The sequence below is a fragment of the Rousettus aegyptiacus genome, unplaced genomic scaffold (genome assembly GCF_014176215.1).
Source record: "Rousettus aegyptiacus isolate mRouAeg1 unplaced genomic scaffold, mRouAeg1.p scaffold_m13_p_3, whole genome shotgun sequence".
NCBI classification, from domain to species: Eukaryota; Metazoa; Chordata; class Mammalia; order Chiroptera; family Pteropodidae; genus Rousettus; species Rousettus aegyptiacus.
In genome coordinates this window covers 125,455,030-125,900,609 of record NW_023416306.1, presented here as the reverse complement: position 1 = coordinate 125,900,609, position 445,580 = coordinate 125,455,030, and the positions used below count along the sequence as shown (strand labels likewise).

Here is a 445,580-nt window from a genome sequence, read left to right as displayed (position 1 = left end):
TTCATTTTTGAAATTGTCCTATGGACACATCTGAATGTGTCATAAAGTATCCTCAATTTACTAAGCAAATGTCTTGGAATCCACAAACCCAAGGCCTCCTGAGCCAGCAAGCTTTCTTTCCAGACTGCAGGCCTTGGCTCCCTCTAGTGTCTCTGGCTCAGCCTTTGTTTCAGGCCTGGAATGCCCAGCACTTAAAAACTCTATTTAAGAGATTCAAAGCCCAGTTCAACTGACTTTCTCTGAACTCTCCACGATGACTCTTGACCACGTGTATCTCCTCCCTCTATGACCGCCTTTGTGGTTTTCTGTTGCTTTAACTTTTTTAACTTTTTATTATAATCAGTTTATGAAATAATTGTTTCATGTTATGTCCTCCCCATCTAAAGCACAATTGTGCCTTTGATGTGGGGAAAAACGTAATATCAAGTGTGCATTAAGTGTCTAACACTTACTTTAAATGTGGAAATCAGAACGTTAGAGTCAGAAGGAGAGCTATTATAGCTCCCTTCCACAAAATGGAAATTAGATCCACAGAATTGCTGCTTTTTTCATTCCATAAGTGTCTAATGAAACTTTCAAGTCACTGCACTGGGTGGAGGAGATGGAGACTAACAGATGTGGGCCCAGCTCTCCTGGACCTTTCAGTGAGGCATGAAAAACAGGTGTGAACCAGTCACTAAAGGTGAGAACCCATAAGGAAGGTTGCAGTAACTCTGAAGGGTCTCAGGTAAATGAGATAATGAGTCCCATAGCTGACCCAGTGTGGTTTTATGGAAAAGGTGGTACTTGAACCCAATCTTGAAAGATTTGATATGGAGGTATAGGAAAGTGTAGTTGTGTGAAAGCACATTTTAGAAGGAAATGTGAAGGAGGGTGTTAGAAGCTGAGAGTGGAACACCTTAGGGTCAAGTTACAGCAGACCTTGAATGCCAGCCAGGAAGCTTACGCTCTAACTGGCAAGCAGAAAGCACTATAAAGGAAGAGCTTATAATAATTTCTAGCCTCTTGAACGTATATTGAACTCTTTTGAAAAAAGTGGATTTTCCATCCTTGGAGGTTTAATTGCTGCCTGGGTGTGCTTTTATCCAGCTACCCTCTTAGGATTTATAGAGATTTATAAAGGGGGTTCAGCCGTGGACTAGATAGCCGCTAAGGTTACTTTTGATTGAGATTATGCAATCAAGATTTTGAGCCAGAAATTGACTCTCTATCATAGGTAAAATTGTAGTATTTCTTTTTGTTCTTAGTGGGTATGAAATTGGTACCATCTAAATTAATGACATGAACAGAGTTGTGCTTTAAGAAAAGGAATTTGGTAGCAAACTAGATTAATAAGAAGGGACAGAGTGGGCACAGGGAGACTGTTTAGGACACTTACTCCTTTTTCAAGGGCTAAAGTAGATTAGTGGGAATGGGAATGGCAAGTAGATCGATGTGGATGTAGAATCAAGACGACTGTTGTTGTAATTATTTGTGAGCCCCCTCCTCAAGGGACTGAACAGTCCATGAGAGCAAGAAGTGCATCGTATTTGACTTTCTATCTCTGCCTAACAATGAGTAACACATACGTTGACCGGCTTTATGAGCACTCTAATTCACACTCTTTAGCCTGGCCTTCAGGGGTCTTCATAATCTGACCCTTTCATACTACTCCAGCCCCTTTATCATTCTCTCCTTCATTTGCTATGTTCCTGCTACACCTCGGTTTTGCTGTTCAAAGAATGTAGCCTTTGCCTCGGGTGCTCTCTGCCTCAGTCTTCACGTGGCTTGGTGCTTACCATTCAGACCTTCCTCGTGTTAGTCTTAAGGAAAGTCTTCAATGACCTAGCCCCTCAAAGTTTAAAATGGTCACCAGCCCTCCTTCCACGAGACCTCAGTCTTAACCTTGCTTTATTCTCTTCTTAGCTCTTATTATCTGACGTACTATTTGCATTTATTTCTGTCTACCCTCAGTGGAAGGCAGGGACCTTCTGTTTCAATACTGGATCTCTGGCAGGTGGTAGGTTCTCAACTATCTGTTGAATGAAGTGTTAAATCCGGAGTTGGAATGCAAACCGATAAGTGAAGCAGACTGTACTACCAAGGAGTCATCATGAGGTGGATGAATAATCTCAGCACAAGGCACGATTAATTAAAGACGCCATTAAAGGTATTTTAGGAGCATGTCTGGCTTAGCCACTGGGCAGCCTCTGTCTGCCCTAAACTTTTCTTTATCTCATCATGGTGTCTGAAGCTCTTCCATTAACAATTGAGATTCATGCTACTATGTTAAAAGGTTTTCACCTCTCTTGAATTCTCTGCTGCAATTCAAATACCCTCAACATGTGTCTGTTGGCTAAAAATAGATTTGGGAAGAAGGACCAAGAGCAGAGGGGACTAAGGACAGACGGAAGGCAGATGATTGTCATACTAAATTTTCTTCATGACTTTGCCAGAGCTCTTTGAGGAAATCGATCCTGTAGAAAGCTGGATGGCTTACAGGCCTTAACGAAAAAACTTCCTGTATGGATTCCATGGAGACTAGCAACCTCCTAATTTCTCACTCTCCTATGTACCTCCAATATATTCCCTAATCCCCACTGTAATTTTCTGTGTATGGGAACTTGACGATATGGTAATCTATCTCCAACACTCTTCTCCCCCTGATTGCTTTTCTATCACAGTTAATCAACCAGCCTTACCTATATCCTGAGGAAAGTAGTTCTGTAGCAGCTGATTTTAAAATACCAAAACAGTATTATATTAAATGCTGGTTAAGAACATGGTTTCTCATTATAAGGTAATAGTTATATTTTAATAACGTATTAGAAACAAAGAATTCGATTTCCCTAGTATTCCAGTCTGCTTTCCCTGAGACTCAGAAGAGCGTGTAGAGTGTGCATTAGGGAGTACCCTTGGGATCAACATTTGTAGAGAGGAAGGCGGTACAATGGCGCAGGGGGAAAAGCTGATCTCAGTGGGGTCTCAACAGAGACCTCAGTCCCCCTACCTGGGGAGCTCTTCCAAAGAGCTGGGGTGGCTCTTTAGAGTTGACTCGCCTTGTGGTGAGGCTGGGCTTTCACACTCCTACGTGAATCAGACATTGGATGCAAGCTGATCCTGGGTGAGAGGGTGTTCTGTAGCCAGGGGAATTTCTGGAGAGGGCTGACAGCTGAGGACTGTCTTAGCACTGTCAGCAGCTAGGGAAATAAGTACTTACACCTGAAGACGGACCTGGGCAACACAGCATCCATTATATCTAGTGTTTTCATGTTCATGTTTCTTTTAGGTTGCTAACATGATTCTGGGTATCAGTTGCAAGGCAGTTGGATAAATTATACACTAAGTCTCCACTGAGTTGGCTTTACTACTGAGGAATTTTTTTCTTGTTAATGCTGTGTTTCTGAAATACTTTGACTTTTGACTTTTCTATTGATAATGTGCTATAATCATACTGGTTAAGTGTTGTTTTTTGATGTCCTTGTCATTCTTATTTAACATCTTGTGGAAAAACATTCACAGGATGCACCAGGCTCCTGGAACTGTTTCTTAGGCATCTGCAGTGGCCAGTCTGGTTGATTAGAAAGATAAGATTCCACTCTCATTAACCCTGCAGACCCATTTGAATACAAGTCCCAGAAGTTTTCCTTAAAATAAACAAAATAAATAAATCCCCCAGCCTAGGCAATGTCAGAGGAACTAATTATTCAGACTTCCCATTATAGTTTTGTGTATATAAGGACTGCAGCTCAGGGCCCTTAGTAAGCATAATTGAGAATTAATGTGTTCTGTGGCTCAGAGGTGGGAAATAAAACCGAGATGGCCCGCATGAGGGGGGAAAATGATTCTTATTGTGTAAATCAGTCAGGACTCACAATTGTAGGCTTCATTGCTCAGCCCTTGCCAGTGGACAAAAACAAAAGGAACTTTTTTCTGCTATAGTTTTTCACCCTGGCAAATTTAGTCTCTGAAATAAGACTAAATTACACCTTGTTCATTTTTACAGAAAACATGGACATGAAAGAGCAAGGAAGTTATACTTAGTAAATTCTACATACGTTTGAGCAAGCATTAGCAAATAATAGATTATTAGAGATGGTCTACTTGTCTGGAATTCTAGTTTTGTGGTTGAGACGAGGCGTTGGTACCAGGTGCTTCTTGAGTCCAAATCCTTCTCCTTGTTCTATCTCCAGCATCTGAAGAGGATGAGAGATGTTCATCTGCTCGCTCACAGCTTCAGTTTATTGCTAAGGATGCACTACTCTGTTTCGTTTGGATGGCAATATGGTCCAGTGGCAGGGCATGGGACTCCTAAAGTCTGGCTTCATCACTAGTAGTTGCATTATCTTAGGCATCCAAATTATCTGCTCTGGTTCTTAGTTTCTTCCTCTCTAAGTTAATGATGACCATAATACCTACTCCTAGAGGTGTTAAAATGGTTAAATTTGATATGAAGTGCTGATGGCACATAGTAAAACCAGTAAATATTGGGTCTTATTTGCTTTGAATGAGTTCATAGGTATAAGATAAGGTTAAGAATCATATGGACAATTCCTGGGACAAAGAGGCAGCTAGCCTTCATTGGCCTGATTTTTAAAATACATACAATTAAGTAAATAAAATAGCAATAAAGAATATTTTCTATGCAGAGTTAAAACCAATGAGATAATCTGCTTTTAAACTTAGATGTAACTGTGGGAGCTGGATTAGACAACTTATTGGTAGCAAAGGTACTATAGTAAGTCCTCACTGTAATTGATAGGTTCTGCAACTTTAAATTAAATGATATGTAATGAAACCATTTTACCATAGGCTAATTGATATAAACAAGAGTTAAGTTCCTACAGCATCTCATCAATGTTATAATGAAACAACATTGAATGAAACAACATTATTTGACAACTATTGTATTAAATGTTATGTTAGGAGTGACTGTTGCTGTCGATGGAAGTCCTAGAATTCATTTCTGTCAATCACAAAAGATACAAGTCAGTCAAGGAATTACTTTTCTATACCAAAAAGCCTTCCCTAGCTGAGCAGAACAAGATGGGCACTAGCCAAACTCAACAACCTGCTTTTCTCACAAAATATTAGATGAGTAATAGTTAACTTATTTGTCAAATTCAACAGAATTTAAAATTTGATTTTGTAGCCAACTTAGGTTCTGTTCCACTAAGTTATTAACTGGGCAGGAGGAATGGGTTTCTGTGAAACCTAATACATTTCTAGTACCCTTGCACATTTTAGGTATTTTAATTGGAAACTTTAAACTACTATGTTAGAAACCCTGTTGATTTTAATGCTTTAGAGATGTGTTTTGGACACATCATTGCTTTTTCTGCTCCAAATATGTATTCAATGCCCACTATGAACCAGTTGTATATAACAGGTGGATGTTCTGAGAGGAGCTAAAAGGAAGATTATGAAAAAGGTTAACAGTTATATCTTTTTAAAATCTATCAAATATGTTTCTTTAGAATTGGGACCACATTTCTGTGCTGCTTTAGTAAAACTTCCATTATCTCTGACATGGTATCACACATTGACGTGATACGTTTATTAATTGATACTGAAGATTGTTGTCAGTAGTGAAGACAATGACCTCAAGAGCAATGTGATCACCAGAAGCATAGTTTCCTTTATTTGAAGAAAGTTAGTTACAGATACAAACTCAGCCTGAATAAATTATACAATTTGCGAATTTTCCCCCAGACCTCAAGCTTCTAGGAAGTTTGAGGAGTTTGTTTCATTTTTTAAAAATAAAGTTTAAGTCAAGATGCCATAGAGAGAAGGCATAGATGGAAGTCAGAAAAGGGAAGCTAAAATGAAAATTGCTCCTGAAATTATAACTATGTTTGTATAGGCTTTGATATCCTGACTTACTACAGGTGAGAACAATTTCTAAAATATAAAGGTTTTACTGAAGGCATCAGGGAAGATGAGCATCCAGTAGAAGTTGAAAATAATCAAGTTTTAGTTAGGCATTTTATTTACATTTTATTCTGTTGCTTCTTCCAGCCTACTTCCTATTACTTAAAGGAATCTGTTTTGGTTTTTACTCTAAAGGCTGTGAGAGAAATGTCAGGGCTCCACAACTGACCTCTCCTGAACCAGACCATCTAGCAAGTGGGGTTCATTTGTCTGCATATTTTTAAAAAATGAGTTAAACATAATATGAAATTTACCATCTTAACTTTTTTTAAGTATACAGTTAATTGACATTAGCATATTCACATTTTTGAGCAACCGTCCCCTCCATCTATTTCCAGAGCTCTTTTTGTCTTGCAAAACTGAAAGTCTGTGTGCATTAAACAGTAACCTCCCACTCCCTTCCCTTACCCTAGCCCCTGACAACCACCATTCTACTTTGTCTTTATGAATCTGATAATTCTAGGTATCATACAAGTGGAATTATACAGTATTGATCCTTTTGTGACTGGCTTATTTCACTTAGGATAATATCCTCAAGGTTTATCCATGTTGTAGCATATGTCAGAATCTCCTTTCTGTTTAAGGCTGAATGATATTCCATTTCACATATATACCACATTTTGTTTATCCATTCATCCGTCGATGGCATGGTTGCTTCTACCTTTTGGTTATTGTAACTAATACTGCTACGAACTTCGGTATACAGATCTTTCCAAGACCCTTCTTTCAGTTATTGTGGGTACATGCCCAGACATGGAATTGCTGGATCATATGGTAATTCTATTTTTAATTTCTTAAGAAAGCACCAAACTTTTCCACAGTGGCTGCACCATTTTACATTCCTATCAACAGTGTACAAGGATGCTGATTTCTCCACACCTTTGCCAACAATTGTTTTCTGATTCTGTTTTTTTTTTTTTAATAGTAGTTCTCCTATGAAGTGTGACATCATGTCTCAAGATTTTGAGTTGCATTTCCCTAATGATTTATGATTAGCGATGTTGAGTATCTCCATGTTCTTGTTGGCTATTTGTACCTCTTCAAATTCTTTGCCCATTTTTAAAATTTGTTGTTGTTGTTGAATTGTAAGAGTTCTCTGTATACTCTGGATATATGATTTGCAAATGCTTTCTCCCATTCCATAGGTTGCTTTTTCACTCCATTGATGGTGTTCTTTGACGCTCAGAAGTTTATTTTGATATAGTCCAATTTATCTATTTTGTTCTTTTGTTGCCTGGACTTTCAGTGTTAATAGTTGTAATTTCTAGGTGATAAAAACAGTGTTCTGGTCTTATTCAGTCATCTATATATTATTTCTATAATATATATATACCACCTTTGCAATGATAAAAGCAAAAACAAAATCTACAGCAAACATACTTAGAGGTGAGATGTCAGACATAAGTCAGTGATGCCCCTATTCTATTTATAATTTTATAATTTTATTGTACATTCTAGCCAGTTCAATAAGTGAAGGGAAAATTTTTAATAGTATTAAGTAGAGGAAAGAAAAGAAAAATTGTTTATCAACATAGAAAACTTAAGAGAATCTATGGATAAATGATTAGAATTTCAAAAAATTCAATGAGACTAGTGGATATAAACTAAATATACAGAAATTGTACTTTTATATAACAACAATAAACAAAATTAGTTTTGTAAAAGAGACAGTGCTGGACCTCTGTTTGCCCCTCCAGACTTGCTCTCCACCCTTGTCTACACTGGCAGTGCCTTACTGACTTAGAATGACAGTCCGCCTTGTCCTCTGGCTTCTTGTTAGTTTTGGTCAATTGTGGTACCAGCAGAAGATGGAGGGAGAAAAGAGGATGGGGGTTATATTACCTCACTTTTCTCCCTGTGGGATTGTTCCTTGCTGCCTGTGTGCCTTTACTGAAGGTCACAGTTTCTGTCAAAGGTTTCTCTCCACGTAGCTTTTTGTGTCTGGGTTCTAAAACAGTGCCTCCTCTGCTTGCTCTTAGGTTTAGGAGTAGTGATGGTTCCCCCAAATTACAGGCCCCCAGGTACTGTTTGATCCCTGGCCCTTTCCTTAAACCCTGCCGACATCTTTGTAAATGACCTAAATGGAGGTGCTATTTCCTACTTGTACCTTAAATGATAGAGATATTATTTATGATAATGAAGAATTGAAAGTGATTAAGAATAAACTTAACAAAAAGAGGCATGAAATCTTTATAGAAAAATTACAAAACTTAATGAAATGACATTCAAAAACACATTATAGAAATATACCCTCTACATAGGTAGGAAGACATACTATCATAAAGACATTGGTTTTTCTCCAAATTGACCCATAGATTCAATGGAATTCCAATCGAATTTTCAACAGTTTTTTCTTTTCACGGAAACTGGCAAGGGAAATCTAAATTTATGTAGGAGAATAAAGAGCAAAAAAAAAAAATTTAAAGAACAATAAATCAAGTAAAGCCTTGCTATACTAGGTAGCAAGTATTATTATAGATGTATAGTAATTAAAACTGAAATTGCACATTACATATCAATAGGGAAAGATAGTAGTGTGGACAGTAGTTACTCATATGGACAAAAGAATAATAAAATTGTTCACCTGCCTTACAGAATTCAAAAAAAAACATGTAAACCTCATGTGAAATATAGTTGGATCATGAAAAGCTTTATAGCTCACATTGTTAAAGGATCACTTAAATAAGGCAAAAACAAAAAACAAAAAACCCCCCCACACACATAAGAAATAAAGAAAATAATTGATAAATTTAACTGCATTGGATTTTTAATTTCTGTACATTAAAAGGCATTTTAGAGAAAGAAGAAAAATAAACCATTGCTTGGGGAAAACAAAATAGATGTAATATGGAGTGATCTCATAAACATAATGTGGAATTAAAAGCAGTTTGCAGAAGTATAGCTCAGTTTTACCATTAAAGCATGCAAGATAATGTCACATATTTTTTGGAGGTTTCCTCATGGTATTAAAAGCATAAAGACATGCATGGGAATGATAAACATTACAGGATGGTGTTATCTGTAGGGGAAAGAAATGAGACAGAAAGATGTAAACCAGTGCACAAAAACAGCTTCCACAGTGTTTCTTATGTTGGGTGTGGAGACTGGGTGTCCATGTTATTCTCCATACCTTTCTGTATGTTGCAAATATTACCAGTGCATGTGGACATGACACAAAAGTAAAAACAAGATATCGGAAATCAAAGTTCCATAAATGTGGGATTAATTTTTTAAATCTAAACTACACAGGAACTATTATCATTTCTGCTAATAATTCAATGTTGACCCAAGGTAAAAGCAAGGTAAGGAAATGCAGAAGCCAAAGTAGAATGTAAAAAACATAATGGAATTAGATGAAGTAGGTGTGGGGACAGCTGAAGTCCATGGCCTCAGGTGACTGAGCACTTCAGAAATTGGTGAAGAATATAAAACTACTGTCATTTTATAAAATTCGTAGAGTGCCTGGCTGAGGTTCTGAATCCTGGGGCGGGGGGGGGGGGGCGGGGGACCATAACAATGACTAATTTTTTAAGTGAAAAGAATGGCTTTAGTATTATGTCTGTCAGGTCAAAATCCTTTCCCAGAAAGCTATTGAACCCTTTGCAAAAGCATTAATTTGCAAATCTTAAAAATGACAATGGACTTAAAAACAACATGAGTTGTTGAAGATTAAAATCTGTCAGTTGAATCTAATTTTCTTTTGTGATGGGCCTGTTAAAGGGCAGCGACAGTGTAATTAATTGCTTGAGGCTCAGAAACCCAATTAATCTTTAAGTTGACTTTTATTTCATAGAATGTTAGTGCTAGACGAGGCCTCAAGGATTATCTAGCCCACCCTCTGCATTTTATAGGCAAGGAAACAAATGTCAGGGAGGTTAAACGATGTATTCAAGGTCAAAAATACTGTCTGTCCTTGCCACTGTATCCTGTGAATAGGTTGAGTATTGCTTCCTTAAAGCTTTTATGAGTTTCTTTGCATCTGAGCATGAAATATTGTTTGAACCCAGGTTTTTCCTGTGTTATAGCCTTTCACAGAATACCTGGAAATTCATTTCATGAATGTCTCCTTGCAAGGGTTTCCAAGCCTCATTTTTTAAAATGTGAGTCCTGTTCCATAATGTTTATGCAGCAGAGAGGGAGTGGGAGGGGCACTATTCTAGTCCTCTCACTCAACAGAATTCTGGAAACAGGAGCAGACCTCTTTGGACCTGTGGACAAACAGGTCCCAGAGTTTGACAGTGTGAGTTACACCTAATCCTGGTGGTAACTTGCAGGCCAAGCCATCCCTTAAGGGTTCTTTGTGCCTGATTCCAAGATGCAAGCAGAAAAAAGCTGGCACATGGAGTATTTTTAGATAAGATATCAGGCAATAGTAACAAAGATGAGAAGATGAGAGGAAATGAGATGGTCACTGTAAATATGGGAAGCGTGGTGGCAAGCCATGTGTCAGTCGTGGAGGTGCTCTGCTCACATGTCCTAACTCTAAGGGAACTTGCTGCACAAAACTAGTTGTCAGAGAACCTCCAGTTGCTGCACATTCGGATCATGTGGAGGCCACATTCTCACAAAGCTGCTCCCAGCTAATGCCTAAGCATGATGCGTTTTAGAGCTGTGATCTCTAGTAAGAAGTCTTTGCTTGGCTCGGCACAGACTTTCTCAGTTTAGCTACTTTTCAAAGCTCCTGCTTTCTCTTTTCCTCTCTCCTTTTAAAGGTAACAGAACTGCATCAGTTCTGAAAGCTCTCCCTGCCTACTACCTCCACTTGCCTCTCCCCCGTTATCCTTTATAGGTCTTTTCCCAAAGAAACCTCTTGACTGGCCAATTCTGTCTTTGCATCTGCATCTCAGAAGACCCTAGCTGATGCAAAGTACAGCAATTGCCCCGGTTGATGCTAATGAGGAATAAAAAAAATGACTTGAGAAAGAATTAGTGTTGTACTTTGCTGATGGGAGATTGATAATAATAGTTTCTGTTTGGTGGTTGCAGTTGCCATTATTGTAGTTCCTAATTGTGCTTCTTCATGATGGCCTGGCCTTAGGAAACATGTACTATTGTAGTAAAATTTACTTTCAGTGGAAAAAAAATCTGTTTCATAGATTTTAAGACATAATTTTTTTTGCTCTTTAACTGGGATGAGTCTTAAAATAGATGATGTACCAATTTAATTGGTAGAGTTTTTTCTTCTTTACTGATGAATAATATTGGTGTATCCTACCATTGATAGTATAATAGATTCACTAAAGTACATTAGCTCAATTCAGGTCACCAGGTGCCAGGCACTGTAATAGATTCTGAAGAACCAAGGGGCTGAATTAGCCTTTGTGGGTTATTATTTGGCTATGAGGTATGTCTACTAGAAAAGGAAAAGAAAACCCTAGGGAGTAGAATTAAATGATGGAGAGACTGCTATGGATATAGTAGTCTACAAATAACTAGAGATCTGATGAAGCATTAAAATTCATAGGAAGCAAAAAAATATACTCTTTCATTTCTGGATCTATTCACTCTTTCACTTTTTTTTTCTACTTTTATGATATGTTTCTTTATAGACTATAGTCATCTTATAGTTCTGGTTCTTCTTTCATATTTCTAGCAGTATCTTGTAGAATGAGACATATGACCAAGATTTTCACTGTTGAACCCCATGTTGATATGTGGCCAGAAGGACCAAGTGGAGGACCAAGCAAATTCAGTAAGCTTACCAACTGTCTCCAGGGAGATGGGTGGTATGGAAGGACCTGTCGCCTGAATTCCCCAGAAATATATCTGCTTATTCAAAATTGGATTCCTTGGCAAATGACTGCTTTTAAAATTAGGATTAAAACCTTTGTTTCCTTTCTCTCCAGACACAGCCTTTATGCCTTGATCAGTTTCCATTAGCATGCCCTGTATTTCCAAAATGGGAAAAATCTCTGCCTCCAAAAAAACATGATTGTTTTTTCTTATCTGGACACAAATTAATCAGTACTGTATATACAATTAGTATATTACATTGCATATAAATAAATTGTTACACAATCTATGCTATATTGTTAACATGATAAATTTTATTATAGTCATCCATTATAATATTTTAACAAAATGAAAGTTGGGTTTGCCTAGGAAAGAATATATAGGGATCACTTTTTTATACTATGCCATAATCATTGGAAGGATTGGGTATAGTTTGTAGAAAACTATACCAATACTAAACACATTTCATTCAGCAATTATTTGAAAAAATAATTTTGCATGGAGTGATGCCGTAGGCATTGTGGAGAATACTTCATAAAATGATAAATTTGCTATAATTAAGAAGTTGATAATCTCTCTGAGAGGCAATGTGATCTAATTCAGTTGTTTTGAAACTCTTTTGACTTTGATCCATATTAAGAAACTCATTTTACATCATGATCCAATATATGTATACACATTCTTTATTCCTTATCACTTATTAAAATTTTCACAAAACTATACCCACCTTACTATATTTGATACACTCTAATATTTTCAGGGCTATTTTTACTTAAATACTATTTGCAATTTACAGTTTGAAAGATGCTGAACTCATGAAAAGAGCGTAAGCTGGGGAGATAGACTTGGTACAAAACTATCTCACTACTGGCCTTTTTCATAAACTTGGAAAGTTACTTTTTCTGAATCTTGTTTTCTTCATATGTAAAATGAACTGGGTTGTTCTGATGATTATGACAATTTTTTGTGAAGTGACCGGCATGTAGTAGGTGCTCAGTAAGTGACGAAGTAGCAGGATAATGCTTTCTAATATATTAAAACCAAATATTTGTATTTCCTTATACACAGTTACTATCCATTGCCTCACGGTAGGGTTGTTACAGAATTTCTGGGCTATTCTTGTCTGTTAGCTTTATAAACTGATACAGCCTTTTTTTCTCCCTCTTCTCCCCCACACCCCACTTCTCTTCTGCCAATGGAGTGAGCAGAGCTTGGTCTAGGACACCAGTACTCCTCTGCCTGTCTCCAAATGCACACAGCCAACTTGGGCTCTTTGGTTCTGCCTTCTTCATCTGTGATTCCTCCTGGAGGGTTATCGTGTCTCTCTTTCTCCCTAAGACCTTAGAGTTACTGCTCAGGTACTCAGTGTCCAGTCAGTCTCCTTTCCTCTGAGGCTGCTCAGGCTCCCCACAAATCATTGCCCCTGGCCTGCCCCTTTGGCCTTCCAGAGACATCCACATTTTCTCTAGGTACATAGCTGATGTGCTATCATTACTTAATCATTTTCTTACTCTTACATATTTGGATTGCCATTTAGTTTTTGCTAAATTCTACAGCAAATAGTAATTTAAAATTTTGGTCTCGTTAGTTTTTCATTAGAAAAAAATCATAAATGTACCATAATTGATCAAATTAGGTATTTTTTCTAAAGTTAAAAAACATCTTTCTACAGGTAGTTTGCATATATATTAACATGAATATAAATACTTTTTTAAAATTAATAAGTGCTTTATAATTTAGAAGGGAACTCCTCTACTCTTCACAATGAATTAAATTTAGTCATCTTTGCTTTACCACTAACCAAATTAGTTTCTGTGTCCCACATGACAAATCCCTTAGCAAGGGTTATTTGACATCACAAGTTCCCTACCCTGGTATAAATGATCTATGTACATACACACACGCGTATATATGTATATACATACGTGTATGTATGTGTATGTGTGTATGTATATACACACATATATCTCAATCCTTTTTAATTACTAATTTACCTCACTTTTTATTCAGTTCTGTGCCTATACCTGTTTGTTCTGTCTCCACTCTGTCTTCCTCCTATGCTTAGAATGTGACTTTTAATGTGCGAAAATGGAAATCAAGGTAATTTTTTGGATGAAGGTCATTTTTTTTTTCAATTATGTAGTGTTTTAAATAAGTGTTTTTTTGTTTTTTTTTTTAGTTTTTTTTGTTTTTTTACAAAATTACCTAGATAAAATTTTAATTCATATCCACAATAAATAAACATTCTTTCTATGTAACGTTCCCAACCCTGGAAATACATAGACAACATTTCTGTAGTTGTTTTTCAGTGTTATTTTAAGGAATTGCTGACTTAGTGAATTCTGTTTCCTATAGATTTGGTGAGGGGCAACGGCAATAGTGAAAGTGAAAGCAGGGACAGACGAGACCCACTAACCTAGGTGTCAGTGGGGCTACAAATAAGCCATTTAATTGTTCCCCTTTTCCCCCTAAACGATTATTTAGCACCTCATCACATCATCACACAGCCAATGTGATTCTCAGATTATTGTGGCTAAAATATCCAGAAACAGATCTTATTGTCTTAATGAAACAATCAGATTCAACATATGGAAGGTGGCCTATTCAGAATCAACCAGAAAGTAGTCACTTCCTAACTGCATACAACAGAGAAAAAGTAAGAAAGGAAGTTATATACAATAAAATCATTAAATGCAGATTTGCCACAAGGCAAGATGGTAATGCTTGAACATTATGAAGTGCAAAAACTGCACAAACACATTATATTTTAAACACTTCATCTATTTAGCAAACTATGTACACTCTTCAGCTAAATAAGATGAATTGAGATTCAAGAGACAGCACCGTACTGGCAAATCTCATCCTAAAGGCATCCATTAATATAAATCAACAGTAGCAATTTAGTTTGATCATTTATTTGCAAGAATCATTAAGGTTTATTAGCATAATTATTCCCTGAGGGATTTCATGTCGAGAAAATGAAAAATGGCATTATCAATATTTAAAAGATAAGTGTGTAATGTTCAGAGTACTTAAACAGTCATCTGCAGGTGGTGTCCAGCTGCAGCAAATTAGATTAGATTTGGGCGTTTTTCTGAAGGAAAGAAAAATTGTTTTGTTCTAATTGCTTCATTTTATAAAGCAATCCAATTTTGTAAATAATTTCTACTGTATAGTTAGAACTTGTAAGTGTATACCTATTAACATTTCTTATTTCAGATTAGCAACTCTGATCTGTTCAATCCTGTTATATTTAACTATGGGGAAACATTAATCAGTATAATCCATCATTTATTATTAGGAAAATCTTTTTCCCTCTAGTCCTCTAGACCTTTAGTCTAGACCTGTAGGTGAAAAGCTATCTTCCAAGGGGAAATGAACCAGAAGATTTCTCCTTAATGCTGGGAGGGCATAAATCCTTCCTTAACAATGAAATACCATTGATGATAGTAATAATTCGTCATGATAAGTCATCTTTAAATGTAATAATTTTTTATAATTTTAAAAATATTTCATACAATGAAGTATTATTCAGTGATAAAAATAAATGAACTTTCAAGCTACGAAAAGACATAGAGGACTCTTATTGCTAAGTGAAAGAAGTCAGTCTGAAAAGGCTACATTCTATATGACTCATTATATGACATTCTGGTAAAGAAAAAATGAGTGAGATGGTAGAAAGATTAGTGGTTTCCAGGGGTTTGCAGGGAAGAAGGGAGAGGTGAATAGGTAGACCATAGGAATTTTTGTAGCAGTGAAACTATTCCGCATGATACTGTAATGGTGGATATAGGATATTATGCATTTGTCAAAACCCATAAACCTGTACAAAACAGTTAACCTTAATGTCAGCTATGAACTTTAGTTAATAATGTATCAATATTGGTTCATCAATTGTCACAAAGGTGCAACACTCCTGTATGATGCTAAAGATAGTAGAAACAGTGTGGAAGGTAGAGGGGACACATGGGAACTCTGTGTTCTATTAATTTTTCTATAAACCTAAAATTGGTCTAAAAAGCAGTCTATTAATTAAAAAAATTTTAGGCTATGTTTTCAGGTAAAATCATTTAATTGTTGCAATTAATTACATTTGTCTCTGATTTAGATGAACATTTAGGCCAAAAGTCCTTTGACAAACCACTTATTAAATTACATAAATTATTGTAGAATCTGCAATACCCATGGAAACAAAGAGCTATAACTAAAATTTCATTTAGGGTCAAATGTTCACAGTTAGGAAAGTAAAAAATAATGAAAGAACATACATGTTTGCTAGAATACTTTGCAATGTTGCATCACATTTCACTATTAGAAATGAACAATTCTACTCTATAGCAACTGTTTTACCCTGAACTTGTCCCCATCTCCTACCCTCACTACAGGGAGCCTGACTCTTTGGAGAAGATGATAATGTCAAGGTGTCTGCAGCACTTCCTGCTTTGCTTCAGACCAGGTCGTTTTATCATGAACACCAAGAGGGTGAGCTGTGCCTTCTCTCTGTTTCTCTCAGACAGTATTGCCAATGAGTAGAGCAGTAGATATAATCAACCTGGGTCAATGACCCAAGGACAGAGAGAGGAGTGAAAGGTTTGTAGCTCACAAGAACTCTTTCAAGGCTCAAGAGTTAAGCATTTATTCATGCTCCGTATTCTTTTTCTCATGGTCTCAGTCTTTGCCACATGTATACCTTTCTCACACTCCTTACCAGAATTCCCTTCACCATGAATGTTGCATATTTTAACTTGATCACATATGGCCTTATCATTAATCACTGTTTTCTTCAGTAGTACACATTGTTCTTATTATGATACCATTACCTTATGGTAGGGATTCTTTGCCAGGGGAACCTGGAGTATAGTATGAGTATACTCACTTTTAGAATTTGATCTCTGCTTGGTCAGAATCCTATTGGTTTTTCAGCTCCCTTTACTCTTGTAGTTTAAAATATGCCAACCATTCCACGGTTTGGCCTTTTAAAAATTCTTTTGTCTCTCGTCTTATAATTTCCCTTGACCTACATGATTTCGCCTTTATGATGAAATTCAAAGATTTTCCCTCTTTCTACACAGATTCCCCATCTGAATTATTCTTCCAATCATCTTGATACTCAAATTATTGCATTCTAAATATGTTGCGAATCCTTCAACGTATATTTATTAAGCTTTACTATGTTCAGGGCTCTGTGCTAGCCATATTTTGGTAAATTTAGATAATTAGTAAGGCCTTTAAACTATTGATTACTGGTGTTCTGAAATACTGAATATTTTAAGAAGTGGTATCGGTATATTTAACTGCCTAAATGGATAATCTGTGTTGATGAATAAAATACTTTGTGTATTTGATTAGTGAATTAATATTTAAGTTACAAATATATCCTTATAAAAATGTATTCGTGTTATTTAGAAGTTCATTGTACATGGTAGAACTTACCTTTATCAAGTAACTAAACATTTAATGATCATATTTATAGTCTGTTAATGTTTTAAAGACATTTGTATTTCTTGAGCCATGAACATTTTAGGTAAATAATGTTGACCGAAATCTATTCAACCAAAAAAATTATCATTTGGTTGTTAAGCAATGAAGTGGATCATATTAGGCTGATAAGGGAAATGAAGAAATCTTAATGTACCTAGACTTTAATGAAATCTCTTTGGAGAATTCTCCCCTTAAATTCTTACAGAAAAGATATAGAAATTTGGTAGTATATTATTAAAATTGGTGCATTGGTAACTGGTTGAATGATCATACTCAGAGGATGTTCATCTATTTGCAGAGGGAGAGATATTCTAGTGGTGTATGTCAGGGCTCTGTGTTCACCCACCTTAGTCTACATTTTTATTTGTGAAGTATTTGAAAACATAAAAGGCATGCTTATCCAACTTGTAAATGACATGACTCTGGGATTTGTCAAATTATTAGACAAACATGTTGCATGGATATTTTAGAAAACAAAATCAAGAATCAAATGTTGTGATCAAGACAGAGCACATAGATTAAGGTAAGAAAAGAACTGGCCAATAGCTTCTGGAAGATTTAAAAAAAAAAGAAAAATGTGAGAAAGGAAATCAGAGGTTTTTCACTCTACCTACTAATAATCTTTAAAATAAAACATTGAATTAAAGAGGCGATTAATTCTTTAAGAAGTGTTTTTCTTAATCACTTTCACCCATGAGAGTAAAAAGAGATAGTGGTTGTTATCAGCGAGGAATTGCATTTGGCTAATCCTGGGTGAAAAAAAAGACACAGAGACTTAGAAAAATTGAGTTTCTTTTTCTTTCCTGTAGCATAAAGTCAGAAATTAGGCAGGCCAGGGCTGGTGTGGTAGGTCTTTGGTCATAAAAATCCAAAACTCCCATTTTTCTGCTCTGCCTTCCAGAGTGTGAAAATTAAGGGAGAGACTCACATATACAAAGGCTCTCTGGCAGGAAGGAGTTAAAAGAAGTCCACCGTGCCTATTTTGTGAGGAACAAACTTGAAGAGGTAGACATATAAGCCTTTATAGGCCAGGTTAGGGTTTTGGAACTTTCTTTAAAGGCAATTAGAAAACAGTGAACACTTACCACTAAGGAAAAAAATTCTAATTTATGAGACTCCTCCCCCCATACACCAGAGACCTAGGTGGCCTAACCCTGAGATTGAACCCAATGAAGGTAACTATAGCAACAACAAAGTTTAAACCCAGCTCAACACCCGACTATATTGATTCAACCTCCTACATTGTTATAACAGAAGAATAAGTGTTTATTTCCAGGCATAAATATGATTTATTCTCTTACATTTATTCAAAGAAAAGCAAGAAAAACATTGTAAAATGTATAAAAATGAAGCAATCAACAGAACAAAATGTATATGACCCAGATGCTGAAAGTCTCAGATGGAAAAATTTAGATACTATGATTAACATATTAAAGCCTCTAATGGAAAAGGTAGACAATACATGAAAAGATGGGTAATTGTGGCTGAGAAGATGGAAACTGTAAGAAAGAGTTAAATGAAAATGTTAGATTAAAAATGAAAACAGTAATGAAAATGATGAACGCCTTTGCAGACTCAGCAGAGATTTAACACAGCTAAGGAAAGAGTCAATTTGAAGATAGATCAATAAAAATGACCCAAACAGAAACACAAAGAGGAAAAGATTAGAGAAATAAAAAAGCATGAGAGCTTTGAGGCAATATCAAATAGTCTAACATATGTGGAAACATATGTATTGTAGATTTATATATGTTAAAGGAAAATGATAATAGCACAAAATATGGGGTAAAGGAATTGGAATTGTACTGTTGTAAGGTTTATACAGGACAAATGAGGCAGAATTACAGTATATGAATATTTAAATATACATGTATATTAAGTCTTAGGGCAATCACTAAAAATAATGAGGTGTAAATAATACGCCGATAGTGAAAATAAAACGGAATCACAGTTATTAAAAGACAGAAAAAATGAACAAAGAACAGATGCAACAAATATTTTAAAATTAGCAAAACTAGATTTTAATTCATACTAGTAATATGTAAATGTCATAAGCATACCAATTAAAAGACAGATTGACAGACTGAATAAGAAAGTAGCACTCAACCATATGCTATTTACAGGAAGGCAGTTTTAAACAAAGACACAGGTAGATTCTAAGTAAGCATGGAGAGAAATATACCATGTAAGCACCAGTTTTAAAAAAGCTGGAATGGCAACGTTAATATCAAATACACTTCAGAACAAAGAATGTTACCAGGGATAAAGAAGTCATTTCAAAATGCAAATGTCAAAATGTCATCAGGACATAATAATCTTAAGGGTATATAAACCTAACTGTAGAACTTTAAAACACACAAAGGAAAAAAAGAACTAAAAAGAAAAGAAAATCCACAGTTATACTTGATGACCTCAACGTTCCTCTCAGTAATTAATAAAGCGCAAATAGAAGTATTTATAAAGATATAGAATACCTGAACAGCATTGTCAATCCAATTGACCTTATTGACATATTTATTGAACATCTTACCCAAGAACACCAGAAAACACATAATTTTTCAAGTGCACACAAAACCAGAATAGATCATATTCTGCACAATAAAACAAACCTCAACCAATTTAAAAGATTTGAAGTCATACAGTGTATGTTCTCTGTATTGGAATTAAACTAGAAATCTGTAAAAAAAAAAATGATACCTGGAAAATCTGAAACATTTACAGATTAACAATACACTTCTAAATAAGTCATGGGTCAAAAAAGAAATCTTAGAATATTTGAATCTTATGAGAAAGTACCGCATATCCATCTGTTGGAGACAGCTAAAGCAGGGCTTAGGAGGAAATTTATACATTTATATTTGAAAAGAATGGTCTTAAAGATTTAAGCTTCCACCTTAAAGTATAAAAAGAAGAGCAAATTAAACCTAATGCAAGCAAAGAAGGAACTAATGATGGTAAGAGCAGAAATCGGTGGACTTGGAAATAAAAAAACAATAGAAAAAATTAATAAAAATTTGCTCTTTGAAAATATAAATAACTGATAAAACTGATGAATAACAATCTTTCTTCATAGTTATTTCTGGATAGAGGCTTCCCCTATGTGCCTAACAGTAATATTTCAATAATTTGTTTATTTAACAACTATTTAGCAACAATTACATGCCAGGCACTATATTAAATACTTGAGATACATCGATGTCCAAAACAAAAATTCCTGTTGACAGCCTAGCCAACAGGCTTTAATTAGAGGCTAGTTTGTGAGAAGCTATACATCAACCAAGTCTTTTGAAGAGTTCTTGTGTAAGTTGCTTCACTAATGGGATTAAATGTGCATAAGAGTTGCATCGTGATTTTAAAATGTTTTATATTGTATATATCCTATAGTAAAGTTTAATTTTGTGGTAGCCAGGTTTATAATAAGGCCCCCCCAAAGACAGAAACTATTGATAGTACCCCCCTACCACCACCACCTCCACCACCAAACACATGCAAGTCCTCTTCTAATGTAGGAAAATAATTTGGATTTAAGGTTAGGTCTCTAAGCCCAACAGAGTTATCATTTTGCTATCAGTCTTCTTGCATTTCAGTTTGGGAAATTTCTATTGATGTAGCTTCAAGATTACTGATTCTCTCTTCATGTCCAGTCTACTGATAAGCCTAAAAAGGCATTCTTCATTTCTTAGTGTTTTTGATTCCTAGAATTTCTTTTGGATTTTTAGCATTTCTATCTCTCTGCTTACGTTATTCATCTGTTCTAGCATGCTGTCCACATTTTCCATTAGAACTCTGCACATATTAATCGTAGTTATTTTAAATTTCTGTTTAATAATCACAAAGCTGAGTCCAGTTCCGATGTTTACTTTGCCTTTCAGACTGTTTTTCCTGCCTTTTAGCAACTTGCCTTTAGCTTTGTAGTTTTTTTGTTGTTGAAAGCTGGACCTTAACAGGAACTGAAGTAAATAGGGCTTTAGTGAAGTGTGAGGTTTTTATTATATCACTAGAAGTTGGGCTATGTTTAATGTTTACTATAGCTATAGGTTCCAGAGGCTTTAAATCCCTCTAGTATTTTTGTTTTTGTCTCCTGCCGTCTTTGGATTTCCCTAAGAATTTCTCCTTAGAGTTTTGCAGCGCTCCCAGCTGTCATCAACTGTAGTTACACTGGAGCACCGGTGTGGTGGTAAAGCATGGAAAAGGGAAAGTGTTCTATAACTTAATGATTACCTTTCTATTAGTAGGGCTTAGGTGAGACAGAAAGGCTGGAGGAGTTTATATTCTGAGAACTGACCTCGCCCCATGTGGGATAGGATCTGGTAAAATAATTTCCTCTAGAAAGTAGGGCTCTGTCATGGAGAAGGCTCTGGACATAGTTCACAATGATTATCTTTCTCATCCCACAGGAGATCTTTCTTGGTTCTTCACTGTGAAAACCTGCTTGGGTTTCTGGAGGCGAAGCCCGTGGACATGTGGGGGTCTCCCTAAGACTGTAGCCCTCAGTCGTCTCACTTATGCTAGTACACACTCATTCTCCAGCAACTCATCAACATTACCATTTGAGTGTTACAAGTTCATGGCTTCATTGGCTTCTGCTCCAGGAAAATAGGTCTTGGCTGTGACTCCCTAGTTTCACCTCTCTCTCAAGATTCCAGGGTAGTGGGCTGCATTGTTATCTTGGTTCTATAATTAGTCCAAGAAAAATGATTAATTTTTAGTTTATTTTGCTTTTTCTGGTAGTAAGGATGTAAATGATAACTTCCAAGCTTTTTATATTTTGGGCTGAAACTGGAAGTCTTTTTGTTATTAATCTTTAAGCAGACACATTGCTATACAAGGCGAACTTCAAATTAGGTAACACAAACTAGGTCAGATACTCATTACCTTAATTTTTTTTTTGATGCGATTTTTCTAAAAATGTCATCTCTAAAATCAATATATTTAACTAATTTACCTGGCCTATTCTGTTCCTTAAACTCTTCCAATTAAAATGGACTTTAGTGTCTAACTTGCAGATAAGATAAACCAGACCAACATCTTGCCATCATCATCTGTCTGTTCTCTCATTGGTACCTGGATCATGTGGCCCATACTTTTTATTTGGTAAGTTTACCAACGGCTTCTCTGTGTATGGGGTGGGCGGGGAGTGGAGAGGGAGAGGAGGCTCCTGGAAGCAAGCGCTACCCAGCGTCTCCCAATTACCCAGCAAAAGGGGCAGTGACCGGGCCTCCCACTGCTGAGGACAAAAGCAATCATCAACACAGGTAGAATAGGCAGTGAGGGCACAGGATGTTCTGTGCATGGAAAGTGACCTTAGCCTCTTGTACTAGACAGGAGTTTATGTATTTCTGTGTAAACAGTTTCTACAGGCCTCAGCTTGGCTCCCAACCCCACCAAACAGTATCCATTTGAGGAAAACCTTGAGCTCCCTAATACATTGCCAAGGGATTGCATTAGGACACAAAATTTGAACTTCCCACCAGTCTCCTTTAGACCTATAGAAGTAGCCGCCCTGCCAGCCTCCCAAGAAGCTCACGGTCGATTGGATCTTGCTTGTCCAATGGGAGGCCGCACCTTGGTTGGGGCTCCTCGGCGGCCGTTGCTGGGAAACCGCATAAACACAAAGGCGCTCAGCCAGCCATTTCGTTTGCTGCGGGAGGCGGTAGCTCTGGGAGCCGGAGGGGGAATTTTCTCCACCAAGATGGTGAGCCGGTTGGGGGATCTCAAAACTACTTGTTAATCTGTTGATTGAATTGTAGTTTAGAGCCAGCCTGCTTCTTAAAAAGGATTTGAATGCCTAACCTGAGACTTAGTGGGAAACTTGTATTTGCTTTCAAAGGCCTCAGGTGCAATTACTTAAGGGACGCTCGTGGTGGCTTCCAGCCCTGTTTGCATTTTCCCCATGTCTTTGGTTTGCCCGGTAAATATCTTTTTTCCCATATTTCAGGAAATTTAGGAAATGAGTAAGAGCCGCTGAACAAACAAGTGGAAATAAAAGTCCAGGAGACAGTGAACGAATAAGTAGCAGTGGGTTGTTCTATTAAATCTGTATTAGGAAAATCTGACCAGGCATCTCAGCAGCACTTTATGGCCAAGGCGGGGGTTGCAGGGTGGGATTCCCTGCATAGTAGTAAAGAGCTGGCTCTGTAGAGTTCGACTGCTTGTCTTTGATTCCTGGACTGCTGCTCTTTATCAGCTGAGAAACCTTGGGTAAAGCTGCTTTGACTTTTCATGCCTCATCTGTAGTATGGGGAATAATAGTCCCTACTTCATCAATGTATCAACGTATTTATCTACCACTTATTTATTATCTACCAAAGTCCCTTTTATTTCTGTTACCTATCTTTGTATAATTTGTTACTGGGGCTTTCTTATATCAATATATTTTTAAAAATCAGATTTTGGAACACCAAAACTTGCATACTTTTATTTTGTTATTACTTTTTGCATTATAGGATGCCAAAAAGAGAACTATGAGTATCAGTGAAAAGCATCAGAAATTAGTAGATAAAAACTACAGCACAAAATTGCATGTTAAGGCACTAAAAAAGATAGAGAATCAAATCAGGGACCAAATGGTACAGTATGAAAATGATGACCGAGTTGAGCACAAGAGATTCCTCAGATTATTACAGAATGAACAATTTGAGTTGGATATGGAAGAAGCCATTCAAAAGGTAAGTTTTACTATTCATTTTTACATCATTTTTTTCTTCATCTGCTACTTGGAAATGATGAAATCCAGCTGCTAGTACTGGAATGGAGTAGATAGTAACATCAGGCAAAGGGTGCCTTATTGTAAGTCAGCTCCAGTGTAGTGGTTAAGAGCTGGGTTTTGGGAGCTGGACTATAAGTCTTTGATCCTAGTCCTGCTATGTATTAGCTATGGAACCTGGGGTGGGCAGCTTTTACTGTTTAATGCCTTGTCTGTAAAATGAGAATAATCATAGTACCCACTTCATAGGATTGTTTTAATAATTAATGAATTAATACATGCAAAGTTCTTGGAATAGTGCTTGGAAGAGTAAGCACTCAGGGTTTTTCCCCCGTAAATATGAAATCTATAATTACTACTACGATTTTGTTCCCATAAGTATAATTATGTTGCTTTCCATAAAATTCTAAAAACAAAAATTTAAGAATAACTTAAAAGAAATACTGAGGTTAAACATGTATATTATTAAGTGGTGGAAAATGAACACAACACTTACGTATTAGGTATGAATTTACTCCTATTTTTGATTTTTGAAATACTGCCTTGAAGAATTTAGGGAATTTATACAGCTATAACTCTTACAATATGGAGACAGTTTTTCAGTGGAAATTTCTAACTCCCTTTGAGTTCCAAATTCCAGAAGCTTAGACATGATTTTTTTAACCCTGAGCAAGATCCTAGGGATTAGATTTTTAAAATTCTTTTTATTCTTATTTTTATTTAATTTTAAAGACAATTCAGATAAATCAACTCTGTCCTGCATAGTTCAGTATGCATGTTATAAAATATTTTCTTACATATTAATAACATAATGCCACTGTCTCACCCAATAGAGTTATCAGTAACTTCTAGGTATCATTAAATACCATTCCATAATCAAATTTCTATAGTTGTGCAAAAATCTGCTTTTACATTTGGTTTGTGTTAATCAGGATCCAAACAAGGTTCATATAGTATATTTGGTTGTTATGTCTATTAGGTCTCTCTTCATCTAAAACAGCCCCCTCCTCAGTTTTTTAACATCGTGTTTTTAACTTGTTAAACTAGGCCAGTTGTTGTATAGGACATCCCACATTCTGAATTTACATGTTTATGTCTTCGTTGGTTCCTTTCTCATATTTCCTCTAAATGCAAGTCGACACTAACGACACTAAAGGCATGGTTAGATTTGTGTACAGCTTTTGTGGCAATCACTGACCTTGATGTCATATCACATCAGCAGGCACATGATGCTACTGTTGATCATTGGGTTTAGTGAGACAGCCTGGTTGCGCTGTTGTAAAGATTCCCTTCCAACTTTCATCTGTGGTTTCACCAATGAATATTTTCCTTCATTAGGGGTTATAAAATACTGATTTTCTAATTTTGTTATTTCTTTCACAATTAGCTGAGATTCCTCTAAAGAACTTTCCCTCATCAACCAGGGTTATTTGATACCCTGAAATATACTTCATATTGGAAGGGGAATAAATACATAATTTCCAGACTAAAGAATTGGTGCCCTAGTCACTTCTATTGGTATTTGCTGATATTGTTTTTTAAAATTTTGTTTTCTTTAGTTTTCCACTTTTTCTTTTTAAAAATGTCTTTATGGACTCATGGGTCTTTATATACTTAATTGCATTTATTACTTTTTGATACTCAAATTGTCCCATCTTTTGCCAGTAGATGCTCTTTTATTGCTTCTGTGTCCTTTTGACCAGACTCCCTTAATCTGTGATAGTTTCTTTATTTTTTATCTGAACAAAATATTCTAGGCTAGTGATTGTTAATTTTATATGTCAAGTTGACTAGGTCATGGAGTGGTCATATGTTATTTTGGGTGTTTTTGGATGAGATTAACATTTAAATCTGTAAATCGGGGCGGTTCCATAGACTAATGGTTAGCACGTCTGCTTGACACACAGAAGGACCTGGGTTCGAGCCCCAGTGGAGCCGTAGTCCATACCCCGGGTGTGCCAGGCCCTGGGTGCTCCAGTCTCTGGGTGTGTGCTGTGAGCATGTGGGAGGAGATGCCTCGCCTTCAGAGATTCAGTTCTTGAGGGGAGATGGCAACGTGGTGGGGGAATTAAATAAAATAAATAAATTTGTAAACTGAGTAAAAGCAGATTGCTCTTCCTATGCTGGGTGGGCCTCATTCAATCATTTGAACACCCGGGTAGAACAAAAAGGCTGAGTAAGAGGAAACTCCTTCCTGCTTTCCAACTGGGACTGATAAGCTTTATTTCTTGCCTTCACACTTGAACTGAAACATCAGCTCTTACTGAGTCTCAAGCCTGCCAGCCTTCAGAGAGAAACTACACCATCAGTTTTCTTGGTTCTCAATCCTTCAGACTTAAATTTGAATTAAATCATTCATTCTTCTGGGTCTTCAGCTTTCCGACTCCCCTTGCAGATCTTGGGACTTGCATGCTTACATAATCACTTGAGCCAGTTCCTTATACACTTGGTTCTGTTTCTCTGGAAAACCCTAACTAACGTAAGACTCATCTGGTAAATTTCTTGCTTCACATCCAGAATCTACTGTAGTACCAATGAGCCGTATTATCATTTAGTGGAAATAATATTTTGAGACAATTTGGGTGCTAAATATGCTTATTATTCTTGGGACAAAACTTGAAAATATGCATGTTTTTAACTTTATTTTGAGATAAATTTAGTTTCATAGAAGAGTTGCAAAAATAGTATAGATAATTTCTATATACCCTTAAACTGACTTCCTTATATGTTAACATCTTACATAATTGTAGAACAATTATTGAAATGAAGAAATTAGCCTTGTACAAAACCGTTACTACAGGATTTGTTCAGATTTTAAATACTGATTTATATCACTTTTTCCACTAATGTCTTTTTTTCTGTTCTAGGATCACAAATTGCATTTAGTTGTCATGCCTCCTGAGTGTCCTTCAACTGTAGTCTTCTCCAGTCTATGAGAGTTCCTCCCTTTTCCTGTCTTTCACGATCTTGACAATTTTATAGACTATAGTCCATTTGTTGTATTAGTTTTTTGTTGCTCTGTATCAAGTTATCACAAATTTAGTGGCTTAAAGCAACATCCATTGATTACTTCACAGTTTCTGTAGGTCAGAAATCCAAACATGGTAGCTGGATTTCACAGTATCACAAGGCTGAAATCAAGGTGTTGTCTGAAGTGCGTTCTCATCTGGATCTTGGGATCCTATAGGGGTTGGAAGAATTCATGTTCTTGTAGTTGTAAGACTGAGGCCCTTATTTCCCAGATATTGCTGACATTCCCTGCCACATGACCCTCTTCACAAACTGTCAGTTTGCTTCCCTAAGGTCCACAGAGCAGTGACTTTAGCTACTTCAGGCTCACCTTGTTAGGTCAGGCCCACCTGGAGAGTCTCCCTTCTGGTTAAGGCAAAGTCAACTGATTGGGGTCCTTCATGCCCTTTTCATGCATTGTGTTGGGAATACAAGATGTTGATATGTATTCTTGATTTAAACCATGATCACTTGGTTAAGGTGGTATCTAACAGGATTCTTCCCTGTAAAGTTTTATTCTGCACCGTGTAAATACTAAATATTTTCAAGGAAATACTTTGAGACTGCAGATATCCCGTTTCTATTTAAACTCTTGTCTCCCACTACCTTTAGCAATTATTACTTTTGGGTTATAAAGGTCATTTTTTATTTACCTCATTCCTTTTTCATTTATTACTTGGAATTTTTCTGTAATAAAAAATTGTCCCTTCTCCCCCATATATTTATTCAGTTATTTATACCAGTATGGACAAATACTTATTTTATGCTTTAGGTTATAATCCAGTACTAGTGTTCTTTTGTTGTTCCAGTTGTTCCAATTTTGCCCTTCGGTAATTTTTTCAAGTTGTCTTCTGTACGCCCTTCTGACATGTTCTGCTTTTTCTTCTTTTGCATTTACTTGCTTTTTGGCACCATAACATGTTCCAGGCTCAGCTTATTCTTTCCTTGCCTTGGAATCGATCATTTCTCTAAAGAGACTTGGTTCCTTTTGTTGAAGAATTGTATTTAGAAACCAAGATCTGAATGATAGGTGTGCTTGTTATTACAAGGGTTTTACTGGACTACTCCCTCTAGATGGAAAGAAATAGAAAATAAATGTATGCTAATCAAATCAATGCATACACACATCTATTTAATTTTGTGCCTATCTGCATATATTAATAAAACATACCATGAGTCTACATTGGTAATTCTGACTGCAGTCCAGTACCACAGTAGTCATTTTAGCTTTTCCTCTCTTTGTAACTGGTTTCTTAACAAAAAGAAAGCTGGCTCTTATGTACAACATATTTAGTTATTTTTTCTACTCTAGTAAATATATAAAGTAGTTTCAGAATTGCTAACCTGCACCCCTGTGAACAACACATTTACAATATAGATCTATGCACAATTCTTTTGTCTTTAGCCTGACAATATCTAGGCAGTTTTCCAAAGTTAGGGCCACTCCTGCCTGTCTTCAGCATTGTGGTTATGACTGATTTTTAATCTAGTTCATTTGTCATCATCTGCATGCCATTGTTCCCCCACATCTGGTTTATTTCATTTTTTTTTAAAAAAAATTTATGTTGAAATAATTAGATTCTTGGGAAGTTTTAAAGATAGTACAAAAAGGTCTAGTTTCTTCCAGTAGCTACATCTTACATAACCGTAGTACAGTATCAAACCCTGGAAAATGACGTTGGTCCAGTATGCTTATCCACTTCTGTCATTTTGTCACGTGTAGATTTGTGCAACTACTACCTCATTCAGGATATAGAACTATTCCATCACCACCAAGACCTCATTATAATCACATGTTTTCAGTCCCCACTATGCCTGGCAGTGACTAACTCGTTCACCATCTCTCTTTTTGTCATTTCAAGAATGTTGTATAAATGTAATCATGTTTTTGACTCTGTACCTATGTGAAATCATAGGTACAGAGTAGGCTTTCACTCAGCATAATGCTCTTTAGATTCATCCATGTTGGATGTATCAATAATTCCTTTCTATTATTGGCTAGTAGTGCATGGTGTGGATGTTTTGGTTAACTTTTAAAATTTGAATATTATAAAATTCATTCTTTGTAACAGTTCTGTGTATTTTGACAAATGCATAGATTTCTGTTTCCACCATCACAATGTCATGCAAAAACAATTCCATTACACCAGAAGTCCCCTCATGCAGAAGTTTCCTTCCCTTTTTAGTCAACTGCTCATTCTCCCATCCCTGAAACTACTGATTTTTTGACACAAAAAAGGGTCACCTTTCCCATATAGTATCATATAAATTACCTGGGATATAAAATTTTGAGTTTGACTTTTTAGCAAAACAAATTTAAGATTCCATGTTGTTGGATTAGTCATTCCTTTTAACTGCTGAATAGTGTGGTAATATTCCATTATATGGATATAGCACAGTTTGTTTATCCATTTACAGGTTGAAAGAAATCTGAGTTATTTCCAGTTTTTGGCAATTATAAATAATACTGCTATAAACATTTGGTTACAAATGTTTGAACTTTTGTTGAACAAAAGTTTTCATTTCTCTTGGATAGAAATCTGGGAGTAGGATGGTTGGGTCAAGTGGGAGTCATACATTTCATTTGAGAGTCTGCCTGTTTTCCAAAGTTGCTGCACTGTTTTGCATTTTGGTTGCTTTGTGGCCTCATCAGTACTTACTGTTGCTTTTCACTCATTGAAACTTTTAATGGGAGAATTGTATATTCATATGCAGTCATAAGAAATAATAGAGAGATCCCACGTTTCCTGTACCATATTTCTCCCAGTGGTATATCTTGCAAAGCTGTAGTACAGTATTACAAATAAGATATCAACAGTGATACAATCCACCATTCTTGTTCATATTTGTCCAATTTTGCTTGTGCTCATGTTAGAATATATGTATATGTGTGTGTATTTAGTTCTGTACAGTTTATCACGTGTAGGTTTGTCTGTCTAGCACCACAGTCAAGATACATAAGAGCTCCAAGACCATAAGGATCCCTTTGTCTTTTTATAAGCAAACCTATCTCTTTCTTGTCCGCCTGCACCTCATCTCTAACTCTGGCAACCACTAATATGTTCTCCATTTCTATAATTTTGTCATTTCAAGAATGTTAAATATTCAACTTAATCAAAAGACAAAAAAAATTTTAATGGGCAAACTATTTCAATAGCCATTTCTCCAAAGAAGATATACAAATGAACAAGAAGTGCAAAAAGATGCTCATTATCATTAGTCATTAGGGAGATGAAAATCAAAACCACAGTGAGATACCACTTCAGACTCATGAGGATTGTTGCAATTTTTTTTTTTTTAAAGGAAAATAAGTGTTGACAAAGATACAGAGAACTTGGAACCCTTATCCATTGCTCACAGAAATGTATAAAGGTGTTGGTGGCTATGGAATACAGTTTGGTAGTTCCTCAAAAAGTTAAACATAGTTACTATATTATCCAGTAATTCTGCTCCTACCCATACACCCAAGATAATTGAAAACATAGGTACACACAGAAACTCATACACAAATATTCATAGCATTATTCATGATAGCCCCAAAGTGGAAACAATCCAAATGCTCATCAGGTGCTGAATGGATAAACAAAAGATGTTATAGCTATGCAACGGAATATTATACAGACGTGAAAAGGAATGGGTTACTGATATGTGCTGCGACATGATGAGCCACGAAAACATTATGCTAAATGAAAGAAGCCAAACACAAAAAGGCCACATATTGTATGATTTCATTGAAATGAAATACCTAGGATAGGCAAATCCATAGAGAAAGATTAGTGATTGCCAGAGGCTGGAGGTGGGAGTGGAGGGGACTGGTGGATGATTGCTAACAGGTATGGGGTTCCTTTTGGGGATGATGGATACATTCTGGAACATTAAAAACTTATGGCCACACAAAAACCTGCATATGGATGTTTATAGCAGCTTTATTCATAATTATCCAAACTTTGAAGCAATGAAGATGTCCTTAAGTAAATAATCCAGACAGAATATTATTCAGTGCTAAAATAAGTGAGCTATCAAACCATTAAAAGGCATGGAGGAACCTAAATTGTGTATTATATGGAAGAAACAAATATGAAAAGGCTGTATATTGTATGATTTCAAGTATATGACATTCTGGGAAAGGCAAAACTGTAGAGATTGTAAAATCCGTTGCCAGGAATTTCAGGGAGGAAGAGATAAATAAATGAAGCACAGAGGAATTTGAGGGCAAAGAAACTACTCTATATGATCCTATAATGGTGGATTGATATCGTTATACATTTGTCAAAACCCATATAATATACAGCACCAACAGCGAACTCTAATGTAAACTATGGACTGTGGGTGATAATGACGTGTCAGTGCATGTTTACCGATTGTAACAAATGTACCACTCTGGTGGGAGATAACAGTGAGGGAGACTCTGCATGTGTGTGTGGGGGCAGAAGGTAAATGGAAATCTGTTCTTTCTGCTCAACTTGCTGTGAACCCAAAACTCCAAAAAATAGTTAATTTTTTTAAAAAAATTCTGCAATGTGTTGATGGTTGCACAACATCGTGAGTACAGTAAAAACTAGCTAGAGTCATGAATTGTGAAAGGTGAATTTATGCTTTGTGAATATCTCAATTTTAAAATAAAGAATTTGTCTTGAATATTTAAGTGGGATCAAACAGCATGTAACCTTTTGGGGTTGGTTTTTCTTCGCTCTGCCCAATTCCTAGAGATTCATCTAGGTTGTTGCTTGTATCAATACTTCATTCCTTTTTGTTGCTGAGTAGTATTCCATGGTATGGATGTACCATGGTTTACTTAACCATTTACTTGTTGAAGAATGTCTGGTATTTCCAGCACTGTCTCTTTTAAGTAAGTCTGCTGTAAACATTTGAGGATGGGCTTTTAAATAAACATAAATTTTAGTTTTTCTGGGATAAATGCTTAAGAGAACAATTGTTGAATTGTAATGGTAATTGCATATTAGCTCTATAACAAACTACCAAACTATTTTCGAGAGTGATTGCATCATTTTACATACTCATCCAGCAATGTGTAAGTAATGGAGTTTCTCATCGGCATTTGGTTTTGTCAGTTTTTATTTTAGCCGTTCTAACAGGTATGTGTTGATAGACCATTTGTAGTTTTAACTTCCATTTCCTCGTGGCTAATGACATTGAACATCTGTTCTCTATTCATGTGCTTCTTCTTCCCTAAATATAGAATTTAATTAAGCCTGTAGATCTTTCTACCATTTTACAGGAAATAAAAGAAAGAAACAAGTTAAATCAGTCAATTTCAGAATTAGGAGATGTGTCCTAATTTCTACAATGAATCAATGGCTTGGAAGAAAGAAGTGTGTGTGGAAGGTGACTAGCAGAATGAGAGGCTTAAAAAAATAGTAACTAGGTGCAATATGTGGACCTTGTTTGGATTTTGATTTGAACAAACCTAAAAAATCTTTGAGACAATTAGGGACACCTGAATATGGACAAGGTTTTAGACCTTACTAAAGAATTATTGTTAATCGTTTAGACATAGTAATGGCATGGTTTTTATAGGAAGAAATTCTTATTAGGTAGAGATCAATACTGAATTATGTATTTGGTAATGACATATCTAGGATTTGTTTTAAAATACTCTAGCAAAAAAAAAAAAAGTGGAGTGGAAGAGTAGGGAAAGATTAGCAAAATACTGATAATTGTTGAAGATGAGTGATGTCTACCTGGGGGTGTACTTTAATATTTTTCTTACTATTGGTGGTGGTTGAAATTTTCCATGACACAATATTTGGAAAAGTATTTATTGAAGTCATAGGTTGTATTTTAAAATAAAACATAGTTGTTTCTCTTGAAGGCACTTGTAGTTTCTTGTTATAAAACAAATAAATTCATCTTTATTCAGGCAGAAGAAAACAAAAGATTGAGGGAACTCCAGCGTGAACAAGAAGAAAAATTGGCTACAGAATTGGCAAAACTAAAACATGAAAGTCTAAAGGATGAAAAGATGAGGCAACGATTAAGAGAAAACAGGTATCTGTTTCTGTAAATTTTATTTATTTAGTCATCATCTTTAAACTTTTATGCAATGCTTAGTACCTAAGAGTGAAATTTCTTCATATCATTGCACTTAGTTAATATTTTGCTTAGAAATACTTATTGCTGTACACACACACATTTTAGAAAAGTTGTATTCATGGTAGTAAATTGTTAATATTTAAGGTGAAAAAAAATCAATTCTTCTCTTTCCTCTAAATGTAATTTTTAAAGTGATCCCTTAAGAGAAACCTTAGGTGATACGTCAATTAATTTTATACCCCTATATGAATTTCCTGGAAAGTGGCTGGTCACCTGTGGTCAACACCTCTCGTGACTGTAATAGGAACTTTCTTTTTCATTCAGCCCTATCTTTGAATAACATTTTTCCCCATTGTTTCAAAATAAATTTCCCTGTAACATCCATCCATTTATCTGAGTTCTGCTATGTGATGAAAAATAAACCATCCAAATTTTGTTCTTCTGTAGGACATCCTATTTATGAATCCACTAAATGTTTTGTATGTTAAATATTCCCCATTCTTTTATTTGTTCACCATCCAGGTTCTCTTCTGTAGATCTATTTAGATTGTTGGTGTTCCTTAACAAAGTATTGCCCCTACGATTTCTTTATATCATTGCACTAGGGTACTGTTTAGTACTTCTAAGAGTGGGACTGTTAACCACAGGGTGAGTTACTTTTTAGGAGCACCCATGTCACCTTGTTGATTAAAACTCAAGGCTAACTAAATGCCATCCTATATTTAGTTGAATATATTGGAAATTTACTTTGATAGTTGTTACATTATATTTTAACTGAGCAGGGCTTTGCAGAATATATGACCTATGGATGAGCTTCAGGAGTTTTGAGCCTCATTATATTTATATGTTTGTAAAATATACCCATGTATTTTTCCAGGTCCACAACTTTTATCAATTCTCTAAGATTATTCTTAAGAAGAGATTTAGAATTACTACTAATGTCTTCTTATTATTCTAGTCTCGAACTATCTTTTTGGACCTTAATTCTCCAATCATTGTTAGCTGTCACTCATGTTGTTATACTATCTGAAGATGAAACAAATATTTCCTCATATTTTTGTCAAATTCACTAATAGAAGAATTAAATAGAGGACCTTTCCACTTCTAGCAATTGTAGACCAGATGTTTCAGATATATGCTCCCTCTGAGAGCAGACTGCCTGGAGAAAGTATATAAATAAGATCTGGGAAAGGAATGAAACCAGAATGGTGAGCCTGGCGTTTGCACCTGCATTTCTCCTGCAGGTTTCTACTGATTCCAGAAATATGGCTGAAAGTGAAACAGAATTCGGCCAATAAGCATTTGGTCAGGTGTTTGACATCATTCTACAAGCTGTATGCTTCAGATTTGTGTACTTTAGTATAGGTTTTACTTCAGTGATACAGAATTTAATTAGATTTTATTAGATGAAGAGATGAAGTGTGAGTAGGTTAGTGGAAAACGTCCAGAAGACAGCATGGAGACACAAAAGGATAGAAAAATATAGATGAACTTAAAGAGATATGGGCTATGGTGGAAAGTTCTAACACATATATAACTTTAGTCCTGGTAGTAGACATCAAAGAGGATGATACAGAGTAGTAGCATCTTGACTGGTAGAGATACTGGTCAAGAATTTTCAGAAATGATAAAAGGCAAAGCCACAGGTTAGAAAACAATAAATAATGAAAACTACACCTATGCTCATCGTAGTCAAATGTTCGAAATCTATCAATAGAGAAAATCATAAAAATAACAAAAGTAGCCACACAAAGACTATTAATCTTCGAAGGAGCAACAATAAAAAGTATGGATGAATTCTGAGCAGCAGGAAACCAGAAGACTGGATTTAAAGGGCTGAAAGAAAATAACAGCTCATCTAGAATTCTATACCTTATGAAAATTTCCTTCAAATTTAAGGCAGAAGTCATCCAGTTGAGTACTCTTTCAAATAGAGTATGGCGCCTCTCAGCAGTGTCAAAACTGCTAATAGTTTCTTATTTTGTGCATAAGCCATCGTAAAATTTTGATTGACATGCAGAAATGGACCATTTTTCTGATGAGTGTATTCATCTGCAAAATGGCAAGTCTAAATTCAAGGAAATGTTGGCTGTGGTGCTTTAAATAGAGTTAAGAAGTCATGAGACTTGATTTTGAATGCATGATTTTTTTAATCCAAGAAAATATCAGTTTTTAACTGGAATTGAGAAACTCACTGCCTATTTTTGTAGTATTTTCTGACAATCCTTTGTATTTCTGTGGTGTCGGTTGTCACCTCTCTTTCATTTCTGATTTTATTGGGGCACACTTTTTTTTAAATCTGGTTAAAGGTTTATCAATTTTGTGTATCTTTTCAAAGAATTAGGTCTTGGTTTTATGGATCTCTTATATTGTGTTTTTTATTTAAATTTATTTCTGCTCTGATTTTTTCTTCTACTCACTTTGGGCTTTGTTTATTCTTTTCTGGTTCCTTTAGATACAAGGTTATATTATTTGAGATTTACTTGTTTTTCAAGGTAGGCCTGTGTTGCTGTGAATTTTCCTTTTGGAACTGCTTTCACTGTCCCATAGATTTTGAGTTGTTGTATTTTCATTTTCACTTGTCTCAAGATATCTTTTGATTTCTTTCTTAACCTTGTTGTTAACCAATTCATTGTTCAGGAGCATGTTATTTAGCCTCTATGTTTTTGTATGCTTTTCAGTTTTCTTTGGATTGATTTCTAGTTTCATACCATTGTGATCAGATAAGATTCCTGATATGATTTTAATCTTAAATTTATTGAGAGTCGTTTTGTGGCCTAAAATGTGTTCTGTCCTGGAAAATGGTCCATGTGTACTTGAAAAGAAGGTATATTCTTCTGCTTTTGGGTGAAATGTTCAAGAAAATCAGTTTAAAAAATTAAAAATCTGTTAAGTCTATCTGTTCTAATATGTCTGTCTGGATGATCTATTTTCTTCTTCTTATTATTAATGTCAATGGAGTTAAAATTCCCTACTATGACTGTATTATTGTTAAACTCTCCTTTTATGTTCATCATTATTTGCTTTATATATTTAGGTGCTCCTGTGTTGGGTTTATACATACTTACAAGTGTTATATCCTCTTGTGGATTGATCACTTTAGCATTATGAAATGTCCTTCTTTGTCTTGTGACAGTGTTTGTTTTAGTCTGTTTTGTGTAATGTAAGTATTGCTACCCCAGCTGATTTTTTTTTTTCATTTTCTTTTGCATGAAATACCTTTTCCATCACTTTAATTTCAATCTGTTTGTCTTTTGATCTGAAGTGGGTCTCTTGTAAGCAGCATATGTACGGGTCATTTTTTTTTTTTTTTTATTTAGTCACCATGTCTTTTGATTGGAGCATTTAGTCTATTTACATTTAATTATTGATAGGTATGTAGCTGTTGCCATTTTGTTGTTTTCTGATTGTTTTTGTAGTTTTGTGTTCCTTATTTTTCCCCTCTTGTATTTTGATGATTTTTTATAGTGTTATGTTTGGATTTCTTTCATTTATCTCTTGTATATCTCATAGATTTTTTGTTTGTGGTTACCATATGCTTCATATATTCAAGCTATGTTGATAGCAGCCTACATTAAGTTGATATTCACTTAATTTTGAACACATTCTAAAATCACTATAATTTTTACTCACTCCCTCCACATTTATGTTTTTGTTTTTTACTTCTTTGTGTGTGTGTGTATCCCTTAATTTACTGTTGTGATTACACATGGTCTTCCTAATTCTGCCTTTTAACCTTTGTACTAGCTTTATAGTTAGTTGATTGATCCACTTTTATTTTTTGCCTTTGTCAATGAAGATATTTTCTTATTCATATTTTTTATCTTATTTTATTCTTCTTAAATCTTTTTAATATTTCTTATAATACTGGTTTAGTGGTACTTAACTCTTTTAGCTTTTTCTTGTCTGGGAAACTATCTCTCCTTGGGTAGAAGTAATCTTGGTTGTAGGTCTTTGGTTTTCATCACTTTGAATAATTTGTGGCATTCCCTTCTGGCCTGTAAAGTTTCTGTCGAGAAATCAGCTGGGGAGTTTGTTGGGAGCTCCCTTATATGTCACTAACTGCTTTTTTTCTTGCTACTTCTAGGATTCTCTCTGTGTCTTTAACCTTTGGCAATTTAATTATGATGTGTGAGCTTCTTCGGGTTCATCTTGTTTGGGACTCTCTGTGCTTCTTGGACTTATATGTCTATTTACTTTACCAGGTTAGGAAAGTTTGTATTCATTTCTTTAAGTAGGTGTTCAATCCCTGCTCTCTTTTCTCCTTCTGGGATCCCTATGATGCAAATGTTGGGATGCTTGATATTGTCCCAGAGGTTCATTATATTATTCACTCTTTTTTTTTTAATTCTTTTTTTTCTTTTTGCTGTTCTGATTGGGTGTTTTCCACTACTTTGTCTTCCAGATTGCTAATTTGATGCAGTTTCATCTAAACTACTCTTAAGTCTTCTGTCTCCTTTTTAATATTTTCTTTCTCTTTGTTGAAGTTGTCACTGAATTTATCTATTCTTTCCCTGAGTTCACTAAGCATATTTGTAACCAGTATTTTGAACTCTGCATCTGGTAGATTGCTTGCTTTCATTTTGCTCTTTTTTGGAGTTTTGTCCTGTTTGTTCATTTGAGACATGTTTTTTTGTCTCTTCATTTTGGCTGCCTCCTTGTGTTTGTGTCTGTGTATCAGGTGGATGTGCTATACCTCCTGACCTTGTCAGATAGGCCTTACGTAGTTGGTGTCCCATGGGGCCAATCTGCCTGGTCACCTGAGCCGGGTCCTCCAGGAGTGTCCTTTGTGTGGGTATGTGTTCCCTCTTGTCGTAGTTGAGCCTTGATTGCTGTTGGCATGTCAGTGGGTGAGACTGACCCTCAGGGAGACTGGTCGTGAGGACTGGCTATGACTATAGTGGATTAGCTGTTGTGCAGGGGCTGACCCCACAGAACTAGGGTCACCTTAGTGGGTCTCCCTTCCAGTGTGCCATTTGTGAGCTAGCTGGGTCATGCTCTGGTGTGGTCTGAAGGTGGCCACTGGATTTGTTGGTTCCGGAGACTCTTGGGAGGGACTCCTGTCCAGGTCAAGTTCAGCTGCTGCTTGTGACCGGCCTGGGGCTACCTGGTAGGCACTACAAAGTGATCTGTGGTTGCCCCTTGTGCTGCGCCTTGAGTCACTTGGGAGAGGCTATGCCGTGAACTGAGGCTGGCTGCCATTAGTTCCAGGCTTGGGACCCTTTAGTGGGCACCACAATGTGAACTGAGGGCAGCCACCACTTGTGCTGAGCTTGTGACCATTTAGTTGAAGCTATGTTCCAAGCCAAGACTGGCTGCTGCCTTTTCCAGGCTTGGGGCCACCTGATAGGAGTTATATAAGTTGTTATTGGTCTCTGCTTGTGCTGAGCTTGGGGCTATTTAGCAAGAGCTATGGGCACACTGAGGCCAGATGCTGCTTGTTTGGGGTTTGTGGAGAGATTTTTACAGAAGTCCACAGCATGAGCCAAGACAGGTTGCTTGTGTGGAAAAACCACTGGAAGAGGTTTGGGCCAGGTGTGCGAGTTGGGTGGGACAGGGTCTCAGAGATGGTCAGTGGTGTTAGCCAGGTTATTAAAGGCTCAGATATGGTGGCTGCCAGCCAGGTGGAAGGAGCACTCAACAAAGGAATAATGGCACCTACTAATGTTTCAGTCCCTGGAGAAAGCTGCGCCTGACCCCTGCCCTTCCAGGCCTTACCCTGAAGTTAGTCAATTTAGTTCCTCCCCATATGTCCCTGGAGCTCTTGGAGCTGCTGCCCCTGTACTGGAGCCTAGAGTCAAGTGAGTTTGTGAGCAACTAGTTCATGCACAGGTTTCTCAAGTGGAACACTTCAGTCTCCTGCAGCCCTCTGTCTCACTTGGATGTAATCTCCTCTGGTTTTCATGGCTAGATGTTATGAGAACTGCTCTTCCCAGCACTGGTGTCCCAGGCTGGGGAGGTTAGTATGGGGCTGGGACCCCTCACTCTTCAAGGGGAACCTCTGCAAGCCAAGATATCCCTTCTGATTCTTAATTGCCATACCATTGTTGTGGGACTTACCTCTTCTGTTTCTTCAGTCTCGACATGGCTTCTTTATATCCTTGGTTATAGGAATTCTGTTCAGCTAGCCTTCAGGTGGTTCTCAATTATTACTCTCTAATGTAGCTGTAATTTTGACGTAGTTGTAGGAGGAGGCAGGCACAGCATTTACCTACACTCCCATCTTAACCGGAAGTCTCCTAAGGGTATCTTTAAGACCAAAATTGAAGACTTCTTCTCTAGGATATGAATACCTATTTTAAAGCTCCAGTAATTAAGATAGTGTTGTTTTAGCACGGGATAAACAAATGAATCAAAGGAATAGATTAAAGCAGTTCTTCTCTACAAGAAAATTGAAGCCCTAATGACCTAAGGCATCCATTATATGTAATGAGTTAACTTCCTGTGGATCTGAAATAATACTGGCTATATCACTGTCTTTGAGGAAATTAAAAATACAGTCACTCAATTTCCTTTGAGGCATAATTCTCTTATGGAACCCCAGGTTAGGAAGGATGGGATGGAAAATCCAAAAACAGATCCATGCATGTATTCACACTGCTGGATCAATTATATAGTCATATGGAAGAAAATGAACTTGGTTTTTACCTAGCACCACGCACAAAAATCAATTCCTAAAGAGTTGTAGTCTAAAAATGAACAGTGAAACAAAGCTTTGAGAGACTAATATAAGGAAATATCTTTATGTCTGTGGGGTGGGCACCATTTATCAAAACAACACAAAAGTCATTGACAGTGATGAAAAAGATCAATGAATTAAGAATACTTCTCTTCATCTAAAGAAATCACTATAAGAGTAACCACAGACTGGAAGGAGATACTTACAGTGCATATAACCAACAAGAAATATGTATCCAGAATATATAAAGAACTTTATGCAACAGTAAGTAGACAATCCAGTATAAAAATAGACAAAAAATATTGAACAAGAACTTTACAGAAGATATAAAAATGACTCAGTTCTATTAGTAATAGGGAAACAACTTAAAATTCCAGTGCTGTATTCCACATCTGCAAGAGTGGTTCAAGTTAAAAAGAATGCCTGAACTAAAAAGGCTTTAGTGAAGATGAGTAGCAGTGGGAGCACTTAGGCACTGTTTGCAAATCTGTACAAATTATCGGGAAACTGGTATTATCTATCAAATTTGAATATAGTCTACCCTTTGACTCAAATTTTACTCAGGTGTATATCCAATAGAAATGTGTGCACTTGTGTTTCAAATGAATGTCATTATTAACACATTGGTCGTTTGGAATTTGATGCACATTTTTTGGTAAAGGCAATATTAATAAATTGTGGTTGGGTTTGTACATAGTTTCACAATCATTAATACCCCCCCCCCCCAAAAAAAAGCTTGTATACGTAGCTCAGATTGTTAGTAAAAACATATATAGACTGGGAAACTTAATCCTCATTTATAATCTTTTTATGACAGCAGGCAATCCATTGTCCTACACATTGGCAACTATAGTAGTAAGGGCAGGAAGGGGGCACATCATAACACCAGAATATTTCTCTTCCCTTACCCCTTATGACTCTCTCTCTTTGTAGGTGTGGGGTACTTGAAGTTGAGTTTATAATTAGGTGGGTGCCTCTGTGTTCCTGTAAGAATTAAGAGATATATATATATATATATATATATATATATATATATATATATATATATATATATATATATATATATATCTAGGTGACATCTAAGGATCCTTCCAACTCAAAATTCTCATATTCGATTGTATTCAGAATTATGGCTGGCACATAAAAATGAAAAGTTTTATATAGCATATTGTTTTCACTAAGGTTAGGAAAGTGATAGATTCAGAAGTAATTCAGAGATTATCTGAGGCCAATTCCCAGTTTTTAACAGATAAGTAAACAAGCCCAGAGAAGTGAAACAAGCTTTCCCTGGTCATTCACTCTTCATCATCATCATCAAAAAATAATGACCACTTATAGAGTGTTTACTGTGTAACAGGTACTTTTCTAAGCTGTTTAGACACATTAACTAATTTAATTCCCACAGTTACCCCCTGTTACAAATAGCGAAACTGAGGAACAAAATTTAAATAACCTGCTTAGGTTTAAACCCCCTTTTAGCGTGATAGTATTAGTAGCTGGGCAGAAATTTTAACCAATATTGATAAAGTACCTTCTCTAAGTCAGCTATTGGCAAAAAGATTTTTAGTGATGATTATTGAAAATAAAAGCACTGGGTTGTCTAGAAAATTAATAAGTGTCTCATTTCAAATGCTTTCTGATTTTTCTGTAGATGAAGGAAGAAAAAGACTTTTTTCAAAGTAGTTATATAAATGTTTTATTTATTTAGAAAAAAGTTCTTTTAAATTTCAGATATAGATTATTTTTAAAATAGTAAGAGCACTGTGGTCCTCAAGTTTAAATTTCTGTCTTTTGTTTCTTAAACAGTATTGAGCTCAGAGAATTGGAGAAGAAATTAAAAGCAGCTTACATGAATAAAGAAAGGGCAGCTCAGATTGCCGAAAAGGATGCCATTAAATACGAGCAAATGGTAATCACGTTTCTGCTCATTGTTTTCTGTATTTTTAGCTTCATTTAGGAAACTAAAAATAGACCAATTTTTTGGAAATTGTTACATACTGTAAAGAATTTAGACTGCTATATTTCTCAAATACTTTTATACTTTTCAGATCTTTAGAGAATAGGAAATCATGGATTATATATCATTGAGCCTTGTTTAATAGCAGAGCCTTTCAGAGACAAAGAATTAGGTTGCTGCTAACAATGAATGGTTTTATTCAGTAACTCCTAACATTCTTTATGGTCTCTAACCAATTATTCTTTGACAAACCAATATAGTAAAAGTTGTAAGCATGATCAGTATATTTTAATGTTATTAAATTTTTTATTTTTAAATGTTTTAAAAAATAAACTATAATTTTAGGTAGTAAACTTTTCTGTCTTATAAACAATAGTCTCATCATGTTTCCCTTTATCTGTTCCCTAGACAGATAAAAATATTATATGTAGCAGGTTTTATGATACTCAATTACATTTATTTAAAATATTCTATCATACTGTGCTCACATTTGAAAATGGAAAGATAAATTTTGTTTTGATAATAGAAACATGATGCTGAAATAGCCAAAACCATGATGGAAGAACACGAGAGAGTAATAAAGGAAGAGAATGCTGCAGAGGTCAAACGAAATAAAATAAAAGCACAGTACTACCTTGACTTAGAGAAACAACTTGAAGAACAAGAAAAAAAAAAGCAGGAAGCTTATGAGCAGTTGCTGAAAGAGAAACTCATGATTGATGAAATTGTTAGGAAAATCTATGAAGAAGATCAATTGTAAGTTAATCCAAACTTTTGACATACCTAAAGATTTACATTAGATTGATCACAGGCTTGTTTTGAAGAGGTATGGCACCTGAATAGCATCTAATACACAGTAAGTCCTTAGTATATGTTAAGATCACATAAACTGATAACAACTCTTATTTGTCATTGTTAGTATGTTAATTATGTGGTAATTAATAAATGCTTATTAATGACTAAACCTTTTTCTTAAATATGCCTACATATATTATATGTCAGAGGACTTCTTTTCTGATGAATTTCCGTGGTAGACAGCTGAAGTGTAGGGTCCTGTGAGGCTGATGTAAAAAGGTTGTAGCCTTTTTGAAATGAGATGCATAAAACTTCATTAACAGGTTAGAGAAGAGGCATAGTAGTATTTTACTCAGAGAAAATTCATAACTCATTTAGTGGCACATAGTGGACACTCAGAATGTTGCATGAACAAACTAAATAAGAAAGCCATTTTCCACATTGAAGGAAATGACATTTTTTGATATTTGTTGCATTTTTGAAATTATTTTACTCACTATTACATTTTAGAGAAAGACAGCAAAAGTTAGAAAAAATGAATGTAACTCGAAGCTATATAGAAGAGTTTCAAAAAGAGCAGGCTCTCTGGAGAAAAAAGAAATATGAGGAGATGGAAGAAGAAAACAGAAAAATCTCAGAGTTTGTCAATATGCAGCAACAAAGAGAAAATGATTGGATGGCAAAAGTTCAAGAAAATGGAGAAAAAAGGCTACAGCTTCAGAATATGGTATTAAAATAATCACTTATTTAACATTGGAGAAATTCTGAAATGTTTGTTATGGGATTTGGTTCCTATAAATGTTTGAATGTTTTGTTCTTTTTTAAAAAAATTTAATAGCTGGCTCAGAAATTGGCAGAAATGTTGCAGCAACGTGAAGATTTGGAACAAGTGCGACAAGAATTATATCAGGAAGAACAAGCTGAAATACATAAGAGGAAGCTAAAAGTAAGTTTTGGAAATTGAAACGAAGCAGTAGAAACATACACTTAAACCCAACTATACTGATAAATAAATTATATGTAAATAGTGTAAACGCTACAATTAAAAGAAATTTTCAGGCTGAACAAAAATGCTAGACCCAGGCTGCAATTCACAAATTGCATTAAAAAGCATGATGCAACTATATTGTTAATAAGAAACACAGTTTAAATATGAAGACACGTATCATTTAAAAGCAGAAGGATGGAGAAAGATATACCACACAAACATGAATCAAAATCAAGTTGGAGTGAAAATCAGGATTGTAACAGGGTTAATTTATCTGGAGGATGTACTAGGCCTAAGTGTGATGAACCTAAATCAAGCTTCAAAATATGTGAAGCAAAACTGGCAAAACCAAAAGGAGAAATAGATCCAGAATTATAATTAATGATTTCAGTACCTCTTCTTATTTATGTATAGTTAAGTAGTTAGAAAACCATAGGATATAGTGTTGAACAACAATGTCAATAAATTTGACGTCAAGTCAAGGTTATTTGCTGATTTGCTAATTGGGTTGTTTGTTCATTTATAATAGAATTTTGAGGGTATTTTTTGTGTTATTTTTTGTGTCAGGTGTGTATTTTACAAATATGTTCTAATCTGTTGCTTATCTATTCATCCCCTTAACAGGGTAATTCTCTTAGCAAATGTTTTCAATTTCTATGAAGTCCAATTTATCAATTTTTGTTTTTATGGATTGTACTTTTTGGCATTAATTCTAGGAAGTCTTTGCCTAAACCCTGAAGAATTTCCCCTTTTCCCCTAAGTTTTTGACTTTCACATTTAAGTCTGCGATCCATTTTGAATTAACTTTTTGCATAAGGTGTGTGACTTGGGTGAGCTTTCAGTTTTTCCTTTTGGATGTCCCATTGTTCCATACCATTTGTTGAAAAGATTCTCTTTCCCACACTGAATTACTTTTGCACCTTTGTTAAACACAGTTGAACATATTTGTTGGGTCTGTTCCTGGGATCTCTGTCTGTATGTAGATATGTCTGTCCCTCCATCAATACCACATAGTTTTGATTACTGTAGCTATATAATAAGTCTTTAGAATTCCTTTGCCTTTCCATATAATTTTTAGAATTATCTTGTCTCTATCTACAAATAGTCTTCTGGCATTTTGATAGGAATTACATTAAATCTGAATGTCAGTTTCGGGAGGACTGACATGTTTACTATGTTGAGTTTCCAATCAATGAAGGCAGTATGACTCTCCATTTATTAGATCATCTTTGAGCATTTTCATCAGCGTTCTACAGTTTGGAACATAGAAATCCTGTTTGTTTTGTTACTTTTATATCTAAGTAATATTTTTAGTGATTGTAAATGGAGTTTTAATGTTAACTTCAGTGTGCATTTACTCATTGCTAATGAATTGGCTTTTTTATATTTATCTTGTATCTTATAACCTTGCTGAATTCACTTAGTAGGTCTAGGTGGTTCCCCCCCCCCACGTTGTCAGTTATGTCTTCTGCAAATGAGGACAGTTTTACTTCTTGTTTTTGTATCCACATTTCCTTTTATTCTTTTTGCCTTGCTATTATTGTACTGGCTAAAGCTAGCACTACGTTGAGTATGAGTGACAAGAGTAGACATCAACTATTTTGTTTCTTAGGTGGGCACATGAAAACAATGTGTATCCTGCTGGTCTACAGATGTAGATGAGATCCTGTTGGTTGATGGTGGTGTTAAGTTCTTCTGTATCCTTGCTGATTTTCTGTCTAGTTGTTCTATCAATTGTTGAGAGAGGGTTGTTGAAATTTCTAACCATAATTGTGGATTTGTATATTTCACTATTCACAAAGCAATTTTTTGAGGTAAAATTCATGAATCATAAAATTTACCATTTTGTTTTAAAGTGTACAGTTCAGCAGCATTTAGTACACTCACAATGTTTTGCAACCATCACCTCTGTCTAGTTCCAAAACATTTTCATTATCCCAGAAGGCTACATTGTACCCATTAAGCTATATGGATACACCAATTTTGTTTACACATTCAACAATTGAGGGATGTTTTGTTTATTTCCACATTTTGATTACTGCGAACCTTGCTGCTGTGTACATTTGCGTACAAGTTTTTGTTTGAATATTAAATTCTTTAGGGTTGTACCTAGGAGTGGAATTATTGGGTCGTATGGTAATTCTGTGTTTAACTTTTTGAAGAACTGCCCAACTGTTTTCCACAATGGCTGCACCATTTTTTAGTCCTACTACCAACGTATGAGGGTTCTAGTTAAAAAAGTTAAGAATAAAATGGTGAAGACAGGAGTGTTATCACCAAATAAGTAGAACATAAAGTGAATCACAGATATCGTATATAAAAGGTATAATCAATAATGAACATTTAATCTTCCATGTAATGTTACATTGAAGTATACAACTTTAAAAGCTATTAGAGCTCCAAAGAAAATGTATCAGAATACTACAAGGGGAAAAGGTGTTTAACACCACTAGAGATGAAAAACAAATATTTTAACCTACCAACTGAAAGTCTGCATTCTTTTTATTATTGGTTGAAGAGAAAACTTGCAATTTAGAGGATAAGATTACTACATATCAAAATCTATAAGATTTTGTAAATCTGAGGCAATTATTAAACCAGGAACAAAGGAAAAAATAGTAATGTGAAAATCTAGACAGCACAACTTACTGATTTAAAAATACAGTGATTTCAAAAAATGTGGAAAAACCATACAAAATAATATTAAGGATATTTCCTATATCAAAAGCCCTTTGTGCCCTGCCTCACATTCTCTCAGCTTCACCTCCGATTTCAGTGACAGCTGTGGAGAACAATTGTAAGGGCTTAGACTGACTCGATGCCGACAGCTTCCTAAAGAGTGGAGGTGAGGGTAGGGACAGGGAGTTAACATTTAACAGTGGATAGAAGTTGAAGGATAAATGCTTCTTCCTGTTGGCCTTTGGGAAAGGGTGAGGGAAGGTCCTGAAGGTGCTCCATGCCTTCCTTACAAGGTCCTGGCAATATTAAGCCTCACGTGCTGCCCAGGGTAGTAAGGAGCTCAGTAATGTACCACTGTGTTGACTTTTCTTCCTTCCCTGTTTCACTGTCCCTCGCCGATGTTCTTTGAGATCCCTGATAAAATACCTATATACAAGTCCTTGTTTAAGGCTCTGCTTTCAGAGGCAAACCCAGACTAAGATCTCTATAAGTTTGCAGGCTCAGAGTAGTTGTACAGAAATTTCAAACATTCAGTGGACAGCTATTTCTCAAACTACATAATAGGTTTTAGAACACAGAAAAGGATGGAAAATTATATAACTTTATACTCCTAACCCAGACATATCAAAGAGTACATGCAGATTGGCTCACTTAAACCCCACTTTTTAAAAACATTTTATTATAAAGGCTATAAAGTTGAAACTACATTTTTCTTTTATCTAGAATTCTTCATACAATGTAGGTTATCTTCAGCCCTTTCAAGGTGTGAAGATGTAATTTAGCAAAATGAGACAGTAGCCACACCAGGAAGACCCAGGTTACTGGGGTAGCTTTGGTAGAGTTACCATCATGGAATTTGAGCAGCAGGATGTCGTCTTGGTTCCCTGGACTTCTTGGAGTTCTGTATGCCACCTGATGGCCAGTAGTAAATCCCTTATAGTTTGTAGTCTGTAAGTAAGAACCTGGACTGTATAGCTGTTAAGCCAATATTTTGAATGCCTTGAGGATATGGGACTATATGGAGCTTGTGTGAGAATTAGGCAAGGTTAAAGGACTTAAAATTTACATCATTCCTAATTGACAGATTATAAATAAAGTGTTATTGGCAGAATGCGGGTGTTAAGTATATGAGTAATCACTGTAAAATTTATATTTTTTGGTTATGTTTGAAATTTTTCATGGATGTTGGGAAAATTAAATCTAGGAAAGGACATTAACTTTTCCAAGTAAATTGGAATGTCCATTAAAAACTTAGGATTGTCATTGCTAGATTATTGTTCTGAAAATTATCAATGATTTGAACAATAGCTTCAGGCAAAATTCTAGAATGATTCATAGTTGGTACAAATTTCACAGAACACAGATTTGATAAACTTAGGTGTACAAAAAGTTTTCATATCAGCTCTTTTCAAAGTAGTTATGTGTTAATTCTGAGTACAAAAACAAGATGGTAAATTTACAAATTAAAATTTAAAAACAAGTAAAAGTAACATTTCCTTTAACCAACCAGTTTTAAAAGGATAAGGCAAAGTATTATCTTAAAAGGCTTAATTTTTTAGTTTTAGTTCATAGTGTAACACTAAGCTTACCTAAACTGTCCCACTCTTTATAACTGCTGTAAAAAAAAGTTAACTTCTATATACATTATTGTTTAGGAGGAAGCAGAAGAGAAATTGAGAAAGCAAAAGGAGTTGAAGCAAAATTTTATAGAACAAATGGCCCTGAAGGAACTAGTACTACAGTCTGCAAAAGAGGAAGAGGAGATCTTTAGAAAAGCTATGTTAGCTAAACTTGCTGAGGATGATCGAATAGAATTAATGAATGCTCAGAAACAAAGAATGAAACAACTAGAACACAGGAGGGCTGTGGAAAAACTTATTGAAGAGCGTCGCAACCAGTTCCTTGCAGACAAAGTAAGTGTTTTGTTTTTTGGTCATTAAATGGCAACTGGCTCATGTATTCATCCACTAAACATTTAACTGAGAACCTTTGATGTGCCAGATAATGTTAGATATTTGTTTACTAATCATATAACACATACATTTTTTTTCCCTTTCTGGTTTCCATGACTTTGACAAGGAGTGGTCTGAAGAAATAGTGATCATAGTAAATTAGTTATTCCATAGAAAAGCTTTGCATTAATACTACTTTAACCTAATTCTGAGCTGCAATTCACTATTTCAGTGGTCTTCTTTTAGCATCCTTCCCTATCTAACAGGATTTTTGGGCTACATTTTCATAAGAGATCTTTTAAGCCCTAACACTTTTTAAAACTAGTCTTCTCTTCCATATCATATGGCTCAGAATTTTGGTGTGATTGAGTATTTGGAAGTCTTTCCTGAGAAATAGTGGTTCCCCCTGTATAACTCTTGCTGGTACTCTTGTCCTTCATACAAGCTTTTAAAAATTTGATGTATATGGAAATATCTTTTAGATATCCCTATTATGTTTTACCCACTGTTTTTTTGTCTGACACTGCAAGCTTGCCTTCAACCACAGGATAAGCATTCAATAAATATTTGTTGAATTAATTAGGAAATGACTTCTTTGAACATTTCTTCTTGGGTTAGGAAGAAATTGTCCTGAAAATGTGTACTTGTCTCCCTAAAAATCCCAGTCATAACTACTGTTCTTTGTAACTTTAAAGGAATAGTGACTGTAAAAGGTATGTATATATAATATGTATATACCATCTGGTGTCTTTTGAAGTGTTAATAAATGTTCATTAATCTTATCTAATTCATTGTAAGGGTAAGTTTTGATAACTTCTTAAAAGGTTAATGTATTTTGTGATAATTAGTAAAATTTTACTTAAATTTCCAGCAACATGAACTGGAAGAATGGCAGTTGCAGCAAAGAAGACAAGGATGTATTAATGCAATTATTGAAGAAGAGAGACAGAAACTTCTCAAAGAACATGCTACAAAATTATTAGGCTATCTCCCTAAAGTAAGTGAGATTTAACTCAAAGTGGGTTCCTCATGACCTCTACCAGTGGGGCAAACTATGGTATTAGGGTTACAGAAGGCCTGGGTTTTGCTCACTTCTTGCTGTTATCAGGCAGCAGCAGTGGGATCTTAGCCAGTCACTGAACAGCTTTAAAATGAGTTAGTCTTGGCACATTTCTAGAAGTATAAGCTAGATTTATTGAAATTAAATTTTAGAGATTTTTTTCCTCCCCTTTCAGTATAAGAGGCCTAAAACTAAACTACCCTAAAGCAATTGTGAGACTTTGTTTCTCAAAGGTGATACTGATGACAAGATTTTCCCTGTATATCATTAATACCAACAACAGATGCATGCTTGAACTGAGTCTGTGATAGAGCTGCTCTACAATAGGAGGTTGTGTTATAACTAGGTAACCCATTTTTAAAAGTTCTTCCAGAAGATAGCAAACTTTCATGTACATCTGAAATATTTTGACTATAACTGAGTTTCATAGGCCACATAAACATATGAACTCATGTAAATAGTTTCCATCCTTCAGATACAGAAATCATGCCATTTGATATTAAAGAAGAATCGAGTGCCTATTTTGTATTTAGTCCAGTGCTAAGTAAGGAAGGAAAAAGAAACAGGTAATTATTGCTCACAGGATCTTATAGTTTAATTGTTTAAACAGGATTAATGAATACAAAATGTATTAATAAAAAAAAGCCATATGGAATTGATAAATTCCATGAAATAGACCACACATCTTGGAGAGTCTTGAGGCTTAGATATGTTTTAAGGAAATAACTGTAGAGATGAAGAGTCTAGTAAACCAGATATCCTAAAGTAACTTTTGTCCTTTAGGTTCTGATGAGCCCAAGTGACCAAAATTATTCTTTAGATCCTTTAATTATAAGTACATACTTAAGTTCAGTTGGTTTTTAAAGAGCCTTTTACTGTAAGGGAAAAGAAAAGAGAATTTCAAAGGGCTAGGGCTAGTTTAAATGGCTTAACTCCAAACCTGAATTCTTTCCTGCAAGACTGAATGTTTGGTGATTAGCCATAGAACTGAGGCAAGAGCCACTCCCATGCACGGATCTGGCAAAGCTCAGTCTCATTACCCTGTCCCCTCATATCATATTGTAAGGCTGTTTCCAGATAAGGGTAGGGTATAGTATAAATTCTTTCCCATTCACCCAATCCAAGCAGTAGTACTTATAGTAGTAAAGTAGAAGAGTCCAGATTCTTGTGATGCTTTTGACATTGGAACTGATAAATCAGAAATTAGGTTAGTCTAAGAATATTCAATATATACATCAAGTCATAATTTCAGAAAATGATTTTCATAAATTTTAGAGATAACTACAAATTTCATGTCTATATATAAGCATTAATGATATATTCTGGCATTCAGAGTAACAAAATATTTTTCTTGTAGGGAGTGTTCAAAAAAGAAGATGATATTGATATGCTTGGTGAAGAATTTAGGAAAGCATATCAGAAAAGGAGTGAAATTTGTGAAGAGAAGTGATGACAAGATGTGGTAAAACCTGGGTTCTTTTGCATGTTACCACTAGATGTCAGTGTAACTCTTGTTTTCCAGTTCAGTGTTAGGACTCCATTGTCTATTTGGATTTTCTAAGATACGTCTAATTGTAAACAATAAGAAAACATGCTTTCTGATAATTAAAATCCTGAATACTTTTAACTGCAAAATTGCTTTCAGTCAAAGTCTTTTTGTACTGATAATATGAATATCTGAGTTCTATACCACATTATAGCAATCCATACATATAAACATAGTATACTCTGGCCTAACTTCTCCATACCACTCCTACTGTTCAGAGCTTTTTATGCATCCCCATTTGGGCTACAGTTCTATGTTTAGAATTAATTTTTGTTTAAAGCATCTGTCTGAGCATGTGACAACATGGGGAGCAGACAGCCATCCAAAAGCCAAGGAAGGCCTCAGAAGAAGCCAACGCCATGCCCTCAGCCTCCAGAACTGTAAGGCAATTATTTGTTATGGCAACCCTAGCAAATTAATACAATAGATATAAAAGTACTTTTAAAAATACTTAATGTTTAAAAACACAATGTGAAGATTTCACTTTGTAAGAGAGAAGAAAAGTAATTAAAAACAATTTCAGATAAACTATCATTTATGAACTAGAGCTAAAGCTCCAAAATGTAAAATATTTTCTGTTCAAGTATAGTTGAGAAAGGGCTAGTAGGTCATAAGAAAAAATCAAAAGTTACTTTTATTTTATATTTCCCCTCAACCTAAACAAGGAATTCTTTGGAGTTGTTTTAATTTCATTATCAAATATAGTCATTGCTTAAGAGTAAAAATAATTCAAACTATTACAAGGTAATATGTATATTCATTACATACTGTAGATCGTAGAGACCAAGTAAAGATCATTTAAGGATTTCCCCATTCAAGTGCCTTTAGAAACTCCTCTTCAGTGAAAGACAGCATCGTGGCAGCTTCAATATGCATCTGTTTTTTAAAAAATGTCAATATTGTCTAATTTAGTATTAAGAGTAGACTACAGAAAATTCGTGTGTAGAATGTGCTAGCAAATTGTAAGCTGTTGTAGGACTGTGTATTCTAAATCAAATAAACATATTTGAAATGGTAGTTATATTCAAGGGTCACCTTTCTGTCCAATGGCGGTACTGCGCCAACTGCTATGAGGAACAAAATGCTGCTAGTATCGACCCTTTGCAAAAAGTAGCAGAAAAATGGAATTCCTCTTACTACCAAGTAACTCATGTAGAGGATGGAACAGCAGTGGTTTGGAATCAAGCGGCAAACCCATCCCCTAAGATAACAGCTATTTTTGTATATGGTATTTACCAGTCCCATTTTTCACATTATTAATTTGCTTGGGTGATGTTATATATAAATCTTATGTCATACAGAGATTAAATATATGGTTTAACTTTTTTAGGGTAGACTCACCTTCTGCCTTTTTAAAATATCAATTAATTTTAATTGCTTCTTGAACCCTATCATTAATTCTCCTTTTTGTTTTTCTAGCTTCTTGTTTTCTGATTTTAATGCTTCGATTTTTTTGTGTTCTTCAGTTGCTATATCCTGCAAAAGGAAAAAAAATAACCACATACTCTTGTAGTCTTTTAATGGAAGAATTATAAAAACTATCATCACATCAGTAATAAAACCATTTTTTAACTGAAATATAAAATTTTTGTTAAAGTTCTCTTTGATAACTTTTATGATGCTTAGGTCTCACATTTTGAAAAATGAATTCTCCTGATACTAGCAAACAAATTCTGGACACAATTTTTAAAAACATTTGAAAGCACGGATGAGTAGTTAATAAGCAGAAACTGGAGGCGATACGATCCTTGAAAAAAAATAAAGCATATTGGTTGAGATCCACATTCAGCTGGCTTCTGAGAGCACTTTCCAGTTCATGGGTTCACAAGAAATAGATCTGAAGCAAAAAGCAGCAGTCTTATTGGGCTCAAGAATGAGCCAGCAGAGCTGCTGGGGTGGTAGAAATTTCCAGGTAAGAAAAGAGCCCCTAAAATCTGCAGATACCTAAATACTATGTGCAGAGTGAGATTCCAAGGAACCCAGTAAAGGCAACAGCTGTGGTCTAAAGAGCCGAGGAAAGAATTCTACCACTGCCCAAGATGGAAGACCGAGCTTGTAATCCTGGTAGAAATTATGTGGATGAGCTCCGAAGTAATTTGGACAATGCAGAAAGAGGATGGGTGAACTTTAAGACAGGTTACTAAGTACAGAAAGATCTTATACAGTTAAGTCTTCAACGTCATCAACAGTGTGACTTTAAGTGAAATGATAATATAACGAAACCAATTTCAGCACAGGCTAATTGATAAAAGTTAAGTACTTAAGGCATCTCATTAACATAATGAAACACTATTCAAGGAGCTGCTATACTTAATCTTATGCAAAAGGAAGTACCAGAAGGAAATCTGGATCACATACACACACACAAGTACCAGAAATAGTAATAAACATGGTAAATATATCTTTAATCTCTTTAAAAAATAATTGATGTCAGCAAGACGGCAAAGTAGGGAGATCTGGGTCCTTGTTCCCCAAGGAACACCCATGGGAAATACTGACTATATAGACCAGTGTAGCATTATGAGGACTCTAGAAGCCAATTAAGCAGTAGCAACCAAGCAAAAGCCACATTCAAACTAGGAGATTTCATGGCATTTATGTTCATCCTTTCACCTCCCAGGCATAATGGAAAGAAAAAAGTAGAACTTGATTGTGATGTTCTAACTTGTCTGAGGGCTGCCTAAGGGACTGGTTTCTATCTTGCCTGACTCAAGAGCACTGATGGAATGGTGGCATAATTTGGATAGCAGCTTGGAGGCTGCTGAAAGCAATGTTGGGTCCTGCTGGACATGAGGGCTGCAGAGGTCTACAGAACCACAGCTGCCTAGAGACAGGAGATTATGGGCAGAGGAATAAAACACAACATCTAAGGCTCCGAAAATAAGCAGACCTCTTGGGAAATTAAGAAATTTAAATGAGAGACAAAAAAGCTTTTAAGACAAAAAAATTAACAATGTCAGTAGGAAGTTCTTCTCTATTAGTAATTACTTGAAATGTGGATGGATTAATAAAAACAAGGCCAACTACATTACATGTAGAGAGATCTACAGATTTGGTGCAATTCCTATCAAAATTCCAATGGCGTATTTTACAGAAATCCAATGAGCCATCCTAATATTCATATGAAATCTCAAAGGCCCAAAAATAGCTAAATAATCTTGAAAATGAATAACAAAAGTGGAGGTCTCTTACTTCCTGATATCAAAACAGTGGTACTACCATAAAGACATATAGACCAATGGAATAGAAAGCCCAGAAATAAATCTTCACATATAAAATCAAATGATTTTTGACAAGGGTGCCAGTACCATTCACTAGTAAAGGACAGCCTCTTAAACACTAGGAAGCTGGATATCTCCATGTAAAAGAATGAAGTTGTACCCCCCCATCTAATACCCTATACAACATTTAACTCAAATTTGGTTAAAGATGTAAATGTAAGCCCTAAAACTATGAATTAGAAGTAAACACAGGGAAATGGTTCATGACAATGGATTTAGTTGTGATTTCTTGGTATGATGACAAAGCACAGGCAACAAAAGATAAATTGGACTACATCAAAGGACACAACAATGTGAAAAGGAAACCTACAGAATAGAAAATATTTGCAAAGCATGTATCTGATAAGGAGTTAATATCCAGAATATATACAGAATTCATACAAATCAGCATCAAAAAAAAATTAAAAAATGGGCAAAAGACCTGAATGGACATTTTTCAAAAAAGACAGGCATATGACTAACAAGCAATAATCCTTAGGGAAATGCAAATCAAAGCCACAATGAGACACCACTTAATAAACCTTAGGATGAGTACTATCAAAAAATCAGAAAATAACAAGTGTTGGTGAGGTTTATGAAGAAATAACGTGCACAATTGGCGGGGATATAAAATAGTTCAGCCACTATGGAAAAACAGTATGGTAGTTCTTCAAAAAATTGAAAAAGATTTATCATATGATCCAGCAATCTCATATTTGGGTACATACCCAAAATAACTGAAAGTAGAGTCTCAAAGAGGTATTTGTACACCCAAGTTTATAGCAGTATTATTCACAGTACCTAAAAGGTGGAAGCAAGCCAAGTGTCCATCAACCAATGAATAAAATATAGATATACATATAATGCAATATTATTCAGCCTTAAAGAGGAATTAAATTCTGACACATGCTACAACATGGATCAACATTACAGACATTATGCTAAGTGAAGTAAGCTAGTCACAAAGAGACAAATACTGTATGATTCCACTTATGTGAGATATCTAGAGTAGTCAAAATCATAGAGATGGAAAGTACAATGGTGTTTGCCAGGGGTTGGGGAGAGAAGAATGGGGAATTATTGTTTAATGGACTTAAGAGTTTCAGTTTTTGCAAGATGAAAAAAGAGTGCCGGTGTTTGGTTGCACAGCAGTGTGAATATATGTAATACTACTGAACTGTATACTTAAAAACACGAGGGTAGAGTGACGTCAGAATCATAGCAGAGTGAAAGATATCCCTGGATCTCTCCTCTTGAAATAGTAAGCTGATCATCTAAAGCTCAAATAACACCCAACTTGCTCACAAGCACATATGAGCAAGCGATCTGCGCCTAAGAACTTCCAGAAGTTATAGAAGCATGGGAGTCTTGGGGGTAGATTGAGAGGAACAAAGAAGCTGCCTCTTGCAGCCGGAGGGCAAGGAAAGAAGGTGTGGCTGGTTCCTTGAATGGCCCTGCCTGAGGGATCTGGACAGAAAGCAAAGCGGGAACTAAGTGCAGAGGGGCAACAGCTGGGTCTTAGTAGCCACAGTTGCAAAGTACAAGGCTGAGACATGGAGACTAGCAGCAACCCCCACCCACCAACCCAGAGCACACTTTCCCTCCACCTCATATTCTCCAAGACCAAACACCATGAAGCCCTAGGGGAATCAGAGCAAATGCTACCAAAACTATTGCTAACACTGACAGGCACTGAGACAGAGTAGAGACTGTGATTGAATATTTATGGGATAAAAAGGCATCACTGTCTCAAAGCAGCGATCTAAGAGGCTTGGATGCCACCTACTGGAAATCAAAAGAAAAACACCTTAGCAACAGGCTAAAAAGACACTTCTATATAGTAAATCTTTCTGAGAAAGAAAGAAGGCAGATTTCACTTCCATTAATGCCCAGGTGGAGAAATTGTCCATCGAACACTATGGACAACCAAGGTGACAAGGCAGCTCAGAAAGAAAGAAAAATCTTCAGAGAATAAGCTTAAAGACAGAAATATGCAACTTAAATGACAAAGAATTCAGGATTGTACTTCTACAAAAACTCAATGAGATCTAAAATAACTCAGCTCAACAATTCCCGAAATTGAGAAAAAAATTAGCAGAATGAATTTTTTACCAAGGAGATTGAAACCCTAAAAAAGAACCAAAAATAACTTCTGGAGATGAACACACTGCAATAAAGAATGAAGTAGCAAGCTTAGGAAATAGAGTTGACCAAATAGAGGAAAGAATCAGTGATATTGAAGATAGAAATCTAGAAATAATTAAGAAGAAAGAAGAGACCAAAAAATGAAAAATAATGAAAGAGAAATATAAGAACTAGTTGGCAGCATCAGGAAAAGAAACATGAATAATGGCTATTCCAGAAGGAAAAGAGAAGAAGGGGTCAGAGAGCATATTCAGACAAATAGTTGATGAGAATTTCCCAAATCTAAGGAATGAATTGGAGCTTCGAATCTAAGAACTAAATGAACACCCAAAAAGGCCTATCCAAGACACATATTAAAATGATCATAAACTAATGACAAAGATTTTTTAAGAAAACCAGAGAAAAGACAGTACCTTATAAAGGAAAACTCATTAGATTATTTAGACTTCTCAGCATGAACCTTATAAGAAAAAAAAATGGAACCAAACATTCAAACTATTAAATGAAAAGAATTACCAACCAATAATAATGTATCTGGCAAAGCTCTCCTTTAGATGTGAAGGAGAAATAAAGACCTTTATAGACATACAAAAGTTGGGGGAATTCTCCACTATGAGGCCTGCATTACAGTATATACTGAAAGGGGTCAACCCATCTAAAACAAAATGACAAAAATATACATAACTACGAATAAGGCAACTGGCAGGCAGAGAGAAGCAGAGTAGTGCAACCCTTATGAAGAACAGGGCATTATAAGCTTAATAAGAAGAGAATTGGTATTGCAAGATAGAAATGAACATTCAGCATACACAGGGACAATATGAGACAATAACAAAAAGGGAGGATTCAAAGATCCACATTTGCAAAGGGGAATGGAGATAAGGCACACGCAGAAAAAAATGGACATATATATATATACACACACACACACACACACATATATATATATCCTTTACATATTCGTAATGGTAAACACATGCCAAAGATTCAGAACTGAAGTATGTAACATAAAACAAGAAGGAGCACAGGGAAAACCCACAAAAACAAACCAAATTAAAAAAACATAAACGCAAGGACAAGGAAGCAACAGAAACACCAAGCTACTAGAAAGCAAAAGATAAGATGGCTATAAGAAGACCGATCTCGTATTTCAATAATCACCCTAAGTTTAAATTGACTGAACTCACCAATAAGAAGGCAGAGTTGTAGATTAGATCAAAAAACAAAAGCCAACCATATGTTGCCTCCAAGAGACACATCTCAGTTCCAAAGACATACAGACTCAAAGTGAAAGGGTTGAAAATGACATTTCAAGCAAATGGCATTCAGACAAGAGAGGGTAGCAGTAATAATATCAGACGAAATGGACTTCGAAATAAAAAAGGTAAAGAAAGATGCTGAGGGACACTTCATAATGATAAAAGGAATCATACACCAAGAAGACATAACACTTATTAAAAACTATGCTTCCAATCAGGGAGCCCCGGAATGTACAAAGCAAGTACTAACAGAACTAAAAGGAGTAACAGAACAAAACAGTATCATAGTAGGGGACCTAAATATTCCACTGTTGGATATGTACAGATAGTCCAACAGAAAATCAATAAGGAAATAACATCCTTAAATGACACATTAGATAAACTGGACATAACTGATATTTACAGAAGCTTTCATCTCAAAAAAAAGCTGCTTATACATTCTTTCTCTAATGCACGTGGAATATTCTCAAGGACTGACCACACACTGGGACACAGAGATAACCTCGACAAATATAAGAGAGTTGAAATCACAACAACCATATTCTCTGAGCATAATTCTTTGAATTGGAGGTCAACTGTCAAAAGAAAGTGGGAAGAACCCAAACACATGAAGAGTAAAAAACATGCTACTAAAGAGTAACTGGGTCAGAGAAGAAATAAAGAGATTAAGAGACACATAGAAACAAATGAAAATGATAGTACAACGTATCAAGACTTTTGGGACACAGCAAAAAGCAAAAGTGGTCATAAGAGGAAACTTCATATCATTACAGGCCTACCTCAGAAAATAAGAACAAGCCCAAATAAACAACCTAATACTTCATCTTATAAAGCTAGAAAAAGAACAAATGAATCCTAAAATCAGAAGAAATAATCATAATTAGAGAATTAAATAAAATTGAGAAAAAAATAGAAAAAAATAAATGCAACAAAGAACTGGTTCTTTGAGAAGGTTAATAAAATTGACAACCTCCTGGCTAGACTTACTAAATAAAAAAGAGAAAGGACACAAATAAACAAAAACAGGGATGAAAGAGGAAATTATGACAGACATTGCAGAAATATAAAGGATTATATAAGAATACTATGAAAAAGTATATAACACTAAATTTAATAACCTAGAAGAAATGGACCAGTACAACCTTCCTAGATTGTACTTAGAAAAATACAATCTTACTAGATTGAATCAAGAAGAACTGGAAAATCTAAATAGAACTATCAGCAGTATGGAAATTGAAACAATAATCCAAAACCAAATGGCTTCACCAGTGAATTCTACCAAACATTCAAAAAAGATTTAATACCTATTTTCCTCAAATTCTTCCAAGAAATTGAAGAGGAGGCAATACTTCCTAATTCATTTTATGAGACCAATATTACCCTGATACAAAACTGTTAACGATAACACAAAAAAGAAAACTACAAACCAATATTTCTCATGAACACAGATGCAAAAATCCTAAATAAGATACTAGCGAACTGCATACAACAACAAATTAAAAACATACACCATGATTAAGTGGGCTTCATCCTGGGGCAAAGGGATGATTCAACATATGCAAGTCAATTAATGTGATACACCATATAAACAAAATAATAATCATATGATCATATCGATAGATGCAGAAAAAGCCTTTTGACAAGATACAGCATCTATTTATGATCAAAACACTTATAAAAATAGGTATAGAAGCAAAGTACCTTAACATAATAAAGGCCATATATGACAAACCCTCAGCCAACATTATACTTAATGGTGAAAAACTAACAACCTTTCTTCTAAGATCAGGAACAAGACAAGGCTGTCTACTATCACCACTGTTATTCCATATAACATTGGAGGTCCTAGTTAGTGCAGTCAGCCAAGAGAAAGAAAAGGCATCCAAACAGGAAAGGAAGAATATTGATTCTCTACATAGAAAACCCTAAAGACTCCAAAAGAATACTAGAAACAATAAGGAAATAAAGTCTCTAGATAGAAAAATAATTCCTTTTGCAACTGCAACAAAAAAAATAAAATACCTAGGAATAAACCTAACGAAACATGTGAAGGATCTATATAATGAAAACTATAAGACTCTTTTTAAAAGAAATTGAGAAAAACACAAAGAAATGGAAAGATATTCTGTGTTCATGGATTGAAAGAATCAACAGTTAAAATGACCTTATTACCTAAAGTATTATACAGATTTAATACAATCCCCATCAAAATCCCATTGGCATTTTTTAAAGAAATAGAACAAAAAAATCATCAAATTTCTGTGGAAGCACAAAAGTCCCTGAATCACCAAAGCCATCTTGAGAAAAAAGAACAAAGCTGGAGGCATCACTCTGCCCAACTTCAAATTATACTACAAAGCGACGGTAATTAAAACAACATGGTATTGGCAGAAAAGACACACAGAACAGTGGAACAGAATTGAGAATCCAGAAATAAACCGCCGTTTATATGCACAAATCTTTTGACAAAGGAGCCAAAAACATACAATGGAGAAAGGAAAGCCTCTTCAATAAATGATGCTGGGAAAACTGGAAAGCTACCTGCAAAAGAATGAAACGAGACTGTTGTCTATCACCACATACCAATATTAACTCAAAATGGATTAAGGACCTGAATATAAGATCTGAAACAATGAATTTCATAGAAAAACAAGAACTAATGTCATGGACCTTGGTCTTAAAAGATTTTATGAGTTTGACCTTAAAGGCAAGGGAAGTAAAAGCAAAATTCAATGAATGGGACTACATCAAACTAAAAAGCTTCTGCATGGCAAAAGAAACCACCAACAAGGCAAAGCAGCAGCCATTCGAATGGGAAAATGTGTTTGCAAGCAACACCTCCAAAAAGGGCCTAATATCCAAATACACTAGGAACTCATATTTTGATACTGATCAAAATAAAACCCAAACAATCTCGTAAAAAATGGGCAGAGAACCTAAACAGATACTTCTCCCAAGAAGACATACAAGTGGCCAACAAATACATGAAAAGATGTTCAACTTCACTAGCTATTAGGGGAACGTAAATCAAAACCACAATGAGATACCATCTCACACCTGTTAGAATGGCTGTTAACAACAGGATAAATAATAACAAGTCTTGGAGAGTATGAGGAGAGAAAGGAATGCTCATACACTGCTGGTGGGACTGCAAATTGGTAAAACCACTTAGAAAACTGTATGAAGGTTGGTTTAAAAACTAAGAATTGATCTACCATGTGATCCAGCAATCCCTTTTTTGGGTATTTATCCCAAAGACTTGAAAACATTTAACTGAAAAGATATTTTTACACTGATGTTCATAACAGCATTATTCATGGTGGCCAAGAAATGGAAGCAACTGAAATATCCTACAATAGTTGATTGGATAAAGATGTGGCACATATGTACAATGGAATATTACTTAGCTATTAGAAGAAATGAAACACTGTTATTTGTGACAACATGGATGGATCTTGAGACAATCAAAATAAGCAAAATAAGTCAGACAGAAAAAGTTGAAAACCACATGATATCACTTATATCTGTGATATAAATCTAAAAGCAACAAACAAACATGACAAACAAAGACACATGGACAACAGGTTAGTGGTTACCAGAGGGTGGGGGAAGGGGGAGGTAGTAGAGGTAAAAGGGGTCAAACATGTGGTGACAGAAATCTAACTATGGGCGGTGAACACAAAATGCTATATATGACTTACTACTGAATTGTGCACTTGAAACTTATTGGATTTCGTTAATGTCACTGTAATAAAAGAAAATAAATGTACACACACAAACAAGAGGGTAAATTTTATGTGTAGTATACCACAATTTTTTTTTAATTTGAATAAATTGTTCAAAGCAAAGAAAAACGATGTAGTGTGGAGTTTGTGTATAATTAAAATGTTTGACAACAGCACCAAGAAGCGCAGAAGAGAGTAAGTGGAAGTATACTGCAAAAAGGTTCTTACATTATTCATAAAATGCTATAATACTTGAAGGTACACGAGTTGAAAATATGTATGATAAATACTAAAATGTGCACATAAAAATAAGTGGAGATAATGAGCCAAAAAAGACAATAGAGAATCATTTTTAAAACATTCAAAAGAAGAAGAAAACAAAGGAAAAAGGTGGGAATAAAAAATAAATAGCAAGGTAATAGAATTAAACCTAACATTTTAATAATCGCATTAAATGTAATGGTCTAAATACACAATTAAAAAGTCAGAAACTGTCAGATTGGCTTTTTAAAAAGAAAGAAACAACTATATGCTGCCTACAAGGAGATAACAACAGAGTTTCAAGTAAAAGGATGGAAAAAGATAAGCCAACATTAATTAAAAGAAAGCCAAAGTTGCCTAACAAAATACATATTAGAACAAAGACTTTTGTCAAGAATATAAAGTTATGTCACAATTCAACAACAATCTTAAATGTTAATCTACCTAAAACAGGCTCCAAAATATCTGATGCAAAAATTGACAAGGGGAAACAGATCCACAGTTGTATTCTAAGATTAGCATCCCTCTCTTAATCACTGATAGAACATGTAGACAGGAAATATATAAAGATACAGAAGACATGAACATTATCAAGCATCTTGGAATAATTGATATTTATAGAATACTCCACCCAATAAATGCAGATGATACATTATTTTCAAGGGTATATGGTACATTTACCAATATAAACCATATTCTGGGCCATAAAATAAGTCTCTATAAATTTACAATGATTCAAATAAAACCAAATGCATTATATGTCCACAATGGAATTAAATTAGAAATCATTAAAAAAGGTGTCTGGAAAAAGTTACAAATATTTGTGAAGTAACATGCTTGCAAATAACTCAGGATTTAAAAAAGAAATAAAAAAGAAAATTAGAAAGTATTCTAAATGGAATGAAATATGACAAATCAAAGTCTGTGGGATATAGGTAAAGGAATGCATAGAGGAAACTTTACAATATTAAATACTTATGTTAGGAAACGAAGGTTTCAAATCAGTAGTCTTTGCATCCATTTTAAGAAATGAGGAAAAAAAACAAATTGAACCCAAAATAGAGAGAGAGAAGGAAACAGTAAAGAGCAGAAATCTATAAATAAAAAACAAAAACAGTAGAGGCAAATCAATGACACCAGATTTAGTAAGCCTCTAGTAAGACTGATTAGGAAAAGAAAAGAAGACACAATTATCAATATCAAGTATGAAGGAGGGAAACAACCCATGAGAATGTAAGAGGAACATCACTACGAATTCTACAGTTATGCAAAAGACAATAAAGGAACAATGTAAAAACCTGTATGCGGATAAATTTGACAACATAAAATGGACAGATTCCTTGAAAGACATACCCAAATCACACAGTAAGATACAAACAGCTCTATATAAAATATTTTCATGCCAGTAAAAGAAATTGAATTTGAAATCTAAAATCTTTCCACATGAACTAAGACTTTTTTTGAAAGGGTCAAACAAAAAAATTTTTTTTAAAAAAAACCAGTGAAGAATAACAGGGACCACATGTAGCTTACAAAACCTAGAGCAGTTATTAGCTGGTCCACTGCAGAAAAAGTTTGACTATCCTTGGCCTGTGTAGAAATCTAAAGACTCTAAAATAAGTGACTTTAGCAAAGTTTCAAGATACAAATTCAGTATAAAAAAGTTGTTTCTCAATTCTAGCGACAACTAGAAATTGGAATTTTAAAAATTTATAATAAAAAAATGAATTACTAAGAGATAACATTGAAAAATATATACAAGACCTATATATATACTGAAAACTATAAAAAGGTGATTAGAGAAAATAAAGGCTTAAATAAGCAGATATTCTCTATTCATGATATGAATGACAATATTATAATGTCACTTTTCCCCAGACTGGTCTACAGATTCAATGCAATGCCGATCGAAATTCCAACAGGACTTTTTTTAGAAACTGGCAAGGTGATTCTAAAATGTATATGTAAATACAAAGGACCCAGAATAGTCAAGCAATTATGAAAAGAACAAAATCATACTATGTGATTTTAAGATTTGTATAAAGGTTTAAGAATCAAGATAGTGAATTATTATTAGCATAAAGAGATGTACAGATCAATGGAAAACATAGATTTCAGAAATAGATCCACACATTTCTAGGCAACTGATTTTCAACAAGGTGCCGTGGCAATTCAATGATGAAAGGATAACCTTCTCAACGAATAGTTCTGCACATATGGCAATAAGTAATCCTAACCTTTATATCATACACAGAAACTCAGTTACACATAAAAGCTCAAACTCTATAACATCTATAAGAAAAGATAATTTAAGTTTAGTGATAATTTAAGTTTATCAAAGTATTCTTAAGTAGGAGATGAAAAGCATAAATTCAAGAAAAATAATAAATTGGTCTTTATTAAAATTTATAACTTTGTCAAAAAAACTGTTAAAAATAAAAGGCAAGGGATATTTGCAAAGCATATTATCTAACAAAAGACATGTAGTTATTATATATAAAGAACTTTTAAAATGTTTATAATAAATTGACTCAATTAAAAAAAAATAAACCAAGGAAAGAAAAACTAAGGAAATACAAAAATATGGTTTTAGTTAATAATGTTATTGATTCACTTATTAACCATAACAAATGTACCATACTAATGTATATCTTCATAGCAAAGGAAACCATAGATTATAGAAACAGTATACTAACTTCACAACTTTTATGTAAATCAAACTGTTCTAAAAATTAAAGTTTACTTTAAAAAATTCTAAATGAAATAAAGACTTGTACAGACATTTCACCAAAGATATCATGACTCTAGTGAACAATCAATGGATCAAAGAGGAAATTAAAAAGGAAATAAAGCATCTTCAGGCAAATAAAAATGGAAACACAACGTCCAAAACTTGTGGGATGAAGCAAAAGTTCTGAAAGGGAAGCACATTGCATAAATGCCTATATTAAGATAAAAAATTTCAAATAAAAAACAATCTGTGTTAATGGATGGGAAGAATATTGTTAAAATGTCCATATTATTAAAGTCATCTATAGATTCAATGCAATCCTCATCAAAATTCCAGTGGCTTTTTTTAAAACAGAAGTAGAAAAGCAATCCTAAAATTTATATGGAACTACAAAAGACTCAAAATAGCCAAAGGAATCCTGTGAAAGAATAACAAAGTAGGAGACATAACACTTCCTGATTTCAAGGTACCTAAAAAGCTATATTTATCAAAATAGTATGGTACTGGCATAAAAACAGAAACATAGACCAATGAAACAGAATCAAGAGGCAAGAAATTAACCCATGGCCATATGATCAACTAGTATTTGACAAGAGAGCCAGGAATGTGCAGGAATAACCTTTCCAATAAATGGTGATGGGAAAATTGGATATTCACACGTAAAATAATGAAACGACTCCTATCTTACACCACCAACAAAAATGAACATGAAATGACTAAAGACTTAAATGTAAGACCAGATTATAAATCTCCTAGAAGAAACATAGGAGAAAAGCTGCTTGATATGGGTCTTGGCAATAATATTTTGGAAATGACAGCTAAAGCACAAGGAACAAAATGAAAGATAAACAAGTAGGATTACATCCAACTAAAAAGCTTCTTCACAGCAAAAGAAATAATCAACCAAATGAAAAGGCAACCTATAGAATGGGAAAAAATATCTGCAAACCATCTATCTGCAAGGGTTAATGTTCAAAATGTATAAAGATCTCTTAATAGCAGAAAACCAAATAATCCAATTTAAAAATAGGCGATAGACCAGAACAGACATTTTTCTTAAGAAGATATACACATAGCCAACAGGTAGGTACATGAAAAGGTGCTGAACATCACTGAATATCACTAGGGAAATGCACATCAAAACCACAATAAAATATCACCTCACACCTCTTTGAATGGCTATGATAAAAAAGACAGCATATAACAAATGATGAAGATGTGGGGGAGGGGGGTACCCTTGTGCACTGTTGGTGGGACTGTACATAGCATAACCACAATGGAAAACAGTGTGAAAGCTCCTCAAAAATTAAAACTAGAACTACCATATGATTGATGAGAAACTTTCCAAACCTATGGAAAGAGCTGGACACTCAAATCCAAGAAGCTAACAGAACAATTTCAATGCAAAATGACCTTGTCCAAGGTAACTATATTAAAGCTCTAAAAAGTTAATGACAAAGAATTCTCAAGGCACTTAGGGAAGATAGTAACCTATAAAAGAAACTGCATTAGATTATCACTGGTTTTTCAGTAGAAACTCTTCAAGCTAGGAGTGAATGGAATCAAATATTCAAATATTATAAGAGAAATGACCAACAAAGAATAATATATCTGACGAAGTTATCCTTTAGCTATGATGGGGAAATAAAGCATTTTCCAGACAAACAGAAGCTGAGATTTACCACTCTAAGACCTGCATTACAGTACATGCTGAAAGGACATCTTCTACCTGAAACAAAAAGGCAAAAGGATACAAAACTGTGAGATGACAAAGACAGAAAAGAAGCAGGAAATTGCAATTCTATTTCACCTTTTTAACCAGGGTTAAAGATGGTAAAAGCATTTTTTAAAAAAATAGCTACTTCAATTTGGAAATGAACACACAGCATAAAATGGGATAATTTGTGACAATAAAAAACACAAAAGGGAGGGGGAAAACTGAATTTTGCACAGGTCAACGGAGATTAGATGCAATAAGAAGAAAAGGGGCTATTGTATGTATGGAACTTGTTTTCTGTGTAGACATACTGGTAACCACAAAACAAAAATCTAGACTGGAGACTCATTACATAAAAGAGGAAATGGAGGGAAAAAATTGTAGAATACCACAAAACTAAAACAGCAGACAGAAACACAAGGAAAAAGAAACAATCGAGATATAGAACAACTAGAAAACAAAAAGTGGCTATACGAAGTCCTCAAATATCAACAGAGCTCATAGACCAAGTTCTCATATATCAATAAATCTAAATCCAAATGGACTGAATTAATCAATTAAAAGGCACAGAGTAGCAGGATGGATTTTAAAACTATATGCTGCCTTCAGGAGACTCATCTCAACTACAAAGATAAACACAGAGTCAAAGTAAAGTGGTGGAAGATGATACTATAAGCAATCCAGAGAAAGCAGCTGTAGCTGTATTTATATCAGATAAAATACATTTCGAGATAAAAAAGGTAACGAGAGACATTTTATAATGATAAAGACAATACATCAAGAAGACATAAAACTTATCAATACACGTACACCCAATATATATGAACCAAAATATGTAAAGCAATTACTAACAGAAAAAGAAGACACTGACAAAAACACAGCTACCCCATTGACAGCAATGGATAGATGATCCAAACAGAAAATAAAGAAATATCAGCATTAAATGACATATTAGACCAAATGGACATAATCAATATTTATAGGGCTTTTCATCTCAGAACATCATAATATACATTCTTCTTTAGTGCATATGGAACACTCTCAAGAACAGACTTAATGTTAGAGCACAAAACTAGCCTCCATAAATTTAAGATTGAAATCATACCAACGTATTCTTTGACCACAACAGTTTGACACTCAAAGTCAACTGCAGAAAGAAAGCTGAGAAAAACAGAACTATGTAGAGATTAAACAACAAGCTACTGACCAACTACTAGGTCAAAGAAGAAATACAAGATCAAAAAATACATAGAGACAAATGAGAACAATAATACAACGTATCAAAATTTTGGGGATGCAACAAAAGTGGTACTAAGAGGGAAGTTTATAGAATTACAGACCTACCTCAAGAAACAGGAAAAATCTCAATCTAACATTTTATTTTAAAGAACTAGAAAAAGAACAAATGAAACCCCAAATTGATAGAAAGAAAAAAATTTGGAGTAGAATTAAGCAAAATAGAGAAAAAGACAATAGAAAAAAATAATGCAACTAAGAGCTGGTTTTTTGAACAGACTGACAAACCTCTGGCAAGACCCACTAAGGGAAAAAGAGAAAAGACTCAAAATTAGAAATGATAAAGGAGAAGTTGCAATGTATACCAAAGAAATACAATGGATTATACAAGAATACTATGAAAAGCTATATGCCACCATATTCAATAACCTAGAAGAAATGGATAAATTGTTAGAAATATATAACTTTCCCAGAGTGAATCATGAAGAACTGGAAAATCTAAATAGACTGATTAACAGTAAGGAAATTGAGAGTCATTGAAAACCTTACAAAGAACAAAAGTCCAGGACCAGATGGTTTCACTAGTCAATTCTACCACAAATTGAAAGAATATTTAACACCTATCCTTCTCAAACTTCCAAAAAGCTGAAAACGAGGCAACATCCCCAAATTCATTTTATGAGGCCAACATCACCCTGATACCAAAAACTAGCAAGGACAAAGAAAATTATAGTCAAATATCTCTGATCAATATAGATATACAAATACTAAACAAAATACTAGCAAATTGAATACGGCAATACATTAAAAGGATAACACATCACAATCAGGTGGGGTTCATTCTAGTGATGCAAGGATGGTTCGACATATTGAAATCAATCAATGTGATTCACTACATTAACAAAATAAAGGATAAAAATAATATGATCATATCAATAGATGCAGAAAAAGCATTTGACAAGATATATTCATTAATGATTAAAACAGTCAATAAAATGGTATAAAAGGAGAGTACCTCAACATAATAAAGACCATATACCTCAATATAATAAAGACAAACCCTCAGCTACTATCATACTCAATGGTGAAAAACTGAAAGTTTTCCCTCTAAGATCAGGAACAAGACAAGTAGGCACATTCTCACCACTGCTACTCAAAATAGTAATGGAAGTCCTAGTCAGAGAAATCAAGCAAGAGATAAAAAAAATAAGTCATCCAAATTTAGAATGAACATGTAAAATTGTTTCTTTTTATAGTTGACATGATTCTATATATAGAAAACTCTAAAGATTCTACCAAAAATCTAGAAACAATAAACAGTAAAGTTGCAGGATACAAAATCAATGTACAAAAATCCACTGCATTTCTGTATACCAACAATGAAATATCAGAAAAAGAAATGCAATTTGTGATTGCAACAAATAGGATTAAAATACCCAGGAATAAATTTAACAAAGGAAGTGAAGGACCTATACGCTGAAAACTAAGACTGTTGAAAAGAATGGAAAGATGTTTTGTGTTCATGAATTGGAAGATCAACGTAGTTAAAATGGCCACGTTATCTAAAGCAATGTACAGACAATGCAATCTCCATCAAAATCCCAATAACATTTTTTCAAAGAGATAGGACCAAAAAAAAAAAAAATCATCAAATTTGTATGAAACCACAAAAGATCTAAAAGAACCAAAGCAATCCTAAGAAAAGGCAAACATGTCACACTGTCTGACTTCAAATGATACCACAAAGAAACAATAATCAAAGCATTATGGTACTGGCAGAAAAACACAGAGACCAATGTAACAGAAATGAGAGCCCAGAAATAAACCCACATGTAAATGGGAAACTAATTTTCAATGAGGGAGCTGAAGACATACAATGGAGAAAGGAAAGCCTCTTTAATAAATGGTGGTGGGGAAAATTGGAAAGCCACATGCAAAAGAATGAAACTACACTGCTATTTGACACCATATACAAAAATTAATTCAAAATGGATTAAAGACATAAATATAAGACTTGAAACAATAAAATACATAGAAGATACACAGGTTCTAAATTATGGATCTTGGTCTCAGAGAGGCTTTTGTGAACTTTGCCCCAAAGGCAAGGGAAGTAAAAGCAAAAATGAATGAATGGTACTACATCGAACTAAAAAGCTTCTGCACAGCATAGGAAACCCATCAACAAAAAGGCAACCAACCAAATGGGAGAAGATATTTGTAAACACCAGCTCTGATAAGGGGCTAATATACAAAATATATAAAGAACATACAGAACTCAACGAAATAACAATCCAATTAAAAACAGGCAGGGGACCTGGACACTTTTCCCAAGAAGGCAAACAAATGGTCAACAGACATATGAAAAGATGTTCAAATTCACTAACTATAAGGGAAATACAAATTAAAATCACAATGAAATGCCACCTCACACCTGTAGAATGGCTATTATCAATAAGACAAAAACAACTGCTGGAGAGGATGTGGAAAAAAGAAACCCTCTACTGGTGAGAATGTAAATTGGTACAGCCACTATGAAAAACAGTATAAAAGGTTCTCAAAAAATTAACAATAAAGCTACCATAGAGAGACCCAGGAATCCCTCTTCTGGGTATCTACCAGAACAATCTGCAAAGATTTATTTATAAAGATATATGTACCCCTATGTTCATTGCATTATTATTCACAGTAGCAAAGGCATGAAAACAACCTTAGTGTCCTCTGACAGATGACTGGATAAAGATGTGGTATATACAATGGAATACTGTTCAGCCATAAGAAAGGGTGAAACACTGCCATTTGCAACAACATGGATGGATCTTGAGAGTATCATGCTGAGTGAAACAGGTCAGACAGAAAGGTACAGGAAACATATGGCTTCACTCATATGTGGGATATAAAACAGAAAGCAACAAACAGAACAAACAGACTGAGACACAGACAACAGTGTGGTGATTATCAGAGAAGGGGGTTGGGGGAGGATGAAGGTAAAGGAGGTCAAATACATGCTGAGATTAGATTTTGGGTGGTGAGCACACAGTGCAGTAAACAGATGATGTATTATAGAATTGTGTACTTGATACTTATATAATATTATTAACCAATGTCACCCCCCCAAAAAAATTTAATTTTTAGACAGAAGAATATAAGGAGAATTCAGTGAAAATAGAAAACAGAAAATAGAGAAAACCAAAAGTTGGTTCTCTGAAAAGATTAACTGATAAGGCATTAACAAGATTGATTAAGGGAAAAAACAACTCACAACAGCTAAATCTCAACATTATGCCTAGCGAAAGAAGCCAATCACAAAAGAATACATTCTACGTAATTCAGTTTATATGAAATTCAAGAACAAGAATATCAGAACAGTAGTATCTCTGAGAGGAGGACGTAGTGCTTGGAAAGGACACAAGGTTACTTTTGGGGGGTGGTGAAAATATTCTATATAATTGATTAAAGTGATAGTTACACAGATAGATGTACAAAAGCCCCAACTCATAAAATTATACATGTAAAATATGTGCATTTTATTGTATGGAAAGTAATTCAATAAAAAAAAAATTCACTCAACTCTTTTCTGTCCCTCCAGCTCTACCCTTTAGCTAAGCTTCTTGAAAGAATACATCCACTGTCTTCATTTTCTCACCTGTATTCATTTTTCATCCCCTTGAATTTAGCTTCTTCCCTATCACTCTACCAAAACACATCTGTGTTGTTGAATTGAGCCAATTTTTTCGGTTCTTATAGAATTTGACCACACCTCAGTAGTAGTCAACAATGCTGATGACTTCTTTGGAAATATTGTACTGGAACTTTTCGAAGTTCAGCTTTGGTTTCTTGCCTCTCTCCTCTTACTCTTGTCTTCCTAGTCACTAGTGGCTTCTGCTACTATCTCTGTGCAGGCTCCTCCCCTAAATCTTAATACCCCCCTTTGGATTTCTTGGAGTATCTTCAAACTTAACATGGTTTGAAACAACTCAGTCTTCTTCCTCGAACCTATTCCAGTGTTGCTTATTTTAGTGAATGGCCCCATGTATCTAGTTCTGAAGACTAGAAGTCAAAACATCCCCCCCTCAACTTAAGCTTCCTTTTCTCATGATCCCATATATAGTCCATCACCACATCCTAGTGATATTCGCTCCTAGGTGTATGTTTCAATACTTGTTTTCTCTCCATTTCTACCACTAACAGTTTAGTCCAAGCTACCTCATATCTCACTTACATAGTTACTCTTAACCAGTCTATCTGCATTCATTCTGGCCTCCTTGCAATCAATTCTCTACTCTTCAAACAAAAATACTTTCCAGATGCATATCTGATCATGGCATAGTCTCCCCCAAAGCAGTGGCTTTGCACTGCTTTTTGGATAAAATTGAAAATACTTAACATGACCTGAAGGACCTAGATGGTTTGGACTTTACCTATATTTGAAGTCTCACTTTGTAACACTCCCTTCACATCCATTCCTTTAATTGCCTTCTGTTCTTTCCTGCCATAGAGCTATTTTTTACATACTAGTCCTTGTGTCCACAACCTCTCCCTGGCATGTAACTGTTATTCAAATCTTAGCTTAACATTATATTTTTAAAAAGCATTCATTGACCTGGTTACCTGCTTAAAGCACCATCTATCCCCATCATGGCATTTATTACAGTTGCCCTTTACTTTTGCTTGATGAATTGTCTAAATAACATCCAATTTCTTCACTCATAAGGTGCATGACTACTAGGACTACATTTATTTTTTATTACCTTTATGTCTCCAGCCTCTAATAAAGATCTGGCAGGTGCCTAGCAGGCCTCATAAATATTTCTAAATGAATTCATGAAGAATTAGAAATTATCTGTTCATAAATGAAGTAACATGGACTTATTAATATTTTAAATGAGCTTCAAGCAACCATCTATCAAATGTCCTGTTTTTAAGTAGAATTCCAGTTAAACCATCACATATTTGTCTTTCATCATTTCTTCCTTCAGTGTGTTTCAGAGGCAATTACTGTGTTCCAGACACTGAGGCACAGCAGTGAATGAGACAGTTGGGGTTCTTGCACTCACGCGGCATCTGGTTTAAGTTGAATGACATCATTTCAAAAGTCACTCTAAAACCAGATTACTTGGTTTCCTAACCTCTGCAGAGGGTAAGTTTATTATTATTTTTTAAATAAATCTAACTTTCTGATGACTATAGGCAATCTTAGACCCCAATAACTTACTGTATATCCCAAAAACATCCCCAAAACAAGAAAAGTTAGAAATAAGGCAAGACTTTTTAACTTGTTCATTTAATAACTTCTATTAATAAATCCTTGTCATTATGCCATCAGTGGCTCTTGAATACGAACATAGCCTGATTATACAAACTGTTTCACAAGAATATCTTAAAACTCTGTAGTCACTGTAACATATTTGCCTGTTAAACACGTTGGAGGACTTATCAAGTTCAGTTTTGTTCTATGTCCTATAATGCTACTAATTTAATCCCAAAACATATCGTTTTATGTATGTAATGAAGGTGGCTCCTAATTTCATTATCCAAGCCATTGTTAAATTCTTAAATATTGTTCTAAGGGAGAGATGCCAATGGAGCATTTCAGCTTGACACAGAACCAAAAACTAACAGCCAATATTTATAGAGTGTACAAAGGTTTTCACACACATCAGTATTTAAGCCTTCATTTCTTCAACAGATATTTTAGAAATTGAGTGCTAATTCTATGCCAACCTTTAGCTAAATACTTGGAATACAGTATTTTCATAATAGTAGTTATGAAAATGTTATCTCAGAACCAGTGACATCAGTGTCACCTGAAAACTTGTTAAAACCGCACATTCTCAAGCCTACTGTATCAGAAACTTTGAGGGTAGGGCCCAGCAACCTATGTTTTAACAAGTACACAAGGTGCTTGCTCAAGTTTGAGAACCACTGACCTATAAAATAGCCCCTGGCATTATATATTAGAAAATGGGGTCTCAAAGAAGGATAAAACAGACTTGAGAAACAAGAGACTTTTCCCCATCATTTATCTCCAGAGATTAGAAAAGTATTTGGCATAAAATATGAGCATAGTATTATATGTGTTGGGTGTAAAAAACAAATGAATATTTGTTGTATGAAAAAAATGAATCCTCCAAATAGTTATGCTATCACCCAATCATGGCAACAGTCCAAGCAATTTAATCCTAACTTACTGAAAATGTACATATCGATAATAAATGTATTTTTGGAAAGAGAAATGTTCACCATGACAATGAGAATTATAATGTAAAAATTATTGATTCTTGCCTAACGAGGAAGTTAGCGAAGGTAATCACTAATACGACTATTCAATTTTTCCATACCTTGTTATTTTGCCTTAATTTGCTTAGCTCCAATTTATACTTTTCTGCTTCTTCTAGAGCTCTATTCAAGCGAACTTCTGTAGCATTTTGACTAGTAGAAGCTTGTTTTTGAAGTCGTATTTTATTTTCTAATTCCTGTAAAGTAAAAGAGATATATGGAGCATTTATAAATATATCATAAGCTTCCTCTACTATTTTGCAACATTTAGTTCATTCTCCCCACTATAGAGTAAGCTTCTTGAGGATAAGAACTGTCTTAATTTCCAAATTCCCAGCACTGTAGTGGCATATAAGAGGCACTGGTGACATGTGTATTGAACAGAATTTATTTCATGATACTTAACTCACTCTTCTTTGCATAGCCTACAATGCCTAGTACAGAGCCTTATACAAAGAACATAATAAATATCATGGAACTGAAATGATGCAGTTAAAAATACAGTTCTCTTTTTTCTTCTTTTATACACTTTCTCCTGGCTGTTTCACTGTGTTTTATTTCAAAACTGATCTCTCTGGCTCTGAGTAATTAAGGGGAAAACAAAACAAAACACATGCTGCTCTTTATGTAAGTTTCTAAACAAATCAAACTGTGTATGAATACCATCTGCTATCACCAGCCTTCTTCACAGCTTTGTGGGTGGTAGCTTACACTAAGAGCAAGCCCAATTTATCTCACTGTTCACATGGAAAATGCAGAAATTCTCATTAGCTACAAAGTCCACAATTCTTGGTAACTGTAACCTACTTCATAGAAAAATGAAAACCATCCTTCACCACATGATGTCCCCTACTACTGAATCAATACTGCCTGTCCTCCTTTGTGGGAGAAGTGGAAAAAAAAAAAAAAAAAGGATAATCAGAAGAATAGTATAGCAGGAAATTTTCTTATATAAGTAAATCCACTAAAGACAGGGAAAACTTTTTCAAAAACTTGAAAACATTTCTATTTTCAATCATCCTCAAGTACTTTTTACAAAATGCATACAGGATATCAATATTGTTATGAGTGAACTTCGATCCTGAAAATACTCAATAAAGTAAGTCTATTATTACAAAAAATTTGGCAGTTTTCATATTTCTAGAGAAAAAATTTATGAAAAATCTGAAGCCCTGAATTTTACATTAATTTTAAAAGAAAAAAACTAGATAACATATAAAATCAAATTTTTAACACTCAGCTACTATGAGATCCAAGGAGAAATAATTTGCCTAAAAGGTAGGGACTGACAAGAGAGTTCAAGTTTTTCATTCCAGACCTTCCATTTGAAGGGAATTAGGAATTTGACAGACTAGGATCACTTTTGTAAGAACGTTACAGGTTTTGTAACTGGTTCAAGGTTATTCTATTTGACGGCCTGTGGCCTAGTAGAGAGAGCGGTTAATCCTTAACATTAAAAGCCAGTGTGTCTATTTTCAGAGCAAGACCCACTCCTTTTCTTAGTGTGGTCAGTTTTAAAATTCTTAGGGAGAGAAGCACTTTTGTTGGTGACTAGAGAAGGGAAATCAAGACCTTCTGTCTTGGTGAACACTATAATTTGGGGAAGCAATTGCTGAACCTGGCTCCTCCATGTAAAAGCTTTGGCACTTAGACCTACTGAATACTCACGAAACACCTTCACTTAGGCAGATTACAGCTGAGCCTTTTTCAAGGACCCAGCCTTGAGACAGCAAAGTGTTTTACAGACTGTCTGAATGGAATATGGGACCATTTCTAGTCCATTGCATAAAGACTTTAAAAAATTCTCAGTGACATCAGAAACATGGCAGAGTGAGAGATGCCCCCAGATCTCTCCCTTTGAAACAACAATAGGCTGAACAACTAAACTCAACGAAAAGCACCCAACCTGCACACAAGCACATCTGAGTGAGGGATCTACAAATAAGAGCTACCACAGGTCAAAACCCCGGGAGTCACGTAGTAGATTGGGAGAAACAAAGAAGTGCCTCTCATAGCCAGAGCTCCCTGTAGGAGGAGGGGTAGGAGAGAAGGTGCCTGAGAGAGCTGTGAGCTCGACACAGTGGCAGTGCCCAGGGACCAGGTCAGAAAGCAGGGAAGTGGGGATGGCAGAAAAGCAACGGCTGATTATTAACAGTTGCGGTTGCAAAACATGAAGCCAAGCTGCTGCTCCCGTCCTCCAACTCAGAGGGCACCTCCCCCAATATCCTCCAAAACCAAACACCAGGAGGCCCAGGAGAATCTGAGCAAACACTACCAAAACTGTAGATAACACTGACGGACTGGGGCTGAGGGTAGCAATAGTGATTGAATATTTATAAGAAAAAAATGCATTATTAAGGTTATATATAAAGCAGGGATCCAAGAGGCTTAGATAACACCTACTGGAAACCAAAAGGAAAATACCTTCTTAGCAACAGGCTAAAGAAAGACTTTTATATAATAAATCTTCTTTCTGGGGGGAAAAAAAATCAGAATACGTTTCCATTGATGACCAGGTGGAGAAATAGTCCATTAAGCACTATGAAAAACCAAGATATCCTCCAAAAAAACAAGTTTAAAAACACAGAAACATGTGACTTAAATGACAGAAAATTCAGGATGGTACTTCTGGAAAAACTCAAAGAGAGACAAAATAATTCATATCAACAATTCCAGGAATTGGAAAAAAAAAAAAAAAAAACCTAGATCAGCAGACTGAGTTTTTTAGCAGAGAGACTGAAACCCTAACAAAGAACCAAACAAAACTTCTGGAGATGAAGAACACACTAAAATACATGAAAAATAAAGTAGCAAGCTTAGGAAATAGAGTCGACCAAATGGAGGAAGAATCAGTGATATTGAAGACACAAATCTAGAAATAAATCAGAAGGAAGAAGATAAACCAAAGAATGAAAAATAATGAAAGAGAAATACAAGAACTAGCTGACAACATCAGGAGATGAAACATAAGAATAATGGGTATTATGGAAGGTGAGGACAGGGAGCAGGGACTAGAAAGCATTTTCAGACAAATAGCTGACGAGAATTTCCCACACCTAAGGAATGAGCTGGAGCTTGGAATTCAAGATGTCCACAGAACACCCAATTATCTCAAGCCAAAAAGGCCTTCACCAAGACATAGTGTATTAAAATTATCAAAAATCAACGACAAAGACAGAATTCTCAGGGAAACTAGACAGAAGAAAGCAATAACTTATAAAGGAAAACCCATCAGATTATCGTTAGACTTGGTACAAACCTTACAAGCCAGAAAGGAGTGGAATCACATATTCAAAATATTAAGTGAAAGGAACTACCAGCCTAGAATAATGTATCCAGCTAAGCTCTCCTTTAGATATGAAGGAGAAATAAAGACCTTCCCAGACATACAAAAATCGAGGGAATTCTCTACTATGAGGCCTGTACTACAGGAAATACTGAAATGGGTCACTTAAAACAAAATGACAAAAAAATACATACACGCACACTTATATGTGTATGTGTGTGTGTGTGTGTGTGTGTGTGTATACACACATACATATATATAGCATAAGGTGACTATCAGGCAAATAGAAGCAGAGGAGTGCAACCTTTACTAAAAACAGGGCATTATAAGCTTAAATAATAATAAAAGAATTGCTATAGCAAGATAGTAATGAATGTTCAGGATATATAGGGACAAACTGAGACAACGATGACTGAAAAGGGGAGGATTCAAAGATCTACATTCACAAAAGGGAATGGAGATTTGGAACATGCAGAAGAAAATGGGCGACTGTATATATATAACTATCCTTTACATATTCATCATAACAGTAACCACATGCTAGAGATTCATAACTGAAGTACATAACAAAAAACAAGAAGGAACAGAGGGAAAAACCACAAAAACAAACGAAATTTAAAAAATGGGAACACAAGGACAAGGAAGCAATGAAAACATTGAGCTACCAGAAAGCAAAAGATAAAATGGCTATAAAAAGACCTCATATTTCAATAATTATCCTAAATGTAAAAGGACTGAACTCAACAATAAAAAGGCACAGAGTCGCAGAATAAATCAAAAAACAAAACCGAACCATATGCTGCCTCAAGGAGGCACATCTCAGCTCCAAAGACAAATATAGACCCAAAGAGAAAGGATGGAAAATGATATTTTAAGCAAAAAGGCATTCAGATAAAAGTGGTAGTAGTGGTACTAATATCAGATGAAATAGACTTCAAAATAAAAAAGGTAAAGAAAGATACTGAGGGACACTTCATAATGATAGAATCATACACCAAGAAGACATAACACTTATTAAAACCTATGCTCCCAATCAGGGAGCCCCGAAATATGTAAAGCAAGTACTAACAAAACTAAAGGGAGACACAGACCAAAACACTATCGTAGCAGAGGACCTAATACTGATACCCCACTGACAGATACGGACAGATTATCCAAATAGAAATCAATAAGGAAATAATGTCCTTAAATGACACATTATACCAACTGGGCATATCAACCACATACTAGGACACAGAGATAGCCTCAACAAATATAAGAAGTTGAAATCATACCGACCATATTCTCTGATCACAATACTTTCAAACTAGAGATCAATTGCAAAAAGAAATCAGGAAGAACTACAAATGCATAGAGATTAAACAACCTGCTACTGAAGAATAACTGGGTCAGAGAAGAAATAAGAAAGGAGATCAAGAGATACACAGAAACGAATGATGATAGTACAACATATCAAAATTTTTGGGACACGGCAAAGCTAGTCATAAGAGGAAAGTTCATATCATTTTACAGGTTTATCTCCCAAAACAAAAATGAGCCCAAATCACCAACCTAACAATTCATCTTTAAAAAAAAAACTAGAAAAGGAAAAACAAATGAAGTCTAAAATCAGTAGAAGGAAAGAAATAATCAAAACTAGAGCAGAAATAAATGAAATTGAAAAAAAATAGAAAAAATAAATGCAACAAAGAGCTGTTTCTTTGAGAAGGTTCATAAAATTGACAAACCCCTTGCATAGACTCACTAGAGAAAAAAGAAAAAGAACACAAAAAACAAGGATGAAAGAGAGGAAATTATGACTGATATTGCAGAAATACAAAGGATCATACAAGAATACTATGAAAAAGTATCTAACACCAAATTTAATAACCTAGAGGAAATGGACCAGTACTTAGAAAAATACAACCTTCCTAGACTGAATCAAGAAGGTCTAGAAAATTTAAATAGACTGATCAACAGTATGGAAATTGAAACAATTATCAAAAACCTACCAAAAAGTAAAAGTCCAGGACCAGATGGCTTCGCCAGTGAATTCTACTGAACATTCAAAGAAGATTTAATACCTATTCTCCTCAAACTCTTCCAAAAAAATGGAGAGGAAGCTATATTTCCCAACTCATTTTATGAGGCTAATATTACTGATAAAACCTGGTAAGGATAACACAAAAAAAGAAAACTACAGACCAATGTCTCTCATGAATACAGAAGCAAAAATCCTAAATAAGATACTAGTGAACTAAATACAACAACATATAAAAAAGATTACACACCACGATGAAGTGGGTTTCATCCCAGAGGCACAGGGATGGTTTAACACACGCAAATCAATTAATGAGATACATCACATAAACACATTAAAAAATAAGAATCATATGATCATATCAATAGATGCAGAAAAAGCCTTCAACAAGATACAGCATCCATTTATGATCAAAACACTTAACAAAATTGATATAAAAGGAAAGAACCTTAATATAAAATGGGCAGAGGACCTGAACAGACACTTCTCTCTAGAAGACATACAAATGGCCAACAAATATTTGAAAAGATACTCAACATCACTAGCTATTAGGGATGCAAATTAAAACCACAATGAGATACCATTTCACACCTGTTAGAATAGCTATAATCAACAAGACAAGTAATAACAAATGCTGGAGAGAATGCCGAGAAAAAGAAGCCCTCATACACTGCTGGTTGGACTGCAAATTGGTACAGCCACTATGGAAAACGGTATGGAGGTTCCTCAAAAAAACTAAGAATTGACCTACCATATGATCCAGCAATCCCTCTACAGGGTAATTACCCCAAAGACTTGAAAACCTGTATCTGAAAAGATATTTGCACACTGATGTCCATAGCAGCATTATTCACAGTAGCCAGGACATGGAAGCAACCAAAGTGTCCTATAACAGATAACCGGATGAAGAAACTGTGGATATACAATGAAATATGCAAAATTCCATTGAATATACAATGGAATATTGCTCAGCCATAAGAAATGATGAAATACTGCCATTTGTGACAACATGGATGGACCTTGATATAATTATGCTAAGCGAAATAAGCCAGACAGAAAAAGCTGAAAACCACATGATATCACTTATATGTGTGATATAAATCTAAAAGCAACAAACACGAAAAACAGAGACTCATGGACATGGACAACATATTAGTGGTTACCAGAGGGTGGGGGGTGGGGAGAGAGGGAAGGTATATGGGGTAAAAGGGGTCAAATATGTGGTGACAGAAAGAAATCTATCTTTGAGCAGTGACACACAATGCAATATACATATACCTTACTGTTGTTGAATTGTACACCTGAAACTTACTGGATTTCGTTAACCAATGTCACCATAATAAAAAAAAGAGAGTAACGCAAATCACCATAATAATTCAAATGAGGAATAATGCAATGAGAACAAATAAATGATCAGATAAGGTTCTAGAAACAAGAAACAATAAGCAATAAACCTGGAGTCTGATAACCTGCCACCTGTGGTAGACCAAGTTTCCACATCTGAAATTAGGAGTAAGACTATCTACACCTATTAAGACTTTCCTTATTCAACACATTTATCAAGCACTTACGAGGTGCCAGGTACTATTCAACATGATGAGCACATGATAATTAACTAAAATTTCTCCTTTCATAAAGTTTGCCCTGTAGAGGAAGAGAGAGATGAGAAGCACATACATATGTACACACTCATGTAATCTGGTAGGGATAAGGGTTATGAAGAAAAATATGGGTGAGGAGACAGAGAAATGGGGGAAGGGCATAATTATTTAAGATAAAATGGTTAGGGGGAAGGCTTCTAAATGAAGGAATGATTCATGCAAAGATCTGGAGGAAAGAATTAGACTAAAGGAACAATGAAGACAAAGATTCTGAGGCAGAAATCCACTTAGCATATTCATAGGTCACTTAGATGATCCACCTTGGCTTCAGCTGAGTGACACAGGCATAGTGTTAGGTCTTCAGCTGAGTGACACAGGCATAGTGTTAGGTCTTGAGGTAGCAGAAACAGGCAGGAGGAACTTAGGTAGACCTTGTAAACCCTGCCTAGCAGTTTTGATTTTATTCTGAATGTCACAGGAAGCCTCTGGAAGGTTTAAGTAGGGGTGTGTGTGTGTCTGTGGGTCATGATCTAAGTATTTTAAGGATTGCTCCAGCTACTGTAGTACTGCTACTGAGTGTAGGAGGTCATTGGAATAATACAGGTAAAAGACAGTAAATAGCTTGGGCTATGGTTGAAGTAATGTGTTTTTGAGAAGTGGTTAACTCTATGTATTTTGAAGACAAAACTGGCAAAACTTGTTGGATTGAATGTAGGTGTGGGGAAAGAGAAGGATTAGAATGACTCTTGGATTCTGGCATGAAGTTTTCCTGAGAGAGAAAAGAGAAGCAGGTTTACACAGGGCAGGGGAAGCAAGAGCTCCATTTAGGACATATGAATTTTAACATCCCAAGCAGAGATATCGAAGAGGCAGAAAGAAGTAAAAATCTGGAGCTCAAAAAAGAGGTCAGAGGAAGAAATAGAATGTGGGTTTGACAAACAAATGGATGGTATATAAAGCCATGGAAATGAATGAGAGCATCTCAGAATTGGATGTAGACAAGTGAAAGAACCAAGGACTGAGCTTTGGGCACTGCAAATGTAAAAGTAAGAAAAATTAGGAAGAAAATCAAGACTGCAATGCTTCAAAAGCCAAATGAATAGTGTTTCAAGGAGGGATTAATCAACTATGTCAAATATTTTTGAAATGTAAATCACTATGAGGAACGATAACTAACTAGAACTTGCAATGTGAATTACTGGTGACCTTGTTAAGGATAGTTTCAGAGGCAGAGCAGAGATGGAAGCCTAACTGGAGTATTTTCAGGAGAGAATGGCAAAGGAGGAATACAGACATTGAATAGAGACAACTATTTTAAGATGCTTCACTGTAATGGGGAACAATAATATAGGGAAGAAGGAGGTAGATGTGAGGTCTACAGTGGTTTTAAAATATATATACATATGAAATTACATAGCATTTTTGTATGCTGATGTGAATAATCCAATAGATAGAGTAAATCTGATTTTTGCAAGAGAAAGACAGACAAGATAATTATAGAAACAATGTCTTTGAGTAGAAGAGAGGGTGTGGGATCTAGTATAGAGTGATCAGCTTTAGATAGAAGAGGTAGTAATGCATCATAATGAGGGAGAAAGCAGAATATATGGACATTGAGGCAGAAAAATCAATAGATTTAGTGACAGAATGAGGAAGAGTTATCCTTTGATTCTGTTTTCTTAGTAAAATAGGGGGCAAACTCATGAATTGAGAATAGGAAGGTATTGGAAAAATGAGATGAAAAGATTATCTGTAAAAAAAAAAAAACACCTCTGAAAGTGGGAGGGGGAACTGACCTCTCAAAAAGTGGAAGAGGAAAACAGCACTACACTTGGTATTTATAAATGATTTTAAAGTAGGAACAATCTACTTGGCAGTATATTTTTGTCCAGCCATAATCAATCTACTGGTCATGAGGAGGCCTGCAGTAGAGGGTAAGTTAGGAATGACTAGGGTTGAGTTTTACCCACACGCCACATAGGCAGACAAATTAAAAATATAGGCAATGTATAATTGTGTGTCATGGAAACTAAGCTGGGGAAGAAGAGAATAAAGAACACAGGAAGGGGCAGATCTATATAATTAAAATATTATGAGAGTATACAACTATTATATGTACATTTGTATATGAGAGCAACTCATAAACCGTACACTATTAAATAAGGTACCATTGTTATCATGGCTTTCTAGTATAAAACAGACAAAAATGAAAAAAAGCTTTTTTGCAAGATAAAGAAATGACTTCAAGTTGAAAAAATGCTTTTGAGAAGTTTTGCCATGAAAGTAGAAAAGACCAAGGCATCTTTAGGAAATGACAAAGAGCTCAATTTTAGTTGGAGCAAGGTAACGAGAGCAGACTTTTTCTTTAAAAAGGGAGTTACTAATGATGAGTGTTCATGTGATATTATCCATGGTCAGAGAACCTTGTGCAGTGTACCTACTTACTTGAATTTCACCAGAAAAACAAAACAGATATTAAGGCTTCCAGCCATGATGAAATAATAAGGGTCTACCATAAAAAAAAAAAAAAAAAACAGTTAAGCAATTAGAAAAAAATAGTCAAAATACTCAATAACTGTTTGGAGATATGTGAAAACATTAGGATTGCTGATCCCAGAAAGAAGGTAAACAAATGAGGAAGTCCTACAATTACTCCTGGCTGGAGGCAATATCCACACTATGGGTACAGGAAGGAGAAAACGATAAGAGGTCTGGTGAGTTGAAACAGAGATCAGAACTGGAGGAGACTGAGTGAGCTAGCCACAATTTGTATAGAGGATCAAGTAAGCAGAAACTATATTAGGAAAGAACTTAAGGAATCTACATAGGAAATCCTTTGAGTCTGCTGAGGAGTAGGCCACAACTGCATATAGGGAAGCTTAGCACAGCAAAGAACAACCACGGAGTTGTAAATAGAACAATTCCCATAGCTCACACATAGCAGGAAGACATTTCAGCTCTACTTGCCAGAATGAACAGTCTGGAGTGATCAGCTGGGGCACTGGGTGATATCCTATAAGGTCTCTTTAGGGAAAGCTTTAGTGGTACAACTGAACAATTCCTGAGGCTACTCTAGACACACCCTAGCAAAACTTAAAACCAGGTCTTAAAGGGACTAAGCTTGTGACTTTCCATCACGAAGGCAGAGAACGTAATTGTAGTGCTCACCTCCTCTCATCACATCAAAATTACAACTAAATTATAAAACAATTATCACTGAGAATCACCTGAAGATGACCTGAAAACAGCACAACAAAAGAACTAAACTCAAAGTAGTGGCTATACAAACATGTAACTAATGTTTTATTGCATCTTTGACATCGGGTTAGGAAAAAGAGCAAAATAATTACCCTTTCTACTGAAGACAGCTGTTGCTGTAATCCATCACATTTTTTGTTTGCTTCTTCGAAAAGAATTTTATATTTTTCTGTTTGAGACTGTTGCAAATTAATTGTTCGCTGCTGTCTCACACAATCTTCTTCAAAATTTTTTACTTGAGACTTTAAATCCTGGATTTCATCTTCCTATAGTTATGAAATTATAGGTTATATAAAAAACACACAAGATTTGCTATCAAAACAAAGAACTTCATGTGATCTTTGATTTTCACCTTCAAAAACAGAAGTCTGATGTTTTGTATTTAATAGCTTACACTTGTAAGTCAAATAGAGAAAATTCAAATATAGAAAATTCAACATCTCAGAACAGAATAAAGTTTAGTTTTTACATACAACTTTTGAATTCAAAATTTAACTGAATTATATCTCGATGAAACTATTTTAAAAATATAATTGAAACTGCTCTTAAATGTATTTGAATATTAGAGCATATATATTGAAAAGTTTTAAAAACTTACCTTTTTATTGCATTCACATACAACATTATCCAATTCCTCCTGCATAACACGAAGTTTAGCCTTCAGAAATCTGATCTGTGCTTCTGTGGATTTAAATAATTATATTTATTGCCTTTCACTGAATCTAAGATGTCATCAACTATAAGACTATTCTATTATGAGGGAAAAAATGCTCAAGATGGGGAGCCTAACAGGAAATCTCTGTTTGGAAACACTAAAGACCTTAAATATCACTAATGTAAAAGTAAACAAAAAACAAGTCCACCCAACAGAAACAAACTGTTTATATCTCAACAATGGAACCAAGTAAAGAGGAAAACCACCAAAAAACCACTACTGAGAATATGAACCATAAACCAGTATTCACGTTAGTATGAAAACTGAATTTATACTTACCAAAGTGGTCCAAAATACCTCAAACAGAATCTAAAGTGGTCTCAAGTCAGTATCGTCCCTAGGTGATTGGCAGAAATAAATACAAATCCTCTCTAGCAAAACTATTTCAAATCCAGCCATTGTGTTTATAAAATGCCTTTGACTCCAAGATACATCCCAGTTTTACAGAAGTTAAAATGTACTGTATGTGTCTTAGAAGAGAGTCCCCAAACCCCAGGCAGCAGACCGGCACTAGTCTGTGGCCTGTTAGGAACTGGGCCACACAGCAGGAGGAGAGTGGCAAGCGAGAGTAAAGCTTCATTTATCCGTAGTTGCAGCCACTCCCCAGCGCTAACATCACTGCCTCAGCTCCACCTCAGATCAGTGGGCATTAGATTCTCATAAGAACACCTGTCCCTGGTGTCAAAAAGGTTGGGGACAGCTATCTTAGAAATAAAGAAATACACTAACATCTTACTGTTGAAGCTTTCTCCCACAAACCCTCATTAAGATCTACCTTTATTATTTCATTGCTAGCAAAAGTTCTTTATTTAATAACATCAGCTGTAAACCTTTGAGGTTTATAGGCTTTCAAACATAAATAAAATGAAAAATGAACTTAGAACTCCCTAGTAATTCATTCGATAATTTATTCTAAAAATATACATTAAGTCTCTACTATGTTCCAGGTACAGTAGGGATATTACAAGCCCTGGTGGAGTTTACCTTGAGTTAACACTCTGAATCATCTCTGAGGAGTCATTAGAATAAATCTTGCAGAGTACAAAACATCTCCATACACACTTCCAAAACTCGTAATAGGTAGTGTCCCCAGTATTACCATGGAGATAATGAACTTTGGTTCTAACCCACCTCGATTTCTCTAGTCTCGACTCTCCTAGCCTCTCATGTAATGTCAGGTTAGCAGGGGATAGAAGGAAAATGATGAATTCAAAAGTGTGAGGTTTGCAGTAGTTTGTCTCTAGGGGAAAAGAAGGAAGAATGGGAGAGCATGGCTTTTCCCATCTCTTTCTTTCCCCAACTCTATCCTTAGCAGTGTTGTCAAGGAGCTGACTGCTCTCCTCTTTGCAGGGCCACACCATTAACGTCCTTCCCATCCCACTCCAACTTTTAAGTCTTACAAAGGAATTCGTGCTGCTAAACTACTTTTTGATTTCCCCCTTCTCCACCACATGTGACCCTAGGAAATTATCTGGAATAAACAAGAGGAGACACCAAGGCCAAAATTATCAAAAGGGAAGATAGGAAGGCAAAGTGATAGAGAGGTGATTCTGCAATTGTAAAAAGTAGTAATTTACAGTAGTTTGTGCTGATTCCCTGTATCTGGGAGAAGGAACATTGTAACAGGGCCATGAATGACCGTGTACTAAGAAATAGCCAACATCTGACCATTCATGTCTTTGAAGGCATCTTAACAGAGACATAAAGGCAACTTCCTACTTCATTTAACTTCCCCCCTCACAACTAGCCCCAGAAAGCTTTGATAAGTCAGTAAATGTAATAAGTACATAAATAAATTGCTCATTTATGACTAGCATGCAGCACGATAATCATTACACATATAACTCTTATGATTTTCACAGAATCAGAATTTTAAAGATAAACTTTGTTATCATCTAATACAAACTGCTAACGTTTCAAACTAATAAATTGCTATTTCAGAGGGGTTAAGTAGCTTGACTGAACTCATAATTACTTATAGTTCAGCATTAATTATGTTCATATACATGCAATAGTCTCATTTTTTGTTTACAATAGCATAGGTGGTTCCGCTTACATTTAACAATTTTGGAGGCATTACTGGTAACTAAAATAACGTTTTTAGATGATCTAAACTTTGTAATATTTTTCTAATGGTATGAAGAAAATGAGTTTACATGAAAGAAAATTACATTCACTAGAAACTCATTTGATCACTTGACCTGAAAATATATCAACAATTCATTTATCCTTTTTGCATTGTTAATTTATATGCAATAAATAGAATACAGTAATATTAAATTTAAAAATTCAAGAAAACATTTTAATTTTAATGTTTTAATGATTGGCTTTAACTTAGTTGAAAAGTGGTCAATGAAACAATACCACATAGCGTTTTTAAATTTTTTATAATGAAAAATACCAAATATGTCCACAAATAAAGACACTAGTTCAATGAAACTCTGCTTAACCATCATCCATTGTCAACAATTATTGACTCATAACCGATTTTATTTCACCTATAATTCCACTCATTCCTCCCAACACATCCCATTAGATGAATCTGAAACAAATGCAAGGCATCTCAATACATTTTTAAATGCAAAAGAAAAGTTTCCAAATATATTTTTCTTAGTAATTTTGATATGAAAATAAACAAAAGAAAACCTACCTGTTCCAATGTCTTTACTAACACCACAAAAAATATCGTCATCTACATAATCAGGTAAGCCTTCTTCTTCCAGTTGTTCTTCAATTTTGCTAACTGTTTTTGCAAAAGAAAAGTCTGAGAAATCCTCCGGAATGGCAACATCATTAACAGTTTGTACATCAGAGTAGTTCAATTTTACACTAAAAAAGAAAATACAAAAAAGTGTACATTATCATAATGCAATATATATACACCTTACTTCTAAATTGTACACCTGAAACTTACTAAATTTTGTTAACCAATGTTGTAAGAAAAAATAAATTAAGAAAAATTTTTAAATGTACATTATATTTTACAAATATAGAAAGTAGGTATGACTCTTAGATATGACTTTTATTCAAGTAAAAAAAACAGATCAAAATTATTATAAATTTTAAATTTTTGAAATCTATACTTGATACTTTCAAGGACTATTTTAAAGAGACTTAGCAGACTTTCAAACTTGAGGGATTATACAACCACAGAGTTAGAGAAGGCTTTACAAGGCCAGTTCATCTAGATACTGCTTCCAAATAGGTAAACATCAAAACCAAGAGTACTGAACTTGGCCTCCTAGGACCAAACTAGCCTGTGGCTTTTAATTTTATATGCTGCTAGAGAAGAACTGTACAAATTGATAGCACTCTAGCCATAATTCTTCAAACACTGAAAAATAATATCTCTTGAGAAAGAATTACAGAGTGAATAGTTATTAGGTCGAACTCAACAATTTTTCAACCTAAAGAAACATATTCTAATCAGGATCAAAGTTGATCAAAATGTTGATTTTTTTTTTTAATGAAGGGAAGAAATATGAAATAAGTCATTTCTAAAGGGATTGAGGAATGTGCCAGGCCTAACCCATCAAGTTTATGGTCACAACAGCCTTATTTTTTTTTTACTTATTTTAAGTCTAACTTACTTTTAACACATAAACAAAGGCTTCTGAATTCTATTTAGAAAAACAACTGTTCTTTACAAAGTAAAACCTAAAAATAAGATAACCCTTTCCAGTTATGTGAGTATATACTTATGAATGTAGTATATATACTCTTCAATCAATTTCAGATTTTCTCTTCCTATCCTTTACTATTTTTCACTTTTATTGGGGGGGGAGTTACTTAGCCAATTAAAAGGCACAAGAATTAACAAAGATTTTTCCAGAGTTATAATGCAATCATCAGTTTAGGTAAGTAATAAAATACATAAATTTAATAACTTACTGTAAATAAGAGGCTGGTTGGTACAGCCCACTGCAGATGTGACCCTCCCTTTTCTAGAAGGTCTCCAATCCAAAGAGCCTCCTCTTTGGTCCCATTTTATGCTTAAAATACTAAAAACAGTCTCGAATTCTTTCTCATTAAATCAACAGAACATAAATTATAATTGTACTATAGTCTTATTTAGAGCATGCCAAATCATTCTTTATCTCGTTATATACGATAATATATGGTGCCTTGTTAAATGCTCAAAAAGTATGAGAACTAGGCAGAAAAAGACACTTAGGTTCTAATTATAGTTCTAAGAAATTATCTCACTAAAAGTAACATCTTAAAAACTTGAATTGTGATTTTTCTAAACAGTGCAAAATTAACTGCTCTAAGACATTTCTGAGTAGAAAAAGTTTTAAATTATTGAATGTGGATAGATACATATTGTGCAATTTTGTATATTTGGGGTATAAAAAGATTTGGAGAAACAGAACAAGCTTAATAACAATGATGATATTGTCAATTATACATTTTTAAAAACTATACTTTTAAAAACATACTATACCTTGAATTTGTTTTCCTTCCTTTATTTGCAGAGTTTAGTTTGTTTTGAACCTTGTTTACTGGATCAACATTTTTGGTCTTTGGCTACATAAAAAGAATTTAACTATTAATTAGATTCTAACCATTTGCCAAGGAAAGCAATTCTGTAGCACAGACTTACTAGTTTGCTACATAAAAAAATTATTTTCTTTAAATTTATCAAGTTGTGTTTTAAAGCAGGAGTCCGCAACCCCTGGGCTGCAGACCAGTACTAATCCACGTCTTATTAGGAACCAGGGGCCACACAGCAGGTGAGTGGCAGGTGAGCAAGCGAAAAAGCTTCATTTGTTTTTGCAGCTGCTCCCCAGTGCTAGCATCACCACTTCAGCTCCACCTCAGATCATAAGGCATTAGAATCTCATAGGAGCACCAGTCCCTGGTGCCAAAAAGGTTGGAGACTGCTGTTTCAAAGAAACCAGAACTGTATACCTGGAAAAGACCTAGATAGCACTAGGACCAAGAGAGTCAAAGATAAGGAAAATGAATCCCAAAGAGTCAAGGCTATTTAGTCAAGGATGTTAAACTGGACATTCTGACTCACAGAACTTAGTTCTCCTTACTGATTATTCCCCAGACAAGCCTTCATGTATATTGTCACCTCAGCCTAGATTCCCATGGGTAGGGAATTTGTAGATTCCAGAAAGCCCAGCACCTGCAACGGTGATCTCTATACTGTAAATATTTAAATGAATGAACAAAACCTTTTAAATCATATTTTGTATATCAATACTTTTCTTTTCCAGGTCTTCTATCTAGTAAATTTGGGCTTCAGAAAAAAACTAAAAATACTTAGGTTATAGACTCATTTCACTTAGAATTTTTCCCAACGTATCTCCAAATTATTCAGTGAAATTATGAGACAAAGGATTAAATTTTATGAGCAACATTTCATGAAGGCATCTCTTCTGAGCAGTAAGGCTTATATTCTATTTCTAGAGTCTCTGTTTTGTCTAAGAAAAGTCTAAAAAGTAACCTAAATTACATTCATAAGTTTGATTTCATACCTTAGTTTCTGAATGTAGATAAACTGTCCCTTCAGAGGATAAAAGGCTTCTATAGACCAAAAATAAACATTATACATTAATAGATGATACTAAGCTGAGACACAATAAAATTCAACAGCAATTATATTTGAAAGGGAAACTATATATCAAGTAGACTTTGCTATAATTCTAGTTATGCATATGTTAATTTATTTTAAATGAGTGTAACAAAAGTGCTTTGGTTAAATAATTCACCTTTGATAAAATATACTAAAATGCCAACATTTTTTAAGGAAAATGTAGTATAAATCTTAAACGAGAACTCAGAAGGAGTGATTACTGGCTATATACAGGGATTATCTATTTTATAAAATGATTCACCCACAGGGCCTTTTAGTGTGAGCCCACTCGGTGTTATCCTTTGTATAATGCATTTTAATACTTGGTCAGTATCAGTTTTCCCAATTACATTGTGAACTCTATGACAGCAGAAATCATATCTGCAGTGTTCACTGCTCTGTGCCTAGTACTTGGCATAGTATCTGGCATATAAGCTCTTAAATTGGCAAAACATATTTATTAAATGTATAAATAAATACATCTAAAATACAATTGACTTTTATGCACAAAATTTTCAAAATATATTTCTTGTTTAAAACAAAGAGTGTTTATGGGAGTCTACCAACTATGACCGATAGGCTGAATCCACCATATCCATCCATCTACACATTGTCTACAGCTGTCTTCCCACTATAAAAGCAAAGTCGAATAGTTGTGACAAAGACTGTATAGCCCAAATCCAAAAATATTTATTGTCTGACTCTTCATAGGAAAAGTTTGTCTATGCTCGATCAATTTTCTAGATCATCTCCAACACATTTTAAAATTTCTGAAAACTTACATTAGAATCTATTGTTGCTATGAGAAATAAAAAAGAAGGAAACTACATCATATCCCTTGAGAACTCCTAACCATAGTAAAGGACATAAAAATAAAATTACTTTCCATTAGGTGCCACCTACTGAACTACTCGTATATAGGTTTTTTCAATGTTAAACATAAAGATATACTTAGATAGATATTATTAAATACAACCACTTAAAGAACCAGAAATAGCTCTGGGAGAAAAATGAGGTTTTAAGATAAAATTAGAGACTAAAGAATCATTCTCACATATGACATGAAAATGGTTTCACATTTTATACAAATGTTAAGTATCCTGTTTAATCATTCTCATTTTAAATTAATATTGGCTATTTCCTTACATTTTCTGCATCTTCTATCACCCCTCCCTCTGCCACATACACATAAATATCAGCCAAGAGACAATTAACGGTTATGTTTCCATTAGTTTTAGCAGAGTGTTATTACTTTGCTTGTATAGTTCCATAAAAAATGAACAAAAAACACAGTATTCTGATTATTTTTGTTAAACATCTCCATGAAATGTTTGTGTGTAATATGACTGAAATGATTTGTGTAGTAAAACTTGCTTCCAGCAAAGTGAAGGATATGTATGCTATACTTTTAGGAAACTAAATTCTGGTTTCTTTATTATATTGCTTGGCAGAATAACCCTGGATGTTGAAGACCTATTGCACACTGCTTACAATAATTTAAATTATTGTTGTTCCAAGCTGAAATAGATTGTCTCTTAACAGAATTCTCTCTCATCTTCAGCAATTCCAACTAATAGTCACGTGGTAAAAGCCATCTGTTCAAACAGAATCATTAAAAAAACCCCACCTGATCTAGGTAAACAGAGGTGTCATCACCACTTTGCACATAAGGAAATTTTAGTGAAAGAAAATCAACGGATTTATTTTTATGTTTGTGAAATCAGTCTCTCACTTGCTTCAACAGAACCTAGAGATCAGCTGTTGTTACCATTATTTCAATCTTTTTAGTTTACTGAAGAAAAGCTGTGCCTAATCTTATTTGTAATCCAAAGTTTGGAATTTTGATAACTATTAAACATCATTTTTCATAAAATATCAGAACATTACATAAGGCAAGTAGCTCTATGTTATATGTACATATAGACATGTAAATCTCAAATGATATAAAAATGTTTTCTGGAAAATTTTAATTTCAGAAAAAATTAAAAAGCAACACACTAGGCATTAACTCCCTGGGAGCAGCACCCAGTCTGTTTACTCACCATTGTACCACCAGTAGCTAGACCTGGTTATTCCAGCTTTAGTGAGATATAATTTACAAATAGTAAAATACATCCTTTTTAGTTATACAGTTCTATAAATTTAAACAGACTTATTTGGTTATGTAACCAGTAGAACGACAAAGAGAAAATATTTCCATCATCCTAAAAAGTTCCCGTGTGCCCCTTTGTAGCTCATCCCCTCCCATCCCCCAAGCCTCATACAAGCACTTATCTGATTTCTGTCCCTATAGTTTTATGCTTTTCAGTGGCTTAACACAAAGGAGTAGTGGAGAGGGAAAAAGGGCTTTTTTCTTTATGTTCCACATAATCATCCAGAGACCAGGCTGGGAGGTTTCACCAACTCAATTTTCACTAATCACAGCAGAAAGAGTCAGCTGGAGGTTCAAAGACTAACTTGTCTGTTTAGGCTTGGAAAAGAATAATTTGATTTTTGCTCATTGAAAAGACTTGGAATGTTTGGTGATCACCACTGCCTCTGCTATAAGATTTTATAATTTTATTCACATAGATCCTATACTTTTCCTGTTAAATTTAATCCTAAATATTTTTTTGGTTGCTAATTTCGTGACATATCTGAAGTTCACATGAAATTCAAGGAAAAAAAAGATCTAATACCTTTTACTTTCACGAATTTATTTTTACCTAATCTTGATATGCAAATTTAAAAGAAAGGTAGTATAGTATCTGATAATTGGTTTAGAAATCTTATCAACTCTGGTTTGGATCTCAGTAAAATCACGTATTATCCATATGTCATTGGACAAACTGCTTAACTTCTCTAAGCTGTACTTTCTTCATTTTTAAAATGAGGACAATAATATTTTAAAATAACACTGAGAATTAAATGATAATGTAAAGGACTTATATATTGTATCTGACTGGAATAAGCCCCCAATTATTAGTATTTTATATATTACGTTATTCTTTAAATTATAGATTTATAATACATGCCAAAAGATTTTATGTAATAAAAGATCCATATACATTATCAAAAAATATTCTCAATTTCAAAACTATATCAAAACAGCATGGTACTGGCATAAAAACAGACACATAGATCAATGGAACAGAATAGAGCACCCAAAAATAAACCTATGCATATATAGTCAATTGACAACAAAGGAGACAAAAATAAACAATGAGGAATGAACAGTCTCTTCAATAAATGGTGCTGCGAAAACTAAACAGACACATTTAAAGAATGAAACTGGACCATTACATCATACACAAAAATTAACTCAAATGGATTAAAGATTTGAATGTAAGACCTGAAACTATAAAACTCTTAGAAGAAAACATAGGTGGTAAACTCCTTCACATCAGTCTTAGAGATGTTTTTTTGGATTTAACACCAAAAGCAACAAAAGCAAAAATACACATCTAGGACTACTTTAAACTAACAAGCTTTTGCACAGCTAGGGAAACTATCAACAAATGAAAAGGCAACCTACTGAATGGAAGAAAATATTTGCAAATTATATATCTGTTAAAGGATTAATATCCAAAATATATAAAGAACTCATACTATAGCAAAAAAAAAAAAATCTGATTAAAAAAAGGCAGAGGATCTGAATAGACATTATTTTCCCAAAGAAAACATATACATAGCCAATAGGTACATGAAAAGATGCTCAATATCACTAATCATAAGGGAAATGCAAATTAAAATCACAATGAGATAGCATTTCATACCTATTGGTATGGCAATTAACAAAAAGAGATAAATGCTGGTGAGGATGTGGAGAAAAGAGAACCCTTGTGCACTGTTGGTGGGAACATAAAATGGTATAGCCACTTTAGAAAACAATATGGAGATTCCTCACAAAATTGAAACTAGAACTACCATATGATCCAGCAATTTCATTTCTGGGTATTTACCCAAAGAAAACAAAAATGCAAACTCAAAAAGATTTATGCACCCATATTAACTGCACCATTATTTAAAATAACCAAGATACAGAAACAACATGAATGTCTATTGATGGATAAATGGATAAGGATGATGTGGTATACAAATACCATGAGACATTATTCAGCCACAAAGAATAAAATCCATTTGCGACATGGATAGACCTCGAGGCCATTGTGCTAAGTGAATTAAGTCAGACAAAGACAAATATTGTATGATCTCATATGTGGAATCAAAACAAAAGCAAAAACAAAAAATCCAAGCTCATAGATACAGAGAACAGATTGAAAGTTGTCATAGGCTTGGGGATGGAGGGTGGGCAAAATGGATGAAGGGAGTCAAAATGTACAAACTTTGTTACAAAATAAATAAGTAATTGAGAATAATGTACAGTTAATAATACGGTATTGCATATTTGAAAGTTGCTAAGAAAGTAGATCTTAAAAAGTCTTGTCACAAGAAAAAAAATTCTGTAACTATGTATGTTAACAGACATTGAGACTATTGTGGTAACCATTTCCCAATATAGAAAAATATTAAATCATCATGTTATACACCTGAAATATGTTGTATATCAATTATACCTTATTAAAATAAAATCTTAAAACATTTACTAATTTAAGCCACTTACTTTAAACTGTAATCATCTTCCTCTTCGCATGATTTAATTTGTGTTGAAGTAGGCCTAGATCGTACTTCTTGCTGATCTCTCTAGTTAAATGAATAAGGATAAGTCATAGAGGGAAAACAACGCCACAAAACTAAGATTTATTCAAGTGCCTTTCTGATTATTAATCATTTCAGAGTTGGCCACGGTTTCCATGAAATCAAGGCACTGAAATTCTACATGCTATGGTATGAAAATAAGATTTCACTTTTATCCGTTCTGGGTTAAGAAAGTCAATTTTAAGGGATAAACATAAGAGTGTAAATGCCTTTATATGATCTTATCGACTCCTGTTTCCCCACTACATTATAGTCTTCCATCTTGTGTAACATCCAAAGGAAATTGTATTCACAAAAAAATGAAAACATAAATCTGTTTAATGGGTAGAAAAATTTGTTATAAATAATACAAAGCTTCAATGTTAAGGAGATCATGAAAATGCTAAAAAGGAATCACTAAGAGTAAATGCTTTTGGTGAAGATATATCAAGAAATGAAAGTAAGTAAACAAAAATTCAATGTGGCAAAAGTTATATCCATTAGCTTCTGTAGAGATATAAATGCCCTCTCCCTTTTGCCAGCCCTTCCCAGTTTTCTACTCTCTCTATATAAAGTCCTTATTAGAGGGACCTTTGAGCAGAAAGAATAATGAATCCCTCATTCTACTATAACATTGGGTTTCTTTATTCAATCCTGCTCTTCAGACACTAGCAAAAACTAAAAGGTGTAATAGAATATTTTTTTAGTGAAATATTTAATTATAAATGCAACTAACAAATCTACAACTAATCTAAATATATTACCTGAAATATTTTATACATACACACACACACACACACGCTTTTTATTCCTAAATTATCAAATAATGATGGATCTGTATAAGCCATTAAAATAAAATATAACCTATTCTTCCCATCAGCACCAAGGCAGGGTGGGGTGGGGTTTAAAAGAAAGAATTATAATTCAATTTATAGAATAAAGTTTGCAAGCAGCCACTTTATTTCAAGAAATGCAACTATATCTTATCAATTAATAATGAGAATGCTGGTACTTAAGGAGGGATGCTTAAAACAAGAATAACCAATCTGATACCCAGAATGGGGCAAAATATGCTTACATTCTCTAGTGTTAAAATCTCACTACATTCTTCCTGACTATAAATCTGATAATGGTCTAGCCTTAAGAATCAGTTATATCCAACTGCAGAGTTTAAGAAACTAATCATTATCTGATAATTATTATCTTTTATTTAACTTTTGTCCAGAGACCACTTTATTCCTTTCCTCACTGAATTACCACTGTTAATTCTATATAGCTACTCTCAAATATTAATCTTAAAATAGTGGGAATAATTATTAAATATTAATATTCTAATTAGCTGATAAGACATCTAAATGGAAAACAATTTTTCAGTGGCTTTTAGAAAATGTGTGCTTATCAAAAACATATACATATGTATACACATACTTATATATATTCATGTTCAATTCATTGAACTGAAAATTTATGCTTTGGGTACTTTTTTGTCTGTCATAAACCATATTAATAGGTTAAAATAGTAGCACTTACATGGAATTACTAAAAATTGTACATTTACTTACTATTACTTCCTCAGCTTGTCGAACCAGATCAGCTGTTTTTGCCTCCAATTCTGCATTTAAACGTCTAAAAGCAGAAAACAATAATTGCGATATACTAAAGATTCTAACAAATAAAGGTATGAAATTTTAGTAACTACACTTTAGCTAATCAACAAATGCCAAAACAAGCATAATATTTTATTCTAAAATTAACATAACTATTTGAACACTTATTTCCAACTTCCCATGATTACTCCTTTGCGGTAGAAATTCAAACAGTGTAACTGCTGGCCTTTCTCCGGCCTTCACTTCAGGTGAAATGACTTATTTGGGAAGAATAAACTGGTGGGTTCAACACAGTTCTATTTTTTCATCTTGGGATTAACTCCAGCTGGGGACAGGAGTAAGACAGGGCTGGAGAGAGCCCTCCTTTGGTCTAAGTGTTGCCGTGACATTTTTATAACATTTCCTCCTATTTTTTCACCTATAGCATATAGACAATTTTGTAGTATGTTTTCCCATAACAGAGGAATACGTTTATATCTTTATAATCAGTGCCTTCAATGGCTATAAAATATTCTAATGTGTTGAAGTTAACAATGTACTAATCTACTCCTATTGTTAGTTCAAGTCCTTTTTTCACTTTTAAAGGATAACATGATAATAAACATCTTCAAAAGCATATAACTTTTTAATTCTATTCATAGATCAATCACATTTCTAGACCATGTAGAATCTTTTGAAATTATATGAAGGAAATAGGTTGAGTAATTTTAAAAATAAGATATTTTGTTGTTTTTTTAGCTATATGATTCAGAAGTAACAAACCACTTATAACACTCTCAGTGGGGGGAAAAAAAACAGTACTGTGTCCTTTCTTAAAACAGTCAGTGTTTTAAGAAATATTTTTACATCTTAGGATGAGTTAATCAAAAAATATATCTAATAAAAATTTAAAATTCCATTTAAGATACCATTATCTGATTTTTCACATTTTCCTAACAAGAACCATTAGAAACTTCTGGTTAATATAGTAGACAAGATGACTCAGAGGCTATTCTTCTGCTCTAAACCATGGAAATGCTGGATAAAATGTAATGAAGGAAATATTGCTAAGGTCAAACTCAGACAAGGGAAATACCCTGGCACCAAAAATAAAGCAACAACTCAAAGTGAGAGCAGTAAACAGGAACAGAAACCAAAATAGCTCAACAGCTATAAAATGATGCATGTGTGGGAGTCATGAAGAGCTACACCTGTGAAACAAAGAATTCAAAACACTACCCATTACCTTAGGTGAATGGAAATGAAATTAGAGCCATGAGTGGAAAAGACTATCTTGTGAGTAATGAGAGCACACAGGAGTGTGGTCCAAATTCATCTTACCCAGATGGTATAGGGACTCTCTGTCAAACTTTAATATAGAGAGTTGGTCTAGAACTAGTGATAACTCTAATAAGCTAAATGCAAAACCACCCGCAGGGACATTTACTCACCATATAATATATTAAACTCTTTCAAAAATTAAACACTGTTAAAGATTACTTTGTAAAGATAACAAATTGCATAAAGAAACAAGTCAGTAAGAGGGAGAATCAGCAGATGCAACAAAATTTGTCCCGTAAGATCTAGATATAATAAAATAATCTTTAAAAGATTTTTAAATACGCATTGTTTAAAAAAAGACAAAAGAATAGAAACCATAGGCAAGAACCAGACATTACAAAAAACACTGAATATGGAAAAAATACAAATAGAAATTACATTTATAAAGAGAGTCACTGAAATTAAAAAACTCAAACTTAATGAGGAAGTTGAACAATAGAATAAACTGAAGAGGGAGCAAATGAATTAGAAGACAGATGTGAGGAAATCACCTGCAAGGAAAAAAAGAAAAATACAAAAGAGAGGTTAATATCCACTAAAGACATTGTATGACAAAGACAGATTTATATCTATGTAATAGAAGTTGCTGCAAAAAGTTCCAGAGGCGGGAACATCAAGATTTGGATAAAGCTGAGAATTTTCCAAAACTGAAGAAAGATATGGATCTCAAGCAGAATTAAGAAAACAAATCCACACCTGCACACATTGTAGGGAGACAGCAGAACTTCAAACACAAAGAGAATATTCTTTAAACTACCAAAGCAAATATTTAATAAGAACAGACAGTCTGCCAATGTGGTTATCTAAAAAGCTGGTATCGGATGGCTCATCAACATCTCTAGATTCCAGTGGACAATGAAATGGTCTTTAATAAACACTGCGGGAGAAAAAACAGGCATCTAGAATTCTATGTTCAGCTAAACTGTTTTTGGAGAACATGTGCAAAGTAACAAAATTTTCAGAAAAGACTGGAGAATTTAAGACTCAAAATTTCAGGGATCTAGACTTCAGGAATAAAGAAACTGAACCTGGAGAAAAGAATCATGATAAACTTAATGATAAATCTAAATTAGTAACAGACTGTGAAAATAATGGGTAGGGTTATTCAAAACAAAAAAAAAGTAAAGTATTACCTAATATCTAACTTGACAGACAAGGGGAAACCAAGTTAAAGCAGTCTAAGGTCTTTCCAAACCAGTAAAAGAAAAATAAAGACATAACAAAAACTCATTCAATCTAACAGAAGAAAGAAAAGGACCAAAGAAAAGGGATAGTAAATAGAAAACAAAAAATAAGATAGCCAAAACGACTTCAAATAAATAATATAAATACATTTATTAGAAGGCAGAAATTTTCAGACACAATATAAAAGGAATACTCTTAAAGCTAAATGATATAAAACATTTGAAAATAAAGGAATTAAAAAAGATAAGTTTGTAATAATGAAAGGAATAATTCATCTACGGAACTTAAGTAAATCAAATATAGCTCCCAAACAAAAATGGACACAATTATCAAAATTACTTTAAAATTACAGATGATTTTAGCGCATCTCTAACAGAACCAATATAGCTAGAAGAAATAAAATGATGATATACTGATGTTATGGATATCAAAACTAATTAACTTAATCTAATAGACGGTCAATATATTATAAATATCCTTTTTATCAAAGAATATTTACAAAAAGTGAGCATGTACTTGGTCACAACTAAGTTTCAATACATTTCTGAAAATCAATATCATATACATTTTCATATAAAAACAGGTCCTGAACTACAGATAAGCTGTAAATGCAATTTACAGAATTAAATATATTTATTAAAAAATAAAAACAAAAAGGAAAAAATAAATCCACAATTAGAACAGATAGAAATACTAAAGATAAGACTAATGAAACTTTAAAAATATAGGTTAGCAATAAAACCAAAAGCTAATTCTTTGAACCAATAAATATATAAATCTACCAGAAAGACAGATAAGAAAAAGACAAAAATAAATATTGGCAAGTCCCCAAAAGGTGTATATAAGGTTACAGACACAGCCAAAATTTAAAACATAAGAGAATTAGAATAAATTTATGCTAATAAAATTTAAAACATACATTAAATGGGCACTTTTCTAGAAAACTATTGAATACCCAAAACTTATTCTGGAAGCAACAATTATTGAAGAAATTAAACTGATAGGCAAAAAGTACCCCATACCAGACTGTTTCACAATTTTCATCAAGGAGCAGATGATCCCTGATAACATAAAGCTTCCAAGAACAGAATAAAACAAAAAAGGAAAACCATTCGGCTTATTTCATGTGGCAAGGATAACACAGGTTTCAAAATCAGAAAGAAAAAGAATTAGAAAAAAGTATAAGACCAACTTCACTTTTATTCATAGATGCAAAAAAAAAAAAGACAACCTGTGTAAAATAAAGCAATCAAATCCAACAGTCTTTAAAGAAAAACAAGAAATCTGTTTTAGTAGGTCAATATGTTAAAACATTAAACAAGGGGGTAAGAAAAACATTTCATCACTTCAGGAAAAAAAGTTCGATAAAATTAATATTCCTTCAAAACAGGAATTAAGGGAAACAGCTTCCTTAAGCCTGACAAATCTACAGCAAACACAGTGACAAGTTATTTAAAGTGGGCTACTTTGAATCATAATCAAGATAAAGATGCTCGACACCACTTTCTATATCATAAGTTGCATATAACTGTCTTTATCCAAAATCCAAGTAACTCTATGGAATGAATAAAAATTTAGCAGAGCTGACAATCTACATCTATCTATCTATAAGTGTAGGATGAACATACAAAAATCAATAAAGCTCCTACACATCTATCCATTTAGAAACTGCAGTAGAAAACAAGGTCATTCATTATAGCAACAAAAACTATAAAGTACCTTGAAAAGATTATATGTGCAAGACTTTTATGTAGGAATATAATATTTTTAAAGGACATTTAAACTCCCCTATGTAAATGGATGCACCATATTCGTGGAAAGGAAGGTTCAATAGCATAAAGATGTCAGTTCTATACAAATGAACCTATAAATACAATGTAATTAGCATTTACAGACAAGGGGTTGGGCAATTAGGGAGAGGGGCTGAGGCTTGCCCTACTAGTTTTCAAAGCCAATTAAAAAAGATGACACATTACCTTATTTTTTAAGGTCTCTGGTTTTATGATATACATGCATGAAATTTGAAAAATCTATTGACTTCAATGATCGGCATATTCCTTAGTCTATCTTCCCAGATAGTGATTATTTCCTCCAACTGTTTGACAGGAGCTGATTGTAGAAGATTCTGGATTGGGATTCCTGGGAAGTCCTGTGTTCAACTGATTGAAAAGACATTCTAATATGCCTAACACCAAGACAACATGTAGCAAAAAACTTTTATGAACTCATATTCTTGCCTATAAGAATGGTCATAGACAAATACAATATGATTTCTCTTCTATGTGGAATCTGAAAAAAAAAAAACCCAAAAACAAAAACAAACATAGATACCAACAACAGATTGGCCAGTTACCAGAGGGGCAGGGTACTGAGGGGAGGGGGAAGCGAAGACTTACAGTGGTGATAACTATGTAATATATACAAATATTGAATTACAACGTTGTACACCTGAAATACACATAATGCATACCAATTCTACCACCAAAAAAAAAAAAAAAAAAAAAAAAGAATGGACATATTTTACTTTTCTCCAGGGCACAGAAGTGATTAACAAGCTTCAGACAGAGCTTGGGAACTACTCTGTTCAAATGCCTCAGATTTGCACACCAGAGTTCAGGTAACAGAACAAGTAACACCTGGGTGCCTTTACCAGAAAACAATTTTTACTGAAATAGAACAGCTCCTATAGATGTCTGCCTTTAAGCAGGACCATATCTCTAACAACCAGCGCCCTGTTAAGTATAGCCTTAAATAAACAAAATGAATAAACCGAATAAGACAGGTATTTAGTGCTATATGTATGCTAATGAAATAACCATTTTTAGTTGAGCATGGCTGATTCAGAACTGTATGTAGACAACAGATTCGTTGCTTACGTGCACTCTTGAATTGGAATATAATAGACTCATTTCATCAAGTAGAAGATGATTATGTTCCCATATGCTATGGCAAATTGGCATGTTCTTGTTCATCTAGAGTATACTTCAGTTTTAACTTTAAATATGGTTTAATTTTAAGTATAAACTTAAACTCTGCTTAAGCACTTGATGAACTGCTAGAATGTTTTCCAATTTTTAAATTAGTTACTTTAAAAAGAAAGTGTTAAAACATAATCTTTCTGTAAGAGTATATACGATGGTAAGTAAAATACATGGTCTTGGACCTTGTGGAACTCATTGTCCGTTGGAAGAAAAAGACATAAAATTAACAAATGAATTTATTGTAACGTTATGCTATTCGCAAAGAAAAACTAATAAGACAAAAAAAAAAAAGTAACGGGAGCCTATTTAGCATAGTCAAGGCCACTCAAAATTCTCAGGTAGAAGGCAAGCGCACAAGGAAAAAGGGAAAAGCTTGAGGAACTAAAAGGCCAGTTAGGCTGGAGAGTAGTTGGAAAGATGCAACAGGAAACCACTTCAAGTCTGAGACAAGGGAGTCACATGATCTAATTAAAAGATTACTCTTGGCATCTGTGTGAAAACTGGGGGATGAAGAGAGATGGTTTAAGAGTGAAAACACGTGTTGTTAGGATAGTTGTAATTACTCTGAGAGCAGGTAAAGAATGGAAATCCTTCCCCCAAGTCCACCAAATGTGGACAAGAACGGTAATTCCAAATACCCTGAGAAACATGCTTTCAATTTAGAAACAAAGTCTAAAAAAATTTACATACATAAATTCTAGGAACTGAGAATTAAGTGGAATTCCTTACGCCAGAAATCGAACTATTCGTGGCAATTCCCGCTATCCAACCACTTCTAGCAGTATCTGATTGACGAATATGTTTACTTGGGTTAAATTAAATTTTCGCCCACTTTAAACACCTTCTAGGACGCAGACGAGTTCATGTTTAAAGAGAAAAGATGAAGAAGGTAAGCGAACAGGATGATGAAAGAGAATGCTGGCGAGTAATCCCAAAGATCCAATCGGTCAGCAGTAAAAGTACTTCTAAGCAGCCTCACTTAGGTGAAAGAAAGAAGGATAAGGTGAACCGACAAATTTCTTACTTATATTCTTCCTCCTTGGCGAGAAGGTCCCGTCGAGGTGTAGGATGCTGCCGAACGCGCGGCGGGAGCGGAGTCCCTGAAACGGGCCGTCTCTGTAAAGAAATCGAGACTTTCAGATCCGGAGTTAACGAAGTTTGCCATCCTCTGGCCCGCCTGGAACCCACTCCCTACCCAGGAGTCGGGTTGAACTGACCCTGACGCCAAGACCTCGCCCCGCCATCTTTCATGACCGCGACGCCGTTACCAAAGCAACGACGCAACTTCCCGCGAGAGCTAACTCATCCCTAGCAGCCTCTCGCCGAGAGCGCCAACCCCGCTCACTCCCACGTTCATGAGGGGAGAGCTGGGCAAGGCTAGGGTGGTGAGGTGCAGGGGTGAAGGGGTGCAGGGCTGTAGGGGTGCAGGGCTGGACGGCTGGACGGCTGGGGGCAGGGGTCTGGACGTGGGCTCCGCTGGGCCTCTGCCCCTCCGCTTTAAAGGCTTAATTAGGCGTTGCGCTGCCCCAGGACCCCGGGAAGCCAATATAGTGCGTCGACTTAAAAATTCTTAAGTTGGCGTGAAGAATTTTCAACCAACCAAGGTAGGCAGGTCCATTGCCTATACTCAGTAAGAAGCAGGACGGTAAAGCCCCTACACCGTTGTGCTTTTCCAGAGTTGGTGGACAATCGGATCTATACCCGTTTTGTTTAAAATGAACTCTTCAGTCGCCTTCTAAATTCTGATCTCACGTTTATTGATAGCATTGGTAAGCGCTCAGACTCTCAAGTTAGTAGTTTCTGTCCTGGCTGTGCCACTTACTAACTGTATAGTCTTGGGTAGATCACTCTATGGTGACCAGTAAGTAGAATGAGAGTAAGAATAATGCCCAGAGTTACTACTAGGAGTAAATGAATTGTGCTTATCATTGTGCTTGGAACATAGGAAGCAGTCAAAAATTCCAATTTGGGGGGAAATAAACTTGAGAGCTCAGAACAAACCTTTATATTTAGGGTTAAATAATCTTCAGCCAGGATGCCAAAACTGTTCAGTGGGGAAAAGAATAATCTTTCAACAAGTGGTACAGGAGCAAGTGAATGTCCACAAGCAAAGAATGAAGTTGGACCCTTTCTCACATCATGCACAAAAATTAATTCAAAATGGATCAAAGAGTTAAACTTTAGCTAAAACTATAAAGCTCTTCAAAAAAAAAACAGGTATAAATTTTCACCATCTTGAATTAGGTAACGATTTCTTGATATGACACCCAAAACAAACGACAAATGAAAAAGATCGATGGATTGAACATTGACAAAATTAAAAATGTCTTTTTTCAAAGGATACCATAAAGTGAAAAGGCAAAGCACAGAAAGGGAGGAAAATTTGTAAATCTTACATTTGATAAGAGACTTGTATTTTGAATACATAGAGCTATTAAAACTCAAAAATAGAAAGACAAATAAGTAAAAAATGGGCAGGGATCCTGAACAGGCATTTCTCCAAAGAACGTATACAAACAGCTGAAAACAAATGAAAGCTGCTCAATATCATTAGTCTTCAGGGAAATGGAAATCAGAATTACAGTGAAATACCTCTTCACACCCACTAGGGTGACTATAAGGTAATGAAAAAGATGGACAATAACAAGAGTTAAGGAGGCTATGGAGAAATTCAAACCTTCAGAAATTCAAACCTTCAAAAATATAAAATTGTGCGGCTGCTGTGGAAAACAGTCTGGCAGTTCCTCAAAAGTTTACACGTAGTATTACAACATGATCCAGCAACCCACTCTTAGGTATATACCTAAGAAAAATGAAAACGTATACCCCATTAAAAAAGTTATACACAAATGTTTAAAGCAGCATTGTTCAGAATAGCCGAAATGTGACAATAACTCAAATGATCACAAACCGTAATTAGTAAATAAAAAGTATTATATTCATATGATATTCGGCACCAAAAAGAAATGAAGTACTGATACATATTGCAATACAAATAAACCTTAAAAACATGCTTTATGAAAGAAGCAATTCACAAAAAAACATGATCCATTCAAACATGGCCACATAATATATAAAATATCCACGATAGGTAAATCTATAGAGATAGTAGATTAGTGGTTGCCAGCCCTAGCATATGATGGGGAGTTGGCTAAGTGGTCATAAGGTCTTTCTTTTTTCTTTTTTTTGGTAGGGGGATAGTAATGAAAATGTTCTAAAAATAATTGTGATAATTGTTGCACAACTCTGTGAATATACTAAAAGCCAATGAATAGTAAAGTATGTGGGTGAATTATAAATAGGTGTAATACATCAATCAAGCTGTTAAAACATTAAAAATAAATAAATTATTAAAAAAGCCAAGAGATAAAGCACACCATACTAGTGTTAATCAAAAGAAAGCTAGAGAAGCTATATTAATTTCGAACAAAGCTGACTTGAGATCAAAGAAAATTATCAGCAACAAAAAGGAGAATTGCATAATGATAAAGAGGTCAATTTTCCAAGAAGACATAACAATCCTTAATGTGTCTGCATCTAAAATTTGAGTGTCAAAATGAGGCAAAAACTAATGGAACTGCAAAGAGATATAGATAAATCCACTGATATATTTGGAGATTTCAACACCCCTCTTTCAGTAATTGATAGTTCAAGCAGGCAGAAAATTGGTAAGGATATAATTGCCTTGAACAGCACTATCAATCAACTCAATCTAATTGACATTTAGCAAATACTCCACCCAACAAAGGAGAATACACATTTTTCTCCAGGTCACATGGAACGTTTACCAAAACAGAACACATTCTGGGCCATAAAATGCACATTAATAAATTTAAAAGAATAGAAATTATGTTAGTTTTCTCAAGCTGCTGTAATAAAATACCAGAAACTGGGCAGCTTAACAGAAAACGAATGTATTGTCTAACAATTTGGGGGGCTAGAAGTCCAAAATTAAGGTGTTTGCAGGGCCATGCTATGCTCTCTTTGAAACTCGTAGGGAAGACTTCTTCCTTGCCTCTTTTTTTTTTTTTTTTTTTTTTTTGTGGCAGTTGTCACTTCTTGGCATTCTTTGGCTTGTAGCTGCATCATTCCAATCTCTGCCTCTGTAGTAACATAGCATTCTCCCTGTGTGTCTCTGTCTACATGCTTCCTCTTCTCATAAAGACTCCAGTCTATTGGCTTTGGACCCTGTTTCATGTTAGTTTCAGCCTATTAATAGTGATGCTATTGGCTAGGAATGCCTAGGAGTACTGATCTGGGCCCTTACTACTTGTGGTCACCTCCACAAACATCCTATACACACAAAGACATTTCCCCAACCAGAACCAGTGTTGTGGCTGGACTGGATCTTATGGCTCTCATTATGATTGCAAAATATATCTCAGCAACAACCATCAGGGAACTTTGAGAAGACAAAGTTTATTACTCAAAAGCCCCAGAGGATACATGGCAAGCCCAAGGGCCATGCAAAGAGAAAGGGTTGAGGACAGAGAGTGTGCAAACCTAGGGTTCTGCCTTTATCAAGGTTGAGAATGGGGTGCCTATGGTTTCAAAGGTTCACTTTTTATTGGTGAGTTTTAAAACATAAGACTAGGAATTAGGGTGCAGGAAGGGATACATGGGACCAATCAAGTAGTCAGTTAGGTTACCAGTACTTCCTAAAAGGAGAACTTCATGGGAGGGAGAAGACTGGATCCTTATCTAGTTGTTTAGCTAATAACTGTAACATCCAGCTAATAATATGTTTGTTTGGGATAGATGTCTTTGAAATGGATGCCCCAGCTTAATGTTACATATATTACAATTTTAAAAAGCTTATTGCCAGGCACTCATTTTACAGACCCACCCTATTGACCACATCATAACTTGATCACATCTGAAATGCTCTATTTCCAAATAAGGTCATATTCACAGGTTGGGGTGGTGGTGGTTTAGGGATTCAACATATCTTTTGCGGGGAAGCAATTCAACTTATAACAGAAATCATACAAACTATGTTCTCAGGCCACAGTAGAATGAAACTAGAAATCAATAACAGAAAAACAGCTGGATAATCCCCAAATATTTGAAGGTTAAACACACACTTCTAAATAATACATGAGTCAAAGAAGAAGCGTCCAGAGAAATTTGAAAACATTTTGAACTAAATGAAAATACAACTTACAGAGCCTTGTGGGATGCAGTGAAAGCAGTGCTTAGAGTACTTAGCATTAAGTGCATATTTTAGAAAGAAAGAAAAATCTAAAATCAACAATCTAAGGTTCCACCTTAGCCGATGAGATAAAGAAGAGCAATTTAAATTAAACAGAGCATAAGAAGAGAAAACAAAACAAAAAAAATTAGAGCAGCAATCAATGAAATTGAAAACAGGAAAACAATCAAAAAAATCACAGAAACCAAAATCTGTTTTTTTTGAAAAGATAAAAAAATCAATAAACTTCTAGCCATGCTAACCAAGAAAAGAAGAGTGAAGACACAAAATTACTTGTTCTGTGTTCTTTTATGTGATGGTCAGGTACAACCACAATAGAAGACACAGGAAAGGCTTAGGCAGACAAAGTTTATTATATTCAAGGTCCTAGAAACAGGAGGCACAGCATGACATACAGGACTACATGGGAAAACTTTAGGGTGGTCAGGAGACAAAACAGGAAAGAGAGGGGGAAACCTAGGCTAGCCTTTATTGAGGTTTCCATAGGAGAAGCAAGGCAAGGCATGGAAAACAGTTTAGAATTGGCTAGTTTGAATAATTTCAGTAGGCCTTAGGGGATAAGAGCTGTTGCTAGTTGCTTGGTAACCAGCCCTGGGAAATTAAGGCAGAGGAATATTGCCTCTTGGGGTGAACAGGACAGATAGGGAGATATAATTTTGGACTGAGTCGTTTGCATATCAAAAATATACTTCTGGCCAAGCCCTTTGCTATCTCTGAGAATGGCTAGCTCAAGGAGAGACAGGCTATCCCAAACAGAAAGGTTTCTTAAAATGTCAGAACATCATAATATACAGGAAATTTAAAAATATAAACAATACAATACCAGCGTCAACAATAGACTATGGATCATCATTAATTATCCCATGAACATTAAAAAGATAATGAATACTATAAACTCTATATCCACAAATTTGATAATTAGATGAAATAGACCAATTCTACAAAAGATGCAAACTACTAAAACTTACACAAGGAGAAATAAATAATCTGAGTAGTCAAGGACTGACTTAATAACCTTCCAAGAAAGAAAGCATCTGACCCAGATGGCTTTAATGGTGACTTATACCAAATATTTAAGTAAGAAATAACACCAATTCTCCACAATCTCCTCTAGAAAAGAGTAGAGAAAATACTTTCTAACTTATTTTATGAGTCCAGCATTACAAAATACCAAAAGCAGTTAAAAACATTATAAGAGAAACTACCGATATCTCTCACAAACATAGATATAAAAATCCTCAAGAAATATTTGCAAATTGAATCCAACAATGTACAAAAAGAATTATATGACCCAACCAAGTAGGATTTATTCCAGGTATACAAGGATGATTGCACATTCTAAAATTACCACTGTAATTCAGCATATCAAGAAGAAAAAGAAGAAAAATTATATAAATCGATGCAGCAAAAGCTTTTGAGAAAATTCAACAACATTCTCGGCAATCTAGGAATGGGGGGAACATCTTCAACTTGATAAAGAACATCTATAAAAAACCTACAGCTAACATCATCATACTTAATAGTGAGAAACTAGATTCTTTTTCTCTAAGATCGGGAGCATGCAAATACGTACTCTCTCATCATTCTTATTTAATATGTCTAAAGTCTTAGATAATAATAAGAAAATAAATAGTATACAGATTAGGAAGCAAGAAATAAATGTCTTTGTTCAGAAGTAACATGAGTGTCTACGGTGAAAATCCTAAAGAATCAACCAAAAAACCTCTTGGAACATGAATGAACTTTCAAAGCATGCTAAGTGAAACAAGCCAGACATAAAAGGATAAATATTGTATGATTCTATTTATATGAGGTAACTAAAAGAGGCAAATTCAGAAAAATGTGATTACCAGAGAATAAGGAGAGCAAGGACTGAGGAATTAGTTTTTAATGGATAGAGTTTCTGTATGGGATGATGAAAAAGTTCTGAAAATGGATAATGGTGACCATTGCACAGCTGTGTGAATATATCTAATGCCACCAGATCCTACTCTTAAAAACAGTTCAAATGGTAAGTTTTATGTAATGTATATTTTATCACAATAAAAAAAAATCCAAATAGAGGGACATCCTACAAAATACCTAATTAGTACTTCTCTAAACTATCAAGGACATCCAAACCAAGGAAAGTTTGAGAAATTTTTACAACCTAGAGGAGCCTAAGGAGACATGACAACTAAATGTAACGTGTTATCCTGCAAAGAATCCTAGAACAGAAAAAGGCATTAGGTTAAAAAACCAAAGAAATCTTAATAAACTGTGGACTTAAGTTAATAATATTGTATCAATAATGGTTTATTAATTTTAACATATTTACTATATTAATGTAATATGTTACTGATAGGGGAAACTGGGTACAAGGTATATGGGAGCTCTGTACTATATTCTCATTTTTTCTGTAAGGTTAAATCTTTTCTAAAAGATAGAGACTATTTTTAAAAAATAAGCTAAAAGAGACTTTTGCTCCAACAGAATTGTGAGCTCGATCATGGGGTACCCTTATACTGCAGAACAACCAGATTGTTAAAACAACAAACATTTCTGAACTTGAAGGAATTAGGAAAAATTTCTGTGTCCTCCTGACATATCTTCCTCCAGCTTTCTGCCCCCTCAAATGAACAAAACTGATTCTTCAAACGGGCAATTAAGAATAATAGAACTAGCCTGAGAAAATACCCATAAAAGAACTGTGCTCAGAAAACAAGGCTTAGGTCAACAGTAATGTGAAGGAGCTGAACCTGAAATCCTTACTCTTAGCTACTAAATTCACTAAAAAAGGGTAATGTAGCTCCAGATTATTGGAGTGGAGTGCCCAAATCTTTTTCCAAGAAAAAAATATATCTACTTAAGCTCACCAGCTTCCTGGATTAGGATTAAGAAAATGTGAGTTCACCATAAAAAATCACCAAGCATAAAGGAAGCAAGCCACCATGAGTGAGTAATCAGAATAAATAATATTTAGAGCCACCAAGAAAGTCAGATACTAAAATTTATCAGCTGTTAAATATAGAATACCTATCTAGAAACTATCTAAAGAAATAAGGGATAGAATCATAATGATGAGCAAGCAACAGGATTATCAGGAATGACCAAACAGATGTGACAAATAATTAATGAAGCTTTTAGACATTAAATATATAGTTGTTGGAATGGAAACACTCAGTGAATGGATTGAATGACAGGTTTAACACAGATAATTTGTAAAGTATCTAAAAAAGTTATCCAGAATGAACAGAGAATGAAAAAGATGGGAAAATACGAAATAAATATCAAACAATTATAGAAGTTAGACTGAGAAGATCTGACATATAAATAATCAGATTGCAAGAAGGACAGATATTAAGAAATCAGAAACAATATTACAAAAGTTAATTATTTCGAATTTTCCTGAATTTAGAAATGACATGAATGTAAATTCAAGAAGCATAGAATATCACAAGAAAGATAAATTTAAAAAGTCATTCTTAGATCTGTCATAAAATTCAAAACACCAAAGAAAAAGAGATCTTTAAAGCAACCAGAGAGAAAAAAGACAGCCTATAAAGAAACAATTAGACTGAAAGCAAATGTTTTAATAGCAACAATGGAAGCCAGAAAACAGTAAAATGAGTGAAATCCCAGGATAACAAGCTCCATTATAATAATAATTTGGATCATTAATGATTGGCTGCCTTCTGTCTAGCCCCCATTTTCAAATTGAGTATGATAAACTTTTACATTCCTAGCAGATGGGATAGAAGACATGGAGGAAAGGGTAAGGCTGGGTGAGAAAAAGTGAGCACCTTGTATCAGGAAGTGGGATAAGTTTTTTATTGCCAGTATTTTTCCAATCCGATCTTCTTTGATTAGATTGACTAAATGGGCTCCAGCTGCCACTATTCTGGAAGTTCTAGCTAGTGAGATGGGATCCAAAATTGGCACCATTGACATTTATTTTGAAGCAGCCACCAAGTGGTGCTAAATCACAACCAGGATGAGAAAAGATTTTAATTATAGAGTCAGACCACTAGAATTTCTGGCCAATCAGCTGGACAGACTCAAATGACTCGTTTCAATTTTCACAATAAACCTACTTTGCTTTTAACACAATCGAAATTGAAAATTTTCATCTTCACTGATATTACTATAAGGAGATTTTATTATCTTCGAAGTGATCAAAGAAAATAATTTCAGTCTAGAACTATGCACAGACGCACTAATACTGTATTGCAAGAGTGAAGAAGAAATCAAGATATCTTCAGATAAATACAACCTAAGAGATTTACCACCCATATTCTCATATTAAAGGAGCTTCTAAAAGATGTGCTCTCAGAAGAAAGAAAATAATACCAGAGGAATACTTGAAGACAACAGAAGAATACTAAAGCAATAAAATGGTAAACATGTATGTAGGTCTAAAGAAATAATTTCTCCAAAATTACCACTAATAATAATGCCTAATTTGCCTTTTCAAAAAAGGAAGATTAAAACATGGGATTCTCATCAAACGGGGAATAGAAGGGAATTTCTTCAACCTGATAAAGAGTATCTCAAAAATAATAATAATAAATCCAAGATCATACTTAATAATAAAAAAAAAATGCTTTCCCCTAATATGAGGACCAGGACAGGAATTTCCACTCTTAACATGCCTATTCATAACCATATTGAATAACTAAAGTTTCCATTCTGTGCAATAAGGTAATTTAATCCATTTATTTATCTTGGAAAAGAGAAAATAAAATTCTCTATTCACAGAATAGACATGATTGTCTATTTAGAAAATTCCAAAGAATTTAACAAAAAAAAATCCATGGAACTATTTAGTGAGTTTACCAAAGTTTTGAGATACAAGGTAAATATATACAAAAACTAATTGTAGTTCTATATACTAGCAATGAAAAATTTGAAATTAAAATTTAAAATGCAGTCCTATTTACAATAGCACCAAAAGAATATGAAATGCTTAAATATGATCTACCAAATGTGTGCAAAATCTATATGCTGAAAACTGCAAACCACTGCTAAAAGACATCAAAGACCAAGTAAATGAAAAGATAGTCCATGTTCTTGGATTAGGAGACTTAATATTATGAAGTCAATTCTCTCTAATGAATATCCCAGCAGGATTTTTGTAGGAATTAACAAGCTTATTCTAAAATTTATATGGAATGATAAAAGAAACTCGATGAGTGAAAACAATTTTGAGAAAAAACAGCAATGTTGGAGGACCCACAATTCCTGATTTTAAGATTACAGAAATTAAGACAGTGTAGTACTGACAAAAAGTGTAGACACATGGATCAGTGGAATAGATGAGTCCAGAAGTAAACCCAAACATTAAAATAAAGGCGTAAAGGTGCAAAGGCATTCAGTGGAGCCAAAGGATAGGGTTTTCAATAAATATTGCTGGAATAATTATAAATCCAAATGAAAAATAGTTGACTTTGTCCCATATTTCACATCACATAAAAAACAATTTGGCAGTGTCTTATTGATATATGGTTGCCATACAACACAGCAATCTAGATGATTGCCCAAGACAAATTAAAACATATGACAAATACAAAAAATGACATATTATTGTGGAGGAAAGACTGTTCTTTGACTGCTCTCTGTCCTACAGCTGGATCTGGGTCAAAATGGAGGTTGCTTTCTGCAAACTCCGCATAGGGACTCTCTGCTTATAATTGACATTCATTCTGAAATAAATCAGCACCCTTCTCTTGCCTCCTGCTTTGTGCGTGTTCATGGAACAGGTTGTTGTCCTGATCCAGTGAAGCATGTAAAGTAATTTCCTGTACCTGGTAGCATTTACACACTAGAGCCATGACTATTCTATTTCCCCCTTTACCCTATATAGTTTTTTGGCACCTGACAAGTGGTGTGGGGCTCCATGTCATCTTGCAGCACCCAAGACATGCCTCTTATGCAAGTTTCTCTTAATTAACTGACTCAACTGACTACCAGACTGAAGTGGCCAGTCTCTTTATTTGGTCTTTCCCTGCCCTCTACTTATGGAATTAGATTTTTAGTCTTGGGGCTTTTACCTGGGTCTCTGTGTACTAACAACTATATGATTCCATTAATATTAAATTCTAAAAAAAAGCAAACCATAGTGACTGAAAGAAGATCAACGGTTGCCTGGAATTGGAGAGGAAGGAAGATTCTGACTGGAAAGAGCCAAGAGAAACTTTCGGTTGTTAAAAATGTTTTATATCTTGATTGTGGTCATGGACATTTGACTGTATATAAATGCCAAAACTCGCTAACCTATAAACTTAAAGTGGCTGAATTTTATTGTGTATAAATTATTCCTCAATAAAGATGGGAAAAAACAGATTGGTTAAGACATTCCTAAATAATTCCTAATATTCAGTTTGACTTGTTTGAATCACTTTTCAACTGTCATAGATGTCCATACTTCTCCATATAGTATTTCCTTCTGTATCATCAAGTGTTGGTTGTACAGCACTTAGTAAAGGGGCTCTACTGTTTTCTCTATAATTTTCATCCCTGTCTCTGTGCCCATTTTACAAGTTTTGATGTGAATGTTCAATTAGTGATGATCGCATTGCTTCTGGCACTTACGTGACTATGACTATAAGATATTTTCTGACTTCAGATATATTAAAATGTGAAGAATAAAGGACATCTTTGAATTGAAATGTGTTAGAAACAAGTAAGGTTTAAATCCTAGTGAAATGAATCTTTTCTTATTATGTAATAGTCTATCTCCGAAAATACTTTTTGATTGGTCAATTTTATCTGATATAAATATAACTTGACATTCTTTTGATTTATCACTTTCCTAGTCTATCTTTCCCTCATCTCTTTACTTTTAGAGATCAGCCCTACTTTGACAATTCAAGGGCTCTAAAGAACCAAGGTTGGTATTCAACAGAGTCCACAATGCCTGGTGGGAGGGAAGTGAAAACTTCACAGAGTAGCAGCAGTATCTTTAAAGTAAGACTTGTTTGCAAGTACCAGAGAGACACCTCTAGGGACACCAGAAATATCTGAAAGACAGTGCAGAAGTGAATAATGTTCTCTGTCAGCAGATAAGCAAAAGTCAGGAATATCTGAGTATTAATGTACGAATAACTCCTATCTCTGACCCCAAATGAGCAAACTCAGGATACAAATGTGCAAAGTATATACATGTGTTTAAAAGCCAGGAAGGATTCCACTAAAATGTAAGTGTTGGTTAGCACAATGATTTTTTAACATCTGTATGTTCTATTTCACTACAAAGAATATGCACTACTTTTGTAATATTTAGAATACTAAAAATAAAATGAAATGAATATGAGGCTACCCATCTAAAATACAAGGAAAGACTGAGCCATAGTCATACTGAGAAAAGGCCTCTGGATTTGGCAAGAAAAAAGTTCCTGCTGGCCTCAGGAAGGATATTAATAGTAAAGTAGAAGAATTAGAAGCATATTAGAAGGGAATAAATGGAAGAAAATTACTATAAAAGTATGTTTGAGGAATTTGGTGCTGATAAATGGTTGCACATGTCTTTCAAATCAGTCCATATCCAAAAATCTGAGGCTAATACCTGACCAACTGAACTGCCTTGCCTCATGCTGGTTTCTTTTCATATGTCACTTAAAATTTTTACCATGTCATCTCTTTTTGTTAGAATTTTTTCTACTTTTAGTTAGATTTGACTTTAAATAATTCATTTAAAATGACACTTTAATCATGGTCAAAATTTTCTTTTAATAATTATTTGATTCATTTTAAATTAATGTAACCTTAAAAAGAAGCCGTTATTCACAACTCCGAAAGTTGTAGGTTATGATTTTCAAAAGTGCTCTCTTTTAGAGTATTCATATAATTTTATATTTTCCCCAAAAGTTTTCTAGAGATATCAGAAATTGAACAATAATCGTTATTTTAATTTTCTACTTAAAAATGTCCAAAGCCAAACACTTCTTTGTGGTACCCTTAGGAAGTGACTATTCTCTTCAACATGGCTGTCTTGAAGCATAATAGAATCAAAAACAACAGCATATACATTAGTTTAATTAAAACAAGCAAATGCAAACAATACAATAAATCAAATATACATTAAAATGTATTACGTAGTTGTAAGTGGATAAAAAGAAAACAAGGCCAGTCCAGTCAGAGCAATAAGAAAAGGATTATGGAATCAACTTAATTTATCTTTTCTAGATAAGTTTAGTAGAAAAACTTTAAATGTGTTTTTCAGCTTCAGTTATTAAAGAACTTTCAAACGGAGAAAGTTCTCAGTTTCTCTTCAGCTGTAGAAAAAGCTACTGTTATTAAAATATGGGTTATTTCCTTAATATTTTATGATAAATGTAGATGCCTAAGCAAAATCTTTCTATCTATTTATGTGACTTGCTTTAAGGTTATTACAGAAAAAAAAAGAATATTTTTTAAACGTTAAGGAACAGACTAGTTCAGTACTATATACAGTAATAGTCTATAGAAAAGTCAGCTTCCTACAAAAGCCATGCTGAATACATAACATTAATAGTCAAGAAAAAAATTTTTTCCATCTCACTGCTGTCCCTAAACATGTTTATACAATCTATTTTGGGAGGGAGGGCTTATTTCTGGATGTTATTTTTTTCTCAGCAGATTGACAATTGGCAGCAAACAAGACACATTCACACCCCTTATTTTTTGTTATGTATTTTTCAGCAGCTGTTCCCTACCTTAGAACATTGTGTAATTAATGTCAGATCAGGTCAGACAAGAGTATGTTAAATCTGTAGCCTTTCCTGAGCAAAAACAGAGCATTAGCTGCAATTATTCAAGATATTCTCTATGCCAGTGTTTATGGGCATTAATTATTAGATCAGGTTGCAAAGCTGCACCATATTTTAATCTGTCATCCCCCGAATGACGAGGTTCTCCTCAAGTCCTGCCTTGAAAATACCAATTTTCTGGTGTCTTTCAGATAATATTTATCTACCTACTAAATGACTAAAAGAACCGGCTGCAAGTCAAGTCATGGATGGCACATATTTTCTCTCACAGTGCCTCGCTTCAATAAGGAAGTACTCTGTGATAACAATGCATGTGATTACTTCTATTGTAAACAGAACTTGCAAATTCAAAACCAGTTTTCCATAATTCAATTCTACAAATATTTGAATATTTTTATATAAATTTATATAGTTCTATGTAGCAACCACATCTGTTTTGAAATAATGTTCAGAGTAATGAGAATGTATAAAACATAACATTTGTCCTATGGAAACATTGTGAAAACAAAGAAGAATTTAAAGGATATTATAAATTCTGAATCTTTACCAATTAAGTTCATCACTTTGAGTATGACTTAGATATACATTCACATTAATTCAATAATATGGAGCTAGAAACTGGATAGAGACAAGGCTAATGGAGAGGGAAGAGGAGCTAATGAGAATTCAGTTTAATGTGTGCATGAAGCAAATACAATATGGAAAATGTGAATATCAAAGATATCCTTGACATTATTTATAAATAGAACCCCAATCTACTCAAGATAAAGTAGATTTGGGGTTAAAAGCCAGGTTTTATGACACCAACTCCATCACTCTTTTTACTATAAAAATTTTTTAATTAGAGTAGTATTTTTATAATTGGTATAATTATTTTATTTTCTATTATGTATTTCAGAATCAAAATTTAATTCTTAGAAATGCTAAAAGTACATGGTTTAAGAAAAAGTTCTATTCTGCCATTATATGTACAGCCAACTATAAAAAGTATAAAAATAACACACTCTCTACTTTCGAAGTAAAAACTGGGCTAGGCAGAAAAATTTATTATATATAAATTGTATGTTGGGAGTTCATAAAATGTTTAAATTAGTGTTGGAGGAAATGAGACTGAAAAAATGCAAAAGTCATGACAATGATCTGATTGAATTTGCGATTAAGTAACGGCTAAACCATATAATAAATGCTGTAGGAATTCAAGAAGGGAAAACTCCTGAAAGTCTTGAGAAATAAGGAAAAACTTCACAGAGAATGAAGGTTTTGATCCAGGCCTTTAACAACCTGTAACATTTAGCAAGCATTGGAAAACAAAAACTCATGTGGATATAAAGAGAAGAGGACATGACTGGGATATCTGGAACAGAGGATTATGGTGGGGAGCAGTGAGTAAGAAGGTGTGAATGATACTCAGAAGACTGAAGGTTCATGAACTTGGCAGAGGTATTGTAATTAAAAAAAAAAAAATTAACAAAAATTTACCTAACAGGAATGAGTAAAATGAATAAGTAGAGAGAAACTATGTGTAAGGGTCCTAGCTAAGAAACTGTCTTGGTAATCCAGACATTTAAAGTATTTTGAATGAACTAAATTATACTTTGAAAGACTACTGTGCAACTTTGGATAAGTAACTACCCTGAGTTTCAATTTCCCTATTTGTAAAACAAAGAAACCCATATTGTAAGTCATTATAATAACCAATAGATGGTAGTTACAATCATTTTAAAATGCTCTATGATTCATAGTTTTTGCATATTTTGACTAGGCTTCGCTGTAGTTAGGCCCTGACTTTATGAGGCCTCATAATCAGAGTTGTTTCCTCATACAACAGACTGTTTTGTAGGAGAGTGAATGTCGCTAATAAGCATTCAAACAAAAGCTGAGTGAAAATATATACACTATGGATATTGTAGAAAGGGTTCTTGCACTGATCGAGGCATTTGTTATGAGCTGAATGTGTGTGTCCTCCCAAAATTCATATGTCAGAACCCTACTTCCCAGTGTGATGGTATTAGGAGAGGGGGCCTTTGAGGGTAATTAGGATTGCATGAGGTCATGAGAGTAGAGCCCTCATACATGGGATTAGTGCTGTTATAAGAGTCACCAGAGAACTTGCTTCCTCTCTCTGCTCTCCATCATGTGAGGAAACAATTAGAAGTCAGCCATCTGCCACCTAGAAAAAGGCCCTCACAAGAACTCGATCATGCTGGCACTCTGATCTCGGACTTTCAGACTCTAGAACTATGAGAAACAAATGTCTGTTGTTTATGCCACCCAGTATATGGTATTTCTGTTATAGCAGCCTGAATGGACCAAGACAACATTGAATTAGATGATTTCTCCACTATTAATATTCGATTGTTGAAGAGTTTGAAATAATCTTTATAGATGTATTCCTTAGTAGGAACTTTAAATGATCAATAATTCACTGAGCATGTAGCTCATAGAATAGGTGTTATCTAAGCCTTTGTTACTCAAAGTGCAGTCCATAGCCATAGATTAACAGGATCAGTACTTCCTGGAAACTTATGACATACAGAATCTCAGGCCACACCCCAGACCTACTGAATCAGAATCAGAAGTTTAACAAGCTCCCCGAGAGATACGTATGTATGCATGTTAAAATTTGAGAAGCACCACTCTGGGCTTTTTAGAATTGTAAGATACATTCTCATGTTATTTCAATTAATGAGGATCTATTGTGAATATACAAAGGAGAGGTCACTGGAAGAAAAGGAAACCGTCTCAATAACTATACAGCCAGGCCCTGGGGAACTAGGTTATCATAATGGAAACAACATAACTTCAGCAGTCTGCTTACTTCATCATCCCAACAACAGCAGACTTTTATTACTCCCAATCCCAGTACTCAGCCACTCGGTTACTATCTTTATTGCTGCTGCTCCTGCCAATAACAGTGAAATAGCCCTTTCACATCAGGTGTCTCATTCAGTCTCTAAGAAAAGTCTCTGTTAGTATTGGCCAGTTATTGGGCACGAGGGCACCACTCTTAGCCAAGGCTCTCATAATAGCTTCATTCTAAACCTAAGCATGGTATCCTATGCTTAAGGGCTGCTTCCCATCTATTTTTTTAGAAAGGGGCTGTGAGTAGGTCAGGTACCCAAATATTATGCCCTATATCACAAATATCTAAATATTTGTTTGTTAGTTTTATGTAATAATAGGAAAGAACTTACCTTAGGTGGTTTAGATAATGAGCTAAGTTGGAGAGACAATGAAAGAAAAATGATTCAAAGATATTCAGAAATGTATTTTTCAAGCATTCTTATATAGTATGAAATTATGTAACAGAGCTCAATCTTTATTAACTGACTGAATATCTTATTTCAGAGTCTGGGTGAAGTAACTAAAATTTTCTGCATGAAAAGCTTATTTTTTTTTATTTTAAAGCAATATATTTCTGATGTGACGATAAACATATTTCAGTAACCTGATATAAAGCATCATATGATAAGACTACTGAAAACAGAGATAATAAACAAGAATAGAGAGGTGCTGTCAGCCATTGCTTCGTCAAGAGAAAATTATTTAAATAGGTTTATACCTTAAATAAGTATAAACCTGGCAGACACATGGAAAAGCTTGAAATAGAAATGCAGCAATTAACATCTGAGTGTGCCTTTAGCACCTCATCACTCAACGCTTTCCAATACTCTGTCTGGGATTCCCTCACATGTTAACTTCCTGAAAATGAAGTTAATTTCCCAAAGCACTGAAGTTGCTTCTTTTTCCAATTTTGTTCACTTTAGCATAGCTTTAAGATCACTTAAAGAAATAACCTTCAGACCAAGAGCTTCACTAGATACTTACCATGCATCCTCTCCCACTCATCTCGAGTACTAAGGATGACAATAGTGCCTAAAGTGTGTTGTTAACAAAGTTCATACTAGGACTTAGAGAAACCAAACAGGGATTATTTTGTATACCTAAACTTCAGTTGAAAATACTATTATGAATTAGAAAAATTCATAATGCCAAATATACTAGCAGCTCTCTCTTTCACAAATAGGCTATTCTTAACTCAAGCTTTGTGATTATATTTAAAATGATTTCTTGAAACCAGAAATTTTTGAGCTCAATATTTTGACAGCTGCTAAGCCTGATTGCTTAAGACGTTTGCTGAAACCTCTAGCTGGGCTTAACTTTTTGCCTACCTAGAGACCAGTCATTCTGCTCCATTCAAAATGATATTACACAATAATCCAGACATCACCCCTTTGACTGCAGTTCAACTCTTGTGTAGTTTTAGTTCTCTCCATGTGATATACATTTTTGTGTGTTCAAGTGGAACTACACACCCTGACATTTTGGGGGCAAAATCTAGAATCCTTTGCCTACTACAACAGGTATCTTCAAAGCAGGGTGTTCTAACTTTTTTAGAGTTGCTTTTGGGCCGAAATGTTCAAGAGTGATGGTATCCTATCATAACTCCATTATCTCATTTGAGACAAGTTTATTAGACAGGTCTTTCTTTGTCCTTTACTAGAGATAATAAATCGCAACTTGGCATAAATTTCAACTTGGCATAATATGAAATTTATCTTTCTTAGGGTGTACAAAATCTGGGTAAGAGTTACGAATCACAGTTAAACAGCTCAAAAGAGAAGGAAAACACTATTCATTATATTCTAAGTGTCTGGGACTTGGTAGCCTATGAAAGGAAAATTGACCTAGGGTCTCCAGAAACAGTGACCCTCAATGAAGCTCTGGCAATGTAACACTCATCATGTGTCACATTCTTGCTTTGTCTTGACTTCAGCTAGCTATCAGTTAATTGACTATCATCTCCAGGGGACCCCAACCTTCAGGCTGTGAACTGGTACTGGTCTGTGGCCTGTTAGGAACTGGGCCACACCGCAGGATGTGAGTGGCAGGCAAGCGAGTAAAGCTTCATCTGTATTTGCAGCCTAGCATCACCGCCTCAGCTTCGCCTCAGATCATTTGGCATTAGAGTCTCATAGGAACACCGGTCCCTGGTGTCAAAAAGGTTGGGGACTGCTGATAAAAACTGTTATCCCTCCCACAGTTATTTTTACTTTAGTTAGGGACCTTTTAAGGGCCAGTACAAGCTCCAAGCCTACTTAAATGCATTAAAAAATGTAATATTTCTTGGACCAGGGTTGATGTATCCCCTAGAAGAAATAAACCTTAAATGGTGGAAGATCATCTAACTAAAGGTCAGACTCACTGATCCCAAGGCTATTCCAGACTAAGTGAGTAGAATCTGGAATTAGTTGTGAATGAAATGAGAACTCTCAAGGGACCTACAGGCCTACCTTGTGGCTGCTTTCTTCTCTGGCCCCTACCATTATTATCTACTTAATAGGACAGATTCTACCTCCATTCCTAGTTTTAATGGTCATTCCTACTGCTGAGTCTGGAAGTTTTCATAGGACTTACGCCTACTTGACTTTCACCATAACCATCCTACCCCTTTTAGACCAAGAGTTATATTGGACATAGCTCCTTGAACTCTGTAATTTAATTATCTGGATACTACATACTTACCAAAAGGGGAGAATTATAAAAATTATATATGTGTGTGTGTGTGTGTGTCCATGTATATATGTACATATATGTTTATGTATACATATATATGTATTTAGCATTACAGAATGTTCAACAAAATATTTAGCCTATATACTGATCTTATAAACTAAGGTCCCTGAGCTCAAATTCTTATAGTAAAATAAATATATACAATAAGTAAATTTGATACAAGGTCCTATGAAAGCTCAGAGGAGAAACACCTAACCAACCTTTGGGTAGCTAACCATCTTTCAACCTGAAGAAGATGGGATGGGAGAAAAGAGAGGGTTTCTCTGAGAAAATAATGTCTTAACTGATTCGTGACAAATGAACAAATGTTCTTCTGGTAAAAACTGAGGAAAGGAGATCAAATTCAGGAATAACTGAGTTATCAGACCAACCATTTGCAGAAAACAACTATAAATTCTGGATATAATACAAAAAAAAAAGACACCAAAGGGTGACCAAAAGCAGGTAACTTATGGAAGGAAAATTATAGTTGAGTGAAGGGAATGACATGGAATTAATTTCCTGTTTTTATAGCTTTTAACCTGAGGACAAGCTGTAGTTGGTACAAACATAGGATGGCTAAAACTCTGATTAAAACAAACAAACAAACAAACAAACAAACAAACAAACAGGACCCCACAGTCTTCCTGCCCAGAAGAAACAGAGGACAGAGTTGGGGGCAAGTGGAAAAGAGCGCCAGAGAGGGAGAACCCAAAATGCTATGTATGAACTCTACCCGAATCTCTAGCTGACCAATGAATTACACATGCATAGGCAGATTTCAAGCAGATGTGTTATTGGGTGGGGGGGAAATAAATGAATAAACAAATTAAAAAGTGAATGAGGATTGTTTTCCAGTGCCGGTTTTTATAAAGCAAAGTTTCTTACTGCCTTATGTTCTGCTTCCTCAGAAATCCCTATTCTCCTCATTGTCCCATTTCTATTCCTATATTATGCTCAACTCTACTGCATCATATTTCATGAAATCCCTTGAACATTCGTATTCTTTCCAAATAAAAATCTGAGCTAAATGATTGCCAACTTCATTGCAATTATATTCAGTCTCTGGTTTCCAAAGGCCTGAAATACTCAGAATGTACCCATAACAATGATGAATACATCTTTGGATTCTGAAAATCAAACAGCCTCTACAAGTATTAACCACTTTATAGCTTGAGGACCTCATGCAGTTTTGATTACTCAAATTCTGGGGGCTACACACCCTTCTGGAATCACTTTTTCTTCTGAAAGCATCTGTATTTGCTTTAGGTGTCAAGTCTTTTGGTAGCTCTCCAGGCTGCTATTTTTTAGACTTTTTCTAGACCAGGTGTTCTATTGGGATCACAGCTTAGGTGAAGTGAGGACTGGTGGTACCTGATCATTACTATAGGACTTACTTTACTCCAGCTCCGAAACTGTGCCACATTTATTTGAGAATAATAAAACGAAGTTTCTGAGCCAGAAGCAGAGATCTCTAGCACAGAGACCACAAACTGCAGTAGAAAAGTATTCCTTTTCTATAACTGCACCACTGAACTCAATGAATAAAGAAAAGTTTTTTCTTGAAAATCTTTTTTAAAAGAAAGGAGAGATTTTCTCACCTCTGCTAGTTAGAATATTTTCTCTTATACTGTTTGAAGGAGAATATTGGCTAGATAAAGAAGAAAACTGAGGTGAATAGCCGGTCACTGGAAAGGAATACTAAAGGATGGGAAAACAACAAATCTGTCAGTTCCTTAAATAATCAGATGAAACAATTACAGTGAATTGTCTCTGAATTATCTAGCTATGACATACATTCAAATCCTTTATTTCTAATTGTTCTTCCTTTCTTCAATTTTATCTAAGGCATGACTTCTGAATTTCATATCCTCCTTCAACAAGCATCTCTCTTACACCATAGCACCTATGCTATGTTTTATTCTTGATAATGGTAATATGTGTTTTTCTTACCTTTTTTCTTTGTCAGTCTTCCTAGAGGCTTCTTGATTTTATTGATCTTTTCAAAGAATCAGCTTTTTGTTTCATTTATTTCTTTCTGTTTTCAATTTCATTGATTTATGCTCCTATCTTTATTATTTCCTTCCTCTGGTTGCTTTTGTTTTATTTTGCTCTTCCTTTTCCTGTTTCTTGAGGTGAGAGATTAGCTTATTGATTTGAGTTTTCTGTTTTTGTAATGTATGCAATTTAGATGCTATAAATTTTTCTCTCAGCATTGCTTTATTTCCTATGAATTTTGACATGTCATATTTTCATTTTCATCCAGTTTAGTATACACATATTTTTATTTCCCTCAGGACTCCCTCTTTCACCCATGGATTACTTAGAAGTGAATTGTTTAGTTTCCAAGTGTTTGGAAATTTTCCCATTATAGTTCTATTATGTATTTCTAGTTTGATTTTATTGTAATTAGAGGGCACAGTTTGTATGATTTCAGTTCTATTAAAATTTTTGAGGTTCATTTTGTGGACCAAGATATGATCTATCTTGGTGAATGATACATGTACACTTCAAAAGAATGTGTATTCTGCTGTCATTGGATGGAATGTTCAAAAAATGTCGGTTAAATCCTATTTGTTGAGGGTGTTCTTGAATTCTTCCATATCTTTGCTGATTTTGTCTAATCATTCTATTAATCATTGAGAGAGGGGTGCTGAAGTCTCCAACTATAATTATGGGTTTGTCTATTTCCCCTTTCTATCAATTTTTCCTTCGTATTGTAGCTCTGTTGCTTTGTGCATACACATTTGGGATTGCTATGTCTTTTTGGTGGATTGATCTTTTTAACAATATTATCTATATTATTATAGTTGTAGTGAGTTTCTTGTAGACAGCACATAGCTAAATCATGTTTTTAATAAAATCGATTAATATCTTTTAATCTACATATTTAGATCATTTTAGTTTACTCTAAAAACTAATAGATTAGGGATTACCTCTGCCATTTTACTTTTTGTTTTCTATTCGATCTCTTTTTTAAATTTCTCTATTTCCCCTACCTTCCTGTGTGTTACTTGAGCATACTTTTGGAATTTCATTTTGATTTTTCTGTAGTGATTTTGAGTATATCTCCTTAATATTTTTTAGTGGTTGCTCTAGGTATTACATTCCATATATATATTAAATCACACTCTATGAGTATCATCATTTACCAGTTTGAGTAAAGTATAGAAAACTTAGCTATCTTTACATCCTTTCCCCTCACCAGTTTAGCATATAATTGTCTTAATGTTTTCTTTAGATACATTGAGAACCACATCAGTGTTATAATTTTTGCTTCAAGTGTTAAACATAATTAAGAAAATTCATGAAGGAAAGCCTATTGTATTTACCCATAGTTTTGCTTACCATGTTCGTATTTAATTGATTCATAACTGTTTAAAGAATTTCCTTTCAGTTCTGGTAAAGATGGCAGAGTAGAATTTAAAAAAAAAAAAACAAAAAACTTCCTTTAGTCACTCTTTTAGGGTAAGTCTCCTGACAACAAATTCTCTTATGAAATTTTCCTTCACTTGAGAATGTGTTGATTTCCCCTTAATTTTTGAAGAATATTTTTGCTGAAGATAGGATCTTAGTTCATAGTTCTCTTTTATCCATCTTTCAAAGTCTTATGCTTATTTTACATACAATTTTCAGAGTTTAAAGTTGCATGTAGTAGGAGGAATAGAGGAAAATACATCAAGATTTAAGTTGCCTGTAATGGGAGGAATAGGGGAAAGTAAATCTACCACATCTTCCTATGAGTGGAAATCTACATCCCCTCCTTTTTAATAGAAAAATAAAAATACAACATAATGATCAGTGCTAAGAGTTGAGATGCATGGGGGTTGGTCTTTACTACCTCCACATGCATTGCACACATCCTAGAGAAGAATGTGTGGTTGGGTCATAAAGCATTTCCAAAATGAGTTACCAAAAAATATGAGAAATATTGGGACTAAACAAGGAGAGAAATGAGTTGGAGAAATTGAGACTCTGCACTGCAAGTCAGAATAGCAAACAAGAAGTGAGATGGTTTAATTTTAAAGAAAAAAGAGCTTTTAGGGGTTCCTTTCATGGACAGGCTAGGTTCATTTAAAATGTTTTAGAAAGGAATGTATATGAGCCTGGGCTCCAGGAAGCACCATTCGCAATCCTGTGCTGGCCCACCCCTGGCAAAGAGCCAGATGCACATCTTAGCTTAGTTACTGTTCAATTCTAGCAAACTCATACAACCCACGTCCCCCAAAGAATGAAGTCAGATGCCCTGAATCACAGTTGGACTGCACCTACCTGCTCCTTTCTCGCTTTTCCCAGACATATTCTTCCAATCTCAGTTGAAAAGTTGACTCCCATTTGGACACTTTCTTTTGAATTGTGGTCCCTCACTACATTTGTTTTTCTAGAGAAACCTTAAGAATTTATAAGTATCTATTAGATCTCAAGATACAGACAACTTCATGAGAGGGCAAGCAGGCAACGTTTATGTTAGACATCCTTAAGTTTGTATTCGTCACTGCCATGCATCCTGATTCCCACTTATGGTGGGCACTAACTGGCCAGTTGCTTTTCCCAGGTTAACTCTGTGGCCTTTCCACATTATGAATCAGAAGGATGAGGTCCAGCCATAGACATCCAATGATGTCCACAATAACATGCTGTCCAGCAGAATGTCTTTAGAACAGCATTTCTGACTCCAAGTTGTTCCTTCAAAGCTATTACTGATGTATCTACTGTCTTTAGGTCTTATTCCTTCATAATATTTCCATAGTATGGGTCATGTTATCTCAACCTTTGCCTTATCTTGGCAGTTTCTTTGTTCAAGTTTTCCTACTATCCACAACCAGGCAACTCTTACTCTGAAAACCTCCACTGGAGTCATGGAACTTGGCAGACACATATGCTGCCACTTCTCCCTTAATAGGCCAGGAAACACTTTCCCTCTGAATCCAGGATGCAGGCTCAGAATCCTTCTCAACACAGTTTTCCATGTACAAACTACAAGTTGATTGGCATTGCAATTACCACCTTTTTACCCTGCTGTGTGTTCTGGCTATAGCCTTCTGCTCCCAACTATATCATGGAAAACTACCCTATCCATTGATGTCTACGCTTCCAAAATATCTACTATTTTACCACTCACTCCTTCGCCCATGCCCAGTTTGTATTTATTTAGCGAGTATGTCTTACTATGAGAGGAGATCCAAAAAGTTCTAGGAATATCTGTATTTACAAGATTACCACTGATGTGAAAAAAAAAAAGTGAAGAATTCAGGTAGATAGATTAAAAAATAGGTAAGTAACTAAGTAAATCAATAAACAAAAAAGTAAACAAGATGAACATATTTTCTCTAAATCATAAAAGGCTACTATCTACCTTGCTTAATGAGTATATTGAGTTTGAGTAATGAATGTATAATAGCAGGCGTTGTGGATGGATCAAGTTATTATTTTGGACAGGAACAGTTCTTTTAATGATGAAGGGTATAACATTCCTGTTTTGCTTTTTTCAAGTTTCAAATGTATTCTTTACTTTAAAAAGATAAACAAAAGATAAACACAGAAAAAATTGTATTAGGCTTTACAGACACTATATAATAGAAGCAAATATTTAATTGTTGTCTTAGTTCAGGTTGAATAATATTCTACGATATGGATATAACACAATTTGTTTATTCATTCATTGGCTTAGGTATATTTGGGTTGTTTCCACTTTGGGGCTATTATAAATGATGCTGCTATGAACATTCATGTACAAGTTTTTGTGAACATATGTTTTCAACTCTATTGGGTATATACCTATACCAAATGGAATTGTTATGACATAAGGTAACTCCCTCTGTTTAACCATTTAAAGAACTGCCAAACTGTTTTCCAAAGTGGTTGCACCACCTTACATTCCCACCAGCAGTGTACAAGGATTCCAGTTTCTCCATATCACTACTTTTTGTTTATAGCCATCCTAGTATGTGTGAACTGGTATGTCAATGTGGTTTTGGTTTGCATTTCCTTGATGGCTAAAGATGTCGAACATCTTTTTATGTGCTTATTGGTCATGTGTATATTTCATTGGTGAAATATCTATTCAGATCTTTTGCCCATTTTAAAAATTGGGTCACTTATCTCTTTATTATTGAGTGTTAGGTGTTCTTTTTATATTCGAGATATGTGCTTTATCAGATATGACTCACAACAATTTTCTCCCATCCTGTGAGCTGTCTTTTTTTCACTTTCTTTATAGTAAGATGTGTTTCTAAAGTAACTATCCAGTTCATCCAAATTATTATTTATTATATAATAAATTAAAATTTATTGGTATACACTTTTATTATCTTTTCAATTACTATAGGATCTGTAGTGAAGTCCTATCTTTCTGCCTCATACTGGTAATTTTTTCACTCTCCTTTTTTATCTGATTAGTCCTGCTAAGAGTTTATCAATTTTATTAATCTTTTCAAAGAATCAATTTTTAGTGTTCTTGATTTTTCTCTATAGTGTTTGATTTCTGCTTTTAGTTTTATTGTCTCATTCCTTCTGGTTTATTTAGATTTGACTTGCTGTTCTTATTATAGTTTTTGGAAGCTTAGAAAATTGATGTTTAGCTTTTCTTGTTTTCTGATTTATTCACTTAAGGCTATAAAATTTCTCTAGGCACCACACTAGCTGCATCCAATAATTTTGATGAGTCATATATTCAAATATTTTCTAATTTATGTGGCAATTTCTTCTCCGATCCATGAATTATTTAAAATTAGTTTTATAAACATCTTTGTTTTTTTTTCTCTTAATCACAGGACTTTCTTTCCACTGCCCAAAGTCCTTTTTTCTCCTTTCTCTTGCTACGCCGGCATTCTATATTTTCTTGCTCTAGCAGCCTCTTCGAAAGGCAAGTTGGAGCATTATGTGGCATTTCAAGATTAATTTTTACCTTTAGGAAAAGATTAAAATCATTTATTTGAGGGTACTATGTTTAATTTCTCTCCTCTTCTGGCTGATTGTGTTTGGATTTAGGTAACTTGGAGCATTAACCTAGAAGGAATGTATACATCCTATTAACTGTTGGGAAATAACAGCTGAGAGAATCTTTTTCTCTCTCTCTCTCTCTTTTCAGGAGCCACCATTTTGGATGTAGCTACAGGAAGTTTCTTGAATAGTATCCTTTAAAAAGCCACATTTGTCCTTGTAGATCATATTTTAGTCCAGTTTAACTTCTTGCTTACCTTCTTGTTATAGAGGCTTTCTAAAGAGTAATTTGCCACCCGTTTAAGAATTCACTGGGCCAATATTTAGATGTGTTTATTTCTGCCACCCCTGACCACAACACCAACTTTTCTACTGCAAACATAGCTTCTCTTTTCTTTCTTTTAAATTAAATACTAAACACTCTGAACCATAATAGCGTTTATGTCTTTCCTTGACCACAGATGAGTAGATAGAAGGTTGTTGTTGCAAGTAAAACAGATGATCCCAGAGAGGAAAATTATTCTTTATTTTTGATTTTTTTAAACCAGCTATCTTGGGATTTCATTTTCTACAATGAACGAAGGTAGCTGTGTGGCTTATTTGTTTACTGGCTGTGTGACTTTTTAACCTCTTTAAGCCTTAGTTTTCTAATTTGAGAAATTGGGATAACAATACTTCTTAATTCGTTAGGTTACTGTGAAAAGTGAGAACAATAAAATGAAGTGTTAAAAGAGTCCCTATCATACATCAGTTATATTTTTATGGGACCATAGAGAAGTGACCACCAGTACTAGTGCCAAGTGAAGAGGAAGGAGTTATATTTAAGTACTGAGTTAAAAGCTCATGTTTGAACTTTAAAATATCCAGACTCTGAGCTTCATCACAGTAATTAGCATAAAATTGAATCCGTGTCAGTGTAATAGAAAATCTTATTTGCCCAGAAAAAAACATAGTTAATAAGAAAAATCGAGGACAGGCACATATAATAAATTAGGAAGATCAATATGAACTCAAAACTTTTTAAAAAACTGTCTATTTCTGTAATTATAAGTATTTTTGTCTACCACTAACTCTCATGTGCATCTAGAATTGATATTAAAGATCTCCTATTGTAGTCGACATTTTTGTATTTATAATTATCTTTTTGTAAACTTTATATTATTTTTTTCCTATATTCTTATCCACTTATAACCTTTCACAGATTCATCTTTTTAGCAATTCTTTAAATAATAATAATTATTAATGTTGTTATTTTATTACTCAAATATCATAGTTTAATAATGGGATAGTTAAGGAGCTACAAATTTTTGGTTTTAGTACTTTTCTCCAATAGAATTAACCAGAAAATCTTAAAGGAAAGGAAAAATGTCTGAGACCGATTATTAAAAAAGTTATCTAGATGTCTAGTTATTGCTTAAAGTAAAAAAGAAACATGCCAGGTACATGTGGTAGTGGTGAGGGATGCTAATAAATGACTAATACAGGAATGTAAAAGCCTGGTCCCCTTGCCTCAAGCTGAGAAAACTCTCAACGTGATTTATATTTCAGAAGGACCTACCCCCATTGTTCAGGTGAAAGATAGACTTAACCTGAGACCATATCCGGGCACGTTCTTTCCCCTTACCAATGCTGTTTCTTTCTTTCTCTCTTAGGTTTCTCCTGAAGTACACTATAATAAATAACCTGCACCTGAATCCCTGTCTCAAATTCTGCTTCTAGACGATCCCTCCCATGACACACTGGTATTAGGAGTGGGCTAGGAAACAGACTCTACGAATGGTATTCAGGAGTTGGATCTCCTTCTAGCTGCCAATGAGGACCCCATAACTACTAGTAGGTAGAGTGTTGATAGTTCCTGGAATGCCAAAGCAGGAAAATCAATAAGGTTTTCCAGCTATAGCTAACTGGGATGGGATGTGGACAAGGATTCACTGGCTTGTGCAATATTTCTGACATTATAATGATAAGGATTGTGAAATTATATAGCTGTTGCTGAACATGATCAATGCTTTGAAGTGAAAAAATGATAGGCTAAGGATGATCACTCATCAATCCAAAGCAAAGTATAAAAATTAAAGATCCTACTAGGTAGCACTTAAAGAAGTCCTCATTGGTTCAGGACCTAATATTAAGAGTAGCAGAATTTTAGAAAAGATTGCATTCTCAACCCTAGAAAATTTTCTATGCCAAAATTAGGGTCCTGAGATAAAAGAAATAAGACCCTGAGAGTTGGGGCAAGGATTCTGGGCAGATCCAGCTCAGAACTTTGAACCTCCAGTATGTCTATATTCTCTGAAGCTGCAGAAATGCCCCGCCCATCCTTGTTAGAAGACAGGTTCTGCTCTGCTTGAAGAATATGCAGCCATTTCAAATAGCCATGTGGCTTATAAGACAATGCTTGTTCTTCTCAAGATCTGCCACCAACTCCTGTCCTGGCAATCAAACTAATGTCTAGGGTCAAATCTCAGCATAACTGAGGAGTGTAAGGTCTGCTAAGGCAGGAGAGGGACAAGATATGGCAACGAGAACTGGAATCACATGCAAGGAAGTAGATCCCAAGGATGCTGAATCAAGGGGAGAAAATAAAGCAGAAAAGGGACAGTTTGTTGCAATAGATGCACTTTCCCATGACACTGGATTTAACACCCTGGCAAGGAGCTTGACATCCAGTCCTAATAAGTTGTTAGGATGGCTCTTAGGTGCTTGGGAAAAGCAATGGCCTATGTTAAATGAAGAGGAAAATTCAACATTTAATGTATTCCGTGATATGGCCCTGAGGGCATTCCATTCAGCAAAGCAATCAGAAATTCAGTGGTAAGGATGTGCAGTAGCAGCAGCATGCAGATACTTATTATAAGAAGGAACTGACATAAGAAATTCTATAACAGAACTGGGTTCCCTGATAGCAATGGCATGATCCTAGAATAGTAGAAGCCATGTGGCAGCACCTAATTGTCAGAAGCAAGGTGGGTGTAATTATTCTTTGGGGCAACAAGGATAGAATGGCAGCCAGGGAAGCCTGACCCACATTGATCTATGGAGACAGCTAATAGAACATGATGTGTCCAGGACTAAGACAGGGATCCAAAAAGGCTATTGCTTTATACAATCAATCGATGATATATATGAAGATTGAGATCAGCTGCCCCAGTGGAAAGATATAATACCTTGCCTCATTTTCAGACCTGAGGCAGTTTTCAGACTCAAAACTCATCAAATAGAAGAGAGGCCAGGCCCCTTGAGGAAGGATACTGCGATACAAGAGCAAGTGTATCACAGTGATTTCCCTAGTCCTGCTCCAAAAAGGCTTTTCTCAGGTAATTATAAACTGAGGAAAGGGAACACACAGAAGTTTTTGAGAGACGTTGGATAGAAGGTCTGAGTGAACACCGAGTTGAATACCCAATAGTTCACAGTGTTATCATGACACCTCTGTTGGAATAAGGAAGGAGGTTAGGTAATAAATGGAATCTTGGCCCATGTCCATCTCATAGTGAGTCCATTGGTTCCAAAATTTTAAGTAAATATAAATACAAATGGTGATTTTCCTGGTACTTCAGTACAAAATTAGAGTGGACATACTTGGCAACTCTAACATTGATTTTCTGACCCATGAAAGGAGAGCTAAAATAATAGAAAAGACCAAGTGGAAACTTCTAAAATCCCCTCCGCATCCCTCGGAGACTGTAAAATCAAAAACAATACTGCTTTTAGGGGAAATCATAGAGATTAGTACCATCTTCAAAGACTTAAAACATGCAGGCTTAGTGGTATCTATCATATCTCTATGTAAGTGTCTAGTCTGGCCTCTAAAATACAAGGTGGATAATATCACAAACTTAACTAAGTAGTAACCCCAATTGTAGCTACTATGATGGACGTGATATCTTTGTTATAGCCGTTTTCAATATCTAGCAGGTGGGAAGAGCACAAGCAGTTTGCCTTTCCGTGAGATAGACAACAGTACACATTAGTGGTCTTGCCCCAGAAATAAGTCAACTCTTCTATACTTTGTTATAATATAGTAGAAAATATCTGGACCATCTATATATCCTACAGAACATCACGTTGTTCTATGACATTAGTGATATGTTAGTTGGATTTAATAAGTATGAAATGTACAAGTACTCCACACACTTTGGTAAGACACATGTATTCCTGAGCGTAGTATGCAAACTCTATGAAAATTCAGGCCTACCTAGGTCAGTGAAGTTTTTAGGAGTCCAGTGCTCTGGGAGTTGCTGAGACATCTCCTCCAAATTAAATATTGACCTCTCTTCAGGTATGGGTTTAATTTTCCTACCCGAGGTGCCTCAGCCAACTCTGCTATACAAGGGATCACTGTCTCAGATCAAGTGAGCTATTTTACAAATGAGATTTGGTGGTGGGCTCGTGACTATGGGATTCACTGATCCTATTACATACTTCATCACCCCAAACCTGCAGGCCTGATAGAGAGGTGGAATGGACTTTTGAAAGCACAGCATCATATGTAGATAAGCATTTTCCTTCAGGATAGGTTGATACCTCGAATCAGTGACCACTGCATGGTGATATTTTCCAAACTGGGAACCCAAGGCTGTGAGAATAGGAATAACTTTTCTCATCAGCACTCCAAGTACTTTGTGTCACTGCAACTCCATGCTCTGCAGACCTAGAGGTTCTACTTTGCATAGGGATCATGCTTCCAAAAAGGGACAGTAGAAGGAGTCTCAATAAACTTTAAGCTATGATTATCACCTGGTCATTTCACATTCCTTGTGCCAAGAAGTTGGCAGGCCAGGAAGAGAGTTCCCATCCTGGCATGGTAATTAACTTGATCAAGGTAGCACTGCTGTTCCACAATGGTGGAAAGGAAGACTATTTAGTCCTTATCTGATCCATTGGAATGTCTTTTGATAACTCCCCTAACCAATTTGGATGGCAAATGGACACGAGCAGCATCCTGTCTAAACCAGACATGGTAAGTAGTGGCTCAGATTCTTCAAGGAAAGGAATCTGGATAGCCCCATCAGACAAACCACCCAGGGCTACTTGAAAGTTAAGGGGTATAGGATGTGTACATGAGGAGAGGGATGATGAGTATCAGGATCAAATGCAATGTCAGGATTTGGAATTTTTCCCCACTAAACTTCTTGTAAATTTCTCCAGGAAAAAAAGAGTGACTAGAATCCAAGAGAAGCTGTCTTCAGATGAGGTAAAATTATGTTTCTTGGACTACTTCCCGTTAAACCTCCTGCATGCAAATCTCCATTTTAGTCTGCTTCTCAGGAAACCTCACCTAAGACAATATCACATCCAGAACAAGATGAAATCATGGAGATATGATGCATAATTTAGCACTGCTATAAACTAACAAATGGCGAATACTCTGAGGAGAAAGTACTCCAACTACATAACTGCACATGAGAGGCCATGATGGCTCTGAACTGTGATATTGAGCTAAAATCCAAATCAATCTTCGTAAAGAAATTAATCCTAAGTGTGGTAGTGGTGCTAAATGAAAATCATGAAGCTGAATCTCTGTAACCTAAATGGCTGTGTCTTGTGATATTATCACAAGGTATAATATAGTATTTTGATTTTAAACTTATCTGTATTATGTAAGATTTCTAAATAGAAAAGCAAGTAAGAATTATTGGAATTTGAATACAAAGTACTCTTTCTCACACTGTTTATATCTTCTAAATATTATCATAATAAATATATAGTCAAGTGGCAACTGAACCAAGTATAAATTCATTGTTCGGTGAGGTTGAAATAAAACATCTCACTTAACAGCAAAAACCTGGAACCAATCTAAATGTCTAACCAGGATAGTAATTTAATTTTAGTATAGTATATCATCATTAGTCATAAGTAGATTTATATTTATTGGCATAGATGTAATATACGGTATTACTGTGTTAAAGCAGCCTGCAAATTAATATTTGCAGAATGACCTTATTTTATGATAATTTATATTCTAGTAAATCTACTTATTTTAAACATTATGAATGAAAGTACATCAAAATGTTCATCATTAATAATTATAATTATCATTATTTTGCTTATTATCCCAGATGCTGTTAGTGTCCCATGCAGTAATCTAGACAACTTCTAACGGCTTCCTCTGTGCTTGACAGCCTTTTATTCCAGAACTGTGGAAGACAGCTTGCCTGGGAGCAGGCTGAAAATGCTGAGGTAGTAGGTCATTCCTGAGGTGGCATAATTCTGAGGCATTTATTTTGTGTATCCCAGAGTTTCTCCATCAGATTTCTCTCTAGTTGCTGACTTTGATAGCTGACTTAATAACACACCCTTCATTGGCTGGATTCTCTTCTCTTCTCCCCTAAGATATTTAACATTTCCCAATAAGCTCCTTACACTCAAATATTCATCTCACTTGTTTCTGGGCATACTCATTCTAAGATATTTCCAATTTTCGAATATTTCTACTAAACATCAGATTACTTATATAAAAAGTTAATAAAAGTTTAAAAATATTTTGTCAGCTGTTTTACAAATCTGACATTATATAAGAATAAAAGCATAATCAGAAGAAAAGTTAAGAGTTCATTCTGTGTTCTTCTATAATTTTGTTTTAAAGCTGCGATGGAGCATGAAAACTACTTTCCAATATTTAAAGAGCTGATAAGAAAAAGGAAAACTGGATGTATTTATTCATCATGAAACCAAAGAAACCATAGAAAAAGAGGCTAGTGGGTGGAAGTCACAAAGGAAAGTATTTTTATTCAAATAAGAACTGTCCAGCAGTTAAATCTGCCCCAAATTGGAATAAACTGTTTTTGGAAAAAAAAACATTTCGGTCAGTGACATTTCAGAGAGTGTGTGAGCAGAATTTGGATGATCTCTTGACAGGGATAGTGGCCTGAAGGATTTTTAAAATCCCTTTCAGCCTGTAGTCTCTAATTCTTGAGTCTAATTTATCAAACAATGTAGCTATCAGTGAACTGGACACTTGGACTATTGGATTATTTGGGACCATATGTTCATTCCTAGACCTTTAGATGTGCATGAAGGGACCACTGCAGCATCTTGTGCAAATGGCAAGTGCACATTCACAAAACACAGGGGTGGAGATTTGGGACTCTGAATAAATCACTAAGTCTGGGTCGAAAAAAATGTTGACTTAAAAACTGTCATTATTAATCCTGGCCGTAGTCAGACTGTGAAATAAGTCTTATTTTATACAATTTTCCAGCATTTGAAATATCTTGTGGATAAGCCATAGACGATCAAGAAGTAGTCAGTTTAGATAAATAGGAAAATTCATTATGTATCCTTAAAACAAAAGGAAACACACTTCTTCCTTGACCTACATTATGAGAGACAGAATGGGAAGAAGCAGCCAATATGTAACATTGTTAGATCCCGCAATTTTGCTAATGAGTAAATTCCTAGTGCAGTTAGAGAAGATTAGAAAATATGGCATCATAAAAGTAGAAAAATGGGTATGTAGGGAGCAGTAAGTATGGCTAAAAGCAATGAGGATGCTTTGCTAGAATCTTTGGAATCCCAAGTATTCTGTCCTATTAGCCTGATAAGTCATATCAGACTTTCTACATACATCTCATGTGTTTTGGTTTGGAAAACATGGCTTAATGTGTGGCAATGAGATTTCTGGGTTATAAGATCCGCAACCTAGTTAGTTCCTCTTTCACAACTAGTTAGCTTGTGCATTAACCTTGGGAATGTAACAATCTTTCTGAGCCTTAATTTCTCTTTGTGCAATGTGAAGAATCAGACTATATGATTTTAAGTTTCCTTTTGGTATTAACATTTTATACTTCTACAAGGATGGTACTCAAGGCTACATAGGAGAGAATACATACTAATCTACCAAAGAACCAAAGGGTTTCTAAAGTGAACTCTTACCTGATGTATTTCCAAAATGACTAAAGCCATTTTGATCGTTTCTGATTATTAGTTCTATTGGAAGCTTCCAATAGTTAGAAGTCTCTTTACCTTACATCCATCCACATCCACAATGTGGATTTTTATCAAGTTCTATATCAAATATACTTACACATTTTTATTAGTAAGCAGGAATAAAAACAGTCACCCAAACTGCAGCGTAAGCTTGCTAAAGTCCTACCCTTCTGTCCTTTTAAGAGGTGAGTGGAACAATTAATTTGCATGAAAGATTCACCCAAGGCAGATGCAACATGATTGAGCTAATCGTAAAGTTGAAGTCGGACCACAAAACCCTTCTTATCTGGCTGTATCCAGGAATAATTGGAATTCTAAGCATAGGGTACTATTCTAAAGGGAAGAGACCAATGGGTTCTCATTTCTTGTCCATGTTCATGCAACTGTGGAAGGGCCAATACAATTTTCCTAACCTATCCCCATCTTTTTAATACTACTCATATTACCAATGAAAAAAATCTCTCACACACATTGTGCTAACTAACAAGTCCTCTGTGATGGTTAAAGGGATTAGAAATGCCACCTGTGGAATGTAATTTACCTATTTTTTGCATATTCAACTCAATGGTAATTAGCTTGCCTTGGGTGTTGGTTAAAATTACACATATATATTACATTGTCCATAATGAACTATTCTAAAATAAATTATAGTGATATCAAAATATAATGTGAGGGCTTCCAAAAAGACCTGAAGTTGCACCATTCATAATTTATTTTTGTTAGATAGTGCCCTGTGACATTCTCTTCCCACTCTCACTTTCTCCCTATCCTCTCTTTAGTTTTGCTCATCCCATTCTCTATTTACCATTCTTGTTACTGTCTTCTTATCATCCTTCATACCCTCTTCTCTTTACCATGATATTCTTTTGTAATATGATTATGTACTAGATTAAGATATTAACATTTCAATGTGAATTATGGTAATATTATTTGGGCCCATTTGTTCATCCCTCACATACATCTGGCAAAACTTTGACTCTATATTAACTAAACCATCTGCCATCTTCAGTGTACCTGGGTGCACCTGAGCGTCTGAATATTACTAGAGAAAAATCATACAGCTATGTGCTTTGAAACCAGGAAAATTCTTAGTCTCCAACTTTGGATAGGTTTCAAGCTGTCTAGTACATGTACTCCAATGTCTACCTGAGGCCCAAGAGAATAAGAAATGTTAAGATAATATTAAATATATAATTGCAATGATGAGCCAGAGTTGGGGTTCTGATCGTGCAATAGAACAAAGCTTTCCCCCTCATCCACTCCTTTCACACTAAAACCCGTCCATGCTACCACCATTTCTACATGGTTGCAATGGCTTTCTTGCTTCAATACTGATCCCTTGAATGTCTGAACTCCATATAGCAACCAGTGTAGGCTTTTAAAAATGCAAATCAGACCAGATAATTCCCCTGCTTACTCTTGATGGCTTCTTGACATACTTACAATAAAACCACTTCTTAGAAAGGCCTACCATATGATATGGCTGCCCCCACCTCTTGCCTACTCCTCTCTATCCATACCGGCTGATTCTCAAGCCTAAAGTATGTGGCCACCGCTTTTGCACTTGCTGTTCCTTCTGACTAAAATACTCTTCCTTAGAGTTCGACATGATTCACTCCCTCGCTTCATTCAGGACTGTGTTCATAAGTCACTTTCCTCTATCCCCATACCTTCCTCTTTCTTACACCATTAGCTCGAATGATGAGAAATATCAGTGTGTGGGGTTCTACTTACTACCGTATAGGGAATTTTTGATGATGCAGGTTTCATGCTTCTATGTTCTATTCCTACTGTGTCATAGGGCCTACAACATGCCTACACATGGAAAGATATATTTTTATATCATAAGAAAGAAATAAAGCAACAGTTTTGACTGGCAAGAGTGGGGAAGGGAGATTATCTGGTTTTGCCCATTTAGGTCCTGGATTCTTTTATTTTTTTAATTTTTATTTATTTATTAAAAAATTTACACACAGTGAAATTCACTCATTTATGTACACGTCTATGAATTTTGACATATGCCTAGAGTCATGTATCCACCCCCATAGTCAAGATATAAAGCAGTTCTATCACTCTCCAAAATTCTCTTACAGCTCCTTTGTAATCAAACTTTTCTCCCATCCTCCACCAAACCCTAAAATTACTTCTCCGTTCTCTATTCCTATAATTTTTAGGCCCTAGAATTTGACTGTAACCATTATTCAAGGTTAAGCTAGTTCTAATATCTTCAGGAGTTATTCAAAGTGGGACTTGATAAAGTAATTAGTTGAACATGACCGAAAGAATGTTAACTTAAGTATGGATATGTGTAATAAGCTATACATCAGTTTTTGTGGGAGTGTAATATAGGTTCTCAGGGTAAAACCTAAGCTGGGGTAGTTTGAAGAATAATTTCTGTCCTGGTCTGGCTTAACTCAGATTCCATCTCTCCTATTTTATCAAGGCTCTGCTAATTCCCTTCCTAGTATCTGATCCTTCCCCTCATATAGTTATTTTGTATCATCAGTAATGCCCTTAACACCAGACACGGTACTTTTTTCTTTGAATTTACAAATGTCTAAAGTCCCTTTTCTGCATGCAATCTAAGCACAGAATCATGTCACTGAATTGCTGAAGATGTCTCTCTGATGATTTTTGCAAAATGCCAGCTACCTATTCAGTTTTTGCAGCTCCCTGTCCCTTTCCATCTGAATCTGTGCTCTCTGGCTCAGGTAGCAGCTGCTTCTTAACTTGAGTGTTCTGTGCTTTGCCCTCGGCTCTCTGGTTTGCCACATCTGTATTTTGAGTGTGCCCTAGAATTGAAGGGTTTAAGTGCCAATGTTCAATTTCCAGCCTGGTTCTGCAGCACTGGTTTGACCATTTCATACCCACTAATCATTCACACCCACTTGAGTTTCCTAGGAGTAAGAAGTAGGAATAACAAGAAAGCTCACAGGTCAGTTTCTGTGCCCTCTGCACCTGCAGCATCAATACCAGGGGTTGACATATCTGGCAGGCTGTGATTGCAAAGTTGCTTGAAAAACCACTGATGAGTCCCAATCTATTTAGGCTTTGTCTCATGCATATTAGAAGGGCTACACTGGGGTCTGGCTATGAGTTTACCTTGGAGGGCTCATTGTTTCCCAGTTCCAGCCACTCCTTCTCACAAGATCCGTGAGAAGGCGAAGGAAAAGCAAGCGGCACTTTAGTCTTAGACTAGTGGAAACATGGGGTCTGTTTGCCAGGACAATGCTTAATGTCCAGAAACAATTATTGAGAGCACCTTATTTACTCTCAACGTGTACTAATTTTGATTATAAATTACATGGCTATTCTAATTATATACATCACACATATATAACATCTAACTCTCTCTGTCTCCATCTGCAGTAAATATGGAGCCATTAGAAATCAGACATACAAGGAGAGAGATACAGGGTCAAAGAAAGGGATCGAAGTCATTCCTAGTACTGAAAAGAAAAACTGGCGGCCAGAATTTTGTAATACCTTTCGGAGTGGAAATGCCATACCCGTAAAGGCAGTTCTTGGTCTGGAATTTATCTTTTCACTAATACAGAAGCTAATGAGAAATATTAAGGCCTCTGAAACTAGAGGATGACAAGCAGGAGGGAGATGCAGAAAGCCATGCAGATTAGACCAGAACAGAGACTGATCTCTTAGCCAAAACGGCTGAAGGTGGACGTGAAAGATATCAGATGTCATTACATGGCAGAGGTCCTTATCTTGGGCTCCATGCATAGACCATAGGATCTCTGTCACTTCTGTGAATATAAACTAAAACTTCTCATGCATATGAAAATTTCTGAAAGACCTACCCATAACTTTTGTCAGATTCTCAAAAAGTCCAAAAAATTAAGAACCATTGCTTTATGTTTTCAGTTCTGATATTAATATATATATTATAAGGTAGCTAGTTCTTATTCGAGTGTGTGGGATTAGTCATTCTCAACACATCTACCACTAGTTTCACAAAATCTTGAGCTAAATAAGCCTTAACTGGGCTAGGCGGGCCCTACCTACAATAACAATCCCAAAATCCAGAGTAGAAAAGCCAGATAAACAGAATTGTTAACAAAATGCTCTCTTAATACAGCTTATTTGTTTAGGCATATTGCACATTGAGAAGCCCTCAGTAATTCTATACTTCTTAGGATAACATGGAGACAGTTTTGTAAGTAAAATATCATTTCAGATAAAGATGAGAGAGATGTCATGTGTAAGAAAATAGACTAGTTCTGCAATGCTATTTGAGGACATTTTTTTTTCCTTTCAAATTATACTTTAGTTTATTCTTTCCGAGTATTACATTTATGTGCCAGGTGAGCCAGCATGTGAATGGTTTATATGGTTCTTACTTTTAACAAAATACCGAGTTGTAGGCAGCTCTACTTCTGTTACAGTAAACTCTATACTTATTTTTACCAATAAATGTCTAGGCACCCTTGTGAAAATCGTTTAACCCCTTTGGGCCTGAGATTCCTTATCTCCAGACATGAATGAGAGCATTGGATTTCACTAGATGTTACTGAAGGTTCCTTCCAATTTTGTGATTTTATGGCTTTGTTCATTCAGGATAATACCTAAGAAAAAAAGTGAATAAAAGAAAAAACGCTGATTGAACACTTCAGGCAGCTGGGGAGAAGGCCTTTCACAGCAGCTTTCCTTCTCCCAACTGTTCTCCCTCCTCTTGGAAAAGACTGATTGGCCAGATTCCAGGAGTCTGTTTGAACCACTTGCCATAGTGGATGGGTCTATCATGCACTAAAAGTCTCATTCTCTCTCTCTCTCTCTCTCTCTCTCTCTCTCTCTCTCCCCTTCTCTCTCTCTCTCTCTTGCGCGCGCGCGCACACACACACACACGACTGAAGCATGAATTCTCTCTTCTTTCTTGTACCTATTAGGCTTGTCCTAGATGACTCTTTTGTATTATCTTTCCCACCATCCAGAAACAAATAAAAAACTAAGCCAAGTTCCACTTCTCAGTGGAAGGAATCCTGAATTTCTTGTCTTCTATGCTCTTCCTGGCACTGAAGTTCCTGCAGGTCTCCCATCCTTCTGGCCTCTTTCTGAAACATGAGAAGGTCCTGATATTCAGAGGTAGGACATATGCCTCTATCAAGAGTACCAGAACATGGCATGTGACAAGGGGAGGGGAATGTGGAGTTGGAGGCCCAAGTAGGGTTACTATATACTCTCTGGCTACCCTATCCTAGTTATGTACAACATATTATATATAAACATTTCCCTGAGACAAAAGAATCTCTTCCTAGTTACAACTGGAATTGAAAATGGGTTCCCCTACTGAACAAAATTATGAGGCATTTATATCATCCTCAGCTCTAGCCCAGCAATAGCCATTTATAAGCATTATTATTTAATCACATCATGATCTTTTTTCATTTCGGTAGTCATGATTGCCCTGAAGAATGATTATCCCCTATACTTCAAGGCTCTGATATCATCTTAGGTAATGTCACTAGAAGTTCAAAGTCCAATGTATTTCACTCTGGAAATATAAAATCTCTTGTATTTCACACATGCCCACAACATACATATCCATATAAAATTACTGTTGTTTCTTCATATCTGTAACCTTTATTTTCATGAAGGCAAATAGTATAGAAGTCAAATTCTCTCTACTGACAGGCTGGACTGCAGCAGTCTTCTGTTATTATGCAGTACAGTGATTATTTAGATACTTGAATATGTGTGAATTCTTATTGCTAAGAACTTAGAGCTTCGTATCTCTCTTCTCTTGCTTCTATAAAAACTCTTAGAGGCCAACACCAACTAAGGCACAGACTTCGTTAAACCTGATACAGCCTTATGCATGCTGACTTAGGAATCTCTCCATCTATCCTCAAATCTTTGCCCAACATCAGCTTCCTTTAGGCTCCACCTCATACAGTTTAGGGCTTGCTGGCTTTTGTTATCTGGCTCTATTTAGACATGTGACCAGTTTTTAGCCATTTACCCTACTTCTTTTAGAACCTCAATTTAGGTAAAAGCCAAAAGGGCAAGGAAGCCCACTGATGCAGTCCATATAGGTCAAAATTCTGAGGGAAAAACAAAACAAAACAAAACAGGATAGAAGAGGGTGGAGAGGAAGAACAAATGGAAGAAATCCAACACAATAGCAAGCTGAATGTCGGACATTTTGGTCTTCCCTGAGTTTTTCCTTCACTCTGACCTTGAAGCATTGTTCTTTCACCAAGCAAACAGATCCTCAGCAACCTCATTCTATGGGCCCTCCAGCCACATTCAGACAGCTTGAGGTACTAAGGTGAACACAGCTGAGGATGGGACCAAGATGGGGCCTCATCTCACAAAACAGTGGTACCCAAGGTATCTTTCTCTGAGCATGAGAATTCTTAGCTCTCATTGTAAATGAATTCTCTCTTCCTTTCACTCTTTCACTGTGAAGAAAATAAACAGTATATATCCAAATGCAAACAAACTGCCACGGTAATTCCCAGACTTCAGTCTTACATGTTTTTCGGAATGGCACATATTTTCAATGTGATCCTTTCTTTAGTTTATTCAAGAACTATGTATAAGCCATTGTGTTAAGTATTAGGGGTTGTTATGGAATAAATGTTTGTGTACTCCCAGAATATTTTGAAGTTATACTCCTCGGTGTAACTGCATTTGGAGATAGGGCCTATTAAGAGGTAATTGAAGGTAAGTGAAGTCAAAAGGTTGGGGCTCATATCTCATAGGATTAGTATGCTTATCATAAGAGGCACCAGAGAGTTCACATCTCTGTATGAGGACATAGTGAAAGGTAGCCATCTGCAGGCCAGAAAGAAAGCTCTCATCAGAAACTGAAGCAGTAAGAACCTTGATATTGGACCCTCACGTTCATTGCAGTATTATTTACAATAGCAGAGGCATGGAAACGACGTGTCACACAATATTATTCAGCCATATACGAGAAAGAAGTCATGCCATTTGTATATATATACACAATGGAATATTATTCACACATACACGCAGAAACTATGAAAAAAATAGCAGAGTACACATTCTTCTCAAGTGCACATGGAAGATTCTCAAGGAAAGATCTATGTTAGGTCATAAAACAAGTCTCAATAAATTTAAAAGGATTGGAATCATACAAAGTATGTTTGCCAACAACACTGGAATAAAATTAGAAACCAATAATAGAAGGAAACTTGGAAAATTCTCAGATATGTGTAAATTGAAAAGTATACCCCAAAATAATTAAACGACCAAATAATATCAAAAGGGAAATTAGAAAATACTCTGAGATGAATGAAAATAACAACTAAAACTTATGAAACACAACTAAATATATGCTTACAGGGAAATTTATAACTGTAAGTAACTGTATAAAAAGAAAAGAAAGATCTCAAATTAACAGTCTAAACTTTTGCCTTAATAAACTAGAAAAGAAGAGTAAACAAAATCCAAAGCAAGAAGAAAACAATAATTTTCACTAGAGTGGAAATAAATAAAATGGAAAATAGAAAAATAATAGAGAAAATCAACAAAACTAGAAGTTATCTTTTTGAAAAGATCAACAAAATTGACAACCCTTTAGCAAGGCTGATAAAGAAAAAGAGAGAAGACTTAAATTACTGATATTAGGAATAAAGAATGGATATCTACTATCTTACCAAAATTAAAAAAAAACAACTGTAAGGGAATAATTGTTTATCAACAAATCTGATAGCCTAGATGAAATGACCATATTCCCAGAAAGACAAACTACCAAACTAACTCAAGAATACAAAATCTGAATAAAGCCATAATATGTAAAATACTGAAGTATAAATTTTTAAAAAGCTCAGGACCAGATACCTCACCAATGAATTCTATTCAACTTTAAAAGAAGAATTAATATTAATCCTTTTCAAACTTTTCCATAAAAAATAATAGAGAAGGGAACATTTCCCAACTCATTCTATGAGAACAGTATTAACTTATCAAAATCAAAGATACCATATGAGAAGAAAATTACAGACTAATATTTGTTATGAATATAGATGTTAAAATCCTTAACAAAATACTAGCAAACTAAATTCGGTAATGTAATAAAAGGATTATTAACCATTACCAAGTGGGATTTAACCTAGGACTGCAAAGTCAGATTTACATTTGAAAATTAATTAATGTAATATCGATAATGTGAAAGAAAAACAGCAAAATGGAGTTGCTATTGCCAAAAGAGCAATCTAAAATGGAGGCCTCCAGGAAGCTGAACTAATATACCTCTCCATATGAAACTGAACTTTTGCACTGGGCTAAACCAGAATGGCTAAATCCTGGTACAGTTCCTGGAACTGGTTCTGAATCACTAAACTCTCTATTAAAAAATGATTTTTTTACCTAGCAGTAGGCATAAGCAATTACGTATAGCATAGTGCAAGTCGGCTTGTCAGTACCAATCACAGCTCTTTCAAGCAACCTGTGTAACTCCTTTGGAAGACACTTTTCTGTCTTTATTAATTCTGTCCCTTTCTTTTCTCATCAGAACACAGGTGGGGATTTCTACCCATATCTGTGTTTCCAAATGCAATTCCTAAATGAACACCCCTAAATGAAGCTTTTGTTTGCCTTGTAGTTCTTGGTCAAGATTGATTGACAATAAAATAAAAAATAAAAACCACATTGTTTCAATAGACATAGAACAAAATTTAACAAATTTCAATACCTTTTCTTAATAAAAGCATTTAATGAAATAGGGACAGAAGGGAATTTCTTCAACCTGATTAAGGTCAACCATTAAAAACCTGCAGTTAACATCATACTTATGGTGAAAAACTGAATGTTTTCCTTCTAACATCAGAAACCAGAATATAATGTCTGCTTTGGCCACTTTACTTCAACATTACACTGGAGGTTTAGCCAGGGCAAGTAGTCAAGAAAAATAAATTAAAGGCATCTGGACTGGAAAAGAAGGCACCACCTCTATTTTCAGATGATATGACCTTTTACATAGAGAATCCTAAGGAATCCACACAATATACTATTAGCACTAAGAAAAGAAGTCAGCAAAGTTGCAGATCGCAAGATCAATATAAAAAAAAATCAATTATATTTCTATACACTAGCAATGAACATGCTGAAATTGAAATTAAGAAAATAATTCCATTTATAATAGAATAATAAAGAATAAAATATTTAGAATAAATTTAACAAAAGAGCAAGACTTGTTACAATGGGAACTACAAAATATTATTAAATTAAAGAAGACCTAAATAAATGGATAGACATCTCACATTTATGGATCAGAAGACAACACTAAGATGGCAATTTCTGAATTTCAAAACTTACTACAAAGCTACGCTAATTAAGACAATGTAGTAGTAGCAAAGGATAGACATATAGATCCATGGTATATATAATTAAGAGTCCAGGGAAAAAAAATCTATTTATGGTCAATTGATTTTTGACAAGGATGCAATATAATTCAATGAGAAAGGATAATTATTTTAATGAATGGTACCGGGACCACTGGACATCCATGTGCAAAAAATAAAGTTGGATGTCTCCCTTATATTATATCCAAAAATTAATTCAAAAGGGATCATCCACCTAAATGTGAGAGCTAAAACTATTAGAAGAAAGCATTGAGATAAATCTTCATGACCTTGGGTTAGGCAATGGTTTCTTGGATATCATACCCAAAGCACAAACAAAAGAAAAAGAAAAATTGGATAGCATCAAAATGAAAACTTTTTGTTTCAAAGGACACCATTGAGAAAGTGAAAAGACAATGCATGGAATGGGAGAAACTATTTGCAAATCATAAATATGATAAAGACCTAATGTCCAGAATATATAAAGAACTCTTACAACTCAACAATAGTAAGACGAATCACTGAATTCAAGAATGGACAAAAGATCTGTATGGATATTTCTCCAAAGAAGACAAATGATCAATAACCACATGGAAAGATGTTCAACATTGTTAGTTTTTAGTAAATGCAAATCAACATCACAATAAGATACTATTTCACACCCAACAGGATGGCTATACTTTAAAATATAAATAACAAGTATTGGCAAGGAAATGAAGAAATTGGAACCTTCATACACTGATGGTAAAATGTAAAATGGTGACGCCACTTTGGAAAAGTTTGGCAGTTTCTCAGAAATTAGTTACCATATGATATAATATTTTTATTCCTAGATATACACTGAAGAGAACTGAAACATGCCCACAGAAAAATTTGTACACAAATGTTCACAGTAGCATTATTCATAGTATAATTCATAGTATAAAGAGTAGAAATGACACAATTGCCCATCAATAAATAATCAATAAATAAAATATGATACACTCCTACAATGGAATATTGCTAGGTTATAAAAATAAATGAAGTACTGATACACACTACAACATGGTTGAACATTGGAAATATTAGGCTAAGTTAAACAAGCCAGACACAAAATACTATATATAATTCCATTTATATAAAATGTTCAGAATAGCTAAATCTATATAGATAGAAAGTAGATAAGTGCTTCCAGGGGCTGAGGGAAGGTAGAATGGGGAATATATGTTAATTAGTAAAGGTTTCTTTTTGGGGTGATGAAAATGTTCTAAAACTAGATAATGGTGATGATTGTACAACTCCACAAATACAGTAAAAATCACTAAATTGTGTACTTTGGAAGGGTGAATTTTATGGATGTGCTTTCTATCTCAATAGAGCTGTTATTTTAAAATTTTCTGGCATACAGTAGGCATTTAATAAACATTGGTTGGTTTCATTCCCATCAGCCTAAATTCAAATAACAGAGCTGAGGCTATTTCCTGCCCAGGGTTTAACAACTTTGATCCCCTTCAGTCCTGGCAGCAGTTAGGTGGGACTGCCTGAGGGTTGCCAGTGGGGGAAATTGGAAACAGCTGTCCAGATTGTTGGGCTGGGGAGAGGAGCTGTGGTAAACAATGGGGAATTCAAAATTGGGAAACAGATGCAGATTCTTCACCAGAAGCCATTCCAGACAATAAACGTTGGAGGAGGGTGGAGAATAAAAGAGATCAAGGCTTATGATCTGGAGGCACCTTAATTCAATTAACAGCTTCTACCTACCTGAGTTTCATTTGGCTGCCAGCTTGATTTCTTATAGAGCTAGGATAGGTATCCGACTGATTATATCATGGCTGACCTAGTCTTTTTCCTGCCAGCGATTTATAATTTTCCTGTTTTATTGAGATATAGTTGACATATAACACTATATTAGTTTTAGGTGTATAACATAATGATTTTATGTATGTATATATTATGAAATGATTACCACAATGCTTCATTCAATAATATCTATCCCTCGCATAGTTACAATTTTTGTGATGAGAATTTTTAAGATCTACTGTCTGAACAACTTTCAAATACACAATATAGTGTTGCTAACTACAGTCACATTGCATCCCCCAAAGTAATTTATTTAATATTTTAGATAAATAATTATATTACTAAGTATGGCAATAAAGAACAGATGAGAATTGAACTTCTAAAATATTGGGCCCTATACCTTGGATCCGAGTGAAAAAAAGACTATTAAAAATTATTGAACTGTATTAGCAACAGGGTAACCAGACATAACTGAACTGCGTAAGTTTTCATTTGATGCAATTTTTAATGCAGATAAAGAACACTATGCATATACTTATTTAATCAATAACATTAAACAAATTCCTGTGGGAATAGAACTAAAACATATTAAGAATTGAGTGATTACTGGGTACTCTTATTAAGTACTGTCACAAACATGATCCAAAAGATCAAGCCCTAAGAGAGAGCCTTTGAATCTTATATTGGACAACAGTGGCCTTTGAAAAGCAGTTTCATTAGAGAGGTGAATCACAGTTGGGAGGATTAAAGAGTGAGTGGATAGTGAAAACGTGAAAGTTGTATGTGTTGGCTCCTTTTTCGAGTTCAGCAGTAGAGGGAAGGTTAGATGAGATAGCTTAAAAAAGAGGCAAGGTGAAAAAATTTAGTAATTATTTTTATGATGATGTAATGTGTGCCCAATTTAGATAGTTTGGAAGAACAAAAAAGTATAACATAAAAATGATTTATGATCTGTAAATAAAAATAAACTACAAATCCACATTTTCTACATAAATCCATATCAAGGAAACTTGGATACTAACTTATTTAAAAGCTAGTATGCAATTTAGATTTCTAACTAATTAAAGTATATTTCCATTAGGTTAAAGAAAGAAAGGAAAGTCAAAAGTGACTTTTAAGGTAAACTTTAATTTGAAAGAAAAGTATAGAGGTGACTGAAGCCACTTGGAGATTAGTTTCCTTATTGATAACGTGAAACTTCTATTGACAGAAGTAGACTTAGAAACTAAGAATAAAAACAGGATGGCACTCCTGGGGATATAAAGCACAGTACAGTGACTATAAATGATAATACCGTATTATCTGTTCGAAAGTTGCTAAGAGAATAGATCTGAAAAGTTCCCATCACAAGAAAAAAAATTGTAACTGTGTGGTGATAGATGTTAACTAGACTTACTGTGATTATCATTTTGTAATATATATGTATATGGAATCATTCTGTCGTACGCCTGAAACTAATTCTATAACATTATGTCGATTATATCTTAATGAAGAATAATAAATTAAACGTTTAGGAGAAAACCAAAAAAAATTCAATTTTCATGTAAGAATTGAAATTATAAACTTTGTTTATGTTTTGGGCTTGTTTTCCACACATCTGCATCAGATTTGCTGCACCCAGAAAAGCCTGCATTCAGAGAAGCCAGCAGCCTGGAAAAGAAGTATGATTTACTTCTTCTCGTCCATTTCACTGCTTCTCCCCCAGTTTTATAACTCTCTTTGAAACCTATATAGTCATATTAACCACTGTCACTCTAATAAATTAATAAAGTAAATAGAAAGATAACTCTCTAAGGCCAGAGTGCATAGAGGAGAGAAAAGCATGGCAGGAAAACTCTTAACCAATGCTGATGCTGGCTGCTATTGACTTGTTTGGACTTGCCAGACGTTTACATCTGGTTCTTTCTCTCCTAGAGGATGTTTGAGTTATTTTGTAAACCCTACCACCACCATCACCACTGCTGGGTATCTCAAATCTATCTCTATTCCATCTAGTCATTTGTGATTTCTTTTCATCCATACCCTGAGGTATCTGGCGGTCTACTTTTGGTCTCCTTCTACTTAGTTCTTCTTGGGCAGGAACTAAGACAACCCGGGGCTGACTTTCCCCTACTTATCTACCCAGATCTGATCCTTGGGAAACCTCACAACTCTTTTGCTGTGATAGACTCTAAAAGGCCAGCTACTTCCCAAACTACAGTCATTGGCCACTTCCTCTAAGCTATCATCCTTTAGAATTTTCAGGTGTAATTCTAACACCAGTCTTCTGTGTTCCCCAAATTGTAGGCAACACAGATTAAGATCTTTAAGTGGTTTCCCTCAGTTCCTCTCTTTTGCCTTAAGGTAAAAGGGATGTACACATGACTTCATGCTCTTCCCACCATGTATGGTATAATCATACTTATAAAATTATATAAAATTATATGTACATATATTAAAATTTTAACTACGAATAAATAAGACAAAGCATTTAAAGATCCAAGCACAGTGTCAGGAAGATAGCAAGTACTAAATGGATGTTAGCTATTATTGCTAAATATTAGTTATCTATATGATTAAGAACTAGAAAGAAAAGAGTCATCTTTGAAAAACCTAGCTAGCTATATGCCAGTCAATCAATTCCCTTTATTAAAATGGTTAGAATGTTAACAACTATCAGATGTGCCTTATATTTTTACAACATGATGGTATGACATAGTTAAATGAGATCAGTACATCTGCAGAAGTAAAAAATATTTTACCAAAATATGAATCACCATGAGAGAAAAACTAAACATACGTGGCACAGCACTTTTAAAATGGTTAGCAAAAAAAGAAAAATACCAGAAGGACACAGTCAATAGAGCAATTTTGGTGCCACCTAAAAACTTTTGTAAATGAGGTGGAGTACAAATAAAAGAAATTGCAATAGCCATAATTGTTCCCTACAGATCTCACAGTCATCAAGGAAGGGCAATTTGGTGGAGCACTAAAATGGCTGAAATGATCAGATTACTGTGTTGTTTTGGGGGGCATCCAGACCCAACCAGAGATATTAATGCATTCAGATACATGACTTTTATTCATTCAAAAACCGAGTACCTACTATGTGAAAGGTTTTTTCTTAGAGTCTGTGATGGATATAAACAACTATAGCACAATATTTGCATGTATAGTCTAGTTGCAGAAGATAAACAAAGCATGCTGTCTTTCAATTTAAAAATTTTGTGGAAAAGTAAGTCAATTATGTAGAGTGTTAGGTACTTATCACTAGGAGAAACATTTGTTGTTACTATTAAATTCTACATTGGTTCAAGTTCAGGATGTCTATTTTCAAATTTGTTGCTGTCGGGTAGTAGATAAAAGATGCAGATGGTACAAAATGATTCGAATGTTACCAAAGAGTATTTGTTTTTACATATCATGCATATAGCATTTCCTATATACTAGGACATAAGAAATGCCCTAATTTTCAAAAACACTAGTTTTTACTTCATTAGCTGATTATTTCCTTTCCTTCTCCAATTTACTTCTCTCTCCATAGCATGCAATATACAGAACTTGGTAGGTATATTCTAAGCCAGTGTAATGCTTGGGCAGATGTCATTTCCTGTTCTTTTTACAGAATTTCTGCAATGTTTTCTCAAAAATTTTTTTTCTATAATATAAGCTATCTTCCTTTTTTGTTTGTTTCCTCCATTTCTTTCTTTTTAAAAAGCCTAATCATATAACCCAATAGGGATCTAAAAATCCTTATTTCAGCAGCTTCTAATTTGCTACTGATTTCTTCCCAGACCCACGATTTAACATCTGTGTTCACTATTCTAATCTACCAAAGACGAATGGAACTCAGCTTACTTCTTTCAAACTGAGAGAGCAACTAAAAGAAAGAAGAAAAAAAAAAGTAGAATAATTGCACTTATCAGCTTCCTGATCTTAGGTCTTTAATATAGTTTCATTATTTTGACGTGAATTCCCTAGACATCAGACTCACCCATATTCAAATGTAAGGACAAAAGCATCCCAAAGACAAATATTAGTTACTTGTGGATTATTCAACCTCTACTTCTCATGATACAGACAACCGAGATGACAGTATAGTTTATGCGGTGAAAAGCTGCGTAACAGCTTTTTATATAACTTTCAGATATTGTAGCCCAAAGAGATAGAATACAGACTTGTTAATAATTCTTTTTTATGTGATATTTAAAATAACTTTAAAATTGGGTCATAATGAGTGATTCTTGAAAAATCCCCAGCTAATTTTAATGCCCCAGCTTTAAATAATGCTAAAACATAATGGCTTTATCTTGAAAATTTGACAACCAAATTGATACTAATTGAAGCAACGTGTGCAATCTTCCTAGGGCTCTAAAATAAAATGGAATTTGAAACTCAGTAACAAGCTAGTATGACTGTCACAAAATTAGATAATTAAAAATTTTAAAAGAAGTACATAGGTACACAGAAGAGAGAAGGTAGCTCTACAAGGTATTAAATGGAACATACTTTATGTGAATTTTTTAAAAGATGTAATACCAGAATTCATTTAGCAGTGATGATGCTTGACCCTGAGATATACTGGGGCCTGAATCCAAGAAGGGGCAGGAAGAGGAACTGATCCAATTGCTAGTGCTCGAATGGCAAATTCACCACTGATTCAGACTGGTATTGAAACTTGGTCCATTCCAGTGGGCAAGGGTATAGAAACTAGAAAATAATAAAGTCACAGTGGTTTTGGATTTCAGAAGCAGAAGTTTAACAAAGCTTTGGTTTTATGGAGCACAGGATTCAGCCCCTCTAGAGCAGGTAGGCTCCGGTTCCATTCACGTGCACTTGATTCAGAACTCCTGTTCCAAAGCAAGAGGTTGAATTCTAAACAGCTAACTGAGAGAGAAATCCATTCAAATGGCCTGGGATAACAGAGGGATGAGCAGAGACTGAGGCTTTGGAGCGTACGAGAAGCTAAGGCTCTCCCCAGGCACACACGATCCAGGCTTAAAGCAATAACTAATCCAACACTCCAACAGCTCTGGTTTGAGTCTGATAAAATATTGCCTCATAGGTACAAAGATAAAAGCAATGCTGCAAGATGGTCAGGACTCTGATGAGGCTGAATGTCAGTGCCTTCAAAAGAGCGGCAGACACTGATAAGAGTCCAGTCCTCAAGAAGTTATTCACGATATAGAAAGAATTTAGAATCCAAATAGAAACGGTTTGTACTTGGATAAATTCAAAAGATGGTGCTGCTTAACTGGTACATTCAGTTAGGAAACCAAATTGGTACCTCCTTAAGAATACTTGGTTAAAAAAAAAAAAAAAGAATACTAAGTGAGGTGATTTTTTTAAACCTAAATGTTATGAGAGGTAATAGTAACTACTACATTTATCTATAATGCTCTCAACAACCTACAGGATAGTTAGACTTACCACTATTTTATAGATAGAGAAAGTAAGCTTCAGAGAGATACAGTAAATAGTCGCCAGACACTCAGCTACCAAGGTGCTGAACTTGGTCTGCTTTCGGTAAAGCAGCTAAGAAGAAATAGATTTATATTGTAGAATAAAATATATAGTTTATTACAAGTTAATTTAAGCAAAAAATTATTTACACATATAGTTAAGCTTAATTTAATAGATGTATATATAGCAAAATGAAAATAAAATATAGGCTCCATTACTGTGACATTCTAATGCTCACTGGTCCTTTCTCATTCAGATATTAGTGAAACCTTTGATAATATCTACTCTTCTCAATCTCTGCCTTGTTTTTTTAGTGTCCAGTTTTTTGCTCCCCCAACTGGTCTATACATACATTACCCCAGTTCCTACACTAATTTCAAGTAAAACAAAAATTGTGTTTAAATTCTGTTGGTATTCTAACTCCAACCTACATTTCCTCCATGCCTTTGAATCACACCCAAACATTCCCATGGAGCCTCCTCCCAGCCACAATCCAGCACCTGACATCACCTAATACTTGATGACAGGAAAAGCTAAGGAATAAGGTAATATTAGCTAGAATAATAAAAATTTAGAAAAATTTACCACAGCCTTCCTAAAATAATAAAGAAGATGTTATGGATGCCATACTACATCTATTCACACACAAAAAAATTTCATTATAAAGAAAAATTTATAATTAAAATCTATTGTTAATTAGAAACTCAATTTCCAGAGATAAAAATAGTTTAGGAGTTGTAACATATAAATATGTGCATCAGATAAAGAAAGCTGCAATACTAAGATATTACTGATTTCCAAGTAAACTAGTATCAGATGTGTCAATACACAAAAAGCATACATTGGGTATCTGTAGAGAGCAGGAAGGTCAAAGTTAGGTATGAGAGGGGAATGACTCTCTTTGATGCAGGACAAGGAAAAAAACAAAAGAAGCAGCATCAGCAATAATCTGAATAAAGAAGCAGACTTTTGTCAGGGCAGGGCAGGGCAGATTCCAGGTCCTTGAAAATGCTGGTGAAAATTGAACATCTTTTTGTCAGTCTATCCCACCAGCTCTCCTCCCTCTTAACTGCAATCTAATGTACTGGAAGGCTGCCCTCTCTCACCTAGCCCTAGTGATGGTTCCAGAGGTAGAGATGAGATCCAAGTCAGGCATGAAAATTCAGCCAATTGTACGATTAGAAGAAGCAGTGTCCACCTAAGACTGTCCTCCCTTATGATGCCAACTATAAATTTAGGGTGCTGCCAAAACCACCCTCAGTTTTAATAATTTGCTAGAATAATTCAGATTGCACAGAAAGCTGCTATATTCAACTGTAGGCTATAAAAGGGATTGCAATTAGCCAGGGAAAGAGATGCATAGGGCAGAATCTAGGAGGATCCACTGGCTACATGGCTGATCTTTAATCTCCAGCCTCTCTTGGAGGTTGGGATGATATCTCCAACCCCTTATGGAGACAAAATTGACTCAATATGGGCCAAGGTCTCCAGGCAAACAAAGATACTCCTATCAGGCAGGCCATTCCACAGGCCTAGAGATCACCTCTTGGTAGTTGAAGACAAAAGCTGGACCTCTCTCTAGGTAAGATTAATTCTTTCCTATATATTGAGCCAATCAAAATTCTTCCCCAGGAATTTTCTTTCTGGAGATAGAGAAGGGACTGTTTTAACTGAGATCTCTAGGAGGAGAGCTTGAGACAGGATTCTTGTGTAAGTAGTTTACTGAAGGACTGTTCACAGGAGAGAGCTATCAAGATGTTAGGGAAGCTTGATAGTACTTGTATTTAAAAAGAAATGGAGCTGAAGTTCAGCCATAGCCAGATCCTACAGAAAACTTGTAAGCATGACTGATTGCACCTCTGAATTGACTCACCTTGAAAGGGCCTTTATACTGCCATAACAGTCAGCCATTGGCTGTGAGCCACCACTGGATGGGAAGTATGGGAAGGAAGAGTCTATTTCCCAGGCATTTCTGGATGAGGCAGCAACTAGTGACCCAAGGCAATTCTCCAGAGTTGACTGTACCTGTGAGCCAATATCAGCCACATTGGCAGCAGCTCAAAGATAGATGCACTGACCTGGAAAAGGGTGTGTGGGTGGACCACCAATAGCGTTTACAGTCATGCATTGCCTAATGACAGGACACATTCTGAGAAATGCTACATTAGGCAATTTCGTCATTCTGCAAACATCATAGAATACAGTTACACAAACCTAAATAACATAGCCTACAACACACATAGGTTATATGGTATAACCCAGGGGTCCCCAACCTCAGTCTGTGGCTTATTAAGAACCGGGTCCCACAGGAGAAGGTGAGTGGCAGGCAAGCAAGAGACGCTTCGTCTGTATTTGCAGCCGTGTCCCAGCACTAATAACACCACCTCGGCTCCGCCTCAGATCATCAGGCATTAGATTCTCATAGGAGCACCAGTCTCTGGTGGCAGAAAGGTTGAGGACCACTGGTATAGCCTATTGCTTCTAGGCTACGAGCCTGTACAACATGAATACAGTAGGCAAGTGTAATACAATGGTAAGCATTTGTGTATCTAATCATATCTAAATATAGAAAAGATATAGTAAAAACATAGTATAAGATTTAAAAAGGTACATTTGTACAAGGGCACTTAACATAAACGAAGCTTACAGGACTGGAAGTTGCTCTGGGTGAGTCAGTGAGTGAGTGGAGAGTGAATATGAAGGCCTAGGACATTACTGTACACTACTGAAGACTACTGTACTCCCGAACGACACTAAATCTATTTTAAATATTTTCTTTCTTCAATACACTGCTTTTATATGACTGGCAGTGCAGTAGGTTTTTTTATACCGGCATCACCACGAATAAGTGAGTAACACATTGCACTACAACTTTATGACACCTATGATGTCACTAGGTTATAGGAATTTTTCAGCTCTATTAAAATTTTATGGATCACCATTATATATGGGTCCACCATAGACCAAATGTCATTATGCAGGGCATGACAGAATTATACTCTACACTTTGCACTGTTCAGACTGGCTTGCCTGTCACAGTGAGTTTATTCCACACAATCACAACTTCTCTAGGATTCAGGATGCTCACAATTTCTGAGGCAAGTTACAAAAGAGAATTAATGGGACAAACTCCTTCAGATCCATGTTGCTACATCTGATCATATGACCAGGTACTCATCATCTCCCTCCTCTACCACTCATTCTAGATTCCCCTCCCTGTTGTCAACCATATCTACTGATCTGGGATTGCCAGAGTAACTCAAACCCTCATTGTGAATAGGATTGAGGCTGTTATCAGGCCATGGTTGCTATTTTTGCGTATTTACAGTTAAAATCAAGTAGAGGAATACTAAGAGATGCCAAAGTGGATCACCTGAATACCAAACCCATTTCTCCTTGCTCCTTTATATATCAACAGTTCTACCTCTTCATAATGATGGTCAACTACCTCTGTCAGTGTGGTGATTATTTTCTTTGTCTACCAGCTGCTACAGAGGGACAAAAGGTTCAACTTGAACAGGAAGCAGATTTAAGTTTAGAGGTACTCTATTTTCCTTGGTGAAAGGACCCCAGCCTCCTGGGAATATAGCCCTTTTAATTCACAGATCCTAAAGCTTCAAAGACAAGAAGACAAATTTGCCACTCCATCATTGGGAATGATGCTGAGAGACAAAACTACTATTCCTACCCTTAGTTCATAAACCTATCTATTCTAACTACTGAAGACATAGCACCATAAAAAATCATCATTTTAAGATGTATACGAAAAGGGTCAAATATGTGGTGACAGAAATAAATCTAACTATTTAACTATGGGCAGTGAACACACAATGCAATATATATATATATATATATATATAAATCATCTCTAAGCTAGCACCTCCGTGGAAGCTTCAAGAAGCCTTTCCAGAGGATTCTGGTCAAAATGGCATAGAAGGCAGATACTATGCTTACCTCCTGTCATGACCATATCAAAATTACAATGAAACTACAGAACAATCATAATTGGGAGTCACCTGAGGTCTGGCTGGACGGAAGTCCTACAACTGGGGACATGATAAGAGGCCACCTTGAGACTGGTAAGAGGAGAGGAGATGTGAAATGGGCCAGGCCCACAACTACATGTGGTGGTTGAGAGTTGGTAAGGATATCTTGGCTACAGAAGTCTCCCAGAAAAGCAAGTCTTCCGGTTCCACACTGGGCTCCCCAGCCCAGGGTTCTAGCGCCAGGAAGAGAAGTTCCACAACCTCTGGCTGTAAAAACCAGCGGAGATGGTGGCTGAGTGAGACAGAAGGCTGTGTGAGTCACAGACATTCCTCTTAAAGGGCCCATGCACAGACTTACCTAGTAACAGATTCACTTACTTTAAGCTCCAGTGCTGGAGCAGTTGCTCGAGTAGCACCAGGGTCATAGAGGGAGACACTAAGTTGTCTGGCTTCAGAGTGAGGACTGGAGGAACAGCTTTCTTCCAGACAAAAGTACTGGCAGAACCCATTGTTCCTTTGTTGAGCCCTCCCTGCTCCCAGTGTACAGACATAGGCAGCCACCACATCTGAGTCTCCGTCAACCTAGCTAACACTAGTCACCCTGCTTAGGTTATTCCCTGAGACCCTGCCCCTCTCAATTTGTGGGCCCACGTAACCTGCCTCCAGTGTTTCCTCCCTCCACCCCATACAAATGGCCTGTCTTGGCTCATGCTATGGACTTTTCTAAAATCTCTCAAAGATTCACAAAACCCAAAGAAGGAACATTTGGGTCGGTGTGCCCCATACCTCTTGCTGAGGAGCCCCAAGCTCAGCACTAGTAACAGCTGACCTCGGTTCCTGGCTTGAGTTCTCGAGGCACCTCTAAGCCCAGCATGGGTGGCAGCTATCTATGGATTGCTTTATGGTTCATGCCAGATGGCCCCAGGCAGTGCACAGGCTGAAGCTGAACTAGGCCTGCAGCTGGGCCCCTCCCGGCAGGCCGCTGGGCAAGCACACCCAGTAGCCTGCTTTAACAGGAGCTGGAGCACCACCCAGGGCTGCATCTGAGGAGGATATATCCAAAGAGCAAACTGGGCAGACACCAGAACCCTGGTAAAGTGAATCCTGCTCCATACGGTCCACTCCTCACCAGCCAATCCTCACAAACAATTAGCCTGAGGGTCAATCCTTCCCATCAATGTGCAAACAGCAGCCTAGGTTCAACTATACAAGCAACGGGAAAAAAGGATCCTAAAGAATGAGGCTAGTTTAAGGGGCCTCTGGGACAACATCAAGAGTAACAATATTCACATCATAGGGATACCAGATGGAGAAGAGAGAGAGCAAGAAATTGAAAACCTATTTGAAGAAATAATGTTGAAAAACTACCAAACATTGTGAAGGAAATAGACATTCAAGTCCAGGAAGGACAGAAAGTCCCAAACAAGATGAATCCAAAGAGGCCCACACTAAGGCACATTGTACTTAAAATGCCAAAAGTTAAAGACAAAGAGATAATCTTAAAAGCAACAAGAGAAATGCAATCTGTTACCTATAAGTGAACACTCATATAACTGTCAGCTGATTTTTTAACAGAGACTTTGCAGGCCAGAATAGATTGGCACAAAATATTCAAAGTGATGAAAAGCAAAGACCTACAACCAAGATGACTCCATCCAGCAAAGCTATCTTTTAGAATCAAAGGACAGATAAAGAGCTTCCCAGGCAAGAAAAAGCTAAAAGAGTTCTTCACTAATAAGCCAGTATTACAGGAAATGTTTGAGGGACTTCTTTAAGAAAAAGAAAAAAAAGTGTATCAAAAATGTGAATAATAAAATGGCAATAACTACATATCAACAATTACTTCAAATGAAAAAGAATTAAATGTTTCAATAAAAAGACAGGGCGGCTGAATGGATAAAAAGACAAGACCTTTGTCTTGTCTTCTTATGCTGCCTACAAGAGACTCACTTCAGACCAAAAGACACACAGGCTGAAAATAAAGAGATGGAAAAAGATATTTCATAAAAATGGAAACAAAAAAAATCTAGCATAACAATACTTATACCAGACAAAATAGACCTTAAAACAAAGGCTATAACAAGAGACAAAGAAGGACCCAGTATTCTTACTTCTGGCTCTTTACCCAAAGAAAACCAAACACTACTTTGAAAGGACATGTGCAACCATATTTTCATTGCAGCATTATTTACGATAGCAAAGATATGGAGGCAACCTGGGTGTCCATCAATGGATGAATGAATAAAGAAGAGCTGGTACATATATACAATGGAATATTACTCGGTCATAAAAATAAACAAACAAATAAATAAAAGAAAGAAATCTTGCCATCTGCAACAATGTAGATGGACCTAAGAAGGTATTGTGCTGAGTAAAGTAAGTCAGACAGAGAAAGACAAATGCCATATGATTTCACTTACTTGTGGAATCTAAGGAACAAAATAAGCAAAACAAAAACAAACTCATAGAGAGAACAAACTGATGGTTGCCAGATGTAGGGAGTTTGGGGAGGGGGGCGGGTAGGTGAACAAAAGGAAGGGATTGAGAAGTACAAATTGGTAGTTACAAAATAGTCATGGTGATGTAAAGTATAGCATAAGGAATATAGTCAATAATATTGTATTAACTATGTATGGTGTCAGATGAGTACTAGATTAATCAGGGTAATCACTTTATGAGTTATATAAATGTCTAATCACTATGTTGTACACCTGAAACTAATATAACATAATGCACCAACTATAATTGAAAAATAAAACATACTTTTTAAAAATGAAGACTTTCCACTGTATTATCAGGTTGACAGCTCTGGGTTGTGCTATATGTGGCAAGACCAGTGCATTCCATATTCCTATGCAATTGCCTTATCTCCTTTGCCAAAAGGTGTGTCCTTTGTTCTAAAGGGATATTATGTGGACTTTGATGTCAGTAAACACTGTAAGCCTTCAATGAGTAGTTAGATTAGGCTCTGTGAACAAGAAAGACGCACCCATACCTATAACAATCATAATCAGAATGAATCTTTGCTCTTTCAAAGATAAATATTATTCCATGTAACTAACTTGCTGCCAAATGATTTCAAGAAAACCAAATGGTCTCCTCAAAGAAGTTTAAATGCTCCTCATAACTATCGCAAGCAAAAACAAGCTTCATTGGCCCTTCAGCTCCATACCACACTCCATGGTCATGACAAAGGCCAACAGTATTCCTCTTACCCTACCCAGATTTGTAACATCTCTGATCCAGAAGATCTTTCACATGTGTATTTAGAAAAGTGCTCAATCCACATTATAAGCTGTAAAAATAAAGAATTCTAAATTTATCTAAAGCATCTAGGTGTATGAAGACCACTTCTTTACTTATTAGAGGCTTCTAGTCTTTTTCCACTTTAAGCTAGTTCTACCCTTGAATTTCGTTTGCTACAGAAAATGAAAGAAAAATAGGAGCTGCAGAGTCCTGTCTTCTCTAGCAAATACCGTTTAAACTGCATAAAACAACTAAAGTGTACATTTTCTATTTGTTTAACCCAATAATCAAAATATCTTAAAATAATGTAGGAGAGGAGGCATTTTTCTTAACTTTAGCATTTCTTATCCATTGGAATTCAAGCTTTCCAGTCTTAAATATTCATGCCAAATGTTGCCATTTGTGTGATGGCATTACTCAGAACTATTAGAAGAAGAACTAATGATAGTAAGAGAATTTTTGAAGTACTTCAAGCATGAGAGAATAACGCCTCGTACTGAATGCAGTAAAAGTGGTTAGATAAAAAACCCATTTCAAAACTTAGGGTTTGTTCGACTCTTCTTAAAATAGTTAAACATAGAATTACCATAAGACCCAGTAATTCCACGCCTAGGTATATACTCAAAAGAACTGAAAACGGGTATTCAAACAAAATTGTGTACACATATGTTCATAGTGGCATTATTCATAATAACAACCAAAAGCGGAACCAACTCAAATGTTCAAACAACAAATGGATAAACAAAATGTGGTATAGTTATATGATGGAATATTACTTGGCAAATAAAAAGAATAAAGTACTGATACATGCTACAACATGGAGGAACCTTGAGACATTATGTTAAGTAAAATAAGCCATACTAAAAAAAGACCAATATTGTATGATTCCATATATTTGAAATATCCAGGATAGGCAAATTCATAGGAACACAAAGCAAATTAGTGGTCTCCAAGGACTGCGGATGATGGCGAGCAACTATTTAATGGGTACGGGGTTTCTTTTCAGGATGATGAAAATGTTCTCGAACTGGAGAGTGATAATGGCTGCACATCACTGTGTGTGTACTTAATGCCACTGAACTGTGACTTTTAAAATGGTCAAAATGATATATTTTATGTTATGTGTATTTTACCACCACCCCCCTGCCACACACACACACACACACACACACACACACACACACACACACCCCCCTCCAAAAAAAACCCACGGGGCTTGCCAACTTATTGAAAATGTTAGAGAGACTGAGAAAGTCGTAATATTGTCATTTAAAATTGGTTGGTTGGGATATTGATGGCACCATTACTTGACAGAAGGAAAATGTAATTAGGGATATTTGGGTGGAAACTATGTGGCAGTCTCCTTCCTCAATAGAACAAAGGGAGGTCATAGGGATCAACATTAGGTTTTCTTTGGCTGGCTTGTTTAACTGGGTGTTTAATCCTTTATAGTACACAGTTTAAAGCTGATGCCTGTTGATAATCATGAAGGAGAAGGCTTGCACATAAATGCTCTACCTACTGCCTCACTCACTGTGAAGAATGCACAGATCCCCCTTTGTGGAAGGGATTTTCGCTCCAGCTGATAAAAGTGCTGTCAGAGGGCAGGCTTTGGCTGTCAGCACTTATGGGGTCTGCCTCAGGTATAGATAGAGCCTCACCTAAGGTCGTTCCCTTTCCAGGGCAGCCTACAGCCAGTGACTCACTAACAGGAGGTACAAAGGCTTTGCCATTTGGGCCCAACACAGGGAAACTATGGAGGGCTATTTAGCTCTAGAGCTCCTCCGCGAGGTCTGTCAAGGCTGCATTTGGGTCTGCATCAAACAAAATGGGTTTGTTATACTGTCAAGATCCTGTTTGAGAAAGAATTGGATTTGAACACTTAGAGTGGGAACGTTTGGGTTGAAATCCTTGAGATTCATAAATTCTCAGATTTCCCTGAAAGCTGTGAGCCTGAAAAGTTGCGCAACCCAACTTGTTCAGAGCTACCACTTTCCTCTTGCCTTAAGAATATGCAGATTTCTCTCCCCTGCAAGATGTGTCCCTTTCAGAATTCGTTGAGGTAGGTAGTTTGGGCTTCCTATCTTTGGGAACATGCTGGGCCTAATAAAGACAGAAAGGAGACACAGGACCCAGCCAGCATGTGATGGAAAGAGCTTGGGAAGTATGCCTGGAGTGCCTGATCAAAGGGATTAGAACAAAAGATTGAGGAAAAGTTATTTATGAAATCCTGAAATACAGGATTTAACACTTACAGCAAGGATCCCAAGAGAGAGTTTAAATTCACTAATTGGATATCACCTAGAAGCGTGGCAAAAAATGATGGACCAGAATAAGAGAGCTCAAAATGCCAGAATTACTGTGGCAGATAGAAAAAGGGATTGAATGGCACAACAGAATGAGCCTGCTGTAGTTGATATACTGTATCGGATCAAAAAAAAAATCCCTCTAAATGATTATGTTCAATGAGAAAATTTAAGGGATATACACTTTAGCAAGGCAATACAGGATCTGCTGGTGAAAGAAAAAGAAGCATCACTAAAAAATTCAGTATTGATACTCTTTTATATATCAGGGCTGATGATACCAGAGACTATTACAGTACCAAGCTTACTCACAGCAATGGTGTTAAGACCCCCAAAAAGATAAAGACCAAGTGGTAGCACTTAATTAGCAGAATCCAGGTAGATGCAATTGCTGTGATGAGTGGTGAGTTCAGACTGGCAACCAAGGGGGTGCTGATCCACAGAGGGCTGTGGAGACAGCAGAATGCAGGATTCCTAGGAGCAAAACAGAGGGACAAAACCAAAGGCACTACTCAACCTGCATCATCAGTAGAAATCAAGAATGACTAATTAGGACATTGAGGGCAGTTGTCCCAATAAACCTTAATGATCTTTTGCTCAGTTTTCAGAATTGAGCCTTTTCCCTTGGAACCGGAGGGTGCCAACTTCCTAGAGAAACTGTACAACAGCAGAGGAAATGGGCGTGGTAAAATCTTTCCCCAATGGGACCTATGGCTATTTACACAGCTTCATGCATACTGGGAAAAGGAGACTATCTGGGACTGTTGGATGTCGTTTTAAGATGAATGCAGGAGCTTCCTGAAAAATAGCAGAGGTGCCAGCTGAGGGCAAGAGGCACCTAGACTGAGACAAGATACAATTATGGGGCTGTAGTTCATTTCACTAACATTCCTCTTGTAAGTTTCCCCCAGTAGTGAAGGTCCACCAAAATCCTAGAGGGACCTTCTCTCTGAACAAATTTTAAGAATAATGTTTGAACAATGCAGAGAGCATACAGCGATGGACCCAAATTTATGATGCCTAGGCCCCCCATTTAAAGAACTTCCACTCAGTCACTATTTTTTTTTTTTTTTTTTGGACTGGCTCTCAGCTTCTTCTGGGATTGCCTCAGCTGCAGAGAGGTCCCTTACCCAACGTCACACCTCCTTCTCAATGGCAGATATCCAAGATCTAATTAACATTAAGAGGTGAGGGACATTAAAAGGACTCATCATTTCCATCCAAAATAAGAGAACTCTGACAAGCCATTTTAGCTCCAGAGCTTTTCCTGGCATTGGCAAAAGCTGTCATCAGGCCTGACTTTGCTCTCTGCGCCAACCTAGCTTCTTTTCTTTCCCCTACAGCTATTAATCTCAGGAGTATTCTGTAATAAACATCTTGCACTCTAAATTCTAACTTGTAGTTTGTTTCCTGGAAAACCCACTCTGTAGGATATGCCTTCCCCAAATCAAAATAATATAGATATTTTACTGAGACGGGTGGAGTGACTGGCAATAGTAGAAAATGAGGCATTGGGTCCTGGTTTTCACAATTCGTCCTCTTTTTCATAAGAGGCTTCACTCTCTAGACCTTCAGACAGTAGTTAGAAACTCTCCTTCACTCTCTCATTTTGAAAATTTCCCTATTTTTAACCTACTCTATTTCTTTCTGCACGTTCTGCAGTGTCTGCTTCTCTATTTTCTTGGAGCCTGCTACCTATCCCTATAGAACGTACCAACTCCTAACTCCACACCCCCTTGGGGCCTGATGCACATCTATTGGACGAGCAAAATCTACCTGATACCATCTCTGTACCACCCTCATACAACTTGGGGGAGAAAAGGAAACAATGGAAACATAAAGTTCATGCTGTCTGCTAGGCCAGGAGTAAAATGTCTCATGTCTTTGTTTCTAACCCAGGAGTCTTGTGTGTTCTGCCAGCAATCCGGAAACTCTATCCAGATAACTCTAAGCATGCAAGTAGGTTTCAGTCTCAGATCTTTTACTGTTCTTAACAGTTTTGTTTTGTCACATGGAAAGTGGAGGGAATGCTTCTACTAACTGTGGCTGGAATGCTTCTAAGTAATCATAACCAAGCACCCATCTATCTTAAAGTTTAATTTGCTCTCTCTACACAGAAGATTCATATTTCTCCTATTGGTAAACTTTGATGTTATTTATGGCAAATTTGGGCTTTGTGTTAAAAGAAAATAACCCCATTGACCCAGGCTAAATTACAAAGCATTATACCGTTAAGTAACAATAAGGCAAACTCTGCTAACATTGCTTTTCCCTATCCCTGGGTTTCTCTCTGATTATAGGAAGGAAAGTATGGAGGTAATTGTCCCAGCTGGCTCTGCCTCTGTGAGAATATTAGTAGTATGGTAATAAATATGCCAAATTTCACATGATAGTTGAATACCCCACTAGAAATTTCCAGTAAGCACTTGGATGGAACTTGAAAAAATCGTCAGAACTAGAGATAAAGACATAGTAATCTGAATGTCAATCACAAGCTTGGCTAAGTTATAACATTTTTCTTTTTCTACATTTCAACTTACTTTCTGAAACTGATTTAACTTTCTGATTGCATTCCACTAGGTTGACAGAAAAATTGACCTCAGCCATTCTTGGGGATGCCTTTTCTCCCTGGGTTGTACCGTAATTTCAGGGCCCTACATAGTGCCAGGGCAAGGAGGGGAACTTAAGCAGTTCCCAGTGGGAGTCCAATGTTCTAGATCCATGGCCCCTCCAATTCTAGAAGCTCTCTCTGCTGCTTTTGTGCCAATTTAATGCCTGGGAATCTACGTTTTTCTTCTGTCTAGATGGTCCAAGAGCCATTTCTTTCCCTGGCTGCATTCTTTCTCTCTGCTGTCTCCCTGGTGGCACCAGCTGAAAGCAATACCCCAGTGTCCAAGCCCTGCACCCCATAGATCTTGTTATTTCTACCTTCAATCCAACAGAATATCCTTTTAGTCTGAGCTAGATCTTTGTTCTTTCCTGTATCTTTTGAGACAGGCCATTCATACCTGGGAATTGTATTCTCCCTTCCTTTTAACTTTCCCTTTAAGTTTTCCTAAGGTCTGACACTTTTGGAATGCAAAAACCGAGAAGACTTCTGGGCTATATCTGCTTTCCTTTTTTGCTGCATACTTCCTTCCAGGCAATAATCACAGGGCTCCATGCTCGAAAGGGAGGTAAAAAGAGGGGAAATATAGAGATGAAAATCCCATCGATTCATATCTCAAAATAGCTTCCAACCACACAGATTTGATCATGGCTTAATAAAGGTAAAGCCATGAAAATTAATAAAATAATTCGTATTGTATTACATTAAATCCATTAGTCTATCTTGCACTCGAAATCACACTTCTGTCATTAAACTTATCAAAGTCTTCCAAACTATGGTGAGTTCATTTTCTTCTGAACGCAAAAGAAATAATCATCACTATCATCATCAATTTGGTAATAATCAGGGACTGTTTAGTGACTAATCTTGCTCTTCAAATATCCTGAGACCTTTGCTCATCATTTTTTAAATTGCAAAACTAATACATGTTCACTATAAAGAATTTCTTCGGACACTTAATTTTGTATAATGGTAGGTAAGTATTTGAACTAATGCTCTTGCTGAGAACACCAACAAATGCAGAATAAAATATATATGTTTTAATTAAGAGCACTAAAGAACTGACAAAATCATAAGAAACTACCAGGCCAAAACCCATGGGAAAGCTAAAATCTGGAAAAAGAAGTCACAACACCAAAGCCACTTTTGGCCTGAGAGTTTTTGTCACTCCTGGGAAACTTGAATTTGGTTTCAGCAAGCTTGTAGGGTAATGGAGACAGATGTCAAATCTCAAGATGGAGGTGGAGAATCTAGAAGATTTACTCAAATCAAACTGAGGCCTCCAAAGGCCTCTCAGGATACAGATAAAACAAGTAAATCCGCTCTAACTCCTACTTCCAGGGGATTGCAGAAAAACACACTGTTCCGGTGCTCAAAAGTAAAAAAGGAAAAAAAGAAGAAGGAGGAAGGGTAGGAGTAGAAGAAAAAGAATAAGAAGGAGAGATTAAAAACTCTGAAAATTTGTGACTACACAGTGCATTCCCTCATGGATGTGCAGCCTGGATTTATATCACCTGGTGGTCCAGAAAATCTCAAGCTGGGAACTTGTTTTGAGATGGTCATGCACTGGAACTTGGCAGAAGTTCCAATACTCTCTGGAGAAAGAACTTGGTAGGCTGAACAATGTCTCCTCCCCCAAAACAAAAGGTGTTCACGTTTGAATTCCTGTCACCCGTGAATATGTTACCTTACTTGGCAAAAGGGATATCCCAAATGTGATTAAGAATCTTGAGATCGAGAGATTATCATCCCAGATTATCCAGATGGGCCAAAAGTAAGCACAAAGTCTTTATAAAAAGGAAGCAGAAGGATAAGAGGCAGAATTAGGACATGTGGTAACTGAAGCAGAGGTTAAAGTGATTTGAAGAAAGGGCCATGAGCCAAAGAATGCAGCAGGTAGCCTTTAGAAGCTGAAAAAAGAAAGAAAGCAGATTCTTTCCTAGAGTCTGCAGGAAGAATGCAACCCTGCTGACACCCTGACATTAGACTTCAGAACTTAAAAGAACAAAATGCGTTGTTTTACGCCACCAAGTTTGTGGTTGTTATAGCGGAAATAGGAAATATATATAGGTATCTTCGTTATAGGCCTCAAAGAATCTCTACCAATAATGTTCAGGAACAATGAGCCATATACAGTCAAAATACCAAGTACAGAAAAATGCAAGGTTCAATAAATGAAAACCAGTAGAAGTTAAAAGAAATTATCCAGAATGCATTATATATGACAAAGATGTAAAATATGAAATAAATGTCAAAAAACATGGAGATAAAATGACAAGGTCTAATATACATTTTTCAGAATTCCAGAAGAAAAAGAAAGAGAGAATACACAGAGGTCATATTTTAAAAGATCATGGCTAAGAATTTTCCAGAACTGATCCAAAAACAATCCACATATTCAAATAAAATAAGATAAATAAAAAGACTCACAATCTAGGTACATCCTGGTGAAAATGCAGAACACCAAAGAAAGTATTAAAGGAAGCCAGATCTAAAAGAACATTTTCAAAGAATAATTTATGATTTATTTTTTCTTTTCTTTTCTTTCTTTCTTTCTTTCTTTCTTTCTTTCTTTCTTTCTTTCTTTCTTTCTTTCTTTCTTTCTTTCTTTCTTTCCTTCCTTCCTTCCTTCCTTCCTCCCTCCCTCCCTCCCTCCCTCCCTCCCTCTCTCTCTTTCTTTCTTTCTTTCAGCGAAGCAACCATTGGTTGACCTCACAGATTGCAAAGACCTTGTCAATTTACAATCCCTTATTTTTTATTTTATTTTTTATGCCTACAGCACCTGGTCTTCCTAGGTGGTCTCCCATCCAAGTAATAAGCAGACTCGACCCCGCTAAACTTCCAAGATCAGACAAGATCAGGCTTGTTCAGGGTGGCATGGCTGTAGGTGACTTATTTTTCAATAGTAACAATGGAATCCAAAAACAGGAGAACATTTTTAACTGTTCTTAAGAGAAATAATTGCCATCCTAAGATTCCATGTACCAAGAGAAAACATCTTTAAGACTTAGGCAAATTCTAAAGGATATACTTCAGGTAAAAAGAAAGTAATCTCGAATGGGAAGTCTGAGATATAAGAAAGAATAAAGAACAAAAAAGGTGTACATACATGACTAAACGTAAATGAACAATGACTTAACAAAAGAGAAACAATAATGTCTTGTAAAATATTAGAAAATTGTAACTTAGAATTTTAAAATTCAACAATATATAAAGAGATGAGAAAATGAAGTTAATGTTTTTTAAGAAACTTGTATTGTGCTAGAGGAGAGTAAAAGTATTAATTACACTTTGATAAGTTTTGGTATAAATTTTTAAATTTCTAGTTTCACCAGTAAGAGAAATCTAATGTATAATTTGCAAACTAGAAAAGATACAATATTAAAAACATTTTTTAAAAAGCAGTCAAAAAGAGGGCAAGAAAGAAGAGAAAAAGAAACAGAAAAGGTGGAAAAGTAGAAATCACAGAATGAAATAATAGATTTAAACCCAAATGTGCCAGAGATTGCCTGACATAGACTTTAGGAAAAAGACATAGATTCAGGCTAAGATAACACAGTGTAACCATATGATGTTTACAAGAAACACATCAAAGACAATAAGATTCAATTAAAAGAGTGGAAAAAGATATACTACCCAAATACTAAACACCTTCCTAAAAAGCTGGTGCTGCTGTTGCTATATAAATTTCAAACAAATAAATGCAAATACAGAAAGAATTACTAGAGATTAGATCACTCATAATGAAAAAAGAGTCATTGGCCAGGAAGATGCAAACATTTTAAATTTCTATAATCCTAATAATATAGTCTCAAAATATTTAAAGCAAATTTTCCCAAACAATAGACACAAAAATATAAGTGTATAGAAGTGAATAAAATTAAGAAAACTGACCTAAATAAAGAATTACTGTAAAACACATTTTTTTCAAACACAAATAAGACATCATAAAAATTGGGCTATAAAGCAAGTCTCAACAAATCAAACATGATTAAAATTACATAGAAAAAACACTTTAATAGATTTTTTAAAGCAGTTTTAGATTTATTTACAAAACAATTTTCGTGGAAATACAGACTTCCCATATACCCCTGCAACCTCTTGCCACCCAGTTTCCACTCTTACTAATGTTTTTTTTTTTTCATTAACACATCCATCACCTCACATAGCTATCATTTTTTGTATATGTGGTGAGAACATTTAAGATCTACTCTCTGCAACTTTCAAGAATACAATACAGTATTTTGAACTACAGTCACCACTACATACATTAGATCCCCAGAACTTATTCATCTTATAACTGAAAGTTTATACCCTTTGACTAATATCTTACCATTTCGCCCTGCCTCACTCCCTAGTCTCTGGTAACCACCAATGTACTCTCCATTTCTATAAGGTCAGCTTGTTTAGATTCTGCATGTAAGTGAGATTATACAGTATTTGTCTTTCTTTGACATTTCACTTAGCATAATACCTTCAAGTTTCGTCCGTGTTTTAGAAAATGACAGGACTTCCTACTTTCTTATGGCTGAATAATAATCCTGTGTGTGTGTGTATGTGTGTGTGACATTTTCTTTTCTTTATCCATTCATCAATGGACACTTGTTTCCATGTCTTGGCTATTATGAATAATGCTTTAATAAACATGAGTGTGTAAAGAGATCTCTGAGACAGTGATTTCATTTCCTGACCCAGAAGTCAGATTGCTAGATCATATAATTGTGCTATTTTTAATTTTTTGAGGAATGTCTATACTCTTTTCCATAATGGCTGTGCCAATTTACATTCCCAGCAACAGTACAGAAGCATTCTCCTTTCTCTATATCTTTGCTAGCACTTCTTATCTCTTGTCTTTTGACTATAGCCATCCTAACAGGTATGAGGTGATACCTTATTGTGGGTTTGATTTGCACTTCCCTAATGATTACTGATGTCGAGCACCTTTTCATGTACCTGCTGGCCATTGTGTATCTATTGAGGTCATCTGCCCATTTTTAAATCAGATTATTTGACTCTTCGTTTTGAGTTACATGGGTTCATTATGTATTTTGAATATAGGGTTTGAAAATATTTTCTCCCATTCTGTAGGTTGCCCTTTCATTTTGTTAATTATTTCTTTCGCTGTGCAGAAGATTTTTAGTTTGATATAGTCTCACTTGTTTATTTATGTTGCTGCCTATGCTTTTTTTTTTCCTTTGGTGTCACATTAAAAAAATCATCACCAAGACCAATATCAAAGAGCTTTTCCCCTAAGTTTTCTTCTAAAACTTTTATGATTGAGTTTTTTTCTTCTATAAGTTTTAAGTCTTTAATCCATTTTGAGTTAATTTTTGTGAGTAGTTTAAGATCGGGGTCCAATTTTTTTTTTTCGGTATGTGAATATTTAGTTTTTCAATACCATTTATGGAAAAGATTCATAATTAAATATTCTTGGTTTCTTTGTCAAATATTAGTTGACCATGTATGCATGAGTTTCTTCTCTGTTCTTGATTCCTTCCCATTATTAGTCCATGTTTATTTTCACGCCAATATCATACTGTTTTGAATACAATAGCTTTGAAAAATATTTTGAAATCAGGAAGTGTCACCAACTTTGTTCTTCTTTCTCAAAGTTGTTTTGGCTATTTGGGGTCTTTTGTGGTTCCAGACAAATTTTGAGATTATTTTTCTTATTTCTCTGAAAAATGCCATGGGAATTTTGATAGAGAGTGCACTGAATTTGTAGATTGCTCTAGGTAGTATGAATATTTTAACAGTATTAATTCTTCTGATCTATGACTACTGGATATCTTTTCATTTATATGTGTCTTCTTCCTTAATTTTTTCATCAATATCTTATACTTTTCAGTGTACAGAGCTTTTACCTCCTTGGCTAAATTTATTCCTAAATATTTGTTTTATTAGATATGGGATCGTTGTCTTTTATTTCTCTTTCAAATAGTTTATTGTTAGTATATAGAAACACAACTGATTTTATATCTTAAAACTTTACTAAATTTGTTTATTAGATGTATCAGTTTTTTTGGTAGAGTCTTCATGATTTTCTATACATAAGATAAATAATATTCAGACAGAGGCAATTTTATTTCTTCCTTTTCTGACTTACATGCTTTTGAAATCTTTTTCTTGCCTAATTGCTCTGGCTATGACTTCCTGTACTACGTTGAATAGGAGAGGTGATAGTGAGCATCCTTGTCTTGTTTTTGATCTTAGAGGGAAAGCATTCAAACTTCCACCATTAAGATTGACGTTTAAGACATGGATGGATCTAGAAGTGATTAATTATGCTGAGCAGAATAAATCAGATAGAGAAAAATAAATACCATATGATTTTACTGATATATGGAATCTAAGGAACAAAAAGAACAAACAAATCAGAAACAGACCCACAAATATAGAGGACAAACGGGTCACAGCCAGAGGAGAGCAGGTGGGGTAGGGCTAAGGAGAAAGTGGTGAAGGTTTAAAGTACAAATTAGTAGTTGATAGAGGGTCATGGGGATGGGGAGCACAGGATAGGGAATGCAGACAGCAGTAAGGTAATGGCTATGTGTAGAGCCAGAGGAAAGATAGAGTAATCGGGGGGATCATTTCATAAACTATGTATATTTCTAACCAAGGTACTATATACTTAATACTAATAAAAAAGTGAAAAAAAGATGTTTAATGTGAAAAATATTTTATTTTCAATTAAATTATTTTAAATTAAAAGAAAATTTAGAAAAAAGGATAAGTAGCACTGTGTTGGTATTAGGAATATTTAAATTTTTAATTTTGTCATTTTTTTTTATTTTAGAAAAAAAGCATTATCTTTAGAAAATTAGAAACAAACAAAAAATCTCCCGCAATCTTCTCTCAAACATAGTCATCATTATATCCCGCTATGGTTTCTTCTCATCTATTTTTTCTTTATTTTTTATTTAACACAGTAATAATCATTCGATAAATATAATTTTTTATTTCTTCTTCCTACTTAGTACTGTATGACAGTCATTTTTACATTCTAACAACTTATACTTGGTGAAATGAAAATATAATATTCTATCTAGATGATGACATAACATTCTTTTATTGCTTGATATCATTTTAAATAATATTTAGATAAAATTTTATGCATAAAGGTTTTTTTTTTGTATTTAGGATTATTTCCTTAGGGAAGATTCAAGTATAATTATTGAGACAAAAGAAATAAACCTTGTTAGGGTCATGACACATATTGCCAAAATGCTTCCTAAAATATTTGTATCAATTTATCTTTGTGTCAGCAATAAATGTAGGCACCTTCCTAATATTAAAAATTATACTATCAATATTTAAAAATGTGTTAAATAGTGAAAAATAGAAAGTCATTTTAATTTGCATTTTTCTGATTACTAGTAAGATTGGACTTTTCCCATGTATATTGAAGACTTATATTTTCTCTTCTGTGGATTTATTTCAGTTGTAAATCAATTAAAGTCTGATAATTTTACCAAATTTTATCAGCACTATCAAATTAATTGTGATTTTTTTCCCTCCAGGTTCATGTTTGTCTTTTAATTTTAGTTGTGGTTTATATTTGGAGATAAATAAAAAAATTTAAATGTCCACATGGTTAAATATTTCCCTAATTTTTTCTATTGCTTTTCGGCTGTCTCCAAAAGTTTGATAAATATTCACCTGTATTTTTTCCTGTTTTGATTTGTTTTTATATATTGAACTGAAACCATGTAGAATTACTTTTGATGTTAGATGTGAAGTGAGAATCTACATGATTTTTTCCCCCCAAATCGCTGAACAATTGCTCCAACAATTTATGGAATAATACCCTTTTCCATTAATTAGTGATATATCCTTTGTCTACATTGATTTCACATTATATTCAAGTTTATTTCTGGGCTATCCATTGCCTCTGATGGTCTCTCCTTACCCCAGTATTTAAAGGTGTTTATAATTGTATGTCATAATATGCTTCAATACCAGTAGGACCCATACTAACAAATGATTTTCAAAAATATTTTTGTTGTTTTTCTTCTAGAAATATTTCAGTAAAGACTATTTTCTGATTGATTCAAAACACTAATATAAAAAACTTCAACAAAATTATAACAGTAGAACATAGTCATAGAAATAATGAAAATAATAATGAAGAGAATGAAGCAAACAGAAAAGTCTCCTTACACCCCATGTCCCATTCAAACTCTCAGTTCTGCTACTTGGAGGTCATTTTTAACATTTCTTTGGTTGTATTCTTCCAGAGATTGTCCATGTATATATTTATAAGAACATACATAATATCTATTTCTTCATCCCCAAGTTTCACATAAATTGGTTCATATTATACATTCAGTTCTCGAACTCTTTTCCCCCTTTACTTTTTATAATAGTAGTACATTTCTTATCCAGAAAAGAACTTTAAAACAACTTGTGAAGTTCCGAAATATCCCACTGAAGTTTTGTCTGGAATTACATCAAATCTTGCATGCACGAGCAGACATTTTGAACTTCCTTCACTTCCTCTGCCATCAAGAGCTTCCTATTGTCCTTTCCTAGGAATTTCTCTTGAATATGAACAATAACCTCATCTGCTTCAGTCCCTTCCCACATCCTCTTTCATCTTGATCCACCCCTCGAGTATCAGCTTGTGATATTTTCTCCTACAAATCTTCCTATATACATCCATTAACTGATTATTTTTGGAAATTCTATGAAATTTCTTGATGTCTAAAAACCTAATTTTCAAATAATAATAGTTTATCTATTTACCTTTATTCACTAATCAGAACTTCCAATGCTATATTAAGTAATAATAGTGATGGTGGACTCCCTAATATTGTATCTACTTTTAAAAAATACCCCTTTTCTGTTTTACTTTAAAATATGCTACTGCCAGTGGTTTGAAATATGTATTCTACCACGTTAAGGAAGTGACTAGTCCTATTATTTTATAGAATATGAGTGATTTTGATTTTATTAAATACCCTTTTGTCATCTGCTGAGATTATTGTGATTTTTATCTGACTTATTTATATAATATATCACAGAAAAAAATTTCCCAGTGTTGAATCTTGATTGCTTTCCTGGGATAAAATCCTATGGTTCTTCTAGGTTAAAAATTTGTATTGTTGTCTTCTCTTACTTACACTTTGTTTAGCATTTTTTGCACCTGTATTATTAAGGTTAGCAATATCTTTTTATAATTTGAGAGAAGTATCTTAAAATGAGACTATATCAACATTTAAAGGGTAAGTAGTCACAACTTAGGCCAGAAATGTCTTTCATTATAAATGAAAATAATTGATATTCTGATAGATAAAAACAGAATCTTTTAATTTGATTAGCATGAACCCATATCATCTCATCATTCCTGAGAGAATCAAATTCCTCAACCTGTAGTTCTTAGAAGTGGATACTGTATTGGGGAAGAGGTATAAAGTGTAATAGGCATAAGGACTAACTGCAAACAATCACACCAATCTCACTACAAGTTCCTAGGTGAGAGACTTTATTTTCAAAGTGTAAGAATATTACAAAATTACTTTATTGTATAGATACTATAGATTTCTTTTGATTTTCACTTATTTTGACTACCTGAGTGCTTTATTCCTATATGCTAACCTCTGAATTGTCTTTTCATTTGCTTTAAAAGGGTTCTATTTTTCCCTTTCTCATTCTGTGACACAAATGTCTTTTAAGGCATTTCAAGCATGCAGGAGCCCTTACATTCAGAAATACTAGCATTTTTATAATGCTGAAGGTAATATGCAAGTAACTCAGATGCCATTCTACCCCTTCAGTAAAAAGTTTCTATCACACGTTTAAAAGAAAGAGTCTTGAATTCATGAAGTCCCTCTGAAGCTATAAAGGCCAACTTTGCTTGGGCTTCTGGTTTAATTCACTTACCGATATCCCAACACAAATCTTTGGTTGAAATTACTTTAGCAGATCTATGCCAGGCATTTGTTATTCATCTGGCTTTGCAATAACATTGGTTTTTTAAATTAATGCTCACTCTTAGGCATAAAATCTGGGTTGAGAATTTAAATGATTCACCAGGGACTGACAGATGTAGAAATCATTCCCGGCTCTAATGATTCTGTTATATCCCTCTTTAGATAACTTTCTTCTGGACGTCAGTTCTCTAAAATTACAAATATCTTTTTGGAGTTATGTTCTGTTGTATTTTTCTTGTGGATGAGGTTTCCTTTCCTTATAAATCTGTTTGAAAAAATAGAATAGGCATAATCTTGCTTTTATTTGCAGTAACCACATTCATACATTATTTATCTTGGCTCATGTAATTTATTACTTATGTACAGAAATTTTATCTATCATTACCCTTCTAAAATTTGCCTTTGGGTAGAATGTTCATAAGATAGGAGGAAAGCTATCCCTCTGGTCAAGTTATTCCTGCATGAGAATATATATATTTTTTGAGGCTTACACAATGTGAGGGGTTAACAATAAAATAAAAAAATCCTTCATTTTCATGACACCAAAGCCTCTTCTCACAATGCCAATTAAAATTGTTAGCAAGAGTAATAGGGAGAAAAATGTGTCCAAATTATCTCTTAATCCTCATAGTCATACCACATCTTCTATGTTTCTGTACACAAACGTAATACTTCTGAGATGTTTGCTTAATATAATTCTGTTAAGAAAACTGTTCTGATATTTGGAAATAAGGTAAAATATGAGTACATACCTTTTTAATGTCATTCCAAAGCACTGAGGGCTCTGTCTAAGGATTATTCAACTAGTAGGGGATTTTACTTATGCTTGACTTACATACTCTTAATTAGGGGCTAGATTCTGTGAATTAGGTATTAACTTTAGATTTCTCTCTGGAAGTAAAGGTAACCCCAATGGTTATGGTTCTCTTGCATTATAGGACATTAACTAGTTTGTATCTGTTAGCAAATGCATTTCAGCTTTCTTTTCACTAAATAACTATATAAATTAAGTTCCTCTAATTTTCCCTTGAAACAGTTTTATCATCTTCATAGTTCCTTCAATAATGAGAGGAGAATTCCTTAATATGTGGTCACTATAATATTTGTATAAGAAAGAAGTCTTAATTTTTAAAAAATTACATATTGATAATTCTCATGTTCAACACATAGTTCACTTTTGAGGCCAAAGCTTCCTCATTCCCCTCCCAAACTTTTTTCAACACAACATGAGGGTAAGTGGCTTTAAATACTGTAAAATATGAGATAACTATAAACCCCTGAGTCATATTTCTGAATGTAAACATTAATTAAGGCATTTTTTAAAAAATTTCCATCACTGGTTAAGTACATGCATAGGGGTTTTTCCTTAAATTAAAAAAAAAAAAAGTTCCAGTTATAGGTAGAATTTAATGGTTGCATCAGCCAATGTTCCAAAAGAAACAATTAGAAACAATAGATAAATGACAAAAATCACATTTTTAAAGACACCAGAGTGATGTGGAAGTAAAAACAAAAAATAAACAAAATTAAAAAACTAGATAATATTCCTGAGTGGGGAGAGCCCTTTCTAATAAGCTTATGCTAGCAAGCAATTTTTCTTCTCTGAAAAACTTTGCTAACTCTGGCCTTGGATTAAGGATTGAACTTGGTGAAGATAAAGAGACTAAAGTACATGAAAGGAAAACTGGCGGTTCTTTGAGAGGTTACAGAAGCTGGTGTGACAGACTGAAAATTCGAGGGGCCTATAAAAATACTAATCAAAAGAAAGTTGGAGTGGCAATATTGATATCAGAAAATTGAACTTCAGAACAGAAATATTTCTGGGAATAAAGAGGAAAATTAATACCATAATAACAAAGGGTTCGATTCAACGAGAATACACAAAAAACATTAAGTACACATATATTTAACCAAGATCTTCAGAATATATAAAACAAAATCTGTTAGAATTTTTAAAATGTAGACAAATCCAAAATCATAGGTAGCAATTGCAACATTTTTCTCTCTGTGATCAATAAAACAATTAGACCGAAAAATCAATAAGAAATTAGAAGACCTGAAGAACATTATCAACCAACTTGACCTAATTAATATTCATATACCACTCTACCCATCATAGCAGATTCCTTTTCAAGGAATATGAAACATTCACCAAAATTTGCCACAAAACAAACAACACATTTAAAAGAATTAGCATACAAAGTATGTTTTTTGGTCATTACAGAATTAAAGTACAAAGAAAGATTTGTGAAAAAATCTTCTATTTGGTAATTGAAAAAAAATAACTCTTCTAAATAACCAATGGGCCAAAGAAAATTAGCAAAAGAAAATTAGAAAATATTTGGAATTAACTGAAAGTGAAAATACAACATATCAGAATTATTGGGATGCAGATAAAGCTTTCCTTAGAGGAAAATTTTTGGTATGAATGCTTATACTAGAAAATTAGAAAGGTCTCAAATAAATGATCTAAGATTTTACCTTAAGAAAGTAGAAAATTTATATGAAAACAAAGGAGCTAGTACACAAAAAAAAAATGGGAAGAAGAATAAAGTTGAGGGGTTCTTTCTACATGGTTTCAAGATTTATTATAAATAATCAAATAATAAAGAAAGTGTGATATCATCGAAAGAACAGGCACATAGATCAATGGAACAAAGTAGTCCAAAAATAAACCCTCACATATACAGCCAATTGATTTTCAACAAAATTTCAACAGCAATTGAATAAAGTATCAGTTGTCTTTTCAACAAATATAGTGTGGAAAAGTTGAATATCCATTTGAAAAACAAAATGAAACCTCAATTCATAACACAGACCATACACAAAAAATTAAGTCAAATAAATTATAGAGATATAAAAAATCTAAAGCTATAAAACTATTACAATGAAATACAGGATAAAGTCTTTAGGTTATGCAAACCTCATAGCTTTCTTAGTCAATAATTTCATGAACTATAAAATTAAAAACTTCAGCTCTTCAAAAGACCATAATAAGAAAGTAAAAAGTTAAGTGACATACTGGGAAAAAGCATTTGAAAAACATATATCAGTTAAAGGTTTCATGCTCTATAGAGATTCTAAAAACTCAGCAAGAAGAAAATAAATGACTAAGGAAAAAAAACGGTGAAAGACTCAAGAAAATACTTTATCAAAAAAGTCATATAGATGACAAATAAGCACATAAAAAGATGCTTTACATCAGTAATCTTTAGGAAAATGCAAATTAAAATCACAATGAGACTCTACTACAATAACACTAGAATGACAAAAAAAACTTGACAATACCAAGAGCTGACAAAGACGTGGAATTTTTATACATTATTGGTGGGAATTTTAAAATGTTATATACTGTCTGATTCCATTTATATGTCAGTCTATAAAGAGCAAAACTAGAAGGTTAGAAAATAAGTCAGTAGTTGCCAGGGTGTAAGGGTATGGGGAAGGGCTGGCTGAAACAGAGCACAAGGAAGTTTTGAGGAATGATGGCATTGCAATATATCTTAATTATGATAGTGGCTACACAATTTCATGCATTTGTCAAAACTCATAACTCATATAGTAAAAATGGTGAATTTTACTATATAAAAATTATACCTGAATAAGTCTTAATTTAAGAAAAACTTATATAGAAAGTAATACAAAATAATTCAATAATTAATCCTAAAAAATTAGGAAGAAAAAAGAGTGAATGAGAGAAATAAAAAAAATAAGCAAGATGATAAACTTCAAGTCAGTTATATGAATAATGATATGAAGTGCAAATAGACTAAACACTCCAATTTAAAGAGAACTGAAGTGTGTGCTGTTACGTTTTAAATATAAGTACACAGATTGAAAGCAAAAGAATAGAAAAGATGTATCTTGCAAAATAGAAAAGATGTATCATGCAAACAGTAACCTTAATAAAGCTTGTGTGGTTATATGAATATCAGACAATGTAAACTTTAAGGCTAGAAGTGTAATAAAGACAAAGAGTGGCAATTCCTAAAGATAAAAGGGTCAATTCAACAGGAAAACACAGCAATCCTAAATTTGTATGTTCATAGTAACATAGTTTCAAACAATGTAAGCACACATTGATAGAAGTAAAGGAGAAATGGGCAATACTCCAATCATAGTTTAGTATATCTATTTCTGATGTGTTAGATGCAAAAGGACTAGATAACAAATTTCATAAATTATATAGAATATTTGAACAAAATTATTAACAAATTTAACCTACACAATATATAAAAATATAGGACACTAAAGCAAGCAACCACAGAATACACAATCTTTTCACATGCGCATTAAATATTATTGAAAATATGATATATGCTAGGCATAAAGCAAGTCTGAACAAATCTCGAAAAAGTAAAATTATATTGGGTATGTTCTTGGGCTGTGGTGGAATGAAACTAGAAATCAATTAATAGAAAGATAACTAGAAAATCTAAATGTTTGGAAATTAACCAATGCTCTTCTAAATAACCCAGTAGTTGAGAAAGTATAATGATTTTAGATTAATGTAGATGCTATTGCTTCTGTTTCTACTTGGCTTTCTTTGTTGTTGTCTCTCAGAAGTTATCATTTGAGTGCAAGCAACAGGCTTCTTCAGCCTCCAGAGACAACAAAGAGGAGGAAAGATCCTAAGAGGCAGGTCTTTGGTTTAGACTTAGACTTGGGCAAGATATGTCCCCCTTAGCCATTAATTTCCTTATATGTAAAAGAGGAAGGTTGGGCAGACTAGAGTTTTATGCTTCTTTCAACTTTTACCATTTTATGCGCCTGTATTCCAGAGATTTGAAATTAAATCTCAATCCAAGCTATATAGCTACTGGAGAAATATGTATGAATCGCATTTCTGTGACTTGTCCCCAAGAGATTGTCTTTCAAATCTTGGTGCTGTTGAACAGACTCAGTAAAGATGGCAAAAACTATTACCTAAACCCAATGAGCCAAACATGTGGGATTCTGATAGTGGGACTCTGTCATCTTTATAACTCACGTTCTACTTGGAGCAACAAAAAGATTTGTGTTACATTGTTTGAAAAGTATCTTAATTGATTAGCTATATTTTTTCTATAATTTTGGAGTGTTTCTCATTGTGACCTATTCTGCCAATGACTCTACTGAAAACAATTTGATCAATATAAAAACATTCAAGCTATGCAATACTAAATAAACTAACAAAAACAACGGAAACCAGATATTGAAAACAACAAACCAAAATTAATGGGGCTTGGCTACAGCAGTGTATGTGCTCAATTTTTTGTTGCCTTTCAGCTCCAAATTCCACCTGTTTTTCTGCTTTGTGAAATGGTGTTGAAGCCCCTTAAACATTTTTTCTTGACAGCTGGAACTTTGTTATTAGAGAACCCTGAAATACATTATAGGAAGAAAACGTTTTTGCTTCCTGGTTCTGGTGTGCTTGCTCAGCAAGCTTCTGGAGACATTCCTTTCCCTGGCACTAGGTTTCTGCAGGACACAGTGGCCAGAAGCACCCAGCAGCCAGCAGCTTTCTGTGGCACCCCTTTCAGGTGGTTTTGCAGCAAAAGGCCTCCAGTGAGACATCTCCATGTAAAGTTTTCCTTGGCCCTCCAGAGGGTGGATTTAGAGCACCTTCTAGCAGAATGGCACCACAACAGCTTCTCTGTTGTCCAGTAAGCCCCAGTGGTGCCTTCTACAGCAAGGTCCGGAACTCAGGCTTGGGGAGCCTCTTTCTTGGGTATGCTATCTCAGCTCTGTAAGTAGTGGCTTTTCCATGTATACACTATTCCTATATTCTTTAGTATCCTCTTTACTTCTTCCTAACTAATCTCTTATTACTACTATTCCCTGATGTAGTTAAAATTCCTTATATTAACTTTTTTTCTGTTCTAATTACTATGTGAGTTCTCTCTCTTGATTCGACCTATTGATTCACAGTGCTTAGAAGGAAATTGACTTTAAATGCACATGTTAAAAAAAATTAAAATCAATTTCTAAGTTATCATCTCAAGAAGTTAGAAAAGGAATAGAAATAAGAGGTAATTAATAAAAATAAAATTGAGCAAGCAGAAAGCTGAAATAAGTTAGAGAAAAATCAATGAAATCAAAAGTTTGTTCTTTTATAACAAATTTGACAAACTCTTAGCAAGACCAACCAAAAATAAGAAAGTATTAATTACTAATATCAGAATGAAAGAAGTATATCACTGCAGATTACATAGACATAAAAAGATAATACAAGGTTATTATGAGCAGTTTGATATAAATAAATATGACAAGCTAAATAAAATAAGAGATTTGCTTTAAAATCACAAATTATCTTAATTGACACAAGAAAAATCAGAAAATCTGAAGTTGTTAAAATATCAAGTCTATAATTAAAAACCTATCCCCAAAGAAAATTTCACATATAGATGTTTCTCAAGTAAACTCTCCCAAACAGTTAAGAAATAAATAATACTAATTTTAAACAACCTCTTTTAAGAAATAAGAGAGAACATTTCTTCCTAACTCTTTTTATGAGGCCAGCATAACCCTGATAAAAATATGATGAGGAAATTATGAGAAGAGAAAATTATAGAACAATACTTCTTATTAACAGATACACAAATTAGAACAAAATGTTAAAAAATCAAATCCAGGGAATATATAAAAAGGATAATACATTATGTGCCATGACCAAATTGGCTTATTTTAGGAATAAAATTTTGAAAGTTAATATAATTTGCCTCATTAATATAATCAAAGTGAAAAACCTAATTACCTCAACAGATACAAAAAGGCATCCGATTAAGTTAACTACTAGTTCATGATAAAAACTCTCAGCAAACTAGGAACAGAAGAGAACTTATTTAATATGATTAAGTTTATATACATATGGCCTACTGCTAACATATTGAATGGTGAAATGTCAAGTGCTTTCTCCCTGAGTTCAGCAACAACTCAAACACATTTGTTTTATTACTTCTACTAATCATTGCACTATAGGTTTTAATTGGTGTAACAAGGCACAAAACAAAAATTATGAGGCATGACTACTGGAAAGGAGCAAGTAAAATTGTCATTCTAGGTAACATGTTTGTAAAATAGAAAAACTCAAAAGAATATATACACTATTAGAACTAATAAATGGATTTAGCTAGGTCACTAGGTATAAATTCAATAAATAAAAATCTATTTTATTTCTATGTATTTGCAAAAATAATTAGTAAATAACATCTTAGAAACAATGCTATTAACAAAAGCTTTGAAAAACCTCAAATATCTAGGAATAAATCTGATGAAAGGCATCAAGCTCACTAAACAGAAAACTACAAAATGTTGCTGGAAAAATTCTAATAGACTTAAACAAATAGATAGCTATACCACATTCATGAATTAGGAGATGTAATATTGCAAAGATGGCAATTCTCCCAAAAATTGACTCAGTGCAATCTCAATTAAGACCCCAGCAGATTTTTCTGTGAAAATTTATTAGAGGATTCTAAAATTTATATGGAAATACAAATAACATATAATAGCTAAGAAAACAGGAAGAAGAAATTGTTGGAGGATTTACAGTATCAGGTATCAACTTGGCATAAAGCTACAACATTTAAGACAGTGTGGTATTGGTGCAATGATAGGCAAATAGAACAGTGGAAGTCTACAGCTATGCCACCCTGAACATACCCGATCCCATCTGATCTTGGAAGCTAAGCAGGGTTAGGCCTGGTTAGTACTTGGATGGGAGACCACTTAGGAAGACCAGGGGCTGTAGGTGTTAAAAAACAAACAAACAGACAAACAAAAACAGTGGAACAGAAGAGAGAGTACAGAAACAGGCTGACACAAATGCAGTAACATGATGTACAACAAAGTTCCCACTGCAATTTTGTGATAATAAGATTTTTTTAAATAAATGATGCACGAGCAATTGGATAATTCATATGGAATGAACAGACTTTAGATAATTCATATGGAATGAACAGACTTTAACAGTATTTTATACCATTTATAAAAATTAATTTCAACTGAATTATGATCTGATATAAAAGAAAATCAGTAATTTTCTAGAATAAAGGTCAGTAAATTCTTTTTGTAAAGGACCAGAGAGTCGCTATTTTTTACTTTATGGGCCACATGGTTTCTGTTGCAACTAGCCAACTCTGCAGCCATAAATGGATGAGAATGGCCATATTCTAATAAAAACTTACTTACAAAAAAGGTTGCTGATCATACAGGCCATAGTTTTCTGACCCTTATTCTAGAAAGTAACGTAGAAGAATAATTTTATTACCTTGTGGTAGGCAGTGATTTCTTAAATAAGTCCCAAAAAACTATGAACCATTAAAGAAAAGATTAATACATTAAAATTCTAAAATTCTATTTATCAAAAGATACCATTAAGAGAGTAAAACAAGACATATCCTAAAGAAAGATATCTGTGATATATGTAAATATATCTTTGTATGTATATGTATACCTATCATATACATTGCATATATATCCAACAAATAAGGTATATCCACAAGATCTAAGAAATGCCAACAAATGATAAGAAAAAGATAAACAGCTCTAACAAAATGAACAAAAAACTTGAGCAGACATTTTACAAAAGAGAATGTCTGTATGGATATAAATAATATCCATTAGTTATAATATAACTAATCATATTAAAAAGATGCTTCAAATGATTAGTTATCATGGAAATGCAAATAAAAATGAAACCATAATGAAATACGAGAACACAGAACGTCAGAATGACTAAAATGAAAAAGACTGACAATACGAAGTATTGGCCAGGATATGGAGCAACTGGAATTTTCATACAGTACTAGTGAGAGTACTAATTGTTACAACTGCTTTAAATCACTGGAGTCTACTAAAGCCTCCATAAGATCCAGCAGTTCCAGTACTAGGTATATAAGAGAATGCATGAATATGTCACACGAAAGACATTTACAAGGTTGTTCACAGCAGTTTAGTTCATAACAGCCCCCAAATGGAAATTATCTCAAATGTCTATCAACAACAGAATGGATAAATAAATTATGGTACATTTATACATCGGAATACTACGAGCAATAACAAAGAACTGATATCACAGATGAGTATAGCAGACAATATTAAACAACAAAAAAAAGCCAGCCATAACTCTGATTCTACTTCTATGAATTTTGCAGACAGACAAAATAATCTATGGTGATGGGTACAATGGAGGAGCACAATGAAGCGTTCTGTAGAAATAGTCTATATCTTGATCAGGGTCATGGTTACATGAATTATACAGATGTAAGAATTCATTGGTCTGTATACTTACAATTTGCACACTTTATTCTATATGTTAAAACTAACAAAAAAGTTAAACAATCAGAAGTTTACATGAGTGTATTTTCACTGAAAGGTTCAAACACTGAAATATAGAGTAAAACATTAATCCTACCTTCATTTCCTGACCCTCATTCCTGCTGTCCTCCCTAAAAAACATTAAGTGAACTTGCTTTCAAATTATTTTGTATAAATTCTCATGCATATATGCATGCACATTTATGTGTAACATTAAAAAATACATTCATGCTTTATAATAATTTTGTATTTATTTTCACTCCAAAAATAAATTATGCAGTCTTGTCTATGTCTAATACAGATAAGTTTCATTTTCTACAGATGCATAATATCCCATAGTACCAATGTAACATAATTAAGTAGTCATTTACCTACCAGTAGATATTTAGATTATTCCTAATTTTTCACTGTTTTAAACAATGCTGCAACAAACATTCCTGAATTTTCTTTGAGCACACAAGGAAGTACTTTGTTGAGCACTATGAACAATTAATTTCTTTTGGCTAAAGTTGTAGAAACAAAATTGTTGACTAAAAGTGTAGAGTAAATTTTTTGTAAATTCTGCCAAATTGCTTTCGAAGAAAGCCTTACAAAATACATTCTAATAAACTGTACATGAAAATACCTAATTCCTCACACGTTTATAAACACTAGATATCAATTTTTAAAAATTTTGCCAGTTCTAAGGGTAAAAAAAAATATGCAATTTCTGTGATTTAAAATTATATTTCTATTCATCATAGATATTACTTTTATTGAAGTGATTATATCTTTTGCACATGTTTCTATTAGGTTGTTTGTATTTTTCTTATTGATTTTTTGTGTTTTGTGTATTACATACATCTCTCTCTGAACATAGAAAATATATTTGTAATTTATATATACAGAACATTTTCTCCTGATTTTCCACCTTTAACTTATCTTTCTCTTATCACATGGCATTGGCTACGCCTCTCAAAATAGTATTAAAAAATGGGAAGGCTTCTAATACTTTATCTTTAGGTGTGATGCTTGTGTATACAGATATCTTTAAAACTGAAGTTTCTACTTTTGGTTTGGTGAAGTCGTTTTCTCTCTAACCAAAAATAGTTGTCAAATTGTGTGAATGCTTTTTTGCATCTCTTAAGATAATTGTATATTTTTCTTTAATTTGAATATAAATATTTGCATTAGTATTCTGAATTTTGAATCACCCTTGTATCTGCCAGATAAATCTTAGTTATGGCTTTAAAAAATACATTTCTGGATTCATTTTGCTAATACTTAACTCAGGATCTCTGTGTCTGTATTCACAAACAAGTGTATGCTTTTTTTGTGTGTAGTTTTAATATTCAGGTGATGTCAGCCCAAGGTAATGAATTAGAAAACTTTCTATTTTTCTGATACTTTCAGTTTATTAACAACATAGCAGGAAATTATTTGTTCCTTTCTTGTAGAACCATCTGTGTTTGGTGACCTTTTATAAGAGAGTTTTGACTACTTTTTCAATGTACTCAGTGCATTTTGTTGTTTGTTCTTTTAAGGTGAGTATCTCCTCTTGGATCAATGTTGGTGATATATATTTTCTAGAAATCATGTTAATCTAGATTTTTCTAATTCTTTAGCTTATATTTAGCATTTATCTCAGACTTAGAATCTACTCGAAACCTATAATTATGTCTCCTTCTTATCTCTAATGTTGATAATCTCCCTCCCACCTTCTCTCCGTCTCACTCTCCTCACGCTCACACCTTGGCAAGACATTTTTGGTTCTCTTTGATCAGATTTTAGTTTTATTCAAATTTACCCTACCCTCTATTTCATTCATTTCTGGTTTTTTTCTTTAGTAATACTTTTCTCGCATATTTCTATTTTTTCTCCATTAGCCTTTTAATTTTTATGCATGATTTACTTTAATCTTTTCTTATTTTCTAATGTATGCATTCAAGGGCATGAATTCTGAATATATTTAGATTTTGATTTGTAATGATCTCATTATCCTTCTTGTTGTAGTGGCTAAATATACTGGTTCTGGACTATATTATCTAAGTTCAGATCTCAACTCCATCATGAATTGATTCTGTGCCCTCAGGCAGGTGATTTTAACAGAGGTTTGTGTTTCAGTTTCTCATCTGTGAAATGAGATGATAATAAAATCAACCTATCAGGATTACTGTGATAATAAAATGAGGTAATCCATGTAGACCACCTAGTACAATGCTGGTTATATAGTACTGTTTAATAAATTTTAAGTATTGTTATTTCTAAATAATCGAAACCTTATTTATTTATTAAATATTTTTTGCTTATTTCTGTTCTTTTTATTCTTTTTTTAAAAAAGTTTATTGGAGTAACATTGGTTAATACAATTATTTAATTTCGGGGTGTACATTATAATTTGATATCTATATATTCTACTCTGATTACCACTCAGAGTCCAGTTTCCTTCAGCTACCATATATTTGAGCCCCTTTACCCACTTCTCCAAACCCCCTATATTTGACCCCCTTTACTCTATCTACCTCTTCCCTCCTCCCCCAACCCTTACCCTCTGGTAACCACTAATCCATTGTCCATGTCCCTGAGTCTCTGTTTGTGCTGTTCATTTGTTGCTTTTAGGTTTATATCCCACATAGAAGTGATATCATGTGATTTTCGACTTTTTCAGTCTAGTTTATGAAACATTAAATTTTTTTTTATTAGTTATGCAAAGTTAAAGTTATTTAAAAGCGTATTTTTCATTTTGAAAATTATATTTCTTATTTATTAAATCCAAATTTCACTGCAGTGTGATCAAAGAATGTCACTTGAATGATTTCTTCTCTGGGAATTTATTAACATTTTCTTTGTGTGTTAACAGCATGTGTGTTTGAAGAGACTCCGTTCAGTGTTTACTGCACAAAAAAGTCCTTCATACCTATTCGATCAAAATTCTTTATTGTATTTTTCAAATCCTTTTTACCCTTACTTACCTTTTTTTCTACCTAATCTATTAATTTCTGAGACATTTTGAGGTCTTCCAAAATGGCTGTGTATTTTCATTCCTAGTTGTATTTCTATCAGTTTGTACTTTATAAGTTATAGTATAAACATGACTTTTGATGCTATATTGTTAGGTTTGTAAAGATCTGTCATATAAAGAATTTCTTATAAAATTGTATCTTTCATCAATATCGAATATTTTTTATCTTATCATATTAAATTCTCATCTAATATTAATGTTACCACACTTACCCATTTTTAGTATTTGGCCAATATATCTTTGTATGTTCTTTCATTTTCAACCTTCTTTTTAGATGTATTTCTGCTAAATAGCTTATAACTAGATATGTTGATATTCTCGTTTCACAAAATTTGAGGTTGTCTTTACTGTGTGTGTGTGTGTGTGTGAGAGAGAGAGAGAGAGAGACAGAGACAGAGACAGAGACAGAGACAGAGAAAGACAGATAGACAGAGATCATGGTTTTAGAACTTCCCTAATCTCTGTTGTGCTTCGTCTCTGCCATCTTTATGTTGTAATCATCTAGAACCAACATCTAAGATTGATCTGCAGGCCAGATTTGTCCTGCTGCCTGTTTTGTAAATAAAGAATTATTGGAACATATGCCTATTCAATTACCTATTATCTATGGCTGCAGAGATAAGTATTTGCAGTAGAGCTGAGTATTTGCACAAAGCAGAAAATATTTACTCTCTGGCCTTTTACGGAAAAAATTTGTCAACATCTAATTTAGAGTTTAATTTTATGTTATTAATTTTTAAATAATGCCATATTTAGACAACTACAAGTTAAATAGTTTCTTTCCTCCACTGTTTTCTGAACATCTTCATCATTCTTGGATTCATAATTTATTTTGTTAGAGTTCATAGTACAGCCAAACTTCTAAGGAGAGTCTATTGGTGAGCCACATCTGCTGAGCTTTTTATTTTGACAATCATGTTTTTAATCTTTAGATCATTGTTTGCTTCATTTTAATAGCTATAATAACATCCTCAATCTCTGTAAGAATAATTGTTATATTTATAATACTTATAAGTATATATTTTACTTGTAATTATTTTTGTCTTAAAAATATAAAATAAAATTTATAAAATAATTTATACTTATCTTTTAATTTTAACTATTAACTCTCATTCCTTAAATATTTTTCAGAATTTATTGAATTTGGTGCTTCTGCGAACTTGTATTCTTCTTGTGTTTGATTATTCTTGTACTTTGTAAATGAGAATCCCTGTTAGCTCTGCTTCTGCTTAATGTGAGTTAACTCGTGATTACAGAAGAAAAGGATATACTGCTGGGCAGAGTATTTATTTTTAGAGTGAGGAGTTTTGCTGTCCCTCCTGAGGTCCATTGGTACTGTTTCCAGGACTCATGAGTTCACTGCTTTAATCTATGGACCATTATGAGCAGGAGAAGGGAAAGGGATCCGTAGTCCAGCTGCTCCAAATACAACATCTCAATTTATCACTCTAGTCATTACCTTAACACCCTCTATCCACTGAATCTGCTGTCTCTGAGCTGGGAGCTTTCCTGAAATTGCTTTTACCTTTTTCGCAGTTTTGATCTCAGAAGTGTTTGTGGTTCAGTTGCTCTAGTTTGTCTGATACCATCTCCTCAGAATTTCTGATATATTGATGGTACTTTTGGTCCCCAGTCCTATTACCAATTATTCTCCTTCCCTTTTCCTTCCCTTTCATCTCTCAGCCTTTTCTGTCATTTCATAAGCTTTGGTAAAGGTAAGTTTCCCTCAGTTTGACATCTTCATCTTCATATGCAAGACGTTTAAATTAACTATTTCAAAACACCATCAAATATAATTTATTTGTGGGTGGTGACTTATTATCTTACCATTTTTATTTCAAAACATTTTAAAAGATACTCAGAAAGAGTATTTTTGACATACAAAGAAAATTAAAGCCCTACTCCAAAAATATTTCTGAGAGGATTTGAAATGATAAACTAACTTTCACGAACTATAGTGGAATCGGGTATTTAGCTTTGAGTCACCTGCCTTTCAAAACAGAATGCGGTAGTCTACTCAATTAAAAGTATTCTTTCATGGGAGTGGGAGACACTGGTTGCCAAAGAGCTATAATTATTTAGCCACTTTTCCCACCTGATAACAAACTTGACAGGCACATTAGGCAGTGATCAGTGTGACAGTTGTGATATTTTCAGTCAGAAAAATTTGGCTAATGAGCTCATCCTGTTTTGGAATTCTTCTACCACCCTGCCATACCTCATCCCTGGCCTGCGAAGAAGCCTGTTCAGAATATATCATGAGCTAACTAATTTTATCAGTTTTTAATACTGATTTAGGTAACTCCTCTGAGAGTAGCATAGTCTCTGACTCCCCATATTATTTGGCTCTTAAGTCCCTAAAAATCAGGGTAACTGGTCTCAATTAGCTTTCTTTAGGGACTTCAGAAGGCATGGATATGTTTGAAATCCCTATGAATACTCTGAGATTTCCCAAGTGATTATTGATAACTTCACCTCTTTCTTCTTTTTTCAGTCTCGAGGTTGTGTTTTGTAGGGCTTTGCTGTCAGATACCTCTGTACACTCAGAGCTCTCTGAAAGAATATTTAATGACTCCATCAGTTTCCTTTGCTTGGGGTAGGCAAACCTTTTTTTACCTTGCCATCAATGGTACCTCTCTCACTCTCTGCTATGTTCCAATTTCAGCCTGGCGGGGTTTGAATGTCCTTACACACTCTGATCAAGGAATCTCCCATGACAGTTGCCTCAGGTACTGTGTACTTTGGGTGAACACAACCTGCCCGTTATCATCAGATTTTCAAGTGGTGGTACATGGTCCCTAGGTTACTGGCACTTTTGGTTTTCAAGACACCTGTCATTGTCAGGGCCTTTGTCCTTTACTATTACCCTTTGTCTTCCCTGTTCCTCTCTACTTCCCCGAGAATAGAAAGGAAGGGGAAATCACATTATTTATCTTACTATGTGCATTATATTACTATGCTAGGTATTTTCACAAATATTTTGCATCAAACCCTCGGTATAAACGTGTGAGGAAGTTGTTATTATCCACCTTTTTATTAATTAAGAAACTGAGGCTCAGAGAGGTGAAGAATTTGCCTGAGACAACAAAAGTGGCAAGTGGTAGAACTGGGATTTGGATACTGGACTCTGAGCAATGAAGCCGATGGGATCACCCTGAGAGTGAGCTTCAAGCCTGGCCTGCCCGAAGTGTGGATCGAATTCAGATGAGAAACTGGAGGCTAAAGGGAGAACGCAGCTGACTCTTCTCCTTAAAAGGAATAAGGCTGGCTAAAGTAATTTTAAAACTGGAGAATTGTAGCACCAGATGTCAAGCTGAACAGATAAAATTTTGTTGCTGGGAAATTTTTGTAGTATCATGGAGACATGAATTTTAAATACGAATGAACTAAATTCTCGGCTCCTGCACAATTATTATAGATAAGCTATTGAGTTTTCTAATTAGCTCATTTTGCTTTTTATGGAATTCTGCTTCCCCCCCCCCCCCTTGGCCTAGACAAAAGATGCCATCTCTAACTCAATAACTCCATTCAAAAAGCAGTTATTGTTTGGCAACTTTATGCTAAGGACTACGCTCTATGTTGGAGATGTAGAGAAAAACAGTACTGGGAACCAGATACAAGAAATTGACAATTATACCTACAATTCCCACATAATGAGGTTAACAACTCTGACATAAGGCTCTGGAAGGTACTATAGGACCACAGAAAAGAGACAGCTAACTCAACCAGGGTCGGTGTGGGTTGGGGAATGGATAAGGGAACACTTCCAAGAGGATGCACTTTTTCGACATATGATTGAGCCCTTCATATGATCTGGGCCATAACGAGCAATGAAAATCTTCTTCTGGGGGTCTGAATAGGTAAATCAGTTGCTAGAACTACACTAGAACATAAACGAACTTTTAATTCCTGAGCTCTCTTCGAGTTTCCATGAGGTCACCTGTATGTATATTCTTGAGTTTCTGGGTGGTTATTCTGGATTTCCCAGAATAAGGCCTGGTCAATCATCTGTTCTTTCTCATTTGTGCTCCCTTACATTGAAGCTCCATCAGAAAATCTACTCAGTTCCTATGAACCGCGGGGCCTATTGCTCCTACCATTACTAAGCAACTATCTTACGTAAGCTTTTTCAGGTCGTCTCTCAAATTTTCTCCCTAGTTATTATCTCTGCTGATGCCTAATGGTTTCTGAGGTCTGCCTTCTCTTATGTCTTTCAGCTACTGTTTTTACTGCTAACTGCCTAACCTTCTCTCTTTATCATATTCATATTGTCCAAGAAAGAAATCAATTTGCTACTTACTAACCTTCATCCTTGGGCAAAGCTCTTACATTCAGCCAGCTCACAGATCACTGTCTAGCCAGCAGATTGGTTGTTCTTGTGTTGGATGCTGAGCCCTGTTCCAACTAGAGGGCAAGGACTACAAGTGACAAGAATGGAGGCTTACATCTGGCAGACAGCCTGAGGCTTGGTCAGTTCAGGAAAATGACACTAACAGATACAGTAGAAGTACTATAAATGGGGGCGGGGGTGACTAACATCAACCACCATACTCACATGTCACTTTACATAACTTTAGGTGGTGGTGATAAGGGGGGAAAAGGATGAAGAAAAATAGAAAATTCGTGGGAATAAGTATACTTATGTACAAGCAAGAACATAGAAATATATCCAACAAAAGGATACTTCATAGGAAATTATCTTTCCTGAGGTCCATAAGAAAAAAATCTAAAGACTTCTTCCTCTTCTCAAATACAAAAGAGATGACATAAAAAGGGTAGTGAATGTGATGGTAAGTTTTGTGTCTCGACTTGGCTAGGCTAATGTACCCAGTTATTCAATTAAACACTAATCTAGGTGGTGTTGTGAAGGTATTCTGTAGATGTGGTTAACATCTACAATCAGTTGGCTTTAAGTAAAGATTATTCTTGATAATCTGGGTGGGCTCCATCCAATTAAGTGAACAGCTTTAAAGGCAAAACTGAGATTTTCCTGAGGAAGAAGAAACTGCACCTGTAGATTGTAGCATCCTCTCATGCCCGAGTTTCTGGCCTGCTGGCCTGCCTTACTAATCTGACTTATTAGCTCCCACAATCTAAGCTAATTACTTCGAATTATATATTAGAATAAAATCATAGTAAATATTATAATAAATTATATTATAATAAAATCTATATATATGTACCTTCTGCTGATTGTTCTCTGATAGAATTCTGCCTTATACAGTGAGTATGGAAGGTCAGACTTGGAATTTGGTGCCCCATATAACCTTTATCATCAGTTGTTCACTCCAATTAGGACAATCTCCTCTGAGACTCTTCACATGCTTGCTCATTTTTCTGCTTCTGTTGACACTATTTTTCCCTTCTTACTTGTCTCCAATCTTTTGTCTACCTTTATAAATTCCTCATTTTTCCTTACACTCTAGCTCTGTCCCAGGTCCTCTGTGAAGCAACCTCAGATTACTTTTGCTCTTTTTGCTCTTTTCTTTCTCTAAACTCAGCAGTTATTAGCTGTGCCATTCACTGCGGTTCTTAATCTTACATGTCTCACCCAACACTGTTTCATATATAGTATCTACCACTGGTCAGTATAAATTTGCACATCAAATTTGGGTGTGCAAGAAATGTCATGTTCCTTTATGTTGTTTAAATCAAATTAAATTCACCTCAGATTTAAGTAATCCCAGCCTTAATTCTGCTGCAGGAGAAGAAAATCCAATCCCAGTTATTATTGGGTGCCCTTCCTTTCTTCCCTAGGGCTTCACTAGGGTCTTGGAAGATTTACTTTGAACCTAGAAAAAGGGGGGAAGGTGGACTTTGGCATCCTCATTGTTCAGGAATATATGGTCCCTCGAAGCCAGGCAAAACCCTGCTCATGGACCAAGGCTCCCACCCTCTGTAGGGTCATAATGCATCTATCTGAGGTTTGGCTATCTCTTGGGAGTCCTTCTAGGAAGCAAGGCTGATATCCCCAATACTGGAATACTTTCCAGTTTGGGGAATTTTTTCTTTCTCTATAATTACACCTACCCACAATCCTTCCTTCCCTCTCTCTCTCTCCCTTTCCCTGGTTCCCTAGATGCCCTTACCTCTTTAATCCCCTAGCAAAATCTCCTCAAAAAGCAAGGAAATGGGAAGGCAGATTGCTGGACACAACTCCAGGCATAACACTGACATTGCATTCTAAGGAGCTGTGGTCCAGGGGGCTTCATTTACAACGTGAGTGGTGTCCCCTGGAGTTGTCTAAGAGAGAGTTCCTATCAAATAACTTTCTTCCTAGGAATATTCCCTTGAAACTTGTTTGGAATGGAGAGGAGGGATAATATAAGTAGAACACAAACCAAATTAATAGCTTAATAAATTACCCTCTCACACACTTTTTTTTGGTCTCCTGTATTTTTACTTCACTTTTAAAAAGATGTGTGGGGTGAGATGTCTAGCGTTCCAACTAAATTATGAACTTCTTGAAGATCAGAAAAATACTGTGTTTGCCATTTATTTTAAAATATTTCTTAGGCTTCAGCATAATAAGTACTTAAATGTGCCTCGAAATGAATTGAAAGATGATAGAGTTTGTGGATTACTGATTAGGCTCCACCAGCTCAGATTGCAGCGACACTGACTTCCTCACTGTAGGTTTGGCTCTAGTGTCTTTTCATTGTCACTTTCAGGGTTAGGCAAATATGCTTTTTCTTTATCTGTTTCTGTTCACAGCTGCTGCTGGCCTGAATTTCCAACATTTAAAATTTGTACTTTCACTTTTCTAGAGTAAAAGTAAACACTTCCTTTAAAATTCGGACAGATGATATTAATTTGAACCTTCTTTAATATAAAGAGAATTGCAGGTCACAACATAAAAGTGTATATGGTAACAACAGTGGAAAATTCCAAGTGAAATCAAAGCAGTACCTGGCATTTATTTTCGTAATACCTTTCACTGGAAGAGCCAAGTACATTATGAGAACTTTATCCCATTAATCCTTAGAGATAAGTAAAGGGACCTGAAAGAATGGCTTATATAGATACCGGTCACGTAGCCAGGTAGTGACAGTGTTGTTAACAACCTGCTGCCTTGCCCAGTATTTGAACAGTTAGGCTAGTTTGCCTTAGCATACCATTGTTTTAATGACACAATGGAATATTTGTGTTCTAACAAGAGAATTCATACTTTCATAACATACTTACATTAGTAAGAATGGCATGGAGAATACTTATCCAAATTTGCCAATGTGCATTTCCTTTAGAATCCTACAACCTCCCTCTTCTGTAATCTTGCTTCCTCTTTTATTGTCTCCCTCCTTCTAATTCTATTATAAGTAAGAACGAAAACTCAATTATATTACACCAATGGAACTTAATATATCAACTCCTCTAGGACTACATGTATGTTGAAAGACAACAGCTTAGCCCAAAGAAATGAACCAGTTCTTTCTGATATGGAGAAAGATTTTTTTTTTTTTTTTTGGAGGTAGAAAGCCTTTCTTCCTTGTTCTCGCAAATAATAACATACAGATGATTACATATTCTTCTTTCAGCTCCTAAGGGGAAAAGTTTGGAATGGAAGAAGGAAGAGTAACAATCAAGGGAACAGAGAACGAGGAAATACTTTGTTTTTAATTTTTAAGGGGAAATAAAATGGAGACTATCTTTTCTGTATCTGTAAACCATCGTAATTTGGGGAAATGAAATGTACACTTTAAGAACTTGACCAATATTTACCACCTACCAAACCTATGTTAGGCTTCATCTTTTGTCAGAACAAAATGGGCTTGTGTCTCCCTCACCATCCTTTCCCTCTCCTATACACTTTATTAAAGATCTGAGTACAGAAGCTAACAGCGGGCTATGCATTATTCACACACCCATGTGACCTTTCATGCTTTATACCGGTGCTCATGCTGCTCTTGACCTGAAATCCTCTTCCCTCAGTGCTCTGCCTATTGAACTTTTTGTTGACCAAATTAGACTCAATTCATATGCTAGCCAAGCGGCCTTCTCCAAATAGTTCCTTTAACCTGAATAGGACCAATTCTTCTCTCTAGCATGTCTCCATAGCATTAGTAAATATGATACTATTTCGGAGTTCATAATCTTGTACAATTAGTATATATTAACATGTCTCTTGGCTCCAAAAAGTGTAAACTACTTCAAGTTGGGACCAGGTCTTTCTTATTTATTTATTTATTTATTTATTTATTTATTTATTTATCTATCTGTGCCCAATACTATTATGTAACAGGTATGTTAAATATATGATAAATGTATATGTTACATACAGTCTAGACAGAATAAAAAGGTCACTTTCATAAAGGAGACAAGGTTTGCAAGCATAAGATAGCAAGATGGTACAATATGTTAGGCTAAGAAAATTAAGATTAGGTAACTACTGAATTTAACAAATATTTGCTAAACACCTAGGAGTAAAGAATTGTGTCTTGGGACACAATTAGGATAAATAAAACACAATCATTACCTTTAAGGTGCTCACAATCCATCCACTTTGTAGATTGCCTTTCTACGTGCACAGCACTTCTGTGGTTTAGTTGTCATTTTCCATGTTGTTCTTCATAACAACCCTGTGAGGAAGGTCATTATTTTCATTTTCATAGAAATGGAGACAGAGGGTTTGTATTCCCAGGTCTTCTAATTCCAAGACTGAAGTCTTTCTTCCCCACTATGTCAGTGTGTCTCAAAAATTTCTACTTCTGAGTACATTTTTACAATGAGAATAGTTATATCTTTCAGGGTTGGGAAATATAAGCTCAAAATCTAGTGTGCAATCCTAAAACTTCATGCTTACTATAATGTTGTGTTTTCCATTACTTCTCACTGAGTCAAACTGAAGTTGTGAGAAAATAAGTCTCATTGATTGGGTCCCTAAGGGACCTTAGTATAAGGTTTCAGCACCAGAGGGGTACATAACACAATTTCAGAAGCACATGGCTACAATGCTACCTTTACACAGAGAGTCTGGGTTTGGCTTGAGTCTCACCCAAGATTTTGGGTAACTTCATCAGGTTTCATTTAGGTTTCTAGTGGCACAATTGTATTCACAGCCCTCTCTGAAGACTGTAACAAAATGCACACTCTACTCTCAGATGTTGTTAGCAGGGGGGCTGACCCTTTCTTTCTTATAAGGATGTCTCATTCTGGCAATAACGTCTCTTCAGTCTGATACTATCTGCCACCCCACCCGTTGCTGGTTACACCTAAGAGTCCCAGATGTTTCCTCCAACCGCCTGTTGGTCCTTGAAAGCCCCCAAAGGCTCAACAATGCCCTCTTCAGCACCGCCGCTAGAGGGCAGCAAGGGGTTGCAGCTCTGCTGAGCCCTCTAGTGGCTGCTGAGGTGGCACGGCTTTTATGGAACCTGTAAAAAACTAGAAGTTGTACCCAGGAAGCCAGCCTCTGCCAGCCTCTGTGACACCCGGTAGCGAACTTTTTAAAGAGACGTCTTGGTTTACCTTTCTTGGATGAATCTCCCACTTCCTAGAATCTCCCCCTTCCAGGATGTGGCAACGTGGAGCCATCATTCTCTCTTGGCCAGGTAAAAAATTAGAATATGGAGGACTGGCAACCTTTCCCCAGTGCCTTTTTACTTCCTCCATCTTCTCCATGGGTATAGAGCTTAAATACACATTCAAAATTTTTCATTTTAACCCCATTTTCAGCATGGCTTGCAGGTTCTTAGACTTATAAGATTCAAATCCTGCCTCCCTCACTTACTAAGTGGGTAATTTTAAAAATGTTATTTAACCCCTCTAAGCTTTTGTCATATTTAATGGAGAGAATAATAGTATCAACATTATGCAGTTTGGGGAGGAATAACTATGATAATATATGGAAAGTGTCAAGTCTGACACACTGTAAGTGCTCAATAAACATTAACTATTTTTATTCTTCAAAGTTTCTGTCTAGGGCATATGGTGTCTATCAATTCAGTACAGACATTGTCTTTACATAGGACACATGGTACATATGCAAATAAATTCATAAACAACCTGTATTTTCCTAAAGTGGCTTACCGTAACCATAGGTTATGGAAAAGGGGGCTCATTTGTGTTAAACAATCAGTGCAGAAGATATTTAGGGAACGAAAGACCCCAAGAGGCCTGGAATCCTCATGGAGGAGCTGTGTTTTGCACACAGGTGCCCTTCCTCCCTTCTCTCCCTACCATGTGCAAGTTAAGTATTCAGGGCAAATCCGGGAGTGTAGTCTGAGCCAGGGGTGCAAAAGAGGGTTCCAGGCCAAGGCAGGGAACTGAGCACTACAAAGGCCAGGAAGCATTCAAAGCCAATCAGATTCCCTACCTACGAAGAGTCTAAAAGGTGGCAGAGCCTCAGGGCCCAAAGTCCAAGCACAGCAGGAAAGTGGCCAGAGAATCTTGTCAGGTAGAGACCTGATAGGAACTGTCAGAAAAGTTAAAGCTGAAGAGCTCATAACACCCACGGACCCAGAGAAAGGTCAGTGTGAGCTGAGCAGCTGTTCCATCTGGTGCCAGAGGCCTTGGCTGTTGTCTTCTACACCCAGGCAGTTTAGGCCTCCCCGATCAGCCCCACCTAGAAAAGCCAATTCTGCTCTTAAAGGGAACTTGCTTGTTTCTAGTAGGGAGTCTTACTCTTAATGGACAAAGCTAGCTCTTAAGTATGAATGAGAAGGAGGCAGAGAGTGTGTCCAGGGGTGCAACTGGCTCCAAACGAAAGAGCTTGTGCCTGGAGCCTGAGCCTCCATGTTGAGAGAACTACACGCCTTTCTTTCAGAAGCAGGTAGGGGCCTTGGCTGCCAGGGACCCTGACAAGCCGCGACTTGAGCTGTGCCTTAGAGCTTGGGTTGGCTTGAGACTGTATAGAGGAGGGAGGGCATTCCTGGAAAGGGGGTGGGGTGGGGAGGTGAGGGGAACAGCATGAGCAAAGGCACGAAGGAAGAATGAATCTGCTGCGCGTTGAGAATGGCATGGAGACTTCACTGATTGGAGCTGGGAGTTCTTGCAGGGGGATGGAGGCAGCTATGATTGGATAGCTAAAGTGGGGCCAGATTTGGAGGGCTTTGAATGCCCGACTGAGGAGCACTCAACCCAGCTCCTGACTTGCGATTTCCGTTCAAGACTGAATTACCTAAAGGGTGGTTAATTCCAATGGGTGTTTTTCTTTGGGGGCTTCCGAAAAGTCAGCTTAGCCTCTTACCTGCTTCAGTTCTCTCCATTTACCCAAGGAGAAAGTAATCCTCACAGGTCGAGGGGAGGGGCAACAATGCTGATTAATTTTACTGCACTTGCTTTGAAGATGCAAAACAAACAAACGAAAAATTCCATTTCCACGCCAAATATTAAATTTGGTTTCTCCTCCTCCTCACGCAAGTTCTCTTTCTTTCGCTAGCCCCTCCCCCATGTTTCCCTGCTCTCCTCCACCAGCTCAGCCAGTCCCCTCGTCGGCCCTGGCGGCGCGCGTTCCGGGCCCGGGTGGCCCGCGCCCGCCCTCCGCACCCGTGCGCCCCCCTCCCAGGCCCCCGCGCCCGTCACCCGCACACACTGGTCCACGCCCCCGCCCCCGCCCCCTCCCCAGCCCAGCGGAGCGGTAGGTGTTTTGCCGTCTGCGCCGGGCCGCAGTGCGGCTGCGCGCACTGGGCTGCCTCCGGGGCTGGCAGGGCAGCGGTTGCCGCGGCGCAGGCGGCGGCGGCAGGGCCCGGAGCGAGCGGCGGTGGCGGCGGCGGCAGCGTGGGGAGTGCCGTGGAGCTGAGTCTGGGGCTGCAGCAGCGCGGGGCTGCCGGAGTAGAGAGCCACAGGGGCGAGAAAGGAAGGCCGGGCCGCAAAGTCCCCGAGCAGCCATTCTCCTTGGATTTGGGGGTGTCTTGCCCCCCACCTCGTCTTCAGACGCCCCCTCCTCACCGCCCCCCCCAGCCCCGGCCGCTGACGGGAGGAGGCGGCGTCGGGGGGCTGAGGGGCGCCGCCATGCCTCTCCCGCGGTGAAGCGCCCCGGCCGTGAGCAGCCGCTCTGTCTCCCCGGTGATGTCCCCCAGGCGGCAGGCGAAAGCGACTCACTCGAGCCCTGGGGTAAAGGCCTAGCTTATCCAGCTTCCTTCCTCCTCCTCCTCCTCCTCTTCCTCCTCTTCCCCTCCCCCCTCCTTCTCTCCCCCCCTCGTCCTCCCCTCCCCGTCTCGTCCCTCACCCTTCCCCGCGCCCCCGTCTTCCCTCCCTCCCACCCCTCCAGCAGCGATGGCAGAGGAACAACAGCCACCACCACAGCAGCCTGATGCCCATCAGCAGCTTCCCCCCAGTGCCCCCAACTCGGGGGTGGCTCTGCCAGCCCTTGTGCCTGGGCTGCCAGGGACAGAGGCCAGCGCGCTGCAACACGAGATCAAGAACTCCATCTGGTAAGAGGATCCTCCATCGCTGGGGTAAAAAAGCCCAGGCACATTTCTGCTGCAAAGGGGGTGGGGGACGGCTGGCGACGGGCGGGGAAGCGGAGGAGCAGGCTGATGCATTCATTGATTGTGGGTATCCAGAGTCGGGTGCATATTTATAGGGCCTCTGGAGGTGTGGGGACTTTGCATCAGCCCCTGGTCTCCATAGCCCCCAAATGTGGTTTTTTGTTTTTGTGTTTTTTTGTTTTTTGTTTGTTTGTTTTTTACCACCTCTTCAGTTGTAAGTGCAGATAAACAAGTTATTTGTGGTTTTCACTTATGTGTTAAAGGAATATGGGTCGAAATTAAGTCATCTTGCATGATGGTAGCATGAATTGGGGACTGAGGAATGTGAAATGTGTTTACACCTTTTTGCAGTCATACAGGGAGGAAGAAGTGTATTGTGAATTTTCACCAAACAGACATTGTGCGTAGGAATATTAATAGGCAGCACCAAACGTAATGTGTCTCTTCCTTTCAGTTGCTTTAGCTGCTCTTTCTGATGTTTTTGCCTTCTTTATTCTGATATTAAATTTCTCTTCCAGGGAGTTTATTCTTTGCATTAATTGTGAAGAAAAGGCTTCGTTAGTATATTTTGTTTTAAGGTGGTAGTTCACACTATAAAGTGATTTTTAATTTAAACATATCTTTGAAGTAATAGTCTTGCCATTTCGTGTGTCGTTTTTTGAAACCTTAGATGAAATATCCTTTGCTATTCCTGTACTTTCTTGTTATGAGGATTTCCAATATTTCTGCATTAAACTATGAAAGACTGATGGCAGTCTTTTAATAATTAAATACACCAAGTTAAGTCCGTCCTGATAGAGCCATTGTAAATATTCCTTGAACATGAACTTGGATTGTTTTGATAGAATTCTTCATTAACTGGCATTTTTAAAAAAGTGTAGTGCTATTTTAAAAATGGAAAGCAATATTTGGGATTTGGTCTAGGACATTGCTTTTAATAGACGTTTAAAGGTAGAATTAAATGTGGTATAAGAAAGTTCTGATTTTAAAAATGAAATGTTTCATGTTCATCATTGAATATGACAACTATCAATATTCAGAATATCAAAACTTATTACTTTTATATTGCAATTTCAAAATAAATGTATCATAAAACAGCTGACATTGCAGTATGATATTTGCACACTTCAAAACAGTGACAATTTTTAAATAACAAAATTAAGGTTTGTTATATAGTTAAATAATTTTAATTATTTTCTTGGCGTGCATCCATATTGTCATGATGCTAATATGAAGTAGGTCAGTGCAGGCTTTAATAGTTTCATACTACACAGTAGTTGGCAGCTGAGTATCTTGCTTTCTGTTTTAATTTGAAAATGAAGTTTAAATATTTTAAAGGAGAATTTTTTGGCTTTGACAATAGTCATGTTTTGGCAACTTCACTATGTCAGATAAATAGGATTCTTGTGTGTGTGGGGGGGCTTTATTTATTATTCAATGGATCCCTTCACCCCCTTTTTAAAGCTGCAATTTAAAGGAAGAGATGGTTAATCTGCTTACCATTAAGGTTTCCAGAAACCAGGGTGGGTCCCCCCCCCCATTAACTTGATGCAACTTTAGTGTACCTGAAATCATCATTGAATTGAATTAATAAGCACTTTGGTTTTTACATTCAGGTAAGGGACATCCAATTTAAAAGAACTAAAATCCTTTTCAAAGACAAATTTAAAAAACTGAGTTAGTTATGTATATTTTATTATGAAAATAATAAGAAAGGAAGCTTCATTTTATATTTTTTAAATTAATAAGTCATATAGGCAACTAACTGAAGTATTTGAATAAAAATGATAGTGGAGTGCTCTTTTTGGTGTTTTGGAAAATCATATTATTTAATATTCTTTCGTTGATAATTTATGTTTACACATATTACAATTTAACTGCTGACTTTAATGTGAGAAAAACTTATCTCGAAGTAGAATGCACTTCAGTTTTTGGTACTTGCTCTGAAAAAGTAATGGGCAACAAACACCTTAATCCCCAAATTTGCAATTTTTTATCTTTATTTTAAAATTGTAATAGTGCACTTACTAGTGATTAATTTTCAACTTCAGAAATCCTATTTGCGAAAAATATTTTTTATCATTTATAACTTTAGAAGAACACTAGTGATCATAAACAATATTAGTGGTTATATTTAATTATAGTCTCATATCCCCTGCGCCACAATACTGGATTTATATTTTTATCAAGTAACTATATAAAATAAAGACATTAAAAAGTGAAAGCTTCTTCAGTACTCTCTAAGAAATAGTATACATGTATTAAATTAAAATAATTTTTAATAGATAAGGTTGCAATTCTTTATCTCATTAAGGCAACAATATCTTTTTATTGTTTTTTAAATCACCTGAGATAATATTCTTAGAGATTATCAGTTTTGTACTATTCCATATATCAATCTTTGGTAACATTATTGATGGAAATTTAAAATTACATTAAACAGAAATGTGGCATTTAAAAATTATTAAATGGGTTTTGCATTTAGGTTGATCAGAGTTTCTAAATTATTGGACTTGCTGATCCAAACAAGTCTGTACTTGTCCTCCTATTCTACAAATATAAATATAGTATGTGATGTAGGCCTTTAACTGGACAATGAGTTATTTATTATTTCAGTTCATAATTATTTATTTTTGTTTGTTAAACTAAAATGCTATTTGATAAAAGTACACCCATGGTAATTTCAAGCATTAAATGAGTCTTCAAAACCAAGATTAAGTATGCAAAGTTGAAATTATGGTACTTAATGAGATCAGAAACTATTTTTCTTAAGAATTGGATATATGTATTTTTAAGATAGTTATAGAAAACAAAATGTTAACTTGATAGCGTTGTATTATTTGCGTGGTATATTTATGAATATCTTCAACTGAGGTCCAAGTAACAAGCCTTCACCTTTCTTGATCTTCCTCATCCCCACTTCATAGACAAAGGCCTAGATCACTTAACACTACTCACTTGAAAGGAGATTTATTTGCAGAGGTGTGTTTAATATTGGATATGATGTAAGTGTTATGTACGTGTTCTCTAAACAATAGAATTGTAATATAAACTTTGTTAAAAAAAGAAAACTAGCAACTTATATTCTTTTTTTTGTAAATGAAGACTCATACTGGCGACTTAAAACAAAGCCACAACCTAACTTCACTGCAAATTTGTTTAACTTTCATTGCTCCCCTTATTGGTTACCCAGAAAAAGGATACCAAAGCAAGTTTACAAAAGCAAATTTATCTTCTAATCTCCTAGTGTCTCATAGTTTAAAAAAAAAAAGGAAGAAAAAAAGAAATTGTATTTAAACAAAAATACAATTTACTAAGTGCTTTTCTTTTTCCTTTTTGAAGCAGTTTTACTTGAAATCCTGATAGAATAAAATTGCTGTGGAAAAAAATCAGATAGAAAAAATTACATTGCATCTCTTATGCTTGTTTATGATTAGTTAGGTTTAAGAATAATCATACCTATATGGGTTGGAGGGATTAACATATTTGCAAATAGGCTGTAACATAGACTATAAACCTTTACCTAGAAATTCAAAAGAAACCCTAATATATTATCGTAGAAAATTCTCTAATACTGTATTTACTCAACAAATGAATTCTGGGATTCTTAAAAAAATTAGTTGTTATCGATTGTTTTTATTTATGTAAATCTTTATTTGCAAGTAAGACCTTGTAAACCATTTCTTAAAACAGTCCTATAAAATGTGTCATTTTTCTACCCACTTTATGGAAACAGATAAATTGAATGACAGGGAAACTGTATGATTTCTCTGATTAATTATCAGACTCTGGGAGCAGTGCAGGGGCCAGAGCTCCCTGTCTTTATTTAGTCTTGTAAGATATATAGACTTCTGAATCTGTTCTTAACATTTTGGACTTAAAAGTAGAATTCTATACATGGGCATTTTGAATGTTATCAAAATTCTAATTTAATCCCAAATTGAGTAGTTTTGTTTAACTTTTCTTATTTCTTAATTACAATGAGCAAAGTATGGTGATCCTAAGGTTTATATGGTGATGCCATATTAGTCCTGATTTCTGTCCTCTATCTATAACTTGGTACTTAAATTTCGTCCTTGGGTCTGGGTCAGGCAATTTATTACCTGTCTGAGAAATAGTTTTATTCTTTCAACGGCAGTGGGAAACATTTACTGGAAAGCTCATAGCTGTAGAGTTTACTTTAACCATAGCCTATGGTCTTCATTTTGTTTTAAAATTAAAGACTGACTTTCATATACTTTTGATGAGTTAGTTGACATGCTGTCTTCCCTGAGTTCAGCCTGTCTTTCTATACCAAGCACACCAAAGACTGAAGGTGCTTTTTGCTTGCCTGTCTTGAGACGAAATGTGATGGTTGTTGCATCCCAACATTTAAATGTTTCTGATTCCAGAAAGCAGGCAGTTCCTTGCTTTTCATCTGTGATTTAAAACTGATGAAATTGTCTTCTTCTTTGACCAGAAAGGCAGGTTAAGCAATTTCGAGCCCCTTGATTCTCTGGCTTTGTTTAGCTTAGGTAACGGATGTGTGTGTATAAATAATTGACCCATTGGGAGGTGTCTTTAATGCTGTTATGTACAAAACTGATTTGGTTTCTATATCACTGTTAGTTTTTGGTCCTGTTGAGGGAAAGGAGTTTCACAGTGGTAGAAAAGACAGAAGTGTCTTATTTGTTATGAAACATGCTTTGAATAAAATCTTACGTCAAATCTCTTGATATTAGAAAAATAATGTTGCACATTAAAATTATACAAATGAAAGTAATTAAAATAAACCATTGTCATTCACTCAAGTCGACCACTTTAAGCAAGAACAGTGTAATACTCACCTGAGGATCAGCTATATACAAAATACTATGCAAGAGACTGACATTTGAGAAATGTCCGTCCATTCACTTGTAATATTAACCTGAGCAAAACTGTGCTATAAAACATTTCTTTTATTCAGTTAGGAGACCAGGGGAGGAGGTGACAAGTGTCAAAGTGTTAATTGTGGGGAAAGTGAACCTTTGTTTCTTTGTCTAAAAAATGAAAGGTTTATATTAGTGACCTTGCAACAAGTTCCTTTAGCTTAAATTATAACTTGTTACTAAATTAATATTGACAGCAATAATAAAACATACCATAAGCACAGTGAAGACTAACAGTATTAACTAATCACAGCAATCAGCAGAACATTTTTAATGGACAGATTATTAGGCTTTGTTAATGTTTCCTTTGGTTTCAGCCCTGGAGGGACTACCTGAAGGTGTTATTCACTTATTGTTACCTTGTTTAAGAGTTGTTCTATGTGAGATTCAGTCTACAAATATTTATTGAGCATGTATTACATTTAAAGTATTCTAAGAGCTGTTGATTATGCAAAAATATGTAAGGCTATGCAGTAATCCTGTTGTTGGGGAGTTCACTTAGTTGCTAGTTGAGAGATTTCAATGGGTGGTTATTTGTGTGCATGATTTGTTTATGAAGAGGTGCTCAGTTCTTAAAAGCACCTCCTCACACAGGATCTTTTTCCTGTAGTAATTTAATATTTTAAGGCAGTGCTGAATGTTGTATTATAAATTTGGTTATGTAAATAAGAAAGGTGCATGTTCTTTTCAGAATAATTTAGGGTAGGATTGAGTTTCACAACTTTCCTCTTCATCATTTTAATGCATAATCGTGACAGAATGTTCTTTATAAGTATGAAAAACAAAATGATAAGATGGTTACTCCATATCTTCAACCAAACTAGACCAGTCTTATCCAGTGCCTCCTTTTCCACTAGTGTCTCTATATTTACTTGCTTTCTCTTCTGCTTTCTCAGGTATTCTGAGAGTTCAGATTAAGGATGAGCAGCATGGACCAATAGGAGGAACAGTCTTCCTACCTGGGCAGGATAATAAATAAGGAACAATAACCTCTGAGGCCTAAATGCACTTGATTGCTGACTATGAGATTAAGATAGTTAACACTTAACCTTAACCCACAAGAATAAAAACTTTAAAACATGACTTAATTTTTCTTTCTTAAGACATTTATTTTTTTCTGTTTCATGGCCTGTATACCTCCTGTATATAAGAGGAAATAGAAAACAGTGATGTTTGGTTAATTACACAGACTACCTCTATCAGGCATCTATTACAGTAACTTCTCTTTATATTACAAAAAGTTGCATGGGACGTGAGGTTTTATGTTCCTCCTATCTTAGAACAAACTGAAAATGTACAGGTAGGTATTCCTTGATATTTGAATCTCTATTTGGTTACCGAATTTGAAGAACAAGAGATCCAGAGGGACAGATTTCAATCTGTTAGGTTCTTGAATTTTGGAAGACAAAAATTCAAATGGTGTGAAATACCATCGCCAAATAGCCGTATCTAAATAAAAAGAAAAAAGAAAAGAAAAAAAAGAAGTTACCTAAAACAATTTGTAATCTGTGTGTGGATAGCAATAGTTCAGATAACAAAAGATATTTTAACACTAATTCCAACATAGGATTAGCAAATCTATTTGAATTTGTGTGCTAAATATGATTGACTAGTGATGGCTACCAAGGGCATGGGGTAGGAAGTGATTGTACGGATGCCCTATAAGTACCTCCCCTCTTCTTTCTGAAATGTGTAATTTTTAGAATTCGAGCTCTATTATAGGTAAAGAATCAGATAAAACTATCAGTCATCTTAGAGAGTATTAGTCCCTTAGGGCTATGCCACTGCCATTTATGATACCTAAATTTAAGGTACAAACCAAGCATGGAGAGCACTTAGGTTTCTGCTTGTTTATTTGTTTTTTCTCGGATCTTTCTGTGACTTTCCTACTTTGATCACTTGGTACTACCAGGTAGCTACAAGATGAAAACAGGATTACTGTATTAAGTGGGTACTTCACTTTGACCCTTTCTTTGCTCTCGTTATCTCAGGTCTCTAATTATGCCATTGCTGGTCTCTTCACCTGCTACCTTAAAAGCCTCTTTTTTTTTTTTTTTTTGGCTGATATTGTGTCTAAGTCTAAGATCCAGCTCTTGTGCCATTGCTTCAGTGGAACTTTTCACATTTCTCAGGGAATAATGAACTGAGTTGTGTAAATTAATTTTTTTTGTTTCAGTAATTTAGACTGCCTTTACCTGAGATGAGTCCATTGTAGTGAATTTTTACTGAATTTAAGTGAAACATTTTTATTTTCTAATATGTAAAGTTCACAGGAATTCAAAGACTGAATAAACCTGAAACAAAGCACATACTACATAATAATTAATTTATAATATGACAATAAAATATTATGAATTAGCCAAGAACCTGCCATTGTTTTTTCAGTATATATGAAATTTTAAAAATTTTAGTGGGGTAATAGTGTCACTTCAGTGGCATCTTGTTTAAAGTTGGTGCCTCTTTTTACTGTCAGATTAGTAAATGCATGATCCCTTTTTCTGAAGGAGGAGATATTAACAAAGAGTGTTTGGCTAAATCCTATATACGAACATTTCAAAGAAGTGAGAAAGTCAAAGACTAATCCTGAAATTACAGAATCAAATGGTCAAGGAAAACTCAATTCAGTACACATTTGTATTTTAATTTCTACTAGTACAGACATAGGAAGATTAAACAGTAATAAGACACTTTACTCTTAAAACATTCACCCCTTGTATGGTAGTTGTATGCATCATTAATTGAATATAACAAAAATAAGATTTTGTTAAATGCATTGCTGGTGTAATCAATGGTATAAACAAATACAGAATTAGAAGAGAGGAGGATTCAGTGAGGACATATTTTTATTGGCAAAACGCGAGGTGGTGGTCTTTAAAAAAATTAAGGGATGGTCTGTTGATTCGGATATACTTATCAATATGCTTACTGGGAAATGTTTATTCCCACTAGCAGAAATTAGGTTGAGAATTGTTGATGGTAGTAAGCCTTGTCAGTAGTGAGAATAATTAGAGGAAAATAGTTTAGGAAAAAATTTGCTTGACTGAGGGGAGTGGGTTTTCTACCAATCAGAATCCTCTCATAAAGGTAATTTTAATGTACAAAGGTAGAAGAATGTAAAATAATAACAGAGAAGAAAAGATAGGGTGGGAGTGGGAACCGAGACAGAGAACCAGGAACTGCTCCTGTAACAGTTTCGGAAGAAGACTGTATCCTGAGTCAACTCTCAGTGAAGTACAGCCATTTCATGAAGAGAATTAGAGTGTTTGATGTGGGGTCCTTCATGTATCTCATTCATCCCATATCTTGGCTCCTGTATCTTGGCATCTATATTTATATACTTTTCTTTTATTGGATGCAGTTTGTTTTCTCCCTTTGGATTCATTCCTATTCTTTTATTTATGGAGTTTGTTCTCTCACATACTCCATTTCAGTAACCATCATCAAACTGTTCTTTTCCACCGGCTGCTTTTCCTGTAACTTTATATATATCTGTGACTTCCTCAAAACAGCAGCAAATAACTTTAGAGAAAAAAATTTTGTGGTGGAACAGAGTTGATCTCAATAACCCAAAGAGCTCATTTCTAGACATAAGAGAAAAAGCAAGTAGGTAAGTGAATGAAGAATGTAAACACTCATTTTATAAGAAGAAGAATATAAAGTTAACAAATATGCAAAAAATCTTTACTTTCACTAATAAAAAATTGTTAGGGCAGAAAAGTACTATTTATTGACCACTAAGAAAAGATTTAAGAAATAGAATAACTATTGCTAACTGATCTTCCTGGTTTTACTTTCCTCCTTATCCCTTTCCCTCCTCTCCAGTACCTTAGTTTCTGTCTCATTATATGGTATGTAAGCCCACTCATATTTTTGGTGGAATAAGTTTGAACATTTTAAAAGTGTTAACTGTGTTTGCACCTAAGTGCTGGAATACTGTATGATATTTTCCCCCTACTTTATTGTATTCTCCAAGTTTTCTTAAATGAGCAAACGTTATTTTTAGTTTGGAAAAATATCCAAACAAGTAAAATAATGCCCTTTGTCTACCCTGCTGTTCTTCCTTTTTAGCTGACCTCTGTCCACCCCCACTGAGCTAGATCTTGTCTCTGTTCTTGTACTTTTTAACTCTTGCAGTCTGGCTTCCTGCTCTTCTTGCCAACTCAGTGTGCTTTTTTTCAGTCTTTATCTTTGATTATGTCTCTAACTTTTCTTCTTGTCACTATGATTTCTTCGCACTTTGGAAACTCATTCCTTTTTGGAAGCTGTCTTTACATCAGCTACTCTGCCTGGCATTAAGGATTCCATGGCCAAGGATACGAGATCCCTGTTTTCATGGACCCTACCTCTGATTAACATTTTTCCTGCTCCTTTCCTCTAGATGCTCCTTAACTTTGAATATCTAGACACTTATTTCTCAGCCATCCATTGTTTTTCTTTTTTCACTTAATTTGCTAAAGTCATGAAATAGATGGGCTGAACAGAAAACTAACCACATCTACTCATTCATTCATTCACCAGAGTACATAGAACTACCACTGGCACCTTAAACTTGTAATTTTTTTCACAGTAACCCCTTTTCTGTGCCATGATGCCTTGCTACTTCAGTTTCCTTTCATGTGCAGTTCTACTTCTTTTAATAGTAGATATCATTGTTCCTTCATTCTGTCAGGCTAGCAGTACTGGTTTCATATTTGATTTTTCTCCCATCCCCTTGCCCAATATTTTAACAAGTTGCCAACTTTGCATTGTTACTTAGGTTTCTCCTTGTTTTCCTGTGTCTCTAGGACTTCAGTCCTTTACCATATTATTCCTGGAATACTGCAGCAGCAACGTAGCTAGCTGCTCTCTGTCCCTGGCCTTTCCCCCCATTGAACTAAGCTGTATACTGCTGCCAAAAATAAATCTAAAACATCCATTTTCATGTAGTTCCCTTCTAAAAACCTCTAACAGTTTCACTTTGCCCACCATGTCTGTCTAAAGATTTCCATCAGGTCTTAAAGGCCTGTATAATCCAGCCCCATATAGTCAGTCATTCCAACCCTATTTCTTGCTGTTTGCCGGCATTCAACTTCAGTTCAGTCCAGGAAGCACTTCACTGTCTGCCTTATGTTTTGTCATTCTGCTTTCATTCCTGCTTTTTGTCTTTTCTGGAATCTGCACTTCCCTGTTTCCAAATCCTACTTAATCATATTTTAACCATTTTTGAAGCCACTGTACTATGAAACATTCTTTAGCTACTCTAATCCACATTGGCCTTTTCTTGACCTCATGTTATGTAGTGAGTTCTGTACAATTAAGCATTTAAACACGCTTAATTTTTGTCCTATGCTGTTTTAATGAGTTCTTGGAAGCTAGAGGCAACACCTTTTCATCTTTTTCATTTAGAAGTAGGTACTAGTGAATACCATTTTTGTCTCCTATATTCTCAGAGGCACTTTATTTTTTTCCTACATATTAATGTTTCTATATTTGATATTTTAATGTGGTAATTTTCTCTTTAAATTATTAAACTCACGCTGTGTTTTAGAGAGTAGAGGGCTTTTATAGTAGTTGATTTTTAAAAATTGCATTGGTAAAACTGAAGCAATCATTTATTAGTTTTAGTTCTACTAGTCAAATACCTTTCACTATATATCTAGGTTAAAAAGTAATGTATGTCCCAAGCAAGAGCCATTGTTTCTCTTATTTTTAAAATACTGAGCAAGATGACTAGTACATTGTTCAGTAACCTTTCATGAATAAGTATACAGTAGTATTTAGTTAGGGTTTTGTGGACCGATCAGCTATCTGTGTCCCAGCCTAAGAGGTAAACTTGGAATTTTGAAGACCCCTTCTCCCTCCTTAACATTGAACCGAAGATAGCTTCTTTAAAGTTTGGTCTTGGTGGAGGGTTTGACCTGTTTATTTTAGGAGCCTAGACATGAGGCTGAGATAACCTGTCGAGTCATGGCCTAAGCCTGAAGGTGGACGGCAAAGGAAACCTGTGAGTTAAGGGCAAATAACTGAGGGAGGTGGATTTATCTAGGGATGACTAGAAGAGGGAATGACTAAAGTAGGAAAACAATTCTGAGGTCCTGAAGTGATTCGCATCCGTGAAAACAGGCTAGTCTGCTAGGGCTTTCTATGTGACATAAACCGCGCACGTGTGTGTGTGTGTGTGTGTGTGTGTGTGTTGGTTAGTCTTTGTTTTAGAGAGGTACAATAACTTATCTTTAAAAGCCTCTTTTAAAGATAAGCTTAAAAATGTATTTACGTGATGTTACTGGGTTTAGGAGCAGTGGTTTTTAAATTGTCATTAGCATCACCTGAGGACTTGTTAAAATGTAAATTTAGGGGCTTCACCTCAGATTTTCTGTAACAGAAGCTCTAGGGGTGTGACCAACAGTCTTTGCTTTACTAGCCCTTCAGGTGGTTCTGATACTGAAATTTGAGAACCACTGGCTTAGAGGATATATCTTCTAATAAATATTAAGGCAACGTTCTCCGGCAAAACTTTAGTATTTTTAATCTTTGCGTACCTCAGGTAGAGTTAATAACTCCTTTATTTTAATTTTCATAATATTTGAATATAATTGTACTATAGCATCGTTTACACTGTGTGGTAAAAGATTTCCTCTGAACTGAAATTGTTTGTCTCAGTATGTTAAATGAATTAATGTATGAATTGATGAATAAAAATTAAACAGTGCATAGTCATCATTGCACTCAGCCCTGGTCAACAATTAAAAGACACACACACACACACACCAGTGATCACATGTGCAAGAAAGTATTAGATGAATAACCCAGGAGTCATCAGGCCTTTTCTTCAGAGGGCCAGATAGTAAATATTTTTGGCTTTGTAGAGCATAGGTCTCTCTTGCAACTACTTTACTCTGCCATTGTATCAGGAAAGTAGTCATATACAATATATAAATGAAGGGTATTTGTTCCACTGCTGGCAGAATTTGGCCTTTGGGCAGCAGTTAGTGGACTCCTGTATCTCATTGCCTGCCATGCTGGGAAAACTATTCAAAGGATACAGATAATGGTTCTCAATCTTCACTCGCTTTTATTGACAAACAATGGATGATAGTCACCTGCTTGGTATTGTCTTGTAATTCTCCCTTAGGTAAACCCACGATTATGTGTGAAGCATATTAGAATGCAAATGAGTAGGAATTATATTTCAAAGATAGTCTTAACTCAGCTCCCAGTGATGATAGTACAGTATATTGACTTCTGGTTTCTGCTTTGACACATAAAAGCGTGGAAGTTCTCACTCCTGTCATCACAAGAGAAAATGCAGAACAGAAAATCAACAACTCTTCTTAAATCCATCAGAGAATTGAGGTAACAGGGCAAACGGCTGCCTGGAAAACTATAGACAGGCGGATACAGAGAATCACAGCTTACTGTTGGCAGCATCCCTGGAATAGCAGTCCAAAACTAAAGCCACTATAGGTTGAAGCACTTTAAAGTTTAATTGATGAATTGCTGGAAACTCAGCCTGGCCTAGCTTGAAGAGTGTCCTAGTCTTATGGAAATCCCCACACTTTTCCTGAGTTTTACCTCTAGGAGCCCTACTAGGCTTTCCCTGTTAAGATGTAAGTAACATCTCCTACTTCCAGCATGGGAGGAGGAAGTGAAGGGAAGCAGTGGGAGAAAGGGAAAAGTAACCATTTTGAAACAATCCAGAGCTCCTTCTTCTCTTTAACAGGGCTTGCCTTAAGGGAAACTTTTACCAGAGCCTAACCAACTAGGGCTTTGCTAAAGCCTCATTGACCTGTGAGAAAGAGCAATACCCAGTTCCAGGACCCTTTAGTCTTCCGTATGGGGGAAAGGAAATACCTAATTTGGCTCACTGAAAGACTAAAACCTAATCATTCATAGGACAATAGTATGCCTACACCCCCCCCCTGCCCCCACACACTTTATCATCACATCAGTACGGCTCCTGTATAATAATAGGATTACTGATAAAAACAACCATAAACCTCAGACCTTATTTAAGGAGTCTCTTGGGACTCCCAAAGAGAACGTAGGAAACAAAAACAAGGACATTAGAGAAAATATTAGCTTCAGACACTACAGCAAACAGTAAACACAGACTAACTCCTAGCTAGCTAAACCTAAAACTTCACACTAAAGGCCTGCCTACCTCAATTCCTTTTACCCAATATTGTCTGACTTTCAACAAAAAATTATAAGGCATGCTATAAAGCAAAAGACACAATCTGAAGAAGTAAACCAAGCATCAGAACCAGACTGATACAGGACACAGATTTTGAAATTATCTCTGAATTTAATATCACTATGATTGATAAGCTAAGGGCTCTAATGGAAAACGTGGAAAACATGCAAGAACAGATGAGTAATGTAGCAGAGAGATTGAAACTAAGAATCCAAAGGAAATGCTAGAAATCAAACTCACTGTAACAGAAATGAATACTTTTGATGGCCCATCAGTAGACTAGACATGACTGAGGAAAGACTCAGTGAATATGAAGGTATGTCAAAAGAAATTTTCTGTCAAGAATTGAGGCAGTTTGTTACTAGTAGACTTGCTTTGCAAGAAAAGTTTTTAAAAAGTTCTGTGAAGAGAAGGAAAGTGGCATTTCAGAAACTCATATCCGCATAAAGAAGAGTAAGAAGTAATAAATGAAGATAAAACTTTTCAATATTTAGTTTATCTAATAGATAATGGGTTGTTAAAAATAATCGATTTGGTGATTATAGCTTATGGATAAGTGAAATGAATGACAGCAATATTATAAAGGATGGGAAGGAGGAATTGGGAATACTCTTAAAAGGTAGTTGCACTAACTGAAGCAGTATAATATTTGAAAGTGGACTTGGATTAGTTATAAAGGTACACTGCAAACCCTAGGATAACCACTGAAAAGATTTTAAAAGAAGTATAATTGACATGTTAAGGGAATGAAGAAAAAGGAATTATATAAGATGCTCCAGTAAAACCAGAGAAGGCAGAAATAGAAGACCAAAAAAGAAAAAGCAATGAATTGTAAACAGTTAAAATTTGGTACACATTAATCCAGCTATATCAATAATCACTTTAAATGTGAATGCTCTAAATATACCAATTAAAAGACAGACTGTCAAGTAGATCGAAAAAACAAGACCCATTATATGTTGTATATAAGTGTATCACTTACAGACTCTTACACCTTATCATTTAGTAACAAATTCTAACATACTTCAGAACCTTTGCTATAAAAGTTGCAAGCGAATCGGCAGATACTTAAGTTATAAAGAGCTCAAGGTAAAATGGTCATATTTCGTGCCCAGTTTTATGTATAAACTTTTATTTCCTCTATTTAGAATGAATTTTACAAGTAATTATTGAGCATTTCTTATGTAGATTCTATTTTTTTAACAAGCTTTAATGAGATAATTTGCCTACATTAAATTCAGCTGTTTTAATCATACAAGTCAGTGGTTTTCGTTATATTTATAAATTGATACAATTATCACCATGATGTAGTTTTAGAATGTTCTGATTTTTTTTTTTTTAGAAAGCAGTTGAAAAGTGAATTATATTGACAAGATTGATTAGAAGTAGAGAGGTTATTTAATTCCATAGTTCAGAGGCAGTAGGAACATTAATGGAAGTGTTTTGTTTTGACATGTTGGTGAGACTTAACAATAGGACATGGATTTCTAGAAACTCAAAAGATGAAGTTGCTCTTGGCTCTGTTCTTTTTCTCTACCATCTTTCCTTGTCTTTATTCTCTGTGGAGTAGGTTTTCATTACTTAAGATGTGATTTTTTAAAAAAAGCTTCTATGTAGATACTGCTAAAAACAATTGTCTTTAAGTATTGCCTTGAGTTTCATTATAACTGGTTAAATACTTGTGTGAGTCTTCCTGTGGCACACATTATTTTCATACATTTCTACTTTATGTAATTATAGAGCTGTCATTTTTCTGTAACATTTTGAACCATTGAGGTGATTGTATTTTCTTAAATTTCCTCTTTAAGATGGTTAGAAAATTTCCCTGCCAAGCATAAAAACATAAATTAGAGTAACTTTATTTATAAAATCTTACATATTTCGTAGTTTTAGGTGAAAACAACCAATCATAAAGAGTCTGTGTAAATGGTATAAGTGATTATAATGCATTCTGAAGTTAGTTGCCTGGGTTTGCCACCTAAATCACATAACTTTTTGAAGTTGTTTCCTTTATCAGTAAAATGGAGATAGTAATAGTGCTTCTCTCATAACGTGGTTATGAATATTAAATGAGATAATTTATATAAAACATTTAATGTAAGTAATCACTAAATGTTGGCTGTTATTTTTTAACCACAATAAAATTAAAAGAACTTTTTTACATTAACATACTGTCTGTTTACAAGATTTTATGATTACTTTGATTCTTATTATTATATTACTGTACTGTAATAAGAGTCATACTGATATTTGAAAGAAGAGTTTTCCAGGCAGAAGGACTAGCAAATGCAAATGTCCTGAGAAGGTCACCCCAGGAGGCCAAGTGGCAAGACCATGGTAGAGTTGTAACAGTGAGATCAGAGGTAGAATAGGGGCAGATTTGTGTAGGGCCTTGCAGGTCTAGTAAGCACTAAGACTTAGGCTTTCATTCTGAGTGAGATGAGAGCCATTGAAAGGCTCTGAGAGATTTGTTAAATTTCTTTATAATTTCTCATTGGGGACCTAGGGGAGGAGAAAAAACAAATTTGTGATGTCGCTGCCACATTTTTTTTAATTTTTAATCTCTAGAAGTCATGACATGTCAGATCAGTGTAGCCTGACTTGTTGAAAACAAAGTATTAGAGAAGGTCTGGCATATTGACAGCCTATACACTGCTTAGCTCTGCTCCTTAATTTGGAGGTGATGTGATTTCTTTCTTGAAAGCCATTTCCAGAGAATTCACGATTAACTGTGCTTTTATGTTTATTTCAGTTCTTTAAAAAATCTTTTTTATCACGTTTTTCCCCCCATGGAGATTATTAAAATTCTTATTCACTATTTCTTGTTCCTGGGGATTTTCAGAGATTTTTTTTTTTTTTAAACCAAAACACAAAGAACTCCAAAAAGTTTCTCCTGTATAAAACAGATATGAGGACCCTCCAAAGAAAGAAAGCTCCCTTTTGTTCTTCGGTTAGTGGCTTACCACTCTTACTGCCATCCCAGTGTTACTGTGTGGGGCAGTCTGAATTCTGGCGCTGCCCTGGTAACACTGGAGATTCTCGCTGACGCAGAGATAATTCCAGCATAGCGAGATTTAGAAGTAAGATTTATTAAAAGTATATTTTAGAAGGAGAAGGGCCATGCTAAGGAAGGCTGTAGCCCTGTGTAATTTGGGAGGTGAAAAGATAAACAATAAAGTACATTCCAAAGGAGGAGCAGGTTTTCAGCGAAGAGGACTGTAATAACGCAGAAATGGGAAAGTCTGTATTATATTAGGGCCACAATGAGTAGTTACAAAACAAAGGTGTTCCTAGCTGATTGGCACTTGAGATCATTCTGATTGACATCTGGCTATTATGTAACTGTCCACTGGGCATGTGCTTACCCAGAATTCAGTCCATTATAATTAGATTAATGAATTTCCGGGCATAGGCATGATATTATAATGATGGTATAATGAGGTTGAGGTTATGGGTAGGTTAGGGTAGTACTTTCTACACAAATGTCTGTGGCCAGACTAAACCAGCTATAGGTTTGTGACCCTCCAGTCCTTTGTCTCAGGATGCAGGAGTAATTCTTTAACTACAAATGGAGTGTTCTTTGGGTGGTCTCTTGGCTGTCTGTGGGCTGGGCTTTCGTTCCTTTATTCCCCCATTGCTCATGTCTGACTGACTACCTTAAATATCAGTCTTGGATACCATTTTTCTTTGGAGCTGAAGTTTTGGTTTTATGCTCTTCTCTGGAGGGTTTCATACAATTTATGCACAATTATTTATAGTTTTTCATTCTATAGATTATGATAAGGAAATCCTTGGATACAGACTTGAATACGAGTGGGTAATTTATATCAGGGTACACTTTTGTGTTAAATAGCAGATCTTTTTGCGACAACGTGGATAGACCTCGAGATAATCATTCTAAGTGAAATAAGCCAGACAAAAAAAGTTGAAAATCACCTGATATCACTTATATGTGGGATATAAACCTAAAAGCAACAAATGAGCAGGACGAACAGAGACTCATGGACATGGACACCAGAGGACTATAGACTAGTGGTTACTAGTGAGGTGGGGGAGGAGAGAGAGATAGATGGTGTAAAGGGGGTCAAATATAGGGTTAAGGGGAGAGCGAAGTGGGTAGAGGGGACCAAATATATGGTAGTTGAAGGAAACTGGACTTTGGGTGGTAAACACACAATAGAATATAGATGTCAAATGATAATGTACACCTGAAAATTATATAATTCTGTTAACCAATGTTACCCCAATAAACTTAATTTTAAATTCATCCATTCATTCATTCATTAAATAGCAGGTCTTAACAGTGTGCAAGTATTTACAGTTTTCTCTCTATATTATGTTTCTTGCTCCATCTTTGCTTCTAGCATATTTAAACTCTGTTTTTCTTTCTCAGTTCTTTCATTACTTTTTTTTCTCCTCTAGTTCTGCCTCTGCAGTTAGCACATGATATCTGTTGTCACCCTTCCCTAATCTATTCCTTGCTTGCTTTCTGATTTCTGTCTGGATAACTAATGTTGGATGCCTACACTTGTATTGTTTTTAATCTTTATAGTTAATCACCAATTCCTCACTTCTCCTCCTAGTCATTCATTACTTTAGGCGGACTCTCTGTGATCCCAAAATATCTGCATTGGTCTATTACATCAGGGGTCCCTAACCTCTGGGCCCTGAACTGGTACCAGTCTGTGGCTTATTAGGAACCGGATTGCACAGAAGGAAGTGAGTGATGGCCAAGTGAGCAAAGCTTCATCTGTATTTGCAGCCACTCCCCAATAATAGCATCACCACCTCAGCTCCACTTCAGATCATTAGATTTTCATAGGATCACTGGTCCCTGGTGCCAGAAAGGTTGGGGATAGCTATATTATGTCCACTGCTTTATACTAGTATTTTGTAAATGTGGATCATCTAGTCTAAGACAAGATGCATAATTTCCAGTGAATTATGAAGAAAAGTTCTTCCTCACAGCGTTCCATGTTACTACAGTACAAGGTGTTTATAGTGAATAATTCAGAACCTCCTGGTTGTATCTTCGAATTTTTTCTCCATCCCTTTTTTGTTTTATTGTCTTGTTTTCTCTTGTTCTTGTCCTTTCCTCCCTCTTCTTTTACCTTTTAACTCTATCTCCCACCTTCCTCTCCCCATTAAAAAAGTACTTATCTATATAATTTATTAGAATGTTATGTCTGCTTTTCTTACATTTAGAATCTGAGAAGTTGTCAGCTTTATATTTCTTTAGTTGTTTGGAAGCCTAATTAGGTTGTTTAAGAAAAGATGTGGTGAGCCTTTGATATGAAAAAGATTATGCAAAATTATTTAATAATGTACTGTAGAGAAGATATGAGTCAGCAGGCAAGTTTAACAGAAGGAGAGGGTTGTGCTAGGTTGATTGCTTGCTTGCTTTAGTCTCCAGTTATAAGGCTGCCAAAGTCCGAACAGTTGAAGACAGAAATTAAGCTAAAAGGACACATGGGATTCCTAACTCCTGAAGTGAGATGTGAAATGTAGTGAAGTTTCTAAAGTTTCAATCTGTTTGGATAGAGGTAGAACTTTTGTCTTGCTTTATTTAAATAAAGCAAGTGTAGAATAAGTTCTATAGAATAAGTTCTCCATAGTTTTTGAAAATCATTTTTTTAAGGAAATTGGAATGTGTTTTCCAGCATTTGCAGTGCAGTATGAAGAACTTAGATGGTTCAGCCAGCTGCTCTCCTGGACGTAGACAATGAACTCTGAGGTACTATAACTGAAACCCAGCCAGTGAAATCCAGTTTTATAGGAAATAGTTCTGAGATGTCAGTGCTATAGTATGTTTGCTGCTTGATTATGTAGCTGAGTTTATGTCTGATAACCTAAGAGAAGATATGGGCTCTGGAGTGATTGTGACAGATTGAAAACAAAACAATATATTTTGGACCTGCATAGTTTTGGAATGCAGTTGCTCATACCCTGAGCCCCAAATTTAAAACTGTTTTACATTCAGTAATATTTAATAATGAAACTTTGTTTATTATTGTCACATCTTACTTGTTACTTCATTCATGTTCTTTTTAAAATTTAAATTCATAATCAAATTGTATTTCAATTATAATACAAATATGTGAGAAAGGGGGACTCACAGATCAGCATGAAGATCATTTAAGAAATGATATTAGTGTAATCGGTTACATTTAGAGCCTCAACTCATAGCAGTCATCAACATGGTTCCATCTTAATAAATGGTTAAAAAAAAAAACAAACCTGGAGTTATTTTTTAAGAGTCTAGAACAAAATAGAAGAGAATTTCTGGTGTACGGAAAAGTTTTTTCTATTAGAAGTATTTTAGAACAAACCAAAAAAAATTTTTACTAATTAAAATCAAAAAGGAAAACCTTAAGTGTTCAATTTTTTCACCTTCTAGTCTAAATTAAAAGATAAATTAGAACAGAATAAAATTTGAATGGTTATGTTGCTGTTAAAAATGTTCAAGGAGAATAAAAGAATAAAATCTTTTTGTAGAATATTAGATAAAAGTAGCATAATTACGTAGTCTCACACACAACTGTACACAAATAGGCATACACACACACACACCCTAATCTTAGAAAAAGTGAATGGGAGAAAAGCACACCAAAATATTACCTTTTAATGTTGGGAGTAGCGATATGGGTGATTTTCAAAATTATTTTTTATGTATTTTTGGGCCTTTCTGAAAACAATTTACTTTAAAAAATGTATTTTTAAATTGCTTACAGGATCAAGTTCAAGCACTTCATAATTTGTTTCCAGCTTGACTTTCCAGCTTATCTTCTCTGTCTTCCATTCTCTTCACAGTGTCTCTACCAGAGATTAGCACAGTGCTTTTTACAAAATTTTACACAAATTTTGATGTCAATACCTTCAACTTGTTCCATTTCACTACATGGCCCACCACATCTTAATTGTATTAGGTCCAGCTGTATCACATGTTTAGGCTGTATGCCTATCCCTGAAGAATTTCTTTCCTGCGAACTCCTTGCTTAATAGATATTTTAGAGTATTCGTGTTCTTGTAAAGGACTATTGTATAGTTTTCCATCTCTTTCCCTTGGCTTTGGCTTTACCCATTAGCGATAATGCTTTGCTTTTCCCTTTGTATTTTCAAAGACAGCTTTCAAGACCGTAATTAATCTACCCCAGTTTACTGTATTCTTTCCAGTCCCCCCCACCACGATTTTTACTTTATTCTTTCAGTATAGCACTTATCACAGTTTGCACATACTATGTTTTTTTTTTACTATAGGCATCTTTCTTTCCTAGTAGGTAACTAAGCCCCTCTGATGAGCAACAACCTTATCTTATTCATTTTTGTATTTCCCAGGATGCTATGTTAGTATGTATTTATGGTCTTAAAGTTGACTTAAATAATGACTTGCCACAGTCTGAAACACTAGTCAGAAAGATGGTTTAGTCTATTTACCCATATTCATTTCTTCTTGTTCGATATGTAATCTTAATGTACTGTGTTTTTATATCTTAAAAGCAAAGCATGTCAATTGCAGAAAATGTAAAAAACAAACAGGAATTTATTTCCTCTATTTATAAAACATGTTTCTTTTGATTCTTTTTTTTTCTCTGTAAACAACTTTTTTGTTAGTTTTGGTCTATTTTAAATCATACTGTATAATATATCCTTCCTTAATATTCATCTAATCATTCATTCAACAGATATTAATAAGTATCTGTTATTATGCAGGTGTTCTTTTAGAACTTGGGTTACATCAGTAAACAAAATAGTCAATTTCTGCTTTTATAAAGCTTGCATTATGGTGTAGGGAGACATAATAAACAATAAATAAAACATACATACTATGTGATATAATGGTAAATTCTCTAAAGAAAAGCAAAGCAGGAAAAGAAGGAGTGTGTACGTCAGCGAGAAGATGACAGTTTTAAATAGATTGGTCAAGGGACCCTAATCAGCGTAACACATGAATAAAGACCTGAATTTATGGAGTAAGGCATGTACATATCTGAACATAAAACATTTATAATGGTAGAACCTAAATGTCCAACAAAAAGAGAATGCTTATTATTTTTAAATTATTATCAAGATTCTGTTGCATAGCCATAAAGAGATTCTGTTGCCAGTAAATATATAATGACTTGGGGAAAGTGCCCACTATGCATTGTTAACTGTGCAAAGCAAATATAAAACTAATTTCACCCTAATTTTAAAAAATATTTTTATACACTTTTATATATACAAATATATGAATATAACTAAAAAAAATACACCAGAAGTTAACAGAAGTTCTCTGTAGGCTGTGATCTTGGTTTAATTTTTTTTTAATTTTTATTTCTCAGTTTTAATGATTATATGTTATAATTTTTAAAAGGCTTGAAATTAATTTTGATACATTTTAACTTTCAGGTCCTACCATAATAGAGTAATGGATATTGAGCTTATCCTTTCTCCATAATCAACTCTAAAACTGGATAAAATATATGAAGTAACGGAGCTTTTCTTAGCATTAGATACCAAAGCATAATGCTGTGATATTTTGTTGTTGTTATAATTTTTTTTTTTTGAAACAAATAGTTTTTATATGTTATTTTTTCAACATGCAATTTCCACTCTTCATGTCTAGTATAGAATAGAGGGGGGTTTGTATTTATAGAGGTGTATTCTGTGTATATAATAGAGGTTTTTTAAACCAAGAGTTGACTAGCCAATTCATCCCAAAAATATTGTTTGCTCACCTACGAAAAGCATACTTTAGTTCTGAAAATGCAGTGGGAAATCAGTTAGACTACCCCTGGCATTGCTTTTTCTTCTTCATCTAACCTGTTAACTCCCTTTACCATTTTTTCCCACCCCTACCCCCTGCCTCTGGCCACCACCAATCTATTCTCTATGAGCATTTTTCTTTTAAGATTCCACATAAACAGAGATCATACATCATTTGTCTTTGTCTGATTTATTTCACTTAGCATAATACCTTTGAGGTGTATTCATGTTATCACAAATAACAAGACTTCATTCTTTTTTATGGCTAAATAATACTCCATCAAGTATATCACAATTTCTTTTTCCAGTCATCCAACGTAGGTTGTTTCCATCTCTTGGGTATTATAAATCGTGCTGCAGTGAACATGGGAGTGTATGTATCTTTATGAGTTAATATTTTTGTTTTCTTTTGATAAATACTCAGAAGTCGAATTGCTGGATCATATTGGAATTACAGTACCAATTTATAGTCCCACCAACAATACAGAAGAGTTCCCTTTTCACAACATCCTTACCAGCATTTGTTATCGTCTGTCATTTTGATAATAGCCATTTTAACAGGTGTGAGGTGATATCTTATCTCATTGTGGTTTAGCTTTGCATTTCCCTGATGATTAATGGTGTTGAGCATCTTTTCATGTATGTGTTGGCCATCTGTATGTCTTCTTTGGAAGAATGTCTATTGAGATCTTCTGCCCATTTCTTAATTGTAATGTTTGGCTTCTTGTAAGGGCTCTGATCCTTGAGAAAAGAAAATCCAAAAGGCAAACTCACTCTGGCTTTCCAAACTGCAGCTCAGAGAATGAGAGCCCAAACAGAGAGCAGTGCATGGACGGCTGCTGAAGCATCTGGAATTTGGGGTACTAGAAAGGAAGGAGGTTCAGAAATCTCCACACGGATCCTTAGATTCTTGGGCTGAATACTGAACTCTACATGTACAGGGCTGGTCTCTTTTCAGGAGCAACTGATGGGGCCTGAAAGTCAACAGGAGTTTGTACTAAGAGACAGAATTTCAACCAGCCAGACTAGAAAGACCTTGCTGAGCACTTTGAGCACTAGTTTAGACCTAGAAAGTCTTATATTTGAGGACTAAGGCTACTCTACCCATAAAGTAAGAGCTATTCCAGTCCCATTCTAAAACCATCCTTCAGAAGTATCAGGTTGAGCTGCCAGTAAGTTAACTTTATGCCAGAACAAAACACACTTTGAAGGAACTCCGGTCAACAACATAGTACCCACAATGTCCAGCCGAATAAAAAATTATTAGACAAGTGAAGAAGCAGGAACATGCAGCTCATTTCTAGAAGATAAAAACAATGAGAACAGACTCAGAAATGACAAAGGTGTAGTATTAGCAGGTGAATATATAAAATTATCTCTGGTAAATATTTTTAAGGATTTAAAGGAAATGAGGGGCATGATCGGGCGGAGAGGCAATCTCAACAGAAGTGGGAATTTAAATAAGAATCTAATGGAGAATCTAGAACAGAAAAAATTTATTATCCGAAATGAAAAATTCACTGGATATGGTTAGTGGGAAATTGGAAACTGCAAAAGAAAATTTCAGTGAACCACAGAAAAGGAGAGGGGAGGAAAAATGAAAAGGCTTCAGTGAGCCATGGCCAGTATTGAGTGGTAGAACATATGTGTAAGTGGAGTCCAAGAAAGAGAAGAGAGATTAGAGCAGAAAAGTATTTAAAGATACGATAGTTGAAAGATATTCAGATTTGATGAAAACCCATAGCTCCATGAAGGTCAGCCGACTCCAAGCACAATAAACACAACAGAAACCATACGAACATATCTCAAGTCAAATTGCTGGAAACCAAACATAAAGAGAACATTATGGAGATAGCAAGAGTAGGGGAAAGACACATTACATCGTGCATAGGGGAACAGTAATAGGCATGAACACTGACTTTTCATCAGAAAGAGTAGAAACTAGAAGACAATGGAATATATTTTTTAAGGTGCTGAAAAAAATAACCTGGAATTATAAATAAAACAAAATATTTTTCAGCATTAACGACTGCTTTCAGATAAGCAGAAACTATGAGAATTCATCACCATCAGACTTAACTAGAAATAATGCTAAAGAAGTCTTTCAGGCTAAAAGGAAACACCAGTCAGAAATTCAGCTCTACATGAAAAAATGAAGAGAGCCAGAACTGGTTTTTATATAGGTAAAAATAAATAACGTTTTTTGCTTGTTTCTTTTCTATAAAAATTCTATAAAATATTTCCTCCTGAAGACAAAACTGTTAACAATGTATTATGGTTTATAACACAAGTAAAAAACATGACATAATAGCACAGAGGATAAGAGGAAGGCAAGTTGAATTGGATTGTAATATGATGGAATCATATATTAATTGAAGTTAGACCGTGATAGATTAAGGATATATATTGTAAGTCTAAAGCAATCACTGAACAAAGTGGTCTGGCTAAAAAGCCGAAAGAGGTGATAAAATGGAATACTTAAAATTACCATATAAAGCAAAGCTGACCATAGTAATGTTTATCTTAGATGTAAATGTACTAAACACCAGTTACAAGGCAGAGATTTTCATACTGGATAAAAATGCTAGGCCCAATTATATACTGTGTATAGGAGGTGTACTTTAAAGATAAAGACTAAATGTAAAAGGAAGGAAAAAAGACATATGCACGAACACTAATTACGAGAAAAATGGAGTTGTTCTATTAATATCCAAAAAAGTAGTTTTCAAGACAGAGAGTATTACCAGTAATAAAGACATTTCATGATAAAAGAGCCAATTCATCAGAAAGACATAACATCCTAAATATGTATTCATGCCATATAATGAAGCTTCAGTATACATCACACAAACTGATGAAAGCAAGAAATAAAAGTAAATATTGTAGTCTTGCCAGTGAATAACTGAGGTATTATTACATTATAGCTTTTTATAATCAACTTCAGAAGGGTATTAATGCCAGTATGTTGCCAACCTATCTTTCTCCTAGTGTTTCTCCTGCTCACTAATTACCACACTGAGTTCCTTCACTCACTTGTATTTGTTCATTCACTGTTTTAATATACATTGAATCTTTAATTGTTCAATTAGGTCATTCCATTACCTGGTATTGGTAAATAGTGAGAATATATAGGTTTACATTAAGCCAGACCTAGATTTGAATTCCGGTTCCTTTTCTAGATTTGTATTTCTTAGTACCTCATTCTATAAGCAATGTATATAAAATATTGTAAATTGGCACTCGGTGCGTGATAGCATTATCATCTGGGAGAGTTTTTGTTTTGTTTTATTATTTGGGGGGGGGGTTGTCTCTTTTAGATGGAAGTGGTTAGAGCCTTCTTATTACTCACTGCACATACTATTAAAGTTTGATCTCTAATTCCTTCTCAAGTGGAGAATAACTGTACTCTATTTTGTTATCCCTCCTTCCTTCTAGATGCTACAGAGCTATAAACCAGGCTCACTATTTTCTCCAGTCTCCCAGTTTATCAGACTGGCAGTGCATTGCCCCAGCTGCAGTTTTCCAAATGGGCTATTCATAGCCTAGGGACACTATGTTTTTTCTGTTTTTGTTTTAAGACCTAAGAGACTATTGATGTGGACAATAGGCAGTAGTCAGTAAATTGCTGAAGGACTCCTTAGGACTCTTCTTTTAGGGAAAATATAGGGAAAGATTAGATTAAATCTCAGTCATTACTGTTCAAGGAGGAAGGCAGGAATTTGGACCTTTTTTAATATGTGAATAATTGAATTTGAGAATTAAACTGATGTATTGCTCATGTAATAGACATTGGTGCTGACTCATTATTGAATAAATAATAAAAACGAAAGAAAAACTGTGACAGATTGGTTTGGTTGAGTAAAAGAATATTGATTACTATCATTTATATGAGCTACTTAGCATTTGTGTCTGAATACTGTGCCACACACACACACACACACAAGTTATACATATCATTAAATTTGTGTCAAAGTAAAGCTATAAACAAATCTTACATAGCATGCATTTCTGTTAATGCATACTCATATAACTTGAATATCTTAATTGATATTCAGTTAAGATATTCAACTTATATGGACATTGACCCCAAAATTAAAACATTTAGTAGAAAAAATAAAGCATTTGTTTTAGAATAGGCTATGTATTCACTTGTACCATCAAGAGGAAGAAATCACACAAATCCAGAGTATGTGACATTCTGAAGTTATGTGTCCTGAATTCTTCAAAAAGAAAGTAATGGTGTAGGGGGGTAGGGGAGGGGAGGTAGAAGTGCTGTTTTAGACAGAAGATAGAAGAGCCACTTACAATGCCTGAATCTGGATTTGATCTTGTTCTGGGGTAAAAGCTCTGAGACATTTTGGAATAATTTAAAAAATGTGAATGTAAGCAACATGCCATATATTGTAGAATTATTGTTAATTTTCTAGGTGACACAATAGAATTGTGGTTATTTAGGCGATTTTGCTTATTAGGAGATGAATGCCAAACTATTTAGTAATCATGTGTCTTAATGTCTATAACTTTTCATTTGTACAGCAAAATACATGTTATGTATACTACATATGTGTGTAGAAAGAGAAAATACATTTTATGTATTATTACTGAATCTAGGTGAAGTGTATGCAATTTGTTATACTGTTCTTTAAAATTTTCTTTGCTTTAACTTTTTTTAAACATTTGGCAATTTTACAAAATGCCTTCAAAGAAGAAATCATGAAAATTAGAAAATATTAAGTATTGGTTGATAATGCAAAGATTCCATATCAGAACTAATATATGTAGCTAGCTGGTACTTAATAGAGAAATTTATAGCTTTACTGGCTTTTACTAGGAAAAAAGAAAAATGGAAAATTAATGAGGTACGTTTTCAGTTTAAGATGAAAAATGAACAACAGAATTAACTTCCCCAAAATAGAAAGAATAATAAAGGTAAGAATAGAAACTGATTTAATAGAAAACTAAGGTGATAGGATCAGCAACTGAGTTGGTTTCTTTGCAAAATCCTTTTAAATGGTCAAGACTCAGGAATGACATAGCAAGAAAAACATAGATGTAAATAATATTAGAAATAAAAAATGAAACATAATTGTGGACACAGCAGAGATCAAAATAAGGGAATTTAGTAAATTTTAAAAATTGTAGTGAGTAAATTCCAAGAAAACTCTGAATTACCCCCATAGTTGAAAATCTGATTGCCCGTTATCCATTAAGGAAGTTGAATTCTTAAAAAACTGCCTACCAAGAAAATACCAAGTCTCAATAGTTTTTTATATGTGAAATCTACCAAATAGTCAAGGAACAGATCATTCCAATCTTACACAAATTCAGAAATTAGAAAAAGAGGGAATACTCTGTGGTCATTACAAAATATGTTAAAGTCTTTTGGTGCTCTTCCCTTCAAGAGATGGAGCCTAATTCCCTACCCTTGAATATGGGCTGAACCTAATGATGCAATTCTAAAAGAAAAAAAAGCAGAAGTGAGGGTGTGTGACTTTAGAGAATAGTTCTTCAAAGGCACTGCAGCCTCTTCCTCACTCCGTTGGATTACCCATACATGGAGAAGCCAGCTGTTTATCATGAGGACACTCAAGCCTTTTGGAGTGACTTATGGGATGAGGAACAGCATATGAGTGGGACATCTTGAAAGTGGATACTGTAGCCCCTGCTGACATCCTCACTGAAGCCTGATGAGGAACTTTTCTACAGAACCCACCCACTAAGCCACTTCCAAGTTTCTGACACACAAACTGTTAGATAACAAATATTCGTTGGTTTAAACCATTAAATTTTTAGACAATAACTAATATGTACTCCTGCTTATTTTGTGAAGCTAGTATAACCTTGGCATCCAAACCAGATAGAATATAAAAATAGCCTTTAATTCTATCCCACTCAAACATAAGAACAGAAAATCCAAAACAAAAATTAGAAAATTGAAGCCAAAAAAAAAAAAAGTATAAAAGGTAAAATGTCTTAGCAAACTTGACTTTGTTACAGAGTACAAATTTGGTTCATTAGAAAATTTATTCATATAATTTACCACTTTAACAAATGAAGACAAATTATTTGATTATCTGAATTGGTGCAGGAAAAGAATTTTATTAACATTCAGTATCTGTTTATGATAAAACTCTTAGCAAGCTAGGAATAGAACTTCCTTAACTTGATAAAGGATATCTATAAAGAAACTAGAAAACCTATCTATTGGTGCAAAAGATATAAAACATTCTTTTAAAATTAGAAACAAAATAGGGCACGCTTAGTATCACTCTTATCCACATTGTACAGAGTTCTTGGCACATTCAGAAATAAAAACATAAAAGTAATAAAAGGAATAGTCGAAGAAACAGACTTAATATATTAATATATATAGAAAACAATCTTCATAAAAATTAGTGAAATTAAGTCTAGCAAAAGGCATTCACATTTGTATGTACAACAAGAATTATGTGTAAAATTTGTACATAAAATGTAAGATTTAATTTAAAAATATATTCAATAACAAAAATAAATAGTTTTTTTTTAAATCTAAAGATGTGTAAACTTTTAAAAAATATTTTAAAACCTTATTGAAGATTTTTAGACCTAAATAAATGGAGAAACATACTGTTTATTGAAATAAAGACTACCAGAAAGATTTTTAAAAATTTATTTTAATTTTTTTTTATTACAGTTGGCATACAGTATTATATTAATTTCTGGTGTGCAGCATAGTGGTTAGGCATTTATATAACTATGAGGTGTTCCCCAAGAAGCATAGTACCTGCCTGGCATCGTGCATAGTTATTATAATATTATTAACTATATTCTCTATACTATAGTTTATATCCCCATGACTATTTTGTAGCTGCCAATTTGTACTTGCTAATCCCTTCACTTTTTTCACCAGCCCTCCAAGATTTTTAAATTTCGTAGCAAGTCTACAGATTCAGTGCAGTTTCAATCAAAATAATTTTTAGTAAACCGTGCATACTGATTTTAAGCTTTCCATGGAATACAAAATGGCCTAGAATAGCCAAGATGCTCTTAAAAGAGGAAGGACAAAGTTAAAGAACTTGCAATACCAAATGACACAACCGATATAATTATGACTGCAGTAATTAATGGCACAGGGGTTCCAGTTTCTCCATATCCTTGCCAATATGTAATTTGTTCCACTTTTTGATAACAACCATCCTAATAGCTGTGAGGTGGTATCTCATTTTTTTAACTCAGGGGCATCTAATTGCTCTAGCACCATTTTTGAAAATCTACCTTTCCTCCCTTAAGATGCTTTTGCATCTTTGTCAAAAAACAGTCGAGCAAACTTGAATTAGGTCTATTTCGAGGTTCTCTGTTGATTTTTGTGTCTTATCACTCTGCCAATATGATGGTAATACCAGCTTCATAGCATGAAGCGGGAAGTTTTCCCTCCTATTCTGTTTTCTGGAAAGATTGTGCAGAATTGGTTTTAGTTCTTAAACATTTAGTAGAATTCTCTAGCACTTCTGAGCATTTATATTTAATTCTAACATTTTATTAATCTTGTGTCAACATAATGAAAGTTGAAAAGGTATGAAGAGGTAAGTCACAAACATATTTGTAACACAACTGAAAGATTGGTATTTGAAATATATAAGGAAGTTCTGCAGATTGCTAAGACAGCATAAGCAGGTAAATTTGGGTATAAAGCATAATCAGGCATTTGATGAAAAGGAAACATGTAAAAAAAGCACACACACTAGAACTTTCATTGTCAGTGCTTAGGGAAAGGCAAATCAAGACGATCTTTTCATACCTGCCAGATTGGCAAAAATTAAACGTCTCCTACTGTTGGCAATTACAACTATCTATCCTGAATGCTTTGTTACCATTACCTTCATTTTATGTGTTCTGTCCTTTGATCATGTTGTAGGAGCATTTAATCCAGATTTTGCATTTGTAGAGATTACAGAATACTTTTTGATGTGTGTTTGTTTTACCAGTGACACCCTCTACAAGCCAAAGAAAAATCTTCCTATGGGTAATTAACTCTTTTTTTGCTTTTACTGTCTTAATTGGTACTCTTACAGGTTTTTTGATCTCTTGTTTCCAGATGTTGTAGCTGTTTGAGATATTTCTATATACATTAATTATTCTCATTGTTCTGTTACTTGTTTAACTTTGTGCTGTAAAGTTCACAAAATTCATAAACATGCCTAGTTTCAACTGCAGCAGCATTAAAATCAGATGAATCACTCTCCATTGATTTTATAACGTTTCTTTCTCTTTCAGTCTATAGGAGTATAGGACCAATATAAGATTTTTTTGTAGAATTTTAATTAATATTTATTTCATAGCCATTATTACTTGAATGTAGGAATAGAATGGGTATTAGATCTTTACAGATAGATCATTACCTTTTATATTTGAACAAATCAAAAAGATGTTTCTGATCAGTTTGTCCTTAGAGTTTGTGTTAGAATGCATTCTTAGGAACTAGACCTTCAAGACTAGCCCAGCAATATAGTCTTTTCTTAAAGCCCTCACGAGTACTCTAGCATTGATTCTCTGTAGGGTTATGGGAGTAGTCCTATTTTTTTTCCAATTTGGGATACTAGTTCCTCAAGACCATCCGTGAAAATAAAATTTCTGTGTTAAGTTAGTTGGGAAATGCTGTGTACTATAGCCCTCTTTCTAACTTACTCTAAGACGGACACTGTGCATGGAAGCATATTAAGATTTATAAATAGTTCTGCATTATAAGGATCGGGGAACTTAGAATATGTTTAATTTTATTTAACTCAGCAATTCCTAAATTTACTTGAATATCGGCTACTTTTTCCATCGGATACCTACTTATATTGGGATGAACAGCTCTCACAAAATTCAACTCTGGTCACTAATGTATGCTAACTTTACAGTTCTCTGTTCCAGATAGTGGGATGTTCTAGCTGTTCCAGATGGCAGCCTTCTAATATTTTCATACTCCTTTATACTTAACTATGTTTTTCCTGTGTTAACAGTATAATCCCTTACTGATTACAACATATAAATGTTTTATCATCTTTGCCTGTGATTTTTGGCTTTAAGTGAAAGGCACTAGGATATTAGCTTAATGACTTTGAGGGTAGCAGGTGAAATATCTGGATACTGATCACTTTACTATCCTAGTAAAATCTAGGACAGAATTATGCATGTATCATGATTGAAAGTAGTCTACCCAAGGGATTGATAGTTTAATATACTTTTTAAGGAGTAAGTCCAATAATTAAAGAATAACAGTTGACCTCTTTTGTCTGCATGCTCAGCTCTGAATCAGTCACCGAACTCTTTTACACTTTTAAGAATAGCCCATGAGACATACTGTGCCATAATCCTACACTGTCAAGTAATACTAGCCACTATTACATGTGGCTATTGAGTACTTGAAAGTGGCTAAATCATATTGAGATGTGTTGCTAAGTATAAAATACGTACTAGATTTCAAAGACTTAGTAAGGAAAAAAGTATCTAAAAAATTTCAATAGCTTTTATATTTATTATATATTGAAGTGGTAATATTTTATTTGTTAATAAAATGTTTTATTAAAATTAATTTCATTTTTTTAACTACTTAATGTGACCACTAGATAAATTAAGATTACTTATATGATTTGTATTATATTTCTTTTGGACAATGTGACTATAGACATTCTTCCCATTAATGGATAGGTCTTGGAGACTAAACTTCATTACTTTGTTTTTTTTGTAAAGCTTTCTGGTCCAGGGACAACTCTGTTTTTGTTTATATTTTGAAAACTTTTGGCTTAAGATCAAATGATCCTTCACCCCGTAAGTCTCTTTGAAGTATCCCTAAAAGAGGTTAATACCAGACCTTCCAAAGTGGAATCATACTTTAGGCGCAAGGAGAAAGATGAAAAACTCTAGACCTTTTGAATTACATCATTAATAAATTATTTTACCTATTTCCATTGATAACTGTTTTACCTTTAAACATATCAGTCTTCGCATCTTCCTGTCTAAAGCATCATTTGAACATTGAGTATTCTTTGATCTCCTTATGTAGCATTCTGTTATATAGAATGAAACAACATTTTTAAATCAGACACTCTCCTCTTTTGGTTCTTTTAGTGCTTTGGGGGAGAGAATTTTAATATTAACTATGAAATTGCTTTTCATGTTTGTTGCCTTTCATTATAATAAAAGTCCCGTGATTCTTGGGATTAAATGGAGGACAGACAGTAAGACATTGAACTTGGTGGCTTCATTTTTTGGAACAGATACTGGGATACTGAACTCTACCGCAAATAGACTCTAGAGAAAAGCAATAAGTCATATCTTAAGAGTAAAGGAAGTATACACAGGGTCATTTCAACCTCACATATTCTTGTAGCAGTTTACAAGAGATATTAACAGTTTCCAATCTGCCTGTCAGCATCATTGCCTGAGTCTGCCATCTTAGAGGAAATTTCATTTTAACGTCAGTCCTTTATAGCCATTCTCACTTTGGTTTCCTTCTTTTAGAATCTCAGTTAAGCGTCTAATATAAATTCCATACGTTGGTTTAATGCTCTTCAGTTTGAAAAGACTTAAACACATATTTGCAAATTCATTGGTGACACAGAAGGTGCATCCACAGACAGTGAAGCCACTTACCTTTATTCTCGGGGGTTTTTTGTTTTCAATTTAAGGATCTGCCTTATCTCTGACCTAGCTTTCTGTAAAATACGAAAATACTAAGGTGCGTGGCCGTATAACTTTTTCAAAAGATATACAATAGGGAAAAAAGAGTAATTGTTCCCACTGGGCTATCCACATTATTCTGTCCTACTCTTTTAGTTTGTTTTTAAAAGTTTTATATGTTTATTATTGAAATTCAAACAAGAAGTATAAAAAGCTTTTTAAAAGTTTGAAAGTAAAGTAAAACCTCTCAAAATTTCATCTCCTAAACCGAGTTATTCTTATAGATAGGTCTCTCTGTGTATATACCTACCTCATTCTCTGTTACCTGTTCTATATACCAGGTGAATTTGCCTGTGTTTGGAACCTGAGGCTGCCTCTGCAGATCAGCACTAGAGGGCATTGAAGCCCAGCAAAGAGTGAATGACTTGGGAGCTGGCCAAAAGTTCATCTAACTCACTGAGAATACCTAACATTTTTTGGAGAAGGAAGTTCCAAGATGATGAGACTAGGGCACAGATATTCTTAATTAAAAATTCAGTGTAAAATAGAGGCATAATTATCAAGTATATAGTAGCATTGTTAGGGATAGTGGGACCAAATAAAAAAATCATTATGTGACCTTGCACAAGTCATTTAACATTTTTGATCCTCAGTTTCCTTACTGTAAATAAAAGGGTTAGACTAGATGTAGTTTCATTAAACATTTACTAAGAATCTGTTACTCATTCATTATTACAATAATGACATTCATATAAATCATCTTTATGTTTAATCATGTTTCATCTTCACAGAAAACTTTGGACAATGTGTCATATTCCTCAGGAAAAATACAGTTCATCTAAGTAACAGGCATATAGCCAGTAGTGGCAAAATTGGAATTCTTTCTTTCAAAAACCATTTTTTTCCCTTGCTACATGTAAGTATAGCTATATGAATAACCCATTAAACAAAGTCGTAATTCCTTAATATTAGCAAGTGTACAATCATTGCTGAAATTTCCATGTCTCATTTGTCTTGTTTGCTTTTCTTCATAGTTTGTTTGAGTCAGTATTCATACATTGCTATAGATTGATACCTCATAATCTACCGGTCTTATAAATTTTTGTTGTTGTTGTGTTGTTGAAACTGGATCATCTGTCTCCTGGAGTTTCCTACAATCTGGATTTTGTTGATTTCATTCCCGTGGTGCTATCTATCATTTCTGTTCCTTTCTATTTCCTACATATTGGTAGTTAGATATAGATATGGTTCAGTATGTAGACATGGTTCAATTTTTCTAACAAGAATACTTCATAGGCTGTTGTATATTCCATCATGATGCTAAGCCTCATTTTACTCTTATAGAACATACCTTCTCAACTATAGTATTGTTTTGAGAAGCTATTTTTCTGTTGAAGACTGCTGAGGCAAAAGTCATTCTAGGTCCCATTCTTCTTTTTCTTTGTTTTTTTATTGTGTGCTCCCTTCCTCATTTGACCTTCAAGTTAGAGATTGTTGGGAAAAGACTATCACCCATCTGTTGTATATTCTTGAATTCCTTAGTTAATGACTATTCTGAATAGTAGTTAATGCAGCGTGTCTTTAAAACAGCTTTTCTGATCTGTGTAGATTTCCCATGGTGCACATAGCCACCTTTACTGCATGAAAAATTTGGCTAGAATTGCTTTATCAAATTCTTGGTATGTCTTAGCCCCTTATACCTAGGCTTTTGTGAATATTCTGCAAAAATTTAATATAATTAGCAAGTGATATATATAAAACATCACAGTTTTCTGGATTTTTGAACCAGTTCAGCACCAGCAAGGCCATATTGCATCCTGAGAAGGAGAAAGCAGAGTCAGTACCTATGAGCAGTATCTTTGCCTCCAGCATTCCAGAGTTCTGGAAAACTCATTTTTCTTCAATCTAACCCGTGAATCTGTTTAATACACTTTGACTATTATGATTCTGATACTTAAGTTTGCATCAAGGACCATGATTTGAATACTTTTTCCCACATTCCCATTCCTTCCTTACCTCCTTTTCTCCCTTCTCTTCCCTCTATCTTACCTTTTACTGATCACAAATTTATAATGGCCTAATGCGTACCAGGAAAAGTGCTAGACTTAGGAAACAGATTAACAAGATGTAGGCCTTGTCTACAAGGGAAAGGATGGACCTCTGGGACCTTTGGTTATCTATAAGAAAGAGAAGAAAACCACACATCGTACATAGCATCCAGGGAAATTCAACCACCAAATGTGAAAAGCAAAACATTTGAAGAAAATAAATTTTTGTGACTTTACAATAAGGAAGAATTTTTGAAAACAAGACACCAAAAGCACTTCTCATGGAGAAAAACGTTAATAAATTTGATTATATTAAAATAAAAGTTTTCTATAAAACAATGAACATAAAAAGAAACACAAATTTCAGATGGGAGAAGATATTTGCACTTCAAATATTTGGCAAAGAATTAATATCCCAAGTATACAAGTATAAAAAAGACTCATAAAATAATAATAAGGTAAGTAAATATAAAAATGGGTAAAGGATATGAATAGGCAGTTCACAGAATAAAGTTTAGTTGAACATGTAAAGGTGTTCGACCTCACCAGTAGAGGAATGCATATTAAAATAACAAATTATTTCACATACATCAATCAGATTGGCAAAAGTCCATCATGACCAGATCTTAGAGAGGAAAGAAATCATTTCATACACAGCTGTTAGAGTATACTTTGAAGTGATTGAGCAGTAATAGAAAGTTAAAGATCAGCATACCAGAATTCACCTGGCAAGGTTTATGTAGGTATGTTTGTGTATGTATCTGTTTGAGAAAAAGTTTGGCAATGTGCATAGCAAGATCTATGTGCCAGATATTTGTTGCAATATTGTGTATTACAGCACAGAGTTGGAAACACTATAATAGAGTCCATTAGTGAAAGAATGCATAAATAAAAAGTGGTATGTTCAAACAATGGAATACTATATGTATTGGTTTCCTAGGGCCATGGTAGCCATAGACTATGTATCTTAAACAACAGAAATTTATTTTCTCACAGTTCTGGCGGCTACAAGTCGAAGATCCAGGTGTTGGCAGGGTTGATCCCCCTTCTGAGGGATGTGAGGGAAGGATCTCTTCCAGGTTGCTCCCTTTAGCTTGTGGATGGCTTTCTCCCTGTCTCGTCATATCATCTTCCCTTTGTGTGTGTCTGTGTCCACATTTCCCTTTTTTTATAAGCACATCAGTCAGTCTGCCCAAATAACTTGATTGCCTCTGTAAAGACCTTATTCCCAAATAAGGGCACATTTTGAGGTACTGAGGATTAGGGCTTCAACATATGAATTTGAGGGTGGAAGGGACATGATTTAACCCATAACACTATGTTCCAGTTAAAATGGATAAACTAAAACAAATCAAAATAGATAAACTTCTTCTAAAGCCTATTAATTTAAAGGAAATAAAGGTACAATGATATATGCATCATAACTCCATGTCTGTCAAGTAAACAAACTTTATATTGTTTATGGATATACTCAACATTTATATTAAAAATATAATCATTCACAGAAATGGTAAAGAGCAACTTCTGTGTAGTGGTCAGCACTGAGAAAAGAAGAGTGAAATGATATTGGGAAAGGGCCCAGAGAGGTTTCAGTTTTTTTCCATAAAGTTTTCTTAAGGGAAAAAAGAAGACAAAATGTTCAGATTTATTCAAACTGGCTGGCAGATAACACAAGTATTATATTATTCTTGATAACCTTCCCATATGCTTGCAACTTGATTATTTTAAAATAATAAGAGAAAATATTAGCTTATTGAATGGAATAATGTCACTAAGAAGTTGAAAGTTTAATTTTAATAATTGAATAATTAAATAATAGGCAAAAGTTACCTGGTCATAGAAATAATTCTGGTTGAAATTAGTTTTAATGTTCAAAGCTACAAAATGAGTAATAAAATTAACAAACATAATATTTTTGTGGAAAGTAAGAAGTTCACTTTTGAAATGACTCAATTTTAGAACATTGCACTGGGTATATGAGGGAACTTATGTGACTTAACACACAGCATATGAATGACTTTGTTTTCTATCATCTAGAGCAGTGGCTCTCAACTAGGGATGTATGGTAATATGTGGGCAATTTTTGGTTGTCATAATGTCTGCTGACTTTTCGTGGACAGCATCCAGTAATGCCAAATATCCTGTAATGCATAGGACAGACTCACCAGCAAATGCCAGTGCACCTTTGAGAAACATTGGTCTACAGGCTAATTTCTTTTCAAAGCAGATCCCTTGAAAGTTTTTAGGAGCAGGCTAGAACTGTGAACAATTACTTTAAAAAAGCATTTTGAGTTATAAAAAGAGACAATTGGTACTTTGTTGATGAGGCACTGGTAGTATCAGATTATTTTTTCTTAGTTTTATGATCACATTTATTTGTTTTTCATTGAGGTAAAATTTATGTAACGTAAAATTAACCACTTGAAATATATAGTTCAGTGGCATTCAGTACATTCACCATGTTCTGTAACCATCACCTTGATCTAGTTCCAGAACATTTCATCACCCCAAAGTGAAGCCCCTATGCATTCAGCAGTCACCCCCCCATTCACCTGTCCCCTCAGTTCCTGCAGCTACCAGTCTACTTTCTGTCTCTTTGGACGTAGATATTCTGGATATTTCATATATATGAATTCATACAATATATGACTTTGTGTCTGCCTTCTCTTAGAACTTTTTTTTGAGATTCATCCGTGTTTTAGCATGTATTAGTACTTCAATCCTTACTGTTGCTGATTAATATTCCGTTGTATTGATATATTCCATTTTGTTTATCCATTCATCCATTGATGTACATTTGGGTTGTTTCCATTTTTTGGCTTTTGTGAACAGTGCATCTATGAATATTTATATACATGTTTTTATCAAAATACTCATTTTCATTTCTTTGTGTATATGCCTAGGAGAAGAATTGCTGGATCATGTGTAATTCTATGTTTAACTTTTTGAGGAAACACCAAACTTTCTAACTATCTAACTATCTAACATTCCCACCAGCAGTGTACAAATGATTCTAATTTCCCCCCAACCTCACCAAAAGATTCCAATTATTTTGAAGACAAGATACTAAGTAAATGAATCAAAAAGTCCAGATAGTGGGATTCAAGGTAGTTTCTGTTTCCTTTTTAAAAAGTTTCTGGTTATACCTTTCAGTCTGTATGGAATTAGCCTCTATTACTATGGTTATTTTTTTAATGTAAAATTGTGTTCTCATTTGAGCAAACTAAAATGCTTGACATTTGTTATGGACAAGTATAAGGTAAAAATGTTTTCCTGTGATGGACTGTGATTTGAGTCATAATCCCCCAAAAAAGATCTGAAGTCAATATATTTTTAACAGAATTATTTAACAGGAGAGGAAGCTAAGAGTTTGATTTATCCTGGCAAGGCTAGAATGCAAGAGCTTCTTACATTTGATCTATTACACTGTACCTCCCCATAGATTTTCCATGGGTGAGGTCTAGTATCTAGTATTCACAGATCTCTATTTCTGCAACACAAGAGTTTTGAGTCAGGTATATAGGGTTTATGAGTCATTCTGAATTCAGACTTGGGGACTCCAAATAAAGGTAAAACTAGTATTAAACTTTTGGATGGAGGCCAAACCTTATGTTTGAAAGGATAAGTGGGCATCTCAGAATGATATTATCTGCAATAAACAAATAGTTTATTTGTTGAAACCAGGGTGACAGAGGTTCTGAAATCTTCCTAGCATGCAGTCTCTAAATGTTCTTTTTTGTATACTTACCATGTATTATATGCTGTGTATGGTTGGCCCATGACTGTTAATGTATTTATTATATTTAAGTCTGAGAGAAGGGAAATATTAAATGGTATTTTTGTGAAGTGTTTCTGTGGGGTAAAATAGGCTTAGATTAAGTTTATTTTTTAATCACATGCATTCTAAATTTACTCTGTCTCTTTCGTGTGGCTCCCCCAGGAAGTAAGAAGTTTTCCCTAGCTTCACTGTGTAATTTAAGGAAAACAAAATATGCTTTCTCAAATTGTATCTCTCTTCCTTAAATTGTTATTTGCTGTCTTTGTTGGTATGTTCCCCCTTTCTGCTACTCCATTATGGCCATCTTACTTGAGATGCGAAAGCCTAAATAGAAAGATCTAGAAGATAAATGGTTAACATGTTCCATAAACTTAGTAGTCACAATACCACAGCAAAATTATGATTTTTTAAAATCTAATACCAAAATATAGGAATGATACTATTAAAATTTCTATAAAAGTAATATTTTTTTAAAACCTAGTGAGACCAGACATTTAATGCATATCAAATATAATCAGCAACGAAATTTAATGTCTACTTAACATCTATTTAGAAAATATCAAAAAACTTAGAATATTAAAATTCAACATGCACTATAATTTGAACATGTTATTTGCAGATAAAATTACTAAAATAGTTTTAGTCAAAAAGAAAAACGAACATTTAAATGAAATATTAAAAAGTCAGATTTCTGTCTTTTTAAAGTTCAGTCTCATATACATGTTACTCATTATTGCACAGTGAGTGTATTTTTGTGCATTTTTTTCTGCTGCTGAAAAAGTTTTATTAAACTTAGCTAGTCGAAGTAATGATGGAAATATAATTCCAATTATGTCCATAGATAACCAATATCTTGTTTGATAACTTCGAATTTTTTAATTTAAATTTTTCTACATTTAATTGTTACTTTTTGTTGGAAGTTTTAGATGCTCATAGTTTAATGAGTTAAAAACGTGTTAAAAGACTTGCTACAAACTACTAACTCTCATTGCCTGCAGGCAGGTGAAATAAATACGGCCCCATCTCTTCTTTTGCTCTCTCATCTCCTTCTAGGGACTAATATTGGCCCGTGGATACCAGAAGGGAAGGGAGCCATATAGATACAATGCCAGCCTCCTTGGTTATTGCAAAGGATGGGAATCCCCATGAGGGGCTGACAGCTGAGGACTTCTTGCTGCAAGCACTTTCAGCAGATAGAGGACAAAGTCCTTCTTTCCTGAAAAGAGGGAATGGGCAGTATATTACAAAGTCCATACATACATGCTCTTTCAAAATTAACAGCAACCTCATCCCAAGACAGCCACTTTTTCTAATTTTTCTTTTACCATAGATTAATTTCTGGAACTTCATATATGTTGAATCATACATAATGAACTTTTCTTGATGGTATCTTTGACTCAGTAAAATGTATACTCGATTTATTCATGTTATTCTGTGTATCAGAGTTGGGGTTTTTTAAATTGCTGAGTAGTATTCCATTCCATGAAACTACCGTGTTTTTATTCATATTTATATTGAACATCTTTAGGATTGTTTCTAATTTGGGACTATCGTGCCTAAAGATTCTATGAACATTATTATATAGTCTGTTTTGTAGACAGTTTCATTTCTTTTGGATAACCTAGGAGCAGAATTTCTGTGTTATAGGATAGATTTATATTTAACTACCAAGTTCTTCCAAAGCAGTTTTAACCTTTTACATTTTCATCAGAAATGTATGACAGTTGTAGTCGCTCTAAATTCTTGCCAACTTTTGGTGTTTTCAGTTGTAACCATCTTATTGAGTATATATTAATATATCACTTTGATTTTGATTTACATTTTCTTGAAGACTAATGATGTTGAACATCTTTTCATGTGCTTATTAGACATTTGTATATTATTTCTTTGTGAATTATCTATTCCAGTGGTTTGCTCATTTACCTGTCTTTATGATTGACTTATAAGAATTCATTATATATTCTGGACTTTTATCAGATATATGTTTTGCAAATGTTTTCTTTTTGTTGGTAGCCTGTTTATTATTTGATGTCTTTTGATGCATAAAAGTTTATTTTCATTTTGATGGAGGCTAATTTATTGATTTTTAAAAAATGAGTATCGCTTCTATATCCTAAGACATCTTTGTATATTCTCAGATCATGATATTCTTCTATGATTTCTTCTAGGCACTTTATGGTTTAAGCTCTTATGGTTAATTTTATGATCCAACTCAAATTTTTCTACAGACTGAGGTATGTTCGTTTGTTTATAGATATATCCAGTTATTCCATCCGCCTTTGTTGAAAGGATTTTCCTTTATCTTTTGAATTGCTTTGGTATCTCTTTTGCAAATCAGTTGACTAAACAGAAGTCAAATATCATTTATATCATCTTTTTATTGCATATAACGTTACTTTACTCTGGCTGCCTTAAGATTTGCTTTTCATCTTTGTGTTTTCATCCTTTTGACTGTGATACATCTTTGTATGGTTTCTTTATATAATTATCCTGCTTGGAGTTTGCTGAGCTTCTTGGATATGTAAGTTTATGTTTTTCCTAAAATTTGAGGGAATTCTGGCCATTTATCATTAATTTTTCTGTCTCATTTCCAGTTGTACATAGTTAGACCACTTGATATTGTACTATAAATCTCTGAAGCTCTATTTATTATTTTGAAAATCTTTTTCTTTCTTCTTTTGATTCAATAAGATGTATTGATTTATTTTCAAGTTTAGTGACCATTTTTCTGCTGTATGTGATTTTCTCTTAAGGTAACTCAATGAATTTTTCAAATTCAGATTACTTTTTAGTTCTATAATATCCTTTTTTTAAAATAGCTTTCATTTCTCAGCTGAGATTTCACCCACATGTTCATTTATTGTGACCATATTTTCCTTTAAATACTTGAACATATTTATAATTTGCTTTGAGATCTTTGTCTGCCAATTCTGACATCTAGGTCATTTAGGATTTGATTTCTGTGAGCTGCCATTTTTTTTTTTTTTTTTTTGAACTTTGTCTCTTCTGATTGTTCTGGTAGATTTTGCTTCTCTAATGGGCATTGTCTGTGGTATGTTGTAGATTTTGGATTATATCATTTTTCTCTGATGAGTGTTGATTTTTTTCTGTTCTGGTAGACACTTAGCATGGCTGGGTTCAAATCCCAACATTATCTCTCCTGTAATAGGTACCAGCAGAAGTCTCAACTCAGATCTTTCCAACTTCCAACTATTTCTTTTTGCTGGAAACTTTAGCATCTTCTCCAGATGACGGGTATCCAGTTTTTTAGATATAGTTTATACAGAAAATTTGTGGCGACTTCCTTTCTGGGATTTCATCTTTTACTTTGCAGTGGCTCTGGAATCCCAAGACTTTGTCCTCTGGCTCGTCCAATGACAAGACAGCAGATTTCTGCTTCAATCCTGAGTGGTCGGTCATTGCTGCCTGGGCTGATAAGTGCCCTCAGGCAACAGCCTCCTTCTAAATACAAATCTTACCCAATACAGTTCCTTTCTTTTAAGGATGAATTCCTTACAATTACTACCTACTTTTAGTCATTCTCTTTCACTTTAATGTTTGTTTTTATATTTTGTCTGCAGTGGGAGAAGTTTACTTCAATATAGCTTCATTATCCAAAGCAGAACATTACAATATTGAAGCATTATTTTAATTGAGTCAATCAAAGCATCCAATATTGAAGGAATATTTTAGGAAATCGTAAAACACCCATTAAGTAGAATATTACAATACATATTAAAATTTTGAAACAAAACTGGCAAACAGAATAAAGATGTCAGCTGTCTCTGCTACTCTTCACCATTAGACTAGAGATTTTAGCCAAAATAATTAGATAAGAAAAAAGATATAAAGATTGGGAAGGAAGAAAAATGTTTTAATTAATTGTAAGTGAAATTATTACCTACAGGAGACTCTACATACTAGTAGAACTAATAAGAGTTCAGGAAGACTGCTGAGTATAAAGTTAGCATAGAAAACTAATAGTTTTTTGGTTTTCTGTTTTTTGCACATCAGCAGAAACCAATTTGAACCATAATAATAAAAAAGATCCAATTCACAATTCTATTTATAAGCTATCTAGGGCTCTTTCTAACAAAATGTATGGAGGAAATTATAAGACATTTTTATGGACAGATAGAAATTCAAATTATCAATCAGCTCCCTCAGTTCAATCTGTAATAATCAGCACAGCTCAATATAAATCTTAGGACATTTGTGGAGTTGGAACAAATGAAAAATTCATGTGGAAAATTAAGGGTCCAAGCATTATCAAGACTGTTCTGAAAATGGTCAAGGATGGTCACATAGTCACATAACTAGACCTAATTTGTAAAGCACTTAATAAATTCCAAATGCAATGTTGGCTTGGGGTTAGACAGGTAGATTAATAACAAAACAGAAAAAAAATCCAGAAACAGATCCAAGTGTATATAGAAACTTGGCATAATGAAATAGGAAACAGTTGGCTTGCCAGATAGAAAAAATATATATTACACCATACTGTACACAAGAATAAATTCTAATTAGAATAAAGTAGGAAAAAGAAAAAATTAGATCAGAATAGAAAAAAAGCTTTCTTTAGAAATTTTAGAATGAAATATAGAAAGTAACACCTTTGCTAAATAGGATTTAAGATTAAAAAGAAGTCATAAAGGAATAAATAAACTCATCTCAATCAAAAATTTAATTTTAGTAAATATAATTACTACTTACATTCAGTAAGGTATCATTAACATATATCATTAACAAAATTAAGTATATGTAACAAAGGCTTAATATACAGAATACATAAATAACTACAATTTAATAAGAAATAGTAGACACCACTTAAAAATGGGCAAAAGTTATGAACCAGTGCTTTACGGAGGAGTGCTGGTTATTTATGGCCGATAAGCAGTTGAAAAGATATACGGTATTGCTAGTAATTGGGGAAATGACAAATTTAATAAATTTTTCATATCTTTTAGCTAGGCATGTTTTTAATATGTATTTTATGTGTCATGTATATATAAATCGGCATGCATATATATTTGCACAAGGTTATAGGAAAATTGGGATTGTCATATACTGCTGTTTGAAGTATAAATGGATGCAAGTACTTGGGAGAGAAATTTGGTAATATACAATAAAATTTAAAAGATACATCCACAAGCTCCAGAAAATTGCTTTCTGGATTTATAACCAAGAAATTTTTGCATGTGCATACCAGAAGACATGTACAGAGACATGTGTTGCAGCATTATTTGTAGAAAAACTTGAAAGTACATAATTGACTTTCAATAGAAGAATGAATAAATTTGATATATTCATTCAATGGAATACTTTTTAGCAGTTAAAGTGAAAGAACTTAATTTAAGTGTATCAGCATTACATAGATGTCAAAACCAATGTTGAAGAAAAAGTTATAGAATATATTCAATGTAATGGCATTTATGTAAACATGTAAAAGCTTCATTGAACAAGCATATGATGCTTATAGATATTTGTATACCTAATACAGGTATCAAAATACCAACTGGGAAAGTTAACGTATAGGATTAGCGATGGTTGTCTAGGAAGATAGGGGGAGTATAAGACTAGACAGAACAAAGGGGACTTAAACTTCATCTCTATCTTGTCTGTCCATCTCTATCTTAATACAAATATCTATTATATTTGTATTAAGTATGAAGTAAAAATAAAGGGCTAGATTATGTGATTATCAAGGTTCATATCTAACTCAGAAGTGCTTTCATTTTATTTTATAAATTTATTCTTTAAAAGGCTTTTACATGTACTTTTTAGAAATTCATCAAGTGGCTTGTGATAGGAAAACATAGTTATCCTCTTTAGATACCCCATAGAGTAGTCTGTTTCTGATAGAAGGGGAATATATTTAGATCCATAGTTTAAAAAATAGTCACATTTTCAGTTTCATATTAATTTCTCTAAAAATCCTGTCTTAAATGGTCCCAGTTTTTCCGAAGAGTTTTTTTTTTTTCATGTGGGGACTGAATGTATTTTTTGTCACTTATTCAGTCAGCAGATTTTATGGAACACCTAACATATGCCAGATGATAATACGGTAGTAAGCAAAACAGAGCCTCCTCTCATGAAGTTTAAATTCTAGCCAAGGAAGATATCCAGTAAACCTATGAGTTAATAAAAATATAAAATGACTGGTGGTTGAAGTGCAATAATGAAAAGTAAAGCAGAGTAAGAGGGATAGAGTTTTTTGTATGAGGAAGTCAGGGAAGTACTGTCTGTAAAAGATGACATCAAGCAGAGTCACAAAGGAAATGAACAGATAAATTATATGGGAGAAGAGTCTCAGCAGGTCACAGAAAAAGCCAGTGGAAAGGTCCTGCCCCCGTCTTGAGAAGCCAGTGTGGCAGGAGCTGAATTAGGTAGATTAGTAGGAGAAGAAATTAGGTAGCAGAGGGCTGGATCATGCAGGGCTTTGTTGGCCTTGTTAAAAACTATGGAGCAAAGACTGGGCTATTCTCTGCTAATGTGGTTTGAGCAGAGAATCACTCTGGCTGCTTTGTTGAAAATAGCCCACAGGATTATTGGTGATGGGGTAAAAACAGAAGCAGGGAGATCAATTAGATTATTTTTTTAGTCGTTATGAACTTTGCAATTGAACTTAATTTAGTCATACTTTGTTATTTAAAAAATGGAAATTAAAATTAAGTACAGGTATAAAGTTTTGAGATTTTTGATTGCATTAACTAAAATGAGATTTAAATGCTGGGTTTTATTTACTCTGTAGCTGTACACAAAGGCAAATAATCTACTTTTTGACATTTGGCTCTGAAACTTTATGGAAAATAATTTGGTTTGAAACACTTTACAGATTGTATTTAAACTATTTCTGGACTTTTGCATGATTTCATTGCATTTCACTTTATTGTGTTACAACAAAATTCAAATGACAGTTCAGTTATTTCATACTGGCTTCATTTATACTGAGTACATATTAAGAGTTCACTTATATTCAATAGCTCAGTTAAATTGATATATAGTGAGTTTAATGTGTTATTTATAAATGTATTCTTTTCCTACAATTTATTACCATATTAGTTAATCTTCATTATTACTTTTATGTCTAGGGAATCATTTCTTCGTGTGTGTCTGTGTGTGTGTGTCTGTGTGTATGTCTGTGTACAATAAAGAGAGGGCTGGACAATCTACTTTATTACAAGTCTTTAGAACTACAGATAATATTACACCATTATGGCTTTTAAATGCTAAACAAATCATTGTCCAGTGTGGCAGGCATACAGTAAAAATCATAATTTAATGTAAATTGTGCTCTATTTCCAAGTATAATAGTACACCTGCACTTTTATGTATCATTAAAAATTTGTTTATTCAGAACATCTGTTATAATGATACAATGTAACAACAGGTTGACTATAGCAGTAAATTCAGAAAATAGTCTTTTGCTTTGGGATTGGCTTTAGTACAGTGAATAGGAAATAGATCTTTGTTTTGCTTTGTGAAAAATGCAGTTTTATTAAGTATATGCCTATACTTAATAAGGAGTGTTACTTTTTTCACAGTAGGAAAGACTGTCATATCTGTTTGAGAATATTTCAAGATTTAATAAATTTATCATTCTTAATAACCTAACTTTTTTTTTCTTTCAGCAAAACTGTACAATCTAAAGTGGACTGCATTTTGGTAAGTAAAATAACTAATCTTAAATAAATTTCTTTTGTAATAAGGTTTTACCACTATATATTGTTTTTAAGCAAATATTTATTTTAAATATAACCCAATTTTAGTAAATAAAACTTGATATTTAATTACAACCCTAGGGGTGAACTGGCTGTAAGCTATCTACTTTCCTATATTTCATCAGTAATGAAATCACAATCTGAGGTAATTGCATGTTTTTGAAATTTACTGGCTTTTACTAAAGATCACTTAAACGTTTAGTAAAGTGGATGCTTATTTTTCTGTCCTAATAACTCCAAAACATTTGTTTAAAGATAAGATTTAAGATGTTTTGATGGATTAGTTTCATTGTGATAGCATATTTTATTATATTTGGGTTGCTAGACTTTAGGAATTTACTCCATTATAATAGTTTAAATTTAGATTGTACTTACTGAGCTCTAAGAATTTGTTTAAATAAAAGTTTTTTAAATGCTTCTATGGGTTAGTTTTTGTTGCTATAATATACTTTTAATATTTGAGTTGCTGGCTTTCAGGAATTAAGACACCATAACAGTATAAATTTAAATTAGGTTTCTAGTTCCGTAGGTTAGTTCTCTTAAACATGTGAGGAAAGAGGCATACAGCTACTGACTCTTCCATGAAATTTCTGCTGATGGAATATTACCTAGGCTCTAGAATATTCAGTGACTCTACACTGTTAGAGTCCCCCAAATGTCATCGTATTTAGTTCTCTTTCTCTATTTGTGACATCAGAACTTCCTTATAAATTAACTTTTTTTGGAAGGGGTGCGGGGGAAGGGTCTTTATTGTCTGATGTTGAAATAGCGTTTGATACCTTATTAGCTAACAGTTAGCTACTAGATAGGTGAATGAACAGTAGTTCAAAGAAGAGTTAGTTTGATCAGTTCTCCTATTCTTTCTAACCTAATGGTTGAGAAAGTGGACATACGCAGGATGCTTTCATTTATTCTGTCGTTCATTTTTTTGCCTCACAATAACCTTGTGAAGTAGGTAATATTGTCACTCCCCTTTTACAAATGAAGAAATGGATGCTTTTGCACTTACCTCAAAAAAGTTATTGAACACCTCCTAAAGCTGGCTATAAAGGTTACAAAATAAAAAAGGTATTTCCTTGCCCTCAAGAAATTCAGTCTGTTGTCAAAATAGATTCAAGTGCTGTTAAAACATAGGAAGGTGGTGACTGACTGGAATCGTGGTGAATTTATAAATTACTTTGGGGGCAGTTGACATCTTAATGACAGGTCTTCTCTATGAACATGGTATAACCGTGTTAATTGGTTAATCTATAATTTTTCTCAGCAGCGTTTTGTAGTTTTCTGTGTATAGTTTTTGTATATATTTTGCTTAAATATTCCTAAGTATTTTAAGATTTTGGATGCTGTTATGAATGACATTTAAAAAATATTATCTGTTTTATTGCTAGTTTTTATATTGACCTTGAAGTCTATAAATTTACTAAGTTCACATATTAGCTTTATTAGCTTATATGGAGAGTCCTTTGGATTTTCTACCTACTCAATCATATTGTACATGAATAAAGAAAAGTTTAATTCCATTTCAATCCGAATGTATTTTTAATTATTTTTCTCATCTTATTGCACTACTAGGACTTCCAGGACATAGGTTAATAGAAATGATGAGAGTGGATTCCCTTCTCTTGTTAATCTTAGGGGAAAATCATTCATTTGTTCACCTTACAATATTACGTTAGCAGTATCTTGTTCATGGATGCTCCTTTCAAGTTGACATGTTCCCTTCTGTTCCTGTTTTGCTAAGAAGTTTTAATCATAAGTATATGTTAGATTTTATCAAATTATTTTTCCTCACTTATCAAAATAATCACATGGTACTTCTCCCTTGTTATTAACGTGGTAAATTACACTGATTTTTTTTTAAAGAGTAGACCATCCCTGCATTCCTGAGGTAAACTCCACATGATGAATTATACTTCCATATGTTGCATTATATTTTCACAGATTGCTACATTAGATTTGTAATTTCGTTAAAGTCTCATCTGTTAATTAAGGCTTCTCTGATCTTGTAATATCTTTTTCTGTTTTCGCTATCGGAGTAATGCTGGCATTAAATAATGACGCCTTCCTTCTCTGTTTTCTGAAGGAATTATTTTAAATTAATTAATGTTTCTTTAAACATTTCATAGATTTCACTGGTGTAACCATCTGTGGAAAAGAATTTATAGGTCTATTAAATTCTATTTCTTAATGTAGTTTTGTTATTTGTGTCTTTCAAGGAATTTTTAAATTTCTGCTCTATTACTGAATTTGTTAGATGTAGTATTACCTCATTCTTTTTTTATTTTATCTTATTATTCAAATATACAGTATATCGGTTAGACATTTATATAGTTTATTACCTCATTCTTGACTGTATGATCTGTAGCAATTATCTTTCAATCCTGATAATGACCATTTGAATCTTCTTTCATTTTTCTTGATCAGTTTAGCTAGAGGTTTAATTATTTTATTGTTCTTTCCTAATATAGCAAGTTTTGGCTTCACTGTTTTTTTTCTCTTTATCAATTTTCCATTTTTCTCTAATATGTGTTGTTTATTTTCTTGTTTACTTTGGTTTCAGTTTACTTTCATTTTTGTAGCTCCTAAAATAGGAAACTTTAACCTTTTTTATTATAGCATTTTCATGCTATGAATTTTCCTCTAAACACTGGTTTAGCTGCATCACATAAATATTGTTATGTTGTGTTTTTACTATTTAATTAATTTTTTTTTAATTTTCCATTCTTATTTATTCTGGTACCCATGGGACTCTTAGATGTATGTTGATCAACTAATTTCCAAATAGTTGAGTTTTGATATATCTTAGTGAATATTTCATATGTACTTGAAAAGAATATGTATTATCATCATTGAATGAAATATTCTTTATATATCAGGTCTAGTTTGTCTTTTTTCAAGACTGATTTTCTTTTTACTTGTTATTTCTATTACTGAGAGGGAGGCCAAAATCTCTTACTTGTGCTTGTGATGTTTTTTGTTTTGTTTATTTTTGTTCTCTGATCCTGTCAGGTTTTGCTTCATGTCTCAAAGTTGTTATTGGAGCATAAAAGATATTTCCATTTTTATCACTGCTAATATTCTTTGTTTTAAAGCCTACTTTATCCGATATTATCATACTCCCTCTATCTTATAATTAGTGTTTATTTGCATGGTATATCTTCTTGTTGACATCATACACTATGTCTTTCTTATCTAGTCTGACAAGCTTTGTCTGGTAATTACCTGTATATTTAATGTATATATGTCATTTTTATATGTCTCTCCTTGTAGTGTAAAAGGTCTTTAATTTCCCTTCATTTACAAAGAGTGTTTTTACTGGAGATAGAATTCTAGATAGTTTTTCTTTCAGCATTTTAGCAGTGTTGATCCATTTCTTCTAGCTTGCATGATGACCTCCATTGAAAAGTTTATAGTCATTCATATCTTGTTTCCTTATATAGACAGCAGTACCCTCTTACTGGTGGTTTTGCTTTCTGCATTTCAGTTACCTGAGGTCCAAAAAAGTATTAAATTGAAAATTCCAGAAATAAACAATTCATGTTTTAAATTGTGTGTCGTTCTGAGAAGCGCGATGAAATTTCTCATGGTCTTGGTCTGTCCTGCTCAAGACATGAATTATCCCTTTGTCCAGCATATCTACCCTGTATAGGCTGCCTGCTTATTTGTCACTTTATAGCCATATTAGTTGTCATAGTAACTGTCATGATATTGCAGTGATTATGTTCAAGTAACTCTTATTTTTATCTAATAATGGCCCCAAAGCACAAGAGTAGTAATGCTGGCAATTTCGGATATGCCAAAGAGAAGTCGTAAAGTACTTCCTTTAAGTGAGGAGGGTGAATACAGCACAATAAGATCTTTTGAGGGAGAGATCAGATTAAGAGAGCTTTTATTATAGTATATTGTTATAATTTTTCTATTTTATTATCAGTTAATTATTGATAATCTCTTACCGTCCTCAATTTATAAAATAAACTTCATCATAGATATGTATGTATAATGAAAAATGTAGTATGTATAGGGTTCAGTACTATCCACAGTTTTCAGGCATCCACAGGGGATCTTGAAATGTGTCCCCTGCAGATAAGGGGGGGACTACTATATGAATTCATTTTTTTCTCCTGTGGCTTTTTTAAAGATTCCTTAGCAGTAGTTTTCAGAAATTTTATTATTATAATCTTAATATATTTTTGTTGTTATTTTTCGCCTGCTTATGGTTTATTAAGTTTCCTCAAACATGTGGGTTCATGTTTTTTTAATCAGTTTTTAAAAATTTCCAGCCATTCTGAACTTTTTCACTCCCTTTCCCTTCATCCTGGGACTCAAACTGTGCATATGTTACACTTCTCAGTATTTCCCCACAGGTTGCTAAGGCTATGTTTGTTTATTTCTCTTTTTGCTTAATGGAGGATATTTTATGTTTTTTTTTTTTTTTATCACATTTCTGATCTTTTCTGCCAGAGTATCTAATCTGCTATAAATCCCATTCTGTAAATTATCCATTTTAGATTTTTTTTTTTTCAGTTTCTAGAAACTCCATCTGGTTCTTTTTTTATATCCTCTATTTTTCTCCCTATTAAATCCTTGGGTATGATTATAATACTTATTTTAAAGTCATTGTTTGCTATTTATATTATTTCTGAGTCTTTTTATTCACTAATATTTTTGTTGCAATTACAAGTCATGTTTTTCTGCTTCTTTGCATATCTGGTAATTTTTAATTTAGTGTTTGTTTAGAGCCGAGTGGACTTTGTTCTCTTTTAAATGTGTGGCTGATTTCTTGGGGTGCAGGTAATTACTTATAGATTGGTTTGATCCTTTTGAGACTTTGTTTAAGCCTTTTTGGGGCAAGAATGGCATTTACTGTAGAGTTATTTTAGCTTTTTTTACTAAATGTTACTACCTCTGTGATGTCTGTGTTGCATTCCTTGAGTGTTCACTGAGATCTCTCAGTTCTGTCTCATTAGAACTTGAGCATGTCACCGCTATTTATAGTTTCTTGGTAGCTTTTTTGTCCAGCCTCTTGTAGTTTTCCTCTGCCCATACACATTTAAAATTCAGTAGTAGATTCCATATCTACATAAGGATTTGTGTAGATTTTGAAGTTACTGTTTTATCTTCCTTCCTTTTACTTTGCCTTCTCAAATACTGAGCTCTGTCTCTTTAGCTCATCAGTACTGCAGTATTCTGCTTAGATTCCCCCTCCCTGTACCACAGTTCATAAGTTGACGTCAGATGGAACCATCTCATTTGTTTCTTCATTTATAAAAAAAGTTGTTGCATGTATTTTGTTGGGGTTTTTAGTTGGCGAAGCTGGGAGAGTTGCTTTAGTATGAGGTACTACAGTTTGGCCACATGCAGGGAGGTCCATTCATAGCTATTTTAAGGATTCAGTAAAATATATAGGTCCTCTCAACCCTCTTTGTTTCCTAGTGAGTTATTTTCCACTCTTCTCCACCAAAACTATTTCATAATTGTTTAACTAGAGGTCCGAAACACGCCTCTTCTCCCACTGTCAGCATATCATCTTACTCGTTCCTTCTCTGAGAAAATAGGACCATGTAATACAGTGTAAGTATTCCACAAAATCGACACTGCTTCTTATTCTCAACTCAATAGTTGCTCACATCTGTACCTGTTCTTTCCTTCTCTTTTCTCCCAACAGACAGAAGAAATATCTGTCTGTCTGAAGGTTGAACTCTCTCTGTTTAGGCTCTAAATCCCATCTCTTCCTGTATCAGAGTCACTTCATTATTCTCTTTCTCTTGGTTTTTTATTCTCTCATTTTCTACTGGCCTTTTCCCATTAATAGTTAAATGTTTAATTTTTTCCCATCTATAATAAAAATACTTCCCACAACACTTTTTGAAAGGAGAAAGTCAAAGTTTAATAAAAAGTGTTGATTGAACTCAGCCTCCTGCTTCACCTTCCATTCAATCTTCAACCCCAGTAACTTGTCTTCTAACAGCCACTCTTCTGAAACATTTGTTTCCATTAAGGATATCATGCCCCCTTATTGCTAAATTTAACAGACAATCTCCATTCCCAACTTGACAACCCTTTTCAGTTGATCCTGTTGACCATCATCCCTTTACCTTCCTGGTTTACTATATTCTTATTCTTTTAATTTCTTAGATGCCACTCTATCCTAGTTTTTTTCCTGTTACATCTTAAGCTGTTCCTTCCCAGTTTCCCTCACAGGCTTCTCTTCCTCTACCTAAGTCCTCTGCATTATGTTTATTTGCCCTCCATCTGCACTGATGATTTCAATTAATCTCAATATACTAATGACTCATAATTATACATCCCCAACTTAAACTCCAGACCCATATATCTATCTGTTAATTGACCAGTTTTGCTATGATTATCCCATGGGTACTTTCGACTCATCTTTTTTAGAACTAGTCTCATTGTATCATACCCCAAATTCTGAACATATCTGTGTTAGTTTCCTATTGCTACTATAACAAATCACCATAAACTCCATGACTTAAAACAACACAAATTTATTATGTTTCCATTCTATGGGTCATCAGTCTAACATGATATCATTAGGATAAAATTAAGGTGTCAGAAAGGCTGTGTTCTTTTTGGAGAACCCAGCGGCGAATCTGTTTCCTTGCCTTTTCTAGTTTTTAGTAGCTGCATCCTCAAAGCCAGCAATGGCTGCTAGAGTTTTATCACTCTGACACCCTTGTTGTGTTAGTTAAATCTCCCTCAGTCTCCCCCTTATCAGGACACTTGTGATTACATTGGGCCTACTAGATAATCCAGGATAATCCCCCCATCTCAGGGTCCTTATTTTAATTGCATCTGCAAAGCCTTTTTGCCATGTAAGGTAACAGATTCACAGGTTCTGGGGATTAGAGGTTTAGGACATGAACATCTTGGAGGGCCGTTATTCTTTCCATATTACTATATTAGTGAATGTACTCACTCATCCAACCTAAAAATCTGATAGTTGTTTTTAACGTTATCCTCTTCCTCAGCGTAACTCACATGTAGTTGTTCCCTAGTCCTATCAACTCTTTCTTCTTAATTCTTCTATTTCAATCCATCCGTACTACTACTGCATTAATCCAGATCATCGTACTTGTCGGAAATACTGTAGCTGTTTTTCTGGTTCTCGTTTGTCCACTTTTATTCCATTCTCCACAGTACTCTCACAATCATCTGTATAAAATGTGAATCTGTTTATTTTATACCCTTGCTTACAAGCTTTCACTGGCTTCCCATTGTTCTAAAGGCACTGACGACCCTTCATCCTCAGGCTTCTCTTTGTTTATCCTCATCTTTATCCACTCCCTCCACAGGCTGTCAGCAAGCTGTAGTGAACAGTTTTAGAGGTAGACAAGAGAATATGTACTCTCAGTCTAGAACAACATTGTTTATTAGAACATTCTGTGGTGGTAGAAATGTTCTCTGTATGCACTATTCAGTGTGGTAGCTGCTAATCACATGTTGCAGTCGAGCACTCTAAATGTGGCTTGTGTGGCTAAGGAACTGCACGTTTAACTTAATTTTAATTAATTTGAAGTTAGCTACATTTGGCTAGTGGCAACCATTTGGGATAGTACAGGTCCAGAACAGTGGTTCTCAACCAGGAGCAGTTTTTTACTTCCAGGGGACATTTGACAATATCTGGAGGCATTTTTGGTTTTCACAGTCAGGGTGGGCTACCAGTCATCAAGTGGGTAGAGGACAAGGATGCGTTTTAAACATCTTGCAAAATGCAGGACGTCACCCCATAAAAGACTTAATCATTCAGAAATTGTCCATGGTGTTGAAGTTGAGAAACTCTGGTCTGGTGGTCTAGACTGTGCCATTTTTGGGGGAGGATGGGAGGTGGGTTAGATACCTAGTGGTATTTTAAGCTTCATCTTAGAGATCACAACTTGTGGAAAATTGTCTCTGATTTCTCAAGTCTAAGGTTTAATACATCTTCTGTCCCATAATATCCTGTGCTTACCTGTGCTTTTTTTTTTTTTATTTTTGTATTGTGCAGTCACCTCCATAATAATTATAGTTAGCATTTTTATTGCTTCCTGTGTGTAGGAACATATTCATTGGAATATGCCAGAGGCACATGAGGATGATAAATAAATGTGTTAAATATATGAATGAGTATACACTAATGAATCAATTATTAAGCACATTACAATATAAAATGTAAAGAAGTGATGCCACCTTCAATTTAGGCTTTATAAAGACCGTACATTTGTTAAAATTTTGAATTTACTTTTTGGAATTACTTCACAGTCTGCCAATAAGAACAGAGACTTACCACATTTCCTCCAGAGGAAAAGAACATTTTTTTTTTCTTTTTTGGCATTCTTTCCTTTTTTTCTGTTCTACTTAGCATAGGTATGCCCCTTCTTTCTATATTCTCCTATTAAAAGAGACAGCCTGCCTGCTTGAAGCACCCCCACTCATCCCCATAGTATAGGTGGAGAACTAAAACTACTGTACAGATTCAGGAAGGATTTAAGCAAGTGTAATGGGCCATACAGGCCAGAAACTAAGGGAAACTGGTCAGCAGTATAGCAGAATGGCTCAGAGCTAAGGCTATGGAATGAAACAGATCTGAGTTTGAATCTTTGCCCCTGCCGTTACTGCCATTATCGTCTGACTTTGGATAGTTTTAAACTAATTCACTTCTGTAAAAAGAGAGAGAGAGAGAGAAAGCGCGCCTACTGAGTTGTGAATTCGGTGAATTAACTAGTGTAAATACGGTGCCTGGCACATACCACACACGGCAGCTTCAGTTGAAGGCATTATGTGTGTAAATTGATAATGTGGATCTAATTGACTTAATTGTCACAAATTTATGTTTCTAGAAGTCTAAACATAAGTTAAGGAATATATTTTATGTCCATCACAGAATTTACCATTTAATAATGAATGCTCACCATATGGAACCACTGAGGGGAGAGCATTGAATCCCTCAGACATAGGAAGTGAAAGATGGAGAAGGTTTGGAATCACCGGCTAAAGCCATCCAGGAAGCCAGAAGGTGCATATTGTAGAACAGATGCCAGTATCAGCACTCTGGCCTCCCTCCCCCTCCAGGCCTTTGTAGATGCTCTGCCAGCTGTGCCCTTGTCAGATTTTTTCACTTGGATAATCTCTACTCCTTCTTTTGGACTCAGCTCAAAAACCTTTTCAGAAAGCTTCATTTATTTACTAGGAATGCATTCAGCTGCAGATAAAAGAAAACCCCCGCTATCGGTGGCTTTAAGAAGTAAGAGTTTGTGTCATCCTGTAAGTCCAAAGCTGGGCATTCAAGAAGTGGTGCAATAACTCAGCAATAGTCCTAAGCTCTTTCATTTTTGCTGTGTCATTTTTTGTCCTGTTACATCATTGATGGCTGCTGTGCTTGCAGGCCTTCTAAGTGCTGAAGCAGGAAGAATGGAGGAAGGGCTTTCTTCTAGGGAAGCTTTGTTTATATTTTCATGACACCTACTTTCATTCTGAAAACCCACTTCAGGAACGTCAACCTTTAGAGTAATGGCACTTGGGTACCCCTATCTGCAAGGGAAACTAGGACAGAGTATTTTGTTTTCTAGCCTTTATACAAGAGGAAGACCAAGAAGATGGTGTTTAGCAATATATGTATGAATCCAACTTATGTGCCATACCTTCTTATGTTAAGGGCCCCTGCTTTCTTGCGACCCATAAAAAGCTCTATACGTCTATTAAAGCTCTTAACATATAGTATGCTAATCACCAGATTAATCTGTCTCCTCCAAAAATAAGCTTTTGGAAGTAAGGACAATCTTTTATGGTCTTTGTATCTCCAGTGCTTAGCACTGTATATGTATGGTAAATGTAAGACACTCAGTAAAAAATTGCCAAATGATTATTCACAAACACTAATTAAAAAAAAAATGTTTAAAATGTCCATAATATCCCCTAGACAGGGAGTGTCTTTGTATTTGTTGCTATTATTATTAGCATTTATGGAATATTTATTAACATGTGCCAGACAAGTGCTTTACATATTTCATCATTCAGTTCTTATAATTTGCCTGTGAGGTTAATCTGTTATTCTCATTTTACAGATGAAGAAACAGGCTCAGACAGGTTAAGTAACTAACCCAGGGTTATAAAACTTGCTAATTGGTAGAATTAGGCTTTTAATCCAGATAGTCTGACTCCAGAGCCCAGGCTTTTAAAAACTATAATATACTATATCATTTTTTTAAGTTTCTGAAATATGAGCTTATTTGTTTTTTTTTTAAATTCTACTACTTTTTATGCTAAAAAAAAGTTCTTGAAAATAATTTTCTACTTTGAAAATTGATCTGAAATGAAAAATTAAAAGCTGGCCTCATTATCTTACTGAATTTTAGTAATCAGTAATTCTATATGCAGTCTTTTTTTTATGCAAGCAGGTTGTTTGAATGACATCTAAAAAACATATAGTATACTCATTAAACAAAATAGCGAAAATAATTCGTTATTTAAATTGGTTACAATTGGGAAGACTATGGCACTATGAAATATACTGGAAGTGAAAAATGTAACATTGTATCTATGCTATTTTTAAAGCTTAGAACTTCACCTACTGTATCAGTAAAGACAAATGAAAATATTTATAGTAGCATAATTGTAAATAATATTTTTTAATATTTTAATACTTTTGCAATAAAACAGTTGATTTTTATTTACTTTTAATAACTAACATGTCTTAAATTTCTCATGAGTTGTAACAATTTTATATCTATAATGCCATTGTACCTTTGTAAAGCCAATCCAATTATATTTTTCATAACCAATTTAATAGTCAAGGCAAAATCTTACCCTTGAAATATCTAACACCAGATGATTAGCTATACCTCAGCAGAATTTGAAAGCTGCTCAGTCCATATTAAATAGTCTACATGTCTTAGCTGTAGCAAGATCTAAAATGTGAGAGAAAAAAATCCCGACTATTTGGTATAGGAATTGCCTGGTTTGGTAAGTGTCAGCCATAGGAGGATGGGAAATAATAGTCTCATATGGTCCTTGGAAGAGTAATTCTATAGAATGTTAATATGTTATGCAAAAAAAGTTTCCAAAAGTCAAATATGTTTCATGGACTCTGGAATAAAAGGTGTCTGCAGAGCTGTTATTAATATGCTGCTGTATATCATGAATCTTATCAAATATTTAGTGTGTTTTGAACTTTTTTTCCTCATAAAACTTCTCATGTAACTGGTGTTCTAGGGCATACTATTTGAGAAGTGATTGGTAAAATCTATACGTCAAGTTTCTAAAATAGAGAAATTATTCCCCATGTGTTACCATTTAGAACTACCAGGATGTTGAGAACTTCTTGTTTATATTACTGTTTTAGGTGTGTATACCACCAGGAAGCAATCTTCCTACCAATTCTAATTTTCAGTGCCCCTAAATTGATTAGTTCTGCTTTAGAGTTATTAGAACTAATAACAGTTAAAAGCGGCGGTGGATGACCCTATATTTTGTTCCTGCTAGGAGTGGCTAATGTAAACATTAAAACAAATAATATTCACCTTGTCAGGAAGTCAGCTGAAAGCAAGAAATAAACTATTTCTCTCTCATGGACCAGACAATTTAATAGTAAGATTATAGAGATGAGAATAGATAGTCTTTGTTTACTTTTCCTCCATCAGCTGGAGAGATACAAGCCTTAAAACAAGGAATAAGGGAAACCCGAGTATTTTAAATTCATTTAATTCCAGTTAGCCCACTTTCAGGGCTAACTGACCAATGTTCTAAAAGAGGATTCATATCTTTACAGCTACTTCTAAGTTTAAAAAATGCAATAGCCTGATACAACAACTGTTTTATGAGCATGCTCTACTCTGCGCCTCGATGGCTAAGTAAACTCACCTGGGCAAAAATTGAACATGTCCATCCAGGAAGTTGCTTGTCACAACTGAGTCTGTGGGCATCCTGACCCTAAGTCACCTCTACGGGGATAGGGTTTATTTGTGAGCTTTGATCAAAGGAGGGCTTTCTAGGGTAACCATTAGGAGAGAGAAGTCAAAAGATGAGAGGTTGCCAGAATGCCTGTTCTTTCTGGAGGGCTAGAGAAACTTGAAACTAGGTGACAGATGCCATCATGCAGGTTATTCAATAGTGAAATAGGTTCCCTCTGAGGGGAGAACTCCAAGTAGGGTCCTCCTGTAAGGTATCGACTTAAGAAATGTCCAAAACTGTAGAGAATTTTTGTGAGTTTATTTGAGCCAAACTGACAACATATGCTGGGAACCAAGATCTCAAATACTCTGGAGAATAAGTTTGCCCAATGTTGACATTTTTTAAATTTCAAATTGGTCACCATGTTTCAAAATTGAAATTTCCAAATCAGATGAGTTCACAGAAAAAATTAGGTGTCTGGTTTCTCTAGAAAACTTAGGACACTAAGTCCTTATTTCTGCATAACAACAGCTGGCTAGACTTTGGTAGCAGATATCCCTTTCAAACATGGTGTGTACTCTCCAGTGTTCTCAGTTTCTTCCCTGTGTTTAGCTCCTCAGGATTGACATCTTTGTTACCTATAATCTTTAATCATTTGCATGCACTACCTGTTTGGCATTTGCCTTTGTGATCTCTGTGTTAGATTCTCTTGGGGCAAGGCAAGGATCTTCCAGGAGCCATTGTTTACAGGGGTGGGAGAGCTATCATTGTATTCATGAAGACAGAGAGTGAGAAGACAGCCTCTATTTTTGTCTCTTAGTATTGTGGCCTCTCTTTACTGTGAGTTCTTTCTCTGGATGGCCGTTACAACTGCCAGTCAACAGCAAGCAAAGTAAGATAGGGGAAAGAATAATGTTAACTCTTTTGAAAGTCTTTCCTGCTGGTGAGCCACTGTGCAAGACTTTTTATCTTCTTACTTCCCAATGAAACTTTCCTTGACCACTCTAGATTAAATTGTATCTCCTTCCAACACTTTTTCTTCATAGCATTTATCATCAACATATAACATATGTTTTACTTTTAATTTTTTATTGTCTGTGTCCCTGGTATTAAAATGTAAGGTCATGCCTATAACATAGTAGGCACTCAGTGCTGAATGAATAAATGAATGAATGATCTCATTTAATTTTTAAATTTTCAAGTCTATCCCAAGGTTAATGTTTTAAGTTAGAAGCCAATTCTTTTCACGTGCCTACTGCTGAACTGATTGGATGGTAACTAAAAGACATGTGAAACATTAGGGTATAGAATATCTGCTTCCTGAGAACCAGACTAGTATTATTAGAGTGGGACTTTTTAAAATTGATGACACACTCTGAGAAATAAATTTGAGTAACTCGATCAAGGAATAATTCTCAATGAGAGGCACAACTCCTCTTTACCTTCCGGAGGTATATAATAAATACATCATTGAAGGGACACTTATCAGGTATATACAGTTTGAAAAAACTTCCTCTCTTTTCTCCTTTATAGGAGAAAGCACTCTTTTCTCACCTCAAGTCCTTGCTATAGTGGATGCTAAATGATGACTGGGATCAATTTACTCACCCAGACTTGACTGAAACTGAAAATTTCATTTGGGATATCTAATTAAAATTTTGTTTGGGATATCTAACTTAAAAAAGGCTTTTTGTTAGAATAGAAGATAAGGTTTATCTTGTGTGGCAGTGGAGTTACTGTTAGTAAAGATCTATTTCAAAATCTGCCTTTTTCCTTTCAGTCACTTGGTGGAGAAGAAATGGGTAACTGGAAAGAAGGAGCATTTTTGTGTGGAATTTAGTTGGGGGAGAAAAAACTTGACAAAAGGGCTGGATTTAAAAGCCATGGGTTTTTTTTGTTTTTTTGTTTTTGTTTTTGTTTTGTTTTTTTTGTTTGTTTGTTTTTTGAGTATTACAAAAAGAAATAATCTGTATAAGGTCATGCTATTTGGGGGATTTTTTGAACCCCCTTTTTTTAAAAATAAGCATATGAGTTATTTTAACCTCTTTCATTGTGGGAGGACAGTATAGGTAATGTTTTTGTTTTTTTCCCTCCTGTTAGGGACTCAAGTGGACTAAATTCTAAATTGCCATTAAGGCCCAAATTGTGAGTTCTGGTAACTTTTCTGTGTCGTAATTAAAAATAAAAAAGCCCTAATCATTGTCAGCTAGCTTTCAGATTTATTTTATTGTCACAAAGAGGAGTAGGAAAGATTATCATGGCACTCTCTCACTGTTACCTGAAAGAAACTCCATTTTCATCAATATTTGTATATCCAAAGAATGACATAATACACACAAATGTGCTCTGATAGAAAACAAATGAATTCTTATAGTCACCTAGTTTTTCTATCTTTGCATTTTAAGTCATTTCAGACTTACAGATAAGTAGACAAAGGGAGAAAAGAGAAAAAGTTACTAGGAGCAAAGACAGGAATTAAAGAACTAATTGTTCCTCTCCATGGCCTACTTCATTGAGGTTACTAACTTTGTAATTTTGAAGAATCAGAAATTCAGTTTTTTGAAAACATAATAATAGATGGGCTCTTAGGGACCATCCTTCCTTTTCATGCTAAAAAAGTGAAAAACAGTGACTACAATGATCTAATAAACCTTATTATTCTTTCTAGCGTCCCCACTCCTATCGCTAACCGCTAGTGGAACCCTAAAGTCTTTTGAGACAGCACACAGAAATATTGATAATGACCCAAATGATCCAGAGAAATATTATATGATCATTCCATGATGGTCACTTATTATAGAATTTAACTATGGACAGAGTTCTTCCTATTTCAAAGGGATGTAAATCTATGGGTTTATGTACCCTCTGCTTATTCAGACCCTAGTACCTTGCAGTATGAGTATTTTAGCAGTATGCCCTTATCTCAATGTTTTATTTGATCTTTAGTTGTTTGGGCACTTCTGTAGCCTCGATATTTGCTACCATGTAATTCATTATTTCTGTTTCAGAGATTCAGCTTCCTTTTTTATCATTAAGCCCTGAAAGTCAAAGTATATGATAGAGTGCATTCATAATAATGATCACTGTTTAGATACAATCAATGTCCTTAGAATGCTTTTTTCCAATTTTATGTGCAGAACCTTTCTAATATACACAGCATCTACTCAGAAATATATATCTACCTTGGAGTACGAATTTTCCAGTGCTTACATTGCATCGCTCAGAGCTTCTTGAAGTTCAAATTCCTCTAGGCTTGATTGTAGTTCATGCAAGTTAAAAGTAGTTTTTTGTTTATTAGTTTGTTTTCAGATAGTCATGAATTCTCTAGGTCACGCAGTAGAATTCATTAGAAGAAAGTGAGAAATAGATTTCAAGTTTTGCAGAAGTTTGCTGGTCAGCCTTGCTTCAGTTTTTCTTAGCTGTCCCCTGGTAACTAAGAGCTTTCAAATGGACTCAGATCGTATTTCTTATCTCAGAGCAGAACATTTTGAACAGAACATAAACCATTTTCATTTTACATCTCATTCAGTAGGTTTATAAATAGAGAAAATCCTCACAATAATACAAGTACAACAAAATTACACTTACTTGATTTGTATGTTCTAGGACTGAGCATAGAAAAATAATTTCCCCTTTTATTATATACAGTAGGCAGCTCTCAAAAGAACCCCACACACACACACACACACACACACACATCATGCTTCTCATAGTAGGTTAGGAAACTGAAAATTAAGAATTCTGAATAAGCATTGAAAAACATAGTCCTCAGACCTTGACCTTTTCTGTCTTCCTTATTCAGTCCTGTGGGAAGACAGTTTTTACAACTTCTGAGACCTGAGAAAATAGAATACCGGGTATGTTGATTGTTTTCATAAATTAAAAAAATAACTTATAGAATAACGTTCTGCCGTCTCCCTTTTGGTCCTGTTGTCACTGACTCTAGTGAAGATAGGGCCTTTTAGAACTGTGCTGCTGAATCAGTGCCACCGAAGGGGAAAGAAAATTAGATTGTTTTCATGTTTTGGTTTTTGGTTTTTGGTTTTTGGTTTTCATTTTCTGTTACTGTTTTTTTTTTTTTTACAAAATCAAGGTCAATTATGATTATCCCATCAGTGTATATATTTTCCCTCCATACATAGTAACTTAACTGAAGAAACAGTCAAACTGGAGAATTTAGGTTTCTGGATTTTAAGCTGACTGTTCTAAATACAAATTAAAAAAAAAAAATTTAAACCTTTTTCTGATACCAGTTTGAAAAGTAAAGTTTAAAGAACTAATTATGATACCCTGTTGGTCATCTTTCATCAGAATTCAGTCATTGCCAACCTGGATGATTCTTGAAAGGTGTTTAGACAACTCAACAGTAGAGTTTCTTCTGGAAATAAAAATAACACACATTGGATGTAATTTCACCATCAAGGATTTACATGAAAACTCCTCAGTTAAGTTTTGTTACTGTCTTTATAAGCATCAGTCCTTCCCCAAGTTTGTGAACTTGGAAAAAAAATTCCCTGAATAACACGTGAGAGGAAATTCTCACAACAGGAAACACGTCACTACAGAGAAATTTACGTCAAACGGGAAAAATCCTTTTTTATTAACATTTGAGAAACTGTAGAGTAAATCTAATTTAAAACAGTCCCCCAACACAGGAGATCTCTCCACTCAGCCTACTTTATAACTGTATTCTATGCCAGTAAATAGTGGGAACATATTTCCTTACCATCTGTTTGAAGGCCTTCAAGTTTTAGTAATAAGACATTTAAAATTCAACCTGGGTCTCTGCAATCCATCTGGTGTGTATTGACAAATCAGAGGCAGATGTCCTAAGCAGATAAGCAGAAACATCAAATATTAACTCTGTTTTTGAAATATAGAATATTGTTTCAGGTATTTTTTTTCTTTATGACAGAAGATGACAAATGGAAAGTTACACATTTTGTTGTCAAACCTGGGAAAAGCTTTTATTTCTGACCTGTTCTGTTTAAATTGATCCCTTTCTCTCTAGTAGCACAATTATTGTTGGAAATATTTTCTAACTTCAATTTTATCTTGATGGCTCAGGAGAGCATAGTATCTGCCCTTTTTTGCACTCACCCTGAGAAAGGTCAGTGCTGATGGCACATTGTCTTAAATAACTATGGCCAACTCTGATGCTCACATATAAAAATATAGGAGCCTTGCCCTTAGGACATATCTCCCAAGATAGTGGAGGTCACCAGGCAAAATATTTCCTAAATTTCTTAAGATAGCTTGCTTTTTAAAATAAAAAAACTCTGTACTTGTTGGTGGAATTTGAATTATAAACTCTTCTGCCAAATCTAATTTTAAGCAATTCTATATTTCAGAATAATATTTCTATAATATTTATCATACATATATTTTATAAGTCATTTTTAATACTCAAATTATGAGCATTTTACCACTGTCTTACATATTTGAAAATTAATAGTCAACTTGAATGGCTTCCCTAATATCATAAAGCTCTTAGCAAGTGGCAAATCTGCAACTCAGATCCAGGCCTTCTGATTCTGTATGCTGTACCTTACCACTATATTCCCACTGTTTTAGGTAGATTCAATTTGAAAAGTCAGTCAATCAAGCTCAAGTAGCAACTGCTTCATTTATCTGTCATATATAATATAGGTACTCTGTATTTACTAGCTATTAATTTATCACTAGGAGACATTCCTGTTAACCTCAGATTTAAAAAGCTCCATCAAAGCTGCTTTATTAGTATACTAATCATTTACTTGGTGATATATGAAAAGTTTCTGTGACACAAGTTTAATGACTTATGAATCATACATTTTGCCAAATCACCCTCTCAAGAATAAATTGTTGACTTTTTTCTAAAATAAATTCAGCTCTGAGAAAGATGTTTTTAAATACTTCAAGTAAAAATGGCATTCTTTTTAAGCTACAATAAAAATCTTATTATAGATGTGGCATGAAAAATTAGAAGGGAATTGCTAAATTATTCAATAAATTATACTAGGACAATTTGCTAACCTTGTGGAAAATGTTTAATTAGGTACTTTGTATCTTATAGAAAAATAAATTCCAGAAAAATTAAAGATCTAAAGACCTAAATGTGAAAAACAAAACTTTAAAAAAGAAAACATAGGATATCTTTCAAAACAAGATGCAAAAAGCACAGGTTATAAATGAAAAGATTGATATAGTTGCCTGGAAATTATCACAAGATTCAAAAACAAAACAAAAAAAAAGACAAGCTACAACTGGGGGAAGATATTAGTGGTACTTTTAACCAGTAGAGGATTAATATACAGACTACATGATAAATATCTCCATTTTTAAATGTGCAGTTTCTTGAGCTGATGTGATCTTCTGACTAGCAGCATCAGCATCACTGGGACTTAGTAGAAATGCAGATTCTTCCACTGTCACTACCGACCTACTGAATCAGAACCTGGAACCCTAAAAGTGGGGGTCCTACAGCCTTTTAACAAGCTCTCCAGGTGTTTCTGAAGCATGCTAAAACTTGATAGTCATTGTATTAGAGTAAACTCAAATGATAAATAATATGAAAAGATAACTCAATCCCATCTCTATCAGAAAATGTTAAATAAAGTAAGTACTTCTACTTTAGGTACATACCATTAAAAAAATCTTGTACAAGGACACAGCAGTCACAGAGGATTTCCATTGCAGCAATATTTGAAATAGTAAAATTTTATGATAACTGGTTATCAGGAAAATGAATAAACTTGTTTTAATCCATATAACACTATTGTATGAATCTGTTTAAAAGTCAAGGAATTATGAAGCAAATGCGGCAAAAAGTTAGCACCTCTTAAATATGGATAGTGGTACATGTGTACCTACTTTGTATTTTATTTGAAATACTTTATAATTTTAAATTTTAAAGGTTGTTAAAATAGTAAAAGGATTCCAGTCTGACTCTGTCTTATCTCTCAGGATTCTACCTCAAAAAATGACTGAGTTTGGACAAACCAGGATCTTCAGTCTTATTGAGGGGGGAAGGTATAACTAGACTGAAAACATTTTTTAAAATGATAACTAAATGCAAATTTAGTGAGTATAAATTCCTGAGTAAATGCTGTGTACCAAAGCAGAGGGGCAAATGGGCATGTAGTAGGATCATGTGTACAAAACTTAGTAGGGTTGAATTTTTAACCAAGTTTTCCTTAAGTCATAGTTAACTGGAAAAATGTATGAAGGCTGTATATATATTCTAAGCTAGTGCTTCTCAACCTTTTTTTATTAGCCCATGCCCCATTTTGATAAACATAAATATAATTTGAAATTTCAAAATAAGTTAGATATTCTAAAAACGAGTGAATGAAAGCTTTTGTGATTACAGAGAGCAGCCCTTGTCCCCACATTACTATCTGCACACATAAAAGGAGTCTTAGTTCTTTCAGAAGTGCTGGAGGGAAAAGTCTAACTTTCTGTATTAATCAGGATGAGCTAGGCTATGCTGCTTTAACAAAGTAAACCTGAAATATCAGTGGCCTAACCACAAAAAATTATTTTCATTTAGTTATATGTACACAACTTGTTAGTGTCTTCAGGAACCCATATTGACAGAAACTTCCATGTTTTAGCCTCATCAGTGAAACACATAGCTTCAAAGGTGCCATGAATGGGATAAAAGGAGAGGTGACACACTAATTTTTTTTTAAGTTTTCTGAAAGTTATTTCACAGATTTCACATACATCTACGGATAAACTATCGTTGCACTCAATGGAATATTAAAAGTACGTTTTCCTGTATATATTTCAAACCTGTCACTTGAGAGATGTTACATGTACATACTAATTTTTATCTTTCAATTCGAGTCGACATTCAATATCATTTTAAATTAGTTTCAGGTGCACAGCACAGTGGTTAGACATTTGTGTAATTTACAAAGAGATTCCCCTGATTGGTACCCACCTGGCACTATACATAGTGATTACAGTGTTGTTGACTATGTTCTTATGCTGTACTTGATACATTGATTCTCAACTATGTCAGCTGAGAAATGAAGTATATTACTTGAACTTAGTTCATGGCCAAAAGCTGCAAAAGAGACTGAAAAGTGTAGCTGAGCAGATGGAATACTTGATGAGCATTGTTTGTATCCCATGTTCTCATTACCACTTTATTTGCACCTCAAAGAAGGAATTAGACAGTTCCATGCCACTTGTTCCTTGTGTGAAAATTTTTTATCAGCCACAGTTTCAGAAGAGAAGATGATTGCGTGGTAAGATTCAAACCAAACTTCACTTTAAACCTCAAGTTCCTGAATTTTGTGTATCTTACATTATACCTTTATTTTCCTGTGGATCACGTGATATAAAAGTGAATCTTGACTCTGATTATTTGCTACGGGCTTTTCTGTCCAGGATGTAAAAGATCAAAATATTATCTAGGTGATTAAGTCTGTAGCATTGCTTCATTTTCATAACTAAAGTTTGGGGCGGGGGGGGGGCAGGCGGAGACAGCTTCATAAACGTATGCTTATGTAAATGGTGCGATGACATACAACTCTGCTCACTTTATTTGGAGTAAATGTAAATTTTTTTTTTTTAATCAAAAATTCTCCAAAGTGGTTTTCTGGAATGTCTTTGACATCTAAATCAAACTTTAGTTCAAAGATTCTTTTTAGATATTTTCTTGCAAAGATTGAAATATATGACGTTCTCATAAGCCTTCAGGCAAGATCTTCAACCACAATAGTAGGAAATTATCACCTTAATTAATTCAACAAACTAGATAATATTTGAGGTTCCCCTAAACTTGAAACCATTTTCAATAACTTTGAGAATTTAACGTCTTCAACTCAAGAAAATGAAGACTTTTATGCCTGGTAAATATGGATGTGGATGTTTGTTATTTGAAATCTCAGGTCAGATATGTCTGCCAAACATGCTCAGCTGTATTAAAAGTTATAATTTTTATTGTAAGATAGAAGTAGCGTAAAATTTACCCTAGATTTTTAGTGTATTCACAGTGTCGTGTAACCACTACCTCTGTTGAGATCCAGAACATTTTCATCAGCCATGAAGGAGACCATTAAGCAGTTAGTGTTCATACTCCCTTCCCCTAAGTCCCTGGCAACCACTAATCTTTCTTTTCTCTCTATGGATTTGCCTCTTCTAGATATTTCATAGACATGGACTTAGACAATCTTTGGCTTTTTGTGTCTGACTTTTCACTTGGTATAATGTTTTAGGGTTCATGTGTGTTGTAGTAGTATCAGTACCTCATGCCTTTTTGTGTCTGAATTTAAAAATTATAATTTTTAAGAGTTTATACAATTAGCCTTTTTTCCAGTGCTCTAAAAATAAAACAACTTTGTCTTTTATTTTATAAATCCAGCCAGCATATTTCTTTTTGACAACCAGTGAATCTTAATATGAAACAGAAAACTTATTCTTCACATTTAAATCTTTAAAGAATAACAAATAATCTAATGCTTAACATACTGTAATCAATCAAGGTTAGAGTCTTCTTCTGCATCACTGATCATTGTTTGAGAAGCCAGTAATTATCTGTAAATAACATGATATATCCAAAACCAAACGAAAATCTTCATGGTGAACTCAGCCTTGCCGGGCTAGCATGCCATCACCACACGCTTGTCATTTTGTTCACATGTGCTTCATAGAGTTTTGATATCAGTTTCTGTGAACTCCACATTTTTTCCCTCTGTGTGTTGAGTCCCATATAACAAATGAAATTATAATTCACAATAGTAAGTTTTTATTGTTCAAAAGGCAAAAACAAACAAAACAGGACACTGAGTTCGATCTTTTTCAAAAATATTTTTCTGGCATTTGTCTTTAAATCATCTCTTTGGCACTTTATTCTAATTTAGATTATCTTCTGAATCCCTACTGGAATTTCTTCTCTATTTAGTATATATAAAATTTGAAACCTTTAGAATCCAAGGGTTCTATAACAGTATAAAATTTTTTTATTCTTAGTCCTCAAAAATGATTCCCCCCTCTTTTGGCTTTTTTTAATTGAGGTATAGTTGGCATAAAATTATATTAATTTCAGGTGTACAGCATAATGATTTAATATTCATGTAAATTGCAAAATGATCACCACAGTAAGTCCAGTTAACATCTGTCACTACACAGCTACAAAATTTTTGCGTGTGTGTGATGAGAACTTTCAAGATCTACTCTCCTAGATACTTTCAAATATGCAGTACAGTGTTATTAATTATAGTCGCCATGTTGTACATTACATCCCCGTGGCTTATGCATTATATGACTGGAAATTTGTACCTTTTGAGCCCCATCATCCATTTTGCCCACCTCAGGCTACCAGCAATCTGTTCTCTAAATGCATGAGCTCATGGGGCAGTGGGACTATTTCTATTCTTTATTTTTTGTTGTTGTTATTGTTATTTCGATTTCACATATAATTGGATAATACATGTTTTTTTTTCTGTCTGACTTCATTTGGCATAATGTCCTCAAGTTCTATAGATACTGTAGCAATGGCAGGATTTCATTCTTTATGGCTGAATAATATTCCATCGTGTGTGTAATATAAAATTATATAAACATATAATATAAAATATACATATATTTTCTTTATCCAAAAGGTGATGTTTTGTATTACATTTTCTCAGACTTTGCCCATGATGATGTTTTTGTGGTGTTTTTTGGTGACATAACCTGTTACATGATAGGCATTGTTAGGGTTAAGCAGGTAATAATAATAATCAACAAAATAATTTAGGACTGTGTTTAAGACACAGTAAAATGGGGAAAGATTAGAGACAAAGATGTCAGCTGGTTAGACATTTTAGTAATTTGAGAACTATCCTAAGTCCCTTAGGGGCAAGGACGACTATTGTGTTGTTCATCTGTGTATTTCTAGTCTTTGTATAGGTCACAATACAGTCTGAGATCAGTTATTGTAAAATAATTTTTGGAACATGGCAGAAAATAAAAATGAGTAAATAAATAAATGGGTAAATGAATTCACCTTTATTGTCCACATTTTCAATTGCAATGCAATTGATTAGGCTACCATAATTTTACTATGATTTTTTTTTTTTTGTAATAGGATTCGTGGCACATTTAAAGCTATTCTTTGGTAAACTAAGTTTGGAAAGAAAGCTATACAATCTTCTATGTAGCAGAAATTGTTTTTAAGGGTACATTTATAGATAAAATAACAAAGTTGCAGAACAATAGTAATTGAGTCTAAGTAGGTAGTTACTGTTGCAAGTCAAAGAATAATTACATCTGCAAAAAGCAAAAAGGGTTGGTGGTCATAATTCAGTATTTTAAACCTCAGATCCATCTACAGGTGACAGCATCATCAGTCATGTATTCTAGGTTTTTGAGAATTAGAAAAGATCCCAGAAGTCATCTCATCCATTTTATAGTTGAAAGGAAAATTCACCAGAGCACTAAAGCCTCAATGTCAGTTAAATGATTTGGCTAAGGCCAACTAATAATAGTCTCTTGATAAGAGTCTGGTACTTTTCTGGTAATGCTGTACAATCCTCCTTCTTCAGATGTGATTAAAAGTAATAAATTTTTATCTAAGCATTGATCTTTGGTTTATTTATACCTAGAATATAAGAATTAATAAGAAAGTACCATTATCTCTTACTAACTTTTCATATATAATAGATTTATCAAACAGCTTAACTATTATTCTTTTAGTGATGAGAAAAAAAGCCTAGATTTTGTTTTCTTTGGCAAGTGTTCATTTCATCTGTTTTAAATTTAGACAGTCAAATATTTTTAGGGAAGTGTTAGTAAATTGTGTTGAAGGAGAAACAAGTGTTTTAAAAAGGCTCTTTCTTTTTCATTCTTTTTGTAATCAGCAAGAAGTTGAGAAGTTTACAGACCTAGAGAAACTCTACCTCTACCTTCAGCTGCCTTCTGGTCTCAGCAATGGAGAGAAAAGGTATGTTCTTTCTTGTCTTTGCCTTAATTACACTGTTTGTAGGAAACTCATAAGGTGTGTGTGTATGTGTTGTGGTTACTATTTTACACTTCCAAAAATCATCAGAACACAATGGCAAAGAATAGATCCTTTTAGTCTTTGATCATATTTGCTTAAGTGTTTACCTACAGTTTGTGCACTTGGGTAAATGCCGTGAAATGGAATTTGGGTTATGTTTTATAAAGAGATCAGTATATAGGGGATTTTGAAAACCAAAGAGTAAACAGATAAGTATTGTAAGCAGTAAAGTAAGTGCGAGAGTATTTTAGGTACTGTCAGGTGAGCAGATCACAGACTATAAAAAAATTTTTAAAAAGTGAATTGCCTTTATGTAACATGAATTTATGATAAATGTAAGCTGTTTTAAGCAATTGGTATTGCTATATTTTTGTTAAAAATATTTAATAACAGGAAATAGAGAAATTGGTTCACATATTCTATTCTTAACGTTTCTTTACCCTTTTAGGTGTTTCTCAAGATTAATTTTATTTATATAAGTTGTACTTAACATTTTATTACTATAAAAAGGTGTGTAAAAAGAAATGGAATAAAAATACTGTTGCATTTACTTTTTTTCCCTCTCATCAAATTTTATAATTATTTAAATCATTTTTTATCCTAGAAACTTGCTCACTGTCTTTTTTTTGGAATTAAATAAATTACTGTTATAGTTAAACTGAATTATTGTTAAGTTATAGCTGAGGTGAATGCCAGAATCGATAGAATTTCCTAACACTATCTTGTGTGTCCATTTCATGGAATAAATGGCACTGCTATGTAATACAAACATAATATTTAATGGAGGCGTTGGCCTGAGGAGGGGATTCAGTTACTGGAAGGGCAGTAGGGGAGATTTGTCCTTTTAAGATCTCTCCGGTATGAATTCCATTCTGGAGCACAAAGTGCTTTAGTAAGATTGCAAGGTAGTTACTTGAGAATGCTAAGAAAATAGAAAAAGTTTTTTCCCATAACTTTTAAATAAATGATTGATTATTTGATTAAGTTTGCCCGAATGAACAGGCAGGTAAGTGACTAAATATCCAATCAGAGGTAATTTGGGCCAAAATAAATAGCTTATGTTGTCAGTGTGCCATCACTTATAGAGGAATGGAACAGAACAATAACTTCAGTTGGTCACTAGCTGTAGAACATGGCTCGCAACCACAGGTGGACAATTTGTATATAGATAACTAGGCATCTTCTATATGTCCTGAATTTAGTTTGGTCATTCACAGTGTGTTTACACACAGTTATTTACTGGAACATTTTAGGCGTGTCTCAAAAATTGTCAATTAATTGCTGTCTAGTTCAGCTAAAACATGTTTTTTTTTTTCATGATTAGTGATCAGAATGCCATGTCATCTAGTCGGGCACAGCAAAGGCATGCCTTTTTCTGGATTCGGAATACCCTAGAGGAACATCCTGAGACTTCACTGCCCAAACAGGAAGTCTATGATGAGTACAAGTAAGTCTTATGTGTATATGTCAGACATGCTGATGTATTAAAGAACTTAAGTACTATACTTGGGTACAATGATTGTTTTATCATTGATGAATATCATGGTGGTATATAGGAATTTAATTGAGAAATCTTCAAGGTTCCTTCCATCGCTAAGTTTCTCTGGTAACATATGTAACAAAGGACAGGATTACTGAATAAAAAGATTTCTCTAGATTTCTTTCAGATGACAAGAGAGTTATCTAACAGTAGAGGGACAAGGGCATAGGACTGCTAAATCAAAGGATTCCTGCAGAGTTCTGAAGGATAACAGGAAGGATTTGTTTAGGGTTAGGACTGTGGAAGACAATAAATAAATCAGTGCCTGTGGGAAACTAAAACATGTATTTTACTTAGACTTCTTAAAGGCCTTTGAGGAACTAGTTGTCCAAAGATGTCTTGCTAGTTTCCCAAAAGGCAAATTTTAATATGTGACATTTCCATAATGAATTAATAAGATGGTTGGTTACATATTTTTGATGTGATGTCCTTCCACTGCACAACCCTTTGCCATCACTATTAGAGATGGCATCCTATGTTTGTGGAGTGTGACTCTCGCTCATTCAAGCAGTCCTTATGTTCCCTAAAGTGTCCTGCTTTGGCCGAGGCACGGTTGTGTTTTTCTATAGTATTTTTTATTTTTTCTATTAAATTGTTTTCTTAGGTTTCCATAAATCTTTATAATTTTTTTCACTAAGAAAAATTAAAGGGTTGTCTTAAACGAAAGACAACCAAAACAACATCATTTTGAAGTGAATGGGAGCTCCAGTTTTGAGCGATTAATTTCCAGTTCATTAGAGAGCAACAGAGATAAACAAAAGTGATATAGATTAAAGTTTTCAAAGGTAGTAGGTAAGGGAAATTCTTAATAGTAATATGAGTAGGAAAGAAATATTCTGTTCATGAAATTTGAAAGAACTATGCTAATAACTATGCCTGTCCTTACAGTCAGTATAGTACTTTACATACTGTAGTACTGTTGTGTCTGAGTCTATTTTAGTTAAAAACAAAACATGTTTTATTTACTGTTGTTTCCCCACAGTGGTCACTAATTTAAAATTCACAGTAATTGGAATGGAGTCTGATCTCTGACACTGATAATAAAATTTCAGTATTGTGAAAAATTTTGTAAGTCTTTTAGTACACTCCCATCTCCGTTGTGTAGATAAAAACATTAAAGTACAGGGAAGTCGGGTGACTCTTTCAGTGTCTCAGAACTAGTTAGGGGTGAATGTAAGGCTAGAAAACAGATTCCATGAGTGTTTCAGAATAGGTGAGAAGGCAAACTTGTTAAATATGAGTAATATCAAACTGAGTGGGTAGAAAAGGTTAGGCAAGTAGTTATAAATAAAGTTGTGTGAGTAACACGTAGTGTGAGTAAATAAGCTGCTCAAAGTATGAGTGTGTTTACATACAATTAATTAGCATACATGCATAGAAATACTATGAATGTTATAAGAGACACAGCACAGTAACATGTTAGCAGCATGACATATGCTAAGAAGAAAGTATGTTTATGTTCCACAGAATTGTAGTATGTAAGAGCTCTAGCCTTTTATTCGATTATACATTTCCTAAAACCATAATTTGCCATGTGGATTTAAATAAATTGAGAGATAAGAAAAATAGACTACAGACAGGCAAGAAGTAGATCAAAGTATAAGGAAATAGCTGGTTAAAAGTTTTTAATTATATTGTCTAAAGAAAGCAAAACGGAGTATAGCTATATACTTTTTTTTTTTTTTAAAGAGCAGAGTTTTAAATCACAAGAGAGATTTCAGTTAGATCCAAAATAATATTTCTTGTCTGTAAAGATTTTTAAAGAAATTTTGTCTTTTTCTAAAGACCTTTTAGACTAGTCCTCTTACTATTCAGAGTGCCTTAAGGTTTCCTGAATAAAAAACCTAAAATGGCCAATCTTAAACTGATTCCGTTCTAAATATTCAATGAAAAAAGGTTATTAATATGAATAATGCCTTTATTTTAAATTATTCCTATTGTATGTGGACCATTGTGTAATTCATTGCACCAATGTTTAGATGTACTTGTGTGAAAGTCAGCCCCTTTAATAGTCATTAAAATCAAAATCACTTTTAGAGGAAAAAAACGAAGATGTAATCTAAGTTGCACATGACCATATATTGATCTTTATCCTGCAACCTTGCTGAACGAGTGTATTAGCTCCAATAATAGTTTTTTAGTGCATTTCTTAGGATTGTCTATATATAATATGTCATCTGAAAGTAGAGATAGTTTTACCTTTTCCTTTCTACTCTGGCTTTTATGCCATTTTCTTGCCTAATTGTCCTGGCTGAACTCTGCAGTACAATGTTGAATAGAAATGGTGACAGCAGACGTCTTTGTCTGTTGTCCAATTTGAAGGAGGAAGCTTTCAGTGTTTCACCATTAAGTATAATAATTAGCTGTAGGTTTCCGTAGATCACCTCTATCAGGTTTAGAAACTTGCATTCTATTACCAGATTGTTGGTTGGTGAAGTTTGTCAAGTGCCATTTCTGCATCTATTGAGATCATCATACCAGATTTTTTTTCTTATGCAATTAATATGCATTAGTATTACATTATTGATTGATTTAATATGTTGAACCCATTTTGTATTCCTGAGATAGATCATATTTGGTCATGATGTATTATCTTTTATGTTGATAGACTTGGTTTACTAGTTTTGTTAAGGATTTTTACAGACATTCTTAAGGAATATTGGTCTTTATTTTTCTTTCTTGTGATGTCTGTCTGGTTTTGGAATCAGGGTATTGTTGGCTTTACAGAATGAGTTTGGAAATATTCTTTCTTCTATTTTTATGAATGTTTATAAAGGATTGGTATTAATCTTTAACTGGTAGAAATCACCAGTGAAGCCATCTAGGCATGAGCTTTTCTTTGTGAGTACTTTTTAAATGACTAATTCAATCTCTTTAGGTTATCCAACTTATTGGCTTACATTTTTCATAGGATTCTCTTATAGTCTCATTTCTGGATGGTTTGTAATAATGTCACATTTTCATTCCTGATTTTAGTTGAGTCCTGAAACAAAAAACTTGGTCAGTTTAGCTAAAGTTTTACCAGTTTTATTGATCTTTTCAAAGAATCGATTTTTTGGATTTGTTCATTTTTTTCTATTCCCTATTTCCTTGACTTATTGTTCCCTTCCTTCTGCCTGCTTTGGGTTTGGTTTCTTATTTTTCTGGTTTCTTTCCAGGGAAGATTAAGTTATTCATTTGAGACCTTTTTATAATGTCATATACAGCTATAAATTTTCCTCTAGGCACTGTTTTCACTACATTCCATAAGTTTTGATATGTTATGCTTTCATTTGTATTCATCTCAAAGTATTTTCTAATTTCTCTTACAATTTCTTCTTTGACTCATAATTTCCATGTATTTGTGAATTTCTCATTTCCTTCAGTTTCTTGATTTCTAATTCCATTTATTTCTTTATGGTTGGCGAAAATGCTTTGTATAATTTCCTTCCCTTTAAATGTATTGAGAGTTGTTTTATGGCCTAACATATGATCTGTCCTGGAGAATATTCCATGCGCACTTGACAAGAATGTATTATTCTTCTGTTGCTAGGTGGTAGAGTGTTCTGTAGATACCCGTTATCTAGTGGATTTACACTGTCGTTTTATGTCTTGTGTTTCCTTATTTATCTTTTACTTAGTTCTCTCCATTTTCGAAAGTGTAGTATTGAAATCCCCAGTTATTATTATCAAATTATCTATTTCTCTTTTCTTAAATTCTGTCCAATTTTTTAAAATGTATTTTAGATCTCTGTTGTTAGGTGCATAATAGGTTATAATTGTTTTTTCTTCTTAATGGATTGACCTTTTTATCATGAAATAGTGTTTTTCTTTGTCTCCAGTAACAATTTTGATCTTAGAGTCTTTTTCTATGTTATTAGCATGACATTTCAGTTCTCTTTTGGTTGCTTTTGGTATGCTGTATCTTTTATTTTCAACCTATTTGTGTCTTTAAATCTAAAAATATATATGTGGTATGTAGAGGACATATACTTTGATCATATTTTGTTCTATATCTACTCTGCCTATCCCTGCCTTTTAATGGGTAATATAATCCATTTACATTTAATGTAATTACTGATAAGAGAGGATTTACATTTGCTATTTGTCTTATGTCTGTTTTTATTCCTCAGTTCCCCCATTACTGACTTCTTTTGCTTCAAATAGGTCTTTTCTATTGAACTATTTTAATTTATTTTACTATGTATATTTTAAAATTTATTTTCTTCTGTTAACATCTTAATTTTTATATTTACATCTATATCTGTTCTCACCCTCACCCCCATTCATTTTTATGCATTGTGTACCCATCAACTTGACAGATTTATATTTGGTGCTTTATGCAACTGTCTTTTAGATCAGATAGAATAAAAGAATTACAAGTCAAACATACATTTAGATTGTATTTTACATTTGCCTGTGTAGCTATATTTACCGGTGCTCTTTAATTGTTCATGTGAATTGAGTTATTGTTTAGCATCGTGTCATCTAAGCCCGAATGATTCTCTAGCCATTGGACTCTCTACTTGATTGGCTTATTGGTTCAGCTATTGCTTGGACAGAGATTTCCTTAAACATCTTGAACCCATTAATATGCTAACGGTCTCTATATGTGTGTGTGTGTTGGGGTACACCATAAACCCTCAGCCAAGCAGTTGAAAACCCTTCATTAACCTTCACTTCCGGCTTTTATATAGAGCCTCACATTTAGCCAGAAGTGAGAGTTTAGGGCCTTCTCAATTCTCAAAAAGTACACAGCTCTTTGCATGTGCATGACCTTCTCGATTCCTAGGAATATGTCAGTTTTTCAAAACTTCTGTGGACATCGTATTACCCAGCTTTTTCTTTTAAGCTTTTTGGTTAGTCTGTTGTTTGCTTCAACTGTTATATATACTGTCTCAGGCAACCACGCAGTTAAGACATTTGCCTATAATTCTTTTTAACAACTTCCCCGCTGTACCCTGCAAAGGAGAAACTATTTCTCAGTGCACAAGCTACATGGAAGGTCAGATAGACTGTAGGTGGAGTCTTCCATAAAATCTACGACACAAGACAAATAATGACAATTATTTGGGATGAGGCTTTGAGAGTGCTTCAACTGTGTTATGTTTATGTGATCGCTACCAGTCTGAACTGGTAATATGGGCTGTTATTTTTCAGTGCTACTGCTAGAGAGTGAGAGCAAGTTAAAATGAAACAAAGCATTTCTTATTTAAAAATAGTCGTATTTCTTGGATAAATGCTCACCATTTTCTGCAAGCCTTGGGTTAACTTCCAGAGTTCTGAAGTTGATGTTAACCATCTTTGCCAGTTTTTATATTGTTTTATGGAGAAGTAAGTTAGGGTGGCCCTTACTATACAGTTTTCATTAATGTCACCAGAACTGTAAAATTGAAATCCATAAACGTTAAAGGACCAGAAATGTTATGTGCAGTTCTAACTACTATATTTCATTGACAAATTAACTGAAATGATCTAGCAAATGGAGTGGTCATTTTACTCATGAGAAGTAAAAACTGTTCAGCCTGAAAGATGAAAACCTCTACAAAGATTTTTTTTAAAGTTTATAAGAAGCATAAACTATGAAAAAGACTCCTTCCAAATTATATTTTATATTTTCCATTACTGCAGAGTAAAGTCCAAAGACTTTTATTTTACAGAAGGAGGCAGAGATATACAGTAGAGAAAGTTTGGACTTTTGAACTAGTAATACCTAAGTCTGAGTCCTAATTTAGACATGTGCTGGAGTTTGTTGCCATAGGCAGATCCTTAACCTTTAATGTAAAATGTAAAAATATCATACTGTTTTTATTAAGGCATAAAACTATATATGTAATATGTTTATCACAGTGCCTAGAACATAATAAGCCTTCAACATATTGCAACAATTATTATTCAAACTCATGGTTCCATAGTCCAACATATTGGCGTTGCTTGGTATAAACCTTATTTTATAAAAAACTTACTTCTCCCTTCTTTTGTCCACGGTTCATTCTATACCTTTGCTATTTTGAATTGCATATGCTACTCTTCTCAGTTTTTATTCACACTCTTTCCTCCACAGGAAATAGATATGCCTCACCCCATCTCACCCTAACGCCATATGATTAAATCTACTTGTTTTCTAAAGCCAATTTAAATCCACTTTCTCCATATGTCATCATACCCTTAATTATCTAAGTTAAAATTACTCCTCCCTTCTCTGTGGTTGCATGGCACCTTATTTATCTGTCCTCGAATTTTTCACAGTGCTTTATGTAATTTTTATTGAGGTATAGTATGCACACAGAGAAGTACACAAGTTGTAAGTTAAAACCTGTTAAATTTTCACAAAGTTGAGTACACTCAGTGTTACTAGCATCCAGCTCAAGAGACTAAGCATCCCATCACCCCCGAGGGCCCTTTGTGTCCTCCTCGTCACCACCCTTTCCACCACCTCCACCACGCCCCTTCCCAGAGTGAATACTATCCAGCTTCTGACACTATAAATTAGCTTTGCTTATTTTTGAATATTATATGAAAAAAATTATACAATAATTTGGTGTCTGGGTTCTTTTTTACTTAACATTATGTTTGTAAGAGCTATGCATTTTGTTTTGTGCAGTTTTGTTTCATTCATTTAAACTGCTGTTCAGTTTACTATTTATAACTATATACCACAGTTTCTTTGTCTACTCTACTCTGTATGGACATGAGGATTTTTTTCCGTTTGGGTTTTGATTTGCATTTCCTTGATCACTAGAATGTTTCTTTCTGTCTGTTTGTTTGTTTTTTGTTTTTGCCAATTGGATATCCTGTTTTATGAAGAATTTGTTTAAGTCTTTGTCTTTTTTTCTCGTATATAATCATTAAAGGCAGGTAAATATATACCACTCATCATTTTCTGCTGACATAGTTTGTAGAAGAATGTTATACTGTTTATATTATAGCTGTATGTATTAGTTCTTCAAATAACTACCCTTAAAGTGTGTGTTCTTTTATTAGTAATTTATGAACTTCCAGGTAAGATCCTCGATATGTCAGTGATAATTCACCATGACTGAATTTTAGTTAATAATCCCATGAAAAATGAAAGGCAAGATGGAAGGAAAAACCTGGTTAATAAGGTCATACATGATTATTTCTTTATTATATATATGATAATTTTACTCTTTAAATTAATTTCATTGACTTAAAACAAAGTAATCATTCAGATATATTGTTCATTATGTAGTTACCGCAAAAATAAGATTTAATCACCTGAATTTTGATATTCGATCTTATTCTGAGCTTAGGTTAATAGTACTACTAACAACTCTAAATTTCTCTCTAGGACCTATACTAGAAGACACTATAAGTAACCAACACATTTATGCAGTGCTTTTCCAGGTGTTCTGTCCTCGGGAACACTAAACTATCATGTATATTACACCGTGCACTTCTGCATTGTTTTTCGAGTGTTCTTGCCAGATGCCAAAGCCCAGTGGACTTTAGCCATGCCTCAGAATCAACTGTGTATCATTGTCCTGCCCAGTACATGGAACAATAAGAAAAATCATATCTGTTTATGATCAGGGTCAGGTACTTTTAAAGAGTTTTCTCTCCAGTGTCTCAGGATCTAATAGCACCTTAAAAATATTGGAGGATTTCAACAACTGTTCCACTTTCAAAGGCTCAAGCTAATTAGATATTTGACCATATTACTTTTACCTCATTTGTCTTCCAGATAACCTAGCAAGTGTGTTGTTTATTAATACTTTAAAGGGAACGTACTTCTACTATCTCTTTGTGACCTCCTTAAATTCCCTTATCTTTCACTGTCATTCATAATACATGAATGTTAAAACCCACCGAAGTAATAGTGTAGATCCTAGTAAGAAAAGGGCTTTCGGTAAAAATTAATGATTTGTAATAAGTTATTCTATTTATAAATACTAGGAAAAAAATTAGTGATATAATTTTGGTTGCTTTTCAAGCATTTAATTTGCTTATAATCACTAAGCAATAAAAGTTTCTCATCTATAAAATGAGTGGGTTAGGCTGGATAACCAAAATATTTCCAGAGATTCACCTCTCTGTGCAAGTTCCTCCTCTATAAAATGTGTATAATAAAAATACTTAGGTTCAAGATGGTGGTGTAGGAAGGTCCTGAACTCATCTCCTCCCTTGGGCAGAATCTGCAGCTACAAATGGAACAATTTCCTCTCTAAAAAACCTAAAGGCCGGCTGAGTGACAACTGTACATCATGGAAACAAGAAGAAAACTGCTTCAAAATGGATAGGAGAGATGGGGTTGGCTCCTGCCATAAACCCCACCCATATTGTGGTGACTCGCAGTTGGGAGGGAACTCAAAACTTGGAGCTTCTCTGTGAAAAACAAAGGGTTCAAACTGCACATTGGAACCCCAACTTTTAAGACCTGCATCTGAGAGACAAGCCTCTAAAATACCTAATTTTGAAACACAACAGGCTTTCGTCCTGAGACACATGGGACTGTAGTTGATCTGAGAAATGGCTCTTAAAAGGCCGATATGGTCGGGTTCATCCGCCCTGAGTCAGCTCAGAGGCAGCTGATTGTCCCTTTATATTAATAAGTGTCAGCGCAAGGGGCAGGTGTCTAGTTTAACATGCGTATCTAGCACCCTGTTGGAACACTCTCCAGGGATGGAGACTAGCAGGTGCCATATTCAGTCTCTGTCTTTGTTGTGCATCAAAACACCAGTATCTCCCAGAAGGGAGCTTTTACACATGTCTGGTGTCCTGATTTTTTTTAAGCTCTGGAGGCCAGGGAAGTTTGCATTCCAATCCCATAGGACTTTAACAGAAGTCACCCAGAAAGGAGCTTATATTTGTGTCTGGTGCCCTGATTTTTGTAGCTACTACCAGAGGCTGACTTTGGTGCCGCTGCCTCCCCTTCCTCCCTTCCCACCCCCCGCTCCAGCTGTTACTGACAAAGTATTCTTAAAACAGTTACCACCCCCCAGAGCACAGCAATAGACAGCAGACCCAGGAGTTTGATCTTTCTGTGAAGGAGATCTATTAGCTAATTATCATGGCTACAGCCTGAGGGACGAGCTTCTAATTAAACCCACATCTAGAAACCCTTTCCAGGGACCTTGGAGGGTAGATGCTATCTTCAACCTCTCCCTCTACCTTGCTCCAGAACACTAGAGTCTCCCAGAGGGGAGCCTTACATGTGTCTTGTACCCTGATTTTTTACAGCTGTGGCCCAGGAACATCCCCTTAATTGTCTGGCTCTGTTGGGCAGTGGTGCTTGCATTCCTGGGTTCCACAGGACAGTGGCAATCGGACAATTTTTGGCAGGCTACCATCCTCAGTCTTTCTGTGAAGGAAGCCTCTTTGCTTGTCCTGGAACTTGGCCCTAAGGGGCAGGCTTCAAAATTGGCATACATCGAGTGGCCTACAGAGCTGCTCTTAGGGAATGAAGGCTGTGGATGCTGTCTTGGTGCTCTCCCTCTGCCTTGCTCCAGCTTGCTGGTATCTCTCAGAAAAGAGCTCATACACTCATCAGGATTCTTCAGTTTTGTTAACTGCCACCCAGGGGATACCTCCAGGACACGTGGCCCTGGTGGCTAGTGGGGCTCATACTTTCAGTCCCACAGGACTGTATTATTTATATACTAATTTAAGGCTGTTGACTGAGAGTCAGACTCCCAGTTAGTCTGAGTCTAGGTGCTGAGATCCTCCCCTTTGGGACATCGACAGGTCTTGGCACATATTAGAAACTATTAAAAATATAATAAACTGCATGAACAAACCTAATGGTTCGAGAGACAACCAAGAGCTAGGGCAGGGTTGAAAGACAAGGTTTGTCTCCTATACAAGGCCACTCCTTCAAGACTGGAAAAGGTGGTTGTTTCACATACTGCATAGAAATACAGAGAGTAGAACAAAACGAAAAGACAGGAATATGTTCAAAATGAAAATACAAGATAAAACCTCAGAAAAAAACTTTTATGAAACAGAGATAACTAATTTACTTGATAAAGAACCCAAGTAATAGTCATAAAGATGTTCATTGAATGCCAGAAAAGAATAGATGGACACAGTGAGAATGTCAATAAAGAAATAGAAAGTAAAAGAAAGTACCAAATATAAGTCACAGTGCTGAAGAATGCAATAACTGAACTGAAAAAAATACCCTAGAGGGATTCAACATTGGATTAGATGAAGTGGAGGAAAGGATCAACAAACTCGAAGATAAGGCAATGGAACTCAACCCAATCGAGTAGAAAATAGAAAAAAAAAAAAGATTGAAGAAAAAGTGAAGATAGCTCAAGATACTTATGGGACACATCACACAGACTCACATTCACATTATAGGGCTCCCAGAAGGAGAAACAGAGAGAAAGGGGAAGATTATTTCTTTGACAAAGTGTAACGGCTGAAAACTCCCCTAACCTGAGGAAAAACACAGACATCCTGATCGAGGAAGTTCCAAATGAGAACCCGTAATGACTCACATCAAAACACGTTAAAATGTCAAAAGTTAAAAGGAAATCTGAAAAGCCACAAGAGAAAAAGGACTTGGTACATACAACGAAATCTCCATAAGACTATCAGCAGATTAGTCAGCAGAAACTTTGCAGGCCAGAGAGAGTGGCATGATATATTCAAAGTGCTGGACAAAAGAAAATCTCCAAGAATACTCTACTTGGCAGAATTATCATTCAGAATTAAGGTAAGATAAAGAGATTTTCAGACAAGCAAAAGCTCAAGGAGTTCATCATTACTAAATCAACTTTACAAGAAATGATAACGGGACTCCTTCAAGCTGAAATTAGAGGGTGCTAACTAGTAAGAAGAAAACATCTGGAAAAAATAAATCTCACTGGAAAGGCAAATATATAATAATGGTAGTGGATTAATCACTTGTGAAGCTAGTGCGAAGTTAAAAAGACAAAAAAGTAGGAAAAATAACTACGACTACAATAATCAAGGGATATGCAAGATGTGAAATGCGGCATAAAAATAGAACTTTACAATGTAGTCAAATTTGTTTTTATTAGCTTAAAATAGATTATTATAGCTACAGGTCGTTATATATATATATATATATATATATGTAAGCCTTATGTAACCACAAAGAAAAACCTGTAGTAAATACACAAAGGATAAAGAGAAAGCAACATAAACATACCACAAAAGAAAGTCATCAAACCACAGAGCAAGAGAGCAAGAGAAGAAACAGGGAAGAACTGCAGAAAACAATTAAAATGGCAATAAATACATACCTATCAATAATTACTTCAAATGTAAATAGACTAAGTTCTGCAATCTACAACGTAGAGTAGTTAAAAGGATAAAAAAAAAATAAAACCAATTATATGCTAGCTAAAAGAGTCTCACTTTAAATATAAGGACACACATAGACGGAAAGTAAAGGGATAGAAAAAGATATGCAACAGGAAATCAAAAGAAAGTTAGGGTAGCTATACTTATATCAGACAAAATCAGCTTTAGAACAAAGACTGCAATGAGAGACCAAGGAGGGCATTACATAAGTATAAAGGGGTCAGTCCAACAAGAGGATATAACGTTTGTAAATATTGGTACACAACATAGGAGCTTCTAAATAGATAAAGCAAATACTAACAGACCTAAAGGAAGATGTAGACAGCAATACAATAACAGTAAGGCACTGCAATACCCCCACTTAAATCAATGGATAGATCATCCAGACAAAAAAATCAATGAGGAGACATCGACCTTAAACAACGTTAGACCAGATGAAATTCACATATATACAGAACATTACATAAAAAGCAACAGAATGTACATTCTTCTCAGTTGCATAGGAACATTTTTCAGGATTGGTCATGTTAGGCCACAAAGCAAGTCTTAATAAATTTAAGAGGATTGAAATTAGATATCTTTTCTGACCACAGCGGTATGAAACTGGAAGTGAATTATATGAGGAAAACTGGAAAAGTCACAAGTATGTGAGATTAAACAACATGCTACTATGGATCAAAGAAGAAATCAGTAGGGAAATCAAAATTTACCTTGAGACAAATGAAAATGGAAAATAACATACCAAAATTTATGGAATGCAGCAAAAGCAGTGCCAAGAGGGAAGTTTATAAATGCCTACCTCAAGAAACAAATAGAACAGTATAGAACAAAGAATCCTAAAATTTGTCTGGAACCACAAAAAGACCCCTTGTAGTTGAAGCAATCTTTAGAATTAGAAAGCTGGAGGCATCACATTCTCTGATCTCAAACTCTATTACAGAATAGTAGTAATTTAAATAATACAGTGTTATCATAAAAACAGACAAGTCAGTGGAATTGACTAGAGCAGTGGTCTCCAATCTTTTTAGCACCAGGAACTGGTGCTCCTATAAAAATCTAATGCCTCATGATCTGAGGTAGAGCTGAAGTAGTGATGCTAGCCCTGGGGAGCAGCTACAAATACAGATAAAGCTTCACTCACTCACCCACTGCTCACCTCCTCATGTGCAGCCCTGTTCCTAAGAGGCTATGGACTGGTACCAGTGTAAGTGTCCATCAGTGGATGAATATAAAGAAATTGTGGTGTGTATATGTACAACAGAATATTATTCAGCCATAATAAAGAATGAAATCCTATTTGTGACAACATAGATGGACCTCGAGGACATTATGCTAGGTGAAGTAAGTCAAACAAAGACGAATACTGTATGATCTCACATATATGGAATCTTAAAAAAAAAAAAAAAAACTCATAGACACAGAAAACACATTGGTGATTGCCAGAGATGGGGGTTTGGGAGTTGGGAGATACTGGTGAAAGGGTTCAAAGGTTTTAAAAAATAAGCAGTCTGGATCTTGAAATCATACATTAAAACAGAAGTATAGTATGTCATGAATTGTTGGATTCCACGGCCAAGAATGCAATTTTTTCCTACACAAATTAAAAGCATGTTCTTTAATGTAGGTAAAGTTTATAGCATTTTATACACATGTAATGACGTTTTCCTTGATTTTCTACGTGGTAGTGTAGATCATTCTTTGTATCACTTTACGTAGTAATGTGCCATTATTATGAGACAGCTTAAGTGCATTTTAGGGACTGCTTATCACAGTCCTCATCAACTGGCATTTATTGAATAGACACTATAAATAATGGGAGTATACTTTATAGTGAAATATGTTCGCATGTTTCAAAAAAAAACAACGTTGAGACCATTTTTTATTACCTATAAGTAAATAAGAACTTTTGAGTAATGGTTCAAAACTTAGTGTCTCAAAGGGAGTATAAAAACGAGCATAAAAATAACTCTGCAGGGGAAAAAAATATGAGGATTAAATAATGTAATGCATACAAAACATTCAGAAAACGTCCAGATTTGTATAGGTGTCCTTGGACTCCATTTTGCCACTTGTCTTTTATGATTTTTGTTCATATTTTTGTAACTTTAAATAATGCATATCTTTAATTTATATAATTAATTTCTAAATGCTATGACTAAACATTTAAGATTGACTTGCCAACAAGGATTTTGAGTGGCATTGATGGTCATATTGAATGTGAGGCTTAGTTTCAAAGTTTTAAAAGCAACTTTAGAAAAAGTGAGAAGAAAAACAAATGATCTCATTTTAAGAATGGTATTAGAGTGTTTATTATCCTGTGAACAGAACATTCTCTGTTTCTTCTCCTTTTTTGAGTTTTATATAAATATAATCTGATGCTGTTAGGTGTTAATTGACACCATATCTTGCTTGATCAACCTGCAGTTAGTTATAAAGCAAGAAAACAATATGTAAACTAACCAAGATCTTCACACAGCCTGTAATGACCTATGGTTTGTTGTAAAGCTCTGGCTTTAAAATTACAAATAGCCTATGAATATTTAATTAGGTTAAAAACAGAATCATTGAGTACCTACATCTTTCCAATGGGGAAGGGACTCTAATAATGAAATTCTTTTTCTTTAAAAATTGGAACTACTGAAAATTGGATAGGCTACCTCAAAATATAGAGCCCTCCCCATCAGAGGAAGTGTTCTCATTGAGGTAACATCATTTAGGAGTCTGGCCATTTCCACATCTGGCAGGAAGTTCAGTTATACAATTGCTGAACTCATTTCCAGTTCTAAGATTTCACAAAATTAAAGAAATCGAAGATCTGTTCCAGTATGAGTGTTGCTTTTAAATTGAGGCTCTCTTTATCTTCTCTTTGACATGTAAGACATCAAATACAGAATTTAGAGTCATAAGCAGTTTTATTCTTAACATTACCTTCTGTTTTATTCAGGAAGAATAATCTGAGCTGTTTGTTTATTTACAAGATACCTTTTATATTTATCTACTAAAGAGTATTTTAATGATAAGGTCATTGTCAAAAATATATATATATATTCTTCCAAAACATGAATTTTTCTCTTTTAGTGGAATAATTAAGAATCAAAATCTAGATGAAATCAGATGGTCACAACCTGAATTACACTCAGGATTAGTTCTATATGACAAGCAAATCAATCATCTTGATACTTAACTTTGCCAACCTTTTACCTACCACTTCTACCAAAGTAAAAATTTTGATAAACTTATAGAATGAAAAAACATCAAAATCTAAATAGCAGAGGAAGACCAGAATGAATGTTCTATCTCTCTTTAAACTCATTGCCCTGCTTTTCTTTATTTGGTATCAATTTTGGGGGCCCATCTGCCAGTGTTGTCATAGGAGCCAGTGGGCAGTCTTGGTTTTGATTGTGGGTCGGAGGGGGGGAAAGGGGGTTGCCTTTGTGTGTGTGTGTGTCTTTTTCTGTTTCTTTAGGTTCTTATCATTTTAAATATAACATACTTAATATCATATTAAGGCTTAATGTGACTCTTAAATCTTATTCCTGGTGCTGAGAATAAGATGGTGAACCAGCTAGAGTTGAGCCAGTGCTCTGACTGAGGAGACAACAGGTAAATTGGCTGTTACATATAAAATTATAAGTCATGAGGAGAAAAGAAACAGAGTACACTGATAGGGGATATGGTGAGGATGTGCAGATGAGGGCACTTTGGATAGGGGGGTCAGATGACAGCCTGTCAGAAACCATAACATTTAATTTGGGACTTCAAGGGTAAGAAAAATTATATTCCAGAAACATAACGTCTAGTCCCTGAAGTGCAAAGGAGCTTCTCTCACATTTATTTTCTGTTCTTGTTTAAGCCATAAGGGCGACTGATTTATGTTGCTACCAAAATGGTTATGACTTAATACAATTTATTTGAATTATCAGCACCCAAAAGTAGTCACCCGTTTACTTTGTAACCTAAACCTGATGCTGAACCTCTTGGAATATTGCTTGTAGTCTCAATTTAAATATGACCTATCTAATCTAATACTACTGTAGAAAAGATTCTCAATAGGTGTTAGCTCCTTTCCCTTCTCCCTACCCTTCAGCACTGTTGGGAATGTGTTTGCTAGGCATCTCCGCACACACTCACCCTCCGCTTCCACTAGAAGTATGCAGGATTGGTGTGGGAATAGGGAGAGCACTATCAAGAACAATACCATCGTCTCTAGACCTACCCCTTTTCTCTATTAAGACTTGCGGGGGTTCCTACCTTCTCCTGAGTCTTCCCCCAGTTCAACTTCTTGTGTTCGGGTCACTTCAGGAATGTCGCCAGAATATTCCTGCAGTCTGCAGGAACTCAACATCCAGTTACCATTACACCCTGCCCACCAGGCCTTCCTTTCTTCATCCTCAATCTCTCCCTTTGGCTCTCCACCGCATGATTGGATCAAGAAGCTGCTCTCGTTGGTGCTGAAATGAGGGTAAAGTAGGGAGATTTGATTGAAGTCCTTTGGAATTCCTCCGACTTCCTCTTTGGTATTTCTTAAGTAGTGGTTTTCCCAAAGTCCACCAATTATGAGGATGGTGTCAGTAGCCAGAACAAGTTGTGGCCTTGACCTGCTTCTGAACTGGTTAGAGCAGAGATTGGCATTTTACCTCTGGCACTTCTAGAGAAAAACAGAATGCCAGTAGTAGTTAAGACTTGGTTCATTTCTCTGGTCCTACTTGAAGTCACTGCCATACAATGTACTTTTTTCCTGACAATAAGGGTGGTAGGGACAAAGGGGAAACACTGGACCTTTGGGACCTTTCTCTGTACCTTAGTTTTTTCCCCTTCCAGGTAAAATGAAAGTGTTTGTACAGATCATTTCTGAGGTCTCTTTTAGTTCTAATATATCATGTTTCTATTTTATTAAACTGTGTAGTAGTTTTGTCTCTTAATATCTGATGTATGTAATGTTCACATTGGAAATTATCTCAGTATGTGAGCTTGATATATATGTGGAAACTTGTAGCTCCCCTGCTTGATCTGGATATACTTATTTCGGAGTGCTTGGTTGGATTGTAGTTGGAAAACTTTGTACCACCATTATCTCTTATTGTGAGTTTCTTGAATGCTATTGAAAGCAGCTCTACTGTATACCCTGAGGATGAAACAAGGTAACCGAACCTGCGAATAGTCATATGTCAGTGAAAATTGTGAATGGCTTGATGATTTGTTTTTCACTTTGTCAAAGGGATCAAATTGTATTGAAATAGCACTATGCTATATAATTCTGAGGTTTGTTGCTCTCTAAGTTGGTCTCTCCTTCTTTTTCAGGAGCTACTGTGACAATCTTGGTTACCATCCACTCAGTGCTGCTGACTTTGGAAAGATCATGAAAAATGTATTTCCAAATATGAAGGCACGTCGTCTGGGCACGAGAGGCAAATCGAAATATCCTTTACCAGAATGGTTTTTATAATCTCTTTAAGTTCTCACTTATCACAGAGCATGCAGTTGTAGTTCAAGCAGTAACTATATTTAGAAATAAATTTAAATCAATAAATATAAAGAACTCAAAACTGCTTAGTAGAATAACTGTAAATGTTATTTTCCCAGCTACTTATCAAACTGCAAGAGAAATAACTAATGGTGATAGAACTATGATAGATTTCATCTTATTCTGTCACTGTAACGTGTTCTTAATGGTCCGATCTCCTTTTCTTTAGCAATAGGATTGCTGAGGCAAGCCCCACAGTGCAGCAACTGTAAATTATCAATGAAAGTGGAGAAAAATGTTAGCTTATTTTCTTTCTTTCCTCTTATTTAGAAAAATAGAGATCTCTTTAGCAAAATATACAACATTCAAAAAAAATTTTTCTTGTGGAACTTGTTCTGGAAGATTAGTGTTCTCGTTAAAGTGTTTTTCAGCCAGCTGTTTAAAGCCAGCATTAAATTTAAAGCCAGGCCATAGAAAAGGTTCCTCTTGTGATGGAGAAATTCTTAGGAACAAACAGAAGTAAGGAAATGAAAGTTAAGAATTTATTAAAGTTCTCGGAAGAAGATTGTAAAATAGAGGATCTCTGTATCATATTAGAAATACTTCATTTCTCTGTGCTTAGCTTCTGGCCTTTTTCACAACATAAAAATTCTCTGCCATGGAGGAGAGGAGAGATGGGGGAAGGTGGAAGACTGCTTGTCTAAAAATGCTTCCAGGTGTTCTTTAACTACTTGTTACATGGCCTGTTCTTGTTTCCTGAGTACAAACAAAATGTCTTGATGTGTTTTTGGCATGTTACAGGTGATAATCCTGTGCGTTTCAGTGGAAAAAGAGAAACGAAAAGGTTAAAGCCCTTGTGACACTCTTAAGAGTTGTTTTTGTCCCACTGCCCTGGGCTAAAGTTTCCCTTCTGTGTGCCAGGTTTCCATCTGAATATTCCTTTCCTTCTGACCTGTTTGTTACTGGTGACTGGCATAGCTTATTAGAAACATTTATTCATTAAATTTATAACAGATGAGAATCATTTCGTTTCATTTAAGACAGTAATATTCTACAAAGTCTGTTCCAGTTTCAAAAGAGTAAAAGTCCTGAGTTGATAATACTAAGGTTTCTCTTACTGATGAACTCAGAAAGTAGATATTGTTTCATGCTGATTTTATTTTTTATTTCGTATGCGGTTACTTTTCAAGTGCTAATTATATAAGCAGTTCATTTAATTTAGAAAACTTTAGACCTTAACTGTTTATTACATATTGCTACAGTGGACTAAGAAAAAAAGCTTTTGTTCATATGCCAACACTGCCCAACCTTGACTTTCACAAAACTGGAGACGGGGTAAGAATTCTGTCTTGTCTTTTTAATAAGTTAAAAGTGTACGTTAATATCAGCATTGACATGCATACAGCATAGTCTCATTGGGATAAACCTCAGATACCTTTTATGAAAAATAAATGAGACAGAAAATTCAACAGTGGCTGGAAAATGTTAGTGTATGTGACTTACGTCAACATGATTTCTGAAATTAGGGGGAACAAAGGTAAGTCTAAACTTACTGTTTTGTAAATATATCTATTTTATATATATATATACATATATATATAATTTTAGTTGAGAGAAAAAGTTTAGATTAATATGTATGTCATAAATGTTTTCAGAAGAGAAAATATGTCTAGTGACATAGTTCATTAATATCCAAAAAGGTTTTTAGAAACATTCAGAAGGCCTCAGTATTCATATATTGTTGAACAGCCATTAAATGGTATGTTCACAGTGCTGCCGATGGCTTTGTACTGATGGGTATAGGCATAGGCCTTTTATTTGCAAGGCTCTTTTATGCCTGATATCAGGTTACTTCATGATACTTTGACCTGACAGAAGGAAATCTAACTTTGGGTAGTGAACACACAATGTGCAATATATACGTTTGAATTGTACACTTGAAACTTATTTGATTTTATTAATGTCACTTCAATAATTTTAATTTTAAAAAGTATCAATATATTTTTAAAAGAATACATATCCTGAATGCGCTTTAGTTTACTTTCTCTGAACTTTCGTTTAAAATTAACTTTTCCTTCTTCTTTTTAGTTGGAAGGAGCTGAACCTTCTGGGCAGCTTCAAAATATTGATGAGGAAGTTATCTCTTCTGCATGTCGTCTTGTATGTGAGTGGGCCCAGAAAGTGTTAAGCCAGCCATTTGACACAGTCTTGGAATTGGCCCGCTTCCTTGTAAAAAGTCATTATATAGGCACCAAGTCAATGGCAGCTCTCACTGTAATGGCAGCAGCACCACCAGGTACAAAGTTACTGTTAATAAGCTAACACTGATGGGGTGTTAACTATATTTCGAGTTGGTAGCGAAAGAAGGGTTTGGCCAAAGAACTTCTATGTCTTTTTAGTATTTGTATAAATTCACTCTTATTTAACACTAAATTCGTATGGGTTTGTTGAGCCAACAAAAATAGTAAAAATAGTCCATTTTAAAGCTTAAAGTTATAGTTATGTATATTGCTCTGGTGAAATACGAAACTTCTTAAAGATTTCCCAGTTGATACTAATTTTTCCATTGCTATTTTAAAATTAAAGACTATGTAATTATATATACTTTTAAGTATATTTGTATCTAAATTAATAAAATAAATATTAGATAAGATTAAATTTTAAAATTACTTGCTAGACTCCCATTCCAGAAACTAAAGCTTATAAATAAAATGATCTTTGAATAGTGTGAGAGGTACCTTAGTCTTACAAAAAAGTAAACTGATCATAAATTCCAGACTGGGCAGGTCATGGTGAGTAGTCATGCCCCCAGCCTATATCAATAGGTTTTTAGTCAGCCCTGTCTATTGTTCTTGTGTATCTACGTTAACACACCTTTGAAACTCCAGAAGTAATGTCTCTGGAAGTGGGTATTGTTAGCTACTCTGCAATCCAATCTCTGCTTTGCCTTTCCAGTCATCCTTATGTCCCCTCCTTAATTTCAAATGCATGAAAGAAGCTGCAAAAGTTATTCTCCAGAGCATTTGAGATCTTGCTCCCTTGCATATGTCATTGGTTTGGCTCAAATAAACTCTTATAAAACTTTATAAAATAGCAAGAGTGATATTTTAACATGCAAATGAGTATTTTCATTCAAATAGGGATTTTAGAAATGACAGTTTTAGGAATCGACAGCATTGTTGGGATAAATTACTTCTGCCTAAATTAATAGCTGTATAAAATATTTGATGAAATTTTTTAAGTGTTTCATTTTGGTCATACCTTAGAAACCTGAAAAAGTGAATAAAGTATATTATTACTCTAGGAAATTATGATTTCTTTGAAAAATATGTTAACATGAAACTTGTTTTCCAGAATTGATTCTTCTGATTGTTCCATGTAAATATTTTTAAATCTACAATAGATTTATCTCACCCAGAATTATAATCTCTTAAATAACATCACTTTTTTGTCTTAATCACTTGAATGATTATTTTTCTTCCAGTTTATACTTAGCAGCAGCTTTAAATTTTTGTGGGGATGTGTGTGTGTGTGTGTCTGTGTGTCTGTGTGTGTTTGCAGTTGTTTTGTTCTTTCATTTTATGGTCAGTTTGGGCCCACTTCAGGAAAATAATCTCTTACAAGAGCCTTGTCATAATTTTTCCTGTCCAGATATAGATTATATGACCCATATCTGTGTGCTTACACTTACACATGAACAGAAGAATGCTCGAACAGCCTTACCTAGCTAGGTAGCTTGCATGTGTCACCCCACTCCCCAAGCAGTCCTACGAGGTAGGTGATATTCCCATCTTACAGATCAGGAAACAGACTTGGGAAAGTTAAATAATTTGTCCATGGGCAGATAAATACATAGCGGGGCCAGGATTTGAAATCTGACTTGTCTATCTCAAAAGCCCAAGTTTTCTCCATTACAACATACTGTCTTTTTATCTTCTGGCAAAGTGAAGCTTTAAAAGATAGTGGCCCTTCAGCTTTCTGTGTTCTCTTTCTCCTACCCTTGCTGACACCAAGAGTACTTTTAACAAATTGAGGGCTTAGGAGGTATCATGGAGAAAAGAAAGCTCTCTTTCTTGTTTTCCACATTGCTCACAAAGTCTGACTGAAAGAAATGGTGAATGAATTGAATGAATTTTTAAAGCGTAAGTTTAAAGAAAATGTGTTTTTAAACAAAAATACTAAATATTACATATATAAACATGTGTTTTCCCTTTGTGAAAGTAGTCTGCTTGGGAAGCTGATTGTAACAATTGTATCTTTACTCAGACATTTTTAGAATCTCTTGAAATTTTGTTCTCAGCCATTCCCATATGTTTTTTTAATACCTTTGGTAGTGATTAATCTTCATCCTTTGAAGGTGAATTTGGTTTTTTATAAATCAAGTCTCCATATTAAGAACAGGTTGTGTTACAAATGTTCTTTTGTAAGTCAGCTGCTTGGATCTCATCTCTGTCCAGAAATGCTGGCAGGAGGGGTAAGACAGCTTTTTGAGCCTTTGGCAGAGGCCATGAGGGGTGCAGGTGCCGAGAAGCCAGAGCTGAGGCTGGGGGCCAGGATTGAGCAGTGCAGTCCAGCAAGCTGGGTTCGGTGAGAAAAAGTGGTACTTACGTAGATACAAGGAGAGTCAAAAGATGAGTCATCACTGAGGAGTATGTGGGATAGAGCTTATAGTCACTCTTTCTCTCCTTCCTGTCTCCCCCTCCCCAACTGAATAACAAAAAGCAAAAATCAGACTAGAGAAAGGAGTAGAAAGAGGTATCAGCAGGGTGGTGTGGTCCTCTCTATTTCCTCTCTACACTGTTTTTACCAACCACAGCTTTCTAATGATCTTAGTGTCACAGCCTAAGTGTGAAATGAGCTTTTTAAAAAGTTAATGGTCCTATATAACCACTTTTTCTGAGATCAGAATTTCTCTCTTGCTTTCCTTTTTCTTGGAGTTAATCTTATTACCATTACCAATGTAAAAAGTTTCCTCAGTGACACTTTTTCAAAATAACTTAACCTTGGTCTTATTAAGAAACTGTGCTTAATTTCTCATAGGTCATAGTGGAATAATTATACAGTAGCAATTAAAATAGTAGTACCTATTTTCATGAATTTCTGGTAGAATTAAAGACTTCTCCATAGAAATTTTTGTTAAGATACGGATGGTTTCAGCAAATATTTATTGAGTGCCCCTCGTGGGCTGATTATTAAATCATGGAAATGAATGAATTTCTAATTAGAGATGGAGGGACGGAAATTTCAGACATCTACTGATAAAACATAAAACATGCTCTCAGTATTTATCTTAGCTTCTACACATTTATGACATAGCTGCTACTCTTCAGAATCTTCATCTGTTATTGCTTGTTTACCTGACTCTCACCTGAGTTGAACCATATTTGAAGGTGTCAGTTAAAATCATATTGACAAATGTTTATAAATTAGAAGTCTAATACTTATGCTTTATAAAGAAATTGGGTTAAAATTTGCTGAGTTGGGTCGCTTTGCCCTGTGTAACTGCATTCTATAAAGGAGAGTATTTATTTTGGCTCTCCTTTCTGTTTATTTTCAGGAATTAAAGGAATTACCCAGCCTTCTGCTTTTATACCTACAGCTGAAAGTAATTCCTTTCAGCCTCAGATGAAGACTTTGCCATCTCCTATTGATGCTAAACAGCAGTTGCAACGGAAAATTCAGAAGAAGCAGCAAGAACAGAAACTACAATCTCCTTTGCCAGGAGAATCCCCAGCAAAAAAATCAGAAGGCACTACAACCAATGGAGTGACTAATCTTTCTAATGGAAATCCTGCGATCCTTTCTCCTCAACCTATTGGTATCGTTGTGGCAGCTGTCCCCAGTCCCATTCCGGTAATATCATTAAATAGTGTATGGCTTTATTGGATTGGTGGGAAATCAGTCATTTAATTGAAAGTGGCAAATGAGAAGGAAACAAGTATAGGTGTAGATTCAGTTATAAACTGATTTTGTGACCACAGATAGATTCAGCTTCAGTCGATTGTCTTTTAGTCAGGATATACATTGTTGATTATAAAGTGAGCTATAAAATGAATGTAAATGAAAATACAGAAATCCAGGCTGTATAAAATATGCACATAACCAGTCAGAGCATGTAAGAGATGAGTCATTTTCAGAGTGGGTAGATCTCTAGCTAAGCCAAGATGACCCAATTGCAAACTTTTTTGTTTAAACTTTATTTCTTTTTAGCATTCAGAAGGAGCAAAATTTTAATGGGTGTTGACGATGCTTTAACATAGACCTAGCTCTGTGGCTTGCTGGACATAGGACCTTGGGCAGGTCCCTTGGCTACTTCGAGTCTTGTTTTCTTATCAAAAAATAGAGATTATAGCCTTCTCCTTTCCCATCTCACGCAACCGAGGTTATGCTGAAAGGGGCTTTTAAAATGAGAGTGCATCCGCTAAATACCATGCATATGGTATTTGTTATTATCTTGTTTTTATTATCTTTTTATCATCTTATTTTTCTCATTCTTACCATCATTAGCATTATCATGTCATTAAAACATGGACTGCCTGGTAACCACCCTCTTGCAGTATTCACTGTAGAGCAAACTGGGAGGGTAGTTTTATCTGAGACCTTACCCACAGTGATTTACTTTCTGACATCCAAGGTACAATTAATGAGACCGTCTTCCCTGTGAGCCATCTTCTTGGCACAGACTCTGGTAGATACCTTTATAGTTGAATGTTTCTTCGAGATTTTATCTTCTCTTCCTGTAACCTCCTTAAAAATCATGGTTTTGGCAAGTATTCATCATCTTAACATTCTTCTTATATATTATTATATTTTGTAACTCTGTCATACTGTGTTACATTTCTTATAATATTGGTGGGTCTAATTGTATAAAATCTAGTCTAGAAGAACTTTCATCTAACATAGGAACTGTCTTATTTTTCCTTTTTGGCATTACATTTATTAAATGCTTTAATACTATACAGAGTTATGACTTATTGTTTATATCCTAGACTTGTCAAATCTGATTTTTTTGTTTGTTCGTTTCCCACTTTTTAACAGGTCCAGCGGACCAGGCAGTTGGTAACTTCACCAAGTCCAATGAGTTCTTCTGATGGCAAAGTTCTTCCCCTCAACGTACAGGTGGTCACTCAGCACATGCAGTCTGTGAAACAGGCACCAAAGACTCCTCAGAACGTTCCTGCCAGTCCTGGTGGGGATCGTTCTGCCCGGCACCGCTACCCTCAGATCTTACCTAAACCAGCCAGCACCAGTGCTCTCACCATCCGCTCTCCAACTACTGTCCTCTTCACTAGCAGTCCCATCAAAACGGCTGTTGTACCCACTTCACATATGAGTTCTCTAAATGTGGTGAAAATGACAACAATATCCCTCACACCCAGCAATAGTAGTGCCCCTCTTAAACATTCTGCCTCAGTAAACAGTGCTGCAGGAACAACAGAAGAATCAAGGACCTTTCCACAAATCAAGAATGGTTCTGTTGTTTCACTTCAATCTCCTGGCTCCAAAACCAGCAGTGCCGGGGGGACATCTGCTGTGGAAGTCAAAATGGAACCTGAAATATCAACAGAGGAGCATCCTGTACAGTGCCAAGAGAACTCTGATGGGACTAAAGCTCCCAAAACAACACCTAGTGCCCTTTCGGTACCGAAAAGTCACACAGATGGAGTAGGGCAAAAACCTTCAACTGAAGGTGTCACTGAAATAAAGGCAACTAAGGTCTGTGACCAGAGGACCAAATGTAAAAGTCGCTGTAATGAAATCCTGCCAGGCACTTCAGCAGGCAATAATCAAAGCACTCTCTCTCTCTCAGTTGCCACGCAGAACTTAACATTCACCAGCACCAGCTCACCATCTAATGGTGACTCAATAAATAAAGACCCTAAATTATGCACTAAAAGTCCAAGAAAGCGACTGTCTTCTGCATTGCAAGAGTCCCAGGTGCCTCCTGTAAAGAAACCAATCGTGGAACAGCTTTCTGCAGTTACCCTAGAAGGTCAGAAACCAGGCAGTGTTAAGAAAGACCAAAAGGTTCCACATTCAGGGAAAACAGAAAGCTCAATAGCAGGTGCTCTGATTCCTAGCAAGGTATCAATAAATGTCAATTCACACGTAGTGGCAAATCGACCCTTGAATTCTTCGGCTCTGATTACCAGTGATTCAGCTTTGGAACAGCAAACACCATCATCATCTCCAGATATAAAAGTGAAACTTGAAGGGAGTCTCTTTCTCTTGGACAGTGATTCAAAAACAGATGGCAGCTTTAATCTAAATGAATGGCAACAGGTCACTAAGGATTCTGAGTTTGTATCTGCTGGCTGTGAACAACAGCAAGATATCAGTGTGATGACAATTCCTGAGCACTCTGATATCAATGACTTAGAGAAATCTGTTTGGGAATTAGAAGGAATGCCACAGGACACGTATACCCAGCAGCTCCATAACCAGATGCAAGAGTCGTCTTTGAATCAAATACAACCACAGTCTTCAGATCAATTACCTCTACAGTCCGAACTGAAGGAGTTTGAGCCTTCTGTTTCCCAGACAAATGAAAGCTACTTTCCTTTTGATGATGAACTTACACAGGATAGTATTGTAGAAGAGCTGGTGCTTATGGAGCAGCAAATGTCAATGAACAATTCTCATTCTTATGGTAACTGTTTGGGAATGACCCTTCAGAATCAGTCAGTAACTCCGGGAGCGCCAATGTCATCTCACGTCTCCAGCACCCACTTCTATCATCCGATCCATAGCAATGGCACTCCAATCCACACACCCACGCCCACACCCACACCCACTCCTACCCCAACCCCAACGCCAACCCCAACATCCGAAATGATTGCTGGGTCTCAGAGTCTGTCACGAGAGAGCCCCTGCTCCAGGCTCGCCCAGACCACGCCTGTGGATAGTGCTTTAGGAAGCAGCCGACACACACCCATCGGTACTCCACATTCTAACTGCAGCAGTAGTGTCCCTCCCAGCCCTGTTGAATGCAGGAATCCATTTGCATTTACCCCTATAAGCTCCAGTATGGCATATCATGATGCCAGCATTGTCTCAAGTAGTCCTGTGAAACCGATGCAAAGACCCATGGCCACACACCCTGACAAAACCAAGCTTGAATGGATGAATAATGGGTATAGCGGGGTTGGTAATTCTTCAGTTTCTGGCCATGGCATTCTCCCAAGCTATCAGGAGCTAGTGGAAGACCGTTTCAGGAAACCTCATGCTTTTGCTGTGCCTGGACAGTCTTATCAGTCTCAATCCAGACATCATGACACTCATTTTGGTCGTTTGACTCCTGTCTCTCCTGTGCAGCATCAAGGTGCCACTGTAAATAATACCAACAAACAGGAGGGTTTCGCAGTCCCTGCCCCTCTTGACAATAAAGGAACTAATTCGTCTGCCAGCAGCAACTTCAGATGCCGGAGTGTGAGCCCTGCTGTTCATCGCCAACGTAATCTTAGTGGAAGCACCCTCTATCCAGTATCTAATATCCCTCGATCTAATGTAACCCCCTTTGGAAGTCCAGTAACACCAGACGTTCATGTTTTCACAAATATCCATACAGACGCATGTGCCAACAACATTGCTCAAAGAAGTCAATCAGTTCCATTAACAGTCATGATGCAGACAGCCTTCCCAAACGCTCTTCAGAAGCAAACAAACAATAAAAAAATAACCAATGTTTTGTTGAGTAAACTAGATTCTGACAATGATGATGCAGTGAGAGGTTTGGGCATGAACAACCTGCCCTCCAATTACACAGCTCGGATGAATCTCACTCAGATTTTGGAAACTTCCACTGTTTTTCCTAGTGCCAATCCTCAGAATATGATCGATTCCAGCACTTCAGTTTATGAATTCCAAACACCATCTTACCTCACCAAAAGTAATAGCACCGATCAGATCAGTTTTTCTCCTGGAGATAATCAAGCACAATCAGAAATTGAAGAGCAACAATTAGATTTCAGTAGCACTGTTAAAGACCTGTTGAGTGGAGACGGCTTGCAAACCAACCAGCAGCTGGTAGGTCAGGTAGCATCTGATCTTACTACTACTGCATCTGATTTCTCTAGTGATATCAGGTTGTCTTCTGAGCTCTCAGGCAGCATCAATGATTTGAACACTTTAGACCCAAATCTACTGTTTGATCCAGGTCGTCAGCAGGGACAAGATGATGAAGCTACACTGGAAGAATTAAAGAATGACCCATTATTTCAGCAAATTTGCAGTGAATCTATGAGCTCTATGACTTCATCAGGTTTTGAATGGATAGAAAGCAAGGACCATCCTACTGTTGAAATGTTGGGTTAAATTGTGTTTTATAATATGTAGCACACTGTATCTAAAGACATATGTATTGTATTTGTCTTAATGGAAGTGCCTCCCGCAGCAGAAACACTTACTATTAATTGTGACATTTCAAAAGAGTTTGCTGCAGAAGTGGTTTCTTCTTCAATAGGAAATGGTTAGACTTGCCTCAGTTCTTAAAAAGTTTCTGAAGACAGTAGGCTGTAGAAGAACAAGTATTAGGTTTTGAGTTTTATAATGTTCCCCCGTTTTAATCACATTGTTTGCTAGTAAATAATTGACTAACCAGCTTTTACAAGAGCAGTCTAGACTTTTATTTTGTATTAACTCATCTTAATTCATTGGTTGATTTACACAGAATTTAGAGGAAACCATTGATTTTAGGTATAGGCTTTTTTGTCATTGACATTATCTTTTAGAAATGAAATCATAGCAAAGGTGAATTGTAACAAGAAGGTCTTCCTCGAAACAGGGATGATATTCAGGTTTTTATAAGTATTTAGGCTTGAAGCATAGAGCTACTGTAGAATGAAAATCTCTGTAGAACTTTCTGGGACTTCAGTACCATTTGCACCTGCAATGAAGGGCTTAAATAGGAGAAAATAATGGGAAATTATTAATTTAAGGAAGGCAGAAGCTGCACTAAAATGTTTTCAAAGGAAAAACTAGTAACCATTTATACTTGTGACCTTGCATTAGTCTTATTTTAAAACGTTAACATGGAGCCAACACATACACAGAGACATGAATACACACACACACACACACACAAGAATAACTCCAGACATTATAATTTAATAGAACAAATACATTTTACAAAAACTATTTTATGATTTTTTTTTTTTTTTTTTTTTTTTTTTTGGTAATCGAGATAGGGGAATTTAGAAGGAAAAATAACATTTTCTTAGTTTCATCACAGTGGCTGTATCTACATGTTAAAAGTGTATTTAAGAGTTAGTCACTGACTCCTTCGCTCCTCCTGAATATAGTAATACAGCTTGATCCTGGGACCTCTTTGAAAAACAAGCAGGAGAGAGATAACATAAAAAACTGAACAACAAAAAAAAACATTGTATCACCTGAGGTCTGAAGCCACAAATCTATATCTCTGTTAAAACAAAGGGGGATATCAATAGTACTTGAAGAAGAGGAGCATTTTATTACATGCTTAATTTATTTATTGTGATAACCACAATTGCAAAATAAGCACTCAGGATTTGTTTTAAAATGTTTCTCTCTATGGCTCCCATTTTGTTTTATGAATAATTATTTATACATTTTGTATTGACACAAACCTCCCTAGTTGACAGCTCCATTTAGGTGTTTTCATGGTTACTTTTAGATAGATTTAAAAGTTACCATTAAGTTTTTAAAGCTAACATTAAACCATTGCTGCATTACCTTGAACCTAGCTAAGCTTTCCCTTACCTCAATTAGTAAGCCAATCAGAAGACTACAATCAATGAATATTTAACAGTTGTGATGAAGGGTTTAATAAGGTTTCAATGTTCAATAAATTTGCAAGGTAGGGTATTAACATATTTTGATAAATGGTGCTAGGGTTGGCTCAGAGGTTTATATAATTCATACGTCCTAGTTATTGGCATTTGTGTGTGTTTGCTGTTACCCTGATTTAATAATCTGTTAGATTTTTTTTCCTTGATGCTAGTTATTTCTTCACTGTACATTGAGACACAGCACTACTGCACACCAAAGTATGCAATACCCAAAGGAAACTGTGTGATATCTTTTAACAAATGATGGGAGCCTTTGAATATGAGATACTCTGAAAAGGAGATTTTTGAGGCCATTCTAATCCCTTGTTTACATTATTAGCTTCCTACTAATATAAAAATAATGGAAATCTTTTTTGATAAAAATATAAAGACTGGAGGATTTTTAACCCCCTGTATAGTATTGCAGCAAACACTTTAAATTTGGTTGAATTCGTCCAGCAAACTTTCTGAGGTTCATATATTGCACTAAATTTGTTGAACCTGTGGTAGGCACATCTCTTAGGATAAATGCAACCAATACAGTCCACAGATTAAACTTTTTAAATGTGTTTCATTATGAAAAGACAAAATGTCATCAAAGTGACAGATAAAATTGTCTTATGTAGCAATGTGCATTGATCTCAATGAGATATTTCTATTTCTTATTCTCTTACATGAGAATATTACAGCAGGAAGAATTAAGTTTAGTTTGCTTCACCATGTTAATACATGATCACAAAATGTGCATGAGTGTTATTGACTTATCTTGTACAGTACTAGGTATTCCTGTAACCACTTTTTTTTTCTTGGCTGTATTGAAACTGGTTCAGTGTTAACCAGGTAAGCATAGTTATTCACAAGTTATTTACTTTTTTTATGTTTACTAATTCTGCTTAGTTATTGTTGAATATGTTCTTTTCTCAGATTATTTTCATCGTTTTGATGTTTAAAACATTTTGCATACTGTTTATCATGATAAGACTTCATGAAGTAAATAATTTTGCATTTAATTGCAATAAGCACTGACTTTTGAACTGAAAAGAAGGAAAGTGTTTTTGTGCAGTGCATATGAAGTTCATATAATAGTCTTGTACTATAATGTGCTTAACTACATCATAAATGACAAAAACAAGCCCTGTTTCATGTTTTCATTTAGTGCAAAAAGTCAGATTTCCCCAGTGTTTTGTTGTCTGTTGTACCTGCTGAAACTCAGTAGTTGAATATTGCAGTAGCATTTCAGTTCTCTTTTTTTATTGAAAGTGCTCAAAAATTGTTTTTTTAAATGTTTTCAAAAACAATTAAAAACATTTTATATTAAACTGACTGGATCTTAACATGATTTATGGGATGTGTTTTACATAGCCAGCATGCCGTTTTATAAACAGACCTGGTACTACTGTTCTTTATTTGAGCTTATGAAATTCTGGGAAATGGATAAAAACCAGTACAATGCAGGACAATGCTGCTAATCTACTCTCTTCTACTAATCCGGAAGGATACACAGGTCTTACTCATCGGAGCTCTGCTGTTCACCAGGGAATGGCACATGGCCTAGAGCTTTATGTTGCCTAAAAAAGAAAAAAAAAAATTTCTTCTGCTCATTTATATGTTTGCTTTAAAATGTTAGCCCTATAGAATTACTTAGTTATTTGAGGAGTAATAAAAAATGGAGAAAATTTTAAAGCATAGCTATATCCAAAAGCCGTAGAGATGAGCCAGAAATACAAAGTGGTAAGTGCAATGAACTTGTAAATCAGAACCTGAATTGTAGGTATGGAAACAGGAAAGAGCAACCCGAAATTTTAGCTGCTACAGAGTAATGAAACCAGGGTCTGAGATGGAGTCTCCTCACTCTTGAAAGGAAACATGCAGCAACAACCAGCGCATGGGATAACATGTAGTCAGGGCCTGAGCCAGACAGCCTGCTTGTCTGTGTGTACAGGTGTGTGATAGCCCTACTCTCACCACAGTCCTGCAGCCCTGGGTATAAATAGGTGGTGCAATCAGTTTTAAAAGGAAAGAAGAGAGTAGAGATTAAGAAAGAAAAGAAAGATGAAGAGCCAGAAGACTCCCATGCAAGATGAGCCTCAAACCAAAATTATAAAATATTTCAAGAGAAAGTCCTGAGAATGAGAATCAATCGCTCAAGATAAAAGTATTAGCATTCTTAACGACAGAAGGAAAAGAAAATTTAATCAAGAACATGTGAATAATCAGTGGATATAATGAAATAGTAGAATCTAGAAGAAAAAATATTGTGTAATGGATGAGGTACTTCTGGCTGCAAGTAAGAGAAAAACATTGGCTAAAACCATAAGGACACATTTTTAGCTTAAGAATTTTGTTGGCAGGGTTTATTTAATGGCTCAACATTATCAAGAACCAGGTTCTATTATTCCGTTTCATCATCTTTAACTTTGCATTTGTGTGTATTGCCTCATGGTCACAAGATGGCTGCCACAGCTTCAAAAAGTATATCGTCATACATCCCAAACACGGTGGTAAAGGCCGCTCTTAGCCTTTTATCAGATAGAAGAAAAAAAATCACAGAATCTCTCATTAGGCACTACCACCTTACTCTCCACTCCTCCACCCCCATTTAGTCTCATTAGACAAAACAAGGTCAAAAGCCCACCCTAAAGCCAAATAGCTGAGATTCTCGATTCATTTTTTATAGCTGGGGGGAAGGCCCATTTCCTGGAGCATGTATTCATCTACCTAAAATGAGTTCCATAACCTAGGGAAATTACTGGAGATTTAAAATCTTGTGCCCACCTTTGAGGAGGGCTCACAGTCTTGGAAAGAATTACACATTCTTTAAGAAGTGCCAATTAGAGATACATAATTTAATACCTATCTAGTAGAAAAGGTGAAAATTCATACCAAGGAGCTTGGAACAGGGCAAAAGGAGGTTCTTAGTAAAGACTAGATTTGAAAGTAGACTGTTTACTAGTATAAACTGTTAACTGGTATACTGCCTTCCCTCTGAGTTGAAAAATTAGGTATTATAAATGTAAATTGCCTCCACACCTGTAACCACAATAGAAGAGTAAATTTTGATTTTGTTTATAAAGGTTAGCTTTGATGTACATTGCTTTATATGAATTTTTTAATAATTAGAATTACCTGTTTGTGGATGGCCTTATTTATCAATGATACATAATCTGAAATATTTAAAAATAATGTATATGACTAGCTCTTGAACTATAACCTGCTCATAAGGGTGGAAAGGGAATGACAACCTAGTTTTCAAAATAGATTTTATTTCTAAGTACTTAATTTTGGAAAGGACCGAGAATTCTGTAAATGTATCATAAAAGTGGTATTACTATGTGTAGAATATTTCTTTGCACTAGACACTATTAAATTGCATATATTTTTATTTCCCTCTGTAACAATTCTGAAAGGATGTTATTTTTTAAATGAAATTTTAGCTCAAGAGATTTACTGTTAGGGTTAAACACTAATAACAGGAAGAGCTTGGATTAATCTGGTTCCAAAGCCTAGTTCTTAACCATTATGCTATACTTGAGATACTTGTTCAAACTACCTTCTGTAGTTTGATATGGTGGCTGCTAAAGAAAATGAATCAAATTGTAAGACAATATAGACATTCAAGTTACTGATGTCAGACTTGGATTCAAGTCTCAGCTCTGCCAGTTATAACCATGACCCCTGGGCAAGTCATTGGAATATTAGTACTCATGTTCATCTACAGAGCACTGTCTAGTGGTGGGCCGAATGGTTCTGGCCCATTCATTGTTTTTGCCAACATGTCGAATGAAGACAAAATTGCTTTAGCAAATATTGTGGATTGGCTTGCTCAATTTCGTTCCACCCTCTCCTTGGTATGTAGATCCTGGGGAGCCAAAACTAAGTTTTCTAGACTTCCTCAGCTTGAGTTCTAGATATGAATTACATTCTATCCGATGCATTCATGAAAGATTTGGAGAGTGAAAATGAAGCTATTTGCCTACTCCCTTTTTTCTTGCAAGCAAGGTGACAGAAACAGGTTTTCAGAAGCAGTGTTCTAGAGTTCATTCTTGAGATTCTTAGGTATCAATGGTCAGTGCTCCAGAACCAAGTTGCCAGTCCTGTGAATGGCAAGATGCATTCGCGTGGTGGTGCCGGTGGTAGCAGCAGCAGCAGCTTTCCGGTCCAGCTTCCTGACCTTGAGTGATTCCAGGTATGAACTCATTCGCTCAGTGGTCAGCTCCTACCGTGTTCTGAGAGTCATGTCTAAAGGTACAGTCTACAACTTGTTTTTTCTATTTATGTATAAGCACCTAATTCCCTGCATTAAGATTTTTCTGCTTAAAATAGCTGTAATAAGCATTTCCTGCTGTTGACTCATGCTCAACAAGCCTGGAGGCTAGGAGTCAAGAACATCTGAAATCTAGACCTGGTCTTGTTATTCTTTTCTCCTTTCTGCACTTTATTAAAAGTAATGAACCCTATTCTGGTTACTTGCCAGAATTTTTTGTGAGCTTCAGTAAGATATGATAATATTTTGTAAACCCTAAGTGTACGCTATTATGATTGTTATAAATGCCTACATAAACGGACAGATACTTATGTAGGAGTAAGAAAAGTCCTTGTTCTTTTTGGAACTTAAATGGTTTTTATTTGAACAGCCTTCCCCCCTCCCCGCCCCCACCCTGCCAACACACCCCTCACTACCTGTCAGGAGGTAAAGCAAGAATGTACATTCAGTCAAAGGCCTGAACTTTGAATTTGGGTTACATGGCCATAAATAAGAAATTACTGTTAATAAAATTTAATTTAGGCTAAGCTATTGTCATCTGAGCATGTTCATTTCACTGATAACTACATAGGTTACTTAAATCGTGAGACCTCTTGTATTTGGATTTCACATGTTTGAAATACACACAGTTTAAATTTCCCACACAAATCCATCCACCTCTTGTCAACTTTATCTTTCACAGCCTTATCTCACCCCCAACAGTTTCAAAATGGCTGTTTAAAAAATTACTGGTAATTTTATAATTGGTAAGCCTAGTGACACTGTTCCTTTGGTTTCTATAACTTTGTATTCTGATTCACTTCCTTCCTCAGACTCCTCATTCCTGGTCTCTTTCCGGGGTCAGCTCCCTCTGCTTATTATTCAAATATAGAAATCCTTTCCTATTCTACCGTTGGCTTTTTTTTGTTCTACTTTCCTTATTCCTTTCAAACACTGCTACAGCTACCTGATGTCTTCCAAAGCTAAATGTTCGGATTTGACCTCTCGCGGACTTTAATTCTCAAAATCTAAATGTCTGGAATTGAAATTCATTCCCTCTTTCCTCAGATTTTTCCTATTACCTGTTAACAACATTGTCATCATTGCAGTCACCCAGTTGAAAGCTTCTGTGCACTGGCCTTCATCCTTCCTTCAATATCGCATTACTTTCCAAGTTATATACTTTGAGGTACATGTCTCTTCGTTCCTTCCTTTCCCTCCCCATCCAACCCTGATACATAGATTCATTTCTCACTCGAAATACTGAGTCATCTCTCATTTCTCTAATAATTTCTATAGAGGTTCACCATGGGAATCCTTAAAAGGCTTTCATATTCAGATGTCAATATAGGTATAAGCAATAAGCAGCTAGAAGATAAAATGCAAGAGATATGTTAGCAATAAAAAATGTAAAATATCTAGGCATGAACTTAATAAGAAACATGTAAAATTTATAAGAAAACTTTTAAGGCACTTTTCCTGAAAAACACAGGCATATCAAATGAGAAACTATGATCTTCGATAGAAATACTCAAAGATATCTATTCTCCCTAAGCTAATAAATAAATTTAACATGATCCCAACAAAGATTTTTTTCTAGTGCTAGACGAATTGAATATACATTTAAAATGAGGCCATAAATAATTTCAGCCCCGCAGAAATCTGGGGGAACAAAACATTTTAGTGTCTAACTACAAGGTATTAAACATATTGTAGAGTCACATGTTAAAATCTCTATAGGTCAAACAACAAATGACAATACAGGAAGAGATATTTGTAACCCATATCATAAAAAGGGGTAATAATTCTAATGAGGAAAGAGCTCCTAAAAATGGAGGAAAGAGGAAAGCCAAAAACACAAGAGTGGACAAAAGATGTGAACAGACAGTTCACAGAAAAAGAAATGATCCTGAAACATGAAAAAAATGTTTAACTTGACTCATAATATGAAATACAAATTAAAACTATACCAAGTTATCACTTCTCACTTAGCAGGTTGGCAAAAAAAATCTAAGTGGCAGCATCCTCTATTGGAAACATTGTGGGGGCACAGTCATTCAATGTTGTTTCCTTACATGTTTTCTAAAGACTCTGGTTTGTAAGATCTACTAGAGAACAAAATTCATATGTCTAGGGAAATATCAACCCAAGGACTGGTGGTAAGCATTAAATAACCTATTTACTCATAAAACCAAGACGACATAAGGGTTAAAGAGGAGAACATGTACTATGTATTGGATTTATGCTCTGAAAATGTAGATAAAATACAACTATAGGAAATGGAGGGAGTATATGAAAACAACTTTTTAAATTTAATATTCTTTGCATTGTTTTAGTATATATATATTTTTAGTGCTGCCACAGCGAGCAATTTTTTGCATGTTTTATGCAATTTTTTAACTTTTTCAATAATATCAGTGGTGGTAGAATGGGTGATTTTTGCTGAGACTTGTGCATATAATGCAAAAAAGTACCAATGGTAACTGATATTCTAATTCTATGGATCTCTGGTTCCTGCCTTTTTCATGAGAGCTGTGCTCCTGCAAAACCGAATAATATATGGCAGGGGTGCTCTATATAGAAATACTCTAGCTAATAAATGAGGAAGGAGTAATAAAGGTAGAATATCATTTTTCAACCCCTAATCAATTGAATTGACCTGGACAATAGGCATCGATAGCTACTAATATCGCGAAAAGAGGCAAACAGACATTATGTTTCTCATAAGAGAAAAACACAACTCACATTGAAGTAACTTGCCTCCAGAAATTAAACTGAAATCTAATCAAGTCTATGTCCAATTACCAATTTACGCAAAGTACATAGATTGTGAAACAGCATGTCATAGGGATACAATCGGTAAAAAACATATTAACAGTATTTAGGGATGCACACTGCATGAAATACTAAGAAAAACAAAGAACTAATTACCATAAATATCATAATAAGTGGACACATACATGGAGGGCTTCTGGAGTGGCTGCCAAAGTTTTATTTCTTCACTTAGGTGGTGGTTACAAGGGTGTTTGCTTACAGTAATGTGTTAAGGTATTAATTTATTTTATATGGCTTTCTGTATGTTACATTTTGCAGTTTTAAAAGATTTTTTAAAGTGTTGAAAATTGGCAATTAAAAGGAAATTTGCCTTTCCTATATCAACTGTATTTGAAATGACCAAATAGCCATACTTGACATAGTAGAAAATTCCAGGTAATAAGTGTAGAAAAAGAGTTAAAATTAGAGAATCAATATTATGCAATCTCTAATGAAATAGAATTTAGGCAAAGATATCAATGAATGAAACTAATAGATAAGAAATTTTACAGTGGAAGGATCAGGCTGTTACGACCTAAACCTACTGATCAATATTAGCATTATTATTAATAAGACAAATATAGGGTAATTTTCATTTAAAAAATACAGGAGATAGAGGAACAAATTTAATAGCAACACAGGGAAGTAATCAGACTAATCCAGAATCGGGAGCTTTTTAAGGAACAACTTACAATAAGTCGATAGCATTAAGAAAAAAAGTAGGACGAAGAGGTCTGCTATAGATTAAAACAGGTTTAAGAGCTATAAAAACCACATGGCATATGTGGATCTTGTTTAGAGCATAATTCAAACAAACCAGCAGAAAAAGATATTTTTGAGATAATTGGGGAAATATATGAACTGGGTGGGTATCGATCAATCGCAAAGAATCATTAGGTGTGATAATGGCATTTTGTTTGTAAGAAAATGTCCACACCTTTTAGAGATGCATACTAAAATGTGTAAAAGTGAAAACACAGGCTGTCCAGGATTTACTTTGAAATACTTTGGTAAAAGACAGAGGAAGAATGAAAAAATCTTGGTAATTGTTTAGCCTGGGTATAGGTTTATAGAGATTCACTGGGCTGGTTTTGTGTGTGTGTGTGTGTGTGTGTGTGTGTGTGTGTGTGTGTGTGTGTGTGTGTGTTTGTTTTTTGGATATGTTTGAACATTTTCCATTTAAAAAGATTTTTATGATTCTTCATCCTATTAAATAAGGTATTTAAAATATATAACTTTTTACTCCAAGTTCCTTGGGATAGTATTCATGACATTGCACAATCAGCTTCAAGTCACAAGAGCTGGAAAAAGGGCTAGTTTCCCTAAGGGAAAATCAGGGTGCTATTTCCAGAAGAAGGAGAATCAAAGCCAGGCAAAAAAACATAATAGATGCCCACTATTGTTCCCACACAAATTTTGGAGCTTGCTTTTATACAACATGTCCAGTCAAACAGAACCACCTGCTGTTTCCTAAACAGAGCATACACTTCTATTCCTCTAAGTCTTACTCAGGTTGTTCTCTGTTTTTTGTTTTTTTTTTTTTCTTAATGAGTCATACTTTCCTCCAAAATCCACCTTAACCTCCATCTGACGGGAAGCCTTTGCCACCCCTGCCTATAAAATAAGAAGACTCCTGTGACACTAGATTCAGGCCTCTATGATAGTATTCTGCCTTGTGTGGACAAGCAAGTATGTATCCATATCCCCACCAAATTGGAAGCTCCTTAAAGGCCCCTTTCATTATATGCCTCAAAATACCAAGGCCAATGACTTGTCTATAGCAAGGGTACTATACTTTGCTGATTTGAATTGCCACTGATGATTTCAAATAGAGTTTCTCAAGAAGACACAAAGTATTAAGCTAAGAAATTGTCAGCCTTCATAATAACAAATAAATATAACATTTATTATTCGATATCTTTTGCCTATTCAAAGACATTGGATGTCATTTTAGTTGAAGTCCTTAAATATTAGATCCAAATTGTCTATAGCCAAGATGCTGGCTTTGAGATCTGTAGGGAGAGACTGAGATGTGTTTGCATTTTAAAATATGTTAATTTCTTTGCCAACCACAGCAGATGGCCTTCCTTACTGCTTGTAACAGAAATTTAACTGATTTGACAATAGCCTTATGGTCTTTCTGGTAGGATGCCAAATATTTGCATTAAACAAATCTTTGATTAAGCTACTATTTTATTGTGTGAGTCTGTGAATGGGAACATTCTCAAATCCAAATGAATTCCAATAAAAAGATACGATTTTTGTATTTTTTAATTTGGTGACTAGAATCTATTGTAGTCTGAAAAATAATGCTATGCTAATATATTTTAAACGTTTTTTTAAAAGCCCTTTTTTAAAGGAAATCTTGACATAGGCCTGTGTTTGCATTTGCAAATCAGGAGGGCTTCTCTTTCTTGCCTGAGTGAGTTGGTCCTATGTAAGTGAATGTGGGCTTCACTTATAGGAAGGGAGCATTAACATTACTGAGACTGTGCTAGATATTTTCATTTAACTTATTCCAAGAAGCCAAGGTCAGTTTGGGGCTTTTAACATAATCTCAAAGTGAAGACTTGTTCCTCCTACTTCTTGAAGATCTGCTCCTCACCCTGTTATCCAAAGGGCCTAACTACAAACCCTTCCTAAGTTTGTTTCTCTTCAATAGCCTAAGGTTTTTATCTCATCACTTATTTACTGATCTCTGGACCTTTAGAACTGATATCTTAGATATCTTTCTTCCTTGTTCAGATAGGAAAATAGGGTTTGGAAGGCGAGGAAAGCAATGAATCAAGACCATAACTCACAGTGCTTGGCCCTTGGCCCAGTGCTTTTTCCACTACAAATTCAGAACCCGCACCCCCCCCCACCCCCTCACCCCCGCCCCCGAGAAGGTGCAGCTGTCTGGGGGGTGAGAGTAGACGAAGTTCACTGTTACTTGCAGCTGAAAGCAACCCACACTGATATGCCTGTCTTACCCCAGGTTTCTTCCCTCCACACCTCCATTTCTGTATCTTGGCCTTTCTCCAACCAGCTTTGTAACCTGACAGCATTACATGAAGGCTGTGTGTGAGCTGTGAGTGAGGACAAATTCCAGTAGAGACTTCCATTAAAACAAATTCATGTTTGGTTCTTTATCTCTATTCCAGAGGCAGAAATGGCCAGCAGAAGGGGCTTCCTGAATGGATTTGCCTGGTTATAAATCTGGGCTCTTTAGGAGTACGAGAGCAACATCCTGCTCTGCCTGGAAACCAGCCACCTGGTCTTCTGCCCACACGACTATGTCATCTGTTCCAGGGCTCATCCCACGAGTAGGCTTTGTCACTGGATGATTTTGGCTCCATGGTCCTGATTCCTTAAATGAATGCCCAGGATATGGCGGCCCTCAACCTTGTAATGGTTTTCTTCTAGTTCTGGGTAGAAACTCTCAGATAATGCATTAAAGCCAGACTTGTTCCTGAGCCCTTTAAGTCTTCGGGCTCCTTGGTATCAGAGACAAAGCCATATTTCTTTTATAGTCCCCCAAATTAAGACTCGTGTGGAAGATATATGATAATTAAAAGTTCCTTAGTAATTGAATTTTGCCGGCAGATGAGCAATTCCCCAGACTGATACAGAGCCAGACAAAGCGGCTGTCAGCTTGAGGATGGCATCTGTTGGAGCAAATTCCTGCTCTCCCTGGCTTCTTCTTGATCTAGGCAGAAAACACAAAAATTTGTTACATCGGTCACCTGTCTTGAACCCCAGAACAAGGCAGAATGTCTGTGCTTTCATGAGCTTCTGTACTTCCTGTCTTGAGCTATAAGTAGCAGACAGGGGACTCAACAGGAGGTATGCAAGCATGCTTTCAAAACTGAATGGAAATCAATGGGGAAATGATGTGCTTTACAGAAATTTGTTCTGCATGCAAAGGTCCATTACAAGTTAAGTTCAACATCTAAATAAGCCTCAGATCATCTAGCCAATGATGTTTCTAGATGATCTTTAAAAATGCCTGCCTTCTATCATATAAGACTAGAAATCTCTTTCTAAAAGAAGTAGGAAATGTGACAATATTAATAAATTACGTCATAGTTGTGAAAAATTTTCACAATCTTTCTAATGCTTTTTAATTCCTTATTAATCTGCATGTGATTTTAAAACTTTATTATGGAAATTTCAAATATATGTATTATTTAAGAGAACAGTATAATGAACCTTCATGTACTCTTAACCTAACTTAAATAAGTGTCAATTCACAGTCAACCTCATTTCATCTGTACCCCAACCCATTTCCCCATGATCTCCAAATCATTTTGAAACAAATCTCAAATTTTGAAATATCTCAGCAAGCTATAACCAACGTTAAGTCCAATTCTCAAAAAAGACTTTTTTTGGATCACTCCTGGTTTTTAGTAATCAACAGTTGTTTAAAACTTTGACATAGTTTTTGTAAAAAATGAACATTTATTATAAATTTCTTTAAGAATTAAGTACTTCATTCATCCATCCATTTGTTCATCATACAATCAGAAAAATTTATTAAGTGCTTACTATGTGTTCAGCTTATTTGGAGTGCTGGGAATACAGCCGTGAACAAAGTAGATGAGACCCCCGGGGCAAAAAAAGACCCCCTGATCTTATATTTTGGTAGGAGGAAGAAAAAAAATAAACTTAGAAAACTGATAAACAAGGTCATTTCAGATGGCAAGGAAGAAAGGAACAAGGTAATGTGATAGTACTGGGGGGGGCGAGAGGGGGGGAGGGCGGGGGCAGGGTTGATATTTCAGCCAATACCACAAGAATATAAAAGAAACAGCAGTTTGAAGACTGGAGATGAGTGATTCAGGTAGGGAAAATATAAAACAAAGACTAAGGCAAGGAAGAGATGTTTGTGTCAAGGAACAACAAGGAACACAGTGTAAGTTGAGCATAGTGAACAAGGGAAAATATGTTAAAGTTGGAGAACATGGTTGGTGATGACCCCCAATAAATCATGCTTCCAGTATTCACGCCCTTGGTATTCTCTCAAAAATTGAGTCTGGCCTTTATCACGTGACTTGCTTTGGCCAATGGGACGTTATCAGCAAGGGCGATGGAAGGAGACTTAATAAGCACTTGTACACTGGGGTTTGTTCTCTTGGAACCCTCTCTCTGGAAGGTAGCCACCATGCTGAAAAGGGACTTAGGCCAGACTATGGAAGGGTGAGAGGCCACATGGAGACACAGTCTGAAGCATGCGTGCACGTGGGATAATCTAGGCCAAGTGAGCTCCCAGACGGATGCAGCCGCATTACTGCAGCCAACCTACACAATTGTGAGAAATTATAAATCATCGTTTCTAGCCCTTACATTTTGGTGTGGTTTATTACGCAGCAGTAGATAACTGAAACAGAAAGTAGTACCTGGAAGTGGTGTGCTGCTGTAACAGAAAACTAAAACAGATGGTTTCGAGACTGAGCCACGGGGGAAGACTGGAAGGGTGGAAAAGGCAGTGCGGAAATTGTGATCGGTGTCTAGAAAGATGGTCATCTGTATTTTTGAGGAGAGGAGCAATCAGTCAAGCTGATGACCAGAGTAACACAGAAGATAGAAAATGTACTTAATGAACTTGTAGATCTGGCCAAAGGAAATTTCCAAATAGGATACAGAAGGGGCTGATTGGCCTTTATTTGGCTGCCTGTGATAAAATATGGGAAGGAGAGATGAACCGAAGAAGTAGTTCAGATTTCAAGCACAATTTAGAGGAAATATTTGCAACCTCATGCTTGCTGGGATGGAAAATACAGCTCCTATTCTTTTCCAGACTCTCCCGCCCTAAGGATCTTCCATGTAAAAAATAGCCTGAGGATGCTGCCAGCAAAATGTGACCTTAGTCGAGATCAAGTGGAGGGTGTGGCTGTAAAACCTGTTTTAAAACTTCACAGCTCAAAGAGAGGGCTTGTCTCCAGATGTGTGAATGACTTTTGTCAAATGAAATAGGTTATAACTTAATATACAAGAAACCCACAGCACTTTTAAAGGAATAGTACTCACTCAAACTAAAGGAATAAAAACAAAATGAAAAAGAGGCCTCCTGACCCCCAACTTTCTGTGAACAAGAAGCAGTTGAGAAATTACAAACATGAACCATTTCTCACCGAAAAAGAAAAAGATGTCTGAGGACAGAGCCAACAGATGGATTAGGGGACCATTTCAAGGGAATAGAAACAGACTCAGATTATATAACAGTCCCTGCCTCTGGATCAGGGGAACCGGCAGCATGTGCATGGCTGGATTTTAGGATCATTAAGGACCTGAGCTTGCTGTGTGCCTTCCATTTCCTCCCAACGAGAATGGGAGTATCTGTCACTGTTATCCCTCTCTCACTATTATATGTGGAGTTCAGTTGCAGGGGAGTAGTGATGGTGGCAGATAACTTGAATTTTTAGAGCAGAGGTTTCCAGATTGTGAAAAGATATACCCAGGCAACCTCATTGACATCTAGACCTGCTCTAGATGATGAAATTCTGAACACTAAGCTGCCACCATATTGGATTTGGGAAGTCTTAGGAGAAGATGAATGTATTTTGCATATGGGAGAAATGCAGATCATTTATGGACAGAGGATAGACGGACACAGATGAGATAGCCACAAAACATTTTCTGTTCCTCGTGTGGAGAAGTGGAGTCTGTTTCCCCTCCTCTTGAATCTGGACTGGCTTTGTGACTTATTTTAACAAATAGATTGCAACAGAAGTGACACTGTGCCAGTTCTTTCAAGACTGTGCATTTTCCACTTTTGCCTCTTGGAGCCCCAAACTACACAGAAAGGGGTTCAGCTCCCCAGATGGAGGGCTGAAAGATGCCTGGCTAAAGGAAAACTGTTTCTCTATTCACCACACTTCTGAAAACAAGTGTGTAGGTTTTCCACACCAAGCAATTCTGAAATTCTCCAATTCTCTGCGGACGCCACTCGGGGGTCCCACAGTTCAATTCATTTCTAATGCTATTTACCCAGATTTAGCACAGACTCCACAGGTTAAGAGCTCAATCCCATAAGACTGCCCACACCTTCAGATATCAATCACAAGTGGTGAGTTCCCAGGTTACCCGCACTTCTATCCAAATTGTCTACAAACCAGGAGTTCCCTCAAACCTCTTTTCAGGTTTGATAATTTACTGTAATGGCTCACAGAACTTAGGGAAATATTTCATTTACTATTATCAGCTTATTATAAAGGATACTATAAAGGATACAGAGGAATAGCCAAAGTAAGAGGTTTATAGGGTGAAGTCTGGAAGAGTCCTGAACATAGTAGGATCTTCTGTTTCATAAAGTTGGAGTATGAACTCGTCCAGCACATCGATATGTTTGCCAGTCTAGAAGTTCTCTGAACTCCACAGTTTAGTCATTTTGTGAAGAAAGGTTCCATTATATAGGCATGATTGATTAAGTCACTGGCCATTGGTGATCATCTCAATCTCAGAGCTTCTCTCCCCTCCCTGAAAGTTGGGGGGTGAGGTTGAAAGTTTCAATTCTCTAATCACATGGTTGGTTCCTCAGGTGGCCAGGCCATATCTTAAAACTATGTGTGGGTTTTTGTCCCACCAGTCATCACACTACCAAAATCTCAATTACAGTTGAAAGGAGTTTATTATAATTAACAAAAGACACTCCTATCGAAATCACAAGAGTTTTAGGAGCTCTGTGACAGGAACTGGAGACAAAGACCAAACATATATGTCTTGTTTTATCACAGTGCCACACAGGCCAAGCCCTAAATGTTCCAGATGTTGCAATGAGACACCAGACTTGTGAGAAAACCTATCCTGAATTTCCAGCCACAGACAAAGAACTGCTCTGGTACATTTAGCAAACCCAAATTGCAAAAGTGTGAGTAAATACATGGTGGTGGTGGGGGGGAATGTTTAAACTGCTAAATTTTGCCATAGCTAGTTAAAAAGCAATAGATGCATGCAACAGAAATACCGTGATGGACTAAAGATAGCTTCACATTCTTTGGGGTTCTCATATCAAAAGGCAGAAGTTTTACCTGGGTTCACTCAAAGGGCGTCATTCAGCTGGAAGGTTAGCTGGGCTGGACAGTTCAAGGTGGCTTCACTTATAGGACTGGCAGTCAGCACTAGCTGTCCACAGGGGCATCTTGATTCTCCTCCACATGTCTCTTATCCTTAGTAGACCAGTTTCCTTACCTGGTGGTCTTAGGACAGCATTCCTCAAAGGAAGAGGCAGGAGCTTCATGTCTCTTTGAAGCTGAGTGTCTAGAACTTGTTTAGTGTCACTTCTGCCACATTCTGCATGTCAAAGCAAGTCAGTCAGCCCAGAGCCAAAAAATGGGGATCTAGCAGAGAACCAAGTTGAGCCAAATCTGAGGACATGCCCAGAAACAAGTTCTCAAGGGACTGAGAACATGCTCTGGAGAGTGGCATTTGCAGTTCTTTTTAGGCATTTAGAATCACAGGAGAGAATTTAAGGAAAATTACATGAAATCCATTGGTGGTAGATTAAGGAGGCAGAAGAGAGCAAAGCAGGGAAATCTGTAGTATTGGATCAAAAGTAAAATAGAGAGATATCTTTTACATTGGTGGGTACAATATAGTTAACGTTGAACATTACAGTAAATAGAGATGATATGTGAGTAACAAGATAACAACATGGAGTTTCTGGTTTTTGGCTTTGGTGCCAGTGGTTGTGCCTCCAAGGGGTCTGGGAAAAAATAACTGTGACATTTCAAAGTTACTGTATGCTAATGCATAAGAACAACGGACAGTGCTTGCTTAAGGTAAAGATCGACCTTTGCTAAGGAAGCTATAGGCCTGGGAGGAGACTACCCATTATGTATGACCTGCCCATTTAGGAAGTTATAATTGGACCATTCTGTGTGGTTACTTTTAATCACTGAGTTTGTCAGGCCTGCCAGGTAACCCCTTTCATGTTCACCTAAGTTAACTTTATTTTTTATTTTTTATTTTTAGAACACCAATTTTAAAAGAAAGATACCAAATGCTAAAGCAGGGTCTCCAATCTGCTTTCTGAGTTACGAAACATTTCCTCATATCTTGAGATCATCCCAGGAGGATGCCATTACTGGCGAGAGCTATTTATTCTTCCCTGAAATCTTGTTAAACCTGAGGAAAAGATAGTAAGGTAAAAGTAGAATATGAAAGCAGCAAGTGGCTTGAAACTCAGTCAGGTCATTGGGTAGGTCCTGATCTACTAGACATCCTACTCTAAAAACTTCTGTAAAAACCTGCATTTTAGCGTGTTAAACTTAGCTCTTCTGGGCTTGTCCTTGAGTGATTAATAGTTAAATTATACTGAGAACCATATCTTGTAGAGAATCATTTGGTTCATAAATTCCACAAATACAAATTGACTGAACTAGAAGAGTCTGAGAATGTTTTCTCTTACTCTAAGATATTTATGCCATGGGTCAGAAAGCAATGGCAGCACTTACCTAAGCTTGATAAAAGAAGCTTACTAATTTAAAGGAATCTATATGACTGATTGTTTGTATCATCTTTTATCATTTAGAGAAATTCTTTGATGAAGTGTTTTTAACCAAAAATGCCATAAAAGAGATTTATGTCTTCTTGAGAACTAACAGTGCATTCCTCAATATAGAGTAAACCTGAAGCAATCTGTAGAATCAATGAGGCAGTCTTTTGTGGGGGGGGGGGGGGGGGGGTGCCGCCAACATAATTGTGTTAGATTCCAAGGCAAAAGTTGCATGCAATTTTTTAGTTTTGCCACTAGATGGAGAACTCACCTCCCCAATACAAGACAGAAATCTCCATTGCCTACTTTGTGCAAAGCTCAATGCCAAGCCCTAACAGATGCTCAAAATCAAGATGCAGATGATGCCCTAAATGTTTCTGTGGTCTAGTGGGGGGTAAGACAAGACCTCAAGAATTTATATTTCGAAGCAGGATATAAATGTCAAAATACAGGCAAGAGGTTTCATGGACACTCAAAAGAAAGAATAACTAACTATAAAGAGTTAGAAGGTTTTTGACTGACGTAGCACCGTATGTGAATTTCGAAGTTTAAGTAGCATTTCAACAGGCTGAGGTGAAGAGGGCTGTGCACACAGACACACAAGCATGAAAGCACAATAGTGTGTTCATGGAACACCAAATAGTACAGTTTTGGCAGAGAAAAGACTTTGATATGTAGTTTAGAACTATCTTGCTTTAAATGCAATGTTGAAGAGATTAGAACTAATTCAGTCAGCGATGGGTGTGTGTGACAGGAGTGACAGGCGCCAATCCATGATGAGACCCTGCTCCTCCATATGGCTTCCTTCCCGCCGAGTTGCCCCGCCCTGCCCCGCCCCTCCCCTATCTGCACTCCCCCCACCTCCCCCCCACCCCCGCCATAGCCCTGGTATCTACTAACAAATCCAGAATATGAATTTGGCGCGGGGGCGGGGGGGGGGGCGCAGAGATTTTTTTCCCAGCTTATCTTTGAGTGCCTTTGCATTGTGCTCAGTACATGTTAACTGCTCCGTAATACGATGCACATGGGGTATCCTGGGAGCTCAGAGAAATGGGAAGTTTACTGGGATGATTTACTGGAGGCGGTCATTACTTGAACAAGGAAGGAAGGAATGAGAATGCCAGAGACATTTTTTAAACTCACATATGTAAAAACTAAATGTGTGGGGGGTAGTGAAAGTGAGAAAAAATAAACCTGAATTCATTTTCCCACTTTTTCTTTGTTTATAAGAGATAGACTTTGATTTTAAAAAGTAGACTATTTTTTAGAATTTGACCTGCTATTAAGGAATGTGTATTTCATACAAATGAGAATATTCAAAAGAATAGACCATGTTATGGAGGTAACTCTAAAATATCCACATAAGTTATTGAGTTGATGCAGCATTATCTGCTCACATAATGTGTATTGCTCCAAAGTATAAGGTCTAATTAGAACAGAGATTGCAAAATGGTGACGTGGGGTCCTATCTAGCTTGAGACATGTTTGTTAAATTTACAGAACATTTTTAAATTTTTTGACTTAGTTGATATTACTGTGCAAACCACAAGATTTCCATATGCAATCTAGATTTCTGGCTTCTCATCAAATGTCATAAAATTTTATAACAAGAGGTCCCCCTTCTCACATGGCATAACCAGCTGGAGCTGGGACGAGACCACGTACGCCGGAGTTCCCACAGTGCCACTGCTCCCTTTTGTAATACACAGCATCCACCTTCTCATTCATGTCACCCGCCTGGACCCACAGACCTCTGGTTTGGGTGATCTTCGTGTCCGCCCATTTGGATCTGCGGATTGTAGTACCTTTGTTGAACTGGTTTTTACCAGTCGATCCACACTGGTGTTCTAACACTCTCCTGCATCTACATTGTGGTCAGTGTGAAAAATTACTGTGTCACAACTGAGCATGTATGCCATTACTTCATTAAGCTGACTTGTCGAAGGGGGTATAATTTGCCGTACGTAAGATATAAGAAACATAGCCTAAGACCCAAGAAAAATCACACGGTTATTGGAACACCTGAGAACTTTTGCGCATAAGTATATAAGAGCAGTAAAAATGTCTATTCAGGCAACAGTACAATGAATTCAATAATTGTGGATGCTTTGGTAGTGAAATATTTTGAAATACATTAATGTGTTTTTTATTTTTGTACTTCCTTGACCATGACTTTCTCCCTAATTTTTTAGCCTTTTCTGCCTTAAGAAGGATTAGGATTTTAACAGCAGAATGCAAAGAATCATTGTTTAGCAAGAATCTTGAAAGCCAGGGGTGCAATTAGGGTCTAAACAGGAAGACAGAAATCCCTTTAAGAACTTAAAACACGTAGTTAAGTTAGTACAGGTAATTGGATTCACAAGAGATGGAGGAGGTGAGAAACCAAAGTGGATGGGGAGAAACCAAAGTGGATGAACATCAGTAAGACTGGCGAGACCAAGGGAGGGACCAGTACTGCAGGAAGCTGGATCCACAGTAGAATAAGGCAACTCCTGCCAGAGATACCAGTGAGCAGAGAGAAATGCTCAGACTTCTCCCTTTCCACTCCCGGCCCCATCTACCAGTGTCATCCAGTGGCTGAACCCCACCAGAGCCCACTAACATGAGGGCCTGCAGGCCTGCCCACTGCACCACCACCACCTCCTGCCCCAGGCAGACAGTTGGCCAGGGGCAGGGCAGGAAAGGACTGGAGGGCAAACAGTTTAGAATCTGCGCACCAAATACATAGGCCAGCCATTTGAGACAGAACAGGATTTTGTTCTGTTTTGTTTTCAACTTCTAAAATGTTCTCTATAAACGTCTTCGAGTACAGGATGTGGGGTCATGGCAATTTCCTGTCATTCAGAAAGGCAATAAAAACCCTTCCAGCTTGGAAGGAGAAGCTTGGAAAAAACCCTGAGAGCAGGATTCTTGAGCTCCAGAAGTGGGGATAGGAGGGGAGAAAGAACCTCAAGCTAAGATTCCTAGATAAGCGGGGGCTAATGCACTACTTTCAGTCTGGAAGTTTGGAAGGACACCACCTTAATGCCCCACACCAGCACAGGAGTGGCGATGGAGTAGCAATGATGGGGTGGGGTGTTGGGCACAGAAACAATCTGATTATAGTTTTCCATGGGTTTTCCGAGGTTACGTGATTCCTGGACAAGATCCAGAGGCCACGTGCCTCCATGAGGGATGCACACCTGCTAAAAGGGTATTTCTGGGGAAGGACAGAATTCCAGTTGGGCAGAGCATACACCTTGAGCCAAGGCAAGCTCCATTGGCATCCAAGCAGGTGATCCAAGCAGGTGATAGCTGGGTAGTGCACATAGCAGAGACTAAGACACCTTAGCCAGCAAAGTGCAAAGGTCAGCAGAGCCGTAGGAGAGCCAGTTTCTTCTCTCCACGATGCAGTGCTGGCTGTGTGCCACCTGCCACCCATACTCAGAGCACAGCCCTGGAGGCAAAGGGTAGGATAAGTTAGAAAAGCCTAAACATGGAGTTTGAGCTTGAAGCAACTAAATTTGAATACTAAATTGTTTATGTTGGAAAGAAAAAATTATTTTCCTCTACTCTTCTAAGTTCTCAGCTGAGAGCTTTAAACAAAAGAAAGTTTAACAAGAGAAAGCAAACGGAAGTTTATTAACACATATATCACACGCGTAACATATGGAAGACCCTAGAAATAAATAACAAAGGTTTGGTTAGAACTTTATATAGTGTCTTGGCAAAGGAACACTTAATTTCAGAGAAGTAACAAGACAAAGGAAAAAGACCTAAGTCTCCAGGGGCGGCAAATGGTGGTAAGACAAATATAAGGAAAACTAATGGGAGATAAAGGCTAAATAGCCAAGTTTGTTATGTAGAGTCTACTGGTGCCATCTCCAGACTTATAAGGGTCTGAAGTCTCCCATGGCTAATTTTTATCCTTCCTGGTAGAGAAGGGAAGCAGGACACCTTTGTCAATTTATATCCTGCGTTTACGCAAATAGTGGGAGGGTAGAGAACTTTTCTTTTTACTTTTTTTTTTTTTTTTAAGAGAGCTACTTCATAGACAAAAAATATTTTAAAAATATTTTTGAGGTATAGTTGACATAACATTATATTAGTTTCTGGTGTACGATGTAATGATTTGATATTTGTATACATTGCAAAATAATCACCACAATAGGCCAGTTAATATCTGTCACCATACTTGGTTACAGAAATTTTTTTCTTGTGATGAAAACCTGTAAGAGCCACACTCCTACCTACTTGCAAATATGCAACATACACACACACTAGAACATACACTACCTTTCAGCCTTCAAAGGCCTTCTTTGTTCTGGTGGAATATGCCTTTCCCTGAAGGAATGGATGCCATTCTAGTGAGTGAAGAATCACTGGGCAAAACAAGTATCGTTTGGAAAGAAAACAAAACTTTTCATTTGAAGGTTTTTATAGACAATTATTGTTCCCATTGCTTAAAAAGGGTCACAAACTTGTGTCTCTCAAGTTATATCCAGTTTGCATATCTATTTTGTTTGGTCTTCACAGTATTAGGGTGTGTGTGTGTATGTGTATTCTTTTAAAATATCAAAGTAGTTGTCAAGATTTACAAATCAGGTCACTTCAAGAAGAACTGTAGATTTGTGTAATATTTTTTTTTTTTAAGTATGATCTCTGGCAATACTGTGCCCAGATTCCCACATGGCATCAAGAGGCAGGAGCCGAGTTTAAACCAAGCACATATTTATGAGTTGCATTACTTCCCGCCTCTCTTTTGTCCACGTCAGATGCTGTTCATGATGGTGCTCAGACTTGATTTTTGGAGTGTAGTTAAGAAGAACATGAAATATTTTACTGTGTACTCTTCACTTTTTAATATTCAGGTTTGTAAATCCTGGCCTAAATGTTAAGGTACTGTTGTTTTAGCATGGTAGACCCAGTTGCCATACTCCGACTCATACATATTCATCCTTTTCTTCCCCCAATAACTCTCTATACGGTTTATTTTAAACATAGCTAATTTCTCCAAAGTACCATTTTCCTTCTGGTAGAATTCTGCTAATTTTTTTTGGATTACAGTTGACATTCAGTATTATTTTATGTTAGTTTCAGGTATACAGAACAGCAGTTAGACATTTATATAATTTACGAAGCGATCCCCTCAGTAAGTCTAGCACCCACCTGGCACCGTACACACTTATTACAATATTACTATATTCCCTGTGCTGTACTTTACATCACCGTGACTATTTTGTAACTACCAGTTTGTACTTCTTAATCCCTTCACCTCTTTCGCCCATTCCCCAGTACCCCATCTGTCAACCATCAGTTCGTTCTCTGTATCTATGAGTTTGTTTCTGTTTTGTTTGTTCACTTAAGGAAAACAAATCTTGGTTTATATTTTCCCAGTGTCGCACAGAATTCCAAGTTCATTTCTTCTGCAAGAGAATTTTCCATAGTTACCATAAAGACATTTACTCTCATCTAGATGTTCCCACTTCCAGGAGGCCCTCTCTGTAGAATCTGTTTTCTCTCTCTGTTTGCAAGCCCTCTAGGTTTACTTAGGTGACCTCGGTCTTGAGTAAAATCCTTCATCGGTGGCTTTTCTTCATTCTCCCACTGACCCTGCCTCTTATGAAGCTTCAGCCATGGTGTAGACAGAGCCTCCCCTGATGGGGGGTAAGCTTCAGGCGGGCATTAGATGGGCCCTCAAGCAGAGGAGTGCAGGCTGTGCATTGTGCAGCCCTGGGGTACCACTTTTATCCTAGGCCATATGTGTAACACTGCTGCTCCCCACCCCCATAGGGCTATACATAGTGACCCTCACTTCACATCAGCAAGGTAGGCTTCTGTCTTTCCTTAAGAGCAATAAAAAATGTGGGCTGATTCCTCAATCCAGATCTCCTCTTCTCCCTGTTAGAGGCAGTGTCCTCCTTGGCCTGTGGCTGAGAAAGAGCTGAGGTTCTCCCCAGGCCAGTGTGGCTCTCCCCCATTTCTTCTCTGCCTCCTCAGGACCTCCAAGGTGGGCTTAGCTTCTATGTCACTAGCAATGGGTTTTCTTTCAGGCTTAGCTATAAAAATCTTGTCCCTTTCTCTAGAGCTCAGTCTTTCCAAATATTCCTTAAGCTTCCACCCTTACAGCCCAAGCTGCTGTATGATTTCATTTGATACTTCATGTCTTTATCTCTCTGAAAAGAGGTTTAGATCTTTGAATGATCCAGAGTCCAAGAAAGTATAGAATTCCACATTCTTCCCTTTCTTCTGCCGGCTATCCGGTGTCTGTCTTCACTTTGCACTCCTGGTCTATGCATCCCGGGCTCCATTCACACCTAACTCAGGAACTCAATGGATCTTGGCCAGGTCATGGGGAACCTGTGGCTTAGGCTCTCTTCATCTACCAAACACATCGTAATACCATTTCTACTCTACTGAGACTGTGCATGGTGGCATGGGACACTCTTCAGGGGTGTCCTCCCAGACTTCCATGTGGGAAGTGGGGCATAAGCTTCTTCTGCCCTGATTACTGAATCAAGATCCATCAACTTGTCCCCCCAACTGCGAGTCTGACTGCTCCCAGAAGGAACCGGAAGCAGTCCTCACTTTGGTCACTACAGCTCTCTTGCTCTCCTCTCCCTCTTTCCCTCATTCCTGTCTCCAGCCCCTGAAACGTTTCATTGATTTTCTTGCAGGTGAAGGAGTACAGTGAGGAACTGCTTGCTCATGAGTCATAGACTGTATTGTTCCCGACTCTATGGTTACTTTTCAAAAAGCCTAAACTCTGAACCTCCAAACTGGTTCAAACTTTGGAACCAAGCCTTCTTTGAATTCAAAACAAAATTAATCCTCAGTCAAAGGCTTGGCTCATACAAATCCAGAATGCTGTAATTTCAGACTCTTTTACCAGATCTGAATTTAAAAATCTACTCAGCCTTTCCATCAAAGTATTTGAATTATGTCTTTGTAGGCAGCAGTGCCTGCCCTCTTGAAACAGTGGATGCCATTACCAACTGGTAAAGAACTTCAGAATGATTTTAGGAGACAGGAAAAAGTCTGAGGTTAAAATATTGTCTCAGTACACATTTATAGACATGCCAAGACATTGTCATACTTTGAAATTATTGCTGATTGTATAGTTTCGTTTGACCTTTTCTGTTTCTTCAAGAATGCTGTCATGACATTAAAAATATTTGATGAACCACTTCTTTACTGACATGTCTTGCAAAGCCACTATGGAAAGCTGGATGTTAAACAGAGTTTTAAAGGCTTTATCAAATTTTCTGGGCTTAGAGATTTCCTTATCACACTTGGTTATTTCTTCTGATTTATTTAAGATCTCTCATAGTCTGATACTCCGTAGAAAGAACCCCTACTGAAACTGGGAGATATTATAGGGAAAGACAAAAATTGATTAGTTACTGAATTAAAATGTGTTTTGGTAAACTTATGAAGAAACAATAAATTTAAGATTTACTTTATTTAGCAGCCTGTTTCTTCATATCTCCACTTTGGTCATAATATTTAGTTACTCCTTGAGAAGAAGAGTCTAGAAAAAACTGTCAGTGTTTCTTCAAAGGGACTTGAAATAATCCATATAACCCTTTGTACTAAATAACCAGATAATTAAGCCCTGACCTATGTTTCCTGACCTGTAGATTTTTTTTTTTTTCATTTAGTATCTGCGGCTGGTCTTGATTTCTGCCTGGGGCATGACCTACTACTGATGAAGAGGTAATGTGTTTTGAAATACTTTTTAGAGTCTTTCACTCTGTACAATTAATAAGGAAACGATGTATTTACCAAAGACTTGCAAATAATTTTTTGTTTGTTCAGTGTACAGTTTTCAAGTTATCTCTTCAGGTTACAGCTCAACAACATTCTTAACTAATGAGACATTTGAATATCCATGTAGGTAATAGCCATTTACTGCAAAGATATCCAGGCTAATTTAGAAAAAGATGCCTCTACTGAAAGACAGTCTTCCCATTACCTTCTCTGGGTTCTAATGTCTTCATGGAATTACCCTACTGGGGAATCTCTTTGTCCTTTGTTAAATTTAGCTCCCGTATGAAAAAATATCCTTAAATGGGCACTCTAGTTCCTTCTGGAAGGGCACAAGTTTATTTTACCTATAACATGTTTAGCTAAATTAAGGTGATCACTCTATGAATTATTAACTCAAAAGAAATAATTTAATACTAACTGTACGTTATATCACTTTCATCAAAATAAATTAATCCATACTTTACAAATATAATCATTAAAGGCATGTAGCAAAATCCCTGCCCTCTTCTTCTTGTTCTGTTCCTTAGAAGTAACTACTTAATTCTTTTATGTTTATTCTGGCATTACTTTCATATTTCTAAATAACATGCAAATGTTGCCATTCATCAATTTTAGAGATTATCTAAATTATTTATGACTACGGCAGAAGAAGAGTTACACTCCCTCACCTTCTCCTAATCTATTGTTACAATGTGTTTTTTTCACAAATTTTGGTTAAGTCTATTTTCAGTGTTTTTTGTTACTATGACTATGGTATTGGGATATACACACATTTACACTCACATATGTGTATATGTATACATATATATTTTCACACTTAATTGAAGTGGTATGAATGAATAGTGCTTGTTGGTTGGCGATCTTCAGGCACTCAGGTGGCCAACTGCCATTTTCTTCCTGTAACCCCAAAGTCAGCATGCTTAGACATGTTTTTCCTGAGGCTGCCCATCTTTGCAGCTCTTGCCTGGTTATGAGACTGGCTATTGTTATTCTGAAAGTCAGTAGGGGAAGAAGAAAGAGGTTGTACCTTTCGGTATGCAGAATATCACTTCCCTTATTTTAAATCTGTCATCTCATCCTCACTCTCCTTTATTCCTGGCATCTTCAAGCACAGAGCTTCTGGTCTCATTTCTCAGAAGCATCCCCTCTGCTGCAAGTACTGGGGAGGAGTAGGGCTTCAGGGTATGGATGGCGACTGGGGAATCTGACTTGCTTATACCAACTTTCAAACAATCCCCCTGCTTTTGCTCCTTTTACACACACACACTCTTATATACCTCACCCTCTGCCTTCTGAGGTACTTGGCACTTCCAAGTCCTGAACACTTTCAGTTCTGTGGGCAAATCACCCACTTTTCATTAGTATTTCCCTCCACAGGTATTCCTCCCTCTTAAAAATGTAAGTCTACTGATTACATTTAACACGCCATGAGGCGGGACGAGATAGGAATTAGTCTTCAAATAAGCAATAATCGAAGCATCAGTCATGTTAAGATCTTTGTATGTTTCTGATTAAAAATCATACTTTTAATTTATTTAGAATTTATATTCTAATAGAAGAGTTCTAACAGAAGAGTTCTGTTTATCCTACATTAGTTAGGTATGGCATGTCTTCCCTTAAACAGAGATAAGTCTTAATAGGTAAGGAAGGAACCCTGAAGTAGCACTTGCCAGAGGCACTAACAGGACGGTGACCCCAAAGAACCTTGACTTTAACCTTTGAAACATTAGTAACTCCACAAATACATGAGAGCAAGAGTTAAACTCTGTCTCAAGAGTAAACTGAAATAGTAAAAGAGCCTCAGGCTGGAATTAACTCTGAATACTTAATTTTATCCCTGTCTAGAAGGATGGGGTCCTGGGTACCTGGGATCCAGGTAGTAAGTTTGCACAGTCAATCTATACTCAATCTGTGCTCCTTGCCTTCCTAGTAAGTTGCCAGTAGGAATATGTAGTTTGGATTAGTGTAGCCACAAGTTAGAACTGTTACACCAAAACATCCAAGGCTGAATGGAACCCATCATTAATATGACCTCCAAGATTGTTATATGTTTATAGTTTCCTCCATTTCTATATGATGATAAGTGAAGGACACATGGATTCCGAATTGTGTGGCACCTGAGGGTAATCATTGAACTAACATATTCTTTGCATATTTTTTCTAATCTCTTATATAAATACTGGTGTTAAATTCAGAACAAAATAATGAGCTATAAAAGATGATTAAGACTGGATCATTTGCCTTTATCTGAAAATGATCTTAAAACCCCAAATAAATAAGTAATTAAATCCTAAAACAATGGGTGAGATCTGAGGTGGTAACCCTTTTCTGGTGAAACATTGAAGACAATCTTAAAATACTAAGCAACATGAAACAGCTGTAGGAAAATACGATTCTGATATAATTAAAAGAAAGCTCCAATTTCAAAGTTAAAAATAGATGGCCAGAGCACTGAGTTTACTGAGGTGGCAATGTCTTCTTTGTCATGACTCACAGTGGCCATGGTCTTTCTAAGATTAGGGCTTCCTGAAAGGCAGTTATAGCCTGAGCTCTGGAAGCCAAAATCCTCAGCTATACATCTCTGAGAGAAGTGTCTTATGTTTTCTTCTGTGTGACCTGAAGCAATTGTATTTAGGTAGTTTTTGCATAATAGTTGCCTTATCTATAAAATGGAATTCCTACCTCATTGGAGTTTCTGAAAGTTAAAAGAGTAAAATATTTAGATGAGAGTCTGGCACAATGTAATTGTTAGTAATTATCACCTCACACATCAGAAAAGAAGGAAGCGGCCTAATGAGATAGATAGATAGATAGATAGATAGATAGATAGATAGATAGATAGATAGATGATAGATAGATAGAGACAGAGAGACAGAGACAGAGACACAGCAGAATCATCTAAAGGCCAAACAGCCCAGGGCCTCTCCTTTTCTGGTTCTAAATTGTATTTCAATTCAGGAAATTCCAGGATTGCATCTACCCAGTGAGATAACTGACCTGTCATCTCACACTGTTTGCCAGCACGTGATGCTCTTTTTCTATTATCTCTACTGTTCCAACTGTGAGTCATTCCTGTGAGCTACAGCTACTTCTGTAGATGGAATAAAGTGTTTCATCAAGGTACAGGAATTGCCCTTTCACCTTTTTTTCTCATCTTTAACCTGAAAATCATGTGGGATTTATTTGCTATGTAATAACCCTACAGTTAACTCCAAATTATCCATGCTAGTAAAGAGATAGACAGATGGTTATGAAGAATTACTGTTTCAAAAATCTCTTATAATTTAACACTTTCATGTATAGAATTTTTTTAATGTTTGAGAATTGGTGTCTAATTTTTCTGGAAACAAAACTTTGGGCAAAATAATTTGCTGGAAGACCTGACCTCAGAGAAATTAGAACCTTTATTCCATTCTCTATTCCATAATCTTAGTACAAAACCATGCTCTTTTCTGCTTCTGAGCTAGGGTTCATTACAGTATCTCAATGGAGGAAACCACCAGCCTAACTTGCATGGTTATTCTCTGTTTAGTTCACAGCTTTCCTGGGGATTTGGAGGATGTTTAATCATTCCTGAGAGTTGAATTTAATTGTGAACAGAGCCTCAATCTCTTTATCATTCTGGAAGATTGTATATGATAGAAAGAAGTAACAGAGGATAATGAATTATCTGAGAGTTTAAATTCTTTTTTAAATGTACAAATATAGTTTATGCAATATATAGAAATCAACTCTTCGGCAAATTAGCCCTGTGCAAACTGGTTGATGGTTTGAGTCCTCTCTAAAAAAAGGAAGAGGGAAAGAAGGACAACAGAAAGAAAGAAGGAAGGAAGGAAGGTTATAAGACTTTAAATCAATGGTATTTAAGTATATATATATACACACACACACATATATATATATACACAGTTTCATTGAGATGTAATTTTTTTAACGAACTCTACTGTGTGATAAAACTCTAAATCATGATTTTAGTAAATCCCACTGCCAGTTCATATATAAATTCTACGTGTGACCTATAACAAAGTTTAACTTCCCAACCTCAAGTGTGCAAACACTTTTTTAATGTATGCATTTAAAAATGCTTGCCTGAACATATAGTTTCTAAAGTAGAAGATGTATATCCTTTATGAATCTGTATATTTCACCTTATTATCTCTTTCTCCAGAATATAAATTCACAGCAGATGGTTTTATAATGAGTGAATCAGTAAAGACAGTCTTTTTGACTTGGGCTTAGATCACTATATTTTTTCTAGGATACATATTTGCTGTTGTCTGCCTGGGAAAATTGGATTTAGGATGGAAGTTTCCCTTCATATTCAAAAGCCATTCCAGGGCCAGTTTTTCATTGTTTTCTCTATATTTTCAGCCTGTACTGCCATTTGCTCTTCCAAATGGAGGTAGTTTGATCAACTAACAGTTGACAAGGGAGCCCAGAAGACACAATGAGGAAAGGATAGTTTCTCCAATAAATGGTTTTGGGAAAATTGGATAAACACATACAGAAAAATTAAATTGGACTGCTATCTTACACTACTCACAAAAATGTAAACCAAAATGGATTAAAGATTTATGTAAGACCCGAAACCATAAAACTCCTAGAAGAACACGTAGGCAGTAACCTCTTTGACATTATTCTTACTACATTTGGGATATGTCTCCTTAGGCAAAAGAAACAAAAGAAAAAATACAGAAATGGGGCTACAGCAAACTAAAGAGTTTTTGCAAGGTAAAGGAAACCATCAACGAAATGAAAAGACAATCTACTGAATGGGAGAAAACCTTCAATGGCATATGATAAGTGGTTAATATGCAAAATATATAAGTAACTCATACAACTTAACACCAAAAAAATAAATAAATAAAACCCCAGTCCAATTCAAAAATGGCAGAGAATCTGAACAGACATTTCTTGAAAGAGAACATACAGGTGGTGATACACATATGGAAAGGTGCTCAACATTGCTAATCATCAGGAAAATGCAAATTAAAACCACAATGAGATACTTCTCACACCTATCAGAATGGCTATCATCAATAAATCAACAAATCAAGTGTTGACAAGGATGTGGAGTAAAGGGAACCCTCATGTACTATTGGTGGGATTGTAAATTGGTGCAGCCGCTATGAAAAACAGTATGGAGTTTTCTCAAAAAATTAAAAATAGAACTGCCATATGACCCAGCAATTTCATTTCTTCATGTTTATCTGAAGAAATCCCAAACACTAATTTGAAAAGACATATGCACTCCTATATTCATTGCAGCATTGTTTACAATAGCCAAGTTATGGAAGAACTTGAGTGTCCATTGATAGACAAGTGGATAAAGAAGTGGTACGTGTATACACTGGAATATTACCTGGCCATAAAAAAAAATGAAATCTTGCCATTTGACAACATGGATGAACCTAGAGGGTATTATGCTAAGTGAAGTAAGTCAGGCAGAGAAAGACATATACCATATGATTTCATTTATATGAGGAATCTAAAAAACAAAATGAACAAATAAAACAAGTAAACTCATAGATACAGAGAACAACTGATGGTTGACAATAGGAGAAGGTTGGGGGATGGTTGCAAAGGGGGAAGGGATGAAGCTGTACAAATTACCAGTTATAAAAACAGTTACGGGATGTAAAGTACAGCATAAGGAATATAGTTAATAATATTGCAATAACTATGTGTAGTGTCAGATGGGTACTAAACTTATTGAGGTGATCATTTCATAGGTTATATAAATGTCTAGTCACTGTCATACACTTGAAACTAATATAATAGTGTATGTCAACTGTATTTGAAAAAAAATTAACTAACTTAAGAAAATAAAATACAAATACAAATACTTTTGTATGACCTAAAACTGTAAAACTCCTAGAAGAAAACATAGAGAAAAAAGTTGCTTGACATTGGTTTTGGCAAAAACTTTTTGGAGATGACACAAAAAACAAGCAATAAAAGCAAAAACAAACAAACAAACAAAAAAACTAGGGCTACACAAACTAAAAATCTTCTGCACAACAATGACAAAAATGATCAGCAGTATACAAAAGCAATATAAAGTATGAAAGAAAGTATTTGCAAACCATATATTGTATAAGAGATTAATATCCAAAATATAGCAAACTCATACAACTCAATAACAAAAACAAAACAAAACAACAACCAAGAAAAAAAAACCCAAGTTCCATTAAAAAAAATGGGCAAAGGATTTAAATAAATATTTTTCCAAAAAGGGCATACAAATGGTCAACATTACATAAAAAGATGCTGACATCACTAATTAGAGAAAATCAAATCTAAACCGTAGTGAGATATCACCTCATACCTGTTAGAATGGTTATTATCTAAAAATCAAGAGACAAATATTTGCAAGGATGTGGAGAAAAGAGAACCCTTGTGCACTACTGGTGAGAATATAAATTGGTATAGCCACTATGAAACAGTATGGAGGTTCCTATTCTTCTTCTTCTTCTTTTTTATTGTTTTTGTATTTGTTGTTTGTTTGTTTTTGGTTTACATTAATTCGAGTTGAAAAAAGAATCTCCTGAGCTAGTGTGAAGCTAGGAGAAGGCTTTACCAAAGGACTGACTTTGAAGTGGAACGCAGACAGATGAGTGTTTAACCAGAAAAGAGAGTGGGAGGAGAGAATTCTAGGGTGAGGGAAGAGCCTGAGCAAAGATCTTAGAGTGTGAAGGTGCAAAAAGTGGTTGGATTACAAAAAGCAAGGGTGAGAGTAGTGAAAGAATCCAAAGGTAGAATATATATGTAGTCAATATTCTTGGTACCTACTCATGATCCATTTACCACACCTCTTTTCTAATTTTGATCTCTAATTTTGTTCAGGTACCACTCCTTATTCTCCACAGCCTTTGTGACCCAGAGAAAGTTTGCTCCATCCTCGGCTCACAAAGACTGGTTAAGGTAAGCTAATCATGGTAGTCCTGCCCTGGCCAGCAAATGGTTTAGAAATGGGAATGTGCCCCCGTGTTTGCAAATGAAATCTGAGGTACCGAAAGTTTTTAGGAAGATTCTTCCTTTTATTTGAGTGTTAGTGATGGAAAGTCAATCTCATTCGTCCATATTGAAATAGCAAAGAAGCCTGTTGTCTCGTTTGCTGCTTACAGCCATTCTGTGACTTTGGAGAAGTCAGCCTGAGAACAGAACTTAAACATAGAGCTGAGAGAACTGCAAGAAATAGAGTAAGAGCCTTAATCATATTGTACCTGAAGCCTGAATATGTCTAGACTTCTGAGTATGTGAGCCAACTTCATTGTTTAAGCCTCAGAGTTGGTTTTATGTTATTTGGAGTAGAAAGACTCTTAACTGAAACAAGAGATGTCTTGGTATAGTTCCCTGAATGATAGATAAGTCTAACATGGAGTCAAGTGGAGAGAGGACTGGGATTTACGGTGAGCAAATCATAACCAGACAATCTAGTTTGGTGTTGTGTGTTTATTGCCTAGCTTTTGTTATTGCTTCGCTTTTATAAGGTCTCATATAAGCCATGTGCTAGTTGGAGTTTCCTTGCTCATGAGATTATGCTGATAGTGCATTGAACTCTACAGAAAAACGAAACTCTCCTCTAGATGTCCTTGAATTCTAGATGTACTCATGTTCATATGTCCTCTGCGGGCAGTGGTTCAGTTTATGGGTCATCTCACTCTCTAGTGTATGCTGAGCTATATGCTGTTTGTTAAACACCATACCAACTTTTATATGAAATACAACTCTTTTATTTGAAATATGCACACACACAATATTTATGTGTTTAGTAACATAATTAAATATTTTGGGGGGACAGATATGGGATTACACTATAAAAATGCAAACAACTTCAAGGTATGTTAAACTCTTAAAGGGTGTGCAACCTATGGGATTTTTTCCCCGCTGCCCATTTCTCTGCTGTTTCTTGCCATCCTTTTCCTTTCTTTCCTTAACCCACCTACACTCACTGGATATATTATTAACTCTAATTTTTTTCTGTCTCTGAAATGCAGAACAATTCAACTCTTCAAGCCCAAATTTAGCTCTGGGCTTACTTTGTATATCCAAACTTATCCAGGTATTCAGCAAGACAAAAGGGACTTTCTTGTAACAGAATCCACTCTCTTTAGAAGAGAATTGTCCTTATAAGTTAGCAATTTTAAACATTTCTGTTTAAACATTCCAGCTTTCTTGTTTGCACCAAGAAATATTAAGGATCAGTTCATTGAGTTTAGGTCCCTGTGCTCACGAGCAGTGATTAGCAGTAGACCCCCAGCTCTAGCTGCTCTTGCCCATGTGGATATCATTCTTTTAATTCTTGTTTTAGATCTGTATTTTATTGCTATTAAGTTAGATGGTATTCCTTTAGAGTACAGATGCCAGTTATATAAAGTTCTTGCTTGTAGCCAAACATTCCAGTGCACTCAATTAGGCTTCTATCATTTATAAGAAAATTTTCTGATCATTTCACCTATAAGATATTTTCCTTAAAATATTACTATTTACCTCAAGAATAATATGAATATTTTCTCTTGGCAACTTAAGTTGGGTCTTAGTAAGAAACCAACTCTAAGTGTATTGGGGAAAAAAAAGGGAAAGAAATTTATTGTAAAGATCCAGAGAATCAAAAAAAGGAAGAGGAACTTAACTACCTGTTCTGTTCTTGAGAAGGAGAGAAACTAGAACATCTCTGAAGTTCTTGGGACCTCAGAAGTGGGAACTCATTCACCACCTTTTAGAGGCCAGACTTGGGATAACTCAACTCTAACCGTCTTCTATCTCTGTGTGTCTTTGCTAAAGATTTTATTTTATAAACCTTTTAAATGGAAATATACCATATATAAAGTCCACATATCTTAAGTGTACAGCTCAGTGAATTTTACCAAGTGAACACATTCATGTAACAAGCACACAGATCAAAATACAAGACAGTGTCAGTGCCCCAGAAATCTCCCTCATACCCATTCCCAATCATTACCCGTCAGGTATCCTGTATTCTGATTTTATCATGCAAATTTAGTCTGCCTATTTTTGAACTTTATTTAAATGGAATCATTTAATGTCTGACTTCTTTTACTCAAGATAATACCTGTGAGATGAAACCTTATTGTTGCATATTACAGTACCTTGTTCTGCTTGCTATATAGTATTCCACTCTATGAATATTATATCATTAAAAAAATTATTTTTTCAATTACATTTGAAATACAGTATTATATTAGTTTCAGATGTAAAACATTGCAATTGGATATTTATATAACTTAAGAAGTCATCATCCTGGTATTTCTAGTACCCATCTGACACTGTACATAGTTATAACAACATTATTGACTATGTTCCTTATGCTATACTTTATATACCCATGACTATTTTGTAACTACCAATTTGTACTGCTTACTCCCTTCCCCTTTTTCACTCCTCCCTCCAATACGATACTCTTGATGGACATTTAGATTGTTTCCAATTTGAATACTGTAAACAAAGCTACAAATGAATGTTCTTGCGCATGTCTTTGGTTCACATGTTTTCATTCACTGAATGTGGAATTCCTGGGTGATAAAAGTAAGCATGTACTCAGATTTAGTAAATATTACCAAATAGCTTTCCAAAGAAGCCGTGCCAGTTTACATTCCCACCAGCAGATTAGAGTTCCAATCGTTCCACATCCTTGCCAACGCGTGGTAGTGTCATTTAAATTTTTTTATCTTTTCTGTTGAGTGAGTTGTGTTATCTCATTGTGTGCATTTCCTTGATGACTAACGATGGCGAGCACCTTCTTTTCATATGCTTGTTGAATAATTCTGTATCTTCCTTTATGAAGCGCCTACTTACGTGTTTTATTTTTTTATTTTAAGCATTTTAAATACTTTATGAGGTATTTAAGTGTTTTATTGCTCTGTCTTCTTTGTCTGAGGTCTTTGGTAGATTTCACACTGAAAACTTAAATTCCCAGCAGAGAGTTTGACTGGCCCAGCTTGGACCACATTCTCATCCACGTGGCCAGGGGTATAGGAACTTTTGATTGGCATTCTTTCAAGATTATCTGAAGTGGGAATAATGGAAACTTAGCAAATTCAAATCCATTGTGCAGTTAAAAGCAAATGATACAAACTTTCCACTTTAATACTCATTTAAGTTTTCATTTAAATACTCATCTCTTGCTTCCTTCTTTTTAAGTGACAGTGTCCTCAAGCCATCATAAACCAGCATTTTGGTTTCTCATTTGAAGAGAAATTTTAAGCTATTCTATCATTTAAATAGAAATTTTAAGCTATGGTTCTCGGTAATTCTAAAATTATTTCCTTGCCATATTATTATCAAATAAGAATCAGGAATAATTTTGGTTAAATGCTTTATCTTTTCCTCCTTACACCAAATCTTATCTAATGTTTTCATATTTCTTATGTTAATGTAGCACAATATAGTTAATTTTTTCATTCATTCTCATTTAATCATTTAACTAATTCTTTATAATACAAAAATAGATTTAAAATTATTCTTTAAAAAATCAATATATTATAGATAAAGCTAAAACCCCTTTTGACCAAATCCCCAAATCCCAGTACCCTCCACCCCCACCAGAAGTAACCACTGTTATGTGTACTAATATGCACAGTTCCACTTGAATAAGAAACAATATTCATTGTTCTGCTACTAGTATTTTTTCCTTTACACTTTGTCTTATGGTGGTACATAGTCATTGACTCTTTTTTACATTTCTATGTCTGGAAATATAGAGTATCAATATGCTACAATTTACTTAAGTTATTCCCCTATTGAAGTGAATTTGGTTGTTTAGATTTCATATTATTTGTCATGAATTTTTCACATAATAGGGAAAATATTTCTGTACATAAGAGTCATCCAAAAAGCTCAATGTGGAACACAGAGAAATAAAGAACATTACTTTTTACAGTCAATATTTTTGCATTCATTCTGCAAATAACACTCTTTGTCTTTTAGCATGAGTTAGCACATAAAATGAAGAATGTGCCATCCTGTTCTAAAATTCTGTGATTCTATAAGTATTCCCAATAAGAGATGCCAAGTTGTTTTTTGTACTCTGTACCCTAGACAGGTATAGTATTTTGACCTCAAAAATATCTCCTTAGAAAAAGTGACTTTATTTTCAGCCTCAGAAATGAATCAAGAGAATAAGGAAGAATTCACATGCAGCAAATTTATTTAGCAAACTGCCTGCAGATTATCTATCTGCACTTGAGTCTCTTCAACCAAAAGCTAAACAAGTTTGTGCAGGTAGACTAAGACCTTTAGCTTAATTTGTAAGTGGTTTTCTTCAAAGCCCTCAAGCCATTTTATCATCTACTATTTCTTAATAACAAACTGGAATGTTAATATGAATTTGGTATGAAAACTTGAAGATAGTTTTCTCAGTGGCTTAGACATTTGAGGCTATGTGTAACTTAGAAATGACTTGTTTGCCTCAGAAATGTGGCATGTAAAGAAAGAAGACAAAAATTACACATATTCACAAACTACACATACCACGTTACGTGTAGGATGACTTTCACTAATTAAAAAAATATCGAGTTTCTAATTGTTTGCCAAATGGTCTTCTTGGTCTTATCTGAAGGTAATCACTGGAAAACGATTAATAACTAATATTGAATGTTATTTTTAAGTTTATTTTATATTTGGAAGTGAAAACAAACAACAGCATATGCTCAAAGGTTTTGAGCTGTGGAGTATTAATGATATCGATATGGCTTATCTGTTGTAGAACTGAGTCATGAGCAATAAGAAAACAATGTAAAACCCATAAATATAAAAATTTTATGAGGTAAAAATATGCATGTTATATTTTCCATCATTGCTGGGAAATAATATCTTTCATTCAACACATAACTGTTGACTGGGTACCATGGTAAGACAATACACACAATTCCTATATTCAAGGAACCCGCAAACTAATTCAGAGAGTGCCGTAAGATAATTTATAAGACAAAGTTAGGTACTATAAAAGAAGTATGAACAATTTTTTAAAAGAATAAAACCTGATTAGAGTTTCATTGTTGTTGTTTTTTTAAGGTAAAAATAGAAGGCTATGAAACAAGGCAACTAAGTCTATGTGAGAAAATTATCAAAAACTTTAGGAAGTAGGTGACATTTTCTCTGGACTTAAAAAATGAGTAACTACCTTCCAGTCAAAGACAGGTGAAGTGGAAAGGCATTGCAAGCAGAAAGACAGGTTGGGCAAAATGATAGAATAGTGAAAGTCAGAAATCTTCCCATGCAGCATTTGAAAAAATCTGTATCTCCTGCAACTCTAGGCTGATTGTGCTGGAAACAAGGCCCAAACTTTAATGGTGAAGTTGACAAAGTTTACACAGGAGACTGAAATTGTAGCCTAAACAGGTTGATCATACCAAAGTTAGGGCTCTGATGGAAAAAATACCAAGCTCTGAAATCTCAGAGGTAGATATTTGGTTGGAAGAGCCTGAGAATCTTGAAACCCTATTATAGCAAATTGTATAATGGCCACCAAACAAATCAAGTCCTAACTCTGAAATTTGAAAATGTTACCTTATTTGGAAAAGGGTCTTTGCAGATGTGATAAAGTTAAGGCTCTTGAGATAAGTTGATTACTCTGGATTATCCAGGTGAGCCCTAAATACCATCACAAGTGTTCTTATAAGAGAGACAGAGGAGAAGGCAAAGTGTAGAGCAGATACAGGTGTGGCCTCGAGCCAAGGAATGCCAATGGCTGCTTGAAACTAGAAGATGCATGAAATAGATTCTCCTCTAGAGCTTCCAGAGGGAGTACAGCCCTGCTAACACTTAGATTTTGGACTTCAGGCCTCCAGAACTGTGAGAAAATATATTTACATTGTTTAAGCCATCTATCTAGTTTGTGGTAATTTGTTATGGTAGCTCTAGGATACAGAAACACCCTGACTTCCCATAAATCTCTGGACTGGCAGAAACAGTTTCCTTGCCCTCGCTAGAGTTGAGTAGCCCCCAGCATCTGGAGATGTTACATGAAACAAATGCCTCTCAAGATGATGCTGGTTTTCTTCAAGATCCTGGCCCATCGATTTCTCCAGATAAATAATGGATGCATTTGGGATCAGGTCACAGCATAGCACAAAGAAATATACTTTCCATCCTGGGAATAAAGATGATACACACCTAAGAATAACCAAGCCTTATAGAAACTAACAGAGTGTAAACGAGAGCATGTCTTGAAGGTGTTGACTACAAAGGAAAATTTATCTACATGGGAGCATTCTTCCGTAATTCAGGGTTTAAAGTCCTGATAAGAATTCCTGGATCCAAACTTAATATGCTGCTGAGATTATTCCTTGAGATTTATTTGGACATGACTGTGGCATATAGCAAATGAGGAAGAGATGCCCGAACTGCCTCGTTGGGATTATTGTGGAAAAAGTCAGAAGGTTCAGGGAGGGAAGAATATTAGATTGGTTTATAATGTGGGGCCAGAGAACTCACCACCCAACTCTGTTCCCTAAGAGGACACTTGACAAAGGCAATAAGGAAGGCACCGATACAGGGAATACTGACAACTTTGAGCTTATTGGCAATTTTCTATAGGGCAGGGATGGCAATAGCAGGTATTATCATGAAACTAGATTTATAAGGATGTTAAGGTTCTGGAATAGCTGAAGCCTGTGGATATTACTACAATGGAGAGTAAGATGCCTGACCTTTGGTGTTGTGTCTCTAATAGCTGGTCTCTCAGATCTATGATCCAAAGGCTTTGCTAGAAACTTTAGTTCCTGGGGTCAGATAAAGGGGTACTTCTTCTAGGAGACACTAAGAGTCCCACTATACCTGAAATTATGACTATTATTTAGTCATTTTCAGCTTCTCGTGCTAGTGGACCCCTAGACAAATAAAAGAGTTAGAGGGATTAACTCTGATTATCATGAGGAGCTAGTTTTGGGCTGCACAAGAAAGACAAAGAAGAGTATGTGTGGAACTCAGGGAATTCACTGAGAGATATCTTAGTATTTGTGTGTTTAATAATAACTGTAAATGGGCTATTAAAGCAACTAAAGCTCAGTAAGGTTAATACAACTGATGGTTCATATCCCTTGGGGGTAAAAGTCTGAGTCACCACCAGGCAATGACCCAGATTTAGTGAAATGCTGGCCAAAGGTGGGGGAAATCTAGACAGGGCGGTGTAGGAGACAGATGATGAATCTCAGTTATATCCCTGAGACCAGTGACTACAGTGGTAGCTGCAGCTTATCCTATGAACCCTTGTTCGGATTCCTCTTATACACGGCCTCATATCCCCGCAACAAGCTGTGTAGAGATGTAATCACACGGCAATTCTAGTTGTTCAGCATACTCTCACTTTCTGCACCTGGGCTTCAGATGCCCAAAGGAACCTACTCATTCCACAAGCAGGCCAATCTGGAAACGAAAGGGAGTTAATACCCTATGAGGCAACACCTGCCTAACAGAAAATAGAAGCTAGTAGATAAATGCTCCTTTCTTGGGAGGATACTTCTGAGGTGCATTCCATGTGGCTCTTCTGGAGCCTTTAGTGAAACCAGCCCCACATCAATTCAGCAATATTAATCCAACTCAGTAACTCAAAAATTATTGTACTGGTTTTACCTTCTTTCTTGTTTTACTAGTGTCAGGCTCTCATGTTCCTATGATCAGTAGCTTACTAGTAAATGTGTAATAAACTGTCTCTCCAGGATAAAAAAAAATTACCCTGGTTTATAGTGTTTGCCAATTTCTGTTGTGTAGATACTCATTCTGTGGGTAATTTTAAACTACCAATATGACATCACCGAATCTGCAGTTGGATAGAGATATACAAATTGGCCCTTGGGAGCCACTAGAAGTTGAGTCCAGGACACCACTGCTTGGGAGCATGTCCCAAAATAAACTACTTGCATGTAAACTTTTGTTTCAGAAGACACAGGGTAGCTCAAGAAAGGCAAAAGTTTATCTACCTCTCTGGGCCAAAAACCAAAGAATAGTAGTACATTGACATTAGAGGGGAAAAAAACAATATTCTGAGATTGAAGGGAAAATAATTTCTATTGTATAACAAATTGTCAGTGGTAGTTAAGGAAGTTTCTACCCTTTGAGACTGGATAGATAGTAATGCCATTTCCAGAGACAGAGAATATAGGATGATGGTGAGTTCAGTTGTGGATCTGTTCAGTTTGAGGTTTTTTCCATGACGGTTGAGAGTTAGCCAGTGAGAAATACACGTGCAAAGCTTAGGAAGGAGCTACGGGTGTGGAAGCTGTGGCACAATATTGTTGTGAAATTTTATTGTTGATAGCTCTCTATTATTCCTGGAATATCCTGCCTTCCTTCCTCTCCCCCAACCCAGTCAGCAGTGAATGCTTTCTGTATTCATTGCCTCAGGGGAGGGCTGTTAATGCAGAAACAAAAAGAGAAAAATGAGTCAATGCTCCGTTTACAAGTTTCAGTATAAAGCTTTGAATCTCTCAGTAGAGAAAATAGGTTGAGACTAAAGATTTTTTGAGTCTCAAAAGCCTGGATTTTGAGTATAGCAGCAATAGCTATAGTAGAAATGACAATATGGTATGATTTGACAGTGTGCTAGAGTCCAGCCCCCAAGATTTATGTCTCCGAAGTAGTATGGGATTGAATATGGAAGTTTCCACAGTGCTAAAAAAGGGTGGAAAATGGTCGCGAAAGGGCCAGTGAGCCAGACGAGCCCTTAGAGATGGGACAACAACCAGAGGATGATGGGTAAGCTGAGGACAGCATAGTATTTCAGTATAGAGGGATAACAGGAAAAAAAGATGCCATTCTCTATCGCTGTGACCGTATGTAAACTCCTGCTCCTTAAAGTCCATTCATGAGATTATGGGGAGAAAATGCAAATAATACTTTGATTAAGATACAATCTGAAAAGGCTGAGAAAATCTGGAATTACTACAACATCAGACCTAAAATTTACCATAACTAATTACCACAGCTCATCCAAACATATCATACTAAAAGATTAAAAGAAAAAAAGATTTTCTCAGGAGATAATCGGCACCGTTGATGTTGACCTTGATCACCTGTCTGAGGCAGTGTTTTCAGGCTTTTCCATTGTAGAGTACTTTTCTTATCCCTTTCCATGCTGTCCTCTTTAGGAGAAAGTCACTTTGCTCAGCCTACACTGTAGCAGTGGGGAGTAATGCTCCCCTTCTTTAAGAATGGGGTATCTACGCAAATGATTTGAAATGCTATACAAAGATTTGTCACTTTTCCCCCATTTATTTAATCATTAATTTATATCAGTATGAACTTATGTATACTTATTTTATACTTTGGGTTATAATCTAATATTACTTAATTGTTTCTCAAATTATTCCAGTTTTGGCTATTGGGAGATCTTTGACATAACACCCATTACTGTGGGTTTGATTTAAAACAAATAAGCAAAAACAATAACAACAACAACTAACAACAACAACAAAAACTTCTTTACCTTCTGGCAGTATAAGATGCTGCAAGCTCATTTTGTGCATTTCCTACCCCAGTCCTAGGTTCAGCCATTTCTCCAAAGAGCCTTGGTTCCATATATTGGAGACATTTATTTATTTTAAACCAAAAAATTTCATTTCTTTTTAAAAAAATTTGAAACAATCTCAAACTTACAGAAAAGTTGGAAGTATAAAGAAACTTTTTTCTTGTACCATTTGAAAATATTTTGCCAACTTTCTGTCCCATTACTTCCTAATACTTTAGTGTATACTTCCTACAAACAAGGTCATTCTCATCTATACAACCACAATACAACCATCAAAATCTAGCAGCTAATATTCATATATTACAACTCTCTAATCCTCAGATACATTCGTGTTTCAGTAAATGTCCCAATGTCTATATAGCAATACGTTTCAGAATCAGGAGGTAACTTTATTTGTTATGTCTCTATGGTGGTTAATTTTATGTGTCAGTTTGGGGGGTATTTTTGGATGAGATTAATGTTTAAATTGATGAACTTGGGTAAAGCATGTAGGTGGGCCTTATCTAATCAGTTGAAGTCCTGTGTAGAACAGAAAGATTGGTCTCCCTGGGAAGCAGGAATTCTCTAGCAGACAGCCTTTGGAATTCATCTGCACCATCAGCTCTCCTAGGTTTCCAGGTTTTTGGATGGCACTTCAGATTTTGTACTTGTTAACCTACATAATCTCATGAACCAATTCCTGATAATAAATTATTTGTATATAAATAACAAATTATTCATTATTATTTATCTATATAAATAATAAATTGTTTTTTCAGAGAACCCTAATACAGTCTCTAATTTCTGTCAGTCTGTAATAGTTCCTCAGACTTCTTTAACTTCTATGTCCTTGATATTCTTGAAGATTACAGTCCAGTTATATTATAGTATGTCCCTTAAATTGGATTTCTCTGATGTTTTCTAATGATTGGATTCAGGTTATGCAGAAATAGCACTGAAGTCATGCTCTGTTCTTCTCAATGCATCCTATCAGGTTGAAGATTTTGATTTGTCCTATTACTGATCTTCACTTTGATTACTTGACTAAGGTGGTACATTTCGGCCTTTCTCTTATATAATTGATAAGTATTTTGTGGAAATTTAAGTCAAACTCTGTAAAAATTTCACTTGTCAGATTTTGAATTTACCCATTTATTATCATTTACATGAGTATGATTCATAGTACTGAATTTATTCATTGGAATGTAATTTGTTGCTATTATAATTTATTTTGGTGTTCAAGTTAGTCTATATTTGGCCAGTGGGAGCTTCTTCCAGCTTGTTCCTGTGTCCTTTTGGCATGTCCCCATCATTACTTTTATTGCTTCCTGGCATAACGAAATGTTTCATAAAAAGACTTTATAAACAAGGCTGTTTATAGCAGCATTATTTGTAATAGCAAAACAAAATAATAATAGAAAAAAATTGAAAAAAAAAAAAAGAAGAGAAAACATTGCTTCTCACTGCTGAAGTGTGAAGTCCAAACTTCTTAACATGACATGGAAGAGAATGTTAAAACAAGAAGCACTATGCTGTACTTGGGTTATAGCGGGGAAAAACTTTTAGAATTTACTTAATTTTGTTTTTAAAAAAATGTATAATAGGATCAGTTTTTTATTTTTATTTTTATTTATAAAAAAAATTCCCCCCCCCTCTTTAATTCCCTCCCCACTTCCACCCTTGATCTATGAATGTCGCCATCTCCCCCTTTTTTTAAGAACTTTATCTCTGAAGGCAGGCAAGCGCACAGGGGGCCTAGCTCACCCTGGGTAGGGTCTGTGGCTCTACTGGGGCATGAACCCAGAACCTTCCGCGTGTAAAGCAGATGTGCTAACCGCTACACTATGGAGCCACTCCAAGACCAGTCTTTTAACACCATAATTGCAAACTGGTATTTTTGTCTTTGAACATAATGCACTTTTGGGAAAAGATTAGTAATCTCACTAGTGCCTCATTTACCTCAACTGATACAAATTCTGAACCATCATTACATTTCAGAGACATCATTATATAATTCATCTCAACAATGTACTGCAAACATTGGAAATAGCTAAATCACATAATAAAAGGCCTTTACAAATTAAAAACAAAACAAAAACAACCCTGGCAACACTCTAATGTCCAACAATAATAGGATGATTAATTGTGGCAGAGTCATTTAATGGAATATTACACAGTATTGAAAATAAGTTACTGCAACCACATCGACATGAATCAATCTCACAAATAGATAGAGTGGTGAGTAAAAAAATAGAAGTTACTTTGTAATTTCATTTATATAAAATTCGAAAAAGCAAGAACGAACAATGTATTATTTAGGAATACATACACATCTAGTGAAACAATTTAAAAAATCAAGACAATAGTAAACATAGAAGTCAGAATAGTAGTTATCTCTTGGTGGGGGGAAGAAAGGGAGTGGAACAGGGGTTTCTCATTCCAAACAGCTTCCTTGATGGTGCAGTCATGGTGGTTACTGGACCACCAGCTGACACCACCTTTCTTTTGAACTTCATCTTAAGTCCCCAACTGATGGAGCCTCTCCTGGCTTTTGCCTGGGAAATAATTATCACTCTAGTTCATCATGTATCAGTAGCTGCCTGCTTAATTCATTATGATTTTGGATTCAAAGAGAAAGAATAAGAAATCATGAGTCAAATCATTGACATTTGGAATTATCTTCAGTACTGCCTACAAGCTATATCAGCTGATACTTTATAAACCCCTGGGATTTATGGTAGATTTTATTGCCAGTTTTAGGGTGTATGTATACTTCTTGTCCATTTATCAAATTTTAGTAGCATCGATGGAAGCTGTTTCTACACTTGTTTGTAATTATGTCTCGAAATAACATGAATGTCCTACTTTAAATAATAAAATGTGTATAAGAGAGATTAGGGAAAAGTGTTATTTCTAAAGTAAAAGGACATACTGAATATTTTCAGGTTATCTTGCCACTAACCCACTAAAAACACAGGCATGCGAGTTTATAAAACAAAGGAATTAATATTATGATGGCTTTTTATTTTTAGGTAAGCCAACAATTCATGACCATTCTGGAATTTTGCACTCCTGTTTACTTAATTGCCACCTTTCACCCCAATACATGATATAATTTTATGTCTTAACAGAATTGATACATGATATGAAGTGGACCCTGCCAAACATAATTAAAGTACGATAAAATCTTATATAACGAACTAATAATGTGGACTATAGTCTTGTTTCTGCCTTTCAGCACTTTAAACCATTTATTATGGATTCCTGAAGGAACTTAGATTTTGAGATTCTAGAGTTCTGCAAATTTCTGCAACCGTAGAAAAATGATGATATTAATTTTGACAATGAGTGTTTATAATTTTCCCCATTCTCTTTTCTGGGTGCTTTTCGGTGGGGGTTCTCCTGTGATTATGGAACTATAAAACTCATTAAACATGACTATAAATAAGCATAATTATTCCATAGCACAGGAAGTCCTCGTTTATTTTACTTTTCCCCTTCTTCGCTGCCTTCCAATGATGTTGCAGGTCAAGGCTTAACTAAGCAGGTTTAGAGGGATAAGCTTGGAGGTTGGACGTTATAGGTAGGCCTTAAAGATAGACTATATGACATGAAATAGCTTATGAACTGGCACAGTGTTTGCAAATCACAGGGAGAGGTGCTGAGTGCAGGACCGATGCGATCTCTTCAGGCTTCCCCATCTGTTGCCTCGCTCAGGCTGGGCTTTCCGTGGAGGTCCCAAGGTCCAGCTTCCATTGGAATCGCAGCCTTAACCCATAAGAAGGCATCTGAGTTTTAGCTTGTAGTGAGGCTAGGATGAAGCCCTCTTGAATCCAAGTGTCTAGTGAGGGACCGAGTTCTGGAGCGGATCTCAGTATGACTTGTTGCTGAGGGAAACCGCAGCTTTGTTTCCCAGGGGTAGGGACCGACGTTCCCCAGGCCTCCGCCGCCGCCGGCCCGGCGCAAGGCCCTGAGGCTGCGCGACTCTGTGAGGCGGGCCTGCCAGCCACCGACCTCCCGGTGCGAGGGCGGAAGGCGCGCCCGCGCCACGCGTGCCCCCGCCGCGCCCGCCCTGCCACTGTCGCCCCCTGGCCAGAGGAGGCGCTGCGCCCGCCCGGCGGAGCGCCGCCTCCTCTTCCTCCAACTCCTCCCGCCTCCTCCCTCTGCTCCTCTTCCTCACTCCAGCTCCCACTCCCTGGGTGCGGTGAGCGCGTCCGGTTTACTGGGACCGTTCAGAGATGGCAACTTGCGCAGTGGAGGTGTTCGGGCTCCCCGAGGACGAGGTGCGGGGGCCGCGGGGCTGTGGGGCGGGCTTCCCACCACGCTGCCCATCAGCCAGCCCCGAGGAGGCGGTGGCGGCCAGGGGCTCGGCTGTCAGCCTCCTCCTTCCTGTGCGCGAGACCCGGGAGCGCGCGAGGTGCCGTGGGGATAGTGGGGGCGACGCGGCGCGCGCGGGCTGGGGATGGGGCTTGCTTTAGGGAACCGCGTTTTCCCTGCAAACCGGCAGACTCCTACCCCTCTCCTCCCTCCTGAGCCGCCGCCTTCCTTGTCAGTTTCCTTCAGGAAGTGTTGCGGAGGGGGCTAGGGGGCGAGCGGCGTGAGTGCGCGGGGGCACCCGCATCACCCGCCATCCCCTTCCTGCTACTCCTGGCCAAGTGTGCGTGAGCTCCGGGACGGTGGGGCGAATTTCCCCGGAGCGTAGCATCCCAGCAGTTGATGAGCCTGCTCTGGCAGAGGCCCACAGGGCTTAACTTTATGGACTTTGACCTGAAGACTTCCAAGTGAATTGTCATTATCTGTTTTGGTTTTCTCCTTTCTTTCATCTGCAGTCCTTTTTGACCTCTCAATTGGAAGGGGGAATTGGAAAGCAGTCAGATAGATTTCCTCAAATTTAGCAACAAGTGTCAAGTGTGGAAAGTTCATGCTGTGTTTCACCAGTTGGTCGATATTTAAAAAAATAAAGCTGTAAAAGTATAAATACTTGAGAAAATTTCCCACAGCTGTTCGTTTTGAAAATTCTGCGATTTGAGAAGGCAAAGCTATCTCTTAAATAACTTATACTGGTTTTGCTTTACGCTTATTAAAAATAAGGCCATTTTAAAAGAGATGTGGCTCTCCTGTATTCCTGTTGATTGTCTCAAAAAATGAGAGTGAACGGGAGATGAAAAGGCTGTCTAGTCTGAGAAAAAAAAACCCATAAAATTTAAGCATTCTTGTTGACTAAGCTATCACACCTGCCTGTTAACAGGATTGGACCCGCTTCACTCTAAATCCTTCAGCCTAATTGCTTTGGTGTCTTCTGAGAGTGTCATAATAGTGCCTTCTCCTAGTACTTGGTATCTTAAAATGTCTTTTACAAAAAATGTCATTTACATTTCCCTTGAAAGTTCTTCGTTTATAAACAGTGAGCAACTTGTTGATGTAGGCAAGTTAGAGTGTTTTGAGAATGATTATGTGACTTTAATTACTTAGTTATTGCTACCAGAAGAGAAGCAAAGTGGTAATGGATAAATGGTGGCAGCTTGGTAGTCCCTTGGAAACAACAGTCAATACATTATAGCTAAAGATAATTCTCAGCTAATGTTCTGTAGAAGAAATCAGAGGAAAATAATTCAGTGTTGAACCAATGATAGCTTTCTTCTTATCAGTCAGGTCTTCTTGCTTGTTACAATAAGCTGTCCAGTGCAGATAAACTTAAGCTGGCATCCAACCTAATCAGGCTGGCTTTGGACTTTCTTGCCCTGTTGTTGTTTGTGGTGGTTGTTTACTCAGAAGTAGGCCCTGCTCTTCCAGGTTTCTTATCTCACTCCCTTCCAGCAGAATCAGTTGATCATAGAATATTGCCAGAGTTATCATTCACTGTCTGTTCTCTTCCTCTTGATATAGAATCTATGTTTTCAGTTATCTGCCTCTCACATCATCCCTTTTCCCAGCTGAAATGAAATGACTTGTGGCAGTTAGTGGGTGGTCATTAAGCAACTGGGGTTAAAGGCCAGAAACTCCACCCTTTGAAATGAGGTTTTCCTGACTTGCTGAAGGATATGTACTTCTGGGAAATATAATGGCATGGGGCCCACTCTGTTTGCATGATGGGGGTCTGATTGTCAGTCTCATGACTCAAATTTCCTTCCAGCTCCCTCAGTCCACTTTGTCCACATTGAAGAAGAGAGTGAAACAGAAATATAAGAGACAAGATGATGAAGTGTTGTCTTCCACTTCTTCAATTGTAATTTAGGTTATTCAGCATTTATTAACTCTGTTCAGTTTCATGCAGTATGCTAGGTAGGCATCAGGAACACAGAGAGAAAAAACAGTTACTGCCTGTCGTATGAGGAACTCATATTCTGGCGGGAAAGAAAAAAATCACTTGTTTTCTGGTAGGGATTGCCATCTAATCACTAGCATTTGCCATTTATATTCTCATCCATCACAAAAGTCAAAGAGGGCTTAGAAAAGCCTCTCTCTCCCTATTTAAAAAAATAACATTGTAGCTGTGTCATTCTCTAAAACTCAGACTAGTCTGGGAATATGCAGCCCTCTGCTGTTGGTTGAAAGTAAGATAGCTTTTCCTATTACAACAAAAATAGATGACTCTTATTTTAAATTTGAAACAAACAAAGAGTAAGATGAATAGACATGGGATGGAAGATAGTGAGAGAATTGTAATTTAACCAGTATATACTGAATAGCAGCTGTGTGACATTTTATGAGTATGTTAGTATCAAAGTCTGCTGAAGTTTAGATCCTACCTCTTTCACACTTTTTACTGAGTTTTAGCTCTTCTTTCATATGCATCTTTCAATAAGAGATGGCTCCATGTGTAGAATTTTGCCCTAAAGCATAACAAACTAAGGAAGTAGTATAATATAATTTATACCAAATTTGCTCTGATAGTCTCTTAGGATAAACAGTAGAAGATAACTCCCACTAATCTTTGATGAGGCATGTGGTAGATATGGAGACTGGAAATCAGCATCTCTTCCAACCTCGTTTCAGTGGATATCTCTGTTATGCACAGGCTGGGAAGCTAAACACCATGTTTCCCAGACTCTCTTGTGCCTGGAACTAGGTTTTGAAATAGGTTTCCCAATTAGGTGCATTTACTTGAGATTTGGAAGGAGGAAATGAAGTGGAACAGAGCTTCTTGTTTTGTGTGTGTGTGTGTGTGTGTGTGTGTGTGTGTGTGTGTGTCTTTTTCTGCTGACAAGCATAGTCATGTAGACATTGAGTTTTTCTACAGAAGTGTTCCAGTATCTGGTAACTTGTTTTGTGGGTATCGATAGGAAGTTGCAAGTAGTAGTGGGGGTGCTGGTGGCTTCCTCATGTTTCTGTTGGGGCAGAGATGACAGTTTCCTGGGTGGGCCAGTACAGAGGTAGGTTCAGGTCCCCCAGAGACCCAGCCTGCAGCCTGCCCCTCTGGCTCGTCCAAAGGTTTGGTAAACACTTAATTCCCTGTATTAACTTCTTTCTTCCTAAAACATTGAGTGATTTCTATTTCCTATAACTGAAACATGACTGAAACAAGGAAAAGAAAGAAAAAAAGGAAATAGTTGAGAGTTTCCATTCCATAATTTGCATGTATCGAAGAATGGATGCCTTTGATGGTGTCAGCTAAAGCGATGAATTAGCAACAGGATAACTAAGAAGTGTACATTCTAACATTTCTAGACCCACTTGTCTGAGCAGAAGCAGACCCTGCCTGCCATGGCATTATATGGAGCCTGGGAACAAAGTTCCCAAACCTTTATTCACTGCACACAAAGAAAGAGAGGCACAATTTAAGCAGCAGCTGCATTAGTATTTAGCTCCATCTTTCATGTATTATTTTTTCCATTACTGCATTTTTGCAACTGGCTAATTCCACTATCATTCTAAAGTATTTTTTTTGGGGGGGGGTTCCATGGGAGAAAAAAAGGGATAAATACAGTTTATTTCTTAATAATTCAATTTTTATATCTTTTAAACCAACAGAAAATTTCGAAGTACAATGTGAAGAACTCCAAATGCTCCTCATTCATATTCTTCAGCTGCTGACATTTCACCACAATTGCTTCATCACTCTTTTTTTTTTTTTTTGCCATTTTCATTAGCCTCTTTCTGAATCATTTGAAGATTCAATACACTATCAGCTCTAAATACTCTAATATATTTTTCTAAAACAAGAATACTTTCCTACATAGCTATCCAACCCTCTAAACCAGGAAATCAACATCGATTCAACTATCATCCAGTCCACAGATCCCACTCAGTCTTTGACAAGTGTTCTAATAATTTCTCTTTTTCATTTCCAGTCCAAGATCCCATTTAGGAACATATAGTGCCTGCACTTGTCATGTCTTTACAGTTTATCTGATGGAGTTCTTCAGCCTTTCTTATCTTTGACACTTTTAAGAAGTATAGGCTGTGTAATCCCTAGGTTGTTCCTCACCTTGGGTCCGTTGACTGTTTCCTCATGACCCTGCAAGATGCAAGCTAGGTTATGCTTTTTCGGCAGGAATTAGAGACGATGCTGTGTTCTCAGTGCATCACATCAGGGGGTATATGATACTGACTTGTCCTATCATTCTCTGATATTCTTGATCACTTGGTCGTTTTGGTGTCTGCCACATTTCTTCTTTGTAATGCCACCATTTTTCCCTTTATAATTGGTTAGTATTTTCAGAGATTATGCTAGTATCCTATCCCTCATTCATCAGATCTCCATTTACCAGTTTTAGCATCTTCCACCAGAATCAAACACCACCATTTTTTGTTTCCATCTTTATTAATTGACATTCTCTGTAAGAAGAGCTTTTACTTTACCCTTTGTTTATTTATTCATTTGTTCGTATCAGCATGAACTTGTAGAATCCTATCTTATTCAATGGATTGTAATTAATTACTATCAGTAAATATTTTGTTGCTCAAATTATCCCAGTTTGGTCAGTGGAAGCCCTTTCGAGGAAATTCCTAAATCATTGTGACAAGTCCCCATCATTCTTTGAACACTTCATTACTTTCTGGCAGAAGATGTTCCAGGATCCTCTTGTATTTTGCCTGGCCCAGTGCGCTCTTGAATCAGCCATTTCTCTCAGGAATACTGGTTCCATTTAGCTGAATCTGGGTGCTCGATGTGCTTGTTACTTCATGTTGTTATTCTTCAGCTGTCTCAGGAAACAGAGTTAAGAAATTAATGTGTGTGTGTACTGCGCACATATATAAGTACACACATAAATCTGTAGCTATTTCTATATCATTCTATGTACAGTTATTTAAAAATCGTCAATTCTTTCCAAATTTTTCAATTCAAATCTAATATCTCAGGGTTCTCTATAGCCACACATACCTCCTCGAACAGTGAAAATTCTGACTTTTATTATCCTCATTATATTAATTTATGTGCTTAATCCATTTACTTACGCCTTTTGGTGTAACTAATTTTCTAACTATGAAGGTATCTCCTTTGTCTACCACTTGTGCCCTGACTTTCAGCTCTAGTGAAAGTCCTGCTATTTCATGTCTACATGACACCCTCCTCCTCTCCGCTGTGTCCCACAGCAATAGGCATGCTACTGAGAATCTCTGTATGACACCTCCCCTCTTCCCCCCAATGCCTCATGCTAGCAAGCAAGCACCTCCATAAAACTGTCCCCTGCCCCAACACTCTGCCTCAGATAAGACTGCCATTGACTCCTCTGCACCAGGGAGAGCAGATGAGAAGGAATTATATATATGTTTATACACACAGACACACACTTGGAGAACCACTACTGTTCCTAAAGCTAAGGATTCTGAGTATTCTACTTTATCATGAGTATTACTGCCAAAAACTCCTGAGGAGCTTTGACCGTGCAGAGCAAGTTTATAGCAATCATGTCCTCCACCTTTACTAGGACTGATTTCATTTATTTATTTGTTTATTTATTTATTTTTCAATAAAGGTGATCTAGCATTTTAAATTTTTATAAAATTTTTCAAGTAAATTTTAACACCAGAGGAAGAAAACTGCTGTCAATTCGTAGTTTCTAATTTTTACTTTGGAAAATATGCTCCTCATAAGTCATATAGCATATGTTGAAAAAAAAGGTAAAAAAATACACATCCCAACATCTTGCCACAGCAGTTTTTTTGTTAAATAAGTATTCAATGTTTATATTAGTATACTATATAAATACAGTAGTAGTCACATCTGAACCATTGCACCATGTTCAGAGTTATTGCACAGATTTTGCTTTAGTTTTCTGTACACATATCACAAATTAATTGCAAACTGGTAGAATTTTAAAATCACTCAATGTAGTAAAATATATAGGTAGATAGGTCTAGATATATATCTCACAAATGCTATCTATTCCTTTTTCCTTATTCTTATTAGAGACAACCCCTTGCTATGTTGTATTCCACCTGAACTGCTTACACTCTACACCTGTTGTACAGCCATCATCTGCGGGCTTCTGTATGGTTGAGTCATTGTGAGAATTCTCTTGATCTCTTTACTGTTGGACTCACTTTCCTTCATCTCTTGTCTTCTTTCCTAATTGAGTCCCTCATTTGCTGACTTAGATTCTCTGTATAAGTGCAGGTCCTATTAACTGGAGTATTTCACAGTAGGGTTATTTGAACCTACCATTTAACTGGGACTCTCTCACATATCAGTATTTATAGTGTTTGATTCTGCCCCCCACCCCACCTTGGACCACTCAGTTTCCTCAGAGAGAAGTCTTCTTATTGTCTGTTTGGTGGATGTAGGTCTGGCAGCCAATGTTCTTGGCTCACTCTTTTTCTTGCTATTAATAAGATGCCTTATTCCTACTTTCAGCAGCTTCAGAAAGGTTTGAGGTTAATCAAGAGTTTGTCAGCCCCTACTATGTGCCAAGTATTCTGCTGGGTTCTAAAGAAAATACAAAGATAACAGAAAGCTAAGTTTCTCAAAAAGCTCAGAGTCTCACGATTTTAATAGTGGAGAAAGACAGTTTATTGCCTCAGATACAAGGTAGTTTGTGATAGATGCTATGTAAATGAAGCTATAACAACAACAAGAAGATTCATGTTAAGGCTTTTAGAAAAGATGGCATTTAGACTTTAAAGAAAGGCAGAACTTTTTTAAGGAAAAAATATAATTTAAAAAGGTGAAAGATTTTTTCACTTTGAAGAGAAACCCGAGCATGAAAATATAATTTAAAATATATAAAAAGTTTAAAAATTAAAACAGAAACAATCATCTCATTATTTTAACAGCTCTTTTCATTGTTGCATATTTCCTTCATCCATCTGCACACGTTTTTACAGTTATCACGAAATAAATATTCGGTGTTCTGATTTTTCTAGTTAACCTTGTAATTATTTTATCATTAAATAATATTAATAATTACATTTTAATGACTTCAAAGATACCTGCTTAGAAGATATCGGATGTTAACAATGAAGGAGTTAGGGAATGGGGAAGAATATCCTAGGCAGAGGGAACTCAGCTTGTATAAAAACTCATGGATAAGGAAACACAGGATATATCTATTTTTTAAAAAAAATTAGACTGGTGAGGAGAGTGGGCAACAAAAGGATGGGAGAAGGATTAAGAGAGTAATAAAGAGTTTCACAAGACCTGTGAGAGATGGATAAACCTAAGTTCTGCATTTCCTATTCCTGGTTGGTTGGTTTTTGCAGGGATGCGGGGTGGGAAGCGTTGACAGAAGATTAAGGAGCTGTTTATGAATTGTGGAGAAAAGCTCAGCCCTGGGAAGCTGCTTTTAATTACCAAAGCCACCTGTATAGGTAACACATTACCAGTTTGTTTCTCCCTGTCATTGAGAAAAGCCACATATCTTTATCTACAATTTTCAACTTATACATTTCACTTTCAAAAATCAGTAATGCTCTCTTATGAGTGGAAGAGGAAGATTCCAGCTTTAGTGAAAAGCTGTGATCTGTTTGAGGATAATGTCCCTGTTTTGATTCAGGAAAAGATGTTTAAGTTTTGTTTCTATTTTACTCACTTGAGAGCTATCCAGATTTCTGCTAATAGTACCTTTAGTATCATGATTCTAAAATTATTGAAGAGTTTGTTCTCCAGTTGAAGTTTTTATGCTTTTCTTTATTTTCAAAGATGAACTGAGGTGTTATGATCTCTGCTTATAAATGCGACTAAAAACCAGTTTTGAAATTTGCTAGCATAAATTTATAAAATAAAGTTAAATGAGTACAAATATGAAAATACATGGCATTTCTTTTTTTTCTTATTTAATTTTATGAAAGGATCTTAAATCAGTATAGCTTCACGTCAGTTAGCCACAGCATCTAATATAATTCTGATTTTTATAGTGGGAAATGCAAGGAGAAAGTTAAAAAGTTAAACGTGTCTGTGACTGTAATTTATCATTTCCTGGAATTGTTTTTAATTAATGCTTGTTACATTTTTCTCCAGGGACTTCTGGGGGATAGTTTCAGTAGAGGCTCCACAAATATGGATTAATTTTTTTTTAGATAATCTCAATTAAGTTCATATACAAATTATAAACACTTGTCTGTGCTTAGAAAAGGTAAGATCATCAAATAACATTATTTGCTGATGGCACTTTTGATTACACATTGTCACCTGAAAAAACTGTTATTAAGTCATCACAGAAAAGATTTCTAATTTTCAGAATTTAGTCTTGGAGATTGGTACCTGTTTATCATATTTATTCAGTGAAACCTCCAGGAACAGGGTGGTTATGAGTACATAGAAATGGAAGACGATTAAAATAAATGCTCTATGATATGTATATTTTCTCCCTCTCAGACCTTTCCTCAGAAAGGAATATGATTGTTGGAAGTGGGATAATTTCAGAATAGAATCAGGTCACTATCTGTTGGGCAACATTTATTTCATACTTTTTTGATCTTGTAAATGGTACTGTGAATACTCTTATGCTTATCTCCTTGAATACATGAGCAAGTGTTTATCTAGGGGCTGTATCTAAAAGTAGAATTCCTGAGTTATTGCTTTAGACCTGTAGTAGCTATTGCCAAATATCTGCTCAAAATGATTCTCAATTTGCAGTTCTACCAACAGTGTTTTAGAGTTCTCTGTTTACCGGTGAGATTGAGAATCTTTTTATATGCTTATTGGCCGTTCTCTATGACTTCTTGTATTGGGTTGTTTATATTTCACTTACTAGATTTTAGGAGTTTTTAAAATATAATTTGGATAATCAAGGTTTGTCAATGGTACATATTTTAGATACTTTTTACACCCTGTCTTTCCCCTTGACTTTTCATTTTGCTCACAGCATTATTTCTCACACAGCTTAATGCCAAATCTAACAACTTTTCCCATTAGGGTTTTTATTTTTTTAAATCCTCTCCTACTCCAATGTTATAGAAATAGTCTTAATTTTTTATAAAATTAAAACATTTTCTTTTTCACTTTCAGACTTTAATGCATCTGGAATTTGTTTTTATATGTAGTATAAGATAGTGATGGAATATTATTGTTTACTTCTTTACTCACCCCTATGAATTTCAGAATTATTTGTTAAGATCCATGAAAAAATTCAAGGTAGGGAGTTGGAATTGAATTGAATTTATGGATTACTTTGGAGAAAATAAACAATAATATTAATTATTTTCATCTGTGAATATAGTGAATTTTTTTATTTAAGTCTTTATGTTCTTCAATTTTTTAAATAATTTTATCCATAAAGATTTTTACATGTTTTTTTAAAATTAATTTTATTTATCTGTATCTAACAGGTTACTTGGGAATTTCTAAATATATGCATACTCTGTTATAACTTTTTCCCCAGCTATTGATTTTGAACGATTTCGAATCTATAGGACAGTTAAAAAAGTAGTATAATAAATACCTATATACCCATCAGCTAGATCCAGAAATTGGTAACATTTTGCTTATTTCCTTTATTTGCGTGCTTACAAACACACACACACACACACACTCTCTCTTTCTCTCTCTCTCTCTCTCTCTCTCTCTCTCTCTCTCAGTGCTCAACTTTTTATTTGTTGAGTCATTTAAGAGTAAGTTTCAGACTTATCACAATTTATCCCTAAATTTTTCAATATGTATCTTTTAAAACTAATACGTTCTTATATAAAACCTCATAGTAGTATTGATACTCAAGAAATTTAATATTTGATACATTATAGTACCAATACATTATAGTGTTTATTTAATATATAACCTATTGAATGGGATTTAAAAAATAATTATCTTCCTAAATAGTTATTACAAATTATTAGGAACTCTTGATTTTGTGTTATTGTATACATAGCAACAATGAAAAATTCATATTAGTTCTAATGACTTTGTAGATTTTCTTGGAAGCAATGACAAATTATTACTCGGTATAAAAATTTGACTCTAGTTTTTTTGGCTTTCTTGGTGGATAATCAAGTCATCTACAAATAACAATATAATTTTCATTTTTTTCTTATAAAGCTTTTAAATTAATATTTTGTATAAAAATTGTTAGTGTTAATATATACAAAAATAAGTTTGAAAAATACAATGGAAACCAATATCCCCATTTTTTTGCTTTTTAAAAAAATTTAAAAAATTTTTTATTTACAATTAACATTCAATATTTTATTAGTTTCAGGTGTACAGCATAGTGGTTATATATTTATATAACTTATGAAGTGATTCCCTCCAGTAGGTCTTATACCCACCTAATTCCATATATAGTTAGTACAATATTACTGACAATATTTCCTATGCTGTACTTTACATCCCCATGACTATTTTGTAACTGCCAATTCGTACTTAATCCTTTATTCTTTTTCACCCCCTGAGCCCCTTCCCATCTGACGTCCATCAGTTTATTCTCTGTACCTGTGGGTTTATTTCTGTTTTGTTGGTTCGGTTTTTTAGATTCCATATATAAGTGAAACCATATGTATTTGTCTTCCTCTGTCTGACATACTCACTTAGCATTATACCCTCTAGGTCCATCCATATTGTCACAAATGAGAAGATTTCCTTCCTTCTTATGACCAAGTAATATTTCACTGTATATATGTAACACATCTTTATCCATTCAGTTTTTGATCGGAGAATTTAATTCATTTACATTTAAAGTAATTTTTGATAGGTATGTAGTTATTGCCATTTTATTAATTGTTTTCTGATTGTTTTTGTTGTTCTCATTTTTTTTATTCTCTTGCTCTCTTCTCTCGTATGTTGATGACTTTCTGTAGTACTGTGTTTGGATATCTTTTTCTTTATTTCTTGTATAGCCTTTGTAGATTTTTGGTTTGTGGGTACTATGTGCTTTATATATACCAAACTATCTTTATAGCAGTCATTTTAAGTTGATGGTTGCCTAAGTTTGAACACATTCTAAAATCACTACCATTTTTAGTCACCTCCTCCACATTTATGTTTTTGTCATTATTTTTTTACTTCTTTCGTGTATGTGCGTGTTTGTGTTTATCCCTTAATTTACTATTGTAATTACAGATAATTGTCCTACTTTTGCCTTTTAGCCTTTGTACTAGCTTGAGTGTTTGTTGATCCACTGCTTTTATTATGTGTGTGCCTTTGTCAGTGAGAATTTTTTTTTCTTCGTGATATTTTCTTAGTCATAGTTTTTAAATTTTTTCTTCTTCTTAGAGAAGTCCCTTTAATATTTCTTATAATACTGGTTTGGTGGTGATGAACTCCTTCAGCTTTCTTTTCTCTCTGGGAAGCTCTTTATCTCTCCTTCGATTGTAAACGATAGCCTAGTTGGATAGAGTAATCTTGGTTGTAGGTCCTCGCTTTTCATCATTTTGACTATTTCACGCCAGTTTCTTCTGGCCTGCAAAATTTCTGTTGAGAAACCTGTTGACAGTCTTATGGGAGTTCCCTTGTACATTACTAACTGCTTTTCTCTTGATGCTTTTAAAACCCCTCCTCCTCAGTGTGAGATATCCCTCCCGATTCTCAACTGCCACATGTGGGTGTGGGACCAGCCCATTTAGAGTCTCTACCCTTCCTACTAGTTTCCATGTGGTGTCTCCGTTATATCTTTAAGTTACAGAACTTCTGTTCAGCTAAGTTCTCAAGGGTGTTTGTTCTACAATTTAGTCGTAATTTTGATGTGGCTATGGGAGAAGGTGAGCACAATATTTTCCTACTCTGCCATCTTGACCTGAAGTCCAGTATCCCCATTTTCAAAAGAAACTGTGCGTGGCTCTTTAGAGGCTCCTGCTGCTTCTCAAATATTGGGACCCAGATACTGCCTGGTGGGGCCCAGCAGACCCCTGCAGTTGCCCTCCCACCCTGTCTACCTGCCGAGCGCTGGCATGCACCGGTGCTGGGAGTCTGCTCCTTCCTCGGCTCTGTTAGCTGCACCACTCTGGGGCTCCACTGACCTCCGGGATGGGCGGGAATTCCCTTAACCAAATTAATTCTTGAAAAAGATTTCTTCAATTAATTTTAGTATCCTGATTACTTTATTTGAGAATATATATATATATACACATATATATATACATATATATATATATATATATATATAAAAATATGTCCCTTAGATAAGTTTTAAAGTACATGAAAATAAATATCCATTTTTGTATTTTAGGAAAATTCCCGAATTGTGAGGGTGAAAGTTATAGCTGGAATAGGCCTTGCCAAGAAAGATATCTTGGGAGCTAGGTAAGTATATGAATTTGGGTTATACTTTTAAAACTTTGCACTTGTTAATTATTGTTTCTAAACTTTGGTTAGATGAAAAATTGAATAATATTATTAGTAAATTTTTGTAAGAGGTTAACAGTATTTCATGGTAGTTTGCTAAATTCATTGATATCTGAATTACTGAATTTGTGAAATTAGACAAAGGTACAATTCGGTGGTAGTCGTAAGATACATTTATGAATTCTGCTTCTGGGCATTGATAAAATTCTAACAGAACTAATTCTTTAACAACCATAAACTCTGAGTATAACACAAAAAGCAGCAACCTGAAGGCAATGGAGAATGAACAGAGCAGGCAAAGCCTAGTAGGGAGTCCATGTGTGGAGGTGAGGAATTGTACTGAGTTCCCAATTTTATGAATTAGTCTGAGGCCAAGTGGAGCCAGCACCTGAAAAAATTACAGTCTTCATGGTCTGGAAAGCTAGACGACTTATCTGGGGAAAAAACAAAAACAAAAACATGGCAATGGTGAGGATTCTGGAGGAGAAAGAACTGTTGAAGAGATTCCCAAACTAATCTACTGATGTTTCTTGCTGACCCTGAATCACACATCTGATAGCAGATTCAAACCAACTCAGCTAAAGACAAAAGATATGATTAGAGATCAGAGTTACTGCCCAATAAATAGGGTTTTTGGTTCTAGTCCAAAGAAGATAATTGCAGGATAAAATATAATAAACAAACAAATACTCATCAGAGAAAAATTGCAGAATCCAGATTCCACAACCTAACACTTATAATGTCCAGGATATAATTCAGAATTATATGATATATAAACAACTGGGAAATTGGAACACATTCTCAGTAGAGAAAAGAGCATATACTCACATAAATCAAAAGATTGGAAACCTCAGGAATGAAACAGAAACCATAAAAAATGAATATTTTAAAACTGAAGAATACAATATTTGAAATTAAAGTTCTTGGATGTAATCAACAGAAGAATGGGGATGAAGAGGAAAAAGTAATTGAGCTTAAAGATAAATCAGTATAAATTATTTCCTAATTAAAAAATGAGACAAAGATTGAAAAATTTTAAAAGATGAACAGAGCCTAAGGGACTTGTTTGATAAGGTCAGACAGCCTAACATACGTGTAATTAGGGTCTTAGAAATAGAAGAGAGAGAGAAAAATGAGGCAAAACATTTTTTGTAGAAATAATGGGCATTTTTTTCCCAAATGATGAAAGGTAAAAATATATAGTATTAAAAATACCAAGCAAGGTAAACAGTAAGCTGAATATACTAAAACACATAGTAGTCATACTGTTGAAAGCCAAGTATAAAGAAATATCCTGACCGAAGAAAGTGAAAAAAAATGACATATTACATACCCAGAAACTACAATTCAGTTAAAGACTGACCTCTCATAGGAAACTATAGAGGCCAGAAGAAAATGGAAAAATAGAATAACAACTGTCAATTATTAAGTGAAAATATCCTGCTGGCCGATGACAAAATAATGACCTTTTCAGATGAAAGAAAACTATGAGACCTTGTCATCAGCTGACCTGCACTATAAGAAAAGCTAAAGGATATTCTTCCAGCTAAAAAGAATAGAAAATATGGAAACTCAGATCCTCAGAAAGAAATAAAGAGTATTAGAAATGGTAAATATATGGGAACATACAAAAGACCTCTCGTTTTCATAAAAGCTTTTAAAATTTAAACGTATGCATATTTAAATCACAAGTTATTGTCTTGCAGGATTAATATTATATGTTGATGGAATATATATATAATAGCCATAGCATAAAGGACAGGGATAGCTGTGGCTTATGGACCGATTTAGTAGAGTGGCACAATATTAAGTGTAAGTGGAATAAAAAATAAAGGGCATATACCTAAATGATCTACTAAAAATAATGTAAAAAAATTACAGATTAAAAAAACAATAGATATTTAAAAAATGAAATCCTTGAAAAAATAAAATAACCAGACGGCTAGGAAAGGAAGAACAAGTAATCAGTAAAAAGAAAAAAGGGAGGGGGGAAGAATAGAAAACCAATAAATTGGTAGACCTAGTGTAATAATCAGGTAGACCTAATATTACATTAAACATTAATGGTCTAAGGTAAAGATGATGCAGAGGTGGTTAGAATGGATTGAAAAACAATACTCAGTTGCATTGTCTATAAAAGATACACTTAAAATATAAAGGTATAGCTAAATTGAAATAAAATGGATGCAAAGAAATATGCCATGCAGACAGTAAGAATAAAAAGATTGAAGTGGATATATTAATATCTGGTAAAATAGATTTTAACACAAAGAATTACTTGCAGACATTACATAAAAATAAAATAAATTCATTGGGAAGATATAACAATCATAAATTTGTATGTGCCTGTTAACAGAACTTGAAAATACATGAAAGTAAACTGGACAGAATTAAAGGGAGTTAAAAAATTTCACAGTCATAGTTGGGGACATTAATACCTCTCTCAGTAATTGATGAAACAGCTAGATAAAGAAAATCAACAAAAACATAAATTCGAACAATATTATGAACAACTTTGACCTAAAAAACACTGTTTCTAACAACTGCAAAATACATTCTTCTCAAGTGCACATGGTACATTCACCAACATAAATCATACATGTATTATTTATCTATTGCTGCATAATTATTATGACCACAAAATTAGTAGCTGAAAGAATGCACATTTATTATCTCATAGTTTCTGTGAGTCTGAAGGCCCATTTGGTTTAACTAGGTCCTCTGCTTCTCACAAAGCTGCCATCAGGTATAGGCCAGGGCTGTGGACTCATCCGAGGCTTGTCTGGGGAAGGATCCACTTCCAGGCTCATGTGGTGTGGTCATTGACAGCATTCAGTTCCTTGCAGGCTACCAGACTAAGGGCTTCAGTTTCTTGCTGGCTGTCAGCCAGAGGCCACCTTAGGATTCTTGTCATATGGCCTTCCTCATATGGCAGGCCACAAGCTAGCAGCCAGGTTCTTCAGAGTTAGCAAGGGAGATAGTGTCCTGGCAAGATAGGTTACAATCTTATGTGATGCAATCACATATACTTTGTCACTTTCGCCATTATGTATGATTAGAATTTGTAGGTCCTTCCCACATTTAAGAGGAACACAACACAAAGGGCATGAACATTAGGAGGTAGGGATAATAGGAGCTACCCTGGAGTCTGTCTGCCATAATATATTGGACCCTAAAATAATAACTCAAACAACAGCAAAATTCACATTTTGTTCAAGTGCACATTGTACATTCACCAACATAGGTCATGTGTAAGGCCACAGGACAAGTCTCAGGAATTTTGAAAAGACTGAAATTATATACAGGATGTTCTTTGATAACAAAGGAGTTAAGTTTGAAAACAATAACATTAAGATATCTAGAAAAACCTAAACATTTGGAAATAAAACAATATACTTCTAAATAATCTCTAGGTCAAAGAAGAAATCACAGGAGAAGGTAGAAAACGTTCTGAACAGAATGAAAATGAAAATATAGCAATATCAACATTTATAGAGTACAGCTAAAGTAATATATAGAGGAAAATTTAGAGTTTTAAAATGCTTAACTTAGAAAAGGAGCAAGATATAAATGAATGATTTGAGTTCTGATCTTAAGAAATTATATAAAGAAAAGCAGATTAATTCCAAAGTAAGTAGAAGGAAGAAAATAATAAAGGTAAAGGCAGAAGTTAGTGGAATGGAAAATAAACCATGGTAGAAAAAAAACATTGACTTCGAAAGCTTGTTCTTTGAAAGGATCGATAAAATTTTCAAACTTCTAGCTGGACTAATCAATACCAGAAGAGAGAAGGCACAAATTACCATAATGGGAATTAAAGCAGAGATATTGCTATAGATCTTATGGAAATGAAAAAGACAGAAAGAGAATATTGCGCATGACTTCATACTAATAAAGAATCATGCACAACTTAGATGAAATAGAAAAACTCCTTGAGAGATAATAAAAGAAAAAGAATGAAAGAAAAAGACATGGTCATTTTAATAAAAGCGGAAAAAGCGTCTGACAATTTAACACCCATTCATGATAGAAACTCCTTGCTAGAGAGAGATAGGAATGTTCTAAACCCAATTAAGATTATCTGTGGAAAAAACCTGTACCTAACATTGTACTCACCCGTGACAGTCTGAAGGTTTCCTTCTTAAACTCAGGAATGAGATAACATTGTCTGCTCTCACATTTAATGCAACACTGTACTGGATGTCCAAGTGATATAATATGGCAAGTAAAAGAAATAAAAGTAATGCAGACTGAAAACGAAAAAATTATCTGTAGGCAATGTGATCATGTATGCAGAAAACCCTAAGGAATCTACAAAAAAGCTAGAACTGATAAGATACAAGGCCACGGGATACAAAGTGATTGTATCAAAATCAGTTATATTTTTATATCCTATCAATGAACTATTAGATAATGTTTAAATCTCCATTTACAATAGCATAAAAATAAAAACTTAGAAATAAATTTAACAAAATATTTTCAAGACTCATACACTGAAAACTAGAAAACATTACTGAGGAAAACTGAAGATATAAATCACTAGATAATATGCCAAATTCCTAGATTGGAAGATTTAATATTGTTAGAGTGGTATTTCTCTCGAAGTTGACTAGATTTGGTACAGTCCCAAATCAAAATCCCATTCTGCTTGTTTGGAGAAATTGATAAGCTAATTTCAGTATTTTTATGGAAAGTCAAAGGACATGGAATAGCCAAAACAATTTTGAAAAATAACAAAATTGTAAAACTTATACTACTTAATTTCAAGGCTTCCTATACAGCTATATTTATCAAGACAGAGTAATATTGACATAAGAATAGATAAAGGTATCGTTCAATGGAATGGGATAGAGTGTAGAAATACACACACACACACACACATACACACACACTCTATATACATACGTGGTCAGTTTGTTTTTTGACAAAAAGTGTTAAGATAATTCAAGAGAAAGGATAGTCTTTTCAATACATGATACTGGAACAACTGGTTATCTGTATGGAACAAAATAAACCTCATTCCTTACCACACAACATATAGAAAATTAATAAGCTAAAGTCATAAAACTTTTATAAGAACACATTGGAGAAAATCTTTGCTCTACTGGGATACTCAAAAATTTCTTGACTAGGACTCAAAAAGTACAAACCATAAAAGAAAGAAAATTGTTGAAATGGACTATTTCAGAATTAAAAACTTCTGTCGTTTGAAAGACACAGTAAAGAAAAGAAAAAGGCAAGCCACAGATGGAGAAGAAATACATTTAAAAGATGTATCTCACATGTTTAATCCACAATATATAAAGGTCTCTTACAACTCAATCATACAATAAAAACAATTCAAAATGGACAAAAATCTTTATTTTTCCTTCTCCACAACTCTTTGTAGAAGAGGTTGCATGACAGATAACTATTCTGAACTGAAAACATTTTGTCTTTATTTTGTAAATCATTAAATTGTGACTAAAACATTTTCTTTGAAATTTTTTGTCTGTTTCACTAACATGGTTCTTTAGCTTTTTAACAAGATGTAAAAATTATAATTACTTACCAATACCTAAGGAACCTTTACCTTGAAGTGTAGGAAATAATTGTAGAAATTATTAACAAGGAATGTTCTGTGATTTTTATAGTTTGAGTAATATGAGTTTGGGAATAAGCAACAGTTAATTTTCTTTTTTAATTTTAACAGTGATCCTTATGTGAGAGTGACGTTATATGACCCAATGAATGGAGTTTTAACAAGTGTACAAACGAAAACCATTAAAAAGGTTAGACTTAGCAGTATTCAAAAATTCTTTAAATACACCATTTTATTTTTATATGACAAAATATAAAAACTAGTGACACTTTGTTTGTTGTCTTTTAGACTTTGAATCCAAAATGGAATGAAGAAATATTATTCAAAGTAAGTATGCATTTCACTAAAAGAGCAAAATTTTTTTTCTCATAGTTTAGAATGATAAGTTCTCACTTATAATATTCTATAATGTATCTTATAAGAATTTGTCTAGATTTTTAAAAATTTAAAAACTGTTAAATCTGGGTATCCCCAGAAAACATAGTCCTGGAACCATTTAGCTTATTACGAAAAACATATATGTAAGGTAATGAAAAGGTAAAGATGATTGTAAACCTGGAATCATCTTATTCTAATTTAATTCTGATTTAAGAAGCTATATTGTAGTCTATTCCACTTCAACAGATTTTGGTGTTTTCCTTAAAGATGATGCAATATTTGTGTCTCCCTGGTCACTTATTAAGTAGACTGATGGAAGAGATGATGAGGGCCTACCAATAAGTGGATACATTTCTTCTTTTACAGCCTTCATTCACTTTCCTGCCTTTCCCCTCACATTGCCTCATCATACCATAAGAACAAACTCCAGTCAGCAATTATTTCAGGCTTCTCAAACTAAGAATGTCTCCTTGCACCAATCTGCCAGAGTTCTTACTGATGTCAGATAGTACCCTACCAGCAGTGGTAGAGATACATTTCAGTAATACTGGTATATATATAGTTTTCCCATTTGTGTATTCCATCCTTAAAACATTATTCCTTGACCTCATATTCCCCTTTAGCTGTTGACTCATTTCTCTGTTCACCTGAATAACCAACATTCCTGAAAGAGTTGACTGCCCTCTTCATTTTTACTTCTCTAATACATTCCTTAACCCACTGTAGTCTAACTCATCACTTGAAAGAAACTACTCTTACCAAAGTCACCTAATCTTATCTACCACTTTAATCTAATCTCATTTTACTCATGCTTTTAGCAGCATTTGACATAGCTGACAGTTACTGAAACACTAGCCTCTATGGTGCCACACTTGATTTCAGTCAGGAAAACAGAAGCCACTTTCTATATTCCACTTTTGAAGGTATTTTGTTTGTTTTGTTTGTTTTGTTTTAATAAAGTGAATTAGAAGGGAAGAAACAGCTAAAGCAAATTTCCGAGAAGCTGTTACTGAAGATCCAGCCAAAAGCACCAACTAGAGTGCTTCTGGTTTTCTTCTTTAGAGAAGGATCTCCCTGACTCTATTTGGTGTGGCATAAAAATATTTTAAATCAGTTTAGAAATTTTGGATTCTTGAGGAAGTGGTATTGAGTCCACTGGATAGTCATATGGAGAAAAATGAAGCTAAATTTCTGGTTTACTTTCACTGAAATGAATTCCAGATTTGATAACCTCTGGTTCTGATTGCTTCTTTGGCACAAGTTATTGCTTAGGCAAGAGTTTTAAAATTCCTGAGTCGTTGAGTTTTTTATTTATTCACACTTTTATTATTTTACATATTTTATTGCATTGTTCTTAGAAATATGTGTTTTCAATCCACCGAATTTTTTTTGTACTCTTTTCTAATGTCATTGGCTTGCATATGTCAAATAATGTTTAGTCTTAATAGTGATGGATGTTTATTTGTCTTGTTCTTGATTTTAATGAGAATGGATATAGCTTTTCTTCATTAAACATAGATTTTTATTATTTATCAAATTAAAGGAGCTATTCAGCTATTATTATTTTGTGCAAGAGCGAAAAAAAAAAAATTGACGCTTCTAATTTTAGCCATGATGCTGAAATAGTGCATTGAACTTAACCTGATGGTATAAGCAACTGTAAAGCTATTAAGGATTTTAGCAGGATCCAGTTTCACAACATAATATTCAAAATGTATCCAAAATTATTTTACATACAACAAACTATGAAAATTGCCTTTTAAAAGAAAAGGCAATCAATAAATGTCAAATCCCACAATTACCCAGACATTTGAATAATCAGTAAAAACTGTAAAGCAGCTATTATAAATATTATAGCCATGCTCTTTGACATAAACACTTTTGTAATGAGTGGGAAGATAGACATTCTTAGTAGAGACATAGAAACCATAAAAAAAGAATGAAATGAAATATTAGAACTTAATATGTTATCTGAAATTTTAAAGATCACTGCACGAGTTCAATAATAAAATGGAGTAGCAGTAAAAAGAATAATGAAGATACCGCTTGAAGATAATAAGTAGAAATTATCTAATTTGAAGAACAGAAATAAAGATTGAAAAAAATTAGTAAAGCCTTAGAGACCTGTGAACAATATTAAGAGTCTAATATTTGGGTCATTGAAGTCTCAGAAGAGGAAAAAGACATTGGTGGAAAAAATATTTGAAGAAATAATGGTCAAAATTTTCCAAATTTGGTGAAAGACATACATTTATAGGTTAAAGAAGTTCAGTGAAATCCAAACAGAGTACATGCAAAGGAAACCATGTTCAGACCCATAATCAAATTGCCGAAATCAAAGATAAAGAAGAAACCTTGAAAGCAGTCAGGGGAAATGACACATTAAATGGACAATAAGGAACACTATAACAACCCTTTGCCTATATTCAATAACTTAGATAAAATGGACAAGTTTTTTAAGACATATACTACCAAAATTTTAAGAAGAAATAAATTCTGTCTCTTAAAGAAACTGCATTTGAAGTTAAAAACCTTTCAACAAAGAAAACTTCAGGCCCAGATGGTTTCACTGTTGAATTCTACCACGCATTTATGGAATAAATAATTCCAATTCTACATAATGTTTTACCAAGAATAAAAGAGGAGGGAACATGTCTTGATTCATTCATGAGGCCAGTATTACCCTGATAGCAGAACCAGACTTTATAAGTAGATAAAACTGCACACTCTTCATTAACCCTCATGACCGTAGCCATTTTGTGCTGTTTACTAAATTGGACCCTTTCCGTTCTGAAAGGGGCATTTATTTGTCTTCAAATTACTTCTGGGTATGGGTTTGCTCTTCCTTTCTGCAGAACCTCATCTAGCACAACTATCTAGGGGTTTACAGAATGTTTGTTCTGTAGGGATGGAAATCCACCCAACATTTCATCCTTCCAGGGACCCCGTTCACAGAGAAGGAGGTGCAGGAATGAGTCCGTGACCATAGGATGTTTTGGTCACATCACCTGCCACACTATCCAGAAGCAGGCATCCTTACAGAGCACTGGAATGACCTACCGAAGGCACAACTGAAGCACCAATCTGGAGGCAATACTCTACAAAGATGGGGTGCCAGTTTATTCATTAAGAGGAGGAGGCTATGTTCACAATGGAAAGTATACATGGGTCCAGGAACAAAGGAGTAGAAGCAGGAGGCCCACTTACCACGGTTGCCAAAGACCCTGTGGAGGACTGTGTGCTCTCATCCCTGGAACACTGGGTTCTGTTGAGTTAGAGGTCCAAGTCCTCAAAGGTAGCATAGTCTTTCCATGGGACATAGTCAGGTCCCATCAAACCAGTCTACAGCTGCTTCCAGGGCACTCTGCACTCCTTGGATCCAGGAACCAGCAGGCAGTTTGAGCTATGACTTGGTTGAGCTTGCGTATATGTCATTCTACAGGGTCTGTCTGGTTTCTGCAGGGATCAGACTGGAGAATTAAATGAAAATATAGGAGCCACCTTTGTATACTTTAGGTCTTTAGTGGCGGTACGAATCCTGACATTCCCACAAGGTTGCAATATTTTAGTTTTTTAAACAACTTTGAGATATAATTCGCATAACATACAATTCACTCACTCAAAGTGTACAATTAGTGTTTTTTTAGTATAATCACAGTTGTGTAACCATCACTAAAATCATTTTTTGAACATTTTCGTCATCCCAAAAAGAAACCCCATGCCCACCAGCTGTCACTCCCTTTTATTCTCTCCAAAACCTGCCCCTCAGGCAACCACCAAACTACTTTGTGTCTCTTAGAATTGCCTATTTTGGGAATTTCCTATAAATGGTATACAATTAGTGTCTGGTTTTTTCTTCAGTTAGCATAATGTTTTCAAGATTCAATCATGTTGTAGTGTATATCAGTACTTTGTTTTTATTGCCAAATAATATTCCATTGTTTGGATAACCACTCTTTATACATACATCAATTGATGGGCATTTGGATTCTTTCCAGTTTTTAACTATTATGAGTAAAGGCACTATGAATATTCGTGTACAGGTTTTTGTGCAGACATAAATTTTCATGAGGGGGTGTGTACCCAGTAGTGAGATTGCTAGGTCACATGAGGAGCTGCTGTTTTCCAAAGTGGCTTTACCATTTAACATTCCTATCAACAGTGTATGAGAGTTCTGATTTTTCCACATCTTCGGCATTACTTACTATCTGTCTTTTTACTATAGTCCTCCTAGTGAGTGCGAAGTGGTATCTAAGTGTGGTTTTGATTTGCATTTCCTTGATGTCTAAGGATGTTGAGCATCTTTTCATGAGCTTATTGACCAGTTATGTATCTTCTTTGGAGAAATGTCTATTCAGATTATTTGCCCGTTTTATAATTGGGTTATTTGTCTTTTTTGTTGTTGAGTTGTCATAGTTCTCTATATTTCAAGATTACAAGCTTCTTGTCAGATACACAATTTGCAAAAATTTTCTCCCTTTCTGTGGGCTGTCTTTTGATGTTATTATTGGTTTCTTTTGAAGCATGACAGTTTTTAATTTTGATGATATTCAATTTCTATTTTTTGTCATTGTTGCTTGTGCTGTTGTCATTTCTAATCAATATTGTTTTAGATTTACTATCTTGACCCTCTGGTCAAGGAGGACAGTCTGAAACTGGAGGACAGTTTCAGAGTTTTCCACTTGACCTTCTCACTAGGAGCTCTTATTCCATAAACATGGAGTCAGTGCGGTGGTGTGAGGAATCCTGCTTCCAGTCTGTCTGTCCCAATTACATACTTGAAAACCAGGAAAATGATCACCAAGCAGATCCACAGAACCAGCGGACTTTAGCCAGGACTCCATTTATTATCTAGTCCCTGTAAGTCCTTGCCCTAATAAGGGAAGCTATGACAATGCTTTGGGTTTCTAGGTATCAGCACATACCTGTTTCCAACAGTGCTCGATATGTCTGAGTATTCATTTCCCCCAATATACAATCACCCAAATAAATGGCCATAGTCCTTTTGGAGGAGGAAGGGAGGGATCATTACAATATACACTTCCTACAGTGAAGCAGAATCCTTCAGAGGATTAGGTCACTTCCTCAATCAATAGCTTTGGATTAGAAATTGGCTCAGGCTGGAGAACTAGACAAGGGATTCTGATTTTTTTACTAACCGAGTCAACTGCCCTTAGCTGCCTGCTTCTCCACTGCTGTCTTATCTTGATTGTACATGTGAAGCAGCACCTTCATTGGCTACCTGCAAGTTTTGCCTCCAGGGGTGCCGTGTTCTATACTCTGCATGTCAAGTCAGGTCTACTTTACTTCCCCTGCAACCTAATCAGCCATTACAATAATTGTAGCCCCTTGATTCTGACAGTGAAATGCCACTAGCTGCCTCTGTTACTGGAAAAGGGGAGGATCATCCCCTCTCATGGCTATTAAGGAGCCCAGCTCTGTGATCACCTCTCCTACCATCAGTCCTGACATGCAGAAGAGAGCCACCACCACACTTCTTGGTGATGCTGCTGCCCCTCTCACCAGCACATGCCTAATGACTGTAGTAAATTGTGTGTCCTTTGGGCCTCCCGTGTAACAAAAATCTGATATGTATTTTGGCCTCATGGAATGTGCGTGTGTGTATATATATATATATATATATATATATATATATATATAATATATACATATATATTATATGTGTGTGTGTGTATGTGTATATATATATATATTTTTTTTATTCCAGCATGTCCACTTTTATTGGCCTTTTTGTTCCTTCCCCTACCATCTGCCAGAGAAATTCAGATGTTTCCACTTGCCTCATTATTTTTTCAGGCTTCTGAGAGCCACCCCAGCAAAAAGTTCGCCTCATTTCATGAGGCCCTCGACAGGATGTTAAGTCCCAAATCAATGAAATCTTGCTATCCAGTCTTATGTTTCTGCTCCTTTGATCATCTTAGTCCCAGGGGTATTTCTCTGACTCCTTCCAGTATATGTTGTTTAGTTCTTACTTTCTTCCCTATGTAATTTCTTTCATCCTATATCAGGCCCAGCTGGGTTATGCTGGAAGTTAACACTGGTTATTACCTTGGTAGCTAGAATAGAAGTTAGAGAAACTCCCGAGGAGGGAACCCTTTTCCTTGCGGGGGAGAAGCCTCTGCAGTGTCTTCCTGCACAGGGGAAGTGCTTGCTCTTATTACAGAGGGATGGGCTACTCTGCAAGCTCAGAGTTCAGGGACCCGTGGAACCGACATCTCGGAGCATCCACCCAGATCCTCCTATCCTGTGTATCAGGGTCCCAGATTTTCCCTGCCAGGGCCCTGACTTGACCTGCAATGGCTGAACATTTAAATGTCTCTGAGCTCTGAAACTCTGTCAACTTTGAGTCTGCTCCCCAGTTAGGTCCTTTTTTCTACTCCAGGAGATGCAGTCTTCTTTATAAGCTACCAAAGAGGCCCTCTGTCTCTCATACTTAATCTTTAGCTGTTTAACTGCCCTTATTTTCTCATTATCTCTCCGTAAGTCTTCAATACAGAAGAGTAATAACTAGGCAACTTCATTGTTTTCGTGGGCATTATTCTTGCTCATTCTTCTAAGTGCCTTAAATATCACTCTGGCAAGGGTGTTCTCCTCCACTGGGACACTCCTCCAGGACACCACCTGAGAAATCTTTAGGAACCGAGCCACTATTTTATGCCTGGGGCTTTATGTGTCCCACATTCAGCTCAGGATGGGGAGTTCCTTGCCTGCTAGGTATATGTGGTCTGGTCCTAAAACCCCACTACCCATACCATCTGTGTTAGCTTGGGCCCTCTGAGAAGCAGACACCAAAATGGGATTAGATATGCAAGCACCATTCTGAGAATATCTCAGCCAAGTTAATGAAGAGTTACCAAGCAAAGGTCGTGTGCTAGGGAAGTCCTGTCTTGGGCAAGAATGGCCAGGCTCTAGACCCCCACTGTGTCTAGTTTTGGAGAGAAAGCAAGGAGAACACAACAAGTAGATTCAAAGGTGCATGGGTAGCTGAGGGCTTTCAATCAACTATGCAGGGTCTCTTGAAAGAGATCTGAAAGACATCCAAGTGGCTCAACTCTGGCTGTTACAGTTGCGATATTAAAGGATGCATATTGTAATCCTTAGAGCAGCCACTAAAAAATTAAAACAAAATTATAGGTAAAAATTCAATAAGGAAAATAAAATGGAATACCAAGAAATACTCGATTAGTAATTTTTTAAAAAAATAAAAGGGAAGAAAAGAGGAATAACGACAAATAGAAAAATAAATAGAAAGATAATGGGCATAAAGTCAACTATCTCAGTCATTTTTTTAAAAAGCAAGATTTAACTATATGCTGTTTACAGGAGATACAATTTGAGTATAAATACACAGACAGGTTAAAAGTAAAAGTACAGAAAACGTTATACCATGTAAACACTAAGCCACAAAACCCCAAACAAAATTCTGATGTGGCCATATTAACATTAGGGTGAAGATGTAGACTTTAGGGTGAAGAATGTTACCAGAGATAAATAGGGACATTTTATGATTATAGAAAGGCTTATTTATCAAGAAGACATACAGTCATAAATTTGTATGTACCTAATAAAAGAGCTTCAAATTATGAAGCAAAAATTGACAAAATTAAGTAGAGAATAAATCAGTCCAGAATAGTTGATTTTATTACTCTTCTCTCAGTAATCTATAAAACAGCTAGGCAAAAAAAAAAAAAAAAAAAAAAAAAGTCAGAAAGTACATAAAAGATATGAAAAACACTATCAATCAACTTAGCCTATTTGGATGTATAGAACATTACATCTAATATCTGAAGAATATACATTCTGCTTATATGCCCATGGAACATTTACCAAGTAGATCATATATTGGGCCAAGTCTGACAGCATTTAAAAGGATTGAGATTCAACAAGTTATGTTCTCTGACTACAGCAGACTTAAAATAGAATTCAGCATCACAAATGTATCTGGAAAATCCACAAATATTTAGAAATTAAGCAACATATTTTAAATAAGTCATGGATCAGAAAGGAAATTATAAATTTAGAAAATATTTTAACTGACTGATAAAGCATAACATATGAAAATATGGGATGGGCTAATTCAGCGCTTACAAAAAAATTTACACCTTCATAAACTTATGTACAAAAGAAAAAATATTTCAAATCAATGATCTTAAGTTTCTACCCTAAGCAAAAAAAAAAAAAAAAAAAAAAAAAATAAAAAAGTAGAGGGAAGGAAATAATGGAAATCAATGAAATGGAAAATGGATGAAAAATAGAGAAAATAAATGAAATCAAAGGTGGTTCTTTGAAAAGATGATTAAATTATTATGCTATAACTAGTTCAAATAAGAGAGAGGGGAAAGAAAACTCATATGACCAATATCAGGAATAAAAGGAATGTCCATCAAACAAAAAAATAAGGTAATAGTATGAGCAATTTTATGGCAATAATTTTAACAACTTAGCTAAAATGGAAAAATTCTTTAAAGGCCAAAAACATAGCAAACCAATATGAATAGCAAACCAATATGAATATTAATTCTGTTAGCAGAATTAAAATTAAAATTTTTAAAAATATAAAATTTTAACAATCTTTCCATTATTTTTGATGATTTCGATTTTCGATTAGAAAAGATGCTTGAAAGTCAGTACTACTTTTCTTTTTTTGTTTCTTTTTTAATGAAATATATTGGGGTGACATTGGTTAATAAAATTATGTAGGTTTCAGTATACTTTTGAATTAGAGATGTTACCAGAAAAATAAGAAACAAAGTCGTTTAGAAATGATAAACCAGGCTCAGGACTCTATCGCCTTTTACTCATTGTTTCTTTTACCGTGATTTTACTTTTACTAAGTGTTCTAACCAGCATTACTTTATTCTGTGATCACAGGCAGCACGTTTATTTCAATCTGAAATTTGCAGATGTATTTATTGCAAGGATAACTAGATCAATTTGTGTGAATCACTGCTAATTCATCACAGCTAGATAAAGAACTGAAAACATATGGTGATTTAGTACTTTCTATATAAAGGAAATTATTATGTGTGGGCCCCTACTTTCCTCTTTGTCATTTATATCATTATTTATACATAGGACATAATGTTTTCAATTGAATGTATTCACATAAAAAATGTCTATTGAGATAATATACTACAGTAAAAACTTGGTTGTTAGGCATTTGGCCAAATGGAAATTGTGGTTAGAAGTTGAAGGGAGCCCTTATATCTTTGAGAAAACATGAAGTTCAAAGAAAGTTTTTGTGGAAAACTGTTACTGGCAGATTAACAAATAGGGGATACTACAAATTGAAGTTAATGTTCAATATCAAATTATAATTAGATCTACACTTATAGCTTCTCAGATGAGGCTAAGGGAGGCAAGTTATAGGAGGGAAAGAAATCACATTAGTTCTAATATACACATATGTACTCTATGCATGAGCATAGTGTGTGAGCATCTGAAAAGGAGCCCCATGCCATTCCCTATACCCCCATGGTGCTCGTTTTGTATCTTTAGCATTCATATTCATCATATTATATTTATATAATGTGTATATGATTGTGTATATCTTTGTATTATGTTACAGAGGCAATGTAACATGTACATTATAGATATTTTTATAAAGAGAAATAAAAATCAACCATAATTTAATCTTCATAAAACCACCACTGATTGTTTGATCTTCTGGTATTTTTGTCAATATATTTATATTCATCCACCTTCACAGATATACACACAAAATTTGTGTGATATTTTTCTATGCTTGTTTCCCAGGCACTTTGCTAATGCTGGTTAACGAGATGGCCACAGTCCCCACCCTCAGTGAAGCGTACTGTCTGCTGTGGACCCCTATGAACAAGTTTCTCAAAATAATTATTAGTGCGCTGAGCATCATGAAAGGGAAAACCAGGTGCTAAGGAGCGAGTATCAGGGGAATATTAAGGAAGTTAGGGGACTCCCTAAGTTTAGAGGATTTAGGAAAGGCCCGCTGAGGAAATGTATCCTTTGGGATGCTTTCAGTTTCAAGTAACAGACTTGACGTAATAGCTAACCTTGGCTTAAACAATAAACACACTTATCTCTAATCACCAAGAAGCATGCAGAGAGGAAGGGTGGTGACTGCAGCAGCTGAGCAGTCATGTCTGACCCAGGCTCTCTGGGATTCTCTAGGCTTTCTGTCCATGGTCATGAGATGCTTGCAGCAATTCCAAATGTCATAGCCTGACATGATGATGTCCAGTGGCAGAAAAGGGAGTTTTCCTTCACGTGTCTCTTTTAAAACTTTTCTAAAAGTTTCCCCAGGAGACTTTGATTCCTATCTTTTGGGCTAGAATTGTGTCATGTGAGTATTTCTAACCCAATCATTGGTAAGGAGAATGGCATTACCCTGAGGGCTTAGAGGAATCAGGATATAGCCCCTGGGGGTGGGGAGGGGACTTCTGTCCCTTACTCACACTGTCATCAGTATTTGAATAAAATAAGAATTCCATTGGCTAGGAAGAAGAGGGGGCACTCCATTAATAAAGCACTAAGTAAATTATGGTATTTCCACACAATGAAATATACATCGGCTGTTTAAAAAGAGAAGTATATGTATTGATCCAGCATTAGTTTCAAAATATATTAAACAAAAGAACAAAAGTGTAGAACATTGTGTATATGATATACCTTTTTGTATAAAAACAGAAAAAAATGGCCTCTTTTATGCTGGCATTTTCAGAAAATACTTCTGGATGGACCTAAGAAACTGTTCACAATATTTTCTCTGAGGGCGAGACAAGGATAAGAGATTTATACTTCACTATATATCATTTTTACTGTTTGGGTTTCTCCCCTGACTGTGTATCTATAATTCATGTTTATATTGTTGATTATAACTGTACAGAGGAACAAAGTAGAAAGACATAAAACATATATATAAAAATGCCAAGATACTTTCTATTTATATAATGCTTTATGCTTATAAAATATTTATCTAATTCATTTAACTTTTTTTTTTACAGTTTTTAGATGCACTTATGTGTCCACACAAAACTTGCACACGAATGTTCATACCGTCATTATTCATTAACGTCAAAATGTAGAAACACCCAAATGTACATCAACAGATGAATGGACAAACAAAATACATATATACATACGATGGGATATTATTTAGTTATTAAAAAGAATGAAGTACTGATGCATGCTACAACATGGGTGAACCTCAAGAACATTCTACTAAGTGAAAGAAGCCAATTACAAAAAACCACATATTGTGTGATTCCACATACATCGAATGTCTGGAATAGGCAAACCTATAGAGACAGCAAGTAGATTAGAGGTTGCTTCAGACTGAGGAGGTTGAGAGGAAACTAGGAGTAACTGCTAAAGTAGTTGCACATGGGTTTCTTTTTTAGATGACGAGAATGTTTTAAAGTTGTGATGGTGGTTACACATTCTGAATATACTAAAAGCCATTGAATCGTATACTTTGAATGGGTCAATTGTATGGTACATGAATTATATCTCAATAAAGCTATTTTTAAAAACATGCTTACTTGTTTTTTTCCTGAATCCACTAGCTAAATTTCCAGGAACTTACTTCAGGTTCTTCATGAGCACCATAGAATAAACTGACACTTACCAATACTTTTGTTGTTCTTTGAAATTTTGGTTACTCCTCTGACAAGCTTTTTTTTTCTCTCTACTCTTTTATGCATTTATGGATTTTCATATTTATCCTTTTTGCAAAAAACCTATTACTAGAATTTTTATTTTTGTTCCTTCTCATCTTTTCTATAAATATAACCCTGTAAACTATTTTTGTGACCATAGATTTACTCCTATTTTTAATAAATTTGTTTAAATATCATCTCATCATAGAATTCACACAGAGCTTAAAAATCAGATAGTATTATGGAGTTTATAATGAAAAGCAACCAACTCTAGAGTCTCATTCTCCATCCTCCACGCTTCCCTGAAGGAAACATTTATAACTGTTTATTTTTGTTATTCTTGTCATTATTTCCATATTGCTGAATAGCTCATACATCCATGTCCCAAATTAACTTCCAGCTATGATAGATGAGTAAATAGCCAACTTATGTTTGGCCCCTCACAGCATTCTAGGATGAAAATAATTTTTTTTCTGAGCATTGCTTTTGAAAAGTTGGATTCTTATTCCTTTGGAGGTGATCCTCCTCTCTCTGAAAACTTTGTTAATTATCTTTATTCTAGTGTTTTAAAATAGCGTAGTGATATGCCTTGTGTGTACAGTTTTAAAAATTCGTTGTTTGGGCCTTTGCTGAGCGTTTCAATTTCAAGACAACTGTTTCCCTTCAGCTCTGAAATTTTTGTGTGAATAATTTATTTAATAATTTTCTTCCCTCTGTATTATCATTTGAGGATTCCAACGAGTTAGATGCACAGTTTCCCAGACCGATTCTATATTTCTTAACCAGAACTCCTCATGTAAACCACAGAACACAAAGTGGTTTGAGTGACTGTTTTCTCACATCTTTGAAGGATGTCAGTACCATTCTAGATACGTAGAGAGAAATTAATAGATAACACACAGTGAATGTCAGGGATCAGCAGACTTTTTCTTAAAGGGCAAGATAGTAAATATCTTAGGTGTTGTGAGCCAGGAGGCAAAAATTGGGGCTATTATGTAGGTACTAATGTATTCATTGAAAATATAACCATTTAAAAATATTTTTAAAATTCTTATCTCATGCTCTGTAGAAAGAAAAAAAAAATGCAGGTGGCTGACTGGGTTTGGCCCACAAGCTATAGTTTGCTTAACCTGTGTTTTAGGTCATTAGGGTTTAATTCTGTTCAGTAAGCAGTGAGTAGTCTGTTTCTAGTCTATTTGAGTGGGCAGGAGAGTACGGTTGTAGGAGACAAGGCTGGAAAGGCAAATTGAACTCATCAAGAAGCATTATTCTATGCTGTTTTGGATTTTATTCTTTAAGCCATGAAGAACAACTTTTGTGTAGGAAAGTAAAGGTGGCCCAAACTGTCTTTTAGGGCAAGTCACTCCAATTATAGTAGGAAAGATTAAAAAGAGAAGTAGTTGCGGTAGGAAGTCCTGTTATGAAGTTATTAATTGTGGCCTGTTGGATTAGATAGTACTCCTATTTTCTTAGAATATTCATCATTGATATTGGATGCCTACATGTCTACTAGATACTTTGACAGACAGCGAGACATCTGATTTTTTTCCCTCAAAATGTTTTTCGTGGCCTTGTCTTCCTCCCTGTTCTCACTGGGACAGTCCCAAGCAGAGTTCTCACCGCTTCATACCTGAGTTACTGGACCACAGTTCCAATGGACTCCAGGGTTGGTGTCTCTCTTTCTCTCTCTCTCTCTCTTCTCTCTCTCGTTCAATTCATTTTACGTATAACTGACAAAATAATATTTACATATGACCTATGTAATTTTCTTTCTCGCCAATCAAGCCTTAACTTCTTTTTAGATTTCAGTGATTTCAGCATGGCTGTACCCTAACTAACCAAATTTTTCATAGCACTTTCTAATAGAAAAAGGTTCTTATCCATTAGATCTTAGAGCATGCTCGTTCTGCTCCCAAGCCTTTCCTTATGTAATCTTGTTGTCGATGTTCTCTATACTTTCTTATTCAGATTCTTCCCATCTTTCAAGTTACAGCTCAAGTTTCCTCTCCTCAAAACTTCTGTTACATCTTCTTAGAAGAGATTATAGTCTTAAGCTGTTTTTCCCTATTGTTTCTAGTCTTTGATTAGGGCTTCCATCCTTAGAGTGGCTCCGGGTTACAATATGACTGCAGGAGTGCCAGCTACCCCACCCAAGTTCCAGGCAGGAGAGAGAAATGCAAAGGGAAAGAGGAACATCTCTCCAATTAAGACCGCCCTATTTAAAGAACTCTTCCAGGAGTCCCATCCTATGACTGCCATCAGATTGGCCTCTCTGGTTGCCTTTAGGTGCAAGGGAGTCATTTTTAGATAGACATTTTCAGAGTCTCAATGTCAAAAAAGTCCAGAGGGCACTATCCAAATGGAAAATGATACATAAAATAGAATGGAGTGTTTGCTATTTTGATCTGGATGATGATGATACAGTACACATATATAAAAAGTCATCAAGCTATATATTTAAGTTTAGTGTACATTATACTTTACTGAATATATGTTATACTTCAAATAAAAAAAAAAACTTTCCCCCAGACTTATGCAGTATGGCGGCTCTGGGCACATTGCTGCAGGTAAAATTAGGATTATGTTCTTAAAAGAAAGGGAGAGTAGACATTGGGCTAGTTATCTGTCATATTCATAGGACATTATCAGTATTTTTGACATGAAAGCAAAGTATTAAACTATCACAGTGTTTAATATTATTTATCATGGGGAAAAATCAACCTATGCATAATCTTGTATTAGCCTCAGTGGGGAAATATATTTATCATAGAGAAAATAAATCTAGTTCTCCACCCCTCGTGTTTTTCCTTACTACTCATTCAGAACACTTCAATACTGACACTTCTGCTCACCAAATGTGTGGAGGGTTCCCCCTCCTCTGCTACACTGGGCAATTCTGTGCAACACCAGCTGGGTGTCCTATATTTTAACTCAATTCTGACTCTATTTCTTGGAGATAACGTCAGATTCCACAGGTTAAGGTCTCAGTCCCATAAGACTGAGCTCACTTCAGATCCTAGTGTAAAGTAGTAGGTCCCCAGGTTACCTACAACTTCTGTCTGACTTGGCTACAAATTTAGGATTCCCATGATCCCCTATTCATATTCCATTATTTTGCTAGAGCAGCTCATAGAAGTCAGAGAAACACTTCCGTATGCTTACCATATTAAAGGATATAATAAAAGATAAAAATGAACAGCCAGGTGAAGGGGACCGTAGGGTGAGATCTAGGAGGGTCCTGAGGGTAGGTAGGAGCTTCTGTCCCTGTGGAGCTGGGGTATATCACCCTCCCTATATGTGGATGTGTTCACCAACCCAGAAGCTTTCTTCACATCGTACTTTGGTTTTTTTTTATGGAGACTTCATCATGTAGACATGATGGATCATTAACTCCATTCTTAAACCTCCTCCCTTCTCAATAGAATGGAGGGTTGAGGCTGAAAATTCTAAACTTCTAATTATGGCTTGTTCTTTCCGGTGACCAGCCCTCATCCTAGAGCCCACCAAAATTCACTTCAGAACAAAAGACACTCCTGTCACCCAGGAAATTATAAGGGTTTCAGGAGCCCTAGGTCAGGAACTGGGGTCAGAGACCAAATATTAGAACAAAATATGTTCCAAGTGCTCCCACCACTTAGGAAATTACAAGGGTTTTAGGAGCTCTGTGCCAGGAACTGGGGGCAGGGACCAATGTGTGTATGTATGTATGTATATATATGTATGTATATTTTTCTATTATCTCACACATTTTAACCTCTAGTATAAAAAATTATTAAATATTTTCTTTGATATTAAGCAGTTTTTAAAATAAGTTTTTAAAGTTTTAAATTACAGTTGACATACAATATTAGTTTCAGGTGTACAACATAGTAATTAGACATTTATATAACTTGCAAAGAGATCACCTTGATAAGTCAGTCTAGTCCCCATCTGACCCCATACATGGTATATTACAGTATTATTGATTATATTCCCGGTGCTGTACTTTATGTCCCTGTGGCTGCTTTACAATTGGCAGTTTTTATTCATAACCCCTTTACCTTTTTCACCCATCCCTGCAACTCCCCTCTCATCTGACAACCATCAATTCGTTTTCTGTATCATGAATTTGTTCATTTATTTTGCTTTTTAGATTCCACATATAGGTGAAATCATGTGGTATTTGTCTTTCTCTAACTTATTTCAGATATTAGGTAAATTTTAACTTGATATTGAAATAGTTCAGCAAAAATGACAGCACCAGCTTTGAAAAATAAAATACAACATGTTAATTTTTTTGCGTGTTAGTTTTTACTCATGTGGAAAATATGAACAATAAGTGAAAACTCAGTTTATACTTCTTTACTGTTTATGTGCTTTTTACAGTAGAAACAACAATTTCCTTTATCAAATCAGTAGTAAAAAGATTCAGAACAGTGATTCCCATCAAAATCAGCATCTATTTTGGGTAGTTCTAACCTTATAAATAAAAAACGAGTAAAATTGATAAGAGGTTAAAAATCTAGTCAATATTTCTAAGTGCTGCCAAACATTTAAACAAGTTTTTTGAAATTTTAATCATTTTTAGAAAAATTGGAAAAATAAGCAACCAAATCCATTTTGTTGTTATGTAAACTAGATGACCTGTGACTGGTCCGCTTTTGTCTTAAGTATCTCATATAATTTATAATATCTTGGGATTGGGAAATAGCAACATTTTCAAGCATTTACTTCTCAGTCCCTGTAGGTTGTTGTTCATTGGTTTTTAAAGAAAGGTTGTGTTTGCCTTACTTAGGTCCATCCGCAGCAGCACCGGCTTCTCTTTGAAGTATTTGATGAAAATCGATTGGTAAGTAATATTATACTTGTGTGAAATATGAAGCCAGGGTATATTTCAGCAAAGCAGCAGGGAAAAGTGGTTTGGGAATCTGTGATGTGAGAAATGATTCAGGGTGGTTATGGAGACTGTGCAACATGTGCAATATGGTGAGGTGGATACAATTTTTTTTTTCTCCTTCTAGGTGCTAGTCTACCCTTCCATCCTCCTTCTGGCACCTTTCCCGATTGTCAGGTCTTACTCAACGCCAGTCATGACAGATGACTAGAAAGACAGCCTCTTTGTTTTGCCTCCCTTCACTCTCATCCGTGTACCCTGGTCGGTGGTCCAGAGTGTCTGGGGCTGTGCCTCCTCACTCCATGGATTTTAGAGAGTTACCTATATCCAGTTACAACATCCTATCCACTCTCTTATCGCCACTCTTTATCAAAGGAAATAATACCGATAAAATAAAGGATTGCCGGCTCTTATAGAGGCAAAAAGCAAAGTTAAACCTGATTTTATATTGTTTAATGACAGTTTTTATTTCTGATTTTCTAAAGACTAACTTCAAGTCCTATTCTCCTAATTTTGTCTTTTTGGGATCCTATTTCAAACCTTCTAGCATCTTACTTTTATATTTAAACCTGTTATGATTTGAACATGAAGGTACAAGAACAGTTATTATGTTCAGAACTTGGTGATTAAACAGTAGCACCAAAAAAAGAAGTTAACAGTTTTTTTTAGCTAACAAACACACTGGAATTTTTTTTAAAAGAATATGTTTTTAGTATTAGACTACATAACATGTTTTTTCACACACTCCCACCCCAAGAAATGATAACTATGCTAGTAACTATGAAAGTATTGCAAAGAAAATCTAATTAGCATCATAATAAGCAAAGAGGCTGTTTTGCTGCCAAAGGAGGCTTAATCACTAACTGGCAATCTCATTTTTTAAGGCCGAGTGACAGATTATGATTTGATTTTTTTTCGTTTGTTTGCGTTTTTGCTTTTGCTACAGAATAGGGAATGTTCTCCCCCGTACAGATGTTTTCCTTCTAGATGGGACCAAGTGAAATTTAGTGTTGGTAGTTTTTCAATTATGAAATGTATATATGAAAAAGTCTATATAATATAAATCTTTGTTTTAAATAATAAGACAAATATCTGTGCTCTTTATTACTCAACTTAAGAAGTAGAACATTACCACAATCTTCAAAAAGCCCCCTGTACCCCCTTCCAATAGCATCTCCTTTTCTAACCTCACAAGTAGTAGCCACTGTCCTAAATATTGTGTTTATTGTTTCTTTGTTTTTAAAAATATTTTTATCATGTAGATATATATCCCTAAAAAAACAGTTTCCTTTTGCATATTTTTCAATTTATTAAAATAAGACGATTCCGAATACATTTCTCTGTGACATGCTTTTTGGTTAAACCAAAAATGTTATATTTGTGAGATTGCTCCACAATAACACATTTTCAGTGATGCATGGTTTTTCTCCATCTGCAAATACCATAATATTTTAATTTATATATTTATCCTTCTTAATAGGTATTAGTGTTGCTTCCAGTTTTTTGCTATTATCAAGTGATGACCATTCTCGCTATGTTTCCTCTTTTAGGGTTTCATGTTTTAGGGTTGAATTACTGGGTTGTGGCATTACTGTTTTATTTCTCTTGTTGTTCCTGACACTGAAGTGAATTTCTCCCTGATTCTTAGGTGCATCATTGGTGAACTATTTTATGTGAGTTATTTGCATGTTGTCCACAAGGAGAGAGAACTCATGTTTGTGCTTTTCACTTTAGTTGTCTAGTCGTTTTTTTTGCCAGTAACTTCAGTAAGATGTGACTCTTCATTGCCACAGTTGATATTTCTCATACTCTGTTCGGTTCATTAACATACCATTAGCATTTACTATGTATAGAGTGCTACGCAGGGCATCATAATATGCCAAAAGAAAAAAAGCATTGCCTCTTTTATTAACAACGGGATATTTCCAGAGTGATAAACATGATATATAAAAGTTTTAAAAACCTTTAAAGCTAAAAGCAAAACAAAAGAATGCATTGATCAGGACATTCTAGATCCCCACACCAAAGGGTCGGAAGTCCTGTTGTGGTTCTGCCTGTGATGTGGTACATGAGCTCAGAGCTCTGGGCAAATCATTCAGTCCTTCTGAAAATACTTTCTCATGTATAAAAAATGGGGATAACAAGATTTGCCTTACCTATTTGATAAATATATTGTGAGGATAAAACCAGGCAATGGCTGTGAAAGCACTCAGAAAAATTTTCATCTAATATAAAGTGTTATTTAACATTCATGGACTCATGCATTTATGGATCTCTGATATCATATTTTTTGTGTTAACTAAAGTATGCCATTTAGCCTTTCTACTGTGTTAGATACTCTGCTATGCCTTAGCAACATAGCTTTTCTCAAGAACCTCACTTTATTAGTAAAGAAATAACTAGAACAGGGTGGTGTGCATCATTCTAATCCTCTGGTTCGTTGCTAGTTCTAGCAGGTAATTGAAGTGTACAGATCGCCTGAGATGTGATAGAAACTATAGCTGTTGGTAGAATAACACGCTTGATTGTATAGCAATACATGGCCTAACCCGCTGTGAATGTCATTTTATCTTTATTCTCTTGTAGCATTCACAACTAAATTAAGAATGTATTCTTTTCCTAGCAAGTTCTCTTTGGAAATGTACAACAAAGAGCACACATATGATTTTAAGCAGAAATAATTTCTGTTCATCTGGAAAATGTTTGCAACATAAGTGATATTTGTTTTGAGAAAGGGTAGGCTTATATTCCTTTATTTTTTAATTTTTTTATTTTTTGCCAATTTTAATACCTGAGATTATAAACTATAGTTTGGTAATGGTGATAGTAATGGTGGTGTTGACAGTGATGGGACATTTCAGAATGATGTGCCTTTAAAAGAATTCTACTCACCAATGCAAAGTTAGTGCTTCTGTATCACTGACCTAAGATAGACCTGCACACATCCAGCCTCCAAAGCCTTAGGAGATGTCTACATTCTACATTCCAGGTGGAAATGTGGTGTTTGTCAGGTTTAGTGGTTGGATTAGTCTGGGTTCGCCAGAGAAACAGAACCAATAGGAGAGAGACTGACAGATAGATAAATGATAGGTAGGCAGATAGAGATTTTAAAGAATTGGTTCATGAAATTGTGGACGCTGGTGAGTCTGAAATCTATGGCAGGCTGAAGACTGAGGTAAGAGCTGATATTGGTCTTGAGCTTGAAATATGCAGGGCAGGCCAACAAGTTGGAAGGAAACTCAGGCAGGATTTCTATGTGGACTCCTACCACAATGTGAAGGTAATCTACTTTACTCAAAATCTACTGATCTAAAAATAGCTTCATAGCATCATCTAGACTCGTGTTTGACCAAATAATTGGGCAAAATAACCCAGCCAAGCTGACACATACATTTTATCATCGCTGTGGACTTTGGCCTTCAAAGTTCTAGTCAGTGATTAGGGTTATCTAGAGCTTATTCATAGCATGTAGATAATCAAATTATTTTCTGTGTAGATCATCAATAATCGAACTGGTCAGACTGTGGGATCCTGAGCTTCAATCTAATCCTAAAATGTTATCTGTTTTATTTCAAAATGTTGTGAAATTCTGTAGGACTTGCATAGATTCCTCCCAGTTGAGGGCTGCTACCACACTCTTGCTCTTCTCCACTTGGGTTAATGTTCTTCTTTTGGCATCTGCTTGGCTAAGGGGCTACGTTTTACCCCAGGTGCCCCAAGTTCATGCAATCTCAGGCCAGAGTCAGCAATGCAAACTGTTCAGCCTCCAGAATTAAACTCAGACTGGACTGCAAGGAAGTGCATAGGATTCTCTTACTTCGCATTTCCTTGGCTGAAGCCCTCTTTGCAAAATTTTCAAGTATCATTTCTTCTTTTTCAGCTATAGTGCTTTCTTGTTATTTCTTTAGAAGTATTAGCTGGATCAACTTTTTTAAAAAAGTCCTGAAAGAAAGCATTAGGCAGTCAGAGGAAATACGGTGACTGTTCATCCAGCCAGCTAGCCTCCTCTCTGATGTTACTTGTGCTTACTTTGTGCCCAGTGTGGGCTCAGGAGGATTGGAAGAAATGTTTAGTTATGGCCCTCACATTCTGGAAGCTTAAGATCTAGTTAGGGGACATGAAACTGATGTTTATAGTGAAGTTTACCAAAGAGAAAACATTTATCTAGTTGAGGTTCATTATTTTATATTAACACTAGAGGAGCTTTGCCTATTAATTGGACATTGTAGGCCACAGGCATGAACAGTTAGATCTCATTGATTAATTAGCCTATAAGAAGTGATCTATTTTTTGACTTCTCAGACCCCTAACTTAATTCAAGAAGGAAAGCTTAAGTTATCTGAAGGCAGAGAGAAAAGGTTAAGACACTTCCTTCTCTAAAAAAAAAAAGCATCATTAGGGAGTATTTACTGAAGTTCGTAAAATCATGAAGGGGATAGATTATACAAAACCAAATAACATAATTTTATTACTAAGTTTGCAATTATTGCATACATTCTGAAACATAGTACTGTCTCATTCTAGTCAGAAGTATAATTTAGTTAATTCCATATTTCTATTGTGTCATGTCTTAATTGATTAAAAATACTGTTTAGAAAATTGTGATTGAGAACAGATCAATCTTAACAGAGTTTTCTTTTTAAACAAAGTGCAAGTATATATTTTATATATTTGCTTTTACTTAGAGAAAAAAACCTTACTTAGAAAAATACAACTTGGGCGTAGTACCATGTGGTGTAAACAACTGAACTATTTTACTTTTTACTTTCCTATGAATGAGCCAGTATATATTTATTACTGAAGTTCCCGCTATAAAATTCAGGTAAGGAGTTTAAATATACCCTAGAGTATTATTTAAAAATAAATTTGTTTCTTTCAACTAGAGTACCAACCTTGGTCTATGACATTTGGGACAGAAATTAAAATATTAAACTTTTATTACCTAGTAAACTGAAAATAAAGTAAAGGTTAAATAAATACAAAGCAGAAAAAATATATATATACAAAATCACAACCTCTATGAGGACAAACAGTCTACTGTTCTCTACTGTGGGAGCTTTATCAGCAGTAGTAAGTAATTCCATCTCTAAGGCAGTGCTAGTACTCAAAAATGTAAACAAGTATGTACTTTGTTTATATAAAGAAATATGCAGCATGGTTTGTATTTCTTTCTAGATATAAAACAGCTAAATGGATCATTTCAGTGTACCAGTAGGGGCCAGCAAAGAGCTCTTAGAGTTTTTCAGAACAAAATTGGCATTGAGATATGTTTATTTGATGTGCTAAATCCTTTTTAGACTTCTTTACTTACCGCAACACTCTCTTAAGTGAATGAATTGCAGAGACAGTGGAATAAAATATCTTGTGTGCTCAAACTACATTGGGGTATAGTTTTTCTGTCTAATCTGCATATATTTTTAATGGAATGTTTGCTTAGCCTATTTCTTGGCAGAGTTTTAATAGTCAAAATATAAATGGCATCATTTAAAGACTGTACTACTTGGCTGGAAAAGGCCTTAAAATTATAGGAGAAATGCCTGGTGACAGCTTCTCTTAAACTTTCTTTTTTCTTGAATGTATACTCAATTTTTGCAATAGTATTAGTAGGCTAATTTTGTATTTCTATCCTTAAGCTTTCACTTTGTATAAGAAGTGTTTTGGAAGCTAAAATATTTATCTATTTGGTTTAATGCTAAATTTTTAATTCACCCACAATTTTAGTATTTCCAAATTGTATAACTGTTTGAATTTATCTTTTAAAATTTAACAGTTTATATTCCTTTCTACAGTAACTAACTTGACTAGATTCCTAGTATGGCTACTATTTGGAAATTCAATCCTCGATTTGATACTCAATTACACGGGGTTTCATTCCTACCAACTTCCTGTAATTTTATCCCTATGGGTAAAAATATTAGTGGTCAAACTCTGCTGGAGAAAGTATAGGCACCGTGATTCACATAGTTAAATGTTCATTTAGTAGAGCTGGAGTGAAAAAAAAATACTGTTTCAACTTGAAATGCTGGAAGATTGTTGTTCTTGTGTTACTCATTCATGCAAATTGGAGAAGGTATAATTGAAACAAGGTTGGCAGTGTTTGAGGCAGTGTGCTGCAGCTGAGCTCAGCTTAAAGGTCGCTGGAAATCAAGTGCTTTGTAAGTGAAGGCATTTTGACTACAAGCAATTCAAGACATTTTGGAAACGTCACTCTCAGGAATGGGTCGTCTTTTTCTTTCTATAATATCTGGTATCTAATGTTTTACTTAGGATAAAGACTACTACTTAAGAGCTCTTTTAGGCACCACAAATGATTTTTTCTTTCGACACAGTGCAGCTGCTTTTAGCCTGTCTACCGACAGAGATCTTTGTTATGACTTTCAGCCCTTAACATGTTTGGAAATGAGAACAAATGGCACAAAGCTTACGATTGCACTTTGCAGCCAGAAGAAGCAATACTTATCCTTTGTCAGAAACCTCCGGAGATGATTTGGATAGCAGTGTTCACATGTGCTTCAAAAGACCAGCACAGATTTCAAAGCCTAACGTTGTTCAAATGAAGCTGACTCCCAGACAGACTGCACTAGCTCCGTTAATAAAGGAAAACGTTAAGTCTCAGGAGAGATCATCTGTTTCTTCACCTGAAAATGTTAATAAAAAGAGCAGCTGCCTACAGATTTCACTACAGCCAACAAGGTACAGTGAATGTCTTCAGTCTAGCAGTGTTTTAGCTGATGGTGATGATGCTTCATTTACCTGTGTCTTGAAGGACGGCATTTACAGCAGTGCTGTGGTTGATAATGAACTGAATGCTGAGAATGATGGTAACTTTTTAAGCAGTTCTGCCATTTGCAGTGGTAGCTTTAGTAACTTTTCAACCAGTGACAATGGTTCTTACAACAGCAACGGTAGTGATTATGGGTCATGCACAAGTATCACAAGTGGAGGTTCATACACCAACAGTGACAGCAGTAGTTACACTTTTGCATCAACTGATGATACTTTTTTGGGTGGAAATTTATCTTCTGAGGGCACCTCCAACAGAAGCGTGCCAAACAGGAATACTACTCCATGTGATTTTTTTCCAAGAAGTACAAGTACAATTCCTTTTGTCCAGGATGACCTGGAACATGGACTAGAGATTATGAAACTGCCCGTTAGCAAGAACTCGAAAATTCCACTAAAACGTTGCTCATCCTTAGTTATTTTTCCTAGGAGTCTTTCGAATACTCCACCAACTTCGACAAGTACAGGTACTCTTCCAAGCAAAGGATCCTATCAAACCTCGCACCAGTTTATTATTTCTCCTAGTGAAATTGCTCACAACGAAGATGGTACTAGTGCTAAGGGATTTCTTTCAACAGCTGTCAATGGAGTTCGGTTATCCAAAACAATCTGTGCTCCCGTAGAAGTAAGAGATGTACGACCACTTCAGGGGAAGGGCTCATCTCAAAAGAAAACTGTTATTGCAAATAGTCCAAATCAGACTATCTTTGAAAAGTCATCTGAAGGATATTCTTGTGTTTCAGTACATTTCACGCAACAAAAAGCAACTACTTTAGATTGTGAAGCAGCAAATGGTGATTGTAAACCAGAGATGTCAGAAATGAAGCTTAATTCTGATTCAGAGTACATGAAGCTTATGCGTAAGACATCTGCGTGTTTACCATCATCCCCAAATGTAGATTATCAAATAAATATCGGTGGACAGTTGGAAAGACCAAATTTACAGATGAACAAGACTCATGCTATTTTACAAAGAAGTATTTCATTAGGAGGAACTTATCCAAATGTTTCCTGTTTATCCAGCATTAAGCACAATTGTTCTAAAGGGGGACCATCTCAATTACTCATAAAGTTTGCATCTGGAAGTGAAGGTAAAGTTGATAATTTATCAAGAAACAGCAACAAAGATTTCAAAAATGAACTATTTAATCCTTTGAAGCATTCTTGTAAGGTAAGTTTCCTTTGGTCTTCGTGAATGTTAATTTATATTAGAAAAACTTTGTGAAATATTTGGTTGAAATTTATTATAACCTAGCAGCTTTATATACCTTCTTGGTCATTAGCTAGCAAGTATTTTGTGGTCATGAACTTTACATTTTTAAGGGATCCCCATTAGTTTTTCCCTCTGTTATTTTACCAATATAGAAAATATTCACTAAAAACAAAACAAAATAAAAAAAAAGCCTTTCCTAAATGATTTAAAACATTTCTGTAGCATAAAAACAAGCTTTACGTAATTTATTTTTTAACACTTTGCTTTGATATATTTTTCCCTCCCCTCAAGTGGCATGGTATTCTAATGTCTAACTCCATATTTTATTCCCACTTTCAAAAATGCTCATTTGTTATTCTCCCCTCCTTAATCATTGTGAAATAAATGTTTATTTAAAATATTAAATAATAAAAAGCCTATGTTAAAATGTGAAAATCTTCTTGGAAATGAACATAGAAAAAATGTTTTTCTAAAATGTGTGTATTTATTAGATCCTTGTTGAAAACTATTATGCTGCAAGTTTAAAGCAGAGGAAAAATAAATGGCATTTTCATTTGTATATACCCTTAACCACAGGAATTTTGTTTCCACCCTATTTTTCTTTAGCTACCAGTTAAGAAAGCCTTCTAAAATGTAACTTACTCTTTTTAAAATATTAAAATCTAAATTTTAGATTTTTAGATTTGTTTTCAATTGCTAGGCATTTCCCATAATTTTTAGTTACCTTACTAATTTATTATTTTGCTAATTTTGATTTATTATATTAGTAATTTAACTCTAGTGAATCTTAACCAAAACAGTTTTTTATGTAGTGTGCCTTTCCAAAGTATGTTAAGTGTTTCGACCTTAAATAGATTTTTTAAATGTCTGTGTTTGGAAGGTCTTGCCAGGCTATTAAAACATTTTTAATACCAGGAAATTAAAAAATTTTTCTGACTAAGCCAATTCTAGATGACAGTACAAAATAGTTTTTGGGGAAAAAACATATCTGTTTATCTGTGCTTATATAACACTCAATATCTATATTTAAGATTTTTTAAAAACTTCTGAACAAGTAGGTTGGTAAATAAAATAATAAGAAATTGCTAGTTTGTTTTCTCACTTTTGAAATTGGTAAATACAATCATTGTTACCCAAGGCCCAGATATTAATATAAGCAACTACTTTACCGAGGATGAATAATGATCAAATTTCATATTCTGATCTATCTTTTAGAATTATTAATTCCATTTATAAAACCATTTAAAAACCATATTTTAGGAGATTATAATCCATTCAACTGTTTTTCCCCTAAAAGAAAGTAATGAGGTGATACTGTGAAGAAACGTATTAATAGTTTGCTAATTGAATTTATGTGCATCTTGTAAATTTATTTTACATTTAATGAAATAATTAATCTGCGTGGAATAATTAACCTAGAAATATCCTTAAAATAGTTGATTTTGTGGTAATAGTATAGTTTGTTATTGTTTATGTTTTTGAAAATGATGTTTTAAATGTTTTTTTAATAAAGTGTGGCTAAATACCTTTTGCATGGCTAAAAATATAAACTTTTATTGGTTTTATTTAAACTTAGGTGAGCTGACAAATATTTTTTTTTTGTGACAGCTAAATGCCTAGTTTAGTGCAGATTCTTTTTGGAGTAGATTATGGATTATAAAATAGTTCAGAAGTATATAATTTGCTGGAGAGCTTTAAATTATTCTCTTTTTTAATGTTTATTAAACAATCTTTATAAAAGTATTATAAACAATATAATAACCAGATCACTATAATCCAACATATACCAGATCTAAATGATTAGTGATAAATCAAGGGCTTCTTTTAAGAGGAAAAGACTAATGTTTTTTTTCTAAACATAGCAGTGGCAACAATAATAGGGTTTTAGAAATAATCCTGTGTTTATCAATAATTATATATTAATCTAATTATAGTAGTACATTGTAACTCATTTATAAATAAACAGCTCCCAAAATATTTCCCATGACTCCAGTTAGTCTGGGTAAGTATTCTGATATGCTGAGTCTGGATTCATATTTAACAAGTTGATATTAGAGTAGCATTTAGTAATGTCAGCTATCTGTACCAAGCAGCCATGAAATTAAATCACTGCTTTGGGAAGGGACCCTTGTTTCTAAAGCACTGAGAGGATTACACATTCTTTTCTTATGTGTTTAGCTACCAGTCTCTAGCAGTGTAGTATCCAGTTTCTAGCTCTCTATAATCAACAGTTCATTAATGGCTAATTTTTTAAACCCAGTGAGAACTTTTACCTGTATCTGCCACAGGGTTCTGTTCTGTGTTTACAACTTAGAATGAAGATGAGACTTTGTAGTCTGCATAGTAGTGTGTATTTTATTTATTTACTTGACAAAAATAACAATAACTGACATAAGCTTATTCTATATACTTTTTAAAGGGTAATATTACTTTTGTAAAGGTTGTATAATGACTTTTGATCTGAAAATAAATATTTGATGTTTTAACATTGTGTGTAATATTTTGTCAGCTCGATTAAGGAAGAGGTTAAGGAGCTAAGACAGTTTTTAATTCAGTTAAAAAAATTACTCTTCAGATTTCTAAAATCTCTGTAAATAGTTTGTTATTATTTTATTTTTCCTGATCTGTTGTTTTCTAAATCTCCTATATTAAGTTGTTAGGATGCTCAGAGATTTCATTACCCTATTATTTAAAATACCTTAGCATTTGCCCAAGCTTGTACATGTCTTCCATTGTCCATATATATGCATGTTTTTATCAGAAAGTTTGGCTTTACATTTTTTTCTTTTTATTATAAAAGTTTTTGTTCACTTTCTCTTACTTAATTTTGGGTGAGTAAATTCCTTAAGCTTAGTCTAGCAGAACTTTAAAGAACTATGTCTCAATTATTTCAAAAGCCTTTAATACTAATTTCAAGATTTTATATTTCAATAATTTATTTAGTTATTCTTCCTAAAACAAATGTCTTAAATATATACTTATTTTAGTGTTGCATTATTTTCTTGGTCCTTATTTTATTTGTTAAGTTTATTTTGAACAGCACTTAATCTTTCCCATAAAAAGCATTGCATTTTATAAATATTGACAATCAAACTGTGATGCAACAATGTTAATGACCAGTTTTGGAAATTTAGTGAAAAGTGTATGCTTGTATATGTATATTCTTAAAAATGAGGAACTATAATATTAATTTCAGAGTGGTTCAGGGAGTTGAATTGTTTGCTTCAGAAATACTTTGTATTTCTCTGTAGATGTGCCTTAATTCATTCATCTAGCACACATTTAAGTCTCTACTAATCACTAGGCACTAACCCAAGCACTGGAAATTAAAGATAATAAAGTGCAGTGTCTGCTTGGGGGAGCTCCCATTCTAGTAATAGGTAAACACTGGTAAACAAAAAAAATTTTTTAGTCTAATGTGTGATGTGCTAAAATAGAGATGTATATGAGAAAGTGAGAAAGATGTGACAATATTTGTCAGGAAAAGAGGAACTGGTGGGTAGAGGAAGGCTTTGCAGAGGAGATGACATTTGAGCTGAGTCTTGGTAGGTGAGTTGGAGTTCACCAGGTAGAGAAATCAAGGAAGAGACTCTAGGGCAGTGATTCTCCATCTCATCACTACTAACCTTTAGGGCTAGATACTTTTTCTTGAATGGGGCTATCCTATGCTTTGTAGGATATTCAGCAGCATCTCTGACCTCCATCCACCACATACATCCCAGTAGCACCCCTCTCCCCCAGTTGTTACCGTTGAAAAATGTCTCCAGAAATTGCCGAATGCCCCCTAGGGGCAAAATTGACCCCTGTTGCAAATCATTGCTCTAGGCAGAAGCAGCTGCACATGCAAGGCTAGTTGTGTGAAAGAATCACTCTGTAAATGGTTCAGTGTGACTCAATCATAGGGAGTCCAGAAATGTGGGAGGAGATGATGAACTAGAAGTAGGTTGGAGTCTCATTGGGCGTAGTCCCTCATGCTGAAGAGAAAGCAATATGTCTTCTGCTAACAAACGATGGTTAGGCAATAGAAGTCTTTATTTGAGAGTGTAACATGCTTATTTTTACATTATTAGATGGTAATTTTTTTTTATGACACCATGGATTTATAAAAGAATCAAAGTTTTCTTAGATTATTGGGTGAATGGCGATGTCATGAACTAAGACAGGGAATTCAGGGAAAGGGGTCAGATTGGGAGAGTGAAGAAGAAACCATGCATTATTACCAGCAGCTGCCCTGGTAGTACTGCTGTCAAGTAGAGCAGTTAGAGATAGAGGACCAGGGCTCAGGAGAGAAATGAGAGCTAGAAATGTAGCTTGGGAGTTATGAGTACAATCAAAGCCTTAGGTAAAGATGAACTAGAAAGCATGAAAGTGAGATGGGTGGTGGGCGAAGTGGAAATAAATCAGAATTCTGGGACCACCAACTTTGAGGAGATGGTAGAAGAAAAGATAAGGAGGAGAGTATAAGAAAGCCACTGGAGGGTCAGACAGACCAGGGAACCATGGAGGCATGGAAGTCAATGGAAGGGAAAATTCAAGGGAAGAGGAATTCATGAATTTATGTATCCAATGAATGTGGCAGTTAGGAGGGCCTGGGTGACTTTTGCAGGAGTAGTCTCTAGAGAGTGGTGTAAAAGCCTGGTTGAAGTATGAATGAAATAGGCAAGGAAGCAAAACAGTGAGCATAGATTGCTTGTTAAATGTCATAAAATAGGCATGAGATAGTGCATGCAAGGTATATATTTAGTAAATGCTATATAGAAGGTATAGTATTAGGTGGATATAAGATGCATAAGACAGATTCTCTGTCTACAAGAACATCGCAGTTATTTTCTAGGGGAAAAAAAGACTCTACCTCTCGGTTCTTCCATCTTAGAACTATAGAATAAGTGCATACGTATAGTGAGAACCGAATGGAGATTCAGTAATGTGAAATGGCAAAAACAAAATTAGAAGTGAAAACTTGAGAATGGCCTATCTATAGTCGCATCTCATTTTGAACAGCATTACTCTTTCTCAATCTCCTCCTGACCCCCAAAAATAGGACAAAACAAAAACAGAGCTTCCATGTAGAAAACAAGTCAGGGTTTAAGGCCTATTCCTAGAAACTACGTGGAGAATAGGCCCCTCTGTCTTCCTGTCACTGGCTTTTTCCAGGATATGGTACCCACCATGTGCTAGCTATTGTGAGGCCTCGCCCTTCTAAAAATCACTCTCCCTTTATATTTTGGGGGATGTTAGAATGAGATAGACCAGGAGAAGCCAGGGCCAGGAGCTGATTTAGGGAGGAGAGGTTTGGCCAAGTCCCTGGGTGTGACCAGCCAATGTGTTGAGGTCAGGAGGATAGTTAGCAGAAGGAGTACATGAGTGTTGAGAAAGGGAACCAGTGATGTAGTCCAGGAAATACCTGAAGCGTTGCTCCAGTCTGTGGTTCAGAATTCTTTGTTTGCCCATGTGTGAGATTGGAAGACTGGTCAGATGAAGACAGACACTTAGAAGTGTAAGAAAGCCTCTCAAAACAAGAGCTGAACAGATCTATCCCAATTCAGTGAGATATTTTGGGGATTATATTTGGAAGGCTGTCAGCATGGGAGCAGTTGTTAAAAAGCAAGTTTACCTTCACTGAGATTTAACTAAACTGCTTAGATGTAACTAGAGCAGATCTAAGAACTTAGGAGGGCGAGCAGCTAGCATGACTGTTTACCTTGTAGCTCAATTCATGGACAAGTCACAATAAAGAACACCTTGACCAAGAGCATTCATAACTTCTCTATTTAGGCTCTAGAGTATCTTGGGGTGGGGGAAAGCAGGCCTTCTCTTGACTTAGCTATATTACAAAACCTTAACACTAAAACATTTTATGCTTTACCTTAACAAGGAAATATTACTAAGCTAAAAGAAATTTACGTCAAGGCTATTGGTAGTACAGCAGACAATGTCTTTAAATTCAGTTGTTCATTAAATAAAGAAATATTTTTAACAAAATTTTAATCTTTTGTCCCCCTTACAACAGCTGAGAGTATAACATTTTATGATATAGCTAAAATAATGTTATCTAGGACTACTTCCTTTTTTTCTTTTCTTTTTCTCTCAAATTTTTGTTGGTATGCTTGCCTTCTAATGCTTTAACGATTGTAACTAGAGAATGGCTTATTAAGTTGTCTGTTGTTAAATGCAGATTCTGGTTCAGCAGGTCTGTGGTGGGGCCTGAGAGTCCCAGATCCTACCAATGCGACTATTTCCCCAAACACAGGCTGAGAAGCAAGGTTTAAAACCATTCCTTCATGACAACGGCAATACATTTCATAGTTGAAATATCCAGTGAGTTCTCCTCCCACTTTTACATAAAGAAGAGCCGTAGGTATACTGTGCCCAGAGCCAAAAAATTTGCAAAGTTTTAAATTCACTTAGGCATTTAGACTAGTTATTGGTCGAGATCATGTACTCTAGAAGAGATTGTTTGGACCAAGAAACATTTTGAGCAAGGTTGCCTACCTGCCTCATATAAGAACTTCAATATGACTCCTCCAGAATTCTAACCAATACATTTTATGAAACATTTTAGTTTCGTTTAGGAACTTAAAAATATTGGTCTATAAGGCATGCGGTTCTACTTAAATCTCTTGAATTTATTATGACTGTTATTCCGGTTTTTTAAATTGTTGCCTATATTTTTTCTCCTCACAGCATAAATTTTTGAAAAATACACAATTAAATGTTATGTTTTTCTTCATTAATCTGGCTTATTCAAGCAATATCATCTATCTTCCTCTTTGTGAACATTTTCAATCTTTTGAATCTACTTTCCTCTAGCAGTACCAGGTAGGGTAATACTAAGAAAGTTTAAGTCTTACATTGGCTTATGTAATAAACTGAAACACTGTTTATAATCAATGCTTAGTTATGAACTGTCCTTTTGATAGCTCTATAAGGAAAAAGTTTAAAAATCCTTCATATATAACTTTAGTGCTTCTTAAAATTGTATGATACTTGATACTTTTCTAGTATAAATAAATATTATAAAATCTTAAGAACTTTTCTTCCATTCAGGTAGTTTAAGGAATCTTATTGGTGGCAAGGTGTTTGTAGTCTTTGTGGCTACAAATGGCTTAGCCTAATTTCAGGGAGCCTCATACAATATTAAACATTTCAGGTAAGAAGTGAGAAAAAAGAAGCATAGCAAGAAAAATATTAAAGATGGGAAGATAGAAATAGATAGGCAGGCAATTAAACAGGCAAATGTATTTGTCCTAGAATTGATCAGAGAAAGAAAACTAGAAAAGGGGTTGAGCAAATGGATAATCTTTTCTGGGCTCTTATTTACTAGAATGTCATTTCTTAAATCAGGGACTTTTTGTCTTATTCACTGCTATGTCCTCAGAATTTAGAACAGTGCCTAGTTAAAAGTAGATAATAAATATTTTATTAAATTAAAGAACGAAGCCCAGGGACCCTTTGGAATGGGGTAGAGATGACTGTAGAGTCCTTATAGATGAGGGTAACCAGATGGCCTTGCACAAACAGATAAACCAAGCTAGGATGTTTAAGTGATGACTGTAATGGTGAGTGGGAGCTGCTTGATGCTTCATCCTTTGGGTAAAAGAGTGGCACTCTTAAATGAATACCTTGTCCCCTGGGGTGGATGCCAATGGAATATTATGATCGTGACTCAAGGATTAGTTTCCACAGTGGAGTCTGATTCATAGCCTACATATTCCACTAACTGGTACTGTAGAACTATGTGTCTGGATAGAGGCTCAGATCAAGTTTTCTAAAAAAGAAGATTGAATGGACCAAAACTTTTAAGAGTATTTAAACAAAGGGCATTTGACTAGCTTTAAATTTATCACTATTTAATAAAAAGACTTCATTTTAGACTTAGTAGAAGAACTGGATTCTCAGTTGTTCTTAGAGTTTCAAGTAACTGTTTTAGCTAAGAATGACCTTTACCTTTTGTACCAAGGCTGAAAGACTGAACCCTCTGAAATAGTCATAGAGCTTAATGGAAACCCAAGTCATCTTCAAAGCAAATGAGTTTAACAAGTATTTATCAGAAATAGAATATGTCTCTGCTGTAAGTGGCAAATATTATTCCTGGCATCGAAGAGTTTATAATTTAGATGAGAAGATGACATAAGCCATTCAAACAACCAGAGTACAATACAGTATAATATATAATAATATCCATATTCCAATTTCAGAGAGGTGAGCACCTAAGCTTTGAGATATGTGATTACCTATGTAATTTTTAACCAATTTTAATTTTCATCAAGATAACACATGTGCCTATGTAAATAATCAAGTGCTATTTCTTTGAAGGGTTCTCTCTTCCTAGAATTCCTATTAGCCAAAGTTTGCACCTCTTGGATTGACTTTATAATTTACTATTCTCTCCTGTTTTCTCTTTGCCTCCTTATCCTATTCTGGAAGATTTTCTCCAAGTTTCCCCTTCTCTTTAATTTTAGAATTTTGGTTATTTTAATTTTTAAAATTTTATCTAATTTTCTGATGATTCCCTATATTTATTCTTACTTTATAAATTACAATCTCTTATTTTTCTGAAAGTTTTTTACTTTAGGTTATTTTTTTTCTTTTTTTATTTGAGTTTTGTTATGGATCCTACATTGTCTCTGGTTGTTGTGAGTCACTTTGTTGTTATTGTTTGTTTCTTGTTATTAGACATTTTTCTTCAGGTATCTAGTGAACTCTGTCCATATTTGACCATGTGTCACCATGAAGTGATCTGGAGACTGTAATTGCATGGGCCTTTCAACTGGCAGGCTTCATTGCTAGGAGACCTTTACTCAGAATCTATAGGTTTTTTCTCAGAGGTCAGTTTCTCCAGAGAAGAAACTTAAAGTGATTGCCTAGTTATGTTTTATAGCCATGGTTAGTGATATATTAGAAATGAAGGTGATTTCTTTCTATAAAGAAAGAAGGTTCTGAAACTGAGTTAATTCAGATAAAACAAACCTTAAAAGTACTTACCAAATTCTTAAGGTCTGATTTAATTAATTTACAGTGCGGGGCTTGATTTTCATACCTGTTGTCTGAAATGCATTGTGTATATTCTAGAAATGGAGATACTCCTAGAAAGAATAAATTGAACATTCTGTAGACTATGTGGTTTCCTTAACGTATTTCAAAACCTTTTATGTTCTTGGCAGTACATTTAAATGTAAATATGCATGCCTGTCACTCTAAGGAAGATGACAGACCTATTAAAAATGGGTTTGGGTATAGAACAAGAAGGAAGAGGAGGCCATAATGGTCTTCTAATGGAGTGTAATATTGGTTGCTCACTGTCCCTAGAACTTGAAACCTCAATTACAATTTTTTTAAGTTGGAGAAAATCTCGATATTTGTATTTTAAACTCTTAATCCTATATGTGTAGTGGGGAAAACAGTCAGCTCGAGGACTTATCTGAATCCCCAGGCAAGAACTAAAAATAAAATCTTAAAACCAGAAAGTATTGTTTTACTAAAAAATTTTCTAGAGCACCACCTGTCCAGTACAGGAGCCAGTAACCACATGTGGCTATTGAGAGTTTAATTAATTTAAATCAAATCATATTTAAAACTCTGAAGCTCATTTGCTCTAGACATATTTTAAGGGCTCAGTGGCCACAAGTGATTAGTGGCCACATTGGGCAGCACAGAATATCCCATTATTACAGAAGGTTCTATTGGCCGTGGTTCCTCTAGAACAGTACATATGAGCTGCAAAGCACTGATACCCCTGTAACTTTGACAGTGCTCCAGCGTATTGAGGGAGGCGCCTACTGGTACAGTGCTTGGTAGCTGTGGTGGCTGAAGGAGTGGAGCCATGTTCAATGGCCTTATTTTTCTCCAGTGGTACCTGTCTTGCTGTTTAAACAAGCAAAATTTGGCTTTAAAAGAATCCTTTTAGTACTTGTTTTCTTAAACAACTAACCTACATGCCCACCATTTTTTCACCCATTTTCATTGATACATTACATTCTTCAGTAAAAATTATGAGTCTTCAACCCTGGGAGAAACTTTAAAAACCATTTATAGATATAAGCTGAACCTATATTGATCACATAATCAGGTAATCAGATTATAAGAGTAATCAGTTTCTATTTCTGAAAATTTTTTTTAAACAAAAGATCATTTCAAAAAGTAAAAATTGTTAAAGAAAACATTTCATTCTACTGCTACAAAAGTAGTCTTGTACTAAGGTTTATAAAAAAAGAAGGGAAGAAAGAAAAAAACAGAAAGACCACTCTGGGAATCAGTTGATAATGATTTTGTTTGTTATTTAGAGGTATTCTTTGGCTAGTCCCTTGGGTCTTCTCCCAGTGAGCTCATTTTGCTGACGTAAATCTTCTAATGTATTTGCCAATGACTGTGCACCCTTTGTGCTTATTACTATTTGTCGATGATTAGGGAAAATACTATTGAAACTGCAACAAGCAGATTTTGCTTTTTAAATGTCTTTTGTTGTAAAATACAAAAGAGTAGAAGACATTGTCCCAACTTTTGATGGGGCGGTCTAAGCAAGGAAGGCAAAGAATATATATAAAATAGTTTGGTGTTAATTACAGAAGGATTGGAGAGTTGAAATGATTGTAGCTTCAGGGATGCTTGCTCACAAAGCAAGGGAGTTTGCAAGAGGATCAGCTTATTAAAATAGTTTGTGTATTGAAATCTTTGATTCATCAGCAGTGTTCTCCAGGCCCACTAATACTAGCTGCTGTTCAAGACACTGAAGAAACATATTTAGTATAAAGTTCAATGGTTTATAAACTTCAGATTTAATTACCTTTAAAGAGGATTAAACCGGAATATGAAGCAGTTAATTTAGCAATTAACCTAACAATGAGCTAAATAATGACCTATTATGTGCAAGTTGTTGCTAGGCCCTGAACAATATAGCAAAATTTAGGAATTATTTTTAACCTTCCCATTAACTATGTTCCCATTAACTATGCTTAGATTATATTTAAACTAATAAATGGAGTAGTTTAGTCTGCATCTAAGCCTATGTGAGTTGTGGACTTCACCTCTAATGGATGTATTATCAACGATGTGCAGATTCCAAGTATGGATTACATGTGCCAAGCAAGGATGAGAGAGTGGCTCATGGTCACTAGAGGGCAGAAAAGGTCAGGAACAGATGGAGACGCCTGGAGAGAAGTGCAGGAAAAAGCTTGCACCACTTCTGTGTAACGAACATAGCCTCTTGCAACTCAAGAAAATACAGTTCAGCCCCTGGGGCGGGAAAGCCAGTACGTGATCGAGGAACAGGAGCCATAGTCAAAACGGTGAGAGACATGGCCAGGGAATCAATAAAACAGACTGGAGCCTGGATGTTACCAGGCTGTCACATTCGTGACAGGGAGCTAAATTCAAGTCCAGGTTCAAGAAGGCTGTCTGATTGCAGGGAGGGGAGCAGCTCATTTAACCCTTTCTATTATTTCTCCAACACTGTTCAACATACTGACCATCTTGAAATGGGCAAGCAGGCTTGAGTCTAGCAAGGGAAATATGATAACCATCTTCTTTTGATATTGTACTACTTCCTGTCACATTGCTGATTTGGTTTTAGAATGCTAGAACTATTATTATTTTCTTCCTGGTAAGTTCTTTCCACATCATAGAGTACTTCCTTGGGTCTAAATAGCTAGTTTTAACAAATCAATATAAAGATACTATAATTTTCTAGTAGGTCAGGCTGTTTCATTTTAAGAAAAAAGCTAATAGTTTAGAATTTATCACTAGGTATTAAATATCCATAAAGGCAGGGATCACTGGGATATAACAAAGAATAAAAGTTTTTCTTAACCTTTCTCCTATATGTATCCATAGAATTCTGTACTTTCCTTCAGTTTTACACACACTTTAATTATATGTACATGTTTGTCAACCAGGCAGGACTGTACACTCCATGATATCAGGAACATTCTCCCACACTTAGTATAGAGCCTGGCTGTAGAAGCCAAACACTAACATTTGCTGACCTCACAGAATTTATAGTCTCATTAGAGTAGAAGAGAACTGTAACACAGATGTTAAAGGATACAATCGAAGTAGAATTACAGAGGGGGAAATTAGCAATTTAGTCTCATCAAGAAAATTTTCATTAAAATAACATTGAGGTGGGCCTCATAACTGGATAGGATTTACACAGGCAGAGAGAAAAAGAAACTTTCTTGGAAGCAGAAGTGAATTTGAGAGCAAAGGCATAGTACTCTTTTGAGGAGGCTTATTTTAATAGATAAGGCTATAAGGTAAAATTGGAAAAACAAATGTGGAGGGCCTAGAATCCAATGCTAAGGAATTTGTAGTTCTTTCTCTGGACCAATACTTTTGAAATGTGTTCCTCACCAGTCTGTAAGATAACTTATATAAAACCCATCCCATTGACAGATAAATTTGTATAATGCCACATACTGTATTTCTTAAAATGTTACAATGAACACTAGTAAAGTTAAGTTCCTAAACAAAATAAACTTTTAAACTTCGTTTAACCAAATGTTCTCGAATATATGGCCACCTTTAAACTCACTTGGTATCCAGTAAATTTATTACTCCTCGGAACACACTCGGGAAATGATGTTTATGCACTAGCGAGCCTTCAAAAGTTTTGAAGAGGACTGCCATAATTAGAATATATGTTTCTATTTTTACAACTTAAGCTAGAAAGTAATGCAAATACATAGATACCGAACTCCTTTTGTTTCTTTTAGAGCGATTCTGTTCTCCTGTTATCTTTAACTGTCTTAATTTACATTGTGTATTATCTTAAAAAGACCAAGTCCATTTGGCACTGCTTCTGGCAGGATACAAATAGATAAATTTAGATACCTCATTCACCCATTTTCAGCTATTATCAATCACTGCTTACTCTTTATGGTTTTCTCCAAGGATTGAATAGAGATGTGGTTCTCAAGGTGTGACTACTGGATCAGATGCATGAATATCACCTGAGAACTAGTAAGAACTGTAAATTTTCAGGCTCCATTCCAGACTGAATCAGAAATTCTGGGAGTGAGGCCCAGTGATCTGTTTTTAAGACGCCCTCCAGATGATTCTGACACACACTGCAGTTTGAAAACCATTTGAGTGGACTAACCTAAATATTCTGAAATTCTAGATTAGGTTGAGAGCAGAAGCCTCTACTTCCTCAGCTGCCACAACTTTTGTTTATCCATTTTTAAATGATGGTTTTAGTTCATCTCACACTTACTTGTTTTTAAATTAAATATCTGAGACTTTACATAGCTCTGTGGTTTCTTAGAATTAAAGTCACTGTATCTTTCTCAGCAGTGGCAGCCATCTACTATATTAGGTTCTCATTAGACTACAGATGTGATTCCCCAGAGAACATTAACTTCAGTCACTTCAAAAGTTTACCTTTTTCTTTCTCTGGTATCTTGGTAGACATTCCTAGAAAGAAAATAAAAGTAGCATCATAATTAAGTGGCACTCAGACACTGAGTATATCTCTATTTTCAATCAAGAATGAATATTTTTCTCTCTGCAAGGAAGAGCCTTATCCCTTTTATCAATTATCTAGCTGTGAGTATTTCCTGGTTAAATTATAACTCTATACACTAGTACTCTTGTTATTTTCCTTTGTTTAGCAATAGAAATTTGAAACAGTGAGAAAAGTTCATGAGCCTCTCCCCTTTTTTGAGGGGGCAGGAAAATTGTAATAAATGCAAAACTTTCTTCTAACTTTTATAGTCCTCTAGTTTAGGGGTATACAATACAAATTACTTCTAAAGTACGTTGGATATATTTCATTTTAATTTTTAAAATAATTAAATCCTATTTGTGTTTGTTACAGCACAACCTGATTCCTATTATTCTCATCTGCTTCAGATTCCTTCTCTTCTGTAGCATATTAAAAATATGGTTTATATTTGAAAATCCTTACAGTAAATTATAAACTTAACTTTAAAGCATATAAAGATAGAGGAATTTATCAAAGTAAATCGTCGGTTTGCACAAGTTTGTGATGATTATAAAGGGGAGACCTCCAAAGAAACTGAAATTCAGAGAACTCAAACCGAAATTGATTTAGACAGAGGTTTTGTCCTGACCCCGTCCCCATCCCCATCCCTTAGGTAAAAATCCCTTTAAAATTATATAATTGTATTAACCAATGTTACTCCAATAAACTTAATTTAAAATAAATAAATAAAATAAAATGCGAAGGTTGCTAAGGACTGTAGTTGGCATGTACCTAAATTTTCAAGCAGTATAAAGCTATTGTCAAAGAACAAGTACAGTTTGTGTCTCATAGGTAAATCTACCAGACAGCCTGGCTGGCTGAGCAAATCACAAGCTTGGGACGTTGAATGTTTGTTTTAAGCAAAGACATCCGGTTTCCATAGCACTATGATTTTATAGCATAGATCAGATTATACTGTGTATTTGGCTAACACCCTTTTCCCCTCAGCTAAAAAGATTGAATCAATAAATCATGAACTTCTAAAAAAATGTTTAAAATAAACAAGTCATAGTATAGAGTGAGTCTGTATATAAGTAAGAAGGTAGAAGCTATGTAAATGAAATTTTGCTTACGATTTACATACATTGGAAAATAGCTAAGCTAAATTCAGAATAGTTTTCATAATTCTTTTTTCTATTATAATGTCTAGGAGATAGTATGAATCCATGTAGTATGGATTTTGAGAGGAAGGCTGTTCATTAAAAATAATAGCTTTTATAAAATTTTGGTAGCAGAAAATATGTGGTTCCTTATTTTTAAAAATAGTATAAATGAGTCCATTCATATAAGTTCTGCTTATTTTTCTCAGAGATTCACATGTGCTAATATCCTCTGTCAAAACATTGACTTTTCGTGTTTCAAATCAAGAAAACATTTAACCTCTTAACTCATAAATAGAATGAGGGTATAAATTCTACTTACACAAAGAGGTTTTCAGATAATTTCACTTTTAGCCTCACCACTCCAGAGCTTTTAACTCTACTTAGTCTTTTATGATCTCCTAAATATCTCTTGCTTTCTTGACTTAATTTAAATAATATGATTAACAATGGCTTGGACATTTTTATAGCTATGAATTTATTGCTTTTTGGGGTCTTTTTACTACTTGCCCCAATTCTTTGTTTTGTTTTGTTTTGTTTAGAATTCGTGATCTATTACGGAAGAATCATGGCATTTGCACATAAGAGAATTTGAATATAGCTGTGTAGAGACAGTAGTTATTGGCACTTACTCAGATATTAATTCAAATGCAAACTTCTTTTCTTGAATTTTTGATCTCGATTTTATCTTTGAAACATATATGTGCTTTTTGGATTACTCAGGACACTGTTTACTTCTGTAACATCCAGTCAGTCATCGAGATCTGTTTCCATTTCAGATGAGTTCAGATTAGTTTACTATAGTCCCTATTATTACACAAAATAAAAATTACCTTGGGTATATATGCCAAATGATAAATACAGGTTTATCCATTGAGGCGTTGTTTGTAATGACAGAAGATTAGAAACAACCTAAATGTCTATCAATAGGAACTAAATAAATTTTGGTATTCCATACAATGGCATACTATTCAACCATTAAAGAGGTAAAGCATCTCTGTGTGGACCAATATTGGAAGGTCCTAGAGATATTGTTGAAGGAGAAAAAAGCAAGCTACATAACAGTATGTCCAAGAAAAACCTGAAAGGATATATATCCAAACAGAAATAGGACTGCTTGTGCCTTTCGGAGGAACAGTGAATGGAAGATCGCTAGAGGCTAGAAACGCTTTTTTCCTTTTAATTTTGTACCTAGTGTATATATGTGTATCCTATGTTTTTAAAATACTTTAAAAATCATCTCGATTACAAAAGTGCCAATAGCTAAGTCTGACAACTGAAACTATACTGTATTTAACATTCATGTATAAAATCCATTTTTACTGATTAAAAAGCATGAATAAAATGAAGAGTTGGATATTACAGCAGAAAATTTGGGCTATGTTTTCTGGCTCTGGTTATGAGGAAGTGATTCTTCCTTTAATATTTGCTTTATACTATAGACTTACTCTGGGAAATTATTTGTAACTCAGATTTAATGGAAACATTTTTTTAAAGCCGAGTATTCTTTAAAGTTATGACACTTTGACTTATCTGTTTTTAAAATTCTGATTTTTTTTTGTAACATTGGATTCTCTTAAAGCAGAACATTTAGCCGCTATTCTGGCTCATCAAAATTCATAACAGTTTGTCCTTCTAAACTTAGAGCCATCTATAGTCCTAATTGAAGTTTTGCAAAAAAAAGCAATTTGGATTTTTTCCTCTTTTCATATTCTAAAACTTGTTTTAAGAAACTGAAATTCATATCTTTAAAATATTAGAAAAAGTATTATTGACTGACTAAGCTGTGCCCACTACAGTTTAAAACCACTTGCTGTTCTTAATTCTTTCTAAGACTTTTGGGCATTCTTGAATTACTTATATTTTACCAAATCCAAAGTTGCTTTATGAAATAAGCGGCATGCAGTTCAAATGTAGGAAATAACTCTTGCAAAGAAATGCTTGATATTCAGAATTTGGAACAATTGGTTGGCTAGAAAAACAATAATGAACATCACAGACTGACTTGCTTTCATAGGAATGAATTTAAAACTTACTGTTTCTTCGTAAATGGAAAAATTTCGAACCTCTAATTGTTCATATTTATAGCAACCATATGTCTCAGACATTCCAGGATAGTTCCTAGTTTTATTATCTCCATCTCCTCAGACCAGGCATATTGACTTTTAGTTTGGAAATTTTATTCATTCTAATATTAGAAATATACAGTTCTTTGGGATCATTTCACTTTAAGTAGAAGTTAAACTTATTTCAGAGCATTTGTTTCATAGAAGGAAGATGTAAGGATGATGTGTTGCAAGAAATTTTTAAAATATATTTTTATGTATCTACATTACTTGAGACAAGGAAATTTTCATTACATGGGATTTTTGTTCTATACTTTTGTTCATGAAATGCAATCAATGAACAATGTCTGGAGCAATATATGGGATGAAATGTTTTCTTTCTGTTTTGCAATGACCAGGCACTGCCTCTGCAATAGAGACTGAATCTCTAGGGAGATTTATAAGTTGAGTTTTTAAGAAATATGGAGCACAATAAGCACCTGAAAAGATTTATTCAACATCATTGCCATTAAAGAAATGCAAAGAAAGCCACAGTGAGATACATAGCCCACTAGGAAGGCTGTATCAAAAAAACAGGTAGTAATTAATGTTGACAAGGATATAGAGAAATTGAAATTGTACAGTGCTGGTGGGAATGTAAAATGGTGAAGCCACTTTGGAAAGTCTGGCAATTCCTCTAAAGATTAAACAATTGCCATATGACCCAACAATTCCACTCCTAAGTATATACCCAAGAGAAATGAAAACATGTTGGCACAAAAACTTGTACTCGAATGTTTATAGCAGTATTATTTATAATAGTCAAGAAATGAAAACAGCCTCAAGGCCAATTGGCTGACAAATGGTTAAATAAAATGTGGTATATACCTACAGTGTAATATTTGGCAATAAAAAAAAAAAAAGAAATGAAGTACTGATACTTGCTACATGAATGAACCTTGAAAACATTATGGTAAGTGAAAGAAGCCAGTCATAAAGGACTACATATTATATGATTCCATTTATATGAAATGTTCAGAATAAGTAAATCCATAGAGACAGAAAGTAGATTGGTGGTTGCCTCAGGCTGAAGAGAGAAGAAAGAAATGGGAATTGACTGCTGATAGGTATGGGTTTTCTTTTAGGAGTGATGAAAATGTTCTAAAATTGACTGTCCACTTGAAGTAGTTAAATGGCATACTATGTGACTTATATCTCAGTAAAGGTGTTATTTTTAAAAGGCAAAGAGGGAGTCTTTTGCTAACTGGTTTAGACATTCTATTTAGACCTTCTTTACCAGTGGTTCTCAACGAGGAACAATTTTGCCACCCAGGGGACATTTGGCAGTGCCAAGGGACATTTTTGGTTGTCACAACTGGAGGAGGAGTGCTGCTGACATCTAGTGGGTAGAGTCCAGGGATGTTGCTAAACATCCTTAATGCATGGGACAGCCCTCAGAACAAAGAGGTTATCGGACTAAAATTGTCAGTAGTATCCAAGTTGAGAAACTCTATTTATACCTGTTACTCAAAAGATCTTTTATCACGGCCATGTTTTTGAAGCACTACAAGGTTATGAATCATCAAAAAAATGTTCATTTACTAGTTCAGTTTACTAAGGGCAAGGCTATTCAATAAGACTGAACCTGAAAGAAAGTGTTTTATTTCTTTATCTGGTTAAGCCTAAACCTAAGTTAGATAATTCAACAAACCGAAATATTTTATTCCTTAGTCATTCTGGTTGAGATTTTACTATATTTTGTTGTATTTTACTTCCTTGCCTAAAGCTTTTGAAGATCACATTTATGGAGTATAACAGCTACTTGCAATAAATATAGGAATAAAAAAAAAAAAAAACGTAACACAGCACAGCCTTGAAAGTGTAAATAAAAGCTAACATCTACATTTCAAAAACTATTTTCAGCTCATGTTCTTGAATAGGAATATGGCACTAAACTAAGCTAATTTGCTCGACTTCAGATTCCAGCCATGCTCCTTTTATTGTATGTACCTGTTTGAAATTTCTTCAGTCTGATCCAGAGGAAAGGGAGCAGGGTGTTTATTATAGAACTAGCATTTCAAATATAATAGCTAAGATTTATTGAATGCTTACTGTGTGCTGAGTATTATGCAAAGCACTATAAAGTGCTGTGTGTGTGTATATGTAATCTCATTTAATTCTCACAAAACCCTATTATGTAGATATGATTATTTCTATTCTTCTAGAAGCATCTCTCTTACAGGTATATATATTCTCACTCTAGTAAGCACCGATTATTCTGTGGGTCTTACACTACTATTATTCTATGAGTTCCCTTTCCCATCATTCTGGAAATACTCTTTGCTTCTCTCCTGTTTTGATCCCCTACATCTGCCCCTACCATAGTATATTCACTCATTTTGCTGAATTATATCCTTCATTACCTTTCTAAGAATACCAATATCTGAAAATATCTTTATTCTACCTTCGTTAGTGAAAGGGATAGTTTGACTGGGTATAGAATTCTATGTAGCAAATATTTTTCTTTCGCAATTCTGGAGTCAATATGTCTCTTGTCTTTCAGTTTTGGGTATGATATGTTTGGTGTCCCTCAAAACATTTAGAATTTTACTTCTAGTGCTCTGAAATGTCACAATGGGTGCCTTGCTGTGGGTCTTCCCCCCCCCCCCATGCATTTTGCCTAATATTCAGTGGGGATTTTCATTCTCAAAATTCATTTCCTTGAAATCAAGGAAAGTTTCTTAAATGACTCTTTGATCATTTCCTCCCTTTCCTTTTTTCTTTCCAGAATGCTTATTTTTTAGATGTTCACTTTTTAAATGTATCTTTTCATTTTCTTATTTTAGAAATCCTGTAGCCTTTTAGAAATTTTAGAAATTTTGTTTAATTTTACTTTCTATGAAAAATTTTTTAACTTTATCTTAAACTTTTAATTTAAGTTATATTTTTAATTTTCAAGAGCTCTTTTTCGATTGCTAATTTTTTCCATTTTATAGCCTCCTAATCTTGTTGACAGATGATTCATCTCTTATCTCTGAGAATATTAATATAGTCTTTTCTGAAGTATTTCTCCTACAGTCTGCCTTGATTCTTATTTATGATTCCCTCTTTCTGTTTGCCTTTTGGGTTAGGTCTCTATTTTTCAAGTTATAGACTTTTCTCATATTTAGTGGTCCTTAAATGTCCATAAATTGTAAAATTTCAGCATTCATTTCCTTCTGATATGATGCACCAAGGAAAGCACAAATACAACTTTTATAGTATTCTTGCCCAAAAAATGCATAACTTAAATTCAACCATGAAGAAACATTAGACAAACCCAAATTGAAGGACAGTCTGTCAAGATTTTGAAAGGTAAAGAAAGACTGAAGTACTTTCCAAATTAAAAGTAACTAAGGAGACATGACAACTAAATGCAGTGTGTGATCATGAATTGGACCCTGGGCCAAAATTAGTGGGACAATTAACAAAATTTGAATAAAATTTGTAGGTTAAGTAAAAGCATTGCCAATTTTTAATTATTGTGCTTTGGTTATATAATATGTTAACATTGAGGAAGATAGCTACTTTTTTCTTCAAATATTTTTCTGCCCTATTTTCCTTCTCCTCTTTCTGAGACTCCAGTTACTCATATATTTATTAGACTGCTTTATGTTTTTTGTAAGTGCCTTTAATTTTCATATTAGATAATTTCTATTGCTGTATCTTCAAGTTCACTTATTTTCTCCTGATATCTTCAATCATAAGTTAAGCTCCCCCCACTGATTTTAATTCCGATATATTTTTCGGTTCTAAAATATACATTTGATTCATTTTCATTTCCATTTCACTGCTGAGGTTCTCCATCAATTCATTTATTATGACTTTATTTTCCTTTTAAGTTCAAATATCTTTATAATAGCCACTTTAATTTCCCTTTCTGTTAATTCTTAGATCTGGCTCATCTTGTGGTCAGTTTCTATTAATTATATTTCCTTTGATTCTGGGTCATATTTCTTTGCATGTTTAGTAATATTTTTTATTGTCTGCCAGATATTGTGTGTGGTATATGATGGAGATAATGAATTTTGTTATTTTCTCTAAAACAGTCTTGGTTTTTGTTCCAGCAAGTTGTTAACTTAGCTGAACTCCAAATGTTATCTCCCCTAAAGTGAACACCAGCTGAAATCTATACTCAGTCCTTTCAGCTTTCCAGCTGTTGCCTTTCACGTATGCAGTTCAAGGATAAGCTAGGAATTTGGGTTGAGTTTATATGTATATATTTGGAGGGACTCCGTGTCCCCCTCACTTTCCACTTATACTGGTAACCTTAAATTAGGTCTTCTGATTCCTCCATCAAGCAGGCTTGCACATTCCTACTTAAGTTCTAATTATTTCACCATATGAACTATAGAGTACTACCAGGTGAAAAGCCATATGATTCCTAATGTAGACAGTTCCTCCTTTCAAGATTGACTTCCCTCTAATTTCTGTTTGCTTTTTATCACTCTGTGGTGCTTTCAAATCGTTTAAAATTTTTTAGAGTATATAATTATTATCTGCAAAAAATCAGTCTAATATACTTTATTCTGCCATTGCCAGAATTTACACCATGTTACTTTTTTATATTCTGTTGATATTGTATAGGATTAAACAAAAAAAAATCCACATTTTTTATGAATGATAATAGTAGCTCCTCAAAATTTTCTAAAATGATTGAGCATATTACTAATCTTATTTTTTCTTTTTTCTCTTATAGACAAGAGATGATTTCCTAGGTCAAGTGGATGTTCCTCTTTATCCATTACCAGTTAGTATAGACGTTCATGATTTTACTTTTTATGTTTATTTTTTATTTTAATAAATATCTATAAATACATAATATAATTAATATAAATATTTGATTTCTAAAATATATACAGCTATTATTTCTTGAATATATTTTCTGAAAACTTATCTCAATTTTCTATTTTAATTTTGTCTTCAAGATCTCCTTACATTAAGCCAAGTAAGAATTAGAGCCACTGAAATTTGTTCACATCATGAAAGCATTGTTTGAGAAAGATCAATTTGGAAATAGTCTACTGAATAATTAGAATGAGAAAGCCTAGGCCACAGAAGGAAACTAAGATAGTTTATAACAATATAAGTATGAAACTGAATCTGGACCAAGCATATAGTAATGGAGGAAAACAGATTCAGGAAACATTCTGTAATAAAACTATATTGGATCAGGTTTCTGACATTGGGGTTGAAAAAAAAAAAGCAAAAAGTAAAGATAATGCAGGTTGAACTTGGGAGATAAGGGTATGTCTCAAGTAAAAAAGTTAGGAGGAAAAGTCCTTTTGTTTTGAAATAACAATATATTTATTTTTTGCCATGTTGAATTTCAATAGAAAACAGGAAAAATGAAAGCCTAAAGTGGTCAGCTGACAGAGATATGAAAATAAATTGTGTAAGGAAAAGGGACCGAAAGAACTGAGAGTTATCTCTATCCAGGTAACAGCAGAATCTCCAAGATGGGTTGTCCATATAAGAGAGATGAGAGCACCAAAGGCCAAACCCTGAACCTTAGTCATCATGAGTCTAGTCTGTCAGAGTAGAAAGGAAGATAGACCAGGAGAGACAGGAAAAGAGCCAAGTATAATAATGTCATGAGAATCTAAGAGTTTTATGACTGAATGGGTAGTTAGCAATTCAAAATGTAGCAGAGAAGTAAAGGATAATAAAAACAAAAGGCTGCTGAACTTGATAAGAAAGAGAAACAATACTTTACTGTATCAGTCTCAAGATATTTATTGGCTCTCTACAGTCTTCCGAGATTAAAGCTTTTAATAACATATTTAATCCAGTTTTACTGTTCAGGCTGTTTACTTTCCTCTTCTCCTGGAATTGTCTTTGTGCTCTAACCATGCCAGCCTGCTGACATTGTGTATATTCCACTAACCACTCTCCTTTTTTTTTCACTTCCAATTCTGCTTTTGGCTCCACGACATACCTGCTCAGCTAGTTTTAGACTGAGTGTGATGACGGTTTCAGTTCCTATGGTGTAGGAAAGTGAAAGCACTGTCAATTGTAACCATTTGATCTAAAGCTACTTTTTTCTCACTTCTAACTTGTTATGCCTGAGATCATAGTTCATGAGTATCCTTGAAAAATATATTTTTGATGTTATAGATATATCTTAAAAACCCTCTCTTTTATTCCAGACAGAAAATCCAAGAATGGAGAGACCATATACATTTAAGGATTTTGTTCTTCACCCAAGAAGGTCAGTATATGTAAAATGATATATTAAATTTTTAAAAATTTCTTATTTATATATATAATAGCCTCTTTAGAAATTCAAGGTTAAACCTTTGTTAATAAGCTACTGCTAAATATTACATTATTTTTTTTAAAGCTTCATTGTATGTCTTATTACAAAGTAAAGTGATCACACTACTTTAGGAAAGATTTGTTCCCCTAATATTTATCAGACTAGAATGCTGAAATTTGTCATTTTATATTGATTTCATATCTTAAAGTATATGTAATTTCGTCATACTATGCTTTAGAAAAAATCAAGAACATTGGTTCAGTAAAACTGATATCCAACTTGACATGCAAAAAAATCAATTTCAGAAAAACCTAACTACTTTTTGCATACTTTAATTTAGAAAAAGTACATCTGGAAACTCAAATATTTAGAGAAAATAACATATGAGTAAAGACCAGAATTTAAAACCCATAATTTTATTTTCCTAAACTAAATTACTTGAATTTTGTCAAAATTCTAAAGCTTAAGCTATAAATAAAATTCCTTTTGATCTTCTGTAACACATACTCAAGTGAAATCTAGTCAAGACCTGTGTGTGGATTTACTGACAAAAGGTCAAAGTAAAGCAAAGGAAGGACATCTGTGAAAACAGTATTTGTCTTGTTTATAAAACTAGTAAATGCATTTGAAAAACATACTATGGGAACTTAGCAAATTTTTTTCATTTAAAAGTTATTTTTAAAAACTACTCTGTAAATATAAATATTAAAACAAAACAAAATGAGCAGTGCCCTCCATCTATTAATATTTATTTTTTCTAAGAGAAGTCACATATTTAATTTCTGTAGAAGTCTTGAAATATAAATCTCTTTTCTTCCTTTAATTTTAGACTAATTGGGACATCTGCATACCAAGAATAACTAAATAGATATTTCTTCTCTTATTTGATTGCCCTAGTAGCCTGCTTTGCAATTTTTCAAATGTTTCTAGTATCTTAATCTTAAACACTGGAACAATTTACATCTTCTGTCTGTACTGGATATTACTACAAGTGCAGAAAGAACTTTATTCAGGTTAAAAATGTACTACGTTCCTAGATTTTTTTGTTTTAGCCCCATAAAGTCTAAACCAATAGGGTTATTATCTAATTGGAAAGACGTGAAACATATCATCACTGTGGAGAAACCCTTCCATAAAACATTATCAGAGCAAGATCTTGTATCAATCTTTTATAGCAACAAGTCAGTATTCACACTCCCTTAAATATGAAGACAGCCACCTAGTGACCTTGGAATTAAGCATCAGGGATTTTATTGACCACACGGGAAAGGTACACTCCAAATCCATGAGAATTGTACACAAAAAAAACAACAACTAAAAAGATTACAGGAAGCATGAAGGGAATGAGTACTTCTTGGAGACAGAATGAAAGGATTAGGACTCTTATCTAGAAAGAAAAAGGCTAATTGGTTACATCATTATATATAGAAAGGTGGGACAAGCAAGGATTTCTTAAATAGGATGCTAGAATTGATGGGTACAATAGAATTAAGTTCTAAGTTAGAAGCTTAAAAAAGACAGATTTAAATTTTTTTAATATTAATATAATGGGCAACAGCCTTTAGCTTAAATAACTCATTATTCAAAGAGGTGATACAGTATGAAAATATATCAGATAAATTAATGTATGACAGATTCAAACAGCTGTCAAAGAAAGACAGTTATCAGAATTTACTCTCCACATTTTTATCATCCAGACAGTTATCAGGATTTACTCTCCACATTTTTATCATCCTATGCAATAGGGGTAGATTAGTGTCCCGAAAGCACATCTTTGAGCTTGCCTTTCCCTATCCCCCAAATTCTCTGGCTTCAGAGAGTCTGCAGAATAAAATCTCAAGTTCCCTTGTTTTACCTGGACCTCATCATCTAGATCATCTCCACCTCCTTTATGGACCCTGTAAATCCAGCCCAACTCCTGCCATTTCCTTAATTGTACTCTAGGTTTCCCATCTGTTTCCTTCTTTTTGCTCTTTTCTTTACGTATATGCCTTTCCCTTCACTGCCACAGGTCAAAATCCTCCCCGTCTTCTAGTCCCAACTCAAATGCCAACTTCTCTTTCAAATCTTTCACTCAAACTTTCTTAGTAGCTTATTTATCTCTCAACAATTGTTTACTTATATATGTTCCATTTTCTCCACTATCCCTTTTTCTAGGTGTTTTCTGTACTGGAATTTGTCTTTGAGTCTCCTCTGGTAGTCAGTAGGTGCTCAATAAATTCTTCTTAAATGAAAGCTTTTCTTCCTAGTGTGAAAGTTTTGTGAGTAATTATTTTCTTTTCTACAGTCCCAAATCAAGAGTTAAAGGTTATCTGAGATTAAAAATGACTTATTTACCTAAAACCAGTGGCTCAGAAGAAGATAATGGAGAACAGACTGAGGAACTAGAGGTAAGATTTTATAAACATTTGAAAGAAAATATCTAATTTCTTATTTTATTATACTGTGAAGAAAAAAATGATTTTATTTAATGGAGGTAATATGTGCAATAAAAATTATTTACCTGGATATTTTTTTTTTTTGCCCAAGCATTTATTAAACATTTCTTTCCTTTAAGGATATTTCTATAGAATGAATAACCGTTATTAATGGCATTCTTAAAGGTTAGGAAATAGAGAATATAATATTTGTAAATTAAAACATTTATTGTAATTAAGTCATTAACTGTTTCTAGTTTTTGCATTTCCTAAAACCATGTCATGTTTCCATTCATTAAAGTAGGAATGTAATTTAGTATTTGTAAGTTAAATACATGGAAATTTTGAGGAGACTACTAATTAGAAACTATTTTATGGAATGTAATTCCTGTTACGTTTCCTATCATGGTTGGGGTGGAAGACTCATGGGGAAGGAAGGAATGAGAGAGGTAGGGGAAAGAATACAAGTGATCTAGTAAAAAGCCACATTCATTTGGGGTAAATAGAATTTAACACTTTTTATGAGTGTTAAGGATAAGAGGAAGTCCAAGTCAAGTATTTGGGCAGAACTACATGCTTCTGGGGTGAGTGAAGAAGAGGCAGAGACAATGTATTTGGAACAGAATTGGAGGGAGATTTGGAGCCTAGAATCCTAATTGCCACTGCTGCCACTAACCAGCCAAATGACTCTGTGTAAGTTGAACTTCTTGGAACTTCCGGTTCTTCATTGGCAGAGGACAGGATTGTGCCAAATGAGCTCTAAGGTTTCTTACAGCAGAAAGATTTGAAAGGGGACAAAACATACCCGCCCCTTGAGATTCCCACTGAAGGATCATTATCATCAAAAGGTAGTATCTTACTCAACAACGTTTACTGAAAGCACACAGTGTATCAGCACCAGTTTGCTTCCAAGGTTTTTTTGTTTATGTGTCTCCCTGAACAGCCATACCTCTTTGTCTGGTTAGGTCTCCAGAAGATCTGTGAAGCTAAGGAAACTTCCTAAGGGCTGGGCTCTATCTCACAAGCCCACCACCCACCTTGAGAAAGAAAGCTTGAGAACAAGCAGTGCTTTTTTGCATCAGACTTTCTGGGAATTTTTTATATGCACTAATGAGGTTTTACTTTGTAGGGAATCTATAATAAAAGAAGGAAAGAACTTTTTTTTTGACTCAAAGTATACAGTTAGCCCTTAGTTTGGCCATCAAAGAACTTGGTATCCTCTCTTAAGTCTATATTAGTTTATTTGATTACCTCTGTTTTCTTTTTAGTTTTTCTCTAATTTAACGTATAATAATCACTTTAAATTTTTTTAGATATTTATTGAGTGAAACTTTATCTGGCATTTTGGTGCACAAGGTATCTTGCATAATCAAATTCTGTTTGAAATGAAGGATGTCTGCTGTAAAGAAAGAAAATTCTTTATATAGTAACTTAAAAAAAATTAACAGCATTTTATTATTTAGTAACCTGCTCCAAGTTTTGCCCACATGCAGTATCACAGGTACCTTATTCACAGTTCAGTTTCTGTGGGTAGAGCTGCTTCGCTTCATTTTGTGGTCTCATGTCTCAATGTTTGAATTCCCTCAGAATGCACCTTATAATTTCAGTAGATGTAAGCGTGTAGGAGTTTATTTATGAAAGGCCCTAGGAATTCAAACACACGAATCTGTGCTTATTTATATTCTGTGTAGCTAATGACAGAAAAGTCTTGCTTTTGACATCTAGTTTGTGACCAAATATACACAATTCTATTTAAAGAAAACCATTGTAATTTTCATAAGAGAATCACTCTTAGGCACTTTGTATTCCTTAGTACAACAAAGTATGGCTATAATAGATAATTAGATAACATTCGATTTTTTTATTCCTTGCAACTTTCGATTTAGTTGTATGTATTTTACAAGATTAACATCTAATGTTTGTTATAGCTCTGAATGCTTTTTTCTGACTCTCTGACGCCATTACATTGTGGGCACTTGCACATTAGCTTTCAGGTTAGTAATTAAGTAACATTCATTGATATTCTGTGAAGAATATTAATGGATACATGCTTAATAGGGAGTCATGTACAGAAAAATAAAAACTCAGTCTTTGTAAACAGTGTTAGAATGTACAACTGTACTTCTTCAGACTTGAAATAGATTTTTTAAAAGGTTCTTAATTAAATTAGTTTCCCCTCCTTCTTGGATTTACTTGGATAACAAATTCAATAAATAGAACTTTAAGAGAGAAATCTTTAAGGAGATTTTAAAGAAATATTTTCTGGTACTGTATTCCTAGCTCTGGATATTTTTACAATTCTTTAAAGCATCAGTGAGGGCCTTTTTATTAATAAATTTCATGAATCTGCAGAAAAGCAATCAATGGCCATATTTAACAAATAATCATTGTTAGGGTTTTGTTTTGTTTTGTTTTGTTTGAGAATGAAATATAGAGATTCAATTTACATCAACTTACATGCTTTTGAAATTGAAACTGGAGAAGTAAAATCTAATTCAATATATACAAGACAAATTTTTAGGTATGTAGATGCTATATTATGATCATTTAAAGGGAAGGAAAGGAGAAGGAAAGTAAACATAAATAGAAAAAGTAAGAGGATAGAAGGAAGGAACAGAAGGAAATTTGGGCATTAAAAAGAAATAAAATTAAAGAGATATCAGTTCCCATAGAAGGGATAAAAAGGAAAAATTAAAGAAGAGTAAGAAAGAAAGAGAGTCAGTGTTACTCCCCACTCACTCTCCTTTTCCCAGAATAACTCTCTTCCTTTCTGCTTATCCCTCACCTTCTGCTCTGCCTACTCCAGGGCTAGCCAGAAGAGATCAACTTTGCTGTAGAAACCCCTACTGCCGGAACATATTCCTTTCCTTCCAAGCTCTTCTCACCCATCTTTCATTTTCATATCCAGACTTCTGACATAGAAGAATTCTCTTCCATCTTCTAAGCCGTCCACTGGCTGGCACAATACATTCCTTCAGTGCAGGTTTCCCAGTGCCTGGGAAAAAAAAAGAAAGAAAGAAAACCTCTGTATATATTAAAGAAATTATTTTTTGTCTATTATCATAGCACCAAATATATTGCCCCGTTTGTCCTTTTTCTTTCTCCCCCCCCCCACTTCGATTTAGTAGTTTTTGCCATGTACAAATTTGGGGGGGTGGGTTGTAATCAAATTTATCAATCTTCTCTTTATGCATTCTGGGTTTGGTGTCATACTTAATGACTTCCCCATTCTCTGCATAAATTTTTAAAATCTTCCTAGGTTTATTCTAATACATTTTGGGTTGACTTTTAACATTAAAATATTGCTCTATCTGTAAGATTCTGGTATATGGTATGAGGTAGCAATCTAAATTAAATTTTTATTATTTTCTAGATAATTTGCCTTTTTTCCTACAAATTTGAAATGTCTTTATCGTATACTAAATTTTGAGTCTTTTCCTGGGCTTTATAATCTATTGTATTGAACTGTCTGTCTGTGCATACTCCAGTGCCACACAGCTTTAACTATTGTGGTTATAATACATTTTATCTGGTAGGGTTAATATCTATGAACTTGAAATTTGCCATGTCTCATTATTTAATAAATCTATACTGTAGTTTTATCAGAATCTTGGCAACTTTATAAATTAACTTGGGCAGAATTGTGAAATTGAGTCTTTCAGGCCAAGATTATATTAAGTCTCGTCATTCATTCAGGTCTTCTCTTCTGTCCCTTTAGGAGAAGTTTTAAGTTTTCTTTACTAGTGTATTTATGTTTTCCTAACCATTCCCGTATTTAGTAGAAACTTTTACCTATTTCTTTTTCTGTTTTGAGGTTTTTATAAAGGCATGTCATTAACTCGTTACATTTTTCAATTAATTCCTTACTCTAACTACCTAGCTGAGGCTTTATAATATTTACGCCCTCACTAGGCTCAGAGGAAATTTCCAGTGCCTTCCTAGCATTTAAAGCAAAACAAAACATAACAAAACAAAACTTTCTTTCTTTGGCTGCTTTCTGACTTGACCAAAATGCCTTCCTTTAAGCCAGAGGAGAACAAGAAAAGCCAGATCAGAGAATCATAATGACTTTTCAATCATTAGTTCACTGTAGCAATTATTTCTAAATTATTTGCCCTTCTATATTTCCTCGAGATATTCTACCTTTACTTAATGATCTTTTCAGGTTTCAGGTCATTATTGATTTCCACTCTATACAAGGTGCTTTCTCTGTGGGAGGGCCATACCCAAGAGGACAGGACCCCACCTGCCCTTCATCTATTTGCTTATAATTTAGAGAAAAACCTTAGGTTATACCAGTTTAAACTGTGCTTTTCAGTTTCTCAGTACTTTCCATCATTGTTTGTTTAAAAGTTTTTTCTGTCCTTTTAGTTATCTATTAGATGTTTTAAAACTCTTTTGAAAATTCGTAAAAGTTTTAAGCAAAATTTAAATGTCTTCATTTTCCAAAAAAAAAGTCTTTCTAGTTATAAAATATTCATATTATGCTCTTAAAAGTTGACAATATGCTTATTTTATCTTTATATAATTTGTGGAACTGTGTAAGCTAAATCACTTTTGAAATTTCCTCATAAATTATAAGGTTAAAAAAACGCACTAACAGAATTTTTACTGTTTTGTTTTTCAGCCTGGCTGGGTTGTTTTGGACCAACCAGATGCTGCTTGCCATTTGCAACAGCAACAAGAACCTTCTCCTCTACCTCCAGGATGGGAAGAGAGACAGGATATTCTTGGAAGGACCTACTATGTAAACCATGAATCTAGAAGAACACAGTGGAAAAGACCAACCCCTCAGTATGTGCTGATGGCTTGCACATTTGTCATCTGAATACATTTCATTTTGAAATCTTTTCTCAAATGCATTCACAATAATATAAGAATTCATAAACTGCAAGAATATCAGGATTTTTATGACCCAAGGCTTTAAAAATGCTATCGTAGCTGTTTGTTTCTAAAAATGATTTAATAATATTCAAAATTATTCGAGTTACAAATCCTACTCTTCTAACTGCTTATTTTAATCAATTGTCAATTATTTATGTTTTTAATTTTATATAGCTACAAAGGGTACATTTTTCTCTTCAGCCTGATTTAGAAAATCTTGGAGATGTTTAATAGTTTGTTACTAAAATATGATAAAATATCAATTTCTACAGTACATTATTTTTAAAATGTAAATTATTTGTAAAATATAAAGGAGTCAATAACAGGGATCTTTTGTTAAACACCATTTGCCAATCCGATCAATGTATACATGATTTCCAACATACACAAATCAAAGACAGAATAACCTTCGGCTCTTCTAATTTACATCTCCTCAGTGACATTTTTCTTTTATCATCAGACTGTATTTGTGAATATATATTTATAAATTCTTCCATTATTTATATTTGTTATCAAATATCTTTCCACTTCTTTTTTCTTATAATCTTATGAAGTCTTTCTTTAGTCTTCTGATTTTTGATGCAGACTTAAATTTTTTCTTATTCGTCCATTAACCTTCTAATTTTTGGCTTTGGTATTTTGTATCTGATATAGCCCAAGCCCTTTCATAGGTATTTCCTGTTCTCATATCCCACCAAAACCAATCAGTGATTCATGGCACAGAGGCACTGATCTCTGTAGAATGATATACACATTGCAAAACTGAAGACGATAAAATTCTGCAGAATTGTCATATTGCATAACTCAGTTTTATGGCAAGCCTGACATGAGATGAGTCACGTTTCTTTCACTATAGTTGTTGTTTTCAGCTAGCCAAAGTCAAGAATTTGTAGGGGAGAAATCTGAAGCCTTTCTAGAATCATCTGTCAAATTATGTTTTCTCCAGCAATAGTACAGTAAGAACTGGTCCTCACTATCCTGGGCTTAAACGGGGTTAAATAAATTAACAATAATTTTATTATTAAATATTTGTACAAAATTCTTGTTCTGGTGGTCTGGTTATAATAAATGCAAATAACTAGAATAATATAACTAATAAGTGACTGGGATAATTTAGGAAAGGTACAGTGGCAATGACATACGGTAGCCTTGTGCCTTTCTTAAACCCAGTCGTACCATTCTTATTATCCTTTTTCACACCAGGACCATTACTATATATGATCAAAAACAGATACCGTTTAATTTGTAGTATATTAAGTTTTTCATTATAGTGTCCTTACACTGTCATTCTGCCTTCTACATTCATGCTTTGGGAACTCTACTCTTGGCTTAAGGTCAATTCTAGAAAATGTTACTGATTCATGAAGATATATATGCAACTCTTTAAAAGCTTCCTTTTTATGAATTTTCTCAAACCGCGTTAGATTTTATGCTAGTAATAACATGACAAATTAATAATATAATGAAATTATTTGTGAAAGTCTCAGATATTCATTCATTCAACAAATATTTTTGAGTACCCATATGTGTCAGCCACTCTCTCAAGCACAGTGATGAACTAAAACATCCAAGTCAAACATGTTACACACTTTCACAAAATCTTTAACTCCGTAAGGTACTCTGAAGATACTAATGTGCCTACAATTTAATTTGTGCATATTGAAATAGGCTCTGGCCAAAAACAGTAAATTCCGATCTAATATAGGTATTTTTTAAATGATGACAGAATATTTGCTTATCATTTTAACTCTCTTCGGACATGAGTAATAGTTTTTATACTTCTAATATAGGGACAGCCTAACAGACGCTGAGAATGGTAACATTCAACTGCAAGCACAACGTGCGTTTACCACCAGGCGGCAGATATCTGAGGAAACAGAAAGTGTTGACAACCAAGAGTCTTCCGAGGTAAAAATAATTTACTTTTTGTCGTAGATAAATTCATGTGATAGCCATAGATTAAAGTATGTGTGGCTTGAGCTTATTCTGTTCATTTTAGAACTGGGAAATCATAAGAGAAGATGAAGGCACCGTGTATAGCAGTCAGGCCTTCCCATCACCTCCACCATCAAACCGAAGAATTGAAGAATTGAATGCCTTACTCACTGTTAGTGGAAATTCAGCCACTGGCCAGCCAGTATCCAGCTCAGTAAGATGCTCTTAGATTTTGTTGTAGCTTCAGGATTTTATATTACATACGTTATTCCATTCAGTATCTAACTTTTACATAAAATTTTGTCTTTTCCCCCCAGGTTTATTGAGATGTAATTGACATCTAACATCATGTTAGTTTAAGTTGTGCAACATAATCAATTGATATATGTATATATTGCAAAACAACCACCACAATAAATCTCGTTAACATCCATTACCTCATATATTTACAAAATTTTTTTCTCGTGATGAGAAAAATTTTGTCTTAAATTGCATATAGTAATGTGTTAGGGACTTTGGGATTTTACAGCATGGTCGTTTTTGAACTATTTCCACTAATAGTATGGAGCAGAGTCTTGGATAATCCAAATGGTCATTGGAGTACAAATATCTGTTATGTCTGTGCTCTTCAGCCAGCGAACCCATTGCCAGGAGCACCACCTGGGGCGGTGTCGAGAGCAGCTGCGCGCTTGCATTCACAGTCTTCACGGTCACCTCCTAACCAGCGTACTTTCTTTCTCTCCGTCCTACCTACCCCCACTATATTAACTGCCATTCAAAGATGAATTTAAGACCTAAGGTTATCATTCTTTTTTTTAAATAAGAATCATTCCGGCAGAAGAGGCAGCTTACAAGCCTATACTTTTGAGGAACAGCCTGCGCTTCCTGTGGTGAGTTTTATCCTCTCCCCACAATCATCAATAAAAACATAAATCTCAGCAACTTTTTAAAAAAAAAACAAAACAAAACAATATAACCTTCGACTGCCTAGCAGAGTATGAATCCAGCACAGAATCTAGATTCTGGGGTATGAGGTGCGGGGGAGGGTAAATTGGGTATGTTGGCCCTTTAAAGACCAAACTGGAAGAATGGCCTTTCCCACAGTAATTAAGCCAAGTCTCCAACTGCTAGTGACTGTAGGTGACATCCGGGCTTGTCAGTCAAAGGGCTGTACTGGCTGGAGGTCTGCTGGAGGTCACATGCAGTTCAGGCTATGGCGTCCAGCTGTCTTTGCACTGTACTTGGCCATTTCTGCCCCATGCTTGAAGAGTCGTGTCATGATTTGGTCCCTCAGCCAGGTGCGCACTGGTGTCAGCAGACTCGGTGGCCAGGTTGAAGTTTATTAGTCCCCCTTCTCTCTCTTTCCTCAGTCTCACATTGGCTAGTCTGCAGAGACCTTCCACTTCCTCATCAATAGCCTTCCCAATCATGGCCCTAAACGGATCAGAGACCTTAACAACTTCATGTCTGGACCGTTGACTCCCTTTTGGTCTCCCAGCCCCCATCTTCTTCCTGACTCAATAATCATTACTTTGAGTCTCTCTCTCCCTTGCGTGGCCCGCACATGTTTTTTAAAACCAAATGAAAACTCTCAGGCTCCCATCCCCTTCAGCTTACCTTTCTCTTTATCCACCCACAGATCCCTCCTTGCTGCGGGAATTCCCGTGTGCTCTTTCTTCCAAATGCTGTTCCCATATCCAAATTCTCTCCCTCTTCCGGGTCTTTGCCCATGCCATTTCCCCACTTGGAATGACCTCCTTACTTTTTCTCCACCAACCTTGTGAAATTTTGAGTGGCAGTCTATATAATAATTTTGAAAAGTGAGATCGTTTTCACTTTTATGGAAGTTTCAACAAAGGAGTGCAGAGGCTCAAAATTCCTCAACCCAAAAGTGACTCATTTGTCTAAAATGGTGGCCCTACACCGAGAGGGACACAGACCCTGTGCTGAGGAAGGAGTGGGGCACCCACCTGGGCAATTAGCCTACTCAGTATTGACCATCAGCAGCAGAGGGTGGATGCCACCAAAAGACTGACCTCACCAGCCTTACTCTCACTTATCGCCACTTATCTGGCCTTCTGCTTTAGACTGGAGCCTGCTTAAGGGAATTCCATGGTATTTCTCCCTCTGTACTTTGTAATATCCTCCATACAATGAAATTGTTGAATTTCTGATTGGCTGACAACCATTCATCCAAGAAACAATTTTAGTTTATCAGATGAGCAACAGAATCTAGAAATAATTTATATTTTATGCACTGGAAAAGCTATTTCCATGCCTTTTTTGTGTCCGTAGATTGATTAAAGTCTTTTTGTTTTTTTATATCTTTCTTGAGTTATAATTCACATACTATTTAGTGAGCAAATGAGTTTTAGTAAATTTATTTAGTTGTACAAACATCACCACAATCAAGTTTAAGAACCCTTTTATCACCCAGAAAAGTTCCCGCAATCCCAAGACCTATTCTCTGCCATTCATCCACTATTGCTGCAGTTTTACCTTTTCTAGAAACTTCATATAAGTGAAATCATACAGTATGTAGTCTTCTATGTCTGGCCTGTTTCACTTACTGTGATGCTTTTGAGCTTTATCCATGTTGTTGCATGTTTCAGTAGTTCACAGTATTCCATTGTGAAGATATATCTACGACATTTAATTTTCTCACCAGCTGTTGGACATTTGTAAAACTAGGCAACTTTGAATTCCATTGTTTTGTAATGGCTCATGATAACTGTCGGCGAGGTACATTTACCTCCTACGTGTCTAGGGAACCATGTATCTAGTGAACATTTTTATGTGTAAGACAGGCCAAGCCTTGAAGAATCCGGTTCAAAAGACAAAAGGAAGGCCAGATCTGGACTATTTTAAATAAACCTGGAAATAACCAGTCCTCTTTGTTCATTAGTAATAAACAATAAAAATAGCACCACCCTGGCTCTTACAGAAAGAAAGCAGGGGTAACTTTTGAATTGGCATGTATGGGTGATAATTTCTCTAGTTAGACTTCCTGGGCTCAAATCTCAGCTCCACAACAGCAAAGTATCTATTAAGAAATTAATTCAATTTGTTAAGCTTGAATTTCCTTGTAAGTAAAAAGGGACAGTAATAGCAATTATCTCATTAAGAGCTGTGTGGATGTTAAATGACATGATCTATGTTACGGCATTTAGTATGATTGTTATTACTGTCATGTTTTACTAGTGTTTTCACTCTCATCATGATTGTCTGTTCTGGTTTTCTTAAGTGAACTGCTGTCTACTTTATTTTGTACACTTTAAAATATGATCGAAAACATGTTTCATTTTAAAGAGAGCCAGCAGTGGAAGGGAGAGATGTTGTCCTTTTTAAGATTCTTATTAATATCTAATTCTCCTGTTATTCTTCACTTTAGCTGTTGCCTACTTCATCTGGATTACCACCAGGTTGGGAAGAAAAACAAGATGAAAGAGGAAGACCATATTATGTAGATCATAATTCCAGGACTACTACGTGGACGAAGCCCACTATACAGGTACCCTGCAATCTATCCATTAACTTGTTTTCTTACATAATTTGAACGATCATATTTCTGTGGAAGCTATTACATCACTTTGTGGTATATACTGGATGCTCCTAGCATCTTTGAATTATTTTCTGACATTGGTGCTAAGTGTCTACTATTTCCTGCAGATCTCTTCTGTGCATGAATTACCACTTGTTATTATGTAAAACAAGTCTAATTGGAAATAAGAAGACAAAGTCAATGATCTAGTCAATTGGGTAATTTTTTAATTTGAATGGTTAAGACCATTGTTTTGCTAAAAGTTACTTTTAGTGTTTTGTATCTATTAATTTGTGTTCAGGACACTTTGTCCTTGGCAACAGTGAGTATTTTTGTAATATTTCTTTGTAAGTATTTAAGAAAATGTTTATTTTTGTCACCATTTCTCTTATTGGGAAATTTTTAACACTGAAAAGTACAGAGAATAATAGAGCAAATATCCATTTAACACCCAGAATTTACTACCATTAACAAATTACCATATTTGTTTATAATCATTTTATTTTTAAAAATAAAATCTTACAGATAAAACGAAATTCCTTTTAGCCAAGCACTTGGTCCCACTGCCCAGAGGAAACCACCATCTTGAGTTTGTTTTATATACTTACATAAAGAGCTAAACAATGCAAAATTTTGTTTATGTCCGTGTGTCTCAAATTTTGCAAAGGTGTTATATTGTAGAATTCTGAATCTTTTTTGCTCAATATTGTTTTAAAACACTATTCATATTTTTTTATATATGTAGGTCCAGTGTATTTCTTTTAACTACTACCTAATATTTCATCAGGTGAATTTATTACATTCCAATTATTCATTTCTATAAATGTATATTCACCATTCATTTTGTCTACATAACATTTAAATCCACTTCTATATATGGGGAATTTCTCATTCTATGAGTCTTTTGAGGAGCAAAGACAGTCTCCTTCTGTGGCTTCTCCTGTAGCTGGGGCCCAGGCCCACGGACCAAGCCTCCTCAGTCACATGTACCCACAAAAACTTTGTTAACCAGCATCTTACTGCTCAAGAATTAGCTGAGAAGTTATAAACTAATTTTTTTAAGTTTGACAAACATCTTATTAGAAAATGAGCCTCTGATGTTTATGCCTATTTATAAGTGTGTATTCTGTCTGCAGGTTAAGTTACCTTTATAACCACGTCTATTTGTGTGTTCTCTATAAAACATTACAACATGATTTAATTAATGTGCTAGGCCACAGTGGAGACTGGTCAGCAGCCATCAAGCCAGAGTTCTGTGAGCCCTCAACCACAGGTTCCCACAAGTGATTCAGCACAGCAGGTGACTCAGTCATCTGAGATGGAGCAAGGGTTCCTTCCTAGAGGCTGGGAAGTCCGGCATGCACCAAATGGGAGGCCTTTCTTTATTGACCACAACACCAAAACCACCACCTGGGTAACTTTAATACTCTTCAGTTGAAATTCATCTTATGGATAGTTCTTTATAATCTTTAAGTGTACATTAGTATAACTTACATTTCCTAGTATTCATTTAAAGCTATGTTGAATTCTTAACAGTGTTATTTCTATTCATGATATGTTTGTAGCTGTTTTTAATATTTTGGGGCTTGTCACCTAGACATGTATTTCTTATTTCCACTTTTTAATTCACTAATCATAAATACTTAGGAAGATATTTACTAATAATTCTTGATCTTTATATGGGTCTTTATAATTCCAAAGTACTTTTAAATCCATATCTCATTTAATATCCAAAAATCCTTGTGAGGCTAGTACTTTTAAGGTAAGGCTTAAAGTTCTTGGCTGTTGGTTCACCACTAATAGAAAATTTACTGAAAATCATCAGGAGGTGAATACATTTTGATTAATTTATTTAAGAGGCCAGCGTACCTAAATAAAACTAAGATAGTTTAATGAATTATTGAATAAAATAATATTAAAGTAATACCATGTAAGTCAATCCAAATAAATTGAATTTTGTTCTCTCAACAATTTGATTGACTTTAATAACCTTTTTGAGTTACCTTCCTATCTCTCAAAAATATTAATAAATCAACACCTTAACAGATAGGTGCCAAAAAGCATGTTCAGGGCCTCAGAAATAACATGTGGTTCAGTCGACTGTCCCATTCTTTCACCAGTTTATATTTAGAGAAGAGTGCTAGGTAGTGACACAATCCCTAAAGTGCAGGGCAAAATACTCTGAATGGTTTCTGTGAAAGAGATGATTAGTTAACACCGAAACTCCTCTGAGATCTGAGAACTGAATATTGTAAGCCGAGAATGATAGATTTTACACAGAGAAACTTATTTTACAGATAAAATAAGCAAATGAAATGAAAGTGGACTTTTTTATTTTGCTATGAATATCATAAAAGAGGACTCTTAAAAGAGAATATTTTAAATATCCATTGATATTAGAAAACATAGTAACAAATTGGCTTTCATGATTTTAAAATTTGTGTATGTCATGCTTTCTTTATTTGCCAAAAAAGGAAGATCCAAGACTGAAAATTCCAACTCATCTGAGAGGAAAGACATTGGTTGATTCTTCCAATGATCTGGGGCCTTTACCTGTAAGTTTATAGAACTGCCACCAATTTAACTTGGTTATCTCAAACATTTTGGAATACAGTAGTTATTTAACAACTGTAATTAATATTATTAAAGCATTGATGCCTTTTACCAAGAATGAAATATGCAAATTAAAGTAACCATATAACCAATGCTATTTTTCTACCCATACATCTAAAGCCCTTTCATAAAATAATTGAAATGCATTCTCTATTATAGCCAGGATGGGAAGAAAGAACTCACACAGATGGAAGAGTCTTCTACATAAATCACAGTATGTGCAGCATGATTTTTCATTATGTTATTTTTTGTAATATTGAATTTTGTGCATAAGAATGAAGAACATCTTTTTTCTTTCTTTTCAGATATAAAAAGAACACAATGGGAAGATCCTCGATTGCAGAACGTAGCAATAACTGGACCAGTAAGTCTCTTTGTACCAGTGTGTTCTGATGGAATTGTTCTCTCGCCTATTTCTTCAAGAGTAAATGGTCAAGGGTATAAACCTACATGCAGTGAGAGTGGAGCACATTTGCAATTCTCTCTGTCACCACCCCTACTCCAGGTCTTAGTTATTCTTACTCTACACAATAGCTTTGGGAAACTAGTGAGCCAGGCAGTCAAAATGCTAAGGCAGTGGGCCGCTGTGCTCAGGCTGGTACTTGCCATTGTCTACAAAGGATGTTGGCAGTTCACAGCAGATTAGAGAAGATCCAAGATTGTACCAGGTGAGGAGGCAGGCAGTGCCCTATCCATTCCAGGGTCATGTCTTGAATATTTTGGCAGAAATCATTGTATATATAAGATACAAGATATGACATACTCATATGGATATGATATGTATATACAACACACTCATATTTAAGTATAAATGTTGCCATGCATGATGTTTATGCTGCTCGAGTCAGGTTAATAAGAAAATCATTATCCTCTTTTATATAGCTACTTTTTTCATTTTTAGTTTTTCAGTTTCCATTGTTTTCTAATTCAAAAAAAATAAATAAAATTGAAGATCGGTTCTTTTAGATTACTCTTTAGTCTCCGTGTTTAGTCTTTTAAAATGATGGATAAAAAAGGCAACTCCTCAGAGTTCAAGGAAAAAGTACATTTTTCAAATTGTTCCCTTAATGGAGAAATCACTTTGAAAGTCTCTTTAGAAATGGAAATTTTCATTTCTAATATTTCTCTACTTGGAAAAAAAATTCCTGTGTCTCTGGCATGTTGCATTTCAAGAATATCAAATGATGAAAATTACAGCCATAGGAATTGCTGAATACAATTTTAACTTAAACAGAAATTAAAATCTTTAAGTTTTATATTTGTTTTTCTTTCAATTAAACTTTTGTTTCCAAATATCTTTTTTTAATGCCTTTAACTTATGTTTATAAAATACCCAGAGAGAAACTTGTTCCAAAATAAAACAACTTAAACCTTCTTTATTTTTCCAAAATTTTCAACTCAAGGCAGTTCCCTACTCCAGGGATTACAAAAGAAAGTATGAGTTCTTCCGAAGAAAGTTGAAGAAGCAGGTTAGTGATACTTGTAATAAATTCTTAGGAATGAATGTTATATACACCGAAAGTAATGGGAAATGCATTTTAAAATGGGTGAAAGGGGTCAAAAAAAGAAAAAAATGTAATAGAGAATTTATTCTATATTTGTAGCAACTTTAAATAGTTTCTTATAGGGAAAGGATGCTTTTTATTTGATATATCATTAGAGACCACAATTATTTTATGTCTTTATTTTTTAAGATAACTTATAATCTGGAAAAATAGTATTAAAAGTTTGCTTTTAAAGAGCTCTAACCTATATTTCTAGTAGGGTTTGTGGGTCTTGGGCTTTGTAGAATCTGAGCAAGAGTAGCTCAGGAGTATATCTCCTGGTCCAGTCTTTGATTGTGTAGGAGGAGTCTCTGGATTCCTTTTATGCTTTGACCATTGTTTTCCAGTGATAGTCGTTCATTCTCTACAGCTTCAAATATAACATATTACTGCATAATTTGAAAGTACAACTGCCATTGGAACAGTGCTCTTGTTGCTTGTCTCCTTCTGCTGATCAGATATGTTCACTACACTTTTTTTCCATCACCATAAATTCATTATGTTTGGAGTTAAACTCATCATCTACCCATCTATTTCATTTCTGTTGGTGATGACCGTTTTTTAATGCCTTTCTAATTTGCTCATACTTTTCCCCTTTCCCTGCAGTTTAGGAATACTACCACTAGGTGGCTATATTGGGTTACACTTTCTTGCGTTCTAAGCCGGAAGCCTGCTTTTCCAAAGATTCAAGATGGTGGGTCTGCTACCACAGATTTTTTTTTCATCCACAATTTAACAAGAATGAAATATAATAGTTATTTAGTGTAAATATTTTATACCTAAATACGATTCTAAAATTGTAAAATATTGTTACTCATCTTCAATAATAACTTTGTCTTATAATTGCTCTGGAAATTTGTTTTCTACTTCTTAAAATTCTTTGGGATTGTACATCCTTGTTGATTCATTTGTCTGGTAAATATGTTCACTGTTAATGAAAAGATGCTGGTGGAATAGCAGCACTAACTCCTCTGTTTGTCGCTCTGAACACTTGTAAACATGTTATAGTATCTAATTAGTGATGTCTTCCAGGCAGCAGAATATATGGAACAAGGCCTTTAAAAACAGGTCACAGAACACAAAATTATGATGAAAGCAGTAGTATTTACTGTGCTCTCATTAAATACTGGGCATTCTTCTTAGCAAGCTGTATGTATTATTCACGTAATCTCTAAATTACTCTATAAGGAAGGGACTGTTATTATCACATTTTACAGGTGAGGAAACAGACATAAAGAGATTAGATAATGTGATTGAGTCCCATGGTTATCAGTGGCAAAGCTAGATACAAACCAAGTGATGTAGCTCCAGAGCCCGTGTTCTTAACCATCACAACGTATCAATGATTAAGAGAGAAAATTTGTGAGGAAATTATCCAGGATGAGGCAAAGTTATATAAAGAGATAAAAACATGAAAGAAAGGTTAAGAGACAAGTTATTCCAGAAGGAGAGACTCAAGAGCATGGGGAAGAGATATTGGCCATATTCCTAGTCATGTTTTCCCTGGAAAAAAGGTCTTGGTCACAAGGTAGAATACAATGAATTTTACAACTTCCATGAGATAAATTTGCTGTCATGTTGAATTGATTTAAAGCATAAATCTTCTCTGGATTTTCAGAATGACATTCCAAGCAAATTAGAAATGAAACTTCGCCGTGCAAATGTTCTTGAGGACTCTTACAGGAGGATTATGGGTGTCAAGAGAGCAGACTTCCTCAAGGCTCGACTGTGGATTGAGTTTGATGGTGAAAAGGGACTAGATTACGGAGGAGTTGCCAGAGAATGGTTCTTTCTGATCTCAAAAGAAATGTTTAACCCTTACTATGGATTGTTTGAATATTCTGCTACGTAAGTACCTTTACAGTGACTGTATACAGAAAAAAAAAAAATCACTGTTTTGAAAGTAACAGAGTTGTATGACCCAAGAAAAAATGTATGTTACAATATGCCAAAAAGAGAAGTGTATAACTAGTGTTGTTACAAAATAACATTTGAAAAATTGTGGTAAAATATGCTTAACGTGAAATTTACCATTTTAAGCATTTTAAAGTGAGTGTACAGTTCAGCGGAATTAAGTACTTTCACATTTTTGTGCAAACATCACTACCATCTTTCTCCAGAACTGAAACTCTGTATTCCTTAAACACCAACTCCCTCAGCCTCTGGCAACCACCATTCTGCTTCCATGAATTAGACTACCCCAGGTGCCTCATATACAGGAATCATACAGTATTCTCTTTTTGTGACTGACTTATTTCATTAGCATAATGCCCTCAGGGTTTATTCATATCATAGCATGTGTCAGAATCTCCTTCCTTTTGAAGGCTGAATAATATCCCATAATGTGCATATACCAAATTTTGTTTATCCATTTATCTTTTGATGAACATTGGGTTGTTTCTACCTTTTGACAGAAATCACTGTTTTTAAACCATTAGATCAATGATGTGATGTGGTTCTAATAGAGGTAAACAACTCTAAAAAGAGAAATAATTTATAATTGTTGTATTAAAATTTTTACGTGAAATATAGTGAGGAATATTAAATGTGGTTGTCTTTACAGGGATAATTATACCCTACAGATAAATCCAAACTCTGGGTTGTGTAATGAAGATCACCTTTCTTACTTCTGCTTTATTGGCCGGGTAGCTGGAATGGCAGTTTATCATGGCAAATTGTTGGATGGTTGGTATTAAGCTTAAAACTTTTATATGTAATTGTAATTATTATATTATAATGTAATTATATGTATAATTATATGTAACTATATAATGTAATGGCATAATTATGTAATATAATTAGAATGTAATTATCTGATTCCATTCACTTGGTAGTCATTTTACATACATTTGATTTTTTGCAAGGTTTTTTCATCCGCCCATTTTACAAGATGATGCTACACAAACCAATAACTCTTCATGATATGGAATCAGTGGTATGTGTTTTTCACTTATAATATAGAGTATTATTTAACTGGCAACTGAATATTTTAGAGTTAGCTTTTAATGATGAAGAAATTAATAGATTATAATGTTCCAAAATACAAATGAACATTTTCCCCAACATTTTATTATGAAAAAATTTCCAAAATATAATAAAATTGAAAAATTTTTACAGTGGGCATGTGCATATCCACCACCCACATTCCACAATTGGCTTTTTATGTTACTTTTCACCTACCTCTTCACCTGTCTACCCCTTTATCCATCACCCCATCTTATTTTTTGATGCATTTCAAAGAAAGTTACAGATATCAGTAAATTGATTCCTAAATACTTCAACATGCTATACAACATTTTTATGTATTTCTTGCATCAGTATTTGAATTGTGATCTTCAATGATGCATAGTATATGTTTTCAAAATAATAGTTCAAAGGCAAGGCCTTGAGATTAGGCCACTGCAAAGAAACAGAAACGCAAGTATTGAATCCTGGCTGTAGCCCATACTGAATAGCCTCAAACACTGTGATGTACACCTAGATTCTGAGAAATCTTTCTTGGTACGAAGTTCATTTTTTATTTTCTTTTTCGTGACACATTATCAGTGTGAACAGTATGATTCTTTATAAATCATAAGATTGTACAGTTATTTGAGTTGGTTGATTAAGATTTTGTATTTGAGATTTTTCTTTAACTCGGGCCAGGTATAAATAACAGCCTCCTCATAGCTGCTTAAACACTTCACACGCCATCTCATAGACCAGATGAGAAAGGTCCTAGGTGCTCCTGGGTATCTGTGGAAGCTAGGATTCTTCTGAAAACCGCTTTATTGACCTTTAACTGGATAATGAAATCTGTACCTTTACTGCTTCCACACAGATAAATTCTAAACTTTTAAGCAGTCACCACTCTACTAATATATATGCATTTTTACTCTCACACTTACTGGTCACTGATCTGTTTTTATAATACTTGTGTGTGTATGAAAAAGTTGTCCCAAGACCTTTCTATCTTTAGTTCAGTTGTTCAGCTCCTCAGTATAATTTCTTTGGAGGGTCAGGTATCTTCTTTTTATATGTAACTTTTAAATATGCGATTTTTTTCCATTTAGGATAGTGAATATTATAACTCATTAAGATGGATTCTTGAAAATGATCCAACAGAATTGGACCTTAGGTTTGTCATAGATGAAGAACTTTTTGGACAGGTTTGTAAATTTTGATTAATTAAAGTGGTACATAAACTGTGAAACAAATATTATAACTGAAGTTTAGATGTTAACTACTGCAGATGCTCAACACACTTCTGTGCTCTATTTTAAAATTATTTTCCAGTAACAAAAGCTGTCTCTCAGCAAGAATTTCTGTTTTCTTTGACATTTGACTCATTTCATATTTATTTTAGTAAGACTAATATTTTAAGTTTTCTTAGCTTTTGAATGGATTTAATTTAAAACACCAGGTTTCTGGTATAACTATAATATGTATACTTTTTTTTTTCACTAAAATAACATATCAAGGTATCATGTTTAATTTTAGACACATCAACATGAGTTGAAAACTGGTGGATCAGAAATAGTTGTCACCAATAAGAACAAAAAGGAATATATTTAGTAAGTATTTTGTTAGTAAGTATTTTACCATACTGAGTAAATACTTTATTGGAAATAATTTTTACTTCTTTTCTGGGAAGACCCATTGTACATTCTCTTTTTCTTTAGCCAGAGTCTCAGATCTTTTTCTCTTTCTATAGGAATGCCCTATTACCCACTCATATTTAATTTTACCTTGGGCCCAGCCAGTCTTTATTTTTTTGTTTCTAGCCAGAACAAATGTACCTTAACATTTTTTCTTGGTTCATGTGAAAAAGATGAAATGTTTTGTTTCTTTTAGTCTTGTAATACAGTGGCGATTTGTGAACCGAATCCAGAAGCAAATGGCTGCGTTTAAAGAGGTATTCATTTTCTCTTGTTTACTCTTCTGGAATTTCAAAATACAGTCCATAAGTTTTCAATATGGGTCTTATCACATAAGAAAAAAAATTAGTATGTGACTTGCTTTTCAAAACCATTCAAATGATTATTTTTATATTAACAAAATATTAAGTGAATAGATGTTCAGGAAGTCCATGCAATAAACCTTCATACCTATCACCGCCCTTCACCTTTTTCTAGTCCTACACCTCTCACCTTGAGTAACGTTAGGTGAACAAAGGAATACAAGTGCTATAGGGATAGTAGAATGTGCCATTTGTTTCTTTTTCTAAATGGGATCCTGCTATACATGTTGGTTTGCGGCTTGCTTTATTCTCTTATCAGCTATCTATTACAGATCCTTACGTGTTGAAGATATATAGCTACCTTTCTTTGTGGCCGTATTTTATTCATAATATAAATTTATAAGTTATTTAAACTTGCCCAATCGATGAACAATTAAGCTATTGACAGGGCACTCATGTCTTAAGCTAACTTAAAATCTTCTGTTAAATAATGGTTGCATACTTTTTCATTTATTCAATATTGAGCACTGACTATGTGTCTGGTGCTATGTGAGGCAATGAGACATAGGTTTTGCTATCAAGGAACGGATAATCTAAAGAGTAAAATGGATAGAGGCAAAGCTGAAGTGCTAGGGAAGCACAGATGAGAGGAAGAAACCAGAGCAGAGAGAAATGGAAGAAAGGGCAGGGAAGAACTAGAGGGTTTGGCAAACCACAGAAAAGAGGGAAATGCAATTCCGAGCAGAGGGAGCAACGTACGTGAAGTCTGGCAATACAACAGGATGCGCACATTAGAGAAAATACAAGCAATTTCTATACTGGGTAAGAGGATGTAAGAGGTAAAACTAAGCCTAGAGAGCTGACCAAAACCAGATTATGAAGGGCCTGTTTGTTAGAGTTTTCTCTGAAGTCAACTGAGGGGAAGGAAGGTGGCATTAAAGACTATTGAACAAGAAAACCCAGGAATTCAATTTACATTTTAGTCAGATCAGTCTAGCCATGATATGTAGTGAATTAGAGGAGGGCAAGACTGGCAGGAGAGGCTGGTGAGAAAGTGTTACCATAATGCAGGCAAAGGCAGGAGCAAAGACAGTGGCGCCGGGAAGAGAGCTGTGTGTGCGTTTGAACGGTGTTCAGACGGGGAGATTCACCACATAGGGTGATTTAAAGGGTTGATATTTGGGGCGGCAGTATGGATTTGGGAATCATCAGTGGATATGTAGTGGAGCTGTGGAAAATTTGAAAGAACAGCAAGGTGAAAGTGGATGGCCACACATGGAGACCTGGGAACACCAACATTTAAGGAATGGACGGTAAAAAAGGTAAAGGAAATGAGCAAAGGCAGAGAGAGACATCAGTGAAAACCCATCAACAGCAAAGTTTCAAGAACAAAGGTGTTTTCAACAATATCATGCTGCAGAGAAGTCAGCTAAGATGTAGAACTAGAAAGTGTTTATCAGATTTGGCTGCAAAGCCATTTTTGGCATTTTCTAGAATAGGTTCAGTGGAGCAGGGGCAGAGAAGTCAGACTGCAATGAGTCGAGAGATAGACAGGAAGTGAGTGGTTAGATTCAGGAATGTGTAACACTGTCAAGAACTTGGCTATGAAGAGAAGAGGTGTTTGCCCTTTCGTTTGGTTTTTTAAGGTAGATGTGGCTGGAACAAATTTAAATGCATAAATAATGAGCTAATAAAGAGAAGGAGGTTTAGTGAGATGACCTCCTTGAGGAAGCAGGTGAAGCATGGAGAGGAAGTAATACCTCTCTCCACTGCAGTAAGAAGGAGGTCATGATGGATGTCGGTGCTGGTTGGTACATGGGGATGTGGAAGGTTGAGTACATTCCATTTTGCATAATCACCTGTTTTCTCTCTCAGATAGAAATTATCTGCTGTGAAGAAGGGGGTGACAAGGCTTGAGAAGTATGGGGAAAACGAAGTTTTCTAATTGCCACTTTGAGGAATCAGTGAGAGAGCAGACTATGGACACTTAGACTTTCTTGCTAATATTAAATCTCAGTTGAGTTTAGAGCCCATGAATATATAATTTCTCCAGTAGCACACAAGAGCTAAAGTAAAGGATTGTCTATTGACCTTACTAACTAGGCTTTTAAATCCATTCTTTCTTCTAGGGATTTTTTGAACTAATACCACAGGATCTCATCAAAATTTTTGATGAAAATGAGCTAGAGGTAAGAAATACTATTTTCATAATAATATTTACAACAGGACTTTTGTACCCATTTTTCTTGCCTACAGTTTGACATTTCTTTTTATGCAGCTTCTTATGTGTGGCTTGGGAGACGTTGATGTGAACGACTGGCGAGAACACACAAAGTATAAAAATGGCTACAGTATCAACCATCAAGTCATCCAGTGGTTTTGGAAGGTAACTGAAAGCTTCTAGTTTCATAAATTACTTTTGATAGATTCGGTCATATTTGCTAGTTACTTTCTCTTATAGATAAGACAAAATATAGGCCAGTACAAATTATGTTTAATTTTGTACTGTATACATCTGCCTTCTGGGTATGGTCCTGGTCTCCAGACATAGTTACAGATAAGTAAGGTAAAGTGCTCAGAAGGTATTATTGACAGTGACAGCTGAGATAGACACTTATAGTTCCTTACTAAAGTGGGGACTTTTCAAGAGAACTTGCAATAATCTGCTGTTTATTCTCTAGAAGTCTCAGTCTTGTGGAGAAATGTGTATGCCACTCAAAAATATCAATAAATTTCATTTTTTAAAAGCCATGAGTCACCTCTTAGGAGGAATTTTTGTTATTTTATTAAGTTATAATCCCATTCTAAAGAGTTGCCACATTGCCTTGGATATGAAATTTTTAAGAACTTTATAAACCACCCCTAAACACCAGTTTAACTGAAGAAACATGCAGATTTAATAAGTGATCATTAATGCTCTAACTAAATTCTAATGGCATATTTTTCAGGAGAGTTTTGTAACCCTTTTTTTCCAATGGTATTCCTACATGCTGTTTTTACCTTATTCAGGCTGTTTTAATGATGGATTCAGAAAAAAGAATAAGATTACTTCAGTTTGTCACTGGCACATCTCGTGTGCCTATGAATGGATTTGCTGAACTATATGGTAAGGATTTTCCATATGTGATTTAAAAATGGAGTGATGCAATTGTCTTTATTATGGCTGATTAGTCTTCAAGCTTTATCATTTATACAGATATTTAGCTTAATAAAAAAAAGATTTTTAAATAATATAATTTAGTACACTGTAATAGGCCAAAATATATGTATACCTCCAGAAAACTTGAAACATTAAATCACTTATTTTCCATACTTGAATTTCTAATCCTGCATTCCGTTACAGAAAAAGCATTGCCTGTAGATTGAGTTTAGGACAGCATGTAAATTTCCACATAATGTTCACAAGTGTACAGCAACGAGAACAACAGCAAAAAGAGTACTAAAGTAGAATACATATGGGAAATACTGGGCTAAACAAAGTTAAATAGATTTCTTTGGGACCCGTTCAGAACCTTTACTATGGAAAACAAAACAAAACAGTGTTTCCAAAACTTTTTCAATCATAGAATCCTCGTGCATGGAGATGGAGAATCTCTAGGCTACTATTTCCCATCCTTGTGGGAAATGGCCAGACTGGGGACAAGACTGTACATATCTCTTGCTATTCCGTATAGCTACTATTAAGTTAGTGTTCCATAAGGTGAAATTTTGTTTATCCTGTCCAACTATTTTCTGGTCAGTTTACCTCATAACACAAGAGGTGTATTTTGTATAAAAAAACGGACTGTTTCTGACGTAGATCACAGCAACTTGTCTCCCATCTGTTAACATATTGTTTATTGGAATGACACTTACTTGTTTTTAAATATAACAAGAAGAACAAATCTTTCAAAGAAGGTATAGCTAAGATTTGAGCCCTACTCGGAGCAACAAAGATTAAAATTGTTCTGGGAACTAGAAGTCAAGGACTGCTGCCTAAGTAGTTGCTAAGCTGAATTTTTCAGGCAAATAGAAAGCTTTTGCTCAATGATGGGATTGCTAACCCTCTCTATCTCCTCCTTGGCAAACCTGGTCTTGTTAAGCTTCATTTATATTTGTTTGCAGAACCTATTAAGCAGCTGCCACTTCTCCACCTAGAATAACCACTCCCAGTAAGACGTATGAGACCAGGAGCTGTGCCACTAACCAATGGGCTCATTTCTTGCCTGATTGGATTTCTTAGCATTTATTTTTCTTGTGGTTTCACCTGACTCCCTTTCCATTGCTCCTATGCTTTAGCAAGTTCATAGAGAAAATCAAGGCACGATGAACACCTTTTTCCAGCTTTAGCTCTGCTTCCCTCTTTTATGCGCCCAGGCCTACAGCCATCTACTGATTTCACAAACTATTTGGAACTTGGTAGAAGTATCCCACACATGGAGCCAGAATTGTTAATGGTGGGATATAAGTTCAGATTCTTATGTATTTATACAAAAAGAAGCAGAAGTTGCTTCAAAATGTTAATATTATCTGGCCAATAAAAGTATGTTATGTTTATATTGATTGACTTACAGGGCGTTTTCTTGATGGATTGTTTAGGTGAGAACATCAAGGGGCAGGAGAATAGATAAGATTCCATGTTACAGAAAACAGTGACAAAACTGCTGAAGTTTCCACTATGAACATAGTTTGGATGGGTAATTTGTGAAGAGTGATGCTTTTTGAGAAAGCTGTACTATCGTGAATATTAAATATTTTTAGTGCTGTTTCCAACAATTCTACTCACAGACGCATATTTGGGTATGATGATAAGACACGGAAAAAAGTATGGGAGGTTACACGTCGTGTCATCAACATTGCTTACCTGGGTGATTGGAGGACATTGAGAATTGGAGATGGAAGAGATAAATGAAAATGCCAAAGAAAAAAAGAGTTTCTAAAAATGTTCATAATAAAAGAAAAATGTAGCATGTATAACAGGATCACATGCACATAAAAATGCATGTACACACGTGCACAAAATGATTGAGGAAATATTAACTCCTACTTAATAGTAGAATTTGAGGTGGTCACAAAGGAACTGATAGAAGAGAAACCCTCATTTTATAGCAGGACAGTAAAGCCATTAAGCACAGGAGAGCCTTCATTTCTTTTGAGTTTAAAGAAACTAGATTAGTTTTGTTTAAGTTTTACATTAGAAAAAGTGAGTTGTGAACTGCCTGGGGATTCCTGTCAAGAGGAAATGAAACCAAAGCAAACTTCTTTCTTATAGGCTCAAATGGACCACAGTCATTTACAGTTGAACAGTGGGGTACCCCTGAAAAGCTGCCAAGAGCCCACACATGGTAAGCAGTTTCTTTGACCCTGAGAGAACAAGCTCTCAGAGAGCAAAGTTCTCCTAACAGTCTAGGTACAGAAGGTCTAGCCTCCTCTGTACTGTGTCTGCGGTAGCTGTGCAGGAGGAGGGGGACCAGAGAGGGAAGGAGAAGAAGGAGGCAGTGGCACCAACCCAAGAACAGGTGTTTCTTTACCAGGTAGGCCTGGGCTTGACATCAGGTTGCACATTGGAGAGGTCCATCTAAAGTGTGGACCATGTGTTGCCTCCATCCCATGAATGACAGAAGCTAGAACATTCCCTTTCGGAGGTTAAAATGACAGAGGAACCCAGACATTTGGAATGTGAGGCAGGAGCAAGAGGACTCTACCAAGAAGTCATGGGTAGAGTCCATACCTAGAGTCCAGTCCTATATCTTCCTTCTGCCCCATATAAGACATTTTTTAGTATTGTTTGAACATACATACCATCATAATTAGCTGCATTATAGTGTTCACCATGGTGATACTTGCTTTGTCAGTGTCTGCCATAACCAGTTCCTCTCTGTTTTTCAGCTTTAATCGCTTGGACTTGCCACCCTATGAATCATTTGAAGAATTGTGGGATAAACTTCAGATGGCAATTGAGAACACTCAGGGTTTTGATGGCGTCGATTAGATTACAGATAATAGTCTACGGTGTTTTACTGATACTTTTTTATAAGCAAAATCTTGACCTAAAATTTTCCAGGGAACTAGTAAAACTTAGCCATTGATTCTTCTCAGATATTGGAGAAAATCATTTAAAAGCATTAGGAGAAACAATATGACAACTTTATCATTATTTTATCTACTTTAAAATAATGTGTTTCATTTACACAGTTATTTCATTCTATCTATAGAGTTCACACTCCAGGACCTAAGTCCTTTGTGCCTGAAATAGTGAGTCCTGTCCTTAACATTTACCTCTTTTACAGTATTTTCCAGGCAGTCCTTTCTTAAACTACTGAAATTATAACTGTGAAATATTTGTGATGAGTGTCATGTGTGAAAAGTTTGATGCTTTTTGAGAAGGAAACTGAAATTTGGAAAAGAATACTTTAATACTGAGTAAACTACACTATATTTAGCACTGCCTGCAGCTGTTTATTATTGTGTGGACTTGCCTCATGCACCTTACTGCCCAGATTTTTGGAAAAACCTTGGAAAGTGTGTTAGCTATATTAGTCAACTGACTCACTGGGGGGAAAAAAAATTGTTTACTTCTTCATTTTAAAAGTATTTGGTTTTTGTTAATATGTGGTTTTACTAAACAAAGTGGTATATAAGACATGTGAAGCAAGTTCACATTTGCAAAGGGTAAAAAGTAATGCCATCCTCTTGCCTGTATAGCCTTGTGGTTCATTGGTATAGCCATTGCTCTCTCATGTTGTAGTTAACAGAATTCCTTCTTCGAACATTAAAGCTCCACAAAGCAGTATTTCTAAATGTGCCTCAATGAACTAAGTTAAACGTATAATACTTGCCTTTACTAGTCATTCTTTACACTTGCACAATTATGTAGTAACTATATGTTTACAGGGTTTATTATGTTTACACATTAAGTGAATTTCTGTAGTTGCCTTTTTGTATTTTTAGTATTTCACTTTAGTCAGTAAACCAAATAATTAGTTAAAATAACCAAAGACTATTATAATGCATAATATGTATTAAATTTATTATCATATTCCTTATGCTTTTTAAAAAATACTGTTTACTATGAAAATGATGATGTTTTACTATAAATCAAAAACTCTTCGGCAGAATGCTACAGATAGAATCCTACTTTAATTAAACTGAAGTACATAGAAACCATGTACATGGATTCAACAAATGTTTATTTGTTTATAAAGCCTGCCATGCACATAGCACTGTGCTAGGCTCTGGGGTAAGAGTTGTCAGCTTCTGAGAACTCTAGCTCAGCCCTTACTCCCAAGGAACTTAAAGGTGTGTAAATGAATTCGTAAACAATCAAAGTAGGAGTGAGTAGAATAAGGCAAAAGCGAAAGTGTTCCAGTGTACCTGCCAAGATAAAGTATCCAAGCCTGAATTTATATGTTTTATACTTATATTGGAATGGTTATACAGAAAATGCTCTTGTAAACAGTTAAACCTATTTCTCAGTATGGTATCTTGGTGATTTAGGCATAACTGTAAATAATTATATGTTATGAATCTTCTTAAATACATATATGTATATACATTCTGAGAGTTGTAAAAAGTGCTTCTGGCTATTGGTTTAAGTTGGCTGAGGTATAATAAGATAGGTACCTGCCAGCACCTGGTAGAGATCTCAGATGTGATAGTACCAAAACCACTTTCCCAACAGCACATCAACAGCTCAGCTTAGGGAGAGTAACTCAGATCAACACACCCTGTGTTTCATCCAGCCATGCTAACCAGCATTCAGGCAAGACCACCAGGTATAGTCCTAATTTTATCATTTACCAACTGTTTAAACTGAAGCAACTTTCTTAACCTCCCTGGGCTCCTATTTCTTCATCTGTCAAATGAGAATCATCATGCCAACTCTCATTGTCATGTGAGGTGATTCCAGAGAGGTCTTTTGTAAGGTATCATACAATCAGAAGGTGTTTTGTGCTGACCATCAGATTTTGTCGAAACTAGTATGGACACTAATTACACTCCCAAAGAAGAATCTCATCATTTAAAAATAAAAGGCCTCCTAATAGACAATGAAGAAGGAATATCTCTGATACTGAATACATAACAGACATACATATATACATATGTTTATCTATACATTGATCTTACCATCAGAATCATTTTCTCTACATCAGCAAAGTAATTAACATGGGCCATTGCTTTTTGGAATGTCCTCATATGTAGAACTGAATGTGAGAACTATTTTTGCTAAAACGGGATTTTATCATGTGATTGTCTAAATATTACTTCTATGAAATACCATAGCAGATATCAGAGCTTGAGAAAAAATAAAACTTGCTTTTCATCTGACTGATAGTCATTTGGATGATCCTATGACTCAGATAAAACAGAGTGATAATGAGACCAGACTCATTCCTACCAGCCCCCAGCCACAGACCATAATCCCCTTCATCTCCCAGATGTGGGCCGACAGTCTGGAAGAAACCTGCTTCAAGCAATACAGCCCCTCACCCCAGAAAGAAAAGTATCTCAAATGTATTCTGTGGCTGGAGAGTAAATAGGGTCATTGTCTTAAAGCAAGGAAATCATGTATTTCTAGAAATTATAAGCACATAATTTTAGCCTATATTTTCTCCGGACTCAAATTTTAATATAGACACAAAATTGCATTACAGATGCATTTCATCCAAACTCAAATTTAAATGGTATTTGTTTTCATTTTTTATTTATAATGCTGAAATTATTCCATATAATTATGAAGTTAATTTGTTTTGATTATAAACCATTGACCTTGTTTTTAAAAATCTAATATGTCAAATGTATATCAAGATTAATGTATCAAAATTTATTGAATACTGTAAATTATAACATTTTAAAAAAATCTTGATACCACAAATAAAGTTCTATTCTAATTTTAAAGAAAAAAAACTGTGATTCATTTTTAATTAGAAATGACTCCAAGCCAGTATTATGGGTGATAGCTTCTGGCCTAGTCCTTTGAAGCACATATGGAATTCTCAAGACAATCTTGAATTTATATCTGATGAACTAACATCATGATACACTCTTAACCACAGATAGTCTCCACTTTACACACAGGTCATGTTCTGTTCCAGAAGTCTGGTTGTTAGTGAAATATCCAGAAGACAATGAAGTTACAAATGGACTGGATTTCAGGCACTGGTGCTGCTCATTCAAGAGGCCAGGCTTGAACCTAACCACTGTTCATAACGTTGTTCCTATGAGAAAAAAAAGTTCCAAGTGTTAATTCAGAACTGGGTATCTTTTCCTTCTTCCTCTTAGACACCTGGAAGTTTCCCATTTGGAAGGGAATCTACTCCCTGGCCCCAGGCCGGCTCTGAGGAGGTGCTGTTCCAGTCTTCTGCTTCCACTAAAATCCAGAGAATCCTTGGGACCCAGGCCACTGCCCCCTCTGTTCCCACCCCCTCTAGGGCTAACCGGTTCAAGCAGTAGCTAGCCCACACCATGCATCAACCATACAGGCGGTCCCTGCTTTGCTGTCCATGGGGGCAGACACATTCCTTTTATAACAGATATTAACCTAAGTGTTAGACTCTCAGGACCTCACTATGAATAAAGGGGTTCAGTGGATTTTTGTGGATTTTTAAAAGTTAAGATTATCACCAAACTAGCTCCCTGTTTAGGTTCTGCCAGTCTCTTCTGTGCTCTATCCCATATAGTCCTTCCATCCCACACCAGTATTTCCTTCCTAATAAGCAAATCTGATCAGGCTACTCTACAGCCAAAAAGCCTCTGGAGCTCCTAGCCAGAAACATGAAGCCCAAACCCACTGACATGAAATACAGTCTGTCAGCTTAATATATGAGTTCCACCTTCATCATACTCCACTTAGGCACCCCATGCTCTACTCAAACCAGGCCCCCATCCAGCCCCTAATTGCCACAGACTCTTCTGTGCCTGCTCTGCCTGGCACACCTAACGTCCACTTGAGAAATCACTCCTCCTTTTGGACCAGTGGAAAGGGGCCGAGGCCTCAGCATTTGGTATATGCTAACATGAATGGCATTGTATTACAAGTGTTCACATCGTTCTCTCCTACACTTTTGGGCATCTTGAGAACAGAAACTACTTTGTATACATCTTTTTAATATGTTCATTTCCCAGCACATAACTATTTGATGACTATGGTGATGTGATGAGTACCATTTGTGTACACTATCCATTCAGCGCCCATGTGTTGAACACCTAGAGTGTCCCTGGCACTGTGCTATATGCAGAAAGTTCGGTTTTGGGGGGACATTGGGGACTATATCAATACACCTGCAGAGAGGGGGCTCTACTGAGAGCCTGCTGAGAGCCAGGGTCTGCATTAAACGTTTAAGCATATAATCCTTTTAATTTTCATAAAAATGCAGCGAGGCAAGTTTTACAGGCTCAAGGGCAAGTAACACCTGAGGCCGCACAGCTTGTAATTTAGTAGAATATGAACCACAACAACAAAAGCCATGGTGTTTTCATTTTCTATTGCTACATAACCAATTATAAACCATGAACTTAGCAGCTAAAATCAACACCCATTTATTATCTCACAGTTCAGTAGGTCAGAAGTCCGCATGGGCTCAGCCGGGTTTTCTGCTTAGGGTCTCACAGGGCCAAAGTCAAGCTGTCAACAAGTTGGGTTCTTACCTGCTTCCATGATCCTTCAGAATCCAACTTCTTGTGGCCGAGGTCCCCATTTTGATGGCTGTCAGCTGGGGCCACTCTAACCTTCTAGTTGCCACCTACATTCCTCATCACTTGGCCCCCTCTATCTTCAAGCCAGCAATGATGCGTCAAATGTTTCTCATGCTTAGAATCTTTCCCATGTCCCCTTCTACCATCCTCCTCTGCTACCAGCTGGAGAAAGTTCTCTAGTTTTCAAGATTCACTTGAAAAGATTAGGCCCACCTAGATAGTCTCCGCTTTTGAAGGTCCACTGTGCCACAGGCATAACCATCAGGAGAGCGAAGTCTTATCACATTCACAGGTTGCAGGGATTGGGGGCTAAAGCTCTTGGGGGCCATTCCTAGAAATTCTGCCTCCCACGCAATGTAGAGAATAGCAAAGGGTTATGGAGATTCATATGGAAAAACACTTAAATACATCTAATTTTAGAGTGCACAGGTCAGTTTTCCATTCTTTGGCAATGAAGAGCCAGACAAACTAATGCTCATGTCAGCCAGTGAGATTCAACCTCCGGGGCTGTAAATTCACAAGTCACTACTCCCAGGTGAGCTGCCGGACAGTGCTTTTGTCTGCAGCATCAAGGTCGAATTGGCCTGAAATCATATTCAGCTCATTCTTAGGAGATTCTTTATTATTTAAACAGAAATAAAAGGTCAAGCTACTCTTTTTATTTATTTGAAGGGTCGGTATTCTTTCCAACAAAATCATGTTCTAGATGATGATGTGGGTGCAAATCAAAATAGATCCACTGGTCATTTGCTGGGTCCCAGTCTCTGGGGAGGCAGAGAGAAGCACTTCCAAATGCCCTAGTCACTTGGAAGGTCCTGTGCAATCCCACAAGTGTGGAGCAGAGTTTTCTCCTTGGAAAGCTCACCGAAGATTAAAGCCATAGCTGTACGTTCATGAACATACTTGATTCATCATTTAGGTTCTGTTTTAAGTTCTCCTATGAAAAATAAAGTTATTAGCAAGGCAAACCCCATGCCTTCTTGAGAGTTGTTTTTTTTCTGTAATGCATATATTTTATAAATGGGATACTTAAACGTAGTCTCTCAAATTAATAAGAGGTAATGAACACAGCGAGCTCAGTATGAACTCAGTTTAAACAAACTGGATTTTCATGGCATTGGACTTGAAAACATGATCCAGATTAATAATGCCTTTGCAAAGACACAGTCACTGAGCATTAGCCCAAGCATAGCATGAATATTCTTTCAGACCTGATGACAGTGGAATAGCTCATGTGTAGGCCTCCAACAGGATGGCCAAGTTCTCGGTGATGAATGCAGGGTAGCCAGCTGGGTTTCCTTTTTTAGTATCGCTGTTCGTTGTAATATTGCCTATGAATGCATGTTGATGTTGTGTGGCTTTAAGCTAAGGAGAATTCAGTCATGTTTTATCCTTGCCTACTTCTACAAAAGAAGTACGAGAAGGGAGAAAAGAAAGCTCTATTAATTCAGTCACTACTAGGACTCTGAATATCTCCCCAGGGACTCAATTTATATATATATACTCGTCCCTTTGCCATTTGGGGACAATGTGGATAAGAATTCAGGGTTTATCATCAAGAACTCTAATTATTAATTTACGTATTGCCAGGAGCAGAGAAGAGGGAACATGTAGCACATTCTGCAAGCCTTTGGATGGTGTATGAAGACATATTTAAGGCCTTACCCTGAGCTGAGGTCTAGTCCAGCATTGTCCAATAGAAATATAATGCAGGTGACATCTGTAATTTAAAATTTTCTAGTAGCACATTTTTAAAAAGTAAAAAGAGATAAGTGAATTTACTGGTAATAATATATTTTACTTAACCTGATATATCTAAAATATTACCATTTTGGCCTATAATCACTATAAAGTTGTTAATGAGATATTTTTCATTTTTTGGTACCAAGTCTTTGATACGCAGTATGTATTTTATGCGTACAACACATCTCAATTCAGACTGGTCACATTTCAAATAGCCACTTGTGGCTGGTGCTACCATATTGAACAGTACTGGAATGAGCCTAGGTCATGGTTCAATACAGCAAAAGGGAATTGAGAAGCAGCTAGAGGTGGCTCATCTGGCGATGTGCTAAATTAGCTTCCTTCCTCCAAGCAACTCCAGAGACTTGAAAGAAGTTCTGCTAGGAAAGCCAAATGTTGAAAACTAAGCAACATTCTAAATAGTCACTCTGTAGCAATTCCAAATTTTACATTTAGGAGCTAAAGAATGGTGATTTGGTGGAAAGGGGAGCTGTGTTTATACTGTAAGTATATTATTTCCACTGAGATGTTTTCTAGTGATGGCTTGGGAGAGAGCCGATGCAGATTATGGGGAGGGAAGCTCAATCCCCAAGTTATCCTGAGATCTGCTCCCGAGTGCCGAGGTTATCCCCAGTGCTGATACTGAAGCTGTCCCATACTGAAGGTCATAGAAGCTGTGAGCAGAAGCAAACATATGAGAATCATTGGCACAGCACCCCGTGTGAACCCCTAGATCTAGGGCCTTGCAAGATCATCACTAAACAGGCAAGGGGGACAGGGAATAGGGTGGTTTATCGGAAAGAAACAGCCAGAAATGGGAGGGTGACAATGAGACTGGACCACCTGGAGGGTAAGGCCACTGCAGAGGAAGGAACTCCACGGGGTCACGGGGGGTCACCTGGGCGAGAACCTCTTTGACACTGGGGGGAAGGCAGAGACTGTGGGAGAGACATCTGTTTGTTTTTTCTGGTGCAAAGAGAATAACAAAATGCAAACAGGAGGCTAATAGACTGCAGATGGATAACTTCTGGCTGAGAGCTCAGCCCAGCTAAAAGCTTTGAACTGGAACCAGCCCTCTAATTTTCAGCAGTGCGTGTGGCCCGTGAAAAAGAGTGAAATAAAACAAGAGACTCACCAGAGATAATTATGAGTTACTCCCAGCGGGTGAAATAGCAGAGATAATATTGGGCTGGAGAAATAGTGGAGTTTGATCATGAAAGGCCCTATATTCAACGCCAAGGAACCTGATCAACAAGGAGGAAGCAATTCAAAAGTCATAAGCCAAAAAAAAAAAAAAAATTAAAAAAAGGATGATTTGGTATGAACTTTAGAAAGCTCATTCTACCGGTTTAAGGGTAGTAAGACTGGGGGACAGGTGCGAGCTGCAGAGCATTCCAGTGATG

General features: G+C 35.2%; 4 protein-coding genes and 1 non-coding gene across 16 annotated transcripts; 4 read left to right on the top strand and 1 right to left on the bottom strand.

The window, feature by feature from the left end:
- The first annotated feature begins 22,660 nt into the window (after window positions 1–22,660).
- Window positions 22,661–50,638, top strand: MNS1 (meiosis specific nuclear structural 1). The gene is made up of 10 exons (XM_016158505.2): window positions 22,661–22,819; window positions 23,571–23,792; window positions 32,721–32,848; window positions 41,379–41,481; window positions 42,056–42,285; window positions 42,835–43,051; window positions 43,163–43,270; window positions 47,647–47,904; window positions 48,815–48,940; window positions 50,361–50,638. The coding sequence occupies exons 1-10, from the start codon at window positions 22,676–22,678 to the stop codon at window positions 50,451–50,453; spliced, it is 1,629 nt and encodes a 542-aa protein (XP_016013991.2). The 5' UTR covers window positions 22,661–22,675; the 3' UTR covers window positions 50,454–50,638.
- Window positions 39,623–198,108, bottom strand: TEX9 (testis expressed 9). 5 transcript variants are annotated; one of them, XM_036218296.1, is made up of 13 exons: window positions 102,611–102,662; window positions 102,418–102,509; window positions 95,863–95,926; window positions 94,227–94,306; window positions 89,526–89,574; window positions 88,484–88,566; window positions 86,690–86,868; window positions 83,923–84,005; window positions 83,417–83,590; window positions 73,222–73,356; window positions 51,891–52,025; window positions 51,318–51,425; window positions 39,623–40,556 (listed from the first exon to the last, which is right to left on the bottom strand). In XM_036218296.1, the coding sequence occupies exons 1-12, from the start codon at window positions 102,635–102,637 to the stop codon at window positions 51,348–51,350; spliced, it is 1,179 nt and encodes a 392-aa protein (XP_036074189.1). In that variant the 5' UTR covers window positions 102,638–102,662; the 3' UTR covers window positions 39,623–40,556; window positions 51,318–51,347. The 5 variants fall into 5 exon arrangements, with proteins under 5 accessions (XP_036074189.1, XP_036074192.1, XP_036074191.1 ...); XM_036218299.1 differs by lacking the exons at window positions 39,623–40,556; window positions 102,611–102,662 and adding exons at window positions 195,161–195,263; window positions 197,870–198,108 and having other exon boundaries at window positions 44,945–51,425; XM_036218298.1 differs by lacking the exons at window positions 39,623–40,556; window positions 102,611–102,662 and adding an exon at window positions 195,161–198,108 and having other exon boundaries at window positions 44,945–51,425.
- Window positions 182,003–182,121, top strand: LOC118601384. Its single transcript, XR_004950289.1, has one exon. It is a non-coding gene; the product is annotated as a 5S ribosomal RNA (ribosomal RNA).
- A 497-nt stretch (window positions 198,109–198,605) lies between the features above and the next one.
- Window positions 198,606–298,396, top strand: RFX7 (regulatory factor X7). Of its 4 annotated transcripts, none has more exons than XM_036218292.1 (11): window positions 198,606–198,735; window positions 198,893–199,055; window positions 245,039–245,072; window positions 245,210–245,273; window positions 268,849–268,931; window positions 270,313–270,435; window positions 287,104–287,220; window positions 288,517–288,601; window positions 289,355–289,562; window positions 292,824–293,119; window positions 294,305–298,396. In XM_036218292.1, the coding sequence occupies exons 1-11, from the start codon at window positions 198,691–198,693 to the stop codon at window positions 297,578–297,580; spliced, it is 4,494 nt and encodes a 1,497-aa protein (XP_036074185.1). In that variant the 5' UTR covers window positions 198,606–198,690; the 3' UTR covers window positions 297,581–298,396. The 4 variants fall into 4 exon arrangements, with proteins under 4 accessions (XP_036074185.1, XP_016013890.2, XP_036074186.1 ...); XM_036218293.1 differs by having other exon boundaries at window positions 198,613–198,735; window positions 198,896–199,055; XM_016158404.2 differs by lacking the exon at window positions 245,210–245,273 and having other exon boundaries at window positions 198,612–198,735.
- A 45,558-nt stretch (window positions 298,397–343,954) lies between these two features.
- Window positions 343,955–439,292, top strand: NEDD4 (NEDD4 E3 ubiquitin protein ligase). Of its 5 annotated transcripts, XM_016158379.2 has the most exons (29): window positions 343,955–344,105; window positions 356,361–356,434; window positions 362,169–362,247; window positions 362,346–362,384; window positions 378,870–378,923; window positions 408,328–408,378; window positions 409,778–409,839; window positions 412,175–412,277; window positions 416,932–417,098; window positions 418,979–419,096; window positions 419,188–419,337; window positions 419,948–420,013; window positions 422,515–422,634; window positions 423,878–424,078; window positions 425,139–425,219; window positions 425,437–425,491; window positions 425,583–425,641; window positions 426,681–426,746; window positions 428,440–428,669; window positions 429,385–429,506; window positions 429,686–429,756; window positions 430,874–430,969; window positions 431,301–431,374; window positions 431,655–431,715; window positions 433,890–433,949; window positions 434,039–434,146; window positions 434,770–434,866; window positions 437,012–437,084; window positions 437,629–439,292. In XM_016158379.2, the coding sequence occupies exons 1-29, from the start codon at window positions 344,061–344,063 to the stop codon at window positions 437,729–437,731; spliced, it is 2,685 nt and encodes an 894-aa protein (XP_016013865.2). In that variant the 5' UTR covers window positions 343,955–344,060; the 3' UTR covers window positions 437,732–439,292. The 5 variants fall into 5 exon arrangements, 4 of the variants coding, with proteins under 4 accessions (XP_016013865.2, XP_036094390.1, XP_036094391.1 ...); XM_016158367.2 differs by lacking the exons at window positions 343,955–344,105; window positions 356,361–356,434; window positions 362,169–362,247; window positions 362,346–362,384; window positions 378,870–378,923 and adding an exon at window positions 384,713–386,922; XM_036238497.1 differs by lacking the exons at window positions 343,955–344,105; window positions 356,361–356,434; window positions 362,169–362,247; ... (1 more) ...; window positions 378,870–378,923; window positions 408,328–408,378 and adding an exon at window positions 384,712–386,922.
- Window positions 439,293–445,580: the final 6,288 nt, after the last annotated feature.

Coding starts and splice junctions, on each gene's coding strand:
- MNS1 (XM_016158505.2), top strand. CDS start 22,676: ATGGGAGGCCGCACCTTGGTTGGGGCTCCTCGGCGGCCGTTGCTGGGA. Junction 23,793..32,720: donor TGGAAGAAGCCATTCAAAAG/GTAAGTTTTACT, acceptor ATCTTTATTCAG/GCAGAAGAAAACAAAAGATT. Junction 48,941..50,360: donor TATTAGGCTATCTCCCTAAA/GTAAGTGAGATT, acceptor TTTTTCTTGTAG/GGAGTGTTCAAAAAAGAAGA.
- TEX9 (XM_036218296.1), bottom strand. CDS start 102,637: ATGGCGGGGCGAGGTCTTGGCGTCAGG. Junction 88,567..89,525: donor ATCTACATTCAGAAACTAAG/GTATGAAATCAA, acceptor CTTTTTATGTAG/CCAAAGACCAAAAATGTTGA. Junction 51,426..51,890: donor ATATTTTAAAAAGGCAGAAG/GTGAGTCTACCC, acceptor TTTAAAAAACAG/ATGCATATTGAAGCTGCCAC.
- RFX7 (XM_036218292.1), top strand. CDS start 198,691: ATGTCCCCCAGGCGGCAGGCGAAAGCGACTCACTCGAGCCCTGGG. Junction 199,056..245,038: donor GAGATCAAGAACTCCATCTG/GTAAGAGGATCC, acceptor TTTTTCTTTCAG/CAAAACTGTACAATCTAAAG. Junction 287,221..288,516: donor GGCACGAGAGGCAAATCGAA/ATATCCTTTACC, acceptor ACTGTTTATTAC/ATATTGCTACAGTGGACTAA.
- NEDD4 (XM_016158367.2), top strand. CDS start 385,378: ATGGCACAAAGCTTACGATTGCACTTTGCAGCCAGAAGAAGCAATACT. Junction 419,097..419,187: donor ACAACCAAGAGTCTTCCGAG/GTAAAAATAATT, acceptor TGTTCATTTTAG/AACTGGGAAATCATAAGAGA. Junction 419,338..419,947: donor GCCAGCCAGTATCCAGCTCA/GTAAGATGCTCT, acceptor TTTTTAAATAAG/AATCATTCCGGCAGAAGAGG.